Genomic DNA, 507,538 nt, shown 5'->3' with positions numbered 1-507,538 from the left:
TTTTCAGGGAGACACGGTAGGAGGATTGCTAAGACTGGCCCCACACTGGTTCTGCAAGGCCTATCTGATTCCACCTACACGTATATGGAAGAGAAGGCTTAAGAATGGCCAAGGCAATTGGAAGGAGGTGGGCTCTTTCAGACCTTTTAACGAATGGTAAGGGCAGCCTTCTCCATCTCCCCAAACAAAGTGAGGTCTCTCTGCTGGCCAGATGCCACCATGGAGCTGGGCTGAGAGGTATCTTGGGAAAACCTAACCTACAACCCCCAGATCTGGAAGAACGCAGAGACTAGAGCCCAATGCACCCCTGAAAAAGTCTAAAGTCAAGAGACTAACTGGAGTAGCCTGTGTCAGCAGCAGAGAGAAGGGAGAGCATCAAGCAGGGAACAGCTGCCACTTGCAGGGGTTAGTGGGGCAAAGATGCCAAGTTTCTCCGAGGACTGGATGAATGCAGGAGAAAATGGATGGACTAGAGTGGTGCTGAGAGGGTACCCAAGAGGCCCTGAGGTCCACCTCCTTGTGGGGGGACAGCCCTGAGAGAAAGAGGCTGTGTGGTGACATATCAAAGGGAGAGGAGAACAAGGGAAGGAGCAGTACATCACCCAAGGTGGTAGGGTCCCCAAGTGGTTACATTTTACTTTTATTATCGTTTCCAGCACTAATTCTTAAATCTCCTCTACAGGAGTGCTAGAGGCTAGACTGATTTGCCCACTGCCTTCCCCCATACTGAATGCATTCTCCTTTGCTTCCATTCATGTCCCTGGCCCTGCCTGGAAGACCCTCTACACCCATGTCTGCCACACAAAACACAGTCTATTTCAAGGCCAGGCTTGGTGTCACTCCCTTGATGAAACCCTCTCAGATCCAGCCACCCAGACACCTGTGCTTTCTTTGGATTTGCTACTTATTGTAGCCTAACTAGTTGCCTATCCTAATATTCTTTGTGCTCTTCTTTAAAAATAGATCCTTACAGTTTTCGCTGGGCCCATGGCCACTCAAGATAAAGACTGATTTTGACAGCTTCCTTTGCTGCTAGGAATGGCCAGTTTGATATAAACAGCAGTATGTGGAGCCAGCTTCTAAGAAACTTTCTTAAAAGGCGGCTGGTGTGTATCCCTGAGCCTCCATCTTCTTTGCTCCTTCCTCCTTTCAAATGCCTGGAATGCAGATATAATGGCTGGAGGTTTAGCAGCCATTTTGGACCATGAAATGACCTTGTGGCAGGAGAACTACATACAAGGATGATGGAGCAAAAGGACAAGCATCCTGGTTTCCTGACAGGTAAGACTACCCTACAAGTTCTGGATTGTCTACCTTTGCACTTTAAATGAGACAGAGACGTACTTCTGTCTTGTTTAGGCCACTATTGCTGTGGGTTTCCTGTGGGAAGCAGCCAAACCCAATCCTAATTGACACATCACCTAAATTGCTCACAAGCTAACACTGGTGAAAGCACCTGGCATAGTAAATCCCACCTGACAGCATCTTAGTCCATCTCTTTTCTCTCCCCACGTGTGATGTGCTCCTAACAAGCTCTGGCTTGGTAGCTGTATACAGGCTTTAGACTGTCACTTACCTCTTCATGGTCATGTATAATCCCAACTCTCTAAGTATAGCTCCGATGACATATGCTTTTCAAAATTATTTTATTCCTGAGCTTATTTAAAAGTTCTGCAAAAATATGCATTATTGCTTCCATTTTATAGATATGGTTCTGCAGTCTCCTTGGGGACCAAAGGAGGCCAGGTACCCAGGTCTTCTCACTCCAGGTCTACGCTGTTCCTCCTGCCTCACACCCACCGCAACAAGAACTAAGCTTCCGGATTTATCTTCCTGTTCTTTCCATTGCAAAGAGCATGAATGTTCTTTGGTATGAAGGTACGTACATAATAGGTGTTCAATAAATATGTTACATGCACTTAAGTATTCATCCAAGCTGCTTTTCAAGATGCACTGAGATCAGAGGTTGGCAAACTATGGCTCACAGTCTGTATTTGTATAATCCATGAGCAAAGCATGGTTTTCATATTTTTAAATGGTCATGAAAGAAGGAGAAGAGGATGAAAGAGGGCAAGGGGGAGGACAAAAACACATGGCAGAGACCATAGCTGTCCTGCAAAGCCTAGAATCATCTGGCCCTTTACAGAAAAAGTTGGCTGCCTCATGCAGTTGGATCTTTAATCCACCAACTGCTGTCCCCTGTGCGAAATGATTACCCCGGAGACCTTAGAGATCCTGCCTCCAAAGTCCTGCAGGACTGACCTACCCTCTTGCCGCAGACCTGGGATGGGACGCCCAGCTCCCAGGGCCCCCCGACCCCCAAGAACTATTTCTTCCAGGCAGATGGGGATCATCCTTCTATCCCCGCATCTGCCACCACCCTATGACGTGGACGTCTTTCTGATTCACTGGTCAAATAATCAAGCTCAAATTTGATTAAAAATTCATTGGCCTTTTCCCTGTAAAAAAATAAAGAAGTGAGCAAACTTCAGTGGCTGAGGCTATAAACTGAAGTGTGAAAGCCCAAACAGGCTGAAACCATTACAGGAAAAACCGTCAGCTCCAGAGCATTTTTATTTCCCCAAATACCAGGCTTCTGGAGGGGAGGTTGGGCCGGGTCCCCAATTCCAGTACTCCTGACAGCTTGTTCCCTGCAAGAACCCTCAGTTATTCACTCGGTAGATATTTGAGGGGTTATGAGAATGGGGTTTGAAGTCAGACCGATGGAGTTTTACCAGCTGTGTGTCTTTAACTGAAACACTTAACCTCTCTGAGCTTGTTTCTTCATCTGTAAAACAAAACTATTAAGAATCGCCTTAATTCTTAACGCCCAGCGCAGCGCCCAGCCCTGGTGTGCTCACTCAATGGAAGGTATATATTTGGTATCGCTATTACTGACCAGCCCTCGCCGTTTTGTCCCCTCCTCCTTCCAACTCTCTGCTTTATTTCTCTTCCTTCGTCATTCCTCAGTTACTTGCTCAACCCCATCCTTGAAGCAGTCCAACCCACCTCTAACTTGGCCCTCTCCTTTCTGTCCAGGGCCCCTCAGCATTGCCACCGAATATTCCTCCAACTAACTCAGACCACCATTCTCCGAGCCTCCTGCCAGGGGTCCTTCCCTTCTTTATTTCCTGCCTCTGCCCCAGGCCAGCTTTTTGCCTTTTGCTGGCACGTTGTAAGTCTCCAGACTAAAAAAAAAAAAAAATTTTTAAATCCATCTTTCATTTGACGAAGATTTGAGAAATGAGTCCATCCTGAGAGCAAGGGTTGTGCTTTCCCTGTGCTCTTTACGCCGCCTGGGCGGGGCCCAGTTTAATGAGCACTGGCCAGTAGCCTGGCTTGGAGCGGGAACAATGACCAGCTCATGGCCAGAGCGCCCCTTCCTGGGACCGATGTGAACCCCGAGAACTACTTAGACCCAGGCACTAGCCAGGCCCACACCAAGTTTGCCAGTCGGAGGGCTGCCTGATGTAATAGGGAAAACGTGTAAATATGGAAGTGAGACACGCCTGAATTTTGGCATCACCTCTGGTTATCTGAGTGCCCTTGGGCAAGGTGTTTCACCCCTTCGAGCCTTAATTTTTTTATCTATAATGTGGGATGAGCCTACAATGAGATATCAATTCACACCCACTAGGGTGGCCATAATAAAAAAGACAGATAATAACCAGTGTTGTCCAGGATGTGCACAATTGGAGCCCTTATAACACTTTGGTGAGAACGTACAATGGTGTAGTCACTCAGGAAAACAATCTGGCAATTGCTCAGAAGTTTAAACACAGAGTTACCCACTACCCAGCCATTCTATTCCTAGGTGTATACCCAAAGAAATGAAAACATGTCCACATAAAAACTGGTACACAAATGTTCACAGCAGCATTATTCATCGTAGCCAAAAAATGGAGAAAACCCAAAAGTCCATCAACTGGTGAACAGATAAACAAAATGTGGCATGCCCGTACAACGGAATATTATTTGCCTATATAAAGGAATGTAGTGCCCACACTCGCTACAACATGGATGAGTCTCGACAACATCATGCTACAGGAAAGAAGCCAGGGATAAAGGCCACGTGATGTATGATTCCATTTATACGTGTACGAACTGTCCAGAACAGGCAAATCCATAGAGACAGAAAGTAGATTAGTGGTTGCCAGGGGCTGGGAGGCGGGGGGAATGGGAGTGATAAAAATGTTCCTTTTTGGGGGTGATAAAATGTTCTAAAATTAGGTCGTGTTGTTGGATGCACAACTCTGTGAATATGCTATAAACCATTGAACTGTACGCTTCAAAAGCGTGAATTTTATGGTATGTGAATTTTATCTCAATAAAGCTGTTTTCTTTAAAATGAAATGGGTGAGGCCTCCCCACCCACCCACTTCGATGGGTCATCATGAAGCTCCGAGAAGGATGTTTGTGCCACGGTTTTGGACACAGCATCACACTACTTCCTACACAGGAAGGCTAAGGCCATGGCTCTTCATACAGATGGAGCCATTTCTGCCCTCCCTTCTTGCTCTGGCTTAGGACCCCTCGAAGAGGAAGTTCCTGAGGAGTGACACTGCCATCTGGCAAGGACAAGAGGAAGTTCTGGGCCTCCAGTACATCTGGGGAGGCAAGAAGTATGTCCTCAGAGCCACAGACCAGGGGGGACCTGACCCGGCCAGCACTCCTTTGGGTTCCAATACTGCCTCGCCCCTCCCACAAGACCTCAGGGCCAGTCTTCCCACTGGAGGAGAGAGGGGCCAGCTGACCTTCAGGTTTGGGTGTAACTGGAAGACGAGGGAGCAGAGCAGGGCTATCTATGGGTGACAGATCATATTGTAAAGAAAGGTGCTTTAGTCCTTTCAAGCCTTGTAACGCAGGGTCTCAGCTCCCGCTCCCCGCACAAGAACACAGGACATGGTGAGGCCAAAAAGGAACACCCACAGAGCCATAGATAGGGGGGTCACACCACTATATTCTCGATGGCGGTTGGTCGAGACACAAAAGCAAACATCAGCACCCCAACAAGGAGTCTTCCTGAACCCCAGTCTCGCTGGCGGCCGGGCGAGACACAGGAAGTAGGATCAACACGATCTGCGATCCACAACCTGCTTGCTAACCACACTTGCTAGCTGCAATCCACACTTGTTAACGTAGTCACGGCAGTTATATTAGTGGCTAATGGCTCACTGGTTACAGCTGACGGACATCTACGACCCGAGCTGGCACCTTTCCACGTGAGGTTGAGAGCCTGGAAACTGCTCTCTGGGACTCCGTCCCTACAAGCCTCAACAAGCCTCAAGTACTGAAATAATAATAGCGATGATGACGACCAATGTTTACGGGGTGAACATTTACTATCTGTTAGGCATCACACTTAACATTTACATGTATTGACTTATTTAGTCTTCACAGAGATCCTACGAGGCAGGGACATTGTTGATCCCCTCTTCTAGATGAGAAGATGGAGGCACAGAGGTTTCAAGTAATTTGTCCAAGGTTGCACAGCTAGGAACGACAGAACAGGATTTGAACCCTGGCAGTCTGGCTCCACCGCCTGTTAGGCTGTGTAAACCCTACAAGCTGCACACAATGGAAGGCAAAGGTTATTACTAAGACTTTTTAATGCCCCCCCCACAAGGAAGTAGGTCTCAAACTTCACCAGGCATCAGAATCACCTGGGAGGCATGCGAAAAATACAGAGTCCTGGGCTCACCCCAGCGAAACTGATTCACTAACCCTGGACAGCCGGGGAATCTGAATTTGTGACCAGTTTGCCAGGTTCTTCCGGACATACTTGGAGGCACTTGGCCTCCCTGAATCGAGACCCAGGGGCTGGCCAGCTGGTTCTGCCCCACAAGGTGGACTCTCCCTGCTCCGTCCACACCACATTTACCCCGACTCCACTGTGCTCATCCGAGTCCCCCCAACCTTGAAAGGCCCAGGTCAAGTTCTGTGTAGTCCCCTAAGCCCAGCACTGGTTTTCCCTTGTCTAAACCCCTCACCCCTTATAGAGGAATCCACACTGCTTCAGAACCTCGTTATAAGCTGCCTGGGATTCCTACATCAACAGCCCATGGCTGCAAGACCTTTTCTGATGACCTAGATCGTGGCAAGTGACTTAAATGTAGAAGCTTTCATTTCTAGTGCTCGTGCATGTGCCCGCCAGCTCACGGCAGGTGAGCGTTCAGTAGAGACCTGTGGATTTGCTTACAGACCTCATGCGCCGACACGCTCCTATTTCAATGATCAGCAGGCTTAATATGCCCAGGTGGCCAATTGGATGTCTCCTACCCAAGGGCACAGTCCAAATGTCTAGATCCTTCCTCCATAGAACCCAGGTGCCTTCTCCATGCCAGGCACCATTCTAGCACTTATGGACCAGAGGATGACCCTCTCTGAGGGCTGACACCCCAAAACAGCTCATTCTAAGGCAGTGTGTTTGGGTGAGGTTTTGCCTTCCAGGGGACATTTGGCAATGATGGGAGACGTTCTCAGTCATCACAGCTGGGGTGATGGGGCTATTGGCATCTAGTGGGTAGAGGCGAGGGATGCTGCTAAACATCCTGCAAATCACAGGACAGCTCCGCAACAACAGAACAGTACCCAGCCCCAGATAACAGCTGCAAGGTTGAGAAAGCCTGCTGTCATGGAATATGCTAAGACAGTGTGGCAACAACCCATAACAGCGATGGTGGCAGGAACCCAAAGGAAGGCATAATTAACCCCCAGGGAGTAGGGGCTCATTGGAAAAGGATTCACAGAGGAGGTGCTTCGTCCACGAGAACTGACTGATGAATGACGGACGGGGAGGGTTTTACCTGCAGAAGCAGGGGCAGAAGGAGGAGGAGTTCCTGGCAGCGAGGCGTGAGAGGACGTGGCAGGTTTGGCAAGCTGTTACTGGGTATGATGTGGCCGGAGTACCTGGTGCTGATTCTTTCCATTCATTCAACATGTCTGCTGCCCTCCTGTTGTCATTACTCTTTCGATCAGCAAACTCTGTCACCAAGCAGAGTGGCCTGGTCAGCTCTGGCCCTGGCTGAATCATCCCCAATTCTGAATTGGTGGTCTCTGAACAAATGAGGTTTACTCTGAGCGTCGTACAGGATGGAGCTGAATGTGGCCATTTAGCTGCACTGCACTGAGCAGTATTGAGCAGGAGACGTCCTACCCCCACCGCAGGGCTGTAGCTGTGAAAACAAAGCAGCACTTTTTTTTTTATTTTATTCGGGAATATTGGGGAACAGTGTGTTTCTCCAGGGCCCATCAGCTCTAAGTCATTGTCCTTCAATCTAGTTGTGGAGGGCGCGGCTCAGCTCCAGGTCCAGTCGCTGTTTTCAATCTTAGTTGCTCGGGGACACAGCCCACCATCCCATGCGGGAATTGAACCGGCAACCTTGTTGTTGAGAGCTCATGCTCTAACCAACTGAGCCATCCGGCCGCCCAACACAGCAACACTTTAAAGGTTTTTGGTGGCACCATCGTAAAAGGCTTCCACAAGTGGTGTGATGTCTTCCTTTCCAAAACGCTAACGGGGGGTTTTCTGTCAGAGCAAATGAGGAAAGTGGGTTTGAAGAATGCTTGCGCCTCTCAAAGTTAGATAGGAATGAAAATACATTACAAAGTAATTCTGGAAAAACAAGTAATTTTGCTAACATTTGCCTCTTTAAAAAAGCAAACAAACAAACCATCCTCAATGGTCCTGTTGTCTATTTCAAATCGCAGTTTTCCTGGATGAGCTCAATCTTTGTCTGTCTCCTTTCACATCCCTCTTTACGCGTCTCTTCTCTTGCTCTGGCCTCTCCGTGTCTGTCCCTCTTCATCTCGCGTGTCTGTGTGGTGTGTGCTTCTCTCTTTTTAAAACCTCACCAACAGGTTTTATTTGTCACCGTGAAAAGTCTGAATTTTAAACAGATTGTTGGACTAAGGGCGGATATCCATCAGCACATTCAACTTTAGCACCTGTCTCACACCCAGTAGCTTTTCCAGAACTGCTACCTTCACCGTGAAGCTCCATGAGTCTCTCCAATTCAAACGTGGGCTTCTTCAGCACTTTGACTTTTCTAACAAAGACATCATGGAGTGGATAAATAGATTGGCGCGCCTTTCTAGATCTTTTCCAGTGCCATCTAGAATCGATGTATTGTCCACTTCTTTCAATTCATGTGTCTGCACATCTCGGGTCGTGATTTCCATGATCTTCTTCTGGATTTGGCGGACCTGTAGGTGCTGAGCGTAAGAGATCTTCTGAATCTGATTATTACATTTTTTAGCAAAACCAACACAGTCCAGACGAAGCAAATAACCATCGGGAGTCTTGACATCAACACGAGCTTCAGTCATGGTCGGCCATTGTTTGACCGTGGAGCACATTTTGTCGCGGGTAAGATCCAGGCCATGGACACAAGTCAGGCAGTTTTTTGCCTTGAATATCCTCGTCATTAACTTGAATTTTCTAAATGCAGCTTCATCATTCTGCCGATCAGCTGGGCTCACGTCAAAAACACAACCCTTGGAACCATCAGATGCAATTTTGGTTCCTTGAGTTCTGTGACTAGCGTTTCCCAGTATTTCTTATATTGAATATAGCTGGTGCTTTCACAGCATACCAATCTTTCTTAGAAAATGGGTCAACCACTTTTTTCTTGGCTCCCTTCTTGCCTCCTTTCATAAAGCGCTTATTCTTGCCATCCACCATGGTGCTGCTCATAGAGCCAAAAGGCTTGCGCTTCTTTTTGTATCTGCATTTTGTGCTTCTTTGAAAGTGAATCTGTTGCTCACGTTCTCGCTGTCTCTCGATGTTTTTCCCCTATTTCTAGCTCCCTGTTTCTGACTCTGCTTCTCTCCCTCTCCTCCATCATTCTTTGGATTGCTTTCTCCTCCTCCCCCAGGCCTCTCTCCAACAACTAGCCACAGTATAAACTGAAGTGTATTTTTATTACTGGTTGTAGTCCCCAGATAGAGTTACATGCTCCCCATTCTTGATTTTTAAAAGCAAATGACTGAAACATTTTCTATTTCTCTCACCCTACAGCTCCCTGAATAAAGCTACATTTTATTTTCATCTCCCTCCATTGATTTATTTTTCCATTTTGTGGGTCATGTCCTTGAAAGAAAACAAGTTCTCCACTCTCATTTTATGGTATTTTAGAGAAAAGCTGTCCCAGGGATGTGCCAGGCACCAGGGAAGGTGGTGCTGTGGGCGGGGTGGGGGGCTGCAGCTCTGCTCTGGCCTGGGCGACGCCAGGGCTCTGTCATCGAGGACTTTTCTTGGTTAATCTGGTTTCAGCAGAGCCAAGACCTGCTTTGGGTTTAACATGCAGCTCGGAAGGAATATCTATAGATTCCTAATTCATCGCCACAGACTCCCTTGTCTCCAACGCTGCCTGTAGTGTCTGGGGAGGAATAGAAAATGATTGAAGATAAGTCTCAGGGAGCAAATCTTTTACATCTTAAAAGGAGAGAGAGTTTTAGTCTGGCAGGAACATTCAAGTAGATCTAGGAGCTCTTCAAACTTTGCACTTTCTTGTTTTTGCTCAAGCCTTTGATTCGCAGAATGCAATTTAGCTTGGTTAGCAGGTCCAATGTCTCTACCTCTTGCTGGAATTCACACTTCATCTTTTTTGCCCTGCCACTCCTGGGCCCTGCCAGAGGTCATTATAAATAGAGTCACAGGACGTGGAACGCCGGGGATGGAAGTGTCAAATTATCCCCTCTGATAGAGGTGAGGGTGGAAATGATTTGCCCAAAAGGCACAAGGCAACCTGGTGGCAGATATCCCCAGTCCCACTCCAGGCCCGTCCATACATCTGTTACAGGGAATGTTGCCTAGCCAGGGTCTGTGGGCTAGACCCTCATCTCGGCTGACAGCGCCAGGATCTGAAGCCCCTGGCCAGCCTGGCAGCCCTTGGGGACCATCACACATGACACTCACACCCCAGATCACAGATGACTTCCTGCAAAAGTGAATTTGAAGGAAGAGGGGAAGCTACTGCAACAATCACACCTGTGCATACATTTAGTCTCCTTGAATTCCATATTAGTTATTGATTGACTAGTACAAACCAGACCCTTTTCTAGAACTGGGGGTATAGCATGAAGTTTAGAGCCTTGGGGTATAATACTGAGATATGTGTGGGGTGACAAAGGGACAGAGAACCAGTCCTCCCTCCCAAATCAGCCTAGAGAGAGGGTACAGGAAGGCTTCCTGGAGGAGGTGGTGTCATGAGAAATGACTAATGTTCCATTGGACCTTTCCTCAGCGAGCTCCCAGTCAGGGCCATCTGAGGAATGCCTTGGAAATAAAAGGCATTTTGATATATTAGCGATTCAGATCAAAGCACTTACTGTTTCCATCTCAGTCTCTACAGTCACTCACCAGATGTGTGACGCCAGGCACGTCACAGGACCTCCCGAGTCTCCCTTGCATGTGCAGGGGCCTGGGTGAGTGTCCAGCAAGATGTGATCTGGGAATGCATTTTGCACAATTTAAAGTGCTCCCACCTTGGGAGCCATTAGAGCCCTTAGGGTTCCACTTAAATCAAAGACACACCCTATCCCTTGAAGGAGCAACAAATGAACAAAGAAGTAAGGCCTCAGACTGTGTGTCCTCAGACTCCCCCAGGGCCTCTCTGGGCCTCAGTTTCCTCACCTGAGAAATGAGATTGTTGGCCTTTTCCTCTAAGGTTCCTTCCTGCGCAAATGTCCCACAGGCCCGTGATTGTGGGACAGCAGCCAAGAGGCAGAGGGTGGGGCTCTCGAGTGGCCAGTGTTCTGCCAGAGCAGGTGCTGCCTTTGCCTGGCCTAGCTTGCCCCCAGGCAGGGGCTTGCACCACCTCTGACCTGGCTGCCACCTCAAGCTAAACCCCTAGCTCTGCCACAATGGAGCACCACTGAGCACCACCGAGCACCACTGGCAAAGCAGGGGCCCTGCTCCATACGAGAACCAAGATCCTGGAAATGAGCTCCATCCGTGAAAAGAGAGAGCTAAGGGAAAAGAGATCTGCCATCTTCCTCAAAATAAAAACAGAGGCAGATGGCTGGGAGGCTTTCCATGGTTAATTAAACATGCTTTAGTCTCTAAGTTAATTATGAAATGATTCCTGCAGGGGGAAGCTCTACTTTGCATGGAGTGGTTCAGGTGACTACCCCGGGAAGGCTACAGGCCCCCTTTGCTTTGCTCCCCTGCATGAATAAAGAGACTCCAGTTCAGGCCTCAGAGGCAGCACAGGCCACCCACTGGTTAGGGGGGTGGGGTGTGATGGGAGCCCCTCACCTCCCCAGGCATCTGTAAGGAGAGAAGTTCCACACAGCAGATCTGAGACTCTGTAATTTCCCTTCTGAGAATTCCTTCTACGGAAATTATCAGAAACCCAGAGAAAGATTTCCTAGACCAGAATATTCACCACAGCATCATTTATACTTATGACAAACAGGAAACTGCCTAGATGCCTGCTAATAGAAAACTGGCTAAATAAATTCTGGTACAACCAGACAATGAAATATTATATAGTCATTAAAATGGTGTTTGTGGAGAATAGATAATGACATAGGGAAACGCTTTGGTTGTATAAACTGAAAAAAGCAAGAAGCAAAAATTGTGTATAAAGTAACACCTAATTGTATAAATAGTTTTGCGCCAAAAAGAGGTGGCACATTCAAAAATGCTAACAATGGTTATTTCTGAGAGGTAAGATTTTGGAAGATTTTATGTCTTTCTATGTACCTTTCTATATTTTCTTAATTCTTTGCAAGGAGCGTGTATTACTCTCATAATCAGGAAAATAATTTTTAAAAAATTTTAAATGCCAGAACCCCTCAAAATGGATTTCCGAGTAGGCCTGAACAACTTTATCACACCTTCTTTGAAGTAAATTAACTTGACTAAAACATGAGCTTCCAGGATTGACAAAGGTGGGCAATAGCTTATTTTCTAGAACCCTGGTGGCTACGGTGCTTTCAAAGGGCAGCATTGCACTTGTTACATGTCCGTTCCCACTGGCGCAATGGGACATGGCATCCTGCTCTGTCAGCTATGACAACTGTTTCAGAAGTCTGGGAGAGAGGAGGGAGGCGCGACTTCCTGGGACAACCTAATCCGAGGACTTGATGAGACCTTAATGCTAATGAGAGCGGTGAGGACACCGAGAGCTCTTCCAAGACGAGAAATCCTCATAACGTGAAGCAGCGTAAGGATGACGAAGTCAATGGTGAAATCCCGTTTTGGCCAGGACAACAGGACTGGACTCCCCTCGGTCTCTGGAACCTCCTTGGAGTCCCCAGAATAGTGTAGTCACAGAGGCAGCCAGGCTGACCTCGAGAAGCTTAAAAGGCATTATTAACCTCACACGTCTACTGGCACGACAGGAGTAGGAGATGGAAATAGAAAAAGCATTCACAAATGTTTATATGATCCAAATGCCACTTGACATGGTAATAGGTGTCATCCCTTATCAATTTAGCAAACCCCATCACCCAAACAGCTCACATCTCAGAATTAAAAAGTAGGGGGCATTGTTACTTCAAGAGGAGAAAGATGGAATTCAGTGTTTTGTCCTTAAAATGTGCTATCTGGTGACGGTACCCCCTCTGGGGCCCTTGGTTGCTTCCATATACAGACCATCTATCAACACATAAAAGTTTGCCCCAGCGGCAGTCCTCTCTCTCTGGTTCAGTGCCACACATGGTGCCCAGCCATTAAAGTAAGGAGAAAAGCAAGATTATATAAACCCTAATTACAAAGAGAGTGAGAAACTCCAACTGTGTCTAACCCACACCAATCACAAAAGGAGACAAAGAAATGTGGGATAAAGAAATGGAAGTGTTAGTGAGAGTTATCAGCTATAATGGAAGACACTCTCCAGGAGAACAAAAGGCGGGAGGGATCCAGGCCACACTGGAGAGGCAGCCTTGAGTACCTGCCTCTCCCCGTAACTTCTTAAGCAGAGGACACAACAGAGCTCACCACAATTCCATTTAAGAACCTCCCCCTTTTACGCTTCTGCTACAGGCAGGAACAGCAATTATTAAAAGTGCTCTCAAATCTCTCTGACCACAATCATAGCATGACATAGACCTAGCCCCGTCACGAAAGTTTTTCAAAGCCATTCATTACCCTGTAGAAGAGCATCTTAATGTCATAATGGAAATTTGAAAATATATATGACTCATGTTATGAAGGGTTGCTTCATAGCCAGCTCTCTTGCAATGGGTCTGCTATTAAAGTGAAGGATGCTTGTCTCCAATTCCATGGTGACAAATTTTCCCTTCAGCAATTCTGACTTAAACCTGGAAATATGTCCCAGCTTCAACGGTCTTTGGCTTTAGAACCACCACCACCACCACACGTTGGACTTTGATGTTTCTAAACTGATTTTCCTTCACCAAACGTGTACTTTTGCACGTCCACTGGCGAACATGTGGAGATGTCGTAAGGTGCCAAGACATGGAAACAACCCAAGTGTCCTTCGATAGATGATTGGATAAAGAAGATGTGGTATATATACACAATGGAATACTACTTTGCCATAAGAAAAGATGAAATACTGCCATTTGCGACAACATGGATGGATTTTGAGATTATTATGCTAAGCGAAATAAGTCAGACAGAAAAAGTCAAGAACCATATGATTTCACTGATATGTAGGATATAAAACTGACAGCAACAAAGGAACAAGATAAACAAAGAAATAAAAACTCACAGTCACAGACAATAGTTTAGTGGTTATCAGAGGGAAAGGGGCGGGGGTTTAGTAGAAGAGGGTAAACGGGATAAAATATATGGTGATGGAAGGAGAACTGACTCTGGGTGGTGAACACACAATGTGATATATTGATGATATAATACAGAATTGGATACTTGAAACCTATGTAATTTTACTAACCATTGTCACCCCCAATTATTTTAAGTTTTGAAAAAAAGAAAAGAGATGTCATAAAGTGACACAAGCCACCAGCGAACCGTCCCATTCCATTTGGCCTAAGACATATGAAATGTTGGTGCAACTGTTTGAATATGTTGTTGTGTTTATTGATGTAAAAAATGAGGAAAAACAGGAAAATAAAAGTGCAGGTATTGGTAATAAGAAACAACATTTTTGCAAACTTAATACAATTGAAACTAAAATAAAAATCATTAAGATGCTGAAAGCAGCAAATCTTTGGCTTGAACTGAGTGTTCATTGGTCTTGAACTGGTTGACTGGATTCCTTCATAGGGGAAAGAAAACAAAGTCTTAGAAATAGATTGTCACTGATCCTTTCTTAGTGGCAAAATATAATTGAGGAGTCGATCATTCTTTTCAGCTGTCTGAGTCTAAACCCACCTTAAAAAATACAACAATAATCTTTAATGCATACAATATATAAGACTGTTTAGTGCTTTAAAAATGTTCACTTGCTTTGTACGAGAACCCTACAATGTAGCTACTATAATCATTCCCATTTTTGAAAGACCTGAGGTGCAGAGAGGTCTCTTAGCCATACACCAAGAAGGGGCAGATTTACGCCTCTGCCACCAGGGACCTTGCCCGTGTCCTTAACCATTAGGCAACACTGCCTCTTGTATGGCATAAGACCCTCATCCAACTTTCATACATTTGATGGGCATAGACGTTTTCAGGAACTTATCACCCACAAAAAATACATCAAGTTCTCCCGGGAGAGGGCAATCCTTGAGGGAACCTGCCCTTTTGCTGTTCTTGGCTTTCGTAAGTGTGGGTCAGCTTTCAGATTCAAGTTAAAGCAGGACCGAGGAGGAATTTAGACAAGACCAAGACAGGGTCATTTCTGCCACGATCAAAGCCATTAGCACGTGAACAGCCCTGTTCGCACTTCATCTCAGGCAGCTGAGTTCAGGTCCAGGAAACGCATGAAAACTCCTCTACGAGACAGAAGCCCATGGATTTCAATGACAAATTTAAAAAACCTTTGAGAGTGCGCTGCCGAGACCCAGGATTTCCATGCCGGGAAAACGATTTTGCTGTTGTTGGGAATGGGACCGGTAGGCTGGGCTGTGGCTGGGACGTGCAGCTGGGACAGTTTTAGGCGGAGGAAAACTCAAGTCTGCCCGGGAGGAAGAGGAGGATAGAGGGTACAGCTGCCTGGCAGGGCTGGTCTCAGCCTCCCAAAGCAGGTTCAGTGTTAAGGTGTCTAAGGGAAGAGGCGAGCGCTGCTGCAGGGTGAATGTTCCAAGCCCTGAAACGTGGAAACCAGATTCGCTGGCAGTAAACACGCATGTGAGCCCATCTGGAGAAGCGGGTACCGAGTTAGACCCTTAATGGGTCACAGACCCCTCCAAGAAGCGGCAGACACTCCAGGAAGAAGGATGTGCATATGTAAATACCCATGAGATTTAACATACACAACGCATCCCGGGACCACCAACCCCCAGGCAAATCCACATCCCCTCCCCAGATTAAAGAGTGCCTGCAGAGTGTAGGAGCACTTGGGATGTGAGCCAGGAAGGCTAACAGGGCAGAATAACTCGGGTCACGTGACGCGTCCTCTGGTTCCATGCCAGGTCCAGAAGGTTACACAAGGTCTCTTTACCAGGCCGTGCCCATCCGAGCCCCTCGCAAGCTGTTCTCATTCACACTCTCAGCATCTCTGTGAGAGGCCTGGGGTGGCGACCTCATTCCTCCCGTGGCCATTCAGGAAAGGGAAGAGCTGGACGCCTTGTCCATCTGTCCTTCGTGGGGCCTGCCCTATCTGCCTGTCCCCACATCTTGCCCCTCAAGCTGTGCAGATACCCCTATTCCATCTGTCCTTACTCCCAGCGTGGGAGATGGGTACAGGGGAGTGGAGGTGTCTACAGAAGGGGTTTCAGCCCTAGGAGGCCTGGGATTCAAACCATGTGGAAAGAGGCTGTTGAAGAGGATGGTGAAGTACGTGGCCCAGAAGAGACTTGGGAGGCCTGAGCCGCAGGAGGAGACGGCCATCTCCTCTCAGCAAGCACTAAGCTTCCTCAGGAAGAGCTGGGGCTGCAGGAAGCTCCTGGGGCAGCTCCACCACCTGTGAGGCTGGAGCTAAGGGAGTGTGACCTGTGGGGAGGGGACTGAGCAAAGGAAGCTGTGACCCAGAGATACGGCGGAGAAGAGTCCCAAAGGCCTGAATGGAGCTGGGGAGGAGGGTCCCAGAGTGGCATCTGGCCTGGCCTGCAGAAAGGGAGAAGAAAGAATTCAGATGCCAAGAGGAAAGTCAAAGGCCCCAGGAGGCGAACAGGAACTGCTGGCAACCACTAAGCAGCCAGTTTCCCAGGATTTTTCCAGATCTTGGTTTCTGGCCTGTGCTCCTGACCTGACTCTCCAGGAAAGCACCTCCGCCCCAGGGCTGGCTTTGCGCCCCGACCAGTGTTTCTGCCATCAGTTCCCTGTAAGTGGCGAGCGCCTCACACCTGAGGCTCATCACCTGAGCACATGTTTCTTGAACCAGCGCCCACTGTGTGGGTGGAGGTGAAGAGAGGAGATAGGCCAAGGGCAGGGGACGATGATGGTGTCATTGCAAACAGGCCTGGGTCCGTGTGTCTGTGTCTAGCCGGGGAAAGCAGGAGTGGGGTGGGGGCTGTTGCAAGTTTGCACCAAGCCCCCCAAAGCCCAGCTGCCATGTCGCCATCCTTGGCTCACTAGACCTTTAGCACGCAGGGCTGCCCTACTCCAGGGCGTAGAGCAAAGGCTCTTGGGGCAGTGCTCACACACCTGCCTCAAAGCATCCAGAGCCCGGGAGCGGTGGGTCAGCCTTCTGGTGGACATGCAAGGGGCCCTCAGGAGGGGAGCTGCTTGCCCAATGTCACCGCGATCCTGGAGGCAGTGTGGAAGCGTGGGAAAGCACGGACAAGGGCACACAGACTGGGCTCCAGTCCTGGCCCCGCCGCCAACCAGCTCAGCAGCCTTGGTCAGGTGACTTGACGTCCCTGAGCCCGTTTCCTCCCATGTACGACAGGGAGAATAATGGCATTAACAACAAGAGAAAGGACGCACCTGAAAGCATGGACCTTCGTTCCTGCAAACGCTGGTGCCCCGTCCACCAAGTGGTGGCAGGTCTTTGGGTGTCGCACCTGCCACAGTTCGCTCACCTACCCTCTCACGAAGTTTGCTGCTGTGGCTTTGTGTATCAGTTCTCTATTACTGTGATTTAAAAAATCACCCAAAACTTAGTAACTTAAAAGAACTGTATGCGGAAAACACTCCTATTTCTCCTGTCCTCTCACACTACTACGTAGCACCACACTCCACTTCTGGTCACCAAATGTGACGGGATTGTCCCCACGCATCAAGCAATTCTCCAACCCCAGCCGGGTGTCCTGCAATTTAACTCAATCCTGACACCCTCTACCCAGAGAGGGTATCAGGTCGGACAGGTTAAAAGCTCAGTCCCACTAGACTGCCCCCCTCCTCCGGATGCCGCAGCAAGTCCCAGGTCGTCCTCTGTACTTCTGACCAACCGGCTACAAACTGAGGTTCCCACAATCCTCTCCTTGGGTTCCCTAATTTGCTAGAATGGTCCACAGAACTCAGGAAAACACATTTATTATACAATAAAGGACATGCTAAAAGATACAGGTGAACAGCCAGATAAGGCGATATCAGGGTGAGATCCTGAAGGGTCCCATGAAGTTGGGATGTGCCACCCTCCTGGTACCTGGGTGTGTTCACCTACCCAGAAGCTCTCCGAACCCCACGCTTTGGGGATTTTTCCGGCGTCTTTATCACAGAGGCACGGAGATCTCTCTCCCTGGAGACTGAGGGGTGGGGCTGAAAGTTTCAAGCTTCCAATCATGGCGTGGTCTCTCTGGGGATCAGCCCCCATCCTAAAACTATCCACGAGTCCACCTAGAGCCACCTCATTAGAACAAAAGACTCCTGTCACCCAGGAAATTCCAAGGGACTTAGGAGCGCTGTGTCAAACCAGGGTCAGAGACCAAATATGAGAACAAAACATGCTCCCAGTGCTCTTATCGCTTAGGAAATCACAAGGGTTTTAGGAGCTCTGAGCCAGGAACTGGGAGCAGAGACTGATATATGTATTTTCTACTATTTCACAACAATTGACATTTATCATCTCACAGCTTCTGTGAATCAGAAATTCAGAAGCAGCTCGGCTCGGGAGTTTGGGCTCAGGGTCTCTAACGAGGTTGCAGACAAAGCATTGGCCTGGGCTGCAGACATCGGAAGCCTTGACCGGGGCTGCTGGGGCTGCTTCCAGGACAGCTTATTCACATGGCCATGGGCCAAAGGCCTCAGTTCTTTGCTAGCTATTGGCAGGAGGCCTCAGTTTCTCACTATGCAAGAGTTTCTGACCATCTCTCCATTGGCTTTCCTGAGTGTCCTCACAACCTGGCAGCTGGCTTTCCCTCAGAGCCGGTAATCCAAGCAAGAGAAGGCAACCACCGTGCCTCTTATGACCTAGTCTCAGAAGCCACATGTGCCGTTTCCACTTTATTCTACTCATTAGAGAGAAGTCACTAAGTTCACCCACGCTCAAGGGGAGAGGAATCGGGCTCTACCTGTTCAGGATGGAGTGTCAAAGAATTCACATACGTATTTTAAAACCATTACACCCAAAACAAACTTCCCCTCGAAGGCCTTGTGACTTTTCCTACAGAGACCAGAAACAAACGGGCCAGGGACCTCTAGCAAGTGGGGAGCCCCTCAGCGCCTGGAGGCTTTGGCTAAATGGGGATAAGACATTCATACATCTGAAGACACTTGGGAGTTCTCTGACGATCCTCAGCAAACATCGCCTATGGGACACAGCAGAACTGGCCAGAGGGGTGGAGACACCACCCATGAGGTCCTACCAGCCCCTTCTTGACTTCCTGAGTTGGGCTGGGAGGGAAATGTTGCTATATGAGCATCCAAACCCACAAGACTCATCCAAGTTTCAGGGACAATTGTTACAATTTTAGGCACAGCTGAGGCAGAGCTAGTCAGGGTCTTGCACCTGAAATGGGGGAGAATCCTCGCACCTGTAGGGTCCCTCTTTGCCAGGATTTCCCATCATTCCTGGTGATGAGAATCACCTGGGGTAGCTGCAAACGGGAAGATTCGCAGACCCTGGCTCTCGCCTACAGCATCAGAATTTTCAGAGCAGAGGACCAGTGATCTATATAGTTGACAAATGCGTCAGGTGACTCTTTTCATCAGGGACATGTGGGAAATTATACGAAAGAGGATAACTGTCGTGCGGGGTGTCAGGCAGGGTCTGTGGGGTCTCTGCTCCCACTCCCCACACAAGAACGCAGGACATGGTGAGGCCAAAAAGGAACACTCACGGAGCCGTAGGTAGGGGAGTCACACCACTATACTCTCACCGGCGGCTGGGTTGGAGACACAGGAACCAGGAGCAACCCAATTCTCAACCCTCACTGTGCCGCTTGCAGACTCAGCCACCATCTTCTTGCTAGCTCCCCCCTTTTTCTGCTAGCCTAGCCACGGCAGTTATATTCATGGCTAATGGCTCACTGGTTACAGCTGACGGCCAACTAGCCACAGCTGCTGGCCATTTGATCACAGTCCATGGCCATTTACTACCTGAGCCAGCACCTTTCTATGTGAGGCCGAGAGCCTGGAAACTGCTTTTTGGGGCTCTGTCCCCACAACAACCTCAAGAGAGGCTGCAGCTAACTTCCATGACTGAATCTGTGCAATGAGAATAACCAGGATTCCCATAATTGCCTAAAGGAAAGCTTGGAATGAATGGCTTATTGGGGTTCCTTTCAGCTCTGGACCAGAGCAGAGAGGAGGAGGGAGAGGGATTTTAGCAGCCGGGACCAGTAAACAACCTGGGGAAAGAAATTGTAGTTAAGGCACACGAAGCAGGCATGCCTGTCTTTCCCTTGGGTGCTGAGACTCACCTGAGAAGTTGGTGTCATGGGGCTCCCTGGCGCCCCCCTGGGGCTGCCCACCCTTTCTGCAGCTATGGCAGGGAAAAGTGTGTCAGCTGGTGTTGGCAGCTCTCCCAGCATCAACCCAAGATGGCTCTGAACAGAAATAAAATCTGCCTTCTCACTCGAGAGGATGGCCTCTCCTGCTCCCTTGTGAGCCAACCACACACGTGCAAACCCAGAATATGCTGGGTGGACAGATGGAGGGAAGATGGGAGGGGAACCCAAACCAGCTGTGGAGAAAAAAGGCAAATCCAAGGGCTTTGGTTGGAGAGAGGCCTGGGTTCAAATCCTGCCTCTACTACCTCCTGGCTTGTTACATGTTACATGAGCAAGTTACATGGCCTCAGTTTCTTCATCTGTGAAATGAGAAGAATAATACATAGAGCATAGCAGCCAACAGCTCAGCTCTGGAGCCAGCCTTCCTGAGTTGAATCCCAACTCTACTACTGACTACCTGTGTAACCTTGTACAGGTCGCCTAACCTCTTTAAAGACTCAGTCTCCTCATCTATATAAAATGGGGGTAATGATAGTTGTGGGAACAGCCAAGTGTGCAGTTTCCAGACTCTCGGCCTCACGTGGAAAGGTGCTGGCTCAGGTAGTAAATGGCCATCCACTGTGATTGGATGGCCATCAGCTGTGGCTAGTTGACCATCAGCTGTAACCAGTGAGCTATTGGACACTAATATAACTGCCGTGGCTACGCTAGCAAGAAATGGGGGCTAGCAAGAAGATGGTGGCTGAGCTAGCAAGAGCGGTTTGCAGTTAGCAGGGTGGACTGCAGCTAGCAAGTGAGGTTGGTTGGCAGAGAGAAGTGGACGGCAGGTTGCGGATAGTGTGCACCTGCTTCCTGTGTCTCCAACCCAGCCACCAGCGAGAATATAGTGGTGTGACCCCCCATCTATGGCTCCGTGGGTGTTCCTTTTTGGTCTCACCATGTCCTGCGTTCTTATGTGGGGGGCGGGAGCTGAGACCCCGCCTGGCACCCCGCATGACAATAGTCCCTACCACAGAGGGTTGCTGTGAGAACACAGTGAGTTAATTTATGGAAAGCCAGGCACACAGTAAGTGCCATGTAAGTGCTTATGGTATCAAAGAACGTTCAGGGCTACCTGGACGCTGCTCTTTGTCACCCTGCAGGGTGTGTGTGGAAGGAAACTGGACTTCGCTGAGGCCCAGTGTCACTGTGCTAGCTGCTTCCATACCCAAGTCCTCCTCCTGTTGCCACCTCCCCCGCCCCCTCCCGCTTCTCTTCCTCCTGATTTGTTTCCATTCCACCCCGTTCACTCTCCCCATGAAGTTCATCCCCTCCTTCCGCCCCACTCCTGCCAGAGATCCATCAGTTTGACAAACTTAAAACAAGTTCTTCCCATATCATGGAGCCCCACACAGAGTCCCCGGGAAGGGGCCAGAGTGCTGAGGGAGTTGGGAGGCCAGGGAAAGGAAGAGACCAAAACCCAGACGTCAGGGAGCACAGGGTGTTCGCTTTGGAGATGCAGGTGTGGTAGGAGGCCAGGTGGAAAGCCAGCTCTGACCAAGCAGATGGAAAGTGCTCTAGGGCAGTGCTTCTCAGTGCTGGCTCTACCTTAGAATCAGCCGGGGGCGTTAAAATGCTGATGCCTGGGCCCCACCCCGGAGGGTCTAATGTAGTTGCCCTGGAATGTGTCTGGGCATTGAGAGCTTTTAAATCTCCCCAGGTAGTGCTCTTCTGCAGCCAGGGCTGAGGGGCAGGGCTCTGGCACAGCCGTTCTTGAACTTCAACATGCCTGAGAAATCACCTGGTGGGCTTACTAAAAGGCAGCATAGTTTCTAATTCAGTAGGTCTGGGGACTGGCTTAACAAGCTGCATTTCTAACAAGTTTGCAGACGCTACTGATCCTGCTGGTGCCCTGAGACGACACTTTGAAAACCACCATTCTAGGGTGGGGCCAGCAAACCATGGCTCTTAGGCCAAATCCAGTCTCTGGCCCATTTTTGTAAATAAAGTTTTATTAAAACACAGCCACACTCATTCATTTACATATTGTCTATAGCTATTTCAGGATACAACAGAGTTGCACAGTAGGAACAGAGACCATATGCCCAGCATAGCCTAAAAGGCTCACTGTCTGGCTCTTTACAGAAAAAGTTTGCCAACCCCAGTTGTAGAGACCTGTGGAGCTACAGACAGCAGGATCCTGGGTCCCTGAATAACTGCCTGGAGCACAGCTTTCCTACTGACCTGGGCTTTTATATGAAAAAGAAATAAATGTCAGCATTCTTTAAGCCACTGTATGCCGAGGCCTCCTCATTACAGTAGCTCAGTTTCAGCTACATTCTAAATCCCAGCTCCACCACTTCCTGGCTGTTCTATAACCTCTCTGAGCCTCAGTCTCCCCATCTGTAAAATATGAATAATATCATAAACCTGATAGGTTATTAGAAGGATTAAATAAAGTATCAAGCCCTGGCTCAGAGAAGAGGCGCAACAGATCTTACTTCCCTCACTCACTACCGCCTTTGGGTGCCCATGATTTGAGGGAGGACGTCATTTCTGCCCCTAAGAACTCCATCTGCTGGGGGAAAGCAGATCACAACTGAACATGCCAGAGAAAGTGGCAAAAACCTCTGTATGCTCTTAAACCAAAACACACTTCATTTCTCCACCCCCACCCCCTGCAAATGAATACAGTTTCCCTTTATTTGGAGGCTGGCACAGCTGTTCACTTGCAGAAGTGTCCTTTTCAAGTCCAAGAAGCCGATCTTGGAGCTACTTTAAAATCACAATCTCTCCGGGTGGGGAAGCGTCTGGCTGGTCTGGAGGTTGGGGAAACAGGCTTAAGTGGCCACCCACGGCTCAGGGGAGCAACCCACAAGCACTTCATTCCAAAGTCAGTAATTACAGTTTCTACTTGGTTCCATTTAATGCCAGCTGTGGAGTGGGGCTCCCTCTACCACCTACCGATGGAGAGTAGGTGAGTTAGTTCAGAAGCATGTCTTAAATTACCTGCTGACTGTTAAACACTGTAGTCAGGAGCTAGGGAGGAAGGAAGGGAAGGGACACAATAAGAAATGGACCAAGGAACGCCACCAGCAGCAGCACTTTGCAGTACCAGATAGAAGCCAAGACGTAGCCAGGTCTGAAGGCTCAGGGCTGCCAGGGGCTTTCATTGAAGTCCAGTCCACAGGGGGCGGGTCACACAGTCACCTGGGGAGTTGTTACATATACACATTCCCAGGTCTGCCCGAGCCCACAGAAGCAGATTCCCCAGGGTGGGGACCCAGGACTCTGTATTTTCAGCACGCTCCCTGGGTGATTCTGAGGGGTGCCTGCCTGGCACTGGTCTGAGGATAGATTTTGAGGAAACAGGACACTAAATGTAACAAGAGGAAGGACTTTGCCACCCACGGATCTGGGTTCAAATTCTGGTCCAGGATACAAAAAACGCCAAGCATAAAAGAAAAAATTGGTAAGTTGAACAATATCAAAATAAAAATCTTCTGCTCTTCCAGGGATACTATTATGAAAATGAAGAGACAAGCCACAGACTTGTAGAAAATATCTGCAAAGCATATATCTGGTAAAGGACTGGTATCCAGAATATAAAAAGAGCTCTCAGCACTCAATAACAAACCAGTAACAAACAAGTAACCCAACAACCAAAGAACTTTTTTAAATGGACAAAGAACTTGAACCTACATTCACGAAGAGATACACATGACAAATGATCACATGAGAAGATGCTCAACATTAGGAAATTGTAAATTAAAATCACACGATACCACCAGACACTTATAAGAATGGTTTAAGTCAAGCCCTGAGTCTAACGATTACTGTTTTTAAAAGTTCCGGCAAAGTGCTTCACAACCCTGTGCCTTAGTTTATAGAGTTCTAAGGTAGGGATAAAGCCCAGTCTGTGTGGTTGTCAAAATTTTATGAAATAATCGAGTCTGGCTTATAGTAGATACTAAGTACATTTAATTCCCTGCCTTTGTTCCATCATTTCTCTTCATACAAAGGACCTGACTCATTTTCTCAATTTTTCACTCTTAATTTTGACACCATCTAAAGCCTAATTATCTGTTCCATTTCATAGGAAAAGAGGCTGTCGTAGGCAGGCCCATGACGGCAGGGAGAAAGAAGAGCAGAGGAAAACACGATGTACCCACATTCATTCATTCACCTCCTCAACCCAGCTTCCTGAGCACCTGGTGCTTTCAGGCACTGTACCAGGATCTTAGCGACGGAGGGGACCCCAGGAGCACAAGGAGTTCTCCTCCCCACGGGGGACACGGAAGCATTCTGTTAGCCAGGCCTCTCCCAGTTGCAAGTAGCAGAACCCCAGGACACACCAGCCTCAGGACATTTACTGCCTTGGCTGCTGGGAAGGCTCGTGGTTCCCAGTGCTGAGGAAGAGCGACAGGAACCAGAATATCAGGAGCTCACACGAGGGGCTCCAAACCTCAAGGCTCTCCCCAGCCCTGTCTCATTTCTGCTGGTCTCCCCTTCCTTCACCAGGGCCTCCCTCTTTGACAGCAGATCGGCATTCTCCAAGGTGGGGAGGCGCTTGACTCTGGCCACACCTCTGCAGCTCCCACAAAGGAGAGCTTCACAGTCACCCAGGGGAGGATTCTGATTGGCCCTGCTTAGGTCCCGTCATTTGGACCAATCACCTTTGCCAGGACAGGAGGTCATCAGGTGCCATCTGTGCTTTCAGTCCCCAGAAAGCAGAGCCGGAGACAACTTGGCTACAGATGCTTAATTTGGAAGGTGACTGCAGGAAGCAGGAGTGAGGAGGAGAAAACGGGTGGTGAGAAAGCCAGTCCTATTGCACTGGTTAGCAGCAGAAGCCACGGGGGGGTCACCACAGGATTGACCCCTGAAGCACGGGAGGCCGCAACACTTCTCCCCCATTGTTACCCCCAGGGGCTGAGGATTGCCCTTCCCTTCCCCTGCCCTTCCAGGCAGCCCCCCCGACTCCTCCCCCACTCCGTGCAGGGGCTGAGCCAGTTTCCAAGGCTTCAAGGCCCAATGGCAGCTCTTGAGATGGAAGCAACGGTCTAACACGGGTGCAGCTGAATTGGAAGTGAGCCAAAGGGATGAGATGCAAGGTACGAGGACATCTGCTCCAGTGGCCAGGAGAGCAAATGATCAAGGAGGAAGGCGCGGGGAAGGCTTTGGGGGCAGACCCAGTCAGTAGCCTGCACAGTCCAGCACATACCGCCACCAACAGTTACAACAAATAAGATGAGAGGACAGAGTCCCCGGAAGGGAGACCTCTGCCTGGACGCGTGGGTATTCACAGATTGCTCTTCTGGAGCTACTGCCCAGGTCAGGTTCAGACCCTCTCCTCAAACCACCCCATTCCCACCTCTGCCTCCTCCCACCTCCCCTCAGCACCTGCCTGACTAGTGTCCTCACCTTCAGCTGCCAGGCAGGGCAGGGATGCCACACCGCCCCAGCCCCTAGACCCTGAGCCGTGAAGGCAGATAATCCATCTTACACCTGCTCTGCCCATTCTTGTACAGGGGAATGGAAAAGAAACACATCCCAGCCAGATACTGAACTTGTTTTCTTTCCATTTTGCCAGTGCCTCCAGCATTGCTAGGAGAAGCAGACAGCCTGAATTGTGAAGCGGGGTCCAGGGCTACCTTCAGCCTGGTCCCAAAGTCTAGGGTGCGCTGCATCTGGGTGACTCGAATCTAAGCCCTTAGAGGTGGACCTTAAAAGGATGACATCTAGGAAAGAGGGGGTGCTGCCTACCTTGTTCTACCTTTCTGGGCTCTAGATTGTTGGGTCTCAGTGTCAGGTAGGGCCCACCTGGTCCAGATATCCATAATACCTAGAAGTATTCTTGAACTTGGACTTCAGGAAAAGGACAAAGAATTGATACTTCAAATGACTGAACACTTCCAGGCTTAGGATGACAGGTCAACACAATTAATTATGCAGAAAATACTGCGATTGTCATTACTGGCCAATACTTGCACAGCATCTCTTCTAAGGGCTTATTGAATCACTACATCTTTACGGGGTAGATAACATTATTAGGTCTTTACAGACGAGGAAACTAAGTTCCAACAAGGTTAAGTAGTTTGCCTGAGGGTGCACAGCTAGAAAATGGCAGCGCTCATTGCCAGTAGCCTACACTGCCTGGCAAGTGTAATGAACAACCGTAGCGGCTAGTAAGAAACCTCTGGTCAGAACTGGCTCATCAGGATACTTCGGTTCTTTCTCTGATGGACGTACTATTTGTTCTTTATTTTGTGGTCCTTGGGCCTTGTCTGGGGGCCCCATGCTGTTTTCACAATACAGGAAATTTGGGGCTTAGTGTTGTCCCGAGCCCTTTGTCGCTATTGGGAAGTTGTCTCATTCTCGTCTGCAACTGCTCAAAGTTCACCTGAGCACAGACGCTTTGGCAACAATGCTCCTGGAGGTGTGTGCCCTCTGGGCGAGAATTGACAGAAGTCCAGCTCCGGCTGGATGTGGGCCAGCTCAGCTCTCCAACCCGGGTGCTCCGTGACTGCACGGCCCACAAGAGGCCCCATCCATGCCCGTCCTCTCTCCAGCAGTAAGTGAGCGCGGGAGGGAACTGATCCACTTCTCTGGGCAGCACGAGTAACTTCTGACCCAAAGAGATCCTCCACTGGACAGAAATGTGAATATCTCGATCCTTCCCAAGTGGCATCATTCATCAGCCTCCAGCCTCAGCAGCCCAGAAATGGTTCATGTTTAACGTCCTGTTGGGCCAACACCGCATGGGTCCCACACCTGGTGAGAAGTGCCATCAGTCGGAAGGGTGGCGACGGGTGAGTGAATCAGAGGACCTCTGGAGCCTTTTAACTGCATGAGCGGCAGCCAGCTGGGGGTGGTCCAAGGGGCTGAGCAAGGGACGCAGGCTGGCTAAGTGGGTAGTCCTATGGAGGGGCAGTTTAGAGCCACAGTCTCCAGATAACATCTCTGAGTCTGGCCCCATGAAGAGTAGGGAAAAGATGGAGACGGTGGGGGACCCCAAACAGCAGCGGTAGCAGCAGCTGGTCCTTGCCATCCCAGGGGCCAGGAGATTCCAGAACTAATGAGCCTGTCCAGGGAGGGTTGTGAGGTTTGCTTATATCCTCAGGGTGAACACCTACTGTGTCTACATCGTGTTCCACAACAGAAAACACAATCTGGCTGGGAGACAGGACTTGCATACGACTCACATTCATGCCTCTACCCCCACCCGGAACTCCCTCCACACCCGCCACCTGCCTGGCAAAGTCTTGTCCACCCATCAAGACGCAGCCCAAGCAGCACGTGCTCCCTGAAGCACCCTCACCCTCCAGAAATGAACCTTAACCCCGATGTCCGTGGTAGTGCCTGATACGGCTAGGGGTGGGGGCAAGAAATATTAGGTATGCAACTGGAAGCTTCCCATTTTAAATAATTATTCTTCCTATCAGGCATCTTACTGCATAGGGGCTTGTCCTGTCATCAGGTACATGCAGCAACATTTTTTGTTACAAAATCCAAAGTCATTTTCCCCCAATGTCACCACCTTTACATTTGGCTACTCTGGGGCAAAACCCTGGTTTCCTGAGTTCCAGCTCTGCCAGTCACTTGCCCCAAGAGATGAGGGTTTCTTTCTGTGAGCTATGAGGACCCCAGCATATTCTGCCATTAGCACAAGCATCCCATGTTAGTCTCTGAACCTCCCCTCTTACCTGGGGAAGCCAGCTCCCTGAGGGCAGGGGGTGTCATCTCTGGCGCTGCAGGACATGCCACGAGGTCTGGCAGAGGTCAGCGCGGGACTGAGCTGACTGGATGTGCTGAGGGGTAGGGGTGGTGTTGAGGAGACTACCCAGCTCACACGGAGGATAAACCAAGGGGTGACCAAGACGTGGGCAGGTGTCCCTCAGGGCAGGGGGAGCTGGAGTCCACGTGTGAGTCAGCCACACGGGGAGGGAGAGAAGGATGACAGGCCCCTGAATGGCCCTCCTGATTCAGAGCAAAGCCAAGGGTCTCTGGGAGGCAGGAGGGGCCGAGACCTGGTCACACCCATTAGGCTAGCTCCAGGTACAGGCCCTGTCTGCTCAGCGAGACCCTCCTTCCCGCACACCAACAGATGCTTCACCCAGGAGACAAATTTCGGAAAAATTACAACCCCTTGTTGTGACTTCTCCCACGGCACTAAATATAGCACATCCATCCCACGTTCTCTGTATCCAGATGGATTCCACTCCTGAGGGCAGAGCGGACACCAGCCTGAGAGGGAGGACAAACCTCGAAGCTGGAGAATGAGTGGAACCTCCAGGCTGGGTTGATCCCTGCACCACCCCCATGACATCCTGATTCCAGAGAGAACACAGGAGAGTCAGGGGACTCTCCCTGGCTCACCTACTCCCATTTTGAGGTAGGTGAAGCATGGGTAAATTAGGGCATGTCAGCACCAGCTGAAAAGCCAACACCTTTTCCCCAGGTGGCCCACCTAAGAAAAGATCTCTGAGCCCTGAGAAAGAAAGCAGAGAGTCTAAGAACGTGGCTTGGGAAGCCAAGCTGAGATAAATCACAGGCAACACCATTGTGCTGTGTTATCACAGATGCAAAGGGTGGCATCAGGACTCGGAAAGCAGTTCTGATCATCTGTGGCCTCGATGGGTGGACCCGACTCCACTACACCGGTCTCCTCCTAGGCCCACATGCTGTCCCATCGCTGTGACCAGCACGCAAGGGTACCAAGGAGCCCTTGCCTCTCTGTAGGCCATCCGTCCTCCTCGCCCCCTGCCCCTGGGCCGTGGGCAGGCTGCCCAGCACTGCCAGGCCGAGCGGCTGCAGCAGGCTCAGGCACCTTGGGCCCAGCCTTGGCAGAGACCCAGAAAGTGGATTGCAAGCTCTGGGGAGGAGCTGCTGTGTGCAAGATTCACAAGGAAGGGTGACAGTGACGGCAGGGAAGTGCTGCCATCCCAGCCAGGTTGAGACTCCTCTCCTCCCACAGCAACCAGCCTTTGGGGCAGAGCAGTGCAGGGTCCCCAGGACCCCCTGGGTGGCTCATTTATAAGTCCCAGCTGGGCCAACCGCGGCTTCTTGTTTCCCACTGGATCAAATGGAAACTCCTTGGTCTTCCTGCCATGGCCCCCCACCTGTCTCACTTATTTCAAGTCACTTTCTTTTCAGCCCAACTGGTTGTACGTATAACGTGCCACGCAGGGTCCTAGGCACCTTAGAGGCTACCAACGTGCCTGCCCTCACTCTGAGGCCATTTTCCCCAAACCAACAGATTGCAGTGAGAACTCGACCAGCAGCAGAACAGAGCTCAGGAGCTGGGGAAGGAGAGGTTCTGGGAGGCGGCGTCTGGAGATGGGCAGACGTGGTGACATTTGCGTGAGTCCTCAGAGCCAGTTCTCATCACAGCTCAGTCATGCCCACCTGAGGCCCTGTCCACCATCCCCGCGCCTAGAAGGCCCTCTGTCTTCTGCCTGGGCTCCTGCCTCTCACTTTGCTAAGCCTACCACACAGAACGCTACGGGAGGCACACAAGTGGATCTAAAATGAAGTAAAAATACTGTAATAGCTTCTGTTTAATAGAACCAGTTCCGGGCCAGGAACGATGCTAAACATCTTACGTGTGTACGCTCATCTAATCCTTACAATACTCTCCCAAGGCAGGTATTATTGTCCCTGTTCTCAGAGAAACTGAGTCTCGGAGGGGTTCAGGATCTTCTCAGAGCCGTTCAGCGCACCAGAGGAGATCTGGTTCTCCCTACAGCCTGCGTTACGACTGCTTTCTATGCTGCCTCCCCAAGTGGGGAAGCTCCAAACTCTGCTCTTCTGGAGAGCGCTCAGGGTGCCGCCAGCAGCACACGCTCCAGTCAGTCCGTAGATCAGGCCATCTTAACATCTAAATCTGAACTGGGGGCATCCACCTGTCAGGAGGAGAGGCAGTCACAGAGAAAGAGGACAGACAGCAGGCGCCTTCTCTCCGGCCCTGAGCGGAATTGCAGGTTCATGGAGAGAGGTCTGGCGAGGGTTAAACAGTCGGATCCTAATGCCACTTTGCCACCTTGGATGAGTCCTCAGCTCCGACTGACCGTGTGAACTTGGACAACTTGTTTACCCTCCCTGGGCTCCGGTTCCCTGGTATATAATAAAATGATGCAGTTGGATTGGCCCAGTGGTTCTCAGTCCAGATTACATATTAGAACTACCTGGGGAACTTGAAGAAACACCCGTGCTCAGGCCCCACCCCCAGAAAGTCTGATGAGATGGTTCTGCGTTGGGGCCGCAGGTGTTTTGTTGGAAAACTTCCCAGGTGATTTTATATGCAGCCTCAGTTGAAAACTCCTGGTCTGGGAGGCCCTTCCCAGTTCTGTACTTCTCCAGGAGTGTACCCTCAGCTGGCCTGTTTCTGTAAATAAAGTTTTATTAGAACACAGCCACACACATCATTTACGTATTGTCTGTGGCTGCTTTTAGGCTCCGCTGACAGAGTGGAGTGGCTACTATAGACACCTCAGTGGCCTCAAACCTAAAATATTTACTACGTGGCCCTTTATAGCTGCAATAGGAAGGCTAGTTCTCACTTCCCAGCAGGGAGAGGAGGGAGCAGGAAGGCCCAGGATCTGCTCTCCATTAGGGACAGGTCTTTTTTACTGCTGTTTCCTCAATGCCTGCTACAGTGTCCGGCACACAGGAGACTCACGAAGTATCTGTCGAATGGACGGTTGGATGGATGGACGGACAGAGGCATTCAGACCAACCTTACCTGGCACATCACACCTGCAGAACCATCCTAGTCATTCCCCCACCTCCGAGCAACGAGAGGCACAACACAGAAGGCCGAGTCAAGACAAGACTCTCACTCCACAGTGAGCCCAGGACTTAGGAAGGTGCTTCAACCTCCAGCTCTCTTCCCACCAGCCCCCAGCAGCCCCTTCTGCAAAAGCAGGAAAATGTGAGTGGTTCTCTCAGCCGGGACATTCCTCGATGTCTTTGGAACTGCACTGCAAGCTGCCTGTTTCTCCCTTGTCTGGGCGGCTCCCTTCACACACACAATCGTACCACTGTGCTTCCTTCCTCTTTCCTCCCTTTGAGTAATTCCCGTGCCTCTGGAGTGGCCGTGGTTCAACAATTCATGGCACATCACAGGTGGTGCTCCCACCCCTTACGATATTCCAGCCTGAGAAGCCTCCAGTCATGGCTTCAGGGTTTGTAAAATGATTTAGAGACCTACCGTTCTCTCACTGTAAATCCAGAAGCCTAAGCATCACATTTCCCCGAAAAGGGATATGTGTACCTGAGCCTGATAAGAGATAGCTCCCACCTACCCACCCCAACACCCCTCACTTAATCACTGGTACTCACAAATATTTCAATTGCTGTACCATCGAATCAAGAATTGCTGAGTCATTGAATCCACACGACACTGGACCATCAAAAGTGAATCTCTCCAAGCCGTAGTGTGGAAGCATTGCTGAGTCGGCACAAAGTACCGTCCTGAGCCATGGCTCTATTCATACTGCCTTTGCTGCTCCTAGATCTTTCCAAAAGCCAAATCTCACTTTCAAGTCCAATCCATGGATGTGCTTTGTGAAAATGATTTCATCTGACTCTCCCAACAACTCTATGACTAGCTGTCATTATATTGTACCGAAAAGGAAACTGAGGTTCTCAGAGGTCACCCAGCCTAGACTCACACCCCAGTCTGTTTGACCCGAAAGCCCATGCCACCCCCTTTCTGGATGGCCTTCCAGCTTCTGGACTGAGCAAACCTTTTCTCTCTCAGTGTGGCCCAGACTTTTCTTTCACCTTCCTTTATAGCACATGACACATGGTATTGAAATTTCTCTGGGCATCTAATCCCCTAAACTGGCGGTCCCACACAGGCAGGTAAGAAGCATGTCTAATCTTCCTCATGTCCCCCACACCCAACACAGTGCCAGGCTCACTCGGGTACCCAATGGGGGCTTTGAATGGGTCCACCCATAGAAGGCTCTTGCTACTTGTCAGGGAGTGTGGATACCACAGGGGCAGACCTCAGAGGGACAATCGCATTCTGAGGTTCAAGTTTCTACCTTCTTTTGGGTAACTGGCTCTCTCTAAGGTTGGGAGTGGCCTACATTCCCCACCCTCCCAGTGATTCAGCTGGAATCCTGTGCTGCCCGCCTTCTCCTGCCCCCAGAATGGCCTAGAGCGAGGGTTTCCATCTGGGTCCTGAATCCACTGGAGAATCAGATGAAAATTTAGGCTCCTCTTCCCAGAAAAAATTCGAAGCCCACCACATAAAAATTTTTCACATACATGAAATTTTGCATTTATCATTTGGGTTTGGCATCTCCCGAAGTCCATCAGTGAAGCTCCTAAAGGCATTTAGACCTCAAATTAGAGGACGGTCCAAGAAGTTTAAAAAACAACTAGTGTAAACAGCGGAGAGCAGGGCATTGGGGTTTCTGGGTAGAAACTGGGTCATAGTAAACCCTGGAGGGGAGCCCCCACCTGCCTCCCAGACCTTCTCTGGTCCCCCACTTCTTCCTCAACCCATCTTCTCTGACTGAGAAAGCTTCCTTTCTCCCTCCAGTAGCTCTCTGCCAAGGAGATTTATCTAACGTGAGTTGTTTTGCATTTGCTTCATTAGAAAGCCTTTTAAAATGCATTTTCAAGTCTGTGTTCAGAACAGTATGTCTCCATGCGAAAATTTTTAGGCAAATACATCACTTTAAGGACGTCGGTTTTTTTTATTCCTTCCACCCGGTTTGCCAGGCCCCAGTCAATGCAAACACTGCAAGAACATCCTAAAGCAAATTCAGGGCTTCAAGCCCCCTGAGCTGCTGGATTCTCTCCATTGCACCTAACGGGTTGGGACCCTCGGTTAGCACCTGTGCAGCTGGAGCAGCGGATAGACTGTGAGATGTCAGTGTCCCTTCAGGCCCATGCTGACCTTGACCACAGTGACAAAAACCGCCCTTCCCAGGGGTTGTTTTCTCAATTTTACAGATGACAAGGAAAGAGAAGCGCAGGGAGATGGTATCCTACAAGGTGGCCCAGCAAATCCATGGTCTGGTCTGACTAGACGAGAGGGCCTCAGAAACCTCTGCAGGTTTGTGATTTTCTGCTGCTTAAACATTCTCAGAAAATAAAACACTCAAAGGTTGTATTGTAGGACCTAGCCTGGGTCTGGAGTGTTCCAGAGGCTGCACTTCAATCAGCGCCAAAGGCCCAGACAGGACCGGGGACTGTCTGACAGCTGGGCTCCAGCCCAAGTGTTCAAGTGCAGACTGCTGACTGCGTACGGACACGTGACTCCAGCTCCACGAGAGGAGTGATGTGTCAGACAGGGGGACTCCAGCTTCTGGGGTCTCTGTGCAGCTTCTGCAGGAAGGTTTCTTTTCAGAAGCAAAGCAGAGAACAGCGTGGATTTCCCCTCTGATGATGGGGGCCTGATGTCCACAGATCACACGTGGCCCTGCTGCCCCATCTGGTTTTTGTGCCTATTCTCCTCTTCCTTCTTTGCCCTCATGCTGCCCGCAGGACCTCAGGAGCTCCTCGGGTCAGGACCTACGCTCTCTGGGCTGCTTCCCGCCTCAGCCCTGCAACGGAGGTGGGTAATGAAGGGACCAACCCAGGGCCTTGCAAATGGTGGCGATTCAACAACTTTTTGCTGAGTTAAAGAGTAGGGGGGAAATCGTGAGGGTGATCTAGAATCTGGAAGAGCAAGTCTGTGGGGGAAGATGTTTTGGAATCTACTGGTTCTAAAGGCTCAATGCGGCTGTCCTGGCCAGAAGAGGATTTATTGGGAAGCTATTAAGTTTATATTTGAGGCCCTCCACGTCAAGGGCCCCTTCCAAGCCCTGGACTGAATTTTGTGTCCATAATTTAGACACAAAACCTGGATCCATCCCTGGTCCTGGCCCTCCAGCGTTACAGACTCTGAGGCCTGCATCTTTAAGAGTAGAATCCCAGAATTAGGTGGGATCTCAAAGATTATCTGGTTCATCCCTCAAGCAGGTAGATCCATCCAATCCCACGAGCTCTTTCCTTAGGGTTCTGCAGGGTAGCTGTCACCTCTCAATTGCTTGTTCTAATGTTTGACTTCCTTAAAGTCAGAAAATTTCTCTTTCTGTCTGACTGCTATCTCCTACATTCGTTTACCATTATTTCCTCGTGGCCAGGCATTGTGGACACGGAGACCCTATCTCCTATCTGTCTAAGATGACTGGCATCTCCCTCCGCAAGCCTGGTAGACAGACGGCAGAGACAAGGCAACATCCTCACCACACTCTACCCTCCTCCAGAGCACACAGGATGACCACATTTCCCTCGCAGGTAATTTGGGTCCATGTAACAGAGTTCTGGCCAATGGATGTAGGTAGAAGTGATATAAACTATTTCCAGTCTTGGCCCTTAAAAACATCTCGCATGATCTTCCAGTTCTCTCTCCCCTTCTGCAGAACCTTGGAAAGCCATGTGTTTCAGACAGTATAGCTATGAGATAGACATAGCCTGGGCCCTTGGGCCACCGCTTGGAGGAAGCTACCAAGCCGTGATAAGATGGTGAAATGAGGTAGGAATGAATCTTTAGTATCTTAAAACACTGACATTTCGGCATTTATTTGTTACTGCAGAACAGCCTAACCCATCCTGATTAATACAGCCTTAGTCCCGCCTCCACCCTCCTCTCTCTCTCTCAGGTTTCAGATGCCTCTTCTATGGCAACTTAGAAGTTCTACCAATAGAAAATAGGACAGTAGGAATGTAACAAGACAGAAGTCACTTTCAGGAAAACGAATTCAAATGAATAATAACTAAACCATCCCTGAGCCTTCTCTCCCAGTTAAACAGCACCACCCACCACCTTCCAACTTTCCCCTGGATCCAAAGTCTGTCCCTTTGATCATCTCAGGCGCCTTTCTCAGGATTTCGGTCCATTTCCCACAGTGTTTTTAAGAACCAGTGACCCAAATTAGAAAGATCCTTCTGATAAGAAGAAAATCCATAACATATTTAGTATAGAACACAGGAGGCCTCCTCTGGTTTCTCCTTATGTCTGTAGTAGCAAAAACACAATATTGCTTGGAAAATCTTTAATCCCACATCTGAGGTTAAACCTGGCAAAGGGTGTACATGGATTTCTCACTGTTTCTTTCTGAAACTCCACTAAAATGTGACTTAAAGAATAAAAGAGGTATAAGGACACAAGAATGGAAAGAATGAGAGAAAAAAATAGCAGAAGACAAAGGATGTCGACAGATTTTTGGAAGATGGAAAGCAGGTGGAAGAATTATCAGAGCCGAGAAATCTGAATACCATGTGCCCACACAGGAGGACGCTAATGAGAACGGAGCCAATTCAAGCTGTGGAATCTTGGCAAGACACCAGAACTGCAGGCACCAGAGACTGCAAAAGACAAGAATGAGTTGTAGAACTGGAAACTGGGCAGGTTCTCCCCAATGTAAACTGGGGGATCGGTAGAAAGATGCCCAAGTTCCCGCTCCCATTCAGTACAGTCAGGTGACCACCTTTCTCCTACCCCAGCAGGGAGGTTTATTGAATGGAGAAATTTAGGGTCTAGGGCCAGATAAACAGAAACAATAGGAGAGCAACACCAGAGAGAAAACAGGACAATTAAATGAAAGTCTATCCACAAATGGTCGTACCCCCAGTCCCCTCTGCCATATATCTCCAAGGACCTTAGCAACCAGATCTGTGCTACCCCACCCCACTCCTCCACCACACCCCAGAGAGGAGGTTGGTGGATTCTTCTCTGGAGAAATTGAATGGCCCCTAGAAGGACCCCCTGCTACTGACATTTGGGGAACCCCAAAGGAATGGCCCTCATGTAATTCCTGTGATGAAGTTTATTGATTGACAAATGATACCCATGCACAGAGTGTCCAGATGACTTTTTAATAATATTTTACTCTCAAACAGTAGTGGACGGCAAAGGACAACCAAGAACTGGAGGAAAGTCTCCAACATGAAAGATAGAAACAAAAACCAGCTCATCAACAACCAAAGAGAAGAACTTGGAAGAAATTAATGGTCATTAATTTCTTCAGAGAGATAAAAGAAGACATTTCATCCATGAAACTAGGACAAAGGACTATACAAGAGGGAATAATACACACTGGATTGTGATCATGGTTGCACAGCTTTGCAAATTTACTTTTAAAAAAAATCATTGAATCATACACTTAAAATGGATGCATTTTATGGTATATAAATTGTGCCCCTGAAAAAACTATTTTTTTTTTAAAGGGATAAGCAGAAAAACAAAAAGTTGCAAGCCCTTGGATCTGGAATATATGACAGCAGAAACAAAATAGCCAATAGGTTTGGAAGATAAAGTCAAGGAAATCTTTCAGAAAGTGGGAAAAATTAAAGGTATGGAAAATATGAAAGGGGGAAAATATACAGAAAGTAGAAGATCCATCTAGGAGGCCCAGCAAAAGAAACAGAATAGAAAAAAATGAAAGGGGGTCCATTGTCAAAGAAATAATGAAAAAATATTTTCCAGAACTGAAGGACCTGCATTACCAGATTTTAAAAGCCTATTGAGCACCCAACACAATGAATGAATAAAGGCCCACACTAATTTCACGGTGATGTGTGTGAAGATAAAAGATCGTAAAAGCTTCTAGAAGGGGAAAAACACAGATAGTAAAAACAAAGAGAGATCAATACTAGGAATGGCATCAGACTTCTCATTGGCAACTTTTCATTCTAGATGTCAGAAAACAACTGAAAAATGTGTTAGAAATTGCCCCCCTTAAAATGGTAAAACAACAACAACAACAAAACCCAACAGTAACAAACAAAAACAAATTTTAACAAACAAGTCTTTGTTTTTTACGAGATCAAATGTGTGTATTTGTGTGCACGTTTGTCCATTCATCTCTTCCAGTTTTCTCAAAGATCTCTTTCTCTTTCTCTCCCCCACCCCTTTTCTTTCATACTATTATTTCTGCATTCTGTTCTCCTTCTTTTCCCTTTCCATTTTCTGTTCTCTCTTCCCTGTTTTCTCCCTTCACTGGCCATCACATAGAACTAAATTTTCTAATTACTTCCTTCATTTGTGAAGTCATCTTTATGTTCTCGGTTCTCCATTTTAAAAGCAAACATGTGGAACACTTTATGTTTCTGCATTACAAAATCGAAATTAAATTGCTTTTTTGTTTTTCCCTCTGTGGTCTGTGAGGCATCTCCCTGGGTTTCTGCCCATGAAGCCCGGTCTCACTTCCACCTCTGGTTGGTGCAGCTCATGTTTTGTGGGTCACCTCAGATGGGAATGAGGGGCTTAACTACTTCTGAGCTCATACTCCTCACGCACATTTAGAGGTAAATCCAAACTGGTCTCTCCTAGTTCATCAGGAAAAAAGAGCTTAGATTTGGTCCTCAAATCTAAGAAAAAGCCTCCTCATTCTAGATCCTTCTATCCAGCTGGCCTTCCAAACCCCAACCTCTCACTAAAGCAAGCCTGTCACTCTAGGCCAAGCACCAAGCAGGGATTGGATTCTGCTCGGTGTCGAAACTCATATAGAGGTGGATGGTGACAGCAGTGACAATCCATTCCTTAGCACACATTTATTGAGTGCCAACTATGGGCTCTGCCGTAAGATACAGAGAAAGCTGAGACCTGGCCTTCAGTCTCAAGAACTCACTGCCGAGGAGAGATCCACAATTGCGGAGTAGATAAACACTGTGCCTTCTTCCTCCCGTGAACAAATTAAAATTACAACTAAATTATACAGCAATCAACCTGGAGAACCAACTGAAGTCTGGCTGAACAGAAGTTTTATAACTAAGGATATAAAGAAACCATGTCGACACTGCTGGGAGGGGCGGAGACGCGCAACTGGCTAACCCCAAACCATCGTGTGGCCATTGAGAACTGGGAGGGATATCTTGGCCATGGAGGTTCCCTCCAGAGGAGTGAGGGACCCCAGCCCCACACCAGCCTCCTCAGCCCAGAGTACTGGTGCCGGGACGAGGAGCCCCACAACATCTGGCTGTGAAAAGCAGTGGAGATTCCAGCCATACGGGTGGGATGGAAAGTGATGGGAAACCCAGACTCTCTCAGTCCCAGGCACTCACCTTGGGCTCCAGCGAAGGGACAGTAACTCGGGTGGGTGTTGGAGACATACGGGGGACAGACTGAGTTGCTTGCTCCAGGACGAGGGCTGGAGGACCGTCAGCATTTTCTCTGAGAGGGGTCCTCCTCCTGTGCAACCCGCAAACTGGTGCCATCTTTCCTGTGTTGAGCCCTCTCTCTACGCTTACGGCCAAATCCAAAGCTGATAGGTCTGCTGAGCTCCGCAGCTCCGCCCTTCTGACTCACGGGGACCCCACCCTGCCCAACACTAGAGGCACTTTCTCCAAGAGCAGCCAGCTCCACCTGCATGGAATTCTTTCTTGGAGAACTATCAGAGTCCCACAGACCCAGGTGGCCAGTGACTGGCCTCGGTGTGCTCTGAGACTTTTGCTGAGTAGCTTCAGGCTCAGTAAATTCTGGCACCAAACCAGAATTTACATTAACCTGGTGACCACAAGTCTTCTCACTCTAGTAACTCCCTGAGATCCTGCCTCACCAAATTTCATACTGCACGAGGTTTTATCAGTGGCTAAACTTTAAGGAGCTGGCAGCGGGCCTTAGAGTGTTTGGAATTTTGTGGAGCTGTCCCAAGCCTGGTCCTGGTGGCAGACATCCAAATGCTTATCCTTCATGGTGGCCACTGTGGTAGTAAAAGTGTATATGAGGCATCAGAGCTAGAGATTCCTTCTACCCTAGAGCATTGAGGAAACCTTTCCAGAGGAGGTGACCCAGGAACTGAGTCTTGAAGGATACCTGAGACATTGGCAGCTGCAGAAGGCCTGAGGTAGGGGAGGGCAGGCTCGGCAGAGAGGACGGCCTTTGCGAAGGCACTGAGGTGTGTAAGAACATTTCTGTGTGACTCTGAGGGAGTGACATGGTTGGGAGGGTATCTCAGCTCTCCCCTCAGAACTCCCCAGGCCCCCATGACATCTGCTACCCTGTCTGGGGAGGGACTGCTGTGCCTGGTCCTGCACGATTCTGTGGTGTCCTGTGAGTGATGGCTCTGTCACGAAGAGGGCAGAGGCACGCTGCCCCTGGAAGAGAAGCTGGTGGATTTGACAGCTGTGCTGTCAGTTAGCAGCCCCATTCACTCCCAGCCAGACTCCTACCTCTGCAGCTCCCATCTCAGGAAGGAGGATCCCCCTTCTCAAGAATCGCCAGCTCTCCCTGGAGGCTGAGGGTGATGGAAGCCCTGTCTTCTGTGGGGGCTGGGTTGGATCAGTCTTCAGGGCCTGGTAGCAAGGTCTGATGAGCTGTGGGGCCTTAGACAGTCCTGTGTAGGGCTCACTCCCTACTCCATCTCTGTGTCCTCAATACCCTCCCCTGCCCAGCACCTGGCATACTCGTACAGCAGGCACTTCACACATGCTTGTTGAATGAATACTGAGCTAAGAAAGGGGAAAGGAAAGTAAGAGGAAAACAGAGAGATTGATTGTTTTAAAAGGAGAGAAAGAGATGCGGTGTCGGGGTACCTAGTCGTATCAGATCCTACCCACGGGCACGTGTTAAATGCCAGGCCCTGTTGCAAGCACCTTACATGCATTAACTCAATGAATCCTCACAAGAACTCCATTTTACAGTTGAAGAAACTGAGGCAAAGCGGGGCTAAATAACTTGCCAAGGTCACATGTGGGAGCTGGGTGAACCAAGGCAGTCTGGGCTCAGAACCCACACTTGGAACCGTGGAGTGTGATAATACCACAGTTGTGGCAGGGGCTGTCTTCATGGGACAGAGGAGATCACGTCCCTAGGTGACAGGATCACTGACCAGGAGGGAGACACAGTCCCAGTCCCTTGTGATTTGCTCAATGCAGTGAGGCCTCCGCCCTGGCTTCCCGGAGACGAGACCCTGCACTCACTGGCTCCTGTCATTTGCTGGTCTGGAAAGTGCTGATCAGGACAGAGTGCGGTGGTCTCCAGTGTGGTCTCCAGTGTGGTCCCCAGGAGGCCTTGGCCTCCACTCCCAGATATGGGTCAAAGGAGCTCAGCTCTCACAGCCTCTGACGCCATCTAGTTTTGCTGCAAAAACAGCTGGCCAGATGGTTGGCTCACTTTGCCCTGTGCCCAAGGTGTCAGCAGAGTAAGGGTGGGTCCCCATAGTGGCTTTCAAGGGTCACCCTGCTCTCCAGAAGCCACCATCACTTCCCTCCTCGAATCCTCCCCCACTAGCTGTCCTCGTCTTCTCCCTTGTCAGATAACCCCCACCCCATTCGAAAATCACCATGTGCCAGGCACTCTGTCAAGCCTATTGCACGACTCATGTCAGTTAATCTTTACGACTGCATTCTAGGGCGGGCATCATTCTCCACTTTTCTCAGGCCGGGAAGGGAGGCTTAGCGCATTGCCCCCTAAGGAGTCCCTCTCCCTGCTCCTCCCATCACAAAAATGCTGGTGGTGGGGCTGGGATTCCAACCTGGCTGTGTTGGGGCCACGCCTCCCTGGTTAGCCCCCGCCTTTGTCTTCTGAGAGCCGCTCGGGGTTCTGGGGCTTCCTGTCTTTTAGCACTGGCTTAGATCCTTTCTCAGAGCTTCATCCCAGATGGGAAACCACGTCTGAACAAGGACGGCCTCCGTCACAGGTGGGTGGAGCCCAGGGAAGTCATCTAAATGCTAAGATGTTCCAAAGGGATTGAAGGGGCTGCAGACACACGTCCTGCTGCAGTGGTTCACAGGGGTCAGAGGGCAAGGCCAGGCAGGAGAGGCCTGGGCGGAGGAGGCCAGTGAGATCCACTGTTCTATCCACTGGAGAATTAGACGATCACTGATTTAGCAGGTAACTGGCCCTATGAGAAACCAAATGTGACAGTGGGGGACCTTTTGTGGGGGCAACACATCCAAGACATACAGGAAGTGGGAACCCAGGTTAGACCCACCTATTGCTGAACTCTCAGGTATAGTCCTACCTGTCCTGGTTTATCTCTAAGAACATTCTCCAGGCCACAGCGCCATCTGCAGGGCAGCTCCGCATCGACACAGAGGCTACCGGGGCTGGTCCTGAGAGCCACCAATCCCATAATGATTGTGGGCGACAAAACCAGCACCCATACAGTTCTTTAACGCTTAGGGCAGTCATCTAGGCACCAACCCTTTCCAGCAGCCTTGTGAATGGTTCGGGCTGAAATTATCATACCCATTTCATAGATGGAGAAATTAGGCCTCAGAAAGCTAGAATCATCTAACTAGTTGGCAGTAGAGCCAGGCAGGATTCCAGCTCAGGCCCTTTGACAAAAACCTCTATGTTCTGTAGGTGTTCCGCCTGTAGCAGAAGAAAGAGAAGCATGGGTGGTGGAAGATGAAGCGAAAATTTGCCAGTTGGAGGATTCGGAGAGCTGGGATTTGTATCTTGGTTCCGTCACACTGGCCCCCTGGGGCCTGCCAAGCCCTACCTACTCCAGCCAGGGTGAGCAAACCGCCCCCCAGACAACCCATCCTCTTGGACATGACAGCAGAAAATTCAGCTGCTTAAAGGGTCTTGTCAAGGAGCGCAGAGGGAAAGGTGGATGTTCACATGTCTCAATAACCGGCAAGATAATTGAGAACATTAATATTTTTACTCCCGTCGGTGCCCATCTCAGCAGCAAACCCTTGGCGGCCAGAACGAGGAGGCGGAGGCTGCCTACCCTCCCTCGGAGAAGATATTCGAGTCGTCTGAATTCACCAAATTTTCTGAAATTTGAAGCCTGTAATTTCCTGAGCCACGTTCTGTCGGCCATCCAAATTCTTGAGCTCTTGTTTCAGTGTCATTCATCCGACACGAGGCAGCCCAATCGGGTTTACATTGCCGGTTACGGGTCCATTAACCGCATGTGAGTATTCACTCAGAAGTGGATCACAGTGAATTGACTTATTACTTGGATGACCTTTTACCACCCCCACTTCAATCTCCCAGGAGTTTGTTCCAAGAATAGACGAGAACCGCTGTAACATCCCGAGCTAAAGGCGGTATCATCCCGATGGAAACCTAATTAGAAGGGAGCTCTGCCTGGCTGGCGGTGGGGCTGGGATTCAGGGCCAGTCCTGCCCTCCCTACACACAGAGCACCCAGAGGTGGATTCCACTGTTCTGTGACTTTATTATTTATTATCTACCATGCTGCTCTTTTTCTAATTTACCACTTTTGCATATGTACACTGCCTAATTAATTACCAAGAATTTACTAACTGCCTGCTACAAGCTCATCCCGACGATGTTTGTTTTGGGTTGGGGAGCCCTGAAAGAGAACTGTGTGCTCCTTTGGGGTGCTAGTCTCTCCTGAGGCCTTTTGTCAGATGAACAAGTAACATATATGGAGCAGTCTTCGTGTCCAAAACACTTGCCTGGAAACCCACACATCTGAGCATGGATGCGTCGTGGAGAATTTCTAGGGTGGGTTAAAGGAGAAAGAAATGTACATGATATGGTTCCGGGACTCTCCTCTACATTACCCAGCCAGAAGAGCGTAAGGAGAACACTTTGATTTCATTCATGAACTCACCTACCCCGTGCTAGCCCCAGACAGGGAATTTTGCAAAAACATAGTCCCTTAACTCAAAGAGTGAACAGCACAGTGGGGAGGCTCCATCTTTTCTTTAGCTGCAAATCACAGAATGGAACAGAGGCAAGATCCAGGAGTGGGGAGGAAATTCCATTCTTAGGAAATGGTTAGAAAGATTCATTCTGCTCAAAGGAGAGCATCCAGTGAGGTCTTACCTGCTTGTTGCCAGCCTCTGCCCTCAACAGGCTGAGGAAAGAGAGGAAAGATGCATTTCTGACCATCATTATTGAAAAAAGAAATGATGGTGTATTGGGGTTCTCCAGAGAAACAGAACCCATGGATATATAGTGATATATGAGAGGGGATTTATTACAGGAATTGGCATATAAAATTATGGAGGCTGAGATAGGCCATGATATGCTGTCTGCAAGTGGGAAAACCAGGAAAGTTGGTGGCATATTTCAGTCCCAAAGGAGGGTCAGCCTGGTGTAAGGCCCTGAGTCCCAGGCCCAAGAACCAGGATGTCCAAGGGCAGGAGAGATGGATGTCCCAGCTCAGGAAGAATGAGAGAGAATTCGCCCTTCCACCATCATTTTGTTCCATTCTGGCCCTCAATGGATTGGAAGATTCCTGCTCACATTGGTGAGGATGAATCTTTTCACTCCGTCTACTGAGTCAAATGCTTATCTCTTTTGGAAACACCCACCCAGACATACCCAGAAATACTGTTTTATCAGCTATCTGGGCATCCCTCAGCCCAGTCAAGTTGACATGTAAAATGAACCCTCACAGATGGGTTCTTACAGTGACCACCTCCATCTGGAATGATTTCCTTCTCTCCACTTCCTGACCATGCCCAGGCTTCCTTTGGACTTGAATCGTTGGACTCCTTCCCACTGCACTTCTAGGGTACAATGCTCAGGCCCTGTCCACCTTCTGCATCCTTCCTCGGGTAGATTTTAGCTTCTCCCTTCCCTTACACTGCCTTCAGTTACCCTGAGTCAAGATCTTGCATCATCCATCCAGCCCCAAGGAACCTGGCCCTCCTGCACATCTTGGAAAACAGGACTCCTGCATACCCAGTTCGTCCTGACCTCAGAGGCGGGACCCACCACCCAGCAGAAAGTAAAGAGCAGCAGCTTTTAAAGAAATGCAAGTGGCTGCCATTGGAGCTTATGGCTAAATTCAGATTTTAAGAGGACATGAATGAGAAAAACCAAAGGACAAATTATAAGAATGGATGGTTTCAGAAATGTTTACTAATGAGACAAATACGTACGTGTAAGACATTTAGCACCGTGCCTAGAAAACTGTAAGTATCCAATAGATATTAGGTGGTACTATTATTATGATTATTATTGTTGAATCCCAGAATGAGAAGGGCTTGTAATAAAATGTAACAAATGCAGCCCTGAAATGCTAAATGTTTTTTCAGAGCAAGAATAACAGGGAAGAGATACACCCACCCACTCAGTGTTCAAAGCAGATGACGTGATGTTAATAAAAGACTGAAAAGAAAAAGTTAAAGCCTCCTTTCTCCTAATTTTCTTCCATTTCCTTTGTTAAAGAGAATAATCTCCAACCTGGAAAGGTTAACAAACATGACTAGGGGGTAATTGGGACCCAAGATAGATGATCCTGCGTTCAAGGAAAGCCCTGCTGCTGTATATGAACTCAGCTCTCCTGATCCCAACTAAATATATCCGACAACTTTCCAGGGTGATAGCAGAACCCCTACTGGTAAATACTGAGAAATCGGGACGCAGAGGGGATGGGGGGAAATTGAACACGGGGAAATGCTGCCCAGATTTGGGAAAGTGGATTCCAGAAATTACAGATTGCTGTATCTGATGTTGATCTGCGGCCAGAGAGAGTCCGCCTGCTTATAAAAGGTCACAGGTGTTACTAGGGGCCAGGGTGGCTCCCTCAGGGTAATTGGTGAAATTGCCATTGATAGATTGGTACCTGGTGGCCCTGCGCGGCATAGTGCATACTTAATTTTAGCAAAGCACCTAACAGAATCTTTCAGGATTCCTGATGGGCAAAATGAAGAAATAAGGGCTACAGTTAACGTATAATTACCCAAATTGTACGTGGCCAATCCCCATATCTAAAGAATTGAGCAGCACCCATTTTGAGCATATTGCAGGTGCTCAGTAAATACTGGTTGCACGGATGAGTCAAGCGGGAGGGAGGTTTCTGATGGCATGCCCCTGACTCATTCAATATTTCTTACCATCGATTCAGATAACCTATGAGTCACGGTACCACATGTGCAGGAAGCAAGATGGAGGGAGAACTGATACATGCCATGACAAAAACCCAAATTTCACATGAAGACAACAGTTTGGGATGATGGGCCAGAGACTAGACCAAGTGCAGAGAGACAAATGTCACTCATTTGGTTCCTAAAAGACCTGCAGTTCTGACACAATCAGAAGCTCAGGTGTGCTTTATTAGCACGAAGTGGCTGCCAAAACACAGCAGTGGCAACCCTCGGCTGCACAGGAGAATGAAGGAGAGAGGGTCCCAGTGCACACTGCTCCAGCAACCACAGCTTTGTTCATTGAGTGCTTACTCTGTGCTGGTCCTAGGCTGTTTACATGAATGCTTTCATTCTACTTCTTGTGCAGTTTTGATCAAAAAGGATGTCTATTGTATTGGAAGGGGGGAAAGGTCTGTTTTGCCTGGAAGAGTTAATAGAAATATAATATGTGGAGTCAGTGCATTGAAGGCGACGTCAGAATTGACAAACAGTGTTGGTGAAGAGGCTGCAAGGTATTTACATTCCTGGAACCGCCATCCAGGGGGAGGTGAGCAGGGAATCAAGTCAGATTTCAAATAAATGGAGCCATAGACATGGCTAAGTTGTGTCAACCCTTTCCCCCTCCCCCAGGCTGTCCCAGTTTGGGAGCCTTCTCCTCACGGGGATGGATTGTGATGAGAAAGGCAGAGAATCACAGTAATGAAGGGGTGGGGCAACATGTTGTGGGGTCAGCCCCGCCATGGGGTTAGTTCTGGGGAGGGGTTTGTGCAGTGGACAAAAGGTGAGATTAAAAGACTCTTATGAAAAAAATGACACACTATAAAGAGGTGGATAGATTGCTGTAGATTAGAGATTAAAGAAACATAAACAAACATAGTGGGTAAAACTTGATTGGGTCCTGGTCGGGGAAAACACTGCTATAAAAGACAATCAGGAGACAACGGAGGCAACGTGAATATGGACCGGGATTTAGCTGATATTAGGCAATGAGTCCAGATTTTCTTCGGTGAGCAAATCGTCTTGTGTTTATGTCAGAGAAGGTCCTCACGCTTAGAAGATGCTGAAGTTCTTAGGGATGTCTGCATGTTATTTTCAGATGAATCAGCAACAGATGTACATATACAGAGATCTACAGAGCAAATTGTAGCAACTGTGGACAGCTGCAGCTAGGTAAAGATTTTCTAAATACCGCTTTCACCTTCTTTGTACGTTTGAAAATTTTCAAATAAAAATGTTGAGGAAAGAGAAAGAAGGGTGTTGTTTGTAAGCCACTAACTTCTAGGGCATGAGTCGGGCATATCAGCCAATGTTCATGCCCAACCCACCACATCCCCTCACCCCCTCTGCCAGGGACCAAGGCTCCATGGGAGGAAAGCCTGGCAGGCAGAGATGGCAGGGTCCCTTCTCTTGATGCTTTGTGTGTATCAGCCAGGCTAATTAGCAGTTGGGACAGCCTGCTATTTTGGATTGCCATCCCTTGCCCTAGCCATCCCCAAGCCAGGCCAAGCTCACCTAAAGGGGTTGGACAGGTAGACAATCCTCACAATAACTCAGAGGGAGACACTGAGGCTCAGAGAGGTTGGTATTTTTAACCACAATCGCACAGCTGATCTGTAGTGCAGTGAGGATTCGAACTCAGAGAGCCTTAACTCTAGGATCCAAACTGTTAACCAGAGCACTAGGCTGGCATCTGCAGAATATCAGGTCCACCACTGGCCCCCACATTTTAAGAAGGATGCTGACAGATCAAAGCAAGTGGGGCAGAGAGCTACCAGGAGAATGGGATACACTGGAAATCTTGTCCTGTGAAAAACCCTGGGCATTTCTGTATGGAATGAAATGACTTGGGGGGAATGCAATGACCACCCACAAGCGCTGAAAGAAATGTTATATAGCAAAGCAAAGAGGTGTGTTCTGTGCAACAGGATAAGGACAAGTGATAGATTTCAACTTTCTAAAGATTAGCTACCCCAAACTGGACTGGGCTGCTTTAATGAGGTACTGAGTTTCCTGGCACTAAAAGCATTCAGGCAGAGGCTGAACAGCTGTGTACTCTAAAATACTAATCTCACACTCTTCTCAAAGTGCCCACGGCACTGCTTGGCACCCTCGTCGCTATTGGTTTCATGATTATAAATCTCATACAGCTTTGTTGAGGTATAATTTACGTGCCATACAATTCGCCCATTGTAAGTGATTTGATGGCTCTTAGTGAATTCATACAGCTTTGCAACCATCACCACCATCCAGTTTTAGAACACTGTGATTATTGCTTTCGCTTCACAAGAACGTTACCAGCGACCAGGGTAGGTCCAGGTCTCCCCTGGCTGCGGTCCCCACTGGCCTAATAACACGTCTGGGCCCTGGCTCTTCCGCCTCCATCCCCTGCTCGTTCCCCCTTGCGAGTCAGCTGACACGGTTCTGCACACGCAGCGCTGTGTCCCAGAGCTCTGGCCCTCCCCAGGGGTTCCCACCCGACACTTTTGCTTCCTTCCCGCCCCATCTGGTGAACTCAAGGCCAGTGTCTGGCCTTCAGCACAGTCCAGGGCAGCAGTTTATACTGGAAGGATCTGGGTCCCAGGGCCCCAGACCCGCGTTGGACTCACCGCCGGTGGCCTCCAGGGTCACTTTACCTTCTTGATCCTTGGTTTCCCCCTTTGCAAAGCAGATGTAATACACACGACTTGCTGGGTGTGAGCTTAGAGGTGGTGTATGTAAAGTGCCTAGAAGTGTGTCCAACTACTCGATGAAGTGATTACTGCTTTACCGTTATGATTCTGCTGCTAATACTGCTGCCGCCTTTTTATTGGTACTCCCAGTAGTCTGCTCTAGGTGCCTATTTTGCTTTTCTCTTCCAGGCATATCCCTGGCTGTGGTCTCTGTTTTCCGGATTACTGTTGATACCCAGACAAAATGATGGATTCTCCTACACTCGGGAACTCCCGTGGCGCACACGAGCCAGGGCTGCGTGTATGTCAGTGGCATGGAGCAACAGCACCACCTAGTGGCAATGAGCAGCAGCAAGTTATTCACGGGCCACAGTAGCAGCTGTTCTAATGATCAGACACTTCTTGGAGGTCACCTATTCAATGGTCCATCCAATGCTTGCGTGTGCCGTGGCATCCTCCTAGAGGCCTTTGCGTGCCATGCATCAGAGTAAAAGAAGAATGAAAATCAAAATAGGAGAAAAGTTCTTGAGCAAAGTTTAAAAAGCGTCCCCACCAAATCCACAGAAACAAAGGAGATCAGTGGTTAGTGCTTGCCTAGAGCTGGGGGGTATGAGAGAAATACGGAGAGAAGGCTAAAGGATATGGGTTTCTTTTGGGGGAGATGAAATGTTCTAAAATTGATTGCAGTGATGGCTGCACAAATCTGTGAGTATACTAAAAACCACTGAATTATACACTTTTAAGTGAGTGGACTGTATGGTATGTGAATTATATCTCAATAAAGCGGCTACCAAAAAAGGTGAAAAGAATATCAAATTTTTCAAAGAAAGGAAAGAGCATCTCCACAGCACATCATCAGATTTTTTGTGTAGTCTGACCACCTCTACTAGACAGCTGTGGACAAAGGACTCAGGTCACTCTCTATAAGTTGTCATACCTCACTTGAAACTTCCCTCTACAGGAAGCATATAAACCCTCCTGTGCTGAGCAACTTAAACGCAATATTCTCAGCCTGGTTAAGGCATTATTTTAAACAGATCAAATAGATTGCAGGATCCACAATATACAGAACTGACACATGAAGCTCCCCACCCCCTCACTGCCCCATATTCTTGGTATTCACGCACAACTGTACCCCAGGTAAGCCTGGGGACTTCCTTGCCCGAGCGTCAGAGGTTCAGCGGCCCAACTGAATACAGCGAAAGGGTAAAGCTCTCATTTCAGCATCAGCCTTTGATTCCAGATTCAGAGCTCTGGCCATTTTGATAGGGTGACTGTACGTCCCACTTCACGCCTGCTGTCCCTGAGAAATTATTACTCCTGTACTATTAGTAGTGTTCCTTTCCCTCTTGAGATAACAAACTTCCCGGTAGCCTACCTATGGGGCAGTCTTTTCCCTGGGGCTCAGCCTCATCTGTAACGGACTGATTGCTCTGAACTGACACTGTGGTCAGGCCAACAGCACCTCAGCACTTCCTGAAGCACCCACCAGCCCCCCAAGTCTCTCACCTGCACAAAAGAGGCAAATCCATAGAAACAGAAACTAGATTAGGATTGCCAGGGGCCTAGGGTAAGGGAGGAACGGAGAATGGATGCTAATGGATCTAGAATTTCTTTCTGGGGTGATGAAAATAGTTGAAAACTAGTAGTGGTGGTTGCACAACTGTGAATATACCAAATACCACAGCACTTAAAAAATGAAGGAAAAAAAAACGGGAGGGTGGGATATAACAATGTGCTTTTGTGAACAAGCATCCCAGCTGGTCTTGTTAGCACTTCCCATGGTTAGGAAAGGCAGGCAGCATTCAGCAGGATTAGGTGAACTGAGTAGGAGATTAAACACAGCCCCCTTCCCCCTCCCACTCACTTCTGTAAATAATGCCGATCAGTTCGTGGCCAGCACTGCTGTTTACACTCGGCTATCGAGAGAGCCCCAGGGAAACACCAGAACAAGGCACACAGACGTCTGAGACATTTAATCTTCACAGCCCTATGAAGTAAGTATTATCCCCATTTAACAGGTATGCAAACTGAAACTCAGAGACAAGGAGGCTAAGAGTAACTGGCCCGAGGCCAGCTGCTAGTGAGGGACACAGCTGACATGTGAACATGGCTTTCGGGGACCCAAGTGTCTGCTCAAAGCCACTACAATGAAGTGTCCCCAATCACCCCCAACTCACCAGCTCCAAAAACCATTGAAAGAGAAAGACTGTGTTTGAAAGTGTCATGGAAAGTACCAGTGAGGAGTACTGCTAAAGGCATAGGGCCAGGACAGCACCCCTGTGGTTGTCTTTTGTACAAGTGCCCTGTGGGTTTTCAATAGAAAGTCTGCTAAGATGGAAAGGGAAAGGGATTTTAAAGTAGTTCAAGACATTCAGAAGCACATGGCTGTCCTCTCTTCCTTCCAAAGCAAGTTCTTTATTGTTCAACCAATCAACAAGGATTCGATGAACCCTACCACTGTACTAAGTACACTGTACGAAGCATGAATACAAAAGTATAAGACACAGTCCCATCCAATTTAGGATGGAATCTAAATATTTCTCAGGAATCATGCCATGGTTAAACAAGCAAATCTGGACTTAGTTGCCAGTATTGCAATGAACATTCTTTAAAGTCAGTATTTTTTTTTAAAGCATTGCACCCACATTTATCGTGGCATGAAATTTCTTCCTAATAATATCAACTTCATTGTTATCACTAAATAAAGTTTACTTTCACTAAAATTCACCTTATATTCTCCTCTTCTGTAATTTCAATAGATTTTTTTTAACGGAATTTTAAAAGGTAAAGTAGTAGAAGCACTTAGGTACAAATTTGGCCAACAGCTGTCTGGGCAAACAAGCTTGAGACCACTGAGAGAACCTAGCTCACCTAATTTTCATTATATTTTGACAACATAAAGCATGTTTCCAGGTAAGACATGACTGTCATCAGAAAAGGGAGTCAGCACCTTGGAGAGCAGTCTAGACAAGACAAGTTTTTTTTTTTTTTTTTTAATTTTATTTTTATTAGTTTCAGGTGCACCAAACAATGTAATAGACATTTATCATTTATATCCCTCACACTGTGTCAATCCCCCTCCCCCCATCCACTATCCCTCTGACTTCGCACAGAGCCATTCATAATGCTGTACTCCGCTTCTTGTAACTATACATATACATATATATGTGTGTATATATATATATGTATATATATAAACTTGTAGTTGACATTCATTATTGTTCAGCTTCAGCTCTATTCCTAATGCTGTACTCCACTTCTTGTAACTATATACATGATATATATGTATATATATCATATATACACACACACACACATATAAACTTATAGTTGACATTCATTATTGTTCAGCTTCAGGTGTACAGTGCAGTGATCAGGCATCTACATCTTCCCTAGGTGGTCTCCCTAATGAGACAAGTGTCCATCGGATACCCTACAAAATCTTTACAACATTATTGATTACATTCCCCAAATTAACTTTCGTATCCCCGTGGCAGTCTTGTGGTTACCGACTGTGCTTTCTAATCCCCTCACCTTCCCCCTTATTCACACCCCCCTCCCATCTAGCAACCCTCAGTTTTTCCTCTATGTCTCTGAAACTACTCCTGATTAGTTCATTCATTTATTCTTTTCTATAGATTCCACATGTAAGTGAGATCATACAGTATTTGTCTTTCTCTGACTTATTTCACTTAACATAATGTTCTCTAGGTCCATCCATGTTGTTGCAAATGGTAAGATTTCTTTCTTCTTTATGGTTGCGTAATACTCCATTGTATAAATGTAGCACAGTTTCTTAATCCAGTCACCTACCGATGGGCATTTCAGTTGTTTCCATGTCTTGGCTATTGTGTATAGTGTTGCAATAAACATAGGAGTGCATAAATTTTTTGAATTACAGTTTTGGATTTCTCTGGATAGATACCTAGGAGTGGAATTGCTGGATCATAAGGTAGTTCCATTTTCCAATTTTTGAGATCCCTCCATACTGTTTTCCATAGTGGCTGCACCAATCTGCAATCCCACCAATAGTTCACAATGGTTCCCTTTTCTCCACATCCACGCCAGCACTTGTTGTTTGTTGATTTATTGATGATAGCCATTTTGACTGGTGTGAGGTGGTATCTCATTGTGGTTTTTATTTGCATTTCTGATGGTTAGTGAGGTTGAGCATTTTTTCATATGTCTGTCTGCCATCTGTATGTCCTTTTTAGAAAAATGTCTCTTCATGTTCTCTGCCCATTTTTTAATTGGGTTGTTTGATTTTTTGGAGTTGAGTCTTTTTATAAATTTGGGATATTAACTCCTTATCGAATGTATCATTGGCAAATATCTTTTCCCATTCAGTAGGATCCCTTTTTGTTTTATTGGTGGTTTCCTTTGCTGTGAAAAAACTTTTTAGTTTGGTGTAATCCCACGTTTATTTTTTCTCTTACTTCCCTTGCCCAAGGGGATATATCAGTAAAAATCTTACTCCAGGTAATGTCTGTAAAGTTTCTTCCTATATTTTCTTCTAGGAATTTTATTGTTTCAGATCTTACATTTAAGTCTTTAAGCCATTTTGAATTTATTTTTGTATATGGTGTCAGGAGGTGGTCCAGCTTCATTTTTTTGCATGTGTCTGTCCAGGTTTCCCAGCACCATTTATTGAATAGACTGTCTTTACCCCACCATAAATTCTTGCTTCCATTGTTGTAGATTAAATGACCATATAGGCATGGATTTATTTCTGGGCTCTCTATTCTGTTTCATTGATCTATGTGTCTGTTTTTATGCCAGTACCATGCTGTTTTGATTACTGTAGCCTTGTAGTATAATTTGATGTCAGGTATCGTTATACCTCCCACTTTGTTCTTATTTCTCAAGATTGCCGAGGCTATCTGGGGTCTTTTATGGTTCCATATAAATTTTAGGATTATATGTTCTATTTCTGTGAGAAACGTCCTTGGTAGTTTGATAGGAATTGCGTTGACTATGTATATTGCCTTAGGCAGTATGGACATTTTAACTATGTTAATTCTTCCTATCTATGAACATAGTAAGTGTTTCCATCTATTTATATCTTCTTTAATTTCTTTCTTCAGTGTCTTATAATTTTATGAGTACAGCTCTTTTACTTCTTTGGTTAAATTTATTCCCAGGTATTTTATAGTCTTTGAAGCAATTGTAAATGGGATTGTTTTCTGAATTTTTCCTTCTGATATTTTATTATTGGTATATACAAATGCAACTGATTTCTGAATATTACTTTTGTATCCTGCTACTTTACTAAATTCATTTATCAGCTCTAATAGTTCCTTGGTGGAGTCTGTAGGGTTCTCTATATATAGTATCATGTCATCTGCATATAATGACAATTTTACTTCTTCCTTACCAATTTGGATGCATTTCTTTTTCTTAGACAAGACAGTTTTCACAGGAAAATTTAGCACCAGCTCAGGGGTAATATCAGGAGTTGCCCAGAATTCTGTCCCCTAAACGAACCGCTTGATTCTCTCACAAATTCTCAGAACTTACAGGTGTAGTTCTGGGAACAGATACTAACCAAAACCAGAAGTCATACTAAGGTACCATACATAGTGACGATTCCATCCCGGGAGCAAACCTCCTGCTTTGAGCGTAGAACATTCAGCACAGAGCAAACAAAGTGGGAGTAGCAGTCTCAGGAGCCTGAAACCTGAGGTGGTGACACAAGGACTCAAACATGACTGTCACCTTGCTTCCTTTACCCAGACTCTTCACTTGACTGTGTGGCCCCAATAAAGAGCCTTTACCTCATTCTGGGTTGCTACCCCACATGATCTCCATTTGGCAAATAAGAGGCAAATGACAGAAGGAGCTAGCATAAGGAGAAGACTGGATAATTTTATACTATTAATGGAATCTGGATATTCTAGTGAAAAAGATCACCGATTCCTTGAAATAAAGCACATAAACCAGGAAGTCGAGGCTGGAATATAACTTAAAGGAAAAGTTCAAATGCGAACTTCAAACCAATGGTAAGCAAATGCTTTTTCTCTCTTGAGGACCATTTGCTTTAAAGCACTGAAAAGTGAGCTGCTAGCTCTGGCAGTGATGGGAAAGAAGGACAGTTCCTTCCTTTTTATAGATACCAGCTATGCAGAGACAACAGAGCCAGGGCTGCACACCTGAACTCGGTCCTCGCACCCACTCTCCTCCTTTGCCCCATGAAGACCACTCTGGCTAGTGCACAGGTAAGCCCTTAGGATTCCTCCATCAACTGTAGAAACGATCATCAAAGCTACTGAAATGGAAGGCAGCATTTAAAACGTAACACTGGTTTTTCTTAAAATGTTGACTGCTTTTCTTAGAGCATGATACATGCACGGTGTGAGAAAGCTGCCCCCACTCCCAGCCACACACCCACGCTTGGCTCCTCACACACACGTCCATGCACAAAGAAGAGACCAGCTGATTTTGCCATGATGCTCAGGGAATGGATTGCTCCCAGTCACTTCCGGTTTTTGAGCTGGTTGGAGAGCAGTCCAGGCCTTCTTAAAGCCCATTTTCATGGGGCACAAGTAACCTGAATGCACCAGTTTTTCTGGCGAAGGGAACGTAAGCCAAACTTGTCTGTTACCTCTGCTGTGTTCATAACACTGGGGAGATCCTTGAAAGAGAATATTCAAAAGTCAGTTTACAATGTTGTATTCGTATAATGAAATATTACACTCTTCCCCCAAAACCTGTCCCAACCCACAGTCTTATCTCAGCTGATGGCAACCCTAGCCTTCCAGTTGCTCAGGCCCCAAACCTTGAACTCATCCATTTTTTTTTCTCTCTCTCTCTCAATTCCCACAACTCCACGTTAGGAAATCCTACTGGCTCTACCATCAAAATACATTCAGAATCTGACCACCTCTCACCACCTCCACAGCCACCCCTGATCTCACCACCATCTTTTCTCACTTGGATTACTGACGTAACCTCCTAATTGGTCTCCTGCTCCTGCTTTAGCTCCCCTAAAGTGTATCCCCAACCCAGCAGTCAGTGAAAATCAGATCAAGTCATTCTTCCGTCACAATCCTGCAACAGCTCCCGCTGTCGTGGCGTCAGGGTCAGTATGATGGTCTGCAAGACCTGCATGACCTCTGCCCCGTGACCTCCAAACTCATCTCCTTAATCTTTTTAAACATAGCACTCAGCACATGTGACTATACATTTACTTATTTAGCACGTTTTTCATTACCCATCGCGTCTAACTAGAATGTAAGCGTTAGAGGGCAGAATCTCTATCTTGTTCTCTGATGTGTCCCCAATGCCTAGAATTGTGCCTGGCACATAGTAAGCTCAAACTAAATTTGAGTAAGTTGGCATTCAAGAATAAGGCAGATCTGACGAACTGACATGGAAGAACGTCAGAGATATGCTAAGGGGAAAAGCAGGTTGCAAAACAGAATGTAGGATATGCTCTTCAAAACTTAAATACGAATACAATCATATAACTGCTTATATAGGCAGAGAAAGTTATACCTCTAGAAAGAGAGGTAAGAAACTTAGCAATGTTTTACTCTGAGGAATGGGGCTAAAATATTTCATTTCACTTGATATTCTGAACTATTTGCATATTTATACCATGAACATGCTCTGTTTTTATAATTTTTTAAAAATTTGTTATTTTCTTTTTTGAAAATCCACTATGTTCACTAGTGAAATTCTGGACTGACATCGACCCTAACAAACAGTAGGGTAACACTTGCGTGTATGTCGGTCAGAATGTCCTGCGAATGTTATACGGTCAGCGCCAGAGCCCACACAGTCCAACCGGAGGGATTCAAAGAACGACAGGATGGCAAAGGAATCACATACCACGTCCTAAGAAAAATAATTGCTATCACTGGGGACATTTTACCTAGAGAAGACTCATTGCGGGGACTGACAGCTGTCTTCAAATATCTAAAGGGCTATGACATAAAGAGAGGTTTACCTAGTTTTGTGTAGCTCTATCAGCAGACTGGAGGTCAGTAGGCAAAACGTACAGGAAGTCAACGTGATAACGAGTCAACAGAAGTGAAGGTACAATAAGCTGCCTCAGGACGGCCTCCTGGGAGGGGAGGTATTCGTGCTCAGCTTAAGCCGCCACTTATAGGGACACTGCATTGGGGGCGCTGCTGCTAAGGAAAGGGCAGTGAGAGGACATGAGGTTCCTTCTTTGAGATTTCTCCACTGTGTCTGGGAGAGAAAACCAATCTGGCCGTCCGTCCTTGCCCTCCATGATCCCCGGCCCACTCAGCCACTGCCTCCCACTCGGGCAGACGGGAACTCACAGCTTCTGAATGTTTGGGGCCTGCGTGTGAGTCAAAGTCATGCATGTTATGGCACAGATTTTTTTTTTTTAAATGCAAAACATCCAAAACTCCCCTCAAAGATTAAAACACTACCAGCAGCTCTGGACTCTGGTCATCACTAAGTAAACCAGGTTGTCCAGAACTTTGAAGAGATCTTTAGAAGATCATTAGTCTCCAGTGCAAAACGGACAGGGTGGAAGCTGGCATATTATCCCTTTGCCATTCTTAATAAAAATAAAGGTTTATAAATATTTAGGTCCTATTTTATACTCTGCTTTGTATGCATCCTTACATGAGAAACAAAAGAACCTAGCATCAGACTGACTACACTTTTGAACTAAAAGAACCTAGAAAAGGTAAACATACACATGAATAGTATGCTGTAATTTGTGTTTTTTTTTTTTAATTAAAGTTTATTGGGGTGACAACTGTTAGCAAAGTTACATAGATTTCAGGTGTACAATTCTGTAATACATCATCTATATATCACATTGCGTGTTCACCACCCAGAGTCAGTTCTCTTGCAATTCATTTTTTAAAGGGGGAGGGATATACATCTATAGCTGTTTGTATCGCATAAAATATCTTTGGGCGGATATACAAGAAGTGAAAGTCGTTGTCTACAGGAGGGGGACTGGGCCAGTAGGGGACTGGAATGAGCCAGTGACTTTTCACTATATACTTTTATTTCGTTTTGAATTTTGAACCATATAAATATATTGCCATTTAACAAATTAAAATAACCTACAATCAAAGAGAAAACTCTTTCCATGTGAGAACTAATGGACCACTTTATGCATTCTTTATAATATCATCAACTAAGAGTCACACAAACAGTTCAAATTCCAATCCATCCAAGTGAAACCTACACACAGTTAAGTGTCTTAATAGAGAGCTAAAAGCTTTCACTAAGTCTGTCATATTCAATATACTGATGAAAAAGAAAATTTTTATTAAAAAAGACAGGCTGACCTTTGGGAAGTTGGCAGAAAAAATAGGGACAGCATCCAAGACTACTTGTGGCTGAGACACCTGGACCCACCACAGATAGCAAGTCCATTCTTCAAATAGGCCCCATTTGCTAATTTGATGATGAGTCTAAATGACCCGCCCTTGGGTCCTAGAATATAGCCAGTTTCCCTCTATCAAAGGAATAGTTACGGAAATTCTGTAAAGTCAGACTTGTTATAAATAAAAGATTGAGAACAAAAAGGCATTTCTACTTGGTGATTTAATGTGCCAAGTAAGCATAGGATAGGCAAAAGGAATCGTGCCAGGGAATGAAGTAAAACCTCTGACAATTTGGGACCGGTGAAGGTTCATTTCATGTGTCAACTTGGCTGGGCCACTGGGTGCCCATATATTTGGTTAAACGTTACTCTGGGTGTGTCCCTGAGGACACAGGGTGTGTCTGGGTGACATTCACATGTGAATCAGCAGACTGAGTAAAGCAGACTGCCTTCCCCAAGGTGGGGGGCCTCATCCAATCCACTGAAGGCCTGCATAGAACATAGAGGAGGAAGAAGAGAGAACTCACTCTCTCTGCCTGTCTTATAGCTGGGACATTGGTCTTCTCCTCCTTTGGATTGGAACGTACAATCCTGAGTACCCAGCTTGCCAACTGCTGACCCTGGGACTACTCCGCCTCCGTAAACATGTGACCCAATTTCTTATAATAAATCTCTTCATATATTTAAATCCATCCACCCTATTGGTTTTGTTTCTCTGGAGAACCCAGACAAACACAGGCTTCCATCTGAGTGTCTGCTACCTTCCAGCCATAAAACTAAGCATTTTACAAAATTAATCTCATTTAAGCCAAGTGATCCAGCATAATGGGTATTACCTCTATCTTACAGTTAAGGAAATTGAGACAGAAAAAGATTACCTAACTTTCCCAAGGTTTCATAGCAGAGCTGTGGTTCAAACCCATGTTTTCTAGTTTTTATACAGGAGGAATTACAATGGTTTGGCCAATATGGCAAGTGCCAATCCAAGATAAATGGCTACTCTGAGTTCAAAAAGAATATTGTCTGCAATGGATTAAACACAGCAAAATAAACACTAAGCGTCCTCATGGAAGTCACTAGGGCAGCAAGTCATTTCACTGAAAATCAATACAGGGAAAGAAGTAAGCATTTTTCCTGCCTTTCTTGTACAAACTAGATTTCAGAGAAACCAAATTATTTAATAAGGGAATTCGCTGTTTAGAAGAATTTTAGCTAATAAACGCAGAAGGGATGACAAGATCTATAAAACCACCATTTTGTAATTCCTAATGAAATAATGGATCTAGGTAATCGTCTTCAATGGATGCTAAAACCATTAGGTGAAAGGCTAATGGGGAACTTCATTTTGGGGGAATTAGGTTGAGACCATCTGAACCCACTTATCACTAAAAGTGTGACAACCACACTTCTGTGTTAAGATGTGATACCTAAGTGGAAGTACATAGCACCACTTATAAAGTATTCTTGCCCCCAAAATGAACCAGAATCTAATTAAGCCCCTAAAACAAACTACTGTTTTATAGGATATCCATAGAGAGGCAAATAAGTTAAATGAAACCACAATAATTAGCCAAATCAAGAATGTGGGATAAACACCTAACAACAAAAAAAGGCACAGAAAAAAGGGAGGAAGGAACTGTTGTAGAATAAGAGACTAACGAGACATAACAGTGAAATGCAAAGTGTGAACTTTGATCCTAACGCAAACAAATCAAATGTAGAAAGGACATATTTGATACAATTGGAAAAATTTAAACAAGAACTGGGTACTAAATATTCAAGAATTATTGTTAATTTTGGAGGCATGATATGGCATGGAGATTATGTTTAAAAAAACCAGAAAAGGCCTTATCAGTTAGAAATAAACACTGAAGAATGTATGAGCAAAAGGCTTCATGTCTGGGATTTTCTATAATATACTCTGGGCAAAACGTCAATTGATAACTGTTGAAGTTCGGTGATGGGTGCTCGTTATGTATCCTTTCTTTCTTTGTATTTGTTTTAAATTTTCCACTAATTAAAAAAAAATGAGTGCACTATTTTGAGGAAAGACATTCTAAAATCTATAAGCTGAGAAAATAACTAGAGCTAAGTGCTAAAGGTAATAGCTAAAATAATGATACAAGATACAAAGAGACAGCTGACTTGAGTATTTGGTCTGAAAAGACTGAAAATATTTCTGTACTATGAAACGCATGCAATAAAAACACCATCAGTAGTAGAAACTTCAAAATTAAATGACTCCAAATAAATTCCAAAGAGTAATTTGTAGATGCCATATGGTTATGATTCTACATGAGAATCAGGGTGTAAAAACAATGTGACTAGTTTATGAATATCTTGACAGGCAATATTCTGTAAGGCATCATTTATCCAAAATATAACCAATGAAAGAAACTCAAATAGATTGATTGAACGGGGTGAGGGGGGACACATTAAAAACCTTATCTTGAAGAAACCAATGATAAAAACTCCAGTAATGACCTGGGATACTCACGCCTACTCAGGTACTTGCACAATAGTAGGGCAGCAGGGAGGGGCTGTGACCACACAAGACGCTGGGATTTGGGATTTGGGGTTTCAGCCATCTTTGTTCATCTCTTTCTCTCCAGAGGCATGATTTTTAGATATTCTCAACAGGTTTAACAGAGTTTACGGAATTCAAATTCTTCAAAAACTCGTACTTCATCTAAGGTACATATAACTCTCAAACAAAACGTGAAATTCATCATAATAACCATTTTCTAACCATTTCTTTTTTAAGAGGAGTTTCTTATGTAGGCCATTAAAGCCTAAGTACTTTTTCCAGGAACGCAGGGACCATTTCTCAAAAAGAAACCTCTCCAGTAAGTGTAGTGGGCCATCAAAGGAGAAGGAGTGACTGCTAGTCCAAATAAAACAGAGGACCACAAGGTTTTGCTTCAAGCATCCACCTTTAGACACATTTAATATGAACGGTTCCAAGGCTATAGACTAGAGAACCCTTACCTTAGTGTCCTTGAAGTAATGTCTCCAGTAAAATCACAAAGTAAGGGATTTTGCAATGGCTACTGACATCCCAGATTGGGAAGCTGGTATTTTTATATTTCACCATCTCCACACTGAAATCTAAATTGAAAAGATGGAGAATTTCTAATGAAGACTTCTGCTGACTGAACAATCCAAATCAAAATAATTTCAACCAACATTTGGACAGCTTTAACATTTGGACTTTAAATTTAGAAAGTAGCTTGCTAGTCAAAGATTTATAACATAAAAAGCAATGTGTAAGCTTGCTCTCCCATTTATCATGACAGGTGTCTCAAACCTCTACTCTCTCCAACCTCCAACCTGGCACCTCTCTCTTCCTCTCAGTAAAAGATCTTACAGATCTTTTAATTCAGAGCAAACAGAAGCCATTAACGGGACTGACTTTCACTTCACACGACACAATGTAGAAACCTTCCTACATCTTCACCCACGTTTTTCTCCCTCCTTTTTGGAACAATAGAAGGGGGCAACTATCTGATGCCAGTTCCATCCACCTATATGCTGAATGCAATCTACCCATGTTGTCTGGAATCTCCCTATTGTTATTCTCTCCCCCCTTCCAAATATCTCCAACCTGTTCTTCTTAGCATGCGTAGTAAAGTCTTTTACATCTCTCAAAACAAAAACAAAAACATCTTTCCTTGATCTCCCATCTTCACCGGCTACCACCCTCTATTTTCCCTTTCAAAGTCAAACTTTTCTAAGAAGTTTAGCTGCATTCACTGCACCTGCTTTGTCACCTCACTCATTAACACCTTAGTTCTGCTTCACCATGTTCCGTATCTGGTCTCACCGAGGTCAGCAGTGATCACCATATCAATGAATCCAACAAACGGTTTTCAGTTCTTATAAATTTGACTATATCTGACACTACTGCTCACTCCCATCTTGCAACTCTTCCCTGGCTTCCCACTTTCCTTCAATTTCTATGGCTGCACCTTCTCAGTCTCCTTAGTGAGCTCAGCCACATTCAGTTGACCCTTACGCAATGGAGTTTCCATGACTACATCCTCCCGCATCCATTCTCCTCTTTCCACACCCCGCTAAGTAATCTCATTCACTCCTGGGGTTTCATGACCATCATTGTGCTAAGAATTCTCAAATTTACGTCACCCCAACCCAAATCTCTCTTCTGAGCTTCAGGCTCATAATCCAACCTTCTACCCCACATCTTTGGTTAGATGCCTCAAAGGCTCCAATAAAGCGCATGTCAAAAAAACCCCAAAAAACTTAGGACTTCTACCCTTTCAGCCTGCCACCCCCAGTGACTTCATTCCACAAGCTGGGGACCTAGGAGGCATCCCTGACATGTCCAAATCTCTCACTACCAAAATCTCATTACCAAATCTTATCAGTTCAACCTTCTAAATATCTAAGTTACCCTAATCCAAGAGACCATCCTTTCTGGTGTCAATTACTGAAAAGCCAAACTGATCTCCCCGTAGCCACTCTTCCTCTCTCAATCATTCACCATTTTCTAATCAAAGCTCTCAAAAACACATAATGTGGTCATATCACTTCTTTACACATGTTCTATTGAAATATTTAAAATATAATAAAAATAAATCTCTCCCTTGGCTTCCCACACCCATATCCCCAATGTGGCTGTCAAGACCCACCATCACCTGGGCCTGCTCAGTTTCAAATCTCACTTCTAGTCATACCTTGTTTTAAACTGACAGCGAGGACAAAGAACATGTCTATCATTATAGAAAGTTCTATTGGCCAGCACCAGCCTATTCAAATATAACGAAATCTTTACCTTACTCATAAAACAAAATAAACTTCAAATGGATGAAATAATGTTCTTATAAATAAAATAAAAATAACCCATAAAATTAGCAGGAGAAAATATTGGTAAATATTTTTTATGATCCTGAAGCGGAGAAGACGTTTCTAAAATTGATACTGAAACCAAAAGAAGAAAAACAAAATGGTAAATTTGGTTACCTGATAATTTTAAACCTCTGTATGGCAAAATGCAGAAAAAACAAAGTTGGAAGGCTGGAAAACAACTGACACATGACAAGAGTTGTTTTTGACCCATGATGTCCTTCTTTAAATCAGTAAGAGACAGATAAACATCCCAACAGAAAAACAGCTGAACAATATTAAAAACAAGTCACAGAAAAACAAATACAAATTGCCAATGGATGTTTGAATATATTCACTCATAATAAAAGAAATTCCGATAGAAGCCAGTGTTTTTTACCTATTACACTGGCAAATTCCTCAGAGAAATGAACACTTTTTATAGTTGGTGACACAACCTTTTTGGAGAGCAGTTTGGCAATGTGTGTCCACATTTAAAATGTCCACAAGTTTTAACATGGCAAGTGCCCCTCCAGGGATAACTGCAAGGAGATAGAATACATGTTTGCAAAAATGTTAAAGATGCATCATTTACAAAAACAAACCGTTGCAAATAACCTAATCATCCAACAATGGAAATTTGTTAAAAATATAGCTATATAATGGAATACTACCCAATTATTAAATTTTGATGTTGATCTATATCAGCCCCCAAATTTAGTGCCTTAGAACAATGATTCCTCCCCAACAAACAGTTCTGTGGGTTGCCTGGGCTTCCTCCTGTGGCTGCATTCAGCTACTGAGTCACTTGGCAACTGGGGTAGGCCTCTCTCTTTCCAGATGGTCTTTTTATCCTCAAAGAGCATCGAGCTTCCTCTGAAGGTGGTGGCAGTGTGCCAAGAGGACAAGCCCCAAGGCACAAGCACTTATGAAATCTTTGAATGACATTTGCTGATGTCCTCTAGGCAAAGCAAGTCAAGGTGGCCAAGCTCTGCATCACTGTGGAAGGGGACTGCACAAGGGTGTCGATACTGAGGGATACGATTCCTTGGTATACAATTCATTCACACAGTTATGTACTGGGTATCTACTATGTGCCAGGCATTTGCCAGGCACTGGGGAAAGTGGTGAATAAGACATGATTCTTGCTCTTAGTGTTGGGAGGAAGAGACACAGTGAGCAAGCAATGACAAATGTGCTGAGAGTTGCTTTAAAGTTCTGGTTGCTATGGAAACTTATAACAGGGAAAACCAGTCCAAGGGGTCAGGAAAGGTGACTCTGAGCAATAATGTTTTAAACTGAGACCAAAAGAATGAGCTGGCATTAGCTAAAGGGGGAGGGAGCTAAGGAAGAAGGCAGGAAAGCATTCCACAGAGAGGAAATGACATAAACAGAGGTCCAAACATTTTGTTCAATGCAAAGTAAATAGGAAAACAGTGTGTGTATGATTTTACAAAGATATTCACCAAAATCTTAGTAGTGGCGTAATTTTTTAAAACTTGTTTATATTTTTCTATACGTATGAAATTACAGGCACATAAATTATTTTTATAATTGGAGAAAATCTATCAATTATGCTATTTTTATTTGAATTAATAACATTTTTTAAATTGTGAGCATGAAACATTTTATCCATCTGGTTTCCTCCTTCCTCAAATGTTGCAATCTCTGAAGCTCCTGCCCATATTGGAAGTTGATCATTCGGTTCTTGTGCCTTCTCCAACATTCAGAACACTGACATTCACGTGCCATCCTGTGGAGCCTATTCTCACTCTGGAGTTTGGATCCAGAAGCAGTTCTTAAGGCAAAAATTAAGTCCTGTCAGAACTGCGTTTGCAAAACACTTAAACAGCCCACAAAACACAGTGCAGGTTCCCAGGAAGAATTACATGCCAGATTGTTCTATAGCATTGGAACAAATCAGATTCTTCAGTTGGACACCAGTTCAAGTAGTTGTCTTGAACCAGAGTGAAGGGGGTAAAAGTCTGCATCTTTAAAGACTAGGCACATACTCAGTCTGGAGAGATGTTTCCACTTAGAAAGGCAAGCTGGAATGAAGACTGACTCCATCTGAGGCTTAGGCTGGGACACATGCTGAGGAAAGGAGGGCATAACTGCCCTCACTGTTTTAATCATTACCATCTTTTTCTTTTTTGCCAAGCAGATAGGGTTACATTTGCTTAGCCTACATGTGTTCATATGACTCCCCTGTAAACCTAGGAATGTGCTACAGAGATCAGGGAGCAATTAGGAAAGGAAATATTACATGGTTTTTGTCCTCAAAAAGTTTACGCTGTTGGGACGAACAAGATTTTTAAAAAGAAATATACAATAACATAAGCAGCATGTAAAAGTAGAACATGCTAAATTGTAAACTGGTCTTGTCACAGGTCGTTAACATGCCTATTGTAGGGACAGCAGTCACAAAATCTCTCAGCTTTAATTTATACAAGACGGTGGTGGGTTTTCCTACTCCACCCAAACCGACCATAAGAATCTGCATCTCTTCTTTCCCAAACAGATATTAAACAGTTTTTCAAAAACATTCCACTGTCATTGAATTCTGTTAGCTATATGAAAAGAAAGGCAAGTCAAATAATTGTTCTTTGCAGAGATATACAAACTACATAAAATACAGGTCTCTTACTGGAGGTGGCATCGAATAAAATTTAAACAATTTTAAGTCCAGTTTGCCAATAAGTAGTAGTGTGTCTTGTTTTCAAAAAGAAACTCAACTAAGCCTTTTGAAAATTCTCTTTTTCCACTGCAGTTTCCAAGTAGGATATGTGGAAGCACAGTCTCAGTGCTACCACCATGGTGGCAGGCTTCAGTCACCTTAAGTATGGAAACAATGCCACAATAAATTCATCTAAACACTCCTTCCCCCTACACTCCCCCCGCCCCCAACCCCAGTTCAAGCTGTTGTTTCTCAGTCTAGTTGTGTAGGACACAGCTCCCTGGCCCATGATCCTATTTTTGAGCCTTGCGCCCCGGCTCACGATGGCTGCCGGCGACCTGGTCGTTAGGAGCACAATGCTCCAACCACCTGAGCACCGGGCCGGCCCCATCTAAACTCTCTTGAAAGGAAACTTATAAAGCAGAGAACTAGTTTATTTTACATATGTGAAGCAAAGTCCTTAAAGTAGGTTAAATAGCAATATCTCTTAGAAATTTAGTAGTTGCCTTTGGCTAGCAGACAATATCAATACCCAGAAAAGAAACTAAAAATTTTCAGAGGTGAGGAAATACAGCATTGGGAAACTGCACTACAATCAGAGAAATTAACTAGGCCAAAGTTGAGGCCATACCATAGTATCCGGGGTTGACCATCCCCTTACTCTCAACCAATTTTTTGAAACTTTCTATTGAAATATAATTTACACATGGATATAAACACATGTCATACATGATAACTGTATAGTTTAATGAAATGTCATGAACTAAATCAAAAAGAGGATTACGAGTGACCCAGATCTCCTTGTACCCCTTCCCAATCATTACCCCTCAAAAGGTAATCACTATATTCACTGACTTCCAACAGCATAAATGTTCAGTATTTTATTTTTCAGAGTGCAGGATAGATTCTATAAAGGAAGGCAATATTAAAGACAGACTAGCTTTGCAGAAATTTACAGTCTTTTTAACACATCAGCCTACTTGTAGTGTGAGCTTGATATTCTAATTAAAGACTTAAAGCTAGTATTGTGTCTTCGCCTCTAACTAAGCTCCTGGAAGTCTACAAAGATTCTTCAAAAAGAACAAAATCACACATCCTTGTTCCAAATACTACAATTTCCCTTTTAAACTGCTAACCAAAGGAAAGCTTGCTCCTGGGCAGAGCAGAGGGAAGATACAACAGGGACAGCCAATCTATTCATCCTGCTGCTAGTGACCTCAGAGGGGAAGTCACCAAATTCCAGAGGCCCTACCTCTGAGAATCAAGATTCCTACAGTAGTTTAACATCATGAATGATGTCCAAGCACACACCATGCCATTCTACGACCAGAGAAAAGGAACACATTCATCCTGGACATAAATGAGGTATAAGTGAACTGCTGCAACCAAACAATGAGGCATGCTTTAACCCTTCAGTAAAGGTCTATAGAAAGTATATGAAAGTCCAGGGCCTCATAGCACTCAAAATCTTGTTGGGCGACAACACTATCGAGATTTCTTGTCTCACAGATAAGAATAAAGTGTAAGGAACATGCTGTGAGAAGGTACTTCCCACTTAACTGCGCTGTGAGGCAAGTACTCCTGCTCGATTACCCTCCTAAACACACATAATACACCTCCGAGGTTCTCCCTCCTGCTTCCCTTTCCTCCTCTCCCTACTCTTCTGCCAGAGGCACCCAAACCCGCCACGCCCAAGGAGCCTCTCCGGAGGAGGACGCCGCCGACCCGGCGCCTCTTTGGCACGGTCACTCTGCCCTGCCACAAGCACTAATTGCCTAACAGGGAGAAGCAGAGGCAAGACGTCCAGGGTGCGGAGAGCGGGTGGGCGACGAGCGCGCGGGGTCCCGGGGAAAGCCTCCGAAAGCCTTCTCCGCCCGGCTAGCAGGCTGCTCCCTCTCAACCTGACAGCCCTTGGGAAAGCGGAGGGCCCTGGGATCCCCGCAGCCTCTGCCCCACAGAGGGAGAAGGGAAAGGCAGCCGAACCCCTCTCCGCAGGCCGCCCGCTGCTCTCTAGTTCCCGCCAGCGGACGGTGCGGAAATCCAGCGAGACCTTAAGTACTGCTGTCCCTCCTCCCCAGCCGGCGACTCAACTTCGCCACACCTACGTATCAGTGCCATCCTCACCGCAGGCTTTAGCAGTTCCGCTGCACTCTGCAAGATGGTTGGTGAGGGGAGCGGGGGCGGGAACAGCAACCAACCAATCACCCGCCCTCTTGGAGCTTTCGAACCAATGAGCTCGAAGTTTCGTGAATGACGACATGCCTGGCCAATCCAAGGGACAATAAGAGCCTGGTGGGAGGAGGCCCGCCCCCCAATACCTAAGCTGCCGCAGGAAGCTCTGGAAATGCCGGATTCACCTTCCAGTGACAGCTCATCAAGTGCCGGCGAAACAAGCCCATGTGCCCTGCCCCAATGCTGCGTGCGACCAATAAGAACTAACCTAACCCAGGGAAGCATTTGGACCAACCGGGTGGGGGCATGGGGTTGGGGTTAATAAAAAAAGGGTTAGTGTTTCGTTTGCTTATTTGATAACGCCCCCCCCAAAAGTACCTCATGTTGGTTCAATTTTCATTTATTTGATTACTTGTCATTTTTCCCAAATTTTTTAATAGTATTTTTATTTCATCTATAAATTATCTATTCATGTCCTTCTGCTGATTTCCAAGGCATAGATGTAAAGTTGTTTTGCCAGCAACTATGAACATTGTTTGAGTCATCCCCACCTGCAAAAAAAGGTGAAACAGCAAAGATAACGTTTTTACCTACTATTGTTTGTACCTATAGAAGGAATATTGGGGCTAGTAATAGGGCTTTATTCCTCCACGCCTCACAATCTGAGAATATGCATTGTTTTCCCAAGATATTCATCGTGCCTACGAATGAAACAAAGTCCCTACCCACATGACACTCATTAAAGGATTACAACCATATAAACAACACATACATTTTTATATACATTGTTTTAAATACAACATTGTGTATATATACATTGTATATATATACATATATACATATATACATATATATATATTTGGGAAATTGTATATAAAACAATGTATATATACAATGTTTTATATACAATTGTTTTATACATACAAATTTTTTAATAATAACATGCATGGGGAATACATAGGGGAGGACTAAAAGAAAATAGACCTAATTTATTGGTGACTGTATTCAAGAAGTGGGGTTGTGACTTCTTTTAAGTTACTGAAAGAAAATATTGTACTGATTTTATAATGCAAAACTCAACTTGCTTTTTCAAAAATACAAAACTGATGATTAGGAAGGAGGTTTAATTGAAATCATGAAAGCTGTTCAGGGGAAGTTTATCAAACTCAACTGTGGTGACTCAATAAAAATAAATTGCTTATGGTGATATTGATTCAGTGGGGTTTTTTTTCTTAATTGAAAACACTTCTTGTCAATATAATGTTATTTGTACAGCATGGAAAGTACAAAGTGCTCTTGGGAGAAGCAGAGATCATTTCACTCTGAGAAACATCTTATTTGGAGATAGTTCCCCATCTCTGAGTTAGACTGTACAATTGGTTAAGTGCTATTAGCATTAGTTATAGTACTCTTGGTAGTGGTAATATCTGCTGTGTAACCACTGGGTCGGGTGCTGAATGTGTTATGTATCTATGATAATTATCTAATTCTCACGTGACAACATTTGAGTTTATAGAGTTTAAATGTTGCACAGTATACCCAGAACACCTTCCATCAAGAATTACTGAACTTATCCCTCTATTCTGGTCACACTTCTGCTCAAGAGATGTCTTCTCCCTCTCTTGGAAAGCGCTGCTGTACATATTTCTTGCCCTAGAAACAGCCCTTGGGTAAACTTGCCCTTAGGAGAAAACTTAAGACATACCTGCACTTTTTCTCAGGGGCCCTCTGGAAAGCTGTCACAGGTAGCCAATATAGTCATCCCACTCAGCTATGGTTTGTGGGCCTCGAGTGTCTTAATGTTCTAGGAAGTGCAGCTACTCCCAGGAGACTCTGACTTCCTTTTCTCAAGATGCATAGAAGTTCATCAGGCCGATATCTGAATAATCTCTCTTCGGAGATGCAGGCAGCTCTCTGGACTCATGTTAGTATGCAGGGTTAGGCAGCCTGGCAAGTGCTTTGGGGCTTGCACTAAAGGATGGTCTGGTTTCCATAGCAACATTCATTCCTTTCCACGGAGGATTCTATCCTCTTGCCCACTCAGAATTTTCAAATAAATTGATTTCAGTGACTATGGGTGTTTGTCCATGATCCTCTAAAGAGAAAAAACCTATTTAATAATACTACTACTAAAAATAAGCCCAACAAAAAAAAACCTGACTGCAGCTAGAATGCTGCATTGCATCAGCTGATCTTCTGTTCTTTCACAATTCCATATCCTTTCTCCATTTTGTTCGTTCTCTAGCCTTATCCATCATTTTGGGAAATAGGTTTCTCTGACAGAAAACAAATAGATGGCAACGCTGTCTCCCTAAAACTGGCTAAGATGGGGCTGTAAAATGAAGTTTTCAACAAGGCTCCCTGAAAGCCTGGCCTTAGGGCAGGGGTGGCTAACCTGTGTGTGGAGGGGCAAGAATAAGGACTGCGATCCACTTACCGCTCACAATAGAGAAGTCAGTCTCTGAAATTTGGCAATTAGAGATTTGTTTCCTTAGGTTAGGCATTGCTCTCAGGCAGTACTCCTTAAATTGCATTTACTCCTGGGAAGAGTGATATATTAGGTTACTAATGCTAAAAGAACTTGGGAAAGAGAGGAGGTGGTGCAGAGCGAAGGGTACAAAGGGGCTCTGAAGACCACCTTTGTCTGCTTCACAGTGCCATCTTCTCCAACAGGGGTGGTGCAGGTCCTTGCCTGGGTTCTGTGCTCCCTCTCGGGAGGGCAGGGTACCTTGTCTGACAATACTTCCAAGGCTGCATGAACTGGGGGGAGCAGTGACCAGAAAAAGGGAGACAGCAAAAACAGGGGGACAATTATCATTGCAAGGGTTGCTCAGAAGGTGATGCCGAATCAGCTCCACTTTGTTTCTAAAACGACCTTGACTATCAGAGCAAGGCACAGATGGGATGGGCAGACATGTGATGACCTGGAGAAATGTCTCAGAATCTTCTCCAGCTGGATGCTAAGCACCTTAAGGACGGAACCTCCTCCGATTTCTTTAGTAGACACTGCAGGGCTGTGCACATCATTCTATTGCATTTATACAACTTGACAGAGGATACAAAGGGCTCCTTATTATGGGTAGATAAGCTCATAAACTGACACACAGGAACCTCTCCAGCAGACCCATCTTTCCTAAGTGATAAATATTACTCCTGGGTGGAGAGATTAAAGACATTTTCCCTTATAATTTAGTTTTCCTAGTAACAAACTTGAGGTATAAATACGTTTGCATTATTCTCTAGCCTTGAAAATAATGTCAGATCACTGAACTGAGAGCCAACGTCACTTTTTGGATTTGGTAATTATTTGAACAACAGCTCTTTGATTTCTAGATTCAAATTCAAAGTATCAAAAAATGTAAGACACAATCATTAAGTTCATCTAATTACTACATCTCTCACTTTACAAATAAAGAAACAGGGGCTCAGACAGGTGAAGGGACATGGCGAGTGACTTGCAGAGAAAGAGAAAGGGCAGAGAAAGAGAAAGGACAAGAACCTGACTCCCCATCCATCCTAATTGTTTTTTATCGCTTTGCAAGTTAATACGAGTGGATCAGAGTTCAAACAGTTCTTTCCTCATATACTTTCTGATCCACCTGTGATTTAGTTAACATCTGATTTGCCCAACAAAGCACTCTGGTTCTCAGGTACAGTGTGAGGGTTTACGAAACTGGCCTGAATATTTTCTTCTGTCTCTGGCCCATCTTCAGGTCACTTACTCATTTATTAGTTCTTAATTTTAAATTGCTAAGCATGCCCAGCTCTTCTAATTTATTTTTCTTTCCTTTCCTTATGCTGGGAAAAACTATTTTTTCTAATTAACTGTGAGAAATGAAAGATAATAAATCCTACCGTTTCTTATTATCTTTTGTAAATATGAAGAGAACTATGAGATAGCGGGGACAATAAAACCATCAGAGAACCCATTTGGCAGAATCACTCTTCTTGCACGATGCCATCTGATGATGACCAATTCTGAATTTCCAGGGAGGAAATGGTGCTGTAGAAAGTGAACAACATCGAGGTTAAAAACAAAAAGACACAATTTAGGGCATATTTCATTCAAAATCCACTACATATACTGCCTAAAATGAAACGACACTGGGGAATGACAAAGATTGTTAAAGACACAAATTACCTTTATAAATATTATATTTAATAATAAAATAAAATAAAAATAAAAATAGGAAATAATCACAACTCACTTTTAAATTAGAAGAATATTAACTAGTTTTCCAGGCTACACATAAGCTAAATACCTATATATGCCAACTCTGAGACTTTCCAGCCCCTAGGAAAACAAGTCTGCCTACAGAAAAAAAGCCTGAATTCACGCAGAATTTAAATTTAAAACCAACCATTCATTACTGCTCTTTCTTGGGGGCAGGCCAGTACCCGCGCTGGGTGCTCTTACATTTTTAAATTTCAGTGGGTCTGGAAGCATAAAGCTACATAAAGACCATTAAAGGGCAAAGAGCAGCGGGCAAAGAGATAAGCAGGGGCTCACTGATTAAAACCTCAAAGGCCTCGCTACAAAGTCAGGCGCAAATGGCCAGCTGTGATGAGATTCGAAAAAGAAGCCCTGGAGAGAGAGACTCGCGGGCGGAAACGTAGGCTCCAGAAATACAGTCACTGCACCCCCGCCCCCAACAGCTCCCGTTCAAAATGGCGCCCCCGCCCCACCCACCCCTGGCGGCCGCCGCGCCCGCACGCGCCCTGCGGGGACGCGGCCGGGCGCGCGCGCAGCATTACGGGGGCTGCGCGCCTGCGCGAGGCCGGGCGGCGGGCGCGCGCGCGGCGGGGGCGGGCTTTGCATAGAGCCGAGCAGCAGCGGCGAAGTCGGACGTGTCCGCGAAGATGGCGGGCCGGGTGAGTGCCGGCTCGCGAGCCGCGGCTAGAGGCGGGGGCGCCGGGCTTGCGGGCACTCGGAGGTTCAGACGGCCCCAGGAGAGGAGGAGTGGGTCTGAGCAAATGGCTTGTTGGAGGGGGCGGCAGGGCAGAGAAGGGCTTGAGGGCGAGAAGGGGGAGCGGTGGCAGGGGAATAGCCCTCCTCATACACTCCATCCCCCCAAGAAAGCTCCAGGGGAGGTGAATCCCTGGCTTTCCGGATCTCTCGCGTCTCCTTTAATTCTCCTTTTCCATCCCTTGGGGCTGTAACTCTCGTCCCTCAAGGCGGCCGCAGGATTGTGGCCGTCCCAGCCCCGTCTGATGGACTCTGGGGGTTTCTCAGTACCCCCTTGCGGGGGCTTATTAGGTGCAGCCTCGGAAATAACTGCGGGGGCTCCGACTGCTGCTTTGGGGCGAGAGCTGTGGGAAGGATCATTAGGAACCCATTTCTGGTTCTTCACAATAAAAGGTCTTGGGAAAGGAGGAAGGAGTGCAAATGACTTAGTGTTAAACCCCGGCCATCTGGGGGATCGCCACTCTTGGATCAGACAGGAATGCCTTCAGCTTGCAGTGGGGATTTGGGGTGTCGCGTTTTGCTTTTATGAATGACAGTCACTTCGAATGCAGCAGGATATGTTATAGTTTCAGGGTTTTAAATTTTACTTCCTCCTTTAGCTTGTAAGATCGCGGTGTAGTATGGGCTTTGGCGAGGGGAGATAGGGCTGGTTCAGCGCTGTACTGCAGTGTGCGTTGAGCTAAAAGCTCTCTGAGGGATGGATCCGTCCAGAGACTACACTCGTCATAAACCTGGGGACATTAACCTGCGTCATTAGGGGATAGGGATGGGCTTGACTGATTATGCTAGAATATTTGAATAAGTTTGCATAGATTTATGCATATATACAAATGTCCTACCTAAAGGAAATTGTCATGAGATTCCAGAATGAGAAGAGACCTTGAAGGTCGTTTATTTCGACCTTTCTCTTCCTTTTCCCCATAGCCTCTCCTTTTTATCTATGGCTATTCCCTCCACCTATGCTTCAGATTCTGTCTTTTCCCACCTCCTCAGGAACCCCACTCCTGTGTATTCACCTGCTCCCTCTTACTCAAGCTCCAACTAAAAGCAAACCCTTCCTCCACTTCCACAGCTGTCACCTATTCTCTTCCCACTTTACAGCCAGAGATGTTGACAGAACTGCCTCCACTTATTGTCTCCCATTTGTTTACCACCTACTCTCCATTCAACCCCCCACAGTCTGATTTCTGGCCCTGTCATCCCATTGACATGTGTCCCTAAACTTAATTGACATTTTTCATTCCTTGTCATACTTGATGTCTCAACCGCATGTGGCATTGTTGACCATTGCCTCCTTCATGGAAAACGCTCCTCTTATGGCTTCCGTGAAATCTTGCGCCTGTTTTTACTCATACACCTCTTTTGCAGACTCACCCTCCTCTGCCCGGTTATTCAATGCAGATATTCCTCAAGGCTCTCCTCACACTATTTTCTCCTCGGACAATCTAGTCTAAGCTCACAGCTTCAACGATCTATATGTCAATGTTTCTTAATATTTTACTCCCAATCCAGACCTATCCTTTAAGTTCCAGCTCAGTATGTCAGACTGCCTATTCGAAATGAAGGCATGTCAAATTCAGCTTGTTCAAATCCAAACCCATTATGTTAGCCCACCTAATGAGTGCTTTTCCTGTGTTTCCTATGTCAGCGAATGGCACCACCGTCCATCCACTATATAGGCTAGAAACCTGGGGTGGGGTGTCATTCTTTATACCTCTTCATCACATCCCCCAGTGACATCAGCACTGAGTTCTATTCCTCCCCCACCCCAAAGAAAGGTACTGAGGTCAAAGAATCTGGCTTGGGGCATTGCTGCTTTATCCTGTACCCACGTCAGCCACTGGGCTGGTCACTTGGGTTCTGTCATTTTAACATTCTAAACATCTCCAATCTGTCCACCCCTCTGAAGTCTTCATTTTCACTTCCTTTTCCCACACGACTATCATTTCTGGTATGAACTACTGCGGGAAGCTCCTGCGTGGTCTCCATACGTTATTCTCCACATCGATTATTCCTCCCATGTCCGTTAAACCCCTCCCTCAAGAGCATGCCGGTACTTTTGGGAGAAGACCAGATCTGTAACCGGGCCTGCAAGGTCCTTTGTGGCTCTGCCCCTGCTTCTCTATTTCCCTCCTTACTCTCTATGCTCGGGTTATAAGCCTTTCAGTTCTTTGAACCTACAGTGGTTTCTCTTAGCACCAGGTCTTCTCATGTGCTGTTTCTTTCTTTGTGATGTTTTGCTCCCAACCAGTTCCCTCCTCACAGATCACTCAGCTACTCAAGGGAAGCCTGTTCTGATCCCACGTTACAAGTCCGGATCCTTTGAATTATGCTCTTGAACTGTATTTCTTTTCTTAGAGATTTATCTGTTTGACATTTTAAATTTATTAGTGTGATTACTTGCCCCTATTATTAGAATTTCCCTTCCAGTAAAGCAGAGACCATGTGAGTTTTTGATTCACTGTCATCATCTGTGCTTTGCAAACTGCCTGGGACCTAGGTGCTCAGCACATTTTTGTTGAAAATGAATCTAATCTCTCTTTGAATACTCCAGTGATGGGGGTGCATCGCCTTCCATAAAGCTAGCTCATTTTACTGTCATGTTAAGATCTTTTTTATATGGAGTTCCATGTAACTTTTATACATAGATATTTCTACTGTTCAGACTTAGCTACATAGAACTAAACACAATTCCTTTTCCACATGATAGCTCCTCAGATATTTGAAGACAGGTTACATATTCCCTCCCTCTGTTTTGTAGATGTTTCTTCTAAGATGTGCTGAGTGGACAACAGTGATTAGTGAAGGATATACTGAACTGTGTTTCCATGAGCTAGACACTACCACTATTAATACAGAGTAAAATTGTGTTTGCTCTTTTTCTCTAGTAACTCTTGGCTCATACTGCGCTTACAGTCAATTAAAACTCTTATGTTCTTTTAAAATTAGCCCTCCCCTCATTTTAGGTATTATATATTTGTTTTATTGAACCTAAATGTAAGACCTTATCCCCTTTACAGGTCATTTGTTTTTTGTGGTTTTTTTTTAGGTCAGGGCATACCTGCTCTTGTGGAAGGTCTTCTTGAGTCTTGATTTTTTTTCATGTTACGCAACATAGCAGCTCTCTCTTCCAGTTTTGTTTTCATGACTTCTCTGTCTACGTTCAAGTCATTGATACACAGCAGAATAAGACAGGGTCGGAAATTGCGCTTGAGCACGCTGCTAGAGACCTCCTCTAGGCTGACACACAGCAGTACACTTTGGGTGTAGTACCTTACCTAGAACTTTTTGGAGATCGCTGTCAAAGTTTAATTTTCAAAAACTACCTTCTACCTTTTGGAAAATCCGAACCCCTTTGGCCCATCCCTGATTGTCTTATCATTTCTTCTGATAGCCATAATTTTCTAGTAACTACCTGTCAGATTTTGAAAATAGAGTTAGCCTTGTTGTAATAGTCTTAAAATGGGTTCTGCATTTCCTTTTTAGTGGGAGCAAAAGCCATTTCGAATTGTTATTGCTTTTGGTTAGTGTAGTTAATTTTGGCATTCTGACATCATCTTGTAAATGGTATTTATAGTCACTGTAATTGACGTTGTGTGTGTGTGTGTGTTGTATCACTGATTTTTGCCATTGATAACATTAGTTACCTATAGTATATCTTGTCCTTTGCTTTTTCTGGCCAAAAAAGAAAGCATCATATTTAGTTCATCTGGAAAATTGGCTGCAGAATAAAATGTATGATGTTATTCAGTGTATGCATCGAGGGCATCAGAACTTGATGAATCCCTAAAATATCTTGAAGCCTATAATCTGAAAAGGAAAGAACCTAAAATAAAATAATTTTTGTCGTTATTGTTTCAGTGTATTTCCTATATGAGAAAAAAATAAGGAATGGTAAGTTGGATACATTTTTACAATAAAATGATCTATTGATTTAAACTTATCTGGTTCCCTTTGGCTTTTCAAAAAGATTCAATTAGGCAATAAGTTTTTTCCAGCTGTTCTAAATTTTTCCTAGTAATAAAGCAGATTCTAGAGTTATTCTTACTGCTTACATTGAATATGGACTCTTATTTAAAACGAACTCCACATACGGATGGCTACCCCTGCCCTAGGCCGCCACACCGTCTTTCAGAATTCTCATGCAATGGCTGCTCTGGAATCATGGAATCAGAAGTAAAGAAAGAATCTGAATGCAACCTTACTAGCTTAGGAGAGTTGGCTCTAGGGAGGAAGAGGCTCCTTACTAAAGCTACTCTATTTGGTGGTGTGTTATATAGGCCCTTATACTGTCACCACCCTTCCACTACTAAAAAAGAGAACAGGAAAGCCTTTCTGCATTACCTGAATTTTTTTGTAATCTGTCTTTTAAAATTGCCAGAAATCTCACTTACTGGAGATTGAGCAGTCCTTTTCTGAAAATATGCATACGTTAATACAAATAAACCAATGGATCACTTTCTTCCTAAGTTCTTACACCTCATTGAGGTGATTTGTCGTGAAGACAGGTAAGAAGATGTTAAATAGGAATCTAAGGGAAAGAACTCTTAGGAATTAAAAGGAGTGTAGAAAAATGTTAGAGGCAAAATTTATTTAATCCACTGTTTTGACTAGACAGGCTAGAATATTTTAGCATCAGGTAGTATATTGAAGAAGCTTTTGTAGCTTAGTTCAGAAACGTACTGATTTATAACATTTTATGAGTGAATGACGTCTTTACCAAATAACCAACCTTGAGATGAAGTTTTGGAGCACATGTTGTAAATTGGAGAGAGCTCAGGTGCAGTACCACAAATCAAAACAAATAATATAAATGTCTCGTAGTCTCATTTTCTAAATCAATTTTGCTATCCAACACATATCATATTTCTGCAATCTTATATGCAATAGTTATTGCTTTTGTGTATTACGTTAGTGGAGATTATTGAAAGTATCTTCAAATGCAATATATTTTAGAAAAAAAGATTGAACTCTTTACAGCACTATAAAATAGCTTCTTCTTTCTGAAACCCAGAAGAATTTATGCTTAACATGGATGTATTTTCAAGTATTTAAAATCAAGGTGCAAAGGTGTGAGGTGAAAGTATGTTATTTTTCTGTTGCAAATTCTTGAACTGGCAGAACAGTGAACCTTTGCAAACATCTGCATTGGCAATACACTAGACACTTGCATAATGCTGTTCTTAAGGGTATTTACTCTGGGTATTTTAGGTAATAATCTCTTAATGAGATCCTTTTCATACTTCAGTATTAATATCCTTGCATTCATTCTGAGGCCTACTTTACACTCTCTTCAGTTTCCTGGTGATTTGTTTAATCTCTAAATTTCTAATTTCCTACTTATTTTTTATGATGAAAAGTAAATACTCCTCGTGTGACTATAACTGTTTCTAGAGGCTCTGTGCATTTAAAATTCATACACACTTTAAGAGAGTTCATGTATGATGAAAAGTACAGCAAATTATATATATATATATATATATATATATATATATATATATATACACACTCACTATCCAGATTTAAGTAGCGTTAACATATTTTGGTATTTGCTTCAGATCTTTTAATTTTTACAAATAAAACATTACAGATCCAGTTGAATCCTCTTTGTATCCCTTCTTGGTTCCACTAACCTTTCCCAGAAATAACCACTGTCCTAAAGTTGGTATAGATCCTTTCTGTTTATGTCTACATATGTTTGTGCCCATCAAAAATATATTGTTTAGGGTGTTTTTTTAAATGTGCGTAATGGTGTTAAATTAATATTGTATATTTCCTTCTGCAACCTGCATTTTTCATTTAAAATGACATTTGAGATTTAGTCATGTTGACATATAGAGCACCAGTTAATTCTGTTTACTCTGTAGTATTCTATTCTGTGACTATACCACAATTAATCTGTTTGCTTATCAGAGAACAATTTAAGTGGTTTCCAATTTATTTTTTGTGGAGTGCACATTCTTGTATATGCCTCCTTACATACATATGTAAGGGTTTCTTTAGGGTATGTGTTAGAGACATACATATACCCTGTGTAGAATTGCTCCATCGAATTGCTGGGGGATGAGTTATTTATCTCAGTTATATCAGTGCGCACTCTTAGCTGCAGAATAGGAGTGCCTGCTACTCAGGTCCTCTACAGCACTTAATATCATAGGCATTTTAATTTATACAATATGAGAGGTGTAAAGCAATCTCATTGTTTAAATTTGCTTTTTTCCTAACACCAAGGTTGCTGATTCGATTCCCGCATGGGCCACTGTGAGCTGCGCCCTCCTTAAAAAAAAAAGGGGGAAAAAATTGCTTTTTTTCCCCCTCGTTACTAGTGAGATTGAGCATTTTACATATTAGTCATTGGGATTTTCTCTTCTGTAATTACCTTTGTATATCCTTTGCTCATTTTTTTCTGTGGGGCTGTTAGCATTTTTTAGAAAATGGATTTGTAGAGTTTTCCTTTTTTTGGGGGGGTGGTTGGAGGGTATGCTTTGGATTCTCATCCTTTGTTAGTTGCAAAGAGATTCTCCCAGACAGTGGTAATTATTTCATGTTTATAAAGTTTTAGATTTAACTTTTATTATACTTGTAATTACTCATTTCCCCCCTCTATGATTAGTATATTTGTGTGTTTTTAAGGAAATTTTTCCCCACGTTGAAGTCAGAAAAATTTTCTTCTAAAAGGTTTAAAGTTTTGCTTTTTCCACATTTTGGTAGTTAATTCATCTGGAATTTATTTTTGTTTGGTGTGAATTAGGAAGCTAATTTTATCTTTTCCATATATATGACCGGTTGTCCCAGTATCATTTAAATTGAGTCCATCCTTTTTCTCACTGATTTGTATGCTATCTTTGTTTTATATCCGATCTGTCTGGACTCTGTTTTGATCATTATTCTGTGTATATGTGTACCAGCACCACTATTTTAATTGCCATAGCTTTAAAATTATTCTTGCTGTCTGGTAGGGTGAGTCCCCTCCTTATTTTTCTTCATTTGGTGTTTTTTGGCCCCTTCCGTATGAATTTTAGGAGCAACTTAAATCTTTTCTCCTTTAAAAAAAATTATCTTTATTTTTAAATTTAAATTTATCGATTGCTATTGATTTTGACCTACATTTTTTCAATAAAATTCAGCTGAATTACTCTAAAAAGCTGAGTTTCTTTTCCTTTTTTTTTGACATTAAGCCAAAAAAATGCCAATAATTTATCACAGCTTTGTGCTCTATAGATTTGAAACCAAATGAATTTGCATCAGCTGTTTATGAGTAATGCAGGATATTTTGGTCCTTTGCTAAATTCAGAATGAAGTGCTAAAGTTCTGATGTATTCTGCATTAACCATGTAGATCGTGGTAATGGAGAAAATGGGAAAATTATTAATTTAAGTTAAGAAATAACTTGTCATTTTTGAAATCCAACATTCATTTATTTTTAAAATCATTAAGTAATAAAGAGCATTTTAGTGTTTCACAAGTAGATTTTCTTAAATTGTAAGGTGTTTAGTGTTATGTGCATCTGAACATTTTCTTACTTGGTTTGACAAGCAATGAAAATAGTAATTATCACTAATTCTGGGTCTTCCAAAGAACATCTGTGTTGGGGGATTAAAATTTTTTAGTTGTCCTAGTTCCTTTTCTCCTAGAGAATAACGTTAACAAAATGTTGGGAGATGATAGCAGACTTAGTTCTCACTGTTTAGAACAGAGCCTGGCGTGGAAATATTAATGATTTTTGGGTTAATGAATAAACATTTATTTCTGAATACCTTAATAATCATTTTTGGACAATGCCTGTAGTTTGCATTTTAATGTTATATTCTCTGCCAAGTTATTGAATACTCTGCCGTTGTTTATTCTGTTACCTAAATCATTAATAAGATAGCACAGAGATAACTTGACTGCTGGACTCCAGTACATTCCCTTTTCTTCACCTGCAGATACTGAGTCTGAGAACTGTTTTCTGTATATATTGCCTTCCAGTCAATGTACTACTCATCAATTTACTACTCACCAAAAAATAAACTTAATTATATTTACCAAGTTAAATGATAAAATGGACCAAGAGCATCCCTGAAGCCTTTTCCAAAAAATAGAAGAGATATTTTTCTCTGGTATTGTTGAGGGAAATGAACCCGTCAGTAATTCTGTTTTTATGAAGTTATTTCTCCTCAGTACAGTGATTCTCAGAGTGGACTGCAGACCAGCTAATTATCATCACCTGAGAACTTGTTCGAAATGCAAATTCTCAGGCCCCACCCCACCCCAAACTGATTAAATGAGAAAGTCTGGAGGGGGGGCTCGTGCAATCTCTTTTAAGAGTTCTCCAGGTGTGCTCAAGTTCCTTATAAATTGTTGAAGATATTTTTTCCAGACTTCTTTCCAAATGTATATACTCAGCCTTGTTTCTAAATGTCAGGGTTATTGACTTTTCTTCCCTTTAATACCTTCATCTGTATCCAATTTTCAGACATTTAAGAAAGCATAGTTATTTCCTGCAGTATAGGGCATTGGTACCCAGACTGACCTTCCCATAGAAACAGTTTAAAATGCTAGAGAGCATCGCAACTATAGTTAATAATAATGTATTGTATACTTGAAATTTGCTAAGAGAGTAGATCTTGAGTATTCTCACCACACACACAAAATGGTAACTACGTGAGGTGATGGATATGTTAATTAGCTTGATCGTAGTAATGATTACACAAAGTATACTTATATCAAAACACTACACTATACACATTAAGCAAAATTCCCTAAAGCTGAACATATGTCATGTATGCCTGTGACCTAGCAATTCTACTGGAGGCTGGGAGGGGTGGTGAGAATATATTCTTTAGAAATGCATACATACTCGTATATTATTCAAAAGACATGTACAAACATGTTAATAGCAGCAGTATTCATAATTAAAAACTAAAAACAAGTTAAATGAATAAATAATTGTGGTATATTCATATAATTATATACTATAAGAAGCAATGAAAATGACTGAACTATTGTTACATGCAACAACATGGATGGGTCTCACAGTCATAATATTGAGGGTAGAAGTCAGACACAAAATAATACATGCTGTAGGATTCCACTCATATAAAGTTTTCAAAAACAGGCAAAACTGATCTATGACTTCTATCTTTGGGGATAGAAACAAGATAGCGGTTATCTGTGGTTGGGAGTGAAGGGTTAGTGACCTGGGGGGCGGTGGGGTGCTCAGTGTGGAATGCTGGTGATGTTCTCTTTCTGCAACGGGGTGTTGGTTACCTTGGGTGTGTTTACTTTTTAGAAATTCTAGAGCCAAATACTTATAACATATGCACTTTCCTGTATGTATGTTTTTCTTTAATAAAGAGTTGATTTAAAGAAATGGTTATGTTTTTTTTCTTAAACTGGGTGGTAGCTACATGGTATTTATTTCATGGTGTTTTATAGCTTACATATAGTTTATATTTTATTCTTATTCAGTATTCAAGAAATATAAAAGTAGTCGGGGCTTCGTTGTTAACTGAGCATATGCACAGAGCACAGTGCCTGGGACATTATAGATAGATATTAAATACTCATTCCATTAAACAGAGTAGGGTAGTAATTCCTTTTTACCTTCCAACAGCCAATTTTTGACTCAATTATTGGTAAACAATTATTTCTAAATAAAAAATATAAATAATACCATTATATTGTGCTTATATTTATTATCAAGCTGAATTTATTAAATTAAATGAGAAACCTCTCAATACTATAAGCTCTTACATCATGAATAATTAGCATATTATGTTTAATTATAGTGACTCAGATGAACATCCTCAATTTAGATAAGTACAGTGCAGACTTATGGCTGTAAGTCAGTAGGTTTTGTAGCTTTGAAGATGTGAAGTTCGTTAGATGCAATATTTTTAGGTGTCTTTTTTTTTGCTTCTGAACAACTGGAATCACAGCCAATTTCTTGCATTAAATCTTGTGTTCTTTCCTTTGTACCATGCTGCCTCTTGCTTCTTGCTGGTCTTGTATCTCTACTTTCTGCTTTCCTGAATGCCTTGAGTCTTGCTAAGGGAAGAGTCCACAGGGACTGAGGAGAGGCTCTAGACCTTGGATCTTTGTTCTGATTCCTTTTCCAAAGATTCTTCTCCCTTCAAAAGAACACAAGTGCCAAACTTTTATCAGGATGTTGGGAATTTAAAAAAAAAGAGAGACTCACAAGCATTGTTTTGATTTTTTTAACATTTGGAGTAAACTTTTCAGAGTAAGAACAGCACTAAGGTACTAAGTAAGAATATCTTGAATGGTATTTTACAGTTTTGAAAACACCTTCACAGATCTTTTCTTGTTAGATTCTCAGAGCAAGTTATGAATTGGAGCAAGTTAAGCATCATACTTACTAGTGAACACTGAAAGCTCTCCTCTCTAAGATCAAGAATGAGATAAGGATGTCTGCTCTCAGAACTGCAATTCATTACTATATTGGAGGTTCTAGGTAGGGTGGTTAAGTAAGAAAAAAAAGAAGAAGAAAGGCATTCAGATTGAAAAGGCATTCTGTTTGTGGATGACATGATCTTATATGTAGAAAATCCTAAAGAATTTACCAAAAAAAAAAAAAGAAAAACTATTAGAGCTAATAAATGAATCCAGCGAAGTTACAGGATACAAGATCAATATACAAAAATCAGTTGCATTTCCATACACTAGCAACAAATGCCTGAAAATGAAATTAAGAAAACAATTTCATTTGCAATAGCATCAAAAGAGTAGAATACTTATGAATAAATTTAACCAAAAGAAGTATAAGACTTGTATACTGAAAACTATAAAACATGCCAAAAGAGATTAAAGATCTAAATAAATGGAAAACATCTTTTGTTCGTGGACTGGAAGATTTAATATTATTAATGTAGCCATACTCCCCAAATTGATCTATAAATGTAATAAAATCCTCTCAAAATTCCAACTGCCTTTTTCCAGAAATGGACAAGTTGGTCCTACAATTCAGATAGAGTTACAAAGCTATTTTAGCCACAACAGCCTTGAAAAGAGAGAACAAAATTGAAGGACACACTTCCTGATTACAACACTTACTACAGAGGTGGAGGAAACAAGATGGATGATGTGGCAGTGGCATAAGGATAATCATATAAACCAATGGAATGGAACTGAGAGTTCAGAAATAAAGCCATACTCTTATCAGTCAAGTGATTTTCAACAAGGGTGCCAAGAATATTCCATGAGGAAAGAATAGTATTTTTAACGAATGATACCAGGACAACTGGATATCTATATGCAAAAGAATAAATTTGGACCCCTACCTCACACCATATACAAAATTAACTCAGAATGGATCAAAAATCTAAATTATAAAATTCTTAGAAGGAAACATAGGTGAAAATCTGCGTGACCTTGGATTAAACTGATTTTTTTTAAGAGATGACACAAAAAGCACAAGCAATCAAAGAAAAAAATATATTGGACTTCATCAAAATTTAAAACTTTCATGTATCAAACGACACTATCGAGAAAGTGAAAAGACAACCTACAGAAGGAGAGAATACTTGCAAAGCATGTGTCTGCTAAGGGTCTAGTATCCAGAATATGTAAAGAATCTTTACATATGTAAAAAACTCAACAATAAAAAGACAACCTGATTTTAAAATGGCCAAAGGATTTGAATAGACATTTCTCCAAAAAAGATGTGCAAATGACCCATAGCACGTTAAAAGATGCTCAATATTATAGTCATTAGGGAAATGTAAATCAAAATCACAATGACACAACTTGACACCCACTAGGATGCTATAGTTAAAAAAAAAAGTTGTGGTGATGTGGAGAAATTGGACCCCTCAACACTGCTGGTGGGGGTGTAAAAGGTGCAGCCATTGTGGAAAACAGTTTGGTAGTTCTTCAAAAAGTTAAACATAAGGACCCAACAATTCTACTCCTGGGTATATAACCAGGTGAGTTGAAAAATATATGTTCATGCATAAACTTGTACATGGATGTTCATAGCATCATTATTCATAATAGCCAAGAGTGGGAATAACCAGTGTCCATCAGCTGGTGAATAGATAAATACACATGTGATATATCCATGCGATGGAATATAAGCCAGCCATAAAAAGGAGAGAAGTACTGTCATGTGTTACAACATAGATGGTCTTTAAAGCACTGTGCTATGTGAAAGAAGCCAGTCACAAAGACAGCAGATTGTATGTTTCTGTTTATATGGAATGCCCAGAATAGACAAATCCAGACAGTAGACTAGTGGTTGCCAGGGAAGGAAGGGAGGTGAGTATTGGGACTAACTGTTAATGGTACAGGGTTTCTTTTTGGAGTGCGGGAAATGTTCTAGAATTTGATAGTGTGATGATTGCTCTACATAGTGAATATACTAGAGGCCACTGGAGTGTATACTTTAAAATGGTGAATTTTATGTTATAGAAGTTGTCTCAGTCTAGTCAGGCTGCTATAACAAAATACCTGAACTGGGTTGCTTATCAACAACAGAAATGTATCTCAGTTCTGGAGGGCAGCAGTCCAAGATGAAGATGTCAGCATGGTTGAGTGAGGGCCCTCTTTGGGGTCGCAGACTTCTCGCTGTGTCCTCACGTGGTGGAAGGGGTGAGCTAGCTCTCTGGGGACTCTTTTTTAAGGGCACTAAACCGATTCCTGAGGGCTCTGCCTCATGACCTAATCACCTTTCAAAGACCCCACCTCCTAATACCACCTTGGGCATTAAGTTTTCAACATATGCCCAAGTGGTGAATTTTGGGGAGACACAGACATTCAGACCATAGCAGAAGTATATCTCAAAAAATGCTAATAAAAAGTTCAACTAACATATTGCAAATTCATTGGATGGCACAGGCATTATCACAGCTTAGACTCATGGTACTCAACTAAATAGTGTAAGACAGCTGGTGATAAATAGTGATACAACTGTTGAAGAAGCACAAATAAAGGAGATACAGGAGATATTCACTCTTACTAGGGACCAGGGAGTTTCATAAACTTGGCTTCACAAGATGGGTAAGATTTTCATAGGTGGAAGGGGTTTGGAATAGGAAATACAGGCAAAAGGAATAGTGTGAACAAAGGCTTGGAGCTGGAATATGGAGTACCTGGCGTCAGGGTGGGACATTGAGGTAGATGACGCAGAAAAACGAGGATAGGCCTGCATAAGTGGGTGTAAGTATCATGCTAAGGAGTGTGGGTTTTATTATTTAGAAATCACAGTTTTGGTTTTAGGTCATGTCTGGTGCCAGAGGGAAGACTGAATTGGAGAAGGGAAATTAGAAGTCAGGGAAACTAATTAGGTTATTGTTGTTTTTGTTTTGTTTTGTTTTGGAAAGAGGTGATGTGGGCTGAACTAGATTAGCAGTTGTGAGGATGAAAGGGAGGAATCAAATGCAAATGTAGAGGTAGAATTAATAGGTCTTGCCCCCCAAATGTGTGTGTTGGGTGGGTTAGGTGGTGAAGTAAAGAATGACCCTGAAATTGTGAATTTGAGTGACTTGAAAGGATAATGATGGTATTAACCGAGCTGAGGAGGACAGCGAGACACGAGAGTGAACGCGGAGGAGAGAGAGACACCACTGAATCGGGCAGTTACAATGTCGTTGGCAACTTGGGAGTCAGTGATGACCGTCAGGTGGTTGCTGGGGAAAATATCAAAGGATGGTTGAAGAAGATTGCTATAGGATGAGAAAGTGGGAGGCAGGGAAGAGAGACTTGAGAAATTTGGTTGGGAAGCGAACAGAGAAAAGGTTGATAATCGGAGGTAACAGTAGAGTTAAGGGATTTTTGCTTTTTAAGTCACTGAGAGGCTTGGACATGCCTCTGGGAAGAGAGGCTCGCTGGCAGTGACTCAGGATGGAAAGAGCAAAGGCCGGATAGATGGCTTGGGATCAAACCTACAGATGAAGGACTCTACCTCCGATACATTTGAGATATGTGCTTTGAGATGCTTCTGTAAGGTTCAGAATAGAATGTCGTGGTTCTTGAATGTGGTGAAATGGAGCTGCGTTATGTGCTTGAATCAAATTGGAGATGGCTATAGGATGAAAACGGAATCTTCAGTCTAGTCACCTTAAAATTAGAATATTTTTCGCTCCTAGGTATGCACTATTTAGAATGTTAACTAGAGTGAGGCAAATAAATGTTATTTAGAAAATCATTTAGGGAGAAGTACTTTTTTGGTGAGTTATAGGAAACAAAAATGTTAACTAGAATGAGGCAAATAATGTTATTTAGATTTTGGCAATAAGAGAATTGTGGGCTGGGATGCTTTCTGCTCTAAAGCTCTTAAAATGATGCTTGGCACATAATAAGCTCTCAAAACATATTAGCTATTATTACTAACACCCTCCCCAACCCCAAATGGATAAGTTTCTCAACACCATTTCAGCTTTCCCCCGCTGACTATAAATCTCATATACTGTATGAAGTTCTATGTGTATCTGGTTTTATTTTTGGGTCGTTTGTTGTACTCCACTGAACTATTTGTTTCTGTAGCAATACCACATAGTTTTAATTATGGTCTATGGCACATTTTTATGTCCAGTAGGGCCAGTCCCCCTCACTCTTTCTGAAATTTTTCTTGGCTACTTTCACAAATTAAAAAAAAAAATTTTCCTCCCATGTCCCCTGCTGTATTTGCTTTGCCAGTTGCAGTTTAGATCGAATTTACGAACGACCCATTGGGATTTTGCTGATAATTATATTAAACTTCTAGGTTAATTTGGAGTTCGTGCTACCCTTACAATATTGAGAGAGGTAACCAAGGCCCAAAGTGTCACAGAGGAAGGAAGAACCAGTGACTCCGAGTGTTGTAGTTAGTTGGGGTAGGGGCCAGTTACTGCGCGTGAGCCCTTTGAGTCAGCTACTGCACGCTTTGTTTTTCTCTCTTTATTTTGCCCTGCTAAATTCTTTGGTAAACAATAACTCACAGACTTAAACAATCCAATTTTTAAAGTGGACCTTTGGATGAAAGTATGTTATTTAAATTCAAAAACTGTATAACGTTACCCAGAGGAATCCTGGTTAAATCCCCCCATTTTTTTTGTGGAGAGAAGCACATTCTCTTTCTGCACTTTAAAGGCTTTCAAATAAGCAATGATATAATTACTTTCACTGCAGTTGCCTTTAAAGATTTGTTGAGATTTTCATACTTTTTGAGCAGCAATGAAGAGTTTTTTATATTTCAAGTTGTTTATGAAAACATTTTTACAGCCTTCAGCTAAATGTTCTGGTTACTCAGATTACTACATTTATATAAAATTGCCCGTCAGTTTTGGATTTTCATTTCTTGATAGCTACCTGGTTACAGTGGCTGGGCTTTTATTATTGTTTCCTAGACGCAAGGTCAGTGTCAGAAAAACAGTGGAATTTTCCTGTGGTAAGTAAACAGCTACTATTTATAGGGACGTATATTTTGATGAGAAAAACGAGGTACCCTGCTTGGCTTACCATAAAAACACAGATGCTTCTAGAGTCCAGTAGGGAAGCCTTTTGCTCACAGCATCTGCTTTAGTTGGCTAGCCAGATGACTTCTAAAGATGTTTTCACTCTCTCTTGAAGGGCACCACCTCTTTGACATGTAAACAAGTTTATAAATAAAAAGGTTAACTTAGCGTTTTATAATTTTAAAAAATCACTTGAGCTATATCAGTTCTGTGTAATTTTGAACTATTAGATAATTTTAATTATGGCACTTCCTAAATAAGCTTGAAATGTCCTTCGGATGCATGTTCTTTGGCTTACTCTGCGGCTGAGATAGATTTGTATTGACCCACAGTTCGTTTATTCGACAAATGTTTGATGAGCGCTCACTGCACGCCAGGCCCTATCCTAACCTTGAAAACCAAAACCTGGTGCAAGATATAGTCTTAGTCCTTGGGAAGTTTACTGTCTTTTATGCAATGCAAACATATAAACAGACAATAAAATAAAAATACAGTCAGGTGCTTGCATTTGAAGTTGGTTTTGTCAGTTTAGTGGGGCGGGTAAGGTGTCTAGGAATGTCTTCCAGAAGAAGTGATGTCTGAGCTGAGACTTGTAAAATGAATAGGAGTTGGCAGGCGAGGGGCTCCTAGTTAGGGAAGAGGGAAGAATAGACAGTGGTCCCCCCCTTATTCACAGAGGGTATGTTCCAAGAACCCCCAGTGGATGCCTGAAATAGCAGATAGTACCGAACCCTATATATACTTTTTTTTATACATACACACCTGTAATAAAGTTTAATTTATAAATTAGGCACAGTAAGAGATTAACAATAACTAATAATAAAATAGAACACTTGTAATAAACTATAGTAAATTGTATGTGCATGTGTCTTTCTCTGTCTGATAAGCTATCTGATAACCGAGACGGCTGCGAGATGTCTCATGAGCAGGTGGCATATACAGTGTGGATACGCTGGGCAAAGGGAGTGATTTACATCTGGGGCGGGACAGAGCGGGATGGCATGGGATTTCTTCACACTACTCAAAGTGGCACGCAATTTAAAACTTACGAATTACTTATTTTTGGAATTTTCCATTTAATATTTTCGGACTGTGGTTGACCATGGATAACTGATATTGTGGAAAGTGAAAGATGGATAAGGAGGGGGACTACTGTAAAAGAAAGAAGCTTGTAGGGAAACTAAAAAGCTCAGTACATTTTGTCAGATGGCTGGTCAAACTGTGACCGTGGGCAAAAATACTGTCTCATTCAGAAAGCAGACTTATGACCCAGACTTTATTCATCTCATGTGGTGGCAAGGCAAGAGAGAATGCCTGTGTTCTCTTATTACCTGTCTACATAGGATCCCACGGGTGGAGTGGACTCGGTGGTTGTCCAGGTGCTGTGATTGCCCACCAAAGCCTGTGGAATGGGGAGGGAACAGTTTCCCAAACGAAGGGTTTGCTATTATCACAAAGGAAGGGATGCTGGGAGTTAAAAACAGCAGATGTTTACAACAGGTGATGAGGAATAGAGGACAGGAAGGTATAAACTGTTCTTTAAGGTGGTAAAAGATGACTGAATTTTATTTCCTAATCATTGATTTTTATAGAGTATGCAAGCTGCGAGATGTCCTACGGATGAATTATCTTTAACCAACTGTGCAGTTGTGAATGAAAAAGATTTCCAGTCTGGCCAGTGAGTCTCTAACTTTGTTCTCTTCTAACCTGCTAGGTGGTATTTTAGAAACTTCTAAAGAGCCCTTATTTTTTGGTAAATTTGAGAATAATATTTTATTATTCCCCTTGCTGAGTTAGAAAATGAAAGAGATGAGTAAGAGTTATATATATCAGTCTTTACTGTGTTAAATTTTGATAACTATAATGTTTTTAAAATTATACATAGCTTTTTATATATAACTTACTTTTTATCAACTGGTTATATGAAACATATATAATGCAATCATTGGGTTTTTGGCTCTGATTCAGATTGTCTAAATTTGGATTCTGGCTCTGTCTACAGACTGGGTGACCATGGATAAGTTGTTTGCCATCTCTGTCTCTATGCCCTAATCTGTAAAATGGGGATGATATCTTCCTCAGGGTAGTTGTGAAGATAGTTATACAAATAAAGCACGTAGGATGGTGCCTTGCACGTTAATAAGTCCTCAATAAATATTAGCTAATTTGATCACTACTGCGATGATAATCTAAAAGACATGACAATTGGAAGATGCACAACGAATGTAGAATCTTCACACGCATTTTGCATTGTCATTTATTTTAACTGACTCATGTCACCCACTGCCGGAACTTTCAAAGACTCTGCTGTCAGGTTCAGTGCCATCCAAGTGCTTCTGAGGTTGGTAGAGGTAAGGAGATGAGGAGCTGTACCACAAGGCAAACCAGAGCAGTAAGGAGCAAAGAAGCAAGATTTTAACTGAGCTGAGCTTCTCTCTGTTTTTGTTCTGTTTAAAGCAATCTGAAATACGTGAGTTTCACAGAGTTAGGATTGCTAATCATTTTTGGTTTTCAGCTTCGGTGTAAGGGGCTATACTATGTGATTGTATTAATATTGGTTTCAGTCCTAAAAATTCTCTGATGCTAATTGGAACATAGAACTTTCTACATGTAAACTGGAGTGTAGATAATCAGTGTGAGAATTTGTTTATGGAATTCTTTTACATGTGTCAAATGTTCACTATACTCATGATGGAGTTACTTAAAATATAGTAGATATAAGGAACTTGTATTCTAGTGGCAAAATGATATGTATAGAAACATTAATCATTACTACTTAAAAAGTATAGCATTCTAAAAGATAATTTTAAAAAAGAATGCTGTTGCCTAACAGTCTGAAGCTTCTATCTTACACACAGTTCTTGGTAGTTTCTTGGTGTAAAAGATTATCATGAGTTGATACCTGTTTATGGGTAATTTCTGAGCAGGGGGAATTAGCACAAAATGCTTTGAAATAGTAAATATTGATATCTGTATGAAAGCTGATATATTTTGTGAAAATTTTTCATTTTTACCATCTTTTGAATTTTACAGATTATTACTTTTTCAACCTGTTGTGAGGGAGTCTGCAGAGAGATTTAAAGACTAGTCCTAAAAACTAACTTTTTTTTTGACTGTTATATCCTGGCTCTTCTATCTTTGGTTCTCATCCCTTTATTCTATTTAGGATGTGAAATAATTCTCAGGAGAGGAAATTCATTTAAGTTTTACTTAATATTAAGGGCTCTAAATCACTGTCATAGGTTTTATGTAAACTGGAAATGTAATAAAGTTGATATTTTGGATGGTACGAGTGTGTACTCTCTTGAACTTGGTCCTGATTCTGCTTGATGTGTGTTTGGCCTGAAGGCACTCCTTATGCCTGGACAACATGTTGAATTGCTGACCTTTTTTAGAAATGAAATTTGCAGTCCTGTTCCTTCAGGACTCTTATATATGCCTTGTTTCTCCCTGGTCACATCCAGCCTTCGTTGTTGGAAATGAACACGTTTGGCAATGGTGGTGTTCGGCTCTTTGACAGGAAGGACTGACTTTGTTTCTGTCTTTAGGCACGTGATTGTGAGGACCTCTCCCAGCCACAGATACACCTTTACCCTGAGGACCCACCCTTCAGTGGTTCCAGGGAGCATTGCGTTCAGCTTACCCCAGGTAATGCAGATGTTCACTGTTTCTCTTCTCTTCTTGAAAGTCATAGAAGAATCAATTCATTTAAAGCAAGTATCACCCTATAACTGTATTGATTCACATCGAAGAAAAACATCTAGGTAATATATGGAATTTAAAGATATATTCCTAATTGCCAATTTTACTGTGTCTGCCTTTTATTGCCTTGAATTTTTTCTAATTTTTAAAAATTCTGCAGCAATATCAGGTAGCTATCAGATAAGGTGTCAAGCTATTTTAATGTTAACTGCCAGGGTCACAGAAAAGATATAAAAATAGCCTTTACTTGGAAAAATTCTTAGTGATTTTTTTTAAATGCAGTTATGTCAGACTAAAGAATATGAGGTGAGTCGTTGTTACCCCGGTGCAACCTAACTAGCTGGGCTCCTGTAGGGACTGGAAGGATGACGGTTACATTCTTAGCTGTTGGTGAATTCTGTGGAGGGAAGTGTGCATAGCGCTGCCCCAGGCACATAGTACATAACCTGGGAGCACACAAGCACTTGTCTGTATCCTTCCCGCCTTACCATCTCGTCTGTACTGCTGATCCCAAAGTCCAATGGTAAATATTCCCCTGCCTCCTCTAGTATGCTAATAAGCACTGATTTACTCCCCTGGAGGGTTAGGGAAAGAGATCAATCAAACTCTTGGGTTTTGGGGAACTATTAAAGATCTCTTGAAGCTCTCAAAATGATGGGAAATCTTCACTCACCATTTCCCTTTTCTCTGTTTGAATGCCTCTCCGTCATCAGGACTACTTTCCACATTTGTTTCTGTAGATCAAAGGTTTGGGATATTCCAGGGTTTGCCAGCTTTCCCTGAGCTCTATCTGGGATTCTGGTGGTCAGAAATGGGGTTTCTGACTATTTCTCCTTGTCTTCCTGCTATTAAAAAGAATTTCCCCAATTCCCTTACTATAGGCCAGATACGATTCTAAGTACTTTTGCATGTGTTCGCTCATTCAGTTCTCAAAACAACTCCATACAATTGGTAGTGTTATTATCATCCTTTGAGGCTGTCTCTGGATTGAACTACAGAACTGCCTGAGGCTGCTCTGTGACCCAAGTCTGGGCTTACCCAGCATGCTGCTGAGTTTCAGGTTGGCTGCAAGTGGGATGGGATAATACAGAAGAGGGGTGTGATGGGCAGAGAGGAGGGGGAAGTGACGTCTGGTGAGAAAGCGGGAAGGGAGAGCACTTGATGTTGCCCATTTTTAAAATTCAGCATCCTCTTAACTATCTACCACAAAACCACAATGTTCAGATGAGTAAACAACCTATTGATTTTCAGCCAGAGATTATTTTTCTCAATGTTCTTTGGAGTGTTACAGTAATTCCTAATTTTGAATATACCAAGCCAGTCGCAAATTCCTACCTAAACACAATCTGGCCTACCTCTATCCATTATTGCCAGTGTAACTAGTCAGGACCCGAGGAGAAGCTAAAGGCTGGTTGCAAATGCCTGAAAATCCTTTGGCTAGTACACAAAGATGAGTCGTGACCACCTAATGATTTGAATCCCTGCTTGGGTTCCAGTAGAGATTATCAGACCCATTTTAATTTAGTTTTTACGACTAGAGTATCTTTCTTTTTGTGATACTGTAACAAACAGTATAACTAACCATAGTACATTTAGGGCACTGAAATATCCTACTACGAAGGTTTTCAGGAGCATTATGTTATATGCAAAGGAACATCTACTCAGTGTTGCTGGCTTTACTATAAAAAGACAAACCTTTTATGTTTTGGGATTAATGTTCAGATATAAACTGTAGCATGTAAGTTTCCTTAGACTGCTGTGACAAAGTACCACGAACTGAGTGGCTTGCAGCAACAGAAATGGATTCTCTCACAGTTCTGGAGGCTAGAACTCTGAACTCAAGGTGTCAGCAGGGCCGTGCTCTCTCTGAAGGCCTCAGGGAAGAATCCGGTCCATGCTTAGTAGCTCCTGGTGTTGCCAGCAATCCTTGGTGTTCCTCGACTGGTAGATGTATCACTGCAGTCCCTGCCTCCAATGTCACATGACCTTCCCGTGGTTGTCTGTGTGTGTCTTCTCTTATAAGGATGCCAGTCATATTGGCTTAGGGCTCACCCTAATTTGGTTGCATCTGCACAGATCTCATTTCTGAACACAGTCACATTCACAGGTACCAGGGCTGAGCCTTCGACATGTCTTTTTGTGGGACACAATTCAACACGTAACAGCACACCATGTTTTGGTCTTTGAATGTGTTCCTGAAATTCATAGAAATTCCTCATTTCTTTAATTTTGATTTTTTTTTCTCTTTTATTTTACAGCGAAAATGGGCTGGACTTTCTATTGGGCAAGATATAGAAGGTAGGTATATTTTTAGTTGCCTGAGATAGATTTTCTCATACTTATGGAAATTTTCTGTTACTGGTTGTTAGGCTATTAAACATTCATCATATTCATATTACTGATGAGATATCTGAGAATGGAAAGTAAATAGTTATAGTACCTATATCCTTACCTCTTCATCTGCCTGCTAGTCTGCCTGGAAATTGCAGTCTAATGGGGAAACAATATCTGCACATTCATAGCTCACAGAATATGTACAAGGTAATTTCTTTGTAAAAATTCTTTGTACCATTCAGAGCTCTGTGTAAAAGTGCTAAGATACGTAGAACAGGAGTGAATGGATTGATCAGAGACTGGAAAATTAGCCAGAGAAATTTTTCTAGGCACTGGAGTTTTTATAAATTTTGGGTATTAACCCCCTATCAGATGTATCACTGGCGAATATCTTCTCCCGTTTAATAGGATGTCTTTTCGTTTGTTGATGGTTCCTTTGCTGTGCAAAAACTTTGTGTGTAAATACACACATGTAGTCCCATTTGTGTATTGTTTCTTTTGTTTCCTTTGCTTGAGGAGATAAATCAGTAAAAATTTGCTAAAGATAATGTCCGAGAGTTTACTGCCTATGTGTTCTTCTAGGAGTTTTATGGTTTGGGGTCTTACATTTAAGTCTTTAAGCCATTTTGAGTTTATTCTTGCATGTGGAGTAAAAAGGTGGTCCAGTTTCATTTTTTTGCATGTATCTGTCCAGTTTTCCCAGCACCATTTATTGAATAGGCTGTCTTTACCCCAATGCATATTTTTGCTTCCTTTGTCATCGATTAAATGACCATATAGGCATGGGTTTATTTCTGGGTCTCTGTTCTGTTCCATTGATCTATGTGTCTCTTTTTATGCCAATACCATGCTGTTTTGATTACTGTGAGCCTTGTAGTAGTTTGATGTCAGGTAGCGTGATACCTCTAGCTTTGTTCTTCTTTCTCAAGATTACTGTGGCTATGCGGGGTCTTTTGTGGTTCCATATAAATTTTAGGATTATTTGTTCTAGTTCTGTGAAAAATGTCATTGACATTTTGATAAGGATTGCATTGGATCTATAGATTGCTTTGGGTAGTACAGACATTTTAACTGTTAATTCTTCCTCTCCATGAGTGCGGTATATGCTTCCATTTATTTGTATCTTCTTTCATTTCTCTCCTCAGTGTCTTATAATTTTCTGAGTACAGGTCTTTTACTTCCTTGGCTAAATTTATTCCTAGGTGGCTTTTTTGTTTTTGTTTTTTGATGCAATTGTAAATTAGGCACTGGAGTTTTGAGCATGATTATGAAGTAGGGGGGAAACATTACATGGTAGAGACAAGGAATAAAGGCTTTTAAGGTGAGAAACAATATAAATAAAAGGCGTTGAGTTGGGAGCAAGCAAATTACAGGAAGTATGTTTGCCTGAATGGATTGTATCGGTGGGAGTAGAGTATGTAGTTGGGGGAGGGCCTAGCAGTACATACTGCAAATTTTGGATTTTACACAAAGACAGTTGAGAGCTACTGAGAATTTCTGAATGAGCCTATCAAAATTATACCTTTAGAAAAGGATTATAATGTCCATGTGGAATATAGTGAGGAGTGGGGAGAATGCAGGAATCAAGGGGAATGAATTCCTTGGAGGTTATTAAGTTGAATAGGATTTTGTGAAATTATGGCTATGGAAAAAAATGTTGTAAACGTTTAGGTTATGTTGAAAAGGAATAATTGCTATTATTTGCTGATTACATTTTACTGTATACCAAGATATGTTTCCTCTGTGTTTAGAAAGGTAAGTCAGATTTAGGTTAAGGAGAAGAAAGTGTGGCAATACGATGCACTTTTTAAAGTGAAACGTATTATAAAGTCATCAGTAGTTCACCGGGGAAGGGCACAGAAAGCAATTTATGACTTCAGGGGGAAATAGGACTAAGCCACTTGTGGATTATAAGCAAAAACTGGATTGTTTCTCTGGCAGTGTGGCAAAGTTGGGAAAATGGAGTATGAATCTTGTCAGATAATTTCATGTCACCTTCACAGTAGGGGAAGGAAAGAAAATACAAGTGCTTTCCAAACTTGCCTGAAAGAAACACCTGGGGAGTTTGTTTTTTAAAAAGAGCTTCCCAGGCTTTTCCCCTGGGGAGTCTGAGTCATGAATCTATGTTTTTAACAATCATCCTTAAGTGGTTCTTACCAGCCATATTTTGGGAAACACTGATAAAAGCAATTCCATTAACTGTTACCTTCTCATCTGAAACATAGTGAAAAGCTGAGACAGTGCAGGAGTTCAGCCCCAAAGGGAAGTAGGTCAGTGCATGAAGCCAGGGTCCCCTATTTGCAGACATTGGCAAAAATAAAAATGAACACTTGTTAATCTAATGAGAAAATGTATTTGTATATAGCTTAGGTTTCTAATTTTGTCTTAAACTTGTTTTTCTAAATACAGGATTAATTAAGAGTGTGTTTAAATTTAACTTTCAATATAGATAAATTCTGTTGTGAAAAGGTATAAACATTGAAGGTTATAAATCTTGATGAATTGAGAAATGTGTTTTGTGGCTTAAATCATGTTTAAAGCATGCTCCTGCTACCAGAAATGCTTTATCTTGATTGTAAAGTCAGTTCTTTAAACAGTGAATCAAACAGACTTAATGGGCACAATTGTAAAACCAAGTGATCAGGTGGGACTCAGGTAAAGTAAGCTTGGAAGGAAGGGTGTGCGGGCCTGAGTGATGTGGATGATGCGGCCATAAAGGTAGAAAGCTGGTTCCACGTAAGGAGAGATGTAGGCAGAGGTTGGGTAGGAGATGTGGTGTGAAGAGGAGTGCTAATGAAGAGATTCTGGAGCAGGACTTCTGTCGCTAAGGTGAGAATTTTTTAGTCAAGTCAGTGATTTTACTCTGAGGAGTCTTCCAAAAGAATCATTTTGTCTTCTCTTCATCGGGAAATGCCATATTTTAAGTATCGCAGACTGATGTTCAATTAACATATGTGTTTGACCATTGTAGTAAACCTGTCATTGTGATGTCTAAGTTTATTCAAAGCGTTGGCTATAAATTATATTTTTGTGTATAAAAATGTTTTTATTAATCTTTGACATTAAATTGATATTAGCCAGAAAATAAGAAAACATTTTCAACCTTCTCACCCTTCTTTGCTCCTCCTGTATGAAATCTTCAGGGCACCTGTCTCTTTGGGGGGGTGGGGCAGGGGACTGATGGCGGCGCTGTCCATGGTGCTGCCTGTGACTCTGTCCACGGTACTTACCGCCAATAGTATTTGAAATTGTTGTCGTAGCTTGTTCTTTTCTATTTAAGAACATTGACCCTAAATTAAAATGTACTTGAAAACTATAGTCAATAATAATATTTTAATACACTTATTCAGATTTCTTGGTACAAGGATGGTACACCTGTACCTGTATATGCATTATGACATGGAATTGTTTTGGAGTCTTTCATGCACAAAATGGGATCATGCTATACAAATCTTTCTGCAATATACTTTTTTCACTCAATATTATGTTTTAATGGGCCATCCACCTTTATTAAATATACATCAAGTTTTTAAAATTGCTATACGGTATTCCATATTATGATTATGCCTTATTGTATTCATTCTCCTACTGATCAGCATTTTTTTCATTGTTTGACTATTACAAATAATATTGCAATGAACCCCCCTATAGATCTCTTTCTAGGCAAATGTTCAAGAGTCTTTCTGGGACAGACACCTGGAAATAGAATTTTTGAATCAACCTGTTCATATTTACATTAATATTTTATCCTATACATATCTTCACTCTGTGGGAAAACAGCTAAGCTCTCTTGCTTATGAAAGTTACTCAGCATATGACCTGTACTTTCTGGGAAATGTTAAGAAAAAGCAAAACATCCAGAAGTGGAGGCAGGAGAGTATTCTGAAACTTTCAGCTGCAATTTGAACTTATTTTGTGATCTTCAGTACCTTTTCTAGCCCTCATTGTGGCTTTCTGTGTTATTTTGCTTTTGAAATTGTTTATCTTCAAAATAAGTGTGTCTCTCTTTATGACAGCAAAGCAAAATATATTATTAATATTTTAATACAATTATTATACAAGCAATTTCATTCAAAGAATTTACAGAATATCCTTGTATATAACTCAAGTCGCTGGACTATAAGAAATAAATTTAGAACAGAATTTAAGAGTGTGAAGAATTTAGTATAAAGTCATATCTAATCCAGCCTTCTTGTTTTATAGATGTGACAAATCAAGGCACAGGACACTAAATGTTTCCTCTAGTTACAAACAGAATTTATTAAAGCATACAGATTCTAAAGTATCTTTATCTTGCCACCTTTGTTATTAGCAAGGAGACTGGGGTGGTTTTTTTTTTTTTACTGTTGTTGTTTCATTTAAATAGTTCATGAATACATTAAGTATCTAACACACACCAATTGGTGCTGTTAATAACAAAGATGAGTTACAAACATGTAGAACTTACAGTATTTTCCTGGATGTAGTACATGCTCAATAAATATTTTTATAGTATTAAAAAAGAAATGTCAAACTCTTAAGTTGCTTGGGAGCAAACCCCCTCTAGTAAACACTATTTCTCAAGCCCCTTTTTTTTTCTTTTCTTTTTTTGGATCCTGCATCCTATTTTGTTAGGGCAAAAGAGTCCACATAGCTCTCACCTTAGCTCTTTCTTGTGTCAAAGAAAGATCTGTTTGGAAACAGTGTGCTGTGCCAACTCCTTGTAAATGTAAATGTCCTCTGTTAAATGAGGAGAAAGAAGATGCAGAGATCATTTTGGGGAGCAGGGGGCTGTGATTTCCCCCTAAGGGGGGTTAAAAGTAGAAGGAGAGTGTTGTTCAATATGTTCTAATTAACTCAAATGGGGGAAAAGAATCTCTGGTGATTATTACTATGTTTTAAAATTTGTGCCTGTGTGTCCCTTCAGTGAAGGCCATATATCGTCCCCTTTTGGTCAAGTTCTTTTATGATTCACTTATGTGAAACTTTTAGTTACTTGAAACATAGCAAGTATTTGGTGTCCCTGTGATTTAAAAAAAAAAAATGTTTCTTTCCCACCCTTAGTGTCCTTATATACATTTGACAAGGCCAAACAGTGTATTGGCACAACGACCATCGAGATTGATTTCCTGCAGAAGAAAAGCATCGACTCCAACCCTTATGATACTGACAAGATGGCAGCAGAATTTATTCAGCAGTTCAACAACCAGGCATTCTCAGTGGGACAACAGGTAGTTTGAAATTGTCTTTCATTCCTTTCACTTTCTAGGCATTCTAATCCCTGTCGTCCAAAATCAATTCTGTTAGGTTGGTCTGAAAGTAATTGCGGTTTTTGCAATTATTTTTAACCTTTCAAACCGCAATTACTTTTGCACCAACCTAATACTTTTTAAATGAGGAGAGCTTTGAATATGAGCAGGTATATCCAAGATGAGTGATAAAAGGTGAGGGAGATGTAGCTACTGACCGTCTAGGAGTCTGTTTGGAAAAATTCTAAAGTAGCTTTTAGGTTACAATGTCATATAATTATAGCAGCTTTTCTCTCTGTAAATTTGGGAATACTGCAGACATATGTATCAAATTTCTTCTTATTGTGGGGTATTTGTTTAAAGGCTTTGGCTGTCTTTCTCTATTACTGATACATTTCTGTAGAAAAGTAGTTCTTAACTTTTTTTGGTTATGAACTTCTTTGAGAATCTTAAGAAAATTATGTACATATATTTTCAGGTTTTTCATGGAACCTCTGAGGCCCAGATTTTCTCTTCTTTAAAATGATATTGCTGATGTTGCCCTTTTCTTTTGTACTTCACTTAATATATTGTTAACCTCCTAGGGAGAAATTCTGTTCTTTTAAAGTGGTACTCTAAAAAATGTGTGAGTTTATAAATTGCTATTTGTTTGTACACATTAATAATCATTGCTCTTTTGCCCTTATATTACATTTGTCTCCTTCTTTGTGACTTTTAATGCTTGCTAACTCCTTCTGCCTACCCTAGCTTTATATAGCAGTGATCCTCAAAGTGTGGTCCTACCTCCGTGAGGGTCCCTGAGGCCCTTCAGGGGGGCTGTGAAGTCAAACTATTTTCATATTAATACCAAGATACTGTATCTTTTTCCTCTTATTCTCTCACTGGACTGTGTGCTGGTGCCACATATCAACTGCTAAAGCAGACCTGAGGGTCCATCTGTCTGCCAGGAAGCCAGACATTAAAATATGACAGTGCCACTCTGCCAACTTACGTTTTTTATTTTTGAGAACAGAATTTTTAAAAATAAATTATAATTATTTTTGTTGACACATGATGGATTTATTCATTTTAAAATACATATTATGTTTTTTGTTCTGATTTCTAATATGGTAAATATCAGTAGATATAATTTATATAAACAAAGGCTTTTGGGGATCCTCAAAAATTTTTAGGCTTTAGGGATCCTGAGACCAAAATATTGGAGAATCCTTGCTTGTAGCATTCTGATCTCTAATGACTTCCCTAGACTGTCCTTGTAGCCTCTCACATAGGGAGTGAGAGAAGCGGTAGAGGAAAGAGTTGTTGGACTGAAAGAAGTGTTATTTCTTTTCATTCTTTTGTTTGAAATGGAATAGATCTAAAACAAGACTCCAAAGGATTTGATAATCCACACATAATCTAAACTTTTGCCAGTGGAAACTGAGTTACTGTGAGACAGGAAAAGGATACAGTGTGTTTATTATTATTTTTCAGATTCTTAGAATTGGAGTGAACCTCAGAGAGTTTCTTGTCTAACCTCCTCATTTTGCAAATGAAGAATTTTAGGTCCAGAGAAGATAAATGATGTGCCCCTGGCTATATATCCAGGGTATAGATGAGATAAGGGCCCACTAGTTAATTGGCCAATGAATTAAACAGATGTTTATTGAACACCAGTATGTCCCAGCCACTATTTTAGGCACTGCAGATCAGCAGTGAATAAAATACACATAATCCCTACTCTTCATAGAGCTTACTTTCTAGTTTGGGAAGACAGAAAATAGAAATGCCATGTACTGTTAAATGGTTTGATGTAAGCAAAACCAGATGATGCAGTAGGGAGCCATTGTTTGGATTAAACAGCCCGAGAAGGCTCCCCAAGAAAGCATTTAGCTGATAATCTCTTGGCTACCTGTCCATTGCTTTTTGGGCTGTACTACATTCCTCCAGATTCCTGCACGTTTTGACTGATAGTTATGCTCAAATCACCTCATTAAACTTCATTGATTTTACCTTCTCCTTCAGCTTTAGTAGTTTAATAGAATATGTTTAGAAGAACGTTTAATAGAAAATGCTTTGGTGTTTGCAGACGTCTATAATCCCATGAAAGAAAATCCTCCATAATGCAGAGAAGAAATCGATCTTACCCCAAATCACTGTTCTTAGTATGTATTCCCCTTTGGAGTGGTCAGTAGCGGCAGGATTGGCAGTCAGCTTTACCCATTACACCCCAGCACGGAGCAGAGGGCGTGGCTTGTGGGAGGCACTCAGTAAATACTTGGCTAATGAATGTGTAGACGCTGTCTCTGCACTTGTGTGGCAGGCATTTTGTGTCTGTTGTAACGAAGCATGGATATCCAAGTCGCAGACCCAGGCTTGAATCCTGGCACAATTGTTTCCTGTGACTCTGGGTCCCATTGCTTAGCCCCTTTCTGCATCTCAGCTTCTTCATTAGTAAAACTGAGGAATAATTTCTGTTTCCAAGAGAGTTTGTGAATATGAATTATTTAACCTCCTGTGGTATTTGTTTGGAATGTAGCAGATACTCAATAAATATTAGTTCCCTTTTCCTTTTATTGGCGAGGTGGGTAGTTTTGCTGTGGAGCATATTTGAGAGGGATATACAAGACAAAGTTTGTTTCCTGCATTTGGAAAACATTGGTGACAATGTGAGAGTCTAGCCATTGTATCATAAAGTGATTTTCTTCTCCTTACCTCTTTTTACATAGCTTGTGTTTAGCTTCAATGAAAAGCTTTTTGGCTTGCTGGTAAAGGATATTGAAGCTATGGATCCTAGCATCCTGAAGGGAGAGGCTGCAACAGGTAAAAGACAGAAGGTATGTTTTATTTCTAATAATCTTCATTAGATAACCTTTATGATGTGAATTGTGCAGACTAATAGAAATTTCCTACCCATTCTCTTGCTCAGTGATTCCTTCATATTATGTACTCTTTCTTTTAAGATAGTAGGGAGAGAAAATTGCTTTTATAACCAGCATTGTTATTAAAATATAACATAACACTTATTTGCAGACCTAATAGTAATTTGAAATTTGTTTATGTACCTGTAATCCTGGTTGAATGCAGAGGATATTAATTGTAAATAAATAGTAACAATAAGACAGGCATTAGGAAAAGATACATGCATTGAAATAAAGAAAATAGGAATAATAGGAAGGTAGTTATGATAAAAGTAAATGTAACTTAGATGGTAGGTTGGCAGATTTGCTTTGCTCAGAGAGCTCATTTCCCCTTCGTTTTTGGCTTTGCTTTGAGAAGTTCAGAGTGTGCTATTAGGCTAACTACGAATTATTGTCTTTCTGTACAGATTGAAGTAGGACTGGTTGTTGGAAACAGTCAAGTTGCATTTGAAAAAGCAGAAAATTCATCACTCAATCTTATTGGTAAGATTCAGTTTTTAGAGGATTCTGAATGAAGGGGGTCTACTGCTGTTGTTATAAGTGACTCAACTTCAGTGATTTTCAAGTGGGGACAGAGAATAGGGGCACCTCCCTTGAGAAAGCTTTTCACAGAACCACCAAGTGTTTCCTGTCTATCAGATGTGCTGATGTGGAAGAAAGTTTAAAACCTTCACTAGATCAGCATTGTCCAATGGAAATATAATGTGAGCCACATATGTAATTTTTAATTTCCTAGTAACCACATATAAATAAGGAAACAGATCCAAATAAAATTAATTTTTAAATTTTGTATTGAAGTAAGTTCCAACTTACAGAAGATTTGCAAAAGTCATTCAGAGAGTTCCTGTATACTCTTCCCCAGCTTCCTCCGATGTTACGATGTTACGTCTTAAATAACCATAGTACAGTTACCAAAATGAAATTAACATGGTTACGTTGTTACTAACTAAACTGCAGACTTTATTTGGATTTCACCAGTTTTTTCATTAGGTCATTTTTCTGTTTCAGGATCTAATTCAGGGTTCCACACTACAGCTAGTTGTTTAGTCTCCATAGTCTTCTCTAATCTCTGACAGTTCCTTAAACTTTCATGGTCTTTCATGACCTTGAGAAGTGGTCAGTTTTGTAGCATGTCCCTCACCTAGTCGTGTGTTAAATGCCATACTAGCACCACTTCTATTAGTGATTGAGTTGAATGATGAATGTATTGGCGTAGAATTAACCCCTGGTCGTTCACAGAAGGTGAAGGAATTCACAAGATTCAGAAAAGTAGTAAAGCAAAGAAAGTTTTATTGAAGGTTGGGCAGAAAGAATGCTCATGGCAGTGTCTAAAGAGGACAGCTGCTGCAGGTAGTAAAGAGAGAAGCACTGGCGGGGGAAGGGGAGAGGAAGTTGCTGGGGGGAGGAGTCTTAGAGTGGACAGCTGCAGCGGGTTGCTGCTTAGCTGGGGTTCTGTATTTTCCTATGCATGATGCAGGGGGCTCGTCATCTTGCAGTCCTTTACTGTTGCTGCTGGCCTCTTCTGAGAACGGTTGTCACAGTTGGCTTCCTCCGAAAATTGTCCTGGTGTTTGTCAGCCTGCATGTGGAGTGCTAGCCAGGAGACTAAGCTTTAAACCTACTCTTGTTAGTGCTCAGACTCATTAACTCTTTCTGACTTCATCAGTTAATCTTTAGGCTTATTCCTGTTAGCTTCCAAACTCCTTCTCATTGACTCTTTTTCTGACTCATCAGTGAATGTGCAGATAACGAAAGTCTTTCCAACAGATTCATAGTTCAGTGCTGCTCTTTTACGTTAGCCCTACTTTTATTATATTAAAATAATGCAGATTGGTCTTTTAAAATCTTAACTCACCAAAATAATGATACCATGAACTGTATAGTAATTCTTATTTTCAATTGATTTAACTAAGTTGATTGTCTACTCCAATAGAAAATAGAGGATTTCCATTGGTTACATACCATCACATTCAAGGTAATTTAATTTTCTTTGAATGTATGGCCTTTTTTCTTGATCCATAGATTATCTTCCCCCCTTATTGTTTTTTCTTAATTATAAAATGTTTTATAGTATATGGATAGATACTCAAAAACAGCTCATACAACTCTAAAATTTTAAAATTTGATTCTATTTTCATGCTATTTTGTAATTTGTTCTTAACATATTTCAAGTATCTTAATAAATACACCTTTACAACGTAATTTTTAATGACTATGTTATTTTGTGGATGCAGGATATATCAAAATCTCCTATTATTGATCCATTTCTGCAGTGATATTTTTGTATTTATGTTTTTGAAACTTTGTAAAAGGGAGTTGTGTGACTTTCATACAATGTGGGTATTTGTAAGTAATTCATGCAAAGGTGTGATTGATAGGTTCCTCCCATTTGGAAAATAAAAGTGTGTAGTGATTTAGCATGCAGTAAATTTGGCCACAAGAGGGCAGTGGAGTATAAGAAAAATATTTTACATAGCTTTATAAAGGAACTGATTAAGTCCACAAAACTCTCACCATAAAACTACCATCTAGGATAAACTTTTTCTAATGTGACCTTTTCTTCCCTAATTAAAAAAAAAAAATACAATAGGACTTTCTTTTTTTTTTTAACTTCCTTTTTCCACCTCCCTCCACCACCACCACCACCACTCCGGTTCAAGCCGCTGTTTCTCAGTCTAGTTGTGTAGGACACAGCTCCCTGGCCCATGCTGGTGTTAAGAGCCTTGCGCTCCCTCAGCTGAGGCAATCCGTCAGCAGCTCATGGCAGTTCACGGCAGTTCTCGCTGGCTGCCGTCCACTCACGGCAGCCCACGCTGGTGCTGGTCACCAGCTGCTCCTGGCAACACACAGCAGCCCTTGGCAGCCCACACCACCTCCACTGCTCATGGCAGCCCAGCTCCAGGGAGAGCTGTTGTTCACAATCTTAGCTGTAGAGGGCGCAGCTCTCTGGCCCATATGGGAATTGAACCGGCTACCTCGGTGTTAGGAGCACAGTGCTCCAACCACCTGAGCCACTGGGCCAGCCCTCTTTTTTTGTTCATGGTAGAATGTAGTAAGGTACTTTTTAGTCTTTGTATTTGAGATAATGTGATTCTCTTAAGTTACTTTAGGTGGCAGTATGACATTTAAGTTAAATAATTTTTGTCATGAAAGAATTTGAAAATGCAAATTTTGAAATCATTGAAGACTTTAGGATGGTTTTAGACTTCTCTGTGCAAGTGACGATAAAGCAAATAAAACGTCAAATTTATTCAGTGCGTCTTCTCAGGCCCAGGGGTTATATACCCAGTTATAAACTTAATCTAGATAAATATATGTATTTTTAAATACACTTGTTTTAGGACCCTTGAGGGACTGCTGGATTTCAGTTGCATTTCTGGCAGCTAGTGTTGTCTTCATCAGTGATGTCCATGGTGTTTCTTCTCATCAACCAAATTAGTTAACTTGGTTAGGATTAAAGGTTCATAAGACCAAGCTCCATGGATCGATTACAAAGGGACGACAGCATGAGTTTCACTAGTCATTTTGAAAGTGTTTCGCCGACCCTAAATGGGACAAGACAAAGTAGTTAACATAGCAAAACTCGTCCTTCTTATTAGAGCATCAGTTAAGAGCATGCTGTTCATCTTCGTGTAAGGGTAGCTTCTCTTTATCCGTGGAGGATGCCCAGCGTGCTCTGTCTTTTCACACGTACTGATGAAGTTCTTGTTTCACGTGCGTTTATCTTTGTTTGACACAGGCAAAGCTAAAACCAAGGAAAATCGCCAGTCTATCATCAATCCTGACTGGAACTTTGAAAAAATGGGAATAGGAGGTCTGGACAAGGAATTCTCAGATATTTTTCGACGAGCATTTGCTTCCCGAGTGTTTCCTCCAGAGATTGTGGAGCAGATGGGTAAGTTTAAAAAGGAAAATTTGATAAAATCTTGTATTCTTTTTTTTTTAAAAAAAAAATGAGTGGGATAAAGTCTCTTTTCAGTAATGTTTTGAAATTATTCTTCAGACCTGCCAAAGTAGTTTTCTCTTTTAACTTCTTTAAAAAAAAAAGTTTTCTAAAAAAAAAAATTAAAAAATCTTTGAAGTGTTAGAACTTTCAAAATTACATTTTAATTTTATGGGGAAATCATAGAAATGTTTATGGGTTTGCTCCATTTTATATGTTTATTCAGATTTTTTTTTCTACAGGACATTTAGAAATTTCATGTTATTTAGTTATTTATGAATATTTTTATATAGAGAATATTTAGAAATTTCATCTGACTCTAAAGATCCACTATGGGTAAGATTTACCCTGCTGAGTAATTGTTACCTATTAGACTATGGGCATTGTTCTAATAGCCACTGCTGCTTTTTAGCGTGCTGTTGGTTTACCCAATTGGTACATCTTCATACCTAGTAAATGGAGACTGGGCACATTTTTAAATTAGATAACTTTGATCCAATAAGACAAATGCAGGGTATACATAGGAGTTTCCATATTGCATGCAAAGAAATACACTCTTCATTTATCACTTTCTTCTTGAAGATTTATTCAATCTATCTGTGTGAAGTGGCGTTATTTGCCCTAGTGGAAATGCTGTCATGACTGCTTTCATATCCATATCATAGCGTGGATTGGAATGTGAGCAACAGAATATCTGAGAAGGAATTCACAACATAACAGCTTCTGGCAGACTATTAGTATAAAAACAGCATCCAAAAAAACCCGAAGGAATATGAATATATTACTCCCCTCACCCTCATCATTCTTTATCTTTAAATTGCTACTGGAAGATAAAAGTATATTCATAATGGTGGGGGTAAGAACTGCTTTCTAGGCACTAAGTGCTTGGTTCTATTAGCCTCCTATTGTCGGTAGCTTTTCTGCCTGGTCGCTCACTCTGATAAATTACAGGCAGAGCACACACCTGTTCACTGGGTAAAGGTCGAGTTTGGAATTGGATTAAGAGAAAATGACAGAGACCCTCATCACCTGAGTTTTATACACCTTGAAATGGCAATAACATACTTTTTTATCTGAAAGATACAAAGGCCAAGTCCATAAAAAACAATTTTAATTTGGAAAATAGTAAAAAATGTGCTAGTTCACTGTCTTGGTAATGTGTATTTTGAGGCACAATAAATTTATAAAGCTTTTTGATCAAGACATGAAAATATTGTTTAAGTATATTTCAGGTATACTCAGAGATAAAAGGATAATTCCAAATGTTGTAAGTTATTCTAGTAGAATATTTTTTCAGGTTTTCAAGAGTGAGCCCTGGTGCAGAAAGGGTCTAATGATTCTGTCTCTTTGAACATTATACTATCCAGCCAACAAGTACAGAAATAACTGCTTCTGTAAAGCTATATCTCTACATTATAGCTATTTTCTCACAGTTTGGAAGCTACCCTGTTTCCCCGAAAATAAGACCTAGCCGGACAAATCAGCTCTAATGCATCTTTTGGAGCAAAAATTAATATAAGACCTGGTCTTATATAATTATGTAATATAAGACCGGCTATTATATTATAAAGACCTGGTATTATGTTATGTCATATCATATCATATTATGTAAGACCCCGTCTTATATTATAGTAAAATAAGACCAGGTCTTATATTAATTTTTGCTCCAAAATGTGCATTACAGCTGATTGTCCGGCTAGGTCTTATTTTCAGGGAAACACGGTATTGAAGAATCAGTTATTCAGATACTAGTTTTGTGTTTGTACATTATCTAAACCCTGCTTGTTAGATTGAGTAAATAATGCATAAAGGAGTAAAACTCACGTTGGTCGATTTGTGATTATTGCCAGCTGTTGAAAAGTTTGAAATTAAACCACAACAGATTTGGAATTTCTAGTGAATTAAATCTGTGTTTCTGTGATCCACATTGAAATTAGTTGAATTATAATAATATGCTTTTGTTGTCATTAACATGCTTTTTGACTAAGGACGATGGACTTGAATTTTGTTTGTACTACTTTCTAGAACCTTTTTTAAGATTTATTTTTCTAATATTTTACACTAATTTAATTAGAGAAAAAAGTTCTGTCCTTTTTTAAAAAGTAATATATTTTTCTCTGTTTATGGCTTTTTGCCATCAAGAAGCATGTGTTATCAATTTGACTTAAAAAGGAATAAATATAAAGCTATCCTTGGCTTTTGAGCTGAACTGTAAGACATTTTGTTTATTCTAAGTGACGATTTTCAGTGTCCTAACGCTACCTTTTTATGGTAAAATGGCTGAGAAAGAATTATCTTGCTATGCATGTATCATTCCCTATTTTTCAATAGAGGCTTCTTTTTCCCTTTGAATTTTAAGGGAATTAGGTAGTAGAGTAGTTATTGCATTCCAAGTACGGTTTTAAAGTTCTCATTAGGCTTTGGTAAAAGTGTATAAAAGTGCAAATTGCTGCATTTGGATAGAATATAAAATAACATTGCACAAGTCTTTTTATGTTCTTTTACCCTGCCAGGTGGAAACAAAATTGCCTGATTATTTTCTTCTTTGTTAACTAAATAGATAATAAATCTGTATGGTTTGGGGATCCAGTTGGACATTAGGTATGATTGGTTAAATCAATTCAAATGAAAAAAAAAAGTGATTAGAAAAGAATAATTAAGGGTCTCTTTTGTTTTTTTCTTAAGCGGAGAACTTTTTGGCTTGAGACCAAATCATTATCTTTACCATGAAGTCTAGAGTTATGTCTACTTTGTAAACAGGAATCTTAACTAAATGGATCTTTTTGCCTATACATCAAAGTTTCAAGTTCACACAGTGATAAATTTAGAATTCTCTTTTGTCGTGTTTATGAGACGGATAATTACGCTTCTAGGTGATATAGTCCTTTCTTTTTGCTTGTAAAACTTCATGTTGCTTTTCAAAATTGAAAATATAGATTATATACATACAGAATGTTGCTGATGAGATATAGGAAGACTAAAGGACTAACCAGAGGCACACAATTATGTAATAAAATTAAGGATCGGATGAGGTAATATACATGAAATAAGTGTCCTACCTGTTAGTTTCCAATCTATTAGTTTCTCTCTTGAAGTACTTTCAACTATGTAGTACATACCTTCTTGTTACAATATTTTCATAGAATTAAAATCATGGAAAGACTTCAAGAGGAAAAGAAATCAGGTATAGCCCTGCAAGAAGAGGAAGAAAGGCCATGTGTAGAAATACGAAAAGGATTACTTAGGGGGAATATCAGCTTAAGACTTTTGTTTTTGTTATTGTTGCTTGAATCAGTATAACTACTATCTCCCTGTGTGTAGCGGTTGGACTCACCCAAACCCACATCTGGCAGCTCTTCCTTTTAAGTATATTAAAGCATTAGCAAAGAAAACTAGACCTATACCTTGCACTTAGTGGATACCAAGTAGCTATTTAGTTACAGTGTCGTCCAACCCCCATAATGATAGACGTTTAGTTAGGAATGACCTTAAATCCTTACTTTGGGGAGGTTATACTCAGAGAAGCACCTTTTGAGTCCCAGGTAGAAATTTGGGCACCAAAAACCGGTATCTGAAAGTACAGGTGAGTAAATTTAAGAGCTGATTGCTGTCCTTGAGTATACTCAGGTGTCAACTGAATATTTTCTTCTGTTTAGACATACTTATACCTTTGCATGCAGTTTTGTGGAGTGTGCTCAGGATAAACAATTGATGACCTCACTTCTCATTGTAGCTCTTTTGTTGGCAAAGACAGAGTTTTCAGCATCCCTGGCAATTACCTCTAAACTGTAAATGTCAGAGCAAAAAAAACACACACACAAATCCTTTTCAAAGAACAGTGGAATAATTGTTAAAGAATTAGTATCCCTTTATGTAATTTTAGGACTAGGCTCACAACTATCCAAGGAAAGGGGTTTTGGCAGAAGTTATCCATTTTAGAGCTCAGAAGGAAAAGGGCATACAAACTTAACTCCGCAAGCCTGACACTTCTTCAGTGAATCTATACCTTGCAGCTATCCAAGTGGGAAGGAAAGCCACTTGTTATGGTCTTGTGCCCCCATTCTTTGAAACTGACAGTGTGTTCTTTTTGGTCCCCTTTACTCTGCGCCTCCCTCTCTAAGCCCATTTTCAATCTGTACTTTTAAAGTTTCTTTTGAAATTCTAGAGGAAAGCAACTCTTTTCTGTTATCATAAGTGGGACTGCGGTTACTCTATGAAGTAGAGCTCTGGAGAGATAAGGAGCCTTTCAGTCACATACAGACATCTTTCAGATGCTAAGAACAGTGCAAATAAAATACAGTGGAAGAAAGGGCGCTACGGTTTTGTACATGCCGTGTTTGGGAGAGAGGGAATTCTTGCTAAGATTAACATAAACACTGACACTCTCAGGATGCATTTTCACACCCCCACTCATGAGGAGAGATTGCAATTTAAATGGGGGTTAAGACAGCTAGCCGAACTCCAGGGCTCTGTAAAAGGAACCCTAAGGCTAAAGAGCTTATCTGAAATTTAAAAAAAAGAAGAAGAAAATGAGGCTTTCTGACATTCATCTTCTTCCCTTGTATTAGTCATAACTTGCTTTTCAGCTATATTTTAGGTTTTGAATGCCAACCTGACATCTGTTCAAGTCTGCCTGTAATTTATTAGGAAAGGAAAAGAAAGCAATTGCTCACTAGTTAGAGATGCAAAACTTCCCCCTTCTGGTTTTCCACAAAGTACTTATAGATGATACTTAGACATGAGGAATGTGATAATTTAATAATTTACTAATTCTAACTTCAGGTTGGGAAATTTAGAAAGTGTCTTTTTAATTAGAAGATGACACTGGCTTTTGACCATGTGATTTCCAAAATCTCTAGAGCAGAAATTAGAGATCAAGCACACACCATAAAAAAGTACTATTGGTGCCTTCCTCTAAATTGAAATTTTAACCTCAAATTAATTTTCCCATTAGTTTTAATATTTTAAGTCAAATTTACTTACATTTGAATAGAAATAATGTGACTGTGCTTTTATCTCAGAGTCAAACTATATGCAAGTTCAGTTGGCATTTTTTATTTATAAACAGACTTTTAGAAAGAAATCTTTTAGGGGTACAGAGCTACCTATGAGTCACCAATGGATTAGATTTGCAGGCAGCTACAGTTGAGTTACAGACCAGTAATTGGGTCACTATAAAATTGAAGTTTAAGTTTGAACCTAAATGTCTACAGTCAGGAAATGATTAAATAAATTATGCTACATCCTTCCATCCTCATTATGGAATACAGTGGAGCAAATCTTAAGGGATATAGCTCTAAATGTCAGACATATTTGTTCTAATAAAAAATATATATAAAACAAAATAAATGCATTACAAAAGTCTCTACAGACACACATTAAATTGAAAAAAAATTGTTCACTTCTGTGAAAGGGGAGTTAGGATGGGCAACATAGGGAGATTTTTGTTCTTGTAGTCTGCATACCTCTATGTCTGAATGTGTTACTCTGATACTAGAGTTCTACTGTGTAATTAAAAAGAAGAAAACAGACAAAAAGATAATACCACGTGCTATCTCTCCCATGGGGTAGCTCCACTGTTAGCGCAGCAAGGGAGCAGGGGGGAGGTGTGCTCCACTGCCTTCATGGAGTTTCCTTGGAGGAGAAGAGCGCAGGGGTGAAGGCCTGGATTCCCGGGGCATCGATGGCAGCCCCTTTCAGAGGGTAGGCAGAAGTGCCTGTCCTTTTCTACTGGAAAAATAAAAACAACATTTTGGTATGTGACAAACTGCATTACCTTCTGCATTATGGTAATGCGTATAGGTGGTTTATATTCTTTCCAAATTGTGAGAACATTTGCATCCAGGCCTTGAAGCAGCTGTGGAAGCATTAGAGAGGGAAGGGTGAGAAAGGTGACTTGAGGGAGAGGAGAATTTCCGACATGAGAGGAGCTGTGCTTGGATTGGTTTTCAGTCTTCAGAACCTTCCTGCTGAGGAGTCTTAAGTCATGTGACTCCTAAAGTGAAACAGTTAATGTTTTTTCCTGCCCATTCCGTATTTCGGTTGGGATAATGGTGGTGGTAGCTAATACTTTTATAGTGCCAGGCACTATTCTAAGTGCTTTCCATACATTAACTTATTTAATCCTCACAACAACTTTATGAGGTAGATACTGTACTGTCCCCATTTTATGGAGAAGGAAAGTGAGTCTGAGAAAGGTTAAGTAACAAAACATAGCTAGTAAGTGGTAGGGTTAGAAGTGAGCCCAGGCAGTCTGGGCTCAGAGTTCATACCCGTAACCCGCATATTGTTCTCTCATGAAAGCCCATCATATAAATCCATTAAAATGGGCCTTCTCAGCCCCACTTCTTGGGGACCTCTGAGGCGGTCTTTGAGGAGCTGGAGCCAAAGGTTTTCCAGCTGTGGCACCATGGACATTTGGGGCCAGATAATTATTTGACACAAGGTGCTGTGCAGTGTAGGATGTTTAGCAGTATCGCTGGCCCCTACACACTAGATGCCAGTAGCACTCCCCACCCCACCCTTTGTGGGGAAAACCAAAAATATCTCCAGACATTGCCAGATGTCCCCTGGGGGCAAAATCACCCTTGGTTGAGAACCATTGATCTAGTACAACCCCCTGGCTCCTTCTCTTTACGGATGTAGAAACTAAGGTCACTAAGCAAGTCACAGGCAGAACGGGGACTAGGACTCGGTGCCTTGGCTCCGGAACCATAGAGGAGGAAAAGGAAAGGACTTAGGAAGTTTGTACGACTCGTAAGTAGCAGAGCTGGGGTCGGAATTGAGGATGTCCGGTCCCCGAGTCTGTATTCTGCCTGGCCTTCCAGGTACTGAGAGGAAGCTGAGAATCACGTAGCCAGTAAAGCCCTGAGCCTGATGTCAGAGAATATCTTGTGATGAGTAAACAAGTTCCCCTTTACCTTTCTTCCCTAATTAATTCTCAGACATTTACAAAGCATTTCATAAATGAGGGTTCTGAGACCTTAGACATAATAGGTTTGGGGAACGAAAGGGAGAGAGGAATTGTTAAACCTCTGAAGGTGTGTGGGTCCGGCCTCACCTCTGCCATATCCTGTGTGCGCTTATAAATGACTGCCTTCGCATTCAGAGCTATGCAGCACTTTAGTAATTTGCTAGAATTCTACATGTTGAGTATGTATAGTTATAAACCATAGAAATCAGAGCTTTGTATTTAGAAAGCAGACAAGACAACTGTTTAAACTTTCCCCTGCTAAATGGTTCAGTCACCTCCTCCTCCTTCCTCTTTATCATCATCCTCTTCCTCCTCCGCTCCCCCTCTTTTTCTTCTTGTTCCCCTTCGTCTGCAGATTAGAGGCATTTTCCAAAATTTCAGATATTTTTGTCAAGGCAGTGAGTATATTGCCTGAAAGCATAAAGATCTCTTGATCTGTTCAGATTTTAAAATTTGAGTAGAGAAACTGTCTCAATTGAGATTTCTTAATTTTCTTATTTCTGGCAGATTTTCTGGAACTTGAATGTGGCAAAAATCAGTGGACTTACTTTGGCCTGAAGTAAGAAGTTTAAGTGCTCAATCTATGAGAGTGAGTGAACTCTCTCAGACTCTATGGTTTTATGAATAAGCTACTTTCCTAGTAACCTGATGGATTCAAATTGTCACAAGCTCAGGAGCCGTGAAGAGTTGGTAGTAAAACCGTAGGTCTAAGAACGCTAATCCACTTTCTTCGTGTGTTTTGGGGCACTTATTGTCGCATAATCCAGGAAGGAGGTGGTCACTATGGGTGAGTCAGCAGCTCTGTTTTAAGTGATTTGTCAACATAGAGCTGGAACATAAGTGTTAAAATTAATCATATAGAAGTCAAACAACATAATTTAAGTGATATCAACAGCCAGTACATAATAAAATGCCCAATGAGTGGTATAGGTGATAAGTCCTATAGGATTTTAAGAGAGACTCACCAAAGACTTCATAAAGGAGACAGAGCTTGAGTGAGGCCTTAGACGCTGAGCGATTTGGGATCGGGGGCAGAGGGATGGTTGTCCATATCCTGGGCAGAGTGACAGCCAAAGCAAAGGACAGAATTCACAACTTAGACCAGTCTGCCAAAGCTGTTGTTGGGAAGAAGCAGGAAATTAGATTTCAAAGTTAGGTTGGGGTGGGTTATAGAAAGCTATGAAGCAGGAGGTGAGGACTTTTTTTTTTTTTGAAAGGATTGTCTCTGTTTAACTTTCAGGCCCGGGGGCTTCTCCTATGCTTCCCCTGAACCTTGTATGTACTTAGAATCTAGCTCTGTTCTTAATGCAGTATAATTATTCCTTTGCATTACCTTCACAAGGCAGGTTCCCAGCTTCAGCATTTTTGACATTTTAAGCTGGATAATTCTTTGTTGGGGGTGAGAGGGAGCTGTCCTGTGCATTGTAGGATGATGAGCAGCGTCTCTGGTGTCTGTCCACTCTGTACCAGTAGTTCCCACCCCACACACACACACACACACACCCCCCCAATAAAAAGAATTGTCTCCCCTGCATTGAGAACCACGGTTCTACGGCCTTTGAAGGTACAACTGTAATGTGTTTTTATCCATGTCTTACCAATGTCAAGGCTGTTTGGGATGTGGTTTATAGACCATTGCTGGACCGTGAACCATTGTTACCAATGGTAAGATAAATATTGAGGTTGAGAGTAAAAATGTAGAAACTTTTTTTTTAGCAATTTACCATTAGCACAATTTTATTAATTGTATTTTACAAAAACATTGCACTGCAATGGATTAGAAACTTAGAAAAAAAATCAAACAAACTGGACTTTGGCATAGATAGCTTGAGAAGCACTGCCTTACATAAATATTTGCTAAATGAATGAAATTTTTGAGCAAATGATTATAATAGGAAGTCACTGAGAATTTGAAGCAGTAGAAGAGAGCAATTTAAAGTTAATATTTTAGGATAATTAATATGATTATACTGTGTGAAAAGGATTGCCGTAGAGAGGAGGTAAAAGACTGAACAGTCTGGGAGATGAGTAGACTCTTAAGCGTCCAGTTGTGTGGTACTTAAAACCTGGATTAAGGTGGTGGCAACGGGAATGGGAAGGGAAGAAAAGCTATGAAAAAGATTATAAAGACAACATTAGCAGAATTTGGTGATTTAGTTTTTGTGGATGACAGAATTAGACGTCTCAGTGAGAAAATGTTAGAAATAAGAAAATCAGAAGACCCAGTTTGGGGCGAGTAGAGAATATCATTGCACGTATTGTCATTGCCGTGGAAAGAAACTGGAACCTGCATTGAAGCTAGAGAGTAACAATTACTGATATTTTTATTTACTGAAGGGTAGCTTCAATCAAGCCACACGTGTTTAATAAGTCCACTGTTGACCCCTCTTTCTTGAGGTAGCCTCTTTACTTGGTCTCTCTCTAAGGGTTTCAGGTTTTCCTTTTCCCTCTGGCCGGCCTTTTTCAGTCTCTTTTGTGTCCTTTAACATGTTGGATTTCCTCAGGAGTCTCTCTAAGACCTACTCTTTTCCTCACTCTGTAATTATTTTCCCCTAAAGTGATCACATCTCTCTGTAGCTTCAATTAGTATCTTCAGGCCATTCACTCTGAAACATGCATATTCTATCTCAGTCTTAGTTGAGAGCTCTGGATTTTTACCAGCATCACCTGTTGGCTATCTCATGATCACAAAGTGAGCTCAAAATTAAACTCATTCAACTGCCCCCTGCGTGCCCCTCCTTCTGTGTTTTCTCTCAGGCAGTGCTCTAGCCGAAAACCTAGACGCCTTCCTTAACTCCTTTCTTTCCCTCGCCTCCCATTCCAGTCAGTCACAGAACGGACTGTCAGGGCTGCCATCTCCTCAGCATCTCAGGTCTGCCCAGTCTGTCCGTCTCCCCCAGCAGCTCCTTCCTTCAGGACACCATTCTCTCTCGCCTGAATTGCTCCCTTCTCTAATCCATTCTCCACACTGGAACTGGAGTGATTTTTATAAAAAGGCAAGTCTGATCCTGTTGCTCCGCTGGTTAAAACTCTTCGGTAGCTCTCCTTAACTCCTGCCGTGGCTTACAAGCCCTCTGTGGTCTGGCCCCTGCCAAGCTCTTCCGCCTGCCTGCCTGTGCCCCTCCCCCGTGCTCTGGGTTCCAGCCAGCCTGTGCTATTTTCAGGTCCTCTAATTTGCCATGCTACTGTCTCTCACCTGCCTCCACAGCCAAGGTTATTTGTTCACCATCTTTTTATCCAACTCTTCCCTTTAGGCCCTAGCTTTGATCTCACTTTTCCAGAGTGTTTTTGGCTTTAGTGCTCCTCCTATGTGTTCCAATAATTCCATATATTCTTTTGTGCATTATTACATTGTAATATAATTGCTTATTACATGTCTATATTCCAGCCCCTTTCCTCATGTCTGTACCCCCAGAGCATAATATGAATTCAGTAAGGAAGCAATCTTGTTCATTTTTGTCACTAGTGTATCTGCTCCTGGCATGGTGGCTAACTATAATATGAGTTTTCAGGAAAGGAATAAATGCCAAGAACTTGATTTATCTCAATTGTAGGACACTTAGACAGTTAGACCTTAGTCCTGCCCTCAAAATGCTTCCCGTGTATTTGGGAACAACACTATATTGGCACATCCCAGAGCAGTGTTGTGTAAAGCATAAGGCCCATTGTGAACCAAATTAGCAAAGCAGGCAGTATGGGGACGCAGCAGATGCACTGGCGAGGTAAAGACTTGAGCCCTGTCCTGTAAAAGTCAGAGCAGATATGATGTTTATAATTCTTTACTAAATCTATTGGTAGATCCTTCTAGATTCCTTGTTAATCTAGGAAAGACCTCTACTGTTGGTCCCAAATGGAGCTAAGACTCCAGAAATAAGAAGGGAAAAAATATTTCGCTTAGGTTCTTGTCACCTACCATCTGCTTCAACGGGAATTGCCCTTCTTACATTAGGGTGCTGTGAAAAGTGCCCAGATTTAAAGGCACCAGGTCAGTAGTGTGTGTGTGTGTGTGTGTGTGTGTGTGTGTGCACGCGCATGTGCACGTATGCATTTTCTATTTTATAGATTATAAGCGTAATGCATCCTCATAAAACAACACAGATGTGCAGAGTAAAAGGTGATATTTCCCTTCGTTTTACCCACCCCAATTTTACTCCTTCTCTTAAAGGTAGTCACTGAAAAGAGATTGGTGTGAATTGTTTCAGACCTCTTCCTAAGCATTAATACACCTACATTTTTTTGACCATGGGAATTTGTGTAGATTTATTTTTCTGTTTAAATAGGAGCACGCTAGTCACGGTTCTGTGACTTTTTTATTTACTTAATAGTGTATCTTGGGCTTGTTTCCATGTAAGAACACATTGATGCCATTTTGTTTTTCAAAAAGATAAATACCAATAGCAGCAGTCCATCCAAATAGCCCTGTAATAGTAAATAAGCGTCTTTCCCTCAGCAGCAGGGCGGCCCTGGGGCACAGCAAAGCAAAACTGGCTAGAGTTGGCCATTACCACTGACCGTCTGGACGGCCCTGGTCCTCTTCACGCTTCAGGTTCCTACACTCTGTGAGCCTTGGTACCCTCACCTGCAAAGTTACTTACTCTGTAGGTTTATTGTCAGGGTAGCATTAATGTGTATACATTTTCTCATGCTACCTGGCTCACTGTGAAACACTCTGTAGATGGTACATGGCTGGATATTGCCAAAAGGTACTTTTGTAACTGTGAAAGGCAAAAGTCTTTAATCCCTTCCCTTTAATCAAATGTTTAGATGTATTTTCTTATCTTAAACTTTTGTTGCTGTTGAAAATAGTCAACACGCCTTAGATTATCCTCTTATGCTGTTTTGTAATTACCCATTTTGAACAGTGTTTGTTGATAAGGTAGTCAAGGGGACACTTAGAAATATTTTTTTCTTTATTTGTGAACTCATACTTTGGCTGATTTATATTTACTTTTTATCACGTTCCATCAAAGAGGAGCTGATAAATGCTCTACCACTTCTATAAATCTTGTCAGTTTCTTACGTGTAATATACTGATTTGGAAAAACAACAACCATCTTGATAGACACAACAGAGAATAGGATGTTAGAGGAAGGGAAGTGGAAGAAAGAATTAGTAATACTGTTAGCAAAACGCTGCCCAGAACTTAACACGGTATTATTTAGAAGCGTACTTCTACCATGATTCAAAAAGGACTTTTCTCAGAGTTCTATATGATTTGTTATTTGGAACAATGTACCTTTGATAATATGTCCATAATTTAAAAAACAAAAAAAAACCCTGCAAGAAACTTGGGTTTTGCTTTTTAATCATTAACATGGTATTCTTTGAGGTTTTTCAAAGAAGTTAGACAGCAGTAAATCCCTTCCGTACCATTTTACTAATAGTGTGAAGTTTGTGATGGAACATTATTGTAGATAATATATCCAACACTCAAAGATTTACATGTGACTGTGACTTCTTCACTAACACCTCTGGCTTTAACCCACTACCTTGTCTCTGGGCAAAGTTTGAGTCATATTCTTATTTCAGAGTCACTGAAAATTGATATATAAAGATATACACATCTGCAGCTTGAACTTCTGTACTGCTTATACATGCATTTACCACAATGATACCATTTTTTTAGAAGTGCTTTGATTTTTAAAAATCTATCTAGAATCCTGTCATGAGGGAGAAAACTTAGCAAGACTTAAGAGCCTTTTGATAATGAATGGTTACTGTAGGATAAACCTATAATTAGTAAGCTGCTAATCCACACATCAGATAGATTCAGTCAAATCTCAAATATACGCACATAGGAGAATTATCCAAATTGCAGATTTTAGTGCATTCCCGGGACATTTCCATGGTGATCCACAATGACGTTTCTGCCCGACACGTTTCTTGTGTTCCTGGACTTCTCGTTCCACAAAACTTCTCTTTATTGGTTCTTCTTGCTTTTCTGTCTGCTACCTGATTACTTTGGCTTCCTCTGTTACTGTTCATCTAGGCAACCAATTGTGGCTTTGATGAGCTTAGGAAAAGAGGGATAGGAAAGACTCAGCTGTTCAAAATTCAGATTTTTCTTAGTAGTAGTAGTAATGGCTCCAGGTGGGATACTGTGTCAACATAAGGAGAGATGCTAGTTTATTGCCACAGTCCAAAGATTTAATCCTTTTCTCCATTTTACCTAAAAGTGAATGGATTGAACTTGCAATTCAGTAATTCTGGTTTTAGCAACTCATATAAGAATTTGAAGGAAAATATAATTTAAAAGGATAGATAGGAACAGAATAGAAGACATTGTTTACGTTTATTACTTTAATTATCCAGTCCTTTCTCAAACATTATTTTTGCCCCTTTTGCTAGTGGATCCTTTGCTTTCTGCTCTCAATTGCTGTTGTCAAGGTATGGAATTTTCTCAAAAGGATTGACACCCATTTTGCATTATCTAATACTCCTCTCTGTGAGCTAATCAAAAGTAGACAGTTTATCTGTAGATATTGTAGACTTAAATGCAATAAGGTAGTTATATATTTGAATCAGAATTAGACTGTTAGAGTAGGAGACCTTAGAAATCATCTCATCTAACATTTTCCCAATTTAAACTTACTTAACAAACATACTTACATAGAGATACACCTGTTAATGTTCCAAGGAACACCAGTTTGAGAAACACTGATCTTGTCCATGTCATTCTTATTTTATAGATGAGGACATTGGGACCCCAGCAAGGTAAACAACGTATTTAAGCTAAAATCATAGTAGTAGCTAGAATCCAGGTTTCCTACTCCCCGTCTAGTGCCCTTTAGGCTTCTTGATTCAGCCACTTAAAATGATTTATTACTGGGGTTTTTTATTCCAGATTTCACAATTTGGACCTGAAGCCATACTTCCCATTCTGTAGAATAAGCTTCACTATTTTCTGGAGGCTGTGTCCTTCTATTCAAGCCTTTAGTGGTGATTTTTAGGTCTTTACTGTATGTAATATATGGCTGGATCTCCAGATGTTTTCACCATCTCCCATTAGAATGCTTACTGAAATGAATTCTTAAAATGTTCAAAACTTTGTTACACTAACCTCTGAACTGAGTTGCCAAGGAGGGGGTTTTTGGGACTTCCGATCTATAGCCAGTTGGTCAAAAGCACAGGTAATAAACAGCCTGATGTCTGAAATTGGGGTGGGGTGGGGTATTTTGTCTTACAGGACTGTGCCTTTTACTATGGCATCTGATGCTATCTCCTGGTAGATAATGTCAGAATTGAGTTGCATTATCAGACACCCAGCGGGTGTTCCAAGAATTGCCTGTTGGAGCAATTGGAGAATTCTCAATTCTTAGCAATTGCTTGTTGGAGAATTGCTAATTGGAACACTAATTTAGTGGTGTAAAGTCTGTGTCTAGATGAATTTTTTTTTTGCATGTGACTGTCCAGTTGTTCAGTAACCATTTGTTGAAAAGACTGTCCATTATATTGTCTTTGCTCGTTTGTCAAAGATCAGTTGGCTATATTTATGTGTGCATGCCTTTTTCAAATGCATTACTGAATACGACTAATTTTATTTCTGGATCTTCCATTTTTTGTTTTTCATAGCTTCGGTAAATTACATTTGAACTATAGCAGTAGCCTCTTTACTATCTTCCTAGCCTTCAGTCTTCTTCCTTCCCATCCTGGAATATTTATTTTAAAGCTCTTTCTATTTGCAAAACTACCTGATTCGATGAGAGAATATCAAAGGAATTGTAGACTCAGAGTATTGGAAGGGATCATAAAAGTCATTTAGTTCACACACTTGTCTTTTGTTTGAATTTTCTCTCCATTTCTGCCGAATAACTTCTGCCAAGTTGCTTAGGCTAAGTTTGAATTCGTCCCATGACAGGAAACTCATTCTCTCTGAATGCTGCATTCCAGTCTTTGGACAACTTTAAGTTGACTCTTCCTTATGTTAAGGTGAGATGTGTATCCTTGTAGCTTCTACATGCTCTAGTTCTCCCTCTAAGGCAATCCTACTTCCCTGTGAAATTCCTTAGGAATGTGAAGAACACTCTTTTGTCCAGAATCAATTCCCCCTTGATTCATCTTTTTTCTAAGCTGAATCTCCCAGCTTGGTTGGTTCCTCCAGCTAGCTAATCCTTTTATAACTTGATTTTTAGCCCTTTACTATTCTGTTCACATTTCTCTGAACTTTAACATTTGTTTGTATTCACTATAAGTTGTGAAACCTGGAAATCAGTGGAGTACTGCAAGTGTGGTCCGTGTTATACAATAGACCCGAGCTATCCATCCTTTGTTCAAAACATTAGTCTTCTTTTAATGCAGGCTGAAATTGCATTCACATTTTTGACATCCACATTCTGTCTTGACTCATATTGAATTTATTGTTGAGTAAAACAAACCATCTTGAGTGAAAGAGTCATCTTTCACAAAGTCCTGTCTCCCCCAGTTGAAACATCTTACATTTATTCTCAATAATTTGTATCTTGTTAGAATAGCTCTTTGCTGTTCTACAGCTACAACTTATCAAGGAATAAAAAATGTATTTTTTTTCAGCTTGTGATTTAATTGAGACTATAAAACATATATACTAAATAAAATAAAAGCCTAAGAACTCTTAGAAGGCAATTTAATACAGTGTCACTTGTAAGTATTAATGGTCTTTTTCAAAGTGCCCTCTGGCCGGCATTAGAATCGTGGCCGGGGAGGGAGGACGGTGTTACATATTCAGCTTCCTCAGCTCCACTCTCTACTATATGAATTCGAATTTCTAGGAGTGATACTTGGAAATCTGAATTTTAACAAGCTCCGTTGTTAACTTGGTGCCCAGTTAAAGTTTGACTTATGCTTGCTACTGTTAAGTATTCAGGAATAGAACCAAAGATGTGATCAGAGCTAGGTGGTATTAACAGTGAGTTAGAGGTGATCAGAATTAATTCGGTGGCATTCATTAAGGAGATGATTTCTGAGGAACAGAAGCACATGAACTGGTACAGTAGAACTTCCAGGTGTGGGAAAAGAATGAATAAGTTGTCTGCTAGAGAAGACAAGATATTGGTTGGTCTGAAGCAGGGACCTTGGAGAACAGCAAGTAAAACGAGTTGAAAGCTAAGGAACAGAGGAAAAAAGAAGAAAGGAAAAGCTGTAAAATTCTGAAACCAATAAGGATGCATGCTGCCAGATGCCAGCAAGGCCGGACCTGCTGCAGTGGAAGCCTGATCTTTGTCATCAAGAATTCACGGAATACCAGGCCACACCCTGTGAGGGAGTGTAAAAGGGTGGGGGTGTCAGCAAAGATTAGTGTGGAGAGTTGCTACACACACGCGTCTTTCGTTCTAGGCTATCTAATGAGAAGATCTGTATTCGATCTCAGTTGACTAACTTGGGGAGAGACCAGTCAGGTGGTAGACAGCACACAGCTGCTTGGTGCTCAGGGCATAGGCTTTTTTCACTTTATCGTAGCGGAACTCAAAGTGCTCTTGGTATTTTCAAGTTGTGGGGCAACAGCAAGTCTCTACTAGCTAAAGTGATACCCAGAGAATGGATTCTCAAAGACCTAACTGCTCAAATAGGGTCAGAATTTGTGTTCAGTCTTAAATACTTCCTTTTCTTAAAGATTTGATAAGTGCACAGCTAGGGAAATGTAGATAATATCCTGTTTTAGGTGGTAACTGGCAATCTTTGAAACAAACAAAAGGCCCTCCTGTATTATGAGTTGGTGGAAGCTACGCTCCAGGTCCTTATTGTATGACTGGAAAATTCAGAACTGTTTATTAAATAATCAGATCTTACCACTAAAACGATAAGTTGAATAGAACTAAAAAAATAAAATAAAATGCTCATGATTCTAGGAAAAGTTGGAATTATGCAAACTTTAAAGCAAAAGATCAGATATTAATATTAATTGGTGATTGTACGTTCTGCAAGTGCATGCACTACTTAAAAATAAGCATTCAAATCTGGTTTGCACAACTGCACGGAGAAGCTTGTAAGACTTGTGAATATGTCCTGACTTGCCACTAGTCTGCTGATAGCCTCACTCTTTGGCAAACATGGTGAATCTGTCTGCATTTGAACTGGAAGCTATTTGGGATTCCCCTCTAAACATCAGTTATTGCTCAAAACCCACCTTCTCTCCCTTCATAGATCATGTTGCCCACAAAATGAATTAAACACTCCTTAACCTGATGCTAATTTGACAGAGATTACTTCTGATTTATTATCATTCTGCTCACCTTTGTGTAATTAGTTTGTGCTATAATTTTTTCCCACTTTTGGAACCTAAAAGTTGACTGACAATTTTTCCTCAGCGCAGCTTGCCTCTGATATTATCTCAGGGAAACAAAGAAAATTTTACTGCTTTTTAAAATAGAAGACTTTAGCAAATACGAACTTGTCACTTTTTTGGATAATGTTTGAAAGAAGGTAAGTAGTAAAGATTAATGTTCATTTTATTACAGAATAAGGCTATGTATTTTTCACTGAGCTATTTTAAGAAAAGAGGTTACAGTTAGTATATTAGATTGCTTATAAATATTTTCATGTATCATTTTTGTCAGAGGGGTTGGATAAGCCTTATTATATTGGATAAGGTCTTATTCTACTTAGACTTGTAGGTCAGAAATTTGAAGCTATTTGTAGCACACACCTTAAAGCCTCTTAAAGTTCTTCCCACCAAAATATGTATGATTATAATCACTGGATAGCAATACCTGGGGCTCAAAACAATATTCCATATTTTACATGTTGTTGGGAGAAATGCTGATTCAACTGAGAGTGGTAGCTACGTAGAAGTAAGGTGAAGGCATAGCATACTAATCTGTCTCAAACTGAGAGGCAAAGCATGGGCTGTGGTAATCTCTCAATGCAAACACCCTTTTGGATGACGTACCCAGAAATAGCCCCAGTTCATTCCAGTGGAACCAAGTCATGCCAAGTGAGTGCCGGCAGAGCAGGGTGTGTGCTCCTTCAGAAAGGGGAGTGGCAGCTTTCTAATATTTGGCAGTTAGGGTCTAGGAGAATGGTTGCAATCGGGCAGATCAGGAGAACTTTGGAAAAGAAACGTGTTAACGATAGAACAGGCTGGGGAAACGATTATAGAAGGGTGTGGCCAGGTGGAACGGATAATCATGGTAGCTTGGTTTTTATGGATTAGCTACATATGGACCCTAAATGAGCTTGGAAAGCTTGAGAAATAGATAGGAATTGACTGCCTGAAGCAGAAGAGAAGCAGGCAGGATTGACTCTGAGAGTCGTCTCCCTGGAGGAAGAGAGGCTAAAGCTACGGAGAATCCTGACTTACCAAACACTAGTGAAATCTTTGGGAAAATGATGTTGTCCACCTCATTTACTACTCATTTAATTTGAAGCTTGAGGTTCATCAATGGAGTGGATACTATAATTTGCAATGTTTAAGTGACAACAGTATTAGATACATTTTTTTTTAAGAAAGGGGGGAAATTTTTTAAATTGTTTCTTTTTTTTACTGTTCAGTTTTTTTTGTTGTTTGTTTGTTTGTTTTTTAAAGATTTTATTGGAGAAGGGGAACAGGACTTTATTGGGGAACGGTGTGTACTTCCAGGACTTTTTTCCAAGTCAAGTTGTTGTCCTTTCAATCTTAGTTGTGGAGGGTGCCGTTCAGCTTCAAAGTTGTTGTCCTTTCAGTCTTAGTTGTGGGGGGCGCAGCTCAGCTCCAGGTCCAGTTGCCGTTGCTAGTTGCAGGGGCCGCAGCCCACCATCCCTTGCGGGAGTCCAACCGGCAACCTTGTGGTGGAGAGGATGCGCTCCAACCAACTGAGCCATCTGGGAGCTCAGCGGCAGCTCAGCTCAAGGTGCCGTGTTCAATCTTAGTTGCAGGGGGCAGATCCCACCATCCCTTTCGGGACTCGAGGAATTGAACTGGCAACCTTGTGGTTGAAAGGACGCGCTCCAACCAACAGCCATCCAGGAGCTCAGCTCAAGGTGCCGTGTTCAATCTTAGTTGCAGGGGGCGCTGCCCACCATCCCTTGTGGGACTCAAGGAATTGAACTGGCAAGGAGCATGGAGCTCTAACCGCCTCAGCCACCGGGCCGGCCCTAGATAAAGTTTTAAAGGGCCAGATGGTCACAATAGTTACTCTCAGAAAAATTTTTTTAAGCGAAATCATCATTTAATAGTGCTCTAATTCTCACATGCCATTTGGGAATCTGGCTCCATTTCATCACTCACCTACAGCAAGATGATAAAATAATAAGCTAATATTACTTCGTAGCCAATATTTATGAGCTCTTACAAGATGCTAGGAAGTATGTTAACTGCTTTATGTGCATCACACTTAATCCTCATAATAACCTTCAAGGATAGTTGCTGTTATTACTTCTAATTAGTAAGTAGAAGAACCAGGATTTGAATCCAGGCAAGATGACGCTAGAGCCCCCACTGTTAGCAACGTACATAAAACTGAGTTTATTTAATACAAAAGAATGTCCTTATTCTGAGATTATGTCCATTCTAACTTTTAATACTAAAATGTATTTTATACGAAATGATGGTGATAGAAGATATAAGGTTTGCGTTTGTTTGTTTAAGAAATCTTTATCTTGTAAAGTAAAAACTAAGCAACTCAATGGCAGCACTTCTCCCTAGGGTTGTTTTGTTTTTTGCTTTTTTTTTTTAAAGTTCTTTTGCTGGTTTGTGATATCCAAGTCTGAGAACCACTGGTCAGAAAAGTGGAACTCTTATAATTTTGAATGTTCTTTAGAGGTTTGTCACTTGATTTATTTCCTAATGCATTTAATTCTGTCAATCCTCACCTGTCTGGCACCTGACCACAAATCATACTTTCATCCTTTGGACAGATATCTACTGTGAAACAATTAAAATGCAGCTTTGTGGTTCATATTGTAGGGAATCATTAAAAATACTTTATACGAGGAGTCTAGAATGAGCTACATTCTTTACTGAATGTAGTCCTGTACCGAGGTTCCAGTATCTCATGCACTTCAATCCTTAGTAAACATGGCATTGTCATTTGCTAGGTTTATTTCTTTGGCATTTTATATCATTCGTACCTTTAGTAATAGCTATTACTTGATGATATATTAGTAAACATTCATACTTTTCATTATCAGTAACATTTGGAGAACAAGAGTAGCCCTGCTAGAGAGGAACGAACAGGGAAGCCAAATAAAGACACTGTCTGGCATACTTGCTTTTCCTACCTGTAATCTTCACTGTGTGTTTTATTTATCTGTATGCTGTTGGTGACTTTCGTATCCTTGTTGGTAATTTGTTCAACATTCTAGTGTTACAGTTGTTTGATGTCCTCATTTCCATGATACTTCCCTTCGCTCCTTGCTTCTCAGCCACCCACTCTTGGGTCAGACGCACAACTGTGGCATTACCGACAGTCAGCACTTCTGGGATGTCATTGTAAGCATCCTGCTCTCTAGCCATCTCCTGTTTGTCCCTTGCTTCTAGCATGCCCGTCATTCCAACTTCAGCAGGTTGGATCCCACGGGACCCTGCAGTTAATTTACTCTGTCACTTTCCAGCCTTTTTGTCCTCTCTTCCCTCCACCCAGCCGAGATTCCATGGTCTCCCGCATTTATCTTCCTTACATACGCCCTAATGGCCTTGCTCCTCACTTTCTATGTGTGTCAAAGCCCCCCACTGTATCTCAGCTACCTGCCCACTCTGTATCGACACCCAGACTATTAAATGTGGCTTTAGAAAAGCACAAAACCATGACGTCTGATCTCGCTTTAAATTTAAGAACCAAATCTCAAGTGGGCCCCTCAGTATGTCTTGGAATCAGTAATTCCTGGTATTCCTTGTGTGTTTTCCTGGTTTAGTCAATTATTCTCCTACTCCCTGAGATTACTAGTTCTTCATTTTCCTGAAACCTACAACACTGCCTCTTCTCTTCTTTCATCTTCACTAGTAGCTGATATCCTGGAATCTTTATTTCACTGAGAAAATAGAAGGAATCACTTTCCCACTACCAAATGTAATATTTGTTGAATGAGTGAAATATGATATCCCAGAACTTCGTTTACAACTATGTGCAAATATAATTAGCAACTTAAATTCCAAAACCACATGTATAAATCTATTTTTGACCATTTTGGAATATGCTTTTCACTACTACCTTCCTGTATGTTACTATAACCAAGAGTTGTATGTTTGTCTCATTCAAATAAAATTAGGGAATTTTAAGAAGATGATTAACAGGAGCAGTTAGTAAAACAAGCAGTTAAGTAACTGAATATAGTAAAATGCACTGGAACTATATTTTATTTGATTATATTATTACCCATAATAATTCTTACTTATATAAGTTACAAAGGACGGAGAAAAGATGCAAATGACTTAGAAATGAAAATTAAAGCATCAAATTTTGTGGAAAGTAGAAGAAAAATATTAACAAATATTAGACCTCATATGTTGGATGAGAAAATTAGGTAATAGAATTGAGCTATAAATATGTTGATTTCAAATTAAATTAATATTGTTATTTACCTCATGTTGCTAAACTTTAAGATTGTTTTGAAAAAAAAGGAGATGGTTAAAACCAAAAAAGCCAATATTCTATTGCCAGCTTTGATGAAATTTATAATTATAGAATTGAGTAAGAATCTACACCTTACCTAACACTGTAAGTTGCTCATATAATTACAACAAAGGGGAGAGTCCCTCAGTGGCCTGAATTTTATATGCTGAGTTCACTTACCTAACGGTATCTGTCTGCTCAGGCACATTTCCCCACGTTTTCCCAATTCCCCATGTTCTTTGTAAACCTTTACCAAGTTTCTCAATATCATCTCATCCCTCCTTTTATAGATGACCTGAGCCCCTACTGTACATAGTAAACAGAACCCCACAGGCAAAACCTCAGCTTACTTCCTCTTCTCCCCTTTGTTAACTGGTCTCATAATAAGATTCCATCTCTCTGAATCCCTCCTCTGTGTTACCAGAGTTCCTGCAAGTGCGATCTCTGGCTGTTCCTGCTTATACTACTTAGCTCCTTTCTCACCTCTTTCTGAAATTATCTGACCCAGTCTAAGACCCTGTGACCCAGATCAGCATGAACTTCCTGCTTTTCCGATGTATTATTTCCTCCAGGCCTCATCCTCTATCTCTGCAGCATGTGTCCCTGTTGTCATAAAAAGTGGCTTTTCATGTGCCCAGAGCAGGCATTCAAAAATATTGAACTAATAGTTCTGATATCTTTTCTGAGCTGTCAGCCTATATATATATATGTATGTATGTATATGTATATATATATATATGGCAGAGAGTGTGTGTGTGTGTGTGTGTGTATATATATAGTGTGTGTGTATACATACATATGTATATAATATATGTATTTGTGACAACAGTAGGGTTTTTTTTATTAGTTTCAGGTGTATAAAAAAACATAGTGATTAGACATTTAGACACTTCATAAAGTGATAACCCCAACAAGTCTACTACCCACCTGACACCGAACGTGCCTATTATAATACCATTGACTATATTCCCTATACTGTACTTTACATTTCATGAACATATTATTTTTGAAATTATAGTTGACATACAGTATTATCAGCCTATATATTTAATGGACATTACTGCTTGAATCTCAAATGCCTTATAGCCAAAAACAAAGTTATGATTTCCTCCGCCCTTCTCTTGCTATCTTCTTGGTTATCTTGCGAGGTTATCCTCGTATTACCCATGTGGCCAGGCTACGTACCTTAAGGCCATCCTTGACTCCTCTTTCTCTTTTTTTCCTTTTACGTCTTAAGTTCTGATGAATGTCTCCCACACCTTCCTTTCTTTTCTGCTACTATTGCCTCTTTGCATTCCTAGTCTCTTGTCTGGATTACTTCAGTTGTACATTCAGGAGTTTTTAATTTGGATTCCATGAATGGACGTCAGAGGACCTAAGAATTCCCTCAAAATAATGTGCAAATTTTTTGTATATGTGCATTTTTCTGGGGAGTTACTTTAGACTATTCCATAGTAAAGAAAGTGAGAGAATGAGAGAATATGACCATTTTAACAAGTCACTTTCACTGATTTCTCCTGTTTCTATGCCTGCCCTTTGCTATTTAGTTTCCTAACCCAGGTCACTGATCTCTGAGTAGTGAGGGGGCATGTAAGACATAAGGAAAGAAAAAGTGACAGCAATCAGTACAGCTCAGCAGTCAGACAGCCCAGCAGCCAGAGATCAAGGCTCCCCAGCAGCAGAGACATGCTTTCATGTCCTGGACAAGCTCAGGAGAAAGCTGGGGCATCAGCAGGGGCATCAGTAGGGAGGTGTCCTCCTGAGCCCTCTGGACCCATTTGTTCATGTGCTTCCAAAGGACTTGGAGGGATGTTAAAGCTTAATTGGTGAAAATCCAGAGCCAGCCAGGGAGGCAGTGTCCTCAGAAAAAGGTTAAGAACATTCCTCCAACTAGACTTCTACCCTCTGCCTCTTTGTTCACTAGTCCTTCCTCCACTTTGCCGCCAGAGTTAGTTTTTAAACACATATCTTATTGTGCACCTTCCCTGATGAAAAACCTCCAGTTTTTACGAAACGTATTACAAACTCCTGGGCATGGTGTCAAGGCCTTCCGTAGTCGGGAACCTGTCAGCCTCATCTGCAGGCACTCCCCTCTCCTCACTTCCAAGGCTGAGCCACAACAGGTTACTACTGGCTGTTTCGAGAGGACAGCTTCTACGTCTATACCTCCGTGCCTTTGATCATCCCGGTCTCTCTCTTCAGGGAGCCATTTCCTCTCCGTTGCCCAACCAGGAACCTCCTACTGTCCTTCGAAGCCTAGAGTGAATGTTACGTCTTCTCCTATGTCCATCGGTGATTTTTCTGCCATCACCCTGACAGAATCAGTCTCTCTTGGCTAGGTTCCAAAAACATTTCATACACATCTCTGATAATGTCATATTATATTGTAGATAACCTATTTTTGTTTCTGTCTTTCCTACTAAACCAGGAATGCCCTGCAGGTAGGGACGGCCTTTTTCATGTTTGTATCCCTAACACCTAGTTTCATGCCTAGTCCAAACAGGAGCTTAACACACTTTTGTTGAATGGAATTACTTACGAAGAGTTTTTATGACTCATTTAAAATTAGAGACCAATGCTTATTTAATAAGTCAGAATAGGCTATAATAATAATAGTAATAACAAAGTCCCATTTCCACTGCTTATTCAAGTAACTGCTTCCTTTGTGGAAGTGAATTTTGAAAATCTTCACATGTCAGTGTATATTTTTGATGTGCTTTCTTGAAGTCCTAAAAGAATTATAATTCTAATGCAGAGTAGAGCCTCCGTGACATTTCTGTTGATGTTATATTGAATAGATTCTGTCATTTCAGAGATCTGTATTATGTATAAGTTCCAAGGATGTACATTCTATTTCTCTCTCTCAAACTCCCTGGTAATATTTTGTGAATTATTTATTTATTGTATAAGATCGGAGTCAATTTAATTCAAAACACATTAAATTGAACATTTTACATATATAACAAACAGTTACAGCATTAAGATTCTAATATTTGTATATTATGTAGTTTGTTTTGCTAAATTTGCAGTCCCGGTCATTGCAAATATGTTTTTTAGGTATTTAAATTTGTTTAGCTATGAAAGTAAACACTGTTCCATAAATTAAGAGCTTTAAATAAATTTTTAAAAATGGTTTTCTCTCCGTCATTTTCTTTGAGTGTTTTAGGAAAAGAATCCACAATTTACTTATTCACATATTTATTGAGTACATGTTATGTGCTAGGCATTATGCTACATGTTTGCAATTCAACATTGGTGAGACAGTACTTGCCCTTGACTAGTTAGTTCACTGTGTAATGGAGTAGAAAGTATATATCCACAAACAATTGTAATTTAAACCTTGGAGAAGAAGAAGGAAATTCATCCTCTGAGAACCAGTGTTGAGGTTGAGAATCGATATGTCTGCAGATAAATTTGTAGATACAGAATCAGGGAGCTGCAGGGGGTCCATACCTGATAGTCTTTAACAAAAAAATGCACAGTAGGAATCTAGGTCATTTTTAAGAATTAATGGCATGGGGTAGCACTTGAGAATAGTGAAGATCTGGATAATTGCTAAGGGGAACGGGAGATGAGCTAACTGAAAGAAGTAAAGGGTGGCACGCAGTATTGAGAAAGCAGTGAGAGTAGAGCTGAAATTCAGTAGCATGAAATTGTGAGGATATCAGCACGGTGGTATAATTTTCCTCTGGCTGCGCTCTGTGGCCAATGTGTGGGTGCAATAAAACCATATTGTATTCATTGCTCATGGGATGGGTTTACTGGAAGTGTAAGAAGGCCAAGGAGTTGAGAGTCCTTGAAAGAAAGTCTGGCTTAATATGGAAAGAAGTATGGTTAGGAGGAAGTTGATAAACTTGGCAAAAGTTAAGAGACTGGAGATAAGGATAAGGCCTGGTGCTGTGTAGATACTCAGCAAATCTTCATTTTCTTCTTCCTGGCTCTCCTCTCCTTGTACCTGTTTCACCACCACCATGACCTACCTCTGCAGGTGGTTTATATATATGAGTCATCGCAAATGATGATGGTAACAGTTGGCTTGGAGGGGAGATTAGGAGGCAGGTTCCGAAGTCCTCATCACGTGTCCCGGTGACTTGGATGCTGGTAGTGCTTGGTGGTATTAACCTCTAGGTGAAGCTCATGGCTTTTCTTCTTATCTCCTACCACTCGTGCTTGAAGGGAAAGACATTTTATTAGGCCATGGTTCTTAGGACAGGAATTTACTCTGTAATGAGAAGGGTTAAGACTAAGCCTTCAAGGGTTTCCACTGAATTTCCCTTGTCTCCACAAGCCTTTCCACAAGCACAGATCTCATTACTTTTCAGGAATTTAAAAAGGAGGCTTTTTTTTCAAAGTGATAGAAGCAATGACCACACTGGCAACACAAAGAGCCTTCCTCCTCAGAATCTAAAATTTCTGGTAGAATTAGTTGTATCTTGTAATGTCTTTTATGTGAGTTATTAAATGTATTGTCATAATTTTTTCTTAAAGATATGATTTTTAAGGATTTCATTCCAAATGAGGACCAACTATTTTCCATGAAAACACGTGATTTATATTCCATTGCCAGAAATTTTTTTTCCACCTGTTGTTTTGAGTGTAACACTGAAATCTAATAGTTCATTATTTTACAGAGTGCTTTTGTGGTCTAGGATAAAGAAAAAACTCATTAAAAAGTCATGCATCTTAACTGTGAAACTGCTAGAAAGGTGAGAATTCCTAGAGTGAATAAACAAAAACCCTAGGTCATCTTAATCTTAAGAAATGGAGTAAATGCTCATGTAGAGCTGGCTAGAGAAATCCTGGGAAGTCTATGTCAGTAGTCTTGTTGTTTTGCTAGTGTTAGTGATACTTTCAAGGCATTTAAGCAATACTTATCTAGAAAAGAATTGAATCCTATTCTGTTGAAACTTCATCTTCATCTGGATGGTTCTGGGAAAACATGTGCCTCACTTGGCATCAGTCACCTGGAGTAGGACATTCACCTTTATCCACAGTCTGTAACATCCATCTGGAGCCTATGGATTGCTCTGTACCATCTAACGTAGGCATGTTTGCCCTTTCTTCAAGTGCTTGTATTGACAGGTAAGCCTGTCATTTCTATGACTAAGATTCCATACATTTCTATGACTAAGATTTCAATGACTAGAGGTTCCATAGCCTACTGTATCATAGATTTGTGTTAGATTAAATTTACCCAAAAAAAAGATCTTCCTCCCCACCCTGCCCTAACTTTAAAGAATAATGACAAATAAGTAGTAGTTCCTAATTAGATGTTTAGTTCAAAGAGACATTTTCAGAGTTAAAAGTATTCGTTCTAAATGATAGTTCAAAGATACTTTTCCAAAGACCTTCAATTGGCAGCTTTCCCCTTTAGGTATTGGTACTGGTATAGGAATTATTTCTGGATTTTCTATTAAAAAGAACTTTAGTTGTTCATGGTTGTTCTGTTCATGGCATGTGGATATTAATATATGTTAATGGCATCACGGTATTTTTCATAATGTGTATATGAAGAAGAAAAAAGAAAGAAAACTTTCCTTTAGCTGTTTGTCTTGAATTTTAGTTAGTTGACATAAGACTGTTTTCTTCTCTTTTTTAGGTTGCAAACATGTGAAAGGCATCCTGTTGTATGGGCCCCCAGGTTGTGGTAAGACTCTCTTGGCTCGGCAGATCGGCAAGATGTTGAATGCAAGAGAGCCCAAAGTGGTCAATGGGCCAGAAATCCTTAACAAATACGTGGGAGAATCAGAGGCTAACATTCGCAAACTCTTTGCTGATGCTGAAGAGGAGCAAAGGAGGGTAATGTTAATATAATTCAGTAAAAGTTTGTTATCACTTATATGATGAATGAAACCCAGAGTTATGGCGGAAAACTTGTTACTGTGATCTGTATTTTGAAAAACTTACAGGTAAAATTTATTTAGTGCCAAGTTACATCATTGAACCAGGGATAATGGGGGATTTACGTGATGTGAGCAGATGTCGTTATCCACATGTTCATAATACAAAGGTAGATGATTGTATAAGCCAAAGGTTTTACCAAAACAGATCATGAATATATTTTTAGGTGACACTTTTAGTCCGCGTTACTTCCAGAGATTTGAACTCGTCCTTTGGAAAAGGACGATTTATTAAATCCATAAAGGGAATTATGTAGAGTTGTGTACCATGTTTCCCTGAAAATAAGACCTAGCTGGACAATCAGCTCTAATCTTATATTACATTATATAAGGCCTTGTCTTACATTATAGTCAAATAAGACCAGGTCTTATATTAATTTTTGCTCCAAAAGACGCATTTGAGCTGGCTGTCCAGCTAGGTCTTATTTTCAAGGAAACACTGTATATGTAAGGTTCGTCCGTGTGCAGATAGCCAGCTTACTTATCCCTGAGTCAACTCAGTTGTAGAGTAACAAGTATGAGTTGTTAGGTCTCAAAGGCAAGCTTGATTTGGTCTTAGAAAAAAAATTAATTAAGAATCAAACCAGAATTTACTAATTGTGATGGTTAATTATCTGCATAAATTTGACTGGGCCTCAGGGTGCCCTGACATTTGGTTAAACATTATTGTGGGTGTGTCTGTGAGGGTATTTCTGGATGAGATTACCATGTAAATCAGTAGACTGAGTAAAGCAGTTGCCCTCCCTGATGTGGGTAGGCTCCATCCAATCACTTGGAGGCCTGTATAGAACAGAAAGGTCTGCAGATTTTGGGACTTGACAGCCCCCATAATTGGGTTAGCCAATGCCTTATAATTAACTTCTCTATATAGCTAGCTAGTTAGATAAATAGAGATCTAGCTATAGATCTTTATATAGATATATATTTTTTCAGTTGACTAATTATATTAGTATATCTATATCAGTATATCTATATATTTTCAGGTAACTAATACAATGGATCTGTAGATGTCTGTTGATCCAATAGGCCCTGTTTCACTGGAAAACCCAGACTAATACACTAATATTAACATATTTGTTTCATTGACAGAAAATTTTAAAATAATGCCATGGTATTTCTGTTTCTGGCAATACAGTAGACTAAGCAACCTTCCTTCTATAAATACCTTCATATACTGGTAAAATATAACTAAAATTTTAAATGCATAACTGAATTCTCAGGAAAGAAAAGGAAACCTCCAGAAATGAAAAGAAAACTCTGAAATTAGAGTGGCAAAGATACGAGTTGCAGCTTTTGGTTTTGGTAATGAATTTGTTTGGGTTTTAGCACCCACTGCGGGAAGAAAATGAGTCCTTGAACCCACTTAAGGTATGGACTATGAACTGGAATCTTCAAAGGAGTTGTGTCATCAGTGAAAAGAATGAACTAGAAAATATCTGTCTACCAGCACAGAAAAATAACAAAAAAAGTTAACTAACAAAAATATCTAACAATCTGCCTGGGTTTTGGAGTGGGAGCTGAGGAATCTCCCATAGCAATTCTAAACTGTGGACCCTTTACTGAAGCTTACGATTAAAAAACACACACACACACACACACACACACACACACACACACAATCTACAGTCTGAGGCCCCCAAGCTGAGAAAATAATTTAAAAATGAATCCTGGGTATTGATACCATGGGATTGTTAGATATAAGCAAGCCCCAAGGGATGCACCAGCAACTCAGGCCACAAGAGAGTCTCAGAGGGGAAGCTAAAAATAGCTTCAATAAATGGCAAAGATCATCATCAAAATTTAAAGCTCAGAAACCAAGTTAAACATAAGGCAGCAATTTTAGCTGAGGAGAGAAGTGATAAACAAGAATAGATCTAAGGAAATTAGCCAGCATATAGCATAGAGAGATAGAGAGATGGAAAATATGAAAGAGAAATTTAGATAACAGAGTTAAAGTGAGAAGTCCAAATAGAATAGTGAAGAAGCAATATTCAAAGATAGAATAGCTGAGAACGTTCTAGAATTGATAAAACACATAGATACTCAGATTCATGTAGCACCATGAACACAAATAGGGTAAATAAAAATTAACTTAGTTCTAGATCCATTGTAGTGAAACTGGAGAATGCTAAAGAAAAAAGAGACCAAAAAAGAAATGATAATGACATACAAAAGTAAATCCATTATGTTGACAGCAAACTTTTCAATGACAGCAAGAGAGACCAGAAAACAGTGGAATAATATATTCACAGAGCTAATGAAAATAACTGTCAACTTAAAATTTTATACCCAGTTTCTCATTCAGGAATAAAGGTGAAATAAAGATATTGTTTCAAGCAAAGGCTAATAGAATTAACTAGTCACAGAAGCTTGCTGGAAGAATAGGAAGCAGGATGTGCTTGAGACTGAAGGAAATTAAACCCAGAGGAAACAGTGGATGAGCAATGAAATTGGTGAAAATGTAGATACAATCTGGAACTTCTACTCCTGGTAGTGGCAGATTAGAAAACTTGAACCATGCCTGCCACTGAAGACTACCAGAAAAGCTCAACAAAATATTTATTTATTTATTTATTTTTATTTATTTATTTTTTTGCTTGAAGGCATCAAAGAACTTATAAGATCTAGGGCAGGGGTGTCCAAACTGCGGCCCACGGGCCAACTGCAGCCCATGATCCATTGTTAATTGGCCTGCAGCAAATTCCAAAAATATATTTAGTTTACTTAAATAAACTAGGTGAGGCAATACACACTTCACCTCGAGTGAGTGGCCCGGCTGTTTGTGTATTTTACCGCATATGGCCCTTGGTGAAAAACGTTGAAAAAAGTTTGGACACCCCTGATCTAGGGGGAGAATGGAAGTCCAGGAGAAAAGGTCCTGATTGATGGAGGCCCAGAAAAAAAATGGTTACTTTCTCTGGAGATATTAGCCATTGCTGGAGGGTGCTGATAAATAGCTATGCAGCCCTTTTGATAGGCTAATGGAAGTAATGGGGGCAGAGATTAGAGCCTATGGCCCACAAAGAGGGTACACTTGATAAACATGCCTCATTTTCAGTTGGGACCCTGTCAGGCTACACCATAGGAGCAAAGGTTAACTAGAAGTAGATATGCTCTCAAAAAGGCTGTAGATCAGCTTTGAATCATGTCATTCTCTAAAATTAGATTGAGGGTTTCTAAATCACTAGTGCCCCCAGGCATCAGGCAATTGTAGATCTTTCCTGGAGGAAGGTAATATCATGCAAGACCACAAATTCTTTCTGTAGTTTGCAAATGCGAAAACAACCAGGTACACAAACAACATGAAGAAAGAGAAACAAAAGAGGATAGAAATTGGGCCTCTGGATATTGGAATTTTCAGATGCAGACTTTTAAAATAACAATTCTTATCACATTCAAAGAGAAATAAAGTTGAGAATTTTGGCAGAGTATTGGAAACAAAAAAAAGTCAAATGGAAATTCTAGGAATAAAAAATTTAGTAACAAATTAACTCAAGTGGATAGGTTTAAACAGCAGGTTAGAGACATCTGAAGAGAGAGTTAGTGAACTGAAAGATGTTAGACAAAAATAACCAGAGACAAAGAATGAAAGGAATGAGAAAGATACAAAATACCATAAGGCTGTGTTTAAAGGTCCAGATAGTCAAGAAGAAAGAGGATGGGGCAAAAGCAGCATTTGAAGAGTATTTATTCATTTAAAACTGATGAATAAATTCAGTCCATAGATTCCAGAAGTGATACGAACCTCAAGCAAGTGAAATACCAAAATTTATAGCTAAAGATAATCATTGTTAAACTGCTGAAAACAGAAAAATCTTAAAAGCAGCTAGAGAATAAAGAAAGATTACTTTCAAATAAGCAACAATTAGTTGACATCTGTCTTCTTAACAGAAATGATGGAAACCAGAAATCAGTTGAATGCCATTTTTAAGGAGCTGAAAGAGAATAAACTGTCAACTTAGAATTTTATATCCAGTAAATGCATAAATTGTCATGTAAATATACCATGAAGTACTACACAGTAGTATAAATAAATAGACTATGGCTATATACAGTTGTGAATCTCACAAATAAATGTTGAGCAAAAGAAACCAGACAAAAAAGAATACTTACTGGATGATTCCATTTATATAAAGCTCAAAGTATAGTGTTTACCAATGCACGCTCAGGTGGAAAAACTATAAAGGAAAATGAGAAACAATTACCATAAAAATTAGATTATGTTTGTCTATGGAGAATGGTGGGAGAGGGCTATTTCTTGTTATGGTTATGTGGATGTTCATTTTGTGATAATTCATTGAGGCCTACATTCATATTTTGTGAACTTTTCCTCTATTATGCCATACTTCAGAAAAAAGATTTAAAAAGGTATATTTAAGAAATATTCATTGTATAAAACAACTGTAATAATGATCAATATGATATTTTTTAAAGAATAGAACTAAAATAGAGAATAAAACATGGGAAGTGGAATAAATTCATGTAAGATCCTTCTATTTGAGAAGATAGTAATGTTAATTAACATAAAACTTTAGGTCAAATGTGTATGTGAAAATTGTGTATAACTCACACTTTTCCAAAGCATGAGGAGAATCTGGAGAAGGAATAAAGAAAACTCAGATAATTTAGAAGGCAAGAAAGGAATAACAAGACAAAGAATGTGAAGATACTGAAAATGTAACTTAAATTCTCTTACAACTGTCAGAAGAATAAGGTAACTAAGGTTAAATCTAACAGGAAAATTAAAGGTGAAAATTATAAACATTTTTGAAAATCTTTTTTCAAGTGCTGATAAATGGCAAGAGAACATGTTCACATGTGGGAATACTGATAATATCATAAAAATGGCAGTTCTGCCCAATTTCATCTGTAAACTCAGTGCTTTTTCAATTAAGACTAATAGGAATTTTTTGGAATTTGACGTAATTCTTCTTTCTTCTTCGTACTTCTTTTCTTTTATGCTTGAAGAACCGTGAAAATTTCAGAGAATAATGAAAACTTATTTCATCAGTTACCCAGGCTTACCGGAAAGCTCTAGTAGTTGAGAGTGTTATATATTCATGCAAAAATACCAAGGAAACATACTAGGACATAGGAAGAGCTTGCTATATGAAAAGTGACGATACAAATCAGTGGATAAAGAATAGACTGTTCGTGAATGGGGCTGAGATCATTAGCTCTCTGTTTGTAAAAAGACAAAATGCAGTCCCTATCTCACAACATAGATTTGCAAAAAACAAAACCAAAACTTACAAGAGCAAACATTTATAGAAGAAAAAATAGGCAAAAAGCTTTAAGAATTGAAGCTAGGGAAGAATTTATTAAGATTTAGAAATCAAATCCATAAAAGAAAAAAATGTTAATTTGGCTACATTCATCTAAAGATAATTCTGACAAATTACACTAAATACAAATGTCTCAAACTGGAGAAGATATTTGCAATGCATATAATCCACAAAGAATTTACATCTTCTATAAAAAATTCTCAATAATAATTCCTGTATAATAAGTAAGAAAAAGACAAATACCGTAATTTTAAAAACAAAACAAAACTGGCAAAGGATATGAACAGGCAATTCTCAGAAGAGGAACCCAACTGAAGATAAGCAAATGAAAAGATGCTCAGGAAAATGCATGATAAATGAGACATTTTTATAAACAACCTGGCAAAATTTACAAAGACTAATAACACCAAAAGTTTGTGAGGTTGTGGAGAAACAGGGTCTCATATACATTACTAGTCATAGTATAAATTAGAAGAGTATATCAAGTGGGTAATAATCTTGCAGATTAATTTGACAAGATCTTACAAAAAAGGAGATGCACAAACCCCATGACACCTGAGTTCTACTTCAAGACAGCTACCCTCCAGAAACATTCTTGAACTTGTGCACAAAATGACATGTACCAGAATGTTGATTACTGCACTATTTGTAAGGGGAGAAAAAACCAGAAATATCTTGATTCTCCCCCAGTAGGAAATAGAATATATAAATATTAAAGTGAATAATAGATTTACATGGATCAAATATGAATAACAGAAACATAACATCTAATTTTTTTTAATCTAGTAAGCTTTACTGAATCTACCCTGTCCTTTCCTACTTTTTCTTAGTCTTGTTGAGGCTAAAAGGGATCAAATAGATGGTTCTTCCATGGTGATGGAAGAACTGAGTCTGAGTGGTAAACACACAATGTGATATATAGATGATGTATTACAGAATTGTACACCTGAAACCTGTGTAACTTTACTAACAATTGTCACCCCAATAAACTTGAATTCAAAAAAAGTTTTTTTAAACACTGTCTTTATAACAACCCTTTTAATACTTCAAGTCTGCTTGTTGGGTGCTGAATCATTTCAGTTTCACACAAGGGGGTTTCCTCCCCTGCTTCCCTACATCCCACTAAGTTCTGGTTCATGTTCAGGTCTCTGGCCATTTCAGCCACATTGGTTCTAGTGGGCAAGGGGTCCTGATGGATGATGCAAGTCCAATTGCTGATCTCAATTCTTCCAACAGTCCCAGAACCAATTCAGTTTTACAATTCATCCCTAGTACTACAATATTTTCTATTTCAAATATATTTTTAACACTCAGTATACCAAGAAAAATATCTATTTCAACAAAGATAGCAAGTGAGAGATAGCAACTCACTTGCTATCTGAGTTGAAAACTCCTTAAAAATTATTTTGAAGTTACTTTACAAATAATTTACAAGCATACGATTAAAGGGAAGTGAGAGACTATTAAAATATTTAATAAGAGCTTAAATATAGCAAGTCAAATTTTTATTCCGTATTTTCCTGGTTTTGAAGACACACATATATACCCAAATGGGCAGGAGCCTCTCTGAATGTAACTAACTGTTCATCAATTGTCATGCATGAACTTGTGTATACTGGTTTTAAATTTCAAATGTATCTCTAATAGATTCTAGCTTATTATTACTTCTGGTTCTTCTTATACTTGCATCAAGACACGATACTTGAAGAATTTTTAAAAATCTTTGGCTCTTAATTTTGTTGAAAACAGGACAGTCCTCAGATGCTCCATACTTGCAAAACATTTTTGATTTTTAGATTTGTATACCTCTTATAGAATGGTCAGTCCAGTTTTTGATGTCTGTATCATCTGTTTTCTCTGGCTATCTCTCTCTAGTACCTGCCTTCGGCATTTGTCGACTTAGAAACCATATCAAGGAAATTTTGATGCACAGATAAAATAAAAGATGAAAAAATACTGTCATGTGTCTTTTTAGAAAGATGAGATGGCCTAGTTTCTTTCACAGAATATCACACAATGAAGACTTCTTGTTGAATAGGTAACTGAATGGAAATGTCATATTTTCTTCTTGTCCTTAGAAATATATTATTCACTCATTCTTGAGTTTGAGAAAGTTCGTGTAGGATATCATCCTCTAAAGGCACAGAGTCTGAGATTACTTATAATGATCAATTTCACCATCTTCACTAGAGTCTCGTGCTACTTCTCACACTGCGTTCATATTCAGATTCACATAATTATGAAATATCTTCTCTGTCAGTTTTCTTTTTTTGCCATTATGGCCAGGGAATTTTAAAAATCTGAATTCTCAACTGTGTTCAATTAAAACTAAAATCAGGCAACAAAGATGGTGGATGGTGTCTCAAGACTTCTTTTACACCTTCTTGAAAGATGATGCAATACTTTGGATGTCAGAGTGATATTTATTTCATTGTTGCATCTTTCTTCTAAGCAGTTCTGTCATTTTTCCATTTTCTTATTATTTTTATCTTTTTTAGCATCGTTGGGAATTGATGAGTAACAATGACATAATTTCTAGAATATTGAAAGAGCATAATGTATCTTAGATTTAAAGAAAGATGCAGTGGACCATATGGTAATTGCCAAATAGAATGAGTTTTATTGTATTTTTAAAATCATATTTTCTTTTTTGGTGTGTTTGGAAGACATCTAAGAAAAAAACGTCATGAGATATCAATCTTTATAAATAAACTTGCAGACAGTTTAAATATGACACTATTAATAATATGATAAAACGACGTTGGTAAATACTTTCTAGGTAGGTATTAATCAGAGCCTTTTCAGTGATACCTTTCTCAATTCTTACATCCAGAAATGGCTTGGTAATGACCCCATGGAGGCTACATGTGTGTTACATAGTAAAGAAAAGCATCACCTCTGTGATTCTGGACAGTCCAGGCTGACGGAGATGAACACTCACATATAGGTCAAGCTAGTTAAATATAGAACGGTGGTTTTCGAAGTCTGTTGTCAGGGGCTCAACAGCATCGCTCTGTTTCTATGGGAGAAGACTTTCAGATGCTAAGGACAGAGGCAGAAGCCAGCGAATTGAAGAGGACTGCATTGTAGAAATTTAAACTCCGGTAAAGGGTTTATTGATGATTCAGTTATATTAATCTGTGAACATTAATCTTGACATCTTCCTTACCTGATTCCTCATTTATTGCACTAAGAACTTGGCTTTATTTAAGCAACACACCTGTAGAAATCGATGTTATTGCACTGACGAGGTTGGGGGAAGGGACCTGATGACAGGTCACAAGATTAGTAAGGTTCTGAAAAGGTCAGAATTGTACTGAATTATGTTTAGGACAGATTGCTCCTGTGATCATTTAATCAAACACAGTGTTCTTTTTGTCTCTGGCTTCCCTTCCACATAGACGATTTTTGAGGTTGGCCTGAGAAGGAAGTCATGATTCCAGTGGCAACATAAGGCACATTGACAGCAACATTCATACCTTATAGCAGCTTTTTGTTTCATGCTGTATTGGCAGACAACCTTGAATAAAAATGGCTTTTAAAAATAATGTAGAATCCCACAGTTTTTTCAGTCACAAACAGCAGTGTTCTTGTTTTGCACCGAAGACGGCAAGACTTAATACCCCACTATATAGAAGTGTTTGGCACAGCTAAGATTGTAGTTCCAATTCCTCATTCTCAGTCTTTTCTGCAGATGGAAAGATGAATAGTTTTGGTGTTGAATTTTTTTTTAAACTGCAAGCTATCATTTATCATCAGACATCTGTTCGATAAATATGATATTGAGAAATTTTTTTTCAGATTTGAATTTAATTTTTAAAACATTTGTGGAAGGAGAACAATTTGTAAGTAATGTTCAGGAAAAAAAATAATGAAACCTAACCTAAATTTTGGACACCTTAATGAACACATGGCTTATCATCTTGCATAGAGTTGCATTAAAGAATGAACAATACTCCAAATATGAAAGGAGAATGTATTATAAGATATTTTATCTGTGGTTCTATTTATTATTATTAAGTAGAATTGACTTTCTTCTGATACAGTTTTTTTTTTTAATTAAAATTTATTGGGGAGACCATGGTTCCTAAAATTACATAGGTTTCAAGTGTACAATTCTTTAATACATCATCTATATAACACATTGTGTGTTCACCACCCAGGGTCAGTTCTCTTTCCATCACCATATATTTGACCCCCTTTACCCTCTTCTACTATCTCCTCCTGGTACAGTTTTAATGAATTTAGCTCATGTGTAGTTTCCTGTAACCACTACTAAAATCTAGATACAGAACATTTACGTCACCCCCCAAAATTCCCTCATGCTGTCCCTTTATGGTCGGTTTGCTAACAACTCCTGGTAACTACTGATCTGTTCTCCATCCCTATAGTTTTGTCTTTTCAAGAAAGTTATATAAATGGGATCATAATGTAACCTTTTGAGACTTGCTTCTTTCACTAAGCATATTTCCTTTGAGATCTGTCCAAGTTGTTGCGTGTATCGCACATCTCTTTTTATTGTTGAGTAGTCTGTTGTATAGATGTACTATAGTTTATTTACCCATTTACCCACGAAAGGGCATTTGGGTTTTTTCCCGTCTGGGGCACTTGTGAGCAGAGCTGTTATAAACCAAGGAGTGAAATTGCTGAATCAACCAGTGTTTTATCTGGTTTTGATTTTTAAAAATACTTTATGTACTTAAGTTTGTTTTAGAGCCAGTCTGTTGGCCTTCAGGTCATTTTTGGAATTCTTTTTCTACCTACTTCTGATGTAAATTTCATCTTTCATCTTTGTCATGTTTTCTTCATTCCCCGTTTCTTCAGGCTGCCTTTGTTGTAGGCATCTAACAATTTGTGTTCAGGAAGTAATAATATAGTCAAAGATTTAAGTATAAAAATGTTCATTGTAACAGCGTACATAAATACTAAAAACTTAGAAATTATTAAATACCTGCAGTAAGGAATCAATGTGGAGTAGGGGAGTTATTTCTAGCTAGTTGAGTTTTGGATGATTGTGATTTCTTTAAGTTTTTTGGTTTTTTTTCCAAATTTTTATAATACTGTTTTACAATTAGAAGAAAAAGTAACCATTTTAAATTGTTTTCAAAGAACAATTAATGTTCAAGAGAGTACAAGTTGCAGTGCGTTCCCATTTTTTAATTAAAACAAATTTAAACTATAGAAATAAGTCTGCAGAATGTTAGCAGTATTTATCTTTAAGTGATATAACATAGTTTAATTGTAACATTTCAATTTTACAACTTTTGCTTGGTTAGCTTCAATAGTTTTATAATAAAAATTTTTTAAAATATATTATGTTTTTAAAAAGATTCTATCCTTGCCAGAGCTTTAATGAATACCAACCCTATCTAATCCTGAATCTCATTATGCCCGTCATTTATATTATCTATATGTTGTCATATTTAGGTTATGTTCATTCTCACCTGTTTTGTTTTGTTTTATTTTGCTAATCCCTAGTTGTTTTTTAAAGAAATTTTCTAGAGTGCACTTACCCTTTGGTTCCTAATAAGAGACTTAATTACTTAAATATACATTGTTAGAAGGCACATGTTAACTTAACCTAATGAATTATTAGCATTTAAAAGTATGTTCATCTATGAAAGTTTCAAAATATGTAAACTAATTTATTTTAATGATGACTCTACATCCAATAAACGAAAACAGATCACTGTGCAGAAGAAACGCACCCCTTTGTGTTCTTTTTACAAACTGTGTCTCTCTTCTCACTTTATTGTTAGGAAAAACTAATGTTTGCTTGTGATAGAACTGAATGTGAATTGTGCATGTTTAATTCATTCCCCCATTTCCCCAATTCCCAGCAGACTTCTGTGTGGAGTTACCATTTAGCTATTTAATATGACAAACAAATGAACATTCAATTTCTGGACAGTCCTCTCACCAGAGCTCAGGGAAAATGGGAGGGAGTTGCCATTCATTGACTTAAGAAATGCATCTGATAAGTATAAGAATTCTTTCAAATAGTGAGATTAGAAATGTGTAAATGAACAGTTATTAATATTAATAGTTATTTGATAGACTGCTCACGTCATCCGTATATAATGTGTATTTTTGTTTTATGGCTATTCAATATGAGGGTCTGGAATGCTTTTGCAGTTTGCAGAATTCTGAGAATGTGGTTTTATCACCTTTGAGAGGGCAGCAACCAGGATTATACTTGCTACATTTATTTATCAAAACGGAGCCAAGTTAATCTACGGAAAGCATTGTTTCACTTTTATGATTAATAATATATTCAAATAATGACCTTTAGTCTAATTTCTTCCTTACTAGCTTGGTGCTAACAGTGGTTTGCACATCATCATCTTTGATGAAATCGACGCCATCTGCAAGCAGAGAGGAAGCATGGCCGGTAGCACGGGAGTTCACGACACTGTTGTCAACCAGTTGCTGTCCAAAATCGACGGGGTAGAGCAGCTCAACAACATCTTAGTCATTGGTATGTTCGCTTTAAAAAAATACTGTGATTTCCAAAACATCAGATCCTTAGGTTCTGAATTAAGATTGGCGTAGGTTGTAATTATATTATTTTGCCAACGTTTCCCAATTAGAATCAAGTGATACAGAAGAGTCTGACTATTTGAGTGTCTAGCCTGAATAGAACAAATAAAAGATGGGTTTTGGTGACTCATGGGTTTAAGCATATACTGTAGTTCAACCACAAATTAAAAAGGCAGCACAATGTAATACAGTGGTTTTCAAACTGGGTCCTGTAGGCCTCCAGGGGACCTCAGAGGTGCTGCAGGGTCTGTGACGGGTGGAGAGTGAGCCTCAGATCCTGCATCCCTGTTACCACTGGGTTTTTTTTAACTTTTATGTGCTGAGGTTCTTCTTAAAATAACTTTTGGGGGGAAAACAGTCTGCTGTTTATGAAGGTTGAAAACCACTGGCCTACAGAAAAGGGAAGACTTTGGGGGCGACAGATCGTGTTCACGTTGCCCCTCCCTCACTTTGACAAGTCACTTACCGTCTCTGCCCCTGAAGTCTTCTTTTTAGATATTGGAAGTTTTCATTGCATTTATATTCCACTGGCTTGTACAGTAGTGAAATCCTAAAGCCAAGTCTTGGTATTTTCACTAGAGTAGATCAAGAACAAATGATTGATTTAAACAATTTTTTTTATTGTTCAATTACAGTTGACTTTCAATATTATATTAGTTTCAGGTGTACAGCATAGTGGTTAAACATTTATCTAACTTATGAAGTGATCCCTGTGATAAGTCTAATACCCCCTGACACCATGCATGGTTTTGACAGCGTCTTTGACTATGTCCCTACACTGTACTTAACATCCCTGTGACTATTTTGTAACTACCACTAGGAACAAATGGTATTGTTATTTGAGAGTAATCTGGTTTTCTATTTGACTTTTATGAAATGTCCTTTTAGCTTGTAAGTAAATCACTGTTTTTACATATACTGCAGGAACATTTACCTTATTTTTGAACTCTGATCATTTGTATGTTATTTTAACATCTGTGCTTAGGAATGACCAACAGACCAGATCTGATAGATGAGGCTCTCCTGCGACCTGGAAGACTGGAAGTTAAAATGGAAATAGGTAGGAGACCCGTCACTGATCAGGGCTCAGCGGGAGGAAAGTGTCTAACTTAACGCTTTAATGTTCGTTAGAAAAGTTCTGTATTGTGAGAAGCAGATGTTTACATGCTTGAGTACTATAAGAAAAGCGTTAGGTTATAGTAACCTCTACTTTATTTTCGCCTTTATCAGGCTTACCAGATGAGAAAGGTCGACTACAGATCCTTCACATCCACACAGCAAGGATGAGAGGGCATCAGTTACTCTCTGCTGACGTTGACATTAAAGAACTGGCCATGGAGACCAAGAATTTCAGCGGTGCTGAATTGGAGGGTCTGGTGCGAGCAGCACAGTCCACTGCTATGAACAGACACATCAAGGTCAGTAGGTCGGCTAACATGAGGAGTCTGCAGCCCTACAAGGACTGTGCCAGTGTTCTCTTTCAGGGTAACGCTGCCTTTTCATAGAGAAGAGACATGGTAAAAGGAGTAGGAATTAACTGCTAAATCTTGAGAGTAGCAGGACAAAAGATAATGGTGGCATCAGCCCTCTGGTAACCACTGACCCATCTACCTTAGGTTGCCACCGTCTGATACATACAGATAGACGTGTAAAGATGGAGATTTTGAAGAATTTTGTTTTCATCTTTGTTCTGTGTTGAGTTGTAACATGTCAGGAAGTTGGATTTTCTACATGCTAGAACATATATGGGGGCTGCTTCATTCGGCAAATGAACAGCTGCTGTTTTGGAGGTATTAAATCGGAGACACAAAGATAATAAAGCATAACCTCTTCCCTCGGGGAATTCAGAGTCAGGGAAATGGACATGTTTGCAAATTAGTACAATCATGCTATTGATACCATGGTAGAAATATACACCAGGATACTTTTATTTTGGTAAATTAAGTTTGATCAAGTACATTTGATCCTTTACCATCCCTTCTCCTCTTGAGGTTTTAGTTACCACCTGTAGATAGATGACTCCCAGAAGTATATCTTGTCTCTTGAAAGTGTGTCTCCCACTTTCAGCTTACACTGAATACCTCTATCTGGATGTCTTATCAGGTCTCATTTAATATTTCAAAACCAAATTTGCTATCTTTTGTTTATGACTTTCCTTCTTGCTTCTATTTTGCTGTTATCCCAGTTTCCCAGCCTTAAAACTTCAGGATTATTTTTGATTCCAGCCACTCTGCCGTGTTCTACATTGAGTCATTTGCCGGATTTTGTCAGTCCTGTCTTGGTGCAGTATCTTTCAGTTCTCATTGGCCACCACCCACCTTCTGTTTGATTAATCTTCCTGTTTCATATTATTCTACCCTTCAGAAACTTTCAGTGACTCACCATTGTCTACAGAGCAAAGTACAGACTTCTTAGCCTTGTCTTTAAGGTCCTCTAGTCCTGACCCTAAACTAGCCTTTCCAGATGTGTTCCCAATTATTCTCCTTATGCTGTAGTCAAACTGAAGTACTCACTGGTCAGCAGACATTAATTTATTTTTCTACTTCTCTGCTTTTGTTCTTTTCTTCCTTGAGAGTATTTCTCTGTTTATTTATCTTTTCAATACCTGATTCATGTGTCCCCACTTTCTTCAAACCTTTTCTGATTTTCTCTTTCAAGAATGATGTATTGTTTTCCTTCTTGAAACAGTGACGTATCATTTATGGTGCCTTGGGTTGACTTTGGTGCAACATAGATTTATTGAGCACCTACTATATGCCAGACACTGTGCTGGGGGTTAATACTACAACTGCAAAAAAGTGAATCACCCAGCCTTGGGTAGCTCAGAGCCTAATGCTCACATGCAGTAATAGAAAGGACGCGGTTGGTAAGGAAGTGAAAGGTGTCAGATGTGGTCAGCGTGTGGGCTGAGAGGAGCCTTCACAGAGAAATTTCTGGGTAGATGTGTCTCTTGGTGGGGAGAGCATTGTAGGTAGAAGGAACACATATGCAAAGGAACAGAGACACAAAGTAGCGTGGTGTGTTAGGCTAATTCAGTATTGCTTCCGCATAAAAGGGAGGGGAGGGGAGGCAGAGAGAGCTTGTGAGGGATAAGTCAGGAGACTGAAGCAGGGCTTGGAGCACAAAGAGCCTTTCATACTGTGCTAAGAAGTACGGACTTTTTTTCTGTGAGTAGTGCTAAGCCATTGAAGAGTTTTAAGAATAGCAGTGGCATAGTGTTAAAACATAAGATCACTCTGGCAGCTGTGTCGAGTGGAGTATTTAGGGGAGTGGAGTTGTCGAAATAGACGAGAGAGGGGAACGTTTATAACTGTTCTTGCAGGAAAGTTAAAAGCCTGAACAGTTAGGTTGAATATGTTCTAGTTATTTGGGTGCATTCTATCAATGGTTCTAAACAGGGGTCAGTTCTAAACAGATACGGCCACTGGGCGGTATCTGGCCAATCACCAGTTTTTGTAAATAAAGTTTTATTGGCACAGCCACACCCGTTCATTTATGTATTGTCTGTGGCTGCTTCCATGCTCCAGTGGCAGCGCTGAAGATTTGCAACAGAGACTGCACGGCCTACAAAGCCTAAGGTGTTTACTATCTGGGTCTTTACAGAAAAGTTTGTCAACCCCTGTTCTAGACTGGAAGTTCATATCTTACCCATCTCTGAATTTCCCCCAGTACCTCAAGTAGGTCTACCTACTGAAAACATTGTAGGTGTTTAGTAAGTATTTTTTTAATTAGTAAACTTATATACTATGGATTCCGAATCAAAGTCCATCCATAGGTTTCATTTCCCTGCATACTAAAAGTGCCTTGTTCTAGCTCAGTGCCACACTTTAGACAGGTAAGAAAAATCTCTTTAAAATGCTGGAGACCCAGTAGGAGGAGGATACCAGTAGTACTGCATTTGGGGGGGAAAAAAAAAGCCGACAGTCTAGCTAGTGTGGGAATATAATATTGGGTCCTTTACAAGATGGGCCCTCTCTTGTCTCTTCCTTCTTTCTTTCCTTCCTTCCTCCCACCCTCCCTTTCTCCCTCCCTTTATTTTCCTTTTTTCTACTTGCCATAAGAAATGTCTTAGCTAGAAGTGATAGTGACTTCAAGAAAAACTGTGTAAATGATGTGAAAATTGCCCCCCCCACCTCAGACCACATCCGTGCTGCTTAATATAATCCACAATAATTACTAGATTTTTCATAGGCGTTAGCCACTGGATTTTTCTCTTATTTTAGTTCTTTGCCATTTTTACCACAATAATCTTCTCCCAACATATGTCTAAGCCATCGTCTCACTAAGGCACATGCTTTCTTTAAGCAATGAGGTATGGTGGAAAGATCACATTTCATAGTCACAAAGTGTGGCTATGCTTTACGCTTCTTTCACTTTTTTGTTTCTGATTTGTCAAGGGATAACAGCTACCTATTTCATTGGGATTTTGTGAAAATGAAATCAAATACTGTTTGTGGAAGTGCCTTACAAACTATATGTAAATGTTAGTTGTTATTTCCATTTTTGTTATGGGCTGATTTGAGAGGATACCATATATATATCCTATTCAATAGCTTCAGTTTCTGATTTTTGTTGACTGTTTGCAGTTATCATTTTTCTAATTGTAAAACTAATATGTTGGTTACCTGTGTACAGAATATATTATCCCTCAGATTTTCCAGTAAGAATTAGGGCAAATAGTGGACATTATTTCCTCGCTTTTTCCATGTGGCTGAATTATGTTTAATTTTAACTTCAGGTGATGCATATTAACTTGTGATCAACACCTTTTGTACTTTTAAGAGCTTTTAATTTTTTTACAGTATCTATGGAATATCTAATGCAAGGGACTTGTAGGCACTTCAGGGAAGGGAAAGATACGTAAGACACTAACCTCACCCCCAAAAAAGAAATAGTACTAACATTTACTTCCTCTTCTGCATTTTTAAAAATCTCTGTTGTCAAAAGGTCTTTAACCACTGTTTTCCCGACAAGACTCCTGAGCTGAACAAAAGGCATACAGTCTCAGTATTCCCATTGCTGTGGATGTTCATATCGCTTCACTAGTAGTGATTGATGAATACGTAATTTGAAACTTGTGATTTAAAGTCAGTATAGAACTTATACACAACATTCAACTGTTTGTTATGATGTTCTTTCTTTGTATAATGAAAAGCCATTAGTAGTGTTATTTTGCTCCCTTTTCAAAAGATTTAGACTTAAATAATCAAGTGGACCAAACTAAACAACAAGTCCTCCCTGTTAAACTTCTTTCCGGCTTTCTGAAACAAGTGCAAAATCCGATCATGAACACCTGATGTTTGTGCCATTTGTACTTGAACCCATGTTTGTGGTCAACTAAAATTCACATGACATTTGGTTGTTTTTATCTTGAAAGGAATTTATGCTTCAGGTGGAGAAGATTCATAACCCAAATTTCTTCTGTTCTAATCTGTTGTAAGGAAACAAATTGAGGACACACACACACACACACACACGTACTTTACAACTGAATCAAAGCTCTGATTTATGTTTGCAGAATTTCAATAAAATTATTTCTTATTTTCTGTAGAATTTTGATTGATTAAGGTCATTCTACCCTTAATTTAAGAGGAATGATAAGAACTCTGAAAGGTCAGATTTAAAAGGTTATGAAATTTAAGGGTGACCACTTGATATTTGCTAGTGTTGAAATACAAGTTTATTAGTTCCTGCAGGTATAAGCTGAAAGATGTTGCCTCTTCAATATTGATTAGCTGTTATAAATAAAATGCAGGGGAAAATCATTCTAATTCAGACAAATGAGAAAAGTTTTCTGAATGAGTAAAAATTTAGAACTGTAGAATTTTTTAAAATAAGATTTCACTGATTTTGATAAAATAGTGAAAGTTAGCTAAGAGAAATCCTTAGAAAACTTATTTTAATGAATAAGCAGGAGTCATTTATAATTGTAATATTGATTGTTTACAATTAGGTAACTTCTAAAATTCTTGGAGTGCCTAAAAACAACTTGTTCTAAAATTACCCAATCCATCTTAATTTACTTTTAATTCATTAGATGAGTCCTTTCTTAATAGTGAAAAGATAAGTTTCACACCAGCTTCAGTCCTCAAATCTATCACATTTTTTGGCAAACGTTGAAAGACAAGATTTTCCCTTCATATTGTTATATGTTTCTTTTCATTTATCCTGAATATCATTTGAATTCAGTTTCAAATGACTATAAGAGGAACTCAAAATTCAAAACATCGTGGTAAAAGCTTAGTATATAGAGAGAGTATAAAGTGAGTCTGGTAGCTTCATTGGGATTTTAATATGATTCTGTCGGAACTCACTTTTGACTTTCACCTGAGAGTTTACACATTGTAGAATCCTTTTAGATTTGTCAGAAAATCTTAATCAGAGTTTAAAACCTGTATGTAAGACTACCTAGGAAGGAGGTCTTATAGCTACCCTTAATTAATTTTCCCTTACCCCTAATTTAAGAAAACTTCCAGGCTTGTATAAGGATAAAGTGAAATAATGGATATGATGAAATGGGATAATGGATATGAACGTACTTTAGAAACTATAAAGCTAACAGAGATTTCTAAATTATGAACTGAGCATCATAATTCTTTCTTGGAGATGCTTGTTTCCTGTAACACCATTTCCCTTTTTTTTTTAGCTTAGAGATGTCAAATAAACGTGATTAATATTTATTGAATGCCTAATATGTGCCAATGAAAACAATAAACAATTGTGCCAATTAACAATTTAAATGCTAATTATTCTCTTTATTTAAGTAGAATATTGGTCTATTTATTTAAATATTAGTTGTTACTTTCTCTCTTTTTAAAAATGTAGAGGTCGTACATGAATACATTCTCTTGTAGAAGACTCCAGGATGCCAAAGTATGCAAGGAAAAGTGAGAACAGCCATCTCTGACACCCCTTCTCATTCCCTCTCCAGGGGTAGCCAACATTTTGGATATAACTTTGTAGTCTGTTTTCTTTACATTTATATTCATAAACATATATGCTTAAAAAAACATTAATGGAATTGTACTGCAGCTTATATTTTTCACTTGACAATATGTCTTGGATAGCTTTCCAAATCTTGATTGTTTTGGACAAATGCACAATATTCTAGACTATTATGACACAATTTAAAATGTAAGATCCACGGGGCAGGAAGTTTGTCTCCCACTGCTGTCTCTAGTGCCTAGAACAGTGCATAATGCTGTCATGGAAATGCTTGCCTGTGTCTCCCAGTGTACGCATGGAAATCATTTTTTAGGATAGATAGCCAGATGTAGTTTGAAAAACAACATGGTTAGATTTTCTTCTGGTTTCTGGTGTTGCCAGTGAAAGTTATCAGGCCAGTTTTATCCTGGTTCCTTTGCAGGGAACCTGTTTTTGGTCTCTAAAAGATTCTAGGGCTTTCTCTTCACCTTTGATGATCTGATATTTAGCAGCAGTGTGTCTAGGTAGATGTGGCCAGCTTTTCATTTATCCTGATCAGTACTCATTGAACCCTTTAAAATGCAAACACACCTTCCTTCAGCTGTGGAAAAATTGTTTTTCTTCTGTCGTTTATTTTTTTCTCTCTATCATTCTCTTCTCTCCTTCTCAGACTCCTCTTAGATCAGTATGAAAACGTCTTGATGTATCTTCCATATTTTTTAACCTTTCTCACTTTCTGTTATTTCATGGGATTTGGGGCAGGAAGGGAGATAAATAAATGTGTTCTGTTTGTCATTTTGGTCCAGTTTCCTGACATAGCTCTTTTTAACCCATAAAGCTAACTTGAAAAAAGATGTCTGTCATTTTATGTGTCTCAGCAGTCTGTTCCTAAAGGAACGTGACTCATATTTCATAGTAATCGATAGGAGGGTGATATTGCTTAACATATACTTTTGTTCTATAATCAGATTTTTTTAAAGATAACTTTTTTAAGAAACCATCGTCCCATTTTAAGAATTAGACTCACTTCCCTTGTACTATTGGGAGTGAGCCCAGTCACATTACAAGTGTATTGGTATCTCGATCACTCATCAGGTCCAGGCAGCTCCAAGGCTGACAAAGGCCTTGACGCTTCTCCAGATGTCTGGTCTGTGTCAGCTCCAGGTGCAGCCAGCAGAATATTGGAGCTGGCACATAGGTTCTTCAAGCACAAAGTATGAGTACAAAGCAAAAGTTTTAGGTCCTTGGTCTCCGACAATAATGGTTTGCAAACCCGGTTGAGCATCAGAATTACCTGTGGCACTTCATAAAAATATTGATGCCTGGACCCTCTGCTGGACCTGTTAAGTCAAAATCCTGAAGCGGGTGGGGCTGGGCAGCTATACCTTTAAACGCTCTAGAGGTTATTGTGACATACAGCCAAGGCTGAGAGCCATGTTCTTAGAGACCCTCTATGTGTTTTCTCTGCCTCATGCCTCATTTAGAAAGAAATGGCTGGCAGTGTTCTTTGGTGCAGACATGTCATAATTTACTTAACTGATACCCACATGGTGGACATTTAATTTGCTTCTAGTCTTCTCCTATTACAGATTATTGTAGTAGATGTCCTGGTAATATAACTTTGCACACATTTGTGAATACATTTCTGGGATAAATTCCTAGAAGTAGAATTGTTCAAGCAAAGGTATACATGTTTGTGAATTTGAGAGAGAGGTTTCTTTTTTTGTCTGTGAAAATAATGGTTTTTAAAATCTTCAGGTGTTACATTCTTAGGCTGAAAATATTCTTAAATCTTGGAAGTCCTTACATTTTGTTTTCATTTCTAACTAGGCCAGTACTAAAGTCGAAGTGGACATGGAGAAAGCAGAGAGCCTGCAGGTGACAAGAGGGGACTTCCTTGCTTCTTTGGAAAATGATATCAAACCAGTGAGTATGAATATCGAGTGATGTATAAGCCAAAAAAATAATAATAATTCAGGAGAAAAATAAGGACCATTTTACCCAGTGTTATGGGAGGTTATATCATAAGTAGTTTTGAAAAATCAGAAAATCTCAGTATTGGAAGTGTCCAATATAAGAAACATCTGTACAGTAACCGATGGCTGGGTTATTAACCATAACTACTGAAATACTTCTCGTGATAGGGAGCTCACCATCTTATGAAGCAGATCATTCCATTTTGAGAGTGATTATTAGTTCTTTATATTGAACTAGAATTTGCTTTCTCATTGGTTCTTATATAATCTGAAGTTACCGAAAACAAAATTCATCCTAATTCATCCATCCTCCATATGTTAGTTATTTATGATATTTAAAATGAACTCTCATATCCTCCTCTCTCTCTACCTTTCCCCAACCTCCTCCAAGGCATGCCTTTTTCTTGGAACTAGAGGAACTTCTAGCTCCTCTAACTGCTATGGTTTCTAAGAACTCTTAATCATCCTAAGTGCCCTTTTAAGAAAAGGTGTCAGTTATCTTAAAATACACTCAAAACTCAATAGTCATAGTTGGAGCTTTAAAATACTGTGTAAGGTCATTTTCCTGTAAAAATATTTTCCTGTAAAATAACCACTAATATTTGAGTAACCATTATTTGGAGTCCTATATCAGTACAAAAACATAGTGTAGAAAGGCCTCTTAAAGAGGTATGTATATGTCTGTTTTTATCTTTCAAATGGACCTCAGGTGCACAGAATTGGATTAATCTTAATTTTCAATTCATGACACACTGTTGTCATTAGTCTTCAAGGTCTGTAAAATAAAATATGGGACATGTAGTGTTTTGGGACTTGCTATTTTATTGCACATTTTATTATCAAGAATCATCGATATGATTTACTGTAGCGATATATCATTCATTTTCATTGCTGAGTAACAGTCCATTGTGTGTGCCTACCACAATTTATCTATTTTCCAGTCTATGGGCATGTGGAACGTTACCAGTTTTTTTACAAACAAGGCTGCTATGAGCATTCTTGAACTAGTTTCTCTTAGATATATATTTAGAAATAAAATGGCTGGTTTGTTGTGTATATGAATGTCCAACTTCAAACTGAATCATTTCAAACTTTGCCTAGTGGTAGAACCAATAAGCACTGCACCCAGTCATGTAAAAGAGATCCTGTGAACCTCCATTCTCGACAACACGTGGTATAGTCAGACTTAATTTTTGCCATTCATTTGGATGTAAAATGGGATCTCATTTTGGTCTTGATTTGCAATTCACTGATTACTTACAAAGTTAAGCATTTCTCCATATGTTTATTGGCCATATGAGTGCCTTTTGTGAAATGCGGTTCACGTCTTTGCCTATTTTTCTGTTGTATTGTTTACTCTTTATTTTTATTTCAGCTGTAGAAGTTCTTTATATATTCTTGACAATAATTATTTATTGCAAGTATTTTTTCAAGACAAAAATCAATTAATTTTAGCCCTGTCCACTTTTTTATGACCATTGTGACTTTTAAATATAAAATAAGTACTTTTAAAAGATACTGAGCAATGGAAATGGTTTGTCTTTTGCTGTTGTCATTTGTAATAGTTACCAAAAATATTAGAGCCCAGCCTAACTGATCTACTCCAAGATTTCTTTAATGACAAATAATTTGGCTACGAGAAAGGGGAAACCCAAGATAAATAAATAAAGTAAATAATAACTTACTTTTATTTATTCCAAGGTTCTGGCGAATAAAACAAAAAATTAAATGATGGGATAAGTAAGGAAGACTCGTACATACACGTACTGTGTAGCCTGGGAGAGTCACTGTTTCCTGGTTCAGATATCTTAAAGCTGCTGCTGTGAGGCTTGGAGTGTATACATGGAATTATTTAAGATAAAAGCCAGCCAAGCTACATATTTCCTACATTCAACCAATATTTATTAGGCTCTTCCTGTATAACTTTTTACTGGACCACTGCATTCACCATATCCAGACCAGGGAATGAGGACTTCCCTCTGTACTCAGGAATCAAAGGACTGGTGTATGCAGGGAGCAAAGAGAGGTCTGGGAAACGATTTGGTGGCAACGTAATAGAGTCATGAGACCACTATATACTGTTTTACAGTATGACAGACAGCATTACAAAGGATGACTTTCTATGCGGTGCAATTCTAAAGAAGCGTTAAAATTATTCCATACTTCGGGTAATGAAAAATTGACTTTTTGAAGGATGTGATAATTTTTAAAAATTAGAAATTCTCGAGACATGGGACCTTTACATTACATTGGATTATGTTTTCCTACTCAGTTTTTTTCTGTTAACCTTATGAAAATACAATTCAATTAAGTAACTAAGTACTAAAATTATTGACTACTTTTAGTAGCTGGTTTAATGGCAGTTACAATTTGAGATGAGAAGTTGAAAATGGAGAGGGATGTGATTTAAGCTCCAATATGTAGTGAGCACAATTAAAATTATTGTATATAATTGCTTTTGTTTTCTTTTCCTAACCCTTCGATCTTTCATTATGGCTGCTCATTTCTACCTCATTTTAACTCTTGTATTTACACGCATTTACTTACCTTGGTTCCATTCAACTATGTGCTCTACCACCAAGCTGATGTGAACGGCATCTCCTCATCACCATTTTATACTCCCATTGTCATTCACGACACCTGTAGTCATCCTTAGGATACTTACTAGCTGTCTGCTGAACCAGTGGTTGCTAATTTCTAAGTCTATAATCTCTTTTTGTTCTTAGCAGAGGCCCTAAACTGTATACTCCTTACAGAAACAAGCATGTTGGAACGTACCCTTTCTCAGGAATTACGAGGGCTTGGGCTCTGGTAGAATCTGAGCCTAGAATCTATTGTTTTATTCCATTAAATCACCCAATGCAGGTTCCCCGCCCCCACCCCCAATTGGGTGAAAAGTTAAATGGTTAAATGAGAAATTATTAACAGTGTTTTGGGGCTTTCTGCTTTTCAGGTTTTTTTACATAAATATTTTAATTCTTAATACCAATGCTCAAAAGGCTTTAAATTGTCCTTTTCCTCCATAGGCATTTGGCACAAACCAAGAGGACTATGCGAGTTACATCATGAATGGTATCATCAAATGGGGTGATCCAGTCACACGAGTGCTAGAAGATGGGGAGCTGCTGGTCCAGCAGACTAAAAACAGTGACCGCACACCATTGGTCAGCGTCCTTTTGGAAGGTGAGAAAAAACGATGAGATGGCATTAAAAATTAAAAAAAGAAACACCAAAAGCAGCACTTTTACAAAGCCATTTAGCACATTCCAGGAAGATGAATTATTTTCATTTCTAAACCTGTTCGTCATCTGCAAATAGTAATCCAGCCTATGTACCAATACAAGTTAAAGTTCTCTTGAGGATAGAATGTTACTGATGAATGATAGCAACTAGTTTTGTACCTAAATTTCTGTGTTACTTAATAGACTGTGTAGTACCACATAGTACTCTATTCAATTAAATAAATATTCACTGAGTACTTACTATGTTTTAGGCCTTGGACTAGTTCCTGGGGATGCAAAGACATTCACAGAGTTCAGTTTGGTCATGAATAAAGACATGTAAACAAAGTCCTAACTACAGTGTATACGTGTCAAGGTGTGTGTGAATGCAAGTCATTTTGCCCAGCGGGGATCGAGAAAATTTAATTTAGTGTTTAATTTAGAGTGGTCTTTAGTGGTATTTAATTTAGACTTTGAAGAATCAGTTAGGATTTTACCAAGTAGACAAAAAGGGAAGGACATTCTATTCACCAATTGTTTGTTTATAGTTATGATTAGTTCAAGAGAAACATTCAGCGAGTCCACATGACAAAGGAATCTAACCCTTCCAAAGTTCTCGGGGTGAGGGTTCACTGAGAGAAACACAGGAAGCCAAGACCTGAAGGATGAGGAGAAGCTGGCCAGATAGCCTAATCCTGGAAGATGTTCTAGGAAGGCGGAGCAGCATGTGGAAAAGCCCTGGGCAGGAAGGAGACTGAAATAGAAAGGGGCATTGGCTGGACATGAGACTGAAGAAGTAGACAGGAGCCAGTTCGTGCAAAGATGTGTAGACCATGTTAAAGATTTAGACTCCTTCTGAGGGGCAAGGAAAGCCATTGTAGGGTTTTAAGCAGTGAAGGGACGCGATCAGATTTGTATTTTCAAAACATCACAACTGCTTTGTGAGACTAGATTGGAGAGGCAAAAAAAGATGTGCAAAAGACCAATGGTTAGAAGCCCTTGCGTTAGTCTTAATGAGAGCTGACTGTAGTTTGAAATAACCATGGTAGTGAAGATGGAGATAAGTAGACCATTTTGAGAACTATTTAGGAGGTAGAATAAAAGAGACTAATTATTATGATGAATATTATTAATTAATTATTAATCATAATTAAGTTATCATTCCTTGAACTCTCGCTATTTGCCCATCACTGTACTGTCACTTCACACATATTATCTCCTTTAAACCCCACTTCAATCCTGAGACAGATGCGGCTGTTATCCCTATTTTATAGTTAGGGAAGCTAAAGATTAGGAATATTAAGTAACTAGATAGAATAGGGTAGAGGTATCAAACACGATCCCCAGGTTTCTAGTATACACGGCCTGGTAAACGGTAGTATTTACTAAGATTGGGAACCCTAGTGGAGAAGCAGATTTAGGAAAGAAAAATCACGAGTTCCATTTAGGACATGTTGAGTGTGAGGTTCCTGTAAAATCATTGAATTGGAAATGTTCAGTAGCCCACTGGATACGTAGGTCTGGTGCCCAGAAGGGAGGTCTGGCTGGCCGTTTACATTCATGAGCTTTCAGTATATAGACTGGGTTGGATCCAAGGGAGTGGATGAAGTCACAGAAATGGTATAGGCTGAGAAGAAAAGGAGGCTTGGAAGTGATTTCTGAGCTGTGTCAGCATTGAAGGACTAGGTAAAGTGGAAAAAGCTGACAAAGGAGACTGAGCAAGAGTAACCAACGAGGTAAGAGTGAGGAAAAGAGAATGTGCTATCACAGAAGCCAAGAAAAGAAAAGCATTTAAAGAAAGAGAAGAGTTACCAATTGTATCAAATATTCTTAAAAGCCCAGCAGATAAAATGTCTGTTGGATTTGGTGACTTGGAGGCCATTGATGACTGTGATGGGAGCCTGTTCCATGTAATGGAAATGGAAGCCATAGGGTTTATTTGAGAATGGATGGCAGGTGGAGAGTGAAGGCAGCCAGCATAGATAATCACGTAGGGAAGTGCCATTTTGAGAGGAGAAGAGTCACGTTGAGGGCTGTGAAGTCCAGAGAGAGTTTTTTGGTTTACTAAATTGTTAGGTAGTGAGAGCATGTCTAAATGCTATTGAAAAGGCTTCAGGGAGGAGGAAGAGATGGCACATACAGGGCACTATCAATAATGTCAGGTTTCTGAGAAGATGGGAAGGAAGAATTGGTTGGTTTATGGGTGGAAGAGGGACACATTTTCCATTACACAGAAGGGAGGAGGGAGAGCTGTCTGAATACAGGTAAGTTTGTAGATATGGGTTGCCTTTATGAGAAAGCCTGCGTCTTTAGAATTCTAGCTTTTTAAGTCACATTTGCTTCTAATAAGGCAATTTTTCCTTGTCTCCAATATCATCTCCTAAGATTGTATTTTTTTTGTTAGACAAATGATTTGATAGAGCTACTGTGTTTCCCCGAAAATAAGACCTAGCCAGACAATTGGCTATAATGCATCTTTTGGATCAAAAATTAATATAAGACCCGGTCTTATTTTACTATAATAAAGTAAATATAGTAAAATAGACTGTAAGACTATAGTCTTATAGTAAAATAAGATCGGGTCTTAATAATATAATTATAATATGACATAATATAATATAAATATAATACCAGGTATAATATAATATAATATAATACCAGGTCTTATATTAAGTTTTCCTCCAAAAGACTCATTAGAGCTGATTGCCTAGCTAAGTCTTATTTTCAGGGAAACATGGTAATAACATAAATACTGATATGTGTTTGAATGCACTTTTTTTAAAGAAGCCAAACCCTTGCATTTTATATATTTATCCAGAAGTTTGAAAGATTAAGGCTATGTGAGAAAGAAAGAAGGAATGTATTTCATCATACTTTTGAGAAATGCTAATCAGTTCATTAAGTTTCGTTGCTAATAAATAAAAGAAAACACGTCTGCCGTGAAATTGTGTGAGGAAAGGTTAATGAGCAACTAGTTGAGACCTCAGTACATTGTGGAGAAAAGTTTCAACTTGTTTTCTTCCCCTTTGCTTAGGTTGGTTTTTTTCCCCTGACGTGCTCATGTCTTTATGCAGGCCCTCCTCACAGTGGGAAGACTGCTTTAGCTGCAAAGATTTCAGAGGAATCCAACTTCCCCTTCATCAAGATCTGTTCTCCTGATAAGATGATTGGCTTTTCTGAGACAGCCAAGTGTCAGGCCATGAAGAAGGTATCAAAATTTTTACTTTCATTTTAATTTCCTGTCTCTTTGGTGTGTATGTGCATACACACGTGCATATATATATCTATCTTTGTGTATATGTGTGTGTGTGTGTGTGTGTATACACACACGTACATATACGTACACACATACACACACACACACACATAGAAAAACCATAGCAACTAATGTTCTTCTCAAGTGGAACTAAATTATCAGCAGAATTTTGGGGGAGAACAGCAACTATTTTAGATATGTTTAACTTTACAATGCATTTTTATTAGAGTGCTTTTATCTGCCAAATTATGTTTTGTTTAGTACATATTATGATTAATTTTCATTTCTTAAATTTGTATTAACTTGATTGAAAGCAATATCATAGTTAAGAGTGAAACAAATACATTTAAGATTTTTTTAAGTTCTTCTCTCAGTGTACAAAGTCATACTGCTAGGAGTCAGTTAAGTTGACCGTATACAGAGGTATATCATTGGAAAAATATTTTCAAACCTCCCTACAAAAGGATGGTGCTACATTAGATAACAATCAGAATCTGCTTGACAGCTTAATGTAGTCTTCATCCTTCTTCCTTTATCCAGGTACCATTTGTCATCTTCTCAATATGGCCGCTTTGAACTATCAGTGAAAGTTAGAACAGCGTAGAATAGAATTCCAGAGCTGAAAGGATTCTTCAGATCATCTGGTGCACCTCTCATACATTCAAGCAAGTGCCGTATAAGTCCTCTGAGATAGTAGGTGGCTACTCTTTAAAAAAACAACAAAAATCAATGATGAAGACTCTTAATGGCTGTTTCAGCTCACTTGGTAGCCAGTGTTTCCATTGGTATTCTGATTCTGTGTACTCCCAGACAGTGAAGAAATTTTTATTTTGTATCTAGTCAGAGTATTTCTTTACTTAAATCCTTTTCTTCCATGCTCGATCCTTTATAGATAAGAACTGACTAAAAGTTAAAGAGACATGGAAAAATCAGAATCAGGGAAAAGAATCTTGAGAATCAGAGTGCTACCTCATGAAGACAGCTCAGGTGTTCTTTCACCGTCCTCAGAGGCCCTTTCTTTATGAAGATGTAGGACAGAATTACTTCCGTTTTTCTTTAGAGAAGAGACTGAAGAGGAAAGTAATATTTAAAAAGAAGCAGGCTTCAAAAAAATATGTTTGAAAAGTTAGTCTCTTGTTTGTGCAGGTGGCAGGAAATTATTTGTGTAAGACGCTTGAAATGAATGGAGGAGGCAGAGCTTGGAGCAGGATTCCAGCCCTACACACTGAAATGTCAAGATAAATACTCTATATAAGGCTCTTTGAAATTGAGTATGAAAGAAAGGGAAATGTTGCCAGACACAAAAAGAACTTAAATATCATAATCAGTTTATTCTGTGTCTAAGCTGAAACCCGTGGTATCTCTCTTTGAAAAAATCTGGACAGAATCATCAGGACTGATAACTTCCCTAATGTAGATAGGGGTTAGTTTTCTTTGTTTTTTCCCTTCTAAAGGGAACCCATAAGCCACTTCCTCTGGTGAAAATTTAAATACCATAATAGGCCTTGGAATCTGTGGGCATTGAACTTACCATTTAATTGAACAGCTAATTCTGTTGGCATTTTTCTAACTCAGTCTATTCCTCATACTTGTTCAAAAGTAGTCATCTTCTGTGCAGATGGTAAATTACTCCATTACTTTTCACCAGCTGCCAACGTCTGCCTTAGATGTACTTTGAGATGTGGGTGGATGGTCCAAGCTTTTCTATAAAGTTTTTAAAAAGTACTTTAGGCTCCTGCAGATCAAAGCTGCTTTGTAAGTGTGAGATATTATCATTTTTATTATTTTAATCTCTTGCAAATTGACTTGAGGGGGGAAGGTAATATGTGCTGATTTTAGAGGCTTAAATGGTTAAATTAATGGCTTAATAACTTATGATTTAATCTTTAAATTGTTGAAGCCTTTCAAGGCAGAGTTTTAAATGAGTAGAAGGCTAAGGAATATGAAAATAAGTGTCTATACAAGCTTATTCAAAATTGTTTCGATTCATGATTCACTGTCTGGATCATCCATGCATCCTTAAATTTACAAAAGTTATTTCTGTTTCAGCAGTATAATAAATACATATATACACATATATAATAAATTAATTAAATACTTTTTGGGTTTCCTTGGGGAAATAATATTATTCCCTGTAACTAAAGTACAGAACAGAAAAGAATGAAGCATAGGTGTCTTAGAACTACATAAGAAATGTTGCAAAATCTTTCCATGCAAAGAATTTTCACATTGTTGCCTAATGATGGGTTGACAAAAGCCTTAGGGCTCAAACCAGTCTAAAGGTGCTAAGTCCTCCAGGTTGCTTTTGAAAATGAAATATAAATGCCATTCTTTAGTAGTTTTAGTCTACCTCCCCACACTGTTCTCTTCCCTTCTTTTTTAGTGTAAGGATGGAAAAAAGATGTTTTAATTATTTTTTCAGAGCACAAATAATTTATAAATTTTTTATAATTCCGGAGAGGATAGTTCTTTCCTTATAAGTGCTTTTCTCCACCCCACTCCCAAATGTAGCTTTCCCTAATTAGAAAAATGATTTAGAAAATGTGGAAAAGAACATAGGAGAAAATAAAAATGAGTGCATATTTGTCCTTCAGTTTTCTTCTCCACATACACAGACACACACACTCACACACACACAGGATCACATTGGACATACTGTTTTAATCCTGCTTTTTTCACTTACTATATTATGAACTTTTTTCAATGTCATTAAAATTTATCTGAATATTATATTAAATTAATAGCTACATAATATCCATTTAAACATTCTCTTTTTGCTGAACATTTAGGTTGTTTCCAGATTTTTTTCATAATTATAAATAATAATCTGTAGAACTACCAAACCAGGGAAATTACTGCCCCCATTTTCTTAATAGATTTTTCTTAGAGTAGCATTATATTTTACTGGCTGACAACTTGAACTTAGGTTTCAAATAGAATTTGAATCCCAGCTCCACCATATTTACCAGCTGTTATAGTCATTTAACCTATAAACCTCTGTTTCCTCATTTATAAAATTAAGATAATATTGATAGCTACCTCATAGGGTTATTACAAGAATTAAATGAAATGGTAATTTATGTAAAGTATCGCACAGTGCCTAGGGATATACTATATGCTTAGTAAAGTGTTTATTTTTACTTAACGTTGTACACACGTTTGGTTATTTCCTTAAGATAAATTCTCAGAATTAGTATTGCTAAGGTAAAAATATGAATATTTTAAAGACTTTTGACAGTGTTGCTATCAAAACTTTTGTGTCAGAATGCTAATGATGTGCAGGAGCCCACCTCGTGAGAAAGTTGTACCAGTTTACACCAGCAGCCCCCTCAGACGAGAGCATCAGTTTCTTTGGATCTCACCCCCTCTTGACGTTATTAAAATATGCGTTTGCCAATTTCATAGGTAAAAGATTGGCATTTAATTATTTTTTCAGCTACATTTTAATGACTAAATGCTCAATTTTAAAGGTTTTCTAAAGTGTTTTCCAATGGCAATAGTTTGTGAAACTCAGAAATATATTAATAATAACACATTAATATTTGTTAAAGATGGGTGGTCTGGATAGTTAATTCATAGGATATATTTGTATACAATTTTATTACTTAAACCCAGAGGTAAGAGTTTTTGTCGGTAGAGAGTGTCATTAGGTTTGCTTGAAATACTATCTAAGATTTCATTGTAATTAAGTTACTGCTTTTTGTTCGCCTATGGACAGTGTTAAAAAAATAAGACTAGTTTATTCTCAATTAATTTAAAATTCACTTTGTGCTTCTCTTAATTTGCTTAATAAGTCCTTTCTCCATACATAAACTCCTCAGTACTGCCAAAGTCTGTATGAGGTATTATCCTCACAGTCTCGGGGGCAGTACTGTATGTTCCACGAGATATTTGAAGTATTCGCAGATCTAACTCTTTTCCCCCATTTATGTTTATTTCCCCAACTTCATTCTATTTTAAAATTTTAATTTCTTTATCCATTTTTGCATCTATACCTTTTTAGAAATCTGTTTTACTAGTTCTATTAGTGGCATTAAATAAACAAAAGAAAGCAATAGAATTTGATTTTAACTAATTATTTAATCTTGATGCTTTCTGAGTGCACAGTCAGTACTGAGATGAACAATCTGATGTGACTAAATTGTTTGAATAAAATTAGGTAAAAATATCAGTGATTTATAAAACTATACCCATTGATAACATAATATAGTCTTGTTTTTAAAGGACTGAAAATTAGTGGAAGAAATTTTCCTTTCCACTAGCTTTGCAAGAAAGAAATAATCTTCTTTGAATATCCTTCTGTAAATCCCACTGCAAATTGTAGTGTGCACAGAACAGAATCATGGTGCCTAATCCTCCTCTTTTCATGGTTTAGTCCATACAAAGAGCAGAGCTGGAAATTGGATCTTTTGACAGCAGTTACTAAGCAACAGAATTTGGATGTTTTGGGTTAACATCCTAATATATCGTGTAGCTGATTTGTTGAAGTTTGTGCATGTATTAACTGAGAGAAGTGGACACTCCGGAAGTGACTACGGGTCCCTGGATGGCTGGGGGGTGGGCGCTTGTTGTTTTGTTTCACGCACTTTGTCTTTTGGCGGTTGCATCTGTTTGGCACACAAAAGAGGATGCGGCAGATCTTTAGTAGAACTTTCAGACCTTGTGACTTTTCATACCATTGAGAATACCTCATTCTGTGTGGCTCCTGTTATGTGAAAATGTTAGAATTTTTCCTGAAAAGCAGGGAGAACAAATAAGGTCATTCCAGGAAGCTTTAGTGCTTTGCCAGAAGTTTAGGTCCACTTCCTGAGGCAGTTTCATTAGAAGACAGCTAATGTTTGCTTAGTGTACTCCCAAGTTATTTTTAGAAACGAGATTATTACTGATAGCACCGGTTTGAATTTGCTCATTTACGTTTTTATATGCTACCAAATATGATTAGAGTATACTTTCGACTAATTGTCGACAGACTTACTACACTGGGGATTTTTAAGTCATCAGATTCCTACTGTCATCAGATTCCTACTAATTAGGTAGTTCACGCCAACCACCTCAGAGCTGAGATGAACTCTTTCAGCCTCAAAAGAAGCAGAGAATTTGGCTTCACTTACCTCAGAGAACTGAAGAGTTTACATAAAATGGAGGACAGAATCTACTTAGGACACACTTTGCTGTGGTTTGTGATTCTGAAAGGCTGGGATTAACATGGGGCTGCTGCTGGCATGTTCCATTTGTATCCATACAGACTCCAGCATCTGCAGCTGCTGCCCGTCCCCTGCACACAGGTGTCTCCCCGTTTGTCTGCAGATTCCAGCAGTGAGCTGTGTGCCTAGGGAGTTTGCAGTGTCCCCGAGGACCACATTCAGACTGCCCTTCACCCCTGTGTGTGAGGAACCCCAGACCTCCTTTTCCTGCAGCCAGGCTGCTCCTGCTGCAAGCCCAGGCTCCTCGCATTCTAAGTCGCCTTGTATGACCCACCACCTACGTTTGCACATAAGAGAGATGGTACCAGAGAGTTTGAGGATGGCAGTCTCCTTATGTTCACAGCTAGAAATAGACTATGGCATTCTGTGTTTTCTAGAGATGCTCTTCATCTTACAGAACAGTCTTCAGTAGTTCCATGGTGGCTGATGCCACTCGTTTTCACACTGCTTTCTTCAGTTCTTCCCATTCTTTTTCTTTAGCCTTCTCTTTCAGACTTCTCACCCAACATTAAGGCTAGGTATATATACATACATACACACATACACACACGCACACACACACGTACACACACATATGTACGTATGTGTGTGTGTGTGTGCTGATAATTTTACCTGCTCTACAGGAAACTCCCTGATAAAACTAGGATGATCATACACTTCAATTTGCTTTGAGCAATCCTGGTTTTTACCTGTTGTTCCAGCAAGTTTATTAATAGCTCCCCCCTTTCAAGTGTCCTGGTTTGCATGATAACTTATATGATCCCTTACTGATAACCTCTCCAGCAAGAAAAGGCTTGAGCATCATACTTTCATCTTACTAAATGAGAGGATCAGAACTTAAATTAATTTTTTAAAGAGCCTGTAAGATTTAGCCGCTTTAGCCACAGCATCAGCCCACCCGGCTAACTGGTCCACTGGCATCATTTGATCTAGAGCAGGCACGGCGTGTGTGCTGTGACTGATGGGGAGTTTGGCACTTCACTTGCAGTTTTCTAACGGGTAGTTTGAACAATTGTACCTTTTTTTTTTCTTCCATCTTTCCTTCTAGTACTTCTCCTTTTCAGGTTTATCTACCTAAGTTGTGGTAGAATGTCCCGACTTAGTCTGTAAATACCTCACTTAGATTTTAGTCTGGCACCTACTCCCATGTATTTCCCAGTCGAATCTGAGTATCTTCTTAGTAAACAGTTCCCTGGGCCTGGGCCAGGGCGCCAACAATGGAAGGGGCTGAGGAGACGAGGCAGAAAACATGAATCCAGCAGGAGAGTGATGACCTTGTCTTGCACTTGTGACAGGATAAGGCAAAGAATGTGTAAGAGGTAAAAGGGGTGTGTGTATTTAAATTAGAGCAGAGTTGCTCCCCAAAGAAGTTTCAGTTGACTGGTCCACTGAAACTGGTCAAGTTACAACTGGAATTGCTTTGCCTTGGTCATGGTTAGTATGTTGTTAAGAGTTACCTGTGATTACTCCTCTCCCTGTGATAGTAATTAGTACATTAAGAGCAGTCTGTAAAAAAACATTAAATGACTGCTGTAAGTATTTTTTTTCTAAAATGTCATAGGTAGCCCATGCAGTCAACTGTCAAGTGATTTGTAATGCTTCATGAATCACAGTATCTGAGATAAGTTGATGAGACTACATAGCAATTTATCATCAGTTTAGACCCAAGCAGTGTCCTTAGTAAGGTCCCTGTAGCTGTGTAAACTCTATACTGTTTTTAAGAAGGGAGAAGGGCTGATTCAGGAAAAGTGTAGAAAGTAGGGTCCTGGGTCCCTGTGGCTCTAATCCATATTACAGCTCAACAGACAGAATTATATACTGCACCAGAGCTTTAGTAGAATTCTGAAAGATATTTTGGAGAACAAAGCATTATTTTCAGTGACTCCTTTAACTCACCTGAGTTTATAAGATTACATTGACTGTTGTATTGGTCCAGTCTTCAAAAAATAGCAAAGAACCACAGTGGAACAGCTTCCAGTCCTTTCCATTGTCTCTTCCACTTCTCTTCTGCTTCATCGGTCACCCACCATTCCCCACACACACCACACCAACACTGCCACCTCTTCATTTTCATTCTTACTGACTACATGTCAGTTTTGCAGTGCTCTTGAATTTTCTCACCTCTGTGCCTCCTAATATTCAGTATGCTCTGCTTAGGCCACTTTCTTTGCTGTCTTCTACTGATTGTTTGTCCTCAGGTCTCAACTTAAATGTCACTTCCTAATTTTAGGAGTGCAGCATTGACTCCATCAGCCTCTGTCAGTCAGGATAGGCTAAGTTACGCTACAATAATGAGCAACCCCCAAATCTCAGTGGCTTAACACAACAGTTTGTTTCTTGCTCCCAGTACCTGTCCATCATGGCTCAGAGAGACAACTCTGCTCCTTGTACTTTCTCAGAGACTCAGGCTAATAGATAGTAGAGGTTCCATCCCACATGTGATTCCTAACAGCCAAGGCAGGATAAAGGGAATATGGCGAAACATAAGTGGCTTTAGTGGCTCTTAAAGCTTCTTTCTGAAAGTGATACATTTTTCCTCACATGTCAGTAACCAAAGTAAGCCCCATAATCATACTTAAGAGAGGGTAAAGGAGTACAGTCCTATAACATGCCAGAAAGAGAACCAGGTGTTTATGGGGACCCCCCCCCATGACCACCACCAAGCTCCCTTGTTCAATACCATCAATCATCATGTATTTCCTCTAGCATTATGTCACGCTCATTGTAGTTACATGTCATCTGCTTCCACCACTCTTAAGTTTTGTGAAGGTAGGGTCATATTTGTCTTACTCATTACTCTCTCTACTGCCTTCATTAATGTTTGACACACAATAGGAATTTAAAAAACATTTGTTGAATGACTGAATAGAGCAACACTCCAAGATTCAGCCCTTAGCCTTTTATTCTTCTGCCTCTACCATTTCTTCTTGGAGATCTCATTCCCTCTCGTGGTTTCAGCAGTCATGACCCTCAGGATGCTTTCATCCTCAGCGTCCTCAGGGCCATCTCCAACTACTTCCTCAATGTTTCTATTTGAATATACATGCTTAAATTTATTCTTTCAGTAAACATTTATTGATTATTTTCTGGTAAGGCATTATACTAAGTGAAGAGGATACAGAGATCGTTAAGAGCACTTGCCTCCAGAGGCTTACAGTCTAGTATAACACCCAGAAAAACACAGTGCATCCATAACACATAAACAAAATACAAAATGCTGTGCCAAAGGAGAAGAGAGACAAGTGACCCATGGCGAGATGGAGTTAGAACTTGTATGGTTTCAACCACTGACTCCATTGAGCAAGTATCATTACTAAATATTGTTCTGTGCTGGGGACCGGAGCTGACAGGGACCTCACAGTCCATTGGGGAGACAGACAGCTAAGGATGGAAGGGTAAATGGGATGGTGACACAGTGTGGGAGGGTGACTGGGAGGTAAAGGGAATGGTGCAGAGGGAGGCAGCAGAGCCATTCTTGAAGCATGCTTTCCCTTATGCATGCATGCCGCAGACATGGATTAAGCAGCAGTGAGATATCAGACCCTGAAAACAGTAGTGAGGAGACAGTGCCTCCCTTACAGAACATAGTTTGCTGGGGAGGAACGTACCATCTAGATTGTCAGCGTGAGTTGTTTTGTGTTGCTGTTGTTTTTGTGGGGTTTGGGGATTTTTTTTTGCACCTTTGAAGGTGACTTTTTAGAAAGGCATAGAAAAGACCAGGTGTAGCTAATTTGAGGTCTAAAAAATTAAAAGTCAATATATCAAAATTATATCATTTAAGACCTAGTTTTTCAACACAAAAAGAAAACCTAAACTTTAAAAAAGTCCACTTACATTGCTTATTCTATTTGTAAGTCTAGTAAAATTTGCTGTCATTTTTACAATTTAATTAAATTTCTTTAACTATCTTAAATTGTATTTACACATACAAAATATTTTATTTTCTCTTTGCAGGACTTCAGTTGTCTAACAAACAAAACATTCCAAGTTTCAAAGTAAATATATAAGTATATTTATTTAGTAATAAATTAAAACATAATATGAAATATGGTTAATCTTAGATTATCCTTACCATTTGCAAGGCTATTGACATTATCTTTTACCTTCCAACATAAAATTAATTATTCAATTGCGTATTTTAAATTGAACTAGCAAGGCTAATCTATTACTCTAATATGGTAAAATTTTTGAATTGTTACAAATACTTTAAAGACCAAGCATACACAGGTTGTCTTTAAACTTTGTATGAAAATATTGATATTGTAGGTTTGATTTACTTTATTTCTCTACCTAAGTTTTAATCTTCTGTAGTTAAAAGATGCCTACTAAGGAACCTTATGCCACCCCAAGCAAGATGGGGGGAGGGGTGGTTACCATCTTGGTTGACGTTACCTATTAACCAGAGATTGGACTGGGATGCAGGAAATTCTTACTGATGACACCAGTGGGATGCACTGAGCCCCAATTCTAGTCACTGGAAAAGGAACCCTCAACATTTACAAAACGGCTGGTCTCAAGGCCTTGAGCACGTATATTCAACTTATACATAAATTGATTCTTCTGTCTGGCTTGAAATTACTACCTCTTTGTCAGGATATAAGAACTTCCTTCACTGCTTGGTTTAATTTCCATGTCTTTGGCTGTCATAAGACAATGTACTGTTATCTTTTGTCTGATTCTAAAGGTAGAACCAGATCTGTCTGATCCTTTATACCCAACTTTAATTCTTTTGCAAACACTTTGACCATTATGGTCTGATTTGAGTTGACAGCTTCTGCTGTTTGAATGTTATTCTTGCTTAACAGGGCCACAATTCTTACAGATAATACAATAACATCCAATTTTATTTTACATTTCCCTTGTGGCTTCATGTAGCTCTTGAGTCACAACACTGATGTCATGCTCCTGACATAGATAGGAGAGACCTTTGTGACAAACTTGATGGGATTTGTCAGTTGATTAATGACCAGCTGTTTTTCAGCATCCCAGGTATGACACAGCCGTGATCCAGTTGTATCATCTTGGGGCAAGACAATAACTGCTTTGTCTATTAAATTCTAATTTAGTGTAGTCTGAAATATCGGTGTTTTACTCTGCTTTGTTTAGACATTGCTCAAGAATTAACTAAATTTTATCTTCTGGGAAATTGTCATAGTTATGGAGAGCAGTGTGGTAACAAATAGCTTTGCTTTCTTCCAGATCTTTGATGATGCGTACAAATCCCAGCTCAGTTGTGTAGTCGTGGATGACATTGAGAGACTGCTTGGTGAGTCATAACATTTGCTATTGTACTATCTTTGCCACATTACAACTCATGTCTCACCAATCACAAGAGAAAAATAATGGGTATTTACAAACTATAAAGCAATAGAAATACCTTTCTTTGTCTTATATGGAAATATAACATTATCTCTTATCTCTCTAGTCAATGGTGGTATTCGTGTTAAATATGCCTTAACTCTATTAAATATGACCGTAACTCTATTATAAACTGCTTTCTCTTGTAAGGACTCCTGCCTCATGTTAGTTTGTATCTTCTATGGAGTTCCCTGTCCATAATAAATTATTAGTAATTTTTGATAATGGATATATTTCCTATTTAGTACCTCTGAGCTGCCTGTAGCTCAGAAGTTCCACTTATGAACTTTGACAAAACTAATGAAAGAAGGGTTTATGATTGGAGTGCAGTCACACTTGGGGCAGAAGCTGCAAGCTCCTTGTACTTTAGTTTCTACTCTTATAAAAGAGACTCTGTTCTCTTCCTTACTTATCCCATTGAGTAATTGTGAAGACAAAAATGGGATGATAATATTGAAAACATTCTGAAAGTTAAAAGTGCTCTACAGTGATTTTAAAAAAAATATTTATTAAACATTTCCTAAGTTTAAGTACACTCCTACAGGACACAGAGATGGGTAAGACAGCCCCTGCACTCCGCTCATAAGATGTAATCTACAAGGAAATGCCAGAAAAGTGTTGTTACTCTTACATTCTATTTCATTGCAAAAATTAGATAAATCTGGAATAAGCTTAATAACAGTGGCTCAGGATGTTGTAATAAACTGTGTTGAAATTGAACCCACCTGGTGACTTAATAAACCTCTGAAAATACTACCCAACACCTGATGACTCCCATCCCTTCTTCCTTGAGCTATCCATAATGTTGTAGTAATGATTTCAAGTTAACTGTTCTGACTATGTTTTAACCATGATTTTCAGACTTGCTTTAGGCCCCCTGTTATTTTTCTGTTTCCTAAGGCAATGTTTTTTCTTAACAAAGCAGGTATATCTGTGAGGTCTTAAAGTGAGAGTTTTATCTAGTGACCTGGGTTTTTGGTCTGCTATTTTTGATACATTTCAGCCCAGTTTATAGGATTATTTCTTTAAAAGCTTTTAGGCACATACTCATAGCTCTGTGTGAATTCCTTTATCTAAACACAATTGAGATGTGTGGTCATAGCAACACTACTATGTCAGGAATGTGTGCCCTCGAAGTATATTTTCACTTGTATGAATAGTTATCTGTACGTGTTTGTTCATTTATTCAACAAGCATTTGCTGAACCCTTACTGTGTTAGAATTATTAGGGTCTCAGAAAAATAAGTAAGATGCTGTCTGTTGTTATAACATATATTGGCAAAACTTAATGCAGAGTAGAGTGTGCCATTGTTCTGGATAATCAGAAAAGGGAAGGATCACTTTTGACTTCAGAGGGCTGGTTCCTGAAGGTAGCTGTAAGCACAGGGCAAGGGTGCATATGCAATGTGCAGAGAAACCTAAGGAGGTGGCAGATGTGCTAAATCTTCAAGGGTTGGTAGAAATTTAACAGGTGGAAAGTTCTCTTAGTAAATTCTTTGTTCTTCACCACCTGAGGATCAATCTTAGTGGCTCTACCATCTTTTCAGTTATAATTAAGTCCCTTATTTACCATTTTCCCCTCTAACCATTTTCTAGCATGGTGTTTTGTTGCCTATGTACTTACTGTATTGCCATGGTTTGCAGCAATTCCTTGGAAATGCTTCATAAACACACCTGGAGGATTTTACCCTCTTTAAAAAAAAAAACTTTCTCTGAATTGCAGACAAAGATGTCTATATGAACTCAAAATGTATATGTAGAAGCTATTTTTAAAAAATTTATTGGTAAGAGTTATTAAATAATATTTTAAACATTCAATTATCAGAGATATTTTTTCTTATTACCATTAGTTGCATGGCTGTTGGGCTGAGTTTTCTCTTGATGTACCATGTTTCCCCGAAAATAAGACCTAGCCAGACAGTCAGCTCTAATGTGTCTTTTGGAGCAAAACTTAATATAAGACTGGGTCTTATTTTATTGTAATATAAGACTAAGTCTTATATACTATTATACCGGGTCTTATTTTACTATAATATAAGACTCGGTCTTATATAATATAACATAATGTAAGACTGGGTCTTATATTAATTTTTGCTCTTTTATTTGGGGAAACAGGGTAGAAAAATCTGAATGTTTGGAATATGTGCATATATGTACCGATCCCTAAACATAGCAATGTTTCTCTTCCAGATTATGTCCCTATTGGCCCTCGATTTTCTAACCTGGTGTTACAGGCTCTTCTTGTGTTGCTGAAAAAGGCTCCTCCTCAGGTAAAAATAATAAAGGAACATTTTCACAGTTTTTCTGGTAAATTCCATATACCGGTGCACTCTCTTTAAATAAACATACAGAATTCTGTTGATGGATTTTGAAGGTCATCTAGTCTCGCCTTCTGTATTAATGTAAATGATTTTCTTAACAGTCAGAAAAGTTCTTCAGTGTTTTTTTTGAAGCTCTCAAGATCCCAGTTTCAATTAGTTTTGTTTTTTAAGTTCCCCATATTGCATACACATCCTATCCCCACTTCATCTCCTATGAGAGATCATGATATTAATATAGAAGGGATTAAATACATGTTCCCATTTGTTTCATTTATCATTTCATAGGTTTGCTAAGAATTTGTATTTGAGGAAATTAATTCCTATAGGCAGATTTTTTTTTTTTTTTTTTAATTTTGACAGGTGAATTTCAGTTATTTCTCTTGTGGCATGTGGCATATTTAAGGAGTGAGTTTATAACCAATATCTTGGTTCATATGGTTGCATTTTTACTGATGTGGTGATTGGAGACTGGTGACTTTGATAGGTTAACACATTTAAAACTAACCTAAGAGGGATGGTTAAATATGATAATTATGTAGAGTCTGCCAGAGCATGTTTGGCTATGACACAAGACAAAAATTCTCTTGATTGATTCTACATGCTATTACCTCGAAGAAATGCCAATCAAAAGCAGATACAAAGGGATTAAGTACTAACTTGCAAAACATCTTAATGTCTGTATGGAAATCTCATATTCGAAGTTAGACATATAAACTAAGCTCAATGGAAAATATTTAATATTGAGCTGGTGATTTAATAGTTAAAAGTGTGTGTGTGTGTGTATGTTAGACCTTAAGGAAAGGATTTGTCTTGATTTTCTAGGGTTTTTTTGTTTGTTTGTTTTTAATTTCTGGAATAGTGAAAAGAAACATAACCTATAACAACCTTGAAATTTTATTACGTGTATGCATTGTGAAAGGATTTTTTTAATCCTATTTCCATAAACTATCATTCCCAGTAATTGGAGTTTTAGCTTATGCTAAGGCTGAAGTTAGAGAAGTGAAGTGAGTGTATTTTTCCTTTCTCTGATTCCTTCAATAAATACATAAATAGATATATCTAAAGTTGCTAGAACAAAAATAACCCCAGTATTTAAATATATCACATACCAGGGCAGCTGGTTAGCTCAGTTGGTTAGTGCGTGGTACTCTTAACAAGGTTGCCAGTTCAATACCCACATGGGCCACTGTGAGCTGCATCTTCCACAACTAGATTGAAACAGCTACTTGACTTAGAGCTGATGGGTCCTGGAAAAACATACATACACGCATACATACATACATACCTACATACATAAATAAATCACATACCAAAAAATCCTTTTTTATGAAATCTGCATTTTAAAAATTATTAGATTGGGAGACTTTCCAGGCATTTAAATTTATTTCTTAACAGATATATATTTTTTTCTTCTTTTTTTTTTTCCACATAAAAAGAATTTATGCTAAAAGTCATTTAGGAGAGGGAAGAATAATTTTTCAGTGGTATTTTTCAAACTGCCTGTCTTTACATTGTTAAGTACTGTACACATTGATTTAAACAGAGAGACATCCCCTACCTGAGAATTATGTGTAATCTAAAATAGATGCTAACAGAAATAAACAACATATTAACAAATGACCTGCAACATTTTGATTAAACACTTAGGAATAAATTCCTCTTTTGTGACACAAACTCGATCAAAATGACGGTGTGAGGTGAGCCTCTGTAAAGCAACCCTGGAATTTACAACTAATTGAACAAAAATAACTCCACAAAGGACTCCCTGCACAGCAGACAGGCAAGATGAAGAGGCCCACTACTGAATTCACCTAAAGGTGGGCGAATCGCTGGGGGTGGGGGGGGAGGCGGGAAGGGAGAAGTGCGGAGACAGAGCTGCGCAAGCGCAGGACGCAGACCTAGCTGAGTGCTCCGAGCTCGCTGCATCCCGAACTACCGCAGCTGCCTGGAGAGGGAAGAACTTGGACTGCTAGGGCTCTGTTTATGGCCCACAGGGCTGAGGGGGCATCATATAACACGGCTGAACCCAACGCTCACGGCAGAGACCTCGGAGCAAAGACTGAGGGAAGAAGTCTGAAAACGGTGGTTTAAGCCCTCACTGCCGAGCAGACAACGGAAGCTGTAGGCAGTGAGATGAGCCTCCCCTTCCTTACCCTCCCAGAACTCGCCCCGCCCCCACCTGCCGGTGCTAGAAGCGGAACAGTAGCAGTGTCAGATCAAAAGAACAGAATATTTGCTGTTCTGAGAACTGTGGACCACAGAGAGATTCGCTGCCCAACTAGTTCCAGCAAAGGGGAGGGAGCTGTGGAAGTAGGACCGGCTGTGGTGGTGGTCGCCACCATTGCTCTGGGCCACCTCTCACAACTCACCCCGTCCCTGGCCCCACCTATCTGGGCGGATCCCTGCAGGAGTAAACAGAACTACTGAAACATACGGGCTCTGAATCTGGTGCAGGAAGAGCTTTGGAACTTCAAAAGGTCTCCGCATACCCACACGGACACTGCGCCCTGTGACCTAGGCGAACTATTAACAGAGGAGAAGCTTGTCTCCCAGGGAATCCCCCCATTGTGTGACAAGCTGGAATGGTGCAGAGAAAACATAGCACTACCATGTGAGAGAGGGGAAAAAAAGGCTGCAGTCGGAGAGAAAATAAAACATTCTACCAACAAGTACTGGGAAACAAAAGAAAGACCTCTTCCTATCAATCTGTTGCAGAAGCCACTCCTGTAGATATCTAGGAAGAGAAATAACAAATCAGTAATTGCCATGAATAACCAAGGCAACAAGACAGCTCAGAAAGAAAGTGAAAAGTCTCCAGAAAAGGAACTTAAAGATACGGAAATATGTGACTTAAATGACAGAGAATTCAAGATTGCAGTTCTGAAAAAACTCAACGAGATGCAAGAAAACACAGAAAGGCAGTTTAATGAACTCAGAAACACAATCAAAGAACAACATGAGCATTTTACGAAAGAGATTGAAATTTTAAAAAAGAACCAAATAGAATTTCTGGAGATTAATAACTCAATAGAAGAAATTAAGAATGAAATAACTAGCTTAGGTAGTAGAGTTGACCAGATGGAGGAAAGAATCAGTGACATCGAAGATAGAAACCTGGAAATTACACAGATGGAAGAAGAGACTTGAGACTTAAAAGAAATGAAAGAACTCTGCAAGAACTTTCTGACTCCATCAGAAAGAGCAATATAAGAATAATAGGCATACCAGAAGGAGAAGAAAGAGAGAAGGGAACAGAGAATATATTCAAACAAATTGTTGATGAGAACTTCCCAAACTTGTGGACAGAACTGGATCCTCGAATCCAAGAAGCAAATAGAACACCTAATTACCTCAATCCCAACAGGCCTTCTCCAAGGCACATTGTATTGAAGCTGTCTAAAATCAACAACAAAGAAAGAATCCTTAAAGCAGCCAGGGAAAAGAAGATGGTAACCTACAAAGGAAAGCCCATTAGATTATCATCAGATTTTTCAGCAGAAACTCTACAAGTCAGGAGGGAGTGGAACCAAATATTCAAACTATTGAAAGAGAGAAATTGAGCCAAGAATAACATATCCAGCAAAGATATCCTTTAGATATGAAGGAGGAAAAAGACCTTTCCAGACATACAGAAGCTGAGGGAATTTTCTAATACACGACCTGCACTACAAGAAATACTAAATTCGACCACCATCAACAGGGACAATTTATGGCAACCAAAACATAAAAAAGGGGAGAGTAAAGGCCTGAACCGGAATATGGGAATGGAGAAAGTAAGCGTGCTGAAGAAAATGGAATACTCTAAATATCAAACTTTCTTTTACATAAACTTAAGGGTAACCACTCAAAAAAAATCCAGAACTGAAATATATACTGTAATAAAAGAAGAAACAGAGGGAAACATCATAGAATACCACCACACAGAAATAATAGACAACAACAAAAAGGCAAAGAAACAATGGAGACACAGCCTTACCAGAAAACTAAAGATAGAATGAGAGGAAATCCCCACATATCAATAATCACCCTAAATGTAAATGGACTGAACTCACCAATAAAAAGGCACTGAGTAGCAGATTGGATCAAAAAACTAAACCCAACCATATGCTGTCTCCAAGAGACACATCTCAGCTACAAGGACAAGCATAGACTCAAAGTGAAAGGGTGGAAATTGACACTCCAAGCAAATGGTACCCAGAAAAAATCAGGTGTAGCCATAATATCAGATGAAACAGACTTCAGGGTGAAAAAGATAATAAGAGACAAAGATGGACATTTCATAATGGTAAAGGGGACTATACAACAAGAAGACATGACAGTCATCAATATTTATGCCCCCAATTAGGGAGCACCGAAATATAGCAAGCAACTACTAACAGAACTAAAGGGAGAAATTGACCAAAACACAGTTATACTAGGGGACTTAAATACATCATTGATAGCTATGGGTAGATCATCCAAACAGAAAATAAATAACGAAATAGCAGCCCTAAATGACACATTAGATGAAATGGACATAATTGACATATATAGAGCACTTCATCCTAAAACATCAGACTATACATTCTTTTCTAGTGTACATGGAACATTCTCAAGGATAGACCATATATTGGGACATAAAATCAGCCTCAGCAAATTTAAGAAGATTGAAATCATACCAAGCGTATTCTCTGATCATAAGGCTTTGAAATTGGATATCAACTACAAAAAGAAAGCAGGAAAAAACACAAGTACATCGAGATTAAACAACATACTTTTAAAGAAGAGCTGGGTGAAAGAAGAAATTAGAGGAGAGATCAAAAGATACATAGAAACAAATGACAATGAAAATACATCCTACCAAAATTTTGGGGATGCAGCGAAAGCAGTTTTAAGAGGGAAATTTATATCATTACAGGCCTATCTCAAGAAATAAGAAAAATCCCAAATAAATAACCTCATGTTACACCTTAAAGAACTAGTAAAAGAAGAACACGTGAAACCCAAGGTCAGCCAAAGAAAGGAAATAACAAAAATCAGAGCAGAACTAAATGAAATAGAGAACAAAAAGACAATAGAAAAAAATTAATGTGACAAAGAGCTGGTTTTTTGAAAAGATTAGCAAAATTGACAAACCCTTGGCTAGACTCACTAAGATAAAAAGAGAGAAGACACTAATTAACAAACTCAGAAATGAAAAAGGGGAAGTTATCACGGACACCACAGAAATACAAAGGATCATCCAAGAATACTATGAAGGACTATATGCCACCAAATTCAATAACCTAGAAGAAATGGGCAAGTTCTTAGAAACATATAGCCTTCCAAGGCTGAACCATGAAGAACTGGAAAATCTAAACAGACCGATCACCAATAATGAAATTGAATCAGTCATCCAAAACCTTCCCAAAAGCAAAAGTCCGGGACCAGATGGCTTCACTAGTGAATTCTACCAAACCTTCAAAGAGGATCTAATACCAATCCTGCTCAAACTCTTTCAGAAAATTGAAGAAGAGACAGTACTCCCTAACTCATTTTGTGAGGCCAACATTACCCTGATACCAAAACCTGGTAAGGACAACATAAAAAAGAAAACTACAGACCAATATCTCTGATGAATACAGATGCAAAAATCCTAAACAAAATTCTAGCAAATCGAATACAACAATGCATTAAAAAGATTATTCATCACGACCAAGTGGGGTTCATCCCCGGGGCACAAGGATGGTTCAACATCTGCAAATCCATCAATGTGATACATCACATAAACAAAATAAAGGACAAAAATCATATGATTATATCAATTGATGCAGAAAAAGCATTTGACAAGATACAACATCCATTTATGATTAAAACACTTAATAAAATAGGTATAGAAGGAAAATACCTTAACATAATAAAGGCCATATATGACAAGCCCTCAGCTAATCTCATAATTAATGGTGAAAAACTGAAGCCCTTTGCTCTACGTTCAGGAACGCGACAGGGCTGTCTCCTATCACCTCTGCTTTTCAACATAGTGTTGGAAGTCCTTGCCAGAGCAATCAGGCAAGAGAAAGAAATAAAAGGCATCCAAATTGGGAATGAAGAAGTTAAATTATCACTCTTTGCAGATGGCATGATGCTATATATTGAAAACCCTAAAGACTCCACCAAAAAAGCTATTAGAAACAATCAACGAATACAGTAAAATTGCTGGCTACAAAATCAACGTACAAAAGTCCATTGCATTCCTATATACTAACAATGAAATCTCAGAAAAAGAAATACAAAAAACAATTCCTTTTGCAATTGCAGCGAAAAGAATAAAAAGCTTAGGAATAAACTTAACCAAGGATGTGAAGGACCTATATGCTGAAAACTATAAGACATTTTTGAAAGAAATTGAAGAAGACACAAAGAAATGGAAAGACATTCCGTGCTCATGGATTGGAAGAATCAGCATAGTTAAAATGGCCATATTACCCAAAGCAATATACAGATTTAATGCAATCCCCATCAAAATCCCAATGGCATTTTTTAAAGAAATAGAACAAAAAATCATCAGATTTGTTTGGAACCACAAAGGACCCCGAATAGCCAAAGTAATCTTAAGAAAAAAGAACAATACTGGAGGTATCACACTCCCTGACTTTAGCTTGTACTACAGGGCTACAATAATCAAAACAGCATGGTATTAGCAGAAAAACAGACACATAGACCAATGGAGTAGAATTGAGAACCCAGAAATAAAACCACATAAATATGGACAGATAATTTTTGACAAAGAAGCAAAAAACATACAGTGGAGAAAAGACAGCCTCTTCAGTAAATGGTGCTGGGAGAATTGGATAGCCACGTGCAAAAGAATGAAACTGGACTGCTATCTGTCAGCATGTACCAAAATTATTTCAAAATGGATCAAAGACTTAAGCATAAGACCTGACACAATAAACTGCATAGAAGAAAACATAGGTACTAAACTTAGGGACCTTGGGTTCAAAGAGCATTTTATGAATTTGACTCCAAAGGCAATGGAAGTAAAAGCTAAAATAAATGAATGGGACTATATGAAACTTAAAAGCTTCTGCACAGCAAAAGAAACCATTGACAAAGAGGCAACCAACTGAATGGGAGAAGATTTTTGCAAACAGTGCCTCCGATAAGGGGCTAATATCCAAAATATACAAGGAACTCATGAAACTCAACAACAAAAAAACAAACAACCCAATTGAAAAATGGGCAGAGGAGCTGAAGAGACATTTCTCCAAAGAAGACATACAAATGGCAAATAGACATGAAAAAATGCTCAACATCACTAATCATCAGAGAAATGCAAATAAAAACCACAATGAGATAAGATACCACCTCACCCCAGTCAGAGTAGCTATCATCAAGACAAATAGTAACAAGTGTTGGAGAGGCTGTGGAGAAAAAGGAACCCTCATACACTGTTGGTGGGAATGCAGATTGGTGCAGCCGTTATGGAAGGCAGTGTGGAGGTTCCTCAAAAAATTACGAATAGAATTACCCTATGACCCAGCAATCCCTCTCCTGGGTATCTACCCAAAAAATCTGAAAACATTTATACGTAAAGACACGTGTGCTCCAATGTTCATTGCAGCTTTGTTTACGGTGGCCAAGACATGGAAACAACCAAAATGTCCTTCGATAGATGAATGGATAAAGAAGTTGTGGTATATATACACAATGGAATACTATTCGGCGGTAAGAAAAGATGATATAGGAACATTTGTGACAACATGGATGGATCTTGAGAGTATAATGCTAAGAACCATATGATTTCATATGATTTCACTGATATGTGGTATATAAACCAAAAACAACAAAAGAACAGACAAACAAATGAGAAACAAAAACTCACAGACACAGACAATAGTTTAGTGGTTACCAGAGGGAAAGGGGGGTGGGGGGTGGGAGATGAGGGTAAAGGGGATCAAATATATGGTGATGGAAGGAGAACTGACTCTGGGTGGTGAACACACAATGGGATTTATAGATGATGTAATACAGAATTGTACACCTGAAATCTATGTAATTTCACTAACAATTGTCACCCCAATAAATTAAAAAAAAAATTCCTATTTTGTAAAAATCATTGTAAGACTTGAGGAGAAGAACATTATCTTTTGAACCTTACAACATCTGATACAGGTTTATACATATGCACTTCGTGAATAATTTATTCAACTATATATATATATCATTTGTACAAAACAATATATTTTTGAGTGTCATTTTAGTAGGATTAACTGTTTAACTGTGGCTTGTATTATTTGGCAAGGTATGACTAAAGTGATAAGATTCAAAAATAAGTAAAGTTCAAATGGCCAATAAGCACATGAAAAAAAATACTCAACATCATTAGGCATCAGGAAAATGCAAATCAAAGCCACAATGAGATACCACTTCATACCCACTAGATGGCTATAATCAAAAGTCAGATAATAATAAGTGTTAGCGTGCATAGGGAGAAATTGGAACCCTTGTACACTGCTGGTGACAGTATAAAAATCATGCAGCCTTTGGAAACAATCTAGCAGTTCCTCAGCAGGTTAAAGCTAGTTACCATATGACCTCACAATGCTAAGTATATACCCAAAAGAAATGAAAACATATGCTTACCCAAAAGCTTGTACCTGAATGTTCATAGCAGCATTATTCATAATAGCCAAGAAGTGGAACCCAAAAAAAAAAAAAAAGAAGTGGAACCCATCCAATGAAATAAAATGTGGTATATACATGCAATGGAATATTATTCGGCAATAAAAAGAAATGAGTACTGATATATGCCATAACTTGGATGAACCTTGAAAACATGCTAAGCGAAAGAAGCCAGTCACAAAAAACTACATGTTGTGTGATTCCATTTATATGAAATGCCCAGAATTGGCAAATCTATAGAAACAGAAAGTAGGTTTGTGAATGGTTACTTTGGATTGGGAGGGGTACCTAGGGAGAATGAAAGGTGACTGCTACTTGGTATGAGGTTTCTCTTTGGTGTGGTGAAAATATTTTAAAATTGATTGTGGTGATGATCGCACATCTCTGTGAACATACTAAAAACCATTGAATTGTACACTTCAAAACAGTAAGTTGTGTGTTACACAAAATCTATCTCAATAAAATGGTTACCAAAAAACAAGTGGTTTCAGAAGCTACTTAATGATGAGAGGGGCATTATATAAAGAGCTAGAAGTAAGGAGTGAGCACCCAAGGCCCCTGGCCCAGCTTGGGAGAAGTCTTAGAAATAGGAATTGGATCATTAAAAAGGGATGTAGAATGAATTTCTCTTGGAAATGAAAAGGAAGGATATAAGAATATGTAAGAAGTAAAAGATCTGGTCTCCTTAGTGATTGGAAATGGCAGAGATTCTCTTTTAAGAGAATACCAGCCTGTCATTAATCAGCATTTAGTGACTCTGACCTGGACTGCTACATGACTTCCTGTATAAGTGAAGCAGTGGCAGAAGAAATTCACGTTTGAAATATTTCTTGTTGGCACATATTTAACAAAATAAAAATATGCTTTCTCTCTGTCACCTTGCTTTTTAAAATTCATTTCTATTCTCTTGGGAAAATTTCAGGCTGATCTAGTGTCAAGAATATTTGTCATTTTAGAGTAGAAGCATTTATGTTTTTTAGATATTTTCATTAAATATTAAAAGTATATGAATCTGAATGTTGTAGAAATGCATAGATTGGTAGAAAACTATCGCTGTCAAGAAAACAGGTATTTTTCTTTAAAAAGAGGAATGGTACATACATACAATAGAGTAATCATATCAGTCACAGAATCCTTAATTTTGCATTTGTTGTAATTCCAGCTTTCACACAGAAAAATTGTGTGCATGTGTGCACATGCTCAAATAAAAGAACCCCTTCGGGGGCACTATGTTGTTATGTGTCAAGATATTCTCTTTTCTACTTTTCCCCCTCCCCCACACCTCTCCCTGGTTGTAAATTGGCTTATTAAAACTGGTTCACAAGCCTTCCTTTTTTCCCTTTGTGATTGCTTTGGTCTTGGATTTTCAGTGTAAGACTAAAAATTCAAGTCAGATTTCAGTTACTAGGATAATTTTCTTTGAATTTAAAATTTTTCTAAGTAAATGCATAGATTTTTAATGAACCTGATATTCAGTGGATTTGCTTTAAATTTAGCTGGAGAGTTAATTTCATGATTCATTTATTAGTCTTTTGAAAGTATATAAAAAGTGGTATCGGTAGTTCACGAAGACTGAAAAACATCATCACATTTTGTTTAGCATCTTTTTAAAACCAATTAAAAGCTTTTCTAAAATGGATTGAACAGGAGAAAATAAAACATGTTCCCTAGGTCTTTATTTCAATCAAGTTTCCCTGTGTTCTGCAGGAGAAGAGATCGAGGGGGGATAGAAAAATTGAAAAGGGCTGTCCCAGCAGGGAGCCACGCCGGAGAAAAGGGCTGCTCTGAGAACTCGGCAGCCACAGCTCAGAGGCTCCCAGGCTGCTTCATCTACATGCAGAGTCACACAAGGCATGGGGGCGCTCACCGTCACCACAGAGGTTTCACATGTGCTTCCCTGCTGGTTCCTGTGAAAAGCTAACAATTGGCTTGGAGGGTAAAAGACCACTGCCGTTCACCCTCCCTGAGCTGGACGTACAATTTGTCCAGTGTTAGGAAATGTCCGGCTTAGCCGTGAGAGGCTTGAAGACACCCCTCCTTCCAGTGAGAGCCCTAAAGCCGCCTCTTTTACTTGATGACACTGGGGCTCTTTTCAAGTTTTGCAGATTTATGGAAGTTGAGGAGAATGTGCTTTTCAAGATCAGGAGTTTGAAAGCCTTGGTCTTAATGTCAAGGAAGCAGCAGTATAGTAAGGCGGCAGGGCCAGGTAAATCTTCCCGCAACCTGCAGCACCAGTGGCTTTGTTATTTTCCTCATGGATCTCTTCTGGTGCCTTCTTTTTGTAGGATGGGGTGGGAGAGACAGAATAAAGTACCTGAAGAGGAACTCCTCAGGCTGTAAAATGACATGACTTCCCAGTTTCCTCAACAAGTGTGAGAGTAGTTAAGCCCATTGAGTGACTGCCTTAATGCTAGTTTTACTTAACACTGTCGGGAGTCAGACTGGAAGATCTCATCTGTACGTACAAGAATAGCCTTGTAATTTATGGAGAACCAATGCTCGTTCAGTTCAGTGCTTGCCAACCTTTTTCAGATCGTGGCATATAGAAAATGGTAACATTTGAGGAAGTAAAGGTGTGAGGCCACCACTCCCAGCTGGCCAGAGATGCAGCCAGCCCGAGGGCCAGCCAGCCTTCCCAGGGCCGACGAGAATTGATTCTCTTAGTCCACCTGTAACTCACATGCAGCACGCCGGTTAGAAAACTCTGGAAAATACAAACTTTTACAAAGGAAAACAAGATCACTCCAAATTCATAGCAATATTACTGACGTAGGACTCAGACCTAACTACCAGCTGTTAGAGTTTTAGCTAAAGTATAAAATTGTTGGAAAAAAATAACTTCCTCCCTGCTCTTGCACCTGGGAATATTACCTAATAAAAACAGGTAGTGATCAGAGCCAGGATGGGCTCTAAACATGTGAACCAAAAGGCAACTTAGTAAACTCCTGCTGGGAACTCAGGCAGACAGATTTGTTTCTCCATGGGTTTCGCTTTCACATTACCAGTCTCTAAACAGGATTGCTTTTTATGTGGTCCTTATATGACATCTTAGTACAGTCTTACTTCAGAGATATTGTTAGGAAGTCTTGGTAATATTAAGCAACTCTTCAGGCTTAGGGTTGCTTTAGCGAAATAAGTAGATAATGGAAGAGACTCCAAACCGTGCAGGCCTAAACATGAGTATCTCCCCATCTATCTGTTGAAAATTAACTCTGGCTAATGACTACAATATGACTCAATAAGATACATAACCACTTTAGGAAGGAGGTGTAGTCATTTTGCCAGACACATTAATCGTAATCACTGATGTGGTGACTTTTGCATTGGACTTCTTTATTGAAAAATGGCTGAACGATGATTGACCATCTTGGGGCCCAGTTTTCCCGTTTATTAAGTCAGTGGCATGAGATGGCTACTACATCTTATAAAATTCTCTATAAGTATACTTTGCTTAGTATAGTAGATTGTCTCAAAGTTCTGTGTAAATCAAACATATATATAATTCATGTACAGTCATACGCTGCCTAGCTTTTTGGCCAAGGATGTACCACATATACCACAGTGGTCCCATAAGATTATAATGGAACTGAAAAATTCCTATTGCCTAGTGACATCGTAGCCGTCACATAGTAGCACAACACATTACTCATGTGTTTCTAGTGATGCTGGCGTAAACAAACATACTGTGCTGCTAGTTGTATAAAAGTATAGCACATGCAGTTACAGTATAGGCTATGCCGTCTGGTTTGTGTACGTATGCTTTATGATGTTCATGCCACCACAAAATCGCCTCACGATACCTTTCTCAACATAACCACGTCGTTAAGCAGCACATGACTGTTATGTAGATGTAGAACAATTTCAAATACATTAAAAAGCAGAGAAATTTGGTGAGTCCTTTTATAAAACATTGCTACAGATATCTGCTGAATAAAAAACATGTTTTCAAAATAGGGTGGGTTTTTTTTGTTGTTTTGGTAGAGCATATCTATAATAGGTATTAATGAATACAAGAAAGTTACAAGATGTGTGTGTGTGTACCATTTTCAGATAACTAATAATTAAATACCTAAATTTTAATCATCAGAGAAATGCTAATGATGCTGAGACAGTATTCTCTCTGCTAGAATGTCTTTCTCTAGCCCCACTGCCTTAAATATGTTACTGTGACATAATATCAATGTTCGAAAAGTATTGATTATAGTATTATAGTATTCCATGGTGCCATGAATCTAATTACGAGTACCGTCTCCACAGAACTTACTCTTTGTATTGGACTTGGAATCAGAAAACCTGAGGTTCAGTCTTAGCTCAGTCATCGTCTGGCTGTATAACCTTGAACTGTCCCTTATCACCTTTGTATCTGTTTCTTCATCTATGAAATGGAGATAATTCCTCCTGCCTTACCTACCCCATTGAGGGCCAACTAAGATAATGTATAGCGACGTTCTCTGTAAACCTGTGGACTACACAGATAGAAGGTATAAAGCATGGAGTTGCTGGAAAGTAGGAATATGCTATTGTCCACAGAGAATGCCATTTGTAAACAACTGATTTATAGAGTCTTATCCCAAGATCTTCAAAAAGGGAATGGATGTTTGTCCTGATTGATTTGAGTATTCCCATTGCTTGGGGCCTAAGATTCTATTTCATCCTATTTTGTTGCTGATTCAACGTTCATAGAGGGTCTAGTGTTTTGTTAAGACTGTTGTATGGAACTGGAAATGTATTTGCCTGTTTATTTTTTGTTTTAAAGAAAAGAGGTGCCTTTAGGTAATCCACAGAACCTTTAGTTAGTAAGATAGGAAAACTAAAGGATGTAACTACTAAATATAGCAAATTTTCGTGGAAAGTGAGGTCAGAGTTCCAGCTTGGAGTGCCAAGGCACAACATTCCTTATTTGTAACACTGGAAAAAGAAAGAGGGACACCCTGCTTCCCCATCTGTCATTGCTGAAATTTAGAAGCTTCCTAAATCCTAAGACAAATACTCTGGCCTGGGGATTAGGGATCCCTGTTATAAAAGGAAGAATGAAGCAGAGACATAAATTGAAGAGCTCAACAGGGTAAGCAGTAGAGGGAGGGCCAGGGCTTCTGGCCGTTGTGAGATTCCTGAGGACACTACTCCTTACACTTGTCCTCAGCCTCCAGACTGGCCCATCTACTTGCTTTTTCCTTGCAGCCACCTGTTACTTGTAACCAAAGTTCCCCTTTCTCCTAACTGAAGGTGGAACAGAGTAGCATTTCACAGCTTCTCTCCGACCTTCCTGTCTCCAAAACAAAGTACACAGATTTTTGGAGATTTCCTAGGGGCTTATACCACATGGCATGACAGCTATTGGGTAAGAAGAGCCAATAAGAGGAAGCTTACAAAGGGTCCAGAATAATCCATGAATATTCCTGATAGTTGTTGGAGTGAAGATGGAACCAGGCCTTCTTTGATCTTTTTAAGTCACCACTTGGTCTATAACCACAATTTCATCCTGACAGTTCTATTTACCCGTCACATTGGGGAATAGAAAGTGCTTTTCACGAGAAGAGCTCTGGACAGTTTGCATGGCCCTGCCTTTTCTTTCTTTTCTTTATGTTTTTTAACCTGTTTAGATTATGTAGATGGTAATATTTGTTGAATGGATATTTTGAAGATGGTGACTCTTAACTATACGTAGAACTGGCAGTGTAAATAGCACAGGAATTAGAATTCAAAGACTTCTGAGACTCAATTTTCTCATTTGTAAAATAGGAACAATAAAAATATTTAAGTTGAGAGAATGTAATAAGTATTTTTTGTAGTTCTTCGTAAACTGCAAAGCACATCTCAGTTGTTGTTTATTATTCACTTCAAAGAAAATTCTGACTCTGTCATCACACAAAAAATTATATAAAACCAACAAAGTAACCAACCACTATCATCTCCACCTGGCTACTGCTGAAGAAACCAGCCCTAGAAATGTCGGCAAGAAAGAGCATAGCAACTTTGGTTGTTATCTCCTAGCTGCCAGCCATCTTGTTTCTGCAGACACTGCCTTAGCCAGCCCTGGAGCAAGTGGAAGAAGAGGGCCAGTTTCCAGAATAAGAGGAGTAATAATGGGAAGGGAGGATAGAGAAATACCAGGTGGCAGCAGTCAGATGAGAAGCTCTGGCCACCCAGCTACCGTGTTTTCCCGAAAATAAGGCCTAGCGGACCATCAGCTCTAATGCGTCTTTTGGAGCAAAAAGTAATAATAAGACCCGGTATTATATTGTATTTTATTTTATTATACCCGGTATTATATTATATTATATTAGACCCAGTCTTGTATTAAAATAAGACTGGGTCTTACATTAATTTTTTGCTCCAAAAGACGCATTAGAGCTGATGGCCCTGCTAGGTCTTATTTTTGGGGAAACACAGTAGTGACATATTATCTATATAAACTGGGCCTTTATCAGCAAGTGCCTACATGACTATCAAATCACTTTAAAGTTATAAAGAAAAAAGGACTGGAAGAAGTATGCCAAATTGTTTATTGTGACTGCCTTTCTGTTAACGGCCTCCAGACTTTTTGAACACATACCCCTAGTAGTAAAAAAAATTTGAGCTCATCCTACTAGTATTTTAATACATCTATTATTTTATAAGATGATGTTCATTTTAAAACATATATAAAACAGGAAATTTTTTAAAGAATAAAATTTAAAATAAAAGTAAATGAATACAAGAAAGTTACAAGATGTTTGTGTGTGTACCATTTTCAGATAACTCATAATTAAATACCTAAATTTTAATCATCAGAGAAATGCTAATGGTGCTGAGACAGTATTCTCTCTGCTAAAATGTCATTATCTAGCCTCACTGCCTTAAATATGTTACTGTGAATTGAAGTTCTATGATTTCCCCATCTTAAAGACTGCTGTGGCTTAGACGGTAGGATTGTTGGTGATTTTTTTCCAACTTTATTGTTTCCTGTATTTTATAAATTTTCTACAATAAGTGTTTATTACTTTATAATCATGAAAAAAATAAAACTTAATGTGTATACTATTATTTTCACTTTTAACTTAGTAGAGTAACTGTCAGAATTCTTTCATTCTAGTCCTTCTAACTAATTTGCTGTTTGACTAACAGAGTTAAGAGAATCTCCCTTTGTCTCTAAGCTTGTCTGTGTAATGATTTTTGTAACCTTATTTTTTTCCTTTAAGGCTGATTTAATTTAAGGTCTGGTCTATAAGACACCCAGTGGTCCTGAGAGTAAAAGGGTGACAATGCCTCGTGACTGTTGCAGTTGTCCTTGGAAACTCACCTGGCATTCAGCTCGGTGCTGTGCTTCCAGTCTGAACCTATCACAGCTGAATGCCAATGTGACTAAGGTTGACTAAGATAGATGGTGACAATTATATTGAGTTTTATGGAAGGGAGATGGGAACTTTGTTTTCCATCCAAAAATATTTCTTTTGACAGGCAAGTCTGAAATATTACTTTAAGGAATATATGCTTTTACTAGGATGTGCATTTAATAAACATTTGTTCCACACCATAAAAACATAACTATGAATAAGACATTGTACCTGCCCTCCAAGAGCTCGTAATCCAGGACAACCTGTTCTGTTGTAGAGTTTGTGCACAAGGCCAAGTAGCAAGTTGAGGTTATTTAACACCCAGCCTATGCCCTGCTCACCAAGCCCCCAGCTCTGGTCTGGGGCTGAATCTACTCTGAGCAGGATTGTCAGACTTAGTAGGTAAGAATACAGCATGCCTAGTTAAATTCGAATTTCAGAAAGACATCAAATAATTATTTTTAGTGTAAGCATAGCCCATGCAGTGTTTGGGCTATACTTATAATCAAGGCTTTCTCTGGCAATTTTAAAAGAAAGAATATTTTGTGGGCCCCTCAAAATTTTATGGGCCCTTGCCCATAAAATGCCACTGTGCCCATTATGCCTAATGGATAGGTCAGCAATCCCTGTGAATAAAGTCATTTGAACCTCACTTGATTTGGGGTTTTTTTAGTCCTAGAAGTTAGAGGATTTTTGCTTATTTCTTGGTTCTTGGCTATGTTCTGGATAGTTGAAATTGTTCAGCAAATTTGCCTCCAAATTAGTGAGGTATTGTGACTGGGCACATTAAATCCATGTTCTGAAATGTTGGGGCCTAAAGAAGTAAACTGGGTTGTGAAGGGTTAAATGAGGGCAGAGTGTGGAGAGAAATCAAGCTTTGAAAAATCTTGAAAATAAGAGATAATTGCATACTGGTAGAAAACTCTGGAAAGCATTTTAATAAAGAGGAATATTAGGGATAAAAATCACAGCGATAGAAAGAACAAGACCGAACAAATAAAGAAACAAAAACTCATAGACACAGACAAGTTGAGTGGTTACCAGAGGGTAAAGGGGACGGGGGGGTGGGGGGGGAGGGTGGTAGGAGAGGGCAAAGGGGGTCAAATAATACGGTGATGGAAGGAGAACTGACTCTGGGTAGTGAACACATAATGCAATATATAGATAATATAGAATTGTACACTTGAAACCTGTGTAGTTTTGTTGATCATTGTCACCCCAATAAATTTTATTTAAAAAAAAGTCACAGAGGTAGAAATTAAATGAGGAGAAGAAAATTGACCTAATACGCGCAGGAGTCATTGTAGGGTCTATCAAGCTAAAAGCTGAGAGAAGATGGGAAAATCTGCTGTGGAAGCAAGGGTGAGGAGTTTGGTTTAATCAGTGGTCATCTTAAGTGTCTCATGAGAAAATATGTCTACAAAACTGTCCCTTTGGCATTGAGAATACTGTAGCGTGCTCAGTGCAGTCTTATTTTCTTCATTAACCCTTTCTCCTAAGAGCTCAGAGGTCGTAATTTCTAGGTGATATATCTACCTAACTCATAATTAAGGCTCAGCCATTGCTGATAGGACTTAAAAATTACAAAAATAGGAACAATGGACAACAAAATGTAGTGGAAATACCAGTGCGGCCTGTACTGTTTCAGCTCCCTCCTGGAAGTAAAAGCTTAGAATAGGTCACTTCACGTCTCACCCTGGGTTTCTCATCTACAAAATAACCGGGAGAGGGAGAAGGAGAGGACTAGGTCCTCTTTAAGAGATACTCCGAGTATAAAATCTGATGACTCAGTATCTTTTTCACAAATTGGTACTAAAATATCCTTTAATATCACAAAGTGGGCTGCTCACCTATAGTAATTATTTACAGTTATTTGGGGTGAAGTTTCTCATTTCATTTCCAATCTGCATCACGACTTCCCCTTCTGATTGTCCTCTGTCCTACTTGCAGTACCATGAGGATGGTTGCAAAGACCGCAGCCTAAGAATTTGCTTCGGGGTAAAATCTAATGGAGAGTTTAGTTGTCTGCCTAGTTGTAGCATGATTTATTTGAAACATCCTTCCTTTGGTATTCAACTTAAACATTTAACTACCAAAAAAAGAAGAAGTTACAGACATCTGAGCATGAGACATCAGAAATGCATGCAGGAGATGCAAAGAGGCCCCATTCCTCCCGTTTCACTGCCCAGTCTGCTGGTTGTTTTCAGTTGTACTCAGTTTTTTCCCTCGGTTTGGGGAAACCGAGAGTTGTAAGAGGTGCTTAATAACACTTGTTATCTTACTAGCTTAAATAAATAGTTTCTATGAATCTTACCTTCTCCTCTGTTAGAGGAGTCTGTATTATCCAATCAATAGCTGGGCTATTGATTCATCAATTAATTAACTAAAAGAAAGAGATGACAGCCTTTGCATCTACTTATATTGTAAATGAAGCATACATGCCATCGATTCTAGATTATTTTCTTTGAAACTCGTTGTTATCACAGCATTCAACACTCGGGGCTCAGAGACATATTTTCCTGTCGAACACGGTATAATACGCATTCTTCTAGGGCCAGAAGAGAGAATGTAACAAGGAAGGAGTGATCTGCTACTTTTGACACCTACACTAAGATCACCATTGATTCATTCAACACAAATGTATTAACTTCTCACTACGGACACATCACTAATAGCAGACAGACAGAAGTCCTGTCGTCACGAAGGAAGACCAGCAGTAAATACAATAAATAAGTAAAGACAGTAAATGAGTAAAGTATTTAGTATGTTAAAAGGTGATTCATACTGTTGGGGGAACATCGGGATAAAGGGAAGTGAGGAAGAGGGGAAGTGTCCTTACAAATGGGGCTGGGGAGGAGGGTGCATTGTGTAGGCCTGTGGAAAAGGTGACCTTTAGGCAACGCCTTGACTTAGAGGGGAAGAACTTTGTGGGATATATCAGGGGAGAGCATTCTAGGCAGAGGGAACATAGGAGTGTTTTCTGTGTGCCAGGTATGCTGTACTAAGAACTGCAAGGACATAGATGAATAAAACATGGCTCCTATCCCCAGGGAGTTGACAGGCTAGAAACAAGATTCAGACTTGCAAATAAATGCAGCAATGAAGTTGTACAAGCACTATGGTAGGTAGAATTTTTATAAAGGTCTCTATAGTGAACAATACAAACTAAGTAAAAAATATGAGAAATGATTCCCATTTCAAGAATGAAGCTAGGATAAGTGATGGACTAAAGCGCCTTACGAGGAAAGCTTTTTCTGCACCCTCTGCCCTGAACTGATTGTTCCCTCAGAAGTCGCTGCCTCTTACGGGGGTGGTTGGGGGGGGCCTCACTCTCACCTGCTGCCACGACTCCTTCTGAGGGGGTGTTTGATCTTTAGCTTCAGGCCCCGTCTGGGCCTCACAGTAAACCTAGTTAAGCTGAAGATTGACGCTCTCATCTTCTCCTAACCGTGAATCTTGGCCCTCTGGGAGAATGCGTTCTCTGTATCATTTGCTGCTAGTGTCTTTGCTGGAAAGAAGGACTCAGGCGCCCCACTGCTCTCCCACCCCACCTAATGTTTTGGATTCCTGACGTCCTAGTCAGAGGACGATTTTTCAGGTTCCTCTCAAGACCATTCGTTCAAGGTTCACCTCCTTTCATTCTTGCCTCCTCTGATAAGAATGGCAGAGACCCCCCCTCCCCCAAGCATCCTTCACCTCTTGCTCTACTCTGACAGGTAGGTAGGATGTTTAATCCCATTTTTATGGTTGAGGAGGAGACAAGTCCTGAGAAGTGAAATAATCTTGCCAGAATCACACAGCTCTGAGGGATGGGGCCTGTGCTTTTTCTACAGCGTCAAGCCACCTATCTCACACGGGTCTTGCCTCTCTTCCCTTGCTTTTTGCCAGCCCTGGGCTTGCATGAAACAGGATGTCACATATGTGAGTTGTCCGTGAACGGTGCAGACGCTTCCTGGCCTGCTCACTCTTAGAACTGCCTGGCATCCGGGCAGCAGCCTTCTGACCTGGCACTCGGTGGTCCTGCACATAGCTGCCGGGTTCATCGTCCTCTTCATCACAGTTCTTCTCCTCAAGAACCTTCTTTAGTTCCCTGTTGCTTTTTATATTAAATCTCCTACCTTAGTTTAGCATTCTGCGTCTTCCTTGTGTTGGCGGCCTATGCCCCATCTCTCTCAAAAGACTGTTTTCAGCCCTTAGTGCTGATTCAGCTGCCTCCACCACCCAATGGAGACCTGTCCCTCATCTTCCAGGGCCTCCTTTGTCACTGTCTCTGCTGTACCAGGAATCATCCGAGATGACCTCACGCCAATGAAACTGTCCCTTTGTGCCGTGTCCCCTCAGCCATTACGAGTTCGTATTTACTGATGTTTTACTTGGTAGCGGTCCCTGAATATTATTCGCTCTTCCCAGCTAAATTGTAATCACTTTGGAGGCACAAACCACATCTCATAATTCCATAAATACCTGAACAGAAAAATATTCTTGTGAAGGGTCTGATCAACTAATCTGTTGTATCGTTTAGTTACCAGGTTTATAAATTCTTAATATTCTGAAAATTTTCACTCTTGTTTACAAAACTCTCAAATCCCAACAATCAGAAAATAAAGTTTAAGGCTCCCAGCACACCGCAGTTTGGAGTTGCACTTTTAAACTCACTTCTTAATCCATTTCAGTGTTTCCAATTGTTCACAGTTAATTCTGCTTACCAAGGGTGTATTACACTTGCTTGCCATTGAATGATATGGAAAAAATGGCCTTTCTTTACTGCATAACTGACTTTACTTTTGTTCACAGGTTAAAATCAGCCCTTCTATTGCACTGCAGTATTATATTGGTGGCATTTTTATTTAAGAAAAAAAAAAGCTTTCTTCCACATGAACTTTTGTTACAAATCAGTTTATTGGGGCCAATCAATGGGCAGGGCCTGTGAAAGGGTGTGGATTATCTGGTTAGTCCTTTGTGTGGCAAAAGGCTTAGATTCTGCTTAGTACTTTGCTCATTCTTCATCATGTAAAGAAGTGGTTTTTTTGAAGGATCAACACCTGACTGAGTCTTGCCTTTTTCATGGTAATGTTTTCACCTGAGTTACTTCTTATGGTTCTAAGAATTAGTTAACTAATACTTATTTAACCTTGGAACAATGTTTATGATAATCCGATTGGCCGATAGTCATTTTATTTAGGCCTTTTCTTTATTGCAGCAGGACTAACAAGTCTCAGTAAAGAGTATGCTGGAAATAATTTTCCCCCCCAAATAAGTTATCTCTGTACTTTTTTTCTTTCCATCAAGAGGCATGTTTTGGGGCTGTAGACTTCAGACTAGTAGCCATGCATTAACAAGTTGGATTTACCCTTTTGGGTTAAGCTCTACTGTTTTTTTTAAAAAGCTGGCCTTCCTGTTTCATGCTGCTGGCAGCCTTTCCTCCAAAACATTCTGCAGTTGCGATTTATTGTATTAACACATTCAGAGCTGCTTTTTCATGATAAAGCTTCTTCATGAGCATTACCACTAATTAATATACAAAATGACCCAGCACAATTTAATTATTTGGTAACGTTTTTCAGTGTTTTCTTAAAGATGACGCTTTACAAGTCAAGGCCTGAACTTGCCTGGGTCGTGACCTCTCTGCAGTGTTTGCAGTCTTGTTAAACAAGAAGAAAAGCAAAACATAAATTAGCGTCTCCATTATAAGGTGCTCTACATTTCCCAGTCTTTCAACACTGAAGAGTGTAGTCACTGTTAACGTTTGGAGCAAGGTTCGCTGGGAAAAGAGCAGTTCCAGCTTTGTGGAATGAGTAAGAAGCTTCCTCCTCAATGCCATTCTTCTGGGGCCCACCTTGTCCTCCATGAGAGTGGAGCAAGATGAGGGAGTTTGAATTACGGGCTATGGAACATTAAAAACCTCAGGGGGGAAAAGAAGTAGCAGTTACCTTTAAAGGTAATGAGGATGTTCCGCCCTGTGTGGCCTCTGGCATCTATTAGGCTTCAGGAATACGTTCCTTAAGTTTACCACTAGAATTTAGTGTTGAGAAACACTTAAAAGTACCACTTTTCTGTTATAGTAGTTTATAAGTCTTTATGTATTCGTAATTACCCCAACACCCCAGTTTTTGTTATTTTTGTCTTTGGACTTACGTATTTCTTTTTTTTGGAGGGAGGGGAACAGGACTTTATTGGGGAACAGTGTGTATTTCCAAGACTTTATTGGGGAACAGTGTGTATTTCCAGGACTTTATTGGGGAACAGTGTGTTTTTCCCAGGACCCATCAGCTCCCAGTCAAGTTGTTGTCCTTTCAATATTAGTTGTGGAGGGCGCAGCTCAGCTCCAAGTCCAGTTGCCCTTGTTCAATCTTAGTTGCAGGGAGCGCAACCCACCATCCCTTGCGGGAGTCGAACTGGCAAACTTGTGGTTGAGAGCATGCGCTCCAACCAACTGAGCCATCTGGCCGCCCAGGTGTTCAGTGGCAGCTCAGCGGCAGCTCATGGTCTTCATTTTAATTTTGGAGGGTGCAGCCCGCTGGCACATTGGGAATCGAACCGACAACGCTGTTGCCCAGAGCTCACGTTGAACCAACTGAGCCATTCATCAATTCCTGGACTTACATATTTCTGTTCCTTCTGGCTTGGAGTGTCCTCCCCCATCATCTTCCTAATCATCCTGCTCATTCCTTAACACTCCACTCAGGTATTACCTCCAGAGAAAAAGGGGATGTTCCTGTTACATGTTTCTTCCCTCTACCAGGCTGACGGACTTCCTGTGATAATATTTACACCTTTCCATATTGTTTTGTAATGATCTCTTTTGTATCTGTCCTTATTTACAAGGTCTATTCTGTATTCATCTAGGAGCTTGGTAAAGGTCTGTTGATAACGTGTTTGACTTGTAGCTAGTTGATTTCTTGACTAACAATAACGATCACCCATTCATCTGATATGCCAATCACTAGTTATACCAGAAGACTTCAACTTTTTTTCCTTTGACATGCCTTTGTTTATGTGGGTACATTATCCATTCTTGGCACAGTAGATGGACAAGAACAATGAGTAAGATTGAGACAGGTTAGTATGCATTATTGAGAGTAGTAGTATAATGTTTACAAAACCCAAATTGAAATTGTTTTGGCATCTGTTCTTCAATTGCTTAAAATCTTTTCCTACATTTATTTTAATTTCCACATGATTTATTTCCACATTTATTTTAACTGAGTTTCTAAGATCTGTGAATAGGTTTAATGATTGTATTAAAAGCTTTTCTGTGGAATGAGTGTATATAAATCTAGTGACATAAGTTTAAAATTTGTTCCTCTTCCATTTTCCAAGTAAACATTTTTTTAAAATACATTTTTCTGCATGAAGAAAGTCAGTATACAATTTTGGATTCTGGATTCCTGGCTCTGTCATTTATTACTTGTTTATCTTTGAACAAATTACTTATATCTGTGAGATTCAGTAGCTTCATCAGTAAAATAGAGTTAATACTAGTACTTAATTCTCAGTTTTATAATGAACATTAAATGAGCAATTGCTCTAAAGAGGTGCCATACTGCAAATAGGAGTAAATGAAAGTCTCCATATTGAACGGTGAGATGCTCAGACTCTTCCCTGACCTACTTCCAGTATGCTGGAAACTAGGCTTCATAACCCTCAGGAATAAGACTGGAAGATTCTTCTCTGGGAAAAAAATTAACACATCCTGAACTTTGAGGGACCCCCCAATAATCAGCCAAGTCTTATCTGATCATCCTATCAGTCTCGGAGCTTCAAGTCATTAGTTTAACTCTTAAATATAAATAGTAATCCAACAGTCACCATACTCTTGATGAAAGCCTCCAGTGAACAAATAGAAAGAAAAAAAAAAAGGAACTCAGAGGAAAAAGACAAAGCAGAGAACTGAAGAAAACATTTTTTAAATCTGAAGTATTCACAGAGATCTAAAATTAGTTATTGTTATCGATGAAATATAATAGGATGTAATAAAAAAATTCAAGAAACCAGAAAGAGCTCTTAGAAATCAAAAATATATTATAAAAAGAGCTTAATAGCTTAATAAATATATTATTAAAAGAGCTTAAAGGTTGGAAGATAAAGTTGATGCTAACCTAAAAAGTATTAGAGAAAGAAATAAAAACCAGGAGCAAAATAGAAAGAAAGAAAATTTGAAGATTAGTATTAGTAGACCAGTATCCAACTAATGGAGGTTCTGAGCGGGGAGGGGATGGAGGTGCACTGCAGGAGACAGAAAATGAATGGAAGGAAATCTCAAAGAAATTTCGTAGAACTGACGAGTTTCCGGTTTAGAAAGGACCCATCTAGTGCCAACAAAATGAGGAAAGAAAGACTTATCTCAAGGCACATAATTTTGAAATTACAGAACATAGGAATAAAGAAAAGATTTCTTTAAAACTGTTTGTTTTTTAAAAAGTTAGAAACAGAGAAAATCAAATTGGCATCAAAAGACAGTGGAGCAATGCCTTCAAAATTCTCAGTGGAAAATTATTTCTAACATTGTTCTCTATACCTAGCTAAACTATCAAGTACAAATACAGTGTACAATATTAAGAGTTGAATATAAGCATTTCCAGACATTCAAGGAAATTTTTAGCTTCCATACGCCAACTTTCTCAAGAAGCTTTTGAAGTATATGCACCACGGAAAAGAGAGAATAAATGAAGAAAAGGGAAGGCTAGGAAACGGGTTCTAACAAGGAGAGAGGAACGTTCTAGAACTGCAGCTGTGCAGGAGACCTAGAGAGCAGTCGGTTCAGATTGAGCTCTGAGAACAGAGGCCTTCAGGAGGAGAATGTCTTCAAGAAAACAAAACAAAACTTTAAAATCCCCTGATATGTTTGAATGTATTGAAAGGATATTCATTGTTGTGATTGTTTGGGGATGAACTTGTGATAGGTACCTGGTAAACAGCAAAGTGGGGAAATGGCAATTATTAACTAATAAAAACAAAATATTGCCCAAATCAATAGTATACTACATGGCTTAGCCATAAATCACGTTTATACAATCATAATAAATACTGAATATAGATTTAACCAAAGACTGTAAAATAACTATATTGGCAGGATGAGAAAAGGGACATAGGAGGGGTAAGTGCAAAATTAATATTAAATAGCCATCTTCCATAATAGGAAATTGGTAAGCAATATTTAAAGCTGAAAACAAAAATCTTAAAATAATAGTGTTATCTTATTTAAAGATAAGGAAGTAAATACCAGGAGAAAAGCTAAGAGAGTTGAAAATGGTTGCCTCTGGAGAGAGGGAATCAGGAATGGTGGCATAAGCCTGGTATAGCTTTTAAACATTTTTTGTGTATTTTGGGGTAAAAAATAAAAATGAAATTTAAAACTATTAAATGAGAGTTATGTAAAGCATTATGCCTTTCACAGTTAAATGTTAAATGAAATGTAAACTATTATTATTACCCTATTCCTTAAAAAGCATAATAGAGGCTTGCTAAGTAGGTGATACAGACTTTTCATTCATTCATTTCATTTTTTCCCCAATTCCCACCATCTACCATGTTGCTTGTGAAAAATATATACTGAAGTGTCTATTTGGTTTGCGTATCTCCCTGATTTACTAAGCCATTATTTTATTGATGTGACTGAGAAGAAACAGCTATTGCCTCTTTCTGAATCATGTTGTTGATACTTTTCTTTGAAATTTCAAGAGGAAAATTCTGAATTTTTTTTTTCTCTACTGCCTGATCATTTGCGTTTCTGCGACTAAATAAATGGATATTGTTTAGGCTTACTCTAGTTCCCTAATCAATTTTTTGTTTTTGTTTTTTAAGATTTTATTGGGGAAAGGGAACAGGACTTTATTGGGGAACAGTGTGTACACTTCCAGGACTTTTTCCAAATCAAGTTGTCCTTTCAGTCTTAGTTGTGGAGGGTGCAGCTCAGCTCCAGGTCCAGTTGCCGTTGTTAGTTGCAGGGGGCTCAGCCCACCATCCCTTGTGGGAGTTGAACCCACAAACCTTGAGGTTAAGAGCCCGCGCTCCAACTAACTGAGCCATCCGGGAGCTCAGCGGCAGCTCAGCTCAAGGTGCCGCGTTCAATCTTAGTTGCCGGGGGCGGAGCCCACCTTCCCTTGCGGGACTCGAGGAATTGAACTGGCAACCTTGTGGTTGAGAGCCCACTGGCCCATGTGGGAATTGAACCGGCAGCCTTCGGAGTTAGGAGCGTGGAGCTCCAACCACCTGAGCCACCGGGCCGACCCCCCCCCAATCAGTTTTATCCTGTGTATTTTAACATGTTTTCTCCCTATGATCAGGGCCGCAAGCTTCTTATCATTGGGACCACTAGCCGCAAAGATGTCCTTCAGGAAATGGAAATGCTTAATGCTTTCAGCACCACCATCCACGTGCCCAACATTGCCACAGGAGAGCAGCTGTTGGAAGCTTTGGAGGTGAGAATGAGTCAATGGATTGCTCACTGTTTCTAAGAAAGGAGTTGAGGCTGGAAAAAAATGCTAAAGGGTGCCAGACATCGCACCTGGTGTTTAGTTTCTCTGTTAACCTAGAATATGGGACCTGGGCTATACCTTCAGTTGTTTTCAGGAATTAAAGGAAGAAGAGATGACTTAGAAGTGAGAGTAAATTTCCCATTCTCAGTGTCAGCAGCACACAACCTGCCAGGAATGAATTATTCTGTGCCCAACACGACTAATGCGTATTGATGGACCAGAAACTTGGGATGGGAGGAAGGAGGCAAAGTAATCAATACATGGAAAAATCAGTCATTTGTAGCTCCGGCCCATTTACTTGTATTTATTTAATAAATTGGAGCAATGATTAAAACCTTAGAAACTTCAAAAAAGTTACAGAAGTAAAGGGAACTACTTTACTAACAACTTCATAATATGGAAATGTTTTCTTCAGTATTTTTGAGGATGACAAAGTCTTTAATTTAAAAAAAAATAGGTTTTCATTAAACTTTTGATTATCAGTGTGCACAAATGACTTGGTGAGATTTGTTTGAAAATATTATCTAGTGACTTATTCAGCAGTGATGAAGGCTTCTTAAAATCCTCAAGACCCATAAAATTGGAGCATACTCCCAACAAAATGGAAAGTATTTATATGATAAATGTCTTCAGGTTACCTGTTTGAGCAGCTTTTGTGCTGGAGTAGGGTAAGAGAATTCAATTTAGTCTGCTTTGACACATACAGATTGTTCCTAGAAAGGAATGTTAAAAATTTTAACTGATATTTATTATGGACTGAAGCTATTTCCCCACCACCATCAGTAAATATATCCCTAAATTACAGTGGAGGCCTATGGGAAAACAGGATTTAGGATACCAGTTTTCACTTTCATAATTACACTAATGGCTTTAGGAAGGTCAGATTAGATTTTAAAATATGAGAGAATCCTGTTAGCTTGAACCAGTCAGCTAGTCCTTATCACTGCTTTTTTAAGGATAAATGTGAGAATTAACTAATAATGCTGTTGATTTTCTTATTGTAAAAATACTTTTGTTACTTTTATTGTTTTGTAGCTTTTGGGCAACTTCAAGGATAAGGAACGTACCACAATTGCACAGCAAGTAAAAGGGAAGCCGGTCTGGATAGGAATCAAGAAGTTACTAATGTTGATTGAAATGTCCCTACAGGTAAGATGCTTCCTCCTCCGTATGAGTCAGACTCAGAAGCTTCATGATGTACCATGAGGTCTTATATTTCCTTTTGCTAAGGTTTTAATTAATTGTTATGATTCTCATATTATTTCCGAACTCAAGTTGATATTAGTAGCCTGCTTCTGAGATCAAACAATAACATTGGTACTTTTCTTTCCCGCTTTTTAAAAATAGAAGAGAAGATTATAAAGTTACTTTAAGTTTTAGTTTCCAGAGTCACTAGATCTTAGAACTAGAAAGGACTTCAAAGAGCAATTGCTCTGCGTCTCCTCATTTTAGAGACGAACCCCGACTGTCCCACATGGGGTATCAATGAGTCATCCAAGGTCACAGCCAATTGGTGGAGTGGGCTGACATCCATCCGAGGTCTGGAAGCTACTGCACACGTACCAAAAGGGGCTTGGAAGACCGTGGTAAGGGACAAGGTAATTGAGTTGTGCAGGTTAGACTTTGGCCCCATACATTTCCCCTGGCTGGGCTCCTAGAAATTTCATGCAAACTACTGTAGGGTTGAAGCATCCAAGATCACATAGGAAACTGCCCCAGCCTATTGCCTCAGCAAAGACAAGTGAAACTTCTTTGCGAGTTTTTCATGTCTACTGGCAACTTACCTTTTCTCCTTTTGGAATTCCACCCCTCCACTTATCCATCCTGTGTCCATCTTGTGCTTATCTGATAATGCTATTTAGATAATAAATTTATCCTTACCAAGCTCTGGGAGTTCAGGGACCTTGGCTGTCTCTCACTATTAAATATACAACCCCTGGAACAGAGCCAGACATATAGTAGGGTGCTCAGTAAACTTGCATTGACTGAATGTATCCCAGGACCTGGGCTGCCTTCTAAGCATTGTGTGTTACTGTTCAGTCTGCCATTCGGTCACTGTGAGCAGTGGGTGGCAGAGGGGAAGTTTCATTCACACCTGAAATAGGCTCTTGGACCAGTAACAAGTTATAAACACGAAGTGAATGCTTTGTAATCTTTGCTGGTAAATTTATTTGAAAATAAAACTGTAGTTTTCAGAAACCTAAAGTTTAATCTCTTCTACTTGCAGCTGGACTATTTTTAAGCCAATTTATTTATTTTCCATTTTGAGCAGTAAATCAAAATTACAGACTAATCACTTTGCTTAGGGTATTTCTGGGTAAAGGTACACATACAAATGTATTGGCTCTTTCCATGGAAGAAGATAAACCTGTCAGATAGCTCTACTCTTCATTTTTTCAGTTTCAGCACAAATTTTTTTTCTCTCAATAATTGCATGGAAGAAACTATGTGGGTTTTTCTCCCCAATCCCTACCCCTTCCTCTTCCTTTCATGCCTGCAGGTCAGTGATCAAGTTAATGCCTCTTCTGTATGTGGGGTAGAAAGTGAGAGTGGGGCACTCAGGCCTCATCTGCAGCGACTGACACTTCATAGGCCTCTGAGTTTGAACCCCTTCATGTCAAATGGATTTCGTGCAGCTGAGTGAATTCTCTTTAGATCTGCCTTAGAGAGACGGAGCCTAAGTGAAGAGGCATGTAGTTTAGCAGAATATAAGTCATGTTACCTCTCTGTTCACTATACACAATTCTGTTAAAACTTGCACACTGCTGAGGATCTGCTCTGACTGGATGTCACCTGAGGGAATAAAGTCATTTATCTAGATTACTTTTTTCCTCCCTTTCTCTTGACTTTTAATTCCATAGCTACAGGCAAGTCAGTAAGTCGTTGCTCACACATATTAAATATATTTAATGGGCAAAGACCTGCAAGTACTGACTACAACCGCGCTCCAGCCAGTTCCATTTTTTTTTTAAGAACTCGACAATTGATTCATATGTAACTCTATTCCCAAAGAGGAAAACTGTTTCTTTTGTTAGCTATTCACACTTTTTCTTAGTCCTTTGTAGTCTGACCTCTTAACTTTGATACATTTGAAACTTCTGTTGGATGTTTTTCTGGGATAGAAGAGAAGAAAACTTAAAAAAAAAAAAAAAAGAAGAAGAAGAAAGAAAAAAAAAAACTGGTTAGAAGGGGAACCCAGTTTCACATTCACCCACAGCTGCACAGAGCGTTTGAAAGCTGTTCCTGGAGGGCAGGGAGTTCCCTCTTGGGAAACAGACTCCTGCCCTGGAACATTTTTTAAAAGTTAGGTGTGTTTCTTACAATAAAAATTCACCTTAAGGAATTAAAGATATTTTTAATGATCACTTTTTAGATAACTTCACATCCCTGGTGGACCAATGAGACTATAGTTAAACAAATTGGTATAAATATGAATATAAAATGAATAATTAATAATAATGGCCTGAACCCAAAACCTGAACCAAAGCTCCTCCATCTTTCCTTAGACTCATGACACTGTTCTCAGTCTCAGGAAACCCGAATTACCCAGAGATCCTGTCAGTGGCGTCAGCCCCACTCTTCGTTTTTTTAGTTTCGGCACAATGTTTTTCATTAATTGCAGAGAAGAAACTATGCAAGGAAGACCAAGGTTAAGAAAAGCTAAACTGTCGATCATAGAGAATTAATAAACCATTTTTGGGTTTAATCAACATCAATTATCGGTTCCTTCAAGTTTGGTCTCACTTTTATGTCTTAGTTGAGTCCTATGAATTGGATGCCATTTGAACACCATGAGTGGCCACCACCTGGACCCACACTGGCCCTCTCTGGCGTGCTGCCTCCTCACATAGCGCTAGCTAAGGGGCCACGCAGCTGAGGTGTCTGTGAGTGACCAGCTGGGTTATTTGGAACCTCAAATATAGCGACTCTCTAGGCTAGGAAATCCCATTCACTGCTCTTGAATGATGCAACCTGCTTTTCTGTGTATCAGAATACTGGTCAAGGAACAGGTAACACATTTCTGTGACTCAGCAGAGCACTGATGAAAGTATGAAACTAAGCATTTCCTTAGCATGAAGTAAGCGCATAGTTATTAGAAGGCACCATTAACCCATCGTCTTTATTTCTTCTCATCTAATTAGATGGATCCTGAATATCGTGTGAGAAAATTCTTGGCTCTCTTAAGAGAGGAAGGAGCGTAAGTACAAACCACACTTAAGACTGTCAAGCAGGCTTACCACTCTTTTAAATCCCAGGACCTATTCTGAGTTGCTGTACAGTGCATATAAATTTAAATGCTCAACATTTCTTGGACAACTTTGTTTCCATTTATTAGAATTCTTCACTGTGTTGCAGGTCTGAGAGACTAAGCAAGGAAAATGGTTGTACTGTTGGTTTGCTCTCCCTGTCCTGCTTCACAAAACTTCCTTGTCACAATGCAGGAAAAAACTCACTGGTACATATTTGTTGGAACCTGCTTTTAAATGCATGGAGCTGTGACCATTTCCTTTTGTGACATGCTCATCTAGTAGCAAACGCACAGTGAAAGATTTAGAAAAGTCATTAAGAAACTTTTAGTGATTTGTGATGAATGGCTTTTTGCAGACCCTCATCTATTTGTTGTGTGTTTTGGGTATTTCTTTTTCAGTAGCCCCCTTGACCTTTAAAATGGACTGTTTGCAACTACATAGTGACCAAGAGAAGCGACCAAGATGAAAGTGGCCTGGGATCTTCACTAGATTCACTCAAGATACTGGCTGAAGTGAAAGGTTCCCTACCTTCAACACGTGCTCACTCTGCATGATTCGTGCACTAAAACGCCCTTCCTTCTGCTTACTGAGATGCTGTTTTGTGGAAGGTACCAATTTGCGTTAGAATGCTGTGCTTCCCTTTCCGTGCAAGCTCATTCCTTCTTCCTCAGTCCTGGGCGTGGGAGATATACTATACTTGTGAATACTACACGTTTTCAGCCCCCTACTACCACCGCTGCCACCCCAAACCTCTCAATAAATGTAATGATGTTGCAAGACAACACTTGGCCAGTTCGAAGGAAGACTTTCCATAGGTAAACCAGGAACAGTGAATAGAGGTATGGGCTCAAAGGGATTATCGTACAGCTTCCCTGTGCTCATACTGAAGGTGACGGTGTTTGGTTAAAGCTTCTCCCAGAAAGCTGCTTGTTCTCTTTGCCTGAAGACATGGGGCTTTGGGTTTCTAAGATGCTGTTCTCAGTCATTTTCAGAGATGTTTCCAAGTTGCAATCAGCAGATCTTTCTTAATAGAAAGTCAGATCATAGTGTGTTGGCTGTGACATCCCCTTAATGTAACCGATTTGCTCTGTGGTAAGAAATATGCTAAGCGTTACCACTCGTTAGATGTTGTTAAAAACTTGTGGAAAGTATGTATGGAGAAAGCATACATCCGTAAAAAGAAAGACGTCATTAAAATAATTTACAAACCTCTCAGCACGAATTAGTGTCCAACTCTAAATGGGTCGGTTCCTTAGTATATTAAAGGTTTATTCGCATCACCACTTTTCTTTTTTCCTTAGCTTAATTACTTAGAATGTATCCTTTATTTTAAATTAGCTGTACTATCTAGCATCGAAATAAAACACTATTCTCCAGAAAAAAATAAACCACTTTCTGGCCTCTCCCCTCAGTCCTGTAACTCCATTCCAACACGTGTAACACATTCCCTTTACCCTCTGCACGCTTCTTCCACGGGGAAAGAACGGGTGGTTTGGACTCTAACTGAGTTAGATGGGATTTAAATAGGTCACCCTGTTTGGGGATGAGCGTTAGCGAGCGTGCCAGTCTCCCCCCATTGCTGCAGGAAATGTGAGCACAACGAGTCGGAAGCCATCGAGTGTGCTGAGCACGGCCCACAGGCTCGTTGCCGCAGAGGCACTTGGGTGTAGCTCTGTCATCTGTCACATGGTAGAAGGCAAATTATCTCCAGATCTCGCCCTCTGTATATTTTTGGTAGACTTGTACATCAGGTCTACTTTGTTTCAGGTTTTTATCCCTAGCTTATTCTCTGGCTTTTCTAAAAGTGGATTGTACTGTGAAATTCTGCGATTCCCAGCAGCCAGTATCCTGGACTCCCTTACCTGTTTTAGATCTTGCTTCTTCTCTTCCCGTGAAAGCAGCACACACTGTATTAACTTATGTCTCTTACTAAATGACGTTAATGTCTTTGTGTTTTGTCCAAAACTATATTGAAAAATATAAATATTATATTGTTTAATGCAAATGAAGGAATGCAATAAAGAGTATATATACTTGAAAACACTCTGTAGATCAATATTTTATATAAAACAACGTATATAACTGATGTGAATGTATGAAGAAGAGGGGGCTCAGAAAAGCCCCCCCTTGGGTGTTTTGTTATAACTAGTATAAGGAGATGGGTGATTTTTATTTAAAAATCTCTGATTTTAATTATTTTGAAAGTATAGTTACTTAAAAAGAAAAACGGATCAAAGGCAGCATGTTTTTTTAAAGTTAATGAATGCACAATAAGAATCTTTATACTGATTTTACCTCTTTCACCTTATTAAAAAAACTGAAGTGTACCAGAGCCATCAGGGGGTTTAAACCAGAAAGGAAAATTGTTTCTCAAGTAGAAATACTCCTTCCTGTGAATGTACAAACCAAGGGACGCAAACACTGTCACAGCGATTTCTTCATTTCGGTATCCTTCGTCCTTTTTGCATGTTTCGGAGACATCAGGTCTCTTAGCCCAAACCCCGATCCTTCAAGTTGGCTTGGGTTAGAACTAGAGGCAGCGCAGAAAGTCAGAAGGCTCTGTGGGAAGGGGCCCACTTCAGAGCTTCTCTACAGCAGGGGCTGCTCCCCAGGGGCTGCCCACACCCTCCTGCAAGGGGATCCTGAGGCCACCCTGCTCCCTGTGTGGCCTTGAAAAGGTGGAGTCTCGAAGCTGTCGGGCAGCGCGCATACAAGATTATAGCCTGGCCTACTGATAACGCAGAGGAAAAGTCTGCTAGCTGCAGCCGGACATTACTTTACCTGTGGATGAACTGTTAACAGGCTATATTTTTATTTTTGTCAGAAGATATAATTAAAATCTCAAGAAAGGAGGTTATTTTATCCTTTCTAAATGTGTACATCTTCACTGAAACACTTTTTTTAATGTAACAGAAAAATTGTACAATGGTGGTTAAAACCTGAAAAACAGATTTTGCTTTAAGGCCGTCTTTTCCTATCCTAAAAATTACAGTGAACAGCCTCCCCTTGAAGTTTCAGGAGCAAGTAATGGGATAAATTCAAGTGTGTATAATAATCAAATCCTGGTAACAGACTTCTGGAAGCACTGAGTCAGCTATAAACAACCAACCCAGCCCAAACACAGAAGGTAAAAGCAAGATTTCATTTTCCTTGCCTGGCAACTTGATCCATAAGCCTCTTCAAAGAAGTGACAGGGAAAGACGTGTGTGAGTTCAAAAAAGCATGTAAATTTCAGAAGTTATTGCAAAATGATCTAAAGTTTCTCATCAGCTGGCAAGCAGTGTCGAGACGGGCCTGGAGCGGGGCCCACAGAGGGTGTGTGTGTGGACCCCTTGGCACTAAGATACAGGACATAGACCTGGGATCGGCAAGATTCCCAAGTAGGGAAGACAGAATTTGCAAGGACAACTCACGATTGAAAATCTCCCAGCATACAGTCTCCACACAACAGACTTTGTCTCACTCTTTTGGGAGTTTAAGATTAATGGTAAGATGATTTTTTGCCTCCTAGAAAGTTCTCTGTTAAGCTAGGAGAAAAGACAATGGTGTAGCAGCCATCATTTTGCTGAAATAATGTGTGTGTGTGAGTGTGTGTGTGTGTCAGTCAGTCACACATACTCGTGTCCATATCCCCAAGGCCGGCCTGGATACAGCATCGGACCCCTGGGTACACCTAGAAGTATTTACCCATCGCCTTTTCCCTTGCTTTTCTCTGCTTTTTCCTTACCCTCTTTCCTTTTGCCTTTTTTTGTGTTGCATCCCCTCATCCTTGAACTCACCTGCACACTTTCCTTCTTTCTTCATGAAATAACACTGCTTTGAAAGGTATCTTCTCATTCTATTGTCTCTTTTCTTTCTTTTGGATTTTTCAAACTTCCTTGTGTTTTTAAATGTTTATTAGTATTTATGCTTCTGGAGGAACTGAATGTTCAAGCACAGCTATAAACTATTCTCTTTAATCATTGAGTATGATTAATCAGAGAGAGGATTACAAATGGCCTTGGTAAGTATTGGTAGGGACCATTTAAATATTTGGCAATCTTATAGGTAAAAAAAAAAAAAAATACCCAGAATGCTACGGTAGGTGAGTATTAGCTTTCTGTAAAAGCGAAAACCAAAGATGAGCGCCGCTGTAGAATGAGGGGAGGTTGGTACACTTTCCATGTCCAATTCCTTGCGCAGCTGAAAACAACACTTTGTGTGGTTTAAGTTTCTCAGGGAGGAAATAAAGACACATCATGGCGAAAGTGCAGTTCCTGAACTTCTAGTCGCCATTCCTAATCTAAGGTTGGAGGTCTGAATGGGGCGCAGGCAGCCTCTCTCTGCTGCACAAGGCAGACCGCTTTATTTCGCTGTCATTTTTTTTCCTACGAAATGAAATGAGTAAGATCTGTTCTTACTAAAGGTAAATCAGGAAAACGAAAGAAAAAGAACATTTTCACGGTGCCACATAAACGTTTTATGGGTAGGTCTGAAACCATTGTATGTCTCATGTCATAAAACTGAGTTAGAGCATCTCATTGTTGCGAAGGTGTTACTTGTGAGCTTCAGTCGAGTCCTTTGGAAGCAGCAGTCCACGGAAAGAGAGCCCTTCCCTAGGGCATGCCCACTGGTGGGTCCCTTCTGCCCAGACCAGCCTGAAACTTCAAGTGACACTTATTGCAGACAGCCCAGAGCTCAGGGCACACCATTTCTTCTTCCCGCCCAACTTACCCCTTCTGGAGCTTAGCTCCCGAGTGGAGCTAGCAAGGGAGGGCCATTTGCAGTCGTTTCATTTTCAGCAGAGCAAATCCTATTTTCCCAATAAATGGAGTTGAAACCATGGGTGAGGAAGGGTCAGCGTCATGGTCTGCTGGCCTTGAGCCACATCTTTGAGTGTCTGTGACATTAATTTGTGCATTGGGAGAGCTGGAGTCTATGAAATGAATTACTGCCCAAATTGCTGATTTCTAACACTGGAAATTCTTTGTTAGAAGTTGATTTAGAACAAAGTAAGCCTGTAGAAAGGCCTAGAGTAGATCAGACCTACTGGCCATGACGTCTCAGATGATCTGGCTTAGAAAACAAAGGAAATGACCTTAATTTGGGCCACTAAATTAAGAGTGCAAGTTGAGGCCACCACATTCAGACCCTGATATTCTTGACCTGAGCGTGAATCTGGAAACTCCACACATTGTACAATGTATCCATTTTAAGTTTGTTTACCTTCTCTTTAATGACTTAACAGAAAAAAACTGCATGATGAAATATATTTTCTCCAAATATATATATATTTATATAATATATAATCTTAGTTAACTCAAAGGTATATACATTGTATAATAAATAATATTTATAAAAAGAGACTTTTTGAATATAAAATCAAAAAGATCAACAACTTCTACAACTTTTTACAAAACTTTGGATACAGCAGGTTGGTAGGAAATTTCCATTGGATACTATTACCTGACGACGGCGAGAATGATTACAATGCACTCGATGTACTATTATTAAATAATTACTTGTCGGCTACTTGAATACGCCCCAGAAACATGACTTTGTCACTTTTAATATAGAATACATAGATATGAAAAGACTGTTGTGAAAATTTGTATCCATTCTGCTGAAATAATTCTCACATAAAGCAAGCATTATCCGGTTGACATGATTTAAAACTTTTCAGTCTAAGGTGAGACGAGGAGGGGCATTTCAGATTCTATAGCGGGGACGGGGTGTGTATCTTTAGCAGGGCTTGTGGCCAACAGATTCAAGAGTGCAGGCATGGCCTCCAGACGATCATCTTGGCAAACCTGCCTGAGTGAGCAGGAAGATTGCTTGACCTGGTATTTTAGGCCAGTGTTAGGCAGACCAAAGAGAGAAGGAAGAAAAGGAAGAGAAACCTTTGTTCTATTCTCTACCCCCGCTGCATCTCTTTCTGACTCGCCTTAAGACAGCACTGTGGGATTGGTTCACACTGTTGAATCCGTTTGCCTGTTCTGCTACCTTCCTCTGGGACACTGTAGAGGACCAGTGTGGATGAAGGAGAACTCAGCTGTGAGGTGCTTTTCCCAAGGGAGGTGACCGCTTGCCCCGCTTTGAACACCTAATCCTGCTCCTCGGCAACTGCATGGATTGAAGCTATCAGCATGCAGGTGAGGCCGGAAGATCTGTGGTAAAGAACTGCGTTTCTGTTCACTCACACAGGCCAAAGGCAGAAAAGGATGCAGGATGACGTGTCCTTATTGGAGAGGAAAACAAGGAATCATTTTTGCCCTCCCCATCTACTAGTCTCAAAATTGGAACTTAAGGAATAGACTGCTACTCTCTCTCTCATTGACGCTTTGTCTAATTTATACTAAGGTGACCTCGAGTCCAGCTGCTCTACCTGGCGCTGTGTTGATGGAGAATCTGCAGATGAGCAGGACGGGGAGGGATTGAATGGCCCCTTTCAAAGACCCCACTCCTTTCTTTAGGAGACCATTTGGGCTGGAGAAGGCCACTCCCCTCCCCCATACATAATCTATTTACAATGTCCACTACAAAAAAAGAAAAGAAATACTACAGTAATGGTGGGAACTGCAGATGGTAGAAAAAGATTTTGAGATCTGACTGCAGTTCACAGGAGCCTCTCGTGCAGAACGGGGTTACAGAGAAAATGAGGCTGAGAAGAACACACAGCTGCTCTTCAAACAATTTACCAGGTCACCTAGAACTCCTAGTTCTTCAAAACTCAAAACCCTACTCTAACAATTGCCTTGGGCCTCCCCACCACTTTATCCTCGCTAAACCTATGGCTTTTCTCAGAACGTGAAAGTCTATCAGATTGGAATGGGAGTAGACAGACAAAGGGAGACTGCAGGGGTTTGTCCTACTTCGCAATTCCCACCTCACAGGCATCTTGGAATGTCACCATGAGAAGCAGTTTGGAGACAGAATCTTGCCCATGCTGATGTCTTTACCACCAGGCAAAGAGCTCACAGTAGCCCAGCCTGTTCTGTTGGAGTAGAAATTTTTTTCCATTTTTATTTAACATGTGCAAAGATAAGCCTCAGGTCTGTTCCTATCAGACCCCAGAGAACTAAAAAGAAAGCCCCTTCTTTAAAAGCCACACACCATCCAGAGTAGGGTGAGAAACTTAAGATGGGAGAGAGGGAGGGAGGCCTCCCAGTCAGTGGGCAGGTTGGGTCCAGGTAATTTACCACACGTGCATCTGGCAACAGTCTGGATTCCTCGCTGTCTGATGCGGAGGGCTGAGCCCGGCTTAGGTCCTGCTCCCCATAGGACTTCAGTGAATCTGCCCAGCCACACACTTCACCTTTCCCAGTGCCCTTTGGAAAATAAAGAGGAAGAATTAGAAGCAGAACTGCTTTCCCAGGGAGACCACCCATAAGGGTGCCAAGATCAGAGGCTGCTGACAGATCTCAACATTTCTCTTGGACTTGGCGGTAACAGGGAGGGAACTCGAGTGGCTTTTCCACATCCCCTCCTGTACTTGGGGTCCACCGCTGAGGAAGGACACATGGTCTACAGGAACAGTAAAGCTTTGGCGTCCACGGTCTGGTGGGGGGAACCGAATCCCACCTCCCCCACCTTCTAGCTGGGGCCTCATGACAGGAATTCCAGTAGCAGGTAACGACCCTAATGAAGGAATTCGTTTTGTGTAGAGACTTAAGAGAAACCTGGCAGGTGTAGGGTCCAATTTCCAACTAAGCAGATTCCTGGGCACCAATGTTTTTGTATCACACTAGATAATTTCATAAGGAGCTGTCCAAACAGGAGAAAGTCTCTTGAATTACATAATTATGAATAAGTCCTGCTCATGGGACACCCAGGTGTACATTTTATTCATTGTATATTTACCTCTCACAAAGGATTTGAAGCCTGAGTTTTTCAGGCATCCCCAGTCAACCCTCAGCTCCCCGGGGTCCGACAGATTTGACAGGGGCAGAAACACACTCAAGATTCAAGGGACATGTCCAAGGTCTCACAGCAAGTTAGTGACAGGTCAGCACCCAGGGTCAGCCAGGCCACCTGCCTTGTCCACAGTCCTTTCCAGTTTACTGTGCTCACAATATCTGAATAACAAGGAATAAACCTGGTATTTGTAAGGTAGGAAATCTGTGGTTAGCCTGAGACATCGGACAAAAGCTACAAGCGATGGAAAAGATGCTTTCCTCTTAAGAAAGGATCAGGAGCCAGGCCTTCCTGTGGCATAAAGCCAAGTGGTAACTGGGGTTACCACTGTCCCCCAAGTGCGTGGAGGGCACGCATCCTGCCCTGAAGATCCCTTCTCTCTCCTACTTTCACTGTTGAGTCAGAGTAGCCAAGAGAAAAGCAAGAGGCTCTGTCCATGTGGTCCCTGCCAGCCTGTCTCGGAAGTTCCCACTTTGCCTACAGTGTCAGTGTGGATGAAAGGACAGGAGAAGGGGTCCCAGCCTCTGGCTCCAGACCAAGCAGCATGCCTGGGGGGAGCTGCTCTTGGAGGTCAGCTTGGCCCGGGAATCTGCTCCCTCCTCAAGAACACTTGGACCCTGTGCCGGAGCTCTTGGTGTCCCAGCCTCTAGTCCACACCAACCCTGCTAGGGACATGGCACTTATCCCCAGTTCACAAATGAGGAAACTGGGGCCCAGAGAAGCAAAACAGCTTGCCCAAAATCACTCAAGTTGAGTATTAACCAAAAGGGCATAGCACTGGGAGCAAATTCTCCACTTGTCCCAGAGTGGGGGTCACCATCTACCTGAACATGGTGTCTTAAAACCGTGTCTATGTAGCACTTTCCATAAGACTGGAAAACACCATTCTATTAATATTTCAGAAATGAGAAGGCAAGAGCTGATGGAAAAACCTGGTTCTTCTTAGGACCCGTATTAGCACAGGGGTTGCAGGTGGTGGCCTTCTGAGGGCCAAGGCAGCACCTTCCCCACTGGCAGGTAGCTTATCTTGGCTGCCCACCTGCGGAGGAGAAGTGCTGAAACAGCTCCAGGGTCCTGAATCTGTGCCACCTGAGAGCCCCCTGGAGCCAGTGATGGGGCCCGGGGTGCTGCTGTGGCCTTAACAGGACCCACATCTGGGGCTTTCTGAAGGCAGAGACCTGTGCTCAGTGCCCAATCTGTGCAATGAGCAAGCTAGACAGGTGGCCCTCTGTCCAGTGTGAGTATTCTAAACTCTGATTCCCCCACCACCCCCTCAGAATGGCCAGAGCTGTGTCCTGCTGGACAGTGGGGACACCGTGCTGCCTCTGGCCATAGTGGACATCAGAGGAACGTGGCCACTGTGCTTTCAAACATTCCTTCCACCTGGACGGCCCACCATGAGCCTGTACACTCTCTCTCATGTGATGACTTTTCTTTCATTTTGAAAGGCAGTCAATGAAACTGCCCCAGTGATGACAGCCTTTCACTGCATCGTGGCCGCCCTCATGTCACAGCTCCCTCATGGCATTCATCACACTTTCTATTAGTACTGTATTCAGACAAGCAGTCACAGCTGTTGGCTCACTTGAGCCTCATAAAAATTCTGCTAGGCTCTCATTATCACCACCTCTGCACAGATGAGGAAACTGGGCTCCAAGGCTCCATGGCTGGTAAGCAGTGGGGTGGGAACCACCTCATCCTCGTTCCACTCACGACACTGCTTTTCCAGACACCAAGAAAGGGGGTGCCTCTTTTCTGCGTTTCTGGACTCTGTCCCTACCAGGATATAACTTGAGCTACACAGAAGGGCTTCCCAGGTGGGCTGGGGGAGGCACTCCTCAGCCAGAGCTCTCCCCATGATGTCAGGTTCTTCCCCCAGGCCCACACAGCACAGACGTGCACCCCAGCTCCAAGGTGCGGAACTGCATGACCCAGGGGGGTGCTCTCCTGACACAGCCCCAGCCAGTGATGACGTAGGCAGGCAAGTCCTTTGCTGTGAACCAAGCATTGTCCCCCATGCTTTCTCCTTTGCTCCTCACAGCATTTCTAGGGAGGATGACAGATGAGAAGACAGGTGTGGGAAGACTATCTTACCTGGATCACACAGTTACAAGTGGTGGAAGCTGGGCCAGGGTTCATGCCTCTGGATATTAGGCTCCCTCTCAGGGCAGAGAAAAGGGAGAAAGGACACACCAGCCTCAGAGACTCTAGGACCACCCCACAGCAATCTTGACCTATCCTGGGGACCTATGGATCTGAGGGCCAGGCACGGTGTCTCCCACGCCGGCCACCTCTGGGAAGCTTGGCAACATAATCCACCCGCCTTTGATCCCTTGATTACTCACCACCATCACTCTGAACTTGACTCCTTCCTCCTCCCCATCACCATCCATAAACTCGGGGAGAGTGCGCCCCGCTCCACCCAAGCTTCAGATCTGTCAGGATGTAGGCTTATACACCGCTTCCCCCACCCACCTCCTTGAGGCTGCTAGGATTTACTCTTGTGCAAAAACTTGCCCTCTAAGTTCAAGGTGGATGCACAATGACTCTGCCCCAGGGGTAGAAGAGACTTCGGCCCACTGTTTCAAGTATTTTAACCCTCTTATTTTACAGTAAGAAGACTGAGGCCCAAAGAAGAAAAGGGACAGGAAGTTAAGGGCAAAGTTGGGACCAGAAGTCAGGTGTCCCAGCTTCTAACCGCGTGGTGTCCCTCCTCTGGCTCCTCATATACTCAATAATGAGAGCCAGTGGCCGTGCAAAAATTTGACCTGGCTCGTAAGTGACTAACTTGGATGAAAACTGTAATCAATTGCTTGCAACCTCCTGTGCATACACTTGGTTATTATCTGTGCTTTGTGTTATCCACCAAGGACCATTCCCACCTAAGCCTGGGAAAGCCCGGCTTCCTATTTTGGCTGTAGGAACTTGTGTCTTGCATCACTCAGAAATAATAAGGAGTTGTCAGGAAAAGGAGATGGGCAAACCCAGCTCCCTGCACCAAGGCCCCCCAGCTTCCCCACACCCCGCCACCCTACCTGGCTCCCTACTTGCAGGTGTGCACGTCGTAGATGCGGATGCACTCCTGGCAGCTCACATAGCAGCACCAGTGGAAGATGCAGTGACACTTCTCCTTCCGCTTCTCCGTCCTCGTGTTGTGGCCGCGACCACAGCAGAGCAGGTCACAGCCATCGATGCCGTGGGAGGTGACATTGCAAGTCCGGTCCCTGGTGCCAAAGGAGCCTGTCTCTGGGTTGGGCTCACAAAAGTTGGGGGAGTTCTCATAGTAGACCAGGTCCCTCTCGGTGGGCGGCTTGAAGAGCGCGTACTTGGCGCGGAGTGTTTCCACCCAGCCACGGGACTCGCGGTGCTTCTCCACCACCATCTCCGAGGCGCTGTCGTACTTGTCCTTGAGGAAGTCACCGATGGCACGGAAGTCGGGCTGGGCCCACCAGCAGGTCTTCACCTCGCAGCTGCCGGACAGCCCGTGGCATTTGCACTTGAGGTGCATATGGTCCAGGATGGTCTGGGGAAGAGGAGTAGCAGCTGGCCCCCAGACTGACCCCGCCTGGGAGCACACCTAGACCTTCCCCTCTGCCCCTGCACAGCCCCCATCCCTGGAGCCTTCTCTATGCCTATCCTGTGCCAGGATGAGAATTGATCAGGGATGAAGACCCCAAAGAATGGTGACCACTGTTTTCCTCCCCTTTCCACTCCAAGCATTGGCAGAAATCACATCCATTTCTCAAAGCCATAGCAAATAGGGATTGTTATCCACTTTTAAGAGATGGGGAAACTGAGGCTGGGAACTTAAGTGACTCACCCTGTCAAACAACCATAGGAAGAGGGTGGAGGCTGGGTTCAAAGCCAGGCCCACGGGCTTCACATGTAGGGCTCTACATGAGCACACAGAATGGGCTGGCTGGTACGTGCTTCCTGGGGCCGCCACACTCCGGGGCTGGTGCATCCCCGGGCGGCCGAAGACCCAGGACAGTCCAAGGAGAAAGGAGGGTGAACAAAAGGAGTGACTATGGGTGGGGGTGGGGGTGGGGTGGGGTCCAAGCCTGGCCAAGGGGAAAAAGAAGAGCAGGGAGCCCCGGACCCACAAGGGCTTCTGGAAGGAACACCGGGGCAGGGTCGCGGTGACTCACCGTGCGGCCGGCCTCGTTGTTGTGCTTGTTCATGGCCGAGCGCGCGTCTGGCCTGTTCTCGCGCGCATCCGCGAACTCCCGGGACACCAGCACACCGAAGTCCGCGTCCTCGCTGCAGCCGCCCCACTTCCAGCCCTCGCCAGGCGGCCCCTTATGATGGGAATCGCAGCCGCAGATGGTGGAGGTGCCCTCAGCGCAGGAGCGAGTGACTGCGAAGGCCACGCCAGCAGAGGCGATGGCGTGCACGAAGGCCGATTCGCGGGTGGCTGCGGGAAGGGGGTGGGGAGGCATTGCTCAGACAAGGTCCTGAGATGCAGCCACCCTGCCTCAACCTCCCCAGCTGGGAAGGAGGGCTCGCCATCGCTGAGGGAAGTAGGAGGAACTGAGGTGCCCTTCAGATCCTCTTTGGCTGGCCCAGCTCCTGGTAGGTATCCCCACTTTGGGGATGAGCAAACCGAGGCCCAGGGCAGCTAACTTATTAACCCAGGGCTTTAACGGCTGGCAGAGTGGAGCCTATTAGAAGCAGGGTGGAAATGATGGCTCTGGCAGTTTGCTGAATAGATAAGGTGGCCCTGCTCCGTCCTGGCCCCACGCGCCCCTGCCCTCCACTTTCCCAAACTCCACAGAGCCCAGAACAGGCCTGAACCTTCCCAGTTTCCAGAGCCCGAGGTCTGTGGAGATGAAGGCCTGGGAACCTACAGCCTAAACCTACCCAAGTTCCCCCACTCCCTACCCGGATGCACCTGGGCAGGCTCTTTCCTTTTTGGAGCCACTCTCTTCACAGAATGGAAACAATTTCCCTCTGCCATCAGAGTTCCTGACTAGCAGGTGTAGCCAGCATCTCCCCCTTCCCATCCTCCTGTCCTCACCCAGACGAGGCCAACGTGTTGGGCTGAGAAGGCCAAGCCCCTCCTGGGAGGACAAAAGACGTGGGGCAATTCCCCTGGTTCTGCCCCAGGGTCCAGGGAAGAAAAAGGAGAGACTCTCAGGGGTGTCCCCCAAACATCATGATGATGGTAGCCACTTGGGTGCTTGGTAGGCAGCAGGTTCTGCCCTCCGTATCCTTTATCCCATTAAATCCTCTTAACCCCATGGGGCAGGGAGTCTTCCAGGCCCACTCTACAGATACACACTGACGATGAGAGAGGCAAAGGCCTGAAAGATCTGCAGTCCAACCATCTCTCTTCACTGGCGAGGAACCCAGAGCAGGGAGGTGACCTGTCCAAGGCCACGCAGGCTGCAAGACGCCGGGCTGGCCTAGAAGCCCGGACTCTCGTCCAGAGTGCTACGCGAGATCGCAGTTCGGCAAACAAGGGAGGCTGGTGGCCCCTCGTAGCCACTGCTGCTTCTTTAGAGGCTCCAGCGCCCTGGTGGGCCATCTGCAGGGGAGGGTCCTGTTCTCAGCCCCAGCAGACGCGAGGGGAGCGCGGTGCGAGCCCGCCAGCGCGGTGGAGCCCGCGCAGCAAGGGCGGACTGCGGCCAGGGGGCGGCCAAGGCCTGTGGCGCTACGCCCTGGTTTCGAACCCGGTCCCTCCACTGCCCCAATTCCAGCCCCCTCCCACCCGTCAGCGTCCGGGGGCAGGGGGTGCCAAGGGTGAGCGCCTCGCTTCCGGCCCGGCCTGCGGCCTCTCGCGGCGGCAGTGGTGCCCGGGCCTCGGGCTGCGCTCGGTTCCCAGCCCCGGGGACGCGGGGGCGGCGGGGGCGGGGCGGGGATTAGCCTGGGAGCGGCGCTGACAGCCCTGCTGTGCCGGTCCTCGTCCGGCGGGGCCCGCTGGGCCGCTCAATCCGCCTTTGTTTGCGCGGTGTCACACCGCATTACCCGCATAATGCGGCCGCCGGGCCCGGGCCGCCGGGCCGGCCGCCACCGCGTAGCAACGGGCGGCTCCCGCGGCCGGGCCGCGCCCCCAGCCCCGGCGCCGGCCGGCGAAATCCCCATTGAAGCGGCGCCCCCCGCCCCCGCGCCGCGCCGAATGGCCAGAGGGCGTGTGAATGGCGCGGCGGCCGCAGCGGGCGCGGGGCCGGGCCGCGCGGTGGGGGGCGGCGCTCGGGCCCTTTTCAAGCCGCCTAAGCCCCTCCGGCCCGCCTGCCCCCGGCCCCACCCGGGGGAGCGCTCTCGGGCTGGCAGCGCCGCCGCCTGCGCCCGGCCGTCGCGGCCTCAGCCTTTCGGCCGCCGGCCGCCGACCCCCGCGCCCGCCTCCGGGGTCCAGGCTGCCGCTCCCGTAGGGCTCCGTCCTGGGGCGCCTGCCCGCGGCCTCCGCGGAAGATGCGCGCCCCGGAGCAGGACGACTCCCTGCCACCCTGGTCTCAAAGCGGTGGCCGAGATTAACCCCTGGCAGCCCACCCAGCGGGGGTGAGGGACGACCCGGCTCTGGACACTGGGGCGCGCGTGCGTGCGGGGGCCTTCTTCCCGGAGACTGCTTAGCTTTCATCAAATTCCCAGAGTCTCTGACGTATTACCCCCTTCCCGATACAAAACTGCCCTCTTGCAATTTAGAGATGAAGGCACGTTCTAGAATCTGCAACGGTGATTGAAACTGAAATGGGTCATGAGTGAATCGGTCATAAAGCTCACAGACCCGATTTTCACCGGCTAATGTCCCGAGCGGGGAAGAGCAATCAGAAGGTGCGTCTTGCTTTTAGGGAGCGCGTCTAGACGCCAGGCTGTTTGATTAAGCGCTACCTGGCCCGAGGTGGGGCACCGGAAGGCGGTGAGACTGACACAACAGCAAGATCAGGTTTGAAATGCAAACCGCCGCCACTTGGCCCCAATTAGAGGCCAAACCTTTTATGTAAACAAGGAATAATTAGCTTTGGTAACAGAAGCGTAAACAGAATCATCATCCATTGATTCGCTAATTGCCCTTCGGTCCCATAACAATAGCCTGTAGGTCAGACAAACCCTGCTCACCTGAGGCACAGGTTAAGGGGGACTGCACTCTAAAACGGAGAGGTCAGCTTCCCCCCCCACCCCCCGTTACCCACCACTACCCTCCCCCAAGGACCCCCTGGCTCTCAGATCCCTTTTCTTTCTGGCTATAAATGCAGCTCTTCTAAAAGGAAGGACTTTGGGACTCCAGGGTTTGGGTGGCAAAGCCCTGTTGGTGGCGAGAGGCTTAAGTTGCTGTGCAAAAGGAGTGGTGACTCCTGGAGGCCGGGTGGGATCATTAAATTCCTGCAGTTTCTCAGAGTTGCCCATCTTCAGCCCAGAACTCACCAGCCCCAAAGTCCCCTTCTTGGGAGCAGTTGTCCCTTTCACCCAGGGCCTTCATGTTTAAAGTCAAGTTGTGTGATTCCCATTCGTTAGAAGCGCAACCTGTTAGACTCCCAGGTTGTAAGATGGCTGAGAAGTTACGCAGAGGCCAGCACGCCCTCTAGCCCCACCACAGTCCGTCGGTCTGTCCAGCTGCAGGAGCATGGGGACCAGCAGAAGTTTCTCACAGAAGTACTTGGGAGCAATGCAGTGCCACCAGCACCCAGCATCTTCCTCAGCCCCGGAATCTTCTTTGGGGGGGGCGGATCCAGGGGTGGCAATGCCCCCATCCCACCCCAAAACTAGATTTGCATAGCACTTAACACAGTATTGGTGAAATGTCACAGCTCTCCATTTCAAAGCCTGGAGCGCCCGCTGTGAAAGCTGGAAGGCGGCAGCCTCCAAGCCGGCGCTGGATCTCAGGGTCCTAGAGCATCTCAAGGCTGCTCAGCAGCCAGCAGCACTAGGGAAGGTGTGGCAGCCATGGCAACAGCTTGGGTCTGTCCAGGGAAGGACCTGACCCACTTTCGTGGAGGCCCTGGGTCATGGCCAGTTTTGTCACCCTCCCCTGGGGACCCTGGGCTCAGAGCTGAGGCACCCTGAGGTGGAAGAATCACTGTGTCCTGATGCCCTCCCCCAACCCACCCCGCTCCCACCTCCTACCCAGCCCCGAGACAGTACCTTTGTCAAGGACGGGCCCAAAAATAGCCAGGCTGTCGTCTATGGTGGTGCAATTCCAGCGGCGCCCCCGGAACTGGTGCTGGCACTCTTGGATGCCCAGCTTCACGCCCTCGGCCACGCTGGGCATGATTTCGATGTAATTGCGGCAGAAGCGCAGTTGCTTCGGGACCAGGCCTGGGATGGAGCCGCAGAGCAGAGGCTGAGATCCCAGGGATGTGTACTGCTGGCCCAGGGCCAGGGACCTGTGGGCACACAGAGGGCAGTGGCACTGCAAGCACAAAGCACACGGCCCATCATGGGCACCGTTTCTTCCTCATGAGCTCTCTGGGGTGGTAGATGGAGCAGCAGAGGGCCTGCGAGCCTGAACCCGGAGAAACCTGGCACCGAATGCTGCCCTCACAGACCAGAGCTCTGACCCAGGCAAAGTCAGCCCTGTGACATGGGCATATCTGCTTGCAGGGGCATGAAGACCAGCAGAAACCTCTCGTGGGGGCCCTTGGAGGACATTACAATACATGAAAAGAATCTAGGACTGGAAAGATGGCATTGGGGACCTCGGTCAAGTCCCTCCCAGGCTCTGGGCCAGTTTCCCTGATGGGCATGAAAGGACTGGCCTGGGCAACCTCCTGAGGAGTCTGAGTTTCTGGGTCCACGTGAGACTTCCAATGACCCATGGGAAGGAGCTCAAACCTAAAAAGAGGAGGGTGGAAGGGGGGTGACTTCAGCCCCATCTCAGAAAAAGCAGGGAAGCGGGGTAGCCTCGGTCCCAGCAGGGAGCTTGCACATGCATATGTGTGTGTGCGAGCACACACACACGTGCACACACACACGCACACGCGCACACACACACACACGCTACCCATGGCAATGCCCCTCAGCCTCTTCCGCAAGACACTGCCTGCCCAGCCCAGAGCCTCCCAGTGTCTCCCCAGGGAACTGGTGGCTTGCACCAGGTCCTCTGTCCTTGGTCCACCATGGCCTCCATGACCATCTCCACAGCTCCACAGAAGTTTCTAGAGTGTCATCTCTCCTCTCATCAGATTGGAGCTTGGCTTTGTTTGGCTCAGGAGGGAGAGGACCTCAGATCATACTCCCCCACACAACACTCTGTGACCTGCACTCTTCTGCCCCTCCTTTTCCAATCAATGTCCTGTCAATCTCTCAGGTTTTATAAAGAGTCAACAGAAGGAAAGGTCTTGCGGGGAGCTGGGAGAGGAGGAACAAGAGTTTAAAATACTAGAAAACCAAGGTGCTACTTTTCTACTTGCTATCCCTACCTAGCACAGTAACCGCAGGAATGACATTTTGTGGGAGGAGCTGAGAAAATGATCCTGGGTCTCGGTCAGCTTCAAGGCCAATTGCACTCAGCCCTGCCATCAGAGACAGTGAGAGCAGGAAGAAGGAGCACAGCGGGGTCCAGAGCCTCGCCCTTTATACCTAGCACTGACCAATGCCTCGGTCAAGTCCCTCACACGAAGGGACAGCAGACATCTTGGAAAGGTCTAGAAGACCCAGGGTTGGGGCGGGGGGCTGACCAGGAAAAAACACATAAAAGCTTTCTAGACAAGACACTAGGATGAACCAAACACCTGTCATTTAACCCCTTACTATGTGCTTGTGATGGACACCAGGGAGGGGCAGTGTGGCCATCTGCCTTGGGCTGGCTCTGGGCTCATCAGAGGGATGAGACGGGCCCTCATTTTCCCATTTGTTCGTTTATTCTTGGGGCAGGGATTGCGGAACGAGATCTGGGAGTTTGGATGGTAATGTTTATGAGACATTATTGGTCTTGAGCATCAAGCCCTTCTAAAGAGAAGGAAGGGCAACCTGCAGGCCTGACTTACCGCTGAGAATGGCTATTCCTGAATTCCTTCGTACTGGGCACTGGGCTGAGTCCTTTCCTTGGCTGAATCTTTATAACAGTCCTATGACATAGGAGGGCGTTATATCAGCCCCGTGTTCAGATGGCTTAGCTTTGCAGGTCGAGTAACCAGCACAGACCACAGAGTTGCTAAGGAGCTGCTCGTTGGACCCCAGGCCATCTGACTCCAGTGCCCATGGGGAAAACCACTGTGCCATCGTCCCTTCTGGGCAATGCCTGCCTGGGTCTTGAGACGTGAAGGTGGCTGCAGGACTGGTCCATGTGCCCCTGTCCTCAGCACTGAGCCTTTGCCTAGGTGGGGTGGAGCGGGTCGACCCAGAGCCCCCGATGGGCACATGGCACACAGCACTTGACAGGGCCATGCAGGTCACCCTCTCCTGCCCTGCCCTATTTCCAGTTATAAAAGGGGGTGATAATGATCATCAAAGCTCTGTCGTTTATTATGTGCTTGGGCCGGTTCTGAGTGCTCTCATTATGTAACCCTCACAGCAAGTCTGGGAGGTCGGAACTTCATTATCACTGTCGCCATCCCATTTCACAGAGGAGGAACCTGAGGCCAGGAGCTAAGTGACCTGCCGATCTGCAGGACTACAAAGTATCAGAGTCGAGCCTCCCTCCCAGTTCAGGAGGCCTTTCCCTGTACTCTTAACCACTATGTCCAGCCCTGCCCTGCCAGCTGCCCCAGCAGTCCTGAAATCACTGGGGAAGGAAACTGAGCCAGAGTTCAGTGCTGGTGGCTCCACAAAGTGCCATCCTGGGAGGGAGGCTCAGGAGAACGGTCCCCCTGGGAAGAAGCCCCGGCCTTTTCCACGTTCTTCTCTGATGTATAGGCCCTGAAGCCTTATATGGGGACAGCTGGAGAGGGGAGCTGAGGTAGAGGACGCTGCCACCCCATGGCCACACCTGTGTTTCTTCCTGAGTGTGGCACCATGAGGACCCCTGTAAAGGAGCATGGTGGTGATTGCCTGCCACCTCCCCATATCCTGACCTGATCCCTGACTGTCCCAGAACAGCGTGGGGAGACCTGGCACCCACTCCCCAGCCTTGGAGACCCTCCCCTTTGGCCAGAATACTCCCCAGCCTCCCCACCAGGGCCGCCATCCCTGTTTGTCCGTAGACGTGTAGACTGGCCCTCCAGGACCCACGCTCTCTGTTAGCCTGGCCTCCTGCCCCCACTGTACACACTAACGTAGGCAGGCCTGTCCCAGGGTCACCTCTGGCTCCCGGGGTGCTTGCCCCATATCATTGCCCATTTATTGGTCTGCACACCAGCCAAGCCAGATTCCCAAGGCTCCAACCTCCCTTTGCTCAGAGAGATGAAAGTGGGGCCCAAAGGGTACTCAGGGATCCTTCCTCTCCCTCTCCTCTTGTTGTTTTCCTTCCACGTCCTTCTCCCATTCACATCCTTTGCCCTGTACCTCTGCAGGCCTGGGTATCCTCACGCTGAGTGGGAGGCTGAGCGCTGGACCAGAATCAGAACCTACAAGAGGAGCCCTAAGAAAGTGCAAGGTCCATTATACAGATGAGAAAGTAGAGGGCCCCAGAGAGAAATGACTTGCCCAAGGTCATACAACCAGACCCATGGAGCCAGGTTAGCTGGCTACCACCGCACAGAGCAGGGCTGAGATATGGAGGAGCCCCTGTTGGCTCTTCATTTCCACTTGGAGAGGCTGCCACTTGTCCCAACCTTACAAGAGGCTCCCTGTTCCCCAGTTCCCTCCCACAGGGTCCCAGGTAGCCTGCCCAGCCCGACAGAACCCCGAGCCCTGGGCACTGGCTGGCATGGCGTGGGTGGCCGCCAATGTCACAGCTGCTTCCCAAACATCTCCCAGGAGGGAGATGCCACAGTCCCCTGTGGGTCACCAAACCCTTGCTAGCTGAGTCCTTCCTATGGTACAGTCGTCATCTCTCCTCCAAACCAAGCAGATTTTCTCTTGTCCTCTGCAGTCACATTCAACACTAGCAGTAAGAACAGGAATCATTTATTTAGCACGTACGTACCAGCCACTTCATGTTTAATCCTCACAACAGCACTGTGAGGTGGGTGCTGTCATCTCACTTGCCAGATGAGAAAACTGAGGCACGGAGAAGTTGGGTGACTTACAGAAGGAAGTGGCCTAGTCAGAATTCAGACCCTGGGTTTGACTCCAAGTGTGATGTCCTCCAAAAATAACTCCCAGCCTCAGAGATGATGAGTTCATTTCCCCCCTCCCACCAAACCCTGTTTTCTTCCTGCTGCCCGGGTCCAACAAATGGTGTACCCGGGAGCCAGGCTACCTGGTTCAAATCCAGCTCTGCCATTTCCTTAACTGCTGATCTCAAGCGATTTTTTTTAACCTCTCTGTGCCTCAGTTTCTTCATTTGTAAAACAGACATAAATGGGAGGCACAAATGGTATAAGTGCCCGGCATATGGGAAGCCCTCAGTAAGTAGTGGTCGTCGTGGTTGCCATGTGTTTTAGAAGCCATCGCCTGCCCTGTCATCAGCTTCATTCCTCCTGCCCTCCTATCCCTGACTTGATAGAACACAGCAGAATATTCAGAGCCTTTTCCCATCCATCACTGGCAAGAATGCCTTGAATCAGAGCAAAGCTGGCCCCTTGTCTGGCAGCTGGGTCCTAACGAGGGTGGCTGAACAGACGTGTGATCTGGCTGAGTGTTAAAGGTGACCCAAAGGGCAAGGGCAAGGGCATCAGGATGTTTCCAGGATGCTCCATGCACGGGTTTTAACTCAGATGTGGACATCCTGCCAGTAATTAGCAAGGGCCTCTGGGGATGAGGGTTTAGCTCTCCGGGCTGGTGTTACGGCTAATGAGGCTGTGGCTGTGGATTGATTTCTGCAGGATAGCTGCCCTCGCCCAAATGTGCCCTGCCACCCCTGACCCTGAGCCTCCTACCCTCACACTGCTCACGACTGCAATTCCACCAGCAGAGGCAGGCGCGTGTTCATTTAACTCACAGGTTCTGTCCCTATTACTGACGTGGTCGATCCCCTGGGGGAGGAGGTCACACAGTGAGACTCATTCTCCTCAATTCTTTGTACCAAAGTGTGAGTGGCTTTGATTAGATTTGTCCAGGCTGCGGAATGACTCGCAGCCGGCTGTTTCACACCTCCATGCCTTTGCACAAGCTAAACCCCCCACCTGGAGGGCCTCTCCACTGCCCAAGCCCCAGCAAACATCTTACCCGTCCTTCCACCTCTGATTCCTGGGTCCCCTCCATTCTAAAATTTTCATGGGCTCCACACAGTAGTAACCTGTCCTCCCTCTGGATTTTGCCTCTACCTTATTCAAGCCTTCTTATCTCCAAGTGCTGGACTGATGTGTTTCCAATTCCGTCTGGCTGTTCTGTGTAAGTTCCCTGAGTCCAGAGATGTGTCTCCTGCCATTGTTCCTGAGACCTCCCCCATCTCTCTCTCTCTCTCTGTCTCGCTCTCTGTCTGTCTCTCTCTCTCTCTCTCTCTCTCTCTCTCACACACACACACACACACACACACACACACACACACACATACACACACACGAGCACAGGCACATTTGGTCTACCGAAAGGCCAGGTACGTGAGAGGTATTGGCTGATTCTCAAGAGAAGGAATGAACGAGCCCTTCCCCAGAAGGCCAGTCTGCTCACCCCCCACCTCGCAGCCCCCATCCCTGCTCGCCAGGCCTCCAGGAATCCGGAGGTCCTGCCTACACACAGGACAAGACTCCTGGGTTCCGCTGAGCAAGTTCCTACGTTTGGGTCCCGAGACAATGGCTAGGCTCCCAAGAGAGGTAGGGGCCCGCCTGGCATTAGCAGCTGGTGAGGGGGAGGATGGAGGGCACTGCCAGGGTGTCCCAGCTGGGCAGGGGTTATTTATACCCAGATCCTGGCCCTGCCCTGACCAAGGGCCCTGCCACCCTCCCCCTGAAGACAGCTCATCTTCCACCCCAGCCACCCACCACCCAGCTGGGCTGAGCACAGCCAGGCAGCCAGGCAGATGGGCAGTGGCAGGTGCCAGCCAGCAACAGGCTGCGTGTGAGACCTGTGTTGACCGCTCAGGGCCAAATCCCCTGTCCAAACAGGCTGGACTGACATCATATGCACGGCCTCAACAGACCCCAACCCCCACCCAAGTTACTACCTCTACGCACACACCTTCTGTCTCCAGAGGGCTGAGACATGGTGAGCACAGAGCAGAGCTCAAAATTTTAACCAAAGACTCCAGGTCCACCTAGATGCTGAACTGACTTACGTACATAACATATGGTATGACACCAACAAGTGTTCCATGCAGGGCGTCCTGTACAGGGACGCTGGCTTTGCTCACCCACAGATTCTGCTATGCACCCAGCTACGACATGCCCCGCTGCCAGCTGGCTGTGGGCTAACTATGTGCCTTAGGGGGGCACACACTGTGTTGTCCCCACCATGTTTCCCTCAAGGAACCATTTGGGTTGGAGTCCCACACCCAACTGGGTAGCCTGTCCAGCACCCAAACTTATCTATATTTTTGACCTTGGACTCTTCCAACATTATAGGACTTTTGAGATTGAAGGGGCCTCAGAGCTCATCTAGTTTAGGATGTTTCTTATTTGTTAGCCATTTTTTCCAAATACATGACCTCCCCCTTCTCCTATACATAAAACAGATAAAAAGAGGGACCAGTTCCTCAAACAGCTAAACATAGAACTACCACATGACCCAGCAATTCCACTCCTAGGTATAGACCCAAGAGAGTTGAAAGCAGGGACTCAAACAGATACTTGTACACCAGTGTCCCTGGCAGCATTATTCACAGGAGCCAAAAGGTAGAAACCACCCAAGTGTCCATCAAGAGATGAGTGAATAACAAACTGTGGGCTATCCAGACAATGGAATATTATTCAGCCTTGAAAAGTAACAAAGTTCTGATACATGCTACAACATGGATACACATCGAAAACATTGTGCTAAGTGAAATAAGCCAATCACAGAAGGGCAAATGTTGCATGATTCCACTTACATGAGGTACCTAGAACAGACAAATTCATAGAGACAGAAAGTACCTTAGAGGCTGACAGAGGCTGGGGAAGGTGAAGGGAAGTTACTTAATGAATATAATTTCTGTTTGGGATGATGACAAGTTCTAGAAATAGATAGTGGTGATGATTGCACAACATAGCAAATATACTAATGCCACTGAATTGTACATTTAAAAATGGTTAAATTTGGGGGTGGGGGGAGGTAGGGGCCTGGAGTCCCAACCCTCAACCTTATCCTTACCTGAGCTATAGCCCCTCTGCAGGATGCAACCTGAGAACCACCGGTCTAATCCCTTCCTTCTCTAGAAGGGAAGACTGAGGTCCAGAGAGGGTTTGTCATTTTCTCGGGTAACATGGCCACATATGGGTGGGGCTTTGGAAGGTGGATCCAAGGACGCAGCCCAGGGAAAGGCTCCAGGGTTCCCTGTCTCATCCCTCCAGTCTCAGAGTGAAATGCATGGCCAAGCCTCCCCCAGTCGTGTCTTTCTTGGTGTCATGGTTCCCTCGCCTTCCCCTTCCCCATGGTGAGGCCTAACTATCTCTGCCAGCCACAGACAGGGCACCTTAGGATTCTGAACCAAAGAACTGGTTAGTGTCTCTCAAAATGACTGAGACAGGGGCTGGCAGGGAGGGAGGAGGGAGATGGAAAGGGGGAGGAAGCAGATACCACCTCCTTTGTGGTCATTTGTCTCTCTCCTCCAGAGTGACCATGGTGGTTCTGGAAAGCTGGCCATAGCCCAGTGCTTGGTGCTCCATCTGCTGGCTTCTGGGCAGTACTGGACAGATGCCCTTCCTGCCCCTGGGTTCAGAGGGACCCCACCTCGGCTTGGGAGGAGACGGAAACTTCTAAAACAAGAAGGGAAAGCTTGAAAAAATGGGCAGGCAGTAAAGAGACAAGCATTGGCCTTGGAGCTTGAGGCTACTCCTGCCTTTCCAGTTGGGTCAAGAGGCCGCTCAGGGCTGGCGGCTGTCGTGAGGGGAAACCGGACAAGTTCAGGGGCACGTGTGCCCAGACGGACAGGCCAGGGGTGGCACCCGGTGGGTCCTGATGCACCCAACTCCTAGAGCTTCCAAAGAGCTAAAACCCAGAGTGCTGAGGCAATCACTGCTCCTGACACGGGAGGCCACAGGTCCTGCCCTGGGGACATTCACTGTGGTGCCTCAGCAGGGAGCTTGTGACGAAGTGAGATGGAGGGACCTAAGACAAGATTCACAAGCTACCGTCTTTCCTCACCCATCTCCCATCTACTGGTCCTCCCTGGCCCCATGGGTGCTGAGCACAGCTCTATGCCCTCCCACCTTAACCCTATACCGTGTCCTTCTCAGTCGAGGACAAAGGCAGGGAGTTGCTTCTGAATCCAAAAGAATTCACGTGGTTCCATGGTCCACAGATGAGGCCTACAGAGCCCATTAGACGCCTTTCATCAAAGAGGCAGGGCGGTCTCTCTAGATCTTTCCCCACCAGCCATTGGTTCATTCACTCAGCAGGGATGGATGCGCCATCTGCCTGTCATGTGTCTCCAGCTTGGCTAGGGGCATCCTTGTTTATGTGGAAAGGGTCCACACACTGAGCTGGGACCCAGGGTCCTGAGGCGAGTCAACGAAGAAGCAACTGCAAGAGCTTCTGAGCCCAGCGGGGCGCAGGTCCTGCTGGACTTCCCGTCTGGATTCAGTCCTAGCCATGCAGACTGGGGCCTCACAAGAGCAGTAACTATGTGGAGTGACTGGAGGTGCCTGACCTTGGGAGAGTAGGTGACAGTCTCAGGGAAACAAATTCATTCCCTGCCTATTCACTCAACACACATGTGAGTGATGCCTGAACTGGGCAGAACGCCAGGCCTGGGAACATGAAGACGAATTAAGCCACGCCCACAGAGCACCCAGACCAGGAGGCGGCTGACCGATGAGCACTATTCCAGCATCTGCTAGGTCTGGGTACCATGAATGAGAGACAGAGGGTCCAAAGGCCCTTGTAACTTACAACCCAAGTAACCACCATGCCAGAGAGCACATGGTAGGAGCAAGGACATCCTGGATGGGAGAAGTGAGAGGGTCCCAGCCAGTGGTAATCAAGAAGGCACTACAGAGAGGGGAGGCCACTGAGCTGGTGAAGGATGGCTGCGAGGGCATTTGGGACACCCTCAGGAGGAGATGGGGTGGAAGGGAACAGCCCCAGGCAAGAGTCAGGAGAGGGAACAGTAGCCGGTCCACCCCAGCTGGAGTCCAGGGACTGTACAGAGCAGAGGAGGGGGAAAGGGCCCTGAGTGCCACGCTCTCTTTCAGTGACTTGAGTAGCCATTGATGGTTCCTCAGCTGAGTGTTAGAATATTAAGCTGTTAGACGAAATCTAACTGCAAAATGAAGCCAGGCGGGGGGCACTAGACACCGGAGTCTGGGAAAGCGGCAGGAAGCCCGTGGGTTTAGGCTCAGGCCTGGCTGCACGTTACAAGCCCTCAGGGGACAGGTTTCGCTGGTCTGGGCTGCGTCTGTTGTGTGGCTGGAGCTGAGCCCATCCCGTCTAGGTCAGTGGGGTCTGTGGCCTCGGATCTCAGGACAGCGTCATGGGGAGCAGAGAGGAGGCAGTAAGTAAGGACGGGCAGTTGTTTGGTCGCCTGGGCAACAAAGGACAGAGAAAAGGGTGACGAAGATTTTGAGCCAGGATGACCAGGAAGATAGAGATGCCATCAACAAAGAAAGGGAACTTAAAAGGTAAAGCAGGTTTGGGAACAAAGAGAAGGAAGTTTGTGGGGCCAGTGAGACCTCCAGGCACCTCTGGCTGGAGGTGCAGAGCTGGAGCCCAAAAGCAAGACAGACGCTAGAAACTTAGATTTGGGAATCTTTGTCCTAGAGCTAAAAGTAGAACGATACGTGAGGCCTCATCTCCCCCAGTGGGCACACGGGAAAGGGTGAGACAACCGGGAGCCTCCTGATAGAGCACTGGATGCCATGTGCCAAGGGAGGGGCCCCAGTGGTGGCTTAAGGAACACAGGGCTGCCCTGGGAGGGAGGGCACCAGGACGGGGGCCAGGACCTCACACCCGAGGGCTAGAACTTCAGGCCAAGAGGTGGGGAGGGCTCTCCTGAAACTCTGCAGGAGGCAGGTTAGTGGGGCCTGGCTTGGCCAACATTGGCCCAAGCACCCAGGTCTGGCTTCTGGTTCCCAGCATTCTCGCTCAGGTCCCAGGGAGGCACGTGGCCAACATACTTGGACAGAGTCAGTCACCTTGCTCTTCCTTTCCTTGGTTCCTTCCCTCTTCCACTTTTGTCCCCACCCTCCTCCCTGCATCCCAAACCTTCAGTCCACAGCCTCGTCCTCCTGCAGCCTCCTGCATGTGGGGGGGGGGGACGGGGGGAGGGGGGAGCTGGGAGAGCAGGAGGGAACCTGTCTGTGCACAGGGTGGGACCTCCCAGCCTGACCAGTCTTCCCCACCTGGAAGTGGCAAAGGCCACTCTCCCCTCCTGCCGTGGGACCCAGGGTCTGGGCCTCTTCAGGTTGGGACAGCTGAAACCTGGGTCTTTGGATTTAGGTCAGCCATTCCATTCCTGGATCTGTCACCTGTACTGGGCGACCAAGGTCCCCATGAGAGTGGCAGGAACAGGAAGGTGGATGTTGGGGTTGAATGTGAGGAAAACGGAGTTATTATAGGCCAGGGGGCCACAGAGCCATGGGTGAAAAACCACACACACCCGCCCAAAAAAGAAAGCAATGTAAAAAGCCATTCCCTCTCATTGAGCAGCAGTCCCTGAGGACTGGCCAGGAGAGTGGGTGGGTGGGGGTTCCCATCTTCCTCTCCCTCCCTACACTCTCCAATATACCTCCCTGGCTCTACTGGCCAAGCAGCTGTTGCTCCATTCTGTGAGTGGCTTTGACAGCTCCCCTCTGGACCCCCGACCCCACACTTCTCGAGGCTACCTTTCAGGGCTAAGTGGGGCCCTCAGAAGAGGCAAATTAAGACCGACCACCTGGAAGCCTAGAAGGGCCACAGAGAAGCTTGTGGGCAAACTATCAAAGCCCTGGGATTCATCAAAGACTGAGTTCCCAGCCAGAGAGAAAGGGGTGCAGGTGCTAGCCCTGCACTCCATCCTGGGTAGCCCTGTAGGATGTTTCTTTGGGGAGAAGAGGGAAGAGAGAGGAGGAGAGAGAAGGGGAAGGGAGGGGAGGGGAGGGGAGGGGAGGGGAGGAGAGGAGAGGGCGGGGCAGAGCCTTGGCTGGAATGTTACAGCTTCTGTTCTCCAAAGCAGCTCCCAGAGCGCCTGGCCTGCGGCTCCCGGCTGATCTGATAAGATGTGACAAGGCAGCCTGAAAAATGTTGAAACCTGTAAAATGTTTAAACCTGTTTTTTGTTGTGTTGTGAGCATGAGGGTTGTTTTTTTTTTGGGTTTTTTTTTTCTTCTCTCAATCTCATAGGAAAGTGGAGTTGATCAGAGTGGCGCAGGGGAGGGTTTAGGAGAGAGGGATTGTCCCCTTCAGCCAAATTGGGAGGTGGGGTGCAGAACAGGATGGTCAGACCTGAGGAGGAGGAAAGGAGGGTGAGAACTGGCAGGAAGAAGAAGGGGGGTGCGGGGAAAGAGGCCTGAGAAAGGGGCCGAGAAGGAGGAGGAAGAAGAGGAGGAAGGGGGGAGGGAGGAAGGCAGGGAGGGAGGGAGGGAGGCTGGGAGAGAGCTCTGCAGCTCCAATTTGGGTGCTCCCTCAGCACCCCGAAAGCACACAATGAGCTGTGGCTCTCTTTTTTCAGGCAGGTACTAGCCCAAGAAGACACGGAAGGGCCTGAGCCCAGATGGGTGTCAGAAGGGAAAGGGGACTAGACCTGGGGCCTCACTCCCAGGTCCCCAAAGTGTCTCCTGAGAGGCACCAAGAGCACAGGTGGACAAGTGCCCACAAGTGACCAGGAGGGGAAACACCCCCAAGTGCACTTGCTTTGTTGAGCAAGTCAGAAGCCACAGGTGAGCCCGAATGATCTCACCCTTGTTCAGTAGACCCTGCCTTTTGGAGCTGAAAGCTGTGGTCTAGCCTCTACCTTCAAATGCGCAAACGATTGTTATGCTCTGGTTTATAGATGAGGCGACTGTGGCCCAAAGACATCAAATGACTGGCTGTGTATCACAGAGCTCTTGCCCATTGGTTTTGGGCAACTCTCTCAAAGTTCCCCCCAAATGAGTCTAGTCTTTCCAGGCAAGAGATGCTGAGCCTTCTAGAAACCATGGTGGGGCCAGATGTGTCTGGAATGCTCTCTGAGTACAAGGTAGATAATAAAGGCCTGTTGAGGAAAAGTCTCTGCCTGAGAATCTTCTCCTGCGGGTTTCTTGCTATTTGGAGGGCGTTTGTGGGCACGACAACATAAAAGTGCCCTCGGAAGGCTGTGGAAGCATTCTGCATAAATGGCCAGACATTGCTCATTCGATCACAATCTCAGCCCATAGACCATCATAGTTGGGCAGGACCTTGAGCATTATCCAGTCCGGGTCTCCGGGCAAATGAAAGCCCAGAGAAGCGAAGTGCCTCTTGCTCGGCGCTCCTCCAATGGTTGGAAGCAGCACAGGGCGTCCAGCCCAGGCCTCCGACCCCTAGCCAGAACTGTCTCCCTTACACCAGGCAGTTCCTTCTGGAACCAGGCAGTTCCTTCTGGAAGCCCCCCGTCAGAGGACTGGGGCTTCATTCAGTACCCATGGATTGTGTGCCTCGTGAGTATGAGACAGAACCTCCACCCCCCTCAGTGTAGGAGAGACATTCCCGCAGGTGACCACTGCCAGTGGCGGAGTGTGAGAAATCCCACTAGGGATGGAAACCACAAGGAATGGGAACGCTGAGGAAAGAGGGGCTGAGGAAAGCGAGGACGACCTCTGTGACATGACACTCAAGCAGGGCCTTGAAGCTGAGCTCACCCGGGACGTCTTTTACCCTAGAGTTCTGCCATTAGTTTCCTCACCCCTCACTCTACTAATCAGAGTCTAATTTAAACTTTCCCTAAACCATGTTTGCATGTTTAGCTCATTTCAGTCTTAGAACACTTCTTCTCTCCCCACCTCCTCCAGCCCCTAAGTTCTGTTAGTCTCCCATTTTACAGATGGGGAAACGAGGATTTGGTTGCTTGTCCTGAGAAGCCAAGTATGCTGGTTCCCAGCCAGGATTTTGCTAGGTTCCCACACTGCTTCACCCTTCAAGCCCATCTCCTCTGGTAAAAGGTCCGACGTAGCCTGCACAGCCGTCGTGTTCACTTTACTCTCCTATTCATCCATCAAAGGCCAATTTTAAAATCCCCTCTTATTGTGTCCAGTTGAAACTGCATTTCCCAGCTCTCACACACACCTCCGGGGTAACTTTAAGCACCTTCAATTGAATTGTCCGTTGACTTTCTGTGTGACTCTCTAAACTTGAACTTTTTTGAGAGGAATGAATGATTTCATTGATTTTTGTATGCTGAGCAGAGTGCCCGGTTTACCAATGGACTTGGCACTCCCATTCCTCTTGCCATACTGAGCAATTCCACCTGTTACCCCAGCCACTCTCCTCACCACCCCCAGCCCGGATCCCACAGGTGACAGCCAGGGCAAACTAAGGGCAGGCCATGGCCCTACTCGTTCTCTGGGCCTTATTACACAGCTGCTGGCTTCACAGTCTGGAAATCCTTTGTTTGACTCTTCGAAGAAGCCCAGGAGGGAAGGTGGAAAGCAGGGTGGCTCGGCTGGGAGCTCACTCTCTAAAAAGCAGTTCCTGGTCTTTAGTGTCTTCACTCAACAAACATGTACAGTAGGCCAGACCTTTTGCTGAGTGCGGGAGCACAGAGATGCGCGTCAGGCACTCCTACTCTTGCAAGAACATCCAGCTCAGCCTAGGGGCTGCCCCCAGGTAGTCCATCCTCCTCCCCTCCTGGGGTCTAGATGCCCGCCGACCCTGCCTCATCCCCAGACAGCGCACTGACCATCGGCACTGGTGAGGACTGGGGCCTTGAGGACTTCATCTTCCCAGACCATCCCACCCACTCCCTTCCATCACACCCTTCCATGGACCAAGGACATGTCTTAATATTTACCAGCTGCTGCTCGGGTCAGGGATACAGACTGTGGCATTATGGAACTCAGAACACTTGGGGTGGTTTTGAAAAATACGAACAACTAGGCTCCAAAGTCAGTTGTGCTGAATCAGACTCTGGAGAGGAGCCCAGGAAACTGGATCATTAAAAACGACCCCCGGACTGTGACAGCAGCACAGTATGAAATGATGAGATACAAAGTACCTAGCGTCCCTCAGGAAGTTCTCTGGCTGAAGATGTTTAACCTGAATCTCACCAAGATTTGAGAAGTAACTTTAAGTTATCAGGAAAACACCGGAGAGAGAAGAACAGCCCAGTCGGAATGTGGGACGGCCCCCAAGGCTACAGGCTTGAGCTCTTCAAAAGATCAGTGTCGTTTTTTTAAAGTGTGTGTGTGTTGGGGAAGGGTGGGGCATTTTAGATTAAAATAAACGTGATACATAACAGTAAAAAAAATTGGAATCTAGTTTGAAATTCCTAGCCAGAAAGGCATTTTGAGGAGAGTTGGGGGAAGGGAATCTTAATCATTAGGAATCATTAATAATTTTAAGTGTGATAATGGAATATGGCCATGAGGGTTATCCTTATATTTTGGAAATGCGGGGATGAAGAGTCATGATGGCTATAACTTACTTAGAAATGGTTCAGTGAAAACAAAACTCTGTGTGTGTGTGTGTGTGTGTGTGTGTGTGTGTGTGTGTGTGTGTCTGGTGGGGGATGCGGACGGGTGAAAGGCGAGAAGGAGTAACTATGGCAAAAAGTTAAAACAATTGAACTAGGAGAAATGTATGTAAGTGCTCGTGCAATTCTGTTTTCCTGATTGACAATTTTCATAACGAAACTTTGAAGGCACAATAACAACCCAAACTTCACCTAATTCGTGGGCACTTCTTAGTGGAACCCGCACGGGGCTCCAACCCCGGACTTGCCAGCAGGAGCAGCGTGGGGCGGTGGCCGAGGCCTGGACCCCGCTGGGCGGCAGGTGCGCTCGCTCGGGTAGGACAGGGCCCGGCCTCAGGGCGACGTCCGCCGCTGCCTCTCCAGGTGGGTATTTCCCTGCGTTCCCGCGAGCGCTTCCTCGCGCCCGGTCCCCCCACTCCCCCCACTGCGCTGAGCACGCGCAAGGGAGAGGAGCCCTGCCCGGCACCTGGACTTCCCCGGATCGGCTTAGGGAGGCTCCCCGCAAGTTCAAAGCGGTGGCTGCCCCTCCGCCCCCACCCCCTGCCCATCCGCAGGCGAAGGAGCCAGAGCGAGCCTCAACATCTTCCTTTGAGCCCCCCCGCCCCCCCCCAGATTCATCAGGCCTGGAGTGCTGCCTGCTGCCAGTTCCTCTGCAGGGTCCTTACAGTCACTCACTCTGGCCTTTCTTCTCAAGGGCTCATTACCACGGGCGCCTGGGTGTTGCAAGCATTTACTCAGCACCTATTAGGAGTTGTATTCTGGGTCCACGCAGGACCTCATTAAATGTTACAGCATCAGAAGTGTAGGTCACTGGTTCTCAACCCTGGCTGCACGACAAATGCACACCCCCTCCCCCCCCCCCCCGCCGGGTGGCTTAAAACCTGATGCCTGAGCCCCCACCCCAAGAGAAATGGATTTAATTGGTCCGTGTGCTCCCTCCTCTCTGTGGTATGCTCCTTTCACCATTTTAAGAGGAGGCAAGGTGGAGAAGCACTGTCCTGGGTGGCAAACAAAGCTCAGAACCTGTCTCTGGTAACATGGGGGTGGGGAGGTGGGGGCACAGCGGGGCACCTCAGCCCTCTGCCCTCTATGGGGGGGGCACCTCCTCTTGCTTGAAGCACCAGTCCATCCTTTCCAACCAAGGTTTTGCCATTCCTCTCATGAAGTAGCCCTCCTTCCCTGTCTCTCTTCTGATCTCTCAACAAGTCTCCATCTTTATAGCAATGGGAGCAAAACGTTTTTGATCCAGCAGCACATCACTAGTGTGTTTGGGCATGTCCCTCCATTTACATACACTTAGGTCGAAATCACACGCCAGCCAGCGACCGTGCTCATGTTTCATGTGCGTTACAAGACATACGTTAACATGCATTGGAAAAGACAAGATAAAATGTCTATTTCAAAAGAAATCATTTCCTCCCACAGCCTAATGCTTTCTCTGGTGACTCCCTGCCCAAGCTGTCAACTCTCATGTCCTCTGGTTTTTCTGCCCTTATGTCCCTTCTCTCTGATTTCCCGCTCACTTTTCTTAGCCTTGTAGTGGGGCATATCTGTTTGGGAGTAAGCGGAAATTCTCTGGGTGGAGATGCAGGATGCCATCAAACATTCTTGGGGTTCAAGATACCAAGGCTTTTCTCCAACTGGGTTCCACATCTTTCTCAGTTCTTGCCCACAGTTGCCTTTTTTTTTTTTTTTTTTTTTTTTGGTCTAGGACTTTGAATTCCCCACTCATCTTTCATCTGGGAAATGCTTTTTCTCTACAAGTCCATGATGGAGGCCTGCTCACCTCCTCTCAGTCTGTCTTCACTTCCTGCCCCCTCACCTCCCATCACTGCGTACAACACCCTGTCGTCCCACCAGACCAGGCTTGTTCTCACACCAGTGCAGTGCCACAGGGAATTTCTATACTTTTAGTCCTGTGTTCTAGTCACATCCATCACCAAAATAGAAAGGAATTTCTTCCAGGGAAACATACTTTGGACACAAAAGATAACATCATGCATGCACACACAAATAGCAAACATGTAAAGTAAAAAAAAAATTAATTACCGATTTATCTACAAATAGGACACGTGTTCAACACGAGGGGCAAAATCTCAAAGCAGGTTAGCTCCAGTTAAGGTTCCCTCAAGAACCACCCTGGCCTCAGAGAACGCCAGAGTCACCACAGACAAAAGGAGGTGCCCACAAAACACTGGGAGATGAGGTAATGGGGACATTCAGAGCTATAAATGAAATAAAGCTTTTACAGGTACATACCCACTGGTGAATAATACAATGTGGGGTGTATTTATTTGGGTAGAGAGTGGTTAATAAGATCATGAGGAAATAATTTACTGAACTCTGCTGTAAGTAAGGTCGTGAGGGAACCAATTTACTGGGACACTCAGAATGGTTATTATTAATAATAATAGCTAACATTTATTGAGCCCTGACTAGTGCCAGGAGCCATGTAAAGCATTTTGCATAGAATATATCTTTTAATTTGCCAAAGAACCCTATGAGGTTATTATTATTGCTATCTGACAGGTGATGACATGGGTTCAGAGAGGCTAAGTAACTTGTGTGGAGTCACACAGCTAGGAAATGGTGGTGCTGAGATGGCAAAGCGTTGAGGGGAGACATTTATTAGGACAAGGTCTGTAGGACGATGTTGATGGAGGGCTGAAGGAGGAGGGGAAGAAAATACTCAGGTCTGTCCTGCACCTCAACCTGCTTTCTGGATTTACAGCCCTGTAAATTCAAACACTAGGACTCCTGCCTATTGATCTTTTTTCTTTTGAATGTTGTCATGGATCTTCTACATTGGACGTTTAATTCACTGTATCTCAGACAAGGGCAGACCCATCCTTTAGGCACCCCCACAGGGGAGCAGACCTCTGTCTGAGGGCTGGAGGGATTTGTGTGTGAAACAGGTCACATGGTTTCAGGGCCTCTTCCAAGAAGCCAACTCCAACAGATGTTGACAAACCTGGGCCTGGAGTTCCCAAGAGAGGTCAGGGTAAATGACACCTGTTCCAGCATCTTCCAGTTTCTCAGCTAATCCTCTCAACAGCCCTGAGAGTTAGATATTGTCTCTACTGATGAGGAAACTAAGGCTCAGACAGGAGACCATACGCCAGTAAGTGGGGGTGGGGTTTGACCCCCTGCTCCCCATCTGTCTGACCCAAAGCCCTTCTGTTGCTATTTTGCTGTCTGTCTAGATCCCACCCTCTGGTGTTAATGGGTTCATTTGGCAGAATGCATTTATTCTGCACCCACTGTGTGCTCTGCACTGAATGGACATGAGGGGGATAACAAAGATAGCATCACAGTGCTCCATCCGGAGGAGGGTACAATCTAACGAGTGGGCCACGTGCACGGGAACCGGGGATGTGAGCATGGAGACCAGCCAGCTCGCAAACTGTCCTGGTAGAGACAGGGAGACCAAGTAAAGGAGGACGTAGAGTGGGATGGCGGACAGATACTCCACAAGACCTCAAATGGGGGTGTGGGCTTGGAGGTGGATTTCTGTGCCCTGAGAGGAACAAAGGAAGGGCACTTCTGGGACATCAGTATGACACAAAATACTGAAATTCAAGGAGCCAAGAGAGAAGGAGGCCAGACTGAGGTCCCAGATGATGAGTTTAGATTCCACAGGCAGTGAAGAGGGGACTGAAAGAAGCCTAGGGCCTACGCAGGGCTGGCCCCCTAGAAGGGAGCTAATCAGAGATGGAAGGAACACTGGGGTGATCTAGCCCGTGGGAGGCGGTAGGACCCAGTGTTCACACCCGCTGGCTCTGTCTGTGGCCCCACTTTGGGAGTTTAGTTGGCATTCTGTGGAGCTAAGGAGCTACTGGACTCAGCTGGCTGCGAGAAGGGGTGCTACCATGTCTTTATGGAATTCAGATTCTCTGTGGAACTCACAGAACACAGTGTACCGCATGGAGAGGATAAAAATCTAAAATTCGGCACCTTCCCAGATTCTCACGCTAGCTTTTGATAGAGCCTATACATTCCAGGGACTTCTCTCCTCTTTCCAGGCTGGAAAGATCTCAGCGCCCTTCTCTCACTCCTTCTGCCAGATTCAGCGGCTGCTTCCCCTCAGGGGTGCCTTTGCTTTGTGACACCTCATGGGAAATCTTACCTACTTACCTCACCTCTGTCCCCCTGAGACTCTTGGGTCTGTCCGCAGGTGCTGAGGGAGCAGCTGTTCCCCTGCCTAGAATGAAGCCCCCCCAACCGTCTCTGCTCCAAGATTAACAGTCTCTGTACATACGTCTTAAACCTCCTACGTTCATATCACCACATTTAGGCCCCCTCCCAAGGCCCCGCATCTCACTTCTGTTGGGTGGCAGACCAGGGATGGTGCTAGAATAAAGCCCTGGCCAGTATGGAAAGAAGAGAAGAGTGGGCCCTGTGACTTCTGGGGTTCTCCTCCTAAGTAAGGAAGAATACAGTCAGTCGATGGAGTCTAAGAAGGGCAGAAGGCCCATGGGGGGTCAGGGATGCCCCCCAGTCCTGAGGCCTCTTTATAACCATCCTGACTCCATGCCTGCTAGCACTCAGGAATTCTGTCTTTCACCTGGATAACCTGCCGGGTTAAACTGACCACAGGTGTCCTGCCTGGAAACATTTCGCAGGCACACACAGAGCCCTGGGCAAGGTGCTGGGGTGGTGATACCACACTGAATGCCACGATCTCTCAGTGCGGACTCACAGGTGACTTTTCTACCGTGTATCTCAAAGTGAGTTCTGCCTCAGTATCTATTTTATTGAATCACCCAGGAAAGTAGACAACCCCTGGGCCTCTCAGATAACTCATTCTCACTTGCGTACACACACATACTCTCTCTCTAATGCTCATACGTGCACATAAAACCCAATCATGCAGTGCCGTGGATTTCCATCTTCTTGGGAAGGACTGAGAATCAAAAACAAAGAAACCCATAAACTGACCAGGTTCTCAGTGGGGTAATTACAGGTGAAACGAGGTAGAGGAACTGCCCAACCCCTGAGTAATAAGCACCATCACGTTTACAGGCCAGGGCGGGCCGACCTGGCTGACCTGAGTCCTGGTCCCACGACTACCACCTACTACCATGCTCCTTTAAGAGGCCTCAGTTTCCTAGTCAGAAAAATGGAACCATCACCTGCTTCAAAGAGGCTGGAGGAGTGTGGGGACAGAGCCCCAAAAAGCAGTTTCCAGGCTCTCGGCCTCACATAGAAAGGTGCTGGCTCAGGTAGTAAATGGCCATCGACTGTGATCAAATGGCCATCAGCTGTGGCTAGTTGGCCGTCAGCTGTAACCAGTGAGCCATTGGGCACTAATATAACTGCCGTGGCTAGGCTAGCAAAAAAGGGGGAGCTAGCAAGAAGATGGTGGCTGAGTCTGCAAGCGGCGCAGTGAGGGTTGAGAATTGTGTTGCTCCTGGTTCCTGTGTCTCCAACCCAGCCGCCAGCGAGAGTATAGAGATATGACTCCCCTACCTATGGCTCCGTGGGTGTTCCTTTTTGGCCTCACTATGTCCTGCATTCTTATGTGAGGCGCGGGACCAGAGACCCCGCCTGACACCCCACACGACACATGGCGTAGTCGGCAGGATCCCCCGCATGACAAGGAGTCACCAAAATAATGTACGTAAAGCTCTTACCACAGTTTTGGCAGAACATATGGTGGTCGCTATTGTAAATGCTGACACAGGCCAATGCCCACCTCTGTGCCAGGCACTGTTTCAGGTGCTTTACACATCCGAAGTCATTTAATGCTCCCCAAAATCCTGTTATCATCACCCCCATTTGGACAGGGAAATGGAAGTGCAGCGATTAAGTCATTTGCCTGAGGTTACCCGGGTAGTTAGAGACGCATCCAGTCTGGCCCCACAGCCTACACAGATAACCACAGTGCTCTACCATTCCTCCAGAAGGAGTCAGAGGAGAGGTCCGTCACTCAGCAGCTGGGGACCGAGCACCCACTTATGACAATACTGAGAGGTGAGGGTGACATGGTCCCTGCCCTGCAGGGACTCCCAGTCTCACAGACAAATGCCTAAAAAGAAAATTACAGGAGACCTAATACTGAAGAGTGATTCATTCTACCAAGGGTGATGGGGGCAGGCTTTGTGGAAATACCCTAGAGAGGGTCTGACACGGGAGTCCCCAGGGTCCAAAGGCCAGCTGGGCCTGGTTTCTGACTGCTTCTCAGGAGAGGAGATTCAGCTGGATGACTGACTGGCTGGTTGCTCTACGTATTCATTCATTCATTCTTTCATGCATGCATTCAACTCAAGCCCCTCTAGAATGGGTGCTGTGGATTGAACTAGTTCACATAGGATGATTTTTAAGTCGGAGAAATCACTGCCAAATTGCTGAGGAGAATAAGATACAAGGGCAAACTGACATGACAAGGGCAGGAGAATCTTATAGATCACATTTCCCAAATGGGTAATAGTTGTTAGTGGGGGGGAAGGGGGAGAAACAGGCTCCGAGGTTAAATACTTTTGAAAACAGATTAAACCAATGAAAACAAGGGTCATCCCTGCAGGGCCTCTCTGTGTTGCTAATATGCTAATAAGATGTTAATATGCTAATGAGCACAATTAACACTAAGAGACTGGAAGTAGCAGGTGGCACTTCCCAAATTTATTTGACCCTACAAGCCCTTCTCAGCAGGATTCTGTGGGATTGGTGTAAGACGCTCCCTTTGTGATGTCCAGCTCTGGCCCAACATGTGTACAGAATTGCTGGGAGAGAGGGTGGAAGTTAGGCTGGAAGATGCCCTGGAAGGTGGCAGCTCTGAGCTGGATTTGGAAAAATCCTGGGAAGGTCATGGGCAGCTGGAGGAATGATACGAAAAAGTTTTTCCACAAGGAAAACTATCTTCATAGGGGAGGCCCAGGGAAGTGTTTTGCCCCAGGGCAGGAAGGGCCCAGCCTTGAGTACAGAGATCCCAGCAGGAGATGGCTGCCACATCTGGGTTCTGATGTGTGCCGAAGAGCTCAGGGCTTCTCTTCCAGAAGGAAGGAGTCCAGTGTTTGGGTAAAGATTTAAGGTAAGGGTTCACCTGCTGGTCTTCCCTGAAGTGGCGCCTGAGAGATGTTATAACTCAACTCAGACAGGGCCCATTGGGACAAAGAGCGGGGTGAGAGCCAGGAGGGAACTGTGCCCTGGCTCTAGTGGGATGGGCTCTCCCAGAAGGAGTGGCATTATTTCTGGATAGTGAGCAAGACGTTCACGGCCCATGAGTGTGCATTTGAGGAGAAGAAAGGGAAGAGACGGTGAAGGTGGAGAGGTGAGGTCGGGAAGAGAAATCTGGAGCTCTATTAGTTAATTTTCCTGTCACCAAGTGGCCAGTGATGCCCTCTGGCCCTTAGGCAGACAATATGAGGAGCCTGAGGGACGAAAAGCTAAAGTGGGGGAGGATTTCCACCCGACACAGACCAAAAGTTCTGTCAAATAAATGCATGTATCGACAGGAATACAAGGGTCCCAGCCCTGCCTCTGCTGCTTCTAGCTCTGGGACCTTAAACCAGTCCCATCTCTGCCAACAAAGACCACAGATCACATTTTGTAGCTGCCAGATTGTAAAAAATGAAGTCACCTGGTTCCAAGTGTCAGTGAAAATGCAGAGCAAAGATGAAAGGGTAAATGGGCACAGCCTCTTTGGGAAACAGGTAGGCACCAACTTGCAAAACAGAACGTTGGCACATCCTACAACCCAAAGTTCCACTCCTGGTAGGTACTACTCTCCCTCACGGGCACTTCGAGACACTCGTCCACTGTCAGGACATGGAATAGACAAATTGTGGTGTATTCAGACGGTGGACTATTACACATCCATGAAAGTGAAGGAACTCCAGTAATATCCAATAACGTAGTCTGAAATTTAGAAACATAATACAGCAGGAGAAAAGCAAATTATAGAAAACTGCATGTAGTTTGACACCATTTTTGTAATGCTTCAAAATAAGCAGAAGGAAATATGTATTGTTGAGACATTCTTAGCTGGGGAAACTAAAGTTATGGTCTAAATATGCCGACTTCAGGATGTGGTCATGTCTGGAGGGAGATGGGGGATGGGATGGCGAGGGGCCCACAGGTAGATGCAGTTCTGTTTCTTCAGGGGGGTGGGAAGGCCCAGGTTTTCATCGTATTATTTCGTGCTCTGTATTATATGGTATGTTTTCGCTCTTGTGTGTGTCAAGTATCACATAATAAAAAAATATTTGCTAGCAGTTTGTAATCACAAATATTTGTAAGAACGAAACGTATGACGTGGCCTCTCTGCCTCAGTCCCCTCATGTTCCTTCCTAAGGTATAGCAGGCCCCTCTCACCTGAAGGTGGAAGCACGCAGTAGCTGCCATCCTTGATTCAGCCTGCACCCCACCCAGGCCTTCTGTGTACTCAGTGTGCTTAGCAGTGAAATGGCAAATGTCTAACTCATTAACTAGGGCCATAGTAAACCTACACAGACCAGCTCTTGGAACCCCAGTAAAAACTCCAATTACCACCGCATTTGACTTACCCTCCCCTTCCGGAGAACTAGGGGCCTTTGTGAGTATTTTGACTGAGTAGGACACCAGGACACAAAATCAGGCCAGAGTCCATTGTCTTGGGTCCACTGGGTGTAGACACGCCCATCACTCACTTCTTCCTTCACACAGGTTAGTTAGATGGGACAAACCAAGAGAAAGTGTGTGGCTTTTCTCGAGTGTGGCCTTTTCTGTTTAGGAAGGAATTCAGATATTTCTGTTCCATAGAAGCCTGGCCTGGGATAGAATATTTTTATAATCCTTGCTGCAATGGGAGGACCTTCAGAAATCCTTAATTCATTCAGTACTTATTCACCTTTAACTGAGTTCCTGTGTATTGTTTCATTTCATCCTCATAACTGCCCTGAGATTAGAATTTTTACCCCCATTTTACAGATGAACAAATTGATATTTTTAAGAAACTACCCAACATCCCACAGCTATAAATTAGCACATCTGAGATTTACACAAACGCCTGTTTAGGCCCAGAGCCTACCCTCTTTCTGGAACACCAGGCTGCTTCCCTGCACAGAGGCTGGAAGCTCAGAGCCGGACACCCTGGGGAATCACAGAGTGAGGGAAAGTGCTGTCTCAGGGAGTGGGAACCAGCTGAGCCTGGACACGAGCTTGCTGGGGAAGGAAACTGGTGCATTGGCCAACCAACCAACAACCAACTGCACTCCTACAACATTCAGGAGGACGTGTGAGGTTTGCTTGGGATATGAAGACATCCAAAGCAGAATCCTGCCCTCGCCCCAGGGGCTAACTCTAGTTGGGAAAACAAGACAGATGCACATGAAGAGGAAACTAATGACAAGCGCCAATAGGTCTTCCCGGGAGGACTTCATGGAGGCAATGGGAATCCAGCGGGGTTGGAAGACTGAGCCTGTGACTGGTAGGTGACTCTCAGTGTCCCTTCATCCCGCGACCCATCTTAGAGGACCCACTATGTGCCCAGTGCTATGCTGGGTGATGTGGGTGCAAAGATGATGGAGACCTGGTCCTACCCGCAGAGGGTTTACAGTCTAGTCAGTGAACCAGACATGCCCAGAAGGGTGCTGAGCTGGTGCCAGGTGCTCGGGGAAGGCCGCACCTGGAGTCTGAATGGTCCTTTGAAGAATGAATGGGAGTTCACAGAGGTCATTCCAAAGGAAGGCAGGGCCAAACGCAAAGATCTGGAGATGGGAGATACTATAAGAACAACACGAATAATAAAATGAGATGAATGACGGCAACATGTGTGGGCGTCAGACCCGTGTTAGGTCTCACTGTAGCCCTCAGTTTACAGAGAGAAACCTGAGGCTCAGAGAGGTTTGGGTCACCCACATATTAAGAGAAGAAGAACCATCTAAGGCCCAGGACTGATGTGCCCTAAAGCCCATACTCTTACCCACACAGGTGAAAGCAGGTCTTAGGGCGAGGAGGTGGGGGTGGGAGATGAGTTAGGGTGCAGAGTCAGAAAGAGGCCCGATCGCGCAGGGCCTCCTGGGCCATGTTAAGGAGTGTGGAACAACGCAGTCAGAGCTCCTCGCTGATACTCTTCTGATGGGGCCTTTTAAAAACGACCCACGCCACCAAACCCGAAGGAAGATCATTTGAGGTCGAGAATGGGTAAGACAGGGTCCCAGTTTAAGAAAAGGGGAACTGAAGGTAAGAGGGGAGCACAGGCTGTGAAGGAGCCAGAAGTGCTGTCGATGCAGAAAGCTGTCAACACGCTAAGGAAGGAACATAAGGTGATGCAAAGATGGAGAAAGCAAGCCTTCTTCCAGATTCTGTGTTAGTCACAGCCTGGGGGGGGGGCCCATTTCCCATCCAAGTCCCCAGGCCTGGCCTGGCTGGAACATTGACAGGGCCTGGGGTAAGAGCACTAAATGACATTTCATCCACCATGTGCCCAATATTTAACAGTTTCATGTCAGGTTAACAAACTGTTAAATGTAACATATTCTATCCAACTCAGCGAGCTTTACACTTATAATGTATGTACTTCCCTGTGTGTATACGTCAATAGTAGGAAAAAGATTCTATCCTCATATCTTGGTAAAATACTTTGTTCACCACCTAGAAGGGGAGGTCCTCCAGAGTTCTGTGGTAGAAAAGTGACATGGGAGAGCGAGTCCCAAACCTGCAATCCGCTCACCTCTGCTCCATCCCACACTGGACACCAAGGTCCATTCACAGGCCCTGTAAACAGCCTCCCCTTGACCACCTCTTTGCCCTATGGGCACCCACACCAGCAGCATGACCTGCCTTGATGGGAAGAACCCAGGCAGAAGTCTGCACAGCCCAGAAGTTGGCTCACGGCCATTTGGACAAGACACTTAAGGGGCCTGAGTTCTCAGAGCATGGTTGGGGTGGGGGGATGGGCCCTGGATGGGTACAACCCCTTGAGGCCCAGACTCCTTGACCTGTGGAGAGGGGCGCGGCCTTACCACACCAGAATGAAGTGCCTGGGGCAGGACCCCCTTTGCCTTGACCTAAAGGCAGGCAGTTCTGTGGGTCACAGCACTTGCAAAAAGATGTAGAGAAGCAGGCAACAAATAAAAAAGGGATAACAAGGTGGTTAAAGGTGTGCAGGAGGCTGAGTCATCTGGGAGAGATTGTTCTGGAAAAGGGAAGACACAGTGAGAAATAGACTGCTCCTTGAGCGCAAGCTGAAAATCTACAGCGATGCTCATGTCCCCAAGAGACCAAAAGAGAATTAGGGTTCAGACTAAGTCAGGAAAGATTGCAGTCAGACCTAAGGAGGAACTTCCTGACTGTTGGGATGTGGTATCACTGAAAGGGCTGAGAAGCCTGGCAGGCCTGGCTTTAGGCAGTTTGTGTCGTGGTTGAAGCTCTGGGATTTGTCATCTGTGGAGCCTTGGGCAATAAAGTGACTGCCTTGGGGCCTCAATTTTCTCATCTGTAGAATGGGGATAACAAGAGTATCTGCCTCTTGAGGCCATTGGAGGATGAGTTAATGTGTGTGCTATATTTCCTCAGCATGCACTATACACAATGAATTATTCACTGGCCCTTAAATCCTGCTTCTATCTTTTTACTTAGGCTCTGTGAGCCTTGATTTTTCTCAAAGATAAAATGGGGATGCAGAAGCTGATCTCATGGGGGTTGTTTTAACTTCAGGGACAGTGCCGAGATCATAGACTCCATCCTTACTGATAGCTGAGGAAGGCTCCAGAAGCTTCTGCTGAAGAAGTTTCAATTAAGATGGAAGACACCGGGTCTGTGGTTAGGCATTCTGTTTCCTGAAGTCAAGGGGCTTGATGGGGTGATCTCCAGAGGTGTTTTCCAAGGGTAGAAACAAAGAAGAGGTGAGAAGCTACTCAGAACTGAGAGGACACCTGGGCTTCCTTGCTGGCCACTCTTCTCTGTCCCTCTCTGAGGCCCTGTCAGCGGCTGGGGGCTTGGTAACTCCCAGGCCAAATCAGTGCCCCCTTTAGAGTTTTGCTAATGGGAAGGGCTTGACTGGCAGTGAGGGTCCCTGATGCTCTTCCTGTATGACCTTGAGCCCGGCCTCCCTCTGCTTTACCTTCCTGCCTATGCCCTACAGTGATGGCTGCTGGAGATGTGGAGGGGGGAGCAGCCCAGATGGAGAGACAGGGTTGATGCCACCACGGCGTTCCATCACCTGCAGAATGGCAGCAATAGCTCTGGCTGGCTTCCCGGGCAAGGGAAGGTGGGAGGAACCAGATGGGAAGGCATCTGGGGAAAGAGGAAAGCACAAGCTTTGGCCACAGACAAGACAGCTTCCCAAGCAGAAAAGTGTACCAACTTCAAGTTTAGAATAAAGCAGATCACGGAGTAGAGAAAAAATGGTGACTTCCCAGAGATAAGGCTTTTGTACACTTGAGGAGAAAGCTGATGATAAAGAAACGAATCAGAAGTCCTGCAACCCAAAACTATCCAGTCAGGGCCAACTCCCCAATACAGTAAGATTTTTTTTCTTTTTTTTTAATTTATGTGCCTCCTTCCGGAAAGGATTTGCAGTGGCTGACAGCAAATATTTATGCCAAAGACTACAGATATTTATTGAGTATCTACTCTGTACTCGCCAGGCACAGAGAATAGAGCAGTGTGCATGACCGTGCCTACCCTCCAGGAGCTTAGAATACAAAACACCTGGGATTAAATAATCAAATGAAATAGAAAATCAGGATGAAGGAGAAGTGGAAGACAAATACGTCAAGTCAAGGTCAATACAGGTACCAGGATTGAGCCTCAAGCTTGACTCTGGGTTTCCTAACAAGCAGGAAACTTTATCTGAAAGGAGAAATCATGCTAGTTCCTCAGGGAGAAGTAAAGCTAAATACTGTATCGTAAAGGTCAAGTAAAAAGTCATCTATATCCGAGATACTAACACAATAATTGGTTTAGGAAAGAAAGAGGATTCTGTCTGTGTTCTGGTGATTGTGTGATGGAGAGTGGATACAAGAAACAAACAGGATTAAATAGGATGATAAATCTTGCAGCTGGAAGTTATGTTAGGCGCCATGTACTCTACCTCCCTCCTGTTTTCACAGGTGAGAAAATAGAGGCCCAGAAAGCAGTGATTTGCCCGAGGCTACCACCCCCCAACAAATGGGTCACTTGGTCACTATTGCCAGCTTCATACAATCCCAGCCTGAGGACATGTGGAAAGTTCGCCAGTGACTTGCAGATGTCCCCAAATAAGAGACTTCCCAGAGGTTCAGAAACGGTATCAATAACCCAAAGCAGCAGCTCTCAAGTTGAAGGTCAAATGTCATCTTCCTCAAAGCCATCCTCTGAGGAACAAGGTAGAATACGAGGACATAAATTCTTGCCCCAAATAAGAAGTCCACTTCTGAGCTTGAACAGTGTTAGGAGGAAAAAGCTTTGGGCCCACCCAACAGGACAAGGGTTCAGAGTATAGGCTGTGTGACCTGAAGTCTCATTTGTAAAATGGGCAGTTTTGCTCTGGATCATGATGTGAGAATAGGGACCAGCCCACAGACACTGGCAACAAACACACTGACCTGTTCCTGCCTAGAGAAACAAGTCCCACCCAATGGGATCTTTAAACTAAGGATTTGGACACCTGAGCGTAGTGTGAGCTGGTGAACTTGGGGGCAGAAATAGTACACAGACAGGAAGCCTTTGCAAATGGAGCTGGGCCAGAGGAAATAATCCCAGGGGAGTTGAGACTACCATGACAAGGCTCATTTCAGCCTCTGGGACAGCAGCCCCTCAGGTCAGGGGTCAACAGGCACCAGGCTTGGCTATCTTTCCAAGTTAGCAGAAGCCATGTGCTCCGAGCCTTGGGACATATCTGGGAATGAGGTTTATATTCATTCTGCCCATTCCGTCTGCTCATGACACTGTCGTGATTCACGTGTGCAGCTGGCACTCTCAGAAACCACTGTTGTCCATGTGCTTTTACGGGGTATATGACAGGCAGCACGGAGTTGCTCTTGTTTAACTGACCCCGACGGTATGCTGCACACTGGAGGAGGGGGCCCAATGTGGCTCAAACACAGATGCGCCCTTGGGGGGTGACATCTAGTAGAGGAAAATGGTAGAAGGCAGTGGGAATATACGGCATGTCTGTCCCATGGGGGAGAAGGAGGGAGTGATGCCATCTTCCCCGCTTGGAGGGCAGTGGTTCAGGAACCTAGGAGGGCTTCTGGAAGGAAGAGGGTCTTGATCCGGGTCTTGAAGGCAAACCAGAATTTCAGCAGTTGAGTGTGGGGCAGGGTGGGGGGGGGCAAAGTTTCTCAATAAACAGGCACAGAGGGGTATTGGGGGGCTCATGGGTGGTTATGAAACGTACAACTGACAGGTGGGTGGAGGCCAATCCCAGGGAGCCTCAGTGCCAGACAAGAAGTGGGGAGCCACAGGAGGTTTTAGAGCAGGGGAGAGATACCCTCAGACAGCCAGGTTGGGAAGTGGCAAGGAGCTGGACAGGAGGCAGGACGCTTGTTCACTGCACTGCCACAGCCCCTATTTGCATTCCTAACGGGCCCTGTGAGGAGATTGGTTTTCCCGCTGGCCCAGCTGGCTCTGGCAGATAAGTGGGACCCTGTGCCTGGGGCAGCTTTCGCAGAATGGCCCTCCCAACAGACCTGGGAGCTGGGTCCTTTTGCTCCCATCCCCCTCTGCTCCCCAAAATACACACTGTCTCTCTCAGTCCTCCCTTTTTTCCCAGCCTAGGTCAAGGGAATGGTCTCAGTCCTCATCTAGGTGATTAGGGTTTCCCGATGACCACAGGCCCCAGACAAGCCGCAGCGCTGGTCCTTTACCCTCAGCCCTCCTCACCTCTACCCACATTTCCCACCATTGTGTCCCTGCCTAGAAATCCTCCTCTGTCTGGCTGAGCCCAGGTCAGACGTGCGACCTCTGAGGACTCCCAAGGCCCATGCCATGAGCTGTGAACCTGGATGTGCCCTGTGCCCACTTGGCCTCAAATCTCGGCTCCCTCCCCTGGGTGCTCCCCAGTGTGCCTCACGAACCCCCACAGGAAGGAGCTGAGAACTCCACTGGGCCCTACTCCTTCCTCCTCTTCTGGAAATACCATCTCCTCAAGCTCAGAGGATCAGAGAGTCCTGATGGGTCCATTCTGAGCACCCTCTGACCAGAGGCTGGCTTTTACTCTTCTTTTCTAGTAGGACAAGCAATGTTAACTTCTCTAGAAAGAATGTGACACGTCTCAAAGGGCTTTCATAAGAAGTATTACTTCTGAAACTCTTAACAGCCCTGCAGGTAGGCGTTATTATCATCGCCCATTTTACAGATGAGAAAATCGAGGCCTGGGGTATAGAGACTCATCCAAGATCTCGTAGCTGTTTAAGTGTAAAGTTTTGTGCTCAGCACTCTGCACCCTGGCCTGAGGTTAGCGCTCAGTGACCACCTACGAGGCAGAGACAATCCAAATAGGGTGACCAGAATCCAGCATTGAGAGCTCAGAGCTGGAAGACCAAGGCCAGCAGCATATCCAACCCCCTATTTGCTGAAGCCCAGAACAGCAAAGGGAGTTGCTTAATGTCACACTGTCACTAGTGGCAGAGCCAGGGCTCAGGTCCCCTCACTGCCTGCTCAGAAACCACCCACCACCCCACACTGCCCCCTCCTGTCTCTGTACATACTTCTGTGTCTCTGTCCTTTCTCTAGATGTATGGGTGTGCCTGACATTACTGGAATTTACTCCATGCACATAATGAGGCCATTTTGAGAAGGTCTGCCTCAGGGGGAACCAGAGAGCTGTCTAGTGTCCCCATCCTGACCCCTGCCAACTCCTCCCGGCTGTACACGCCACTGCTGCAAACAGATAAACGCATTATTGGCCTGGGCTTCCCTACCCCCTGCCCCCGACACACCTTTCTAGCCTCAAGAACTAGAGGCGGAGTTTCGGGGTTTCAGAGCTGCAACGGAGGCTGCCTGAGAACTAAGAAATGTCAGGCCGGTTGCTGCATGGGTCAGCATTCCTAGAAGGAATCCAGATGTCACCACAGCAGGTACCTGAACAGAATGGGACTGCTTGTCAACAGCGCAGAAGTGATTTTGGCTTTAGTAGTTGAATTGCGGTGATTCCCCGAGACATTAGTTTAACATGTGGATAAGAAAGTTTCTCTCCCTCTGATACAAGGCTGACCCTGCCTGGAGACCCTTCTGGATCTAAGGCCGCCGTTGTGTCCACAGAGGCAGGTTGCCTAACACCAAAGAATTGGGTTTTGACCTCTTAGCACGGAGCTCGGTCCTCAGTACCCAGCCTGTGACCCAACGGAAAAGGAGTACCCTTGACAGAAGGACCTAGAAGCAGTCATTGTATAGGGCGCTGGAGGGAAAGTGTAGGGTTGCCACCCTCAGGAAGATTCTAGAAAACCTGTCCCTAGGTGGGTTAGCCATTCACCTGCCCAGAAGCAGGGAGGAGACCAAGTGATCTCTCCCAGGTGGTCCTGTGTCCCAGCACCCTCTGCATCCCAGACTTCCCTGGAGAAGTCTCAGGAGCCAGGACTCGGGCCTCTTCCCTTTTTCTCCACCTCGTGCACCCCAGAAGCCCTTCCTGCTCTCCCAACCTAGTCTCTCATGGAGCACAGGGAATTCTCTCTTCAGCGTCAGGAGAAAAAGAGGGACCCTGCTTAGAGTTGGGACAGCTACGGGACAAGGCCTGGAGGGGGGGAGGGGGTAGAAGTCAATCACCTTGCTGCCGCCCCACTCATACCTCCACCTCCAAAAGAATGTAATTAAGCAGCAGGCCTCTGCCAGGAGCCAAGCTTTCTGCCTTCCGTCTATAAATCACCTGAATCATCTCTCAGCTCCTGGAGGAGCAACTTCTGCTTGGGCTGCTCCAGGCGGCCCCAGTGCCACTCCCCCCCTCCAGCGAGCCTGCCTCCCCCACCCTCCTCAGACCAGCCTGAGGTGGCTCCAGGTCCTAGCTGGAAATGGCAGTGGCTGCAAGAGTCTGCAAACTGTGGGGTGGGAGGAGGGGTAGCGGAGACTCCAGTGCTCTCTTTCCCTTCCCTTCCCAGGCAGGCAAAGAGCTGAGTTCAGGTCACCCTGGCCTAGCTCCCTCAAGTTAAGAAAAAAGCTACAGGCTCATGGTCACCAGTGCCAAGTATGTGGCAAACTGGCTCTGAGGATAAATAGAAAACTGAGCCAGGTGGGGCCAATCTGGGAGGGCTTCTTAGAAGAGGCAAGTTTAGATTCAGGACATAAAGGAGTCAAAATAGCTTGCAGACAGGGATGAAAATAACATTATATAATACTTCCTGTATGCCAGGCATTATTCTAAGAGCTTTATATGTATTCACTCATTTTAATCTTCCCAACAATCCTATGAGATAGAAGAAGTCATTATTCTAATTTTACAGATGGGGAACTGAGGCTCAGAGAGGTAAACTTACCCGAGGTCACCCAGGTAGTACATGAAAAAGCCGTACGTAAATGTGAGCAGCCTGGCTCTGGGGGAATGTGAACATTTGGAGGTGCAAGCAGGCTGGCTTGGCAGTAGTGGTGCTGCCAGCTTTGGGATTTAGGTCAGATGGGCTGCAGAAGTAAAGGGCTGGGCTGCCTAAGGCAGGCTCTGAATGTCTGAATGGGTCTGGGAGGGGCTCCCTGGGGGAGTGGCCCTGGGGTGGCCTGGAGCTCCATGCTTCAGAGCAATGAATCAGGTGGATTCGAGAGGCAGAAGGGACCCCTAAGGATGGTCAAGAAAAAGGCAGACCAGTAGGAGGCAGGGTCTTGAAGTGCAGAGAAGGAAAGGGACTCTTCCTAGGTCACACAGCCAGTCAGTGGTAAACTCAGAACTCAGACACAAGCCTCGCCACTCCTGGCTCTAAGCACTTCCTGGCACACAGGATAACGTGAACGCATAGATGTAATATCAGGATGGCCCTAACCTTTGAGCGCGGCATGTCTCCTCCCCCACCCAGGGACAGGGGTAGAGAATGTCTTCCCCTCTGGTGGCTTGAGAGGCATACTGTGGCTCACAGCAGGGTGAGTAGAAAAGACTCGAAGACCATGTCCTCCTCGAACTCTGGGCTCACCCCATTCTGAAGCCAGAAAGGTCTTCCTTTTTCCCATTCTCCCCAGAAGGGTCTGTTAGCTGCATCCTTCTCTGAGAACAGTCTCCTCTCCTGCCCCAAACCCAGGGTTCTTGTCTCCTGCCCAGACCAAGGAGAGACCTGTTCAAAATCTAGAGAAAACCCTAGGTCCGAGCTGCCTTCTTCCCACTTTATGTCCATATTACCTTTTCAATTTGACATCTGCCAAGTGCCATTCAGGTTTATCGGCATTAAGTTCTGTGGAGGGCAGGAGGGCGACACCTGCATAGCTAAGTCTACCCTTTGGGATTCCCACCTAGAACCTTTTCCGTCTTCATCCGTGACTGAGCCTGCACCCAGATGCCACAGAATGTGGGTGCTGGTGGGATCTGGCTGGGTTTGCCACCGGGAAAGCAAAAAAGTTTCTCCTACAGGACGGGAGGATAGAGTGCCAGCTAAAGGACTGGGCACCATGGTCTAGCTCTTGCTTTGACCTTCCCCCCAAAGGTCTTCCCACCGGGCAGTCTTCCCACACGTGGCTCACCTCTTAGCCCTGGAGCTGTTGACAAAATGCTGTGATTCTGGGAGAACTTTCCCTGACAGTCACCCCTTCCCCCATGCCTTCCCCACACATTTAAAGCAGGTTCTTCCAAGAACATAACTCAGCTCCAGGCTCCTGGTATTATTATAACGTTTGACCTGTTTTGCCTTTTTTTCAAAGCAAAATGTGGTCCCATCAGAAGAACACAAACAGATCAGCCAACTTTGGACACCAAGCTCCGCCTACAGTGGGGGTGGGGTGGGCAGGAGAGCTGTTAACTCACTTCCAAGAGACCTGGATTAATTTCTCCACCACATCCCCGCAGGGAAAGGCCTGCCCTGGAAAGGAGACCACCCGCTTAAAGCCTGGCCATCCGATCTGGTATCTGCCCATCTGTCTGTCTGTCTGTCTGTCTGTGGGATCAACAGCCTCCAGCCAGCTCAGCTCCTCAGCCAGCCCCAGCCCAGCCAGCTGTAATTCCTGCCTGTTACAAGTGTTAACACCTGGCCCGGGGGCCTTCCTCCCCCGCAGTCTCCAGGTGCCTCCCTGGGCCCAGCCCACTGACCCCCACAGGGTTTGACTGAACATGTTCACAAGCCTCTGAAAAGGGGGTGGAGGTAGGAGTGGGTTGGGGAGGCAGGGGGATACCTGACAGATGGGGAAACCGAGGCAGGGCTTAGGGCAGGCTCTTGAGTCAGGGGACGAATGGGTCTCAGGATGGTGGAAGGAGAAGTCAGATGTATTTCCCAGCTCACTGCCCTTGACTTTTGCGGAACTTCCCCTGGGAGCTGTGAGGCAGGGCAGGCTTGTGATCCCTGGGTGAAAGGAGGAAACGGAGGTCCAGATGGGCGGGTCACACAGAGGTGGGGTACGCTACCGATCCCCCACATAGGCCCCTTCCATCAGGGCCTCTCTGCCTCTGGAATGTAGCAGGCTCTCCGCCGGGCCCTGATAAGATAGTTCATTTTCTCCCCCAAGAAGGAGAAGAAAGACAAGTTCCTCCAACCAGGCGCTAACTGCGACTGACAAGAAGAATTCTAGAAATCAGTGCTTGCTGTCACCTCTTCCTGTCCCAGCTCCTCCACTACTTGGCTGCAGGGCCCCGGAGCACGTCTTCTCCTTCTGTGAGCCTCTCTGTCTGAGGACCCTCCTAGCTCTACCTCTGGTGCAGCTTCTCAGGGACTAAGCAGTGCAGGACATGTTGGGGTGGGGGAGCCTTCCTGAGGGGTGGCAGGGACAGAAATCCCAGCTAACTGATTTCCCCTGTAAATCCCTCCTGGGGAATGTGTGAGCTGGGTGGGCCGAAGAGGGCAGCCACCATGGGGCTCAGATGCTAAAAGGACTGGAATCTGACTGCCGGGGCGAGGGGGAGGACAGGGTGTGGGGGACGGGGGCAGAGTGGGAACAGGACCCTGAAGGCCATCCACTCTACTGTCTCAGTCCCCGCCCCAGCCCCGGCCCCGGCCCTGAGCAGGTGACTCAGCCTCCATCCCAGCTCCAAGACCAAAGCCAATCAGCCTAAGAGGGCAGGGCTGCTGACCCCAGTCCTCAGACAGACAGGACGCTCTTGTGCCAAGGAAGGCTCTGCAGCCCTGGCCCCACACCTCCCAGCCCAGATCCCAGCTCAGCTGTGCCCCTTACAGCTTCCTTGTTAGACCTTTGTCTCCTGCTGGACTGTCCCTCCAGGACCATGGACACCCACCAAGCAGCCAGTCGTGGGAGGTCATTCACACCTCCAGGTAATGTGTGCAAACATACCTATAACCACGGTCCCAGCCATGGTCACTGGCCCTTGAGGACAGGGTCACAGGCAGACCCAGACACAGCCCTCATACCCACACTTACAAGCACAATCAGGTCATGGCCATGAGTTCTGATATCTATGCACAAAGACATCTGTGGGGCTTTCCCCTGACACTGTCATGAAGGCATGTGCACACACGCACACATGCGCACACACACACGCACACATGCGCAGTCATGAACACAGTCATGCAGTGTCAGAGGCAGACACGGGTGCTGACCTTGACATGGGCACAGATACTTCTAGACTTTGTCTCACACATACACATCATACAATCAGCCACTTGCTGACACGTGTATGCAGACACAGCACACCCTGTCACGGGCTGTGGATCCCCCAAGCACATCCCACCCGAGTTCACATCCACAGCAGTCACCCAGTTGTAGGCACAGACATTCCTACACACACAGCACACTCGTGTACAGATGACAGCCCTTAGGGTCATAGACCTAGAAAACACACACACACACACACACACACACACACACACACACACTCACGTCTCTCTGCTCAGACAAAGCAGCATCTCTGTCCCCTCAACCCCCAAACAAGACATATGTCAAGCATGACGTTAGGGCCAGTGCCCTGGCTTTCCAGGTTTTCCCAACATCTTTCTGTAGGGTGGTCCCTGTCCAGATGTTCCCCAATACACCAGACCCTCATCCCCACAGGCACTGCCCCGGGAAGTCCTCCTCCAGTTCACAGGGTAGGGGAACCTGGTCTCTCTTTCTCATCCCTGTAGCCTGTGGGCTTCCAAGCCTTCTTTTCCTATCCTCACCCTGGCCAGTGTCCCTGTAAAAGCAAAGAACAGCATGGCCTGAGCCGGAGGATGGAAGGGGGTCAGGAAGGGCAGGAGAGGCAGGACTGGTTTCCACAGCGGCCTTCCCCACAACCAGAAAAGCCCCTGGCCTGGAATCCTGGCTGCCCCTGCCACCCCACAGACTTCTTTATATACAGGAGGCCTCAGGCCAGCCCAGCGCCATGGGAAGGATGGGTTAGGCAGAAGAAAGACTACCCCCTTGGGTGTCTGTCCTGGGAGCAACTCTCAGCACCCTCTAAACAGACACCCTTGGCCGGCCGTGCCCTGCTCCTGCCCCCATGCCTGCCCCCAAACACCCACACACAAATGCAGCTACCCCCAAATAACTGGAGGCAGACTCAGGGTGTGGCCCCCCAATCTCTTGGCTCTGCATTCCTTATCCTGCGCTGGGGAGGGGGTGGCAAGGCAGGGAAAGGGGAACATGCAGGTGGCAACACACCCCAGTGGCTCTCCTCTCTGACTTTCACCCCAGGCGCCACAGCCCCTCTTCTTACTCACAGATCCCAAATTCTTCCTCCTCACCTCCCACCCCCCCAGGCCGAGGCTCTCCTACATCCAGGAGGGGAAGATTCTTTAATTAAAGTTTTCCGGAATGCAGGGGGCTGGGGACTGAAGAGAGGCGGGTGTGATTTAGAGAACTGGTTTTCAGTGTGTCTTTCCCCTCTGGCCTCTGGGACCTGCCGGGGGGCGATGGGGCCGCTTGGAAAACAAGGGGACTCCCAGGAACTGGAGCTCCCAAAGGGCTGTTTATTCCTTGGTCAGCACCCCCATACACGCACACCCCCCCAAAACACCACGCGTTGTTTCCCAGCCTTATTTACTAAAAATGTCTTTTGTATCCCCGCATTTCTCAGGGATGGAATTCTCCTTCTCTCCCTTTCTCCTCGGTCCTTGGTTTTCCAAAAGGAACGAATTTGACATGGAGAATTGGGTTTTTGGTCAAAGAACAAACCCACCCCCTTCTGAACAACTACATTTTCAAGGAGCCCCCCTTTCGCCAGGATGGACAAGCAAGAAATGAATAAAATCCGAATTCAATGGCACCTCAGATAAGCAAATACCACATTCACTTCTGAGGCTCAAGATTAATCTAGAGCAGAGTGGGGAGAGTCTGATGAAATCCCCCCCACTCCCCTACCCCTGGGATCCCTGAAGCCATTAGGGTCTGAAATATGAAGGCAAAAGGGGGTTATTGTGGGCAAATCTCTTGATGGAGGCGCCGGCAGAGGTGGGGGTGGCAGGGAAGGAACAGGAGGATTTTGCCCATGAAGACCCCAAAATGGAGAAGAGGAGTGGCTGGGCCCCAGGGACAGCGCTGGATTTTCAGAAACCCAACTGCAAGCAAATGGAGGGTCTTTGGGGTCCCCAGATTCAGCTGGGTGGAGGGTTAGGATCTAAGAACAAGAGACCTTCTGAGGTGGGTAAAGTCCTCCAGCCTCTGCGGCGAGTAGCAGGGAAAATGGTGATTATCAGAGAAGCCAGGAGTTGGATTCTGAAGGCGACACCAGCAGAAAATCCAGGAGGGGTGGGTGGGTGGGGGGCTGGAAAAAGGCAAGGAGGAAGGAGCCCCAGCCCTGCTGCAGACCCCCCCCCGCCGGCGCCCTCCACCTCCCCGGGACTCGGCGAAGCGATCGGGCCGCGGGCAGACAAGAGGCGAGTCTTACCACCAAATTGGGTAGCCAGCGAGGACCCTGGTGCCACAGAGCAGGAGGCCGAGGAGCAGCCCGAGCAGGTGGGGCTCCATTAGAAGCAGCGCCGAGGAGGAAGTTTGCCCGCGACCATGAAGAGGGGGAGCGACGCCCCCAATAGTTGGAACAAAGTCCACTTGAGATTGGAAATGACTTTCGGGCTTGTCAGAAGCGCACCTCCACCCGCAGCCGCCCCCCTCCCGAGCCCAGCGCGAAGCAGCCGGGTTTGAGGATGTCAGCGAGCAGCCAATCAGCGCCCGCGGCCTAAGGTAAGAGATGAGTCTGTAGTTCAGCCTGTCAATCACGCTCCCCTCCCGCCCGGCCCACGAGTCGGGCTCCGGGAAGGGCATCGCCCAGCAAACTTGGGCAAAGCCCGCGCCCCGTACACAGTGAGAACTTGAGGGGACACGGCACGTTGGACCCTTTGCTGGCCCGGGACCGCCGCGGCCCCTCGCCTGCCAGGTTTAGGGCGCCGGGGCTTTGATCGGGGAGTTCACGTGGTGCCAGGTTGGCCTGGGCATGGATAGGTGGCTCTTTTTCTCTCGGGGGACCGTGACCCCTTGGGACTTGGGCCCGTGAGGAATCGACAGTAGAAAGCACAGAGATGTTTCCAGAAGCCTCGCTCCGCAGGACAGGATCCGAGGGTCGAGGAGGGGGTTGGGAAATACAACCCCTCTCAGCCTCCAGCCTCCCAAGCCCTCGAGCCACCAGTCGCTCGACCCTGCCTCCGGAGGCCGCTTCCCGGGTGTCCGAGAGGCGCGCAGAGGGGTCCGCGGAGTCTCGAAGGTCTGGCTGCGGGCGGCGCCGGGGGACAGAGCGGAGTGTCATTTGAGTCTTTTGTCAGGGATCAGATCGGTATCGGGACCTCCTGCTGCCTTTGCATTTCCTGCAACTGACACCAGCGGCCAGTTGCATTTCCTGCTCCGGAGCCGGGTCACTTTCTCTTCCTCGAGCGGTTCAGGCCCGGCCTCCAGCTCGGGTCAGAAGCACGACCCGCAGTTTCATTTGGATTTTATGGATGAACCGTCTTGAGGCGGTGAAATACAGCAACCCCAGCAGGGAGCTGTTGGGGTCTTTGGAAGACCCTGCTGCCCTCCAGGCACAACCCCCACCCTCTAAATCCCCTGCCTGAAGCCCTTGGCTCCAAGCTGGAGTTTTGATGATAATGCCCTTTTTTCCTGTGTGGACACCAAATACACCCAAACACCCCACCGGTCACCATAGGTAAAAAGTCCTTCCAAGCCGGGTGGGTTCTTTCTGTCCTCTCCTTCTCCAGAGTCAAGGAATTAGGTCTCATCCCTGAGTGGTCTTGAGATGGAGGACAGACCTTGGGGGGACTCTCCCACTGTCGCTTGGGTGGCCTGCCCCCCAAACCCCTTCCCTGGCCACCCACGGTCCCCAGAGGCACTCGGGACCCTGGAATAGCCCTGGGCCTGGGGTGAAGAAAGCAAGGCCAGTGAGAGGCGGGCAAGGGCCGCTGCTCGGGAAATTGAAACAGAAGGGGCAGCGCAAGTCCTGCTGAAGCCTGGAACGCAGGCTTTCCACCAGGAGAGGGACACGGCTGGAGCAAGTTCATACCAGGGGCCAGATGTTTCTGGCCTTTGATATAGGCCAGCCGTGCCCACCGCTCGAACTCGCTGCCCCTGCGCATCCTGAGAGCCCTCTCCGCACAAGGCTGCTTCGGGCGCGGGGAGCTTGGGGAACTGGCCCGGGGCACCAAGGGTCGGGAGAGCCGTCTGGGCTTGTCACGGCTTCTGCCGCGTTCCTAGCCCGACGGGAGGGGGTGGGGTGGGGGGAGAGATGAAAGAGAGGAGGGAAGGGGAGAAAAGGGAGACACAGAGTGCAGAAGGGGGTGGGGGGGGAGAGAAGAGGCTGAGAGACCGAGAGTGAGAAGCGGAGACAGAGAGAGAAGAGGGAGGGCACACTAGCAGAGGAAGCCCAAGGAGAAAGAAGGGAAAAGGAGGGAAGAGGAGAGGCTGAGAGGGGGAAGGATGAGCGAGGTGAAGAAAAGCCCTCACCTCCCCAAGGACAGTGGATGGGCCGGAGGCTGCGGAGATAGGGACCCTCAGAGATGCCACCGTGGAGGGCTGACTCTGGGCATCTTGTTTCTGATTCACCTGGAAAGGAGGCCGCAGTGGATTTGCCATTGTCCCTAATTGTGGATCCCCAGAGCCCCGGCTCTAGGAGCAGAGCGCCCTCCCCACACACTCCTCATGGCCTGCTAGGTGCCACCTGGACTACTGTCCTACTCTGCCAGGGCTCTCAGCTGGTTTTCTGATCAGAGGTACCTGCTGGAGCCCAAATCTTGCCTGACAGTGTCGGGGACTCCAGAGCCCTATAATCAGTTTTCTGAGAGCTGAGGAGGGCTACTCTCCCTGGCCACCAAGATACCAATATGGGTTCAACGTGGTTGGGAGGTGGGGGCTGGATTAGATGACCTCTTGGGGTTATTTCTGGGCCCCAAGATTCCACAGGTGCCAGCCTGTGGGGGCAAAAGATTTGGGAGGCTTCAGGTGGGGTGGGGGTTAGCTGAGCTATTCCCAGCCAGTAGCTCTGGGCCATGTAGATAAGACTGGTCATTCCCTGAAGGGCCACATTGTGTCTGATGCCTCCTCCAGGCAGCCTGGGAGCTCGGGGAGACCCAGGTCCTGAGCATGGGGAAGGGAATGAAATAGAGGCCGAGGAACAAGTGGGTGGGAGGGTGGAATCGAGACGTGTGCTGGCCTCCCAGCCTGAGAAAGTAAAGGAGAGCACGGGAGAGGCAATGTGGGAACTTGCTAGTGGCCCTACATGGCCCTGGAGAATGGAAGCTGTGTGGGGATTTCCCCCCCACTTGAAAGCTCCTCAGAGGAGGGGATTCCTGAGCCCTTTCCCCACCCCTGCCAGGTGTCCTTCCTTCAACACAGGCTTAATTTCCTTCCTCCTGCCCGCCCAGAGCTGCTGGTAGGAACACAGGAATAGTCCCTGCCCAGGAGGGGGAGGGTGCCCCCATGACACGTGTCACAAACGGAAACACCCTGTCTCAAATAGGCACCCGGGACCGCAGGGTAGGTTGCATTAGACGGGGAAAGGGTTAAATTCACTCCAAGGCCAGCTAGAGTGAGTGAGGTGGAACCTTCCATGCGGTGGACCCCAAGGCCACCCTCCCTAAAAGGTGGCCTCTTGAAAAAGGGAGAAGAGGGCCGCCAGGGTCAGGGTCCAGGGGTCTGGGGGCTGGGGGTCGGCACGTGGGAGGCATTTTGTTATGTGTGTGAATATCGGGGACCCCAGACTGATAGCCCATCCCCATCCCACCCCCACCTCTCTAGCTGCCCCCAGGTTCCTTTTGATGTGCGTTCCCCGGGGGCACAGCGCCTTCGGCAGTGGATTCAGGCCGCCGGACCGCGCCCCCTGAAGAGGCACCGCCAAGACAAAGAACACCGCCGCCTGGCCCCCGCCCGCCCGCAGGGGGCTACCGGTCTGTCGCGCGGAGGGAGGAGAAAATCTCCGATTTTGCTGGGAACATGCCGGATGGCTGCTGGGTGCTGGGGCCGGGGAGCCAGGCGCCCAGACCCGCCTGGGGAGGATGAAGGGAGAGGGAAAGCAGCTGCAGGCTGAGGAAGCAGGAAGCAGCAAGTGCGGAAAGGCCAGAGGCCTGAAACAACGTGACCCACGCGGGGAACCGCATGAAGCAGGCGCGTGGGGCTCCACGATCTCCGACCCGTAGAGAGGGGCTTTGAACTTTCTGACGAGAGCTATAGGAGCCGCAGAACGGTTTCAAGCCAGCTCTTTGGAGGCCACTAGAAAATGGGGCAACCTGCAAGCACGCTGGCCATAGCGTGGGTGGTGGGCGAAGGAATTAATTTCTTTAAATTGCCCAGAGTAGAAATGCCAGAAACCTGCACAGGGCAAGCACACTGGTGAACAACAAATGTCAATGGGACGCACCAAGGCGCCCCTCCCCCGAAGCCTACCAGCCTTTCCGTTGCCCGACCCCGCGCACCCTCTGGCGGCGGGGCTGATAATAAAGCAGGGAGTCTGCAGCGAGGAAGGAGGCCCTGCCCCGCCCTGCACCTGTGGGCGGGGAGCTTGCTCCTCTGTGGGCGAGCAGCTGGGATCTTTGGGGATCCGGGTTAAGTAGGCGTTCTTGGGAGTGAATGCCCTTAATCTACTTCGCAATCCCTGAGCTTAGTTGGGGATAAGGTGTGCGTGGCTTGGGTCTCCCCTCACCTCTCCACACAGGTGGCTCCCTTGGGAGGGCGGGCCGGCCCGAGAGATACAGGACGAGGGCAGGTGAGGCGATGTGAGGTCCCCAGCTTGCACTCCTGGGCGTCCAGACGGGGACCCTGCGGCTGCATCAGCCTCGTGTCAGTGGAGATATGGGAGGCTGCAAACAGCAGGGTGATGTCACCGAGTCCTTCCTGGTCTGGCCCACCCGCACCCCAAGATCACAGGTGCCACCTGTGGGAACACGAGGGGTTTTCCCTGTCATAGTAGTTCCTCCAGACTTAGTCATCTCCAGTTCCCCGAGGGATGGAAAATGATGCAGGGTCAAAGTCTTTTAGAAGGGTGGGAGCAACAGAAAGAATGGGGTGGGGAGGGCACCACTGGCCAGCTGCCAGTAATCTCTGACCCTCCTCTATTCCATGTAAGGTGGAGATAATACTTTATATCTTATAGGGAGTTGTCAGCGTTAAATGAGAACTGTGCTGACAGAATGCCAGACCGCGGATGGTGAATGATAAATATTGAGTTTCCTTCTTCTCCTCTTAGGAGCTGAGGAACAGGCCGCTCTCTCTTGAGTCGCTCCTTCTGCCCTGCCAGCCTCAGCAGTTCGTCCTCAGGCACCCAGGAACCTCCTCCAGAAGGATTTATCCGGGAAAATCTTGTCTGACATTCCCACCGGAGACCCACCTCAAAATCTCCTCTTCAGAGAGACCCCTCCAGACGACTAGCTGCCCCCCCACCCTATCCCTCTGGCCTTCTTATTCCACTTTATTTTTCTGCATAGGCCTTAACCTTGACCTTATCTTACATACATGACACGTCAAATACACCTGTTAAGTTGCTCACTTAATGTCCATTTCCTACTCTAAAATCTAAACCCCTTGGGATTGATGAAGCCCCAACGCCCAGAGCAGGGTCTGGCACATAGTAGGTCCCTTATACACATTGTTGACGACTGGCTGAGGGTGGAAGAGAGGAGCAGGGGCTGAGGCCACAGATGGGAGGACCACTGTCACCTGTCAGGGTTCTGTATAGCCCATTGGGGTCCTCATTTCCCCATCTCGAGTAGGGCTTGAGCCCTAGAGCTCCCCGCTCATCCCAGCTACCCCACTGTTTTTTGGCTCCTGCTTCCCTCTCAGGTGACCCCTGTACTGCCCCAAGTGGAGTGAGATGAGGAGCTGGCAGCCTGTCTGGAGCTGCTGCTGCACAGGGTGCCTGGGGCCTTGTGTTGTCCTTCTGCGTGCACCATGTTCCCCCCTTGCCTCTCTTTCTCTTCCTCTCCTCTTCCTTCCTCTTTTTCAGCCTTCCTCCATCCCCTTTCTTCTGCCTTTGCTTCAGAGCCCTGAGTCTCCCACCCAGACATGGCTGGCCTGCCTGGGGCCTTGGGGCTCTAATCCAAGGTCAGTTCCTGCCAAGGAAGCGCTCCTTGTGCAGGAAAGTAGAGCCAGACCTCTGCATGTCTGTCTGTGTGTGGCTGATGACATGGCTTCTCTTGGTCAGGCCTGTCACTCCCAGTTTTTCTTCCACTCCCTGGTGGGTGGGACAAAAGCAGGCATAAGAGAGGAGGAGAGCCCCGGATGCAGCCCGAAGGCCATCCCTCGTTTCTTCTGTCTCCAATCTCAGCCAAGCTAAGGCTCCCCTTTACCTGGCTCCAAGAGCAGGGAAGGGTTTCTGTTTTTCCTGGCACCCACAAATATCCACTTGGTGCCTGCTGTGGGCAAAGCCTGGGGCTGAGCTCCAGGGAGGACTGGTCCATCCCCAAGAAGCCTGCCTTGCTCGTTAATAACCCATCCAGCCAGCCTCGCCCCCACCGCCCCCCCACACACACACATGCTACACACAGTAGGTGTTCTGTGCAGGTGTTGGATGGTTCATTCATTTAACACATCTTCACTGAGCACAACGTGAGCACTGGTGACCAGAACCAGTCCAGGTTCTGGCTTTGCCATGTGCTGGGGAGACAGTTATCCATCAGATGATCAAATAAAATGTTTCCTTCCAGAGTATGAGCTGTGATGGTTCTTTCTATCTCAGGGGTCTTGGGAGAAGATTTTGGTGGGGGTACGTTAGGGAAATAGGGTAGAACAAGCCTAATATTATCTTTGGAGAGGGTGCAGAGATTTCTGGTCAAATCCTGGTTTGTACCCTCCAGAGCTCTGCCAGCTAATTTTTCCCCCACAGACGAGTGCAGCCTGCAGCAGCCACTGCTGGAACCGCAGGCTGGGCCCAGCCATTGGCCCTGGGTCCTGGGAGCCTGGACACACGAATGGGGGCCCAGGGGCCTAGCAGTGGAATCGGAGCTGCCTTGCCAGCAGGCACCCAGGAGCAGGTGGCTCTGTCTGCGACAGGCGTAGACAGGTCCTTGGGCAATGCAGGGGCACCAGTCTGGCATTGCCCCGTACCTGACACAACCCATTGCCTTTGCTCCTTCACCTTGGTGAGGCCTGAATAGGGTTCCATATTTCTGTCTGGGGAGACCCTCTGTCTGAGTGGTTGTCTTAGAGCCCAGATATCATGCCACCACCACTACCCCCAATGAATCCCAGCTCTATCTCTTACTGTGTGATACTGAGCACATTACCTACCCTCTCTGAGCCTGTTTCCTCCTCTGAAAAAATGAGTATAACACCTGCCTCAAATGGCTGTTGCCTATTTAGTGGAGTGATGTCTGCAGTGTCCAGAATGGCAGTTGGGACATGTTAAGTGATCAGTAAGTGCCACTTCCATTCCTTGATGGCACTGAGCTACTTTTTCTTGATTCTCTTGAGGGCAAAGTCTTCTATTTATTTAGGTTGTAGTGCAGCTTACACTGCTGGCCCGTTCCTTCATGCTGGCAGAGATCCCCAGTTTGTACTCATCCCTTCCCAACCTGGCTCAGAGATAAATCCTGATTAGTCTAAGCCCATCATGGGGACCCCTACCCCTTACCAGGGATTGGTTTAAGAATAGACATGTTAATTAGGTTCGGCCAATGAGACATGAGAGGAGGTCTGTTGAAGGGCGCAAAAGGACTTCTTGGAAAACTTTATTTACACTCTTAAAATGAAGCTAAGAAATGTCCGGTTTTCCTGCTTTTAGACATCATTGCGTCTGGGGGGAAGGAAGGGCGATGCCTGGAGCTGCAGCAGCCATCCTGCGACTACGAGGGAAGAAAATGAGTCTGACTAGCAGAAGAAAAGAGCAAAGAGAGAAAAAGAAGCTGGATCTCTGACACCATTGCTAAGACATCAGCTGACCCCAGGGGAGTCCTGCTTTGGAGCTTCTTGTTAGGTGAAATAATACAGTTTCCTTGTTTTCTTAGGCCACTTCCAGCTGTTTCTTGCAACCAAAGTCCTCCTAACTGAAATCTGTATCCTCCTGCCCATAGTGTCTGGTACAGGGCAGTTAGATGAAGTGTTGCTGATTGACTTACAAATTGAGTTGCTTTCATTTAAGGGCTAGTTAGGCTTTTTCTCCTTGGTTTGGGGGTTCGGTCTGGGTGGAAGTAAGGTTGCAGTGGCAGCCTGGAGTTGGAGACTCACTCTGAGATGGCTTGGGGGGAGAAAGAAACAACAAAAGAAAGGGTGTAGGCTTGAGGCGGGGTTTGAAAGTAATCCAGAATGTAGTCCCATCTCATGCTGCCTTTTCCTTAACAGCAGTTTAATTGCTAATAGTACAGGGTATCTCTGGGGAGAGATGAAAATGTTTGGGAATTAGATAGTGACATGGGTACACAACATATTGAACATAGAAATCACTGAATAGTACACTTTAAAATGGTGAATTTTATGGTCTGTGAATTAGCTCCAGGAAAAAAAAAAAAAGCTGCCTCCGTTCAGCTCACCTGCCACATTCTCTCTCCCACCTGTGACCTCGACTCTCCATTCACCAGCCTCCTCCAGCTCCCTGGGTGTGGGAGAAGCAGCCCTCAGACACGCGTGCACAGCACTCTCTTCGAGGGGCTGGAGGAGGCTTGTTTGGGGACAGAGGGCTGTGCCCTGCCTTCCACCCACATTTTCAGGGCTCTGAGCATGAGCCTCACGTTCTGACCTGAGGGGCCAGGAGCTCCTAAGTTCTGTTCCTACTGGCCAGAGAGTCTCGGGCTGTGTGTGTGTGTGTGGGGGGGGGGGGGGGGCATGGCCTCTGTGATCAGTCTGAATAATTTCAAATTATGACTCCACTGCTTAACCGTGACTTTGGGCAAGTGATTTAGACCTCTGTGTGCCTGTTTCCTTATCTGGCAAATGGGAATACTAATTCCACAGCTCACAGGGTCCAATGGCATAACTGACCCAAAGAATTTCAGGGTATATAGTAGACAACAAATGCTGGTACCTTAAGACTTATTCACTTGTGACCCCCACAAAAATAAAAGGCAAAATCTTGACCAGACTGTCTAATGATTGAGGGACCACGGCAAGAACGATGATATTCCCAGCTCTTCTGTGTTGCTGGGTCCCAAAGCCTTCCTTCCCCTCATCTTCCTCACCCACCCCTACTTTGACCCTCCCCAGCCCCACTCTGCCCTTTCTTCTGCACATCAAGGGGGTGGGTGCTAAGATGAGAAATAATTTTCTGATTCCCAAATCAGAGAATATAGCATTACCAAAATGTTTTTATTTTCTTGTTTCTTTTCCAGAAATTAAGAAAGTCTGAAATGTTATTTGGCCAAAGGTTGGAGTCTTGAGAGCATTTCCATGACTAACGGGAATGTTTCTCAGAGACTGGAGAGGACCATGGCGGCCCCAGGAGATGCAGCATCGTGTTAACTAACTTCAAACTCAGTGAGAAAGCTCATGTATTCGTATTCCCTATTGCATTCTCCCTCACTCCTTCTGAGTATTGTCAGGGAGAAAGTCGGTTTGATGCTAATACCACAGTTACTAAGATCCTTTTTGAATAAAGACACGGACATTCAGAGCCTTTGGGTGGGGGCAACAGTATCTGGTTAGGATGAAATCACGTTGTTGAAAACCATAGTCATCTAAAGTTTCTTTTTTAATTGAAGTTATCAAGAACAAAGCAAATCAATTTAAAGAAAAGTGTTAAGAAAATAGAACAGTTTGCATGCAGCTGTGGTGTGAAGGTGACATGGAAATATCTAGAGTCTGGAAGACATTGGATCTGAGATGAGTGCCTGCAGTCAGGGTGCCCTGCCAGTGCCAGCCTGTGGGGTCAGGGAGTCTTCTTGGCGGCCTGCACCTGCTGGTTGGCTGGGGTCCCTGAGGGTGAGCGAGGCTGGAGCTGGCAGAACTGGAGGGCACTGGAGTTGGATCTGGAAGTCACCCTGGCCACGAGCTGAGAATCACCCTTGCCTTGATGTGTCAGATAGGAAACTTGGGGCCATCCATTCAGACTTATGAATATGTTGGATGACAGGCTGTTCCAGCCAGCTCCAGGCCTCTGTGACGAGGATACGTCCTCACGGTGGTGCTGGTGGTGGTGGTGAGAGGTGGAGAAGGAAGTTGACCTGTCTCCCCGTTGTCCAGAGGAGCTGGGCAAGGTGGTGAGTCACCCTCCAGTTCAGGCCTGATGGAGGCTTTTTGCGAGGGCGAGGGGGAAGGCCTTAGATGACCTGGTCAAGTTCAAACACCCTTTCAACATTGCACTAGAGCTAGGCAGGTCAGGGCCCAGAAGGTGCATCAACTCAGAGAGTCACGTGTTTCCCTCCAGCAAGGAGTATAAACAGCCTCAGAAGAGGGAAACCGGATACCAGGGTTCCAGCTTTCCCTGACTGGCTGTGTGTCCCTGGACAAGGCGCTTACCCTCTCTGGGCTTCAGTGTGCCTCTAGATTGAAGTGTCAAATGAGGACCTCTGGTCCTGACACTCACAGATTGGATGGTCCCTGTGGCCCACTATCCTTTGTGTCCCTGCCCCTTTCAGGACAGACCAGGACACTGGTCCAGAGCTGGCTGCAGACCTCTGGCTGGAGCTCTCCTAGCCTTCAGTGGAGGCTTGTCCTTCTAGGTGAGGGGTTGTTCGTGAGGCCCTAGCAGGGCTGGGCAGTGCCCAGTGGCACTATTGGCACTAACAGAAGAGACTGGGACCTGAAAGGGAGGGGAAGAAAGGAAAGAAGGAAGAGGTGCCTGGGGAGGGGGCCAGTTCTAGTGGCTGCCCTCATAAACGTGCCAAAGGTTGCCAAATTGAGTTTAAGCCTTGGTTCCAGAACACAAAGCCTGTCTCTGGGGGCTTGACCCCTCAGAGCCCCCACCCCCAGGGCCGGCTGGCGGAGCTGCCCCAAAGGAACTGGCCCCAGAAGGGCCTGGTTGTTGGCTGCGAAGTGGCTGGGAGGGAAGTTTTAATGATACACAACACAAGACACAGGGGGGAAAGAAGAGAGGGGGGTAGTGGAGGAGAGAAGGGAGGTGGGGGGGGAGAAAGAAAGACCTCCTGCCAGGCCTGTTGCCAGGAGACGGCTAGGCAGCCAGAATCAGCCCTGCTCTTTTCACAGTTGCCTTTAAGCACCGAGAGAAAGCCCTGGCCATAAAGGGGGACATGTGTTGCTGGGTGTGTAAGGCTAGCCTCTGCAGTTAGGGGAGCCCCTGGCCCCCGCCCCCTGCCGCTGCCTAGAGAGAACCCCTCTGGCCCCCAGCCCTGCCCCCACTCCTGGGGGTTATGGATGAAGGAGACTGGGCTACAGAGCAACAGAAAGGACTTGGGGAAGGCGCTGGCCCTGGTCACCAAAAGCCACGGCCACTTATGGGGTGAAACTCACTAGTCAGGGGCCCCAGGAAGCTGGCCGGGGCAAGTGGGGATGGGGAGACCAGGGGAATCCAACATGGCATGTCCATGAAAAAGCCATGTGTGGGCTCAGAGGGAGTCACTGGCGCATGGGGTGTCTAGGAATCTTCAACAGGGGACTTAGAAGGAAGGGCTGGGGAGCTGACAAGTCCCCAGCCTGCACTCTGGATCCTTAGTCCTTGTCACACATCCCAGGATGGAAACAGGCTGCTCGAGGCTGTGCTTTGGCACTTGGGGACGTGTCCTTGCAGCCTAGTCAGTGACTGCATCTGTTTCCATGTCCACCACACAACCACGGGAGTAAATACAGGGTGAGGGCTCTTGGCAACACAAGGACTTAAGTGTCCCAGCCCCTAGCTGTCAATCGAGAGACACCCACTACGGGGGTCACGCATGGCACGCTCAGCATAGGGGCTCTCAGGAAACGAGTCTACACGTGCATGGATGCTGGGCTGGGGTCCCGACCGATTGTATTTGATTTGACCCAGAACGTGAGCTACTGGTGTAAGGGCTCCTTCAATGCGGTGCTCTCACGCCTGCTGAAAACAGGCTGCAGCTTCTGCTGCTTCATGTAACAATTAAATGAGAGAACTAACATTTCTTTCTGATCCCCTGGCGTGTCCCTAAAGCCTGAGTTCTAGTCCTGGGAGCATGACCAGCCCCCTTCGAAGCATCAATGTTAGTGTTAAGAAGAAATGGCCAGCCAACCCCCGCCGACTGCCCAACTGGTTGTCTGGCTGCTGTGTGTACTTTGGGACATTGCTGGAGGCTCCCCTGAGCTCGCACAGCTCGCACACTGGCTTCCTGCTCAGGGCAGTACTGGCCACCTCACGGGATTGTCCTGTGAGTGAATGAGAGAGGATGTGGAAAGTAGCTCAGGAGAGGCCAGATCTGGACAAAAAGGAGAAACCATTGTGTCTTCTGAGAAATCTCTTACTCTGCATACATGTATGCTTTGAGATGTCCTCCAGTCCATGTCCTGGAAAACAGGACTCCAAAGGAGGGGACAGGGGGAGATTGCCCATGAGGGGCTCCCTGTCAGGTCCTGTTGGGGAGGGTGGCTTTTCCTCCAACTTCCTTTGCGTGTTGTTCCTGCTGAAGTATGTGTTTTTACTAGTTCTCCAGTCTTTCCTATCCCCATCCAGGACCAAGTCCCACCCCAGGTGTCAAGACTTGCTTCCAGAAGGGCCAAATCTCCATGAGGTGATAACCAAAAGGGCAAATTCGCCAACTCTGGGGGGAGCGGGATGGGGTGGGGGTGGGGGCCGTGGGTAGTTGTGTCCTGGGCAGTGGCCGGAGGGGTGGGTGGTAACTGGTACTGAGCGCATGAGGGCCTCCAGGGCTGGGCAGTATGGCTGGGCTGTGGGAGGGGAGCAGAGACGGGCCATCAGGAATCCCAGAGCGGGGAACTGGGGAGCTCTCCTGGACCCTCTGAGGTCTAGTTGGGCTTTGGAACAGGCGTTGAGCGCCTTCCGTGGCAAAGCCCGTCTCCCTGGCTTGTCACTGACTTTTTATCCCAGGACAAGTCAAGGGCTCAAGGAAGCAAACGCACGTGGCCGGGCTCAGTCCCGTGCTGAAGCCTGGGCACAGGTTTAGTCCTCCCTCCCTGCCTCCTCTCCTTCCCTCTGCGGTCCCATCACTTCCCCATCTAGACAACCCAATTTCAGCCCGGCACGGAGGTCTCCCTTTTCCCTCTCACAACTCTGCCTCCTGTTGTTCCCTCGTAACCCTTTGCCAGCTCCTCCCAAGGCTCCGACCCACCCGACTCTCTTAGTCTGTAACTCCTGTTTCTCTGGCTTGTGGGGGGAAGAGTCCCTGGAAGCCTCCCCCAACCCCAGAAACATCCCCCCAAATGGCCAATGATGAACTCACCTGTCAGCATCCCTCCCCCGAACAGTACCAACCCCTCAGGGGGGCCCAGGGGGCCCGTCATCCCTCTTGTTCTTCATGAGCCAGGGCCAGGAGTTAACCTCTTAGTCCACACTCACCTCCTCCAGGAAACCTCCCGACTTACAGCCCCCTTTGTGCCTTCTGGCTCCTCATCAGTGCAGGGATTCCTGACCCCGTGTGGCCCTCAGCTGTCACTAAGATTTGTCCCCAAAGCTCAGAGCAAGTGGTAAGGTGGCTTGGCAGGGGTGGGGCACTCTCCTAATGCAATGGAAGCTGGCCAGCTTGGAGGGAAAGGAGGAAGGTCTAGCTCCCCGCTTTTCCCTTCACTCTCCACCTTCTGTATCCCTTGCCCATGAGGTTGAACATTCACTGAACCACAGCCCTTCCCTAAAATGGTCCTGGGAGAGAGTGAAACAGATCAGGACCCTTTTCTCTGGGACAGGACCCTCCCTGTGGGATTCCTTGGAGGTGAGGTCCCACCTCTGGGAGCCCCCCCACACACACACCTCAAAGGTGTGCATACAGGCCCAAACGGGCCTGTGAGAATGGTCAGGGTCACAGTGACACCTGCTGGGGCTTCTAGGAACAGCAACTGGAGAGACGCTGGCAATGAATGTTGAAGTGGGGGAGGGCAATTAAGAATACCTCACCCCTGATCTTGACATTTACCTCAGATATTAAACCCTCATCCCCTTTCCAGGGGAGAAGCACAAGAAGGAACGGGGGCCATTGGAATTCCAACTGGGGCTCCTAGGGACAGGAGCTGCATTTCTTGGAATTGGTGGTGTTTTTTGTACTTTGTTCACGGTCTGCTTTCTAGGGATGTAACCAGAAGGAAGTCTGAGATTATTCTTTGCATTTCTATGGGAAATGGAGTTTTAAGGGCAAAGAACAAGTGCACTCTCTGTATATCTTTGTGTTGGATTGCACTGACAAGAGGAAGACAAGTATGTCATATCGCAAACGTCCATCATTTAAAAACGGTCCAGGTGACCATGGTAATGTCAACTTCTGAAGACATTGGAAGGAATAAATAAGATCAGAAAATGAACTAGCACAGTCCCTGACACCTGATAATACTCAGTATGTTGGGGGTGATTCGTTGATAAAATGAAACCCATGGTGGAGAGAGCCATCGGCCTTCCCGGGGAGCCAGCCTGAAGGCGAGCAGCGTGGCCCAGGGTCGCGGAGTGATGTCTTGGTTGGAGCCCAATGGGTGAGTGGAATGGAAGATGCAGAGCAGGGGTTGGGCCCTTTTTTCCTCCCCACATCTCAGGTTCATTTTTCAAAATTACACCATAGGTCATTTGGGGAAGCCCTTCTGCCAGTGCCATCACAGTTGAGTGTGAGAACCCTGAGACTGTTTCCTGGAGCAGTATTGGTTGTAACAAGCATGTGAGTACACCAAGCTTCAAGCAGAGGCAGTCTGTATAAATCTGGGTGTACCAGACATAATAATTTGGCATGGAGCTCCGTGTAGGTACAGGGGATTATTCACCACATAAAACAGTTCACAAGAGTTGTTTCCTTTTCTAAGGAATGTCGAATGAATTTTCATCAAGTCTCAAATATTATTATTAATTGTAACAGTGCTTATCGAACACTTATTTTATTGGACATGTAAGTACGTTTGTGGCCCGGCTTCACAGCACATATTCTGTCCCTATGACCACAGCCAACTGGACCAGGAGTGGATACCTGACCCTCGGGTGGCCAGCCCACAGCTGGCCAATAGCCTTTGATGCAGATGCCACCAGCTGCCAAAGCCGAATGGCCATGACGCAGTGAGGGTGTCAGGGCAGTCATGACGGCCGCGTGCAGGCTGTGAGCTCTAAGTAGCAGGAACTAGGAGCTCATGGAAGCAGAAGCAGATAGGCATGTTCAGAAAGAATATAGGGTGAGGAAACCAGCACAAAGAGGGGAATGAGAAAGGCAGACCAGGTACCTGAAAGCCGCGTTGGGGGGAGCATAAGCGATAGTGTGGCTTGATATTCCATCATTCTGCCTTCTCTGTTCTCTAACATCCTCCTTTCCCTTGATCTTTTCATAGTCACTGCGCAGCCCCTACCCTGATGCTGCTCACAACGGGAGGTGGGGGTAAGGAGGATGAGGGCGGAAGGTTCACATTTGGGAAAGAGGGAACCAAATAGGAGAGGGATGAGGCCTCCAGTTTGAGCCTCCGGGGAAGTCTGACTAACCAACCTTGCCAATTATTGAGCACCTGCTGTGTTCCAGGCACATTTTATACATGATCTCAATTATTCCTCACAACCAGCTGAAAGAACTTTATTCCTATTTTACAATTGGGGAAACCGAGGCTCTGAGAGATTTTAAGTGACTTGCCCAAAGTCACCAGCTAGGAAGGAAAGCCGCCAAGCCAGCATAGGCATCCTGGCTGTCCAGGGCCAGAGGCACTCTGCTGGGCTGCTTTGCAGTGGGAAGAAGAAAGAGTCATCCATCAATATTCAATACGGAGTGAGAGTTCAGCTCTGTTCCAGGCACATCTGGGGGTGGGAAGGAGCTAGGTTGGTGAGTGGAAAAGCCAAAAGAAAGAGTCCCCTCTATGGTCCCCAAGATCCTGCCAACAGGCGGGCAAAGCCGTGTCCTGGAATTAAAAGCCATTTAAACTTGTGTTCCCCGGAGGCACTAGGGCTTCACAGATGAAAGCACTCCGGGGCTGCAGTGAGGGAGGGCTCCTGGAGGAGATGGCCTCGTGAGGCGGCGGGACTGAAGAGGAAAGGAGGAACGGGGGCTGGCCGGGTGCAGGGAGGGACGGGGCGGCGGGCCCTCCGGGCTCAGGAATGCGGGGTAGGAAGGGAGGGGAGGCAGATGGCGGGCTCTGCCGTGTGAGGCTGGAGGACCGGGAGATTCACATCCCCGCTGGTCGCTGAGAGCCCTTAAGCAAGCCACTTCCTTTTCTAAACTTCGTGTTTGCTGTCTGCCAAGTGAAGGGTTCGGGGTGACTCTGGGCCCTTCCTGCTCTACTCTGGGGGTGTGTGTGTGGGGGGGTGGTAGTGGCTGGGGTGTCTGTAGTCTCCCAGAGAACAGAAGCTCCAGCGCGGAGCATCCTCCTCCACGCAAGCAGCGGCACCGGTCACCAGCAGGGGGCGCTCCTGCAGAAGGCTGGCTGCCGCGCCTGCCCTCCGCATAGCCTGCCTGGCCAGGGTGTCGGACAGGAAGGTCCTCCCTTCTCCGTCCCTCCCAGCCTGCTCAAGTCACTTGCCTTCCCTCACCTCCCCTTACCACCCTACATTCTAAAATTAGCTGTCTGGAAGGGTCCTGGAATCCAGGTTCTTGGGTAAGTCAGTTCGCTCTTCTGTGCCTCGGTGTCCCCATGAGCTAACTGGGTTGTGTGAGGAAGACAGAAGCTATTGGGGGGAAGGACTTTCACAACCCGCTATCTTTCCCAGGGAGGGGATGTTGCTTCTACCTCCCACTAGGGAGAGCTAGAGCCCCCTTCACCCTGTCCCACTGCCCTTATAGCTTGCTTTAAACCTATTGAAAGTCCTTTTATGCAAAGGTGGAAATAATTTCTGGATTCCATATGGCACCTGGCATGGTGAGTGAGTCTCAGAAGGTAGCTGTGGAATGACTGGTTTTCTGAAATCATCTGGACTCTTCTGAATCACACTGGAAGGTGCCCACGTTCACCCTCACGTTTCTCACCACTGTTCCGAGGAAGACAAGGGAGTGTTATATCCATTTTACGGATGAGGAAACCGAGGTCACAGAGGATACCAGGAACAAGGTTAAATTAGGATCCGGGGTTCTCTCCATTCAACCAGAGGTGTCCCATCCCATTGTAGTCAGCGATCCCTATTGAAGACGTGTGGTATTGCAGCGGGGTCCTAGTAGATACTGAATGCTCTGTCATGGGGAGGAAGGTAGTAGGTACATCCCTGAGTGCTAAACCCAGAGAGGGATGGTAGGTAGACCCTGACATTGGAGCTGGGAGTGAAAATGAGATTCCAGAGTCAATAACACAGAGTGGTAAGGTTCAGCAAGTCTCAATGACATTTCCTAAAGTCCCCAAAGCCCTTTTCAATCTACTTCTCACTCCAAAGTTGAACCCACTATAGCAAAGGAATGCTCTGTAGGGTTATCCCTTAGAATTACAATGACAACCACTGGGGAAACTTGATTCCTTATTAAACATTTGTGTGGCAAATTAGGATGGACTGTGCCATTTGGTAAAGTGAAGAAAGAAAGACCGAAAAAAAAATCGGTGCAAGATCCAGCTCAACTATCACCGCCTCTTGGTATTGCCCTAGACACACCTTCCCTGGAATGATAAATGGATTGTCCTCTCGCCTGGGCTCTCATCTCACTTGGTACTTTCTTTTCTTTACTGCAGCACAGTCATGAAACATGTTCTGTGGCTAGTTCACTGGGTTCTAATCCCACTTCCAAGTTTACTAACTGACCAGTTACTTCTCTGTGCCTGAGTTTCTTCATCCGTAAAATGTGGTGAGGATTAAATGAGTTAATATTCCTATAGGACTTAGAACAATGCTTGGCACCTTGTAAGTAGTCAATAAGTAACTTACACCTACATATTAGGTTGGTGCAAAAGTAATTGCGGTTTAAAAGGTTAAAAATAATTGCAAACACTGCAATTACTTTTGCACCAATCTAATAGAAATGTCAAAATGCTGTATGTACTTACCGTATTTCCCCGAAAATAACACCTAACCGGAAACTAAGCCCTAGCGTGATTTTTCAGGATGCCAACCCCTGTACATAAGCCCTAATGTGTCTTTTGGAGCAAAAATTAATATAAGACCGGTCTTATTTTCGGGGAAACACCGTATTTGCATGTCTCTCCCAACAAACTGTGTGCTCCTCAAGGATAGGACCTGGTTATCGTCTCCTACTTCAAGGACTTAGCACCAGATGCTCAATCAAAGTTTGTTAAATTGAATGTTATATAATCATACTTTATATGAAATGAAAATTTTGCTGTAAAATAGAGTTAGTCACTTCTTTCTTTTTTTTAAGGAGTCAAACCTGAGCTTACTGTTTCCCAGAGATAAATCAAGGTTTGAGTCTCTCCCCAGTTTAAAGAAAGACCTCTGGCTGGGCCACTAGAGTCCCACACTGAGTTCACGAAAACATGCTGTGGCCCACCTGTCTACTAGTCCAGATTTTGTCAAGGAACACTTCCTGCAAACTTATCATACTTGCAGTTGTGAAAATGCGACCTGGGGGAAGTGGTCTGTGGTGGCCGTCTCCTCCAGCCACGAAGAGGACTGCTCTCCTCCAGGCTCCAGTTGCGTTCTGAACTTCACGACAGGACCCCTTTCCTCTCGGCCTTCCTTTTCAGAGAGCAAGAAGTTCCTCAGAGGAAAGCAAACTCAACTGATGTTGAGAATGCCTCTGTTCAGAGTTGAGTCTTGAGAATGTTATTTATAGTAAATTCTGGATTATTTTTCATTTCTGTTTCCCAAGAAAGTTGTTTTTCTTGCCTTCTTCCTTCCTTCGTTTTTCTTTCTTTTAAGCCGCTTTAGTAGCTGTGCCTTGCGTGGAACACCTCTCTGTCGTGAAACACCCCAGTACAGATGTTTTTGTTGGCGTTTGACCATGGATGGGAAGATCCTATCGGGGCGTCACAATAGCATGCTGCTCGGTACTGCCTACGCGGTCGTCTCACCGTGTTCTAATGCTTCTGGAAGTGGGAACCCAGGCCTGGGATATTCATGGTGAGCCCAGTGCCCAGGCAGCGTACAGACATGCATGTCCCCTGACACATGTGAGTCTACATATGGGGACAATGAAGCAGGCTATTAAAAATTGGGATTGTCCATTCAGATTGCTATCTGTCTACCTACCACTGCCTAACCACCCACCTACCTACTCGACCAAACTGGACGGCTCAGAACACTCTGCCCAGTTCCAACCATGCTAGTACAGAGGGCTCAACATCTTGGCACTCATGAAGATGATAAGATCAAGGGCAAGAATGGTAGCAGTGTTTACTCATTCATTAATTCAAATATTTAATGATTACTTCAATTTGGGTTAAAGCTCAGTTCCACTAGCTTTAAGGCATGGGATAGAAAAGAAACAGGGGCCAGGATTTTGGTCTTTGAGATATCTGCAATCGATACATAGCAGGGGTGCCTGACACCCCCCAAACTCAAGGACAGTGTGCCTTAATGTAGCCACTGGCACAAAATTAAGCTATGCCAAAGAAGTCTCTAGGGCCAAGGTGGTGAGTGAGTAGAGCCAGGAGTGGTCAGTCAAGGAAGGCTTCCAGGAGGGGGTGGTACTCCACAGCAGGAAACCTGCTGGCCTTGGCAATGGAAGCATGGCTGGGTGGGGGGATGCTAAAGGGTATTCCTCTGCATTCAGCCTTGACTAAGCTCAGATGCTGCTGTATCAAGAGCTGGAGAAGGGCCTCAGGCAGGTAAGGGGCAAGGGAGGGTCATACCATCCTCCACACAATGTAACCTCCACTCAGAGAGTAATTCTGGAGGAAGGCGAGGAAGGGAGGAAGGAACAGAGGCAATAAGGCCTTAAATGAGAATTTCTATGGGTCGGGGGAGCTCTGCCATCACAGAAGCAAGCTCCACAAGACAGGGTAGGAGCCCTTCCTATGGAAACATGGATGGATGGATGCCGTAGCAGGACATCCAAGACTATTTCGCCCGCCTCCCTCCCAGAGAGCTTTTCTGCCAGTGCTTAAAGTTCCATCATTAGAGATTTGTTCCCTCCCCCTTTTAAGGAATTTTTTTCACTATAAATGTTAAATATGCTTTTAATAGAAAATTTGGAAAATCCAAAAAAACCCCCACCATTTTTTATTCATTCTGCCAACCTCCAAGGCACTCACTTTTTAAACATTTCGGTGTCTTTGCCTTCTTTTTTTGTTGTTTTCAAGCATAGCCATGAGTGCCCTGCATGTGGGATTCTGTAACCCACTTTCCCCAGTCAGTTAGCTTTTAGTTCTATTTCATCCTGACATTCTGAAGACATCGAGTTCCCAACCACCAAGTGCCAGTAAATTCCATGACATTTAAGAAGTTACTCACCTTTCTGGAATTCAGTGTCCTGTCTATAACACTGGGGACAGTGACAGGGCCTGGATCCAAATAATGCAAGTGGGAGTCAAGTCCAATTCAAATGTGGAGGGAGGGGTAGGACGGATGGGAGTGGTCAGAACAGAACTAGTCACACTGAGGCAGCAGGAGCGAAGGCTGGGTCATGGGGATGGGAGAAGGACAGGCAGAGGGACAGGTGAGCACATCCACGCCAGTCCTGTCAGGCCTTCTTCCCAGGACCAGCTTTCCTGAGCAGCCTTTGGCCTGGGCACTGGTGCCTTCCCTCAGAGCTGCTCAGGCATCCCCTGCTCCACTTCCTGTTGGGCTGGGTCCATTTCCAGTGCAGGTGTGAGGGTGATTAGAGGGAGATAGCCAGCCTGGAATTCTTCACTTCCACTAGCTCAAGGCCTAGTGGTAAGCTCTGGGGATTTTGTGATTGCCAGGCTCTGCCTAGGACCTGGGCTTGGCTGGGGTTTGGAGTTGTGGGAGACCTGGCATGGTTCCTGAGGGTTTGCTTCAGGCAGGGTGGCTGGGCCTGGGGGCAGAATGGGGGTGGAGGGGCAGGACGTGTCTGGAGACACCCTGGAGTTGGCATTGATGTAGCCATTGCTAACCTTTCAGCCGTGCATTTGTAACTCTAAAGCATGTGTGTGTGTGTGTGTGTGTGTGTGTACCCGGAGAGGGAGGGGAGAACTCCATCCCTTTATGGCTGCCTTGGGCTGGTTGATGGAGACAGGTAGCTGCATGTGAATGTCTAAGAATGCTTCTTTTGCATACCTGTGTGAACGTGTGGGTCCGGGAGCAGCTGTGGGGCTGCCTAGGAATTTAGATATCCATGGGGGAGGTGTGGGGGTGTCTGTGTGTCACTGAATGCCTGGGCTTGTGTTGTAGAGTGTCAAAGTGTGTGTGTGTGTGTGTGTGTGTGTGTGTGTGTGTGTGTAATGGAGCATGTGTCTGAATGTGCGAAGGGGTGCTTTCATGAGCATGCATTGTGTCAGTATGACACTTTCTACCCCTGCAGCCCCATAAAAAGGCCACAGACCAAGGTTATAAGCTGGTAACAACATGTATTTCCTGAGCACCTACTATGTGTCAGGCCCTGTGCCAGGCTCTTGATATACAGGGAGAAATAAAACTTAGGCCTGCCCTTGAGGAGCTCAGAGGGCAGAGGGGCAGTTGGGAGCCTCAAACCACGCATGGCACAGGCTCCAAGTCTGAGAGGCACCCCTCATGTCCTTCCTCAGGGATCCCACAATACCACAGTTGCAGAGATGATCTGTTTTCACTGCCAACTCCCCACCTTCGCTTGAGGGTCAGCACTTATCTGGTACACGATGTTCCATAAGGATGAATTATGCAAAGGTTATGTGAGTTGGGCTCTGCCTGGGTGGCTCCCGGCCAGCCACAGCCCATCAAGAGCCACATCCAGAGTCAGTCACACTGGAGCTGGGCTCAACTCCTGCTTCCACTATTTATAGCTGGGTCACATACACCAGCTACTTAAGCTTTCTGATCCTCAGTTTGCTCATCTGTGCAATAGGGATAATGATTGCCCTAACCTCAAAGGAAGCATGGGGCTTCAGTGAGACCATGTGGTGGGCCAGGGACACACGTATACACAGAGCTTGGTGCATGGCAGCAACAGCAGTTGCCACCTGGGCAGTTCCGTGAAGCCCTGTTGACCAAGAAGGCAGAAGCACAACTCTGAAGCCTCCGTGGGCAAGCTGGGCGTCTCCCCAGCAGGCAGAGAGCAGCATGGTTCTAACGTCAGGAGGACAGAGCCCAAGGGCGGGGTCCATGCCATTGGCTGATGGGGGCTCAAGAACATCCATCTGGATATTTTCTAAATGGATCTCAGTGTGCAACCATTGACGTCTGCATTGACTCCGGTGCTTCCTCCAACTTCTTTGCATCACAGCCTTAACCATCAGATGTCAACATGTAACTTTTATGAAAGGTTGAAAATGTCATTTTGGGAGAATGTGCTCCCCTCCCCCTTCACCTTCTGGCACATGCATGCTTGTGTGTGTGCCATGTGCTGATGGGTATGAAGGCAGAATGGACAGCTGGGGCAGCCCAAGCTGGACCTGCTCTCTCTCCTTGCCTGCCTACACTCCATGTCCATTGGACATGGCCGGGACCTCCTCTCTGACTCACACTGGTCCAGCTTGGCCTCCCCTCCTGAGCCTCATTGAGTCTGGTTCAAGGTCTTACTGGTGGTGCGCTGGGGCTGGCCCAGACTGGCTTGCAGAGCTGACTGTGCCAACCTCTTCCAAACTCCAGAGATCAGGGATGACACCACATTGGTAGCTTGAAATCAGACCTGGTGGCAATATTTCCAGCACAGAAGTCAGCAAATACTACAAAGCAGACACTCACCTGCCCCCCAAAGCATGCAAACACTCACCAGCACGTCACTCGTGCTGCTTGCAGTTATAACAACATCCGATATTGAGTGGTAGCACCTGCTAGGCATTTGGCATCACTCTTATCTGCACAAAAATCCTGTGAAGTATTTGTCATCATCCCCAGTTCATATCTGGGGCTCATATTTACATGATTTGACTCCAGGTCTCTACCCACCACACGGGCCGTGTGCCTCAATAGATAGAACCATAGATTTGATAGGGCTGGCATAGTTAAAAGATCATCCATCATCTAATCACTCTGTTCATTTGACAGGGAAACTGAGCTCAGAGAGGCTTACTGTGGGGAGGGGTGTATTCCTCTGCTAACACCGCCTAATGTCACAGCTGCCATCTTCCCACCCGTCTCCAGCCCGCAATCGTGCCAGTGTCTACTGCAAAGCCAAGGTCACTGTCACCTGATGTTCTACATGCATGTCTGGTTTTGGGGAAACTTTACATGCCAAGCAGATCTTGACATTCAGTGCAAGTTATGTATATTTTGTTTTGATTGATGTGACCCAGTGTTCAAGACGCTCAAAAACATTTTAAAACTTGCTTGGGCCATTTGTTGTATGTCTCCCTCCTAGACTGGTGCCACCCGCTGCCTTGATCACTGCACCTTTGCTGCAGGAACTGGGGTTAAACTTTTAAAAAGAATAAGCAAGACAGAGCTTTGTGACCTAACCCTGGATATGCCCATCCTGTCTGACAGAGGTTCTGGCATCTACACACTTTAGACAGCAGTTTCCTCCCCGGCCTCCCACTCCCATCCCAGCTCTGCCTGCTCCACTGACAAGAGAATCTGGATTTTTTGTCTCAGAAACATCAGCAGCACGTTGTCAAGCGCCCACTGAGGCCCACTGTGCACTCCACCCTTCACAGCTTCCCATTTAGAAAGAGGGCTCCTCCCCCCGCACCCCCCCACCCCCCACCCCGTTCCGCTCCAAGGAATCCACCAGGACCCCCTTTGCCAGGCAAGAGTGTCGGTCCTCCAGCCATTGCGCGTGGATCTCCAGCCCCGGGAGAGAGGCTGTGTGTCAAGACCTGGCCCTGTTCTCAAAGAATCCCGGGCCCTGAGCAGAGAGACGCGCACCCGCCGGGCGAGAGAGCGGACAGGACACGGTTCCTCCGCAGACGCCAGGCGCCTCCCTCCTCTGCCCCAACACCCTGTTCCTCCGAGGATAGAATCCTGCATGTCCCTCCACTCCGCCCCAGAGAGAGAGGCACAAACTCCCTGATCCCCGCCTCGTCCTCCCATCCCCGCCTCTCCAGGCCCCGGGGGTTTCACGTTCCGCCGCCGCGTTCCCGGGCGGGCGAGGCGTCAGGTGAGCTCTCACCTGGGGCGGGTGGGCGGGGGAGATGGGGGCGGGCCGGGGGCGGGCCCGGGTCTGCGGTCCCACCCGCAACGGGGCGGGGCGAGGCCGGCGAGGCCAATGGGGCCGGGGGCTCGCCGCCCCGGGGTGCCGCCAGAGCTGCTCCCTCCTTCACTCCCGCTCCGCCCCGCCCGTGTTTAAAGCCCCGCGGGCTGCTGGTGGCGGCGCTGCGAGCGCTGAGCGGCGCGAGGAGATGCTACAGGGCGCCGTGCCACCGGCATCATGCGCCCCCCGCCCGCGTTGGCCCTGGCCGCGCTCTGCCTGTTGGCGTTGCCCGCCGCCGTCGCCGCCGCCTACTTCGGGTTAGTGCCCGCCGCGCCCCCCGCCGGAGCCCCAAGCCCACCCGTCTCCGCCTCCTCCGGCTACTGCAGGGCCAACTTCTCCCTCCATCTGGCCCCGGCTGCGGTCGGATCTCGAACTCAGACCTTAGCATTGGTAGCACCCAGCCCCACTTTGCGGTCGGATGTCGCGCCCTCAGCTCTGTCTCTGGCTTCCCCGGCTCAGACCCCCACCGCAGTTTCTAGCGTCCCATTCTCTGGTCCCCTTCGCTGCCGCTCTTCTCACGATTCCCTGTCCGAGACCTCACCCCGCTCGCTCCGCCCCATCTCAGACCCCTGCCCAAGCTCCCGGACTCTGCACGCGTCTCGGACCCTGACCCCGTTCGCCCTGGAGCGCCGTGTCCCTGCCTGTCCAGGTGTCGCTCCCGCGCTCTGAGTCCCTCTCCAATTCTCACTCGGTGCCCTGCCTGCCCCCACCATGGACTCTGTTTAGCTACAATTTTTGCCTCGGGCTTCTTCCCCACCCTCTGCCTTCACCCAACGGAGCGGAGACCCGGAGGGCTGGGAGGGTGCGTGGGTGGGTGGGGGTGGGTTGTTAGGGAGGCCAGCGGAGGAAGTAGCGCAAATCCAAGATGAATGGAGGACCCCGCGGGCCGTGTGGTTCAGCTGGAGGCGGGAGGGAACTGTCAGCTGGGGAAACCCGACCAAATCTCAGCCCTGGCTTCGCGTGAATTCTCAGGAGAATGAGGAAGAGCGTGAGAAGGGAGGCGGTGTGCATATTTGGAAAAGGAGGATCAGAGTTGGGCTGACACCTGGGGAGAGAGTGGGGCGGGAGTGGGAAGCGTTTGGAGCGCAAGTTACAGGGCAACTGTCCCTCCTCTGAAGCTGAATTGCAGGGACGTGGGACGCGAGATGCGGCGGTTGCTGCGAAGGCACTTCCTGACCGCCACCCAAGGCCGGCTCCGGCTGGGTAGCCTGTTACTTTCAATCGTGCCACTTTTTGTGATCTTCACTCCAAATCAGGGTGGGGTTTACCGTCTGACCACAGCAAAGGCAGGACAACACCAAGCAAGTGACCTGACAGAGATTGTTTTTAAGGACCCACCGGGGAGGGGCAAGTAAGGGTCTGAGAAGTCCCTTGCAGGCTGGAATAAAGGCTGTGGGCTCATTTCCAGGTCATGACCCCTGGTGAAGCCGTGCCTTGGCTGTGGGCAATGTGGCTTCTTGAAATGTATGGAAGGGGAAGGGTTTGTCATCCCAGACCCTGGCTCTGGGCTCAGCTTGCTGGTGACTCGGGAAGACCACTCAGTCTCTGGGCCTCAATAACCCCTTTTACAAAGGGGATGAGCTTGATATTACGGAGCTTCTAGATCCAGTCCGAGAGCAGTGCACAAACATGTTTGTGTCCCAATGATTTCAGGCTTGACGGCACTGTTGTTGCTTCAGCGGGCAGGATATAATAGTTAAGGCACAGACTCTGGGTTCAGTCCCCACCCCTGCCACTTGCTAGCTGTGTGCTCTTGGCCTAACCTCTCTGTGTCTCAGTTTCTCATCTGTAAAATGAGGATAATGGCGACTATTTCACATGAGGATTATATGAGTTAGTGCATGTATTACAGGACAATATCTAGCACATAGTAAATGCTCAACTAATGTTAGTGATGATGATGATTACAGAGATTCGGCAGAGTATCTTGATATCCCAGCCCTGACAGGGGGTCTCTGAGCAGTATGGAGAGGGTGAAGGAGAACAAATGGTGCCTGCATCCTCTTGGACACCAGCTCATTTTCACAATTATTTTGTTCGTTTGGGTTTTAGGGTTGGGGATGGGGTAGGGGCCAGGTGGTGGTGGTGGGAGGTAAAGGGGCTCCAGGAGGCCTGGACCATCCTGGCTGGCATGCTTGGAAGGGAAAGCAGTTTGCTGCAATGCATAGGGTTAGAATTTGAGGACTGTGAGCAAGGGGATAGCCTTGGAAATGAGAAGGGAGAGATGGTGGATTAGGCCTGGGTTAGGGCTGAGAGGGGTCCTGTGACCATTGGAGCCATCTCTTCCAGGTCATGAGCCTGGCTGGGCAGACCTAGCAAAGTACACTCAAGCCACCACCACCCCAGTTGGGGGAGCAGGACAAATATTCAGAGAATAAGCTAAAATTGGGGCCTTATGCTGTTATGTATTTGGTCTCAGAGAACAGACAGGATTCCCCCTGAATTCTCACTGAGGAAACCCTGTTTGACTCAATCAGGCCAGGGTTTCCAGCTTCCCAACAGAATTTGCTCTCTGGAAAGAATCTGTATCAGTTGTCCACATTGTAGTGAGAAAGTGAGGCAATTGCTTCTCCTTTCTCCAGGTCATTTGAATTGGAAGTCTTATTTCTGATTATAAGGTGAAGTGTTTTGACATCTTGATAAAAGAAAGTTCAAACATCAGGAGAGCAGGTGCGGCCAATCTTCTAGGGGTCTTCGAAATCATAGAATTATAGACTTACCAGTTGGAAGTGACCCCTAAAGAGTCTCTGGTCCAACTCCTTGCTTTGAGCAGGTCACGTATTATTATCCTAATTTTTCAGATGAAACAACCATCATTCCCAAACTACAGTGAGCCAGCCGCTGCTTCTGCCTTTGCATGAGCCTAATTCTGTTGACGGTGATAATAACATAATAACTAGTATTGCAATTTACAAATTACTTTCTCAGACAGCTTTTCTCTTGGCTGATATTCAGAACCATTCCTGAGGTATATAGATAGGATGGGTGTAAATAGTGCCCAAAAGGAAACCAAGGGTCAGGAAAGTTCAATGACTCACCCAATGTCACACAGCAAATTAGTGGGAGAGGCAGGATAGAAACCAAGTCCCACCTCCAGGCTGTTCTCCTTGCCCTCCAGCCCCCAGAGCTAATAATGTGTGGTCACCCAGGCGAGCAGCAGCTGCAGAGGAGCTGCAGAGGGTACAGGAGTCTAGGGTGGCCCCCTCCTCTGCTTGGCTAACTCTATGAGGTCCTCTTGGCTGTGGTGGGAAGCGTGAGGCCATAACATTCTCCTATCTCCTGTCTCAGCAGTGAGACAAGATGTATTGAGCCCTGCTGGGGTGTCATGTGGGCTCCCAGAGGGTGCGAGGTAAACCAGAAGTCAGGCCCAGGTTTGTCCTAGCTCTCGACTCTTCTCTGTGTTGTTCATGGTCAAGTTATTTGCCTCCAAGGTCTTTAGCACCTGGAGGTCCTAAGGTTCCCTCACAGGCTGGTCCTGGCCTGCAAGGCTAAGATCACTCAAGGGCTGATGTTTTGGCTCAGATGTGTTGGGAATTCTGTAAATATTAACTTCTGTTACGGTTTATAAATGGACACGCACAGTATTATGTGACGAGCTGGGCAAATGATAGGCCTTGTCACCCAATCCAGTCTTTAAGCTGTACCAATGGCTTTGTAACCAGAAATAGCTCCTGTGGGTGCATCTTTTAAAATCATAGTTGACTTTGGTCGTGCTTTTTAAACGTGTGACCTCTGCACTGGTTTGGTTTATTTTCTCTCTGGGGATGGCACCCAGAAGTTTGTGAAAGCACAGGCTTTTGAGGCAGTTAGATGAGTCTGAATCCGGCCTGACTCTGCCTCTTGCTAGGTGTGTGACTTTGGGGCCTTGTGCTGGTATGTGTGGTCTCGGAGAACAGACAGGATTCAGCCTGAGTTCTCACTGAGGAAGCCCTGTTTGACTCCGTCAAGCTGAGCTTTGGGTGATAACAATACCCAACCTAAAGGCTGGTGTGAGGCTTTATTGAGACAGTGAATGAAAGGGCCTGATAGGTTGCCAGGCACATACTAAGTGCTCAGTCCAGTACTCAGTACTTGGTGGGGTTCTAGAGATTTCATCACTGGGTTCTAGAGATTTCATCATTGTGAAAAAGCAAAACATAACCTTATTTTTCCCCCCAAATCAACGTTCTATACCGTAAAAGTCATGCATTCTAAGTGTACAGTTTAGGTTTTAACAAATATGTACCCCCATGTAGCCACCACCACAATTCCCATATGGAACATTTCCTTCATCCCAAAGGATCCCTGTTCTCTTTGCAGTCAGCCGTCCCCCAGCAACCCCAGGCCACCTCTTCTCTACCTTCTGTCACGAGATTACTTTTGCCCACCGTAAACGTTCATATAAATGGAATCAGATGGCAATAGCCTTTTGTGTCTGAATTCTTTTGCTCAAAATAATGTTTTGAGATTCATCCAGGTTGTTGGGTATATCAGTAGCATTCCTTTTTATTGCCGAGTAGATGTGCCAAAATTTGTTCACCCATTCACCAATTGATGGACATTTGGATCGTTCCCAGTTTGGGGCTATTCCAAATATAGCTGCTATGCACACATCTTTTTGTGGGCATATGTTTTTATTTCTCTTAGATAAACATCTAGGGCCAGATTGTCAGATCATATGTACATGTTAAACTTTGTTTAACTTTGTAAGAAGTGGTCAAATAGTATTCTAAAGTGGTTGTACCATTTCACACAGTAATGTGTTCAGAGTTCCAAGTACTCCATATTCCTGTCAGTTACTGTCAAGTCTTAATTTTGCCCATTCTAGTGGGTATGTCTTGGTATCTCCATGTGGCTTTAATTTGCATTTTTCCAGTGATGAGTGGTGTGTTGAACACTTTTTTATGTGAATATTGGTCATTTGACCAATGAGCAAAATCTTTCTTATTCGGTTGTCTTCTTATTATTGAGTTATAAAAGTTCTTTACATATTTTGGATATAAGTCCTTTGTTTTTATCCCTGTCTGTGACTTGTGTTTTCATTTTATTTTTCTTTTCTTTTTTTTTCTTTAAACTTTTATTTATTCAAGTGTGTTTTTCCAGGACTCATCAGCTCCAAGTCATGTAGTTGTTTCAGTCTAGTTGTGGAGGGCGCAGCTCACAGTGGCCCATGTGGGGATTGAACCAGCGACCTTGTTGTTAAGAGCACTGGGCTCTAACCAACTGAGCTAACCGGCTGCCCTGTGTTTTCATTTTCTTATTTGTATTTTATGAAGAACAGAAGTTTTTAATTTCAATGAAGTGCAATTTTTCAACATGTTCTTGTATGGTTTGTGCTTTTTGTGTGTGTCCTATCCATGAAATCTCTGTCTTCCAAAGGTTGTAAAGATTCCCTCCTATATTTTCTTCTAAATGCTTTATAGGTTTAGCTTTTACACTTAGGTCTGTGATTCTTTTTGAGTTAATTTGTGTGTGTGGTGCGAGGTAAGGGTTGAAGTTTGTGGTTTTCCATGTGGATAGCTACTTGTTCCAGCACCATTTGTTGAAAAGATAATCCTTTCTCCGTTATGATCTTTGTTGCAAATGAATTGACCCAACATGTAAGGGCCTATTTCTGGGCTCTCTATTCTGTTTCACTAATCGATATGCTTGTTCTTCTGCCAATACCACACAGTCTTGTTGTTTTGTAGCTGTTTAGTAAGCCTTGAAACCAAATACTGTAAGTTCTCTAACTGTCCTTTTACAAAATTGTTTTGGCTATTCTAGGTCTTTTGTATTTCCACATACATTTTAGAAGCAATTCTACAGAAAAGCCTGCTGGGAATTTGACCGGGATTACATTGAATCTATAAATCAATTTATAGAAGATTGACATTTTAACGATATTGAGTCTACTGATTTATAAACAGGTCCTCTCTTGAAATATAGGTCTTTTAAAATTTCTTTCAGCAGTGTTTTATAATTTTCAGTATACAGGTCTTACAAATATTTTTAAAAAATTATTCTTAAGTGTTTTCTGTATTTGGATGGTATTTTTTAATTAAAAACCATTTTAAGGAATAGATTGGGTCCTGAAAAAACACAGGGTTGGAGGGAAGAAAGGGTAAAAGAAATTTTACTGCTTTGGGTTGGTGGATTACAATGATAAGGATCATTGTGTTTGGGGAAGGAATTTAGGCCGCTTGTCCCTGGCTGAGCTATAACCCCCGCCCCGCCCCCTGCCCCGGGAGGTGGGCTCTAGAGTCGGGCTCAGGGTCAAACCAGCCTTCTCAGTAGATGGTGGAATTTCTGAGGCTGTAGAGGGGGAAAAGGAGGGGAGGGAAGCAGGGAAGGGGGACTCCTAGGCTGGAATCTCCTAAGCAAGAGAGGTCCTGGTGCCTTTAGGATTATCTCCTCAGGTAGACGTGAGACTCAAGAGGAGGTGGGCCAGGTACTGCGTGGATTACACCACCCCTCAGGCATCAGCTGAATAGGATTGGAGGCAGCCCAAGGCCCTGGACTTGGAGTCACACAAATTGAGTTCAAATCCTTCATCCCACCACTTACTAACTGTGACCCAGGGCAAGTCAGGTAGCTGCTCTGACCTCAATTTTCCCCATCTATAAAATGGTTAAATTCTTACCTCATAGGGTTGCTGTGAGGGTTAAATAAACGTATATAAATGTGCTGAAAAGTTATCTATATATAAGGAGTTTAAGAAACCTAGTGGTCCGTCTTAGAGCATCCCAAGTTAAGGAGCATTTTTAGTAATATCTCTTCCTTCCTCTCTTCATTTTTAGCTCAGTCATTGTTTAATTTGAATCCTTCTTCTGCTCAGCACTTTATGTGCATCATCTCATTTAATCATTGTGACAGCCTAGGAAGTCAGTCACGGTATAATTATCTTCATTTATGGGTGGGTGGGGGGGAAGCTCAGAGAGGCCAAGTGTCTTGCCCAAAGTCACACAGCTAGTGGTTGGCAGCACCAAGATTTGACTTCTAGCCTGTCAGAATCAAGAGCCAACCTCTTCATCTCTGCCTCATGCTGCCTGTTGTGCCCCAGCTGAGGCCTGCCTCCCCCTGGGCAGCTCTGACCCTCTGAGACCTCCACTCTGTCACCCACACCTTTCACTTGGCCTATGTCACAGGCATCTCTTGTACTACATGTCTTAAACTCCTGTTTTCTTACCCAGTTCTTCATGTGATCATGTTTCCAATGCACGCATAGCTCCCTTTAGGCAGAGACCTTGGGGCCCGACTGTAGGCTGAGTAGCCCCCGCTGTCCTTGGAACGGCTTTCCCATCTGCAGTGAATGTTGGGGTGGGCAGGCCCCTCTCCCTTTCGTTGGTCCTTCCTCTTCGCCAGAACCTCCCTCTCTGCCTCATCCCCATTTGTTCTTTCCTTTTCTGCTCATGCCTGGTTCTCTCGAGCATACATTGCTTTGTCACGATCTGGCCCCTGCCTGGACAGGAACTAGAAGCAAAGCAAAGAGCAGAAACTTGGCCCCATCAGACTCCAGAAGTCAGCCATCCCTGGCCTTCCATGGGAATTGGATGGCAGCAGAGATGAGCGCAGGGAGAGGGCAGCCACTTCCAGCCCAGACCCCCTCACTGGAGAGACAAAGACTGGGGGTGAGGGGTGGAGGCTGGTTGGGCGGAGCGCCTCAAAGAGCCAGGAGAAACTCAGAGCTCCATGTTCAGTCAGTCTTGGAAATTCCAGAGACGGGTTTTAGGGCAAGAGCAGAGAGGGTCTGCTTTCCTGACAATTACAATGCCTTTGAGGCCAGATGAGTTTCAGAATTCAAGAATTCTCGGATTTTAGAAATACACATATACCGTGTATAACATAACGTCCCTAGCAAGGTCTAGGGCAGCACCCATAATCAGACACTTTCGTTTTGCAGAAAAGCATCTACATGTTGCGATAAATCAAGTCTCTGCCATATGAGTTCACCACAACTGTACAAATACTGTACGGTTTCTGAGCTTTCTGGAGTTTGGAATTGTGGATAAATGTTTGTGAACCTGTAGTAAACTTTCCACTTGTGTCACCACGAGAGGTTGTGCAAGCTGAGTTTTCAAGAAAGGCTTGGTCCAAGTTCTTGGCTGGTCTTCACTGTGTATCAAAGGGAGGCTCCAGATGCTCTGAGCACAACTGTCCCCAGGATCTGAGGTTCCGAGGAAACCTGCCTGGCTCTCCCAGTCCCCATAAGGGCGGAAGCACTCAGGGTCTGACTGACCGTGGCCCTGAGGTCTGGCATTGGGGAAAGTACCTGCCGGAGATCACAGTCTGAGGACCGGGAGGGCGTGGCCATGGAAACTGGGAGCCAGACCACAGGAAGGCCAGGGGAGTAGGGTAGGGGGAGGTGAGTGAGAGAGCTTAGAGCAGGGGTGTCCAAACTTTTTCCAACGTTTTTCACCAAGGGCCCTATGCGGTAAAATACACAAACAGCCGGGCCACTCACTCGAGGTGAAGTACGTATTGCCTCACCTGGTTTATTTAAGTAAACTAAATATATTGTTGGAATTTGCTGCGGGCCAATGAACAATGGATTGCGGGCCGCAGTTGGCCCACAGGCCGCAGTTTTGACACCCCTGCCCTAGAGCTACACTCTAGCTGGGGTTGGACATCTGAGAGATTTATGCAATCAGCAGGTATCTGAGGAGCACCTGCTTGGGGGTGGCGGAATCTGGGCTGGGGTCAGGGGGCCCTCAGGGGATAAGAAACTATGATCTCTGCCAGGGAGCTTACAGGCTACTTGGAGAGCCTGTCTGTACAGCCCTGAGGAGGGAGAAAAGCGTGCCAATCACGCAAAAGTAATGGTACTATATCTGCAAAAGTGGGAGAAGACAAAGAGGATGGGTTAGAACGGAATGAGGCTGGCAAATAAAGAGCGCTTCCTGGAGGAGACAGACAAGCATCACAGCACGGTAGGGCTGGATGGGTCCTCTGTGTCACCTTTCCCATTCTCTGCATTTTTGAGTCAAGTGTGGAAAAAGGCAGTGGCTATAAGAGTCCAGGGGATCCATGAGGGCTTTTGGACTGGGACAGGCACCCCAGATAGGGGTTACAGCATGAAGAAAGGCATGGAGGCTGGACAGAGAGGTAGAGCAGGAGGGCAAGGAAGAGAACGGCCTGGCCTGAGGGGAGAGGCCCTCTGTTACAGTCTTACAGTTCTAGCTGGCTGTGAGTCCAGGGTGGTCCAAAGTGGGAAGTTGTTCTGATCTTCCTCTGGAGGACCCCACTCTGTTCCCGAGAGTGCATCGCCTGGGGCTCTCCTGGACCATTCTGGCCCTCCATGGGCATTTCAGGGAGTGACTCCTTGACCAGGTTGGTAGGTTCCTGTTATCCCTGGAGCTGAGGGGAGGAGCAAGGAGGGGTATGAGCCATCCCTGGGAGCTGTGGGAAGACAAATGGAATCAGAAACAGGGGACATCTCTGCCTGGAGCATCTGCAAACAATGGTACTGTCCTCATTACAGACCCACAGTCCAGCCTGAGCCTGCCTGTGCATGGGAAAGAGGGTGACCACTCAAGAGCCTGCCAAGCTAGTTATAGTTAGTCGGTCAAGTTGCCATGGTTAAATACTTTGGCCGAAGTTACCCAGTCCAGGACCCAGGATCTCATGGTTGGGGCAGAACTGGATGGCGGCACTGGTTGCCACAAGGGGATACAGCCTCAGTCACTGCTGGCCTTTCTCTGTAGTTCCTACACTGCTACTCACCTGGGTCAGGACTGGGCCTATGAACCCAAGAAGCTGCGGAAGTTTGTCTTGAAGGTCTCTGGACTTCCTTTACTCTTCTCCCTCCTCACCCCAGACTCTCCATTTCTCTCTTCACAATCCCAGACCCTCTCCTTTGATCTTTCTCCTATCTAGCAAAGTATGTTCTCAGATACCGGTATTATATCAGACCCTCACACTTTAGTATGAATAGGCAGGCTGCTTCTCTAAAGCCAGAAACTTTATTTCTGACTTTTGGCTGAGAAGAGAGTGAGTTTCAGACCAGGGAAAATAGTCTTTTAAACAAAGCGTCCTCCTCTCCCTCCGGCTGCCCAGGGAGCTAGAGGAGTCCTGACCGGGTTTCCTTTCCTTCAAACCTACCTATCTTGTGTTCCTATCACCCTAGACATTTGCTGTGGTGATGGCTGAGTTTGCTTCCCTGAAGTGTTACATGGAAACCGAAAGCAGAAACCTCCAGGCTTGATAGAAGCAGTCCTAGGGCACAGTCCTAGCCCTGCCACTAACTCAGTGGGTCACCTTGGACAATAAATCTTACATGAGCTCCCAAGACACCAGACAGGTCAAGGCAGAGACTCACACACTTCACAAAACCTCTTGCCCTTCTCCCTGTCCCCAGAAGCCTCTGGGATACCTCCCAGGAACCATCAGGAAAAAAACCCCTCTGGATTGGTAATCTTAAAGAGTTTCTGCAGCCCTAAAATATATGATTTCAATACTGTACTTTTGGGCCCAGCCAGGGAACTGGGGGAGAGGTAGACGTGAGGGATTTTCCTGCACTGGAGTGACTTTTAGAACCCTCCATGCCACCTGAGCCATGCATGCCAGGGACGAAGACTTCCTCTCCTGAGCTTCAGCCTAGGGCTGAGTGGAGAGGGAGAAAGACAGGAGGGAAAGAGGGGGAAGCATTTCCTCCCCAGATGTTCCAGTAGCTACCCTCTGAATACTTGAGATTGTTGAGATGCAAAGCATGCTGACTGTGTGGGCTGCTTGCTGCCTGCTTAGCTCACGTCTTCCTTCCCATGCCATCCTCAGTGGGCAGCCCAGTCTGCAGCTGTGACACAGGAAATGGAGCTGTTCTTAGAGAGACAAAGCCCACACCTGGGACAGGCGCTTTCTCTCTGAGCCAGGGACAGGGTGTGGGACGAAGCGGGTGGAGGGTGAGGCTCTGGTGGGCTCCTGGGGGTGGGGGTCGTGGTGACTAGATTCAGTTCTCAAGGTGGGTTAAGAGCTGGGGAAGAAAAGAAGTCTGGACCCAGGAGGGGCTGAGAGGGACCCAGACAGGGAAGTCGTGAGTGGTCTTGTTTATTTCGGTCTTCTGTGGATCGACCTGGCACAAAGCTGATGCTCAACAAAGTGCTTCATATTAATATTTAAATGAGTGAGTTAGTGAGTGAAAAGACGGGATGGAAGGAGCTGGAGTGCGGTAGGAAATGGTAACTGCTAAAGGTGCCAGGCTGTTCATTCAGGACATCTTCTTGGAGGACAGATGAGACGTTGCTGAATCCAGGAGGTGACAAGAGTCTGCGAGATGACTGTGCGAGTCTGTGCGAGGAGTCTGTGCTGCCGAGCGCATCAGATGACAGGAGGAGGAGAAGCCTAGAGTGGTTGTTGAGGGTCCCCCCTCTCTAAAGAAAGACTGCCGCCCACAGCCAGGGCCTTCTTCCTGGGCCAGTCACTGCCCTCTCGAACTCTCCCAGCTGGGAAGAGTTGGGTAGGGGACAGCACAGGTGGGGGGTGGCCAGTGTGAACGAGTGTGTGTGTGTGTGTGTGTGTGTGTGTGGAGGAGGTTTAGTGAGGGCCTGAAAGGTGGGCTGAGATGTTGGAGATGAAAGCACAAAGGGAGCACTTACCATGCAAACGGCCCTGCAGCGGAAGCCTGTTATCGGAGCATCTAATGGCGTTTTTTTTTTTTTTTGCAGGGCCAAGGCCAATGCTCCAGGCAGGGCAAAGCTTTCCTGGTTCCCAGGCAGCTGCCCGCAGTTGGCATGGGCCCTGGTGCCAGGCACAGCTTCTGGCCCCTCCAGCTAAGGGTCCAAACACACTGGCATGACCTGGTGCCCTGGGAACCACCAGCCTTGTCCTGCACCACCTACCCACATCCTGGGGGTGACCTCCTCTGGAGCCATCAGACCCTCTCGAGCAGAAACAAGGGGGGGTGGGGCTGGAAGAACAGAGCCTGGGGCACCCCCAGGTGATGGAAAGTGCGCTCCACCTGCTGGGTCTGGGAGCTTCCTCCTGCCTCTCCCCCACTCCCAGGCCTCCCACTGCAGGTAGGATGGGGACTGGCAGAGGTCATGTTCTCACGCAGGTAGAGCTAGGAGTTCTGTCTGGGTCCCTGAGCAGCCACTGATTGTTTCTTGGGGACCTGGGCTGGTTCACAGCTTTCTTCTCCCTCTCCTGCCCCTTGGGGACTTGGGAGAGTTTTGAGTACTCTTGAATCCAGCCAAGTTCTCTCCAGACTGTGAGCTCCTTGAGAGCAGGAGAGGGTCCCAGCACCCAGCACATAGTAGGTGCTTCAGAATGACACTCGCCTGGAGCTTGCTTTGTGCCAGGCACTCTATTAAGAGCTTTACAAATATGAATTCATTTCATGCTGAGGACAAGCCTGCAAGGTAGGTACTGTGATTATCTGCATTTTGCAGATGAGGCACAAAGAGGGGGAGTCCCTTGCCCAAGGTGGCACAACTAATAATAGGTGGGGGTGGGATCTGAACCTAAGCAGTCTGGTTCAATCACCCTCTCCCACTAGTTAACGTGTATTTGTTAGATGGAATGAACTTAAGTCCTCAAGGTCACCAATAAATGAGGGCAGACCTGGGACCCATCTACTCAGGCAAGAACAGCCTTGGGAGCTTAAGGTCCTTGGGTTCCCACACTCCAGCAGGTGGTGGGTGATTGTTCCAGGAGGAGTCCCATTTCTTCTCAGGGGTTTGATGGTGCCTGGGGTTTTGCTGATAGTAAACCACAGTAATCTCCTGGGAAGCTTTCCTCAAAGGCTGGAGAACCTTCTTTTGCTTCCTTCAAGGTCACCCCAGATGGGGTAGCTTTAGCCTAAACTGTGGATGGGATGAGCATTGGGCAATGTGAAAAAAAGCAGGGGTGGGAAGGGCCAGGAGTGGACAGAGAGCTGGTGGGGCGTGGGGTGGGGAGTCATGTAAAATGAAATCCTGAGGGGCACCGTTGACTTTTCCCACTCTGGGGGGGGAGACAAAGTGGCCTGGGAAGTGGCTGGGGATGCTCTGGGCTCAAAGCCAGAGACATCTCCTTGTGTGGGGGCTTCCGGTCTTATTAACCTAAGGGCCATGGGCCAAGGGTACAGGGAGCGGGAGGCACAGACTGGGGGCAAAGACAGGAGGAGAATGGAGCTGGTCACTTGACATTGTTGCTTTCTTAATAGGAAAAGTGAGGCTGGAAGTCAGTCTGGGGGAGCCCAACTGTCAGGAATTGGGAAGACCAGCTGGGCCAAAACAGGTGCAACTGATGAGGAGGGATGGTTCCCAGGCCTCAGGAGCGCTTGAGTCAGACAGAAGTCTGAGGAGCTCCTGTCCGCCAGCTCAGAAGAGCAATCAGCGAGTTCCCAAATTATCTGTCCTCTGCTCTTCAGTTCAGAACACTGGTCACAAACCAGAACACTGGTTTGGCTGGTGGCATCTGATCTAACCATGGTACAGTGTTTTTATTAAAACCCCAAGTTTTGTCTGGATTCATTAGACTAATGAAACTCACTTGATCTTCTCCTCTTTACCCCCCAGGGAGCTCAGCTAACATGTGGGCAATTGAGATTTTTGCAGAAGGGCTGGTAGGTGGGATTCTCAGGCCTGGGGGTGCCAGGGAGTATAGTTTCTTCAAGGGGAGGGGATCATGCCCAGTGACCCTGGAACCTACACCACCTAGAATTCTTCTAAGGTCCAGAAGAAAACCCTCCCTAGCACATGGGCATAGGTAGGAGAGTTCACAAGCACTGTTTAAGGAAATGCCTTGAAGTGCTTTCTAAATTTGATGTCATGGCCCTATTGCTTCAAAGGAAATATGATCCTAAACCGCAACATAGAAAACAAATAAGAGGGAAACTGAGTCCTGAAAGGGCTTCCAGCTGTCTTCCTAGGCCCTGCAGGGCATTGCCAAGGAGCCTTCTTTGAGAGAAGCCCTGGGCAGACCAAGGCCCAGCGTGGCCTGAGGCCCTTGTGCGGTTGGCTGCCTTTCCTGACCATTAATCGCTACTAAGTGTCATTACCGCTAATAAAATTAACCGACTTTATACTGGACTCCTGGGGCCATCAATCACAGGGTCTATTACATGAAATTAAAAAAAAAAAAAAAGGTGCCTGTGGATGGGGAAAGGGTGCTGAGCCTGGCTCACAAGTGCAGCCTAGGGCACGCGGGTATTCCACAGCTGTCAGAAGGTCATTATCAGGGACAGCACCCTGAGTTAGACAAACCAACTCCAAGCCTTGACACTGCACTGCAAATAGGAGTGCCTCAGGCAAGAACACAGCTGACCTCAGGAAGACTCTGGCGCCAGGGACTGAAGTGCTTCCCAAATTCTCCCTCCCACTTTCACCTCTGCTTCCCTTGATGGCTTTCATTCATTCTTCCTCTCTCTTTAGACCAGCTTCCTATTTTTATCTCCTTAGTTACAGGCCCACTTACCCAAAGAAAGAAAAAGAGAAAGTGACTGTATGCTCTCTTAATTCAAATTCCAAATTCCCAGAGAAAGGACTGATTGGCCCATCTTGGGTCATGTGATCCTCATTGGTCCAATCCACAGGCCAGAGCAGCAAGGTCATGTGGTATAAAATGGCACTCAAAAAGGGATAGCTAATATAATGTATAATGTAGCTACCATGATATAATAATAATAGCTATTCTTCTTAAAATAGCATTTAAGACAGGCCTCGAAGGATGTGCATGCAGCCCCATTGGTCGAAATCCCCATCACTCCGTGCTTGTTCTCTCATCTGTCAATCAGCTGCTACAAGGAAGGTCCCAATCTCTGAAACATAGGAACTGTGTGAGCAGAAGTTATTCCTCACATCAGCCCATGGTTTGGGGTAGATGGCTGCTGTCTCTTGGCTCCCTGCAGCCCTTGCGTGGCCCTCCATACTGAAAACCAGTCAGGGTGGGGCCTCCTCAGTTGGAGTTGACATCAGGTTCTGCTGTGGACCTGCCAAGGGTCAAACTCTAAGGGTTTCCTGCCAGGCTGAAGGGAGGGGTTTGGGTGTAGACCTGGTGGACTGGAAATTTACCCATTTGCCCCCAGATTAATGATTAACGGGTCCCGGCCCTCACCCTGTCTGGGAGGGGAACCCAGGGCCAGGCTGGGCCAGGAGGAGTCTGATAGCATCTGTCTCTGCTCAGAGGTTTCAGAGATATGCTCCACACTGGGTTGGCTGCACCTGATGGATTTGGAATCTATGGGCACTTTCGGGGGGCACCTGGGGCCTGGCCAGGACACACACCCTCTCTGGGGCAGACAGAGAGGGTGTGGCAGCCAGCCAGATGTCCTGGCTGGGGCAGGTTACTCTAAACAGGAGAGCTGTGCCCATGGGACGTGGGCCTGTCTGACCACTCAGGCTGGGCCAGCGCTTGCCCTGGCTGGTGGTACATGAGCAGAAGTGACAAGTGCCACATCCAAGCAAGAGCTTTAAGAGCCATTGCATGGTTACACTTTTGCTCTTGTACTTTGAGCAATGAGGCTGGCATGTTCCAGAAAGGGGCTGCCTCCTCCAGCCTGGGTCCAGGATGATTTATATTCCACGTACACTGAGGGCCACCAGGGTATACAGGACAATAAATAGTTTGAACTAGTAGAACCATTTCACAGAGAGCTTTTGAGGAGAGAGAAGGTGAATTCAAGTAATTCTAGTTCCCACTTTGCTGCTTATATGCTGGGTGACTCAGGCCATTCACTGCCTCTTCATAAAACTTTTGTTTCCTTATCTGGACAAAGGGAAGACTCTGCCAAAGTTAGAGAATAAAGCATCTTGCAAGAGGAAAGAATTTTGAGGGACTCCAGCTAGCAGGAAGGTGAACCAACATGTCCCAGGTACTGTGGTTAGTACTTTCCACGTAATCCTCCCAGCAGCATCAGGAGGTAGAGAGGATCACACTTTCCAGAGCAGAAAACCAAAGCTTCAAGATTATATAGCTAGGAAATAAGTGGTATTCAGGCTTAACACCTGGCAGCGGACTCCAGCATCCATAAACTTTTTCAGTTATAGTAGAACAAGAAGCCTGGGGCCGGTGGCCTGATGGAAATTCAGCTCCTGCACCTTCATCCAGCCGTCTGTCGGTCTGTCCATCCATCAACCTACTCCCCTCCCGGCCTCCCTCTTTCCTTATTTCCCTCCATTCCTTCCTCCATCCCCAAGGTATTCCCCAAGCATCTCTTTGTAACAGGTACTGAGTGGCCAGAAGGCTGAAGATCTATCTGGAAATTATGGAAACAAGTTAAGTTGGGGTGCGCTTACTTGGGCAGGGACATAACGTAAGGTTGAGAAGCCTATTGGGGAGATTAGCTGGGTATCTGCTCAATATCTACATCCCTCCGTCTGCCCCCTCTTAGGACTGTGGCGCTCCCCTCCGGGCAGCAGCCAATACTACATGCAGTATTTCCCAAACTTCCCTGATCATCCAAGCTGCCCAGGGATGTGGTAAATATGCAGGTCTCTAGGCCCCACTCCAGAACAACAGAAGCACCCCAGATGACTGTTCTGATTGGGCAAGTTTGGGAAATTGGGTGTGTAAGAAGAGCAGAGACTTTGGCATCTGGATTGACCAGCTCTTGTAAGCACCTTGGTTTCCTACTCTGCAAAATGGGGACATAACCCCATGGGGGCAGCCTCCCTCCCAGAAGAACAAATAATGAAGCCCCTGAGAAGGTCCCCTTCCCCTCACCTGCCTACGTCCTCAGGGGTTGTCATCCTTTATCCCCCCACCCCACCCCCCCCTCACAATCCCCAGGGGTCACAGGTCTCCCCTCTCTCACCCTCTTTAGCCTGACTGGGCGGGAAGTCCTGACGCCCTTTCCAGGGCTGGACACCGCAGCAACGCCAGCGCGGGGCGGGGCCCACCTGAAGCAGTGTGACCTGCTAAAGCTGTCCCGTCGGCAGAAGCAGCTCTGTCGGCGGGAGCCCGGCCTGGCTGAGACCCTGCAGGACGCTGCCCACCTAAGCCTGCTGGAGTGCCAGTTCCAGCTCCGGCACGAGCGCTGGAACTGCAGCCTGGAGGGGAGGACAGGCCTGCTCAAAAGAGGTACGGAGGCTGGCTGAGGAGAAGGGCTGGGAAGAAGAAGGGCTGGGGGGAAAGAGGGTTTGGGAGGGAGGCCACCATTCCCTCCCCCTTGTAAAATAAATTTGGCTCCCAGGCCACACTGTCCTTGCAAACCCAGCACAGTCCCAAGTGAAAGGAGTCCTGGGAATTAATGAGACCCAGATATTCCCTCAGTTTGGGGGAACAGAGGAGCAAGGGGGAAACAGGAGAAGAGAAGGCACAGCCCATCCTGGAGGAGCCCACAGATGAGACGGGTGGCACCCCAGTCCCCTCCCTCAGCCTCCTCCACATACAAACACACACAACAAGGTATAAGAACGTATAAACATGGAAGGCAGTTAATAACTGGCCAAATAACATGACAGGCCGAATTCATTTGTTCACTCATTCACCTGTTTCTTTATCACTTCTGTTGATCCATCTCTTCCTCCCTTCCCCCGTCCCTTCCATCCCCCCTCCTCCCCTCCCTCCCTCCACACCTCCACCTGGCCATCTCTTCCCTACGCCTCACTGAGCCAGGCAATGCGTCGGACGCTAGAGGCACAGAGCTGATCAAGATCCCTTCTGCCCTCACAAAGCATACAGTCTAAGGGGAAAACAGGTCATCCTGTGGCTCCATCACCAAGCAGCAGGGGCTTTTACAAAAAGGCAGCCATGCTGTGTGGGAGTCCGCTCTAGGCCAGTGCTCTCCAAGGCTGGCCTGGGGTGGAGCTGACCCTCACCCCCCCACACTGAGTCACCAGCACCCCAGGGACATAGGAGAGAGCAGGCAGGAGGTAGCAAGTTCATGGGTTTGGACCACGCCCCAACAGTGCAAGAGTTGCGATGGTCCAAGAAGTGGTTGGATGGTCACTTCTGGGTCTGGGATAAGTCAAGCCGGAGACCAAGGTCACACTGTCATTGAATCACTCTGTAGCAGGTAACAGAGAATGACACCTGAGGGGTATCGTAAAGCACAGGGGCCCACGGGGCCCATTTCAGGAGATCTGGGACTTCAGAAATGGTGTAGCCCAGCCTGCTCTCACATTGACCTGGAGTTATTATCAATGGCTGAGCCCCAGCAATGCCCCTCAGCAGGTGCCTGAGTCACTTCTCTTTGCATCTCAGTGTTCTAGACTGTTCCCTTGTCCTGCCACCTGGGGAATCTGGGTACATACTCCACAGTGGATTTGAAAGTCCCATTTAAACAGCAACTTGCAGCCTGAGCTTAAGGGGCCGGCGTTGGGGCGGCTGCCTCAGCTGTGTCCTCAAGTTCACACACCCCTTGTTCACACCACAGCAGCCTCTAACCCCACTCTCCTCCCTCCCGGATGCCACCCGGTGCCCGGCCCAGGTTTCAAGGAGACGGCCTTCCTATATGCGGTGTCCTCGGCTGCCCTTACCCACACGCTGGCCCGGGCCTGCAGCGCCGGGCGCATGGAGCGCTGCACCTGCGACGACTCTCCGGGCCTGGAGAGCCGGCAGGCCTGGCAGTGGGGCGTGTGCGGCGACAACCTCAAGTACAGCACCAAGTTCCTGAGCAACTTCCTGGGGCCCAAGAGAGGAAGCAAAGACCTGCGCGCACGGGCCGATGCCCACAACACCCACGTGGGCATCAAGGTGAGCACGTTCCCGGGCGGTCCAGAGCCCTTCCCAGCCAGGGTGCAGGGCCGAGGACCAAGGTCTGCAGGAGGCCAGCACATGCCCTGCCCCCCACCCAGCACACACCCAGAGCCACCGCAGGACGAACCTCATTCCTTCAACCAACATTCCCTGGGCATCTACTCTGGACAATTACCAGGTATCAGGAAGCAGAGAAGGGTCCTGCGTGTCACCCATCGCTGGCCCGGGCCATGGCGAGGCAGGAACATGTTTGGAGAGACTTCTCCATTCCAAGGACTGGCCTTCCTGGAGGTCCCGGAAGCCAAGACAGTTGGCTGATCTGTTGTAACTGCCACTCCTTCGATTTTACAAATGGGAAGAGGAGGAGACCAGAGGAGGGAAGGGACTTAGCTGAGGTCACACAGCAGTGGGAGGACTAGACAGGAGAAAGCATTTAGGTCTATTGGGATGAGAAGACTGGGAGAGACTAGGGATTCAGTTCTGTAGGAAACTGAATTCTGCGTTCTGTGCCCTCATTACTGAGTTGGTGTAAACCAGGGCTGCTGTATGCAGCTGTGCAAACTGTCTGCCCCACAAGAACTCTGGGCCAACGGGAGGAGATGGGGCTGAGGTCGGCCCACACTGCTCTCACTGAGGGGTGCACGTTGACACAGGACTGCCTCTGCCCAGTGGAAGGGGAGCCTTGGGTTAATTTGCACAAAGGTGCCACATGGGCCAGCTTGGGTCCTATCTGTCTCTGTCATATGAACCTCCCCCTGTCTCTCCCATCCTCCTGCCACACTCCTGCCAGGGTTGCAGCTCCGGGGCAAGCTTGGACAGTGGGCCCTGGGCCTCTGACCAGGCCTCCATTCTGCCTCTCCTCACAGGCCGTGAAGAGTGGCCTCAGGACCACCTGTAAGTGCCACGGCGTGTCAGGCTCCTGTGCCGTACGCACCTGCTGGAAGCAGCTCTCCCCATTCCGCGAGACGGGCCAGGCACTGAAACTGCGCTATGACTCAGCCGTCAAGGTGTCCAGTGCCACCAATGAGGCCTTGGGCCGGCTGGAGCTGTGGGCACCCGCCAGGCCGGGCAGCCCCACCAAGGGCCTGGCCCCCCGATCCGGGGACCTGGTCTACATGGAGGACTCACCCAGCTTCTGCCGGCCCAGCAAGTACTCCCCTGGCACAGCGGGCAGGGTGTGCTCCCGGGAGGTCAGCTGCAGCAGCCTGTGCTGCGGGCGGGGCTATGATACCCAGAGCCGCCTGGTGGCCTTCTCCTGCCACTGCCAGGTGCAGTGGTGCTGCTATGTGGAGTGCCAGCAGTGCGTGCAGGAGGAGCTCGTGTACACCTGTAAGCACTAGGTCTGCTTCCCAGTGTGTCAGCGGGCACTGCCAGGACCTCACTCAGCACCCAGCCACCTTGAGGCCACCCAGCTGTCCGACCAGCCCCTCCGGGCAGGTTCACCAGCGTGCATGCACTCACGGATGTACATGCCAGCGCACACCTACTCCTCTCTCCACCGGGCTTTGGCAGTCCTTCCCTCTTTCAACACTCAGCAATGAGAGGTGCAGGCCCCTCCCCGAACCCAAGGGTCCCCAGCCTTTTGGAGGACTTGGGGCAGGAAGGCAGAGTGGAAAAGATGTGGAGGGAAATAAGGGAAACGAGGAGGGCAGGACCGAGGTTTTGGATGGGAGAGAGGGAATATCCCTCTATCTTGATCCTAGAATGAGTGGCCTAGAGCCAGCAAGATGCTGGGAGGCGAGCACCTAGCCCAGGAAGGCACAGGGAGACCTGTCAGATGGAAGTAGAGGCTGGGATGCGTCAGTCCAGCTCCTGGGCCAGCTCAGATCACAATGAGCCCCGGGCCCACACACTGTCACTACCACATGGCTTCGCTGTGCTAGAGATGTGGGGAAAGGCCAGGTGATGGGACCTGTTGATTTGGAGAAAAGAAAGCTTTTTGGACTTGAGTGGATCCAAGTCAGAACATGTCCTGGAACCCTGTGTCCTTGATTTCATTTTTAAAATATGCCTGTGCTGAGGCCTCATTCTTGTCTTGAGAGCTGAGTTATCCACACCCACCCAGCCCTACTCAGTAAGCTCACCAGTGGACGCAAGACTGGTAGGGGAGCCAGTCCCCAGGGTGGGCTCAGACAGGGCACTGAGGTGGCACAGGGAGACAGTGACCCTTCCCCCGTTTCCCTGGAACACAGAATCTTTAGTCCTGGCCCAGGAGAGGGTGACAGCCCTCTGGTGCCAAGAAGGGAGCTCAGTTTCTCAGCCTCCCCTTGAGACTGCTTTGGTCAACTCCCCGAGGCTGGGGTCCCCATCTGCTGTGAGGCCCCAAAAACAGCTGATATTCATGATGTGAAAGAGGTGGTTGGTGGGTTGATTCCAGTTACATTTTTTCTCTTATGGCCACTCATCTGATTAATGTTTTTGCCCTGGCTGGAGGTATAGGTGTGTGAAAGTCTTGCTAAGCCTGGTTTCTTGGGGACCCTTCATTTACTAACGTCCCCTCACTTTGGCTTTCACCCAAGGAACAAAAGTGACTTTACTAATTTCCTCCACCATTTCCAGGGCGACTACCAAGGTCTAGTGTAGGAGGAGAGAGGAGCTCACACACGCACACACACACGCACACACACGCACACACACGCGCGCGCACACGCGCGCACACACACGCACACACACGCACACACACGCACGCACACACACGCCCACCCTTTGGACCTGACAGGCTGAGGGTTCCCATTCAGCAGCACACACCCCTTGGTTCAGGATCAAGACGTTGCAGGGGTCACTTTGCTGGAGGCTGCCTGCTTCCCCAGAGGAGTGCCTGATGCCTCCCCTGGGACGCCCTTGGCCACGCTGCTGGCCCTGCCGCACCCTCTGTCAGCTTCCTGTCTCCCTGAACCCGGAGTTGCTGACCTTCCATGGAAACAGGAAACTTCAGAATCAGCTGACTGCTCAGAAATCATCCGTGTAAGCCCAGGAAGCAGCCCTGGGGGCTCCCTGAGACCTCCAAGGGTGACTGCAGGATGCTGGATCTTTGGCTGCAGAGGCCCTGATGAGGAGCTCAAATGACCTGAGACCCCTTTCTAGACTGACTTTGCTGCCCCAAGCAGCTGGCCGACATCTTGGCAGAAAGTGCAAAGAGGAGAGGGCCGGTTTTCTGGTTTCTTCCATACCCCTACCGCGTGGAGACTTTCTGCCCGCCCGATCCATCCGGCTCCTTTGAGCCCCAGCTCTGTGGATACCCCAGCTCAGCCCAAGAAGTAAGGCAGCAGGAAGAAGGGGCCTGATCCACCAACACACCATCCACACCCCAACTTCATGGCTGGCGGCGCTGGGGTAGCACGAGGATAGAGGGCAGGCTCTGAGGGCCCCTCGGCCCGTGGGGTCCTCCCTCTCCAGCCCTCTCCCCTCTTCTCCTTACTTGCTCCTACCCCTTTCTCTTCCAGTTGCTCCCAAAGGTCCGCCCCAGCCCTGCTTGGCCCCTGGGACCAGTGACCATACCCCTCATTCTACAGTTTTAAGGGAAACACTCACAGGGTATTTTTTTGTCTACCTCACATATATAGATTTTAGAGCAAAAGAATAATTTATATAGCTAAGATATATGAGAAAATATTTATGTTATTTATATAGTTTCTATATTCCATGGGCAGCACCTGTGGGGATTGCGTGTTCTGCCGGAAGCCATCTCTCTGGGGAAATACAGTCTGGCTAGCGAACTGGGGCTCCCACTGAGCTGGACAGAAAGTGGCTGGGAGGAGGTCATGGAGGCTTCTGTGTCCCACTCCGGTTCTGCCCCCGAGCTGGCGAACACACCCCACCCCCACACGAGCCCTAGTGGGCTCAGTCCAGATCTTCCTTGTGAAGTCCATAACTTCTCTGCTCTTCTGGGTCCCAGGACCCCCGTTCTGCTCTGGCAAAACCGTCTTGCTCATAATAGTAATGACAACAACGATGACCGCACCGTTCATTTGTAGAGCACTTTCGATCTTCAGAAACACTTCCATCCCTTTCACCTCACCCGATCTCCCCATTGTCCCTGTGAGGTTGGCGGGGACCTCAATGTGCCCATTTTACAGATGCAGCCCAGGGATGGAGGGCTGTGCTCAAAGTCACACTGAAGAGGTTCCTTCAGTGAATATTCACGGAACTTCTCCATGGGCCAGGCTCTATGGGAGCTGGCTTATCCTGAGCCCAAGGACCCAGCGAAGAGGCTGCTTACCTGGCTGTGTGTGACATGGGGCCATTTGGATCAGGACAGCACTTCAGCATGTCTCCAAGTGGAGCCCTGTGTCTCAGGGGCTGGGACTGCCCCGAAGCCTGGCAGACAAGAACCCTGTAGAAGGGCTTCACGACTGGGCCCTCTTTCCTTCTGCCCAAGCTGCCCGAGAGAGTTGAGTGACATCACAGGGCACCTCCCAGGCCTCAGATGGGTTTTGTTTGCTCTCATTTATGTTTTTATTTTAAAAATGAAATGTTTTCTGTTAGATTTCTGGCTTCTCTCGTAAAATCAGCTGTGCTGGCAGACTGGGCCTGCATTCCAACCTGGTCACAGTCAGCTCGAGATGGGGAGTTCTATCAGGCGTTCCCCAGTTTGCCAAATACCATCCGCCTCAGCCCACAGCACTCACAGGTTCCACGTGGCGCTCGTGGGCACATGATCTCCACCCCCTGGGCTAGCTTCCCTGGTGTCCTCCATTGCCTGGCAGGCAGACCCACAGACCTGTGCCGACCCTGAAGATTATTTCTTGCTCCCCAGAGTTTTCTTTCTCAACAACCATGAACTTCAACTTCTTTTTCTCAGCACATTTTACAATTACAGTGGGAGCTATCATATATCGAGCACCTGTTCTGCCCATCCATTCAACCAACAATTGTTTAGGGAGCTCCTACTGAGTGTCAGGCACTGCCCTGGGGGCTGGGGGTACAGCAGTAAGCAATATCAAGTCCCTGCCTCCTGGGGCTGACATTCTAGTGAGGGAGAGAGACAATAAACCAATAAACTGCATGTCAGTTATCTGTACCCATTTTGTCTCGATTTATTGCAATCACCCTGCGCATTGGACAGAATCGCCCCGATATTATGGTTTAGAAAATGGCATTTGTAAGATGTGAAAGCTCCCGAGCAAGGAGTGGTGTCAGGACTGGAACACAGAGCTGCTGGACTCCAAAGTATGGGTTCTTTTCCTCTCTCCACTGCTGCCTCCCCTCAGGTGTAGGTATTACAGGGATGGATCACCCCCGTTATGGATTCTGGGAAAACAGGCCTAAAGGAAGGAAGTAACCCGTCCAAGTTTACACGCTAAGACAGGCCTGGTTGGAGCCTGGGTCCCCTCCCAGAGAGAAGTATTTCTAGTGCCCTCAATCCATGGCCAGCAATGCGGGTTGGGGTGGGGGCAAGACAAGACAAGGCAGGAGCCTCCAGGGACTTACGGTTGGTTAGGAGAAATGAGAGGCTCACCATGCAATGGTTTGGGTCGTTTACGGGCCAGAGTCTCTCCTCTGGCCACACTGCCTTCCCAGCATGCTTTGGGAAATGCATGTCCTCAACCACCTACTGCTCCTGGGGATCTGATGGGGCAGGAGGCCAATTTCTGACCAAATGGCAGCAGAGAGGGCTTGTCCCTGCCCTGCCTCTGCTCTCCAGCCTTGCTGGTATCCACAAGGGATTCCCCAGGGAGGGAAGCACAGGGAGGTCCATAGTCCAACCTTGAGGTCTACCTACATGCCTGTCCTAATGTGTTCTTCCTGCCCGGTGTTCCTGGGCCTGAAGCTGGTTCTGAGCAGTGACAGAAGCATCCACACGCAGCAGCAGGCTCCAGTGTACCAAAGGATTTCTCACTTGAGCCTCACAAGGCGGGTCACCCTTCTTCCCTTTTCATAGATAGGCAAACTGAGGCACAAAATGGTTAAGTGACGCACTGCAGGCTACATAGATAGGAAGGTGACCCAGGTTTTTGCCTCCAAACTCTGTTCTTTCTACCCTCCACTGCCTTCAGCCTCTCCTACCCCATCTGAGCCTTTCCCTGCTCCTGCCCATAAACCAGTTCCCAAACAGACTCTCTGGCCTCTCCACCCTTAGCGGCTTGGTGTATCACTCTTCCTGGGGACCAGCACTTGCTGACACAATAGCTAGCTGGGTAATTTACCCATGGTCTACCCCTTTGAAAAATATTTAGCCACATTTGCTTGGTGTGTGTGTGTGTGTGTGTGTTTGTGTGTGTGTTTTGTTGAACCATTTGTGAGATCACTGCAGACACCAAGACACTTAAATATTTTCTTATATATCTCGTACGAACAAGAAGCACAAAACCATTATCACTCCCAAGAAATTAAATATTGACACAATATTATCTACTACACAGTCCCTGTTCAGACTTTCCCCATTATCCCTCAAAATGTTCTTTATAAGTTTTTCTTTTCCTGATTCAGGATCCACTCAAGAATTGGACATTGCTTGTGGTTGTTATGTGTCTCTAGCCCCCTGTAATCTCGAATATTCTCCCTGCCTTCTTTGCTTTCACAACATTGACATTTTGAGGAGTTGGGGCCAGAAGTCTTGTAGAATGTCTCTTAATGGAGATTTGTCTGATTGGTTCCTTATGGTCACATTCTGGTGAAACACCTTGTTAAGAAGTCTACTTAGGTGATGTGTGTCCTTCTCTGTACATGCTGTCAGGAGCCGCGGAGTGTCAGTTTGTTGACACTACAGGTGAGGTAGGATTTCATCACTTGGTTAAGGTGGTTTCCACCACATCTCTCTGATGTAAAGTTGCCCTTTTCCCTTTGGGATTCATGACGCCTCCGTCTGCAGGGTGATGATTGGAGGCTGTGGGGCTATTCTCTGCCCAATATTTTACCCAATAATTTTAGCTTCCACTTGGTGATCCTTGCTCAAATCGATTGCAAATGGTGACTTTTTAATTCCGTCATTCCTTGCCTATGTTTAATTAGCATTCTCCTTTAAAGAAGAGCTTTCCCTTCTTCCTTACCCCCATGGTATTCTTTTAGTCTTCACATTCACCTTGCAGGTTTACCCCATTTTGCAGATAAGGAAACTGAGGCGCAGTGGGTTTAAATAATTTGTCAAGTGAGTTGCAGAGCTGGGATTTAACCTTGGGCTTTTTTCATACCTGAGCTCACACCCAACTGCCCTCTGGAATCTTCTCACATTCCTGGGTTTCTTCTCTGATGACTTAGGTCTGAGCAGGGAGTGAGAAGCGGTTCCCTCTTCCAGGGGCATTTCTGTAGCAGGTGGGGCAGACATTTAGAGCAGTAGAGGGAGTAAGGGAGGAGATTCCTCTTCTGAAGTCCTGAGCGCCCTGCTCCTGCCTCCCCAGCCCACCTCCCACCCTAGAGGCTCAGCAGTGCCTCAGCCTCCCTCTTTGCTACCCCTCAGGATCCAGCCCTGCTCTGATCCTTGCTGGGTTCCTGGCTCTGTGGAGCATGACAGTAGTGACCCCAAGTCCTGAGATGGGCCCGAGGCCAATTACTCACCCCCCACCGACTCCAGAAGACACATCGAATGATCCCACATGTCCAATTTTCTGTAGGGAAATATGGTAAATGTCTAGCCAGCAAGCATAGCCTGCCAAGCCCTGCTCTTGAGGAAAGGCTGTAAAAGACCAGAGGGATGACCCGTGATTGGGGTGGGGACATTCTGGAGGGAGAGCCATGGGGGGGGTCCTCTGCTTACCGCCTACCCTTCCCTATCATGTCCCACTCTGCTTTGACCCTCTCTCACCTGGCGTGCCTTCTTACAACCGCTCACTCAGCAAATGAGTGGCCACCTATGGTGTGCCAGGCATGGCCAGGGTGCCGTGGTGACAAGACTCAGGCTGGGCCTTCAAGGAGGTCACAGAAGAGATCACTGGTTGTTAAGCATTGGGAGAGGTTCTGACTGCATCGGACTCGGGCAGTTTCCTCGGACCATCTCATTTAACAACTATGCCAACCCCAGAAGCACGTAAAACCATGATCCCATTTTATACATAAGGAATGTAAAGTTCAGAGAGGTTCTCTGCCATGCCTTAGGTCGCACAGTAAATCACAGGTCGGGAAATGAAACTGCCCCTCCTGCCTCTTCTCCCATAGTGCAGGGCACAGCTTTTGCAAAGGCCTGGGGACCGGGGATAAGGCGGCACTGAGGAGTTGCAGGGGTTCAGTGTGGCTGGTGGCATCTTCATCGCTTTCATCTGTCCTCCTCGTGGTCTTCCTCTCCTTCCCACTCCCTTTCTCTCCTCCCTGCATACCTGGGCTCTTATCCCCTCTACTCTCACCCCTCCTTGAGTCCCCAGGCGCTGTGGGGCCCACATTCCTCCCTGGCTCTCTCAGACCCATCAGTGTGTTTATGCTGGAGCCCTGGAGCCCCGACTCTCCCCGCCCCTCCCCCACCACGGCGAGTGGACAGCTGAGAGGTGGAGGCTGGTCAGAGCTGCAGGAGAACCTGACCCCGCGTCCGAATTCCTGCCCTCCTGTCCGAACAAGTCCAGGGCAGCCAATGGTAGCCCCCAGGTGCCTGCGCCCCTTCTTGCACAGCCCCTCCTGTGGCTGACAGGCCCTAATCTCAGCTGTCTTCATGCAGCCAGCCCTGCGCGCCTGGGGTCACCTGATGCCGACACATTTTAATTCAGAAGCTGATTTCTGCTTGTTGGCAACATGTCATTTCTGAAATTGCTTTCTCTGCCCAGAGGCAGGAGATGTCAGAGCAGCGCAGGTGTTACGGTGGTGCCGCCCCCCACCCCACCCCAACCCCCAAGTTCGGGAAGGATTAAGGGGCGTGTGGGGGGGCGCACATTAGCTCCTCAAGCTTTACTTCTCATGTTTCCCCAAGGGCCCAGGGCCAGGGATGGGGGATGCTGGGAACAGCCTCAGCTCTCCTCTCCTGCCTGAATCCGAGGCCCAGAGTTGGGTAAATGAAGTTGCTGCTGCTGCTGACGCTGACGACACCAATGGTAGGTTGTTTGGAGCACGTCCTGTACAGGCGCCAGGCGCCCTGCAAAGAGGCTCTCATGCATTATTGTATTTGAATCGCAGGACAACCCTCCAAGTTGGTGTCATCCTTACTTTATGGCTGGAAAATGGAGGATCAGAGAGGTTAGAGCACTTACCTAAGATCACACAGCAAATATGTGGTAGAACTAGGCCTCAAGCCCTTGAGGGCAAAAGCCAGACTGGGATTTGGAAATCTGGGAAGAGACGGGCCACAGAGCTGGGCAGGACTTGGGGGCTGGCTTCTCCTTCGTTTGCTTCATGGCTTGGCCTAAATATCTTTGGTGAAATTTGCCTGCTCCCCTAACTGTCCCACCCCTGCAGCCCATCAAAGTTACTCGCTCCTTTTACATTTTCTTAGCATTTTGCATAAACCTTGATCAGCAATTATATCGGTGTTGGCATTTTTATTGGATGAAGGAGTGAAAAGACGAACGAATGAATGAATCTGTGCGCCTTGCATTCCATCCTGTTTCTCTATCCCCACTTCCATCCCCAGCAGGACCCGACCATAGCAGGCTTCCGGTGGTAGCAGCCACCACGTCTGTCCCTGACTCACTGGCTCCTCACTGGACGTGCTCCCTGCCCTTTTCCCTCCTCCCTTTCCTTCCCCTCACTCTCTCTTGCCTCCTTTTCCCAACTCCCAGAATCCCCGGCTGCCTCAACCACCAGGAACAAGGCTATGCAGAAGCCTGAACCTGGTACTTCCCCAAGATGAAGGCTGCCTTCTCTAGTCCTAGGCAGGGAATGAGTTAATGCAGCTGGAAAGCAGCCTGCTGGTCCCCTGGGAAAGATGGTGCATGGCCCAACCCACCCTCCCCAAGGTGGTCATTACCTCTCAGCTCCACCTGCTACCTCTTCCTGCCTCTCCTCTAGCTCTTCAGAGGACCTAGAGCTGTGTGACCCTTGGTCAGATTGGCTGGTGTGGAGAAAGCTGTCCTGACTCACCTCATGCATTTGCTGCATTGGTATCAAGCGTTAGCTTTAATCAAAAGGCTTTCAGAGCTATCATTTCATTTTAGTGCTGCCATAAAGCAGTACCAGTTGGAAGGGATAAAAAACAGACAGGAAGTCAACAATCCATCACACTTCAGACCTAACAGGCCCTTTCCCATTTACAGATGGGGAAACTGAGGCAGCAATAATAACATCCTGACCACAACATGGGGTCAGGATGGGTGGGCACCAGAGGGGCCTCTGAGGTGTGATAACACTCTATTTCCTGATGCACGGCTCTTTGCTTTGTGATCATTTATCAAGGGTATGATTTCTGTTCCAATTAAAAAATTAAACTGAACACTTAAATCAGGATCTATTTCACGGAGGATGCTCAAATGTCCAAGGAGAAGGGACAGATGTCTTTAAAAGTCAGATAAACGGAGTCACCGGGTGAGCACTGTCTTGGGAGCTAGAGCCAAGCTGGCAAGTTACCTTTCTTCTCTGAGCCTCATTCATTAAAGGAAGCAGGCAAGCAAGCAAACGCCAACAACAAAAAGCTCTTTATAGTATCCCCAGATAGATAGATAATTGATAGATAGATAATAGATGATAGGAAAAAAGAAGGATAGATAGGTAGATAGGCAGATTACACGCGAAGTTCTCCTACTGTGTGTCAGGCACTGAGCCAGGCCCAGGGATGAAGCAGGTAAGGCAGGCACAGGCTCCTAAAGGACAGAAGATGTAAACAAGTCATCACTAGTCAGTGTGAGACACTGACAACCCTGCCCGCCCCAGGCAGCTCAGCTCAGTGGCTGGGGAACGGGTGGGAGGACAGGGAGACTTCTCACTATTCCTCGTGGTTGCTGTTGGATTGGAACCATGTGAATGCAGTACTTACCCCCTCAAAATAAATACAATAAAAAATACGGAACACTGCGGGGGTGTGGGTGCCGACCTGGCCCAGGGGAATGAGAGAGGCCCCCCAGAGCAGTGACAACCGTGCTTAATGTATGGTAGCCACTGCTATTAGTCTTCCCCAATTATGGGTGCGCCTTTGGCAGGGGTTAGGGAGAAGGGCGCCCTCCAGCTGCCACTGACTCTGTGATATGTTCCCGGGCCTCTGGGAGTCCCTTGGTGACAGGAACTCCCTGCCCTGCTGCAGCATTTTATAGTGCACATTTCATTTCATGTCCCAGACCAAGAAACATGGCCAGGCTGGAAGGGAGAGAATCCCTCCCAGCCACAGGCCCCAGGCCGTGGACGGCACAGCGATGAAACCAGTGTTGTGAGCACGAACGATGCCCCAGCTCGTCATCCTCACAACCATGCCACCCGGAGCGAGGACCTGGAATCACCACCTCTGTTTACAGGTGAGGAAGCTGAGGTGTGCAAAGGTGAAGTGACCTTCATGAGGTCATTCCATGAGGTCACATGGTCAGGCTTTGACCCCAGGTAGACTCTTAGCCACCCACTGGCCCTAAAGCAGAGCTTTCTTGTCTCAAACTTTCACTGCTTGCCTGCTCAGCCCTTCCCTGCAACAGGAAGACAGACATTTCCTTTGACTCAGCAGCCCACTAAGTGCCACAAAATCTTATTTGTGTTCTAGGCTTAGAACCCATGGTGACATCAATTCAATTTTGAAACTCTGATTTCCAGAGAGGCCGGATGGTCACGGGTTGACTCTGTCTAGATGCAGGATGGGGTGGGGGGTGCAGAGCTCACTTAGAGGTGTTCCCTTTGGAATCGGGCCCTCTGGGATGTGACAGCCTTAGCCCAACGGGAAGTACTTCCCTCCTGAGGGGACTTGGCAGGTCTCCCATGTGGGTGGCCAGGGCCAGAGAGGAAGAGTCCTGACCGTGGGAGAGCGGTGGGCTAGTCAGCCAAGGGAAGCAGTACGGTAACCATGTCCCCTCTCTTCCTCTTGGAAGAAAGCAGGAGTCACATCTTAACCTACAGCTTCGTCACGGCCTGGGCAGGATCCCAGCCAACTGTCAGCGTCATGGCCTCCAGACCCTGGTTGGCTAAATGGACCTTTGACCTCTGACTCCTAAAGGCTAATCAAGACCTCTGACCTTTGGGTTCCTGGCCCTCCTTCTCCCTGGCACTCACCTGGCCCCCATCAGCCCTGCCTGAGTGGTGGTTATAAGCTCATGCATGGCCTTGCTCACCTTCCAGGTCCTGGAGGCAGGGGCTCCACACGGCCCTTCTTTATCCTGAACTTGGTAGTTGTACCTCATTGTCTCCTGAGTGAGGCCTTTGACTTCTGACCTTTAGAGAGCAGAAGGCCTCTGAGAGCAGCAGACGCCAGCCTTGCAACCGGGCTCAGTATTCATTACTGATGGACCTCTCTCTGTGCTGTAATTTCTACATCTTCTGTAAAATAAGGATACTTGTACTAACACCTACACCGTGAGAATTACATTCGTTAATACGAGAGCTTAGAACGGTGCCTGGCACGTTGCAAACCAGCATTAGCTGCTCTTATTATTGTTTTCGCTGCTGTTATTGTGAGACTCTGTCTCTCACCCCCACCCTGGGCACGGGGCAGCCCCTCTCATACCACCGCTCGGGCCCTGCCTCATTCCTGCGTCTGCTCTGTCTAGTCCTCTGTCCCTTCTCTTCCTCTCTCCCCCTCGCTCCTTGCTATCCTGCTGTTCCTGCGGCTCTTTGCTGGCTAATCATGCTGCTGTCACTTCAGATTAGAGCGCATTATGTTCCTTCATCTCAGCTGAACATTTTTGTGGTTTCCCAGCTCTGCCCAAAGTGCTCCACGAGGGGCAAGGGCTGCCCAGCTGAAGGAAGCTTCCGGAGGAGGAGGAATGTGGGACTGGAAGGTGCCCAGGTGAACTTTCCTGGTTTCCTGCCTCTCAGAGATGGGGCTGAGGTGGGGTGTGGGGGACCAAGGGGAGCAGCCCCTGCACAGACTACGCTCAAGAGACCAGGGAGCTGGCGTCTTGGAACCTCCACCCTGGACTCCCAGCCCAGTGTCCTGTAACTGAGGAAGCCACACTGGGAACTGTGTCTTAGGGACTCAGTCTGAAAGGCGTCCCAGAGTTGTAGAATTCTGCAACTGGGAAGCTCCTGGCCCTTGAGCAGCGGTCCAGGGCCATCGGCCACAGGTGTGGTCTCTTCTAGATGACATCATCCATGGTAACCCTTCTCAGGCCTCGCCACAAGCCTACCTTCCTTAGGAGTAATCTCCAGGGATCTCACGATACACAAGGAGGGGTGGGTCCCTCAAGAACCCTGAGTGAGGCTCAGGAGAAGAGACAAAAATGGGAGCAGGGAAGTGCAGGAGGCTTAAGAGCAAGGAGGGGAGGAAGACAAACAAACAACCACTTTGATGAGCGTATTCCGTGGACTGGCCGTGTGCCAGGACTTTGCAGGCCTTTTCTACTTCATTTCCATAACAGCCCTTTGAGGTAGGCACTGCTATGACTGCCTTATAGGTAAGGAAACTGAGGCCCTGAGCAGTGAGGTGACTTGTCCAAGGTCACACAGCTAGGAAGGGGAAAAGCTAGGAAGGAATTTGAAACCAGATTGGCCTGTCTCTCTTGCAGAACATCTGACGAGGAGAGGAGCCCCCAGCAGAGTTTCAGGGGCTCTCTCTGGCTCTCTCTCTACACAGATCTGGGTGTGGGACCCGGACATTCTGTGTCTGGTCCTCCCTGCTCTGTGACTAGGTAATAACGTGGTGTTCATAATCACATGTAATTTTCGTATAGGGCCTTCCTGTATACAAAGTGTCTTCTGTGGCGATTATTCTTTCACTGAGCCTTGCAGTAGCCCACAGTGTAGGCAGGGCATGATTTATCATCCTCTTTTGCAGAGGAGGAAACTGAATGTGGGGACAGAGTCCCAGAGAGCAGTTTCCAGGCTCTTGGCCTCACATGTAAAGGTGCTGGCTCAGGTAGTAGATGGCCATCAGCTGTGACTAGTTGGCCATTAGCTGGTTAGCCATTAGCCACTAATATAACTGCCGTGGTTATGCTGGTTGGTTGGTTGGTTGGCAGAGAAGCAGAGAGTGGGTTGCAGCTAGCAAGTGGGGTTAGCAAGCGTGGATGGCGGATTGCAGATCGTGTGGATCCTACTTCCTGTGTCTCACCCTGACACCAGTGAGATAGGGAAGACCCCTTGGTGGGATACTGGTGGATGTTTGCTTTTGTGTCTTGAAGAGCCGCCATCGAGAATACAGTGGTATGAACCCCCTATCCATGGCTCCGTTGGTGATCTTTTTGGCCTCACCATATCCTGCGTTCTTGTGTAGGGAGCGGAACCAGAGACCCTGCATGATACTGAGGCCCAGAGAGGGAAGACCCTTGCCAAGGTCACAGGGGGATGATTACTGAGCAAGAACTCAAAGAAGGTCTTCCGGGCCCAGATGAGCAGAGTGGGACACTGGACTCTGATTTCTCTAATGGACGAGGATTGTCATTTCTCCCACCCTCTGGAGCGTTCCCAGATGGGCTGGGCTGCACCAAGAGCTGAGAGGCTTCTGGTGGGTACCCAAGATGGGCAATCTCACCTGGGCCCCTCAAACCTTACCCTGTCCATCTGTCTGTGCAGTTAGGAGGATGTCAGTTTGTGTGTAGAGAACACTAGGGAGAGAAATGCCATGAAATGTCTCCCATTCCACCCGGCCCAACAGCCTTCCGTTCTCCTGGGCAAGGGCAGATCCTCAGAAGAGCCGAGCGGGCCAGTAGGACTGTAGGTCGCTAGTGGGGCGAGAGAGTGGACATGATGTTTCTCAGGTCTCTGTGGCGGTGGAGATGTCTTGATGGACATCTTTGTCAAGACAAACACAATGAACACTACACAGCTGGATTGGCACAGCTGGATTGGCACAGCTGGCCGCCTTGTCACCACCTGCCTACATTCAGTCTGCCTGGGGCACTCAGCATCCCAGTCCCCCAACGCCTTGGTTTGTCCGGGTAACTCAAGACCATGATGGTCACCTACATCTAGTATTTACCGCCCGTGAATTAGCTCCAAGATTTGGAGATGCTCCAAATGATCACCACGCCCTCTTGGTGCTGTGCTACCTGTCGTCATCCACGCAACAAATAAACACTCATCGAGCACCCAGTGTATCCAAAATCCTGTTGGGTTGCAATAATGGAGTCACCTGGGCTTTGATTACTATAAGCTCTTCACCCAGTTTCTTTAACCTCAATACTGTAGGAATAAAGACGAGAATTGAAGACGCAGCCCCCTCCCCCAAGGGACTTACAACCTCAAGGGACTAACCACACAGCAGTGTGATTGACTGAGTCCCTTTCCTTCCCGGGGCCTCAGGCTCCTGCTCTGTAATAACAAGGAGGGTCAGATCCCTGACCTTGAGTCCTCGCCAGGCCTCCTATAATTCCATTGGAGGTTCCACATAAGGTCGTTGGGTGGTGTGCAGGAATCATTTAAGTCCCCTAAGACAGGTGCCAGGAAACCTACCAATTGGATAATTAGGCCAGCCCCGACCCCTCATCCCTTGAGGGAGCAGAATGGACCTTCGCTGCCCTCCCCACAGTGGCAGGCGGAAGTGCTGGGCGCCGTGGGGGTCTCCTGGTGGAATGCAGCCATGGTGGGCACTGGGACACAGGGCTCGGCTGACAGATCTAAGGCTGCCGCCGGCCACCAGGTCTCCAGAGAGTGGCCTGCTGGCCTCCCTCCTGTGGAATGAGGAGCCCTGCTCCCTCCCACCTGGCGTTTAATCTTTAATGCAGCCCTGGCTGCCCTCCGGCAGGACCCATCAACCCACCCGCTCTGATAAAAGCAATAATTAGCTCTTTTTCAACTTTTCACTTCTCCCCCTGCACTCTGATGTGTGAGCATTGGGAGAATTCAGGCTAATGGGCCTGCCCTCCGCCATTCCTGCCAATGCAGGCTGGAATGCACTGCGGGGTCATTAGCCGGACCTCCGGGCGGGGGCCAGTGCTCAGGACGTGCTCTCCTGCCCATGGTGGGTGCCCCAGCCACCCAGGAGAGGGCCCGGCCTCGGCAGAGCAGACCTGCCCAGACCTGCTGGGTCCCACCTTCCTCAGCAGCGACCCCTTTCTGTACCTCAGCAGCGCCCACTGGGACGTGGCCTTAGGCTGTCAGTGGTCAGGGTGACAGGACTCAGGGCCATCTGCCCCCAGGCATGGCTCTGCTTCCAGGGCAGGGGGCCCAATGGGTTCAGCCACTGGTTAGTGCAGAGGCTGCCTGCTGGGTCCCCCAGCCCTGCCCCGACCAGTGACTTATAGTTGCTAATTTGAGCACGGTGCCTGTCCCTACCAAGTGCTTCCAGAGAGTTCAGCTCAGAGGTCACAGCAGCTCAGGGCTTAACCACGCAGGCTCAGGAGCTGCACTTCAGGAGCATGGGGGCAATTCGGGCTTAGCTCCTCTTCCCTTCTTCTCTGACCGGCTCCAGCCAACACCCACAGATTTGTTGGTCACTGCGTGCCAGAGACGGCCAGCACCTAGAACCACGGGGCCTCCATCACTAATGTCACCGGGTTACCAGCACCCAAGTTGCCCAGGGCTCCCGAAGTCTAGAGCCACTGCCTCCAAGAGGCATCGAAGGGCCCCTGATGCGTAGAATCAGAGGTCACCACTAGCCAGGCCACTTTCACGTAGAAACCCAGGGACACCTTCACCAGGTGCCGTTGACACCGGGAACCACCTAGACCCATAGGACACAGGTACCAAGAGCCTCAGAAGAGCCCATCGAAGGCTGCCATGAACTAGAACTCTAGGGTCACCTGAGCCAGGAAGTGGAGCCACAGAGTCACCGATGTCTAGTCCGTCCGTAAACTCGTACTGGATTGAGGAACGTTGTCACAAGGTCACGCTGGCATTAATGAAGGGTTTTCCTCGTATGGGCTCTGGTATGTTTTCCTTCATTGACTGTGTGGGAATGAAATGTCACGGAGACTCTTAGGTCACTTCTTCCACTGCCTGAACCAAAGGACTTCTCACCTCCTGGGTCCTAGATCCTCACTGTGAACTTTCTTTTCTTTAAATTTTGTTTTGTTTTGTTTTCCTTATTTTCCTTTGTTCTTTATTTTTCACTGTGAACTTTCCAAAGAGAAAAACAGTGGTTCTGTGTGTCATGTGGGTGGGTCTTACACACCCAGTTAGTCTCTGAGTCGGGCCTGTTCAGCAAGGAAAGCAATGCCTGGCCTCCTAATGTGCTACTCTTTTTCCAGAAAGTACTTTGGGGAGTAGGATCGAAGGACTTCCTGGAGGAGGCAGCATTAACGTCCCAGAGACAGAGCAGAGCAATATCAGAGACAGGTCACTGGGGTCAGGGCCTCCATAAATCACGCTGTTCATCCCACCTACCCAAGGGCGAACACTTATCCATGAATTTCCACTGTGGAATATTATTAGACCATCAAAAGAAATGTAGTACTCACACATGCTACCGCATGGATCAGCCTCGAAATCATTATGTTGAGTGAAAGAAGCCAGTCACAAAATACACGTATTGTATGATTCCATTTATAGGAAATATCCAGAATAGAAAAGTCCAGAGTCAGAAAGAGAGTAGCAGTTGCCTAGGACTGGGGGGAGGCAGGGAGGGGAGTGACTGCTAATGACTGTGTGTGTTTTGGGAGAGGCGATGAAAATGCTCTGAAATTAGACAGTGGGGACCACTGCACATCTCTGTGAATGTACTAAAAAACACTGAATGTACACTTTTTTATTTCATTTTTTAAAACTGTTTTTAGATTTTATTGGGGAAGACGAATAGGACTTTATTGGGGAACAGGGTGTACTTCCAGGCCTTTTTTCCAAGTCAAGTTTTTGTCCTTTCAATCTTAGTTGTGGAGGACGCAGCTCAGCTCCAGGTCCAGTTGCCGTTGCTAGTTGCAGGGGGCACAGCCCACCATCCCTTGCGGGAGTCAAACTGGCAACCTTGTGGTTGAGAGCACAAGCTCCAACAAACTGAGCCATCTGGGAGCTCAGCGGCAGCTCAGCTCAAGGTGCGGTGTTCAATCTTAGTTGCAGGGGGTGCTGCCCACCATCCCTTGCAGGACTCGAGGAGTTGAACCGGCAACCTTGTGGTTGAGAGCCCACTGGCCCGTGTAGGAATCGAACCGGCAGCCTTCAGAGTTAGGAGCACGGAGCTCCAACCACCTGAGCCACCGGGCTGGCCCCTGAATGTACACTTTTGAAGGCTGAATTTTATTGCGTGTGAATTCTACCTCAAAAGAGCTGTTATTTAGAAAACACCAGGAAACTTTTAGGTAAGTTGACTGTTATCTCATTCAATTCTCACAGTGACCCACATCAGAGGCAGAAAGATGGTCTAATGGAGTAGTTCAGAGCACGGACTTTGAGAGTATAGCCCCAACTCTACCCTCTACTAGTTCAGGGACCTTGAGCAAGTCCCTCAACCTTCTCGAGACTCGGTCCTCATCTGTAAAATGGGCACAACAATCCATATGTTACACACACAGCACAGGGCCTGCAGTGCGTAGGCATCATTACTGTTAGAGAGGCTTCCTTCACAACCTCCTCCCATCCTTTTCCACTTCTCAAGTCCCCTGTATTGTAGTCATCCTTAGAGGATGAAGATGGTGAGGGAGAAGGAGAAGCATTTATGAGAGAGTGTGACATCTGCTTTTGTCTATCGACTCCTTCCTGCGTGTTCAGCATCACAGGACACAGCAGGGCGGGGAGACTATAATTCTAGCTAATCCCTACCAGCTCTTTTGCAGCAGATTTTTGTTTGTTTGTTTGTTTTCATTTCATCCCCGAAAAGTGCTCCGGGCTGGAGACATCATTAATTCATTCATTATTGAACACCACGTACAGGCCAAGCTCTGCGCTCTAGGACAGAGTGGGGACCAAGTCAGTCCAGGGTCTGGCCCTCACGGGCCTCGGAAGCATCTTCCCTGTGGTCAGGCCACGTGGAGCACATGAGGTTAGGTGAATCAAATAAGACAACAATCAAACTTTTCCCTTTGCTTTAGATCAAGCCCAGTCTTTGGCTGTGAAGTGTTTGCAGAAATGGAGGCTTCTAGGTGTGCCTACTTGTACAAACCCTGTCTGAATCTAATGGGGGAAACGAATGGGTGTCTTTGCTGGGGAGGGCCCTGGAACAGACAGTTGCCCTGTAACAGACAGTTTCCTCATACAGGTGTAGGGTTCAGAGTAGTTCCCTGGACACTTAGATAGTGTGTGTGTGTGTGTGTGTGTAAGACCGAGATGGAGAGAGAGAACTATGGCAGGAAATTTTCACTTCGCCAAGTTTCAACAACAAACAAGGAGCAGTTTGTGGCCAAGCAGTCAGTGTAGAGGGAAAAACAAACAGACAGAGCAGGGGGTTGAGAACGTCAGGGATGGGTTTCCAAAGTTGCCCCTGGGGTGGGGGAGGAAACACAAAACTCTAGGATCTGGTTGCCAACAGACACTGGGCATCCAGCTCCCCCTTCTTACAGGTAAAAGAACCCTAGTTATTATGAGCCTCCCATCCCCGTAGGGAAGGGACCTCTCCCTGCAGTGAAGGGTGTGATCATCCCTTTTCCCCTTTCAGAGATTAATTTGAGCGTGGGCAGGTGACGCAATGCTAGCCAGTGAGAGTCGAAGGCAAGTCCTGCTGTGGATTGTGGGTGAAGTCTCCTCTCTCTTAAAAAGGGTGACAAGAAGAAACGGTTCCTCTTATGCTTCAGTTATTTACAGTCTTGGCCTGCAGTGCTCAGATATGTGGCAGCCACTTTGAGGTGAGCAGGCAGGCGGAAAGACAGGAAAAAGTTGTGCTCTCAGTGATGCATTAAGTCTGAATTGACCGATCCCAGAGCCTCTTCCCTCTTGCCGTCTTGTTATGTGAGATAAGTTTTCATTGTTATTTAAGCTATTTCAAACAGGGCCCCCAGGTACTCCTATCATAATCTATGCCGTCTCCCTCACTGGAAAACAATATGAAGGTAAGAACCATTGCTTCCTCACCTCTGGATCTTCAGCCCCCAACACCAAGCCTGGCTTATTGTGGGTGCTCAGCAATGGTTGGATGGATGGATGGATGGATGGATGGAGCTCATCATCTCTCACAGCAACTTGTCTCAGTATCTACTCATATAATCTCGTTTTATCCTTGAACAAGGTCAGAGTGGACTGAAGAAGCATAAAATCTTAGACTCAGAAGACCTACATGAAACCTTCACATGAACACAGGCCGGAGTCTTGCCTGGGGCTGCAGGAAAACTGGGACCTTTCTAGCAAAGACCTCAGAAAGAGCCCCCGTGCCCAGGGTTTCCTGCAGAACTCTGCCTCTGCCTTGGAAATGAGGCACTCCTGCGGCCCCCTACCTGGGCCTCTACCTCCCAAAACACAGAGCAGGAGCAGCCTACCCCCACCACAAAGGAACCAGCTCCAGGATCCTGGAACAGGTCTCCACGTGGCCAAAGCCTCCGTTTCTACATTGGATAAAGGGGAACCACAGTGGCCCTAGTGAGATGACTTTCTCCAACAGCCTGCATTGCAGAGTCCAAAGAGCCCCTGTGAAGGTGATGTTTGGAATAACCACTCCCAGCCTGAGCGTGCAGCCGCAGCACGAAGACAGAATTTCATCCTACTGCTCAGTCACAAACTGGTCCCTTTTGTACATGGTACACATGTGAGAGAGAGCAAGCCCTGGGGCAGGGTGGCATCTGTGGCTATGGAAAGAAGGAAGTCTATGGCGCTATCTAAAAATTGACCTATGACCTTGACTTCTTGGGCAATAAACACTGACAGTTAAGTCGTCACCCTCAGTGGTGCACTGTGTCTTGCATGCTGGGATAGCCTAGTGGAATGTGAAGCCAACTAGTCAAGAGAATAACTGGTTGCCTCATCCCACAGCGCCTGGACTGTGTGTGTGTGTGTGTGTGTGTGTGTGTGTGTGTGTAGATTGTGTGGCTGTGAGGGTGTGCCCAGCCCTGCAGACCAGGGTCCTCCAAGGGATCTGCCCCGGTGTGAAGGAAAGACCCCGCCCAGCAATGACGAAGTGGCTAGGACATCTTTGCACAGCATCTGGGAGGAATAGGCAGGGCCGGATGTGGGCTGCTGACCTTCTCCCTTCCTCCTAGAGAGGAAGCTCCTCCTGGGGCCACCTTTGTGCTGACCACAGGGCGGTTACAAATGCGTTCCCTGCCTGCCAGTCTCTTCCTGAGCAGGGAGAAGCAGCTCACCCAGCCCAGCCCAGCCCCCACTCCCGGGGAAGGAGCTAACTGCACTCTCTGGCTTCTGACCAGTGTTGATGGGCGGGGCAGGAGGCAAGCACCAGAGGCCAAGCCGAGGCCCTCCCTGGGCCTCTTCTGCAGCTTGGCTCTCTCCCCTCTCCCGTAAGAAAATAGACACAAGGTCAGAAAGGACTTCCCTGAATTAACAGAACGGGGCCTGCAAAAGGCCCGAGCCAGGGCCCACAGTTGGATGGTGAGCGTCTCCGGACAGGGAAGGCAGTCACTACATGTCATGTAACAATACTCTCCTGTAGCATGTAGTATGTGCCCTTTGTAGTTGTTACCTCATTTAAACCTTACAACAACCCGGTCAGCAAGGTGCTATCATTATATCCATTTTACAAATGAGGAGGTTGAGGCACAGAGAAGTTAAGCAGTGGCCCTGAGATTGACCATCTGGTAAGTGACAGTCCAGATTTGAACTCAGGCTGCAGAGTTCATGCCATTAGCTAATATGCAACCCAAAGGTACAAAAATCAGAGTATTGCTTAAGCATGCACTGGGCGCTGTCACAGCGTCCCTCTAGAATCCACCTCGTGGAAGACCAGCATATGAGTATGCCTCAGCTGCACTGCCATTAGGGCTATTAGGGTGCTCGGAGCTATATTGTGAAGGTACCAAGGGCAGTTATACTGTGAAATGCAAGGGCAGAAAACAGAGAATGAATTCCATCTGGTAGCATTCCATGTGTTGTACCAGCTACTTTCCAATACGTGATTTCATTTAATCCTTGCAAAAATCTCCTAAGGAAAATGAAGGTCAGAGTAGTTAAGTAACTTACCCAAGGATGCACAGCCGGCCACTGGCCCATCCCAGGTCTCTCTGATAGCAAGGCCAGGTGGCTTTCCACTACACCAGGAGTATACTAGGAGTTAATTAAGGAAATTGGGCTCAGAGAATTCAAGTAACCTGCCAAGGTCAGCAGGCAGCAGGGAGCTGAGGCAGGATTTGAACACAGGTCTTTCTGATGCCTAGATGAATGAACAACTGCCAAGTCTTCAGGTTCATCTTGGCCCTGTTGTTCTTTAGGCCACCAGTTGGGACTCCCTTGTGAAGGAAGGAGAGAAATGAAGTCCATGCTATTGTCCTTCCTGGCAGGGAAGGCCTGACCATGGCCATGAACACTCAGGACACTTGAAGCCCGCTGACCCTTGGTGTTTCAGAAGGAGGAGCCAGGTGCAGGTACTAGGCTCGGTGGGGAGGACAGCTGGTCCTTGGCTCTTATCTGAGAGACCGTTCCATTCTACAGCCCCAGCTCTTGGTATAAATAAGGCTTTGGAGACTCCCTCTGCTACCCAGCTCTCCTGGTTTAAAAAAAGAAAAGATAGTTAAGATAGCTTCTCAAATTGTATGCTAGTTTCTTAAAAGCAGGGACAGACAAAAAGGCCCCACCAATTTCTGTTTTGCACTGGGCCCCTTAACCACAGCTCCAGTTGGGGGGGTGGCATAGGGGAGTTCAGTCCCAGCATTGTGGGTGAGCGGGGTGGGGGGGCACTCAGCCTGGGTTGCCGACCCCTTAATCCCCCACCAGTGGAATGTGCTTGATTCCAGGAGGCTAAGGTTTTGGGGGTGGGGGAGCCGTAGAAGTCCTCTTTAAAAAGGCAAACGTTCAGGCAGGTCTGTGGCCCTGCTGTTTGACGGTTCTTGATGGATGAGCCTCCGACCCCCCTGTCGAGCCTCCTTGCCCCCTCCTCATTCGCCCCCTCACTCTGTGAGGTCTGGCTTGTGCAAGGAAGCCTGTCAGTGTTGGGACACGTTGGTCCCATGGCCTGCAGCAGGCTGGAGGCCTCTGAGGGATGCCTGCTGTCTGGCCCTCTCCTCATAGGGCTCCTCTAGCCCCACGCCTCAGGGTCTTGAGCGCTTCCCTTTCAAAGCTGCAAAATTATCGCCATTAATGCAGCTTGTCTCCTGAAGGCATTGAAAGTGGGGCGAGGAGACCCTGGCTGGAGATTTGGCTTATTTGGGGCCGGTAAGTGGGTGTTGAGTAGGACTTTTGCCTCTGGGAGGTGGGTGCTATGAGGACCACCCTGGGAATCTAGTCCGTTCAGCTATAGACATCTACGGACATGTAGCCCCTTCCCTGGTCCTGCTGAAGGAGCCATACTGGAGCCTTACAGGGCTGGGAGCACAGGAAGCAACAAGTGAAGTTCCTAGGGTCAGCCGCAGCTCCAGGGAGTGATGCCCCCTTACATTTTGTGTTCGCGGTACTGGCTTGCCTCATCCTGGTCCTGGCACTGGAAACCCGTTGTCCTCCGACAGAAAGTCTGTCTTGATTGCCCTCAGACCCCACTCTGAGATTGTGGATCTGGGGGACCTCGGAGGAGCCTATCTGGGGCACTGGGGACCCACTTAGTGCATCAGCATGTGCCAGCCCTGGGTGTCAGGCTGGCAGGGGTGAGTGGTGGGAGAAGTACTATCCAGGTCAGCTGTCTGCCCTCAGGCACCTGCATTCTCGTAGGGGAGCCCAAGGGTAGAATCTAGACCAACGCTGTTCCACAGAAATGTAGCACAAGCTCTACATGTGAGCCCAATATTTCATTTTAAATTTCTAAAAGTCAAATTAAAAAAGGAAAAAGAAACAGTTGAAATTCATTTTAATAACATGATCATTTCAACATGACTCAATGTAAAAAAGTATTGAGATAGTATATATGCTTTTTGTGCTATGTTTTTGAAAGCTGCTGTGTAACTTACATTTACAGCCCAAGTCAACTCGCACAAGCTACACTTCAAGTGCTGAATAGCTAGTGTGGCTAGTGGTAGCGTGTTGGACTGAGCAGCCTGAGCCAGGTGGCTTGGGCCGTGGGGACAGCACCTTCATCTCAAGAAGGAAAAAACAGGATGCACCAAGGCATGGCAGATTTGGGGGGCCTTGGAGAGGGGCTCAGAGATGTCTTCTTGGAGACTTTGTTCTCTGCTCTTCCAGAATCCCTGTCTGCAGGACATTGCTGTGTGTGTGTCATCCAAGGGGCAGTGTGAGCTAGGGAGCTGAGCTGAGCACTGGACTGGAGTCAGGACATGTAGCTCCAGCCCCAACCAGGCTTTGAAGTCTGGGCAGGTCACATCCCCTCTTTGGGCCTCAGTTTCTCTGTGGGGAATCGAGCGGGCTGACTGGCTCTCAGTTCACTGGTTATCAAGGACATGGAAGGAAATTACTCAACAGCCCTGCTCCCCACCCCACACCTGAAACCATGAGGACTCACTGAATGGTGGAGATAAAGGCGATGACACAGGCGCTCCTGCATGCTCAAGGAAGCCGTATGTGGCTGTAGAATAGAGGGTTTCTAGGTTGGCACTCTTTGCCAGGTCCCACAAAGTTGCCACCTGGCAAAACAATGCCCCTTCCACAGTGGCCTGCCACAGCTCGAGTCACTTCATGATGTATATTGAGCCCTCCAGTAAGCCAGATCCTCAAAGTGTCACTGCCCCAGGAGCTCACCTGCCGGGAAAGGCACCCTCCTCTGACATGTGGATAGAGACTCCGGAGAACATCCCCTTAAGCCCACTGCCTTTCTGGTCTCGATTAGTTGACCAGATTCAGTGAAGGACACTAGCAGGGCTTCGTCCTCAAGAAGCTTATGATCTAACCTGGAGACAGGTCACACGAGGAAAACCACCACTCCCAGGACGTGAATGCTGAGGCCCAGACAATGACAAGACAAGAGGACGGAGAGGCTGCGACAGGATGGGTGGTCAGGAAGCCCGCAGGAGGGGAGCTGGGGTCTGAGCCAGCTTGGAAGAGGGGACAGACCCCTCCAAGGAGCCAGCACAGGCCCACAGGTATGAGGACACGCAGTGTGTTTGGACACCCCAAGTAGGATCGTGACTCATTAGGATCGTTGCCCACAGCTGGGCAACAAGCAGAGACTGCAGGTGTGGGAGTGGGAGGTGGGCCAGTCCAGGGAAGGTGAGTTCCAGGCTGAGAAAGCAGTAGAAAGGCTGATGCTTTCTGAGCAGGAGATAGGCATGAGGTGGTGTTTTCGGCAGGTGAATCTGAAGGCAATATGCCTAGAGAGGCAGGTGGGCCAGGTGGCAAAAACTGGAGCAAGAAACTGACTCAGGAGGTCCCACGACAATCACTGTGACAATAGCTAACACTCAAATCCTGTGCAAAGCCCTGCATTCCCCTTCTCGTGTAGTCTTCCTTCAACCTGGCGAGTGTTATTGTCCTGTCTAACAGATAAAGAAACTGAGGCTCAGAGGAATTAATTAATTTGGCCCAAAGGACCATGTTGGAAAGTCAAACTCAGGCTCCCTGTATCAAAGCCTGAACTCTGTCTACTACCCTTTGCCTCAGTGGCCCAGGAAAATGGGGGCCCAAAAGGAGGAGACACAGACAAGACCCAGAAGGTTCCCTGAGTGTATGTGTGTAAAGCATATTTAGAAGAAAGTAGAACTCACTTGACCAAACATCCCTCCGAAGTTTTCTCACTTACATCCTGATCTGGTGCATCTGGTCCCACTGATGCTGAAATGCCCAGGCTGGGAGTCGGCAAGGCCTGAGTTCAGGTCTCAGCTGGCCACTTACCACTGTGTAACTTGGGGCATTTTACTTAACCTCTCTGAGCCTCCATTTTCTCATCTATAAATTAAGATACCTGCACACAGGGGCTGGTAAGGAATGAATACGATCATTAGATTTAAGAGCCGAGCGATATCAAGCTCTCAGTCCGTCCCTCAAGTTAAATTAGGCCAACCCATTGCTCCATGTGCTGAAGCACAGGCCTCCTTCTCCCGCACGATTAACCAGGAGACCCCACCCTCCCCCTGCACCTGCCCTCAGCCTCATGTTATCTTTGTCTTCCTCAGATCTCCCCTGCCAAGGATGCCCACATACCCACTCTGCTCCATGTGGCTCCAAGGAGCAGGGGACTCAGAGGCATTTGTGCGGCCTGGCAGAGGGCAGGCTAGAAACGGTGCTGAGCCCCACGAATGCCTGACGACCATGGGAATCACTTAGCAAGAGGAAAAGCCAGACCTTTGCCCTGGGCCCGGCTCACAGGTGATGGGGTTAATCAGGAATTCTCTTTCCCTGCGCAGGGCTGCTGGTGGGGGTCCAGCTCCCCCATGACCTGGGGACACATTAGTCAGTGATAAGTGGGGCTTTCCAGCCCCTTTTATCATGTTTACAATACACTGGCTCTCCTTGGACAAAATCCTGCTCCCCCACCTTGCTCCTGGCTGTTATGGCTAGATGAGACAATTTGCTGATGGACTCTCCTTGGAGGGTGGCTTCCTGGGTGACTCCTCCCCACCTTCTACAGCACCCGGGGCAACATCCCCTCCACCTGGTGGGTCCTAGCAGGGGCCACAGATGCTTGTTTTTCTCAGCTCATTGCAGCCTCAGAGTTCAGAAATGTCATCTTTTCTGTCTGCTCAGCTTTAATCGAAGGGGTTGAGGAGCAAACCCAGAGGCGGTGAGATTATATTTCTCTGGCTTTGGTGGGGCTGAGTAGGGTTTTGTTGCTGTTGGAAGCGGAAGCCGTCAGAGGTGTCTTATCTGTGGCAAGCCCTCGTGGGGGGAAGATGATGTACTAGCCACCTGGAGGGCAGTGTGTGACTGCAGCCTGGACCTCGTTCCCCTCTCCCGTGGTCAGCTTGGGAGAGCAAGTTAATTTCTCTGAAGTTCAGCATCTGGTCTAGAAAACAAGGATGGTGATGTCTGTCCTACCTCCCCCCAGGGGGTTGTGAGCACAGAATGAGATGTGGCTGGGAAAGTAGTTAAGGAGGAGGCATTTTGTTTAGCACTCTGCATTTATTTCAAGTGCTGACTCTTTCCACAAGAATATGGCTCCACTGATCACGCAGTATATAATTGCCGAAAGGTCAACTTTCAAATAATTCTGGGCTTCTGAAATGGCAGGCAGGTAGCATACTTAGGAGAGTAAGTTAATTAAATAGAGTCTGTTTCAAGTCAGCAGATAATTGACAAGCACCTACCTTGTACCAGTGACTGAGCCTGATGCTGGGGAAATGCAAGGTGAAAGGTACATCTCCTGCCCTCAGGTTAATGGACAGAGAATTGTGACACCTGTAACAAATGCTGAGAGGGAGCATCCAGTGCCAGAGGAGCACAGGGAAGGTGTATCAGTCCAGCCTGAATGTCAGGGGTGCACCCCAAAGGAGGTGAAACCAGAGCAGAGACTTGAATGAGTGAGAGTTAACCTGGCTTGAGACAGAAGGGAGGGTGTTTGAAGCACAGGGAACAGTGCGTGCGGAGGCCAGAGGACACAAAGGCCCTTGTGAGAAGAGCTGCAATTACTCTAGTTAGGAGGAGGGAAATGACCAGGAATGTGGCCAGTAAGGAGGCTCTGTCTGCCAAGTGTGTTTCTCACAGTGTTCTGTAGGCACCAGGGAGCTATCGAAAGTCTTGATGTATATCTAACATCAGACCTTTGCGTTAGAAAGATCTTTTGGGCCACATTGAAAAGGATGATTGGAAAGGGAAGGGAGGGGTTAAGGAATGGTGAGGGCCTCCAACAGGCTCTCACAGTTTAGTAGAGGAAGTGAGACATTCACATCTGGCGCCGCTTGTGTGAGGTGACGTTTGAACATTGGCACAGGTGAGACAGACAGTAGGGCAAACGGGGAGGTCAGGAGGAAACAGGAACAGAGGGTGCACAGGGAGGGGTCGGAACCCAGGGCAGGGGGAGTGTAGGGAGCAATGATGGTTTGGTAGGAGGGATAACAGAATTATTCTGTTCAATTTGATTGAGATGTCCAGAGAGACACAACAGGTTAATGTAGTTTCAGAGATAAGAACTGTTTCATTAAGTTGGACTTACCAAAAAGACTCTTTGGAGGACGCATTCCAAGTGTATCAGACTACGAAGAGAACAAACAGGCTGACTACGGATGGGTTTGTCAAATCCTGGAACTGTAGGACTCTGGGGCATCTCTCGACGTTCAAATAAAAGGACAGAGCATGAAGTCATCATAGTGATTTTCCTGAAATATTCTCGATGTCATTACCCAAGCCCTCCAACCAGTCCCCAAGGCCACAGGATGGAGGCAAAGCATTACTCCTGTCCACAGCACGTTGGACTTCACTGTTCTAGCTTCATCTTTCTCTACTGCAGAAACCCTCTGCTCTTGCAAGAGGAACCACAGACTGCCTCCTGGGACTACCTCCACTTTCCCAACTTGAGCTCTTTGCTTGCCAAAAATGACTTGTGACGACTGCCTATCCATAAGTCTTAATCCTTCTTGTATTTTAAGGTCCAGCTGAAATCCCATGTCTTCTGGAAAGTCTTCCTTCATCATCCAAATGCAAAGGGATCTCTTCCTTTTCTGCATTCTGACAGAACTTAATTGTCTTTACTACTCATTGCACAGTCATACATTGTCTTGCATTGTTATTTTTTCATGAGCCCTGAACCCTGTCTCCCCAACTAGATGATAAACATTTTGAGGTCAGGTATCTATTGCTGCATAACAAACTAACCCCAAATTCAGTGGCTTAAAATATCACCCATTTTACTATATCTCTTGAATTGTGGGATAGAAATTCAGGCAGAGGCTCAGCTGGGCAAATTTCTGTTCTATGTAGAGTCTGCAGAAGTCACTTGGTAGGATTTAGCAGATGGATAGACTAGTATAAAGGGTACAAGATGTCTTCACTTACATTTCTGGAGCCTTGGCTGGAAGACTGAGCTCAGCTGGGCATGTTGACTGGAGGACCTGCAGACCCGGCCTGTCCAGCATATGGTCTTCGGGTAGTCAGACTTCTTCCCAAGTGACTCAGGGCTACCAGAGGCAGTGCTCCAAGAGGCTGTATAGAAGCTGCAAGGTTTCTTACGACCTGACCTTGGAAATCCCAGAATTTTACTTTTGCCACATTCTATTGGGCAAGCAAACCATAAAGATCAGCTCAGATTCAAAAGAAATGGAATTAGAATCCACCTCTTGATGGGAGCTGTAACAAAGAATATGGGATCATCTTTATTCTACCATACAATACTGTCCTCAGACCTAGGCAAACAGAGTCCCTGGCCAGGATCCTGGGCTTCAGGGGGTCCCATACTTTTTAAATTTTTAAAGCACTATTTTTTAATTTTTCTAAGTCCCCCTTCAGTGGTTGGCATTGTCCCACATTGTTTCTTCTCTTCAGGGTGCTCTCCAACATTCCACCACATGCATTGGGTAGACCAAATGCCCTGAAAAGCTTCAGGGCTCATGCCTGTGGGTTGTCTCGGGCAAGCTGGTAAGCAGATTGCTTCTATTGGCCAGCACAATATTTCTTCTGTGGCATTGCACAGGGTCAGGCCACCAGAATGGTACTGACTTGCTGATCTGGGGGTGATTCCCATTCACAATGGACACAGGATGAGTTCAGGAATCTGGGCTACTGACTGTCCACCACTGACCCTTGGGGTTGAGCCACCTGTGTGGGTCTATACCATGGATCTCGTCAGCCTGTGTTCTGACCAAAGAGCTGCCTGCCATCTATAACACACCAGACTAATGGGGGTGGCAGCATCCTTTGCCCTGCATGGGGCTACCCACTTCCACCTGGTAAGGGTGGTCACTCTACCCCCTTCACAGGCTTTGCCCCACATGTCGGGCAGTCCTCGCGAGGTGGCCATGTCTATCTTCTCCACTCAAGACCATTTATTGCTCTGTAATGCCACTGGCTTTTACGGTTAATGTCCTTTCTTTCTTCTGATCAATGTAGTGACCCCATGAGCCATTGAGTGGGTCTTAAGCTGGTCCAGGTGAAGGCCAAATATTTCTTGCTCCACCCATTGGCCCCCTAGCCTATCCACTCCTTCTCCTCTGGCAACTGGTTTCAGTATGTGGAAGGCAGGGGTGTAGTCAACACTGAAAGAGACCAATCTCTAGGAATACAGTGTTATAGCCTAAAGAGTTCAGGATGCAACATCATTGGAAGATGTATTACTGCCCATTTGCACTACAAAATTCTGAACAGTGAATTATTATTATTATTTTTTATTTTATTGGGGAATATTGGGGAACAGTGTTTCTCCAGGGCCCATCAGCTCACAGTTGTTGTCCTTCAATCTAGTTGTGGAGGGTGCAGCTCAGCTCCAAGTCCTGTCGCCATTTCCAATCTTAGTTGCAGGGAGTGCAGCCCACCATCCCATGCGGGAATTGAACTGGCAACCTTGTTGTTGAGAGCTTGCGCTCCAACCAACTGAGCCATCCGGGAGCTCAGAGGCAGCTCAGCTCAAGGTGCTGTGTTCAATCTTAGTTGCAGGGGGCGCAGCCCACCATCCCTTGTGGGAGTTGAACTGGCAACCTTGTGGTTGAGAGCACGAGCCCCAACCAACTGAGCCATCCGGCCACCTGGGAGCTCAGCGGCAGCTCATTGACTTCATTCTAGTTGCGGAGGGCACAGCTGACTGGCCCATGTGGGAGTCAAACTGGCAGCTCCGTTGCCCAGAGCTCACGCTTTAACCAACTGAGCCATCCTGTCTGCCCCCAGCTTTTGTTTTAGTCTACTTTGTCTGGTATAAATGTTGGTACCCCAGCCTTTTCTGTTTGTTTCCATTTTCATGAAATAACTTTTTCCATCCATTTACTTTCAGTCTGTGTCTTTTGATCTGAAGTGAGTCTTTTGTAGGCAGCATATGTATGGGTCTTGTTTTCTTATCCATTTAGCCACCCTATGTTTTTTGATTGGAGAATTAAATCCACTTACAATAAAAGTAATTGTTGATAGATATGTAGTTATTGCCATTTTATTATTCATATTTTTTATCTTTTTCTTTTTTTTCATCTTAAAAAAGTCCCTCTAACGTTCTTTGTAATATTGGTTTGGTGGTGATGAACTCCTTTAGCTTTTTCTTGTCTGGGAAGCTCTTTATCTGTCCTTCAATTCTAAATAATAGCTTTGCTGGGTAGAGTAATCTCAGTTGTAGGTCCTTGCTTTTCATCAGTTTGAATATTTCATACCAATCCCTTCTGGCCTGCAAAGTTTCTGTTGAGAAATCAACTGACAATCTTATGGGAGCTACCTTGTAGGTAACTATCTGCTTTTCTCTTGCTGCTTTTAAGATTCTTTCTTTGTCTTTAACCTTTGGCATTTTAATTATGATGTGTCTTGGTGTGGGCCTGTTTGGGTTCATCTTGTTTGGGACTTTGCACTTCCTGGGCTTGAATATCCATTTCCTTCTCCAGGTTAGGGAAATGTTCCATCATTATTTCTTCAAATAGGTTTTAAATTCCTTGCTCTCTCTCTCTCTCTCCCCTTATGGTACCCCTATGATGCAAATATTGGTATACTTGACATTATCCCAGAGACCCCTTAAATTGTCCTCATTTTCTTGGATTTTTTTTTTTTTTTTTTTTGGCTATTCTGATTGGGTGTTTTCTGCTACCTTATCTTCTAAATCATTGATTTGATTTTCTGCTTCATCCTATCTACAGTTGATTTCCTGTAATATAGTATTCATTTCAGTTATTGTATTCTTTATTTCTGACTAGTTCTCTTTTTTATGTTTTCTATCTCTATTTTTATGTTTCCCATCTTTTTGTTGAAGTTCTCCCTGAGATCATTGAGCATCCTTGTAACTAGTGTTTTGAACTCTGCATCTGGTAGGTTGCTTGTCTCCATTTTGTTTAGTTCTTTTTCTGGAGCTTTGTTCATTCTTTTATTTGGGACATGTTTCTTTGTCTCCCCACTTTGGCTGCCTCCCCGTGTTTGTTTCTATATATTAGGTAGGGCTGCTATGTTTCCCAGTCTTAATAGAGTGGCCTTATGTAGTAGGTGTCTTGTGGGGCACAATGGCATAGTATCCCTGGTCACTAGAGCTGGGTGCTCCAGGTGTGTCCCTTGTGTGGCTTCTGTGTGTCCTCCTGTTATATAAGAACCTTGGTTGCTGTTTGCACATCAGTGCGCGGGATTGATCCTCAGGCTCATTGGTTGTGTGGACGGGCCTTGACTACAGTGAAGGAGGTGTTGTGGAGGGGCTGATCTTATGGAGCAGAATTTGCTTTAGCAGGGCTCTGGTGTCTGCCTAAAGTGCCCTTTGGGTGTGTCATCCTTGGAGGTGGCTGGGTGTTGCTCCAGCTCATTTCAAAGCTGGCCACTGGGCATGCCAACCCCAGGGCCACCTGGAAGAGGACCTGCTGCAGGCCAGTTCAGCTGCAGCCTGTGCCCTGCCCAGGGCCACATGGCATGAGCCACTACACAATCCACAGATGACCACCACCCACACTGTGCTTGGAGATGCCTTGAGAGTCCAAGGCCAGCTGCTGCTAGTGCTGGGCTTAGGGCTGCTCGGCCAGAGGTATGGGACACGCTGAAGTCAAATGCCGCTTGTTTGGGTTTTGTGAACATTTGAGAGACTTTAGGAAAGTCTGCAGCATGAACCAAGATAGTGGTTTGTGTGTGCCCAAAAGGTGGGTGTGGCATGGTCTCAGAATCACTGGGGCAAGGCGAATGAAAGGCATTGGCCAGGTTGATGAAGACTCAGATATGGTGGCTGCCTGTGTCTGTACACGAGGAAGGGGGAGGGCTCAACAAAGAAACAATGCCTCCGTCCAAGAAAAAGCTGACCCTCTAGCCCTCATCTTAAAGCCAGACAACTCAGTTCCTCCCCATATGTTCCTCTCATCTTTTGAGCTGCTGCCCCAGCGCTGAAGCTCAGAGTGAGTCTGACAGTTAGTATGTCTATGCGCGGGCCCTCCAAGAGGAGAGCCTCAGCGTGTAGTTCCCCCATCCCACTCAGCCACAATCTCCATGGTTTTCACAACCAGAAATTATGGGGACTTCCATCCCCAGCACTGGAACCCTGGGCTGGGGAGCCTGGTGCAGCACTGTGACCCCTTGTTCCTCCAAAGGGGACCTCTGCAGTCAAGGTCCCCAGATTTTTAATGGTCACACACAGGTGTGGGACCAGCCTGTTCTGCATCTCTGACCCTCCTCCCAGCCTCGAGGTGGCTTCTTCGGCCTGTCCTTGGTTGTAGGGTTTTGGTTCAGCACGACTTCAGGTGATTCTCAATGACGGTAGTTTCGTAGTTCAGTTGTAATTTTGATGTGGTTATGAGAGAAGGTAAGCACAGCATTTACCTACTCTGCCGTCTTGATCAGAAAATCAAAAACGCTATCGATTCTTGAAGGCCCTATTCATGTTATTTAGTCCATGAATACTTCGTACTCTTCTCCAGAGAAATGGTCCTTTGTATCAATTGTAGCACTTATTCGACCGGATAATATAGCTCAAGGGCATGATTAGCCCTCCCAACAGAGAGATTTGAGGGCTGTGTCTTACTGGTATTCCTACCACTAATATCTGTGCCTTGTAATAGTGGGTGCTCATTAATAAATAAATATTAGGAGAAATGGAAAAATGTTAGGGAAAGAATGTACATGGGTGGACAGTCTCTTCTTGGGACACTGGGTGTGATCCAGGATACAGGAAAATAGTAGAATCAACTTGTCAAAGGAAGAGGAACGTCTCCTCCCTTGGGAGGAACCACAGATAAGCCTGGGAGGATGGAAATATGGGTTAGGCCTATGTGGAGAGGTTAAATGTCCAAATCCGTCAAGTCCTAACTCAAATGCCATCTCCTCCATTGTCTTCCTTGAATCTCCTACCAGAGCCCATCCCAGCTTGGCTCAGTATCTTTGGACTTGCTACCTGTACATTTATTTGTATACATATCTTATTTCCTTTCTTAGACTGCAATCTTTTTGAAGGCAGGAGAAACCTGGCCCCGCGCCTCCCCGCCAGCACACCTGACACATATTAACCATTCATTCAATATAGATTTACTATATTGGGGACGGATAAATGGGGTGTGGTGGGGTAGGTGGGCGGGCAAGTGAGCAGACAAATTTGAGATAGGAGTGCTTGTGCCAGGGACTCCAGTGAAGGGCGAAATTTCCAGATCCATAATCAAGCAGTCTAACGCGAAGGCCAGCACGAACCCTTCAGCCTTCCGCCAGCAGGTAAAAGCAGGTATTGGCCCATTCGCCTCCAACCTCGCTCTGAGGATCTCACGTCAGTGCTCTGCGACTGCCCTTGCGAGTGCCTGATGCAATGCTGGAGACAGACCCTCGCCAAAACCCACAACTCCTTCTCCTCCATCTGAGGGCGAACCTCTGACTACACTTAACCTCTTCTCCCGGCCTCTTTTCTCGTTCCCTTTCCTTTTCTCTTAACCACCACCAGAAAGGCGAGTGTGGGGGCAGCCCGAGCCGGTAGGAGAGGGAGGGTCCTGCGTTCGGAAGGCGGAAACCGGAAGTGGGGCTGTGAGGACTTGGCCCTGGGAAGGCGGACTTACGCCGTGGGGCTGGCGACATGGAGCCCTTCTACCAGCAAACGCACAAGTGAGGGCACCGGTGGGGCGAAGCCAGGCTGGGCGAGGCCGGCCTCCCCGGCTGGGGCCTTGGGCATCCACCAGCGTGGAGGCCGAGCCCCTCTGCCGGGGCGCTGCCGGGGGCAGCTCCCTGGCTGACGGAGGGTTAGCCCTGGGTCCCCAGACGGTGGGCCAGATGGTTCCTGTGATCTTCCAGGCGTGACTACCTGCTGGGTAGACTAGGTGAAGAGAAAGTCGCACCTACGGGATATAATACTTTGTCGTGCACCTGCCAAGTCAATGCCCCGGGTTGGTAGAGCTCGTGGGGAGACATAGGAGTTTACTGTTTGTATCCACATCTTGTTGTATACATATCTTATTGTATACATATCTTATTGTATACATATCAAACTGCACGTACTGTTTAGTTGGGAAAGTCAAGGAACGTCCCCCAAAGAGAGCTAATGTGTGGCAGGAAGGGATGGAGGGTAAAATGAGCGGTACAAACAGGATCAGCTTAAGCAACTTAGAAGGATCCATCACTGGGCTAATGTCAGAAAGTTCGTTACAGCTGGAAGCTCCTAAATGGTACCAGTCCCTACTCTTGGTTGACCCTAATCTTGTTGCTGCTACACTGCAATATTTTTTTCTTTTATTCTGACTTGGTTTATTCTAAAGATTATGTATTTACAGTACAAAGAAATTGCTGTGTAAGTAGCATTCAGTATTATTACTTGTTATTCATATCTAGTTATAGATTACCTTTAAGGAAATTGAATATTTAGCTTCTCATAACTTAAATTCCTTGGTAGTGTCCTTTATTCATATTGTCCCTCATTTTTGAAATTTGCTGAAATAGGTAATGATAATAGGGATCATGCCTATCCTATTGTTTTTGGAAAAAAACCTTATGATTTATTTCATTTTTTTTGTGGTAAAATATATATAGCATAAAATTTACCAATTTAACAGTTTTTAAGTGTACAGCTCAGTGACATTAAGTACATTCACAATATTGTGTAACCATCACACAAGCTATCCATTTCCAGAACTTTTTTATCAGCCCAAACAGAAACTCACGTACCCATTAAGCTTTACCTCCCCATTCCTCCCTCCCAAGCCCCTGGTAACCTCTGTTCTACTCTGTGTCTCTGAATTTCCCTGTTCTAGTTGTCATGTAAGTGGAATCGTACAATGTATGTCCTTTTGTGTCTGCTTATTTCACTTAGCATGTTTTCAATGTTCATCTGTGTTGTAGCAGCATGTATCAGAATATCATCTCTTTATGGCTAAATAACCGTGTGTGTGTGTGTGTGTGTGTGTGTAACAATTTGTTATCCATTCATCTGCTGCCTTGCACTTGGGTTATTAACACCTTTTGGCTATTGTGAACACTGCTACTACGAACGTTGGTGTAAATCTGTTTGAGTCTCTGTTTTTAATTTTTTGGGTACATATCTATACTTACCCTGTTCTAACAACTTTCAATTTTGCTGTAGTTTTGTTCTCATGAAAATGAAATAAAATACGGCCCATCTCCCTAATGAATTCACAACAAAATAAATGTTTTGGAGCATTAGGAATAAGAGGATGATGATCCTCTTACTCTTTCATTTTCTTAGTTTGTGGGTTTTTTTTTTTTTTTAACTTTAGTGATGAAGTATTTGGTTTGGGTGGATGAAAATATAGACCCTACTTTGTAATGGTATTAAAATGACAGGATTTGCTCTTAACACTGGAGAGTCCTAGTCCCATGTAAAAATTACAGTAAGGGACTTAAAAAACTAGACCTGTGAGTCAATTGAAAAAGGAATGAAGCACAAAATTATGGTTATGTTACTAAGAAACGGTAGATCTTTTATATAGTAAGGCGGGGTGGGCCGCGTGTGCCTAAAGTTTATACAGCCTCTGGTTAGCTGATGTGGTTCAAGGACGTTGCTGAGGAGGCCGTGACCAGTTTATTCTCAAGAATAATTTTATTTAGAGAATCTCAGACTATACTTGTTATCAGTGCAGCGGGTAGCTGATCACAGAGAAATCTCAGTAGCTCAATTTTGTGTAAACTTCCGGAGAAGAGGAGTACTAAATGGTGTCCCAAACAAGATTTGTGGAGTGTCGATGAACTACTTACCTTTGCAGGCCTCCGACAAACAACGTACCCTTGGACTCCATAGCAGAGCTCGCCACCTTTTTCTGTCCAGGGCCACGTAATGGATGTTGTAGGCTCTGCAGGCCAGACAGTCTCTGTGACAGCTACTCAGCTGTACTGGTATGGCACGAGGGCCGCCATAGACAATGTGTAAGCAAATGGATCTGAGTGTATTCCAGTAAAACTTTACAAAAACAGGCAGTGGGCCAAATTTGGGCTGTCGCTTTTAGGCCCTCTATTATGCAGTCACTGATTCATTCAGCGAATATGGAGTACCTACTATGTGCTAGGCACCGTTCTCAGTGCTGGTAGTACAGCCCTCCCCTCAAGGAATTTACCTTCTTTTCCTGCTGCACTCTATTCTGATCTGCCTTTCTCCTCAAATACTAAACCCGTGGGAGTTCCTGCTCGAGACCTCTTCGCCTCGTTTTCTTTATAAAATGATTGTTTGGGGCTGGTTAAGCTGTAAGGCTCCTTTCAGCTCCGTGATACGAGTGATTGAGTGTCTTTCAAAGGAAACGCATGGAGCCCTGGGAGCATCAGAAATGCACTTCTGCATTCTCAGAAATCAATGAGTGTGGCTGAAGTGACACAACAGTAACTGAACATATTAATTTTACTGGAACTTTGATCCCAATTTGTGATTATCTCTTGCTGTGTCCCTGAAAGTACATTGCACTTAGATAAACATTTAGGTATCTTAGAAACTCCTGAACTGCCTGAAGAACGAATGGGAAGAAAATAAGCCGAATAAACATTTTACACTTAATACATTAGAGTGAACTTTATAGAGGAGCCAATAGCCAGGCTTCTATTTTGAGATCTACCACCCTTTAAATAATTGTGATTATTAGTATCCCTACTTACAGTTGAGGAAACTGAGGCATAAAGGAGTTAAATGATTTGTTCAGTGTTCCTCAGCTAGTACATAGTGGAACTAGAACTTCAACCCAGATCTTTTAACTCCAAAACTTTGTTTCCTGCTTATGGTGGTCAGAGGCAGCATGGATAGACTTTTAAAAGCAATTCTTTTTAAAGAATTTTTAAAATTCTTACTAGATCTACAGACCCTTTTTAAAAACTCAGCAACAGTGACCCTTGCTTACTTGCCGCTAGGTCTCTGCTTTGTTATGTCATCTCCCAAGCCCATCAAGGACCCCATGCTGGATGGGGCTAGGACGTCTGATTTCTAATGTCCACACACCCGAGCCATGCGTACTTGTGTATCATCTATTCCTTACTGGCTTCGAGTGTGTTCGAATTCCCAGTTCAGTTTAAAACAGATTTTTCACTTGGCATGTAGGAGCTCCCACCATGCCATGCGTACTTGCTTTGTTGTTTTGCATATGTTTCCTCTCAGGCATGAAATGTAGAGATCGGAATCACTTTATTGGCTATATCTTTTCTAGTTCATTTGAAGCAAACAGATTGGATGGGGGAAAGTCAGTACTGTTTCCCTGCAATTTCCTAAAGTTTATTCTTTTGGGCTTAGAAAATAGTAGAAACTAGCTGAGTGTTTCTGGGGTTTTGTGGGTGTTTGCCTCATCTCTCTCACCGTTCTCGTAGAATTTAGGAAGTGACAGGCACAGGCAAGACCTTCCATGCCAACTCACTTTGGACAGGAAGAGCCTCTATAGCACCCAGGGCAGGCCTTGTACACCCTTTAAACATACAGCAGCTCTTCTGTGTTTTCCTTTTCTTGAACAGATAGTTCATAATTGTTCTTGTTGGGTTTTTTTTTTCCTTGTATTGAGCTGAAATCTGTCATCTTGAACTGTATTTGTACCTTTTAGTCCTGGGTCTCCCTTAAGGAGCAGCAACAGAGAGCAAGCCCCTTCCTCTTGCTGTAGGTCAACCCTAGATAAAACGAAGAGCACCAGCTGCCCGTTTTACTTTTGTTTTTCCTTTTCTTGTCCAAGAGGCTCAGTATCACTAGCTCTTTTGACCGTTCTTCTTTATGATTTGACTTCTAAACTCTTCCCCATCATCCTGTTCGTCTCCCGTTGGGGGAAACCTTTCATTGATAGGGTCCCTTTAGCAGACTGCTCCCAGGATTGGATGCCATTCTGGAGTGTGCATTTGACTTTTTTAAAAATCTAAAGTCAAATGCTTTTCATGCCTGACAAATTTTATCCTACTGTTTTGGCCTAAATGGAAAATGTTAACGTTTGTTTTGTTGTACAGGATCCCTCATTATAGCACAGAATCGTGCAAATTTCATAAACATAAGTTGATTTTTAAAAATAGCGAACAAAACGTGGAGCCCAAGGCAGGGCTGTGGTGGCACACTGGAAACCACTCCCTCAGTCTGCAGTGTTGTCACTCCATATTTATCATAAGGTATCATGTGAAACTATCAAATGCCTCTTGAAATCAGTATAAACTGACGGTGGTATCCTCAGTGTGTCGCTCCTTTCCCACTATGGACACACCTGTGGTTTTATTTCCCTCTTGCCCTGTGGACTGTTGGGATTGTGTATCTCACATTTTTGTTGAATGAGTAAATGAGTGAATGGCTGAGTGAGTAAATAAATGAATGATAATACTTGTTAAACCATTGACTCTGCATCTGAAAAATTATGATTTATTTTATCCATGAAATAGTTCAAACATATAAAAATAAAGAATTATATAAGCCATGTGTTAGGACTTAATTTAGTACACATGCTTCAGGTCATCGATTTAAAGACACAAGTAGAATTGAAAGCTCCCACAGCCATTCTCTTCCCTGTTGAGTGCATGCATGTTCCTAGAAGTGGAATACTGGGTCGTAGGATATACATATATTTGACTCAGTTATTGTCAGAAATCTATTAAAAGTGTTTCTACCGTGTATGAGAGTTCTTGTTTCTCCCCGTCCTTATCAATGTGTGTTATCAAACTTTAAAATATTTGTCAATCAAATGGGAGAAATGTGTTATCTCATTGTTTTTAATTTGCATCTGCCTGATGACTAGTCAAGTTGCGCATCTCTTCATATATTTATTGACCATTTGGGTTTCCTTTTCTGTCAGTTGCCCTTTGCCCTGTAAAAGAGAAACTGCTTTATTTGACTTCCTCTTGATTTGTAGCAGTTTGTTACATATTTTGGAAATTAGCCTTTTGTTATTTGCTGCAGGTATCTTCCAGTCTGCTTGTCTTATTCTTTCGTGTAAAAAAGCTTTTGTTTTAATTCAGTCAAATGTATCAGTCTTTTGTTCTGCGGTTTGTGGTGGTTTGGGAGGGTAGTTTTGGTTTTTGTTTCATTTATGAAATCCATCCTTTATCTAAGTCATAATATGCACATTTATATTTTCTTCAGAAAGTTTGAAAGCCTTCCTTTTTACATTTAGGTTGTAAAGCATCTTGAGTTTATTTTTGTATATTACGTGAGGCATCGTTTTTCCCTGTGGGTAACAAACTGAGCCGTCAGCGTTTACCTAAGTCCATTGTTTTCCCACCGATTTATGTCACCAATTCCCCAAATATGTAGGACTGTTTCTGGCCTATATTCTTTCCTCTTGCGTCAGGGTTAGGGATTAGAGTTTGTCTATCTTTGTCTCTCTCTGCACACTACTAGATCGTTTTAAGTAAGTCTCTGTAATAGTCTTAATAGCAGGTAGGACAAGTCATCCCTTTCATACCTGTTCAGAGTGTCTTGGCTATTCTCCCCCCTTTTTTTAGGACCTTCCTGTTCCTACCAATAATGCCACCAATTTTCAGATTTTTCTCTGGTAAGCTACCTCTGAAAATTACCCTCACCGCCTACCTCCAGCCTCCAGGAAAGCCCTAATGTCCTTTCTGTCAGTGTTACCATCCAGTCCTCTATAGCTGTTTCTACGGGTACCCCGATCCCGATGTTGGTTACCTCGAGTAGCAGGCCTACATCTGCCTCCTGTCTCCACGTGCCCCGTTCTCAAATGTCCGGACCTGCCTTCCTGAAGTACAGTCTGGTCTCACAGACTCTAGTGGTGACCTCTAGTTACCCCTCGGGGCCACGGGTCTTGCCCAGGAGCACTGTGGGAGTCATTCGAGGGCTGGCCTTGCTTCTGGCACCATGGGTCATGGTTAGAGGCTGCAGTAAAGCCCTGGAAAAGACTAGAGGCAAGTCGAAAGCAAATTTGGGTCCTGGCTCGTGTCTGTGCATTTGGGGTCCCAGTCTGCGGTGCTCATGGTGGAGGATGGGTGCTGGCCTTTCCCTCGGGGTTGGGGATCCTGTAAGAACTCAGCAGGCCCCCGTCATGTGGCTCTAACACCGAGAGACGGTAAGCACCAGGAGGTGGTGGTTGGGGGTAGCGTAGGAATATTGCAGGGACTCGTCCCAGGGACCCCTAGGAAGGGTTCTGAGGCTGACCTTGGCCAAGCCCTGGGGAGCCTCCAGAGAGTGCTCTGCGCCTGATGTCTGGGACCACGCCGGAGGGCCTGGGTACAGTGTTGCATTTCCAAATGAGATGGCAGCTGCCTCATCGCCAGGGAAAGATGTTTCCCAAACAGGAGATCCCTATCTTTGAGGACCTTCCTCTGACGGTTTCCTCCAACTAATCGCCTCATCCCCTCTCCCTTCTGACCCCGACCCTCTTCCTGGCAGGCCAGCCTGCTCATAACCCCCATGACGTGCCTTGTATGCCTTTTTGCGTACCATCTTCATATGTCCCGTCACCAAATCGTGTTCCCTTCAAAACGATGTTGAGAACTCCATCACCCGCAAAACTCCTTCCAGCTTCCTCTTTCTCGGCCCAGCCCGTTCCATCACTCGCCTTGGCACCACTGCGCTGAGCTCTTCAGCTTTCTGTTTGTTACGCTCGTATGTGTGAGGGTTCTCTTAAGTCTTCTCGGGACTTTTCTTGTCTCTCTGGCCTGTGTTCCTAATCACATCGTTCTCAAGGACAAGGATTATATCTCTGTTGCCCTTTGACTCCCCCTAGTACAGACCAGTGCTCAGCACATTGGGTCAAACAACAGAGCGAGATTGGCTGGGTCCAGATCGAGGTTTATCATTTGCTTTGTGACCTTGAACAAGTTACATAACCTTTCTGGACTTCAGTCGTCTTATGTATAAAGTGAGAATGGTAATGTACTTTCCTCATAGGCTGTGGACTTTGCAGAATGTCTCAGGTGCTAAGCGCTCAGTAAATGGCGCCAGTCGGTAGTATTTATACTAATGTTACCATAGTACAAACCCTGCCAAAACGGGTGGCCTGAAGTGTCACATAACACATTGTACAGTTCAGTGACACTGGCCATTTCATTTCAGTCAGTTACATGTTGGCGTCGGAAGAGTCTTTCCTGACTGAAGCGCTGTGATCGCTCCTGTCTCACTCGTTTCCTCCCTCTTCCTTTGACAGGCAGGTCCATGAGATCCAGTCTCACATGGGACGCCTGGAGACAGCAGACAAGCAGTCTGTGCACTGTGAGTACTTAGCTGTGGAGACCACAGTCCTTTCTCTGGTGACGTGGTGCTCAAGGGCTGGGTTTCCTGACTGCATTTCTGCCTCGGAGGCTTAGTGATTCAGCGTGGAATGAGTTCTGTTGTTACGTTACAGAAAATCCTATGGCGCAGTCACCGGTTTCCCTGCTTGTGCTTTGGAATCCCCCAAGTCTCACCCCCATTGCCCCTCCACTCAACTTGACATGGCCCCGTGGGAGTGGAAGTCCTCCCCCCCCATTTGCCTTAATCTAATTACCTAGTCCTTAGAGGAATGTGCTCCACAAAAAGTCAGATGTGTAACTGGAATTGGACATTTCTTCTGAGCTGAGATTGGTGGCTTTTTAGGACAGTTATTCAGAAATGAATGGCAATATTAATTAGTTTCGGAAAACACCATGGTTTCTTTGGAGAAGAGAGCTGCTTTGTCTTTTTTAGTTTCTTTTCTATTAAGAATAGGTCCTTTTCCTGCGTTGGCCGTGCAGATATTCCTGCTGACCCACACACTGCAGAAACTGTCTCGTCACCTCACTGCTTGGCTGTCACCATGCGCATTTCTCCTGTTTCCTCCTGTCTCCTTTCTGCAGCCTCAAAAGTACCTCTTGTCTTGCTTCCCTCCCCTCCTTGTTCTAGCTGACCTAGGAAAGTGACATTGCTGTCATTTCTTTCTGGGGCAAGAAGCAGTCTGGGTGCCTTCTTTTGGGCACGGTTTAGTTTGTGTCCATCGACTTTGTTTGCCTTCCCGACAATCTATTGTTACGAGATTAGGAATGGAAAAGAGGTCATTTTGACTCTTTATCACAAGGGATAAGGAAAATGACTGTATTTATCATATCTTTACCTCTGTGGCTTCTTTCCTAACGATATTGGTCTACACTGGGGGCTGCAACATCAGCCCGCACATTCTTATGGGAAGCCTTAAGGGAACTCTTCTCTGTGTTCAATTACTAATCCTCCCCTTTGTGCTTTCTTTTAACCTCATGATTGGAGGGAATTCAATTGTCAGTCTTTCTACTAGATATTTACAGTCCATATTGGAAAATAATCGCAAAGGAAAAGAGACCTTCTTCTGTATCAGAAAATACTGCATTTTGCTTCAAAAATTTATTTGTATAACCTTTTAATGTTCGTTTTATTTTCTAAAGGCGAGAAATTTATTTCTACAGATTTACCCCAGCTTGTTAAAAAATTGGCATTGTTATGGCATTAACTGCTATTTATATTTGAAACAACATTTACAGAGTCTCTTAGTATAACTTAAAATTTGTTACATTATTCATTAGTGTATGCTTTTTCTCCTTTTGAAACACATATTTCTGAGTCTGTTGGATATGGAAAAAAGATTATGTTTGATTTATCACTCTCATTTAAGTTCATTGTCTTTTTTCCAGCGATTCTTATTATTTTCTTTTTGTACAGTAGTAGAAAACAAAATCCAAGCAAGCATAGACCAGATATTCAGCCATCTAGAACGTCTGGAGATTTTATCCAGCAAGGAGCCCCCCTAACAAAAGACAGAATGCCAAACTGTGAGTGCTGTGACACCCCAGGCCCCCAACACAGGCCTTTCTCCCGGGGGGTGGGGGGGCTATCAAATGGTGTGAATCTCCATTTGCACATTGAAAAATTGAGACTGTGCAAAGATCAAGTCTCCATAAAGCGCACAATTCTGTTTGAGTGATACTCTCTCAAAATAAAACGTCTGTGAGGTTAGTGGCTCAGAAAGTCTTGTGTCTCCTTACCCATCTGTGTCACTTTGAAATTCTGCCTCCGGTGCTGTTTTTCTGACCAGACCCATGGCCACTTGAAGCCTAGTGCTGCCAGTGCGTTTACTTTGCCCTTTGGTTCTCGTTACATTCTTGGGTTGAAATGAATCTTGCTCTTAATCACTTCAGTCAGTCTATTTGTAATGAAATACCGATCTAATGTTTGATACTCCCTCTTGAAATTAAAATGAAACCACTCTCACCACCTCTACCCCAGCCCCTGCTCCCAAAAGTGTTATGAAACTTTGTTGATGCTTTACTCCAAAGATGCCCTTGGGCTTCTTCCAGGAGAGCGATATAATCCATAGCAGGTCAGGAAGAGGTCATCGAGCCTGCTTCCTGTCACCTGTTCCCTGTCATGCATCCAGAATCAGAGACCAGCAGGTATTTAAGTAAAGCTGCTGGAATCTCGTGTGCTGCAACCCTACTTTAACCACAAGCTACTTCTTTAGTTTCAACATCATTGGTCAAACTCCGATTATTTGGGGGAGGGATAGCATGAAGTGGTATAGAGAGAAGTGAGAAAATGTGTTCTTTCCTGAATATAAAGCCTGGTGACCTCAAATTGTGCTGCCCTGGGTTTCTGGAATTGAATCTCTTTCTCTTTCAATTCTAGTCGTGTCGACCAGTTAAAGTAAGATGTCCAGACCTGCAGACTGCTCTCAGAAACTTCCAGCATCGGCGATACACAAAGGAGCAGCAGGAGAGACAGCAAGAGGAGCTTCTGTCTTGCACCTTCACCACCAATGTAAGCCAGGCGCCTGGGTGGGGGTCTGCAGGAACTTGACAGCTGTTGGAGCTGGAGCTCAGGTCTCTGAGCTTCATCCTCTTAGGGGGTGTCTGAAGCAGGCCGATGAGGAGGAGACCAGCTAGAAATGGCAGTGGACTTTGTGCTTGCCTCAGAGACTATACCTACACAGGGAATCTCTTTTCTAACACAGAAACCTGCAGAGGAAGCAGTTAACCTGAGGAAATGGGCAGAGGTGAAAATTACCTGGTGTGACTGGGCCGCTGCAGAGAGGTCACAGTTGACATGCTGGAAACGTTTTTCTGATCAGATAGAGACAGATGATTAGAACTTCGACCATCTGTAGTGAGGGCAGCATTTCCAAGCTGCCTTCAGGCAATGGCCATTACGCTGTGTGTGTGTGTGTGGTTCCAGTGTCAGATGCATTAAAATGTTTTCGTCTCTCGTCTGAGCAGCCATTTGGAGGAATTTGTCTGTAGACGGATTGCTTGACGTGAGCGTGTTTGAAAGTGGCCTGTAGGTTTGCGTATTTGAGTTTGTAGAGCACTCTTGTCCCTGCCCTGGGGGCTCAGGCTCATTTCCTGCACATGGCTGTAGAGCAGGCTGGCCTTCTGGTGTCCTGCATTATATAGTCCAGCAAATAAGGGAGATTTTGTTAGGATTTTTGTTGTTTATTTATTCATTTTTTTTGGTATTTTGGTTTTTTTCATAGAGATGTTCATTTTCTAGAGGTCTTAGGTTTCAAAGCGTACAATCACTTCCCATAGTGCAGGTATTTAAGTCTCTCTGCTGTGTCCACACTTTCCCCAAGGGTTTTAGGATGAGCCTCTGTAGTTTGTTTCCCTAGAGCAAGCCGTCAAGTGCCAATTACTAACAATTGAAAAGTGTGATGAAGACGTGTCGGTAGTGTAGTGGTAAGATAGCCGACTTTCAGAGTGTCATGAACTATACGACTCACTAAAAGATGTAGGGTGGGCTTTTGATAGTTATGGCATTGGTTGTTCAGGCCACTTTTAGGCCTGAGATGATAGCTGAGAATTACTTTGTGTCTTACCAGCCTGGTGTGGTGCTGTAAATACTGTGGGCTATTAATAAAAACTGACTTTCTGCATGAACTTCTCATTATTCTGTGATCTGGAGTTATCATACATTTTTCTGAGAGAGAAGGGCCTTTCAGGTGGGAGGGTAAGACAGATTCATATATAAAAGGCATTTAACAAATGCTTGCCAAGTAAGTGCATGAAGCCTCTAATAGACTCATTCAAACACTGGAGTCTCGTGCTCCCGTGAGCATTAGCTGTCTGCAGACCAGCACTTAAGATGCTGAGAATAAAGCGTGTGAAAAAATGATGACTCCTTCCCGTGAGAAACGCCTGCGTGAGCAAGGGGGAGTGAAAATGTGTACATGAAAAATGATTTTTCACTTGAACAGCAAAGGAAAAGTGGTTTAACATCTTTGTGATGATGAAAAGTAAAAATGGCCCGGGTTGGCAAAAGAATTTGTGATTGTCAGGAGGCGGTAAGAGAACAGTATTACGGCTGCTCGTGACTTGTTTCTGTGTACAGTCTGGTTGAGTGTATCTACGTCAGTGTAAAGTTAGAGCCAGCCTAGGATTGGCTGTGGTGTTTCTCCCACAGGACGGTTAAGAGAGCTGGCTCTACACTCAGTACCGATCCATGCCTGCCGGACTTAGCAGCTCTGCGAGGTCTTGGGCATGTTATTCCACCTGTCTGGGCTTCAGTTTCTTCTTCTCAAAAATGGGGATAATGTAGTAACCACCTCGTAAGGTGAGGATGAGGAACAAGTGAGCTCAGGGTAGTGAGCGTGCAAAGTGCAAAGTACTTGGTCAGTATTAGTTTTCGTCTCCCCTCCTTTTGTACAGACTTTTCTTGCCTGCTTGGGAGACTAGTCCCATCTGAACACCCGTAGGCCTTCAACAGAAAGCACAGTTCCTTCTATCCTTATTCTCAGTCTAATCGGAGGATAACTTATGGGTAAAATAGCTAAAGAACAAAAGCGAATACTGAACACCATATTAAGGGGAAGCCCAGTAAGGGAACATTTGGAACAAGCTGGGTTAGTGAGTTTCAGAGAAAGCTTTCAGAGGAGCCGAGTGAGGTCTTGAAGGAACAGAGTTTTCCCTAAGTGAGTGTAATGATGCAGAGGCAGGAATTAGCACGACGTGTGCAGTGGATCTCATTTGGAGAGTAACAGACTGAGGAGCGTGGACACAGGCCGCCCCAGACCTTCGCTGTGCCTTTTCTTCCCTGTTAGGCGCCTCTGGTTCTTGCACCGTTCCCTCTGGCTGTTCTGGCTTGGCCTTGGCCAAAAGGCAGAGCAGTCAGACGTGCTGGGACCGCAGGAGCTGCCAGCAAGCAGTTAATCAAGTGCCTGCGTTTCTTTCACAGGACTCTGCCACCACCATACCAATGGATGAATCCCTGCAGTTTAACTCCTCCCTCCAGATCATTCACCATGGCATGGATGACCTCATTGGAAGCAGGCACAGTATTCTGGAGGGACTGAGATCCCAGAGACTGACCTTGAAGGTGGGGGCCCCCCCGGGGTACAGGGAGAAGGCCTCTTGTTTTGCCCTCATCCAACAGTTTGGTACCTGCGTTTACGTTTGGTTACGTGTCCCCAAATTGTGATACTGTGATGGTGAGACAGAGCCCCTGAGTTGGGATCCTTCCTGTGGGCGCTGAGAATTTTGAAGCAAAAGTAACCAAATTCCCTTTGCCAGTCGGTGTTTCTCGTGCTTGAGCCGAATCATGACATAGGACATCTTTTGGTATCCAGGCCCTTTTACCATTTACTGAACTTGTATGAAAGTGACTGCTGGTCTGAGGAATCAGTAAGAGACGATGCATTTCTGCTGTAGAATCCACTGTGATGAGAAGGAAGACGTGGCCGTACTTTGGTGCCTCACTCTCGGGTGTTTTCCCGTAGGGCCCCGGGGCTGCCTTAGAACCGCGACCTTTTGTGCTGCAGGAACTGAATCCCCAGGGGTGGGCCCTGGGGCTGCCCTGGTTGATTAGCAGCAGACAGCTTCTGGGGCACGTGCTGCTGCTCCCCAGGACTCCGTATCTCCCTTAAGTCCCAGGTTTTGCTAGAAGCCCCGCCCCACAGGCTGAGGCCCCAACCCCTGGGCGTGGTTTGCAGAAACATTACACAGACTGGATGTCAGTGGTGATGTCTCAGCCTCAGCCCTTTTCCTGTATCAGCCCTGATGGATAACGGGGTGTGGGCTGTGCTTGTTATCAGGGCGTGGGGCCCTGAGAACGAAGCACTCCCAGCCACTGAGCTGTGAGACACAGTCACTCGGAAGCGTGAGCTTTATCTTAGTGTTTGTTGCACCACATGGAGCCTGTCAGCTCTGCGGAGTGAGGACATTTCTGCCGCCTTTACCAGGGAGGTCAGGCGAGCCCCGAGGGACACTGACTCCCTGCTGATGGCTGCAGTGCTGATGGTCTGAAGTGTGGTCTCTGACAGCTTCGCGGCGCCCCCTTTCAGAACAGCCGCCTGCGTGATCTAAACTGGCACGTGTTGATTCATCTGCCCTTTCTGTAGAAAACTACTGGCCTCCTTCCCACATCTCAGAAACACCCGTTAGGGCAGGACTGACCATGTCACACAATGTCGACCAGGGAGGGTTAGAGCTTCTTGTGAAAGCAAATGTTAGCTTCCTGCCGAAGTCCGCTATCGCTGAGGGGGGCACGCCACTGCTGCCCCTCCCTGCACGGTCACCAGAAGTGACGTCTGGGAAGCCTGGTGAGGCCGTTGGAGGCTGGGGTGTGAGGTTTCCAACCCGGTTTCCTCTGCACACCCACTACCACCTATCTTCTGTCACTTGATTGCTTCCGCCTGCCTCCCACGGCACCTGTCAGGGAATTTTCTGGTTGAACCACTTGAAAGGAACGTGGGAGAGATCATGAAGGAGCTGGGTGCTGATTTGGGGAAATTTATTTCGTGCTTCAAAACAAATACTGTTTTTGAAATTTATAGTAATTTTCAAGTGATTTTTCGTAGCTTGATACTTGAACTCCAGGCAGTGAGGAAATGATCTGCGCTTTTAGAGCGAAGCAGAATCTTTAGCAAACGTCTAACATTTACCGCCCTTTTTGTGGAAGAAACACGTCTCTGGTCTCCTCTGGCAATAAGCAGCCTGACTGGAGAAACCCCTCTCCGTGAGACTTTTGCAGCGGTCTGGGCGGAACGGAGGTGGGAATTCCCGTCCGCGGTGCCTCGTGTCATTCTCACCTGTCTAGTCTCCTCTCAGTTGCTCGTTAATGTTCATTTAAACAAATGGGTGTGGGCATTAGTTAGATGCCATCCGTACAAATACGGTTGGTAATGTGTGGTGTGCCCAGCAGTCACTTATTTCATGAGACATTGAATGTGCTTAAAAATGAAAATTAGAAAGCAGAGAAGTACTGGCTGGGTGGTTTAGGAATGAAATACCCTTTTGTTATTGGTGCGGGGTGCTGACAATTATATAAGGGGTTTTATGTCGTTGTGTGGTGTCGGTCAGTTGTGTTTCTGTCGTTCCGTCTTGGGCCACTTCAAACCGTGTCCTAAACATGGACTGTGACCCACACATTGTATTCAGTACAATCCCCAAGACTTCTTCTCTACAAAGTAGAGCAGAAATCTGATAGCAAGGATTTTGGAGCTACGGAGCAGGGCAAATTCTTTTTGATGTTGCTTTTTTTAAATATAAAATAATTTAAAATTTTTTATTGAGGTGTCATGTACATACAGGGAGGTGTACAGATCCTACTGTATAGGTCATGGAATCTTGACAAATATACACACCTTTGTAACTCACACTGTGTCAAGATCATTTTCGTCACCCCTGAAAGATCACTTGTGCCCTTTCGCCGTCAGTCTACCCACCCCACCCCGGGCAACCAGGGTTCTAATTTATTTCACCATAAATTGGTTTTGTTTGTTATTGAACTGCATGTAAATGTATTTATATGACTATCTTGTGTGTGGCTTCTTCCTCTCAGGAATGTTTTCCAGGCTCATTTGTATTATTACATGTTGGTAATTAGGTCCTTGTTATTGCTGAGGAGTATCCCTTTGTTAAATGTATCAGGAAGTATATATTCATCCTCTGGTGATATACACCTGGATTGTTTCTAGTTTTTGGATACTCTGTTTTCTTCTACAAGCTTTATTATTAGTAAAACAATAGAGAAGGGGGAACAACAGTAAGAAGGAGAATGAAGATAAGGAATAGTTGACAAGCCTAAAGTCAAAACAGAAAGTCAGTCACGGGGGCTGGGGAGGTGAGAAAGGTCCAGGAAGACGCTGAGGGAAAGGCTGCATGTCAGTCAGGATGCAGAGAAGGAGTGAGGAAAGGGGATTCTTACACGATGGTCAAGGTGCCGTTGTAGCTGTGGGACTCGAGCTCAGGCACTCTGTGGAGCCGCTGCTCTGGGCTGAGACCTGTGCACGCACACAGCTTACAGATGTCCATGTTTCTGGAAGCACTCTGCTCAGTTGTTGCAGGAAGTGTCTCAGATGACTCTGGTTGCTGAGTTAATGGTAACTTCCAGGTCCACAGGTTGAACGTGACTTTAGTTGGGTTTGGATGCTGGCTCTGAACCTGCTCTGGATGTGGAAGTGTCACCTCCAGGTGCCTAGGAGAAGGAGCTGTAGTCTTGGCCAGGGCTGCAGAAGACTTAGCCTCCGTGGTAGGTTCTGCAGTTACGGCAAGGCCCAGGTCCGAAGGGGGAACTGTGACGCTGAGTGACATTGGAGGCTGATACTCGCCCTCACCTTGAGTTGGAACTGTCACCTCCTGATACAATGGAGGTTGTACTACAACCTTCTTAGGTGGTTCTGGAGACTGTTGTGGGGCCTCGGAAGGCTGAGCCTGGACCCCCTGTTGTGTCAGAGAAGGTTCTGCCTCCTTAAGGGGTTCTGGAGGTAGATCTGGGGCCCCCTGCTGGCCTGGAGATGATTTTGTCTTCTCAGGGGCCTGTGAAGGGGCTTCCTGCTGGCCAGGAGTTTTCATCTCTTCAGTGGGCTCAGGAGTTAGGCAAAGCCCCAGATCCATAGATTTCTTTGTGACAGGAGGCGATATTGGATGATGAGCTGCACCTGAACCTAGAGGGGAGAATGTCACCTCAGGATGCACTGAAGGTTGATCTAGGACACCCGGGGAGGATTCTGGAGGCTGAGCTGGAGTTGAAACTCTCAGTTCATCATGCTCTGGAGGTTGAGCTGGTTGTTCCTGCAGGGTTGCTGAAGGTTCTACCTCCTTTGGAAACTGAGCTGGGGTCTCCTGCTGGGTTAGAGAAGATTCTGCCTCATTAGGGGGCTCTGGAGGCTGAGCTGAGGCTTCCTCCTGGGTTGGAGAAGGTTGAGGTCCAAAAGGCTCTGGAGGCTGAGGTGGAGCCTCCTGCTGGACTGTGGAAGATTCAACATCCTTAGCCAACTCGAGAGTTAAGGCAAGTTCCAAACCCATACATTTAACATTGCACTATTTGATTTATAAGCTTGGAATAGTCCTACATGTCCTGGTATCATGTCATTACTCTGGAATATTAAGGAACACAGATGCTTAAGCTGGGGCCTTTTGCAGGAATGAAGAAGGTTCGACCTCTTCAGGTCTGTGTAGGCTGACCTGGGGCCTCCTGCTGGATTGAAGTAGGTTTAATATCATCAGAGCCCTCTGAAGGCTGAATCAGGGCTTCCTCCCAGGTTGGAGAAGGTTCAGCTTCAAACGGCTCTGGAGGCTGAGCTGGGGCCTCTTGCTGGACTGAAGGAGATTCAACCTCTTCAAGGAACTGTGCAGGCTGAGATGTGGCCTCCTCAGGGAGCTCAGGAGGTTTGTCTGCCTCTCCCCCCTGGACCCCTCCCCCCCGGAAATTTATAGGTAGCTTCTCCTCAGGATCAATGACATCCATACTGGGATCTCAGTAATCATCCTGCAGCCGCTCTAGAGCTGAGGTGTGTTTGCAGCTGGCCTGGAGGTCCAACAACTCTGGCAAGCATGGCAGCTGAGCCAGATCTTGCTCCAGGTGTGGGGGTGTCACAATAAGCTTTGCTGGCTTTGAACTGCCACTACCTAGAGGTGGAACAAGTATTTCAAATGTGTGGTGAGCCTGATCTAGACCTACAGTCTGACTCTCAAGTGGAGGAGGCGGAGTCACGGCCTGACTGATCCCAGCTGAGCTTTGGAACCACCTCTGGGAGCCTGTGATGCTGGGTTACCTTGTCCTTATGACCCTGAAGTCCAGCAGCAAACTGATCTGGCCCTGGGGGGAGCTCTCCAGCGGCATCCGGGAAAGGAACCAAAGGCTCAGTCAACTCCTGAGGGGAAGCCACCATCTGGGCTGCAGCGGAGGAACCCAGGAAATGAAAGCTCCCCGGGTCTGCAGGGGTGGTGAGCACATGGGGTGATGCGGGAGGAAGGTCAGAGGAGTGTAAAAACCAGGGCTCGGTTGGCGCTGGGGGATCGGAGGTCAGCCGCACAAGGTCCAGGGCCAACTCCGGAGGCTGAGCTGCCATGACCAGCGGCCACAGCAGTTGCCACGTGAAGATGAGCGCTGGGGCGCAGAGGCTTAGCCGGGACATGATGTGTGAACGTCGAAGGTCCGTGGGCGCAGCGAGCGACCAAGGGCAGTGCGGCTCCAAGCGGGAGCCGGACCATTCTGACAGCCTGTGACCTGTGAGCAGCCCCGCGCCCCGCCCTCACCTGGAGTCCCACCCTTCATCGTCGCCACCTTTCTTAGGCAGGGGCTGTCACGGGCTCTGCACAGGAGCAAGGCCTTTTCCCAAAATTACCAGGATCAGAGCGTTCCTTTTCACAGGCGACAACTACCTCCCATTGGGGTCCCCTTTCCCCTCAGAGGAGGCAGGATTTAGGCTGCACACCTGGGTGGCCATGGACTCCAGCAGCCCAGGGGTGGGGAATGGGGCGGTGCAAGGACATGGGGTTCGGGGGGGTGGCAGAACTTCCCCAGGAAGCCACGGGGCCTGGCATCCCAGGACATTCAGAAGTTTTAGTCCACTGCAGGCAATCTGAACTCTTCCTCCTCAAAGCTGAAATCGGAGAGGCATTCTTCCTCCCCTTCGCCATCGTGCTTCCAGGAAAGGTAGCTGGAAAAGTAGCTGACCTACAAAACGAACGCAAGTTAGGGCGGTAGGAGGGGAACACCTTACAGTTAGTTCTAACATGTTGCCATTTTCTCTGAATTCTCAGTATCTATGTCTGATTATTAATTCACTATTCTGTTAGAATGGGGCTGCTACTAAATCAGTGATGACTCCACAGTTTCTGTAACAGGAGTTTCTAATGGTGAGCAATTAATTCTGGGAAACACGGTCTGAAACCAAGTGAATAGCCCTTTAAGAGAGCGTGGAAAAACGTTCACCATGCCACCTTGCCTCATCACAGCCATTAATCTAGAAAGCAGCAGTGCCACTTTTCAGAGGTCCGCCCCATGTGCACATGTGGGGAAGACACGTAGCATCTAAAAGCCAGCATGTGAAGTAATTTTCTTGAGATTCTGTAACTAGCACCCAGTTTGCTTCCTTCAGAGTCCTTTTTATAATCTATTGGATTTCAGTCCTTCTTATTTATTGTCTGGCACAACTTCCCACATGGAAACTCCAAGAGAGAAGCCTCATCTTTTCCCAGTGTCTGGCAGTAGTAATGGTTTTTAAATGGCATTGATTCCAAGACTGGCCCCATCTAGAGATGGATCTGTTGTCACAATGGGGTTTCTGAAATCTGTCGCATCAGTACTGAATCCCTTCCTCTCACATTTCACAGGAAGCGAGACTTCTTAAAGCCCCAAACTTGGAGAAGTTCGAAGTTTCCTGGACTGGTTTGATTTAAATTGAATTAAAATAATTATTTTGCACAGAAAAAAACTTCAAATACTTTTTCAGAACACAACCACCTTTTCCTTCTCTACTTTTTTCCCTTCAAAACTAACTTCACAACTTTGGGGTGAGTTAAATAACCAGAAATCTAGCCCCAAATTAAGCTTTCAATGACATGAAACACATTTTTTACTCCTTTTTTAAAAAACATGCTATACGTAGGAAATTAACATGTTCTTATAGAAATTACTTTGGCAACTTAATCCCTAATTCAGGGCATCCATGTAATTGCTTTACAGAAAGGTTTTTCAGCAAAGTATTTCATACAATATATATACAGAGGGTGCCTGTCGTGCCAGGTCTCCACACAAGAATTCCACACAAGAATGCTCCCCACACAAGAACGCAGGACACGTTGAGGCCAAAAAGGAACACCCACGGAGCCGTAGAGAGGGGAGTCATACCACTATATTGTCGATGGCGGCTGGTCGTGACACGAAAGCCAACATCCACCAGTACCCCAACAAGGCGTCTTCCTGCACCTCAGTCTCGCTGGCATCTGGGTGAGACACAGCAAGTAGGATCTACACGATCCACAATCCGCCGTCTACACTTGCTAACTGCACTTGCTAGCCACAACCCGCCATCCGCTTCTCTGCCAACCAACCAAACACCCTAGCGTAGCCACGGCAGTTATATTAGTGGCTAATGGCTAACCGGTTACAGCTGATGGCCAACTCGTCACAGCTGATGGCCATCCACCACCCGAGCCAGCACCTTACCACGCATGTGAGGGTGAGAGCCTAGAAACTGCTCTCTGAGGCTCTGTCCCCACAGTGCCAAAAAAATGTACACACATTTTAAGAAAGGGAAAAACTGGTAAAATTGTAATGCTCAATATATACTGATAACGAGAGAAATACAAGTCCTGTGCATGCATTTGTTGTGGTGGCACCCCCGGTATGAGATGCTGAGCGCTGGGTCACACACCGTAAGTGGAAAGAGTAACAGTTTTCATCTTATTCAGCTGGAGGGGTGGTTCACAGCTCAGCCAGTCGCATGCACTGTACTGGGGACACCTGATCGGGAGCGTGGAGAGCTGGGACTCTGATCGGCAGGCCCGAGGTGTCAGGATGCTGCTGCACGTCCAGAGCCGGCCACTGACCGAGGACGACCTGGAAGCTGCGCTCTGCATGCAGCTCTACCCGTGGCCCTGTCTTTGCCAGTTCAGATGGGCAGGACTGTCCATCCTGGGCTTCGTCAGGCTTCTCCTGACCAATCTTTTGGTTTTCCTGGATTCCATTAGATTTCACTGTCAGTAAGAAAAGACTGGTCTTCCCTGGGCAGTTGAGATGTGAGGCGAAGTTTTGGCTTAGCCATTGCTGAGAAAGATGTAAGGGCGTTTACGCAAGTGTGAATGTATAGCCTAATCCTGTCCTCAGGCCTTCTAAGCATATGTCGGAGAGACACGTCTCCTAAATGTAGTGTTTTATGCGCAAAGATATCCAATGATATATGTGACCAAATAAAAAAGGCATAGTAGTTTTCAAATGCTCTAGCATAATCACACTTAAGGTCATAGTTACATTTTCCCCAAATCCCTGGGATCCTGTTTAAGGGGAGTTCAAAAGGCCTGTGTCCTCTTATGGTCCAGAACTGTCGCTGTACTCTGGTGACCCTCAGTCCTGTTCTCTAACTGTCAAATAAGGGGTCAGAGCCAAGGGCCAGAGCCTCAGGAAAAGCCCTAGGAATTCCCTGCACTCAGTAGCAGTTTCAGAGTTTCACATTTTCCCACGGGTGATACAGCTGACTGTCCATGCCAGAGTCTTCCAAATTCTGATAGTTGTTTGAAGTATGGCTAGAGTGGCTGTGCAACCCTGGAACTTTTATCTATCTCCACATACTTGAATTAAATCCCATAGTTCTTCAGTTCTGGCATCTGTGATCTCTTCACAGGATTCAGATACCACAGCTATTTTACCACTTTCTGAAATAAAGTTAACATGGATCAATTCATAATTTCTTTTGTTCTAAAACTTCCTGTATACAATGGTAGCACCCAATAATTAGACATCTTTTGATTTCTAAAAGCAGAAAATAAGAGCATTGTCCTAGAAATTCCCGCAGCTCACACTTCAGTTTTTATCATAATAACTCTTTGTGAAAAAATATATCTGAGGTATCAACTTTATTTGGTTCAAAAAACATTATGACCGTAGAGATAGGAACTGAGGAATAATGACACAAGAAGAAATAACTGTAGTAACAAAAATGTTCAATCATGATATGATTAAGTAGTAAGGCATTGGGGGGGTGGTCAACATGAGTTTTAACCTGGGATAGCGACGACTAGGTGATAGTAGATAACTCGTATTAGAAGCAGGGCAAATGTCTGCTCCCTGAGAACCAAAATTCTACCAGATACAATGAACAAAGCCAAAGCGCGCGAGAGAGAGAAGGAGGAAGAGGGGAGGTAGAGAGGGAGCATTTGAACACTTCATTCAGGCAGAAACTGGCCCATGTACCTTACAGAGAATACAACTTCCGTCAAGGCGAACTAGAGCCACAAGACTCCCTGGTTTAAAGTGTAGGAGGGATAACGTGACATATTACTGTGGTTCCCCGAAAATAAGACCAGGCATATTAATTTTTGCTCCAAAAGACGCATTAAGGGCTTATGTTCAGGGGATGGCATCCTGAAAAATCATGCTAGGGCTTATTTTCTGGTTAGGTCTTATTTTGGGGAAACACAGTAGGGAAAGATAAACAACCTGGCCATTTAAGTAGTTTGGTTCTTAAAGGTTGTTACTCAGAGTTAACAGCTGATGGAGATTCTACCTGATGACCAGGGACGGCAACCGTCACTGAAAGAGCTACCTAAGCCAAAGGCTGAAACCAAGCCAGGGGTCAACTCTTACAAGCAAATAAGTTGTCGGACAACTGAGCTAGGTTTGTCAGTCTCTAAGCCTGCAGGGCTGGGAAGTAGGGGAGCAGTTCTGTTTGGGGACTCGACTAATCAGAGGGAGAGGGAGGGAGGGAGGGAGGGAGGGAGGGAGAGAGGGAGAGAGAGAGAGAGAGAGAGAGAGAGAGAGAGAGAGAGAGAGAGAGAGAGAAGGCACAGCTTGTAGCATTCACACGACTATAAAATCACAAAGCGAGATCAAAGGAGAAAGTGTAAAGCGGGTGCACAAATCCTGCTCCAAAGGGAGAGATCCCTCCCACGGAGTAGAACGAAGCCTTTGCAGTGGCTGTTCCTCTGCTTGGAATGCTCTTCCCCTAGACATTTGGATGATCAGGTCCTTTACTTCATTCAGTGTCGCTCAATGTCGCCTCCTCAGAGAGGCTTTCCTTACTTCCCCTTGTAGAACAAGCGGAAGCCTACCACTCCCCCCTGCTTTATTCTTCTGCTTAGCAGTTTTCCCCACCAGGTGATAAAAATACACCTGTATTTTTGTGTTTGTGTATTGCTTACCTCTTCCCAATAATGTGAAACTATGAGAGAAGGGGCTTTGTTTATATCCCCAGCACCTAAACTAGTTCCAGGTACATAATAAGTGCTGAGTTAATAACTGTTGGATGAATATGGGGATGTTGTAAAGGTTTTTAGGAGAGGGCTGCTTTTTTAACATGGCTTTCAAAGACGAAAGAGAAAAAGTTGGCCACGTAGGGCAGGACCAGGCGAGGAGGAGGAATGGGGCGGGGGGTGTGAGGAAATGGCTCTCACAGAATGGGTTGCAAATCATGTATCTGATAATGACCTAGTATCCAGAATATATAAAGAACACTTACAATTCAATAACAAAAAGACAGATAATCCAATTTAAAAATAGGGTAAGAGTCTGAATAGACATTTCCCCCCAAAAGTTATACAAATGACCAATAAACACATGGAAAAATGCTCAAGATCAGTAGTCGTAAGGGAAATGCAAATCAAAACCATAATGAGATAACGTTTTTCATCCACTAGGATAGTTATCATAAAAATAACAACAACAAGAACAACAGATACTAACACCTGTTGGTGAGGATGTGGAAAAAAACACTGCTGGTGGGAGCATAAATTGTGAAGCTGCTTTGGAAAACACTGAAAAACTCACCTCACTCTAACTGAGGCCCTGATAGAACTCTGACTGATGGCAACACGCACACAAGAAGCTGCAGGCCAGAGGGGTGAGTCCCTCAAAAGGTTAAACACAGAGTTACTGTGAGACCCGGCAATTCCACTCCTAGGTATGTATGCAAGAGAATTAAAAACATACATACACACAAAGACTTGTACACGAATATTCATAGCAGTATTATTCATAATTATTCATATTCCCAAAGTGGAAACATCCAAATGTCCATCAACAGATGAACAGATAAATAAAGTGTGGTATATTAATACAGTGGAATATTATTCAGCAGCAAAAAGGAATAAAGGATTGATTCATGCTACGCCGTGGATGAACCTTCCAAGCATATGTTAGGTAAAATGAGCCCGACACAAAAGGCAACATATTGTACGATCCCATTTATATGAAATGTCCAGAACAAGTAAATCTATAGACAGAAAGTAGATTAGTGGTTGCTTAGGGCTGCAGTGGAGGTGGGGAAATGGGAAGCAACTGCTAAAGGTTATGGGGTTTCTTTTTGCGGTGAGGAATATGTTCTAAAATTAATTGTATTGATGGTTGCACAACTCTGTGAATATTAAAAACCATTGTACACTTTAAATGGGTGAATCATGGTATGCAAATTATATCTCAATAAAGCTGTTACAAAAATAAAAGAAACCTAGAGATGGGACTCGAGTTGCACCCTCTCACTGATAAATTTCATCAGCCTCCACACAAACAGAACGAAACTAAACATGAATCATTACCTACGACCTCTCGCTTCCTCTAACTTCCTCAGTGTGCTTTTCCTTCACTTGCACATCCCACCCGTGAACACACTTGACGTAAGAACCCTGGCTGCAAACGCTAGGCTGGTGCTCAAGGTGGTCCTCTGTTCCGATGGCTCTGAGTAACTTTCAAGATCTCATTTATTCCAAGAAACATTTATTTAGAACCCATGTTCTGCAAAGCACTTTGAAGACAAGAGATATAGCTATGCCCTCAATTGGTTGCAGTCCTATAGGAGAGTTAAGACCTATCATTTAGGATTCACTCACTTGATATAATAAAAGAAAAACCCAAAATACCAGTGGCTTAAGCAAGATAAACTTACTTCTCTTCCTTGAGGTCACTAAGAACCCAGGCTCTTTATGTTTTTCTGTTGTGTTCTAACACAACGATTTCCCCTCCTAAGGGTCACTTCCTGGGCCAGTATGGCTGCTGGAGTGCGTTGAGAATGAATGGAAATTGAGGCAGAGGGAGCAAAGAAATGACACAGTAGTTGGATGTGCGTAGGGGACAAAAGAGGAATTTGTGAAGATAGGAGATAGACGCCAGTGAAGGGATCTGATGCAGAAGGAGAAATTGATGGCATTGGGGGTAGAACATCTCAGGAGTCCAGTTCTTGAGAAGATGAGAAGAGATGGCACCTACGGACCATGTGGAGCAAACGGTCTTGGGGCGGCACAGGGACACTCTTCCAATTGTCACAGGAAGTTGAACAGGGTTCAGATGGCGAGGTGGGAAGTTGCGGGTACTCCTCAGGGACTGCTGCTGGTTTCTCACTGAAGTGGTCTCCTTCCCCCTCTTCCTTTCTTTCTTTTTTTCTCTCCTGACAAACACACCAGGGCAGGGCACCAAATGTATCACTGTTCCACCTAGTTGGCTACTGATAACGTAGTATCCTTCAGACACTTGGTTTTGTGAACTGTATAATGTCCCAGAATAAGATGGCTGCCCAAAGACAAGCTGCCAGAAGCAGATGGGAGAATACTGAGGGTCTTCCTGAGCCCATGAGTAGTAGGGGCCCCCAGGCCTGGCCTCCTGTTCCGGTTCTTTCTCTGCCAGGCTTCAGGCTTCTCTCTGTCGCTGGTTTCCAAAGCTGCTTGCCTTTGGCACAACTTCTCTGTCTCCACCCCCCAGACAGCTTCCAGAAGCTAAGGCCCAGATGTCACTGGCCCCTCTCCAGATGCTGGCCAAAGTGCCTGCAAGGCTTTCCGAACCTCACATTGTCTTTCAGACACAGAGCTGGGGATACAGAGCTCTTGTGATGGGACAATCACTGCTTTCTGGGCCCTGCTGACTCGGGAGACACTGGCTGGGTGAGGCAGGCAGGAAGCCCAGGATGGGGCTGCCCACTGCCAGTCAGGCCTGGGGAGAAGTGCGGGTCTCAGGGCCCTGGACTGGCTCCTGGCTGGGGTGGGGAGGGCCAGGACAGAGAGAGTGTTCACTCCTCCTCCAGACAGTTGTCAAACACTCATCTCTGGGACTCCCTGTGGACCTGGCCCTGTGCTTGGTACTGTGGGAGCACAAAGACAAGAAGTCATGGCCCCTGCCTTCCAGGAACTTCTGTCCTATAGGCTCCAGCAGGACGTTAGTCACAGAAAAACAGAGCACAGGAGCGAATGTCAGCCAGGGATTTCTCAGTTGCTGTAACATGACCTCTAGAGCAAAAAGATTGTGTGGTTCTTACTTCTCGAAGTAATTCAGATTCAAATGTTATTTTTTAAAATATGTATGTGTGTGTCAAAATTAACATTAGATTTTTCTGGTTGCAAAATTCTAAGTAAGTTTATCAAAGCTGAAATCTTTTCTTTCTCTGTTAGTCCCCTCAGTTAGCTGGTACCCTAAGTTCATGCTTTGAATTATGCAACACCAAACCAATCTTAAAAAGGGAATATTTTGGCCCCATGTCTGAAAACATTCCAGCTTCAGGCTTGGCTGGATCCAGGTGCTTATAATATACCGTATGAAAGCTGTCTGACTCTGCTTTTCTCTGTTTTGGCTTCATTCTTGGAGAAGCTCATACTCCTATGACTGTATCCTGTGCTTATCAGTCCCATTTGAAAGAATGGGCCCATCTCCTGGTTACACCAGTAAAGTCCTGATTTAACTAGCTCTGACTGGGTAACAGGCCCATTCCTGGACCAACCTCTATAGTGGTTAGGGGTGGGTGGGAATGAAGGTGGTTGGAGAGAAATATGATGCTGTGACTGCTAGGCCTGAGTCATATGCCTCTGTCTGGATCCTGGGGTGGAGTCAGCTTCTTCTGGACCATATGACCGAAGGTGGGTTATATAATAGATACTTTCCCAAGGAAAAGTGGGGTGTTATGATCAGGAGGCAGCTGGATGCTGGGTAGGGTCACAATCAACACCCACTGCTGGTAGGGTGGTGGAATGTGCCCTCAGAGGGTATGAACCAAGGGCTGTGGGAATTCAGGAGGGAGATGCCATTTCCAGCTGAAGGAATCAAGGAAGGCTTCACGTGAAGGATGCATCTGGCTGGGCCCTGAAGGATGACTGGAGTTTAAGTGTTGGCTCTGGTGGGATGGGGAGGAAAGGGAATTCTGGCCAGAGGGAACAGTGTGAGCAAAACCTGGAGATAATCAGAGAGGAGCAAAAGCCGAAGCCGGATGAGGGAAAGGCCTTGAATGCCGGGCAAGGGGCATGGATTGAATTTGGAAGGCATTCATGGATGGTTCCGGAGCCGAGGATGGCCTCATCAGCTCTGAGCTCCTGGGAGCTGATACTACATGCCAAAGGGGACCTGACCCTCTGCTCCTCTCCACCCCTCTGGGCTGACCTGGCTGCCTACAGATCCCTCTTCCTTTGGTACAGCTCACACTAGGCTGGCGTTGTCCAGTAGAAATGCTGAGTGAGAAACAGAGGGAAAGTGAAAGCACAAAGTGTGATTACAGAGCCTAGCTTTCTCTTGCTAAAGTACAGAAAGCCTGAATACCCAACATCCTCCTTACTCTGGGCTTAACCTCCCCTCCCCTACCCTGTCGGCTGAGCCTGAGGCTGGAATGGGGGTTGGCAGCAGTGTCCACTCCGTGGGACCCTCAGAATCCATTTTCTGCCCTGAATAGTACTTGCTCTAAAGCAGCCCTGGCTCAGGCAAAGGGGGGGCCCTCAAGTCTCACCCCTAAATTCCTCCCCTGACCCTGCTCTCGTTGTGTTGCCCAGAAATATCAGGAAAATCATCTGAAGGCTGGTGGGGCCTGGTTCTCAGCCCCTCAGGTTTAGGGTTGCAGACCAGTCAAAAGTGTGGGCTTTGGGGTTAGTCAAACCTGTGTTTGAATTCCACTTCTATCCCTTACGGACAAGTCCCATGACCTCCCCAAGTCTCAGGTTCCTCTTCTGCAAAAGGGAACATAGAAGCTACACCTCACGGGATTGGTGGGAGGATGAGATGGGATCCTGCCTGTTATACACAGGCACAGGGTACATCTGCAATAACCGGTGAAAGGGTGAAGGAGGGGAAAGAGCCACCCAGGGAGGGAGGAAACGACCAGCAGACTCCTGCTCTTGGGAGCGCTCTGAGCTTAGCCTGTGCATGAGGCCATGTAGTCAGGCTGCGCAGATGCAGGTGAAGGGAGGCCAGGGTAGAGCACAGGGGCCAAAAGCATCACCAGCCTCAAACACCCTCCTGGACTTTGAGCTCTTCTTGCCTGTTGGGCTCAGGGAAGCCCCACATGAACACATCATCATGTCATCCATCCTGGAGCTCCCCAAATTTAGGGAGGCGTGGGCTCTGGGTCATGCCAGAGGGCCTGGAAAGTCTGACTATGCCTATATGCCCCAGGTGGACCCCTCTGAGCTTCATGTTCCCCCATTTGTTAGGGGATCTGTGTCAGATTCTTTGAGGTCCCCAGGCTGCCAAAGGAGCAGGCTTTTAACAGAGTTTTCACAAAGCTCAGGATGGCTGGATAGGGCTGAAGGATTGGGTAGGGCTGACGGGGAGGGAGACGAAGGCTCAAACCAGGGGTCCCCAAGCTTTATTGAGCCCCTCAGCAAAATAATTTGAGGATGTATCCCCCAAAACGTACTTATTTATGTCAGAAACATATACTATTACACTAATATATTATGCCCACTATAAAATACATATAAAATGAAACATTTTCAAGAGATATCAATAGGAAACAAACAAATTACAGCCCATCCATACAATGGGCTACTACTGAGCTATAAAAAAGAATGAGGTCTTGTAACTCAATAAGGAGAAGATAACTAAATTTAAAAATGGACAAAAGATTCGAATAGACATTTTATCAAAGAAGATATGTGAATGGCTAATAATCACATGAAAATTTCATTTACCATTAGGGAGATGCAAATTAAAACCACATGAGATATCCCTTCACACCCTCTAGCATGGCTACAGTCAAGAAGATAAATAGTGGAGGACAGCCAAGATGGCGGAGAACTAAACACCGTGCCTGCTTTTTCCCGTGAACACATTAAAATTACAACTAAATTATAGAACAATCAACCTGGAGAACCAACTGAAGTCTGGCTGAACAGAAGTTTTATAACTAAGGATAGAAAGAGGAGCCACACTGAGGCTGATAGGAGGGATGGAGATGCAAAATGGGCTGATCCCAAACTTCCGTGTGGAGGATGAAAATTGGAGGATACCTTGACAGTGTAGGCTCCCCCCAGAGGAGCAAAGGGCTCCAGGCCCACTCCAGGCTCCTCAGGCCAGAGTACTGGTGCCAGGAAAAGGAGCCCTCACAAGACCTGGCTGTGAAAAACAGTGGGCATTCCAACTATACAAGTGGGACGGGAGGCTGTAGGAAACCCAGATGTCCTCTTAAATGGCCGGCGTACAGACTGAATCACTTGAAGGCACTCACCTTGGGCTCCAGCGGAGGAACAGTGACTCAGGGGGTGTCAGTAGCATATGGGGAGCAGAGTGAGGTGTGTAGCTTCAAGTCCAGAGCTGGAGGACAGCCCTGTTTTCCCCGTGAGGGGTCCTGTTCCCGGGCAGCTTGCAGGCAGCCGCCATCTTTAATATGTTGAGCCCGCCCCCTGTGCTTCCGGCCAAATCTGAATCTGATTGGTCTGGGAGCTCTACAGCTCTGCCCTGCTGACTCACTGGGACTCTGCCCCATCCAACTCCCCCAACACCCGAGGCACTTTCTCTGTGAGCAGCCAGCCCTGCCACATTGCACTCTTTCTTGGAAAACTATCACAGTCCCAGAGCCCTAGGCAGGCAATGACTGTTCTTGGTGAGCTCTGAGACTTTTGCTGAGTAGCTACAGGCTCAGCACTGGCACCAACCAGAGTCTACATTAACCTGGTGACCCCAAGTTTCCCACTGTAGTGACTCCCTGAGACCCTGCCTTTTCCAACTTGCATACCACACGGGGCTTTATCAGCTGCTGAATTTTACGGGAGCTAGCAGGTGGCAGCAGGACTTGGGGAGTCCTGGCTTTTTGCAGAGATACCCCAGGCCCAGTACTGGTGGCAGCCATCTTCAGTTTGCAGCATGGCCTCTCCCACGTGCCTCCAGGTTTAGCACAGGGAGCAAAAAACCATGGATTGCTTTGTAGCTCCTACGAGGTAGTTCCTGGCTGGTCACAAGCAGTAGATGACCTATGCCTGCACCAGAGCCCCTCCCAAAAGGCCCCAGAACCAACATACTTGGAGGTTGGCTTCAGACCACAGCAGAGCACTGCTCAATTGACCCCTCAAGCAGTACATACAATGGGTGGTCTCAACAGGCACCAGAGCCTGCTGGGGCAAATTCCACTCAGTGGGGTAAGCCCCCCCCACAGCAGCCCATAAGCTGTGGATGGGGCAAAACCCCACAGCCAATCAGTATGTGGGTCAATCGCACCCACTGATGTGCGAATAGCAATCAAGTCTCAACTATGACAGGAGAACACACACAAAACACATAAGGGACACTCCTGGAGCACCTGGTGCAGGTGACCGGGGAGACTATGCCAGGGCCCCATAGGCCACCTGGCAAGACTGGGAGACATAGCAGATCTACCTCTTACACAGAAACAAACACAGGGAGGCAGCCAAAATGAGGAAACAAAGAAATATGTCCCAAATAAAAGAACAGGAGAAAACTCTAGAAAAAGAATTAAACAAAATGGAGGCAAGCAACCTACCAGAGACAGAATTCAAAACAATGGTTATAAGGGTGCTCAAGGAACTCAGTGAGAACTTTAACAAAGAAATTGCAAGCATAAAAAAAGGACATGGAAACCATAAAATGGAACCAATCAGAAGTGAAGAATACAATAACTGAAATGAAGAATGCACTAGAAGGAATCATCAACGGACTAGATGAAGCAGCGGATATAATCAGCGATTTGGAAGACAAGGTAGTAAAAAACACAATAGGAACAGCAAAAAGAAAAAAGAATCAGAAAATAAAAAGTTTGGATAGTTTCAGAGACCAGTGGGACAACATGAAGCGTAACAACATTCACATCATAGGGGTACCAGGAGAAGAGAGAAAGCGAAGGATTGAGACCCTATCTGAAGAAATAACGACTGAAAACGTTCCTAACCTGGCTAAGGAAATAGACATAGAAGGCCAGGAAGTGCAGAGAGTCTCAAACAAGATGAAAACAAACAGGTCGACACCAAGACACATTAAAATTAGAATGGCAAAGATTAAAGGCAAAGAGAGGATCCTAAAAGCAAAAAGAGAAAGACAATTAGTTACTTACAAGGGAGCTCCCATAAGACTGGCAACTGATTGGTCCCAGAGCCCAGCCCAGTGCCCACACTTATGGGCACTTGTCGGGAGATAAGAGAATATGGTGACTGCGGCTGAGCCAGGGTCCCACTACTCAGAACCCAGCCTTAGTTTGGCCGTTTTTCCACAGTGTGACCGCGGGCAGGTTACTTATCCCTCTGTGCCCTCATCTGTAAAGGGGCATAATAATAACACCACTTGCGTAGGGTTGGTGTGATGATAAGAGAATAGCCTGGCAGAGGGCTGTCAGCTAAAACGCAGGACGCCTCTACTGCATGGAGCAAACACGCTCCAGGGTCTTGGGAGTGTAATCTTGGGAGAATTGGGCAAGGAACTGAGGGCAATTATCAGGGATGGCGAAGGATGGACGGGGCAGAGGTGCCAAGGTTCATGCTGGAGGCCTGAGCTCAGAACCACCCTCTGAGCAGGAGCCCTGCGCTGGCGGAGGGCCAGAGCCCTCTCCCTCTGCACCACGCCAGGCCTCACCTTGCCTCTTCCTCCACTACACGTCGTCAGCCTCATCCCCCAGCCTTGGAGCTCAGGGCTGCACTGAAACTTGTAGGCTGGGGTCCGGAAGTGGACGAGACTCCAGCGTTTTCTTGGTCCACGTGCCCAGCGGCCCCCAAACTCTTTGGAACCTGCCCTGATCTTCATTGAGAATCAGCCCCTGGAAAAAGACCTCGGGCGCCCCCTACTGGCAGCTCTGGGTCAACAAACCAATCCCTGGTTCCCAGAGGCTGATCCCGACCCAGGTGGCCTGAGCACACCTGGGACCACTTCCAGTGGCAGGGAGGTGGTTCGGAGCCCCATCAAGACGGAGGTCTGGCTTGTGACATTTACCTGGACGCCTGCAGCTGCCTAACTGGTTTCCTTCTCGCCCTCCTGCACTCACAGCTGGGAGAACACCTTTCTTTAAAAGCCTGTCTGTGGAATACTGCTTAGCAATGGCAAGTAATGAACTCTTAATACCTACAACGACATGAATGGATCTTAAGGGCATTACGCTGAGTGCAGAAAGCCAATCTCGAAAGGATACGTTTTAGGATTCATCTATATAGCTTTCTCCAAATCACAGAATTGTAGAGAGGGAGAGGTTGCTAGGAATTAGGGCGGGGCAAGGCGGGTGTGGCTATAAAGGGGCAGCACGAGGGATTTCTTTTAACGTGATGGAACAAGTCTGTGTCTTGATTGTGGAGGGGGTTATATAAATCTATACATGGGATAAAATGCCATGAATTATACACAAAAACGTACAAAAAAATGAGTGCATGCAAAAAATGGTGAAATCAAGTAAGGTCTATAGTCTAAAAATTGTAGAGCACCACTGCTTTCCTGGTTTTCATAATGCACTACAGTTATGTAAGCTGCCACCACTGGGGGAGGCGGGTGATGGGTACACGAACCTCTCTGTACTATTTATGTGGCTTCTTGTGAATCAATAATTCTTTCAAAGTAAAAAGTTTATTAAAAGAAAAAAGCAAACCTGGTTATATCATCCACCTGCTCGTCTCTACCTGGCAGCACCCGGTGGGCTGCAGAGAGTGAAATCCATGAAAGGAAGTCTGCCAACTTCCTTAATAAACCAAACCTTTTCTGAGGCTGGCGACAAAAGAATATGACCCGGAGGGGGCGGGGTGGGTGGGAGGCGGGGGACTGGACTTCATGGCCCCAGTTCTACCTGGTCGGGCCTCCTTGTTAATCCCAATGGGTCGTCTACTGTACTGGCCTGAAGGGGGCGCTCTTCCACCTCCGATGTCCTGGCCCCAAATGGACAAAGTACCCTTTCCTTAGCACTGCTAGGACTAAGTCTTGAAAAAAAGGCTGCTCTGGAACTGTGGGAAACAAGTCACAGTCCAATGTGCTGTCCCGCCTGCCAGGTTTTCTGGCTACACCCTGGGGGCTCCTCCAGGACACTTGTGCGTCTGGCTCCCACTGGTCCCACCACAGAGGCTGTCTCGCCCCAGGAACCAGGACGCCTGGGGCCTGAGGAATGAAGACTAGAGAAGCTTCACAAGTGTCCCTGCACCAGGTTCTGGGCCATGTAGGTCTCACACAAGTCTGAGGTAAGTGTGAATGTCCTAACACTGAGCTGACACTTCCCAAGACCTCCCTGCTCAGGGATCTTCCTGCCCGTTGTCCTGATGACCATGGCTGCCACAGGAACCCTTTCATTGTGGTCCACAAGGCCCTGCACACTCTGTCCCCTGCCAGCCTCTCCAGCATCACCTCACATCCATGCCCACTGGATTTCTAGGCTTCCGTCCCAATGGTCTTGGATTCTGTTCTCAGAAGCCTTTCTGTCTCAGAGACTTTGTGCATGCTGTTCCCTCTAACTAGACACTCTTCCCATAATTCCTCGCCTTGTTGACTTGTCTTCATTCTTTAGTGCTTGGCTCAAATGTGACTTCTGTATTGGGATCTGGGGTCCATGGGGAACAGTTATATCCCAGTGACACACCTTCAGCGCACCCTGCTTCAGAGCACCAAGTAGTCAGGTTAAACACCTTATTATGTCCAGTTCTGCCTTTAGACCTGGATGAGGGGGTCCCTGCCGAGCTATGGGTCCCCTTACTCTGTACCTTCTTTGGCCCTCCTTACAGGATGAGGAATCTGTGGGGCCTCCTTAAGCCCAGGCCCTTCCCTTTAAACCATGCTCCTGCTATGCGGGACCCCAGAATCCCCTGCCCAAATGGCCTCAGGCCCATTTCCTCAAGAGTGGACCAAGGGACAGCAGGTTGCAGGGGGCATGGCATTTTGCACCCGTGGACTGGAGTGTCCACATGTGTGCATCTGAACCTCTTCTTGGCGCAGGATGGTTCTGCGGGTGGGAAGCTCTTCTCATGCCACCATATTTGGGCACAGAATTTGGAAGAATCAAAAAAGTTTACATTCAAACCTGGCCGTCCAGGTCAGTATGAAAGTGTATTTGTCAGAGTAGGAGAATAGAACATATTTTATTGAACAGTTGTTAGCTTGATGTATAACTTTACAGTATTTCGATGTGTGAGTCCTCCATTTGTCTTGCCCCAGCCCTGCTGGCATTAGGGGGGGACTTGTGTCAGCCTGACCCACCAGACCATAAGCTCCACCGGGAGGCATGTGCAATACTCCTGCTCGAGAGTACACCCCCCAAAAGATGCCATCCAAGTAGCTGAAGTCAGTACACAGGTAAATCCCTCAGGGCTGCTGTCTTCCTGTGTGTGTAGGGGGCAGGCGGGGTGGTGGCTAAGGGTGAGGGCGCTGCTGGCTGTCAGGGGCATGGGGAATGGTGGCTTCAGCCTGAGGGGGCGGCTGTCTGGCCTCACCCCAGCCCAGCAACTTGGACAGACCAGGACCGGGCAGGCACATTTATATCTGAACAAACCTCTAGTGACCACACAGCTGAGCATGAGGGGACACCAAAAATGACAGGTTATTGCTGTCTCTGCTCTCAAAATAAACCCAGATGATAAATGCTGAGCATGGGGCCAGGATGCTTCTGGAATGTCCCACTGCCTCATCTACTCTGAGATAACTCGGCTCCCTGTGTTCACAGGAAACCAAGGTGGCCAAAACGCAATGATCCAGACCCTGCAAAAAGAGGAAGCTATTCAACATCCTCCATACACAGCGAGGCCTCAGCCTCCCCAGGACCACTCAGCTCTACTCTTTACAACATGTACATCATCTCTGGCAGCCACCGGATTCCGTGTTCAGTTTGGGGACTGATCTGTTATCAGCTCTGGCGGGGGGAGCACTGGCTGAGGGTCCTCTACAAGTGCCAGGACAACACACATGGACACGGTTCTGGGACCACCGCCAACCCACATGGCGGTACTCCCTGAGTTTCTGCAAGGCCGGAACACCAGCCAAAAGTAAGTGATGGCTTCTGTGGCTCTAGGCTCACTGAGCTGGAGGAGTGGCCATTCCTCACCTTCCAGGCACTTGGAAGATACCTGTCACTCCAGCAGCCAGCACAAGTAACTAAATACGAACGCTACAACCATAATCCCTGGGGTTCGGCACAAGGACCAGACACCTAGGAAAATCCCCCGCCCCAAGGGGAATCTCTGCTCCTCCACACTTACTTACCATCTGAGGCCCTGCACGTGCCAGTCAAGCTGCTCAGTCTCTATCTGCCTGGCTCTGAGCAAGCACCGAGATTTGGCTGTTGAAGGGCAGCTGGTGGGGCTGACGGGGGACTCTGCATTAAGTTCTCAGATTGACGCAGACTGGTCAGGGGAGAATGGGTGCCGAGTTGGGGTGAAGAGTCAGAGGTGGGGACAGCAGAGGTGAAAGGACATAAAGACCTCACTTTAAATAAGATTGGGTAAGGGTGGTAGGAACTGGGGCAGCAAAAGTTGGGGGCAGTTTAGCAACGACGTACGTATGAAGGATGTTCTCGGGAGGGTTCGAGATGGAAAGAAGTGTATGATGGGCCAGGAAGTTAGGAGTTGAGTCTGTGAGGACAAGAAGATACATACTTGTAAGACCTGGGACAGGGCTGTGAGCACAGTTATCAAGAAAGGAGTGCGCTCCAAAGGGCATCTACTTTGGCTGGGTCTTAAATGCGAGTGGGGTAGAGGTGGGCTGTTTACAATGAGCAGGCCATGGAGAGCTGAGCAGGGGGTGATGGGAGATAGGGATAAGAAAGCTGATCCAAAAAAGGGCAAACCACAGTGGTGGGTCTCGAGGTTTGCGTGGAGCATTAGGATTGCCAAAGGGGTTGGGAGGTGAGGATGAGCTGAGTTAGAGGGAGGCGGGGGGATGTGGCCGATGGAGGTTGGAACTTGGCTAGAGTGGGGTCAAAGGTGAGGCTGCATTTACGCAAGACCGGTGGTGAGGGGGTGGGGGTAAGGGCTGGAGTCAGGTCATGGGTGGGAGAAGATGTAGCGACGGGCCAGCGGTGCCAGTGCGAGACGAAGGCCAGGAACCGAGTGGGCAGTGGGGGCAAGGGGCTTGGGCTGGGAAGGGTGAGGACTCTGAAGCAGGACAGTCTCAAGGCAAACGGGTTTGGGATCCGGCGAAGGCTGCTGGCCCATCGCCCGTTCGCGTCCCGGCCCCGCCTCCCCTCCTCGCCCCCGACGACAAACTCACCAAGGGGAGCGGGGAGCAGGACAGGGTTGCTCCCGCCCGCGGCAGCCCCCCAAAACTCTACTGTGGTATCCCCGCTAAAGACAACCGGGAGCCAGCGCGTCCGGTCGGATTCCGGCCCCGCCCCCGGCCCGCGGAGCCAATCGCGGAGCCCAAAGGAGCCCTGGGGCGGGGCCAGCGCTCCCGCTGCCCAGGCTTCGCTGCGCCGGAACAGGTGCTTGGTCTTCGGAGGCTCGGGACCGCGTTAGGGTTCGAGCATTACATCCGTTACACCTGTTACCGGAGAGGCGTGGCCACTGGCGTCCGACGGAATGCGTCCTCACTGCTCGCTTCCCTTAGGGTCCACTAGATGTAGGTCCAGGGGGGGTCCGGGGTGGCTACAGGGCTGGCTGGGGAACAAGCCAGTTCGTGGAAGCTCCACTGATCTCTGCCGCGGGTGGCGTGGGGGTGGGGTGCGGGGGGTCCTGTGCTCCATCAGCCTTTCTGGGAAGGTCGAGATCCCAGTGCCTGTTTCCACGTATAAAATCAGCTGTTGGTGTGTGGCCCCCCACTGTGTGGGGGCTGTTGCCCCTTCAGAAATCCTCCAGGTGTGATAACCGCCCCTTCTCGGTTTTAGCCTGGATGAATGCTGAGTGCCTTCACTACCGTCGATGGCAGAGCAAGAAGATTAGAAATAAAAACTTGGTGAAATATGAGGACCCCCGCTCTAACCTACGCGACGAGCGGTCAGGGAATTAACGTTCGTGGAAAACAGAAGCTCCTACTGTTTGCCAGGTAGGAACTGTGCTTGTCCTTACCAACCCTGTGGAAGGGAGGTGCCATTGTTGCACCCATAGCACAGATAAGAAAACAGGCTTGAGAGAAGTTGAGTAACTTGGGGGCTCAAGGCCACACAACTAATAAATGGTTAGAAGCAGGATTCTCACCCAGCCCTTTCTGATTCTAGTTGGGGAGGTAGCATAATAGTTCAGTGAAAGCAAGAGGGCTTTGGAGCCAGGAAGGCTTAGGTTTGAATCCCAGCTCTATCCCCGGCTGTTTTCTGAGTCTTCCCTAAACAGTGAGGGGCCCAGGGCAACCCAACAAGTGAGGGGCCAAGACAACTGTCATAGTGTATTTCTCACAGGTCCCTTGAGATGGCCTTTATAATGGAACTTCTCAGTGGAATTTTACTGATGTTCAGAAAAGAGAAGTCAAGTCACACCACGCATGGCCCATTAGCCTCAGGCAGAGGGGCTCGAGTGGGTGACTGCAGGGAACTTCCCAAAGCTCTCTGAGCCCTAGTTCCTCATCTGTAAGTTGGGGGAAGAATATCAGTTGACACGAGGACTTAATAAGGTAATAGCCTTAGGGCAGTTTTTGGTCTGTAGTAAGCACTGGAAAATGACTGGCTATTATTACAGTTCTGGCAGTTCTCACCTTCCCTATCCAGTCGGGTCGCTGCCTTTTAAGTGCTCCTCTGAGCACTGGAGTGACATCCTTTTTGTTTGAGCCCCAGATGTATCCTTACTTGGCATCTGATCCTCAGTTCTCCTCCCTTTTCCCTCAGGGCCCTCTCTCCGGGTTCTGTTCTCCAGTGTGTTCTAGTAACCTCCTCAGCCTGTCATGCAGCTGCCATTCTGGAACCAAGACAGGGCACACATTTGTTCATGAGTTTAAGAGCTTGGGGACAAAAATGGCCCCCACGATGGAAGTAGGTTCAGTGATCCAAATATCGCAGCAGCCCCAAAGACCTGATGGGAGGGGTCAGAACTGGATGGTCCTCGATGGGCAGGAGGTCAAGTATGTTGGACATAACTGGTACTTGGCGAACCGGGGAGAGAACACCAGAATCAGTGGGTATTTGACTTAGTAACTGAAACCCCTGGGGGTGATGTGTCCTCCAGTTCTGACTGTTCTGGGGGAAACGAGGGAGAGAAGCCCCTCTTCACCCTTCTTTGCTCCCACTGCCTCTGGCAGGAGTACTGGCTACCACACGGATTCTAACTTCAGCGCTGCTTTTCTTGCCAATGACCCTTGTTATTTGTATATAAATACTTAGCTACTTACACCTTAATTCCTTACCACAAGGCTAGGGTTGGTTATGCATTTATGTATTTTAATACAAGAAAAAACAAGTATTTGACCAGCAATGCTGACAAGCCAATATTACAAAACAAACTGTGCAGGTGGCCTGAGGCAGGACGGGTGGTGTCATGAGCTGTCTCACTTGCCTCACCTGGCTCGTCAGTCGTCTATTCACTAACCGGACTCTTCTCTACTGAGACTTCACCGAGCTCCCTGGGGTGAGAAGAACAACACCAAGTCTTTTACTATATTGTAAGGCACAGTTAAACTATTCATTATTTCCTCATTTTAGATAAGAATTCTAAATTGTCCCCATTTACCCTTTATCCTTATCGGTGGTCTCATCCTCATCAGAAGAATCTTGGTCTCGTAGTTTCTGTGCCATGTTTTCCTTGCGTGTGGCATTGAGAGGTTTATACATATCCCGAAGCCAAAGCGGTCGCCTTCTCCAGAAAGAGCTCTCCTAGAAAACAGACAGGGAAATCTCAATTGTGCGTCTCCCCTGCTTTCTCCTGCCACGGCACTTTATCCTCCTCACATTTACCTGACTCTCCTGTTCCGATGGGCATTTCTTACGCGGCAGAAACCAAAAGAAGCCCCTTGGAGGAAAACACACACCACAATTACTCATTCATGCCACTTTCCACGTCTCTACAACACACGGCTCTGGACTGATTAGGACCAAATGGGTACCTCGGCCCATAATCACAACGAACAAAATCACCACAGACCTGGGACCTTGAAGTAATTCCATGCGAGCTGCACTTCCCGAAGTTCTGTGTGTCTGTCCACAATGGCCCACAATGTCTCTGGGGAGACTTGTACGTGGCTTAGTGTGGAGTACGGGCAGGATTTTCTGCCCACTCAGTTTCTTGGTCTTGGCCAAGAAGCTGCCCTCGTGCAGTGGAAAGAAATGTACCACAGTCCTGGGCAGAAGCACTTAACTCTCCCCAGAAGCATTTTACTTCAGTCCCCTTTGGACTTAGTCTCACATGTGTCATTTGCTGGGGGTGGGGGAGAGGGTGCTTATATTTTCCTAGCTTCTTTATCCTATGAGTCAAATCACACCATAAATGCGTGAGTCCAATGAGCCAACTTCTCCAGCTCGTTGATTTCTTAGTGTGTCTTAGAAACTAGTTATGTCTCTATGGTATGTGTGCGCTGAGTTGTGACATAAAAGCTACCTCACAGCCCAAGCTCAGTATAATCAACACAGAAGTCCCCACCTGGAAAGGAAGCATTTCTTTCTGGCACTCACTAGCAGTGTGACCATGGGGCAAGAGCTTTTCCCTTTCTCCTTCTCCATTTCCTTATTATAAAAGGAAGGACAAACTACTGTCTAAAGTCTCTCCCAGTTACAATTCTATGAGGTTGGGATAAAGGGAATAGAGAGTGGGGATGTGAAAACCAGTGGGATGAGAAGGTCAGTTCTCTAGCTACTTGACAGAAAGGACCCATTTTTCTCCCTTCCATCATCCTTGAAGGAGACGAAGCTCTCTGACCCCACAACCATGTGGCCTTCCCTAACTCACAGAGCCTCTGAGAAGGCGTCTGGCCTGGCCTCATGCCTCCCACCAGCAGCAACAGATACAACCCAAAGCCCTCCCTCTCCACCCTCTGTCCGTAAAGGGCTAGTACAGCACAGGCATCTGTGCCAGTCTCCTTCTAGTCAGCTTTGGCTAAGGAGCGAATGTGGCTGAATCCAGGAAAGCATTAGGGTAAAGAAGTATTCTTCCTGACTTTGGTGGTTTCCTCACTGCAAAATGAGGAGATTGAAATAGATGAGTTCTAAGTTCTCCTCTGGTTCTAAAACTCTACTTTAAAAATCGCCAGACTATTATTTACCTTGAGCTTCCTTCTTTACCTTCCTCTGATGTTCTTCTATGAGAATGAATCTGTTTTGGAAGAAAATATGATCATGATTATCCATCACTATGGCCACTGTCTCTATTCATTCCTTTTGATTTTAAGTCTTATCTACCCAGGGAGGTGATAACGTTTGCTTTTCTTTTCTTGAGGACAGGCATTCTGTCCTGTTTACTAGTCCTTTGACTCGTCCACAGTACCTAACTTAGGATCTTGCGTGCAGCTGGCAATGCATGTTATTGACTGTATTAGCTAACGCTCAACAGGTAATTCCTAATAACTCTTAGTGGTAGGAAAGAAAATAAAAGTATCTACCAGACACCTAAATGGCAGTGTTGTTTTACAGTCAAGGATAAGAGTAGAATGCCTGTTATTGTGCTCCTATTCATCATTGTAGAGTGGATCCTAATCAATTTAATTAGAAAATGACGTACTGGAAAGGAAGAAACAGAACATATTTGCACATGAAATGATGGACAACCTAAAAAGCCCAAATGAATCAATTGAACTTTTATTGGAAGCAATATGAGAATTGATGGCTGGACACAAAATCAAGAGATCAACATGCAACCCTCAATAGCTTTGCTACACATCACAAATAAATGACTGAAAAATGGAAAGAAGAACCCATTTATAGTATCAATAAAAAATGCATAAAGTACCCAGGATAAACGTAACAAAAACTGTGTGAGACCTATGTGATGAAAACATTAAAACTCTACTGAAGGACAGGAAGAAGAAATGAACACATGGCATGTGATGCCATGTTCTTAGAATGTTGTAGAGACGTCAATTCTTCTCAAATTCAATGCAATCCTACTGAAATCCCAAGATGGTTTTTTAACAAACACCAGTAAGATGACATTTGGTAGAGAGAAAATATGCGAGAATACCTATGCAATGTGTGAAAAACAAGATCAAAGAGCAGGAGCTTACTTTACCAGATATCAAAATACGCTATAGAATAATGGGAATGACATAGTGTGATGCTAGTACTGGAACAGGTACAGGAAAAGATAACTGGATCAATAGAATCGAGTCCAGATAAAGACAGTATTTTACATCAGTGAAGAAAGAACGAGCCATTTAATGAAACATTTTAAAACAATTGGATCTCCATGGAGTGAAACAAAATTAGATACCTGAGCCATACTAAAAAACAAACACAACAAATTCTAGATGGGTTAAAAATTATGAAACAACAAATGTTATAAGTGTTCTAGAAGACAATATCAGAGATTATTTTCATGCTACGAAGTGACAAACGCCTTACTAACAAACCCACACCCCATAAGCCATGAGGAGAGGACAGACTGTAAACAAACAACACATCACTCTTCACAGCCCGTGCCCTTTTCTGCCGTTGGTCTTCTTCCTGTTGATTTACAAAACTCTCTTAAATATTAAATATATTAATCCTTTCAGTGGATTTCATTGAATTTCAATGTTTCAAATATTGCCCAGTGTTTTTGTCTGTACGGAGACAGAGCAGTGAAGCAAGAAGCACAGGCTTTGCACTCACACAAAACTCGGTTCTGCTTTCGGTTTTGCCCCTGGGGCCTGAAGTTGATGTCCTTCATCTATGAAAGAGGGTGGTAAGATCGTCCCCACGTGGGCATCGACTCAGACAGTATACGGAAAACTTCATCCTATGCTTGGCCTAAATGATGCCAAGTTGGCTGATGGGGTCACAGACAAGGGGGCAAGTCTCCCACAGGGCTCTGCCTGTGGCATCAGGCGCAGAAAGCTCTTACTCACCACTGATTATAAAAACGCTGCTTCTATTTTCTTCTAATACTTTTATGGGTTCTTTTTGTTTATATTCACATAAATGTTTGCTTAAAGTGAGAAATAGAGATCTGCTGTTATTTTTCCCTCAAATACTTAGGCAGCTGTTCTATTACCGTGTATTCATTTTCCTCCACTGATTAGATTATTAAAAGGTGACATCTCAGAAGTCTTAGGAACACATGGGTCTGTCTATTGCTGGGCTCTGTGCTACTTCAGGTACATAGTAGGTTGCATGGCTCCTCGTATGGAATTGACAGACAGACTCATCTCTCTCCCGTTGAAACCACTACTGTCCACTAGAGGAAACACTGCAGGTCCCTGTCCCCCAAAGGCTTGTCATGTAAGTGAGGAGTGAAAATAATGAAACCATATAAATAAACACAAATGCAAGGTTAAACTACGTAGAAATTATAAGCAGTACAGGAGTTAATAGAAATTGCAAAAAACCAAAGGCCATGTGGCCCCTGGAGATGGAGAGTGTGTGGTCTGGTCAATGGCCAGTGACCGTCTTCCCAGAGGCCTGCACAAGCTGACCCCGTGGGAGTCCCCAGTCTCCTAGGTTGAGAAATCAGACTGTCCTCACCGAGAGAGGACTCCTTTCTTCCTGCTGAGGTAGTGTCACCTTAAGTGTCATCTTAACAGTAACACAGGAGTGATCAAAACTCAGAATACCAGATTGTGACTTGTCAATCTTAGGTTCATCTGTTCGACAGACAGCATCTGTCTACACGACCAGGGAGTTACATGGTGTAGAGGTAGGCCACCGTGGCACACTAAAGCACAATCGGAAGGCTACTTGGTGAGAATAGAATTAGAACAATAGGAATCCAATGAATCCAGCATTCAATGGAAAGGACTGAGGCGGCCAGATCTATCCATCTCCCTGACAGGCACAGCCTGGCTAGTGGGCCTGACCCTCCACTTCTGCTGTCTGAGGTGCCATCTCCACTCTAGGGCAATGCCAGGATGGGCACTGCCCATGTTGGTCTCTTCTTCACCTTTTCTATGCTTTCACCACTGACCAAGCCTCCTGCGGATAGACACACTGCTCTTTAGCAGTTAACACCTCCAGTCAGGTTGTACTCACGTCTGATAGACCAGGAAGTTATCTGGTCCTTACCTCTGCTCTGCTCCACGATGTGTGTTGACCTTGGTGTTTCTCTCTTGGGGAACCGCCTTCTCAAAAACTGTTGACCATATTTCTAAGTTCTTGGGCGGGGAATGCCTCCCTATTTCCCCTACAAACTGGTGGCAGACCTCACAGAAGGACAAGGATTAGGAGGCTTGTAGTATTTAGAGAAGGCTGATGAGGAAAGATGAATTGCCTTGATTTTTGAGAGATTCATAGGACGTCCACAGACAGAGCAAAAAAGGGAATTCAAGATGGGTCAAGGCACAGACAAAAGGAGGAATGGCTAGGTTATGGTGAGGGGCTGCGCTGGCTGGAGTGCAGGGCTGCCAGGCCAGTGTAAAAGGGAAATACGGGAAATCAGGTTGGGTTGTGGGGTACAGTCAAGACTGTCAGCTTATTAAGTCACTCTTTTCAATGTTAGCACCTGCCTGTTGGGAAAATAAACCATTATGTAATTGAAGCTCCAGGACCCGGCGACTATGAAGACGACATGCTTTAGAGAAGCCTGATGCAGATTTAGGCTGCAGTGTGGCCTGAACCTATTTATACAATGCCTTACGCATTGGAGACGAAACCTGCTAAGTAAACCTCATGCATCGACAAGATCACACTTTTTATCTTTTAGCCATGTCCTTTCTCCCAGGGTGACATGGCTCCATGAGGATGGAGATTATACATCTCTCCTCATTTCAGCCAAGGAACCATATCAGTGGTAGAAAGAGAGGGATTGGTGAATACATCAAATTGACATCATTTTGAGTTGAAGAAATTTTGCTAACATTTGTCAACAGAATGTTAACAGAATGTCAACTCTGGCCTATTAAATTTAACTTCTCAAAATAGCCTCATGCTTTTTATCATGGTTTCAATTCCACAGAGATCTCTGGGAGTGGGGCTCCTTTAAAAATTGCCAAGATATAATTGCATTAAAAAAACAGAGCACATCTCACTCCTGATGACTGCATAGGAATATGAAGCAGTAGCAGGTGGGAAAGTGGCTTGATTTTCAGTTTGTAGGTTCTGAATGCATTATAAAGACAGAATATATTCTGGAAAGCTGAAATTACTGTTGCTTACCTCAATGAGACAGAAAATCATAATCAAAATCATCACTACTACAGTCACAGATATTGCCAAGATGAGTTTGTTGTGATAGCTGTATCCTGGAACTTCTTTTGTGCGCTAAAAAAGTAGAGAACAATTTTGTTAAAACAAAGAGATGGAAAGGATGAAAACTAACCATTCTCAAGCCTATTCTAAAGAGTAGCTATCCTTAAACTACTCCTCTGTATGATAGCTTATACGTTCTTAAAGAAGATATCAAATCTAATGGGTTACGTAATCTTAACATTAGCATTTTCTTCTACAATTTTTTTATCTTGTGTGTTAGGTCCTCTTCTCGTCTACTCTAGGAGCAGTGGTACCATTCTCTAAAGGAGCAAAGTGGGAGATCGCTGTCTTAGCCAAAGTTACGTGGCCAAGAAAAGATATAGACTAGGCGCTCCTGGCTTTTGTGCTTGGGCGCTTTTGTGGCAAGTCCTAAAAGTCTAGGTTCCCTGTTTCAGGAGCTGTCCTCACCTCTCGTGGCTGCTGCCCTTTCTGTTCACTCTGGGCTTCTGTGCTCTCGTTGATGTAGTTCTCATTTTTCCATCGATCCGTATCCCACTCTACCTTGGACACCTTTACTTCTTGCTGTTCACTGAGAAGCTTCATCAGGAGGCCTGTTCTGGAGATGAGCCTGGCACAGGGCAGCTGCACGCTGACCTCAGAGCAGTCCATTTTCAAAGTCCGGATAACATGAGCAATGAGCTTTCTCACATCATTGTTGGGGATGAGGGACTGTAGCTGCTGGTTCAGCTGATTTTCAAATTGATCACCCGGGGATGAGAACAATGGGGACGTGAAGCCTGTGGAGTTGGAGAGTAAGTCAGTGACCTCGTAGGGGTATTCCCCTTGTGTTTCATGGGTTTGGTTAACTGTTGGCAGAAAGTTGTCTGCAGTAACAGCCGAATCTGCCGTGAAAACATCCTCACCGGCAGGGATTTCAAGGGTAGTTTTTTCTGGCTCAGTAGCCTTTCGTGTAGAAATATTTTCTTGCAAAGGAGTTTGTGCAGTACTCTTTTCTTTAGAAGTTTCCAAAAGAGAAAATGATTCTGGAAGACGATTTTCCTGAGATGTCAATTCTCCTGAAGATGAAAAAGCCTCTCGTGCAGGGGAATTTATGAGGCTCCTCACTGCAGATATTGGAGGTCTCTTTGCAAGCATCAGAATTTTGAGAGAATCTTCCTTTCCGAACTCTTGACTCATTTTGGCCTTGGCTTTTTTGTGCATCATGTGAGAACGACTTTTATGAAAGAAGTGTTTCTTTCTGGAATGTGAGATTGGTTTAGAAACCTTCATATTCCTAACTAGAGCATTTGCCTCATCTAAAATAAAAGTAGTATCGCTTAAGTCTTTTGATTTTTTATCCTCAGATAGAGATTTTGGAGCAGGGGAGGCTGAAGGCCTGCCCATCAAGTATTGTTTCAGGGTAGAAGAAACTGCTGCCTCATGTTCCTTTATGAAGAAAGGCTCTGTATGGAAGGAGTTTTCCACTAATTTCCTAGGCCTGTGTACCATGTTTAGCAGTTCTACCTCCCTTCGGGGTGGCCCCCTGAGTCTCCTACCTTTGACAGTGTTCTCCACAATAGGCAGGGCATTCTGATTCCTGTGGATGCTCTGATGGGCCACTTCTTTGAAGTGCCTTTTCCGGATGCCCTTAGGGCCCTTGAGGACCCTATTCACTCTCAGCAGCCTTTTCGGGACACGCTGAATCTTTGCTAGACTGTAGCCCTGTGGCTGGTCAGTTTGCAATTCCTTCTGAAAGATTTGGCGTTTCAGTTTGGGACCTGGAAGGTTGGAATGTACAAGCATGACAGTTTTTTCTTTCTTTCTAACCTCATCAATTTTTTCTTGAATTTCTGCATCTAACAAATTTTTCAGAGAATTGAGTTTCCTCAATTTATTTTTGTAAGTTGCATCATTGGATTCAGGCTTAAGGGAAGGGTTCCTTGCGTTGTTTGTCAAATGACTCAGGGGCATATCTCCATCTTGTATATTTGTTAAAAGGAGTTTAATGAGTGGTAATAACGTTGATTCTACATCTTTTAGATTTCCTTCCGAGATATAAGGCAATATATAATTTAGTGCACTGATAGCATCATTTTCGTCACTGAAGTCTAGTTGGTCGTTCCTGAAGGCTGACAAATTGACGCCATCTTCTTCGGAGGATGGCTGCTCTGGCTCAATAGTCAGCTCAGTGCTTGTTTTCTTCTTCCGGGCTTGTAATACCTTCATGAACGATCCTTCTGCATTCCCTACAGATACTTCTTCATCTGTCAAAAAAGAAAAGACCACTTTTGATAGTGAAAGACTGATGGGACAGCTTTTTGTCCACCCACAGCCATGCATCCCAGTTAAATAAATTAGGAAGCAGCAAGCATTTGAGTGCCATTTAGAGAGGAAAATATAAACCCAAACTTAAACCCTGATTGGCAACACAACAAAAGGAGGAAAAGGTATCTTTTGAAAAAGTGGCTATCTACTCAGAACATTCCATAGCGTGAAATACAGTAACTGTACTTAGAATGATTCTGTTGGTCCCCAAGGGCCAATGGCCCGGTACTCAAGAAAAGCCAAGGCTGGAAGACCCCACTCAGTGAGACGCTCTGCAGATGCACTGTGACTCCTCACATTCATATACCCCAGCCTGTCCTGTCTCACATGCAGAGGGAGCATGAGGCCTCCTTTCTCCACCTCTTCTGTGTGCTCGTGTTCTTGTCACCATCACACGTGACCATGACCACACCCACTGCTAACACTTCCCCATCTGGACATGCCCTTCTCCACTTACCCAGGGTTCCTTTGCTCGGACCCTGCTCCCACATACCCCCGCCCCCATAACAGAAGGCTGAATACAGGAAAAACACTATGTCTTCCCTCGCTCTTTGCTTAAATCTGGGTCAGGCATCTAGGACGTAGGTTATGAGATTTGCCAGGTTTATGCCAATGTGGAATGTTCTATCCACAAAAATAAATCTATGGATTAATACTTGAGATCCTAAAATGCAGAAGGAAAAAAGTAACTTTCGTTGTGTGCCGACTTTTATTTCATTTCATTTCTTGTATTTTCAGCTTTACTTGGGGAACCATCCAAAGCTGAGGACTGTGAGACGGTCAAGTGTATCATTGCACAATTGGGTTTCGGTTCCAGAAGAATTAAAAGTATTGTTGGTGCTGGTGAGGGTCAGAGGAGGAAGTAAGGGTGGTGAGGGTCAGAGGAGAAAGGAGGAGCACGGGTTTGCAGAGAGCCCAATACTGGAAGCAGGAGCCCGGGCACTACTAGACTATAGCACTTAACACTTCTGATCTCGTTTTACTCACCTGTAAAGGAGATTAAAATGCCTGTTCTGCCCACCTCTGGGGGAGAAGGGAGTAATGTAATTGGTAAAAAATTATTTTGATCAATAAGCTGCACTGTCTTTGTATCAGAAGCAAAGTGTTATTATTTATGATGTCCCCCAGATCACAGGCAGAGACTGGTATTCAAGCTATCTTGGCATGAAAGCACATTTGGAACTTATCAAATAGGTGCCAGTAAACCTAATATGTAGAAAAATACTTAAAAGCACCCAAGTGTTTTGTGCATAGAAAATCTTGAGCTTCGGAGCAAGTTGAGGGTTTGGCCGTCTAAGAATACACGAGCACTCTCATCCATCAGAAGGGCTGACTGGCAGCTTCTGGTGATGGAAGCAGAAACTCTCAGGTCCAAATAAAACAGCATCGCTTGTACTCTTTTTATAAAATTGCAAAAACTAACACAGTGTATCTACACCTGTCCGTAAGGCAAAGGGCACTTGAGACCTAATGCATATAAAAAACACTTTATAATCTGTGAGGCGCTCTATGAATTAATTCTCATTTGGAGGCAAAGCAGCAAGCAGAGAGCAGGACACACAATATGTGGCCATTAGTGATAATTACCTTCCCCTTTCCATTCCTTTCTGCTGTTCCTTAATATGACTGTTAACAAGGGACACATTCTTAGACAATTACAGAGTTGAACTCTGCATGAATGAATATAAAAGATGCAGTTACATTATTAGTTTAAAAACTTATCAATTAAAGATAGAAAATTAAAATATAAGTAAAATATATTTGATCCCTTTTACCCTCATCTACCACCACCACCCTTTACCCTTGGAAACCACCAAACTAATGTCTGTGTCTATGAGTTTTTGTTTATTTGTCTTGTTCCTTTGTTGTTTTCAATATATGATGATAGAATAAGAACTGACTCTGGGTGGTGAACACACAATGTGATACATAGATGATGTGTTACAGAATTGTACACCTGAAACCTATGTAACTTTACTAACCATTGTCACCCCAATAAACTTTAATAAAGAAAAAAAGACCTGTGGGGGGATACATAAGTAAAATAAAAATTAAAAAATTCTAATCAGGCAATTCAGACTCACCACAATATGTGATGTCTGTCAGACATTCAGTGTCACAATGCAGTTTTATTGTCTTACAGACGACCTCAATATCACTTTTAAATTGGCAGAGGCAGCAGGTCGTACGACTGGGTAAGATCCTATAAATGGAAACACAGAGAAATTAGTGGCAAAGCAGTTACTTGAGTAGGTAGAAGCGTAGGTCAAGGTTACCCCAGGGCTGTGCAAAAAGGAGCTCTTGGGGCATATGGCCTGGACAGTTGGGTAGGGACCAGTTGGCCGTTTGCTGCTCTTGAACATTGTAACTAAATAGAGAGGACAGAGGTGTCCAACAGAAGGATGGCAGCAGGTATGGTATGCCTACAATAAAAGTGATCGGGATTAGAAATGGTTGTAACTGATCTGTGGTTTAATTCAGAAGTGTCTCCTCCCATTCCAAAAGTCTCACTTTGGGTTGAGAGTACACAGGAAGAGGGAAGACTTCTAAGAAGCTTCTGATAACAGAGCTTCAAAATATGAAGGAAAAGTGAGAATGACAAACAAATCTACAGTTACAGGTGGATATTTCAATATCCCTCTTGCAATAATTGATAGAACAAGTAGATAGAAAATCAGTAAGGATATAGGAGTCTTGAATAACACTATCAACCTACTTGACCTACTTGATATTTATAGAACACTCCACCCAAAATCAGCAAAATGTACATTGTTTTTTCAAGTGGACACAACATTTTCCAAAATAGACCATATTCTGGCCTCTTACAAAAATTTATTAGCTATGAAATCAGTCTCAATAAATTTAAATTATATTAGTCATTCAATATATGTTCTCTGACCACAGTGGAATAAAATTAGAATGAACAGATCTGAAAAATATCCAAATATTTGGAAACTAGGAAACATGCAACCCTATGGGTCAAAGAAGATCTCAAAGGGACATTAGAAACTATTTTCAAAAACACAAAATGTTAACACGTGTGATGTTGCTAATGCAGTACTCAGGTTCTTCAGCTTCTACTGTGTTTCCCTGAAAATAAGACCTAACTGGAAAATAAGCCCTAGCATGATATTTCAGGATGCCATCCCCTGAACATAAGCCCTAATGCATCCTTTGGAGCAAAAATTAGTATAACACCTGGTCTTATTTTCGGGGAAACACGGTACCTTAAGGAACTAGAAAAATAAGAGCAAATTTATCACAGAGTAGAGAAGAAAGGACAAAATAAAGATTAAAGCAGAAATAAATAACATATAACAGAAAAACAGAGAGGAAGTGAAATGACAAAATGGTTCTTAGAGAAGATCAATAAAATGGTTCTTAGAGAAGATCAATGGTTCTTAGAGAAGATCAAAATTAGACAGCTTAATCAAAAAAGGACACAAATTATCAAAATGAGTAATGAACGGGGTGACAACACTATAGAGTCTATAGATAATAAAAGGACAATAAGGGAATATTATAAAATAATTTGTGCCAGGGGCTGGCCCTGTGGCACAGGCGGTTGGAGCTCCGTGCTCCTAACTCTGAAGGCTGCCGGTTCGATTCCCACATGGGCCAGTGGGCTCTCAACCTCAAGGGTGCTCCTTCAATTCCTCAAGTCCCGCAAGGGATGGTGGGCAGCGCCCTCTCCAACTAAGATTGAACACGGCACCTTGAACTGAGCTGCCGCTGAGCTCCTGGATGGCTCAGTTTGTTGGAGCGCGTCCTCTCAATCACATGGTTGCCTGTTCAACACCTGCAAGGGATGGTGGGCTGCGCCCCCTGCAACTAGCAATGACAACTGAACCTGGAGCTGAGCTGCGCCCTCCACAACTAAGACTGAAAGGACAACAACTTGAAGCTGAATGTCACCCTCCACAGCTAAGATTGAAAGGACAACAACTTGATTTGGAAAAAAGTCCTGGAAGTACACACCATTCCCAATAAAGTCCTGTTTCCCTTCCCCAATAAAATATTTAAAAAATAATAATAATTTGTGCCATCCCCCTCCAATATGGCAGGCTAACAGAAACCTGCTAGTATGCCAAGGGCTGGTGGTGGGAGGAGGGACTGACTGCAAAGGAACGTGAGGGGCCGTTTTGAGGGGACAGAAGTGTTGTAAATCTCCAACGTGCTGGTGGTGACATAACTATATCTTTTTCAAAGCTCACTGAACTGTACACTTAGAAAGAGTGAGTTTTATTCAATGAAAATTACACCTCAATAAACCTGACTTAAGAAAATAATAAAACAAACCTAAAAAAACAACGAAGTGAAAAGAAATGTACAAAAAAGCAACTTACAGTTTTTCCAGTTCAAGGGTCATCATGAGGACGCTCTCAATTGTTGCAAGCGATACTTGCGTTCTCCCCACGTCTCTGAAGGAGAGAATCCAAATGTGCATGATATGAACCCAAAGACAAAAATTCCATACTTAAAAATGTGATTACATCAATTCTGGTTCTCTGTCAAGCCAGCTCAAGAGTTTACTTGCCATCGATGATCATTTCAGAGAGCTCTTATTGAAAAAATTTATTTGCCTCATCAAAAAAATACCGTAGTGCTGAACAGTACATTCTTTTTTATTTTTCCCCCATTATCCTACTTCTCATTCTCAATTGCATCCACCTCTCGATTACTCATTTTAAAATATACCAGGGGTGCCAAAAAAATGTATATATATGACTTGTATTCATCTTTTGTTATCAGTATATTTTGAATATTACAATTTTAATAGTTATTTCCTTTCTTGAAATGTGTATACTTTTTTGGGGGGGCACCCTCTGTATATAACATGCAAGTTACTCCTCTTCGCTTCCTGGGGTAAATGGTGTTTCTATACGTTCCATGTCTGTATGTGTTCTTCAACACTGCTCCCTCCTCTGCTGGCTGTCTGGCCCATGTAATAACTCTTTCCTAATTATTTTCTGTGTTGATAACTCTTATTCAATAACCCAGATAAAATTTAAATTACCACATTTTAGCCAAAATGCGAACTACTTAATCTTTGATGGAAGTAAAAAAAGAGGAGAAATCATCTCACAACCCATGCGATTATGGCCATACTTACAAATATCTCAGTGCTGGCAATTTTAAAAGATACAAATCTTCAACAGCTGTCAGAGGATTACGATCGAGAATGCTGAAAAATGCAATGGAACTAAAATTATCTGCGTTTTTCAATAACTGCTATGAAAGTTTATATTCATCTTTTTGGTATGAAACTTGAAGGTAAAAAAAATCATTTTCGGTCTTTACCTATAAAATCATGCTTCGAATCTATAAAACACTCTTCCTTTGGGAACTACCCAGGTCTCTAGACGATGAAGTAGAAAAGAGAGAGAAAGAAAAAAAATGGATAGCAAAGAAAAAGTATGCCAAAGAACTTCTCAGATTGAAAACCCTAGAAGTGACCCTGCTGACAGGAAGCTCTTGCTCTATAGGAAATACTATTTCTAGTGTCCTCCTTAATTCAAGGTGCTTTTCTTTCATCTCCAGAAATTTTTAAATTCCAGTTTAAACCACCCACTTCAAGACAAAAATAGTACCAATCCCTTGGTTTTGGAGCCAGAGAAGGGATAAATGTCAGAGGAACTGGTGAAAGCCATATTCCCATGATATATTCCCATGTGTATTCTTGTATTACAGCCTTTGTGACATTGTATGTCTGGGACACTCGTCTGTGACACTCGTCTGTTTCTTGGACTGTCAGCTCCTTGATGGCAGGGACCACCTTTATTGCCATTTGTACCGGACACAGTGCCTGACTGTTACTAGGTATTTAATAAATGTTTGTTACAAATCAATAAAATAAACAAATTCGTTTTTTGATGCCAATATTTATTCCAAATGCTAGAATAGATTTTCTTCTCATTTTTTAAAAAGCAAATAAGCAAAACAAAACAAAATACAAAGAAACAGGAAGAAAGAAAAGAAAATCTGCCTTTAGCTTAACTTTACTCAAGAATCATTGGTGTACTTTTGCAGAATATTATAAAGATAATTATCACAGCTAACTATCTATTGGGCTGCCAGGCATATGTGATAAGCATTTCACATTTAATCTTCACAATAACCTTACGTTATACATGATATTATCCCATTTTACAAATGAGGAAACTGAGGCACAGAGAGGTTATATAACTTGTCCTAGCTTGTCAAGCTAGTAAGAAACAGAGCTGGAATTTGTAGTCAGGTCTGACTCCAAAGCTTGTGTTTAACCTCTGTGAAGAAAAGGGGTTTAAAATGGCTGCTACTTTAACCTTAATTTTGAGACCACTAAATACAGAAACACTTTTTCAAATTTCATCTGCTCATCTGGGAGAGCCTCTATGAGAATTACATTTTCTGTTTTGATTCCTTTTCCCTAATCATCTCCAATGGTTAAATATTTCATTAGCCTATTGTCAGGGAGACTTTAGAGATTTAAAACCAAGTTGTGGGCAAATCAGTACAAACGGTGAAATAAGGACATCTGAAAAGTCATCCCTAAAAAGCCACAAAAAACAACTGACAAAAATTGTCAGAATCAGGGCCGGCCTGGTGGCTCAGGCGGTTAGAGCTCCGTGCTCCTAACTCCAAAGGCTGCCATTTCAATTCCCACATGGGCCAGTGGGCTCTCAACCACAAGGTTGCCTGTTCGATTCCTCGACTCCCACAAGGGATGGTGGGCAGCGCCCCCTGCAACTAAAATTGAACCTGGCACCTTGAGGTGAGCTGCCACTGAGCTCCCGGATGGCTCAGTTGGTTGGAGCACGTCCTCTCAACCACAAGATGCCGGTTCGACTCCTGCAAGGGATGGTGGGCTGTGCCCCCTGCAACTAGCAACGGCAACTGGACCTGGAGCTGAGCTGTGCCGTCCACAACTAAGACTGAAAGGACAACAACTTGACTTGGAAAAAAGTCCTGGAAGTACACACTGTTCCCCAATAAAGTCCTGTTCCCCTTCCCCAATAAAATCTATTAAAAAAAAATTGTCAGAATAAACTTTTCAAACTCTGGACATTTAACCGACAGTTTGCAGCAATCCTGGGAGCATTTATTCAAGAACAATGGCGAACTTCTGTAAGAACAATGATCTGTGAATGGAGCTAAAGTTCCTTTAAAACCCCATTCCCAAAGAACTGTCTCTTTACCTGTCTGGGGGTTCCCTGGAAGACCTCACTTGAAAGGCTTGTCTTTGAACTGACTGAGAGCTGCCTACTGCTAAAAGCCTCTTCTCAGGGGGCATCTTTGGAAAATAATTACAGGTAAATATTTTAACATGGCAGCTGCTGAGGCAATGAATAATAGAATAGTTGGGGCACAAAATAGCCTAACCAAAAAGCTGAAGAGGAAGAGCTGAGAAATGAGATGTCCATACCAAAAAGTGATGACAGTCCCCTGAAGTGTGTTAACTTTTGTATGTTCACAGCTGGCTAAAGGAAACCAATGCTGGCTGACTAGGGGAGCATTGGGGCGTCTCTGTGCCAGCAGCTCCATTGGCCTTCATACTGTGGCCACACCTACCTCCTTGATATTCTCAACAGTGGGGTCAATCATTCAACATGGATAAGCTTGGATTTTCCCTTGGTGTTCTTGGCACAAAATTGATGTACCTCAGACAAGCCATCATGTGACTGTGCTCTACCTGGAAAAGGTATAAGCTTCCTACATTGCAGAGTCCGTAGGCTTCTAAAATCATGGAGCTTTTTATTGTTAGAATCAAAGAAGTGACTCAGAATTTTTTAAATAAGCCATCAGCCTGGACCTTTGTAAGCGAATAAAGGAGATGCACCTTAAATTCAGAAAAAAAAAGTCTACTTAACATTTAAGATTCTCAACCACTGCTGGCTTTCCATACCATATTTCATTCCTCATTTCATCCGAAAGATACATGATTCTTACTACCATTCAAAAAGTGGTACGTTGTAAATAACCCTCTTGGCATGTCCTTGAGACGGATTTCAGACTGAAAATAGAGTCTTGACCACAGCGCTGACTTGTTCACTTGGTGTTTGTCAATAACGTAGAGACTTCATTCAAGAAGCACTGAGTTATAATTACGTGAAACCCAGAGGTGAATCAAGGTTTTGGGGAGCCTGAACCTCACCTATTCTGGGAAGTCCTAACCAAAACATGGAAAATTATGAATATACGAATTGCTGGGGTCCCGCCCAAGACCTCTGAAGGGGCCTATGCAAGGGAAGAAGAGCCCTGGAGCTTAAGCCTCATTCAGTTCTTGATAAATCCACGTCAAACTTATTACAAACTTATTTAATGCAGGGAAGATATTGTTTCAAGTTATAAATACCCCAGTAATATGTCATATAGATGATAAAAGGACTTAACTCGAGGGTTGTCGTCTTCCCTTGGCAACTTGCCTTTGGAAAGAGATGCAATAAAGTTTATATGTCACTATGGCAAATGTTTTCTGAAGCAAATTAGCTTTGTCAACTAAAAATATTTGGCCCCAAACAAAGAAGCAGCACAGCCCTCTATAGAGACTTAACTGTCCTGTGACAATCTTTTAAAAGTAACTGTGCATTAGTTTTAGGAGTACAGCTCTATTCGGATCACATGATGTGAGTGTTAATTTATTCCTAACACCATGTAGCTCTGATTCTAATTACCTTTTGCTCACATTTAAGATGAACCCCGAAACTCAAGATAAACTCCTCCAGGACGAATCTTTTCTAACCTACCACCCATTCCCTACTTTGTCACCTCCCCCCCACTCCACCCCACCCCATCCTGTTACCCTGCTCTATAGACGCTGGCGTGGCTCTGAGATGCTGACATGGAATGGTGTGTTTTCCATCAACATCCATCTTCATCCTTTCAGTATGAAAGTAGCCTGGGGACAAAGTCCCTGTCCTATTCTCCTTTGTGCCCTCAGCACGTAGTAGAGCGCTGACACACAGTGGGCATGGTACTCTGTGAATGTTTTTGAAAGAATTCCTTAATTTTTATCAACTGTGATTCCACAATTTGTTCCCCTGCGTCGCCTTCAGAACTACAGTGAAACTCAGATTCTTACAAGGGACTCACTCTCAGTGTCACGAAATGTTTAATAAAGGTGGTAGTTTAAGACACTGTATTGACGCTCCTAGAGGTCTCTTGGTGGAGAGACCCAATGAGCCTGCTCTCTGATGCGCTGACCACAGGAAAACTGACCCTCAGTGTCCTTTCCCCCAATTAGACATCAGCAAGTTAATGAGGGAAGAGGGAAGCCCGATACAGTGGGGTATCTGCAGGAACCGTTACTCCAGCTCCAGATGCACCCTAAGCACCTTCATCTAACCCGAAATGAACTCTGTGAAACCGGCTTTCTGAACCACAAGACAGGTGAGACAGTCTTCTCCCAAAGTCAGGTTTACAAGATGATCTTCACCTTGACTCTAAAGTCCCTTTTACACCATTGAACATACCCACTATGGTTTGCTTCTGTCACAGAGAAATCACAGAATTTTCCAGCTGAAAGGGAATGAAACCCACTGTTCTTATTGAGGAATATTCAGGAAAGGAATTGGAATGAGGCTACCGCAGTGTATTTCTTTAGGAGTATTTTTTCATACTACAGCTTAATAGAAACAGCATCTTTTTCCGTAACTCAAAGTTTCCTGTTGCCCACAGATAATTCACGTCAGAGGCAGATACTTTTCTGAAAAATAATGCTCTAGGTGATTGGGGAGAGAAGTGCCTTGGGGCAGGTTTTTAGGAATTCTTTCTGTTTTCCCATTTCAAAGACACTCATGGCTGAGGAAGCACCCACACCTTTCGCTCCCTGGAGAACTCTGCACTGAACTAATCCTTCCAGCTCTTTGCTGCATACATTTTAGCAGTTAGGTGTGTAGCCCACGAGCAGGAATCAACCTTAAATTCAAAAGCGGGATTTCCAGCACCATTCACATGTGGGAGCTGCACCATTGGGATTCCCACGCCAAGGCCACCTCAGTGTTATTGGCTTGGCGCCTTTACTGTCCCTGCCCGAGATCAGTACCGGGGGAAGAGAGCGTGCCATCCACGAGTCAGGCGAGTCTCTTGGCCTCTTTGTACCTTTGTTTCCTCATGTGAAAACGTATGAATGGATCTTAGGACATAGTTTTCAGAGTTCACACTGGGCTTATGCCCAGCTAACCAATCGCTGTATGATGTTGTTACACGCAGTTTTTTTTTCATGCATTCATCTCCTATTTCACTTACACCTTGTGTAAAAACTGCATTCCATGCCAGGCCTGAAACGTTCCAAAGCTCAGTTCTGTGATTGAATTGCACCCAAGATTTCTATAAAAAACAAACAAAAAAGACACAAGCAAAAGAAGAAGATAACAGATATTCTTTCAGAATGTTTATCCTTTGGCAGTGATTCTAATTTATATATGATGAAACAACCGTCAATACTCCCTCCATACACTAAAAAAAATCTCCCTGTGGAAGATATTTGCTTATGATTTATACTTTCATGTTTATATATGTGGTGCATTGGATACAAAACAGTAAGTGCTCGCTAAATACACGTATTAAAGGCTTGGTATTTCTCTAGAACAGGGTTACGTAACTTCAGCACTAGTAACATTTGGGCTGGATAATTCTTTGTCATGGGGAGCTGTCCTGTGCATGGTAGAATGTTGTGGAGCAACTCTGGCCTGTGCCCACTTGTGCCAATAGCACAACTGCAGTTCTGATACCCCAAAATGTCTACAGATATTGCCAACTGTCACCTGGGTGCAAAAGCGCCCTCGTTGAGAACCAGTGCTGTAGAACAATTCATTCTGATCTGTGAGATAATTCTCACACTAATCTTTGCTAGAGACAAAAGGCTTCGCTACATAATTTTAATAGTTTTCCACTAACAAAATGTTAATATTTCCAAAAAAATAACAACGAAGTTTGCAATTAACTTTCATAAAAACTTCAAATATGAGGAAGTTATATTTATAACTTACATGTACTGCAGAAAAGGTAGCGGTTCAAATGTACGTCTTTCAATAGATTCTAGTCTATTGCAGGACAAATCTCTAGAGAAAGTAAAAGAAACATATTGCCTCAATTAGCTGTCAGCTATCTAATTAGTAGGAATGACAAGTAGAGGTTCGAGTGATAATATCGCATAAGTAGCTTTTGTCTGAACTCTAAGCCTTAGGAGATGTTATTTGAACCTTCCAGGGTCCCTAAGTCTGCCCTTAACTGTTGAGAGTCTCACCTTCATGGTTTCATAAATAAAACAAACAACTATATAATCTTGATAGATTTTGAAGGTAATCTTTCCTGAGAGCAGAAGAATTGATTACGTGACCTTTTGTGGTCTCATCAAACTCTGGAGTATAAGATCAAAGTTTTTATATGTAATTATAATTTCTAATATTAAAAGGAATATCCTCATATTTACACACTGTTCTTGGTTTGGTTCTGTTTTTCCAGGCCAATCAATACCAGAAGAAATAAAAGACACCCTTTCACATAACTTGCAAGGAAGTTATTCCTCTAACATATCACTTTGAACTAATTCGGCTTTCTAGCATAAGAATAGAAATTAATTTTTGGTTTTATATTGTCTTACTATTCCATGAATTTATCTGCTTCAGTTGCACGGTGTGGGACAGCAAACAACAACATGGCATTGGATCTTTATTTGAAAACACCGAGTCCTGACTATAGTTGACTCTTATTGCTATGGATTCCAGCTTAGCTCTTCACTTTTCACCTCGATGGGTATAACTGTCTTCTGACTGGTGTTTCTATCTCGTGTCTCCCTTTCTAAGCCATCATGCACAGCGTCACCAGATTACCTCTCCGGAAGTGGTGCTCCAATACCAGCATCACTCGGGAACTTGCTGAAGATGCAAATTCTCAGCCCCACCCTGGACTGACTGAGTTAGTCCTGTGGGGTGGAGCCTGAGTTTTAACAAGCCCTGGAAGTGATTGCCTTGCAGGCTGAAGTCTGTCCTAGAGCACTGCTGTGACGACATGGAAGCCGGGCTTGTTATCCTTGGCGTGGCCTGTGAAGCCCCAGACGTGGCTCTAATCTCCTCTCCTGGCTTGTACTCCACAGGGACTCGGTATTTTTCCTGTGTTGTGCCTCTTCCTACTCTTCCTTCTGCAAGCTTATTCTTCCCTAGATGTCAATCTGATGATTCCCAGTGGTCCTTTGAGGTCCCGTTCAAACAGCATGCGCTAGTAACATCTTCCCTGATCCAACATGAAGTCTTTGCTCCCTGTTCTGTGCTCCAAAATCGATTTACATCTCTCATTGCCGATATCCATTTCTCCTTTTTAGTACCGTTAACTATTTTTGCATCCCATTTCCTCTGAGCATAAACTCCTTGAAAGTGTGGACTAGGTCTTGCTCATCTGCATTGTCTGCCATGTTTAAAAGTGACACATGAACATAATGCAAACCAAATATTTACAAAATGACCAAATAGCTGGGGAGTGAGTAGAAGGAGGAAAAAGACCGTTTTAAAAGAAATGCAGTTTTCTTACTTCATGGCTCCCTCTTCTGTGCCTCTGCAGTACTTTGTCTGCAATTTAGTGCCTGTGCACTATGGTTTGAGCTCAAATGTTTATTTTCCCTGTGAGATCGTGAGATCCTAGAAGGGTGGGAACCCTGTCTTACCCGTCTGTGCCTACCATACTAGGTACAGTGCTTGGCATATTCTTTGTAGCTTTCTTATTGATTGGCATTTTAAAAATGAACGAGAATCCTTCTGCTAACACGAAATAACCAGCTGACAAAGTATTTCACAGTAGAAGTAATGAACGACCTAGTCTATTGAGCAGTTACCTCATTTTTTCCTTCAAAATGTGTTCATGAGGTTTGGAGCCCAGATGGCAGGGGTACCCAAAAGACCGATACAAAAGTGGTCGTCTGCCTAAGGTTTGGAAAGTTTCATAATACAAAAAACTGTTTTTAGTGTCGTTTGGGGCTCTTTATACCTACTTCCCTGAAGCCTTGTACATTTGCAAGTAGAATCTATTTTCTAAAAGCATCATTAATTAGACTAATACAAATTAATGGCATACACAGCTCTGGATCCATGGACAAACAATAAAAATTGAGCTTTTCATGCCCTGTAGGTGACAATTTGAGGTTAACTTGAATTCCTCTCATTTTACTAAATCAATTTTTTAAAACCTTTTCTGTAAAGGCCCAACAGCAAATATTTTAGACTTTGCAGGACACATGTAACCACATTTTCTTCTTTGTTTCTCTCTTTTACAGACCTTTTAAAAATGTAAAAATCATTCCAATCGTAGTGGCTGTATAAAACGGACCACAGGCCGTATTTGATCCATGGGCCATAAACTAAATATAAATATAAGCAGATGGTATGTGAACACTTATATAACAAGGTTCATATTGGTGTCTATAATTATTCAGACCTCATTACCATTTCCTGTATAATGAATGGGCTGTTCCTATGTACATCTTGTCTGTATAATTAAAAATTGAAAACGCATAGGAGGTATTTAATGCGGGAATGGGGTGGAACCGTATGCAGACTTACAGAATTGTAGAATTTTATTGCTGGAAGAAATCGTAGGGATTATCTCATTTGAAACGCTTATTTATTTTACTGCTAATATAACTGAAAACTCATAAATAAATATAATAAATTAACTTACAAATACTGGAGGGATAGGAGGCCTTCAAATGAATCCTTATGTAATTCACTCAAATTATTTTCGCTGAGAATTCTGAAAAACGAAAAGGTTATTTCCGGATCAAAATGCAAAATAACTACAACTATTTACTACACAGAACTCTATGTGGGGGAAACCTGGGTAATGGTGCCACCGAAATACACGAATTCTTATTTAACTTAGGGCTGGTGAGCGGTGCTCTGTTTTCAGTCAAACCTTTCTCCTCATGTCCTCCTTTGTGTCCATCTCGCTCCACCCCCCCCCCCACACACACCTTTATCCACTGTTCCCATCAAATCGGATAATTTATGCCTACGTTCTAGATCACGAAGTCTCTGTTAGAACCCAACTCTGGGTGGCACCAACATTGGCAGAACTGCCATTTCCTCCTCTCTTTCCACAAATCTTATGGAATTCTTATACAGAAGTATATTAGGGCTGCAAGTAAAGTCATTCCATTTTTTCCCCCCTTAAAAAATTTTTTTGAGAACTAAAATGTACATAAAATACATGCAACATAAATGTTCACTTGAATAATTATAAAGCAAATAACTGTGTAACAACTTTCATGGCAAGAAAGAGCATTGCTAGCATCCCAGAAGCCCCAGCGTGCCCGTTTCTCTGACTCCCCAGAGGTGACCACTGTGCTGACTTTGATAAAAATACCCTTGCGTTTTTAATGTACTTTTACCTATTAAATGTCAGCCATAAACAATAGTTTAGTTGTGCCTCTTCTTGAACTTTATATAAATGGAATCCTATTAGCTGTATTACTTTCTATGTTGCTTCTTTCATTCAACATGATTGTGTAAAGTCATTATATTGTTGCATGTGGCTGAGTGTGGTGAATTTCAGTGTCTAGTGTTGCATGTCCAGCTACATGTGGCTGCTGAATATTTGAAAGAGGCTCCTGTCACTGAAGAGCTGAATATTTAACTTAATTAATTTTAGTTGATTTAATATTTAAACTTAAAAACTGATAGTTAATGCAATTATTAGAAAACATGAAGTATGCTAGCAACAAGTTGAGTATGTGATGTTACTTTTTCAACTGTAAATTTTATAAGCTCTAAATACAGATCAAGTATTTCTGATACACATTTAGCCACCAAATTGAGACTTCAAAGACTTAGTATGGAAAAAAGAATGTAGACTCTCTCATTAACCATTTTTATACTGATTACATAAGAAATGAAAATCCTTTAGATATTTTGAAGACTTAATGTGAAAAAATGCAAAATATCTTGCTAATAATGTAAAAAATGATTATGTGCTGAAAAGATAATATTTTGGATATAAAGATTAAATCAAATATAGTAGCATTTATTTCACTGTTTCATTTTACTTTTATTGTTTAAGTGGCTACCAGAAAATTTAAGATGACTTATGTGACTTGCATTATGTTTCTAATGAATAGTATTCCATTGTATGACTGTACCGCTCTTTATTCATTCTACCATTGGTGGATACTTAGATTTTTCTAGTTTTTAGTTATTACAAAGAGTGCTGCTTTGAACATTCTTGTACTTGTATCCTGATACAGATTTGCCCGAGTTTCGCTAAGATATAATAGGGCTACAAAATTGTTTTCCTCAGAAGTTATGCTATTTCAAGTTGGCAGATTGAACATGCCAAGTCCTACCCCTCCGACCTCCACCAAAGTCCTGAACAATAATAGAAAAGATATCGTTTAAAAATCACAACATACATGAATTAGCTCAAAGCCTGGGAGCAGCTCCACAAAAGTTTCCCCACCAGCAACGTCCTGGGAGCAGCCCGCAGACCTCAGCCCCTTGCACCAGGCAGCAAAGGGTGTCTTCCTCCAGGGAGGAGCATCTGGTATTAGAAAGAGGGCAGGGTCCCAAGAGCCTGGAGGAAAAGGACTCACTCCCTGATTAGCCACCAGAAGGCACCTCCACCTCTTCCTTATTCTACGGGGATCCATGAGGAATGACAAGCCCTAGCAGTTCATTTCACCTCTCCCCTAGAGCCGGAAAACAGAAGAAGTAGCATCTCACTTACAAAGATGAATTGCACTCAGGAGTGATCAAATAACGTGAGAAAGCCACCTCCATTAAGGACAGAAAACAAAAACAATTGCAAGAGCTTATAGCCAACGAATCAGAGTTAACAGAGAAAGCGCAAGAGGACTTCAGAAGAGCATAATTAATATCCTCAGACAGATGTAAGCAGGTAACACATCTACTGAAAAGAATCAACTCAAGCTTATGCAAATGAGGTGTTATCATTAATAATAATAAAAAAAACTCAGTATATGAATGGCAGAAATAACAGTTGGAGAATAAGTGAGAAAACTGAGAGGTCCATCCAATGATTTCTCCATAATGAAAAAGGAAGGGACAGGAATGATCCACAGACAAGCCTGACAACTGGCTCAGCCCAGGAATGTTAAGGACTTTGCTTTACCTAGTCTCGCAGTCAAGACTAGAAACATGCTTGGGTCAGAGGGTGGGGGGAGTCTGCACCCGTTTCCTATAGCTGATGAGCAGGAAAGCACATAGTCAGGGTCATCAAGAGAGGAGTGAGGGAGTGGAGAGCCAGTACAGAAGAAGCTCTAGAGGATGTCAAAGGTAAGTAAGTGTCTCTTGCGGGGAGAATCCCCATCCTTGCAGCTAATATTAAGTTGTACATCCTTCAGGAGCCTTGAGGAGCTGAGAACATGCTATGTTGCCTTGTGAAACTATAATATTTCTATCGTGTTCTGCATTTAAAATATTCTACTTTCCCCCTCACAGTGTCTGTTGGCCACATATTTAAATGAATTCTATCTCATAACTTAATTATTTTCTCGTGGCTTAATGCTTTACTCACAGCTTTTGACAACATTTTACTGCCTGGAAACTGTAACTGAAATCAAGGAGAGTTCTCAGTTATGAGGTAGTTATATTGAACAGAATATACTTTCACACATTGAAAACAGATCATGAAAATAAAAACTCAAAAACTTTAATTCCCACAAAGAACTCTGAGTCCTGAGAAGGCATCAAAGACCCTGACCTCAATTTGAAATTGACAGCATTAGAAGGAACAGCCGTGAGTGTATGAATATGTGTGAAGAAGGAAGGGTCAACAGGTGATGCTATGATTGATTGTGTTCTCACCTCTGTTAGGTAACGGTTTCATATTTCCATGAAAATGATCCGAGAAGAAAACACAAATCAATGTGTCCAATGATGTTTATAGTAACCCTTTTCATAACTATAAAAAGTTGGAAAAAACTCTACTTTCCCAATCACGTAACAAAACTATCTGTGTGTAATATAGATGATATACAAAATGTTCGTAGGAAACAATGATATATGAAAAAAAACTAAGCCAAAATGAAAGTTGTCTATACTACGTACTACTATTTTTTTTTCAGAGCGATGTTTTTGTGAGCTCTGTTAAAAATTTCTTTTATTATTTTTTTTCAGTTACAGTTGACATTCAGTATTGTTTTCTATTAGTTTCAAGTACACAGTGTAGTGGTTAGACATTCATATAATTCATGAAGTGATCCCCCAATAACTCTAGTACCCACCTGGCACTATACATTGTCATTAGAAAATTATTGACTATATTCCCTGCACTATACTTTACATCCCCATGGCTATTTTGTAACTGGCAATGGGTACTTCTTAATCCCCTCACCCTTTTCACTCAGCCCCCAAAGCCACCTCCCATCTGGTAACCATCAGTTTGTTCTCTGCTTCTACAAGTCCATTTCTCTTTTTGTTTTGTTCTTTACATTCCACATATAAGTGAGATGATATGGCATTTGTCTCTCTCTGTCTGACTTAATTTCACTTGTCATAATACTCTCTAGGTCTATCCATGTTGTCACAGATGGTAAGATTTCTTTTTTTTTAATGGCTGAATACTAATTGTGTCTTTAAAAAAATGTAAAGCTGCCGAGGACAATAAGCACAGAGAAGAGATGGGGCTCCTCAGGTGTTTGTGACAAGGTCTTCTCTGATTGGCTGATGCCCATGTCAGACTGTTTGGTTAGGAGTTTGAATATTATGGTAAGACAGGAAGTAACTAACGAGCATGTATGTATTTTATATCAATTGGGTTTCTTTTTGTGAAGTTGTTTGGATGACAGGATAGTAAATTTTTAAAAATAATTTAACCTAGAAGGAAAGTTTAGACTAAGAATGAGTCAGTCACCAAAAAATTCCCCCCAAAAGAACTTCAAATAAGCAAATAAGTGATACAAAATACATTGATCTGTAGAACTCCAAATATTCATTTTGTCTGAAGCACAAAATTTAAAATTATCAGGAATCAGAGTTAAAGCCAGATCTAAAAATTTCTTACACCATGAAATTATCAAAACCAGGCATGAACTAACATTTAAGAAACATCCATGATTAACCTCTAACAGAATAATTAAATGTTATTTATTTCTTGTGCCGAATGACTTTCATTTTTTTTTTTTTACAAGTTTGGGAAATAAAATCTCCAAGACAGACACTGTCATGGGAAATATAAACTATGTATAGTTTTAAAGAAATACATACTGGTAAGTTTAAAAACCTGCCTGGTTGTAGCATTTTCTCCTTACCAATAAGATGTCAGACTAAGAGAGGGATCTATTTTAGGGTGGTCATAATCCCTATTTTCAGATTACTAACGCTATTGTCTTTTATTATTAATTCAGAAGTCATTTATGACTTGTCTGCTGAAGTTGAACTAATATGACACATAGACTCTCACAAAAAAGTGCCAGGTAGTTACTTTTAATGTAAATATTTCCCCCCAAAATCTTATTGCCTAAACTTACTTTTTCTACAAATCAATAAAAAAAGATAAACAACAGAAATAGGGGAAAGAACAAGGCAAATTCCAAGAAGAAATAATGTTCAATAAACATGTAAAGATATTTAAATTCACAAGTAATCACAAAAATTCAAATCAGATGGGACCCCTTTTATTCACCGATGATCAGATCAGCGAAAAATGGAGAACAGCACTGGTGGCGGGTATGGAGAATGAATGCTGTCATGGCCTATTGACCTGAGTGTGAGTTGGCACAACTTCTTTGAGGGCAATTAAAAGTTTATGTCTATATAGTCTTCACCCCAACAATTCCATTTGTAAATATCTGTTCTACAGAGACACCTGCCCACGTTCACAAAGACACATGTACAAGAATGTTTGTTGCAGCAATACATGTAGCAAGAAAACTGGACATAATCTGAACACCCATCAGTAGGGGAATTATTCAACTGTGATACATCCATACTATGGAATATTACGCAGGAGATTAAGTGAATGGGGTAACCTCCAGGATGTACTGGGAAGGAAGGTAACCTAACACACAGCATGAGGTGAAAGAATCAAGTTGTAGGATATTACCATTTATGTAAAAAAGAATGAAAATCACACAACAAACCTATTTTGCTGTCTGTAAATTTGCATGTAGGCAAATGCATGAGAAAAGGTCAGGAAGGATATATACTAAACTCAGAGTAACAGTTACCTCAGGGGTGGGGGCCGAGGGCACAAGGAGGACTGTCACTATGACTGTTATTTCGTTTCTATATATTGAGAATATAATCATGTATTATTTGTCATAATGAAAAATTCGTTTAAATTGACTGTATTTGAAAGAGGGCCTCCCAAATTTAATTTTAAAAATAAACATAGAATTGCAATCAATAGAGATTCATTTGAAATATGGATGGAGAAATACCTTATCTCGCAGTGATTCACTAAAATTCTGGACCAAGAAGGACCTTACCAAGCAGTTAGTTTTTGTATTCATAGTTAGAGAGAACATACTCACAGCGTCTCAACCCAGCGGTATGACTTCCATATACCTTCATCAATGTAAGAAATAGAGTTTCCTTGGAAATTTCTGTGAAGAAACACAGTTCATATCCTTCAATAGGTAGCAAAAGAATGAACAGAATAAGTAAAAGAATCATGGCAGACTGGTAGGGAATATTCACATGCAGAAAATACCAGCTTTCTAATTTCCACAGCTACCAGCTTCCCAGTTTGCACAATTAATAAAGACATCATTGTGGGGCCACTGGCCAAGCAATGAGGCATCTCGTCACAGCATGAACTTCCTATCTTGGGTAGGCAATGCCCGCTAATGACTTTGAATGTCTTTATTCCAAAATCACTTCTGTGTCTAAAATGACTCTATTTACAAATCAATGAGAACATGATAAACCATTCAACAGAAAACTGGCAAAAACATTAATAATGATTAACAAATAAACGTGAAGAAACCTTATGCCAGGACACACCAAAGTATGGCTCAGTGGCCTCTAGTGAAATCTCTCCCGGGGTTAGAGGATCCGGGCAATTTCAAATGCAAGGGACTGAAATGGAAAGATCTCAAAGACGTATTGCATAGGGAATAGCACAAATCACTGCGCAAGGAGCAAAGTATTACCTCATGGGGGGGAAGAGCACAGGAGAGATTGGAAGGAAGGACACACACCAAAATGACAACAGGAGTGGAAGGGAGGGTTGGGCGGGATTTTCACATTTTATCCTAACATTTCTGTGACTTGAAAAAAAAACAGTGAGAATGTAGCCATAAATTACACATGTTTAAAAGAAACTGTTAAAATCCTGAGGTTCGGTTTCAGCCACTAACGCCGTGGAGGACTTGGAATCATTATCTTTTGCTTTGTCCTCTTTCCTCAGGAGCAACTTACCTATCCAGGTTATATGCACACTTTTCAGGAAGGTCACACAAAGTCAGACACCTGTCTGCCCCTCTGCCTAGTGGGCATTTCCACAGCCAGAGGCCTCTGGTTGCTTTACGCTCACCAATAAGAGAGGCCTAGAACTGAACTCATCTCCCTCAAACGGGCTCTCCTTCCCAACTGCTGTATTTCCACCTGTTATCCCACCATCGTTCTCCTCATCAGCCAGGACGGGAACTTGACAGGGTCATATTTGATTTTTATCTTTCCTACACACCCCAGCCCCAACTCTAGCCAGTTCTTCCTTTACAGTGGTCTCAGGATTTTCTTTCTACTCCTGTCACAACCACTCTGATTCAGCTCCTTTTCACGTTACTCCTAGATATTGCTAGAGCGTTCTCTTTGGTCTCCCTGAATCAAGCTTTTCTCTCCAGACCACTCTACATATGGAATCTAAAACGATCCTCTTATTTTAATCATTTGTCTCTCTTGCTTGAAAACTTTCAGTGGCTCTCCTTATATCACAGTGGAACTATCAAACCCGTATAGCTGACAGCCAAGGTTTTCATAATCATATCTTTCATTGCTTCCTAACCCAATTCTTTACAGCCAGAACGGTCTATTAAATACTCAGAATTCCTGCAGCCATGGCTTTGCCTAGACTGTACTTTCCTTTTTCCCTCTATTTACAAATCATAGCCATTCATACAAGTCCCAGCGAAAGTTCTAGCTAATCCATGCAGCTTTCCCTCCACACCACAGTGACTACAGATTCTGGTGAGATACAGCACCTGTGGTCTGTATCTCTTTCAGTACTTAATTATCCATCACCTCCCTTTTTATGTGTATTCCCTTTCTTCCCCCCTATCATTGTCAAGTTCTAGAGAAAATGTCATAAGTCTGAGGTTGCCACAGTCCTTAACCTGGCTTGGGCACAACATGGGGGCTATCCATAAAACATGAGTTCTGGGCGTAACTGAGGGATGAAATCATAATAACAGCTCACACACACACACACACACACACACGCTAGGCACTGATATAAGTGCTTTACATGTATTCACTCAGGAAAACCTTACAACAATCCTATGCCATGGTAACTATCATAACCCCTATTTTACAAATGAGGAAGCTGAGTCACAAAGATATAAATGACAGACCTGGGTTCAAACCCAGTCAGCCTGGCTCTAGAATCTCCACGCTTAAGCACTTTGTTGTATCGCTACCAATGCGACCCGGGGACGGCCAACTTGCTCTAAAGAGGTGGAGCAAACGTGACAGGAGAGTAGAGTTTAAGGAATGAAATGATGGGGCTTAAAAAACGGATAAGGAAAAATAATAAAGTCAATTACTAGTGAAACACTTGAGAAGAGGGGAACATTAGTAAGAAGGAGAATGAAGATAAGGAATAGTTGACGAGCCTAAAGGCAAAACAGAAAGTCAGTCACGGGGGCTGGGGAGGTGAGAAAGGTCCAGGAAGACACTGAGGGAAAGGCTGAATGTCAGGCAGGATGCAGAGAAGGAGTGAGGAAAGGGGATTCTTACACGATGGTCAAGGTGCCGTTGTAGCTGTGGGACTTGAGCTCAGGCACTCTGTGGAGCCGCTGCTCTGGGCTGAGACCTGTGCACGACAGCGTCCCATTTGTGCACGTACACAGCTTACAGATGTTCATGTTTCTGGAAGCACTCTGCTCAGTTGTTGCAGGAAGTGTCTCAGATGACTCTGGTTCGCGAGTGACGGTAACTTCCAGGTCCACAGGTTGAACTGTGACTTCAGTCAGGTTTGGATGCTGGCTCTGAACCTGCTCTGGATGTGGAAGTGTCACCTCCAGGTGCCTAGGAGAAGGAGCTGTAGTCTTGGCCAGGGCTGCAGAAGACTTAGCCTCCGTGGTAGGTTCTCCAGTTACGGCAAGGCCCAGGTCCGAAGGGGGAACTGTGACGCTGGGTGACATTGGAGGCTGATACTCGCCCTCACCTTGAGTTGGAACTGTCACCTCCTGATACAATGGAGGTTGTACTACAACCTTCTTAGGTGGTTCTGGAGACTGTTGTGGGGCCTCGGAAGGCTGAGCCTGGACCCCCTGTTGTGTCAGAGAAGGTTCTGCCTCCTTAAGGGGTTCTGGAGGTAGATCTGGGGCCCCCTGCTGGCCTGGAGATGATTTTGTCTTCTCAGGGGCCTGTGAAGGGGCCTCCTGCTGGCCAGGAGTTTTCATCTCTTCATTGGGCTCGGGGGGAGTTAGGGAAAACCACAGATCCATAGATTTCATTGTGACAGGAGGCGATATTGGATGATGAGCTGCACCTGAACCTAGAGGGGAGACTGTCACCTCAGGATGCACTGAAGGTTGATCTAGGACACCCGGGGAGGATTCTGGAGGCTGAGCTGGAGTTGAAACTCTCAGTTCATCATGCTCTGGAGGTTGAGCTGGTTGTTCCTGCAGGGTTGCCGAAGGTTCTACCTCCCTTGGAAACTGAGCTGGGGTCTCCTGCTGGGTTGGAGAAGATTCTGCCTCATTAGGGGGCTCTGGAGGCGGAGCTGAGGCTTCCTCCTGGGTTGGAGAAGGTTGAGGTCCAAAAGGCTCTGGAGGCTGAGGTGGAGCCTCCTGCTGGACTGTGGAAGATTCAACGTCCTTAGTAGGCTCTGGAGTTACAGTAAGTTCCACATCCACGGAGTTAAGTGTGACATTGGGCAGGTTTGACTCATAAGCTTGAAACAATCCTGCAAGTCCAGGTACAATGTCATTACTTACTGGAATGGTAGGGAACTCGGGGGCTTGAGTTGGTGCCTTTTGCTGGACGAAAGAAGATTCAACCTCTTCAGGAGGCTGTGCAGGCTGAGCTTGGGACTCCTGCTGAATTGAAGTAGGTTGAACCTCCTCAGGCGGCTCTGAGGGCTGAGCCAGGTCCTCCAGCTGGAGTGGGGAAGCTTCATCCTCCTCAGGGCGCTGTGAGGGCTGAGCCAGGTCCTCCTGCTGGGTTGGAGAAATATTAACCTCATTAGTGATTTCTGGAGTTACGGTAACCACCAGACTCCAATATGACAGCTGAGCTTCATTCTGACTTGGAGATGGAATATATCCCCCATGATGCACTAACCGTTGAGCTACAGCCTCCTCTGGAGGCTTTGCTGGGGCCTCCTGAGGGGTTGGAGAGGGTTCGCCTTCCTCAGGGGCCTCTATAGGCTGAGGTGTGGCTTCCTGCTGGACTGAAGGAGATTCAACCTCTTCAGGGGACTGTGCAGTCTGAGGTGTGGCCTCCTCAGGGAGCTCAGGAGGTTTGTCTGCCTCTCCCCCCGGTCCCCTCCCACCCGGAAATTTATAGGTAGCTTCTCCTCAGGATCAATGACATCCATACTGGGATCTCAGTAATCATCCTGCAGCCGCTCTAGAGCTGAGGTGTGTTTGCAGCTGGCCTGGAGGTCCAACAACTCTGGCAAGCATGGCAGCTGAGCCAGATCTTGCTCCAGGTGTGGGGGTGACACAATAAGCTTTGCTGGCTTTGAACTGGCACTACCTAGAGGTGGAACAAGTATTTCAAATGTGTGGTGAGCCTGATCTAGACCTACGGTCTGACTCTCAAGTGGAGGAGGCGGAGTCTCGGCCTGACTGATCCCAGCTGAGCTTTGGAACCACCTCTGGGAGCCTGTGATGCTGGGTTACCTTGTCCTTAGGATCCTGAAGTCCAGCAGCAAACTGATCTGGTCCTGGGGGGAGCTCTCCAGCGGCATCCGGGAAAGGAACCAAAGGCTCAGTCAACTCCTGAGGGGAAGCCACCATCTGGGCTGCAGCGGAGGAACCCAGGAAATGAAAGCTCCCCGGGTCTGCAGGGGTGGTGAGCACATGGGGTGATGCGGGAGGAAGGTCAGAGGAGTGTAAAAACCAGGGCTCGGTTGGCGCTGGGGGATCGGAGGTCAGCCGCACAAGGTCCAGGGCCAACTCCGGAGGCTGAGCTGCCATGACCAGCGGCCACAACAGTTGCCACGTGAAGATGAGCGCTGGGGCGCAGAGGCTTAGCCGGGACATGATGTGTGAACGTCGAAGGTCCGTGGGCGCAGCGAGTGACCAAGGGCAGTGCGGCTCCAAGCGGGAGCCGGACCATTCTGACAGCCTGTGACCTGTGAGCAGCCCCGCGCCCCGCCCTCACCTGGAGTCCCACCCTTCATTGTCGACACCTTTATTAGGCGGGGGCTGTCACGGGCTCTGCACAGGAGCGAGGCCTTTTCCCAAAATCACCAGGATCAGAGCGTTCTTTTTCACAGGCGACAACTACCTCCCATTGGGGTCCCCTTTCCCCTCAGAGGAGGCAGGATTTAGGCTGCACACCTGGGTGGCCATGGACTCCAGCAGCCCAGGGGTGGGGAATGGGGCGGTGCAAGGACGTGGGGTTGGGGGGGGGCAGAACTTCCCCAGGAAGCCACGGGGCCTGGCATCCCAGGACATTCAGAAGTTTTAGTCCACTGCGGGCAATCTGAACTCTTCCTCCTCAAAGCTGAAATCGGAGAGGCAGTCTTCCTCCCCTTCGCCATCGTGCTTCCAGGAAAAGTAGCTGACCTACAAAACGAACGCAAGTTAGGGCGGTAGGAGGGGAACACCTTACAGTTAGTTCTAACATGTTGCCATTTCCTCTAAATTCTCAGTATCCATGTCTGATTATTAATTCACTACTCTGTTAGAATGGGGCTGCTACTGAATCAGTGATGACTCCACAGTTTCTGTAACAGGAGTTTCTAACGGTGAGCAATTAATTCTGGGAAACACGGTCTGAAAGCAAGTGAATAGCCCTTTAAGAGAGCGTGGAAAAACGTCCACCATGCCACCTTGCCTCATCACAGCCATTAATCTAGAAAGCAGCAGTGCCACTTTTCAGAGGTCCACCCCATGTGCACACGTGGGGAAGACATGTAGGATCTAAAAGCCAGCATGTGAAGTAATTTTGTTGAGATTCTGTAACTAGCACCCAGTTTGCTTCCTTCACAGCCCTTTTTATAATCTATTGGATTTCAGTCCTTATTTATTGTCTGGCACAAAATATTTCAGCAAAATATTTCATACAATATATATATGAGATGCTGAGTGCTGGGTAAAACACCCCAATTGAAAAGCATAATAGTTTTCAAATGCTGTAGTATAATCACATTTAAGATCATAGTTATATTTTGATTAATATTCTTACTTGGACTTTAAAATAAAAAGTTGGAAATCTTATCACCATCTTCCTTTTCCCACCCACATTTTACTGGTCTATGAAATTCAGAAGTCTGGGCATCACTGAATAGTCGATTCTCTCATTTTATAGCTGAAGAAGTGAAAGCTCAGAAGTGGGGACATGAATGGGCTAAGATAACACCCCAGTTCAGTCACACACAGCTGACGGTGGCTGTGTGCGGGACACTCCTCCAATGGCTCCTTCTCTGCCTCTGCATTGTCCTTAGGCAGGTTCTTCTCCACATCAGCACCTTGCAGGCACGTCAGATCGTACCTGGAGAAGTCTTTTTATCACCTAGATTCTAGCCCTTTCTCCCAAAGCACCCCCAAATCATTGGCACCTAGCACCGCTTCCCCACCCCACCACTACTTTGTCCACCTCAATATACCTGACCCTTAGCCCCACCCATTACCTACTTCTGAGCATTTTCTTTTACTTCCAAAACAGTTGGCTTTGGTGGAACTAGTCAGATCCTGATCCTGTTTCTAACCAACAATTACAGATGTTATTATCTACTCTATCCATTGTATGTATCCATTCATTGACTGTGTCCATTACTCGTGGATGTCTCTGCTTCTCCACCTAGATTAGGAACGCCTCAAGAATAACAGGTGTGTCTTATCTTCCTTCTCCTAGTCCCCAGCACACTCCTACTGTATTAGGTACTCACATACAGAGGGTGCCAAAAAATGCATAAACATTTAAGAAAGGAAAAAAGTATACTAAAACTGGAATACTCAATATATACTGATAACCAAAGATGAATACAAGTCATGTATACATGTTTTTGGCACCCCCGGTACATGTGGAATTAATAATGAATAAATTAGCACATTCTTTGCACAAAGAATGTTTTAATAATTTCAAAATATAGAAACATCTTCACTGTGTTCCTCTTGGTTTGCAAATGACAGTCAGGAACCAGGAGCCTGGACCTGGATGGGAATAAGGAGGAATCCCCAGAAAACTATTAATTCCTGAGGCTCTGGTCAGTTTTATTTGTCAATGGGAAGGGAAGAAATTAACACGAAGTGGAGGCAAGAAGAAAAGGAAATAAAGAATTCCAAGGGAGGAGAGGAGTTTTAAAATGATTCACAACAGGCCTGCACCCTGCCTCATCCCAGGTGACATCCTCTCCATACTAGTCTGAGCTTGTAACCGTTCTTTTGTGTCTCTCTCCCACCCTAAAGTTGCCAGATTCAGCAAATAAAATTACAGGATGCCCAGTTACATTAGCATTTCAGATAAACAACAAACCCCTTTTAGTATAAGCATGTCTCATGCAACCCTACCCTGCCCTGACTCAGTAGGTTCCTTCAGACAGGTGTCACTGAGCCTTGGGAAGCAGGGAGCTCCATCTCTGCCCATGCTGTGCCCTCTTGAGGTCCCCTTGGGGGAATACAGTGCATCGCTACCTCCCCTTGCAAAGCTTATCTTTCTCCTATCCCTCTCCGCCCCCAGGTCGTAGCTGGCCCAGGAATTTCTGTGAGAATCTGTAGAACAAAGTTGTTTGGGTGGGAGCCTCCTTTTTCTCATGAAGTATATATACTCTAGCCTCATCTGGGTCACGGTTCTCCAAGTTCTAAAGAAGGTGGGAGTGCTGGGCCACGCCACTCCCCCGCCTTCTGGAACCCCAATTCTGTGATGTCATCACTCTCCTGGAAATGCTCTGGTCTTGATCACACAAGTCGGCCCTGTCTTGAGGCCTGATGCAGCTTCACGCAGAAATGGCAGATGGGCCTGGAAGACTAGGTGACAACTGTGATGAAGACCACTGGGTGGGAAAGGGTAGAGAGCTCTGGTTGTTCTTTCTGCCACCTCCTTCCCCTTCTGGAAGCAGTACCACCTTTGGATGAGCTCTATCCCCCATGGGGTTTTAGTGGAGGCTCCAGTCACGGGCTCGGCCCTCCAGGTGACAGTATATTTTGAATTGAAACTACGTGGAGCAGCTCAGCTTCTCACAGGAAGCCTGCTGGTGTGAGGCAGCCAAAGGCCAAGAGTTTGGAATCCTGTGGATACAGCCCATATGAGAAGATAAGCCTCCTCTCAGAGGAGGAAGCGGATCCAGACAGGCTTCCAGTCCCAGAGCCCGCCTTTTCTGAGATCTAAACACACTCTTGTCCTACTGCAATCCTGCAGTTCCATAAATGTCCCTTCTTGTCTGAGCAAGTTGAAGTGGGGTTTCTGTCACTTGCAACCAAGAGAGACCTGCCTAGTAGAGTCGGTGTGGGCTTAACCTGATGACCTGACATCCTGTCACTTCCTCGTGAAGGCCACTCATCTTAGTATCATTAGTCACCAATGATGGCTGGGAGACATTTCCACCAAATGTAGCAAAAGGAGACAAGAGAAACTTTTGTCACCAGTGGCCACTCTACCTTCTGAGACAGGATGGCAGGGTGTGACAGAAAGAAGTTAGGGAGCGATTTCTAATGGGGCTGTGCTGCCCCTACCCTCTGCCTGTGTACTTCTCCCAGTAGGGCAGCAGCACATTGCATTTGGGGATGTGAAGCCAGAGAAAGCTTGGGGTAGGTAGAGCCCTGGGAGGAGGGCATTCTGGGAGTACCACTTTATGAGCAGCCATTTGTGGCCCAAAAGCTACAGATGGGTCAGATGACCCAAATAAACTCATTTGTACAGAATTAGAGCCCGGGGTTTGGGGTGGGGGAGGCTTCTGTAGCTCAGGACCACATGCTGGAAATTTGGCCAGGAGAGGCTCTCCCTGTAGCTAAAAATTTTGGAGGGGATGATGTGAGCCTCAAAGGGGGACCGGAAGCACCCTGTACCCCCATGTCCCCAAATGTGACAGACACGACCTTGGGTGGATTCCTACCCACTCAAGGAACTGGAAAACCCATGCTGGTGCCCATGAATAAATTTTGAAAGTCACAGCCTGGGGCATAAAGGCAAATAGAGGCCACAGATCATTTGTCTAAATATTTACAAGTTGTAAATGAAACTAACAAGCTGTTAAATTAAGTATGTTCTATCATATTCTGACAAAAATTCCGGTAAAAGGACAAAATTGTTAAGTGTGCGTGAAGCTATGATTTGTATATGTCAAAATTATATGCATAATTAATAAATGATATAACTATTCCATGAAATTTATTTTATCTTTTCAGCAAAATCATGAATCATGTTATTATCAAGATTTAGAAATATACTTAAGGATTCAAAGCAATTATAATCAAAGTATAAAATTTATTTTTTCATAAATAATATAAACGTATATAAAACTTTTTAATTAAATACTTTCCCAGAAAATAGCTTTTTTAAATATTGAAGAGTATTTAATAATTGAAATGGCAAAATGCAAATTAGAAATAATGCATATCAAATTTTTATATCAAAATTATTCACATGCATTCAAACATTTTCACTCTTTAAAAGCTTAACTCAATTGTAAGTTATTTTTAATTTTACATTTTAATTTAAAATTTTTTAAAATTATAAATTTAACTGAAAATTTAATTGAAAACTTAAGGAACTCTAAATAAAAATGTTAAAATTCCGAATTCTAGTATTCAATGTCCATCTAGTTGCCAATGTAAAGAATTAGTATCAAGTTACTGCTAAAGTCTAGACATATGGACAAATATAAGAGTAATGTGTAATGGGTCGTGTGTAATATTCCAAAAATAGTCCCAGCTTCCAGTTACAACTGAGGCAAATACTGTTGCAATTCATGTGTACTGCTAGAACCAGCTACCAAAGCGCTCTACATGATAGCCCATCCATGCAATGATGAATAAATGTATTCATCCATGCAAAAAAAAAAAAAAAAAAACCAGGAACACAAAAACAAGAAGAAATTGTACACTCAGCACTACTAGAAAGTGGTATTTCATTGTGTTTAAATCTATTGCATTCAGCCTATCTGAAAGGAAAGCTCTGACATGGTCATTCATTTGTTTCTCTTACCTAAGTAATTTTCTACTCAGTCTCTCTGTGCTCCCATATAAGGCGTAGCAGGGGCCCCCATTAAGCTTTCATTAAATCTTTAGAAGCAGTTGTATTTTTACCCCATGGATATGGGATAAGATGTGAAGAAGCATCTCCCTGAGACCTGAACACTGTTAGTCCAGAGAGTGGATGTTTCTGCTTGGGTCCTGCTGTGCCAGGTGCTGAATGACAGGCCTCTGTTGTCCTTAATAAATCTAATTATCTTGTATAAGGCGACTCTAAAGTACAGGGCCAGTTAGCGGCTCCTCTTGCCAGTTCTAAAGACAGTACTGGAAAAGTATGCTTCTGGAAATAAATTGCTATAGAAAAAGGAGGAAAATTTGAGGAAATGCCTGCTTTGACTTTGCAATGAATCGTGAGAAACCCACAAAAATTGTATTGCCTGCGGAAATGCAGAATACCAAGAACTAAAATCCAGTGACAGAAAAGAAATGTACACTGAAGGCAGAAGAGCACACTGCACAAGTCCATCAAGGCTGTATGTGCCCATTTCAGAAGGTCCCCGACAGACGTGTGCAAATCAGTGAGACAAAAGATGGAGATGGACAGGAAGATGAGAGACTTACACTGGACAGGACACCAGCGCTGACGAAGGTGAGTGTGCAGATCTGACGGGTATGCTACGTCCCAGGAAGAATAGATAGAAGGACAGTCACCACTTACATACCATATATTAGCGAGGCTGAAATGTTGGCTTTATTATCAGGCTTGTACTTTACCACACGGCATGTATACCTTCTCCAATTCTTTACAAATTGATTATAAACACCGACTAAAACTAATACTTCAAGTTCCCCCAGAGGAGAAATTATACAGGCCCCGAACTCTGGCAACAATGATTAAAAATTCAATTTCTTGTAAATAAAATACACACATACATACTTTCCCACCTATATTGGGTCAAAGGCAAATTAAAATCTGGAAAACCTGTTTCTAAACCATAAACGTGACATTAAAATATCAAGTTTATGAAATCATAAGGTTGATATCCGTTTATGAAAAGGGACTGTGGGTCCGTCAAGGCTGAGAACTCCAGCATCACTTACTCAGACTTAAGGGATAGCTTCTCCCAAATACCCATCTTCAGGTCAACTCGCTGTGCAATTTATCCATAGACCACTAGAGGGCAGCAGCGGCCCACGCACAGAATGTGGGGTTGCAGGACACAACACACAAGAAAGAATTCCTTCCTCTGTGCTCACTAGCGGGGAGGTGGGAGTCAACACGTCCCTTTGCGCAGTAGTATAGTAGAGCTGGGATTTGGGCTGGGCCCGCTGTAGCTCCCGATTCCACCTTCTTGGTTCCTAACACCAACAGAGCTCCCTGCGCTACCACATCTCTTCAAAGGGTGTCCTGTGTGCAATGAGGCAGCAGCCATCTCCAGTCTGTCATCTGCAGGGCTGATGTGAAGTAGCTGGACATGGCACCAAAGGCTTGTGATTCTCAGGGTGCCTGTGGAAGACCTCCCAGATTGGGGGTACTCTGTATTGACCTTTCACCTTGCCTTAAACCCCACAATTTCAGAGCAAGGCAAGGTTCCATCATCAAACATTACAACATCATACACTTCGGCAAACAGGCTAAAGAATGAAGCCCTGGAAAGATCATTTTTATAAGGAAGAGAAGGTTTAATTGGGAGTGGGGGTGATGGTGGAGCACCCATGGACGCTACAATGGAGGCCTCTCAATAAAAATGATTGCTGATAATATTCAGCCCTCCCAGTGCGTGAGGCACGAGGGTAAACAGTGCATGTAGTAACCAGGCAGAGGTCAGCAGGGGACTCACGGCTGAGACCCAGGTGCTGGGCTGTAGCTGTTTCCATCCCTGTTGCCCTAGGTCCTGGAGCTTGGGCAGGATGGGGTCCTATGGGTCCAACTGTGGGGAGGGAGGAGCTGCAGAGGCTGGCCACGGGGCCTGGCTGTGGGGAGTCCCTGCTCCTGCAGCCGCATGGGCATTTTCGCTAAACATGGCATCAGCCCAGGAGAGGCGTCAGGACAAGATAGCAGGTGTGCTTGTTGTGCAGGACGGGTACAGACTTAAGGCCATTAACTGCTGGATGCTGTGAAAAGCATCCTGGAGACGATGTGTCCTGGGCCAGGCTGCCTTTGCCCAGAAGGTTGTGAAGTGGCTGAGGACAACCGCCTGTTTTTCTTTTCTTCAAAAAACAGGATTAAAAATTTTTTTTTACTATAAAATAATATGCAGGTAGACAAGTACACAAATCGTAAATGTACAGCTCAATGATTTTCAGAGAAAATGAACACACCCAAGTGGCCAGCACCCAGATCAAGAAATAGGACATTACCACAACCCCAGAAGGCTCCGAGTGTCCCCTTCTAGTTCCAACCCACTACCCCTGCACCCAACTTCATGCTTTCCCCTCCCTCCCACCATGATTTAAAAATATCTTTCCGGGGGTTTCCATAGTCAATGGAGAATCACTGCTTTTCAAACAATGGTTATCAAACTTGGCTGCATGTCAGAATCAGCTGGGGAACCTCTGCCTTCTGAGGTAGAAGAGGGAAGGGAGACGGCTAAGAGGCCGTGTGGTGCAGAGGAGTCACTTGGGAGCCAGACAGGCCTGCCACTTACTAGCCGTGCGACCCTGACTGAGTTCCTTCACCCCACCAATCTTCATCTGTGAAATGGGACTACTGTCACACACCCTGCAGAGGTAAGGCTGAGAGATAGAGGCTGTAAGCCCAGGCACAGGAAGGGTCGATATGTGGCAGCTACTATTGTCATTTTCATTAAAGGTGAGCAGCCACGGGAAGACTGCAAGCCCTCCTTTGTGCAGATGGGACCCATTTGGGGACAGTGGATAAGGGCTGTGTTGATAAGATGGTCAACAGCTTGTGTTGATGAGAAGCCAGGGTCTTTCTAGGGAGCGTGGGAAAATTCCAGGGGCAGCAGAGACTCCAAGCCAAAGTCAACGAGAGGTGGCTGCCAGCTAGCTCAGCTGCAACAGCATCAGAGACCAGCGGCTGTGGAGGAACTTGGGCAGGCGCAGCTTTCGGAAAACCAACCCTTGTCCTTCAGCAAGAATGGCAACAAGCTGCCTGGCTGCAGGCTGACTGTGAGCTGCTTATGGAGAAAGACACAACCTTTGCTGAGCACCTGCTTCGTGGCAGACTCTGAGCATTCATGCTTGGTTTTGATCCTGTGAGGTGGCCACACTCGCCCCATGTTACACTGGTGGGGTCTGAGGCTTAGAGGCCGCAGGAGCTGCCTAACTCACAGAGCCCTGGTGTCTCCATGAGGCTGGGGCGTGCTTCTCAGTTGGGCTGCAGGGCCAGCAGCCATTAGGGTTTGCCTGACACGAATGACCTGGCGACCCCTTGTTTCATTAGATGCTCATTTCTATACTTTGTCCCAAAACAACTATATGATTTTTAAGCTGATTTTAAAAATCTTTTTTGTACTTATTACAAGATTGTAATGTTTATTGTAGAACACATAGAAAGTGTAGATAATTAAAAAGAAAAAACATCTCAGAGATTTTTGCTCATCACTACAGAGATGAACAGTGTCAATTTTCGGCATCTGTTGTTCATATGCGGGCAGCAGTGTGCATTTGTGAGTGTGCATGTAGACATTTACCAGCAAGGAGTCAAATAGAACACTCTGTTAGGTAAACTGCTTTGCGTCACTTAATATGTAGTGGCCATATTTCTATGTCACTGAGCATTCTCCTACAACAGCGGCTCTGCATTAGACACCCCCGGGAAAGCTTAACAAGTATCAACTCGGATTTAATGGTCAGGATGGGGTTGGACGGCGGGATTTTTAGACTCTCCAGGTGGTTCCAAAGTACGGCCAAGTTTGAGAGCCCCTGCGCTCCAGCAGCGTTTTCCAGTAGTGGCTTTGCCCTGGATTTGCTGAAGGGAGGCCCTGTAATTTGATCCATCTCCTTGTCTTGGGCATTTAATTTCTTAGTTTTTATCATGATAAACCACGAATTAGCAAACTTTTCCGGTAAAGGGCCAGATAATACATGTTTTAGACTTTATGAGCCACAGGGCCCCATCATGACCTATTGCCTGGTCATTTGCAGTGGCCTCCCAGCTGACCTCCACATGATTACAAGAGTGATCATTTTCTTTCTTTTTTAAAAAATATCATTTTACTTCTTATAAAAGCTATACGTGTTCATTGTCAACATTTTGAAAATCCCAAATTGTTATTGTTTTTAATCCAGGGCAATGTAAATACCTCCCTGCTGAAAGTCTCTCATGTCCTGGTTCCAGCCTACTCTGGAGCCTTCTTTGCTGACACTCCCCCTCATTGCCTCCCCTTTCCTTCCTCCCCCCCTTCTGTGACTACAGCCACGTGCTCCTCCTGGCCCTTGAGCCTTAGCAGATGCTGTTCCCTCTACAGATGGCCCTTGGTGCCTGAATTCTCCTCCGCTCTCCCTGCCACTGTTCCCCCAGCACAGCACACACCTGAAAGTGGCTGGGATCACTGTGCCCAGGTCAGTGGGAAAGGGGAGCTGACCCACGAGAATGCTGTTGGGTTCTTCTGCTTGACCCTACAGCAGCCCGGATCCTGCCTCTCCCCTCTCCGCAGCCGCAAATCCCCCTTGGCGTCTGAGCTACGCAGGGAACCACCGACTCCCGGAGCCTTGTCGTGAGGGGTTGGGATCCTGCTGCGTTTCCCTGTTGTGATGACTGGCAGCGAGGTGGTGGACAAATGGCCAACCCAGAAGGATCTTTCTCTTCCTTTTTTTCCCTCCAGGTGGATTCTTTTGACTCAGGAAGCCAGATGCTTTGGAGTTTAATTACATGCTACAGTTGGAAGCTGGAAAGAAAGAACCTTATTATAAATAATAGCTACCAGCATTTAGTGAACACTTACTCTGTGCCAGGCACAGTGGCAGGCCTGTTTCCAGGTATTACCTCATTTAACCTTCCCAACAGCGGGCACCATCATCATCCATGTTCTACAGGGAAGGAAACTGAGGCTGCAGGGAGGTTATAGGGCAGTTCCCAAACTGTGCTGAGTGGTACATAGTGGCAAAAAATATTAATTGGTGTTAGGAAAAAAGAGTTCCATTGTTAAACGCTGCTTCCTGTACCCCCAGGGAAATTCACAATGCACACCAACATAGTAAAGGCCCTGAGAAGGCCTGTAGTAAAGACACCTGTTTAGGTCAGTGTCTCTTCTATTGCAAGCCTCACTGAACTACTGATTCGGAGAGCTCAGTTTGGGAAATGCGGGTATGACCCACACTCCTCATTTACAGAGGGGTTAAGGGAGGTCCGGCAGCGTTTCAGGCACTGACCTTGGGCCCCGTGCCCTCTGCATTCCGCAGGAAACATATAGAGGAGGAAGGCCGACGATGGCCCACCTGGCCCACTACCTGTTTTTGTAAATAAAGTTTTATTGAAGGTTATCTGATTTAGTTCCCTTGCTTTACAGATGAGCAATTAAGGCCCAGAAAGGATGGTTGACTTGTTCAATGTCACACAGACACTTAGGGGCGGAGGCAGAAATAGATCCCAGATCTTTAAAATTCAGGTATTCTCTAAAACACACATCAGACAGGTGGCAGGCGGTGGGGTGTGATACCTGTCTGAGGCCTTTCACCTACTGCTTTGGGTAAAGCCACCTTGGCCTGAACTGCCAGGGGGCCCTCCTCTGCTGTCCGTCTGTCTCTCCTAGGGGCCCAAACAGGGCAATCTGTTTTTATTTAAATTCTGTAACAGATGCAAAAAAATACCTCTGTGAAATGTGACATTGTTTGGACAGGAACCCGGCGGAAGGCAACCTTTGCCCGTTCCAGGAAGAGTTTGCCAAAGGAATAGTGTGAACAGCAACCTAAGGGAGTTGTTGGAAACCACTGCAGAAAATTAATTGTGTTCAAGGGCTCTGGGCCTCCCTGAAGTATGATGCCCTATAATAGTCATCTATTTACATTGTGTGTGTGTGTGTGTACAATTGAATAAGCAAATACAATCATTCTTATGTCATCATTAAAATAGTTCATGCATAGAGTACTGTATTTACCTTGTTTGAAGTGTGAACAACTTAAAATATCTACAGATTTAAACATTTTCGTTCAGTAGGTCCATCCAGCAGGTGCTAGTGACTAGGGAGGATTGCCCTACGAATCTCTCAACATAGGGCAAGGAGGTGCCTTACTGACCAAGGTAAGTCAGGGAGCTAAAGGTTCATCTAGAAACAGCTGTGGGGACAGCAGGGCATAAAGGGTGGCCTCTGGGTGGAGGCTGTTCCTGGGGCAGCCAGACTGCCCAGATGGCCTTTCCAGAACTGGGAGATGCAGACCTGTCACTGAGGTGAAGGGTAAAAATAGTTCTGTGTGGGTGGCAGCTGGGTCCATAGGTGCTGGCTTCCTTGTCTCTAGAGTGGGGAGGCAGCCCAGTGGACAGGCTCCTGAGGCCTCTACAAGGCTGGGGTGGGAGGGGATTCTTTTCCTAATAACGAAGCAGCCCCCACACAAACACGAAGTACTAGAAAGAGCTTGGGCTAGGTTAGAAGGTAACTAAGGGCTTAAATCCTGGCTTTACCAGTTACCAGCTCTGTGACCTCAGGCAAGATTTTAGTCCTATCTGAGCCTCCCTTTTTTCATCTGTCAAATGGGGCTAATGACGTCTGTGTTTAGCTGTGAAGATTAAATCATGACAGCTAACACGTTTCACTCTGCAACCTCACTCTTCCGTCCCTCTCCCTTCTACCAGTTGCTCACCTTCCAGCCCATTTTTCAAGAGTAACTGTGAGGGAAGCCAGCCACCATGTCACAAGGACACTCACGCAGCCCTGTGGAAGGTCTAAATGGCCAGGAACTGAGGCCTTGAGACCACAGCCGTGTCAGAGGGTTCATGTTGGCAGCCCATCTGCTACCCCCACTCAAACCTTCAAATCACTGTGGCCCTGGCCAACACCTTGTGAATTTCCCAGGGGGGATGCAGGGCACACTGTTTAACGATGGAACTCTTTTAGTAAACTTAGCAAATATGTATTAACTCTCAGAGTTTCTGAGGGCCAGGAATCAGGAAGCAGCTTAGCTGGCTGTGGCAATGAATGGCTAATACACTTACCTTTCAGGATTATTATAAGAATTAAGAGTTATTGCACAACGAATAGCAACCAGACTTGCTGGGACCAGTGGCTCCAGAAGGGCAGAAGAGAGAAGCAGAAGGAGGGAGCCCTGGATAGGGAGCACCCCCCCCACACACAACACACACATACACACACACACACACACACACACACACACACACACACACACTTGAACTCTGGGGAGGAAAATGGAGACTGAATACACAAACAGAAAATGGCCAGATCATATATAAAGAGAACTCTGACCTGCAGCAACAGCCCAGGAAGACAGACCACAATTCCTGGAGCAGTCAGCCCAAATGGCCAGCACTTGATCAATAACTGACAGCTTCCCTAATTTTGCCCCTGCTTCCAACATAGGACAACCTGGAGAAAATCAAATGTGCTACCCTAACTAATCACGTGGGACGCCTGGCTCCGCGTTGGCCCACCTCTCGCTTTCACCTGCCAACAGCCTGAATCAAGGCACACCTGAAGCCTTCCCTTTTTCCCCCCATAAAGCTTTCTCACTCCTCTGCCTGCCTTTGAGTGTCTGCCAATCTCATACGATGGTGGCCGACTCCCTTGCTATAGCAAGTTCTGAATAAATAGCCTTTGCATGTTTTCATTTGGGTGCTCTTTGTGTATTTTCACAAGCCCAAGTTTTCTCTCTCCTTTCCTCCTCCCAGGTAATGGCAGCACCTTCCTCCCCCCACCCCCGGGTATCCAGAGAAACCAGCTTATGTTTGATGGAAGAGAGGGGGCAGACCGGAATAATCGTTCCAATTTTAGTGTATGTGCTGCCGAAGCGAGCACAGACCGGAATAATCAAGAGTGCAGTTTTGAAACAGGTCAGATCGGGGCTCAAATTCTGCTTCTGATGTTCAACTATTTGTGAGGTCTTGTGTAGGTCAATTAATCACTCTGAGCCTCTGTTTCCTCGTGTCATGGGGACCATCCAGTGGATGCCAAGGGCTGCTGTAAGACTTGAGTGAGGGTGGATAGTTAACACACTGAGCATATTATTATATGTGCTTCATAAAGGAAAGGCCAAGCTTCAGCTCCCTCACAGCCTCTTGCAGAGACAGATAGGCAGGCCCCTCCCCCCCACTTTTATTCACACTTCTCTTTTCTGTGCAGTAGACAGCCTGACCTCAGCCGAATGGAGTCAAGGGCATAGACTCCAAGTCCAGGGTACATCAAAGGTCAGAGGCTGGTCTCAGGAGAAGGACGGACATAACTGGGCATTTCTCTAAAGAAATCTGCTGGTCAAAAGCAGAGGACGAATGTCTGGGCCAAACACCTGTTGTCCTCCTGTTCTTTCCTGGTTCGGGCGAGGGGTGGTCAGAGGAGATTGTTGCCCAGAAAACTGGGTGCCCTTGTGCTAGCTGCTTTCCCGGACTGAGGAAGGTGGGACAATCTTCCGTGTGTGTGTGTGTGAACGCACATGAACTCATGTCTATGGATGTGTGTCAGTTTCTTCATCTTTAAAATGAAAATATTAATAGCTTCCCAGGACACACACACACACACACACACACACACACACACACGAATCAGTGTTCTGCTAATGGTGACTGGGAGAGGGGTATAGCTTTGAGATGCTCAAGTGCTGAGGACATCTTGAATACCCTCACTCCAATTTGCCAAGCCTTTTCCCCCACTGTCTCTCCGTCTACTGCTACCACTGCAATCCAAGCCTCTAGCCGTGTCTTTTGCTTGGACTATTGCAAAAATTCCCAAAAGCTTTCCTTTCACAACAAAGAATGCAAATTAATGAAGGTGAGAAACCATCCCCAATCCCATAAAGTCAGGCAAAGAGTTTTTAACATAATGCCAATAACCAGGATTGGATGCAATACCTCTTTCCACAGGGAGAGTGTAAACTAGTACATTTGTGGAGAACAATTTGGCAGGATATAATTTCTTGATTCTACGGGGCCATTTTTCAAAATATAAAATAAAAAATTATAGTTTTTGCACAAAGACTTTGTTCCAAGGCTCTTTGTAGTAATATTGTTTCTGATGCAAAAAAACCCCCAAAAAGGGGGGACTAGGGGTGAACAACTCAAATATCCCAAAAGAGAGACTTTGGTTAAATGCACTGTAGGAGTCTGTACTGTGGAAACCTTTCCTTCCCGTTAACACTAGGATGCAGCTGAGTGGTTCTCCAAGCGCATCAGCAAGAGCAGCTAGAACACCACCTGGCCATTTGTTAGAAACACACATTCTGGGCCCCCCCACCCCACCATTGATTCAGAAAGTCTGGGCTGGGCCCCGCAATCTGGGTTTTACGAAATCATCCAGCAATTCAGAATCACTGTTGGGGATGAACATTACTACGAAAAGATACACTGTTAAATGCAAACGGTTACAAAACAGCAGGTACAAAAGAGCATGCATGAACAGGGCATCCCTGTTTTGCGTACATGTATATGGAGAGACACAGAAAAAGGTCGGGAAAGATTTTTGACCTAAGATGATACAGACACGCCCTGGGCAGTGGGATAATGAGGTTCAATATTTTTAATTTTGCTAATTCATACTTTCTAACTATTAGGTTAGTGCAAAGGTGATTGCGGTTTTTGCAATGATTTTTAATCTTTTAAACCGCAATTACTTTGGCACCAACCTAATAGTTTGCAAAAAGGTAAAGGAGAAAAAAAAAACAACCAACAATTTAGATTAAAAAAATCAAATGGGACAGGGTGGAGGTGGGGGGAATGAGAAATACCGGGGAAGGGCAGCGCGGGACCGACAAGGCTGGGTGGGGGGTCACAGCTACTCCTCTGATGTCTAGGATTACTTACTAGGACTTAAATAAAGGGAGGAGAAAAGATTTAGGGCAGACTTAAGGAAGAACGTAACTGTTAAAAGCACCAAATTCCGGCATGGGCGCCGTGGGGAGATTTTTCCAGCTCAGAAACCTCACCCGCGGCTGCTCGGATGAGATTGATTCTCAGGCCCGAGGACTCGGCTGCCGGTACCGCCTGACCCCTCCCAGTTTTGGGGAGTCTGGAGCTCTGGCAGGGCCTGGGGCCGGGGCAGGAGGAGAGCGGGAAGGAGACCCGGCGGGACCGTCGCTAGGGGAGGAGCGGCGGGGCGGTGCAGCCCGGCAGCAGGCGACCGGGACGCGCGCTCCGCTCTCCGGCTTAGTCTCCCGCATCGCCTGTTGCTCGCTCCTCTCCGCGGCCGCTTCCTGCAGGGACAGGGTGTCAAGGAGCGGGCATCTTCGTCTTCTTCCTCTCCCCGCGCACAGGTGGACGCGAGTGTCTCCCAGCGCGTGGACGCCAGTGAGCCTCGCGGTGCGCCCCAGAACGCGCACCAAGACTTCGGGTGCAGAGCGGCTATGAACCGGACCTTCCTGAACCACAGCCGTGTGGAGGCCGCGGGCGGCTTGGGCGGCGGCGGCAGGGAAGCCCTGGGGAACCGCAGCCACCGGCTGGCCACGTGGCTAGGCTGCTGCCCCGGGGACGCGCAGCTGACCACCAGCGACGGTGTCCCCGCCGGTCTGGTGCCCGATGAGCGAAGTCTGTGGTTGTCGCGCGTGGCTCAGATCGCTGTGCTCTGCGTGTCACCGTGGTCTTCCGCCTTTTCTTCCTGCTCATCAAGACAGAGAGTATGATCAACTTTCTGGTGCAGGAGCGCCGGCCCTCCAAGGACGTGGGCGCCGCGATCCTGGGGCCGTACTGAGCGCTCCGCGGCCCGCCCTCGGTGGAAGGACATGGAGATGGGAGACCAGGACCCTCGACCCCCTCCCCGGGCTCTGTGCGAGGGGCAGAGACGTGCCGCGGGCGTCCTGGTCCGGGACACTGCGGGATTCGAGGCGGCGGCGCGGGAAGGGACTTCCACACCTGACTCGTTCCTGTGTGCGCTTCAGCGTCGGGGGTGGGGGCGAGGATGGGGGTTCTTAACCGTTTTCACAAAATAAGTTGGGCAGGATGGGAGAGGTTGTGAGTTACACCTTGGGGCTAAGGTCACTAGCTTGTTAGATTGTGTGTATGTAGGTGCGGTGGTGTGGGGGCTACTCGTTGACGAATCCGAGTCGTCCAGCTTGTTGGCGACTTGATTTTGCATTTGAAAAGAAATCTTGTAATAAAACCGCAGCTGTTGGGCTTCCGGCAGTTCCCTGTGGGGTGTGTATTCAGATGTGTTGGTGGGAGCGCGTGAGTGGGCGGTGGGTACCCAGGCGGCAATCACTTTAAGCTGGTCACTGGACGCCTGGCCACAGGACTGGGAGCCCTCGGGGACTCCTGAGGTTCCTCCCCGAAAAAGAGAAAAGGAACCGTTTTCTACACGGCCAGCCAGCCAGCCACGGAGGCGCAGGTCCTGCAGGATCGCTGCACAGCTGGTGAGATTAATTAAATCACTGGGAAATTTGAATCTATTCCGTGAGATGGGGGAGCGTGGGGAGGAATCAATGCCTTGAGTCCAAAGGGGGAAAACAGCAAAATTAATACATCAGGACAGTGAACAAATAAAATTTAATTTGGAGGGAACTAGATCTAGTTAAAAATTATAGGGCCCAAAACTCCATTTTAGGGCTCGTTTTGAACGCACCCTTGTAGAGGGTAGGTGAGTAGATTCTGAAGTGCCCTTGGCTGGGGAAAAGTGGGACGCTAACCTTGGGAGAGGGTTTTGTGATGCCAGGATCCAGGACATTTAAAATGGTGAAAATGGAAAAAAAAAAAAAAAAAGAAAAAGAAAAAATGGTGAAAATGGCCTCCAAATGCTGCTGTGTTCAGGAATATGGAAACTCCCATTATAAGATGCCCCCTGCTGCCCAGAACCCTGGCACCTCTTGTAGGTGCAGAATTTCCGTAAAGCGGTGTTAAGCAGTAAGAACCTTGGTGCTCTGTGGCCAAGGGGGAGAGGGGGCTCTGCTGTCTGCAAGTGTCTGGCCTGGCGGGTGGGGGGACAGGACGAGAGAAAGCTGGGCGTTGGATAGCCTGTGTACATGTATCCCCCTTAGCCCTAGTGCCAACCCCACTCTGGCACCCTGGTGCTTGGAAGGTTTTGGTGGCAGAGTTCTAATGGATTTCTCCCTCTCCTCTCTTGTGCCATGGGTGGAAGTGACGGTGAATGACAAGAAAGAAAGCTGAGCCTCACCTGACTTTGTTAAGAGAAGGGAAGGGAACACCACCGTCTCATGTCTTCAGCAGTAGTTACATAGGCGGAAGGGGGCCAGTATCTCAGCGAAAGCATAGATGGTCACTGCCTGTCAAGGATCCAGGATCTTCCTGGCTCTTGAGTCCTCCTGTGTAGTCAGAATCATCATCATCAGGATGTGTCCCCTCCCCCCAACCCCCCGCCTCAGCCTCAGACCAGGGGAGAGTTCTTACAGTTAGGACAGGCCACTAAAGGCCTGCGGCCAGAGACTACTTGTAAAGGGTCCATGGAGCAAAATTCCCATTGTGGAGACTGTTCTATTGGAAGTTTGGTGTGACTTGCACGTGGCCCAGCCTGATCCGGAGAGAGCAGCCTTTAACGATTTGGGCAACCTGGGTATCTGGTTTCGTGTACCACAGGTGTCTGGAGCCTGGGCTGACCCAGTAGCCTGAAGAATGCAGCTCAGACAAACTCCAAATCACCAGAAAATGGGAGTTTCCTGAGGAACAGAGACTTAGCCACTGTTTTCCGGCTGACCAATTTAGAATGAACACTCTGAGAGGTATCTTCTAGTAAAATGGAACTGCTGCTAATTGTGACTGGGGCAAGAGGAGGAGATTCGAAAGTTAAGTTTCCTGAATTGGCTGAAAGAGGAACGCCTGAGTGGGGAAGCTTTACAGGATTTTCTCACTGTAAAAAAGAAAAAAGACAACGAAGACATGTCTGTCCTAACACGTGTGTTTGTGCCCTCCATCCCATGACTGGTACGCCCATGTGTACAAGTGTGCACACCTGGGCACACTCAGGGGCACTCGGGCATGAGTGTGCGTTCGTGCATGCAGATACAGGCCAAGACAGGCTCAAGCCTCAAGGAGGAAATCAGCAAGTGTGAGTGGGGTCCTGTGAAGGGGTGGAGGGTGAGATCACACCTGTAGCCCACCTTAGTTGTCCCCCAGCCCTGATGTCCTGCAGGGCATTTACTGATCTGTCTTACATGAAGCACCGGGGCAGGAGTGAGAACGCAGAGTTACATAAGAGCCGATGAGCCACACTGCTCCAGGGCAGAGGCCAAACTGGATCAGAATCCTAAGCCCGGGGCATAGGGTGGAGGAAGAAGGGGCCTGGTTCTCCAAAGCCCACCCCCCATCCTTAGGCTCGGAGCTCTTCCAACAAGGCCTGCCCAGGAAGCAGGGGCCAAATCTCAGAAGGTACTACATGCACAAGAGAAGTCCTGGACCCTGGTCATTGAAATCCTAGCTGCTCTGCTTCCTAGCTCTGTGACTCTGGGGAAGTCATTCAACCTCTCTGTGCCTCAGTTTCTTCATGTATAAAATGGACGCAATAGAACCCATAGCTCCCACGAGATGATGTGTGTAAAGTGGCCAACACAATTTCTGACATGTAATAGGCACTCGATAAAAATAATTATTATGATTATTGTTATTTTTGTTGATTGTATAAATGCTTTCCCAGCTAAATATACTTGTTTCTCTGAAATGGGATCCCTGGACAGGAAAATAGTAATTCATATTTGCAAAGCATTTTGTAGTTTTCATGCACGTTCATGAGTAGAACAAAAATAATGTCTTGCATGTGTAATGTGCCAAGCACTGAGCTCTCACCCTCGAGAGGAAGGTTTCATTACTACTCCCATTTACAGATGAGGAAACTGAGGCTCAAAGAGATTGCCTGAGGCCACACAGCTAGAAAGGGGACTTTGATTCAAGCTCTGGCTGTACCACTGAGAAGTTATTGAGACCAGGTATCTGAAGGCCCTGAAAAAATATGAGGAAATGGGCTACCACCCCTCACATCACCAGCTCTCTACTGACTTGCCATGTGAATTTGGACAAGTCACTTCTCTCGGTTCCCAGGTTTCCTCCCATGAAAAATGAGGGGGTACAACTAGATGGTGTCTGAGATCATTCCAATTCTTTTCTTTCCCATTACATTCTATGCCTGCTGGCCAGGAGCCTCCTCCCCAGTAATGGGCCAGCTGCGCTGTCCGTGGTGCTGAACACCGGCTGCTGAATTCCTGGGCCATGGCCTGTTCTCAACCCATCCTGCTGTTCTCAGCATTCCTGGCTTCAAAGTGACCACCGTCAGAGTCTAGGGACCGCTTTGCAGCTAAAAAGGAGACTCCAGAGGGTCTTGGAGGTCAGAGAACACTGGAGAATACATTTGGAGATGTGGTCCTAGCCGGACTCTGACACTTGCTCTCAGCGGGTGTTTGATGAAGCCACACCTCCTCTGTGGACCTTGTTTCATTATGAAACTAAGATGGGGACCAAGATGATCCCTAACACCTGATGGGCCCAAGAGTCCCGGAAGCTTGGCTGAGCTACGGGGGAGAGGGGAGCCCATAAAGATTCAGTCATTCCCCACCTGGCCCAAAGCTCAGGCTTCTCTAGTGGGTAGGGACCAAAGCACAATCCCTTGTGAGAGAGAAACATGTGTTCTTTCGCCTGGAAGAAAAGACAGGCAGTGAGCAGATGTAGCATTTACATTTTCTCAAATGACAACTGCACACAGAGGACGATTAGTGCTTGTTAGGAAATGTGTAAAATCTATAATAAAATCCTCAACTCATATCCCTCTGCCTATTTGTCTGATTATCTTTTTAGAATCACCGCACTTCTCAGGAGCTCAGAATGAAAAGACAATGAGGGGAAGCGTGAAAGGAGCTCGCGCTGGGAGGGACACAGACATCATGACTGGCTCTGAAACGTCTTGTGTCTGTCACCCTTCAGCGGCACCACTTGCCACATAATGGGATGGTTGGGAGAGCGGAGTCCATAATTAAGAAGGGTCCCTGATTTAAGCCCTACTTCTGCTCCTTATTACCTGTAAGACATTCTTTCCAAGCCTTGGTTTCTTCATTTGCAAAATGGAGGTTAATGACACATACCTCCAAGTATTGTTGGAAGGCTTAAATAACATAATTTACAATAATTATTAGCAAGCATAGTGTCTGGCACACACGAAAAATGATGGTTTTGGCGATCTCTAGCTGGACAACAAACTACCCCCAAAACTTTATGATTTAAATAACCATTTTGTTATCGCTCATGAATCTGTGGGTTGACTGGGCAGCTGTGGATCAACTGGGCAGTTTTGCTGCACACGCTGTTGACAGGAGCTGCACCCACCTGGGGGCTGACTGGCTAGAGTGGCCACGTTGGGCAACTTGGCAGAGACAGCTGGAAGGCTGGCCTCCACTGGGATGGCTGGCCTCTCTCCTCTCCTACTCCTTCTCCACGTGGCCTCCACAGCGGGATAACTTTATGTAGTACATGTCATCTTTCTTCCCCAAAATGCAACGGCAGAAGTTTCCAGGTCTTTATAAAGCTCAAGCTCACAACTAGCATATTTTCTCTTTTGTCTGTTTATGAAAATGAGGCACAGGTCCAGTCCCCATTCACGTGGGAGGAGGCACTACGTAAGGGCATGAATACTGGGAGGCACGGTTGACTTGGGGTGTCTTTGAAAATCAACTACTACATTGATCAATACATTTTGTTACTGGAATTCCAAACATGCTCTACTCCCTTACCCCATTTTTAGAAATATCATCTTTTGTTAGGTTGGCACAGTTATTGAACAAATATTTCTTGACTACGTAGAGTAATTTAGAGTCATGTGGTCACCACCCTAACCAGAGTCCCCTAGGACAGGTTTCATGTTTCTGTTTCTTCCCATGTCACCTATCAGGCCTAGGACAGGGCTCTGCGTACAGCAGGTATTAACTTAAGGCTGCACATTTTGTTGGGTATTAATATGTCTATATCAGCTTTATTTGGGTTAATATTTTCTTATCTTTTCTTCAACCCTTTCCTTGCAAGTTTTGAGTGTCATTATATTTTAGGTACATAAAATATGGCTGGATTTTTTTAATATAATTTTTACTGTTTCAGCTGTTTCACCTGCTTTCATTTATTGAGATCATTAATATATTTGGACTTATTTCTACCACTTTATTGAATGTTTTGTTTTTACCACTCTTTTTGTTTGCTTCTTTTTTCCTTCTTTTGTGCCTTCTACTGGTTTGGGAGATAGGCATTTTACTTCTGTTCTGCAAATGGTTACCCTTTTATTTTTAACTGCATTCTTCATGACAAAGTCTGCAATTAATAAATATCTCTACCTTCATCCTACAGAAAACAAGGATTTCAGAATTCTGATTATCTCTTCTATCTAACAGATTACTCTGTTGTCCAGCATTTTATGCCTATCTTGTTTTTTTTAAAGCTATCCTCAAAGTAGTCATTATAAATATGTATTTTAATGAAATTTACATACAGTAAAGTTCACTTTTCTTGGTGTACACTACCACAAATTATGACAAATGCTTATCTAGTCAAACCTTCCCTGCTTCCCTTAACCCCTGACAACCACTGATTTGTGCTCTGTCCCTATGCTTCTTCTTTTCCAGAATGTCAAAGAAGTGAAATCCTGTGCTCTGTTGCCTCTCAAAATGGCCACTCACACTTAGCTTCATGCGTCCGTGTTGCTGTGAGCGTCAGGAGTTCATTCCTCTTTATTACTGAGTTGTATTCCATTGTGTGGATGAATCACAGGGTTCTTTTACATTGAAGTTTTAGTTTTATCTATCACCGGTTGAAGGACATTTGGGTTGCATCAGGTTTTGCTGATTATGAATAAAGCCACCATACATATTCACTTGCAGTTTTTGTGTGTATGTGTGAACAAAAGTTTTCATTTATCTTGGGGAAATACCCGGGAACAGGATTGTTGGGTCATATAGACACGTCGACTTAACTCTACAAGAAACTGCCAAACTATTTTCCACAGTGGCGGTCCATTTGGGATTCCCATCGGCGCTGCAGGAGTGTTCTGGTGGCTCCACACCCTCAGCAGCACTTGGTATTGCCCATAGTTTTACATTTTGTTTGTATTTGTGCCTCTCTAGCACGTGCACAGCAGGATCTCATTGTGGGCTAAATTTGTATTTTCTCATGAATGATGGTGCTCAGCATCTTTTCTATGCTTGTTTTCCATCTGTGTCTCTTTTCTTGAAGTGTCTTTTGCTCATTTTTGAAGTTGGGTTGTTTGTTTGCTTATTATTGAGTTTTCAGAGCTCACTATGTATTTGGGATACTAGTCCTTTGGCTGATATGTGATTTGAGAATATTTTCTACCGATCTGTGACCTGTCTTTTCATTGTCTCAATGTCTCTCACCAAGTTCCACACCTTCCCCACCATTGCCTTTCCCCTCCTGCTACTGTGTCCCCGGTACCCAGCTAGTGCCTGCACAGTACGTGCACCACAAAGTGCCTGTTGAGTTAATGAAGAAATGAGTGAATGGGGGACCCTGCTGGTCACTGAGGAGCTGCCTCGCTGCTCTGTGTATTGCATCTGTCAGGACCACTGGCTCCTTGCTCTGGGTCTCTCTTCTCCATGTGGCTTTCTGATCTCCATTTTGCCATCGCTGGTCTCCCAACTCCAAGAAAGAAGTCCTCAGAAGAGTGAGCATGAGTAAATCAGTAACTGAAAAGGCGGCCTCCATCCTTCCATTTCAAGTTTAGGAAGTGACACGCTACGTGCCCATGATTGAGTTTGGTCAGTCCTGACAGACTGGCTGCTCTGCAGTGTCCTGGACCAGGTGGGATTTTGGACCCTACTGAAGCTTGGACCATGGCGGTCACTCCAGAGTGTACCCCGATATCCTGTCCGAGGGCCCAGCAAACATTCCTCAGATGGCCTCTCTCTGGCATCTGTCTCTCCCCTGCTCAATCCAGAACAGAAATGAGGGAAGTCAGCCAGCTCCAGGGATGGGAAGAATGGCGTCTGAGGACCTCCCGGGACGGTAGGCTTTTCCATGGTTAGGGAGACAGAAAGGGAAAGGGAAACTTTAGGGTGGAGCGTGGGATTGCAAAGGAGAGATCCTGGAATTGGTAAGTGCTCAAGAAACGCTCTAGCTTAATCCCTTCTCACCATAATTCAGTGTAAGGGATTGCTATCCACGGGGGTTGGTAGGAAAGTTTTACTTCCAAATGGAGGTGACAACAGCAGAGCCATTTTTGTTGCTTTAGCAAGAGTGTGAAATTGTTTCTTTTCTTAGTTCCCAAAACAAAGATGAAAAAAACCTCTCCTTTCTCCAGAGTTTCTAATGCAGCCTGAGTTGCATGATCTGAAAAATAGTCAGTGGCTCCTAAGCTCTACCAGAGAAAGAGAAATACACTTAGAAGTGGGGGTGGGAATGGATTTAGGTTTTTCCAAAAGGCAAGCAGAATACTTTTCCTTTGAGCCAAACCTCTTCTTAAAAAATTAAAAACTGGAGGTCACACACTTGGGTGCTTGCCACGAGCTCACTCTATCAGTCCGTCTGTCCATCTGCCTCCTAGTAGGAGGCAGGTGATGTTTCTGCTGCTAAGCCACCCCCTACCCCACCGTCACACCATCTCCCTCGTACCTCTGTGGCCACATTCTCGGCCCCCCCTTGCACTCCCGACACTGACTCACTCATCCGAGGAAACATCTCTGCCTGGAGGAAGGCCTTGGGCACTGCTAATTCTGTCAGGTTGTCCTGCATGGGCACACACAGGCCTCTGGCCATTGCATTGCATTTTACTTCGGTTAAAGCATTTCCTAGCTCACACTACTCACTGAACCTTGTAATAATAGTTCAGGGTAGGTTGTACATCTCACTGTTGGGGAAACTGAGGTGTCATTCAGCAAGTCTGGGGGTCAGAGTAGGCTACAGCTCATTTTTTCCAATCTATGTCATGTGTGAGATTTGTATGGATTGGACTCAGTCTTCAGCAGACTCAAACTCCCCCACAACCTCTGAATTCCCAGGAAGTTGGGTCCATCCCTCATCTTCTCCCAAGACCTCTGGAGGCAGGGAATGTGCTTGTCTACCAGAGATGGGTCATGGGAGGGGTGATGCCCTGGTGGCCCAGCCCTCATTCCTGAGCGAGCACATCCTCCTGGAGTGTTCCGCAGCCAGGCATCAGAGTAGCTCATCTTCAAGGTTCCTTTCAGCAACTGCTTCCAATGGCTCTTGGATTAGACAGGCTCTGAGACGCCTTGGCTCCTGCCGTCAGCACTTCCTTCAGTTTAGGAACAAAAGGAAGCCAAACTCTGAGTCCCCACGCACGTCTTCCACCCCCAGAGTCTTCTTTGCTAGCGCCTGCTGTTGCGACTGTCTGGAGTGGATTTTTGGGTAATTGTTGCCATGGAGACCCTGTCCTGGGTTGCTGTGCAAATGTGTCCCATCTTTCTCCTTATTTGGTGTGTGATATGGACTCTTGAAAAGTGGTGCTGTTGAAGGCTCTTGAGCTCTCCCCCTTGCCCTCCAGGTTGGTTTACTTGAGCCAAAGCTTCTCGGCAGCCTGCTCCTTATTCCTGTCTTTTCTGAGGGCCCCTGGCTAGTCAGTGCCAATGGAAGCAAAGTCCTGGACATCTGGACAAGGAGAGCTGCTCTCCATGGGTTGAATCGGGTGGCCCAGATCCAATGACATTTGACAGCAACTGATCCCCAAAGCCACAGTCCAGACTCCTAGACCCATCGGCCCCTCGATGGGGCACAGAGCCAGAGCTCCCAGCACCTGCCTCCAAGAGACGAAGCCCATCTTAAAGCTGAGGAGTTGTTCACTCAGACCCCGAAGCCCACCGCACTTCCGTAACCATCACTGTGCACACCCATCCTTGCTGCAGAATCCTGGCTTAACGCCCTGCCTCCATTTCCCCGAGTGCCCATCCTCCCACAGGCAGAGGACTGGATCATTAGCACCATTTTTATCATGACTCTTTGCTATCCAAGATCTGGCCTCGTCTCACCCCTGCTTTTTCTGCCAAATCCAGACTCGACTTGCTTTCAAGGGCTTCCATCAGTTCGCTCCTCTCCCCTAAACAAACTGGCCCTCGTGTGCTCTCCGCCTCATGTCTCCTCAGCTTTGCTCTCTGCTCCCTGTAGCTGCAAGTCAGCTCTCCCAGGGCAGCCTCCCTCGCCCACCTCACTCACAAGGCCTTTACTCAGGCCACCTGTCCTTCCTGAAAGGTTTTATCTGACATTTTTGGGGATCCACCAGCTTCATCCAGGCCCAATATTGCCATCCTTCCTCTCCAACTGTTCCTTGTGCAGCTGTTGTTTAAAAGGCTTTAGCATTAGGATGGGGGCGGGGCGAGGGGACCCAAAGAGAAAGTAGAGTGTTGACTAGAGAAGGATGGTGGTGTCCTGTCCTGCTGGCCCTGTCAGCTACACAGAGGGCTCCAGGCTGCCATCCAACAGGAGCCACGAGACAGTCAACACATGCCACCCCCTGGGTGTCTACTCAGACTTGACAAACTTCCCACTAAAGGATTCATCATTACACAACATTCAAGGAACAAGGGAAATAAGAAAGACTGAGAGGCAGAATTCTGGCCTTATGTGGGGAGAAAATTTCCATTTACATAGCTCCCCGCAGGGAACAGGATGTGAGTTAGCACGTTGCAAGTGTTGTTGAATAACAGATTCTCACCAATTTTCCCTCAAGGTTATGATGGACCCTCCTGCTAACTGCTCACTTTTCCCTCTCTTTCCTCCCCCATCCCCTCTATTCTCTATCTTTACATGGGTTGTAGTTCAGACTATATTTTCTTGTGTTGTCAATGAGGCTGGGAGAAAAGCTCTTTAGTCAGTGGGGTGGGAGGGATGTGACAGACACAGCTATGCTCAAATGATAAATCTAACCAAGTACAACTGGACCAAAGTGTTAACGAAAGTAATCACAGGTTTAGGAAGGACGATGGAGCTAAGGCCCGGTTTGAAAGGCTTCTTGGCCGAGGTGAGAGCTGAAGGAATGGTTTGGTAAAGAGGAGAAGGGATTCCAAGCCATGCACTACCTCAGAGGTGAGCTTGACTTAGACGTCCATAGACAATTGGTAAGTTTTTTCCTTCATGAGTCTTGTTCAGATATCAAGTCCTTTCAAGCTCTTATTTGACTCAAGATTTTTTTTTGGGGGGGGGCTCCAAGTTTATTTGGATTGATATTTATCGCATGCCAGCTTTGCATCCACTATCTTATAATGTAGCTTGAAAGGAGAGAAAGACAAAGACATGGTATTGGTCTTGTGGCGCGTCTCCTTTAGGGCTCTTTCACTGAAAGAGACAGAAACCCAACGTAAACCTGCTTAAGTAGAAAAGGGATTTACTGGCTCCCCCATTGGGAAGTTCTGAGGCTTCAGGCATGGCTCAGTCCAGGGGCTTACCTGATATTGTCCTCTCTCTCTCTGCTTCTCTTTCCTCATGGAGGGCTTCATTCTCAAGCAGCCTCTCCACATGGCTGGAATGAAAGCCTCCAGGATAACCTGCCTGTATCTCACAGAGACAGTGATCAGTTAAGATTAGTGCCAAAGGCCGCCATGCCAGCTGTTTCTTTCTTTAGAAACCCATTCCCAGAAGTTCCTCCCGGCAGATTCTCCCCACCTCTTATTGACTAGATCTGAAAGAAAGTCTGGAGAGGCAAGTATTTTCAGCTGGGCTTCCTGCTAACCCTACAAAATTAGGGTTTTGTTCGTGAGAATCAAGGAAAGAACAGACATTGATCAGGGAGCCAGAGTGACCATGGGAATACCAGGGAAGATTCTGATTGGCTCTGCGTGGTCACGTGGTCAACCTGGACCCAATCACTATGGCCTACTGATCGGTCTTTGATTGGCCAGGCCGGCTTCGGGTGCTTTCGACCACTCCCCCCCCACCCCCACCCCTCATTGGAGGACACAGCCACAGCTGAATTCCACGGAAGGGATTTTCTGAAAGGAAGGAGCCGTTGTGTTACCAGAAGGGGATGAGGGCTTGGACTTCAGAGAGGGCACGCTGGGCAGAGAAACAACATATAGCTCCTACAAGAATTTTCCAATACAGCAAGAAAATATACCAGAAAATAGTTTCAGGAACCTCCCTCTCCCTGATACAATATGTACAAAGTTATGTTGCAGGAACCAAATATAGCCACGCTGAGAGGATGCAGAGGGAAATGGCTTAAAGGGAAGACTTCCTGGTGGGACTGCACTTGGAGCTGGGCTGTGAAGGAGGTGACGTTTAGAGAGCAAAAGCCCAGAAGGAAAAATACCTTGCAGAGGCCAGGAACGGAGCTGGCTGGGACAGTGAGGGAAGGGGGCTGGACGGCCAGCCCTGAGTGTTCTCCCGCCCTGCAGCCTTGGAGGCTGGGTTTCCTCCCTGAGGCGACCTGGGCCCCAGAAAACTGAAGACTTCCGTTTCCCTCTGGGTCACCAGCTGGCTTTGCAGAAGCTTTGATTAGCACTGTCTTGACCGGGGAGGTTGGGCAAAGGGGAACAGGGAAGATCTCCAATGCTAAGCTCCACAGGAGAGGAACGAGGTGGCTCTGCCTCAGGAATCAGAGGGAGCCACAAGGAAAAAGTTCCTCACCCAATTAAGGTGTGATTATCTGGTCATTTTCAAGGGCTATGCCGTTACCAGGCACCCCCCAGGAGGTTCTAGCTGGCAGATGGACAATTCACGGGTAAACCTGGGATCTGGAGCTGTGGGCTGGCATGGCAGCTGGGGGAGGAGCCCAGGCTCAGAGGCTGGGGTGGGAATATTTAAGGATGAAAAGGATGGGTAAGGAGCTTGCTGTTGCCATGGAAACTGACTCTGGGTGGATAAGACATATCCAACTGGTAACCCGTGGGGAGAACGCCACCCACCACCAGGCTTCATTGTGGACCCTAAGCAGGCACCTCTGGAACACACCATTCCAGCTGTGCTCGTGAGCTCTCCACTTCAGTCTGCATCCTCCTAGGGACATCACAATCTGGCAAGGTGTGACCCAGTTCATGACAATGTCTGAGAGGTCTGGGGAGATGCCTCCAATCCAGAACAGCCTTTGTTCATGGCTCCTGCCACCCTGACTTAGCTGTGTCTGGCAGGAATATGGTACAGTGCCAGGCCATGGGAGTGTAGCTGTGCCAAGGGCCACAGACTATGGGAGTGTAGCTGGGCCAAGGGCGAGGACACACAGGCAAAGGGAAAATGCCCGTGGGCAGCATGGCAAAATGACAAGAACACTGGATTAGGTCACCTCCACTCTGATTCCAGATCTGTTATGACCAACTGGCTGAGTGACCCTTGGCAAGTCGTTGTACCTTGGTGGTCCCGAAGACCCTTTCCATCTCTGCTTTTCCTGTGCTCTGGGATTTGGAGCACAACAGTTTTGATCCCGTCAGGCCCACATCTCAGCCAGCTCACTGAACTCCCCTGCCATGGCACAGGGTGCCCCTCTTAGAGACGGGCTCAGGCTGCTGTGCAAGGTCTGAGACAGGTGAGATGCTGGGGCAGCCCCCATCCTGCCCCTCCGCTCAGGGGTGTCTGAGAACACAGAGGGATGTTCCTGAAGCTCAAGGCTGCCCTCTGCATGCTCCAGGAGATGCTTAATAAGCTTCCTGTTGCAATTACTCTTCCGTTTCCAATAGGTACTATTTTAATTGGGCCTTTCCCTGGGACACCTATGAAGGAAAAAGCAATTTGCGCTGTGGGATTTTGGCTCTGGCACTGGGCATATGCTCACAGATTCAATTTTCTCTCCCTCTCCTCCTCCTCTCATTTCCCGTCCTCTCCATCCCTCTCTTCCTGGCCCTTTCACTCCCCTATCTGTCTCCTGGTCCATCTGCCTCCTCTCCACCCTACATGGGGCAGCAGCGAGTGTGGGCTGTGGTCCAGTAGACAGGAAAGAGAACCCAAGAATCTTGCTGGAGGAGAGGGATAGGAAAGTGATTCAGGTACTGCTACCAGCTCCTGTGGACTCTTTGAGAGACACTGAAAACTGTTAGAAAGCCAGCAACTATGGAAAAGGACCTCAAGTTCCTACAGTAAGAAAGTGATTTCTTGCCTGTCTTCATTCCATGCCACCTCCAGGAGGCGCACTGATTCACTGTGGAATATGTTTCTGTCTCTTTGATACACACTGTCATACCAGTTTCAGTCAGTATTTATTAAGTGCCTATTGTGTGCAGAGGGGTGGGGAATGGAGTTGGGGAAAGTACAATGAGCCTGCTCTGACATGCTGTGTCTGTTCCCAAAGCCTGAGCTCCAGCCCCAGGAATCCCTCTGCCCCGCCCAGGACACACCCTTTTGCTCTACACTATTTCCTCTGTGGAGACCTTCCTCTCAAGCTGTACTTGATCAACTCTGACTCAGCTGAGATTCAGCTCAAAAGCCTCCACTAGTGTCTCAGGTGAGTAGGCGCTACATGGTACCTATGGTGATGAAGTTTGTGCATCGTATTGTTGTGAGCTAGATGTGTACATTATTCAAGGGGAGTGTAGCAGACTCTACTTTCCAAAGATGGCCAGGCTCAGGGGTTCATCCCATCCCATGTGGTCTTCTTAAAACCGTGACCAACACTTCTGCCGAGGGGTGGTGGAAGCTTGTGACTGCCACATCCCAAAGAGTATGGCAGAACTGATGCCATGTGACTTCTGAGGGTTGGTCATAAAAAGGAGGCAGCCCCACCTGGCTCTCTCCTTTGAGCCACGTACCCTGGGAACCCAGTCCCATGCTGTGAGGAAGCCCTGATACACGAAGCCGTGCAGGTGTTCCAGTGGACAGCCCACCCCCAGCCACGGAGCTCAGCCACATCAAGCACCAGACATGTGAGTGAACCTTCACGTAATTCTCCTCCCCAGCCTTGGAATCTTCCAGCTGAGGCCCCAGACATCATGGAGCAGAGATGGGCCGTCCCAGCCATTCCCTGTCCTAATTCCAGATCTTCAGAAAGCGTGAGGACCTCGTTGAATCAGGTTTGTATTCCCAACGCCCAACCCCATGCCTGGCACACAGTGGGTGCTCAATTAGTCCTGAATGAGTGAATGAATGAACTTTAACAGCCAACAATTCCAGCCTCTCCTACACCCCCTCTCCAGAGTTCCACGCTCTCAGGGAACCTAGGCAGCCCGAGCCTGCCCTCGATGGCTGAGGGCACTGAGCCCGAATCAACCAACCCAGCAGCCTGCCCCAGTGCCACGAGTTCTTACTGCCTGAGCTGCATGGCATTGGAGGGGGTGGTACTTGCAGCCTAGAGCATCCTCACTGATGCACATGCTTGATCACTTTGTCCTCACTGCAGTTCTGTGACGGTCATTATTAGCATCCCCGTTTCACACACGAGGACACTGAGGCTGAGAGACAAAGACGGGGAGCGAGGGCTAGTAAGTAATAAAGTGAGGATGGAATTCAAGTCATCTGATGCCAAGCTCAGTACAACTAAGACAAAAGCCTTCTGTCGAAAAGACAATGGTTCTAAAACGCACATATCAGAATTACCTTAGACACCTAAAATATTCTAATTCAGAGGTTTCGGGTAGGCCCCAGGAATCTCTCATTTAAAAAGCTTCCCAGCTGCTTCTGAGGCAGCCTGCCCAGCCCCTGGAAACTTAAAAAAAGGGGTCATTAGTTATCACAATGAATGTCAAATTGCTTTACAAAATATAATTTTCTAAATAAAATAAATCAACTTTATTCAACTGATGTGTTTCAAAAACAATGGGCGCAAGTCCAAATTTGCGAATCAAACGCATTACAATTCTTCAAGGCAAAGGACTTAGGAAACCCCAGCAATGAAGCGATCTATATAATTGACTGTCCTATCTACTTGGTCTTTGAGTTTGGCTTGTCTTAAGGTGGTCGCACCTCGAGTAAATTCCACAGAATGGAGATATCCCCAAGTTCCTTGACAACCCATCTGTCTTAAACCACAGCAGGCAAACCTTGTACCAAAAGCCCCGACAAGGTTGTAGAGGCTGTCTGTCTACTGGAGATTCTTGCACCAGCTCAACCTAAGAATTCACCCTGACGCCACCAGGGGGTGCTCTTTCCCTGGCCTGGGAACCTCCCCTACATTCTGGGGACTGGGAAGCACCCAGTTAAGCCAAGGTATGTTTTTCAAAGACACACTGTGGCAGCTGTTCCCTACCCAGGATGGTAAAGACCCACATACTGCCCCGAGTTTTACAAAGTAGGGAGAATGGCTCTGAAGGTGTAGCATGAAGGAAGGCCTTACTTCTGGTTCAAGTCCAGTGATTACCATAAAGGCAAGTGTGGAAATTCCCTGGTGTATTCTACAAATCGATGTCACATCAGCCAAAGGAGGGCAGGGTGGGGGGAGGTTCGGCCTCCTGGAGTTCAAGTCCAAATGGCTTAGCTGCTCCTTGTACACCTTCCTCTAAAGTGTACTGTCTGGCAGGACATTCAGGGCCCAGGGGATAGGACAGCCAGGTCTGTGTAGTGTAAACACCTGTTTCATGGACTGCTAGGAGCCCTGTGGTGGGTCCCTAAGATGACAGGGCTGCCGGGTGTGAGGGACATTTCAAACTGCCTCTCCAAAGTGAGATCTGGGGCTGAAGATGCCTCAACCCCTTTCTTCACCCTCCAAGCCACTATTTTCATTCTGGCGGGAACCTCAATCCTTTCATGAAGGGGTCAGAGATTTTCCCCTTCTTGGAAACCCACGGCCCTGTTAAGTCCAGAGGGGTGGGAGCAATGGCGATCCCAGCAAAAGTGTGAAATCAGTACCTAGGAAACTCATGTTAAAAATCCGTGACTATTAAGAAAAACATTCACCAAAAGGGCATCTATGCCACAGTCGTGTCTAAAAAGACCAATATTGCCAGAGAAACAGTTGGGAGGTGAGTAAGGGAGATGGAATGGAACACACACAGAAAAGAGAAGGAAAACAGAAGACAGTCCAAGTAACAGGAAACAAAGACAGGAAGTGGGGCAAGACCATCAAAGGTGTGGCTAATACTGACCGGCTTTCCAGGATTTCTGGGAAATTTTGAGTGCTATTTTGAGTCTTGCCATAAAGTTACTGAGCCTACAGCTGGTAGGGACTGAAATGGATGAAACAAATATGCTAACCATGTCTTCCTGGTAATTTCAGTTATTAATCACAACAGACAGACTGGCTTTACAATAAACGCCACACTACACCAGGGAGTGGTACAGCGTTAGTCCGGGGTTGGTCAGAGAAGGAAAAAGGTCCTGGTCTGGAAAACAGTGGTTTCAGGGTGGCATCTGCCCACACTGGCTGGGCTGAATGGGGGCTTCGCTGGCAGTCGCTAATACATTTCAACAAGGAAAGGAAGAGAGCCAAAGAATTAGAGACGCTAAAACTAGACATAAGACTGTACGTGATAAATCATGAACCTTGGCTCAGAGCTACTGTGTAAGGGGTAAAGGCCCAGCAAAGCCTGGGTACGGTGCCAGGGTGCAGTCTTGGAACCTCAAAAGCCAATCATTCTATTAACTACGCCCCAAAACACAGTGACTACGGTCTTCAGTCTCAACACTGAACATGCTCAGAACAATAACTGGCCTCACGTGAGGAAGGAGCAGCAGCCAACAACTGTGGTGGGAAATGGGACTCGTCAGCACGGCATCCATGCTTGTTCCTCTAGGTAGTTGCTTCCGGGGAGGGTGACAAGTATTAGCAGTGTCGTTTGGGGAGTGGGGGAGTCTGCTAGCAGGAAGAGTATGCGAATCACTCCACTATAAGGCGCACAAGAAAGGAGACCTCTTCCATGCTCTTCTCCGCTTCTGCCCCAGCCTGCCCACTAGGAGCCAGAAAGACCGAATGGTGACAAAGTGTGGGGAGTCCCGTCCATAAGGCTCCCCGTGAAAGCCTCCCCGGGGCGCACATGGGCTATGTGGACAAAACCACCAAAGCTCTTCTTTTCCTTTCCCTCCTTCATCATCCTTTATCCTTACATCACTTCCTCCCCAGGAAGAGTGAGAGTGAGAGAGAGAGATCAGGTACTTCTTTCATTTCCTAAGCACCATGAATCTTGGTAGCACTAGCTTCCCCTCCAAGATGTCGCAGAAAACAGAGCAGGTTGGAAACTCCCACGAGGTTACAGATCTCATTGACTTCGGAGTGGCCTTCACAGTTACAAGGGACACACATTTCAAAAGGGAGCCTCTGGGCAGCCCTCCCACTTTCACGCACACACACTCACACACGCTCATGCACTGGGACGCCATTCAGCTGCTGGGCTTGGCCGGCTCACGTCAGGTACTGCACCACGAGGAACATGACCACACAGGTGACGACCATCCCCCCGATCATGAAGTACTTGTCCTGGAAAACCCGCTTCTCAATGAGCCGCATCACCGTGTTGGACAAGCCCAGCATGTTGGCAATGTCCAGGATCTTCTTCTGAGTCCCCTGGGGCAGACAAGGAGAGAGAGGGAAACAAAGATCAACGCGTTGTGCAAAGGTGGGTCAATGTCAGTATGAGATGGGACTTGTCCAACACACAGTCTCTCGGTCACGCTGAAAACACATCACTCTCACACGGGCAAATGACTTCTGGTCAAGGTAGCAGATCAACGCAAGGGCAAAAGAAAAGTCTTTTCCACACATGTGCTGGAACAACTGGCTACAGAATAAATATCACACACACGTCTCACATATAGTATATGTATGTATGTGTGTAAAACAATGATCCTCAATTTATATGAAACACAAAAATTAATTTCAGATGGATTATAGAATTAAACATAAAAGCTGAAACTATAATAAAGCTTGTAGAAGAAAACAAAGTATCCAAAACTAGAAACAATCCAGGTGTATATCACCAGAGGATGAATATATACTTCCTGATACATTTAACAAAGGGATACTCCTCAGCAATAACAAGGACCTAATTACCAACATGTAATAATACAAATGAGCCTGGAAAACATTCCTGAGAGGAAGAAGCCACACACAAAATAGTCATATAAATACATTTACATGCAGTTCAATAACAGGCAAAACTAATTTATGGTGAAATAAATCAGAACTCTGGTTGCCCGGGGTGGTGGGGGGAGACTGACAGGGAAAGGGCACAAGTGATCTTTCAGGGGTGACGAAAATGATCTTGACACAGTGTGAGTTACAAAGGTGTGTATATTTGTCAAGATTCCATGACCTATACAGTAGGATCTGTACACCTCCCTGTATGTACATGACACCTCAATAAAAAATTTCAAATTATTTCATATTAAAAAAAAGCAACATCAAAAAGAATTTGCCCTGCTCCGTAGCTCCAAAATCCTTGCTATCAGATTTCTGCTCTACTTTGTAGAGAACAAGTCTTGGGGATTGTACTGAATACAATGTGTGGGTCACAGTCCATGTTTAGGACACGGTTGGAAGTGGCCCAAGACGGAACGACAGAAACACAACTGACCGACACCACACAACAACATAAAACCCCTTATATATATGTCAGCACCCCCCAACCAAAAACAAAAGGGTATTTCATTCCTAAACCACCCAGCCAGTACTTCTCTGCTTTCTAATTTTCATTTTTAAGCACATTCAATGTCTCATGAAATAAGTGACTGCTGGGCACACCACACATTACCAACCGTATTTGTACGGATGGCATCTAACTAATGCCCACACCCATTTGTTTAAATGAACATTAACGAGCAACTGAGAGGAAACTAGACAGGTGAGAATGACACGAGGCACCACGGACGGGAATTCCCACCTCCGTTCTGCCCAGACCGCTGCAAAAGTCTCACGGAGAGGGATTTCTCCAGTCAGGCTGATTACTGCCAGAGTAGACCAGAGACGTGTTTCTTCCACAAAAAGGGCGGTAAATGTTAGACGTTTGCTAAAGATTCTGCTTCGCTCTAAAAGCGCAGATCATTTCCTCACTGCCTGGAGTTCAAGTATCAAGCTACGAAAAATCACTTGAAAATTACTATAAATTTCAAATACAGTATTTGTTTTCAAGCACGAAATAAATTTCCCCAAATCAGCACCCAGCTCCTTCATGCTCTCTCCCACGTTCCTTTCAAGTGGTTCAACCAGAAAATTCCCTGACAGGTGCCGTGGGAGGCAGGCGGAAGCAATCAAGTGACAGAAGATAGGTGGTAGTGGGTGTGCAGAGGAAACCGGGTTGGAAACCTCACACCCCAGCCTCCAACGGCCTCACCAGGCTTCCCAGACGTCCCTTCTGGTGACCGTGCAGGGAGGGGCAGCAGTGGCGTGCCCCCCTCAGCGATAGCGGACTTCGGCAGGAAGCTAACATTTGCTTTCACAAGAAGCTCTAACCCTCCCTGGTCGACGTTGTGTGACATGGTCAGTCCTGCCCTAACGGGTGTTTCTGAGATGTGGGAAGGAGGCCAGTAGTTTTCTACAGAAAGGGCAGATGAATCAACACGTGCCAGTTTAGATCGCGCAGGCGGCTGTTCTGAAAGGGGGCGCCGCGAAGCTGTCAGAGACCACACTTCAGACCATCAGCACTGCAGCCATCAGCAGGGAGTCAGTGTCCCTTGGGGCTCGCCTGACCTCCCTGGTAAAGGCGGCAGAAATGTCCTCAACTCCGCAGAGCTGACACGCTCCATGTGGTGCAACAAACACTAAGATAAAGCTCACGCTTCCGAGTGACTGTGTCTCACAGCTCAGTGGCTGGGAGTGCTTCGTTCTCAGGGCCCCACGCCCTGATAACAAGCACAGCCCACACCCCGTTATCCATCAGGCTGATACAGGAAAAGGGCTGAGGCTGAGACATCACCACTGACATCCAGTCTGTGTAATGTTTCTGCAAACCACGCCCAGGGGTTGGGGCCTCAGCCTGTGGGGCGGGGCTTCTAGCAAAACCTGGGACTTAAGGGAGATATGGAGTCCTGGGGAGCAGCAGCACGTGCCCCAGAAGCTGTCTGCTGCTAATCAACCAGGGCAGCCCCAGGGCCCACCCCTGGGGATTCGGTTCCTGCAGCACAAAAGGTCGCGGTTCTAAGGCAGCCCCGGGGCCCTAAGGGAAAACACCCGAGAGTGAGGCACCAAAGTACGGCCACGTCTTCCTTCTCATCACAGTGGATTCTACAGCAGAAATGCATCGTCTCTTACTGATTCCTCAGACCAGCAGTCACTTTCATACAAGTTCAGTAAATGGGAAAAGGGCCTGGATACCAAAAGATGTCCCATCTCATGATTCGGCTCAAGCACGAGAAACACCGACTGGCAAAGGGAATTCGGTTACTTTTGCCTCAAAATTCTCAGCGCCCACAGGAAGGATCCCAACTCAGGGGCTCTGTCTCACCATCACAGTATCACAATTGGGGACTCGTAACCAAAAGGTAAATGCAGGTACCGAACTGTTGGATGAAGCCAAAACAAGAGGCCTTCTCCCTGTCCCCCGGGGGGGCCCCCACCTTCAAGGTCAGTCTCTGGGATCTCAGTCCCTCCAGAATACTGTGCCCGCCTCCAATGAGGTCATCCATGCCATGGAGAATGTTCTGGAGGGAGGAGTTAAACTGCAGGGATTCATCCATTGGTATGGTGGTGGCAGAGTCCTGTGAAAGAAACGTAGGCACTTGATTAACTGCTTGCTGGCAGCTCCTGCGGTCCCAGCACGTCTGACTGCTCTGCCTTTCGGCCAAGGCCAAGCCAGAACAGCTAGAGGGAACGGTGCAAAAACCAGAGGCGCCTAACAGGGAAGAAAAGGCACAGCGAAGGTCTGGGGCGGCCTGTGTCCACGCTCCTCAGACTGTTACTCTCCAAATGAGATCCACTGCACACGTCGTGCTAATTCCTGCCTCTGCATCATTACACTCACTTAGGGAAAACTCTGTTCCTTCAAGACCTCACTCGGCTCCTCTGAAAGCTTTGTCTGAAACTCACTAACCCAGCTTGTTCCAAATGTTCCCTTACTGGGCTTCCCCTTAATATGGTGTTCAGTATTCGCTTCTGTTCTTTAGCTATTTTACCCATAAGTTATCCTCCGATTAGACTGAGAATAAGGATAGAAGGAACTGTGCTTTCTGTTGAAGGCCTACTGGTGTTCAGATGGGACTAGTCTCCCAAGTAGGCAAGAAAAGTCTGTACAAAGGAGGGGAGACGAAAACTAATACTGACCAAGTACTTTGCACTTTGCACGCTCACTACCCTGAGCTCACTTGTTCCTCATCCTCACCTTACGAGGTGGTTACTACATTATCCCCATTTTTGAGAAGAAGAAACTGAAGCCCAGACAGGTGGAATAACATGCCCAAGACCTCGCAGAGCTGCGAAGTCCGGCAGGCATGGATCAGTACTGAGTGTAGGGCCAGCTCTCCTAACCATCCTGTGGGAGAAACACCACAACCAATCCTAGGCTGGCTCTAACTTTACACTGACGTAGATACACTCAACCAGACTGTCCACAGAAACAAGTCATGAGCAGCCGTAATACTGTTCTCTTTCCCACCTCCTGACGATTCACAAATTCTTTTGCCAACCAGGGCCATTTTTACCACTTTCCATCATCACAAAGTTAAACCACCTTTTTAAACATTTTTTTTAATTGGGAAATATTGGGGAACAGTGTGTTTTTCCAGGGCCCATCAGCTCCCAGTCTTTCTCCTTCAATCTAGCTGTGGAGGGCGCAGCTCAGCTCCAAGTTCAGTCACCTTTTTTGATCTTACTGCAGGGGGCACAGCCCACCATCCCATGTGGGAATCGAACCAGCCACCTTGTTGTTGAGAGCTCATGCTCTAACCAACTAAGCCATCTGGCCACCCCTCTGGCAGCTCAGCGGGTGCTCATTTTTTTCAATCTAATTGCGGAGGGTGCAGCTCACTAGCCCATGTGGGAATCGAACCAGCAACCCTGTTGTTCAGATCTCGTGCTCTTAACATCCGGCTGCCCCAAACGTCTTAATTCTAATAATTGCATTCATTCCTTACCAACCCCTATGTGCAGGTATCTTAATTTATAGATGAGAACACAGATGAACATTGAAAGATGAACATTGGAGGCTCAGAGAGGTTAAGTAAAATGCCCCAAGTTACACAGTGGTAAGTGGCCAGCTGAGACCTGAACTCAGGCCTTGACGACTCCCAGCCTGGGCATTTCAGCATCAGTGGGACCAGATGCACCAGATCAGCAAGTAAGTGAGAAAACTTCGGAGGGATGTTTGGTCAAGTGAGTTCTACTTTCTTCTAAATATACTTTACACACATACACTCAGGGAACCTTCTGGGTCTTGTCTCGGTCTCCTCCTTTTGGGCCCCCATTTTCCTGGACCACTGAGGCAAAGGGTAGTAGACAGAGTTCAGGCTTTGATACAGGGAGCCTGAGTTTGACTTTCCAACATGGTCCTTTGGGCCAAATCAATTAATTCCTCTGAGCCTCAGTTTCTTTATCTGTTAGATAGGACAATAACACCCACCAGGTTGAAGGAAGAATACACGAGAAGGGGAATGCAGGGCTTTGCACAGGATTCGAGTGTTAGCTATTGTCACAGTGATTGTCGTGGGACCTCCTGAGTAGTTTCTTGCTCCAGGTTTGCCACCTGGCCCACCTGCCTCTCTAGGCATATTGCCTTCAGATTCACCTGCCGAAAACACCACCTCATGCATATCTCCTGCTCAGGAAGCATCAGCCTTTCTACTGCTTTCTCAGCCTGGAACTCACCTTCCCTGGACTGGCCCACCTCGCACTCCCACACCTGCAGTCTCTGCTTGTTGCCCAGCTGTGGGCAACGATCCTAATGAGTCACGATCCTACTTGGGGTGTCCAAACACACTGCGTGTCCTCATACCTGTGGGCCTGTGCTGGCTCCTTGGAGGGGTCTGTCCCCTCTTCCAAGCTGGCTCAGACCCCAAGCTCCCCTCCTGCGGGCTTCCTGACCACCCATCCTGTCACAGCCTCTCTGTCCTCTTGTCTTGTCATTGTCTGGGCCTCAGCATTCACGTCCTGGGAATGGTGGTTTTCCTCGTGTGACCTGTCTCCAGGTTAGATCATAAGCTTCTTGAGGACGAAGCCCTGCTAGTGTCCTTCACTGAATCTGGTCAACTAATCGAGACCGGAAGGGCAGTGGGCTTACGGGGATGTTCTCCGGAGTCTCTATCCACGTGTCAGAGGAGGTGCCTTCCCCGGCCAGGTGTGCCCCTGGGCAGTGACACTTTGAGGATCTGGCTTACTGGAGGGCTCAATATACATCATGAAGTGACTCGAGCTGTGGCAGGCCACTGTGGAAGGGGCATTGTTTTGCCAGGTGGCAACTTTGTGGGACCTGGCAAAGAGTGCCAACCTAGAAACCCTCTATTCTACAGCCACATACGGCTTCCTTGAGCATGCAGGAGCGCCTGTGTCATCGCCTTTATCTCCACCATTCAGTGAGTCCTCATGGTTTCAGGTGTGGGGTGGGGAGCAGGGCTGTTGAGTAATTTCCTTCCATGTCCTTGATAACCAGTGAACTGAGAGCCAGTCAGCCCGCTCGATTCCCCACAGAGAAACTGAGGCCCAAAGAGGGGATGTGACCTGCCCAGACTTCAAAGCCTGGTTGGGGCTGGAGCTACATGTCCTGACTCCAGTCCAGTGCTCAGCTCAGCTCCCTAGCTCACACTGCCCCTTGGGTGACACACACACAGCAATGTCCTGCAGACAGGGATTCTGGAAGAGCGGAGAACAAAGTCTCCAAGAAGACATCTCTGAGCCCCTCTCCAAGGCCCTTCAAATCTGCCATGCCTTGGTGCATCCTATTTTTTCCTTCTTGAGATGAAGGTGCTGTCCCCACGGCCCAAGCCACCTGGCTCAGGCTGCTCAGTCCAACACGCTACCACTAGCCACACTAGCTATTCAGCACTTGAAGTGTAGCTTGTGGGAGTTGACTTGGGCTGTAAGTGTAAGTTACACAGCAGCTTTCAAAAACACAGCACAAAAAGCATATATACTATCTCAATACTTTTTTACATTGAGTCATGTTGAAATGATCGTGTTATTAAAATGAATTTCAACTGTTTCTTTTTCCTTTTTTAATTTGACTTCTAGAAATTTTTTTTTTAATTTATTGGGGTGACAATTGTTAGTAAAATTACATAGATTTCAGGTGTATGTATACAATTGTATAATACAATTCTGTATTATATCATCTATAAATCCTATGACTTCTAGAAATTTTAAATGAAATATTGGGCTCACATGTAGAGCTTGTGCTACATTTCTGTGGAACAGCGTTGGTCTAGATTCTACCCTTGGGCTCCCCTACGAGAATGCAGGTGCCTGAGGGCAGACAGCTGACCTGGATAGTACTTCTCCCACCACTCACCCCTGCCAGCCTGACACCCAGGGCTGGCACATGCTGACGCACTAAGTGGGTCCCCAGTGCCCCAGATAGGCTCCTCCGAGGTCCCCCAGATCCACAATCTCAGAGTGGGGTCTGAGAGCAATCAAGACAGACTTTCTGTCGGAGGACAACGGGTTTCCAGTGCCAGGACCAGGATGAGGCAAGCCAGTACCGCGAACACAAAATGTAAGGGGGCATCACTCCCTGGAGCTGCGGCTGACCCTAGGAACTTCAACTTTTTCCTGTCTTTCCGCCTGCCTGCTCACCTCAAAGTGGCTGCCACATATCTGAGCACTGCAGGCCAAGATTCTAAATAACTGAAGCATAAGAGGAACCGTTTCTTCTTGTCACCCTTTTTAAGAGAGAGGAGACTTCGCCCACAATCCACAGCAGGACTTGCCTTCGACTCTCACTGGCTAGCATTGCGTCACCTGCCCACGCTCAAATTAATCTCGGAAAGGGGAAAAGGGATGATCACACCCTTCACTGCAGGGAGAGGTCCCTTCCCTACGGGGATGGGAGGCTCATAATAACTAGGGTTCTTTTACCTGTAAGAAGGGGGAGCTGGATGCCCAGGGTCTGTTGGCAACCAGATCCCAGAGTTTTGTGTTTCCTCCCCCACCCCAGGGGCAACTTTGGAAACCCATCCCTGACTTTCTCAACCCCCTGCTCTGTCTGTTTGTTTTTCCCTCTACACTGACTGCTTGGCCACAAACTGCTCCTTGTTTGTTGTTGAAACTTGGCGAAGTGAAAATTTCCTGCCATAGTTCTCTCTCTCCATCTCGGTCTTACACACACACACACACACACACACACACACACACACACACACACTATCTAGGTGTCCAGGGAACTACTCTGAGCCCTACACCTGTATGAGGAAACCGTCTGTTCCAGGGCATTGCCTCCCCAGCAAAGACACCCATTCGTTTCCCCCATTAGATTCAGACAGGGTTTGTACAAGTAGGCACACCTAGAAGCCTCTATTTCTGCAAATACTTCACAGCCAAAGACTGGGCTTGATCTAAAGCAAAGCGAAAAGTTTGATTGTTGTCTTATTTGATTCACCTAACCTCATGTGCTCCATGTGGCCCGACCACAGGGAAGATGCTTCCGAGGCCCGTGAGGGCCAGACCCTGGACTGACTTGGTCCCCACTCTGTCCTAGAGCACAGAGCTTGGCCTGTACGTGGTGTTCAATAATGAATGAATTAGTGATGTCTCCAGCCCGGAGCACTTTTCGAGGGTGAAATGAAAACAAACAAACAAACAAACAAACAAAAATCTGCTGCAAAAGAGCTGGTAGGGATTAGCTAGAATTATAGTCTCCCTGCCCTGCTGTGTCCTGTGATGCTGAACACACAGGAAGGAGTCGATAGACAAAAGCAGATGTCACACTCTCTCATAAATGCTTCTCCTTCTCCCTCACCGTCTTCATCCTGTAAGGATGACTACAATACAGGGGACTTGAGAAGTGGAAAAGGATGGGAGGAGGTTGTGAAGGAAGCCTCTCTAACAGTAATGATGCCTACGCACTGCAGGCCCTGTGCTGTGTGTGTAACATACGGATTATTGTGCCCATTTTACAGATGAGGACCGAGTCTCGAGAAGGTTGAGGGACTTGCTCAAGGTCCCTGAACTAGTAGAGGGTAGAGTTGGGGCTATACTTTCAAAGTCGTACTGAAAAGCCGTGCTCTTAACTATTCCATTAGACCATCTTTCTGCCTCTGATGTGGGTCACTGTGAGAATTGAATGAGATAACAGTCAACTGACATAAAAGTTTCCTGGTGTTTTCTAAATAACAGCTCGTTTGAGGTAGAATTCACACGCAATAAAGTTCACCCTTCAAAAGTGTACAATCAGTGGTTTTTAGTACATTCACAGAGATGTGCAGTGGTCCCCACTGTCTAATTTCAGAGCATTTTCATCGCCTCTCCCAAAACACACACAGTCATTAGCAGTCACTCCCCTCCCTGCCTCCCCCCAGTCCCAGGCAACTACTACTCTCTTTCTGACTCTGGACTTTTCTATTCTGGATATTTCCTATAAATAAAATCATACAATACGTGTATTTTGTGACTGGCTTCTTTCACTCAACATAATGATTTCGAGGCTGATCCATGCGGTAGCACGTGTGAGTACTACATTTCTTTTGATGGTCTAATAATATTCCACAGTGGAAATTCATGGATAAGTGTTCGCCCTTGGGTAGGTGGGATGAAGAGCGTGATTTATGGAGGCCCTGACCCCAGTGACCTGTCTCTGATATTGCTCTGCTCTGTCTCTGGGACGTTAATGCTGCCTCCTCCAGGAAGTCCTTCGATCCTACTCCCCAAAGTACTTTCTGGAAAAAGAGTAGCACATTAGGAGGCCAGGCATTGCTTTCCTTGCTGAACAGGCCTGACTCAGAGACAGTAACTGGGTGTGTAAGACCCACCCACATGACACACAGAACCACTGTTTTTCTCTTTGGAAAGTTCACAGTGAAAAATAAAGAACAAAGAAAAGTAAGGAAAAAAAAACAAAACAAATTTAAAAAAAAGAAAGTTCACAGTGAGAATCTAGGACCCAGGAGGTAAGAAGTCCTTTGGTTCAGGCAGTGGAAGAAGTGACCTAAGAGTCTCCGTGACATTTCATTCCCACACAGTCAATGAAGGAAAACATACCAGAGCCCATACGAGGAAAACCCTTCATTAATGCCAGCGTGACCTTGCGACAACGTTCCTCAATCCAGTACGAGTTTACGGACGGACTAGACATCGGTGACTCTGTGGCTCCACTTCCTGGCTCAGGTGACCCTAGAGTTCTAGTTCATGGCAGCCTCCGATGGGCTCTTCTGAGGCTCTTGGTACCTGTGTCCTATGGGTCTAGGTGGTTCCCGGTGTCAACGGCACCAGGTGAAGGTGTCCCTGGGTTTCTACGTGAAGGTGGCCTGGCTAGTGGTGACCTGTGATTCTACGCATCAGGGGCCCTTTGATGCCTCTTGGAGGCAGTGGCTCTAGACTTCGGGAGCACTGGGCAACCTGGGTGCTGGTGACCCTGGGTGCTGGTGACCCGGTGACATTAGTGATGGAGGCCCCATGCTTCTAGGTGCTGACAGTCTCTGGCACGCAGTGACCAACAAATCTGTGGGTGTTGGCTGGAGCTGGTCAGAGAAGAAGGGAAGAGGAGCTAAGCCCAAATTGCCCCCACGCTCCTGAAGTGCAGCTCCTGAGCCTGCGGGGTTAAGCCCTGAGCTGCTGTGACCTCTGAGCTGAACTCTCTGGAAGCACTTGGTAGGGACAGGCACCGTGCACAAGTTAGCAACTATAAGTCACTGGTGTGGGCAGGGCTGGGGGACCCATCAGGCAGCCTCCGCACTAACCAGTGGCTGAATCCATTGGGCTCCCTGCCCTGGAAGCAGAGCCATGCCTGGGGACAGATCACCCTGAGTTCTGTCACCCTGACCACTGACAGCCTAAGGCCACGTCCCAGTGGGCACTGCTGAGGTACAGAAAGGGGTCGCTGCTGAGGAAGGTGGGACCCAGCAGGTCTGGGCAGGTCTGCTCTGCCGAGGCCGGGCCCTCTCCTGGGTGGCTGGGGCACCCACCATGGGCAGGAGAGCACGTCCTGAGCACTGGCCCCCGCCCAGAGGTCCGGCTAATGACCCCACAATGCATTCCAGCCTGCATTGGCAGGAATGGCGGAGGGCAGGCCCATTAGCCTGAATTCTCCCAATGCTCACACATCAGAGTGCAGGGGGAGAAGTGAAAAGTTGAAAAAGAGCTAATTATTGCTTTTATCAGAGCGGGTGGGTTGATGGGTCCTGCCGGAGGGCAGCCAGGGCTGCATTAAAGATTAAACGCCAGGTGGGAGGGAGCAGGGCTCCTCATTCCACAGGAGGGAGGCCAGCAGGCCACTCTCTGGAAACCTGGTGGCAGGCGGCAGCCTTAGATCTGTCAGCCGAGCCCTGTGTCCCAGTGCCCACCAAGGCTGCATTCCACCAGGAGACCCCCACGGCGCCCAGCACTTCCGCCTGCCACTGTGGGGAGGGCAGCGAAGGTCCATTCTGCTCCCTCAAGGGATGAGGGGTCGGGGCTGGCCTAATTATCCAATTGGTAGGTTTCCTGGCACCTGTCTTAGGGGACTTAAATGATTCCTGCACACCACCCAACGACCTTATGTGGAACCTCCAATGGAATTATAGGAGGCCTGGCGAGGACTCAAGGTCAGGGATCTGACCCTCCTTGTTATTACAGAGCAGGAGCCTGAGGCCCAGGGAAGGAAAGGGACTCAGTCAATCACACTGCTGTGTGGTTAGTCCCATGAGGTTGTAAGTCCCTTGAGGGAGGGGGCTGCGTCTTCAATTCTCGGCTTTATTCCTACAGTATTGAGGTTAAAGAAACTGGGTGAAGAGCTTAGAGCAGGGGTGTCCAAACGGCAGCCTGCGGACCAACTGCGGCCCGCGATCCATTTTCAATTGGCCCGCAGCAAATTCCAAAAATGTATTTCGTTTACTTAAATAAACCAGGTGAGGCAATGCGTACTTCACCTCGAGTGAGTGGCCCGGCTGTTTGTGTATTTTACCGCATATGGCTCTTGGTGAAAAACGTTGAAAAAAGTTTGGACACCCCTGGCTTAGAGTAATCAAGGCCCGGGTGACCCCATAATTGCAATCCAACAGGATTTTGGATACACTGGGTGCTCGATGAGTGTTTATTTGTTGTATGATGACGACAGGTAGCACCAAGAGGGCGTGGTGATCATTTGGAGCATCTCCAAATCTTGGAGCTAATTCGCGGGCCGTAAATACTAGATGTAGGTGACCATCATGGTCTTGAGTTACCCGGACAAACCAAGGCGTGGGGGGACTGGGATGCTGAGTGCCCCAGGCAGACTGAATGTAGGCAGGTGGTGACAAGGCGGCCAGCTGTGCCAATCCAGCTGTGCCAATCCAGCTGTGCTAGTGTTCCTTGTGTTTGTCTTGACAAAGATGTCCATCAAGACATCTCCACCCCCACAGAGACCTGGGAAACATCATGTCCACTCTCTGGCCCCACTAGCGACCTACAGTCCTACTGGCCCGCTCGGCTCTTCTGAGGATCTGCCCTTGCCCAGGAGAACGGAAGGCTGTTGGGCCGGGTGGAATGGGAGACATTTCATGGCATTTCTCTCCCTAGTGTTCTCTACACACAAACTGACATCCTCCTAACTGCACAGACAGATGGACAGGGGAAGGTTTGAGGGGCCCAGGTGAGATTGCCCATCTTGGGTACCCACCAGAAGCCTCTCAGCTCTTGGTGCAGCCCAGCCCATCTGGGAACACTCCAGAGGGTGGGAGAAGTGACAATCCTCGTCCATTAGAGAAATCAGAGTCCAGTGTCCCACTCTGCTCATCTGGGCCCGGAAGACCTTCTTTGAGTTCTTGCTCAGTAATCATTCCCCTGTGACCTTGGCAAGGGTGTTCCCTCTTTGAGCCTCAGTTTCCACATCTGCAAAAGAGGATGATAAATCATGCCCTGCCTACACTGTGGGCTACTGCAAGGCTCAGTGAAAGAATAATCGCCACAGAAGACACTTTGTATACAGGGAGGCCCTATATGAAAATTACATGTGATTATGAACACCACGTTATTACCTAGTCACAGAGCAGGGAGGACCCAGACACGGAATGTCCGAGTCTTACACCCAGATCTGTGTAGAGAGAGACAGCCAGAGAGAGCCCCTGAAAGTATAGTTTTAGAACCAGAGCAGAACTTAGAACTCGTCTATTTCAATCTCCTCATTTTACAGTGAGGAAACCACCAAAGTCAGGAAGAATACTTCTTTACCCTAATGCTTTCCTGGATTCAGCCACAGTCACTCCTTAGCCAAAGCTGACTAGAATGAGAAAACATGTTTCTAAACCATGAACATGACATTAACATATCAAGTTTATGAAATCATAAGGTTGATATCTGTTTATGAAAAGGGAGTATGGTTCTGTCAAGGCTGAGAACTCCAGCATCACTTACTCAGACTTAAGGGATAGCTTCTCCCAAATCCCCATCTTCAGGCCAACTCGCTGTGCAATTTATCCAGTGGCGACTAGAGGGCAGGAGTGGCCCACGCACAGGAAGTGGGGTTGCAGGACACAACACAGAATTCCTTCCTCTGTGCTCACTAGCGGGGAGGTGGGAGTCAATATGTCCCTTTTGCGCAGTAGTATAGTAGAGCTGGGATTTGGGCTGGGCCCGCTGTAGCTCCCGATTCCACCTTCTTGGTTCCTAACACCAACAGAGCTCCCTGTGCTACCACATCTCTTCAAAGGGTGTCCTGTGTGCAATGAGGCAGCAGCCATCTCCAGTCTGTCATCTGCAGGGCTGATGTGAAGTAGCTGGACATGGCACCAAAGAGTTGTGATTCTCAGGGTGCCTTTGGAAGACCTCCCAGATTGGGGGTACTCTGTATTGACCTTTCACCTTGCCTTAAACCCCACAATTTTAGAGCAAGGCAAGGTTCCATCATCAAACATTACAACATCATACACTTCGGCAAACAGGCTAAAGAATGAAGCCCTGGAAAGATCATTTTTATAAGGAAGAGAAGGTTTAATTGGGAGTGGGGGTGATGGTGGAGCACCCATGGACGCTACAATGGAGGCTTCTCAATAAAAATGATTGCTGATAATATTCAGCCCTCCCAGTGCGTGAGGCACGAGGGTAAACAGTGCATGTAGTAACCAGGCAGAGATCAGCAGGGGACTCACGGCTGAGACCCGGGTGCTGGGCTGTAGCTGTTTCCATCCCTGTTGCCCTAGGTCCTGGAGCTTGGGCAGGATGGGGTCCTATGGGTCCAACTGTGGGGAGGGAGGAGCTGCGGAGGCTGGCCACGGGGCCTGGCTGTGGGGAGTCCCTGCTCCTCCAGCCGCATGGGCATTTTCGGTAAACAAGGCATTAGCCCGGGAGAAGCGACAAGATAGCAGATGTGCTTGTTGTGCAGGACAGGTACAGACTCAAGGCCAACAACGGCTGGATGCTATAAAAAGCATCCTGGAGATGATGTGTCCTGGACCAGGCTGCCTTTGCCCAGAAGGCCGTGAAGTGTCTGAGGACAACCGCCTGTTTTTCTTTACTTCACAAAAAAGTATTGTGGGGACAGAGCCCCAAAAAGCAGTTTCCAGGCTCTCGGCCTCACATAGAAAGGTGTTGGCTCAGGTAGTAAATGGCCATCGACTGTGATCAAATGGCCATCAGCTGTGGCTAGTTGGCCGTCAGCTGTAACCAGTGAGCCATTGGGCATGAATATAACTGCCGTGGCTAGGCTAGCAGAAAAAGGGGGAGCTAGCAAGAAGATGGTGGCTGAATCTGCAAGCAGCACAGTGAGGGTTGAGAATTGTGTTGCTCCTGGTTCCTGTGTCTCCAACCCAGCCGCCAGCGAGAGTATAGTGGTATGACTCCCCTACCTATGGCTCCGTGGGTGTTCCTTTTTGGCCTCACCATGTCCTGCGTTCTTATGTGGGGAGTGGAACCAGAGACCCCGCCTGACACCCCGCACGACAAGTATTTAGAATTTTTTTTACTATAGAATAATACGCAGGTAGACATGTACAGAAATCGTAAATGTACAGCTCAATGATTTTCAGAGAAAATGAACACATCCAGGTGGCCAGCACCCAGATCAAGAAATAGGACATTACCACAAGCCCAGAAGGCCCCGAGTGTCCCCTTCTAGCTCCTACCCACACCCCCTCCACCCAACTTCATGCTTCCCTGTGGGGACAAAGTCAGGAGTACAGTTTCCAGGCTCTCGGCCTCACATAGGAAGGTGCTGGCTCAGGAAGTAGGTGGCCATCAGCTGTGACTAGTTGGCCATTGGCTCTTACCAGTTAGCCATTAGCCACTGATATAACTGCCGTGGCTGAGCTAGCAAGGTGTGGAGGAGTGTGGATTGCAGATTGCAGAGAGGTGGATTGCAGTTAGCAAGGGAGGTTGGTTGGCAGAGACAGGTACACGGCGTGTTGCGTATCGTGTGGCTGCTGCTTCCTGTATCTCCAACCCAGCCGCCAGCGAGACTGTAGGGGTATGACTCCCCTATCTATGGCTCTGTGGGTGTTCCTTTTTGGCCTCACCATGTCCTGTGTTCTTATGTGGGGAGCAGGAGCTGAGACCCCAGAAGCCGCCCCGCATGACATTCCCTCTCCCTTCCACAAGCATTTAAAAATATCTTTCCAGAAATAGGACATTACCATAGGACATTCCAGGGGATTCCATAGTCAATGGAGAATCACTGCTTTTCAAACAATGGTTATCAAACTTGGCTGCATGTCAGAATCAGCTGGGGAACCTCTGCCTTCTGAGGTAGAAGAGGGAAGGGAGACGGCTAAGAGGCCGTGTGGTGCAGAGGAGTCACTTGGGAGCCAGACAGGCCTGCCACTTACTAGCCGTGCGACCCTGACTGAGTTCCTTCACCCCACCAATCTTCATCTGTGAAATGGGAATACTGTCACACACCCTGCAGAGGTAAGGCTGAGAGATAGAGGCTGTAAGCCCAGGCACAGGTAGGGTCGATATGTGGCAGCTACTATTGTCATTTTCATTAAAGGTGAGCAGCCACGGGAAGACTGCAAGCCCTCCTTTGTGCAGATGGGAACAATTGGGGACAGTGGATAAGGGCTGTGTTGATAAGATGGTCAACAGCTTGTGTTGATGAGAAGCCAGGGTCTTTCTAGGGAGCGTGGGAAAATTCCAGGGGCAGCAGAGACTCCAAGCCAAAGTCAACGAGAGGTGGCTGCCAGCTAGCTCAGCTGCAACAGCATCAGAGACCAGCGGCTGTGCAGGAACTTGGGCAGGCGCAGCTTTGGGAAAACCAACCCTTGTCCTTCAGCAAGAATGGCAACAAGCTGCCTGGCTGCAGACTGACTCTGAGCTGCTTATGGAGAAAGACACAACCTTTGCTGAGCACCTGCTTCGTGGCAGACTCTGAGCATTCATGCTTGGTTTTGATCCTGTGAGGTGGCCACACTCGCCCCATGTTACACTGGTGGGGTCTGAGGCTTAGAGGCCGCAGGAGCTGCCTAACTCACAGAGCTCTGGTGTCTCCATGAGGCTGGGGCGTGCTTCTCAGTTGGGCTGCAGGGCCAGCAGCCATTAGGGTTTGCCTGACACGAATGACCTGGCGACCCCTTGTTTAATTAGATGCTCATTTCGGTACTTCCTTGGGAATATCAAGTCCTTGACTAACAACCACATCAGCTGAACAAGAAGAGACAAGACCCGGTCTTATGCAATGTTACTTAACAACCACAGAACTTCAGCTGCCATCTTTTTATGTCACAGGCTGTGCAGTAAGCCCATTATATACATTGGACCATTCACGGGCTCCCACCACCTGTCAGATGGGTGTTGTTTGTCCCTAGAAGGTAAGAGAGCAGAGGCTGGAGAGGAGATGTGACTTGCTCAAGGTCGCACAACTAATCAGGGGCAGTGCTGTGCTGCATAGCCCGCCTGCTTGCTTCCAGTCACTTAAGCTCTTCTGCCTCCTTACAAGTCACTTCCATTGACTGACAAGATCACAGGCACATGAGCCACCACTATGAGGTAGCTATATTTATTCCCATGTGCCGATGAGCGACTAAGCCCAAGGTCACCCTGCTAAGACTGGGAAAGTCAGGATTCTAAGCCCTGTCTGCCGCACACATCACAAACACCACCCCCACCCATCACACTATGTTGCATCTCAGAAGATCACATCCAAAGTCCTTGGGGGCCAGGTCCTCTCAGGAGAGCGGAGCTTCTCCACTAGCTCTCACCAGCATGTCAACAGGAAGGAAATGCACTGTGGGGGCTCTCAGAGCATGTGGCAGTGCCAGCCCCCACACCTATGCCCATTGGGTGGTTCCACGAGGTCTGCGGGATCTCGATTGCTTGGTGCTCCTGAGAAACTGGCTCCCTCCCCTGAGCCCTAGCGCACTCTCTTTCCTTTACTAATACCAAGGAGGAAGTTTCCAACCAGAGCTGGAGCCAGGCTTGCTTAGGAGCGCCCCCACACCCCCTTCCTGAGCAGGGACTCCTGGATCCAGAGTCCAGGGCCTGTGCGGGACCCTTCCCAGCACTTCAGGTTTCAGATGACAGCTAAGGATCCCGACATCTGCACTTATACTGGGGCCTCCTGGCCTTCTTCCATCGCCCCGCTTTAGGGTCCCACCCAGTCCCCCCTCCCCCCCCACCGCTGTCCGCACAGGCCAGCCCTGAAGCCTGCCAGCTGAGAGAGAACTAACAGTGGAGTGAGATTCCTCTTTGAAATCATGAGCACCATGCTCCTGCCTCCCCAGCCCACCTCCCACCCTAGAGGCTCAGCAGTGCCTCAGCCTCCCTCTTTGCTACCCCTCAGGATCCAGCCCTGCTCTGATCCTTGCTGGGTTCCTGGCTCTGTGGAGCATGACTGTAGTGACCCCAAGTCCTGGAGTTCCTGAGATGGGCCCGAGGCCAATTACTCACCCCCCACCGACTCCAGAAGACACGTGGAATGATCCCACATGTCCAATTTGCAGTAGGGAAATATGGTAAGTGTCTAGCCAGCAAGCATAGCCTGCCAAGCCGTGCTCTAGAAGAAAGGCTGTAAAAGAGCAGAGGGATGACCGTGATTGGGGTGGGGACATTCTGGTGGGAGAGCCATGGGAGGGGTCCTCTGCTTACCGCCCACCCTTCCCTATCATGCCCCACCCTGCTTTGACCCTCTCTCACCTGGCGTGCCTTCTTACAACCGCTCACTCAGCAAATGAGTGGCCACCTATGGTGTGCCAGGCATGGCCAGGGTGCCATGGTGACAAGACTCAGGCTGGGCCTTCAGGGAGGTCACAGACAAGGAAAAGAGATCACTGGTTGTTAAGCATTGGGAGAGGTTCTGACTGCATCGGACTCTAGGGCAGTTTCCTCGGACCATCTCATTTAACAACTGTGCCAACCCCAGAGGCACGTAAAAGCACGATCCCATTTTATACATAAGGAATCTAAAGTTCAGAGAGGTTCTCTCTCATGCCTTAGGTCGCACAGTAAATCACAGGTCGGGAAATGAAACAGCCCCTCCTGCCTCTTCTCCCATAGTGCAGGGCACAGCTTTTGCAAAGGCCTGGGGACCGGGGATAAGGCGGCACTGAGGAGTTGCAGGGGTTCAGTGTGGCTGGTGGCATCTTCACCGCTTTCATCTGTCCTCCTCCTCGTGGTCTTCCTCTCCTTCCCACTCCCTTTCTCTCCTCCCTGCATACCTGGGCTCTTATCCCCTCTACTCTCACCCCTCCTTGAGTCCCCAGGTACTGTGGGGCCCACATTCCTCCCTGGCTCTCTCAGACCCATCAGTGTGTTTATGCTGGAGCCCTGGAGCCGTGACTCTCCCCGCCCCGCCCCCACCACGGCGAGTGGACAGCTGAGAGGTGGAGGCTGGTCAGAGCTGCAGGAGAACCTGACCCAGCGTCCGAATTCCTGCCCTCCTGTCCGAACAAGTCCAGGGCAGCCAATGGTAGCCCCCAGGTGCCTGCACCCCTTCTTGCACAGCCCCTCCTGTGGCTGACAGGCCCTAATCTCAGCTGTCTTCATGCAGCCAGCCCTGCGAGCCTGGGGTCAGCTGATGCCAACACATTTTAATTCAGAAGCTGATTTCTGCTTGTTGGCAACATGCCATTCCTGAAATTGCTTGCTCTGCCCAGAGGCAGGAGATGTCAGAGCAGCGCAGGTGTTACAGTGGTGCCGCCCCCACCCCAACCCAGCCCCAAGTTCAGGAAGGATTAAGGGGCGTGGGGTGGTTGCACATTGGATCCTCAAGCTTTGCTTCTCATGTTTCCCCAAGAGCCCAAGGCCAGGGATGGGGGATACTGGGAACAGCCTCAGCTCTCCTCTCCTGCCTGAATCTGAGGCCCAGAGTTGGGTAAATGAAGTTGCTGCTGCTGCTGACGCTGATGACACCAATGGTAGCTTGTTTGGAGCATGTCCTGTACAGGCGCCAGGCGCCCTGCAAAGTGGCTCTCATGCATTATTGTATTTGAATCTCAGGACAACCCTCCAAGTTGGTGTCATCCCTACTTTATGGCTGAAAAAAATGGAGGCTCAGAGAGGTTAGAACACTTACCTAAGATCACACAGCAACTATGTAGTAGAACTAGGCCTCAAGCCCTTGAAGGCAAAAACCAGACTGGGATTTGGAAATCTGGGAAGAGACAGGCCACAGAGCTGGGCAGGACTTGGGGGCTGGCTTCTCCTTTGCTTGCTTCATGGCTTGGCCTAAATATCTTTGGTGAAATCTGCCTGCTTCCCTAACTGTCCCTCCCCTGCAGCCCATCAAAGTTATTTGCTCCTTTTACATTTTCTTAGCATTTTGCATATATCTTGATCAGCATTTATGTCAGTATTGGCATTTTTATTGGATGAAGGAGTGAAAAGATGAATGAATAAATGAATCTGTGCACCTTGCGTTCCATCCTGTTTCCTCATCTCCACTTCCATCCCCAGCAGGACCCGACCATAGCAGGCTTCCGGTGGTAGCAGCCACCATGTCTGTCCCTCACACACCAGCTCCTCTCTGACCATGCTCCTGCCCTTTTCTCTCCTCCCTTTCCTTCTCCTCACTCTCTCTTGCCTCCTTTTCCCAACTCCCAGAATCCCTGGCTGCCTCAGCCACCAGCAACAAGGCTGTGCAGAAGCCTGCACCTTGTGCTTCCCCAAGTTGAAGACTGCCTTCTCTAGTCCTAGGCAGGGAATGAGTTAATGCAGCTGGAAAGCAGCCTGCTGGTCCCCTGGGAAAGATGGTGCCTGGACCACCCCACCATCCTGAAGGTGGTCATTACTTCTCAGCTCCACCTGCTACTTCTTCCTGCCTCTCCTCTAGCTCTTCAGAGGACGTACAGCTGTGTGTACTTGAACCTTGGCCAGATTGGCTGGTGTGGAGAAAGCTGTCCTGACCCACCTCATGTATTTGCTGCATTGGTATCAAGCGTTAGATTTAATGAAAAGGCTTTCAGAGCTATCATTTCATTTTAGTGCTGCCATAAGCCGTACCAGCTGGAAGGGATTTAAAACAGAGGAAGTCAACAATCCATCAAACTTCAGACCCAACAGGCCTCTTTCCATTTACAGATGGGGAAACGAAGGCAGCAGCAATAACATCCTGAACACAACATGGGGTCAGGATGGGTGGGCACCAGGGGGGCTTCTGAAGTGTGATGACACTCTATTTCCTGATACACGGCTCTTTGCTTTGTGATTATTTATCGAGGGGTACGATTTCTGTTCCAATTAAAACATTAAACTAAAAACTTAAATCAGGATCTATTTCACGGAAGATGCTCAAATGTCCAAGGAGAAGGGACAGATGTCTTTAAAAGTCAGAGAAATGGATTGAATAGATGAGCACTGTCTTGGGAGCTAGAGCCACGCTGGCCAGTTACCTTTCTTCTCTGAGCCTCATTCATTAAAGCAAGCAGGCAAGCAAGCAAATGCCAACAACAAAAACCTCTTTATAGTATCCCCAGATAGATAGATAGATAGATAGATAGATAGATAGATAGATAGATAGATAATACATAGATGATAGGGAAAAAGAAGGATAGACAGGTAGATAGGCAGATTACATACAAAGTTCTCCTACTATGTGTCAGGCACTGAGCCAGGCCCAGGGGATGAAGCAGGTAAGGCAGGCACAGGCTCCTAAAGGACAGAAGACGTAAACAAGTCATCACTAGTCAGTGTGATGACACTGACAACCCTGCCCGCCCCAGGCAGCTCAGCTCAGTGGCTGGAGAACTGGTGGGAGGGCAGGGAGACTTCTCACTATTCCTCGTGGTTGCTGTCAGATTGGAACCATGTGAATGCAGTACTTACCCCCTCAAAATAAATAAAATGAAAAATACAATAAACCCAAAGTGTGTGTGAGCAGTGTTAACAAAGGGTAAGTCCAGAGTGCTTATGGAACACTGCAGGGGTGTGGGTGCCGACTGGCCCAGGGGAAGTGAGAGACGCCCCCCAGAGCAGTGACAAGCTTGCTCAATGTATGGTAGCCACTGCTATTAGTCTTCCCCAATTATGGGTGCGCCTTTGGCAGGGGTTAGGGAGAAGGGCACCCTCAAGCTGCCACTGACTCTGTGATATGTTCCCGGGCCTCTGGGAGTCCCTTGGTAGGAACTCCCTGCCCTGCTGCAGCATTTTATAGTGTACATTTCATCTCATGTCACAGACCAAGAAACATGGCCAGGCCTGGAAGGGAGAGAATCCCTCCCAGCCACAGGCCCCAGGCTGTGGACAGCACAGCGATGAAAACCAGTGCTGTGAGCACGAATGACGCCCCAGCTCCTCATCCTCACAACCGCCCCTCTAGGAGCGAGGACCTGGAATCACCTCCGTTTACAGGTGAGGAAGCTGAGGTGTGCAAAGGTGAAGTGACCTTCATAAGGTCATTTCATGAGGTCACATGGTCAGGCTTTGACCCAAGGTGGCCTCTTAGCCACCCACTGGCCCTAAAGCAGAGCTTTCTTGTCTCAAACTTTCACTGCTTGCCTGCTCAGCCCTTCCCTACAACAGGAAGACAGCCATTTCCTTTGACTCAGCAGCCCACTAAGCACCACAAAACCTTATTTGTGTTCTAGGCTTAGAACCCATGGTGACATCGATTCAATTTTGGAACTCTGATTTCCAGGGAGGCCGGATGGTCACAGGTTGACTCTGTCTAGATGCAGGATGCTGTGGGGGGTGCAGAGCTCACTTAGAGGTGTTCCCTTTGGAATCAGGCCATCTGGGATGTGACAGCCTTAGCCCAATGGGAAGTGCTTCCCTCCTGATGGGACTTGGAAGGTCTCCCACGTGGGTCGCCAGGGCCAGAGAGGAGGAGCCCTGACCGTGGGAGAGCGGTGGGCTAGTCAGCCAAGGGAAGCAGTATGGTAACCATGTCCCCTGTCTTCCTCTTGAAAGAAAGCAGGAGTCACATCTTAACCTACAGCTTCATCACGGCCTGGGCAGGATCCCAGCCAACTCTCAGCGGTCATGGCCTCCAGACCCTGGTTGGCTAAATGGACCTTTGACCTCTGACTCCTAAAGGCTAGGAGTGACCTTTGTGTTCCTGGCCCCCCTTCTCCCTGGCACTCACTTGGCCCCCATCAGCCCTGCCTGAGTGGTGGTTTTAAGCTCATGGCCTTGCTCACCTTTCAGGTCCTAGAGGCAGGGGCTCCACATGGCCCTTCTTTATCCTGAACTTGGTAGTTGTACCTCATTGTCTCCTGAGTGAGGCCTTTGACTTCTGACCTTTAGAGAGCAGAAGGCCTCTGAGAGCAGTGGACGCCAGCCTTGCAACCGGGATCAGTATTCATTATTGATGGACCTCTCTGTGCTGTAATTTCTACATCTTCTATAAAATGAGGATAGTTGTACTAACACCTACACCGTGAGAATTACATTCGTTAATACGAGAGCTCAGAACAGTGCCTGGCACATTGCAAACCAGCATTAGCTGCTCTTATTATTGTTTTTGCTGCTGTAGTTGTGAGACTCTGTCTCTCACCCCCCACCTGGGCACCTGGGCAGCCCCTCTCATACCACCGCTCGGGCCCTGCCTCACTGCTGTGTCTGCTCTGTCTAGTCCTCTGTTCCTTCTCTTCCTCTCTCTCCTTCCCTCCTTGCTATCCTGCTGCTCCTGGGGCTCTTTGCTGGCTAACCATTCTGCTGTCACTTCAGATTAGAGCACATTGTGTTCCTTCATCTCAGCTGAACATTTTTGTGGTTTCCCAGCTCTGCCCAAAGTGCTCCACGAGGGGCCAGGGCTGCCCAGCTGAAGGAAGCTTCCGGAGGAGGAGGAATGTGGGACTGTAAGGTCCCAGGTGAGCTTTCCTGGTTTCCTGCCTCTCAGAGATGGGGCTGAGGTGGGGTGTGGGGGGACCGGGGGGAGCAGCCCCTTCACAGACTATGCTCAAGAGACCAGGGAGCTGGCGTCTTGGAACCTCCACCCTGGACTCCCAGCCCAGTGTCCTGTGACTAAGGAAGCCACACCTGGGACTGTGTCTTAGGGACTCAGGCTGAGAGGCGCCCCAGAGTTGTAGAATTCTGCAACTGGGAAGCTCGTGGCCCTTGAGCAGAGGTCCAGGGCCATTGGCCACAGGTGTGGTCTCTTCTAGATGACTTGTCCATGGTAGCCCTTCTCAGGCCTCGGCACAAGCCTACGTCCCTTAGGCGTAATCTCCAGGGATCTCGCCATACACAAGGAGGGGTGGGGTCCCTCAGGAACCCTGAGTGAGGCTCACTAGAAGAGACAAAAATGGGAGCAGGGAAGTGCTGGGGGCTAGAGTGCAAGGAGGGGAGGAAGACAGACAAACAACCACTTTGATGAGCATATTCCGTGGACTGGCCGTGGGCCAGGACTTTGCAGGCCTCTTCTTACTTCATTTCCAGAACAGCCCTTTGAGGTAGGCACTGCTATGATTGCCGTATAGGTAAGGAAACTGAGGCCCTGAGCAGTGAGGTGACTTGTCCAGGTCACACAGCTAGGAAGGGAAAAAGCTAGGAAGGGATTTGAAATCAGGTTGGCCTGTCTCTCTTGCAGAACATCTGACGAGGAGAGGAGCCCCAGCAGAGTTTCAGGGGCTCTCTCTGTCTCTCTCTACACAGATCTGGGTGTAGGACCCGGACATTCAGTGTCTGGGTCCTCCCTGCTCTGTGACTAGGTAATAACGTGGTGTTCATAATCACATGTAATTTTTGTATAGGGCCTTCCTCTATACGAAGTGTCTTCCGTGGTGATTTTTCTTTCACTGAGCCTTGCAGTAGCCCACAGTGTAGGCAGGGCATGATTTATCATCCTCTTTTGCAGATGAGGAAACTGAGGCTCAAAGAGGGAAGACCCTTGCCAAGGTCACAGGGGGAAGATTACTGAGCAAGAACTCAAAGAAGGTCTTCCAGTCCCAGATGAGCAGAGTGGGGACACTGGACTCTGATTTCTCTAATGGACAAGGATTGTCACTTCCCCCACCCTCTGTAGCGTTCCCAGATGGGCTGGGTTGCACCAAGAGCTGAGAGGCTTCTGGTGGGTACCCAAGACGGGTAATCTCATCTGGGCCCCTCAAACCTTCCCCTGTCCATCTGTCTGTGCAGTTAGGAGGATGTCAGTTTGTGTGTAGAGAACACTAGGGAGAGAAATGCCATGAAATGTCTCCCATTCCACCTGGTCCAACAGCCTTCCGTTCTCCTGGGCAAGGGCAGATCCTCAGAAGAGCCGAGCGGGCCAGTAGGACTGCAGGTCGCTAGTGGGGCCAGAGAGTGGACATGATGTTTCCGAGGTCTCTGTGGGGGTGGAGATGTCCTGATGGACATCTTTGTCAAGACAAACACAATGAACACTAGCACACCTGGATTGGCACAGCTGGCCGCCTTGTCACCACCTGCCTACATTCAGTCTGCCTGGGGCACTCAGCAACCCAGTCCCCACCACGCCTTGGTTTGTCCCGGTAACTCAAGGCCATGATGTTCACCTACATCTATTATTTACAGCCTGTGAATTCGCTCCCAAGATTTGGAGATGCTCCATGTGATCACCACGCCCTCTTGGGTGCTACCCGTCGTCATCCACGCAACAAATAAACGACACTCATCGAGCACCCAGTGTGTCCAAAATCCTGTTGGGTTGCAATAATGGAGTCACCCGGGCCTTGATTATCTAAGCTAATCACCCAGTTTCTTTAACCTCAATACTGCAGGAATAAAGACGAGAATAGAAGATGCAGCCCGCATCCTCAAGGGACTTACAACCTCACGGGACTAACCACACAGCAGTGTGATTGACTGAGTCCCTTTCCTTCCCTGGGCCTCAGGCTCCTGCTCTGTAATAACAAGGAGGATCAGATCCCTGACCTTGAGTCTTTGCCAGGCCTCCTATAATTGCATTGTAGGTTCCACATAAGGTCGTTGGGTGGTGTGCAGGAATCATTTAATTCCCCCTAAGACAGGTGCCAGGAAACCTACCAATTGGATAATTAGGCCAGCCCCGACCGCTCATCCCTTGAGGGAGCAGAATGGACCTTCGCTGCCCTCCCACAGTGGCAGGCGGAAGTGCTGGGCGCCACAGGGTTCGCCTGGTGGAATGCAGCCATGGTGGGCACTGGGACAGAGGGCTCGGCTGACAGATCTAAGGCTGCCGCCTGCCACCAGGTCTCCACAGAGTGGCCTGCTGGCCTCCCTCCTGTGGAATGAGGAGCCCTGTTCCCTCCCACCTGGCGTTTAATCTTTAATGCAGCCCTGGCTGCCCTCAGGCAGGACCCATCAACCCACCCGCTCTGATAAAAGTAATAATTAGCTCTTATTCAACTTTTCACTTCTCCCCCTCCACTCTGATGTGTGAGCATTGGGAGAATTCAGGCTAATGTGTCAGCCAATTCCTGCCAATGCAGGCCGGAATGCATTGTGGGGTCATTAGCCGGACCTCCGGGCGGGGGCCAGTGCTCAGGATGTGCTCTTCTGCCCCTGGTGGGTGCCCCAGCCACCCGGGAGGGGGCCCGGCCTCGGCAGAGCAGACCTGCCCAGACCGCTGGGTCCCACCTTCCTCAGCAACGACCCCTTTCTGTACCTCAGCAGCGCCTACTGGGACGTGGCCTTAGGCTGTCAGTGGTCAGGGTGACAGGACTCAGGGCCATCTGTCCCCAGGCATCACTCTGCTTCCAGGGCAGGGGGCCCAATGGGTTCAGCCACTGGTTAGTGCGGAGGCTGCTGGCTGGGTCCCCCAGCCCTGCCCCCCAGTGACTTATAGTCACTAACGCATGCACGGTGCCTGTCCCTACCAAGTGCTTCCAGAGAGTTCAGCTCAGAGGTCACAGCAGCCCAGGGCTTAACCACGCAGACTCGGGAGCTGCACTTCAGGAGCGTGGGGCAATTCCGGCTTAGCTCCTCTTCCCTTTTTCTCTGACCGGCTCCAGCCAACACCCGCAAATTTGTTGGTCACTGCGTGCCAGACTGCCAGCACCTAGAACCATGGGGCCTCCATCACTAATGTCACAGGGTCACCAGCCAGGGCCACCTTCACGTAGAAACCCAGGGACACCTTCACCTGGTGCCGTTGACACCTGGAACCACTTAGACCCATAGGACACAGGTACCAAGAACCTCAGAAGAGCCCATCGAAGGCTGCCATGAACTAGAAGTCTAGGGTCACCTGAACCAGGAAGTGGAGCCAGAGTCACTGATGTCTAGTCCGTCCATAAACTTGTACTGGATTGAGGAACGTTGTCATAAGGACACGCTGGCATTAATGAAGGGTTTTCCTCGTATGGGCTCTGATATGCTTTCCTTCATTGACTGCTTGGGAATGAAATGTCACGGAGACTCTTAGGTCACTTCTTCCACTGCCTGAACCAAAGGACTTCTCACCTGCTGGGTCCTAGATTCTCACTGTGAACTTTCTTCCTTTCTTTCCTTCCACAGTGGCCTGCCACAGCTCGAGTCAATTCATGGATGTATACTGAGCCCTCCAGTAAGCCAGATCCTCAAAGTGTCACTGCCCCAGGGGCTCACCTGGCCGGGAAAGGCACCCTCCTCTGACATGTGGATGGAGACTCCGGAGAACGTCCCCTTAAGCCTACTGCCCTTCCGGTCTCGATTAGTTGACCAGATTCAGTGAAGGACACTAGCAGGGCTTCGTCCTCAAGAAGCTTATGATCTAACCTGGAGACAGGTCATACGAGGAAAACCAACAGTCCCAGGACGTGAATCCTGAGGCCCAGACAGTGACAAGACAAGAGGGCGGAGAGGCTGCGACAGGATGGTGGTCAGGAAGCCCGCAGGAGGGGAGCTTGGGGTCTGAGCCAGCTTGGAAGAGGGGACAGATCCCTCCGAGGAGCCAGCACAGGCCCACAGGTATGAGGACACGCAGTGTGTTTGGACAACCCAAGTAGGATCGTGACTCATTAGGATCGTTGCCCACAGCTGGGCAACAAGCAGAGACTGCGGGTGTGGGAGTGGGAGGTGGGCCAGTCCAGGAAAGGTGAATTCCAGGCTGAGAAAGCAGTAGAAAGGCTGATGGTTCCTGAGCAGGAGATATGCATGAGGTGGTATTTTAGGCAGGTGACTCTGGAGGCAATATGCCTAGAGAGGCAGGTGGGCCAGGTGGCAAAACTGGAGCAAGAAACTGACTCAGGAGTTCCCACGACAATCACTGTGACAATAGCTAACACTCAAATCCTGTGCAAAGCTCCTGAATCCCCTTCTCATGCGTTCTTCCTTCAACCTGGCGGGTGTTATTGTCCTAACTAACAGATAAAGAAACTGAGGCTCAGAGGAATTAATTGATTTGGCCCAAAGGACCATGTTGGAAAGTCAAACTCATGCTCTCTGTTATCAAAGCCTGAACTCTGTCTACTACCCCATGCCTCAGTGTTCCAGGAAAAAGGGGGCCCAAAACTAGATCAGAGACAACCAAGGAAGGCTCCCTGGGTGTAAAGCATATTTAGAGGAAAGTAGAACTCACTTGACCAAACATCCCTCAGAAGTTTTCACACTTACTTGCTGATCTGGTGCACCTGGTCCCACTGATGCTGAAATGCCCAGGCTGGGAGTCGGCAAGGCCTGAGTTCAGGTCTCAGCTGGCCACTTACCCACTGTGTAACTTGGGGCATTTTACTTAACCTCTCTGAGCCTCCAATGTTCATCTTTCAATGTTCATCTGTGTTCTCATCTATAAATTAAGATACCTGCACACAAGGGGCTGGTAAGGAATGAATGAGATCACTAAATTTAAGATGTTTATTTGTATACCTATCTTATTTCCTATCCTAGACCACGACCTCTCTGAAGGCAGGAGGAACCTGGTCCCTCTGCTCACCCATTCCACGCCCAGCACACCTGAGAAATACTAATCATTCATTTAATATAGATTTATTGATGGATAAATGGGGTGTGGTGGGGAGTAGTAGGTGGTCGGCAAGTAAGCAGACAAATTTCAGATGGGAGAAGCTTGTTCCAGAGACTCCAGTGAAGGGCGAAACCTCCAGAACCACAATTAAGCAGTTTATGAGAAGGCAAGTAGGAATTGTCGCCGTCTTCCCCCAGCCGAAAAGAGCCGGTATCGACCCATTCGCCTCCAACCTCGCTCTGAGGACCTCACGTCAGTGCTCTGCGACTGCCCTTGCGAGTGCCTGATGCAGTGCTGGAGACAGACCCTCGCCAAAACCTGTATTTCTTCTCCTCCGCCTGAGCTCGAACCCCTGACAGCACTTAACCTCCTTCTCCCGGTCTCTTTTCTCGTTCCCCTTCCTTTTCTCGTAACCACCACCAGTCAGGCGAATGTGGGGGCAGCTCTAGCCTCTGGGGATGAGGGTCCTGCGACCGGAAGCCGGAAAGAGAGCTGTGAGGACGTGGTTCGGCGAAGCCAGAGCCGGACCCGCTGTGGCCCGCGATATGGAGCCGCTGTACCAGCAAACGCACAAGTGAGAGCCGCGTCGGGGCACGGGCGGGGTAAAGCCAGGCTGAGTGAGGCCCGTCTCCCGGGCTATAGCTTTAGGCATCGCCAGTGTGGAGGCCGAGTTTCGGCCGGGGCGCAGCCGGGGGCAGCTCGGAATTGCTCGGATGGAGGGTCAGGCCTGGTCCTGAGACGTTGGGCGAATGGCTGCTGTGATCGCGGGCCGTGACCACCTGTTGGGTAGAGTAGGTGAGGGGAAAGTCGCACCTACAGGATGTATTACGTTGTCTCGCACCTACCAAATCAATGCTCCGGGTTGGTAGAGCTCGTGAGACAGGGCCCCTGCACATAGGAGTTTACTGTTTAGTTGAGAAAGTCAAGGAACGTCCCCCAAAAAGAGCTAATGTGTGGCATGATGGGATGGAGGGTAAAATGAGCGGTACAAACAGGATCAGCTTAAGCAACTTGGATCCATCACTGGGCTAATGTCAGAAAAAGTTTCATTATAGCTCGCAGCTCCTAAATGGAATCAAGCTCTACTTTTGGTTGACAGTAATCTTGTTGCTGCCACGTTTTGATTTTTTTCTTTTATTCGTATTTGGTTTATACTAAAGACCAAATTTTATGGTACGAAGAAATTGCTGTATGAGTAGCATTAAGTAGTATTACTTGTTATTCATATCAAGTTCCAGATTACCTCTAAGGAAGTGGAATTTTGACTTAGCTACTCATAACTTAAATTCCTTGGTAGCGTCCTTTATTCGTATTGCCTTGCATTTCTGGAACTTGCAAAGATAGGTATTATACAATCGAGTTGAGTTTGGTAATAGGGACCATGCCTTATCCTGTTATTTTGGGAAAAAAATTATGATTTATTTCATTTTTTTCTTGTACAATATATGTAACATAAAATTTACCATTTTAACCATTTCTAGTGAACAATTCAGTGACATTAAGTACATTCACAATATTGTGTAACCATCACACAAGCTATCCATTTCCAGAACTTTTTTATCAGCCCAAACAGACACTCACGTACCCATTAAGCTTTACCTCCCCATTCCTCCCTCCCAAGCCCCTGGTAACCTCTGTTCTACTCTGTGTCTCTGAATTTCCCTAGTCCAGTTGTCATGTAAGTGGAATCCTACAATGTGTGTCCTTTTGTGTCTGCTTATTTCACTTAGCATGTTTTCAAGGTTCATCTGTGTTGTAGCAGCATGTATCAGAATATCATCTCTTTATGGCTAAATAACCGTGTGTGTGTGTGTGTGTGTGTGTGTGTGTGTGTAACAATTTGTTATCCATTCATCTGCTGCCTTGCACTTGGGTTATTAACACCTTTTGGCTATTGTGAATACTGCTACTACGAATGTTGGTGTAAATCTGTTTGAGTCTGTGTTTTCAATTTTTTGGGGTACATATCTATACTTAACCCTGTTCTAACAACTTTCAATTTTATGCTGTAGTTTTGTTCTCATGAAAATGAAATAAAATACGGCCCATCTCCCTAATGAATTCACAACAAAAGAAATGCTTTGGAGCATTAGGAATAAGAGGATGGTGATCCTCTTACTCTTTCATTTTCTAAGTTTGGGGATTTCTTTGTACTTTAGTGATGAAGTATTTGGTTTGGGTGGATGAAAATATAGACCCTACTTTGTAAAGGTATTAAAATGACAGGATTTGATCTTATGCTGGAGAGCCCTCGTCCCATATAAAAATTACAGAAAAGAACTTAAAAAACTAGACCTGTGAGTCAATTGAAAAAGGAATGAAGCACAAAATTATGCTCATGTTACTAAGGGTAGATCTTTTATAAAACCGTGTTTCCCCGAAATAAGAGCTAACCGGACCATCAGCTCTAATGCGTCTTTTAGAGCATAAATTAATATAATATAAAAATTAATATTGTATAAGACCGGGTCTTATATTAAAATAAGACCGGGTCTTACATTAATTTTTGCTCCAAAAGACACATTAGAGCTGATTCCGCTAGGTCTTATTTTCAGGGAAAGACAGTAGTAAGACGGGGTGGGCCGCGTGTGCCTAAAGTTTATACAGCCTCTGGTTAGCTGATGTGGTTAAAGGACGTTGCTGAGGAGGCCGTGACCAGTTTATTCTCAAGAATAATTTTATTTAGAGAATCTCAGACTATACTTGTTATCAGTGCAGCGGGTAGCTGATCACAGAGAAATCTCAGTAGCTCAATTTTGTGTAAACTTCCGGAGAAGAGGAGTACTAAATGGTGTCCCAAACAAGATTTGTGGAGTGTCGATGAACTACTTACCTTTGCAGGCCTCCGACAAACAACCTACCCTTGGACTCCATAGCAGAGCTCGCCACCTTTTTCTGTCCAGGGCCACGTAATGGATGTTGTAGGCTCTGCAGGCCAGACAGTCTCTGTGACAGCTACTCAGCTGTGCTGGTATGGCACGAGGGCAGCCCTAGACAATGTGTAAGCAAATGGATCTGAGTGTATTCCAGTAAAACTTTACAAAAACAGGCAGTGGGCCAAATTTGGGCTGTCGCTTTTAGGCCCTCTATTATGCAGTGACTGATTCATTCAGCGAATATGGAGTACCTACTGTGTGCCAGGCACCGTTCTCAGTGCTGGTAGTACAGCCCTCCCTTCAAGGAGTTGACCTTCTTTCCTGCTGCACTCTATTCTGATCTGCCTTTCTCCTCAAATACTAAACCCTTGGGAGTTCCTGCTCTAGACCTCTTTGCCTCGTTTTCTTTATCTATAAAATGATTGTTTGGGGCTGGTTAAGCTGTAAGGCTCCTTTCAGCTCCGTGATACGAGTGATTGAGTGTCTTTCAAAGGAAACGCATGGAGCCCTGGGAGCATCAGAAATGCACTTCTGCATTCTCAGAAATCAATGAGTGTGGCTGAAGTGACACAACAGTAACTGAACATATTAATTTTACTGGAACTTTGATCCCAATTTGTGATTATCTCTTGCTGTGTCCCTGAAAGTACATTGCACTTAGATAAACATTTTAACGTTAGGTATCTTAGAAACTCCTGAACTGCCTGAAGAACGAATGGGAAGAAAATAAGCCGAATAAACATTTTACACTTAATGCATTAGAGTGAACTTTATAGAGGAGCCAATAGCCAGGCTTCTATTTTGAGATCCCAGTAGTTGTAAAGGTGCCCCATTTGCCCCGCTGTAGTCCTGAAGTTCTGATTCAGTACGTCTGGAACAAAAGACCCTCTATTTCTTAACAAACTCTGCAGGTCAGCACTGTTTCCCTGCAATTTCCTAAAGTTTATTCTTTTGGGCTTAGAAAATAGTAGAAACTAGCTGAGTGTTTCTGGGGTTTTGTGGGTGTTTACCTCATCTCTCTCACCGTTCTCGTAGAATTTAGGAAGTGATAGGCACAGGCAAGACCTTCCATGCCAACTCACTTTGGACAGGAAGAGCCTCTATAGCACCCAGGGCGGGCCTTGTACACCGTTTAAAATACAGCAGCTCTTCTGTGTTTTCCTTTTCTTGAACAGATAGTTCATAATTGTTCTTGTTGTTGTTGTTTTTTTTTCCTTGTATTGAGCGGAAATCTGTCATCTTGAAATGTATTTGTACTTTTTAGTCCTGGGTCTCCCTTAAGGAGCAGCAACAGAGAGCAAGCCCCTTCGTCTTCCTGTAGGTCAACCCTAGATAAAATGAAGAGCACCAGCTGCCCGTTTTACTTTTGTTTTTCCTTTTCTTGTCCAAGAGGCTCAGTATCACTAGCTCTTTTGACCGTTCCTCTTTATGATTTGACTTCTAAACTCTTCCCCATCATCCTGTTCGTCTCCCGTTGGGGGAAACCTTTCATTGATAGGGTCCCTTTAGCAGACTGCTCCCAGAATTGGATGCCATTCTGGAGTGTGCATTTGACTTTTTTAAAAATCTAAAGTCAAATGCTTTTCATGCCTGACAAATTTTATCCTACTGTTTTAGCCTAAATGGAAAATGTTAACATTTGTTTTGTTGTACAGGATCCCTCATTATAGCACAGAATCGTGCACATTTCATAAACATAAGTTGATTTTTAAAAATAGCGAACAAAACGTGGAGCCCAAGGCAGGACTGTGGTGGCACACTGGAAACCACTCCCTCAGTCTGCAGTGTTGTCACTCCATATTTATCATAAGGTATCATGTGAAACTATCAAATGCCTCTTGAAATCAGTATAAACTTACGGTGGTATCCTCAGTGTGTCGCTCCTTTCCCACTATGGACACACCTGTGGTTTTATTTCCCTCTTGCCCTGTGGACTGTTGTGATTGTGTATCTCACATTTTTGTTGAATGAGTAAATGAGTGAATGGCTGAGTGAGTAAATAAATGAATGATAATACTTGTTAAACCATTGACTCTGCATCTGAAAAATTATTATGATTAGTTATTTTATGTATGAAATAGTTCAAACACATAAAAATAGAGAATTAATATAAGCCACGTGTTAGGGCTCATTTAGTACACATGCTTCAGGTCACTGATTTAAAGACACCACTAGAATTAAAACCTCCCACAGCCATTCTCTTCCCTGTTGAGTGCATGCATGTTCCTAGAAGTGGAATGCTGGGTCGTAGGTATACACATGTTTGACTTTCAGTTACTGTCAGAAATCTATTAAAAGTGTTGTTTCTACCAGTTTATAATCCTACCGTGTATGAGAGTTCTTGTCTTGTTTCTCCCCGTCCTTAATCAATGTGTGTTATCAAACTTTAAAATATTTGTCAATCAAATGGGAGAAATGTGTTATCTCATTGTTTTTAATTTGCATCTGCCTGATGACTAGTCAAGTTGAGTATCTCTTCATATATTTATTGACCATTTGTGTTTCCTATTCTGTCAGTTGCCCTTTGCCCATTAAAAAAATTATTTGTTTGATGTTTCCTTTTTGTATCAGTTCGTTATGTATTCTGGACATTAGTTTTTGTTATCTGCTGCAGGTATCTTCCAGTCTTTGCCTGTCTTTTTATCTATGGTGCCTTTGGTGTAAAAAAGTTTTTTGTTTCAATTCAGTCAAATGTATCAGTCTTCTGTGGTTTGTGGTGGTTTGGGAGGGTAGTTTTGTTTTTTCTTTTATGAAATCCATCTTTTACCTAAGTCGTAATATACATATCTGTATTTTCTTCAGAAAGTTTGAAAGCCTTCCTTTTTACATTTAGGTTGTAAAGCATCTTGAGTTTATTTTTGTATATTACGTGAGGTATCATTTTTCCCTGTGGGTAACAAACTGAGCCGTCAGCGTTTACCTAAGTCCATTGTTTTCCCACCGATTTATGTCACCAAATCCCCAAACATGTAGGACTGTTTCTGGCCTATATTCTTTCCTCTCGCGTCAGGGTTAGGGGTTAGAGTTTGTCTGTCTTTGTCTCTCTCTGCACACTACTAGATCGTTTTAAGTAAGTCTCTGTAATAGTCTTAATAGCAGGTAGGACAAGTCATCCCTTTCATACCTGTTCAGAGTGTCTTGGCTATTCTCCCCCCTTTTTTTAGGACCTTCCTGTTCCTACCAATAATGCCACCAATTTTCAGATTTTCTCTGGTAAGCTACCTCTGAAAATTACCCTCACCGCCTACCTCCAGGCCTCCAGGAAAGCCCTAATGTCCTTTCTGTCAGTGTTACCATCCAGTCCTCTATAGCTGTTTCTACGGGTACCCCGATCCCGATGTTGGTTACCTCGAGTAGCAGGCCTACATCTGCCTCCTGTCTCCACGTGCCCCGTTCTCAAATATCCGGACTTGCCTTCCTGAAGTACAGTCTGGTCTCACAGACTCTAGTGGTGACTTCTAGTTACCCCTCGGGGCCACGGGTCTTGCCCAGGAGCACTGTGGGAGTCATTCGAGGGCTGGCCTTGCTTCTGGCACCATGGGTCATGGTTAGAGGCTGCAGTAAAGCCCTAGAAAAGACTAGAGGCAAGTCGAAAGCAAATTTGGGTCCTGGCTCGTGTCTGTGCATTTGGGGTCCCAGTCTGCGGTGCTCATGGTGGAGGATGGGTGCTGGCCTTTCCCTCGGGGTTGGGGATCCTGTAAGAACTCAGCAGGCCCCCTTCATGTGGCTCTAACACCGAGAGATGGTAAGCACCAGGAGGTGGTGGTTGGGGGTAGCGTAAGAATATTGCAGGGACTCGTCCCAGGGACCCCTAGGAAGGGTTCTGAGGCTGACCTTGGCCAAGCCCTGGGGAGCCTCCGGAGAGTGCTCTGCGCCTGATGTCTGGGACCACGCCGGAGGGCCTGGGTACAGTGTTGCATTTCCAAATGAGATGGCAGCTGCCTCATCGCCAGGGAAAGATGTTTCCCAAACAGGAGATCCCTATCTTTGAGGACCTTCCTCTGACGGTTTCCTCCAACTAATCGCCTCATCCCCTCTGACCCCGACCCTCTTCCTGGCAGGCCAGCCTGCTCATAACCCCCATGACGTGCCTTGTATGCCTTTTTGCGTACCATCTTCATATGTCCCGTCATCAAATCGGGTTCCCTTCAAAACGATGTTGAGAACTCCATCACCCGCAAAACTCCTTCCAGCTTCCTCTTTCTCGGCCCAGCCCGTTCCATCACTCGCCTTGGCACCACTGCGCTGAGCTCTTCAGCTTTCTGTTTGTTACGCTCGTATGTGTGAGGGTTCTCTTAAGTCTTCTCGGGACTTTTCTTGTCTCTCTGGCCTGTGTTCCTAATCACATCGTTCTTAAGGACAAGGATTATATCTCTGTTGCCCTTTGACTCCCCCTAGTACAGACCAGTGCTCAGCACATTGGGTCAAACAACAGAGCGAGATTGGCTGGGTCCAGATCGAGGTTTATCATTTGCTTTGTGACCTTGAACAAGTTACATAACCTTTCTGGACTTCAGTCGTCTTATGTATAAAGTGAGAATGGTAATGTACTTTCCTCATAGGCTGTGGACTTTGCAGAATGTCTCAGGTGGTAAGCGCTCAGTAAATGGCGCCAGTCGGTAGTATTTATACTAATGTTACCATAGTACAAACCCTGCCGAAACCGGTGGCCTGAAGTGTCACATAACACATTGTACAGTTCAGTGACGCTGGCCATTTCAGTCAGTTACATGTTGGCGTCGGAAGAGTCTTTGCTGACTGAAGCGCTGTGATCGCTCCTGTCTCACTCGTTTCCTCCCTCTTCCTTTGACAGGCAGGTCCATGAGATCCAGTCTCACATGGGACGCCTGGAGACGGCAGACAAGCAGTCTGTGCACTGTGAGTACTTAGCTGTGGAGACCAGAGTCCTTTCTCTGGTGACGCGGTGCTCAAGGGCTGGATTTCCTGACTGCATTTCTGCCTCGGAGGCTTAATGATTCAGCGTGGAATGAGTTCTGTTGTTAGGCTACAGAAAATCCTATGGCGCAGTCATCGGTTTCCCTGCTTGTGCTTTGGAATCCCCCAAGTCTCACCCCCATTGCCCCTCCACTCAACTTGACATGGCCCCGTGGGAGTGGAAGTCCTTCCACCCCCCCATTTGTCTTAATCTAATTACCTAGTCCTTAGAGGACTGTGCTCCACAAAAAGTCAGATGTGTAACTGGAATTGGACATTTCTTCTGAGCTGAGATTGGTGGCTTTTTAGGACGGTTATTCAGAAATGAATGGCAATATTAATTAGTTTCGGAAAACACCATGGTTTCTTTGGAGAAGAGAGCTGCTTTGTCTTTTTTAGTTTCTTTTCTATTAAGAAAAGGTCCTTTTCCTGCGTTGGCCGTGCAGATACTCCTGCTGACCCACACACTGCAGAAACTGTCTTGTCACCTCACTGCTTGGCTGTCACCATGCACATTTCTCCTGTTTCCTCCTGTCTCCTTTCTGCAGCCTCAAAAGTACCTCTTGTCTTGCTTCCCTCCCCCCCTTGTTCTAGCTGACCTAGGAAAGTGACATTGCTGTCATTTCTTTCTGGGGCAAGAAGCAGTCTGGGTGCCTTCTTTTGGGCACGGTTTAGTTTGTGTCCATCGACTTTGTTTGCCTTCCCGACAATCTATTGTTACGTGATTAGGAATGGAAAAGAGGTCATTTTGACTCTTTATCACAAGGGATAAGGAAAATGACTGTATTTATCATATCTTTACCTCTGTGGCTTCTTTCCTAATGATATTGGTCTACACTGGGGGCTCCAACATCAGCCCGCACATTCTTATGGGAAGCCTTAAGGGAACTCTTCTCTGTGTTCAATTACTAATCCTCCCCTTTGTGCTTTCTTTTAACCTCATGATTGGAGGGAATTCAATTGTCAGTCTTTCTACTAGATATTTACAGTCCATATTGGAGAATAATCGCAAAGGAAAAGAGACTTCTTTCTGTATCAGAAAATACTGCATTTTGCTTCAAAAATTTATTTGTACAACCTTTAAATGTTTGTTTTATTTTCTAAAGGTGAGAAATTTATTTCTGCAGGTTTACCCCAGCTTGCTAAAAAATTGGCATTGTTACAGCATTAACTGCTATTTATATTTGAAACAACATTTATAGAGTCTCTTAGTATAACTTAAATTTTTTTCCATTATTCATTAGTGTATGCATTTTTCTCCTTTTGAAACATATTTCTAAGTCTGTTGGGTATGGAAAAAAGATTATCTTTTTTTTGTTTTTTGGGTTTTTTTATTAGTTTCAGGTGACAAGACTAAGTAATACTTAGATGTTTATATCACTTATATCCCTCACACTGTGTGAACCCCCTTTCCCCCATCCACTATCCCTCTGACATCGCACAGAGCCATTACATTTCCACTGTCTCTATTCCTAATGCTGTACTCCGCTTCTTGTAACTATATACATACATATATATACATATATATATGTATATATATATAAAATTATAGTTTGCATTCATTATTGTTCAGCTTCAGCTTCAGCTGTACAGTGCAGTGATCAGGCAACTACATCATCCCTGAGGTGGTCTCCCAAATGGGACACGTGTCCATTGGATACCCTACAAAATCTTTACAACATTATTGATTACGTTCCCCAAATTAATTTTCAAAACCCCGTGGCCATCTTGTGGTTACCGACTGTTTTCTAATCCCCTCACCTTCCCCCTTATCCCCACCCCCCTGCCCATCTAGCAACCCTCAATTTTTCCTCTATGTCTCCAAAACTGTTTCTGATTAGTTCGTTCACTTATTCTTTTCTTTAGATTCCACATATAAGTGAGATCATATGGTATTTGTCTTTCTCCGTCTGTCTTATTTCACTTAACATAATGTTCTCTAGGTCCATCCATATTGTTGCAAATGGTAAGATTTCTTTCTTCTTTATGGCTGCGTAATACTCCATTGTACAAATGTACCACAGTTTCTTAATCTAGTCATCTACCGATGGGCATTTCGGTTGTTTCCATGTCTTGGCTATTGTGTATAGTGCTGCAATAAACATAGGAGTGCATAAAGATTTTTGAATTGGAGTTTTGGATTTCTCCGGATAGATACCTAGAAGTAGAATTGCTGGATCATAAAGTAGTTCCATTTTCAGATTTTTGAGATACCTCCATACTGTTTTCCATTGTGGCTGCACCAATCTGCAATCCCACCAACAGTGCACAAGCGTTCCCTTTTCTCCACATCCGCGCCAGCACTTGTTGTTTGTTGATTTATTGATGATAGCCATTTTGACTGGGGTGAGGTGGTATCTCATTGTGGTTTTTATTGGCATTTCTCTGATGGTTAGTGAGGTTGAGCATTTCTTCATATGTCTGTTTGCCATCTGTATGTCCTTTTTAGAAAAATGTCTCTTCATGTTCTCTGCCCATTTTTTAATTGGGTTGTTTGGTTTTTTGCAGTTGAGTTGAGTAAGTTTTTTATAAATTTGTGATATTAACCCCTATCAGATATATCATTGGCAAATATCTTTTCCAATTCAGTAGGATCCCTTTTCGTTTTATTGATGGTTTCCTTTGCTGTGAAAAAACTTTTTAGTTTGATATAATCCCACATATTTATTTTTTCTCTTACTTCCCTCGCGCGAGGGGATATATCAGTAAAATTTTACTCCGGGTAATGTCTGTGAAGTTTCTGCCTATATTTTCTTCTAGGAATTTTATGGCTTCAGATCTTACATTTAAGTCTTTAAGCCATTTTGAATTTATTTTTGTATATGATGTCAGGAGATGGTCCAACTTCATTTTTTTGCATGAGTCTGTCCAGGTTTCCCAGCACCATTTATTGAATAGACTGTCTTTACCCCACCGTACAATCTGGCTTCCATTGTCGTAGATTAAATGGCCATATAGGCATGGATTTATTTCTGGACTTTCTATTCTGTTCCATTGATATATATGTCTGTTTTTATGCCAGTTTCATGCTGTTTTGATTACTGTAGCCTTGTAGTATAATTTGATATCAGGTATTGTTATACCTCCCACTTTGTTTTTATTTCTCAAGATTGCTGAGGCTATCCGGGTCTTTTATGGTCCCATATAAATTTTAGGATTATATGTTCTATTTCTGTGAAAAACGTCATTGGTAGTTTGATAGGAATTGCATTGAATATGTGTATTGCCTTAGGCAGTATGAAAAAAGATTATGTTTGATTTATCACTCTAATTTAAGTTCACTGTCTCTTTTCCAGCGATTCTTATTTTTTTCTTTTTGTACAGTAGTAGAAAACGAAATCCAAGCAAGCATAGACCAGATATTCAGCCATCTAGAACGTCTGGAGATTTTGTCCAGCAAGGAGCCCCCTAACAAAAGACAGAATGCCAAACTGTGAGTGCTGTGACACCCCAGGCCCCCAACAGAGACCTTTCTCCCGGGGGGTGGGGGGGCTATCAAATGGTGTGGATCTCCATTTGCACATTGAAAAATTGAGACTGTGCAAAGATCAAGTCTCCATAAAGCGCACAGTTCTCTTTGAGTGATACTCTCTCAAAATAAAACGTCTGTGAGGTTAGTGGCTCAGAAGTCTTGTGTCTCCTTACCCGTCTGTGTCACTTTGAAATTCTGCCTCCGGTGCTCTTTTTCTGACCAGACCCATGGCCACTTGAAGCCTAGTGCTGCCAGAGCGTTTACTCTGCCCTTTGGTTCTCGTTACATTCTTGGGTCGAAATGAATCTTGCTCTTAATCACTTCATTCGGTCTATTTGTAATGAAATACCGATCTAATGTTTGATACTCCCTCTTGAAATTAAAATGAAACCACTCTCACCACCTCTACCCCAGCCCCTGCTCCCAAAAGTGTTATGAAACTTTGTTGATGCTTTACTCCAAAGATGCCCTTGGGCTTCTTCCAGGAGAGCGATATAATCCATAGCAGGTCAGGAAGAGGTCATCGAGCCTGCTTCCTGTCACCTGTTCCCTGTCATGCATCCAGAATCAGAGACCAGCAGGTATTTAAGTAAAGCTGCTGGAATCTGGTGTGCTGCAACCCTACTTTAACCACAAGCTACTTCTTTAGTTTCAACATTATTGGTTAAACTCTGATTATTTGGGAGAGGGATAGCATGAAGTGGTATAGAGAGAAGTGAGAAAATGTATTCTTTCCTGAATATAAAGCCTGGTGACCTCAAATTGTGCCATCCTGGGTTTCTGGAATTGAATCTCTCTCTCTTTCAATTCTAGTCGTGTTGACCAGTTAAAGTATGATGTCCAGCACTTGCAGACTGCTCTCAGAAACTTCCAGCATCGGCGATACACAAGGGAGCAGCAGGAGAGACAGCGAGAGGAGCTTCTGTCTCGCACCTTCACCACCAATGTAAGCCAGGCGCCTGGGTGGGGGTCTGCAGGAACTTGACAGCTGTTGGAGCTAGAGCTCAGGTCTCTGAGCTTCATCCTCTTAGGGGGTGTCTGAAGCAGGCCGATGAGGAGGAGACCAGCTAGAAATGGCAGTGGACTTTGTGCTTGCCTCAGAGACTATACCTACACAGGGAATCTCTTTTCTAACACAGAAACCTGCAGAGGAAGCAGTTAACCTGAGGAAATGGGCAGAGGTGAAAATTACCTGGTGTGACTGGGCCGCTGCAGAGAGGTCACAGTTGACATGCTGGAAACGTTTTTCTGATCAGATAGAGACAGATGATTAGAACTTCGACCATCTGTAGTGAGGGCAGCATTTCCAAGCTGCCTTCAGGCAATGGCCATTACGCTCTGTGTGTGTGTGTGTGTGTGTGTGTGTGTGTGTGTGTGGTTCCAGTGTCAGATGCATTAAAATGTTTTCGTCTCTCATCTGAGCAGCCATTTGGAGGAATTTGTCTGTAGACGGATTGCTTGACGTGAGCGTGTTTGAAAGTGGCCTGTAGGTTTGCGTGTTTGAGTTTGTAGAGCACTCTTGTCCCTGCCCTGGGGGCTCAGGCTCATTTCCTGCACATGGCTGTAGAGCGGACTGGCCTTCTGGTGTCCTGCATTATATAGTCCAGCAAATGAGGGGGGTTTTGTTAGGTTTTTTGTTGTTTATTTATTTATTTATTTATTTTGGTATTTTGGTTTTTTTCATAGAGATGTTCATTTTCTAGAGGTCTTAGGTTTCAAAGCGTACAATCACTTCCCATAGTGCAGGTATTTAACTCTCTCTGCTGTGTCCACACTTTCCCCAAGGGTTTCAGGATGAGCCTCTAGTTTCTGTTTCTCTAGAGCAGGGGTGTCCAAACTTTTTTCAACGTTTTTCACCAAGGGCCATATCTGGTAAAATACACAAACAGCCGGGCCACTCACTCGAGGTGAAGTACATATAGCCTCACCTGGTTTATTTAAGTAAACTGAATATATTTTTGGAATTTGCTGCGGGCCAATAAAAAATGGATTGCGGGCCACAGTTTGGACATCCCTGCCCTAGAGCAAGCTGTCAGGTGCCAGTTACTAACAATTGAAAAGTGTGATGAAGACGTGTCGGTAGTGTAGTGGTAAGATAGCCAACTTTCAGAGTGTCATGAACTATACGACTCACTAAAAGATGTAGGGTGGGCTTTTGATAGTTATGGCATTGGTTGTTCAGGCCACTTTTAGGCCTGAGATGATAGCTGAGAATTACTTTGTGTCTTACCAGCCTGGTGTGGTGCTGTAAATACAGTGGCTATTAATAAAAACTGACTTTCTGCATGAACTTCTCATTATTCTGTGATCTGGAGTTATCATACATTTTTCTGAGAGAGAAGAGCTTTTCAGGTGGGAAGGTAAGACAGATTCATATATAAAAGGCATTTAACAAATGCTTGCCAAGTAAGTGCATGAAGCCTCTAATAGACTCATTCAAACACTGGAGTCTCGTGCTCCTGTGAGCATTAGCTGTCTGCAGACCAGCACTTAAGATGCTGAGAATAAAGCGTGTGAAAAAATGATGACTCCTTCCCGTGAGAAACGCCTGCGTGAGCAAGGGAGAGTGAAAATGTGTACATGAAAAATGGCTTTTCACTTGAACAGCAAAGGAAAAGTGGTTTAACATCTTTGTGATGATGAAAAGTAAAAATGGCCCTGATTGGCAAAAGAATTTGTGATTGTCAGGAGGCGGTAAGAGAACAGTATTACGGCTGCTCGTGACTTGTTTCTGTGTACAGTCTGGTTGAGTGTATCTACGTCAGTGTAAAGTTAGAGCCAGCCTAGGATTGGTTGTGGTGTTTCTCCCACAGGATGGTTAGGAGAGCTGGCCCTACACTCAGTACCGATCCATGCCTGCCGGACTTAGCAGCTCTGCGAGGTCTTGGGCATGTTATTCCACCTGTCTGGGCTTCAGTTTCTTCATCTCAAAAATGGGGATAATGTAGTAACCACCTCGTAAGGTGAGGATGAGGAACAAGTGAGCTCAGGGTAGTGAGCGTGCAAAGTGCAAAGTACTTGGTCAGTATTAGTTTTCGTCTCCCCTCCTTTTGTACAGACGTTTCTTGCCTGCTTGGGAGACTAGTCCCATCTGAACACCCGTAGGCCTTCAACAGAAAGCACAGTTCCTTCTATCCTTATTCTCAGTCTAATTGGAGGATAACTTATGGGTAAAATAGCTAAAGAACAGAAGCGAATACTGAACACCATATTAAGGGGAAGCCCAATAAGGGAACATTTGGAACAAGCTGGGTTAGTGAGTAGTCAGACAAAGCTTTCAGAGGAGCCGAGTGAGGTCTTGAAGGAACAGAGTTTTCCCTAAGTGAGTGTAATGATGCAGAGGCAGGAATTAGCACGACGTGTGCAGTGGATCTCATTTGGAGAGTAACAGACTGAGGAGCATGGACACAGGCCGCCCCAGACCTTCGCTTTGCCTTTTTTTCCCTGTTAGGCTCCTCTGGTTCTTGCACCGTTCCCTCTGGCTGTTCTGGCTTGGCCTTGGCCGCAAGGCAGAGCAGTCAGATGTGCTGGGACCGCAGGAGCTGCCAGCAAGCAGTTAATCAAGTGCCTGCGTTTCTTTCACAGGACTCTGCCACCACCATACCAATGGATGAATCCCTGCAGTTTAACTCCTCCCTCCAGAACATTCACCATGGCATGGATGACCTCATTGGAGGCGGGCACAGTATTCTGGAGGGACTGAGATCCCAGAGACTGACCTTGAAGGTGGGGGCCCCCCCGGGGGACAGGGAGAAGGCCTCTTGTTTTGGCCTCATCCAACAGTTTGGTACCTGCGTTTACGTTTTGGTTACGTGTCCCCAAATTGTGATACTGTGATGGTGAGACAGAGCCCCTGAGTTGGGATCCTTCCTGTGGGCGCTGAGAATTTTGAAGCAAAAGTAACCGAATTCCCTTTGCCAGTTGGTGTTTCTTGTGCTTGAGCCGAATCATGAGATGGGACATCTTTTGGCATCCAGGCCCTTTTACCATTTACTGAACTTGTATGAAAGTGACTGCTGGTCTGAGGAATCAGTAAGAGACGATGCATTTCTGCTGTAGAATCCACTGTGATGAGAAGGAAGACATGGCCGTACTTTGGTGCCTCACTCTGGGGTGTTTTCCCGTAGGGCCCCGGGGCTGCCTTAGAACCGCGACCTTTTGTGCTGCAGGAACTGAATCCCCAGGGGTGGGCCCTGGGGCTGCCCTGGTTGATTAGCAGCAGACAGCTTCTGGGGCACCTGCTGCTCCCCAGGACTCCGTATCTCCCTTAAGTCCCAGGTTTTGCTAGAAGCCCCGCCCCACAGGCTGAGGCCCCAACCCCTGGGCGTGGTTTGCAGAAACATTACACAGACTGGATGTCAGTGGTGATGTCTCAGCCTCAGCCCTTTTCCTGTATCAGCCCTGATGGATAACGGGGTGTGGGCTGTGCTTGTTATCAGGGCGTGGGGCCCTGAGAACGAAGCACTCCCAGCCACTGAGCTGTGAGACACAGTCACTCGGAAGCGTGAGCTTTATCTTAGTGTTTGTTGCACCACATGGAGCCTGACAGCTCTGCGGAGTTGAGGACATTTCTGCCGCCTTTACCAGGGAGGTCAGGCGAGCCCCGAGGGACACTGACTCCCTGCTGATGGCTGCAGTGCTGATGGTCTGAAGTGTGGTCTCTGACAGCTTCGCGGCGCCCCCTTTCAGAACAGCCGCCTGCGCGATCTAAACTGACACGTGTTGATTCATCTGCCCTTTCTGTTGAAAACTACTGGCCTCCTTCCCACATCTCAGAAACACCCGTTAGGGCAGGACTGACCATGTCACACAACGTCGACCAGGGAGGGTTAGAGCTGCTTGTGAAAGCAAATGTTAGCTTCCTGCCGAAGTCCGCTATCGCTGAGGAGGGCACGCCACTGCTGCCCCTCCCTGCACGGTCACCAGAAGTGACGTCTGGGAAGCCTGGTGAGGCCGTTGGAGGCTGGGGTGTGAGGTTTCCAACCCGGTTTCCTCTGCACACCCACTACCACCTATCTTCTGTCACTTGATTGCTTCCGCCTGCCTCCCACGGCACCTGTCAGGGAATTTTCTGGTTGAACCACTTGAAAGGAACGTGGGAGAGAGCATGAAGGAGCTGGGTGCTGATTTGGGGAAATTTATTTCGTGCTTGAAAACAAATACTGTTTTTGAAATTTATAGTAATTTTCAAGTGATTTTTCGTAGCTTGATACTTGAACTCCAGGCAGTGAGGAAATGATCTGCGCTTTTAGAAGGAAGCAGAATCTTTAGCAAACTTCTAACATTTACCATCCTTTTTGTGGAAGAAACATGTCTCTGGTCTCCTCTGGCAGTAATCAGCCTGACTGGAGAAATCCCTCTCCGTGAGACTTTTGCAGCGGTCTGGGCAGAACGGAGGTGGGAATTCCCGTCCGCGGTGCCTCGTGTCATTCTCACCTGTCTAGTCTCCTCTCAGTTGCTCGTTAATGTGTTGTTCATTTAAACAAATGGGTGTGGGCATTAGTTAGATGCCATCCGTACAAATACGGTTGGTAATGTGTGGTGTGCCCAGCAGTCACTTATTTCATGAGACATTGAATGTGCTTAAAAATGAAAATTAGAAAGCAGAGAAGTACTGGCTGGGTGGTTTAGGAATGAAATACCCTTTTGTTTTTGGTGGGGGGTGCTGACAATTATATGAGGGGTTTTATGTCGTTGTGTGGTGTCGATCAGTTGTGTTTCTGTCGTTCCGTCTTGGGCCACTTCAAACCGTGTCCTAAACATGGACTGTGACCCACACATTGTATTCAGTACAATCCCCAAGACTTCTCTACAAAGTAGAGCAGAAATCTGATAGCAAGGATTTTGGAGCTACGGAGCAGGGCAAATTCTTTTTGATGTTGCTTTTTTTAAATATAGAATAATTTAAAATTTTTTATTGAGGTGTCATGTACATACAGGGAAGTGTACAGATCCTACTGTATAGGTCATGGAATCTTGACAAATATACACACCTTTGTAACTCACACTGTGTCAAGATCATTTTCGTCACCCCTGAAAGATCACTTGTGCCCTTTCCCTGTCAGTCTCCCCCCCCCCACCCCGGGCAACCAGAGTTCTGATTTATTTCACCATAAATTGGTTTTGTTTGTTATTGAACTGCATGTAAATGTATTTATATGACTATTTTGTGTGTGGCTTCTTCCTCTCAGGAATGTTTTCCAGGCTCATTTGTATTATTACATGTTGGTAATTAGGTCCTTGTTATTGCTGAGGAGTATCTCTTTGTTAAATGTATCAGGAAGTATATATTCATCCTCTGGTGATATACACCTGGATTGTTTCTAGTTTTGGATACTCTGTTTTCTTCTACAAGCTTTATTATAGTTTCAGCTTTTATGTTTAATTCTATAATCCATCTGAAATTAATTTTTGTTTCATATAAATTGAGGATCATTGTTTTACACACATACATACATATACTATATGTGAGACGTGTGTGTGATATTTATTCTGTAGCCAGTTGTTCCAGCACATGTGTGGAAAAGACTTTTCTTTTGCCCTTGCGTTGATCTGCTACCTTGACCAGAAGTCATTTGCCCGTGTGAGAGTGATGTGTTTTCAGCGTGACCAAGAGACTGTGTGTTGGACAAGTCCCGTCTCATACTGACATCGACCCACCTTTGCACAACGCGTTGATCTTTGTTTCCCTCTCTCTCCTTGTCTGCCCCAGGGGACTCAGAAGAAGATCCTGGACATTGCCAACATGCTGGGCTTATCCAACACGGTGATGCGGCTCATTGAGAAGCGGGCTTTCCAGGACAAGTACTTCATGATCGGGGGGATGGTCGTCACCTGTGTGGTCATGTTCCTCGTGGTGCAGTACCTGACGTGAGCCGGCCAAGCCCAGCAGCTGAATGGCGTCCCAGTGCATGAGCGTGTGTGAGTGTGTGTGCGTGAAAGTGGGAGGGCTGCCCAGAGGCTCCCTTTTGAAATGTGTGTCCCTTGTAACTGTGAAGGCCACTCCGAAGTCAATGAGATCTGTAACCTCGTGGGAGTTTCCAACCTGCTCTGTTTTCTGCGACATCTTGGAGGGGAAGCTAGTGCTACCAAGATTCATGGTGCTTAGGAAATGAAAGAAGTACCTGATCTCTCTCTCTCACTCTCACTCTTCCTGGGGAGGAAGTGATGTAAGGATAAGGGATGATGAAGGAGGGAAAGGAAAAGAAGAGCTTTGGTGGTTTTGTCCACATAGCCCATGTGCGCCCCGGGGAGGCTTTCACGGGGAGCCTTATGGACGGGACTCCCCACACTTTGTCACCATTCGGTCTTTCTGGCTCCTAGTGGGCAGGCTGGAGCAGAAGCGGAGAGGAGCATGGAAGAGGTCTCCTTTTCTTGTGCGCCTTATAGTGGAGTGATTCGCATACTCTTGCTACTAGCAGACTCCCCCACTCCCCAAACGACACTGCTAATACTTGTCACCCTCCCCGGAAGCAACTACCTAGAGGAACAAGTATGGATGCCGTGCTGACGAGTCCCATTTCCCACCACAGTTGTTGGCTGCTGCTCCTTCCTCACGTGAGGCCACAGTTATTGTTCTGAGCATGTTCAGTGTTGAGACTGAAGACCGTAGTCACTGTGTTTTGGGGCGTAGTTAATAGAATGATTGGCTTTTGAGGTTCCAAGACTGCACCCTGGCACCGTACCCAGGCTTTGCTGGGCCTTTACCCCTTACACAGTAGCTCTGAGCCAAGGTTCATGATTTATCACGTACAGTCTTATGTCTAGTTTTAGCGTCTCTAATTCTTTGGCTTTCTTCCTTTCCTTGTTGAAATGTATTAGCGACTGCCAGCGAAGCCCCCATTCAGCCCAGCCAGTGTGGGCAGATGCCACCCTGAAACCACTGTTTTCCAGACCGGGACCTTTTTCCTTCTCTGACCAACCCCGGACTAACGCTGTACCACTCCCTGGTGTAGTGTGGCGTTTATTGTAAAGCCAGTCTGTCTGTTGTGATTAATAACTGAAATTACCAGGAAGACATGGTTAGCATATTTGTTTCATCCATTTCAGTCCCTACCAGCTGTAGGCTCAGTAACTTTACGGCAAGACTCAAAATAGCACTCAAAATTTCCCAGAAATCCTGGAAAGCCGGTCAGTATTAGCCACACCTTTGATCGTCTTGCCCCACTTCCTGTCTTTGTTTCCTGTTACTTGGACTGTCTTCTGTTTTCCTTCCCTTTTCTGTGTGTGTTCCATTCCATCTCCCTTACTCACCTCCCAACTGTTTCTGTAGCAATATTGGTCTTTTTAGCCACGACTGTGGCATAGATCCCCTTTTGGTGAATGTTTTTCTTAATAGTCACGGATTTTTAACATGAGTTTCCTAGGTACTGATTTCACACTTTTGCTGGGATCGCCATTGCTCCCACCCCTCTGGACTTAACAGGGCCGTGGGTTTCCAAGAAGGGGAAAATCTCTGACCCCTTCATGAAAGGATTGAGGTTCCCGCCAGAATGAAAATAGTGGCTTGGAGGGTGAAGAAAGGGGTTGAGGCATCTTCAGCCCCAGATCTCACTTTGGAGAGGCAGTTTGAAATGTCCCTCACACCCGGCAGCCCTGTCATCTTAGGGACCCACCATAGGGCTCCTAGCAGTCCATGAAACAGGTGTTTACACTACACAGACCTGGCTGTCCTATCCCCTGGGCCCTGAATGTCCTGCCAGACAGTACACTTTAGAGGAAGGTGTACAAGGAGCAGCTAAGCCATTTGGACTTGAACTCCAGGAGCCGAACCTCCCCCCACCCTGCCCTCCTTTGGCTGATGTGACATCGATTTGTAGAATACACCAGGGAATTTCCACACTTGCCTTTATGGTAATCACTGGACTTGAACCAGAAGTAAGGCCTTCCTTCATGCTACACCTTCAGAGCCATTCTCCCTACTTTGTAAAACTCGGGGCAGTATGTGGGTCTTTACCATCCTGGGTAGGGAACAGCTGCCACAGTGTGTCTTTGAAAAACATACCTTGGCTTAACTGGGTGCTTCCCAGTCCCCAGAATGTAGGGGAGGTTCCCAGGCCAGGGAAAGAGCACCCCCTGGTGGCGTCAGGGTGAATTCTTAGGTTGAGCTGGTGCAAGAATCTCCAGTAGACAGACAGCCTCTACAACCTTGTCGGGGCTTTTGGTACAAGGTTTGCCTGCTGTGGTTTAAGACAGATGGGTTGTCAAGGAACTTGGGGATATCTCCATTCTGTGGAATTTACTCGAGGTGCGACCACCTTAAGACAAGCCAAACTCAAAGACCAAGTAGATAGGACAGTCAATTGTATAGATCGCTTCATTGCTGGGGTTTCCTAAGTCCTTTGCCTTGAAGAATTGTAATGGGTTTGATTCGCAAATTTGGACTTGCGCCCATTGTTTTTGAAACACATCAGTTGAATAAAGTTGATTTATTTTATTTAGAAAATTATATTTTGTAAAGCAATTTGACATTCGTTGTGATAACTAATGACCCCTTTTTTTAAGTTTCCAGGGGCTGGGCAGGCTGCCTCAGAAGCAGCTGGGAAGCTTTTTAAATGATAGATTCCTGGGGCCTACCCCAAACCTCTGAATTAGAATATTTTAGGTGTCTAAGGTAATTCTGATGTGTGAGTTTTAGAACCATTGTCTTTTCGACAGAAGGCTTTTGTCTTAGTTGTACTGAGCTTGGCATCAGATGACTCGAATTCCATCCTCACTTTATTACTTACTAGCCCTGGCTCCCCGTCTTTGTCTCTCAGCCTCAGTGTCCTCGTGTGTGAAACGGGGATGCTAATAATGACCGTCACAGAACTGCAGTGAGGACAAAATGATCAAGCATGTGCATCAGTGAGGATGCTCTGGGCTGCAAGTACCACCCCCTCCAATGCCACGCAGCTCAGGCAGTAAGAACTCGTGGCACTGGGGCAGGCTGCTGGGTTGGTTGATTCAGGGCTCAGTGCCCTCAGCCATCGAGGGCAGGCTCGGGCTGCCTAGGTTCCCTGAGAGCGTGGAACTCTGGAGAGTGGGTGTAGGAGAGGCTGGAATTGTTGGCTATTCAAGTTCATTCATTCACTCATTCATTCACTCATTCAGGACTAATTGAGCACCCACTGTGTGCCAGGCATGGGGTTTGGCGTTGGGAATACAAACCTGATTCAACGAGGTCCTCACGGTTTCTGAAGATCTGGAATTAGGACAGGGAATGGCTGGGATGGCCCTTCTCTGCTCCATGATGTCTGGGGCCTCAGCTGGAAGATTCCAAGGCTGGGGAGGAGAATTACGTGAAGGTTCACTCACATGTCTGGTGCTTGATGTGGCTGAGCTCCGTGGCTGGGGGTGGGCTGTCCACTGGAACACCTGCACGGCTTCGTGTATCAGGGCTTCCTCACAGCATGGGACTGGGTTCCCAGGGTACGTGGCTCAAAGGAGAGAGCCAGGTGGGGCTGCCTCCTTTTTATGACCAACCCTCAGAAGTCACATGGCATCAGTTCTGCCATACTCTTTGGGATGTGGCAGTCACAAGCTTCCACCACCCCTCGGCAGAAGTGTTGGTCACGGTTTTAAGAAGAGCACATGGGCTGGGATGAACCCCTGAGCCTGGCCATCTTTGGAAAGTAGAGTCTGCTACACTCCCCTTGAATAATGTACACATCTAGCTCACAACAATACAATGCACAAACTTCATCACCATAGGTACCATGTGGCGTCTACTCACCTGAGACACTAGGGGAGGCTTTTGAGCTGAATCTCAGCTGAGTCAGAGTTGATCAAGTACAGCTTGAGAGGAAGGTCTCCGCAGAGGAAATAGTGTAGAGCAAAAGGGTGTGTCCTGGGCTGGGCAGAGGGATTCCTGGGGCTGGAGCTCAGGCTTTGGGAACAGACACAGCATGTCAGAGCAGGCTCATTGCACTTTCCCCAACTCCAGTCCCCGCCCCTCTGGACACAGTAGGCACTTAATAAATACTGACTGAAACTGGTATGACAGTGTGTATCAAAGAGACAGAAACATATTCCGCAGCGAATCAGTGCGCCTCCTGGAGGTGGCATGGAATGAAGACAGGCAAGAAGTCACTTTCTTACTGTAGGAACTTGAGGTCCTTTTCCATAGTTGCTGGCTTTCTATCATTTTTCAGTGTCTCTCACAGAGTCCACAGGAGCTGGTAGCAGTACCTGAATCACTTTCCTATCCCTCTCCTCCAGCAAGATTCTTGGGTTCTCTTTCCTGTCTACTGGACCGCAGCCCACACTCCCTGCTGCCCCATGTAGGGTGGAGAGGAGGCAGATGGACCAGGAGACAGATAGGGGAGTGATAGGGCCAGGAAGAGAGGGATGGAGAGGACGGGAAATGAGAGGAGGAGGAGAGGGAGAGAACATTGAATCTGTGAGTATATGCCCAGTGCCGGAGCCAAAATCCCACAGCGCAAATTGCTTTTTCCTTCATAGGGGTCCCAGGGAAAGGCCCAATTAAAATAGTACCTATTGGAAACGGAAGAGTAATTGCAACAGGAAGCTTATTAAGCATCTCCTGGAGCATGCAGAGGGCAGCCTTGAGCTTCAGGAACATCCCTCTGTGTTCTCAGACACCCCTGAGCGGAGGGGCAGGATGCGGGCTGCCCCAGCATCTCACCTGTCTCAGACCCTGCGCACAGGAAAAGCAGAGATAGAAAGGGTCTTAGGGACCACCAAGGGACAATGACTTGCCAAGGGTCACTCAGACAGTTGGTCATAACACATCTGGAATCAGAGTGGAGTTGACCTAATCCAGTGTTCTTGTCATTTTGCCATGCTGCCCACGGGTATTTTCCCTCTGCCTGTGTGTCGTCGCCCTAGTCTGTGGCCCTTGGCCCAGCTACACTCCCATGGCCTGGCACTGTACCATATTCCTGCGAGACACAGCTAAGTCAGGGTGGCAGGAGCCATGAACAAAGGCTGTTCTGGATTGGAGGCATCTCCCCCGACCTTTCAGACATTGTCATCAATTGGGTCACACCTTGCCAGATTGTGATGTCCCTAAGAGGATGCAGACTGAAGTGGAGAGCTCACGAGCACAGCTGGAATGGTGCGTTCGTTCCAGAGGTGCCTGCTTAGGGTCCACAATGAAGCCTGGTGGTGGGTGGCGTTCTCCTCACGGGTTACCAGTTGGATATGTCTTATCCACCCAGAGTCAGTTTCCATGGCAACAGCAAGCTCCTTACCCATCCTTTTCATCCTTAAATATTCCCACCCCAGCCTCTGAGCCTGGGCTCTTCCCCCAGCTGCCATGCCAGCCCACAGCTCCAGATCCCAGGTTTACCCGTGAATTGTCCATCTGCCAGCTAGAACCTCCGGGGAGGTGCCTGGTAACGGCATAGCCCTTGGAAATGACCAGATAATCACACCTTAATTGGGTGAGGAACTTTTTCCTTGTGGCTCCCTCTGATTCCCGAGGCAGAGCCACCTCCTTCCTCTCCTGTGGAGCTTAGCATTGGAGATCTTCCCTGTTCCCCTCTGCCCAAACTCCCCGGTCAAGACAGTGCTAACCAAAGCTCCTCCAAAGCCAGCTGGTGACCCAGAGGGAAACGGAAGTCTTCAGTTTTCTGGGGCCCAGGTCGCCTCAGGGAGGAAACCCAGCCTCCAGGGCTGCAGGGCGGGAGAACACTCAGGGCTGGCCGTCCAGCCCCCTTCCCTCACTGTCCCAGCCAGCTCCGTTCCTGGCCTCTGCAAGGTATTTTTCCTTCTGGGCTTTTGCTCTCTAAACGTCACCTCCTTCACAGCCCAGCTCCAAGTGCAGTCCCACCAGGAAGTCTTCCCTTTATGCCATTTTTCTCTGCATCCTCTCAGCGTGGCTATATTTGGTTCCTGCAACATAACTTTGGACATATTGTATCAGGGAGAGGAAGATTCCTGAAACTATTTTCTGGTATATTTTCTTGCTGTATTGGAAAATTCTTGTAGGAGCTATATGTTGTTTCTCTGCCCAGCGTGCCCTCTCTGAAGTCCAAGCCCTTATCCCCTTCTGGTAACACAATGGCTCCTTCCTTTCAGAAAATCCCTTCCGTGGAATTCAGCTGTGGCTGTGTACCCCAATGAGGGGTGGGGGTGGGGGGGAGTGGTCGAAAGCACCCGAAGCCGGCCTGGCCAATCAAAGACCGATCAGTAGGCCATAGTGATTGGGTCCAGGTTGACCACGTGACCATGCAGAGCCAATCAGAATCTTCCCTGGTATTCCCATGGACACTGGCTCCCTGATCAATGTCTGTTCTTTCCTTGATTCTCACGAACAAAACCCTAATTTTGTAGGGTTAGCAGGAAGCCCAGCTGAAAATACTTGCCTCTCCAGACTTTCTTTCAGATCTAGTCAATAAGAGGTGGGGAGAATTTGCCGGGAGGAACTTCTGGGAATGGGTTTCTAAAGAAAGAAACAGCTGGCATGGCGGCCTTTGGCACTAATCTTAACTGATCACTGTCTCTGTGAGATACAGGCAGGTTATCCTGGAGGCTTTTATTCCAGCCATGTGGAGAGGCTGCTTGAGAATGAAGCCCTCCATGAGGAAAGAGAAGCAGTGAGAGAGAGGACAATATCAGGTAAGCCCCTGGACTGAGCCATGCCTGAAGCCTCAGAACTTCCCAATGGGGGAGCCAGTAAATCCCTTTTCTACTTAAGCAGGTTTACGTTGGGTTTCTGTCTCTTTCAGTGAAAGAGCCCTAAAGGAGACGCGCCACAAGACCAATACCATGTCTTTGTCTTTCTCTCCTTTCAAGCTACATTATAAGATAGTGGATGCAAAGCTGGCATGCGATAAATATCAATCCAAATAAGCTTTGAGCCCCCCCCCAAAAAAAATCTTGAGTCAAATAAGAGCTTGAAAGGACTTGATATCTGAACAAGACTCATGAAGGAAAAAACTTACCAATTATCTACGGACGTCTAAGTCAAGCTCACCTCTGAGATAGTGCATGGCTTGGAATCCCTTCTCCTCTTTACCAAACCATTCCTTCAGCTCTCACCTCGGCCAAGAAGCCTTTCAAACCGGGCCTTAGCTCCATCGTCCTTCCGTAACCTGTGATTACTTTCGTTAACACTTTGGTCCAGTTGTACTTGGTTAGATTTATCATTTGAGCATAGCTGTGTCTGTCACATCCCTCCCACGCCACTGACTAAAGAGCTTTTCTCCCAGCCTCATTGACAACACAAGAAAATATAGTCTGAACTACAACCCATGTAAAGATAGAGAATAGAGGGGACGGGGAGGAAAGAGAGGGAAAAGTGAGCAGTTAGCAGGAGGGTCCATCATAACCTTGAGGGAAAATTGGTGAGAATCTCTTATTCAACAACACTTGCAACGTGCTAACTCACATCCTGTTCCCTGCGGGGAGCTATGTAAATGGAAATTTTCTCCCCACATAAGGCCAGAATTCTGCCTCTCAGTCTTTCTTATTTCCCTTGTTCCTTGAATGTTGTGTAATGATGAATCCTTTAGTGGGAAGCTTGTCAAGTCTGAGTAGACACCCAGGGGGTGGCATGTGTTGACTGTCTCGTGGCTCCTGTTGGATGGCAGCCTGGAGCCGTCTGTGTAGCTGACAGGGCCAGCAGGACAGGACACCACCATCCTTCTCTAGTCAACACTCTACTTTCTCTTTGGGTCCCCTCACCCCGCCCCCATCCCAATGCTAAAGCCTTTTAAACAACAGCTGCACAAGGAACAGTTGGAGAGGAAGGATGGCAATATTGGGCCTGGATGAAGCTGATGGATCCCCAAAAATGTCAGATAAAACCTTTCAGGAAGGACAGGTGGCCTGAGTAAAGGCCTTGTGAGTGATGTGGGCGAGGCTGCCCTGGGAGAGCTGACTTGCAGCTACAGGGAGCAGAGAGCAAAGGTGAGGAGACATGAGGCGGAGAGTACATGAGGGCCAGTTTGTTTAGGGGAGAGGAGCGAACTGATGGAAGCCCTTGAAAGCAACTCGAGTCAGTGGTGAGATGAGGCCAGATCTTGGATAGCAAAGAGACATGATAAAAATGGTGCTAATGATCCAGTCCTCTGCCTGTGGGAGGATGGGCACTCGGGGGAAATGGAGGCAGGGTGTTAAGCCAGGATTCTGCAGCAAGGATGGGTGTGCACAGTGATGGTTACGGAAGTGGGGTGGGCTTCGGGGTCTGAGTGAACAACTCCTCAGCTTTAAGATGGGCTTCGTCTCTTGGAGGAAGGTGCTGGGAGCTCTGGCTCTGTGCCCCATCGAGGGGCTGATGGGTCTAGGAGTCTGGACTGTGGCTTTGGGGATCAGTTGCTGTCAAATGTCCTTGGATCTGGGCCACCCGATTCAACCCATGGTGAGCAGCTCTCCTTGTCCAGATGTCCAGGACTTTGCTTCCATTGGCACTGACTAGCCAGGGGCCCTCAGAAAAGACAGGAATAAGGAGCAGGCTGCTAAGAAGGTTTGGCTCAAGTAAACCAACCTGGAGGGCAAGGGGGAGAGCTCAAGAGCCTTCAACAGCACCACTTTTCAAGAGTCCATATCACACACCAAATAAGGAGAAAGATGGGACACATTTGCACAGCAACCCAGGACAGGGTCTCCATGGCAACAATTACCCAAAAATCCACTCCAGACAGTCGCAACAGCAGGAGCTAGCAAAGAAGACTCTGGGGGTGGAAGACGTGCGTGGGGACTCAGAGTTTGGCTTCCTTTTGTTCCTAAACTGAAGGAAGTGCTGACGGCAGGAGCCAAGGCGTCTCAGAGCCTGTCTAATCCAAGAGCCATTGGAAGCAATTGCTGAAAGGAACCTTAAAGATGAGCTACTCTGATGCCTGGCTGCGGAACACTCCAGGAGGATGTGCTCGCTCAGGAATGAGGGCTGGGCCACCAGGGCATCACCCCTCCCATGACCCATCTCTGGTAGACAAGCGCATTCCCTGCCTCCAGAGGTCTTGGGAGAAGATGAGGGATGGACCCAACTTCCTGGGAATTCAGAGGTTGTGGGGCAGTTTGAGTCTGCTGAAGACTAAGTCCAATCCATACAAATCTCACACATGACATAGATTGGAAAAAGTGAGCTGTAGCCTACTCTGACCCCCAGACTTGCTGAATGACATCTCAGTTTCCCCAACAGTGAGATGTACAACCTACCCTGAACTATTATTACAAGGTTCAGTGAGTAGCGTGAGCTAGGAAATGCTTTAACCGAAGTAAAATGCAATGCAATGGCCAGAGGCCTGTGTGTGCCCATGTAGGACAACCTGACAGAATTAGCAGTGCCCAAGGCCCTCCTCCAGGCAGAGATGTTTCCTCGGATGAGTGAGTCAGTGTCGGGAATGCAAGGGGGGGCCTAGAATGTGGCCACAGAGGTACGGGGGAGATGGTGTGATGGAGGGGTAGGGGGTGGCTTAGCAGCAGAAACATCACCTGCCTTCTACTAGCAGGCAGATGGACAGACGGACTGATAGAGTGAGCTCCAGGCAAGCAGCCAAGTGTGTGACCTCCAGTTTTTAATTTTTTAAGAAGAGGTTTGGCTCAAAAGCAAAAGTATTCTGCTTGCCTTTTGGAAAAACCTAAATCCATTCCCACCCCCACTTCTAAGTTTATTTCTCTTTCTCTGGTAGAGCTTAAGAGCCACTGACTATTTATCAGATCATGCAACTCAGGCTGCATTAGAAACTCTGGAGAAAGGAGAGGTTTTTTTTCATCTTTCATTTGGGAACTAAGAAAAGAAACAATTTCACACTCTTGCTAAAGCAACGAAAATGGCTCTGCTGTTGTCACCTCCATTTGGAAGTAAAACTTTCCTACCAACCCCCGTGGATAGCAATCCCTTACACTGAATTATGGTGAGAAGGGATTAAGCTAGAGCGTTTCTTGAGCACTTACCAATTCCAGGATCTCTCCTTTGCAATCCCACGCTCCACCCTAAATTTTCCCTTTCCCTTTCTGTCTCCCTAACCATGGAAAAGCCTACCATCCCTGGAGGTCCTCAGACGCCATTCTTCCCATCCCTGAAGCTGGCTGACTTTCCTAGTTTCTGTTCTGGATTGAGTAGGGGAGAGACAGATGCCAGAGAGAGGCCATCTGAGGAATCTTTGCTGGGCCCTCGGACAGGACATCAGGGGGTAGACTCTGGAGTGACCGCCATGGTCCAAGCTTCAGTAGGGTCCAAAATCCCCGCTGGTCCAGGACACTGCAGAGCAGCCAGTCTGTCAGGACTGACCAAACTCAATCATGGGCACGTAGCGTGTCACTTCCTAAACTCGGAATGGAATGATGGAGGCCGCCTTTTCAGTCACTGATTTACTCATGCTCACTCTTCTGGGGACTTCTTTCTTGGAGTTGGGAGACCAGCGATGGCAAAATGGAGATCAGAAGGCCACATGGAGAAGAGAGACCCAGAGCAAGGAGCCAGTGTTCCTAACAGATGCAATACGCAGAGCAGTGAGGCAGCTCCTCAGTGACCAGCAGGGTCCCCCATTCACTCATTTCTTCATTAACTCAACAGGCACTTTGTGGTGCACATACTGTGCAGGCACTAGCTAGGTACCGGGGACACAGTAGCAGGAGGAGAAAGGCAATGGTGGGGAAGGTGTGGAACTCGGTGAGAGACATTGAGACAATGAAAAGACAGGTCACAGATCGGTAGAAAATATTCTCAAATCACATATCAGCCAAAGGACTAGTATCCCAAATACATAGTGAGCTCTGAAAACTCAATAATAAGCAAACAAACAACCCAACTTCAAAAATGAGCAAAAGACACTTCAAGAAAAGAGACACAGATGGAAAACAAGCATAGAAAAGATGCTGAGCACCATCATTCATGAGAAAATACAAATTTAGCCCACAATGAGATCCTGCTGCACACGTGCTAGAGAGGCACAAATACAAACAAAATGTAAAACTACGGGCAATACCAAGTGCTGCTGAGGGTGTGGAGCCACCAGAACACTCCTGCAGCGCCGCTGGGAATCCAAGATGTACCGCCACTGTGGAAAATAGTTTGGCAGTTTCTTGTAGAGTTAAGTTGACGTGTCTATATGACCCAACAATCCTGTTCCCGGGTATTTCCCCAAGAGAAATGAAAACTTTTGTTCACACATACACACAAAAACTGCAAGTGAATATGTATGGTGGCTTTATTCATAATCACCAAACCTGATGCAACCCAAATGTCCTTCAACCGGTGATAGATAAAACTAAAACTTCAATGTAAAAGAACCCTGTGATTCATCCACACAATGGAATACAACTCAGTAATAAAGAGGAATGAACTCCTGACGCTCACAGCAACACGGATGCATGAAGCTAAGTGTGAGTAGCCATTCTGAGAGGCAACAGAGCACAGGATTTCACTTCTTTGACATTCTGGAAAAGAAGAAGCATAGGGACAGAGCACAAATCAGTAGTTGTCAGGGGTTAAGGGAAGCAGGGAAGGTTTGACTAGATAAGCATTTGTCATAATTTGTGGTAGTGTACACCAAGTAAAGTGAACTTTACTGTATGTAAATTTCATTAAAATACATATTTATAATGACTACTTTGAGGATAGCTTTAAAAAAAACAAGATAGGCATAAAATGCTGGACAACAGAGTAATCTGTTAGATAGAAGAGATAATCAGAATTCTGAAATCCTTGTTTTCTGTAGGATGAAGGTAGAGATATTTACTAATTGCAGACTTTTTCATGAAGAATGCAGTTAAAAATAAAAGGGTAACCATTTGCAGAACAGAAGTAAAATGCCTATCTCCCAAACCAGTAGAAGGCACAAAAGAAGGAAAAAAGAAGCAAACAAAAAGAGTGGTAAAAACAAAACATTCAATAAAGTGGTAGAAATAAGTCCAAATATATTAATGATCTCAATAAATGAGAGCAGGTGAAACAGCTGAAACAGTAAAAATTATATTAAAAAAATCCAGCCATATTTTATGTACCTAAAATATAATGACACTCAAAACTTGCAAGGAAAGGGTTGAAGAAAAGATAAGAAAATATTAACCCAAATAAAGCTGATATAGACATATTAATACCCAACAAAATGTGCAGCCTTAAGTTAATACCTGCTGTATGCAGAGCCCTGTCCTAGGCCTGATAGGTGACATGGGAAGAAACAGAAACATGAAACCTGTCCTAGGGGACTCTGGTTAGGGTGGTGACCACATGACTCTAAATTACTCTACATAGTCAAGAAATATTTGTTCAATAACTGTGCCAACCTAACAAAAGATGATATTTCTAAAAATGGGGTAAGGGAGTAGAGCATGTTTGGAATTCCAGTAACAAAATGTATTGATCAATGTAGTAGTTGATTTTCAAAGACACCCCAAGTCAACCGTGCCTCCCAGTATTCATGCCCTTACGTAGTGCCTCCTCCCACGTGAATGGGGACTGGCCCTGTGCCTCATTTTCATAAATAGGCAAAAGAGAAAACATGGCAGTTGTGAGCTTGCGCTTTATAAAGACCTGGAAACTTCTGCCTTTGCACTTTGGGGAAGAAAGATGACATGGACTAAGTAAAGTTATCCCACTGTGGAGGCCACGTGGAGAAGGACTAGGAGAGGAGAGAGGCCAGCCATCCCAGCGGAGGCCAGCCTTCCAGCTGTCTCTGCCAAGTTGCCCAACGTGGCCACTCTAGCCAGTCAACCCCCAGGTGGGTGCAGCTCCTGTCAACAGCGTGTGCAGCAAAACTGCCCAGTTGATCCACAGCTGCCCAGTCAACCCACAGATTCATGAGCCATAATAAAATGGTGATTTAAATCATAAAGTTTTGGGGGTAGTTTGTTGTACAGCTGGAGATCGCCAAAACCATCACTTTTCGTGTGTGCCAGACACTATGCTTGCTAATAATTATTGTAAATGATGTTATTTAAGCCTTCCAACAATACTTAGAGGTATGTGGAATTAACCCCCATTTTGCAAATGAAGAAACCAAGGCTTGGAAAGAATGTCTTACAGGTAATAAGGAGCAGAAGTAGGGCTTAAATCAGGGACCCTTCTTAATTATGGACTCCGCTCTCCCAACCGTCCCATTATGTGGCAAGTGGTGCCGCTGAAGGGTGACAGACACAAGACGTTTCAGAGCCAGTCATGATGTCTGTGTCCCTCCCAGCGCGAGCTCCTTTCACGCTTCCCCCTCGTTGTCTTTTTCATTCTGAGCTCCTGAGAAGTGAGGTGATTCTGGAAAGATAATCAGATAAATAGGCAGAGGATATGAGTTGAGGATTTTATTATAGATTTTACACATTTCCTAACAAGCAGTAATCGTCCTCTGTGTGCAGTTGTCATTTGAGAAAATGTAAATGCTACATCTGCTCACTGCCTGTCTTTGCTTCCAGGCGAAAGAACACATGTTTCTCTCTCACAAGGGTTTGTGCTTTGTTCCCCACCCACTGGAGAAGCCTGAGCTTTGGGCCAGGTGGGGAATGACTGAATCTTTATGGGCTCCCCTCTCCCCCGTAGCTCAGCCAAGCTTCCGGGACTCTTGGGCCCATCAGGTGTTAGGGATCATCTTAGTCCCCACCTCAGTTTCATAATGAAAACAAGGTCCACAGAGGAGGTGTGGCTTCATCAAACACCCGCTGAGAGCAAGTGTCAGAGTCCGGCTAGGACCACATCTCCAAATGTATTCTCCAGTGTTCTCTGACCTCCAAGACCCTCTGGAGTCTCCTTTTTAGCTGCAAAGCGGTCCCTAGACTCCTGACGGTGGTCACTTTGAGGCCAGGAATGCTGAGAACAGCAGGGTGGGTTGAGAACAGGCCATGGCCCAGGAATTCAGCAGCCGGTGTTCAGCACCACGGACAGCGCAGCTGGCCCATTACTGGGGAGGAGGCTCCTGGCCCAGCAGGCATAGAATGTAATGGGAGAGGAAAGTATTGGAATGATTGCAGAGACTTCTAGTTGTACCCCCTCATTTTTCATGGGAGGAAACGTGGGAACCGAGAGAAGTGACTTGTCCAAATTCACATGGCAAGTCAGTAGAGAGCCTGGGATGTGGGGGGTGGTAGCCCATTTCCTTGTATTTTTTCAAGGCCTTCAGATACCTGGTCTCCATAACTTATCAGTGGTACAGCCAGAGCTTGAATCAAAGTCTCCTTTCTAGCTGTGTGGCCTCAGGCAATCTCTTTGAGGCTCAGTTTCCTCATCTGTAAATGGGAGTAGTAATGAAACCTTCCTCTCGAGGGTGGGAGCTCAGTGCGTGGCACATTACACATGCAACACATTATTTTTGTCTGCTCATGAAAGTGCATGAAAACTACAAAATGCTTTGCAAATATGAATTACTATTTTCCTGTCCAGGGATCCCATTTCAGAGAAAGAAATACATTTAGCTGGGAAAGCCTTTATACAATCAACAAAAATCACAATAATCATAATAATTTGTATCGAGTGCCTATTACATGTCAGAAAGTGTGTTGGCCACTTTACAGGCATTATCTCACGGGAGCTATGGGTTCTACTGCTTCCATTTTATACATGAAGAAACTGAGGCACAGAGAGGTTGAATGACTTCCTCAGAGTCACAGAGCTAGGAAGCAGAGCAGCTAGGATTTCAATGACCAGCGTCCAGGACTTCTCTTGTGAATGTAGTACCTTCTGAGATTTGGCCCCTGCTTCCTGGGCAGGCCTTGTTGGAAGAGCTCTGAGCCTAAGGATGGGGGGTGGGCTTTGGAGAACCAGGCCTCTTCTTCCACCCTATGCCCGGGGCGTAGGATTCTGATCCAGTTTGGCCTCTACCCTGGAGCAGTGTGGTTCATTGGCCCTTATGTAACTCTGCGTTCTCACTCCTGCCTCGGGGCTTCATAAAAGACAGATCAGTAAATACCCTGCAGGACATCAGGGCTGGGGGAGAACTAAGGTGGGCTACAGGTGTGATCTCACCCTCCACCCCTTCCCTGGACCCCACTCACACTTGCTGATTTCCTCCTTGAGGCTTGAGCCTGTCTTGGCCTGTATCTGCGTGCATGAACGCACACTCATGCCCAAGTGCCCCTGAGTGTGCCCAGGTGTGCACACTTGTACACATGGGCGTACCAGTCATGGGGTGGAGGGCACAAACACACGTGTTAGGACAGACATGTCTTCGTTGTCCTTTCCCTTTCTTACAGTGAGAAAATCCTGTAGAGCTTCCCCACTCAGGCGTTCCCATTTCAGCCACTTCAGGAAACTGAACTCTGAATCCCCTCCTCTTGCCCCAGTCACAATTAGCAGCAGCTCCATTTTACTAGAAGATACCTCTCAGAGTGTTCATTCTAACTTGGTCAGCCGGAAAACAGTGGCTAAGTCCCTGTTCCTCAGGAAACTCCCATTTTCTGGTGATTTGGACTTTGTCTGAGCTGCATTCTTCAGGCCACTGGGTCAGCCCAGGCTCCAGACACCTGTGCTACACGAAACCAGATACCCAGGTTTTGCCCAAATCATTAAAGGCTGCTCTCTCCGGATCGGGCTGGGCCACGTGCAAGTCACACCAAACTGCCAATAAAACGGTCTCCACAATGGGAGTTTTGCTCCATGGACACTTTACAAGTAGTCTCTAGCCGCTGGCCTTTAGTGGCCTGTCCTAACTGGAAGAACTCTCCCAGGTCTGAGGCTGAGGTGCGGGTGGGGGGAGGGGACACATCCTGATGATGATGATTCTGACTACACAGGACTCAAGAGCCAGGAAGATCCTGCATCTTTGCCAGGCGGTGACCATCTATGCTTTCGCTGAGATACTGCCCCCCTTCTGCCTACGTAACTACTGCTGAAGACATGAGACGGTGGTGTTCCCTTCCCTTCTCTTAACAAAGTCAAGTGAGGCTCAGCCTTCTTCTTTGTCATTCACCTTCACTTCCACCCATGACACAAGAGAGGAGAGGGAGAAATCCATTAGGACTCTCCCGCCAAACCTCCCACGCACCAGGGTGCCAGAGTGGGGTTGGCACTAGGGTAAGGGGGATACACGTACACAGGCTGTCCAACGCCCAGCTTTCTCTGGGCCTGCCCCCCCACCCCCCAGGCCAGACACTTGCAGACAGCAGAGCCCCCTCTCCCCCTTGGCCACAGAGCACCAAGGTTCTTACTGCTTAACCCCGCTTTAAGGAAATTCTGCACCTACAAGGGGTGCCAGGGATCTGGGCAGCAGGGGGCATCTTATAATGGGAGGCTCCAAACTCCTGACACAGCAGCATTCGGAGGCCATTTTCACCATTTTAAATGTCCTGGATCCTAGCACCACAGAACCCTCTCCCAAGGTTAGCCCCCCGCTTCCCAGCCAAGGGCACTTCAGAATCTACTCACCTACCCTCTACAAGGGTGCGTCCAAACGAGTCCTAAAATGGAGCTTTTGGCCCTATAATTTTTATCTAGATCTCGTTCCCTCCAAATTAAATGTTATTTGTTCACTGTCCTGATGTATTAATTTTGCTGTTTTCCCCCTTTGGACTCGAGTCATTGATTCCTCTCCCCTCGCCCCCATCTCATGGAATAGATTCAAATTTCCCAGTGATTTAATTAATCTCACCAGCTGTGCAGCGGGCCTGCAGGACCTGCGCCTCCGTGGCTGGCTGGCTGTCGGTGTAGAAAACGGTTCCTTTTCTCTTTTTCGGGGAGGAACCTCAGGAGCCCCCGACGGCTCCCGGACCTGTGGCCAGGCGTCCAGTGACCGGCTTAAAGTGACTGCCGCCTGGGTACCCACCGCCCACTCACGCGCTCCCACCAACACATCTGAATACACACCCCACAGAGGCTCCGGTGGGGAACTGCCAGAAGCCCAAAAGCTGCGGTTTTATTACAAGATTTCTTTTCAAATGCAAAATCAAGTCGCCAACAAGCTCGACGACTCGGATTCGTCCACAACTAGCCCCCCCACCGCCCCACCTACATACACGCAAACTAACAAGCTAGTGACCTTAGCCCCAAGGTGTAACTCACAACCTCTCCCATCCTGCCCAACTTCTTTTGTAAAAACGGTTAAGAACCCCTATCCTCCCACACCACCCCCAACGCTGAAGCGCACACAGGACCGAGTCAGGTGTGGAAGTCCCTTCCCGCGTCGCCGCCTGGAGTCCCGCAGTGTCCCGGACCAGGGCGCCCGCGGCACGTCGCTGCCCCTCGCGCAGAGCCCGGGGAGGGTGTCGAGGGTCCTGGTCTCCCATCTCGGTGTCCTGCCAGCGAGGGCGGGCCGCGGAGCGCTCAGTACAGCCCCAGGATCGCGGCGCCCACGTCCTGGGAGGGCCGGCGCTCCTGCACCAGAAAGTTGATCATACTCTCCGTCTTGATGAGCAGGTTGCAGCCCAGGAAGAAAACGCCGAAGACCACGGTGAGCGACAGCACGCAGAGCACGGCGATCTGAGCCACGCGCGACAGCCACATACTTCGCTCATCGGGCACCAGCCCCGCGGGGACACCGTCGCTGGTGGACAGCGGCGCGTCCCCGGGGCAGCAGCCTAGCCACGTGGCCAGCCCGTGGCTGCGGTTCCCCAGGGCTTCCCTGCCGCCGCCGCCCAAGCCGCCCGCGGCCTCCACGCGGCTGTGGTTCAGGAAGGTCCCGTTCATAGCGCTCTGCGCCCGAAGTCTTGGCGCGCGTTCTGGGGCGCACCGCGAGGCGCACTGGCGTCCACGCGCTGCGAGACACTCGCGTCCACTTGTGCGCGGGGAGAGGCAGAAGACGAGGATGCCCGCTCCTTGACACCCTGTCCCTGCAGGAAGCGGCCGCGGGGACGGGGAGGAGCGAGCAACAGGCGATGCGGGAGACTAAGCCGGAGAGCCGAGCGCGTCCTGGTCGCCTGCCGCCGGGCTGCCCCGCCCCGCCGCTCCTCCCCCAGCAACGGCCCCGCCCCGTCTCCTCCTGCTCTCCTCCTCCCGGGCCCCAGGCCCTGCCAGAGCCCCAGACTCCCCAAAACTGGGAGGGGTAGGAGGTACCCGCAGCCGAGTCCTCGGGCCTGAGAATCGACCTCATCCGAGCAGCCGCGGGTGAGGTTTCTGAGCTGGAAAAATCTCCCGAAAGCGCCCATTCCGGAATTTGGTGCTTTTGACAGTTCCGTTCTTCCTTAAGTCAGCCCTAAATCTTTTCTCCTCCCTTTATTTAAGTCCTAGTAACTCGTCCTAGACATCAGAGGAGTAGCTGTGACCCGCACCCAGCGTTGCCTGTCCCGCGCTGCCCTTCCCCGGTATTTCTCCTTCCCCCCACTTCCACCCTGTCCCCTTTGATTTTTTTAATCTAAATTATTGGTGTGTTTTTTCCTCCTTTCCCTTTATGCAAACTATTAGATTGGTGCAAAAGTAATTGCGGTTTTAAAGGTTAAAAATCATTGCAAAAACCGCAATCACCTTTGCACTAACCTAATAGTTAGAAAGTATGAATTAGCAAAACGAAAAATGTTGAACCTCATTATCCCACTGCGCAGGGGGCGTCTGCATCACCTTAGTACAAATATCTTTCCCGACCTTTTACTGTGTCTCTCCACATACATGTACTCAAAACAGGGATGCCCTGTTCATGCATGCTCTTTTGTACCTGCTGTTTTGTAACCGTTTGCATTTAACAGTGTATCTTTTTGTAGTAATGTTAATCCCCAACAGTGATTCTGAATTGCTGGATGATTTCCTAAAACCCAGATTGCGGGGCCCAGCCCAGACTTTCTGAGTCAGTGGTGGGGGGTGGGTCCCCAGAATGTGTGTTCCTAACAAATAGCCAGGTGATTCTCCAGCTGCTCTTGCTGATGCGCTGGGAGAACCACTCAGCTGCAACATAGTGTTAAGGACAGGTTTCCACAGCACAGACCCCTACAGTGCATTTAACCAAAGTCTCTATTTTGGGATATTTGAGTTGTTTCCCCTCCAGTCCCCTTTTGTTTTTTTGCATCAGAAACAATATTACCACAAAGAGACTTGGAACAAAGTCTTAGTGCAGAAACTATAATTTTTTATTTATATTTTGAAAAATGGCCCCTAGAATCAAGAAATTATATCCTGCCAAATTGCTCTCCACAAATGTACTAGTTTACACTCCAGCCGTGTGGGAAGGGGTATTGCAGCCAATCCTGGTTATTCTCATTATTTAAAGAAAAAAAATCTTTGCCTGACTTTATGGGATTGGGGATGGTTTCTCACCTTCATTAATTTGCATTCTTTGTTGTGAAAGGAAAGCTTTTAGTAATTTTTGCAATAGTCTAAGCAAAAGACACCAGCTAGAGGCTTGGATTGCAGTGGTGGCAGTAGACGGAGAGACAGTGGAAAAAGACTTGGCAAATTGGAGTGAGGTGATTCAAGATGTCCCCAGCACTTGAGCATCTCAAAGCTATACCCCCCACCCCCGGCCACCATTAGAAGAACACTGATGTGTGTGTGTGTGTGTGTCCTGGGAAGCTATTAATATTTTCATTTTAAAGATGAAGAAACTGAGCACGTCCATAGACATGCGTTCATGTGCTTTCACACACACACGAAGATTGTCCCACCTTCCTCAGTCCGGGAAAGCAGCTGGCACAAGGGCACCCAGTTTTCTGGGCAACAATCTCCTCTGACTACCCCTCACCCGAACCAGGACAGAACAGGAGGACAACAGGTATTTGGCCCAGAATTTCATCCTCTGCTTTTGACCAGCAGATTTCTTTAGAGAAATGCCCAGTTATGTCCGTCCTTCTCCTGAAACCAACCTCTGACCTTTGATGTACCCTGGACTTGGAGTCTATGCCCTTGACTCCTTTTGGCTGAGGTCAGGCTGTCGACTGCACAGAAAAGGGAAGTGTGAATAAAAGTGGGGCAGGCGGGCCTGCCTATCTGTCTCTGCAAGAGGCTGTGAGGAGGCTGAAGCTTGGCTTTTCCTTTATGAAGCACATTTAATAATATGCTCAGTGGTTAACTATCTGCCGCCACTCAAGTCTTACACCAGCCCTTGGCTTCCACTGGGTTGTCCCCATGACACGAGGAAACAGAGGCTCAGAGTGATTATTTGACCTACACAAGACCTCACAGGTAGTTGAACAACAGAAGTAGAATTTGAACCCAGATCTGTCCTGTTCCAAAGCTGCACTCTTGATTATTCCGGTCTGCCCCCTCTCCTCCATCAAACATAAGCTGGTTTCTCTGGATACCCGGGGGAGAGGAAAATGCTGCCATTACCTGAGAGGAGGAAAGGAGAGAGAGAACTTGGGCTTGTGAAAACACACAAAGAGCACCCAAATGAAAACATGCAAAGGCTGTTTATTCAAAACTTGCTATAGCAAGGGAGTCGGCCACCATCGTATGAGTTTGGCAAACACTCAAAGGCAGTCAGAGGAGTGGGAAAGCTTTATGGTGGGAAAAAGGGAAGGCTTCAGGTGTGCCTTGATTCAGGCTGTTGGCAGGTGAAAGCTGGAGGTGGGCCAACGCGGAGCCAGGCGTCCCATGTGATTAGTTAGGGTAGCACATTTGATTTTCTCCAGGTTGTCCTATGTTGGAAGCAGGAGCAAAATTAGGGAAGCCGTCAGTTATTGATCAAGTGCTGGCCGTTTGGGCTGACTGCTCCAGGAATTGTGGTCTGGCTTCCTGGGCTGTTGCTGCAGGTCAGAGTTCTCTTTTTATATATGATCTGGCCATTTTCTGTTTGTATATTCAGTCTCCATTCTCCTCCCAAGAGTTCAAGAGTGTGTGTGTGTGTGTGTGTGTGTGTGTGTATGGTGGGTGGAGGGGCGCTCCCTATCCAGGGCTCCCTCCTTCTGCTTCTCCCTTCTGCCCTTTCTGGAGCCACTGGTCCCAGCAAGTCTGGTTGCTGTTTGTTGTGCATTAACTCATAATTCTTATAATAACCCTGAAAGGTAAGTGTGTTAGCCATTCATTGCCACACCCAGCTAAGCTGCTTCCTGATTCCTGGCCCTCAGAAACTGAGAGTTAATACATATTTGCTAACTTTACTAAAAGAGTTCCATCCTTAAACAGTGTGCCCTGCATCCCCCCTGGGAAATTCACAAGGTGTTGGCCAGGGCCACAGTTATTTGAAGGTTTGAGTGGGGGTAGCAGATGGGCTGCCAACATGAACCCTCTGACACGGCTGTGGTCTCAAGGCCTCAGTTCCTGGCCATTTAGACCTTCCCATAGGGCTGCGTGAGTGTCCTTGTGACATGGTAGCTGGCTTCCCTCACAGTTACTCTTGAAAAATGTGCTGCAAGGTGAGCAACTGGTAGAAGGGAGAAGTACAGAAAAGTGAGTTTGCAGAGTGAAACGTGTTAGCTGTCATAATTTAATCTTCACAGCTAAACACAGACGTCATTAGCCCCATTTGACAGATGAGAAAAGGGAGGCTCCGAAAGGACAAAAATCTTGCTGAGGTCACAGAGCTGGTAACTGGCAACGCCAGGATTTAAGCCCTTAGCTACCTTCTAACCTAGCCCAAGCTCTTTCCAGTACTTCGCCTTTGTGTGGGGGCTGCTTCCTTGTTAGGAAAAGAACCCCCTCCCACCCCAGCCCTGTAGAGGCCTCAGGAGCCTGTCCACTGGGCTGCCTCCCCACTCTAGAGACAAGGAAGCCAGCGCCTCTGGGCCCAGCTGCCACCCACACAGAACTATTTTTACCCTTCACCTCAGTGACAGGTCTGCATCTCCCAGCTCTGGAAAGGCCATCTGGGCAGTCTGGCCGCCTCAGGAAGAGCCTCCACCCGGAGGCCACTCTTTATGCCCTGCTGTCCACACAGCTGTTTCTAGATGAACCTTTCGCTCTCTGGCTTGCTTGGTCAGTAAGGCCCCTCCCTGCCCCATGTTGAGGGATTCGTTGGACAATCCTCCCTAATTACTAGCACTTGCTGGATGGACCTACTGAACGAAAATGTTTAAATCTGTAGATATTTTAAGTTGTTCACACTTCAAACAAGGTAAATACAATACTCTATGCATGAGCTATTTTAATGATGACATAAGAATCATTGTATTTGCTTATTCAGTTGTACACACACACACACACACACACACACACACACAATGTAAATAGATGACAATTATAGGGCATCATACTTCAGGGAGGACCAGAGCCCTTGAACACAATTGATTTTCTGCAGTGGTTTCCAACAACTCCCTTAGGCTCCTTTCACACAATTCCTTTGGCAAACTCTTCCTGGAAGGCGCAAAGGTTGCCTTCCACCGGGTTCCTATCCAAACAATCTCACATTTCACAGAGGTGCTTTTTGCATCTGGTACAAAATTTAAATAAAACAGATTGCCCTGTTTGGGCCCCTAGGAGAGACAGACGTACAGCAGAGGACGGCCCCCTGGCAGTTCAGGCCAAGGTGGCCTTACCCAAAGCAGTAGGTGAAAGGCCTCAGACAGGTATCACACCCCACCGCCTGCCACCTGTCTGATGTGTGTTTTAGAGAATACTTGGATTTTAAAGATCTGGGATCTATTTCTGCCTCCGCCCCTAAGTGTCTGTGTGACATTGAACAAGTCAACCATCCTCTCTGGGCCTTCATTGCTCATCTGTAAAGCAAGGGAACTAGATCAGATAACCTTCAATAAAACTTTATTTACAAAAAAGGTAGTGGGCCAGGTGGGCGATCGTCGGCCTTCCTCTGCTGTATGTTTCCTGAGGAATGCAGAGGGCACGGGCCCAAGGTCCATGCCTGAAACGCTGCGGGACCTCCCTTAACCGCTCTGTAAGTGAGGGGTGTGCGTCATACCCGCATTTCCCAAACTGAGCTCTCCAAATCAGTAGTTCAGGGAGGCTTGCAACGGAAGAGACACTGACCTAAACAGGTGTCTTTACTACAGGCCTTCTCAGGGCCTTCACTATGTTGGTGTGCGTTGTGAATTTCCCTGGGGGTGCAGGAAGCAGCGTTTAACAATGGAACTCTTTTTTCCTAACATCAGTTAATATTTTTGCCACCATGTACCACTCAGCACAGTTCGGGAAATGCCCTACGACCTCCCTGCAGCCTCAGTTTCCTTCCCTGTAGAATAAGGATGATGGTGGTACCTGCTGTTGAGAAGGTTAAATGAGGTAATACCTAGAAACAGGCCTGCCACTGTGCCTGGCACAAAGTAAGTGTTCACTAAATTCTGGTAACTATTGCTTATAATAAGATTCTTCCTTTCCAGCTCCTATATTCTGTGCTTCCAACTGTAGCATGTAATTAAACTCCAAAGCATCTGGCTTCCTGAGTCAAAAGAATGTGCCTGGAGGGGAAAAAAAGGAAGAGAAAGATCCTTCTGGGTTGGCCATGTGTGTACCGCCTCGCTGCCAGTCATCACAACAGGGGAACGCAGCACGATGCCAACCCCTCACGACAAGGGTCCGGGAGTCTATGGTTCTCTGAGTAGCTCAGACGCCACGGGGGATTTGAGGCTGCGGAGAGGTGAGAGGCCGGATCGGGGCTGCTGTAGGGTCAGGCAGAAGAACCCAACAGCATTCTCGTGGGTCAGCTCCCCTTTCCCACTGACCTGGGCACAGTGATCCCAGCCACTTCCAGGTGTGTGCTGTGCTGGGGGAACAGTGGCAGGGAGAGCTGAGGAGAATTCAGGCAACAAGGGCCATCTGTAGAGGGAACAGCATCTGCTAAGGCTCAGAGGCCTGGAGGAGCACGTGGCTGTCCTCACAGAAGGAGGGGAGGGGGAAGCAGTGAGGGGGACTGTCAGCGGAGAAGGCTTTAGAGTGGGCTGGAACCAGGACATAGAGACTTTCCGCGGGGAGGTATTTACATTGCCCTGGATTAAAAACAACAACAATTTGCGATTTTCAAACTGTTGACAATGAACAGGTATAGCTTTTATAAGAAGTAAAATCATATTTTTTAAAAAAGAAAGGAAATGATCACTCTTGCAACCACGTGGAGGTCAGTTGGGAGGCCACTGCAAATGACCAGGCAAAAGGTCGTGATGGTGCCCTGTGGCTCATAAAGTCTGAAATATGTGTTATCTGGCCCTTCACCAGAAAAGTTTGCTAATTCATGGTTTATCGTGATAAAAGCTAAGAAATTAAATGCCCAAGACAAGGAGATGGATGAAATTACAGGGCCTCCCTTCAGCAAACCCAGTGCAAAGCCACTACTGGAAAACGCTGCCGGAGCGCAGGGGCTCTCAAACTTGGCCGTACTTTGGAACCACCTGGAGAGTCTAAGAATCCCACAGCCCAACCCCATCCTGACCATTGAATCCGAGTCGATATTTGTTAAGCTTTCCCCGTGGGTGTCTATTGCAGATGACAGACTGGAGATGGCTGCTGCCCCAGTGCACACAGGACACCCTTTCAAAAGATATGGTAGCACAAGGAATTCTCTGGGTGTTGAGGGACCAACAATGTGTAATCCGGAGCTAAAGCGAGCACAACTGAAATCCCAGCTCTACTATACTACTATGCAAAATGGACTTATTGACTCCCACCTCCCCGCTAGTGAGCACAGAGGAAGGAATTCTGTGTTGTGTCCTGCAACCCCACTTCCTGTGCGTGGGCCCCTGCTGCCCTCTAGTGGTCACTGGATAAATTGCATAGCGAGTTGACCTGAACATGGGCATTTGGGAGAAGGTATCCCTTAAGTCTGAGCATGATGCTGGAGTTCTCAGCCTTGACAGACCCATACTCCCTTTTCATAAACAGATATCAACCTTATGATTTCATAAACTTGATATGTTAATGTCACGTTCATGGTTTAGAAACAAGTTTTCCGGATTTTAATTTGCCTTTGACCCAATAATTATATAGGCGGGAAAGTGTGTGTGTGTGTGTATTTTATTTACAAGAAATTGGATTTTTAATAATTGTTGCCAGAGTATGGGGCCTGTATAATTTCTCCTCTGGGGGAACTTGAAATATTGGTTTTAGTAGGTGTT

The 507,538-nt window shown here is 45.8% G+C and overlaps 7 protein-coding genes, 2 long non-coding RNA genes and 2 pseudogenes across 17 annotated transcripts; 4 read left to right on the top strand and 7 right to left on the bottom strand.

The window, feature by feature from the left end:
* Nucleotides 1-7,891: 7,891 nt before the first annotated feature.
* Nucleotides 7,892-8,683, bottom strand: LOC117013717 (40S ribosomal protein S3a-like; annotated as a pseudogene).
* Nucleotides 8,684-52,640: 43,957 nt separating this feature from the next.
* LOC117012693 (uncharacterized) lies at nt 52,641-62,020 on the bottom strand. Its single transcript, XR_004421220.1, has 3 exons — nt 61,885-62,020; nt 59,631-59,750; nt 52,641-53,954 (listed from the first exon to the last, which is right to left on the bottom strand). It is a non-coding gene; the product is annotated as an uncharacterized LOC117012693 (long non-coding RNA).
* A 4,756-nt stretch (nt 62,021-66,776) lies between these two features.
* Nucleotides 66,777-70,934, bottom strand: LOC117013832 (uncharacterized). The gene is made up of 4 exons (XR_004421381.1): nt 70,695-70,934; nt 70,189-70,336; nt 68,039-68,428; nt 66,777-66,884 (listed from the first exon to the last, which is right to left on the bottom strand). It is a non-coding gene; the product is annotated as an uncharacterized LOC117013832 (long non-coding RNA).
* A 154-nt stretch (nt 70,935-71,088) lies between these two features.
* NSF (N-ethylmaleimide sensitive factor, vesicle fusing ATPase) lies at nt 71,089-205,032 on the top strand. The gene is made up of 21 exons (XM_033090520.1): nt 71,089-71,205; nt 88,329-88,414; nt 90,285-90,384; nt 92,697-92,736; nt 97,816-97,982; nt 100,709-100,816; nt 101,308-101,383; nt 104,639-104,794; nt 131,919-132,118; nt 143,817-143,982; nt 145,030-145,104; nt 145,275-145,462; nt 152,799-152,894; nt 155,971-156,127; nt 159,240-159,373; nt 169,825-169,891; nt 172,174-172,253; nt 198,550-198,684; nt 199,777-199,890; nt 202,884-202,939; nt 203,390-205,032. Exons 1-21 carry the CDS (start codon nt 71,194-71,196, stop codon nt 203,406-203,408), a joined length of 2,232 nt encoding a protein of 743 aa, XP_032946411.1. The 5' UTR covers nt 71,089-71,193; the 3' UTR covers nt 203,409-205,032.
* Nucleotides 205,033-208,186: 3,154 nt separating this feature from the next.
* On the bottom strand, nt 208,187-256,674 carry WNT3 (Wnt family member 3). Of its 3 annotated transcripts, XM_033089055.1 has the most exons (6): nt 256,399-256,674; nt 218,964-219,205; nt 215,033-215,298; nt 214,705-214,839; nt 213,920-214,407; nt 208,371-210,298 (listed from the first exon to the last, which is right to left on the bottom strand). In XM_033089055.1, the coding sequence occupies exons 1-5, from the start codon at nt 256,476-256,478 to the stop codon at nt 213,928-213,930; spliced, it is 1,203 nt and encodes a 400-aa protein (XP_032944946.1). In that variant the 5' UTR covers nt 256,479-256,674; the 3' UTR covers nt 208,371-210,298; nt 213,920-213,927. The 3 variants fall into 3 exon arrangements, with proteins under 3 accessions (XP_032944947.1, XP_032944946.1, XP_032944948.1); XM_033089056.1 differs by lacking the exon at nt 214,705-214,839 and having other exon boundaries at nt 208,187-210,298; XM_033089057.1 differs by lacking the exons at nt 218,964-219,205; nt 256,399-256,674 and adding an exon at nt 215,766-215,878.
* Nucleotides 256,675-280,226: 23,552 nt separating this feature from the next.
* On the top strand, nt 280,227-301,280 carry WNT9B (Wnt family member 9B). The gene is made up of 4 exons (XM_033090865.1): nt 280,227-280,362; nt 296,802-297,058; nt 298,410-298,675; nt 299,545-301,280. The coding sequence occupies exons 1-4, from the start codon at nt 280,283-280,285 to the stop codon at nt 300,016-300,018; spliced, it is 1,077 nt and encodes a 358-aa protein (XP_032946756.1). The 5' UTR covers nt 280,227-280,282; the 3' UTR covers nt 300,019-301,280.
* Nucleotides 301,281-333,036: 31,756 nt separating this feature from the next.
* Nucleotides 333,037-482,843, top strand: GOSR2 (golgi SNAP receptor complex member 2). 7 transcript variants are annotated; one of them, XM_033090359.1, is made up of 6 exons: nt 333,037-333,315; nt 472,214-472,278; nt 475,660-475,768; nt 476,621-476,753; nt 479,393-479,533; nt 482,520-482,843. In XM_033090359.1, the coding sequence occupies exons 2-6, from the start codon at nt 472,239-472,241 to the stop codon at nt 482,679-482,681; spliced, it is 585 nt and encodes a 194-aa protein (XP_032946250.1). In that variant the 5' UTR covers nt 333,037-333,315; nt 472,214-472,238; the 3' UTR covers nt 482,682-482,843. The 7 variants fall into 7 exon arrangements, with proteins under 7 accessions (XP_032946250.1, XP_032946246.1, XP_032946245.1 ...); XM_033090355.1 differs by having other exon boundaries at nt 333,048-333,103; XM_033090354.1 differs by lacking the exon at nt 333,037-333,315 and adding an exon at nt 464,882-465,098 and having other exon boundaries at nt 475,663-475,768.
* On the bottom strand, nt 371,188-403,243 carry LOC117012797 (leucine-rich repeat-containing protein 37B). Its single transcript, XM_033089235.1, has 14 exons — nt 402,947-403,243; nt 400,833-402,259; nt 398,408-398,479; nt 392,599-392,670; nt 389,919-389,990; nt 389,176-389,256; nt 384,062-384,133; nt 383,295-383,369; nt 381,033-381,151; nt 378,749-378,887; nt 377,092-377,395; nt 376,591-376,695; nt 372,570-372,619; nt 371,188-371,323 (listed from the first exon to the last, which is right to left on the bottom strand). The coding sequence occupies exons 1-14, from the start codon at nt 403,241-403,243 to the stop codon at nt 371,188-371,190; spliced, it is 3,021 nt and encodes a 1,006-aa protein (XP_032945126.1).
* Nucleotides 418,514-419,506, top strand: LOC117013324 (reprimo-like protein; annotated as a pseudogene).
* On the bottom strand, nt 436,492-446,458 carry LOC117012796 (Golgi SNAP receptor complex member 2). The gene is made up of 3 exons (XM_033089234.1): nt 446,365-446,458; nt 439,803-440,131; nt 436,492-436,815 (listed from the first exon to the last, which is right to left on the bottom strand). Exons 1-3 carry the CDS (start codon nt 446,456-446,458, stop codon nt 436,654-436,656), a joined length of 585 nt encoding a protein of 194 aa, XP_032945125.1. The 3' UTR covers nt 436,492-436,653.
* A 16,649-nt stretch (nt 482,844-499,492) lies between the features above and the next one.
* Nucleotides 499,493-500,481, bottom strand: LOC117012809 (reprimo-like protein). Its single transcript, XM_033089246.1, has one exon. The coding sequence runs from the start codon at nt 500,298-500,300 to the stop codon at nt 499,938-499,940; it is 363 nt and encodes a 120-aa protein (XP_032945137.1). The 5' UTR covers nt 500,301-500,481; the 3' UTR covers nt 499,493-499,937.
* Nucleotides 500,482-507,538: the final 7,057 nt, after the last annotated feature.

This window comes from Rhinolophus ferrumequinum, chromosome 21 (assembly GCF_004115265.2).
Source record: "Rhinolophus ferrumequinum isolate MPI-CBG mRhiFer1 chromosome 21, mRhiFer1_v1.p, whole genome shotgun sequence".
NCBI classification, from domain to species: Eukaryota; Metazoa; Chordata; class Mammalia; order Chiroptera; family Rhinolophidae; genus Rhinolophus; species Rhinolophus ferrumequinum.
The sequence above is the reverse complement of the archived record's forward strand: the minus strand, read 5'-3'. Positions and strand labels throughout refer to the sequence as shown.

What these genes read in the sequence shown, in the direction of transcription:
- NSF (XM_033090520.1), top strand. An exon ending in CAACAGGTAAAAGACAGAAG is followed by an intron (nt 100,817 to 101,307) that starts GTATGTTTTATT and finishes CTTTCTGTACAG; the next exon opens with ATTGAAGTAGGACTGGTTGT. An exon ending in GGTCAGCGTCCTTTTGGAAG is followed by an intron (nt 156,128 to 159,239) that starts GTGAGAAAAAAC and finishes GTCTTTATGCAG; the next exon opens with GCCCTCCTCACAGTGGGAAG.
- WNT3 (XM_033089055.1), bottom strand. Translation starts at nt 256,478, where the DNA reads ATGGAGCCCCACCTGCTCGGGCTGCTCCTCGGCCTCCTGCTCTGTGGC. An exon ending in GCTGGCTACCCAATTTGGTG is followed by an intron (nt 219,206 to 256,398) that starts GTAAGACTCGCC and finishes GTGTGCCCACAG; the next exon opens with GTCCCTGGCCCTGGGCCAGC. An exon ending in ACAACGAGGCCGGCCGCACG is followed by an intron (nt 214,840 to 215,032) that starts GTGAGTCACCGC and finishes GGGATGCACCAG; the next exon opens with CCCCGGAGTGTGGCGGCCCC.
- WNT9B (XM_033090865.1), top strand. Translation starts at nt 280,283, where the DNA reads ATGCGCCCCCCGCCCGCGTTGGCCCTGGCCGCGCTCTGCCTGTTGGCG. An exon ending in GTCGCCGCCGCCTACTTCGG is followed by an intron (nt 280,363 to 296,801) that starts GTTAGTGCCCGC and finishes CACCCTCTTTAG; the next exon opens with CCTGACTGGGCGGGAAGTCC. An exon ending in GACAGGCCTGCTCAAAAGAG is followed by an intron (nt 297,059 to 298,409) that starts GTACGGAGGCTG and finishes TGCCCGGCCCAG; the next exon opens with GTTTCAAGGAGACGGCCTTC.
- LOC117012797 (XM_033089235.1), bottom strand. Translation starts at nt 403,243, where the DNA reads ATGGCAGCTCAGCCTCCGGAGTTGGCCCTGGACCTTGTGCGGCTGACC. An exon ending in ACCCTTGAACTGGAAAAACT is followed by an intron (nt 381,152 to 383,294) that starts GTAAGTTGCTTT and finishes TTCCATTTATAG; the next exon opens with GATCTTACCCAGTCGTACGA. An exon ending in GACAGACATCACATATTGTG is followed by an intron (nt 378,888 to 381,032) that starts GTGAGTCTGAAT and finishes CTTTTTTGACAG; the next exon opens with ATGAAGAAGTATCTGTAGGG.
- LOC117012796 (XM_033089234.1), bottom strand. Translation starts at nt 446,458, where the DNA reads ATGTCTAGTCCGTCCGTAAACTCGTACTGGATTGAGGAACGTTGTCGC. An exon ending in TTTTCCTCGTATGGGCTCTG is followed by an intron (nt 440,132 to 446,364) that starts GTATGTTTTCCT and finishes TAACAGTCTGAG; the next exon opens with GAGCGTGGACACAGGCCGCC. An exon ending in CCCAGAGACTGACCTTGAAG is followed by an intron (nt 436,816 to 439,802) that starts GTGGGGGCCCCC and finishes TGTCTGCCCCAG; the next exon opens with GGGACTCAGAAGAAGATCCT.
- GOSR2 (XM_033090353.1), top strand. Translation starts at nt 464,983, where the DNA reads ATGAGGGTCCTGCGACCGGAAGCCGGAAAGAGAGCTGTGAGGACGTGG. An exon ending in AAAAGACAGAATGCCAAACT is followed by an intron (nt 475,769 to 476,620) that starts GTGAGTGCTGTG and finishes TTTCAATTCTAG; the next exon opens with TCGTGTTGACCAGTTAAAGT. An exon ending in CTCGCACCTTCACCACCAAT is followed by an intron (nt 476,754 to 479,392) that starts GTAAGCCAGGCG and finishes TTTCTTTCACAG; the next exon opens with GACTCTGCCACCACCATACC.
- LOC117012809 (XM_033089246.1), bottom strand. Translation starts at nt 500,300, where the DNA reads ATGAACGGGACCTTCCTGAACCACAGCCGCGTGGAGGCCGCGGGCGGC.